General features: G+C 42.0%; 5 protein-coding genes and 1 long non-coding RNA gene across 34 annotated transcripts; 2 read left to right on the forward strand and 4 right to left on the reverse strand.

Moving 5' to 3' along the window:
- Positions 1-464: 464 nt before the first annotated feature.
- On the reverse strand, positions 465-74,671 carry BARX2 (BARX homeobox 2). Its single transcript, XM_072729346.1, has 4 exons — positions 74,262-74,671; positions 14,660-14,960; positions 9,591-9,675; positions 465-1,518 (listed from the first exon to the last, which is right to left on the reverse strand). The coding sequence occupies exons 1-4, from the start codon at positions 74,446-74,448 to the stop codon at positions 1,252-1,254; spliced, it is 840 nt and encodes a 279-aa protein (XP_072585447.1). The 5' UTR covers positions 74,449-74,671; the 3' UTR covers positions 465-1,251.
- Positions 74,672-74,886: 215 nt separating this feature from the next.
- On the forward strand, positions 74,887-81,672 carry LOC140594671 (uncharacterized). Of its 4 annotated transcripts, XR_011995757.1 has the most exons (5): positions 74,887-75,389; positions 75,499-75,674; positions 79,855-80,187; positions 80,689-80,888; positions 81,453-81,672. It is a non-coding gene; the product is annotated as an uncharacterized lncRNA (long non-coding RNA). The 4 variants fall into 4 exon arrangements; XR_011995756.1 differs by having other exon boundaries at positions 74,887-75,674; XR_011995755.1 differs by having other exon boundaries at positions 74,887-75,674; positions 80,736-80,888.
- A 45,582-nt stretch (positions 81,673-127,254) lies between these two features.
- On the forward strand, positions 127,255-449,898 carry ARHGAP32 (Rho GTPase activating protein 32). 24 transcript variants are annotated; one of them, XM_072729350.1, is made up of 24 exons: positions 160,883-160,966; positions 242,630-242,737; positions 273,806-273,914; positions 293,958-294,049; positions 294,661-294,702; positions 295,073-295,157; positions 337,566-337,652; positions 357,550-357,687; positions 359,699-359,791; positions 360,861-360,983; positions 362,622-362,699; positions 380,996-381,077; positions 409,117-409,266; positions 417,130-417,232; positions 419,073-419,217; positions 419,675-419,757; positions 427,448-427,555; positions 427,832-427,977; positions 428,779-428,974; positions 435,027-435,172; positions 437,842-437,913; positions 439,754-440,632; positions 441,312-442,294; positions 443,843-449,898. In XM_072729350.1, the coding sequence occupies exons 3-24, from the start codon at positions 273,810-273,812 to the stop codon at positions 446,093-446,095; spliced, it is 6,189 nt and encodes a 2,062-aa protein (XP_072585451.1). In that variant the 5' UTR covers positions 160,883-160,966; positions 242,630-242,737; positions 273,806-273,809; the 3' UTR covers positions 446,096-449,898. The 24 variants fall into 24 exon arrangements, with proteins under 24 accessions (XP_072585467.1, XP_072585455.1, XP_072585464.1 ...); XM_072729365.1 differs by lacking the exons at positions 160,883-160,966; positions 294,661-294,702 and adding exons at positions 161,256-161,514; positions 280,812-280,981; XM_072729351.1 differs by lacking the exon at positions 160,883-160,966 and adding an exon at positions 161,313-161,514.
- Positions 247,587-248,037, reverse strand: LOC112920260 (large ribosomal subunit protein eL27-like). Its single transcript, XM_072729368.1, has one exon. The coding sequence runs from the start codon at positions 248,025-248,027 to the stop codon at positions 247,617-247,619; it is 411 nt and encodes a 136-aa protein (XP_072585469.1). The 5' UTR covers positions 248,028-248,037; the 3' UTR covers positions 247,587-247,616.
- Positions 449,899-466,349: 16,451 nt separating the features above from the next.
- Positions 466,350-470,668, reverse strand: LOC140594672 (uncharacterized). Of its 3 annotated transcripts, none has more exons than XM_072729371.1 (4): positions 470,543-470,668; positions 469,422-469,729; positions 469,098-469,195; positions 466,350-468,747 (listed from the first exon to the last, which is right to left on the reverse strand). In XM_072729371.1, exons 1-4 carry the CDS (start codon positions 470,620-470,622, stop codon positions 468,715-468,717), a joined length of 519 nt encoding a protein of 172 aa, XP_072585472.1. In that variant the 5' UTR covers positions 470,623-470,668; the 3' UTR covers positions 466,350-468,714. The 3 variants fall into 3 exon arrangements, with proteins under 3 accessions (XP_072585472.1, XP_072585470.1, XP_072585471.1); XM_072729370.1 differs by having other exon boundaries at positions 468,527-468,747; positions 469,063-469,195; positions 470,543-470,646; XM_072729369.1 differs by lacking the exon at positions 469,098-469,195 and having other exon boundaries at positions 470,543-470,660.
- A 22,851-nt stretch (positions 470,669-493,519) lies between these two features.
- On the reverse strand, positions 493,520-516,067 carry KCNJ5 (potassium inwardly rectifying channel subfamily J member 5). Its single transcript, XM_025998779.2, has 4 exons — positions 515,857-516,067; positions 498,844-498,937; positions 497,201-498,139; positions 493,520-493,965 (listed from the first exon to the last, which is right to left on the reverse strand). Exons 3-4 carry the CDS (start codon positions 498,135-498,137, stop codon positions 493,643-493,645), a joined length of 1,260 nt encoding a protein of 419 aa, XP_025854564.2. The 5' UTR covers positions 498,138-498,139; positions 498,844-498,937; positions 515,857-516,067; the 3' UTR covers positions 493,520-493,642.
- Between the last annotated feature and the right edge of the window lie 19,970 nt (positions 516,068-536,037).

Genomic DNA, 536,037 nt, shown 5'->3' on the forward strand with positions numbered 1-536,037 from the left:
CCAAGCGGCTCTCAAATCTTTTGTTCAGAGTTGCAGAGCCCATCATCCAAATGCATACTTAACAAAGAAAAAAAAAAACAAGAAACCCATAAAAATTGGTAGTCCTGCGGGATGGGGGAGAGGAGGGGGAGGGAAGGCACGAGGCGGGGGGGTGGATGCAAGACTTCTTTTTGTTTTCGACTTTGGAAGCACATAACATCTATTATGTCTTCAAAAAAGTAAAGCAGTTTTTCAGGCTGGAAGCCCACGATGTAAAGTGGCTGAGAGCAGAGCTGCTTTGGCAGAAGGCGGTGGGAGGGGTGGTGGGCAGAGACTAAGCTCTTATTTTATAGCGGGGGGGGGGGGGGGGGGGGGGGGGGGGGGGTGTAAGCCCAGGGAGCCCGGCTACCTCTCCGGCCCTTTCTTTCCATAAGACGTATTCAGAAAGGGCTAAATATACTCCCCTGAAGAAATGAAACAGCCAATCCTTTTGAAAGATTTATTTTTAATTAAAAAATAAAAGTTATCTTAACATGTCTGCTTTGCAGCTTCAGAGATGGCAACTCAATAAAGCAAGAAAAACCAGGCTTCTCAGTTCTCGGGTCACCTGACTGTCTTATAGTGGGTACAAAGGCACACGTGTCTTCAAACAAACTTTATTCAGGAACAATTCTAGTAACTCAGAACGCCCTTCCCTCAACTCTTCTTTGCCCACCCTCACCGGCCCCAACCTCCCCACCCTCCCACCCCCAGCAAAAAAAAAAAAAAAAACAACCAAAAAACATTAAATTCTCTTTTAAAACTACTAAATAAGTGCTGAGTCAGCAAGGAAGCCAGGCCCGCTGCCCAAGCTCCTCCACCATCTCTCTGCTGCGATGCCTGGCTGCCCAGAGGCTGGCAGGGAGAGGGCCTGGCAGTCCTCCGCCACCCCAGAGCCAGGGTGGGGCTGGCCACACGGCCGGGTGCTGGTACCCAGCCCCGCAGCCCTCACCTGGGGGTAGAGGGGGAGCAGGCAGTTCCAAGGCACTGTCTCCCTTCATCAAGGGCATCTCGTGGCTAAAGCAGCCTTTTGGGAAGAGAAAGGCCTGTAAGGCAAGCAAAAGTCTTCGTCAAACGCTTGGGATGAAACCACTGAGCACCCAGGAAGATGCTCATCTCTTCTCCCCGAGTTTGCCAGGCTTTGGGAAGCGGATCTCTTTCTAGCCTCCCTGACTCCCCTCTTTCCATTTCCTCCCCGTCTCCCCCTTCCCTCCCCCACAAAGAGTTTTTATTTTAGCTTGATGGTGGGGGTTCCGAAGAGGCTACTGGCAACTCCTGGGGCTGGCCGGGGGGCTCTGCTCCGTCCACGGGGACATCGCATGCTTTTGGTTCCTGGGCGTCACAGAGCTCCTCCTGTCCCTGGGAGGGTGCGAGGTGCTCCTGGCTCTGGGCCTGGCTGTTCATCTTCTCCTCAGCCTCAATCTCTTCCGATGTGGGGATGGAGTTCTTCTTGGGGCGACCTTTGGGTTTTGTGGGTGCTTCCTGTCCACCTTTCAGAACCTGTGTGGGAGGAAAAAGCATCCTTAAATGCAAGAAATACCGTCCTCCCTCTACTTTCCCATGCAACAGCGTCTAGGCCATTCCTTCCCAGCAGTGAGGGTCTGCAAGAAGTACTTTCAACCCAGCACTTCTAGAGTATAAAGACATTGTCATTCTTTATTATGATTATGATTTTAGAGCGACATTTTTTTTAGGATTTTATTCACTATTTCTATGAGGGAAAGAAAGAGAGTGAGTGAGCATGAGTGGGGGGAGGGACAGAGGGAGAAACAGACCCCCCGCCGAGCAGGGAGCCTACCACTGGGCCTTGACCCCAGGATCATGACCTGAGCCAAAGGCAGACGCTTCACTGACGGAGCCACCCAGGCGCCCCAAGACATCTTCATTCTTTAAATATTCAATGCACTTTCAGTAAGCATCACATATTTTGGCTTTAAATAAGATGACCACAAACATATTTTTAAAAATCCAACTTCAACAGTAAGGAAGGAAGTAAAAAAATATGAATGTAGTATCTATCAAGTTGACAAGTTAAAGAGACCATATTTGCAGCAAGCAGGAAAATACATACTCTAGTGTGGACGTGTAATTGGTACAACCTTCTGAAAAGGCAATCTGAGAATTCAGCTCAGACAACCCTGTTGGCCGTGTCAGGATCATGAATGATTTTTACATTTTTTTCTTTCTTTTTTTAAAATATTTTATTTATTTATTCAGGAGAGACGCAGAGAGTGAGAGAGGCAGAGACACAGGCAGAGGAAGAAGCAGGCTCCTCTCAGGGAGCCCAACGTGGAACTCGATCCCGGGTCTCCAGGATCACGCCCCAGGCTGCAGGCGGCACTAAACAGCTGAGCCACCTGGGCTGCCCTTACATTTTTTTTCTTTATGCATTTTCACATTCTCTAATTTTTTGGTACAATGATCACATGTACGTTATTTCCAGAATCAGAAAAAAAAATGTTACAAGAAATATACAAGTGAATCGCTCAAAGCCGTAGTAGAGACATAGAACGTTCCAGCTAGTTTTGACAGGAGAATAACTCAATTAAATTCTCACTCTGCTACTTAATCAGCTTTGTCTCTGGGAGAGTTCTTTAAAGGCTGAGCCTCAGTTTCCTCATCTACAAAACAGAGATAATAATACCTCATCTCACAGCCCAGAACAGGCCTCCCACATTCCTCGCCTGGTTAACTCAGCTTAGCGAATGCTTCTTCTCCTGGGAGCCTTCCTTGACCTCCCAAGACTACAGTCAAAGGCCCTCCACCAGATAGGCTGTGAGCTCTTACACTTCCCCCACTGACACACTTTTCATAAACCACAGTCACCGCCTGTTTACTGGCCTGTCCTTCCCACTCAGCCCCTGCACACAGGAGGCATCCAATAACTGGTGTTGAACAATGAGCCTTTCCCTCCAGAAGGATATAAAGCAAGAGAAATAACAGTGCCCCAAATAGCCTTTGCGGATCTCAAAGGACTTGCACATTGATTACCCCAGTGTGTGACATCCACAGGAATACCATGACATACAAAGGGAGAACTTTAAAAATGTGCATTATGTATTGCTTTAGAATGTAACGGACAGGCCCTTCTTCCACTGGCTCTGAACTCTGGGCTGGTGTAGCTGCTGATTTTCCAGGCAGCTCGTAAGAAGAGCCTCAGGAGAACCTGGATTGGCACAGATCATTGGGACCGAAACATATTTTTTGCTAGTTACACAACTAGCTGAGTCTTCTCGTCCGTAGTCAAACACAGGTTCCTTGAGGATAAACCCTGCATCTATCCCTTGCTTCATGCTCCAGACAAATAACTTACGACCAACTCGACACAGGCACTCAATACTATTCTCTTTCCTTTGAGAGAAGCACAGGACCTCCAGGTGTTGAATTGTAAGAATGAATGTAGTGACTCAATAAGCTGTAAGTTCCTTTTATCAAACAGCTTTATTGAGATACAATTCACGCGCCATACACGGCATCCATTCAGAGTGACAATCTGGTGATTTTTAGAACAGTCAGAATTGTACGACCATCACCAGATTCCAACTTTAGAACATCACCCCTGAAAAGAAACCCCACACCCATTAACAGCTGCCCCGTATTTCTCCCCAGCCCCTGCTCCCCAACCCTAGGCAACCACGAACCTGCCTTCTGTCTCTACAAATTTGCCTACTCAGGACATTTCATATGACTTGAGTCACACAGTACGTCATTCTCTGAGACTGGCTTCTTTTCACTCAGCATAATGCTTTCAAGGGTCATCCATGCCATAGCCTTTATCAATATTTCAATTCCCTTTTATGGCCAACTAATATCCTTTATAGGAATATACCGCATGCCATTCACCCATTCATCAGTCGATAGATACTTGGGTTGCTTCTACCTCGTGTCTTTTGTGAATAGTGCTGCTATGAAGACGAATATAGAAGCATCTGTTCACTTCTTTGGGGTGGATCCCTACAAGTGGAGTTACTGGGCCGTATGGTAACTCTATGTTTTTCTTGAGGAACTTCCAGACTGTTTTCCAAGGTGATTTCACCACGTTCCAATGAGCAGTTTATGAGGGTTCCAGTTCTCTGGACCCTCCGCAATACCTGATGGCTTGCCTCGCTGACTACAGCCATGCTAGTGGGTAGACCGTGCTATTCCACGTCTGTGAGTTGCATTTCCCTGATGACTAAGGGAGATGGGCATCTTTTCCTGTGTTTATGGGCCAGCCATACATCTTCTTTAGACAGATGCCTATTCAAATCCTTCACCCATTTGAAAATTTGGTTGTCTTTTAATTACCGAGCTGTAAGTGCTTTTTATACACGTTCTGGATACAAGTCCACTGTCAGATGCAAGATTAGCCAAGGTGTTCTCCCATTCTGTGCATTGTCTGTGCACCTTCTTGGTGATGTCCTTCACAGCACAAAGCTTCTCAGGTGTGAGGAAGTCCACTTTATTTTCTCTTTCCTTGCCCCCGCTTTTGGTGTGCTTGAAGGATCTTGCCAAATCCAAGGCCGTGAATATTTACTCTTGAATTTTCTTCTAAGGCTTTTACAATTTTAGCTTTTACATTTAGGTCCATGGTTCACTTTAAGTTATTTTTTTGTATAAGGTGTGAGGAAACCCATAAGTTCTCAATAAACACCTCCTTTTAGCTGGGAATCTACTCAGCCACTGCACTTTCCATGCACACAGCTAACGCACAAATACGAAGGGGACCTCTAACGAGGTACGGATGCTGACAGGATCCACCTCTGGGGAGAAGGCGTCCCTGTATTCCTTTTCACATAAGTCAGCATCTGATTTTTATTCCACTCTGAGTGCAGGCTGTTGAAAGTGCCCAGATGTGCCAAGACGGAGTTTACGTGTTGAAAGCCGCTCCACTTGGTATGAAAGAGGTTATACAAAATTAAGTTGCCCCATATAGTAATCAAGTTAAAAAAGGGCAGGTCTAAGGAAGCCACCTAATTGGCAAAAGAAAGTCCAGCCCAGCAATTAGAGAACACCACCCACACAGCTTGGATAGACCCCACCTGGCTGTTTTCCTACCGCATGAAAAAAAAAAAGAAAAAAGAAAAACAATCAGACCATTTTCTAAATGGAATAAAACATTCCAGCGCGAGCAATAATTAGGAGATAACTACGCTCTTGGCTGTTTCCCGCACTCGACCTCTGGCCCTTTGCCTCCCAGCACACCTGAGACGTGCAATTATCTCACACCGTCCCATGCCAGGAGCTGCGCATTCTCATGCACCCCGTGCCCCCACCCCCCGGGATCCCTCCTTCCAAATTATTCCTAAAGCCAATTTAGGCCCCCTTGGTTGAGGGAGTCCAGACATCCCACCACACCCGAGGTCACCCACCTCTCGGAAAAACAGCTCGACACCACCTGCTTACACTAGCTGTGCTGGCTGCCAGCTGCAGCTCCCCTCCTCCCCCCAAAACGCTTACACTAGATATTCAAATGCTCTGCTGCTGAAGATGTCAGGACAGGCCTGCTTCCTTCCCAAGGTGCTCGGGTGGGCGACGGGCAGTTTGAGAGCAGAGCATGGAAAGGCAGTGCAGGGAGGGACCTCCTGCCTCCCCTCATTGCTCAGACTGGAAACCGAGCAGGCGCAGGTAGTCATGGCCAAAGAGGAGGCCAAGGTCAGGGCTGAGTTTGAACACAAAACCCTGCCCACCCGAGTCCAAAGCTCTTACCAATAGCTCATGGTGCATCATGAGCAAGGGGGACGTAAGATGTGCTGCTGTCGTTCCTGACTTTGACATGTATCTGCAGCGACCTGGTCTCCCTGCAGACCCTGTAACCCCATGACCCAGTGTCACGGCCTCCTGAACTGCGGGGCTTCCTGCCCCTTTGCCTCTGCCTTCACCGGCAGCTCTCTGCAGCAGGGAGACTCCGACACACTGATGACCGTTTCCATGAAGCTGAAAAGCAAGTGCGGATTCTCCAGCACAGACCCCTTCCCGTCCAGCCTGAAGATGCAACACGACCTCAGAGGGGGCCCCATGCTATGGCTTTGGGTGGGAGCAGGCCCAGCAGGTGCGGAACAAGAAAAAGCAAACAGCCAGGGTCCCTCGCATCCAGAAGAAAGGTTCAGGGCCCCAGCAGCCCGCAGAATTCATTTTCGGCCTATGTTTTCCGGCCTCCAAAAGTGTGGGTTCTCTGGGGACATGGGTTACATGGCTAGGTCAATAATAATAATAATAATAATAATAATAATAATAATAAAGAAGAAGGAGGAGGAGGAGGAAGAGAGGATGGCAGCTAACGTTTCTCAGCTGCACACTGTGCAGCGAGCACTGCTGTCAGGCTTTTACAGGGAATAAAGGAGCTCACGCAGGACCACGACCCTACAAGGAACAGAGGTCCTGGGCATCTTACTCATGAGGAAACAGGCCCACAGAGGTTAAGTAACCTGCTCCAGATCACACAGAAAGTAACCAGCAGCCGCTTCATGGAACTGTCGACTGTCCGGAGACTGGCAGCAGAAGAGGATGGTGGTGTGTGGTCTGCGGCCCACCCGAGTCTGTGACGGGAAGTGGGGACCCACGGGGATCCTCTCGCAGAGTCGTGTCTGAGAGCTGAAAGAGATCCCTGAATGCTGAGGCGCGTTCAGCCTGTTGCGAAACACCCTGGGTCCTCCTGGAACCCCGGGCCGAACAGAAATGGAACAGGGGGTGAGCGTCCCACCTCATGTGCAAGACGAAATTTACCCAACCCGCTATAGGTTACACACGCTGACCGGTAAAAACTAGTCAGAGATGCTATCTGGCCGCTGGCAGCGCTCTCCTTGGCCGCCGTGGGAGGAACTCTTGAGAATCAAGTGCTAATCTTTTTCCAGTTCCAATTAGGTTACTAGCCTTGAGACATCTTTATTACCCAATTAGCTTTTTCTTTTCCTCCCAGTACTTGAAGAGATAGCCTTGAAAGAGTTCTAGCAGGAAAACATATGAGGCAATCGGGATCCCAACAATGCCCCGCTGTTCTGGGGGAGTCAGAAGGGGGGCCCACAACGGAAGCACCCCTGAGCTCCGGCCCTTCGGAAGTAGTTCCAGTGCCCCGGATGCTCCCGCCCGGGACACGCTTGCACCCTTGCCACCTGTGCTCACCACACTCCTATTCGGTCCACCAAAACCAGTTCCGACGGCACCTCTTCCAGGAAGCCCTCCCTTTCTCTACCCTGGTTCTGAACCCAGGAAACCCCACCGTGGCCCAGATCACTCTGAACACTTACTAGTTCCACAGGTCGGCCTCCTCCCACTTGACGGGAGTACTTTTTTCTAATTTTATTTTGTAGTGGACCGACTCGTGACTTATCGTGGCGTCTCCGCGGCCTGGTGCTCCATTCATAAGCTCAAGATGCAACTGCTGGAGTGAACGCAGAGCTCGGCGCTCCTGCCTCCGAAGGGGGCTGAATGTGGCCGGCCTGTGGCATGCTCTCTGGGCGTAAATCTGCTAAGTTGCTCCCATTTTGCTTTACGTGACATGGATGACCCTCCACAACCAGCTCACGCCTGTGCCAGCCGCGCGGCGGCTGGTGAACAACAAGTGACGTCAGAGGCCAAGGCACACGCTCGTCCCACAGGCATCGGGTGGTGCTGGCAGGGATGGCAAACCTTCAGTTCGTTAATCATCTGACTCACGAAGAGATTGCTGATAACCGATTTCAACAATGCCTCTGCCACTCAGGAGACACTGATTTCGATGATGATGATTGACGAGGAAGGAGGTGGGTGGCGGACTTGCCCAAAATCAGCCAGGGAGGGACAGGCATGGGAACTCGGCCCAGAGCTTCTGACTCCCAGATCTGGTTCTTTCCGAGATCAGCTCCCCGGGAGGTTTCTGCCATCGTGTTTATGCGTCTCAGCAATCCTCGAGGTGTTGGAATGACTACGTATTTAATCGAATCCCATTTATCCCTCAATTTCTCCCTGCACCCTTCTCAAATACCCAATAATCATAATTCACCATCAAGTGCTCCCTAACTGCTTTCTGGACCTTGATCCTCCAATGAGATCACAAAAGCCGTGGACGCAGGTTTGTATCTTATTTCATCACTTCCTACTGTGCCTGGGATGAGGCACAGTTCGCAAGAGATGCTAACACACATCTGTGGATTCATCCAGCATATGTGTGTTTGTACTGACATCTCGGCCCCACTCTGCGCGCCCTCCAGGAGCCACGCCACTTGCACCTGAACATCCTTCCCGCGCAGGCCCAGGTCCCCAAAGAGGAAATGATGAGATTTTCCCAGGAATTCCCTTCCAGGAACATAATAAATGCTGCCCTGTTGGCTTTCTAAAAAAAAAAAAAAAAAAATGTTCCCCAGTAATATTAATTTACAATGTATTTATTTTTCTCATCGTTAGCAGACAACGGCAAAAACGAAAGTTTTCAGAAAAAAAATTATTGGACAAAAGCACAAAGTTGAGAAAATGGCTCAGTATCTACTAGTTATTACAAATATCTATTAACTTACCACTTTCCCTAAACAACTAGGGGCGGGAGATGAACCTCAGTTTTAGTCATTGTTTAAAAAAAACAAAACGAAACCAAAAAACCCCATCATATTCCAGCCCCTGAACACCAGGAAAAAATGGCTTGTGACCAGATGGGTCTGCCAATGAGACTGTCACCCAAACAGGCCTGGCCCGCCTGGTCTGCACCAGTGAGGCACAGGTTCACAGGATACCTGGTCTCTCAAGAGAACAGGCCGCTTTCCACCCTCTTTTCCCAGCTCACCCCTTTTCTCTGGACTTTGACCTTTTCCCCTGTGGTTTACAAAACTGTCAATGAAACACTCAGCTACTTTGGGAAATTTGGATTTAACAGATTTTTCAGATTTGCTCTTTTTAAAAAAAAAAAAAGAATGATGATGAAGCAGAGTCTGTCAAATTTGGAGACATATATTTGGGGTTTTTTGGTTGGAGAGATGTTTATGCTAATAGGTCCGTTTAGAAACCAAAGATGGAATGATTCATTAGCTGGGCAGGGAAGCAGTGTTAGGGAAGCCATAGCCATTATACCTGAGCATCAGAGGAACCTGGGAGCTTGTTAACACACGTCTTCCCAGCCCTGTCACCGTCCTCTGCACTCGGGATCTTGGGAAGGCCTAGAGTTCTGCATTTTTACCTGCAATCCAGGTTACTCTGACACCCACTAAAGCTTGAGAATGCCTGCATTACAGCACGCAGAGCCGCAGGGACAGATGTGCCCTATATGTCATTATACACAAAGAGCACCGACTTCTATTCTTAGCTACTGGTGGGAGGGGGGAAGGAAGTTCTTTGAAAAGGCTAGCAGGTGGGGTTAAAACTAGCAACTGAGAAGCTTGTGGGCTTTCTTTTATTTCTAAGGAAACTCTGAAAAAGAATATCCTTCTGGTCAGGAAATGCAGGTCAGCAGGAATGGCTTATCTGACCGTTCCAACTGCCTGCCTCCCAGCCAGCAGCATGAAAGGTCTTCCACTCTCTGGAACCCAAACCACCAAATGGTCCCTCCTGCCTTCTTCCCAGCCCTGTAGTGAGACTTTTCCCCGTCATGATGGGTGCACGGGGACCCTCCCTCTCTCCCTTCTTACCATTTTCTTCCACTTCATCCTACGGTTCTGATACCAAGTCTTCACTTGCAGTTGAGTGAGGCCCAGAGACTGGGCCAAGTCCAACCTAGAAGGCGTGAGATACAAAGGAAGGATGAGTAGAGATGCGGTCCTGTGGACTAGCTCCATGCACTGCTATCAAAGCGTGGACTTCCCCCATTAAACTGGTTCTTCCCCAAAGAGCTTTACTTTCCTTCCAAGAATCTCATGGATGAAACTCTGGGAACCTAAGAAACAGGTGCCTACAACCCAATGACACCCGACTCCTGGGGCCGTCATCCTGGAAACATTCACTGTCTACCCTGGACCCAAAAAGGATTTCTCAGCCATGATTGCAAAGTCCCCTTTCTGACCTGACAAGAGTCTTTACTGGGATCCTGTACAAAATGAGGACTCTGACCCCAAATCCAAACTGGAAAGGAAAAGTAAAGACCTATCATCCTTGTCAAAATCCTGCTCATCACCCCAGATCCAGCACAAGCCCCCCTATCTTGCAGGCAAGCCTCCCTACTCCCATGACACCTCCCCAGGTTATGCCCTCTGGACCTTCCCACTGGTCAGCCAGCACCTGCGTGGCTCCACGTTCTCAAATGTTCTCTAACTGCTTCCCATGAGCCATTTCTGCCTCCCTGACTCAACTGCAAGGGCTTCCTTTCTGTCCACAAAAGTGCCTATCATGCTCTAAATCCAGACCAAGGGCTCAAAAATACTTTCTGATGGATGGGCTCATTCATTGTAGCTGCCCTAACCTGTCATAATGTGGGGTTCCAAAAGAAACCTTAAATCGGTGCCCCCTCCTGTTCCCCATTCTCCTGCTGGTTTAACCATGGTTCTGCATTTCTCTGTAGCCTTCTGGAAAGTCCTGAATGTCAAAGCCATTCCTGGGAAGTGTGAGGCTGGAGCTACTCCAGTAACACAGCAACCAATTCCCCAGTACCACGGCATCCCAGGCCCGATGCTCAGCCCCTGACGCACACTGTCTTATTTGTTCTTTTCACAACACTGTGAGGTGGGTATAATTATTCCCATGTTATGCATGAGAGACCTGAAGCTTGGAGAGATTAGGATCCCTCGGTGACCATGGCCAAATCCTGTCTGCTGCCCATTTTTGTGAAGAATATTTTTATCGGAACACAGACACCCAGTGGTCTGTGTACTGTCTGGGGCTGCTTTCAGGCTACGGCCTCAGAGTAGAGTGGTTGTGACAGAGACTGTAACGGCTCACAAAGCTGAAATTATTTTCTCTCTGGTCCTACACAAGGAAAATTTTGCTGACCCCTGGTCGATGATCCTAGCATGAGAGGCGGAGCCTCTCACCTACTTCCATCCGACTTGCCTGCCTCCTCCTGGACGGGGCTCCCCTCCACCCACCATATTTTTTGTACAAGTTAGATCTGTCCAGGGGAAGCTCTTGCTCTGGTTTTTGTGGAGCTAATGCACGGATGTCACATCACAAGGTGTTAGCAAACAACCCGACCGGAGCACATTAAATGAGACAGAGAACTCAGTCCTCAAGACTACTACTGTGGGCCGATCTTGAGAAGAACCCCAGACCTACCTGAGCACCGGCCGGAAGGACCACCTCCTCGAGCCAACATTAGCTGTCACCCTGTGGCTCTAACCCTGCTCAATGCAGCAGTATGGACTTCCAGAGCGGCAGCTTGGGATGGGCTCCCTAGACACAGGGAGCGGTGCTCACCACCACTTCCCAACTCCTGGATTTCTGAGGATTACAGTTCTGAGGCTTCTGAGGATTATAATTTGTGGCTCTGAGGTCCCTTATGTCACACAAATCTCTGCAGCCACTAAGCCTGAGGCATGGGGACTCCCAGGTGCCAGTTCTTGGTGGCAACTTTCTCTCCCCAGGGAGCACTGAGCAGTGTCACACCATGAGGAGGACCAACGGGCATCAGCAGTGAAGGTTCCAGGTGCTACCTGCTGGCACTGCCAGGTGCAGGGTCCCCTGCTCCAACCAGAGCCCACGATTTAAATCCCCAGTAATACAGACTTTCTTCAGAACCCTTCGGAACCTGTGTCACACGTGCATTCACACGGATCCGGCTGTCCCAGGGCAAGGGCTACTGGGAGCCAGCAGTTTCAGTGAAGGGGATTAGCAGACAGAAGGCGAACTCCCAGCGCCAACAGCACTGAGCTCTCCCCACCGAAGAAGCCTGCTTCCCAGGCAGCCGTTCATTAGGAACCAAACACCCAGGGGCTGTCCCCCAGGCTTCTGGCCTCCCGGGCGCCCACTGCACCTCCCAGCCCGGTTCACCTGAGGCCATCAGGTGCATTAGTCAAGGGCAGGCTCCGTGCACAGCTCTGCCTTAGCAAATGGGGTTAGCTCACTTGGGAAAAATGCACCCCTGACTCACTCTGGCTTCACTGTCATCAGCTTTCTCTCATTACCTGCCACCGTTACAAATTCTCACTTCCCTGCATATTCGCTTAAATGGGGTCACCTAGGGAACTGGAGAAACAAACAGGGCGGGGGGGGGGGGGGGGGGGGGGGGCGGGGGAGGAAGCTGTGGGAGGAGGCCGTGCTCATGGCCCTGGTCACGTAGGGAGGTGAGAAACATGGGAGAGGGAGGGTGAAGGCGGCAGCTTCCATGCCAGCCAGATGGTGTCCTTCTCCCCAGGCAAGTGAATCAATCCTGCGTAGGTCACCTGAGAGGTGCCTGGGCAGGTAGCAGGAAGTCCCAGGAGCTTGAGGAGGAATTAGCATTTCTGTTAGAATGTTCTCTGGCTTTTAGAAAGTAAGCCTAGAATGTTCCCCAGGCTGTGGAAGCCCTTTTGGTGGGCCCCCAGGCAAGTCCTAAACAAGGCCCCCGCCTCACCTGGCCGCCCACCTCTCCGAGGCTCCCCACTAGCCGCTGAGGGGGTCAGAAGAGCTGCTGATACCCGGGGAGCCCTCTGTCAATCCCCAGCTTCCAGCCGCATCTCCACCATCTGGCCAAAGGCTCCCCAGCTGCTCAAGTCCAAACAGAACTCCCTCTTTCCTCCACCAAACCCACACGGCCTTGGCCTTGCAACTTCGGTCACGCTATCCCTGTCCACGCAGTGGCCCATCCAGGAGACGCAGCCTTCCCAGCTGTCTCCTCTCTTCCTCAAGCCTCTTCAAGCCAACGTCAACTCTGTCCATTCCATCTTCAAAACTGTTCTCCAACCTATCCCCCCTTCCCTGTTCCCACTCTCACCACCTTCAGTGACGATCCCCAGACTCCCTCCCAGTCCCCTGCTCCATCCTCTCCCCCTGAGATCAACCACTTATGGTGCCACCAAGGTGGCGAGTCTAAAGTGTAAACCTGGCCATGTCCCTTCCAGCTCTCAGTGGCTGCCAGTGAAGACCAAGTCCGGGTTCTTTGGCCAGGTATCCGAGCCTTCCCACCTCCAGCCTCGTCTCCTGCCACGCTCCCGTGTGCGCCCCGGTCTGTAGACATCCCGACCACTTGCAGTTCCCTCCACAGGCCCGGTGAGACGGCCTCCGTGCCTGTGTGTGCCATTCCCCATGGAACCGGAGCTCCTCTGCCTCCTCTGAGAGGCCTTCCCAACCCCGGCCTGACACAGTCAGCACTGTCTCTATACTCCTCCAGGCCTTGGTAACATCCTGGCCCCGGGACCCGTGCCCTGTGTCATAGCTACCTGTTGTCCTTCCCTACGATCTCCTCCAGAGTAGGCCTCTTGTCTCCTGCTTTCTGGACTCACAGCCTCTGCCACAGCGCCCTGCACACAGTAAAGTCCCCACCACACAGCTGATGAGCACTCGAGGAACTGAATCAGTAAGCGAGTGCCCTTTGGTCAGTGATTTGTATACTCCTCTCCCATTTAAATTTGGGTCAAACAGCTACTAACTAGCTTAGGAGATGCATCTGAGTTTTCTTCCCTTTCCCCTTAATGGGACTACGGTCAAACCTCATAGGGACAAGCAAGTGAGCAAAAGAACAGGAAAAGGGCCTAGAAAACCCTCCTGATAAATAGGATCACATATTAGCTCAGCCATCTCCAGATCCCCGGAGTTTGAAGGAACAAGGTAAGACATACATTCTTGCATATTTTGCAGCAAAGACACTAAATTAAAGAAATAAGGTGAGAGCGGACCGCTGGATGGCTCAGTGGTTTAGTGCCACCTTCGGCCAAGGGCATGATCCTGGGGTCCCAGGATCGAGTCCCACATCGGGCTCCCTGCATGGAGCCTGCTTCTCCCTCTGTCTGGGTCTCTGCCTCTCTCTCGGTGTCTCTCATGAATAAATAAATAAAATCTTTTTTTAAAAAAATAAGGTGAGATATTAAAGCCTCTGAGTAAAGCTGGGGTCACAGTCCCCTCACCTGGATCTCAAAGGGGTTTAAAGAAGGGACTTTCACCCAGGTCCTCCTCATCTCTCAGCCAAGGGGTTCTGACTTGCTGTCCATCGAATTTCTTCGAACAGCTCCTCAACCGAGGTCAAGAGCCTGGCCAGCTGGGGAGCTGGAGGGTGGGAGGAAGCCTCTGAGGCTCATGGGCCCCAGTCCCACATCGAACCCACTGCACCTGATCTTACGTGTAAGTGGCTTTAAAAACCAAACCTGGGACGCCTGGGTGGCTTCACGGTTAAGCATGTGTCTTTGGCCCAGGGCGTGATCCTGGAGTCCCAGGGTCGAGTCCCGCATTGGGCTCCCTGCGTGGAGCCTGCTTCTCCCTCTGCCTCTGTCTCTGCCCACCCTCCCCCGCCATTAATAAATAAAATCTTTAAAAAACCCACAAACAACCTGTTTTCCAGCTCACAGCCTGGGCAACCGTTCTCTAAACCCGACTGTGCCTCTCCCACTGGAGGAGCTCAACACGGGGATGGGGCAGGGGCAGGATGTCCAGCACCGGGCAGACTCCAGGGCTGCAGCGCCCAGTGCTGGCGGGCTGGGTTCTGCTGAGCAGGCCGGGCCCCGAGCCAGGACGACACCCCCACCGCACTGCGGGGCCTCCTAAAATAGTCCCGAGGCCACCCACCCCACAATGGGAGCCAAGGGCGTCTCCCCCTCCCCAGGGCCTCCCCTGCGGAAAGTCCTCTCCAGGTTCTCACCTGTCGGGGGTGGACAAGTACTTCTGCTTCTGGAATTTCTTCTCCAGGCCCATGAGCTGCAACTCGGTGAAGATGGTACGACTCCGGCGGGGCTTCTTCTGGCGCGGCGTGGGCTGCTCTGTCTCCGACTCGCTGCTGCCTAGGGCCTCACCCCCTGGGGCCTCAGCAGAGGCGGCCTCGGAGGCCGGGTGGCAGGACAGTGCCTGGGCGGCTCCCGGGGTGGCGGGGACCAGGTGGGAGATGACCGTAGGCTGTCGGGTGATCACTGAGAGGAGAGGGTATGCCCGAAGGGAAGCGGGGCCTAGAAAACACAGAGGGGGGCAGGTCATGAGAGGAGCCAGGGTGGAAGGAAGCCAGGGGCCCTCAGAGGACCACTCGCCCAGACCCATTTGATGAAGTGGGGGCGGGCCTCTGATCCTAAGGAGGGTCTCTCTCTAATGGGAGAAAGGGAAGAAGAAGAACTTCAAGACCTAGAAGTCCTGGGTGCACAGGTGAGAACACCCAAGCTCCCCATGGCCAAGAAGAGGCTCCTGCAACTCATCTGGTATTAAGAGGGCATTGCCCCCCTTTTAAACCTCTAAATTCTGATTTTATGGATATGGGTCAATAGTCTGAGCAGAAGTTGTAGAAAAAGCTAGAAACTTCAAAAAGCCAGAAAAAGCTAGAAACATGTACTGAAGAATACAGAATAGATTTGCGACATACAAACTGCCTGAGAGCCACCTCTGCTCTTTATAAAAATACATAGTTGCTAGGACGCCTGGGAGGCTCAGTGGGTTGAGCCTCTGCCTTCAGCTCAGGTCGTGACCCTGGGGTCCTGGGATCGAGTCCCACATCAGGCTTCCTGCATGGAGCCTGCTTCTCCCTCTGCCTGTGTCTCTGCCTCTCTTGGTGTCTCTCATGAATAAATAAATCTTAAAAAAAAAAAAAAAACATAGTTGCAACTATGAATTCCTACTGAGAGGTCTCCAAACTTGAATCCTAACATTTTTCAGAGCTGGAAGGATGCTTAAACATGATTTAACTCAACTCCTTCATTTCAGAGACAAGCCTGAGTGAACGGCTAAGGGACTTGCCTAAGATCACAGAGCCAGGGAGCAAGAAGATCCAGGAGTCAAACCATGTTCTTCTGGCTCGAAGTCTAGGGCTCTTATCACATCATGAATCACAGGGGCACATCATTCAGAAGAGGGGGGCAAACAGAAACAGATTTTAATTCACGGGAAAACTCAGCTCCAGTAGGACCCGCTCACGGCCTACAGCGCCGTGTGAGGCAGGACTGCCGGGCTGGGTCAGAGCTTGGCTGAGAAACCAGAGCTGAGGCTGCCTGCCCGAGTCTGCCGTGGGCATTTGCGGGGGTGTATGGTGGCATATATGCTAGTTATGTGCCACTCCTGCCTTAGGAATTTCAAGGCAGAAGTACTTTTCTGTCCAAGAATCTGTTATGTCTTTGAAGTTCAAGTAAAAGAGCTCTTCCTTTCCATCATTCAATAGTATCATGTTTAAAATGTCATGATCGGGACCCATGTAAGTCACTTTGTCTCTCTGGGTCGCAGCCTTGCCAACCATGTAGTGAGTAAAAATAGATAATTTCAAGGAATTCTTCAAACTCTAATATACCGATGCCATAAGAGTACCTCTCATCCCAAGCCCATCTTGATATCTGATGAAAATAGAGAAGACCCAGGGGCCGCCCTTCGGGACTCGGCCCAGCCCTGATGGCTCACTACAAGGGCAAAGGCAAGCATCCGAGCCAACCAATGCTCACACTGGCTCTGGGTTAAAACCAACCAATGTCACAGCAACACCCGGGTGCTACTTGTGTTGTATCTCCCTCCTCTGGGTTGGCATTTGTCTTCTTATTCATCCCCGTGCTTCTGTCTTGGATCTCAGGTACAGGTATTAAAACAGATAATTTCTCTTGTTCTTTGACTCCTTCTCATAAAGCTCAGTACAAACCACAAAGTTGTTAAATAATAAATCACCAATGGCTATGTCTTCCATTAACTCTCCAGCCAATGCTAACACTGGAGGTTTTGTGTTGTGGATTCTTTTTGAGGGAAAAAAAATCATCTGGGAATGAATTATAGCAAGAAGATGAGAATACCCAGGCCTGTGGTTTTGGGTCTCCCAGGATACATCATGAAATGTCCCTTTTTGAAAACAGTATCTGAAAGCTTCTTTATAGACGCAGACGCGAGGTGTTTCTCAACTCAAATCACTTTATTCCTTTAATTCTGACTTTTTTTTTGTTTTTTAATCTTTTTTTCAAGATTTTGAAGGAGGGAGAAACAGGCTCCATGCAGGGAACCTGATGTGGGACTCGATCCCAGGACCCCGGGGTCATGCCCTGAGCCAAAGGCAGATGCTCAACCACTGACCCACTCAGGCACCCCTAATTCTGACATTTTTTAAAAAGGAACCACCTTTATTAAACAGGCTAACTTATGATCTAGAAACCTAGGAGCTTACCAGTACAGGGAGTGGCTACTTATCTACCCATCCATAAGACTTTTTATCACCAGAGTTTCAGCTTTCTCTTTTGTAAGAAAGTTAAACTTTTTCCCCCTAACGTTAAAAAATACTTTGGAAGAGTGGTAGTATCTAGCTTTGACAAGGATATGGGGAAATGGGCTCTCATAGATTATTGGTGAGAGTGTAAATTGGTATAGTCTTTAAGGACAAGCTAAGCAGTACCTCTCACATTACTGACCAAGCAATTCTATAATTTGAGATCAATTTTGCACAGAGATTTATGTACAAGTATATTCACTGCAGTCTTTTTTTAAATTTTTTTTAATTTTTATTTATTTATGATAGTCACAGAGAGAGAGAGAGAGGCAGAGACATAGGCAGAGGGAGAAGCAGGCTCCATGCACCGGGAGCCTGATGTGGGATTCGATCCCGGGGCCTCCAGGATCGCGTCCTGGGCCAAAGGCAAGCGCCAAACCACTGCGCCACCCAGGGATCCCTATTCACTGCAGTCTTGATTATAATTGTTAAAAAGGAAAAAAACCAAAAAAATAAAAATAAAAATAAAAAATAAAAAAAAATTTAAAAAAAAAGGAAAAAAACCTACATGTCAAGAGGAAAATGATTAAATTGTGGTACATCTACAGTATGAGCTACAATGTAACCACTAAAAAGATCTGTATAAACTGATTGATTACATGGAAAAATAGATAAATTAAAATGGAAAAAACTCTAAAATAAATTATTGAGAGAAAATAAAGGTATGGGACAATTTGCAATCTATTAAAAAAAAATCTAGATGTGTGTCTGTACTTATAAGTGCATTTTTTTAAGCCCAGGAAATTAGTCACCAGACTATTACCAGTGGTTACCTCTAGAGAAGGTGTGGGAGTGAAACAGGGTGAAAAGTAGTCTACATGTATTACTCTAATCCTGTATTTAATCTTGCCATGAATGTTTATTGAGCATCTACTATGGGGCTATACTCTGTTCTAAAAGTTGGGGACAGAGCAGTAAATAACATAAAGTCCCACTTTCAGGAAGCTTACATTTTAGTCTGGAAGGTAGACAGCAAACAAATAAATATATATAATGCCAGGTGTGATAACTTCTATGAAGAAAACCACAGCAGATTGAGGAGATGGGGCAGGTGAGGAGGGGGCAGGCATTTCAGAGAGGCAAGGAAGAGAAGACAGTTGGGCAGACAGGTGACTCTGTGGAGAGGAGAACCTTGGCAAGAGCACCCAGGGGCACAGAACCAGGTCAAGCAAAGCCCTAAAGTGGGAATGAGCTTGTGTTCAAAGAGTAGCAAAAAAGCAGAGTGGGTGGGGGGGTGGGGGGGCGTGTCATAGGAAATAATAATTTGGAGAAATATGCCATAGTCAGATCACGTAAGTTCTCGAAGGCCAGGGCAAAGAGTTTGGATTTTCTTCAGGATGTGATAAAAGCATTGGCGAGAGTTGAGCTATAGAAGGACGTGATGTGATTCACATCCTGAAGGTCCCTGTGGCTGCCGTGCAGGGGACCGACTTGGGGGGGGTGGGCTTGGAGGCCGAGAAGTTAAGCCAGGAGGAGAGGCGGTGTTCTAGAGCAGGGACCACCATGCCACGGGCCAGAAAGGTAGCAGCTGCAGGAGTGAGCTGCATGTGCTTTACAGTTAGGGTGGAAGAGCCTGTGCGAGGGCTGAATGTCGTGTCTGAGCTACAGAGAGCTGCCAAGTCAGGTCTGGGTTTTTGGTCGTAGCACACAGAGGCACGATGGTGCCAGTTACCAAGAAGGGAAAGACTGGGCGAAGAGCAGACCAGGACCTGTGTTTTAGAAGAGCTGCCGTGGCACATGGTAGTCTTGTTGAAGAGGGAGCTACGTATACCAGTCTGGAGTTCAGAGAGGAGTTAGGCTGGAGACACAGCCCTGACTCATGGGAGTACATGTGGCACTTAGAACCACAGGATTAAATGACACCTAGAGAGTGAGTGGAATAAATATAAAGATCCAAGGATTGGGCAAGGGGGTAGGCGAACATCTGAGGTCATAAAAAGGAAACAAAGCCCGTCAAAGGGACCAAGGAAAGGCAACAGAAGTAGTAGGAAATCACTATCTCATGGTATCCCAACCCCTAGATGATACTTCTGCAATAGAGCTGACCTTTGAACACCACGGGGGTTAAGGGTACTGATCCCACAGTTGAAAATCCATGTATAAATTCTGATTCTCCAAAAATGTGATTGCTAGTAGCCTACCCTTGACCAGAAGTCTTACTGATAAACAGTTGATTAACACATATCTTGTATTATTATTTATTTATTATATACTGTGTTCTTACAATGAAGCTAGAGAAAGGAAATGTTATTAAGAAAATTGTAAGAAAAAGAAAATACACTGTACTGTGTTTATTGGGGAAAAAAATCTGCATCGAAGATTTTTTTCCATGCAGTTCAAACTCGTATTATCCAAGGGTCAACTGTATTTATGTTTTACTACCAGGACATATTATTTTTGTAATCTAAAAAAGAAAGAGACTAAATGAACTTTAGTTTTGTTCTCATTGCAAAGTTTTAATATAGGTCCAAGAAGAATTTTCACGCCCATAAGTGGTTAAAGCTTCTTTTGAAAATCTAGACCCCCCCCCAAAAAAAAGAAAAACCAAATCCCCAAAACAAAAAATCTCAACAACCTAGAAATCGCAGCAATGGAGTATAAAATATGTTTGGTTTTATGACACTGCTAGTAAAATGAGCTCTGAGCAAAGAGGACTCTCTCTGAGCCAATGGGTCTAAAGAATTTTCTCCTCTTGTGATGGAAGGTGTTTGAGTCCTCATGCTACACAGAGTCCTATTCTTTCTTTTAAAATATAAAAACTTTAATATGGAGAAGTGATAGTCTTTAACAAACGGTCCTGGAATGACTGAATACCCATATGCAAAAAAAAAAAAAAAAAGAAAGGAAACGGAACCTAGAACTCATAACTTATTTTAAAAAATCAACTGAAAACGGATCATAAATCCAAAACTAAACACAAACTTATAAAACTTTTGGAAGAAAACATAGGAGAAAAATCTTTGAGACTTTGGGTTAGGCAGGGAATTCTTAGCTATGACACCCAAAGAATAACACGTCAAATAAGAGGGGGAAAACTGGTCTTCATCAAAATTAATTTTTAGGGGTGCCTGAGTGGTCAGTTGGTTAAGTGTCTGCCTTTGGCTCAGGTCATGATCCCAGGGTCCTGGGATGGAGGCCCACATCGAGTTCCCTGCTCAATGGGAAGCCAGCTTCTTCCTCTCCCTCTGCAGCTTCCCCTACTTGTGCTCTCTCAATCTCTCTGTCAAATAAATGAATAAAATGTTTTTTAAAAATTAACAACTTTTACTTGGCAAAAGACACTACTAAGAAAGTGGAAACATAAGCTATGCACTGGGAGAAAATATTTGCAAATCACACACCTGACAAATGATTTGCATCCAGGATATATTTAAAAATTCTCAAAGTTCAACAATTAAAAAAAAATCACCCAATAAGAAATGAGCAGAAGTTTTGAGCAGAGACTTCACCAAAGTGGATTCATAGACAGTATATATGTACAGGAAAAGATACTTAGCATGATCAGCCATTGAGGGAATGCACATTAAAACTACAAGAGGAGCCTGGGTGGCTCAGACTGTTGAGCGTGGGACTCTTGATTTTGGCTCAGGTCATGATCTCATGGCCTGGGGTCAAGCCCCACATGGGGGTTCTGTGCCCAGCTTGGAGTCTGCTCAAGATTCTCTGTCCCTTCCTCTGCCCCTCCCCTCACTTGCATAGTGCTCTCTAAGTAAATAAATAAAATATATATAAAAAAATTAAAACTACAACAAGATACCACTACACAGCTGTTAGAATGGTCCAAAAATTTTTATAAACTGACAATATCAAGTGTTGACAAGGATGTGGAGCAACTTCTCTCTCTTATGCCGCTGATGGGAACGCATGCAAAACAGTATACCATCTTTGAAAAGCAGTTTGGCATTTTCGTATGAAATTAAACTTACAATAACCATATAACCCAGTAATCCTCCCCTCCTAGGTATTAAGCCAAGTGAAATGAAAACATAAAAACCTGGAACGCCTGGGTGGCTCAGTGGTTGAGCATCTGCCTTCAGCTCAGGGCATGACCCCAGGATCCTGGGATCAAGTCCCGCATCAGGCTTCCCACAGGGAGCCCGCTTCTCCCTCTACCTATGTCTCTGCCTCTCTTTGTGTGTCTCTCATGAATAAACAAAATCCTTTAAAAAAAAAAAAAGAAAACATAAAAATCTATATGCAAATGTTTATAGTGGCATTATTAGTAATTATCAAAAACTGGAAACCCAAATATCCCTCAACTAGGATGGAGAAATAAAGTGTGGCACATACACACAATGGGATAAGAGAATACTATTCAAGAATGATAAGGGACCAAAGTGTTGATACACGCAGCGTCATGAATGAATTTCAAACACATTGTGCTAAGTGAATGAAGCCAGACTCAAAGTTGTAGAATCCACTTATATGACATTCTGGAGAATGCAAAACTAGAGATGGCAAAGACATCTAGAAATCAGTGGTTTCCAGAGATTAAGGGTAGAAAAGGAAACTGACCATAAAGAGGGAACACAGGATAACTGCTGATGAAGGGGGGAAGTGACAAGGCCGGTTTATTATTATTATTATTCATGTGTAGCTGACACTGGTTTCAGGTGTACGACACAGAGATCAGACTACTCTATACCTTACACCGTGCTCACCACACGTGTAGCTACCATCTAGTGACAGGATGACAGGACTGTTTTGTATCTTGACTGTGGTTCTGGGTTACACAATTTTATGCATTTGTCAAAACTCATAACCATACACTAAAACAGTGAATTTTGGGGACGCCTGGATGGCTCAGTGGTTAAGCTCTGCTTTCCGCTCAGGGCATGATCCTGGAGTTCAGGGATCAAGTATCACATCGGGCTCCCTACAAGGAGCCTGCTTCTCCCTCTGCCTGTGTGTCTCTCATGGATAAATAAAATCTTTAAAAAAAAAAAAACAGTGAATTTTTATCAAATATAAATTAAAAATAAAATTTTAAACCCCCAAACAGTAAACGCTTTAACTCCTATTTTGTTTTGGGGAGGGGTTCAAAAGCATTTTTTTTTTTAGATTTGAGCATAGTTGACACCCAATGTTACACATTAGTGCCAGGTGTACAACATAGTGATTCAACAAGTTTATACATTATGCTGCGCTCACCACAAGCGTAGCTGCTATTTGTCACCATCCAATGCTATTACAATCATTCACCATATTCCCTAGGTGGTTGCCTTTTACTCCCATGACTTACTTATTCCATAGCTGGAAGCCTGCATCTCCCACTCCCCTTCGATCATTTACCCATCCCCCCACACCCCTCCCCTCTGACAACCAAAGGTTTGTGCTCTGTATTTATAGGTCTGATTCTGCATTTTGTTTGTTGGCTTACTCATTTGTTTGGTTTGGTTTTTTTGGTTCGACATATAAGTGCAACCGCATGGTATTTGTTTTCCTCACTCTGACTTCTTTCCCTTAGCAGAATATCCTCTAGGTCCATCCATGTTGTCTCACATGGTAAGGTCTCATTCTTTTTTTGAAGCTGAATGATATTCCATTGTGCGTGTGTGTCTGTCTGCCTGTGTGTATATATATACCACATCTTCTTTCAACAAGGAAATGCTAGAATCAAAAAGACAAGAAGTAACAAGTGGTAAGAAAGTGGAGAAAAAGGAGCTGCGTGCACTGTTGGTGGATGTGTACGTTGGTGCAGCCACTGTGGAAAACAGTATGGAGGCTCTTCAAAAAATTAAAAATAGAGCTACCCTATATGATCCAATAATTCCACTACTGGATATTTACCCAAAGAAAATGAAAATGTTCTTTCATTTTTATTATAAAAGTAATACAATCTGTTCCCCCCCAAAATATAAATATATATAAATATAAATATATATATATAAATATATATAAGGGTGGCTCATTTGGTTAAATGTCTGACTTTGGCTCAGGTCATGATCGCAGGTCCTGGGATCCAACCCTGTGTCGGGCTCCCCGATTGGTGGGGAGTCTGCTTCTCTCTCTCCCTCTGCCCCTACCCCTTACTCGTGCTCTCTCTCACTCAAATAAATAAAATCTTTGGGGGAAAAAAGAAATTTAAAAACAATTCAGAAATATATAAAGTACAAGTCCCCTCTCCTCACTGTCAACCCTAAGCCTTAGAGATAAACTTCCATAACTATCCCTACGTATTAGCACAAACGTACAGATGCTCCAAACCTAGTAACCTGTATGCTAACCTATTGAGACACAGAATTGTTAAAAAGTGTTCATTTTGTAAAATTATGCCACTTTATTTTTTCTAAATGGGTAGCCAATGTCAACAGCATTTATTGGCCAGTCCAGTGACTTAAAATGCTACCTTTAAAATTCACTAAATTCCCGGAGAAACGAAATGGGGAGTTTTTTGTTCATTCTGGGAATTCTGGGAGTCTGCTAGGGGTTTCCAGTCACCAGAATTCTGATATTCTCCTGCTGCCCAGAAAAGCAGCACCACCCTTCCCAAGGGCTGCCTTCCGCGGAGGCGATCACACACCGGTGCTGGTGCTGCTACGAGAAGGCGGTGGGTGTAGGGGAGGGGGCAGGTGGGAGAGGTAAGGCTTAGGAAGCCAAAGAGCATACGCATCTAGAAGCTGGGGTGAGTCTGCAACTTTGGAGGGAACAACGGGTACTTATTTAGAGAAAATTTCTGAAAAACATTTCAGGTGTATACTGTGTATAATCCGTGAATGTGCGCTTTCAGAAAAACTGAAGATCTTCACATTTCAAGGCTTCTGTGGCCAGATTTCTATTGTCCTTGAATATAATTCTGTACATATGCACTGGGCCATATGGGGCCCTAAAATTAGTTAGGTCCTATTATGTATACATGTGTCTATTTCTGGACTCTTCCAACTGACTGAACTAATATACAAGCTGACCACTTTAATTATTGTGGTTTTTTTAAGGGAGTTTTGTTATCTGGAAGACTAACTCCTCCCTCTTTATTCTTCTTACAAAATTTTCTTGGCCATTGCCATTCATTTATTTATCCAAATTTTAGCATCAACTTGTCAGTCTCTAAAAAGGCAAATCTCACTAAAAATTGGGTTCAAGTTACACTAACCTTATAGATTAATTTAAGGAAAAACTGTTCTTTTGATGATCCTATCCTCTCGTAGGTTGAAAGCAATTGCTGTTATTCAAAAATGGCTTTTGGAGGGACACTCATACACTGTTGATGGGAATGTAAATTGGCACAGCCACTCTGTGGAAAATGGTATGGAAGTCCCTTAAAAAATTAAAAATAGAAATTCCATATGATCTAGTAATTACACTTATTAGATATAAAACATCAATTCAAAAAGATATACACACGCATGTGTTTACTATAGCATTATTTTTTTTAAAAAGCCAAGATATGGAAGCATCCTAAGTGTCCATCAAGAGAGGAATGGTTAAGGAAGATGTAGGGTATCTAAATATATACATATATATATATATGGAATATTATGTAGGAATATTATATAGTATAAATATAATATTTATATTATGTATAAAAAGGATGAGATCATGCTATTTGAGACAACACAGATGAACCTAGAGGGTATTACGCTAAGTGAAATAAATCAAACTGAGAAAAACCATATGATCTCATTCATGAATGAAATCTAGAAAAAAATTAATAAATAAAAAGTAGAATCAGACTTATAAATACAAAGAACAAACGAATGGTGGCCAGAGTGGTGGAATGTTGGGAGAAGGACAAGATTGGTGAAGGGGAGGGGAGATACAGGTGTCTAGCTCTAGAATGAATAAGTCCTGAGAATAAGGGGCACAACATAGGGAATATAATCAATGAGACCATAATAGCTCCGTATGGGGACAGATGATAGTTATACTCGTGGTGAACATAGTATAATGCATAAACTTGTCAAATCATAATATTGTACACCTGAAACTATCAGAACATTGTTCATCATCTGTTCTCAAACAACAAATAAATGGCTTTTGGAGATTTATGCAGTTTGGTTCTCTGAGGCCTAAACCCAACAAAAAACTTCACTGAAAACAAAACAAACGGGGGCGCCTGGCTGGCTCAGTCTGTAGAGCAACTCTTGATCTCGGGGTCATGAGTTCAAGCCCTACGTTGTATGTAGAGCTTATTTGCAAAAGAAAAAAAAAATTCCCATGAACAACAGTGATCTAAGGCTCCGTCCTTCATCAAAGCCTGCAGTTGCAGCAATCTTGATCCGAAACTCCAGGGCACGTTCAGTGACAAAGCCGCAGTCTACTCGTGATGTTGGAGGCACACAGACAAGGCCACCGGGGATTTCGGGAGGACCGCCTTGTAAGTAATATAACTGCGGTGGGGCCATGTGTTGAGTTTTGGGTACTTGGAAGGAACAAGCTCGACGGCACCAGAAGTCCGTGGGTGATGTGTGCGCTACAAAGCGCTGAGTGTCCCGAAAGGCAAACCCAATGGGGAGCATTAAAGTGAGACAACATGTACTTCGGCCAGCTGTCTGCTGTCTTTTCTTGGTTTATTGTACGACCCGATTTCCAATGCAACACTGGCCCCAAGCTATAATCTCAGAGCGCTTGCAACCCCCATTTCAGATTCCCACAAAAGGATGGTGAGATTGTCCAGCCACATTTTGGTATTGTGGTTAAAAATCGTCTGGGGGGGGGGAACATACCATTAATGCATACATTAGGGGGCACTGCGGTCCCTGCGAAGGGGATGATGCGCTGTGCTATGTAGGAAGTACGGCCTCCTCTCGGCCTGAGAATGATCACTATGTCGAAATGTTGACTGGAGACAGCTGCCCTGCGCTGCTGGATCATTTACATACACTTGTGAAATTCAAGCACATTATCTGCTACCGAGTAATGACTGTAATAAACCAAGGACATTGTTTAAACAAACACATTTTTAGTTGACAAACGGAGTGTAAACATGACCACAATGAATGCATTTTCTAATCGCTGTTTTCCTCCAACCAACCCCCTAACCAAAGTTTTTGCTGCAGGATGGGGTATCATGTGGCTCGGCGGATTGTGTGTACCTAGGAGTCATTCCCTGCCAAACGTCTGACCGTGTTGAATCAGGTTTTGGATTAGAAAATCCGATTTCACTAGCGGTAGGTAAGCCATGGGACATCCCCGGGTGCTTGGGACGCCGCAGAACATTGGGTAGGCGAAAGAGAACATCTTCCACAGTGCTGATTCTGAAACACTGACCTGGCGCATGTGAGTTTGTGGGGGCCAGGTAGGGGCATCCGGGGGCTGCTGGTCCCAGGCACACGCCCTCGGTGTGAATCATCTTCCAGGGCAGAAGCCTGGCCCCCCAGCCACAGCTGCACTCGGCCCTCACAGCAGAAGCCCCAAAGAACAGTTTTCGTTCCTCCGCACCTCCCGTGGGCTCCTCGTCCAATCCTCCAACATACCAGGCCCCAAATTGCCTCTCCACACCCACATTTCCGGTTGACACAGGCGAGGGCCAAAGGTCTGAGTGGATAAGAATCTCTAAGCTGCCTGCTTGACTGATTTATGTTCCAGGAATGTGTGACCTATATATCCGCTGAAAGCTTCGGAGGGTCGAAAGCAGCACACGCAAAGACACGGTGCAGAAATTCCCGGATAACCGGACAGGCTCCATGGGGCATACCGGGTGGCTCTAGCTGAGTTTCCTGGGAAAAATCACACAATCACCCACAGCACATGACTCCCGTAGGCTCACATTCCTAACCAACTGGCTGGTAATCCGGGGTAGGGGAAAGAAGCGGATCTGTCTCCACCACCCACTTGTGGAGGGATCTTGAACAGGTTGCCCACACTTTCTTAGTTTCCTCTTCCATCAAGGAGGGCTAATGGGAGATCGCCCCGGAAGATCCCGGTGAGGACGAAATGCGTTGCCCTATGTGAAGTGCCCGGTGGGCGTTGCATTGCTGTTCCCTCCTCGTCCTTCCCTGGAATGGCCTGATGCTCTGCGAGTGAGCCAAAAGGAAAGCAGACACGTCTCCTTACCAAGAAGGCAGGCTTACTCGTGCCCCACGCACGTGGGGGGCCTTGTCAGGTGCACCCTCAGATGCAGTGCACGACCGCCACGCCAGAAACTGCCACGTTCTCTTTGCCACACACAGGTCTTCAAATGCTCTTAGAGCAGCAGGGATTTAACAGGAAAGGGCAGGAGGGCTAACCTGGCCGGACATCCCCTAGAACTATCAAGACTCCAGAAATCATGACTTCGGTTTTACAGACCTATAAAAAATTTTTTTTTTAATTAGGAGGCTCAAAGCACAGTCATTCCCAAGAAGGATGGAGGCAGGTGCACCTGGGTGGCTTAGTGGTTGAGCATCTGCCTTCAGCTCAGGGCATGATCCCAGGGTCCTGGGATCGAGTCCTGCTCTCTGCAGGGAGCCTGCTTCTCCCTCTGCCTGTGTCTCTGCCTCTGTCTCTGTCTCTCATGAATAAATAAATAGAATCTTTAAAAAAAAAAGAAGAAGAAGAAGAAGAATGAAGCTGAGGAGAGACTAGATGGGTCAAAGTCAAGTTCTAACACCGGCAGGCGAAGCAGGTTAGAATTCACGTGCCCTGCCTTATGCTGAAAGAGGGTGAAGGAAAGGCTGAGCAGAGGGTCAGTGTAATCAGACTGAAAATTCAGTCACCATGTGTCTAGATTGATAATCTGTAAGCGTGAAAAAGAAGGGGAGGAGGGATGAAAGTGAATATAAAGACGCTCCGAGGGGCCCTTCAGCGTTGTCGCACACCAAGTTTCTAGGGTGGTTTTGTACGACGAAAGAAAAGAGAAAATGTTTTTAAGAGGCCAACTCAAAGGCTGACAAAATGCCTTAGCCATTAACTACTTCATTGAAAAAAAAAAAAAAGGAGGGGGCATTTTGATGGGTCAAGTGTAAACGAATTAAAAACACACGGAATAAACGTATTCCAAAATCCCCATGAGACTGCCATTCTGTCCACCCTGGAATAGGCATCTAGCTACATAAAAACTTCAGAAGGTTCACAAAGGTTGAAAAAGCAAGGAAGGAGGGAGAACACATTTCAGGGTGTGTGGGGGGTGCATTTAGAAAAATGTAGGGAGTTTGGAAAATAGGCAGGGACCTCGGAGCGACCCTGGTAGGCCTATGGCATGGCGCCATCTGTTCGGATTCTGGATTTTAGCACAGAGACAAGCTCAGTCCTCTCACAGTGAGCCCGCAGTGTCATCAAAACGGCAGCCGCCCACAGGGACATGGGTCTACACCGAGAAAGCCCGTGGTAAAATCAACCGAGCTCGCTGGGGCCGATGGGTTTAGGGACCTTCCCCTCCTGCCCTGGACGTCGTACTACCCAGAGGTGGGGGCCACCCACCCTGAGCCCCCGCTACTCCCCAGCCCCTTCTGCCAACGAACATACTGGAGATGGCACGGTCTCTCTCCTCCCGGCCATCCTGTCTTCTACAGACGCCCACACCTGCTTTCTTCCACACCTCGTAACCACTCACTGTCGGAAAGCTTCCCAGAGCAGCTGTTGCTCAGTACAAAGACTGAATTAATCACTCCTACCTTCCAGCGCCCACAGCATTTTGTTTGTGTCCTTATTCACCCTTACTTAATTCAAACCTTGGAGTAAGAGTTAATGTGTTGACACCTCTCTCTCTCTCTCTCTCTCTCTCTCTCTCTCTCTCTCCATTGCAAACTTCTGTAGGACAACAGCAGGATGAGCCTCTTCCCAGTGTCTAACTCCATGTCTTGGGTAAATTCATTTTTTGCCTGGAACCAGAAGACGGGGGCTGGAGATAAGCTTCTGTCACCTTTGGGCTCTACGGCCTTGGTCAAACCAGATTCCCAAGCTTCTGTTTTTTCTTCTATAAAATGGCAGCAATACCTCTCCACGGGCCTGCGGAAGGTAGACGTCAGATAATGAGCATGAAGAGAAATATTTTCCAACAATGAAGAGCCAGACCAAGAGAGGCACTGATTTTTTTCGTAACACTCAGGAGGAAGCAATGTTCCGTAGTTTGGAGATGCCTCTATTCATTAGAAGTCACAACACCGCTCTCTTGTGCTTGACCGAATCCAGCCCTTTGCTTCAGACCTTGCGTTTTGCCATTTCTAATGAGGATCCTGGTGTCCCACGGATGCAGTCCACACAAAGCCGACCAGGAGGAGTCTTCTTGTTCACTGTCACTATCATCAGTGAACCTGATCCACAGCTCTGCAGCTCTGTGCTAACTGCTGGAGACAGGAAGACAATTCCCCATCTCTGCCCTCAAAAAGCTAATTATCTCATTGGGAAAATAAGACATTAAAATTAAAAAAAGAAAACACAGGAAAACCAAGAAGCATGTGGCAATGCTGGGTGGGATAAGAACCCTAGGAATTCAGGACAGGTGGCTGTGTTCTAGAGAATACAGGGCCTTATCGTGGAAAGAGGAGGAGTTGGGTTGGGGGGAGAAATGAAGGCATGGATGCCGGAGCCACTGTCAAGGAAAAACCAACAGGATCTGGAAAACCACCAGACTCAGGGGGAGACAGGTGCAGACACATGAATACCCAAAGACTCTAGCGGTCCAGGCCGGAACTGTGGCACCTCCGCCGTGAGAGAATGTCCTGGTGGAAAAGATCAGGCTTACAGAGGCTTATTGAGTTTACAGTAACAATCGGGCACCCAAGTGATGATGCCTAACAGGCAGGGACAGTCACAGGCCATAGTGCCTAGAAGTGCTCCAGAGTTGAAGGGTTGAAAGTCAAATCCATCTCCGAGAAATAAACACTTAGAAACAACAGAGGATCAAGGACTGGGCCCTGGGGTCTGACTTTATCAACGGGGCTGGAGAAGGAAAAAGAAGCAACAAACAAGACAGACTTGCCTAAGGAGGAAGCAGCACAAGTAGAAGAGCAGAGGCTCGATGAAAATGGCCAAAGAGAATTTCAAGAATGAAAAACGTTCAGTGAGTTTACTTACTAGGGAATCTTTTTGACTTCAGTTCTGACACTGTCCTCCCTTCTCTGATACGTCCAGACCCACCTTCATAGTATGGGAATCTCTACCAGGCAAGCTGGGGACATGTGCCTAACACCAGGGCACTGGGCAAAGCTTCTAGAAAAAGCCACAAGAGGTTACCTTTCTGCAAGTGGCCCCGCAGGTCCACAGGCGAGCTCCTGATTACCCAGAAGGAAAAGCATCTGCCAAACTTAGAACCTGTCTCGTGCCAAAATGTAATTTTCCAAATTCAAGTTCATTTCCTCCTTCTCCCTATGCATTCTAATCCTGGCTGAAATGTATTCTCTATAGCTTGCCTTTGGTTGCAAAGAATAGAAACAAAGTGGGATAAAAGAGAATAAAATTCAATTTAATTTAACAAATTATGGAATACCTCATGGAGACGCCGTGCCAAGAACTGAGGATAAAACAGTACACAAGACAGACCAGGTCCTTGCCCAGCTTATGGTCTGGCCAGATGGCGGACACTTAAGAAAGAAGTAATTCAAGGTGCTATAAAGAGCATTCAGCAAGAGGATTTAACCAAATATAGGCAGTCAGGATGCCCCCAAAAGGGTGTTATTTAAACGGAGATGTGAAGGATGAGATTAGCTGAGATTCTAACCAAAGACTAATAGAGAATAAAAAGACAACAGGTAAAAGTATTCAAATTTGCCAAATACTAACTGTAAAAAATATATGTATATATTTTTAAGAAAAACAAAAACAGCATGAAACGGCATTTGGGCCTCACCAGAGGTAAGAGAGCTTCTAAGGTGGAGACTGGTTCTGCTGAGTGGGGACCATGGGAAGAGTTCTCTGCCGGAACAAGAAGGCAAGTCCCTAAACTGGAGTGCTCTCCAACAAACCAGGGGCTGGTAGGCCCCCCAGATATAGTCGGGGATCAGATCATCCCCTTTTGCCATAACGACTGGCAGATACAGGCATTTTCATCCAGTTGTCTCAACATCACCCGGGCGGTTGTATCACTTCTATGGTCCAGTCTCCTCTTCCTGGTAATCCCTTTGTTTTCTGGTAAAAGTGCCTCCTTAAAGGTTATACAGTGAATGAAGTCAGGGAACACAGAACTACGTGGCAGAAAAAGGAGTCAACCTTTGGAGAGACTCCCCTGTCAAGGAGAGGAGGAAAGAGAAACTCTGTGTTTGGTGGAAGGATCTTGTTGGGTAGAATGGACAAATTCCTCTCCCTTTCTCTTCTACTCAGGCCATTAAGATCAAGGGCATACAAACAGTTGGAAAATTATATAGCAGAAATATCAATATGTACTCACGTTTGAGTCTTGCTCTTGCACATGGTAAAAGGTAAGACTAATAAGGGTAAGAGTAGGAATAACAGCAGTAAGATTCTGCAAACCAGTGAACATAAATCATGTGGACCACGGTTACCCCATTGGCCAACTAGGACCAAAGACAGTTGCTCCCTACAGCAAGAAGAGCTTCCCCTTCCCTACGCTGGGCCAAATCCTGCCTGTAAAGATCCAACCCTACCCTCAACAATGCCAACATTAAGCTTACGTAGCCTTCAGTCTGTAATGAGATCTTTGAATCTTCCTCTCCATAAATGGGGGTGTTAGATGGTTCTTAAGGTCCCTTTTTGGTACCAAGAAGCAATCACTTTATCAGCAATTATCACACTTGGAGACAGTGTGTGTCTCTTACATTTCTCAACCCGACTGTAAAGTCCTTACCTTACATTTCTGTCTTCCACACTGTGCCTCCCATATTTTGCCAGGATACCTACTGAACAAATATTAGCTGAATTAAACAAGTGTGCTGAGAATGAGAGGTTTAATGCCCGCAGGTAAGTTTCTCCAGCACTACTCAATCTTCTCACTTCACAAGGATGTGGAGTGATAAACTGTATACTCCTCTGCTAGCCCCATAGGTGATCCAGATTGCAACTATCTTGCATAAAGTCTAACTATGTACAATTAAGACTTTGGGACCATGTGATTTATAGTTAATGATACGATGACTAACAGAACACAGAGAATAATTTTTTCTAGCCCAGCCTTTGATGTATGAGGCAGATGGTATTCAACAGAGTCACCCAGAAAGCCGATGTCTGAACTAGGACCAGAGCTCACACCCCTAGAGGTAGGGACAAATGATCTGTTCATGTCACGTTATTGTCATTCTAGGCAGGAACTAACCAAAGAACTGAGTAATGGTTGTCCACAGACACGTATTTCCTTCTTTCATGTGGTCTACTTTTTTTTTTTCTTATCGTTAACTCATTCTGCAACCTAGAATTAAAAGCTCTGTGATTTTGATAATCTCAGAGGACATGGTAAATACAACTGTGGAAATTTCTGGGCCACTGCAATTCCCCTTTTTCCCCCCTCAGCTATACTGAAGCGTGATTGAGAAATAAAAATTACATACATATGAAGTATACGACGTGATGATTTGATATAGGTCCACATTGTGAAATGACTATCACAATCAAGCTAATTAACATAGCCATCACCTCACATAATTGCCTTTCTGTGTGTGTGGCAATAATACACTTGGCAAATATCAAGTACACGACAGACACGTTACTCTTTTTTTTAAGATTTTATTTATTTATTCATGAGAGACACAGAGAGAGAGAGCAAGAGCGAGAGGGAGAGAGAGAGAGAGGCAGAGACACACACAGGCAGAGGGAGAAGCAGGCTCCATGCAGGAAGCCGGGCATGGGACTTGATCCCGGGTCTCCAGGATCACGCCCTGGGCTGAAGGTGGCACTAAACTGCTGAGCCACCCGGGCTGCCCACGACACATTATTCTTAATGGTGGTCACCACCTGCTGTGCGTTAGGTCTCCAGAATGCATCAGTCTCATAAACGGATGTCTGTCCCCTTTGACAAACATCTTCCTATTTTTCCAAACCACCAGCTCTCTGTAACTCTTTTCTTCTCCATTTCTAGGAGTTGCTAGACTGCACACCTGAGCGGGATCCTGCAATATTTCTCTCTCTGTGTCTGGCTTATTTCACTCAGCATTATGTCTTCAGATCCACCCATGTTGTCACAAATGGCAGGACTTTTTTTAAGGCTGAATAATATTCTACTGCATGTGTACTCTATGTTTTCTTTATCCACTCACCTGTCAATGGACACTTGAGTTGTTTCCATGCCACGGCTGCTGTAAATAATGGTGCAACGAACATAATAATGCAGAAATATCTCTGCAGAAAGTGATTTTATTTCCTTTGGATGTGCACCCGAAGTGAGACTGCTGGATCATAAGTAGTCCTATTTTTCATTTCTTGAGGTACCCTCCATACTGTTTTCCACAGTAGCTGTAATCATGCGGCTCATTTTTAGCCGAAGCTAAAGTGATGAGCCGAAGCTTGAGTGTTTTCAAGGTTACCAACTAATAATGTGATATGTCACAAGCCAATTTGAAAGACTTCTGCTTAGAAATTTCTCCTAAATTGGGCAAATACATGTATAGGAAGAGAGGAGGAACATAAAGGTAGACCTCTGATTTATGTATTACAGCTTGATGGCCTGCAACATTTTCATTGACTTGCTCACTACAAATAATAATAATAATAATAATAATAATAATAATAACTCGCCCTATGTTAAGGGTTGTAGGAAAGGTCAGTCTAAAAGAGGAAAGACTCAACAAGTCACTAAATCAGTCTCATGCCTCTTAAACTCTACCCATATATGAAGGCAATGGACAGATAGAGGGGACAAAAGAAGGAAAGCTTATTGAGCAGTACCATGGGCTAAACCTCGTACATACCCATCTCTTAGTCTGAGCAAAAATTATCAATGACTCGGGCACATATTTGGAATCTACACAGATATCTGTCTAATTCATGGCCATGATCAGTTAATTATATCACAATACTTTCCAAATTTCTAAAATACAATTTACCGGGGACTTTCCTTTCTGATATCCTAGTACTAGTTCCAGGTAATCAATGTACACACCCACATGGTTAAAAAACCTTCTGCTTCTTCCAGGGAGTGCTAATGAGTTATGCCCTGGTGTTGGCTCACACTGCCTGAAAAGAGTCAACCCTTATCTCAAGGGCCCCATAATTTTTATGACATGGGGCCCAATCCTCAAAAGAAAAAGGCAGGCAAGGATATATTTTTGTTTCTTCTCAAATCACATTAATTTTTTCCCAGTAGGAAGCAACAGGTTTCCATGTATAAAATTTAAATCTACAGAAATATAGACACCAAAAAAAAAAAAAAGTATATTCCCACATACAGAAAAACCAGCAACATTCAAAGATTTCTGAAAGATAAAGGAGATCCTGTTTGGAGAGGCTCTGCATGGAAGAAAGATGGCACCAAGGTTTTAGCCCAGGCCAGAAAAGAGAACAAACAGTTGTGTTTCCTGGGGAACAGCGTGGATGGAAACAACACATGACCTTCTGAAATCCATCTAACACAGAAATAATGGCCCTATTACCAAGACCAAAGAAGTGAGCCAAGCCATACACACGGGCATAGAACTCGGATTTGTAACCAGATGCCCAGGTATTTTCTCATTTTCCAGGAGCCATTTCCCCATTGACCATGTGAGAAGTAGAGAGGCGCTTTTATAGAACTTGTAATCATTATTCCTGGAGATACGTATCAGTGTTGTTTGGGTTTCCCTTAATTACTCAAATACATTTCCCCTGCTGCTAACAAATTAGCAAATGCTGGAGAAAAGTAAGGAGAAAAACAAATGCTCCCTCGCCTCATTAGATTCTGAGCTCCAGGTTACAGGCTCAAGAAAGGCCATTCTAGCAACAGAAAAAAAAAAAAAAGTCAATAAACTGCAGTGTAGAATTGTACCAACATTACATCAAAGGCGCAGAGTTTTAAAGTAAGTATATATTTTTAAAGGTTGAGATCTCTTTGGCCTACTAAAATAAGATGGATGTCAGAACAAGGTTTTGAAATGTAATCAGAAACGTTAATGTCATAGTAGGCATATGTCACTTTCTATGCACTATCTATCAGCTGAAAGGGGCAAGACAAATGTGAGCTATACTTATCATCCTATAGGGACCTCTGGGCTAGCGCAGTCCTTCCCAGAATATCTCCCCTCTTGGTGTCAACACTACAGAACCCACTTCCCACCCCAAGTACAACCACCAACATAGAGACAACGTGATTCTGCAACCTGCCCCAGTCCCTCCAACACCTGCAATGTGGATTCAGCTCTGCTACTCGGATGCAGCCCAGAAAAGGGGATTTTTGACAAGTGCGACTTTTAGGCCCCCCAGAGAGAAAAGCTTAAACATGCAATTTGCCCTGTGGGTTTGCGCTCCTATAACTGGGCCATAGCTCTCCTCCACTGGCCCAACTGTCCAGGCTCTCCATTCAGCTGCCCATTCAGGTCCTTTCAGGCCAGACCCTGCCTTCCCTCTCCCATCACACAGCTGACAGCGTGAGATGAGGGCTACTCCGGGGCAAGTGTCCTCCCTGCCCTGGAGGATGGGGCTGAGAGTGAGTCAGAACATGGCAGTGTTGCTCTCTGGTCCAGCTGTGTCTACATTATTACCCCACAACTCAGCGAAGGACTGGCAGGATGCAGGAGGGATACATACAAATAAAGTCATGGACAGATAGACTCCTAGGACACTCCAAAAGCCTCCACAAATAACCTCAGGTAGCAGCTAAATTATCCCATATCAATATCTCAGTGGAAACCATCCATTCAGAGAGGAGAGGAAGAAGCATAGTTGATCTTTTCCATCTTTAGGCCTATAATGAAGGTATTAGAGTCAGGTTCAAGTTATCACTTTTCTAAGGCAGTAATTAACCATAAACGAGTGGTGACAACCTGTTAACCCACTCACCTACTGGTTAAGACTTCTGGCCGGTCATAGTTCAAGGGGAAAATTATTGGTCCCAACATACCAACTCCAAGAGCAGCTGAATGGACTCTGCAATTTCTTTTTGTTCTTAACTATCAAGGCTCTACACGATCCTTAGCTTCACAATTCTTTGCACATTATATTCAAAGCTCATCAATCAAAAACACTGAGCCAACTCATTTTCCCGGAGCCATTTCTGAGAAAGTTTCTGTAGGAAAAGGTTGTCCTGCCAAATGTCTCCATTCCCCAGCACTGCTCCTCCTCCTTCTCAACACACTAACATTTGCTAGTCTTTCTTAACCAACATTCCCACCTCCACCCCTAACCACACCCTACTCTCTCCACAACAACCACGGAGCATCACCCATCTGTCAAGGCTGGGTAAACAATATAGGACCAAGGCACTGGCCTGGTTCCCAAACACTGAAAAATGAAGCAGCAGAACTCACAGGGTCACAGTGTGAGAATTTTAAAACAAAAACCACATTCGGCCTCATCTTCTGTACCAGCCTCGGGCCCTGAAGGCACCTGCAGACCATGGGAAGACCCACAGAGAGAACAGCCAGCCTGTCTAATCCAATCCTTCCCATAAAAGAAAAAACATAAAGCAAAGGGCAGAAGATTCTTAAGAAGTCCGCATCTCTGAAACTGGATAGGTCCTTCTAGACGTGGACTCTAAAAAGCCTAAGAAGGGAGCTAAAAGCCCAGGCGATGCCAGACTTCATAATAAGCAGTCTCAAGAAACAAGACCACGGGAGATACAGGGAGACCGGCAGGATGTTAAGTCATCCATCCACTTCAAAAACATCAAGGGTCATGACTTTTGTTCAGGAGGAAGGGTACAAGGGGAAGTTAAGAGAAGTTTGTTAAACCAAGTCTTGATAAATGTCTAAACATATCTTGTGTGATGAAGGATACGCTCATTCCTCAGCTTCTGACTCTTTGAATAATTTAGTCTTAAGAAGGAATCAAAAGGTCCCAGGATCCAATGTTCCGTGATCTGAGAAATGGTTTGAGGAAAAGAGAGAGGTGCTAAAGGTGGTGGCTGATGCATTTAATATACCTATTGTAATAAATGGGCTCAGCAGAGCAACCAATATTGCTTATCCGAAATCTCTGGCCAGCTGTAGGAAGGAAAGCGTGCTGCCTGGAATAGTTACGTGAGAACATTTCCCATGACATTCTGCAGGCTTTGCTAAAAAATAATGATGGTGAAGATGATGATAACAACAACAAGGTAAGGTTTTTCCTGATGCTTCTGGGTCTGAAAGGGGGAAAGGGTCATGGAGAGAACAACTGGCCAGCGTGGCCCCACACCGAAGTCATGGAAAACATCAAAGAGTTTGCCTTAGTAGGCAACACCAGCACACTTAAAACTCATCACTATCATCATTAATACCATCAGAACCTTTATTAAGAGCCTAATTATGAGGCCTATCATAGGGAGTAAACTGAGAGCACCAAAACCACTCTCGCTCATAAGGCTTATAACTGGGTTGAGGCGAGGGGAATCATCTCACTTTTAAATGAAGACTGAATATTAAAATGGTGAACAAAAGTAAAATCCATGGGCATTAAACAGTTTTAAATAAAGGTATACGTGAACTGTACTCCCTACCATGACTTAAAATGAAATACGTAATGCCCTGGAGCCAAGGAGAACAATGAGTCCATTCATTAATTGCTATCTCATTATTTGGGAGCTTTATTGACAGCTCTATTGTTCACCCTAATTATTTTTGGCCTAAACTGTTCAGCCCTTCCGAAAATCATTAGTAATAACTCATCTGAATTTCTCACACCTGGCTCAGGTAGTATTTTCACATACCTGGGACACTTGCAATGGAGGCACTGGTCTTTCTCAAGCCACTGCATGACAACAGTCACAAGAGAGCTGCGAGCCGACTAACTCATTCCAGGCCTCCTGGTGCTGGCAGTTCGGCGTAGCACTAACACAGGACTTGCAGGTAACAGGTATCAAGAGCGCATCCTGGAAGCCTAGGAAAAGGATCTCGGGAAGATTCCCATCCCAAACTCGGAGGAGATCTCCCTCAGGGGAGAAAGGTCTCAGGTTGTTAGGGGAAGGTCCGTTCACACGAAAGAGAGGACAGCAAGGCAGTGAGCAAGGAGGTCTACTGGCAAGCTGGGAAATGTTGCTGGAGTCCTACGTTAGAATCAAAGGTTGTAATTCCTTTGTCACTGGCTCTTGAGGAGCCACAGAAGGCAGCTTAGTCACAGGGCCTAAATTAAATAACAGCCCGAACTGAACTGGATCAAAGGTCATATGCGCTCCTTGCAAGCCTAGCACCCATTTAGATGCAAAGAACTTAATTCCAGAAAAGTTGTCACGTTCTCTGAACGTTGGCTCTAAAATGTACCCTCTTGGGGCTCCTGTGTGGCTCGGGGGTTGAGTGTCTGCCTTCGGCTCAGGGCATGACCCCGGGGTCCTGGGATCGAGTCCTGCATCAGGCTCCCTACAGGGAACCTGCTTCTCCCTCTGCCTGTGTTTCTGCCTCTCTGTCTGTGTGTCTCTCATGAATAAATAATACAATCTTTAAAAAAAAAAAAAAAGTACCCTCTTAACTCCAAAATCTCTCAACCTTACCCATGCAAGGAAATTCAAAAACGACTATCAAACATAAATGTCTCCTGAGGTCTGATCCCCTGTGCCCTGCCACCTCTGGACATAAAGAAGGGCCGTCCCTCCCCCACGTGCCTGCACACACACGCACACACACCTGTCCCCACTCCGTCCCACTGACTTTGTTTAGACCCTTCCTGCTCTGACCACTGACACCTCCTTTTAACTGCTGTCCGTGTCTTGGGCTTGACCGGTTTCCTAAAAACTGCTTTCACCACTGCACTCCCCACCTCGAAAACCTTCCAGGACTCCTCCATGCCCAGGAGATAGAGGTAAATTCCGTGAAACGGCAGTCAAAGCCCCTGACAAGTGGAGCTGGTCCCTAAGCTACCTTTCCAATCATCACCCGCTCAACCCAACCTGCTACCTAGGCAACGTACCCAAAACACACTTTGCTCACTCGGGTCTCCCTCCCCTGCTCACGTCAGTCCTACAGGTGATGGTCACAAGTGCAGCTCGAGAGCTGACCCTGCTTAATAACTGGTGTGACCTTGGACACATCTCTTTAACCCCCCAAAGCCGAAAGAACAGGGCGTAACAACACACAGCTCCCAAGTACACCCCGCAAACGACAGGACACCCTCCGTGGAAACCGCTTCTCGTGGTGGTGCTGGGGAGAAGCACGTCCTTGTTGTCTGCTTTATAAATTATAAAATTCAATGAATTCTTTGCACCTCTTTGAGGCGACACTCCAAAGTCCACCTGCAATGAGAAACCTGTCCCAAATACCCCTAAGGATGCCTCCTGGAGTTCTTACTGCACTTAAATTTCCAGGTTGCAGCGGAACTCTGTTTTTCTTAGAGCTTGTTGTTTTTGTTTCCCTCCACCGAAAACAGAAGTTTCTTGTGTGTGACAGTCTCCTCTGGGTCTCCTTCAGAACTTCTTTCAGGGCCCGGCGCATGATTGGCTCTTAATCAAGAGTGCCCAGCCATCCCAAGCACAAAAATATCTCCCTATTCCAAGCTCACCTACATCCATTTTATAAACGACTTATTGGGCACACGTTACATTATCACTTTAAGTTTTTGGCATTAAATTTCAAGCTCCAATCAAGCATCTCAAGGACAGGAGCCCTATTTCATACCTGCTTGTCTTCCACAGAGACTCCATTCCTAGGAGTGTCTGTTCCAACTGCAAATGAAAATGACCTTGGGAGCTTTTTTTAAAAATACTAATTCTCAGGCCCCAGCCCCAGAGGTTCTGATGTAACTGGCCTATGGTGGGGCCTGGGGATCCTACTGTGCAGCCAGGGTGGAGAGCAACTCACAACCAAATACAAACTACAAGCCAACGAACCCTTTTTGATTGACCGAACCCTTGTTGATTGACCGACTGACCGGCCTGCTGGACTCTAATGAACCTCCCAAGGCTCTAAGTTAATAAACCCATTTTCTGTGTTTTTTGCCCTCCTTGAGCCTCATCGCAATTCCTGCTTTTCTCCCAATCCCATCAAGCCCATTAAGCCCAAAAATCAGTTACAGAAATAGAATCTCCATATTAGCCCAGCTCCCTAAAGATTTAAAGGGCTGCTTACTGAGCTTGACCTCATTGTGTCCATATCATTCTCATTGATATCCATTCTCTGCCTTTCTCTATAGACTCTCAGCTTAAGATGCAGGGTCACCAGAGCACAAGAGACCGGGAAGTCTGCTGTATCACAGATCAGTCCAAGAATGTATCAAGCCAGTCCAAGAATGTACTTAGGAGCAATCCTGCTATGATGGGAGCTGGTCTCTCATGAGGCCATTACTCTGGATCCTGGATAGTGTTTTAGAATTAGCTAAGGGCAGCAAAGGTCACTGCCCATCCCTTAGGGTTCGTGTCAACCACATTCAGGTAGTATTCCCATAGAAACTTCCTCTTTTAATAGCACCTAAATATTTCCTGAGCTCCCGTAGTAGACAAAATAGACAGTCTCTCTTCTTGTAGAGCCTGCGATCCAGAGAGAGAGCACGCATACGTGATACTACAGTAAACAAGGAAACAAATACGGCCTCATACCCATGCTAAGTACCATGAAAGAGAGAAACAGGCTGAGTGATGGAGCATAGTTGGCGAATGGTTCAAGGACCCGGGAGGCTGAGAGCTTTCAGAAGATGTCTCAAGGTTAAGAACCAGGTAGTGGAAGAGCACAGCCAGGGACCAGAAATAGGCACAGAAATGCAGATGAAGCACAACAGGAGGCCGCAGAGTGGGCGAGGGCCCCGTTGGGCAGGCTGAGCAGCTTTGGAAGGCCTCCCTGCGGCCCGCTGGTGGTCCTGCTAACAGCCCCCTCCCAGGGCATACTGAGAGGCTCAGTCCTTCTTTTATTACTCCCGTTTGCACTATTTTTATCCAAAATTTGTCTAGAAACAGAAAAGGTGTGCTTATCAAATCCCCTCCCAGCACAAAAAAGTAGTACCTCACACGATATGACCAGGATTTTTAAAGCTCGGAATGGAGCTACGATCAACAGGCCTTCAGTGGCTTTCAGGACAAAACCCAATCTCTTTGGGGAAGCCTGGGAAGCCCCGCCCGGCCCTGCCCACCTCTGCAGCTTCCGCCCTCCTCAGGGAGCCTATTGTTCAGCCTCTCCTCCAAATACCCTCAGGCCTTTTCAGCCCCTTAGTCTTGCAAAGTTGGCTCTGCCCGCCTGCTTCTCCCTCACCTGGTTAACTTTTAATTGTGTTTGAAGAGTTGACAGAGGTACCAGATCCTCCAGGAATCCTCCTCTGGCCCCTCTCCCCACACCCTTTTATCCCGGGAAGGTTCAATGGCCCTCTTTTGAGATCGCCTAGCATCCCACGTACATTTCTATCAGAGCACTGGTCCCCCCCATATCGGTAATTTCCGTTTATTTATGTGTCTCTTTCCTACCAGACTGAGCTGGATTCCAAAACTACGTCTGGCCAGAACTGCATCTGAGAAGCACTACCCAGTAAGAGCCCCAAATATTTAGTTCTCAAAGTTGACTGAATGACTGAATGAATAATACAACATTCAATCTATTTACAAAAATAAATACAACATGGAAACCATCTGACTTCACAGTTGTTTGCGGAGTGCAGATGGGCGCAAAGTGGGATCTGAGCTGATCACAGCTCAAACGGCCCAGCCAAGGCTTCACTAAGGGAAGTACAAAGACTGCGCAGAGAGTGTTGGGTCCAACTGCTGAAACCATCCTTTAAATGCAACTTGACTGTCTAGGAGAGGGTGATGGCAACAATAGCATGCCAGGAATTTCTAGAGGAACTAGACGATGAGCTCCTAGGGGGAGGGAAAGCTGTGTCTTATCACTTTGTAATGCTTAGCAAGTAGCATCATACACAAAGCAAGGGCTCCCCTCTGTGTGCCCCCAACCCCCAGCCTATGTTACATGAAAGTGGAGGGAGTTTAATCCAATGTGATTCAGCAGGACTACAAGAAGCTGCCTTCGAACATTTGAGGGGCCTTCCCCTGGACAATCAGATTTCTCATGTGTGGCTCCAGAGCACGAAATGAGGAGTCTGAGTCTGTGGCTTTAACTTTACGAACACAGAGGGATGGGCCGCCCAGCAGAGCAGCAGGTGCCTACCTCCCCACTGGACACCCAAGCAGAACCCATGACAACCTGTGCGTTCTGTGGAGGAAGGCCCCACAGCACGTGGGAGGTCAACCAAGGGGCCTCTCCAGTGCCATCCAATGGGCTCCAGGACTCGGACACTCTCCACTTGAACGTGAGAAAGGTGTGTCTGTTTAGAAAATCCTTTTGGCAGACCGCTGTCAGTTTTTCTCATTAGATACCCACTCAGTGCTCCCTTGGTTTTTCTCCACAGTGTGGATTCTTGAAAACAACAGAAAACACAGTTGCTTTTTTTTTTAACCGAGTTTTAAAATTTTTTACCAAACACATATTTTATTTTTTTTTAATTTAAGCATAGTTGACACACAGTTTTATATGAGTTTTAGGGGTACAACATAGTGCTTCAACATTTGTGTATGAAGTGATAAATCTAGCTACCATCTGTCACCCTACAAAGCTGTTATATATTATTAACTGTATTCCCTATGGTATACATCATACACCCATGTCTTCTTTATTTTAGGACTGCAAATCTGTACCTTTCAATCCCTTTCCTCTATTTTTGCCCATTTACCTGCTTTTTAAAATAAATTCCTGTAGTCTCTCCAGTGGTCTCTCTGTGCCTCTCCCTTCCTCTATTTTATGCATTTTACAGACTTACCTATTACCTCAGAAGCCATAAAAAGCCAAAAACTTGAGGGTAAATGTCACTGTTTACCAGGAAATGCATGCTGAGCTGAATGGAAACCCTATAAGGAACAGATCTACATTCAAGCCCTGTTGAGACCGGTTAGCCCAGCACAGAGAAAGCCCATGTGTCCATCCTCTTCACAGGCCCCTCTCAGACACAGTCCTCTGATTCTTGTGATGCCCTTACAAGTGTCTCCCCATGGAGCCTGACCACAGGCACCTCTCCTCCCGGAGCCACCTTGCTGCAGTGTGACAGTGACTGTGCTTTATTCACCTTGTCTCTACATCAGGCTCCTGAGGGACAACAAGGCTCCAAAATATAAACATGGGTTTGGGGAGTCAGACCTGAATTTGAGTTCAGATCCTGCCACTAACAAGTGGCATGGTTCCAAAGGAATCCATTAATCTCTTTGAGCCCCAGTTTTCTAAACCGTGATATGAGGACAGAAGAAATAATTATGCCATAGGACTGTTGCAGGAATGAAATGACATTTTTCTGTGAGTTTTATTAATGAAGAGCTCCTTAAACATTTGTTTAAAATAATAGGCACAAAGACAGAGAAAGACAAACACTGCTCAGTATCTGAAACGTGGGATATAAAAAAAAATTTTTTTTAAGTCTAACTCCTAGAAACAGAGTAAAAATGTGGTTGCCAGGGGCTGGAAGATGGGGCAAGTAAGAGAGGTTAGTAAAAGGGCAGCATTATCATCAGATGAATGAGTTCTGGAGATCTAACATATAACATGGTGACTATAATAGATAATGCCATGTTGTATAATTAAAATTTGCTACAGGAGTAGAATTTAAATGCTCTCTCAAAAAAAGAGAAGGAAGGAAGGAAGGAAGGAAGGAAGGAAGGAAGGAAGGAAGGAAGGGAGAGAAAGAAGAAAGAAAGAAAGAAAGAAAGAAAGAAAGAAAGAAAGAAAGAAAGAAAAAAAAAGAAAAAAGAAAAAAGAAAAGAAAAGAGAAAAAAGAAAAAAGAAAAAAAGAAAAGAAAAGAAAAGAAAAGAAAAGAAAAGAAAAGAAAAGAAAAGAAAAGAAAAGAAAAGAAAAGAAAAAAAAAAGAAAATAGGGACACCTGGGTGGCTCAGTGTTTGGGCACCTGCCTTTGGCTCAGGCTGTGATCCTGGAATCTGGGATCGAGTCTCGCATCAGGCTCCCTGCAAGGAGCCTGCTTCTCCCTCTGCCTCTCTCTCAGTCCGTGTCTCTCATGAATAAAAATAAACAAATCTTAAAAAAAAAAAAAGAAAGGAGAGAGGAAAGCATATGAGGCGATGGATGTATTAATTCACAGCAGGGTGTCCTTTCACGGTGGATACATATATCATCACATATACTTGAAAAAATCTTAAAACTGTATTTGTTGATTATACTCAATAAAGCTGGAAGCAAACAATGGCACCAGGGATATTCAGTGAGTGTGCGGTTATCATGGTTTAGTACGTTCCATTTATTTTTTTTTTAAGTATTTATTTAGGAGTTACCTTATGCAATGCACCACGCTTCTCTCAGTAGGAACAAATACATGTAAGGAAAAAAAAGAAGTGTCCCGTCCAGGAAGTCGTACTCTAGTACGGGGACAGGTCATACACAGAGGCACCTGTTAAGCAAGGTGTTCAACTAAATATGGAACAAAGAACCGAAGGCCTGTAGCAATCCGGTACAGGGAGTGGACCCTTCTGCCCAGGATGTTCAGGGAAGGGAAGGTGCAGCAGCGAGCTGCACTCCGAGCACCGGGACGCTGGTCGCCAGGAGGAACAGGTGGGAGCACTGCCCGAGGAAGGAACCCCACGACCGAGATAAGAGGACAAGGACGGTGCAAGGTGGGCTACGGGGTGGGGGGGGGGGGGGGGCGATGTCGTGGAAGAGAACTGGAGACTAGCATTCGGATGTGAAACGGAGTCTCTACACGGTTAACCTCTCTTGTCTTTTCAAAGTCACTGTGTCTTCCGAGTTCTCCTGGGAGCCAGCACCGTGCGTCTGCACTTTCCCTTCCACCACGTGCATTACCAAACCCGTTTTCATTTGTCATCTCTCAATGTAAAGGCGTGCTACCAGTTAGGAGGCTGTGACTTCAGTCTGGGTGATAACGGCCTGAGCTATGAGTTTCAGCGAAGAGACAGGCAAGAAAGAGAAACTTCATGGAGATGGACCAGGGGTGGGGGGTAACAGAGAAATGAGGGAGACTCAGACTGGAGCTTGCTGCCTGGGACCAGGCAAATGGGGACCCCATTAAATAAAGGATGGATGTCAAAAGCAAGACCTCCTTGGAAGGAAGGGGCACAGGAAGGAAGAGGACTTTGGCTTCGGACCTGCAGGCTCCATTGTACGAGTGTCAATTCATCACCTCCACATGAGACCGTCAACGCGAGTCACTACCCTGTGGAGGGGGAGCGGCCCACTCTTGGCACAGCAAACTCCCTCGCTGTTACTACACTATTGTCGGAATGTCTCAGAACTGCTTCAGGTCCACGGGAAAGAAATGCTTCTGCCCAAATGCTCGGAGGCCTTCAACCCCTCGGAGCATTAAGGGGCTGGATTTCACTGCATCCGATGGAAATCTCTCTCAGATCATGCGATGGTCACAAGGAAGCAAAACATGGATCAAGAGGATATACGTATGAATGTATATATAACCCACATATTTTTTGCATACTTCCAAATTGCATTGTTTATGCAGCTGTTCACAAACTCGGCTTCTCTGTTTATTTTTGTCCTTAGAGGAAACAGAGCAGTGGGGCTGCCTATTAGGCCAAGGGAGATCAAAGAGTCCCCTTCCCCGGCCGGAGAGGGTATTCCGCTAAAGCCTTCCATCTGAGCGGGGATCAAAACAAGCCTGCTGCCCTCCGAGTGGCTCCTCCACCGGCCGGCTTCCAATGGCACCTGTCGGAGCCCTCCCTTCACCGCTCACACCAAATGGACAGGCTTTGTGTTTTCCTGGGAATGAGAAACGTGCAATAACAGCCAGGCTCCCCAAAGAGAAAAGCACTTCCCACCAGGCTTATTAAGACGACAGTCCTCTTACCAAGCAGGTAGCATCACTGTTGTTTCATGAACCAAGGGGGGTGGGGGGGAGAAGACAAGAGCCTAGAAAGGTCAACTGGCAAAGGAAAGGTGTCCCGCCATGTGTACGTGGACTCGGGAAGCAGGCGGATGGCAGACACTTGCTTTCTCTCTTGGGCCAAGGGGGAAAAAAGAAAGATCAACACCCTCTGTGTTTTCTCTTCCCGTCTCTACGATGTGTCACCCTCTTAATTGGTTCTAATCACCCGAAGCAAGACTACAGAGTGACATCTATTCCCAGCACCATTTTGGTTGGCACAGGAGACAGGCCTGGCCTTGTAACCTGTGAATGGAGCATTGTTCGCCACGGCAGCCCGCGGCCTCCGGGAAGCCCTCTCCGATCCGATCGGACTGGGGCTAACCTCGGGATGCGGCAACGCCCTTTGAAACTGTGGCCCAGCCGGCTGCGTGGCCGCGTGCGTGACCGTGGGCTTCCTTCCGTACCTCTCCTGGGAGGTCTCAGGGCCCAACGGGCCCCAGTCCATGTGTCCTGGAAACCTGTATCAAGTCATTATTCAGGATGGGAGCTCAGGTCAGCACCGTAGCCCCTGTTCTGGGGCCGCCCTTACCCCTACTGACCTTTCTGTGCCTTCAGGAAAGCACAGGCTGCCCCGGGATCCCCAGTCCCCTCGCGGTGGAGGCCATAAGGAAGCAGCGTGGGGACCTGCGCCCGTGTCGAGGGCCTGCAGCTCGCCATCGAGGCCACTGTCCGACGACCCGGAGGTGGACAGTGGTGCGTGGCAGAGGGGCAGGCCCTGCACCATCCCGGTGATGCTGAGCCAGCCCCGCGGCCCAAGGCAGCAGGGCGCTGGGCCGGAGGAACCCACAGGTGCCTAGTGGGGGAACCAGAGGCCCATCTGGATTTCACCCCGCTTTTATTTATTTATTTTTTCACCCAGCTTTTCAATACGACTCCCCCTTGACCGGTTTCTCCTTGGAAGGACCTGACGCCCCTCCTGGTTTCCTCCCGCCACTGTCTGTTGTTCTAGAATGTTCCCTTGCACATTACAGATCCTGACTTAGCAGTTGTGGCCTGACCAGTTAACCGACTGATTTCTCCAAGGAGAGGGTCCACTGGGGGCCCAGCACAAAAGGAGTCAACCAACCAGTTCATCCTGCCGCCCCCGAAGTCGCAGTATTTACAAACGTAAGTGAAGTCCTTTGACTTCTGCAACATTAAGCTCCCATGGACGTGTTTCACGAACAGCTCGTTTTTCTCTTTATAAAACCCTGTCCATAATGAAGGCACTCTTATTCGCCCTTCTTCCCAGATAAGGAAATTGCAACACGCCCCTATTAAACAGCCTGCCTAGTCACGCACTGATTCCCACAGCAACGCACTTAACTCAATCACTCATTCAAACAGTTGTCGAGCGCTTATCAGATCTACGCCAGTAGGTGACACCTGAGAGCTGACGGACATACTTTCTCATTTAATCACCGTAACAATCCTCCATAGTGGGTATCAGTCTGCCTTTTTTAAGGATGAGGAAACATGCTCGGCGTGTCTAAATAATTTGCCCACATTTACACCCTTGATGGGGACGGACTGAGAACTCAGACCAAGTCTGTTCCCTAAAAAGCCAGAGGCTGTTATTCATACACGATGATGCTTCTCAACGAAACCTGGAAAACCAGAGCAGGGCCTGAGAGCCAAGCCTCACGACTCCGGGGCAGCAAGACCGCACCTGGTCCCACGCGACAATGACTTACATTTGTTCACACGCTTCTGTGTGAGGGTATTTATGTCTTCTGCATATTTGTTTTTACTTTATCCACCTTCCTTATCATAAACCTCAATCTTTCTACTTTCCTTTAAGCCACAAAACAGGCGCTCAGGTCTCTGCCTGGCTAAAAACCTGGTTTCTTGATGTATCCCCATCCCCAGCAAGTTTCTTGTAAGACTGTGGATTATCTTGGCCTTCTCATTACATACTCAGCCCCAAATTCACTGCCATGTTGGGTCTGTCCCAACCATTTGGATGAAAATGGTATGTCAAGGTCACCAACGGCCATTTCCACATGGGACTCTGTCTCTGAAGGTGTGGGTCATGAGTCTGCGTTCCTAACCAGCCCCCAGACACTGCTGGTGCTGCTGACCTGACCCATGGCCCACCCTTTGCATGGTGCCGCTCCGGACACTTCTCAGCCTTGAGCTAACTGGATCCCTCAGTGGCACCTAACATCTTGATCACTTATTCCTTTTGAAATTCTCTTCTTGACACTCTTTTCTGATTTTTTCTTTCATCTCTCTGACTGGGGTTTGGCTCAGGCCCCTAGTTCTCTCCTGCTCATTAAATGCCGGGATTCCGGGATCCCTGGGTGGCACAGCGGTTTAGCGCCTGGGCCTTTGGCCCAGGGCGCGATCCTGGAGACCCAGGATCGAATCCCACATCGGGCTCCCGGTGCATGGAGCCTGCTTCTCCCTCTGCCTGTGTCTCTGTCTCTCTCTGTGTGACTATCATACATAAATAAAAAAATAAAAATTAAAAAATAAATAAATAAATAAATGCCGGGATTCCCCCAAGGCATCCTCCTTGGCCCCTTCCTACCGCTGCCCCAGTTCATCATCTCTTGCCTGGATAACGACAGGAGCCTCCCACCTGGTTCTTCTCCTGTCTTCAGTCTTGTGCCTGTCAAAGCCATCCTCCAAAATGAACTCTCCCCGAAAGCAAACCCAAGTGTTCAGTCCCTGGCTTGGACCCATGAAGCCATTCCCCAGGTCCTACAGAATAAAGCCCCCCACTGGCATGGGACCCTTCCTTGCCAACCTCACCTCTTGGTACTATTTCACATTTTACTAATGCCGACCTGCCCGCAGTTCCCAGACACATACTACCCCATCTCAAGCCACAGTATCCTGGGTCATATTTTCCCTCTTCTCAGAATGCCCCCGGCTTCACCCCCAGGAGTCTCATCCCCCTGGTTAATTCCTATTCATCCTTTAAGATTCAGCTTGGGCTTTCTCATCCATAAAACCTTCCCCAGCCCTTTCCTGCTGCCTCCTACACAGACTGAGCTAAATCCTTTCCTTTGTGCTCCCACGGTGTCTCCATGCTTACCTTTTACAGTGCTCTTCAGAGAGGACTTAATTGACTTATAATATGTTTGTATCCCTTTACCACTCAGTAAGCTCTGAGGGGATAATTCATCTTTGTAGCTGCTCTCTCAACCTGGCAAAGAGTAGGCGTTCAGTGAATGTTTTCTGAGCTGACTTGCATTTCTATTGCTCCTGTGCCAAATGAAGGTGCCTAGCAGATGCGCAGCCATTTAAAGGTCCAGGGTTCTAATCAAAGGCCGCGTCTCTAGGTTCAAGCGAAGCAGCAGCTGACTTCCCATCGAATTTGTTCTCTTGGCTCTCCAGGACCACTTGTCCTCCCACTATGCCCCTTAGTCAATCTGAAAGTCTTCCCATGAGGACAGGGGTCCACATGAGGAGCAGGTGATTTAACTGCACTCCTGGAGAGACTACAAAGCTGACGGTGTGCTGCAGGTGTAATACCGACAGCCTAACCCCGGGGGCAGAGGGGAGCTGATCCGGGGAACCCCCACCCCACCAGGGAGGTGCATGGACCATCACGCAGGTGGTGTGTCGTTAAGTTCCCTGAGCAGCTGCTGACCAAAGTGGTTACGCGGTTGGTTTCTCCCCAAATGTGGCTTCAGTAGGTAAAGTGGTCTGGGAAGATTTTCTCCGAGCCAGCCTGTCACTAGGGAACAGCACCGTTATCCCAGCCCTTCTGAGGACAAGAAAACTCAGAACCACACAGGCCCACAGGCCCTATCATGGGCACTCAGCTCCCTCAAGGTTTTATAAGCCACCTCTTCAGACCTGAAATCAAACACAGATTTTGTCAATACTGCCTAATCCATACAAGGTGAACCAACACATTTCCTGAGCTCCCACACAGATTTTTTTTTTTAAAGATTTTATTTATCTATTCATGAGAGACACAGAGACAGAGAGGCAGAGAGTCAGAGACACAGGCAGAGGGAGAAGCAGGCTCCATGCAGGGAGCCCGACGTCCCACGCAGATTCTGACGAACGTAGCCAACCAAAACCATGAAAGAACCAGAATCAAAATACTCACAGGTGAAGCTCTGAAATCCCAATGGGAACAGCAGCGACACATTTTTTTTTTTAATTCACCTGTTGCAACTAGGATTATTCTAATGCTCCGCAATGAACTGTGAATAATGGTTAAACTCTCAATTAAATTTACTTCGGCAAACATTTATCGAGCATCTGCTTGGAACAGGCAAACGTGTACAGACATAATTATGTTTTTGCATTTTCCTAAGTTTCCCAGTTGAATTGAAGAGCATGATATCATCTGTGTTCAACACATGATATCTGTGTCCAAAAGAAAAGTCTGAAAGAAGTGAAACAACTCACTCGAGGAGTGTAAGTCACTCTAGGAGCTCATTACAAAATTAAAAGTAAACTTGGTAAATAAATGAGCCTCCATTCCTGGTAAAACAAAGCCCTAGGGTCATCAAGAGATATGGAGACCGTCCTGACTCCACAAGACAGTAATGATGAAAAGAGGGGGGGATTAAAAAAAAAGAAAAAAGAAAAGGGGGATTTCTGATGCCATGGTGACTCATGATTTGGAAACACACAACTTACCCTAATGGTTTGCATTGTCTTTCTGCTACGCAAGTGTTGAGTTTATGTAGGTTTATTTTTATTTTATTTATCTATTTTTTTAAAAGATTTTGTTTACCTGAGAGAGCAAGAAAGACTGCAGGAGGAAGAGCGGAGGGAGAGGGACAAGCAGACTCTACGCTGAGCCCAACACGGGCCTTGATCCCACGACCCTGGGCTTATGACCTGAGCCCAAATCAAGTCAGTTCCTTAACCAACTAAGCCACTCAGGCACCCCTGTAGGTCCCAAGATGCATATGAGACACTGTTATTGTTAATATTCGACGAATACCTTATACAACTCACTTCCAACACTACATAAAGACTGGTGATAAAAATAATTGCCCTGAAGGTCACGAGATCTTCAACCATCAAAAGAATGTTCAATCCTCTCCGCTATAGCATCCAGGAAAAGGAGCTCTTGTGAGAAACGTCTGCCCTCTGCCCATTCATCCCGGAGGCCTCAGCTTAGAGGCTGCCTACCTGGGCCTTCCCTCGCTGCGGCCCCAAGTCCTTGCCTGTGAGGTGCCCCTCAGCACACCTACCTACCCCCATCACAAGATTGGCTATTTGATATCGTACTCCTCTGCTGACCCACAGGAACGAGGGTTGAGAGATTTTTTTATTAACGAACTCTAGTTGAAACAACAAGGCTGTTTTCTTTTTTGTTTTTGTTTTTTTAAGATCTATTTGTTTATTGGAGAGACAGCGCACATGTGGGCAGAGGGAGAGGCAAAGGGAGAGGGAGAGAGAAACCTCAAGCAGACTCCCTGCTGAGCCCAGAGCATGACCCAGGGGGTGTGGGCTCGATCCCAGGACCCTGAGATCACGACCGGAGCCAAAATCAAGAGTCAGCCGCTCAACCGACTGAGACACCCAGGCGCCCCACCTTTTTTTTTGTTTTGTTTTGTTTTAATCAGAAAGCTCCAGGTGGATGACCCCATCATTTTAGAGTTAAATTTAATTCACTAGTTTTTTTTTAATTCCAGTATAATTACCATACAGTTTTATATTAGTTTCAGGGGTACAATATAGTGATTCAACAGTTTTATACATTACTCAGTTCTCATCCCAATACATGTGCTCCTAATTCCCTTCACCTATTTGACCTGTCCCCCCAAACACCTGTCCTTTGGCAGCTATCAGTTTGTTCTCTGTATTTAAGAGTCTAAAAAAAAAAAAAGTCTACTGCTTTGTCTCTTTTTTTATTTGTTCACTCGTTTTGTTTCTTAAATTCCACATATGAGTGAAATCATATGGTATTTGTCTTTCTCTGGCTGGCTTATTTCAACTGACATTATTTGTTTTCTAAAGATTTTATTTATTTATTCATGAGACACAGAGAAAGAGGCAGAGACACAGGCAGAGAGAGAAGCAGGCTCCCTGCAGGGAGCCCGATGCGGGACTCCATCCCAGGACCCCTGGATCACGCCCTGGGCTGAAGGCGGTGCTCAACCACTGAGCCACCCAGGTGCCTCCCAAATGGCATTATACCCTCTAGATCCATCCACGTTTTTGCAAATGACAAGATTTCATTCTTTTTTATGGCCAAGTAATACTCCATTTTACATGCATGTGCATGTTTACACTCTGCACATCTTCTTTAACCACTGCTCTATTGATGGACACTTGAGATGCTCGCATAGTTTGGCTATTGTAACTAAAGCTGCAATAAACATAGGGGTGTGTATCCCTCTGAATTAGTGGTTTTTTATACTCTTTAAGAAAATAGCCATTAGTGGAACTACTGGATCACATGGTAGTTCTATTTTTAATTTTTTGAGGAACCTCCCTACTGTCTTCCACAGGGATGGCACCAGTTTGCATTCCCACCCAAGGCACACGAGGGTTCCTCTTTCTCCACATCCTCACCGACACCTGGTATTTCCAGTGTCTTTGATTTTAGCCATTCTGACAGGTGTGAGGTATAAACTCACTATAGTTTTTAATGCAGACATTATATATTTTTTATAAACTCGCTTAAAATCTGATTTGTATAAAATCTGAAAAAAAATCACAGCCGTCTGTATAATTTCCTGTGCACAAAAAGAGGCAAGCAAGTTCATTAATAATCTTATTTCCAAACGGGTCACACTCTGAAATGATGCTGTGAACATTTTAGGGCATCTTCCAATAACTGCCAGTGTGGGACAGATCCTTTCATGCAAAGATGTTTAATACCAGTTTTAGGGAGACCCAGGTGGCTCAGTGGTTGAGCATCTGCCTTCAGCACAGGTCGTGATCCCAGGGTCCTCGGATTGAGTCCCACATGGGGCTCCCTACAGGGAGCCTGCTTCTCCCTCTGCCTCTCTCTGTGTGTCTCTCATGAATAAATAAATAAATTTTTTAAAATACCAGTTTTATATCTCAGGTGACTTAATTCTTTCAGTTTCTTCATGCTTTTCACCCCTCAAACTTCTAAAAGGCCTTGCAATTACTCTGATCATCAACTTTATGGGACATGAAGGTGGCAAGAACGGCAAGTCTCTATGATATGGGAGGTTAAGGAAGAAAGGAATGGATGTTGTGCAACAGCGGATTGTAAAGCTCCCTGAGCCACACTGGAGCCTTACTGGTGATTCCACCAGCCTTTCTTCTGGGGCGTCACAGGGCTAAAGGTTCAGGGGCTGTGGTCTTATGAGGCGTAGTCATTGTCTACAACTGCAAGTTCCAATCCCATGTCCTGTAGCACGCGGTGTCCTCATCAAATTCCAGCATATTCTATTACTCCCATTCCCTTTTCATGTTTAAGCCGTTGTGAGGAGTTGCTATGCACTGTTTAACAGCTGCCACAGAGCAACTCTGCCCCCGGCCCAGGAGGTTACACTTTCGTCTTGTAGATTAACTTGAAATGAACCATTATCCCTCGTGGGGGGGAAGTACAATCAATATGAACTTAGGGAATTAAAAAAAAACAAAAAACAAAAAAAAAAAACAAAAAACAGCACCAGACTCTTTAATATAAAGAAGAAGGGCTTAGTTTAAGGATTCGCACACTGGAGCAGCCAACTCCAGATACTAAAGTCCCTTAGCCAGGTGTGGCAAGCTGCATATTACAAATTCTTAGGACCACCACCCAAAAAGTGGATCTGGGGAGGAGGAGCTTCATCTGAAACTGCAGAGGTAGGATCAGGATGGTCTCTAGATGGCGGAAGAGCAACTGCGTGGAGAAGGCAGGGAGAAGGTGATCGAGAGAAAAATATATGGCCCATAAGATGAGTGCAGGAAGGAAACTCCAGACAGACAAATCTCAATGGGTTCAGTAAGCTTTAGTAAGGTTCAAAGCACACTGTTGTCAGGACCTACTCAGTGCCCACACTATGCTAGGTGCTAGGGACACAAAGATGGATGAGTCCCAATTCTTGCCCAATGGAAGCTCACAGCCCCACAGGAGAGACGGTCAAATAAACCAAAAATTTCAGTCCAGTATATTGGCTAAGCCAGGTGCTGCTGGAGGGTGGAGGAAGCAACCAGCTGGTGTGTGACACCGCTGAGGGCATGGGCATGCTGTGCATCCAGCAGGCTCCGTGACCTCGGACTTTCTGCAGATGCATTCCCTGGTTTCTGAGGCAGAAACATCAGGACACATGTAGGAGGCGTATACATATGTATATTTATTTCAATGATACATATACACATAAAATACGTGTGTGTGTGTGTTTGTGTGTATGTATTTTAAATTTATTTCAGAGGTGAATTCCTTCATCCATGTAAGATTCAGGAGATTAACTCAGTGTCTAGAGCAAAGGCAGGAGCACTGGAGCTATTACACACCCATTTCCCAGCCGAGGAGGGAGAGGATGAGGAAAGCACAGCAGCTTGACTGGCCACCAGCTCAGGCTGCACAGTGTGTCCCCAAGTCCCATTGCCTTCCTGCACCCTGCTTTTTTTTTTTTTTAAGGTTTTATTTATTTATTCAGGAGACACACAGAGAGAGAGAGAGAGAGAGAGGCAGACACAGGCAGAGGGAGAAGCAGGCTCCGTGCAGCAGGCCCGATGCGGGACTCGATCCGGGGACCTGGACCCAGTCGATCGATCACGCCCTGGGCCCAAGGCAGGCGCTCCCCCGCTGGGCCCCCCAGGTGCCCCTTTCCTGTGCCCTTCCTAAAGCCGACCTTAAGCTTTCGGGGAGATCCCACCCCGCCCCCGAGCCCCTGGCAAAGGCAGGGCTCAGCCGCCCAGGAAGATTAGAGGGCGCATTTCTTCCGCGCTGGCCCGTGGCTATTTCAGGAAGGGGCCGAGGGAGCTGCGCAGGGCACCGAGGGCCGCGACCGCAGGGCCGTGACCGCAGGAGATTCCAGGACCACGAGCCTCGGGCCCAGCCCCAACGCAGCAGCTCACGCCCTGAGCCGGGTCTAACCCAACCGCCGCCGGAGGCCTCGCAAGGCTGCCGCCTCCTAGGAGGGAAGGCGCAGGGCAGGATCGTGGCCCAGGATGGTGGCCGAGCTGAGGATGAGGTGGCCGTGCCAGGATTTGCTTCAAGCTCCTGTGCTCCTCCTCGGGCACCCGGATGGCGTGTGAGCCGCAGGATCGAGAAAGACTGTCGGGGACAGACGGCAGGCCCCGGGCTCAGGGACCCCCTCTCCCGGGCGCACAGTGGCCAGGGGACTGGAAACCCCAGCCTCACCATCACTGATGGCTTCACTGGCGATTTCACTTCTTAAACGATGCTGAATAAGTCAAGATGCACCAGAGCAAAAAAAGAAGACGGCGACAAGACGTCGCTGGTTTCTAATTTGCAAGCGGAACTACAGGTTCATGTAGTTGTTCTAGAGAAGCCGGAGTTCAGAGGCACAGCAGGCCCCGCTGTGATCTCAGTTAAGTAATTTAATTACTCTGGGCTTGGTCCTCTTTCCACTCAAAAACAGCGGAGTAGACTATAAATTCCTTTAAAAAAAAAAAAAAAGATTTTACTCCCTGCGGGAAGCCTGATGTGGGACTCGATCCCAGGACCCCAGGATCACGCCCTGAGCTGAAGGCAGAAGAAGCTCAACTGTTGAGCCACCCAGGAGTCTCTGGACTGTAGATTCTTAACCTGTTCTAAATCTCTGTGCCTTTGCCCAATTCTGCAGATAATTTCAAAAACTCTTAAGGACTACCTCTTTTAAGTTGAAAACTGTTCAAATCAAACATCTCTTTTCTAGTCTCCACATAAACAGGGCTGGGATGAAGGCCACCTCACCTCCCTAACTGCACTATTTGGTGTTCGTTGCTCTGGATGGCAAAAGCTTATTTAATGTTTCATTTAGAGAAAAAAACACTTCACTTTCTAGTTAAAATTATTGAGTATTTTCAACCACTAATTTTATTTGAATATATATAAGACCTCTACCATAAAATTGGACAGACTTAATTTCCAGTGATTTTTTTTTCTTTTACAATAAATGCTTCAATTCATTTAGAAAATCAACTATACAAGTCACTGTCAATTCTGGAATAAAGTCAACCAAAAAAGCAATTAAAAATAAATCCATTGAATATGCAGCCTCTGTCCCCAAATTAAACTGTGCAAAAACTACCTACCTGTGCAAAAACTAGATATGACCAGTGTCATTAAACTATAAGACTATCTTTTTCATAAGAAAACTATTCAAGTGAGTCCTCTTGACCACTGGTTTTTAGAAAAGGCATTTAACATGGATGTTCACAGGAACAGTACCTCTGGGGGGCCTGGCTGGCTCAGTTGGTGGAGCATGTGACTCTTGATCTCAGGGTTGTGAGTTCGAGCACCACACTGGGTGTAGAGATGACTTAAAACTAAATCCTCCAAAAAAAAAAAAAAAGGCAACAATATCTCTCATGAGAACTAGACACAATCCAAAAATCCATGGATAGAATGGATAAATATATTTATACACCAGATAGCATACAGGCATGAAAAGCTAAACAACCTGCAGCTACATGTAACACACACGAACCCCGGGGAAGGCAAGGCTACACGAGAACACAAGCCACCAAAAATACACACAGCACACTTGCATTTTATATCAAGTTCAAAAATGAACGAAGCTAAGCAATCTCTGATTTAGGGATACAAACATATGGTCAAACTACAGAGAAAAGCAGGGCGTGAACAGGGAATTGAGATGCTGGTTACCCCTGGTGGAGGAAAAGAAGGGGGCAGTGCAGGGAGGGGCTCCGGGTAGCTGCAGAAGAAAGGTCCTCTCCTTCAACTGAGGCACAGGTATACAGGCGTTCCCTGCACTGCTATTTTTTTTTTTTTAAAGATTTTATTTATTTGAGAGAGAGAGAGAGAGAGAGAGAACACAGAGGGAACAGCAGAGGGAGAGGGAGAAGCGGAGAGCCCCACGTGGGGCACGATCCCAGGACCCCAGGATCATGACCTGAGCTGAAGGCAGATGCTCAACCCCCTGAGCCCCCCAGTGTCCCTGCACTGTTAATCTTTATATCTGCACACACATGGTATAAACAGTTTCATCTACTTACATTTAATTTTTTCCAATAGTAACAATAAGATAAAATTTAGTTAAACTATATCCATCCTGGAACAGTACCTAAGGCAGTAAAGCATAAGGAGTCAAGTACTGAACTGCGTCCATCCTGAGCTCACCTTGCAAATACGGACACTAACAGATTCCCTAGGTCTTCAGCCATGGAAGAGTTACACCGTTCCTTGGGGGGAAATATGGCCTAATCATTCCACAGACAGTTGGACAGCCTGGAAATAAAGAACTAGGTAAGGAAAACCAAATAAGTCATAATAAAAGAAAATCAGAATTAAAAAAATACTGCTTACGATCTATTCTGTACCCAGCATTGCTTTTAAAAATAAGAAATTCGGGGCATCTGGCTGGCTCAGTTGGTGGAGTAGATAACTCTTTTTTTAAAAAAATATTTATTTATTTAAATAATCTTAAATAAGTAAATATTTAAATAATCTTAAATACATAAAAATAATTTTAAATAAAATATTTATTTATTTAAATAAATTAATTTAATTATTAATTTAAATTTAATAATTTAAATAATAATAAATAACTCTTTTTTAAAAATATTTATTTATTTAAATAATCTTAAATAAATATTTAAATAATCTTAAATAAATAAAAATAATTTTGAATAAAAATATTTATTTATTTAAATAATAATAAATACACCTAACATGAGGCTCAAACTCACAACCCTGACATCAAAAGTTGCTCACTCCTCTGACTTGAGCAGCCAGGCACTCTGAGCATGTGACTCTTGGTCTCAGGGCTATGAGTTCAGGCTGTAGAGATCACTCAAAAATAAAATCTTTTAAAAAAAATTTAAATGAAGGGCAGCCCAGGTGGCTCAGCGGTTTAGCGCCACCTTTGGTCCAGGGCGGGATCCTGGAGACCCGGGATCGAGTCCCACACCGGGCTCCCTGCATGGAGCCTGCTTCTCCCTCTGCCTGTGTCTCTGCCTCTCTCTCCCTCTGTATCTCTAATAAATAAATACAAATCTTAAAAAAGAACAAAACAAAATTTTTTAATGAAAAATAAATAAATAGGGGCACCTGGGTGGCTCAGAGGTTGAGCATCTGCCTTCAGTTCAGGGCATGATCCTGGGGTCCTGGGATCGAGTCCCACATCAGGCTCCCCACAGGGGGCCTGCTTCTCCCTCTGCCTGTGTCTCTGCCCGCCCCCGTCTCTCATGAATAAATAATTAAAATCTTTTTAAAAATAAATAAATAAGAAAAAATAAAAATAAATTTTTCAAGAGTCTAAGCTCCAAATTAAGCAAAAGAGTTCCTTATATGTGACAAAGTTGAGATTTTTTCTTCTGCTCCTCCACTCATATTTGATTGGTTTTTGTCACTCTCTATATTAGCATTGCAGAAATCAGAGATAACCCCCTAAAGTAGTTAATCTCTATACCACCTAAAATGCGATTTCCTCTCCTCTGCATACTGTGCCACCCAAGACGAGGTCTATCTCTCCCCTTCTGTTTCCTCATTTTTATGTGCAAAGAATAATAGTCTCTCATAGGATTGTGGTAGGAATTAAATAAATTCATGTAAGGCATTCAGGGCAGTACCTGGTATACAGTAAGTATGAAATAAGGGTTTGCTGTTAAATTTATTTTGGTTTTTATATTTATTTTGGTTTTTATTGCGATTTTTGCCCTTTTGTCAAATTCATCTCCATTTGGAGTGAGAAATCAAGGTAGCATATACCACACATGCTTCTCTTTGAGGTCGAATTTTACCTACCAACATCAATGATTTCTTCCTTTTGAGTTAACGTACTCTCCAGTGCACACACCCCTCACCAAGTCCATTCTAGTGACGGGACAACATCTGAAGGATTCTCAGCTCAGCGGCTGGATAAACACAACAGTGGGTAGGAAGTAATCACAAGTCAGACTCATTTCACATGTCCCACTTCCCAATGGGCTTCATCAGCTCCCAGGCTGCCTGGGACACCAGAAGCCTCACCCTAACCCAAGTGCCTAAAACAAAATAAGAGTGCACGGAGGCACCAGGAGAATCAAGCTTCGTCCTTCTTGAAAGGCCTGGTAGCCCCAGACCCTGAACAGTTGAAAATTCCAAAGGCATATACACATGTGCGTGCATTTCCACGGCAGAATGTGTGACCACAACAGAGTGCTCTATCCAGCCATGCAAACCCTCCCGGGTGGGGCTGTGCTGATATAATTGCATAACTTGTATTATTATTGCTATTATTTCCAGGGACAGACCAGAAGCTAAAGTCAAATAAGCATATCAAATGTCACCCAAACCTGAAACTGAAAAAGGTCATTAATTCTGACGCTCCCAACCTCTTCTAACTTGTCACCCTCAGATTTCCTCAGGGAAAACTAGTTGAGGGTTGGGACAGCAAAGAGAAAAGTCTCCCAAATTCAGATGAATACCAACCACTTTTTGGTCAATATTTTTAATCCCTCTCTCAGTGCAGAAAAATCTTGTGTTATGCCCAGAAAGGTTCAGAAATTCATCCTTAGTTCCAAGAGCCTTGTTTCGATTTAAGAGAGTCCCTGCAAAATTCCCCACTGAACTCCTACTTTCAAGGCCACACAGACATCACAGGATGACAACAGAACCCTGGTCTGTGATGAATCAAAGGAGGTATTCTGCAGCCTAGAATAACTAGGACGACGTCATCTGTTGTGGCTCAGAAATAACCTTATTACCCAACCGAGGAACCTGCCTGCAGTAGTCTAGTTCCAGGGCCTGCAGACTTGTCCTGTGAAGGGCCAGACCCTAAGTAGTTTAGGTTTCGTGGGCCACAATGTCTCTGCTGGAACCGCCCCCCTCTGCGGTTGCCCTACGAAAGCCACCAAACACGGTGTATAAGCAACTCCCAACCAACCTCACGGACACCAGTATCTGGACCTCGTGCAATTTTCATGGGTCACAAAATATTATTCTTCTTTTGTTTTCTTTTCTTCCATTTACAAATGTAAACACCATGCTTAGCTCACAGCAGTAGAAAAACAGGTGGTAGGCCAGATTTGGCCCGCCTCTGGTCTGGCTGTCTAGAAAAACTCAGTAGTGTACGTTCTTACCCTGAAACAGAGGCAGTAAAGAGCCCAAGAGAGGTTCTCTGACAGGATTTCTTTCCACTTTGAACTCGGCTCCCACGCGGCCTCCTTACATCAAGGACACGCGATTGCCTGCCTGGCGCTGCACGCATACGATTACTGTATTATCATATAATAATAGTGATCTTTTGTGACCCAGGATGATGAAATTCTTTAACACATCATTAATATATATGATAATTAGGCAACAAGTGCGGCTGGGTGGACCACTGCCCAACCAGAAATCATCAGCTGTCAGTGATGAGGAACGCCTCTGGTAATAAGCAGGTACTCACAGGGCAATTTCCAAAATGAAATATTCCATTCTCGTTTTTAAATCTGTTTTCCTTCTGGGGACAGCACATGCCGCACGAGTGTCGGAGGACCCAAGCTTCAGGCTTCAGGAGTATAACCTGTTTCCTGACCCCTGACTCTTCTTTCCCCACATGCCCACATTCCTTCCCACACCCCGCCTCCCACCCCTCCCCTATTTCTACTTAATCCTCTCCTACAGGGTTACAAACGCATTCACACTGCTCTGAATTCATAGTTTTAAGAGAATATTCTCAACAAGCTGCCAAAAATCCCTGTCTCAAACTTGAGTCCCATTCCAACAATGGTCCTGAGGAATTTAGGGAACCAGGTGAGCCCTCTCTATGCACATCTGTCCCACCCCCACGGTGGCCATGATGACACACCAACCTGTCCTATTCCCCCCTGCTTCCACTTGGCCCCCCCCCACCCGCCACCGAACCTCGATGATGTCACTAGACATTGCTTGTAGGAATCAGCATTGTACATTGTGGGACAGAGGTAGTGCACTGTGCACTGGGCCTTCCTTCACACCATGGAAGAGGAAAACTCCTCATCAAGAGAATTTTTCTCGCCCTATGGAGGGGATTCACCCATGAAAGTATTTCATTAGCAGATTTTGGACCTCCTAAGATACCAGTGCCTAGCTGAGAAACAATTCCAGGGGAAGTCCACGCAAAACCCTTGTCCACACAGCTCCTTCAGCACCACAGCCACCAGTACCACTTCGAATGCCACCTTAAACTCGCCCTGTGAGCAATTTAAAAGCTGTAAAACAGGGGCTTTATTTGGAACTCCCTGTGAATCACAGACCCGATAATGTACTAGGACAACTGTTTCCCAACCTGCTACCTTTTCCACATCACCAATTTAAAAAGATCACAGCTGAATTATTTTCCTCTCTCAGTACGCTGAAATAAGAGAAGAATATTCATATTCTCTTGTACAAGAAAAGACCATCCCTAACTGTACTCTTCAAAGAAGAAAAGAATTTAAACTTGTGGAGAAATTATGCCATTTTTCTGAAACAGTTCTTGGGATACACAGCTGCATGATGAAACATTTCCTACGGGTAACTAATCCCGAGCTAACTCTCGTAAAAAAATAAAGTAACAAAGCACATTTTGTGACGATGTCGTGTTGACCTGTTTGCACCGCTCATTTAGGAATTTACAAAATTCTGAATTCATATCATAAAACAGGAAAATGGGGGAATCAAACATACCTATTCATGAAGACTTGAACTTGGCTCACAGACCACCCAGGTTGCGAGAGGCCTTCAGAGGCAGTTAGTGCAATGACATAACTCACAAGAATGCCCTGGAGTGAAGTGGGTTTTTTTTTTTAAAGATATTTCATTTTTCTTGAGTTTAATTTATCAAGAATAGTGACCTTTCTCTAAAAGGCTGTGCTCCAGTCAACCAAGATGCGGTTATGATTATAAGATTATTATTTTTAATAGAAGCTATCAATTACTGAGTACTTACGTGCCAGGAACTATGCTAAGAGCTTTATATGCATTATCTCATTTAACCTGCATGACTAACCCTATTAGGCAGATAATATTATCTTCCTTTTATAGATGAAGAAGTTGAGTGTCAGAGAGGTTAAGTGACTTGCCTAAGGTCAGACAAACAATAAAATGCACACAAATCCAGTACCATCTGAGGCAAAATCCATCCACTAGGATCATTCCATGAAACAGGTTCCTATATTTGAGTCGTGCCATTCAAATTACATCAATCTCACCATTAACCTGGTATCTACACTATAGTGGGTCCCAAACTTGACTTTGCATTATAAACATTACAATCTCTTTCTAAAAACAGAGATTCCCAGAACCCACTCCAGCTCCACAACATATAATGTGGAAGCAAATCAGTCTCTTAACCTTTTAAATGATGCCAAACAAGTACACAGATTTTTTTCTCCCACTAAACTTAACAGTATTGCTTTTTTTTTTTTTTTAACTTAACAGTATTTCATGAAAAATATTCCAAGTCTTAACTCTCCAGGCAATTGGCTGCCATTTCGTCGTTAAGCATATTCCCTCTGGTTCACAATAATGGATGGATGGAGATGGATGGATGGATGGATGGATGGATGGATGGGAACTCCATCCTTGACCCTCAGAGAAAAGCTTTATTTAGAGAACCACAGCTCATGGAAGCAGTGTGACCAAAGCAGCCTGAGGCCTGTCACACCAATAAGGACACTGACACTCAGGAGCAAGGAGATGGGTTCAGAATCACATGGCCAGGAGGCAGTAGGTCCACGATCTCACTTCCTCCAAAGACAGTGTACCCTTCTTAGAATTCGTCTAGAATCATGCAGAGCCCCAAATAACCACAGGAAAGGACTGACTGGCACATGCTAAGTGACTGTAAATATGTGCAAAGGACTTATTAACAGGTGCAAATTAAGTTCCTTCATGTTCATCGGCCCCTGCTGGACACACAGTACGGACCCTCCACGGAAAGGGCCAGACTTGACTTCTAATTTGCATACTTTCATATGATTATACATTATACGGAGCTTTATACTGAAAGACACAGACCTGAGTTCCAACCTCAACTCTCCCACCTACTCACACGACCTTGTTGCCACTTCTTTGCCCGGGAGCAGTTTCCCTTTTCTCACCCAAAAAGCCGTGATCACAACCACTGTTTCCTTAACTTATATGCCTCACGTAGGCAAGCACCTGGAGTCGGCCACAGGCTTGCCATCTAAAATTATTATGTTTCTTTTGCGGTTACCTAAAAAGTGAAATGCACTCTGCTTGCGCAGCTAATTGTTCCAAGTGCCAAGGCTCAATGTCCCAGTTTAAAAACAAAACAAAACAAAACCAGCCTCCATTAGAACGTTCCTTTACGCTGTGCTTTCTAAACTGAGGATTGAAAACATGCTTCCAAGATACACAGCTGTCTAACGTGCTAAGAGCAATAATGAGTTGCCATGATATCCAGGGATAACAAAATTAACAACATCCTCCAAAACAATCTCCTCTGGGGTGATTTACCAATTATTTTAATAAAATGTTCAGTCATGAGAAGAAAAGGACTTGGACTGGAAACGAAGTGAAATATATTCTCCTCTCTCTGTCCTTTGGTAAAACTTGCTAAAAAAACAAAAACAAAAACAAAAACAAAAAAACAAAAAAACTGACCGTAAATTTTCTAAGTCCCCGCCTGTTTTCTCCCAAGTCGTTCCAAACAGTAGATCCAAGGTGGATCTATCAGATTTGTTGCCAGAGAACAGATTTCATGGGTTGCAAGAACAAGTCTTTCTGCATTTTATCTTACTTAGAGAGTTGCACGGCAGCTCTTTGGAACTTTTCTTCGTAATGTTTTCTCCACTCACAGCCTCCAGCCCAGCTAGCCCATTTTACGAGGAATAAGATTTCACTGAAAAGATCCAGAAGGTTGACTGAGCAGGACAGAGTGAGAATTTCAGTCCGTCCGATTTCCTCCAGCCACTGTGTGCATCTACATGGGTCAGATGAATATCAAACTTGCTCCTGCAACTCATGAGACTCTGTTCACTGGCAACAAATCTGACAGATCCACCGTCCCTTCAGTCATGTCCAATTTGGCCACAATCCTCTAGATGTGGTCATTAATTCCTGCTGACCGTGGCTGCCACTGCCGAGCACTGAACAAAGCTCTGTGACACCGGCTGCAGATGGTCTGGGTGGGACGCGGGCTTGGATTTATTTGCTTTCTGTATGTACAGTTGACTTCTGAACAATATGGGGCTTGGGGTGTACTCAAAAATCACTGTTCAACTTTTGACTCCCTCCACCCCAGAACTTAACTACCAATAGCTACGGCTGACCAGAAGCCTCTCCAGTGACATAAACGGTTAACACGTATTTTGCATTCTGCAAGCAAGCAGGCTAGGGGAAAGAAAATGTCACGAAGAAAATCATAAGGAAGAAAACAATAACGGAGTGCTGAACTGTATTTATCCAAAAAAATTAAAAATACCTGCATAAGTGGACCTGTGCAATTCAAATTTGTACTATTCCAGGCTCTGCTGTGCTCAGGCTGAGAGGGGTGGTCTAGGAGGGGAGCACGTTGGCCTGCTCTCCACTGCAGTTTCACCCACATGGACGAGCACCTGCCCTCTAAAGGGATGCAGAAGGATAAAGCTCCCAAAGGCTACCTTTGGGTCAAAATGCCTTAAAGCATTATTTCTAAATTGGAACTATCTTTTTCAGCAAGAAGAGAAGGGTCTTTGGCTGATAAGATCGACTGAGCAGAGCATCTCACACCACGATGTCATGGTAGAGGAACGCGGGCTAGGTTAACTTCTCCAAACCACAGGATGGCCCGTTATTGTCTATCTGTGGGATTTCCACGGCAACGGTGCTCATCCCTTCCTAACAAGCCCTGCTACCCCACATCGAAGTTTTCCCACAAAATCACGGGTCCAACACACAAGGGAGATCTCAGCCAGTTTCTATGTCAACACCAACATGACTCTTCTCGACTAATAAGGGGCATTTTAACATTTGTAGATTCTTTCCTATTCCCAGCTGTCCCTAGACAATTTTTTTTAAGTTAAATTATCAAAAGCCAGGGGTGGTTTTTCATCTCAGCAAATATACACAAAAGCCAAGACGCAGTAAGAGCCAACTTGTGTGTTTAAAACATCACGAAAAGGGTAAAAACCTAATGACTCTGTGTGCATGATTCCTGATGCAGATCTGGAGTAAACAAACACTTCACGGAGCAATCCCCTTCTCAGAGACCGTTTACTCATATGCCAAAGTATTACTTGAGGGAACAGCAGCTATGCTGGTGATAAATAGTGTCCCCATCGAGCCAGGGGGGTAAGTGAGATCCAAAAGCCAATTACAGCAGCTACCGTGGTTGTTTTAGAGAGGGTTGCACACATGCGTCTAATTATAAAGCGGTCCATTTCCCCACTGTGAGGCTGCGTACAACAAGCCCCGCGTCCAAAAGCTTCTGTTTCGGGACAGAAGAGCCATCAAGGAGGCCACCAAACGTTCCACAAGATCAAGAGCTTTGTGACTCTGTGGGATCTCCCATACTATCATTTTTCGTTACATCATGAAAAATTTCAAAGATACAGAAAATTACAAAGAATAATGTCATGAACACCGATACACTCATGACCAAGTGCTGTTAAGTCTTAATGCTTGGCCATGTTCACATCAAGCCTCCTCTTTTCCTCTTATTACACAGGAAAATAAAAACCTGTGGGTAGCCCTCCTCATCCCATACCCTTGCCTCCCGCAACAATATGCAATATTAGTTTGCATGTTTTCAAGCAGTATGTAAATAGTATTAGACTGTAAGTATCAGCCTAGAAATGTGTTTTTTTCTCAATCCTGTACTTCTGAAACTTATCCACAGACACACACACACGTAAAATATGGTTCTGGCTCATTCATTTACTGCTTCATTCATTTTCATTACATAGAATTGCACTGCATGAAAGAGCACATGCAGCTGTATCCCTCTTCCTTCTGAAGGGTGGCTTGACTGTTTTAGATTTGTCACTACCTACCGCAAACAGCACAGACGTGACCATTTTTGTTGGTAAGATTTTATTTATTCATGAGAGACACAGAGAGAGGCAGAGACATAGGGAGAGGGAGAAGCAGGCTCCATGTGGGGAGCCTGATGTGGGACTCGATCCCAGGACCCCGGGGTCACACCCTGAGCCAAAGGCCGATGCTAAACCGCTGAGCCACCCGGGCATCCCAGAAATGAACATTCTTAAACGTATGTCCCTTTGCACACATACGACATCCTCTCAAGACGTCAACCCAGAGCCGGAGCTGCTGAGCTGCGCAGTAGGTGTGAGTCTGCAGCTTTCCTGGGTGTTGCCACACTGCCCTCCAAAGCAAATGTACCCAAAAAATATTCCCACCATCAGTGGATGAGAATGTCTATCGCTCTACATCACTGTCATCAATCAATACTGTCAGATTCTTTCATTTTTGCCTATCTGATGGGTGTGAAATAGTATCTCATTTTAATTTGTGTTTTCCTGACTCCCAGGGAGGCAGGCCATGCCTTCATCTTTACTGTCTCGATACTCATTTCTATGAACTGCAAATTTCTCTACTTGCCTTCTTTCTTATTGCTTTGTAAGCAATCTTCATGTGTCCTGTGACTTTAGGAAAGTTACTTAATTTCTTGGCTTCCCAGGTGTGGCAATAATAATACCTACCTCCTAGGGATGATCTCTGGCTGATGGTAAAGCACTTAGTCCAGTGCCTATTACGTAATAGGCACTCAAAAAAAAAAAAAGCACTCCTGTTACTGTTACGAATGTGAAGAAGGGTTAAGGGTATTTCTAGCATTTCTCCCAAGTTTGTAGCTGCCTTTGGGATAAATACAGCAGGACTCAGGAAGAGGAGTCTCAGCAACTCTCTTGGCCCAGGTTCTCCCCCACCAACGAAGACATAATATCAGGACCCCGCTGTTTGTAAGCTACCTCAAGGGAACTGTACAAAGTCGATTCTCCTGGACATTGCGTAAACTAAACATCCACGTTATGCTTCCTTCAATCTGCAAGTGGCTGTGATCTCATCTGTGAAATGGCCATAATTCTGAATTTCAACCAAGGTTAAGTCACAGAGTGCAAACAACTCTGAGGAGACGGAAGTGGGTGGTGGAGGCCAGCAGGTGAATCAGTGTTAGGGACCAGCTGAGCCTTCCTGGGGTGGAAATACAGCTACAGCCTCCAAAGATCCCACCAAGCCCGAGACCACTCCATTTTCCCACACTTCATAAGCGATTCTTGAATTTAAAAAAAAAAGGCGAAAAGAAAATCATCACATGGCTTATAAGATTTTTTTTAAAATAATAATAATAATAATGACATTGACATCCCCGAGGTGACAGGCAATTCCATCTGACGCACACTGTGGGAATTCTATCTAACCCCGATATACAGAAGAACATGTTCCTAAGGACATGCCGGTAAGCTAGAGGGATGCCACGTAAGCTTGTCTGCTTGGACTCTTAACATATTTAGTTTCGTGTGGAGATCCTCCCAGATTGGCTTCTATTCAGTCGTATCTTGACCTTGCCTTGGAGAAAGGCCATGTTCATCTTTATGAACTCTGCCAGTGGAGTCAGAAAGCATAGATCGCTGTGCTCCAGGCCTATCAAGTAGTCCTGACATCAGCTTCAACTGTGACTGGCAGGGTCCCTTTTCAGATGTACTTGCACATCATCTAACGTTCAGAATTCTCTCCCTCCGGATTCAATTTCAACTGGCACTGAAGAAACCAGAGACTTTCCTTTGCCACTGAAGAAGGAGGCCCTCTACCCCCCTATCTTCTCCAGGGCAATCATGTGTAAGAGTCAACTCTAGCCCAAACATAATTAGACCATCTTCTGATACCTATCTAGGAGCACTGCTTTCTTCCTTAAATGTGTGCCAAGTTTCCACTTTCAAGAAGTTAAATTGCCATATAAAAATGCCCCGGTGATGATGAGTAATTAGACACTGTAATGGAAAATTAACTGTGTTTTTATTTAGAGCATTAATTTTAACAAGACTTTTTTTTTTTCTAACTGCTATTAAGCCGCAATAAAAATAAATTAAATCCTCAGGGGTTGCGGAGGTTTTCTGGTAAAAGACAAACAAACAAAAACCTCTTCTTTCTGGAACCACTTATTTTGGTAATATCGCCAAGTTTGTGCAAGGCTCTGACCTGAACCCCGTTATGAATACGTCCTGATGGCAATTTTCATCCCATCATCTGTGCTGTGGCGGAAGAAATAACCATTCCAATCTGAGAGGCCGCTGGAACAGAGGCAGGCACACAGGGCCTGTCGCAGGTGGGGAGCCTTCCTCCCGAATATCCCGCAGTGCCCTCCGATCTCCGTGTGCTGCACCCAGGGGAGCCCTCCACGAGGAGGCTGGGAGAGTGGGGTTCGGCTCTGGGGCCACAAGAAACACACCTGCTGCACGAGACGGCATGTACGGCGGCATTCCCCAAGGAAGAATGTGGAAGGGGGCTGGAATCTGCCCATCTCATCCCAATCCCTGCGGCCCTCTCTGTTCCAGCCCTCTGGTCCCGCATTCCAGTTAAGAGGTCACCGACGGGTTCAGCTGCAGGACCTGAGTGCCCTGCGCTCTGGAGCCGGCCCGAGGGGCCCAGGTGGCGGGGCTGGCGCCGCGACCCCCACCCAAGTTCACGGGCCTCCCACCAAGGAGGGACCCTCACACAGATCGGGTGACCTCCCTAGCTGTTCACCCCGGTTCCTCGCAGACCTCAAAATAAAGTGCAAGTGACACCTACCAATGCTTCTGGCTTGATGTCTACTCAGTCCTCCCCGGTGAACGCTGAATGCTGGGCCCCGGGATCCCTTGTTTTAAGGGGCTCCACGTGCATCTCAGTAAAATCGACCTTAGCCAGTTACTACCCGCAAAGTGACAAGAATTTGAGAAGCGCCTTTACTCTTGCCCGGGCAGCCCGGCCGAAGGACACCGGGCGACACGCGAGGCTCGGATCCAGCAGCCTGGGAGTTGCAGGGAAACCTGCTTTTTCCTTTTTCCCCTATTCCTTCCTTCTGGGGGATTTTTATGTATTTATTTTTCAGTTTAATGCCTCCTTACGATTTACACAACCTTTATAATCCTTACTTTTTTCCTATAGATCCGTGGGATTTTTTTCAACCTAACAATCTTTTCACTTGGATCCCCGGCGTGGGTACAGCGAGCAGCTCTATGCAGTCCACGCTCACCTCCCAAAGCACCTGCAATCCCGAGCCACAGCCCACAAGGACACGAGAGGCGGCCTTCGTAAGACAGGTACCAGGCCCCATTGGACGAGGTTGATGGGACAATGCGGCTGGTGATAACACCCCTTAGGTGGAGTTAAAACAGAAGATTCCATCTGGTGAGCAGAAGTATTAAATTGTCACAACGCCCCCCCCCCCCCCCCATCCCAACTCCGAACTGCCCAATATGTTCTAGAGAACAACAAAGAAGGGCTTGGCAGTGGTTGGACAGAGAAGTTTAGAGGAATTTTTAAAGTATCCCAACCATGAGTCAGGATTCAGAATAAACTTAAATGTCCTGAACTCGGTGCCATCACCAAGCAAGAATGAGTATCTGCTGAATGAAATTGTTGAATTAAATGATACTAAAGACTGTAGACACTTGGGGAGGCATTTTAACTTGCGGACTAAATTTCTTATCAGCTTCCCGTTGGTTAATAGGAACTCAGAACCGGAGAAGAAAGTGCTGATGAACTACAGTCACCACTTAAAAGGGACCCCTCAGCCTCTCTGTTTCACAAGGGAGTTATAAAATTTAAGGAGTAAATGAGACAACAGCTGACAAGGCCAAAAGAGCTCAGCTCCAAATATATTGTGACCCTGGAGGAGTCCTGTACGCTGTGCATCTCTCGACTTATTCACCCTCAGAATGGGAACAGGAGAAGCACTTATGAAGGATCGCTAATAAAAGCCCATCTGCCTCTGGCAGCAATACAAATGCCTGTTGATAATGATCATTCTCCCGGACCCCAGTTTACATTTTTCCATTAACATTCCAGTCCCCGACCCTCAGGTTCCCAAGATCCCATGGGCTTTGGTCTCAGACTGACAGACCCTGCTGAGATTTGGGGAACCCCTGCTGCCAACTCCGTGAAGCAATAGCTGGGTGCCTACCTCCCAAAGAAGTCATTACACACGTCCCCACCTCATTTCATTTTTCACTGGGATGACACCCAATCTTTGTGATAAAAATGAACCCAAGGACACCACCCCAAAGAACGTGTTTCTCTTGGACCCACCAAAGGATAAAATGTTCTCAGCGCCAGCTCTTAAAGATAAACACCCTTCCCCAAATGCCCCTTTTAATTGGCTGGTTGACTGTCCCTTGGGTGTGACTGCACGGATTTATCCCGGGTGTGTAACCAAGTTGGAAAAGCCTTGCTGATTTGCGAGTACCCTAATAAGAAGGACGGCAAGTGTATAGCGTGGACTGAAACTGCGTTTAAGCAACGATGTGACCCTAGCGCTTCACCAAAAAAAAAAAAAAAAAAGTACACTCTGCTTGGGGAGATGGGTCTGTGATCTCTGCGACCCCTTGCAGCTCTGTACCTCCACCGTTGGTTCTAGAAGACTGGCCACTGAAGATCACTGGGAGATCCCAGAGAACCATTCCACCAGACCAGGAGAAAGAAATTCGCCTCTAGGTTTCAGTGGATCAATTAAAAGCCATGTGTTGGTCACAGGCTATAAAATGTCCAAATATCTACGTTCACCTCCCTCCCCTCCTCCACGTTCCCCGGCCAAAACACGCATGTGCAAGTCTAGGGTAATTCTAGGTTATAAGTATAAATAACTGTAATAAAATTGTAAGTCCTGAGCACAGTAGGTTGGCTGGTCACCATCCTCAAGAAAACTCTTAGGATCAATTGTTCTATCCTCGTTTTTGTGAAGCAGGCTATTCATCTTTTCCAAACTCTGCTTGGTTTCTAAAGATCAAACTAAAAGGAGAGCCTTCAGAAATGACTCTGCCGGTGTCTCCGCACGGTACTCCATCCCGAGAAGCCAGACTTCTTCATGCGACTCTTCCACTGAGAAACGCTAATCACGACCAGAAAAATGAAATCATGCACTCGGGAGTTAAATCAGATTTAAGATAGTCTAAATTGCACCTCACTTTTGGCCTCTAATCACTGTCAGTGTTCTAATGTTGATGAGAGACTGTTAACTGATTTCTAAATGGCAATATATTTCCATTCTAAATGGGGAGGGCTATTACCAGATTTTAAAATAAAACTGTGTTACATGCTAAGTAAATTCTATACATATTTCACACCTCATCAGTGGTCCGAGTGACAAGTTTTTTTTTTTTTTTTTCAAATGGAGGCTCTCTTTGGGCTGGGTTTTTAAAATTTTATTTTCAATCTAATGACAAATGTTCCTTCAGTTTGGCTTCAAAGACTAGGATTCCCTTTCTCGCTGTCTACTGTTTCCCAAGCGCACCTCTTGGGAAACTTAAATAAATTTAGAGACAGCCTTCTAAGCCTAAAATGACTGCATTTGTAATAAGAAAGGGCCTGTTAAAACAAACAATTTTTTTTGAAGGTGAGTATTCCATCAAGGTTAGAGTGTCTAATAATAAATTACCGTCAGGTGATGATCTGCCAAATGAAAAATGTTTCCATTTCTCAGTTTACGTGAATACATGCTCTTCCCTCTGAGGAGATTCAGTACCATAAACTGACATTTGGGTCACTAAAGCTAAACACTGTGGACTGCTTAATTATATAGAGACTTTTTAAATGCTGTGGCTTTATATCCACCCCAATTTTATATACTTATTATGCAAGGTCGTAACTTTTTAAAAAAAATCTTATTTCATTATTTTACCTGGCAAAGTTCACTTCTGGTAGTTAAATTTTAAAAAGAGCAGACGGAAGGATGAGAGGAAGTTTAGTAATTTTAATTCCAATGTATGCCATTCACTTGATTTGAAATGTTTATACATCAGTTCTACCAAAAGTGCTAAATATTTATCCCTATCCAGAAAAATATATATATACAAAAAAATCCACACACAAAAAAGATATATATGTATACATAAAAACACACATACAGTGTATTGAATGTAGAATGCCAGCAACTTAATGCCATTTTTTAATTAATATAAAAGATTAAGTTTATCCAGTCTAAGATTTTTTGATCTTGAACATAACTGTTAAAAACAGCAAAAATGCTTTGAAAGTGTGGTATTTGCAAAACCCTTGAGAAGTCACTAATGGGATTCCCATGATCTAATACATGTAAGGCTTTAACTGTAATCGTAAACCCACTAAAGGCTTACGACCTGAAAGTATGGACTATTGTAGCCAGTTTTTATGGGTTTAATTCCGCTGGCAAATCCCAGTTTCTATATTTTAAATCTCAACTAGCACAAAATCACGACTTTTTCCAAAGAACACTCTAAAGAAAGTAAACACCGGAATGACAGGGCAAGAAAATCATTACCAACAACCACCCTTTCACCCAAACCATCAGTGAACTTCAAAAGCACAAGACCAAGCAAAACTTTTAGTTCGTGATACACGTGCAATTCACCCTTAACATTCTCAAAACTACATATGAATCATCTTATTTTCCTCTGACTTATTTCCCATACAAGATTCAGTGAAACAGAACTTACTCAGCCCCTATTGATGACTGGATCACTGTTTTCTGGGGTTATTTATTACTTTTTTTCTTTTTTTAGTATGTTTTTACTATGATCCAAATTGTATAACTGCTAAAAGCCAGGAAAATCTGCCTTCAGGTCAACGCATAGCACAAAGGCCCTACAAATTTTGCTGGCCCTGCGCTATACCTGGGTACTCAGAATCGTTCTATTTTGTCCGAGGGTCCTGCAGGAATGCAATGTACTTAGCAGGGTACATTGCAATTTGTGATTAAATCTCCCCCCCCCACCAAGAGGTTTGAGTTATCGTACCAAATGATGACTTATGCTCAATACAAGATTCAGCCTACCTCCCCTATCCCATATATGTGCAAACTATTCGTTCAAGGGTTTATACATGCAAGGCCAGCACACAAATGTAAAAATATAAATATTAAGGATATCTACCTTATTTCTAAAGTGTCTTATTTGTTCCTCGCCTTATATAGTTTTTGATTGTTAAAATTCAATATTGCAAATCTTGTGATGGGCTGAATCAGGCCTAATTCCACCTTACAGATAAAATTTAATTTACAAAGACATAACTGAATATTGTATTTAATTTGTAAGCAAATACATGTGGAAACAACTTGGTTTCAAAAGAACTTTGCTGTATTTACATATATTATTCACTGATTGTTCCACGGACAACCTCAAACCAAAAGAAAATAGAGGATTCTAAGCACTGTGCACCAGAAGCTTCTGGCTTGAAAGCTTCCAAAAAATATCTTTTAAAAAAAAAACACTGCTAGCTCTTCACTCTACTTTTTCAACCTAAGTCGTAACAAAATTATTTATTTCAGGGCACGCGTGCAACAAACATAACCTCAAAATTTCTTTTAGTTGGGAAATACTGAATTTTTACCTTTAGTTGAAAGCACAGCTGATAACTTATTTTTGATAAAAATTGCTTCAACTTTTTTTTTTTCTTTCCTATACCTGCTTTTCAATAGCCTAAATCTTTCCAAAGCCAGGGCACTTTGAAACTTGGAGCTTCTCTTAACGCACTCAAAGCTTAAAAAATAATAATAATAAAAAAAAACCTCTGGATTTACTTTCCACATAAACCTAGGACTTTCTCAGTGTGTTTATTAAATGTTGATCTTTCCCCAGCCGTCTTCGGCCCTCGCGGATAGAGAAAACCAGACGGGAAGAATGTTTTTATTGTTGTAACTGTTGTTTTTTCAGCCACTTAAAACAAAAGGGGGTGACCTCCCCTGCTTCGCACCGCAAGGCGACGGATTCCAGAGCTGCCGCCCCAGAGGACAGAGCCTTTCAAGTAAAAAGTTCAATGATTTCGGGATTCGGTCGAGAACCTGGGGGACACGACCGAGGGGCCTGCAGGCTCCCCAGAGGGGGCAAGGCCAGGTCGGACGCGCTGGCTCGAGGGGAGCTGCACCCCCGCTTTCTGCAACCGCGAGCTGGGCGCCGAACCGGGGCAAGTGTTGCAACTTTCTGCGCGGAAACCAGGGCTGCGCAGGGGAGCGGGAGCGCCCCCGGGGTCCCCGCCGCCGCCTCCAGTGCCCCGGCCCCGGGGAGGGAGCCCCGCGCCCCGCGCCCCGCTGACCCCCCCCCCCCCAGCCTCTCCCCTCCCCGCACCCCGACGGCGCGTCTCACCGGTGCAGGAATGCAGGGGCTTGGGGCGCACGACCAGCGACGGGCACACGGAGTAGAGGGAAAGTTTCTCAAAGTAGTCGCAGGTCTCCTTGGAGAGGATCTCGTCGATCATGAAGGTCTTGTAGCGCCGCCTGGCTGCTTTGAGCTGGCCGGGCGAGCTGAGCCGCAGCTCGGCGTGGCAGTGCATGGTGAGCGGGCGGCGCGGCGGCCGGGGCCTGACCCGCTCGTGGGCCGCGCGCGGGGGCAGGGCCGGGCTCCGAGGCGCGCGGAGGGGAGCGGGCACCGGGCGCGCCGGCCGCGCGTCTACACCCACCCGCGGGCCAGCATCCCCGCGGAGCCTTTCGGGGCCAGCGCAGCTGTCACTCGGCGCGCGCTTCCGCGGGGCCCGGGCCGAGCCGCGCCGAGGGGCGGCGGCGCCCACCCCGCCCGTGCCAGCGGCCGCCGACCTGCGCGCCTCGCGCCGCCTCGCCCGCCTCCCGCCTCGCCGCGTCTCGCGCTCCTCTGCCAGCCTCTCTATTTTAAGACGCTCGCTTCGGCTCTCCTCCCCGCCCCCCTCCCGGGACGCGCTCCAGGTGTGTGCGCCCAGGGTGCGCGCTCGGGGGTGCGCGCCGTGCGGGGAGCGCGCGCCGCCCCCGCCGCTCCCCCGGGACGCGACCCCGCGCACCTCCCGGCGGGGCCGCGCCCGCAGCCCGGGGGGCTGGAAGGGAGCCGCGTCCGTGCCCAGGCGCCCCGAGGCCCCGTGCGTCTCCGCCCCCCGCGCCCCGCGCCCCGCGCCCTCCCCGGCTTTGCCGACGACCCGCGCGGCCTCCCCCGGACTCCACTGCGCTCCCGGCCCGCGCGGAGCCGCACACTTGCCCGCGCCCCCCGCGGGACCCCGAGCCCTCGATGCCCCCTGCCCTGACCGTTATCCCAATAATAAATCGTAAAAATGAAAAAGCAAGCCCCCCAGAGCGTGCGTCCTCTGCTGTGTGTGCGTGTGTTTTTTGTTTTTTTGTTTTTTAGGTTTTAACGTGTGGAAGCCGTTTTCGCCGCGCAAGGACCGGCGAGCGCAGCCGGTCACCCCGCTGGAGGAGTCCCGCCGACTCCCGGCCTCCCGGGGCCGCGCCCGCGCTCGGAGACGCGTACTTGGTGGGGGCCTTGCCTTCTTCCTCCTGCGCTCCCCCAGCCTGCCAGCCTGTTGCAGTCAGTATCCCTACGGACTTGTGTGTTCCATTGGAATTTTTTTCTTTTTTTTTAGATTTTATTTATTTATTCATGAGAGAGGCAGAGACACAGGCAGAGGGAGAAGCAGGCTCCGTGCAGGGAGCCCGACGTGGGACTCGATCCCGGGTCTCCAGGATCGCGCCCTGGGCGCCCTGGGCTGAAGGCGGGAGCTAAGCCGCTGAGCACCCGGGCTGCCCTCCCTTGGAATTGGTGAGCGCGGGGCCCCCCACCCAGTCCCCTGCCTCCCCGCCCGGCGGCCCCGGTCTCCCACGACTTTGTCTCCCAACTGCTGTGCGCGGGGCAGGCAGGGAGGCAAACGCTGGCGAGGAGGGAGCCGGAGCGTCGGGACGACCGTGGGGCCGCTGGCGTCTGGCTGGGAACCTGGAGGCGGCCGGGGCGCGGCGGGCTCGCTGCGCGGAGGCAAGAGGCCGCGCGGCCCTGGGCGGGGGTGGCTGCAGCCGGACGGACGGAAGGGACGCACCTGGAGGACTGATAAGGGGGCACTTGGAGAAAGCAGAGCAATAAGCCGAGTTAGAGCCCAGTATCAGCCGTGGCTCGCGGTGCGACTTTGCGGATCTCCCTCCGCGACGCGTCCACGTGTGCCGGGGCGCCTGCTCCTCCCTTGCTCTCCATTTACAGTTGTTTTCGTTCATTCTCCGTCCCCCCCACCACCACCCCACGCGGGCGACCCCGGGGCCGGCGAAGACTGCGGCCAGGTGTCCGGCGCGCCCCAGGCCCGGGTGACCAGCCGTCCCCGCCGCCGGGTGCGGGCCCCCAGGGGTCTCCAGGGCGCGGGCGCGGCGGGGACCTGCTGCGCCACGAGCCGGACACCGGCCCCAGGGGCGCGCGGCGCTTTGCGCGGAGAGTCGGGGGCTGGAGGGGCGGAGAAGCGGGGTGCTCGGGCTCGGGACCCATCGAGGGCCCGCGGCGCGGGGCGATGCCCGCGAGGCGCTGGCCCCCCGCCCCCCCGCGTGGACTGGGTCGGGTCCCGCCGGGCGCTCCCGGGCCCGGCCTCCGCCCGCCCCTTGCCGCTGCACGCCTCTGCTTCCTTCCAGGCCTCCCTCCCGGGTGGCTGGGGCTCCCGGGGCGCCTGACCCCGCGCGTCCCTTCCCCTCGCCCTGCGTCCCCCGCTCCTGCCCGCGCTCCCGCCTCCCCTCCGCCTGCGACCTGCCCCTTCTCTCTTCTCCTCTTCGCTCCATCTTCCAACTCAGCTTCCCTCTTCCTCCCCGCCCTCCTCTTCCCTCCCTCGCCCCTTCTCCTCTTCCTCTCCTCCTTGCCTCCCTCCACACTCGGAGCCGAGGCGCGCCCGCGTGTCCCTGCGCCCCGGCGCCGCCACCGGGAGGGAGGCCGCGGGCCGCGCGGCGGGGCAGCGCCGAGAGCCGGGTCACCTGCCGGCCCGCTGCTCCCCGCTCGCTCGGGCGCTCGCCCGGGCCTGGGCTGGCCCACACGCTCCCTCCCGGGGAGACCGACTGTCCTTTGGTTTGAAATCGGCAGTGTTTTAAGGAGCTGAGCAATTTCGATTCAACTCCTGGGATTTTCCACCTTTTCCAGTTTTCTCAGAGGGGGCCTGAGGGCACACGCCCCAGGTGTCGCGGAGAGAGAGATCCCAGATCTGGAGTCTGGAGCTCTGAGCTCTCTGTCGCTTATAATCAAAGCTGAGCCTCATTTTTTTTTTTTCATTGATGAGTGCTCCTCCTAATACCTCACTGCTTCACGAGGTTGGCCTTTTCCGTAATCCATGCCTCTACACAAGCTGTTCCCCGCGTGGGAATGCCCTCCACAGCCCAATTCCTCCCTCCCTCCCAGCCTGAAAAGCTGGTTCCAGACCCATCTCAAATGTCACCTCTGCTCAGAAAGGTTGCCCCCTCCCCAAGGCTGCTGATTCCTACCTCTGCCCAGTGGTTCCTTTACTCCACTAACTTTTGCAAGTTTATTTCACCCGCGGGACAATGAGCTCCTGGTGTGTTCTGGAGCATAGCATCGGGCACATAGTAGGTTCACAATAAGTGTGTCATAAATAAATCAATGCATGAGGGGCACCTGCGCGGAGGCAGGCCCTGAAGTGTTGGACTCTTGGTTTCGCCTCAGATCATGATCTCAGGGGTGAGATCCAGCCTGGAGTGGGCTCAGGTCCCGGTCCTCTCGAGACTCTCTCTCCCTCTGCCCTTCCTCCCTCTAAAACAAACAAACAAACAAACAAACAAATGGAATCTTTTTAAAAAATGAATGCGTGGAAGCTGAGCTCATTCCACGTGTGTAAAAGATCCGAGCACATGATGGGACTTCAAATCTTAATTTGTTGCACTGAATCTGTCTTTCTCCTCAAATGAGTCTTTGCCACTCTCTTGATATTTTTGGTTTCTAGCAATGGCAACTCGCCCAATTCCCATTTTGCTCCCATTTCTCTCTTTTCACTCACTCCCTCCTTCCCTCAGACTGTAAAGGGCTTCTGTGGGAGGAAGCACACCCCGGCTGTCAATCACAAAGTGGGGCTTTGGTCAGGAATAGTCAGGGGTTTAGTTTCCAACATTAATGAAGTGGCTGGAACAGCAAACATCTGCCAAAGAGACTCAAACCTTTTCCAGCTGCTGGAGACCCACAGACACTTCCCAGCCTCTGGTGACGGCACCCAGGCAGTGTCTGCCCCCGGTGCCCAGCCAGGGGAACACACACGGAGCGGAACAGGCCTGTCTGCGCTGGGGCACACTTGGGCAGTCACAGAAGGGGAGAGCAATTCATACCCTCCAAGAGGCTCCAGGAAATCAGCCCCCCTCCCCCGTTCCATCTGACACCTGATTCCAGGGACAGAGCCCAGCCAGAAAGAAGGGGAGAAGGACATCTTTGCAATCTCAGGTGGCTCTGACAGTCAGAAACCAAGGAATTCCTCTTTTCTACTTCAGCTCATACCTAGTATCTCCACTCAACTAGAGCTCATAAAAATGGGGTCTTTAAAAAAATTATTTATTTATTTATTTATTTATTTATTTATTTATTTATTTATTTCAGTGGGGTGGGGGGAATGGGCATAAGAGTTGGAGATCCAGAATCTCAAGCAGACTCCACACTGAACTGAGCTTGGAGCCCCATATGGGGCATGGTGCCCAACCCCGGGGTGCAGAACTCGATGTGGAGCTCTGTTTCATTACCTGAGCTGAAACCAGGAGTCCCAAGCTTAACCAACTGAGCCACCCAGACGTCCATAAACCAAAATGGCTTTTAAAACTCCTAGAGCTTAAAAAAAAAAAAAAAAAAAAACAACTCCTAGAGCTTGAGGGCACCTGGGGGCTCAATGGTTGAACATCTGCCTTCAGTTCAGGGTGTGATCCCGGAGTCCTGGGATCAAGTCCCACATCAGGGAGCCTGTTTCTCCCTCTGCCTGTGTCTCTGCCTCTCTCTCTGAGTCTCTCATAAATAAATAAATAAAATCTTAAGAAATAAAAATTTTTTTTCATTTTAAAAACACTAAAGTCCTAGGGCAACATTTATTTTTTTAATAAATTAATTTTTATTGGTGTTCAATTTACCAACATACAGAATAACACCCAGTGCTCATCCAGTCAAGTGTCCCCCTCAGTGCCCGTCACCCATTCCCCCCCACCCCCCGCCCTCCTCCCCTTCCGCCACCCTAGGGCAACATTTAAATTGCATGTAGGCTCTAACCCTCGGTGACCTCAGCTTTAGTTTAGTTTATTCCTTCTACAATCTCCGGCTATGCGTGGACGCAGATATTCGGAAGCAGCCCTGCCAAGTACGTTCCCAACCGTCTTTGCTCCAAAGAGGAGAAAGGGACAAAAGAACTTTTTCTATCCTAGTAAAGTGTATTTAATGACTTGTATTTCAGTTGCTACGTTTTGAAATAGTTTCAGACATGTAAAAGCAATGTAGGGAAAGCACTGTAAGTTAATATTCCCCCGGGCCCCAGGACCATGCCCACACTGCTGTCTGTGGAGCCCAGCAGGGCAGCCTTGCAACAGCAAGAAGTCAAAGGGGGTGGACAAGGAGGCTAGCTTATTTGTAATGATGATATTAATTTACAAAAACTGTTCTCTTGCAGTGTAAAGCATCTTTTTAAGGGAGGGCACAAATGTAATCCACTTGACAAATGGGTTTGGGAAGGTCTAAGTCCTTCTGTCCTTTCTCAAAACATCCTTCTGGAGGGGAAGCTTAAACTGGGGGGGGGGGGGGGGGGGGAAGCAAATCAACAAAGACAATAGCTGGCCGTCCAGAGCACTGAACATTTATATGCAGAGGGGAAATGCAGTTAATCAACCAAATGTTTCCAAAAATTTGAGAAGTTTGGTACACAGATTAAAATCATTTGTTTTGCTCATCCAGTCCCTCTGTTACTGGTGTCATCCTTGACCTTGAACAGCCCTATTTCTGCCAACAGCCTGTGCACCTCGATTCTCTCAGCTGCCGGACATAGCCAGGAAAATAAAATGTCACCTCTCCCGTTGTCGTCATGATGCGGTGAAAAGAAACACGGAAGTTTAGAGCATCCCTGGCTTTGACATTTTTAACCCTTCACTAAGGGGGAAGCTACAGAGAGAAAAGGCGCTTCTCAATGCACAGGGGAGCAGTGCGCTGGCCATCGGGGGGTCAGCAGTCGGGGTGCCGTCCCCACCCAGTCACTTGGTAACTCCCCTGACCTCTGGTCTCCAACAGCCACGTGTGGGTGATGACAGCCAACTGCGAGGTCTGCTGGAGGCTTCCACGGATGAGCGTGAGTGCCAGGCTTTCGCTTCCGCAACCCCAGTCCCCCCACCACCTTGACCTTCAGTTCAGTAAAAGCAGCAACTGGCTCCCAAAACCCATCACAAAATAAAACTGCAGTTTCAGAAAGCGTCAGGGCCTTTGCTCACATGCGACTGGGGTTGGTTCGGGCTCCACGTTCAAAAGCTGAGATCAAGCGAGAAATACAGAGCGGAGGACGTGCTGGAACGGGTGACTACTGTGAACCACAAAGGAGATGGCCTGGCCACCAAGAGTCCCCAAGTGCTGCTTAACATCTGGCACCTCCCGCCACAGCCCCAGCACATCTGCAGGAGTCAATCATTCTCCCCCGCACATCACAAGACGCTGGCTCAGTTACACTTGTTACATGGGGTGGGGTGAGGGGGGGGTTCTGCTTAAATAAATAAGTAAATACCATGATCCCGCAACCACTGGGTGACATCTCATTCAAATCATCTTGTCAAATATTTTCCTCTCTGTTTTACCTTAGGAGGACCTCAGCAGGGCCTCTCATGACTTGTCATCTTCCTCTCGCAGAGGCCAGTCTGCAGGCCGGAGAGGCAGGATTCTGGGGAACCAGCACGGAGCAGGTGGGCACTCGTGTCACCTGTTAGCACAGACAGGAGGCCCCCGTGTCAGCGGGCACAGGGAGAGGCTTGGCCGGCCAGTCAGCCTTCTGGACACAGGAAGGTAAAACAACAGCCCTGAGAGCCTCGGATGGTTGTGGAACTCCGCCGGCGTGATTGCCATTAGCTGGGACAGAACAGCATTTACTAAGAACACGGGGTGCAGGGTGCCCAACAGGGAACGTGATGTTCTCTGCTCCCTGGATTCGTAAGAAGGAGATTGTAGAAAACCCGCACCCAGGCGCTAAGCACCTACCTAGATCTAAGCGAAAGGGTGGCCTCCGCACACCTGCCTGGGTGCACAGGCTGCAAACTTCTTTTTTTTTTTTTAAGAGGGATTGAAGAGATGGGTGGGCAAGAGGAATTTTTAAAAAGGATTTGTTAATAAATAAACAAGTAAATAAAATTTTAAAAAAATAAAAAGGATTTGTTGGCTAAACAAATTCAAAAGAAAGCCTTCATCTCAGGAGAAGAGGGGAAATGGAGCCAAGTGGCCCAGCCAGTTGCAGGATCCTTCTGTCCTGGGCTCAGCCTCAGTTGGCAGGCTTTCGTGCACAGAAAGGCATATAGACAGTTTCCTCTTCTTTTTTAATCTATCCCCACCTTTCTTCTTTTTTCTTTTCAACAGATTTATTTAAGAGAGAGCACGCACGCACAAGTGGGGCAAGAGGCAGAAGAGAGGGAGAGAAATCCTTAAGCAGACTCCGTGCTGAGCGCAGAGCCCTATGTGGGGCTCGATCCCAGGACCCCAGATCCTGACCTGAGTGGAAACCAAGAGTCTGACGCTCAACTAACTGAGCCACCCAGGAGAATTTCCTTTTCTAATAAATAAACTCTAATTTGAAATATTTCTTGTGATGATTGGCTTTCAAGAGAAAATTGACCCCTGTGAGCTCTTCACAGAGAATACTTTTATTATCAGTAGAGATTACAGCACAGCAAAATGTGCTCAAGCAAAATCATAATAAATAATAAAAATAAGACCCTTCAATAAATTATCACACAAAAAACAATGTGGAAAGTTCTGGGATTCAACACTCTCATCTAAAACGCCCAGAAACTAAGAAAAAAGCAAACATCACGGTTTGTTTGTTTGTTTGTTTGTTTAGATAATCTGAGTCAAATGAAATTTTGCTTCCAATTTTTTTTCATCCGGAGACTTTAATGCAGAGAAATATTTCATTTCCCTTTGAGGACACAGCTCAAGGACAATCTCGATAGATCTCTAATGCTTTTCCTTGCTTATTTTCAAAAGTTACAGGGATGCTCAGAGCTCCATAGGCTGTAAATTACCGAAGTATATGAATGAGGTGGTGCCAGTCTCTGTGCATTTCAATTACATAAGCAGCCTGCCTTTTAAAAGGGGATTTGAAGGCATCACAGCACAGAGAATCCCCGATACTATTGCCAATCCACATCCTGATACGTTTACTTAAGTCAATTATTGAGCCTCTTAGATTATGTCTACATAAGCTGCCAAAACATCTGGTCATTTCAATCAGTTCAATAAAAGGTTCTGCCAAGGAAGGGGAAAAAAATAGTCAAATTAGTCCTTTGTAGGCAGAACACTGGATTGTTTTCTCAGGGAAGACAGTAAGGGGATACAGCTCAAAAGGTTTTGGTTTCCTCTTCTGAAACCAGAATACGGTCCATAGTTCCTGAAGGAGGTTGTGATTTTTATCAAGTTAAGGTCTGGGAGGTGTCCTGATAGAATTTCAGGCCAGAATGTTATGGGTCTGAAGATGACTTAGCCACGTTTCTGAGACAATTCTGTGCTCATTTGAATTCAATGTTCTCAAGGTTGGGACCACGCCAGAATGAGGGCAGACTGGCGCAGGCGAAATGTTGAGAAATAAAAGTAGCAAAACTAGAAATCACAGAATAGCGTTTACTCCCCCCTGAAACCTACCAGTGTCCCTGTGAGCACGGGACCCCACTTTGAGGAAGTCTGACACATGATTTGAATGACCACGTGTAGGTGCGTATAGCTTTTCATCTAAACCACCGTTGCACAGAGTGTTTCTCTAGAAAGTAGGAATAATGCACTTCTTTTATTTCTTCAGATTCTTACATGATACCTTCAATGGATGTTTGGAATTTTGAATCATTATCTTTATGGAGCACATAGAGACAGGCCCAAGAAAAAACAAATACTCAGAGAAAGGGAGGGAGCGTTTTGGGATTCCAGTCCAACTTTCTGCTCATATTACCCCATTTTCCTTTCACATGAAGGTTCTCACTCGTGGACAAAAAAATCCTCTGATCCAAAACGTTCTATTGAACGATTGAGTTCAGAAATCTGTATTAGAATGTGAGCTCTTACTTGAATAAATGCACTTAGATGAGAATATTTCCATATGCATTTCGAGCAATATTAAGTACAGCTAATCTACCCATGTCCAATTTTATATGGCTTTATTCTCTGTACATTTATTTGAAGGTTTTTTTAAGCCATAGACAATTAGAAATACTTATTGTTATAACCGAATAATGTAAACTTTATATTGTCTGAGATGACTCACTCTCCCACTGAATATTCCAGAGTACACATTCTCTTAGGCTGATATTTGTGTATAACTTGTTAGATGTCTAGAGCTTAGCTGTTAAGGGTTGTCAATTAATTAGTAAGGGGGAAAAAAAGAGTCTGTCTCCTTTAGGAGAGAAAATAGATCTTTACTTCAAGACCAAAGAAATGAAAAAAAAACCCAGTTTCCCAGGTAAGAGGAAGATAATTTTTGAAAAAGAAAAAAAAAAAGAGTTGTATTTAGAACTTGAATCTGATGAGAATCTTGCTTAATAAAATATAGGGTTCAGGAAAGGAACAATGTTCATGTGGCCAAGGGGGAGGATTTTAGTTCTGACACGGGGAGGCTGGAGGCTGGTAGGGTTAAGATTTTTTGGAGAATTAGTTAGAAAAATTCTGGAACTAAGAACTGGATGAATGAGGAAGATCAAACAGGGGGCGGAGGGTAGATCGTAGTTGACTTCTTATGGAAAGAACCAGAATTTGTTTTCCATCTGTAAGGGCTAATTATGCAGAATTTATGCCTTCATTTATTCGGTATAGTTTTTGGAAAAGTAGGTGTCACTGCTCTGACGACAGATGAGGACCTGATGACCAGACAAAGAGCAGGGCATAAGGGAGGGCACTGAAGAGATGAGAGACACAGACTTGATACCGGGAAAAGAATATGCGGATATGGTCCTGAGAACCACAAAATGATTGATGAGCTTGAAGGAAAGTGCTCAACCTTGAGTTAAAACTTTAAGGGAGGCACGCGCACACACGCACACAGGCACGCACACACGCACAAAGTGGCCTACAAGTAGGTTACCTTCCTGATGACAAATAAGAAGTCATTTACAAGGTAATATCGTAGAACACAGAGACCCAAACAAAAGAAGCCAAACTTCTTGTAAACTGGTATGACATTTCTGGAAGGCAGTTCGGCATTAGGTCTCAAATTCAGAATCAATCCAGTAAGCCCAACCTAGGAATTTAAACCAAGGTTGTGGTTCTCAGACATGACTGTACACATAACAACCTGGGAGGAGAGCTTGTTTAAAAATTCCCAACTCCTGGGTCTCTTTCCCCAGAGATCCGTAGGTGTGAGAACTGATATTTTTAAAGAAGCAGCCTTCTTAATTTTGCTACTGTCTAACAAACAGGCGCCCAAGAGATAATAATAAAAGTGGGAAAAGCTGTAAGTGGAAACAAATATGTTAATTTTAAAATTACATGAAACTGCAGGAATGGGGAAATCTCTTTCACATCTCTGCTCCTCAGTTCCCTGTCTTTACAATAAAAATTCATACTCAGTGTCATTGCTGTGAGATTAAGGAAGGATTCCACATAGAAGCCTTAGATGTGCTGTTAAAGGTAGACAAATGCTAGCTATATTATGCAATGTTGGGAGGGAAGATATTTAAATAATAGAATGTATAATACAATTCCATTTTTGAGGGATGCCTGGGTGGCTCAGTGGTTGAGCGGCTGGCTTTGTCCCAGGATCGAGTCCCACACTGGGCTCCCTGCAGGGAGCCTGCTTCTCCCTCTGCCTGTGTCTCTGCCTCTCTGTGAATAAATAAATAAAATCTTTTTAAAAATTCCATTTTGAGGCACTGTATACACATGCATATGCGGGCATGTGGGGGTGTCTGAAGGTCGGCTCAGATGTTAACAGCAGTAATTTCTTGATAGTGGAATTTCAAGGAACTTACTTTTCTTTCTGAAGCTTTGAGTACTGTTTGGGTTGTTTTACAATGATCATTTATCGTTTTCTCCCAAAAACATTATACAAAGTTCAAAAAAATGAATTGTGATTCAATAATAGTTTATGTCTGTATAGCTCTTCCTTTTACAGAAAATTTCCAAGTATGTGACTTCAAGTGAGCTCTCACACACTCCTGCGAATGAAAATGGGTGACTTAATCCCATTTTACAGGTGAGGAAATGGAAGGTAAGTGGTTTACTTGACACCCACATGCTGCTAACGCTGCAAATCCTAGGGTTTCAGAAAACCCGGGTCCTTTTGAGCTCAACAGCATACCTTCCAGGGGACATTGTTTCTTCACTGATCCCAGTTCATGTCTTTTTTAAAAAGGTGGCAGCCCGATGACTCAGCGGTGGAGCGTCTGCCTTCCGCCCAGGGCATGACCCGGGGGTCCCGGGATCCCGGGATCCAGTCCCACGACTAGGGCTCCCTGCATGGAGCCTGCTTCTCCCTCTGCCTGTGTCTCTGCCTCTCTGTGTGTGTGTCTCAGTGTCTCATGAATTAATAAATTTTTAAAAAGGTGGTGGGGGGAGGTTGGATTCCAGTTTTACGATGGTGTATTTTTCTTATCCTCTGCATTAAAAAAAAAAAAAAAAAGCTAAGCATTTGAGAAAACTGAGATAAATTTGATACTAACAAGTCCAATATGGACACATCCTAAAGTCAGATCTCGCACTGAGGGGGGCACTTGACGGTATGAGCGCTGGGTGATATGCTATATGTTGGCAAACTGAACTCCAATAAAAAAATAAAATTAAAAAAAAAGAGAGATCTCAAAGAGGGTGTCTGCGGCGCACCGTCAGGCAAGCAGCAATCCGAGCAGGGACGGTCCCAGCCGGCGGCTCAAGGTTAACAGCAGTGCCAGCAGCGGGGCAGACGCGGCGGCAGGTAGCCTGGGGACGGTCCCGGGCTTCGGCTGAGCTCTCGACCCCCCCCCCCCAGCGCCCCCCCCGCGCTCCCCGACCCGCGGAGCATCCTCCCGGACCCGCGCCCCCCGACCCGCGGAGCATCCTCCCGGACCCGCGCCCCCCGACCCGCGGAGCATCCTCCGGGCCCCGCGACCCTCCCCGCACCCCCGGACCCGCGGAGCATCCTCCCGGACCCGCGCCCCCCGACCCGCGGAGCATCCTCCCGGACCCAAGACCCCCGACCCGTAGAGCATCCTCCGGGCCCCGTGACCCTCCCCGCACCCCCCGACCCGCGGAGCATCCTCCCGGACCCGCGGCCCCCGACCCGCGGAGCATCCTCCCGGACCCGCGCCCCCCGACCCGCGGATCATCCTCCCGGACCCAAGACCCCCGACCCGCGGAGCATCCTCCCGGACCCAAGACCCCCGACCCGCGGAGCATCCTCCGGGCCCCGGGACCCTCCCTGCGCCCTCCGACCCGCGGAGCATCCTCCCGGACCCGCGCCCCCCGACCCGCGGATCATCCTCCCGGGCCCAAGACCCCCGACCCGCGGAGCATCCTCCCGGACCCGCGACCCTCCCCGTGCCCCCCGACCCGCGGAGCATCCTCCCGGGCCCAAGACCCCCGACCCGCGGAGCATCCTCCCGGACCCAAGACCCCCGACCCGCGGAGCATCCTCCGGGCCCCGCGACCTTCCCTGCACCCCCCGACCCGCGGAGCATCCTCCCGGACCCAAGACCCCCGACCCGCGGAGCATCCTCCGGGCCCCGCGACCTTCCCTGCACCCCCCGACCCGCGGAGCATCCTCCCGGACCCAAGACCCCCGACCCGCGGAGCATCCTCCGGGCCCCGCGGGCTGCGCGGCGGCCGACACCGCCCCCTCGCGGACGAGGAGCTCGGCGGCGTCAGGCTGCGGGGACGCGTCTCCCTCTCCCGGCGGAGAACGTCACGACACCGGAGCGGCGCGGGGAAGCGGGGGCGAGCGGGGGCGAGCGGGGGCGAGCGGGGGCGGGCGGGGGCGAGCGGGGGCGGGCGGGGGCGGGCGGGGGCCGGGGTCCCCGTCTCCGCGTCCTCTCTGGCCGCCGGGCTCCCGGCCCTCGGGCAGCTTCCAGGGACCCACACGCCTGGCGCCCAGGGTCCCCTCTTGCCCGCTCCGGGCCGGAGGGGTCAGGACTCGCTGTGCTTTCCTGTCGTGGTGAAGCGGATCAAGGGGACACTCTTCATCTCTGCTGCTCCTAAACTCTCAGCCCTAATCCCTTCATTACCAAAGATCTGGATTGAAACTCCCCGTCTAAGAGTTCCGTAGGATTTCATCCTACTTCTGTTTAACAAGGGCACTTCGCAGGGGAGGAGACGAGAAGAGCGCCCCGTACTAGGAGAAGCTGTGTCATTACAAGGCCCCAGACGGGGCCCCACACCTGGGGTTGACAGAGGTGGCGGGTCTCGTCCCACGCAGGTTTGGGGGCCTCCACCGTGCAGAAAGGCTTGCTCTCCCTCCCAAGTGAGCTAGTCTCAGAGATCTAATGAGCACATGCTGGTAGACCTCCCGTGTGTTCAGCAGTTCGTACAAACTTTTACACTTTAGTCATGGATGGGGTGCGCTAACCGTACTCTGAATTCATAGATGAGGCCTGGGCTCCTTTCTCAGGCTATAAACCCTCTTGAAAAAAAGAGAGTTGAAGATCCAACAAAGGAGAATGCAAAAGGTAAGATATTAATAACAAGATGACTCTAAAAGAGGAGAAATAGAGAGACCTCAATTATTTCCTACCAGGAGAGAAAACCCTGACCCTACAAATTGGAAATTCAAAGCTGCCAGTGAGTGACTTTGCTATTTTTCTCATAAAACTAAAAACAATGGAGCCTGCTTCTCCCTCCTCCTGTGTCTCTGCCTCTCTCTATATATATCTATCATAAATAAATAAATTAATTAATTAATTTTAAAAAAGAGAGAGAGAGATCCCTGGGTGGCTCAGCAGTTTGGCGCCTGCCTTTGGCCCAGGGCGCGATCCTGGAGTCCCAGGATCGAGTCCCACTTCGGGCTCCCTGCATGGAGCCTGCTTCTCCTTCCTCCTGTGTCTCTGCCTCTCACTCTCTCTCTCTGTCTATCATAAATAAATAGATAAATCTTTTTTAAAAAAATAAATAAAAATAAAAATAAAAAATAAAAACAAACCCTATTTCCTTATCCTCCCTCTCCTTGCAATGGATCATCCTGAACAGATCAGTTTTGTCAGGTATGAAACACAAGTTTGTACGTAACTGCAACAACTCCCCCCACCTCCCTCCACAAAATTTTCAAAGCAAAACTTCAATTCACGGGACTTGCTAAAACCACCATGTCTCCACGGACAGTGACTAAGATGCTAGCCGACGTGCTGCCTTCCTCAGCCTGCTCAGCCAATCAGATAACTGAGTTTGGGGACAGGCTATTGCTATATTTCAATATATTTAACACCATGTTCTCTGTATTGCGTTGCATTGCCTTAGTTGTGGCAGGGCATTGTGGTTTTGTGATGTATCTACTATACGCAAATTGAACATAGAGATCTTCTATCCTATGAATATTTATCAAGTATCCACTTTGCCTCAGTCACCAAATTTGTTCAAAGCTGGTCCTGAGACTGATACGCCCATAACAGACAGACTGATCCCCAAGATTATGTTATGGGAACTGTGGGAGCACAAGAGAGAGGTAGCTGTCAAGAAGGACCAGAGAGGGATTTCCAGAGGAACTGTTATCCCAGCTAAGACCTGGAGGTAGAGCATGAGTGAGCAAGGGGTAAAGGACTGGGGGACAGCATTTGGGACAGACAGGAAACACATGTAAGACCTGGAGCCAAGTGCCAGTGTCCTGTGGTCCTGGGATCTGCAGCGCTCACTGTGGCTGAAGCAGAGGTTTAGAGGGGAGAGTGTGAAGAGGAAGTGAGAAGAGAAAAGTAGGGCCAGATCGTAAAGCATCTCTTAGGCCATGTTATCGATGCACATTTTATTCTGAAACAATGAAAGGCGCTGAAGGGTTTACAGCAGAAGAGTGACATTACCCCGTCTGTGCTTCCGAAAGCCCTGGCCACGACACTTGCAGAGTACAGACCGGAGCAGAGCAGGAGCCTCCAACTGGAGGCAGGAAACCCAGCCCAGAAGTTACAACATTACCCCAAGTGAGACGCAGTGGTCTCCCAAAGTAAAGAGGGTGAGAGAAAAGGAGAGGTTGAAGTGGTTTTCAGAAAATAGAACCTGAGACTCTCAAGAATGATTCTGATGTGGGAAAATAAGGAAGTCAAAGTGAAGAGTGAGATCCATTTACTACCAAGATTGAAAGAATTCTCACAACAACAAAACCACAAAGGACCCAGTTAAGAACTAGGCAAGGGGCATGAGTAGATGTTTCTCCGAAGAAGATACACAAGGGCTAATCCACATGTGCAAAAATGTTCAACATTATTAGTCACTAGGAAAATGCAAATCAAAACCACCATGAGTGATACCGCGTCACACCGACCAGGATGGCGATAATCAAAGAAAATGGAAAATAACAAGTGTTGGCAGAGAGGTGGAAAGATTGGAGCTTTGTATATCGCTGGTGGGAATGTACGACGGTCCGGCTGCTGTGGAAAACAGTTCTAGAGTTGCCTGGGTGGCTCAGCAGTTGAGCATCTGCCTTTAGCTCAGGGCATGATCCCCAGGGTCCTGGGATGGAGTCCCCCATCGAAGTCCCTCCATGAAGCCTGCTTGTCCCTCTGCCTGTGTCTCTGCCTCTCTCTCTCTGTGTCTCTCATGAATAAATAAATAAAATCTTTTTTTGAAAAATCCTGGAGGCGCCTGGGTGGCTCAGTTGATTAAGCAACTGCCTTCGGCTCAGGTCGTGATCCTGGGGTCCTGGGATAGAGCCTCGTGTCTGGCTTCCTGCTCAGTGGGGAGTTTCCCTCTCCTGCTGCCCCTCCCCCACGCCTCTCTCTCTCTCTCTCTCTCTCTCTCATAAATAAATAAATAAATAAATAAATAAATAAATAAATAAAATATTTTTTTAAAAACCCTGGAGGGGCACATGGGTGGCTCAGTCAGTTAGCATCCAAATCCTGGTTTTGACTCAAGTCATGACCTCAGGGTCCTGGGATCCAGCCCTGCATGGGGCTCTGTGCTCAGCAGGGAGTCTACTTGAGGGTCTCTCCCTCTTTCTCCCTCTGTTCCTCCCCTCACTCGTGTGCTCACTTGCTCTCTCTCTAAAAAATAAAACATCTTTTAAAAAAATTCCCAGAGCTATAAACGTAAGAGCTGTGTACCATATGTGTGTTTTATCTCAATTTTTAAAAATGTTCTTAAATGCCCTTAAAAGTTAACGACTGGCTTATTTAGATAAATGTAGGATAAGCAAAATATCTCAGAAAGGGAAGTCAGCTTCAATTTTGTCTCCTGTTGACCTCGCTGATGCTCTCTATAAACTACTGTCTCAGTCAGCACAGGCTGCCTAACAAAACACCCTAGACTGGGTGACTTAAACAATAGGAATTTATTTTTCACAGTTCTAGGGAGTGGCAGTTCAACGTTGTGGTACCAGCAGGGTCTGTGTCAGCAGGTGACAGCTCTGGCCTTTGGTTGCAGACACTGCCTGCATGCTACATCCCCTCACGTGGCCTTTCCTCAACATGTGTACCTGGAGAGAAAGAGGAAGCAGGCTCTCTGGTGTCTCTTCTTGTAAGGGCACTAATTCATCACGAGGACCCCATCCTAATGATCTCATCTAAAACTAATCACTTTCTGAAGGCCCCATCTCCAAATATCAATACATTGGGGGTTAGGGCTTCAGCATATGAATCTGGAGGGAATACAGTTTGGTCCTTGGCAGTGGTGCTGGGTTCCCAATTTAGAGAAATCTAAAAACAGCCTGGGGGGAAATGAAAGAACCCAATGATCCACTTCATGAAATTAAGTTCCAAATCCGCTGACCTTAAGATAAGGAGATAATGTGGGTGGGTCTGGCTTAATCACCTGAGCCTTTGGATTGGGGCAGAGAGGTCAGAGGCAGATCTACAGCACAAGAAGGATTCAATGCACCTCCACTGACTTGAAGATTGAAAGGACCACGTGGTGAGGAATGGGGGCGACCTCTGCAGGCCGAGAGCAGCCCTGTCTGTGAGCCAGCCAGAGTCTGGTACCCCGGACTAAAGCAGCCAGGAACTCAATCCTGGCAGTGACAAGATGGAGTTTGGAAGCAAAACTTTCTCCAGAACTTCCAGAGAAGATTTCAGTTGCCACCTTGATTTCAGCCTTCGGTAGGATGATCCGTCCTTGGCACCATGGCCTTCTGACCTACGGAACTGTGAACCGCTAACAGACGAATGCTGTTTGTGGTGATTTGTTTCACAGCAAAAGAAGACTAATTAGCAAAGCTGTCATATAGGTTTAGAAATTATATACATAAAACGTCACTACAGTGAAGGTACTCAACCGATGGTGGCTGTTACTACCCTGTGAACAAACAATTACATATAATGACTATAATGAAGATGTTTCTACCAGGTGTGCTGAGAGAAGGGTACCGTAAATTTTTCTGAGGGATGCATGAAAAGTCCCCCCTGAAGAAGTAGACTCTGAGCAGCGCCTGGGTGGCTCAGATGGGTGAGCATCTGCCTTTGGCTCAGGTCATGATCTACAGGTCCTGGGATGGGGCCACATCAGGCTCCCAGCTCAGCGGGGAGTCTGCTTCTCCCTTTCCCACCGCCTCTCCCCCTGCTTGTATTCTCTCTCTCTCAAATGAATAAACTTTTTAAAATCTTTAAAAAAAAAAAAAAAAGTAGATTCGGGACGCCTGGGTGGCTCAGCGGTAGAGCATCTGCCTTCAGCTCAGGGTGTGACCCCGGTGTCCCAGGATTGAGTCCCACATCGGGTGTCCTGCATGGAGCCTGTGTCTCTGCCTCTCTGTGTGTGTCTCTCATGAATAAATAAATAAAATCTTTTTTTTTTTTTAAGTAGATTCTGAGTTGAGATTGATGAATGAGTGAATTCAAGTTACCCCAGGCTGAGCTCTCAGTGAGAAACAGAACTGCAAGTCCCACATTCAAAGAGCATCAGGTGAAAAGTGTCATCTGCAAAGAGAAAGTGGAGGATAAATTGATCAGGTGCTCAGGGTCCAGTTCTTCCCTGCTTATAACCCTCCATACGGGGGCTCCTGGCTGGTGCAGTCAGCACAGCATGCAACTGTTGATCTTGGGATCATGAGTTCCAACCCCATATTGGGTGCAGAGACTACTTAAAAAAAATTTTTTTAAATAAACTGAGCCAGGGGCACCTGTGTCCATCCATCCATTTATCATGCAACTTTTCACACCTTTTCACTCAGCGATATGACTTGTTTGGCCAATAGAATGAAGCAGAGGTGATGTGTCTGTTCTGTGTCTGTCTGGACTCAAGATCTTTTCTCTTTGTACTGAAACTCTTTCACTTCTGAAGTCACCAGGCTGGGTCATTGCTCCCCAAAGGCAGATGAGAGACATGCGGAGGAGAACCAAATTAACCTCACCAGGTTCAACCCAAATCCGTCAACCCTCAGCCCACCATGTGCATAAACCATCGCTGGTTTGAGCTTCAGAGTTCTTTTCGAAGCTAATTGTGGAAATAGCTGATGATAAAAAAAACAAAACAAAACACAGGAATCTGAGACACCTGTTTGTATCATTTACTTACTGTCGTGGCCACAATTCTATGGCCTTGAGGTTTCTCTCCTCAAGAGGTAGAGACTATTTCCTTTCTCCCATGAATCTGACTTGGGATTCTGACTGACTTTGACAGGATGCAGCAGCAGCAACGTCGTCCGGGCCTGGTACTTAGGAGAACTGGCAGTTTGACTTTCCTCTTCCTCTCTCTTGGTAGTCAGCTGCCATGTAAGAAGTCTAGCTACCCTGAGGGACCACAGTGCTGTGAAGAAATTCAGACCAGCCATGTGGCAAGGCAGTCACCATGTAGAGGGGTGCCATGGAGCCAGGCATGTGAGACCCTTTTGGACTATTCAGCCCACCAAGCTGGTGACCTCACCACATGGAGATACAACAGGGGGTAGATGCACTGCCCAGCCAAGTCCTTCCTGAATTCCCAATCCACAGAGTTACTAGAAATTATAAGATTGTTTTGAACCACTAAGTTCTGGAGCGGTCCGTTGCACAGCAATACGTAACTAAAACACTTGTGCCTCCTGGACATATTGAAGCCTGGCCTCAGATACTATTTTCATCCTACGATGACATACTGCTCTGTAGTCAATGTTACAGTTTAGGCAAGTAGTTAAGATTCAGTTCAAGGAGAATGATTCAGGTTGCATAATTACTTGGTGTCTCATGGTCAGACATTCCATCTGCTAGGGCTCAGTAGCATGCAGGCAGATAGAAAATAGTTGTCCACAAAACAGGGCATGGCCCTGCCCTGGGGTCTCCTACTAGAGCTTGCCAGAAGTTTCATAGTGTCTCTATCTGCCGGAGACACTTGTAATAATTTTAGGTCTGCTGGGTTTTATAGAGAAATTGGTGGAGCAGTTTGAAATAAAGCCTGGGCCCCCGCCAAGACTTCTTGTACTGGGCCTCACCCAAAATACATAACCTTATGGGTTACCCGATGCATGAGTCAGACCAGTACAGCCAAATGTCATATATGATACTCCAAAATCCAAAGAGGCCCACCGACTGTGCCCTTCCTTTGTGGTGAGCGGTGCAAGGTGCAGCAACTTGTGTCTCGCTTAGAAGTGGATATCCCAACATGCCTCGGACCACAAGAGCCTAGTAATTTCATTGATGTAGCAAGCATGTTGAAGCTCTCACCCTCTAGCATATATGTGTCGTACCAAGGCACCCGGAGTGCTTTCTATGCCTTCTTCCAGATACGAACAGAAAAGCAACATCAACGTCGAGAGCCAGTATGATGTTCTGTGAGATAGCAGAGTGAGCAAGCTCCTCCAGACCATATGATGCCAGAGAGCAGGAGACATGACATGGCTCTGAGACAAGAAAGTAAAGGTAATACTCTCATTCCTGCCACATGAAGGCAAACTGCTTCTGATTATCTTCTCTGATAGGAATGGCAGGCAGGGAAATGCATTTGGCCAATAGTTGCATACCATGAGCCAAAGGCCATGTTGATATGATCCAGTTAAAGATGCTCTCTCCAGAAATGCAGCCCTGATTAGCATCACTACCTGATTAGGTTTACCCTACTCTGTAATCATTTGCAACTATTCATCTGGCTCTTGCACAAACTAAATAGGAAAATTTGAAAAGGATACAGAAACTTGAAAAAGATTATGGAATGATGGCACAATTTTTTACTCTTTCCAATAGAATAAAGTAACTAATAGAAAAACCAAAAGCCACGTATAATATTTAAGGGAAAACTAAATGACAAGGTATCCCTATGAACTGTAAAAATGCCAGCAGTGTGGGCAACCCACCAATAGCACAAGACCAGCAGGGCACTGGGATATGTGTGAGAGAATGCAGATGGAAGCAATGGGTTATCTGACAAGCCAACAACAGGTGAACCCCAAAATAGCAACTGGTATTCCCTGGAAAGTGTGATGCTCCCACTTAAGAACAGCAGCTGAAACTGAGCAGTTTTGCCTCACCGAGTGGTAAGTGAGTACAAGGAGTCCAAGGTAAAGACAGAAAGGTCTGGAGTGTCTAGTTTCTGTAACTCTTAAAACTGACCCTCCATACTCCCTTCCAGAATAGGACCCACACTGGAGAAAAAGGCCTAAGAGTGAAATCAAAATTTCATAGGACAAGAATAATAAAGACAAAGGAAGAAAAAGTCCAGATAATGTAAGGGGAAAGGAAATCTCAGAAAGCAAGCCACTATATTTTTTAACGCTACTGTGAAGTTAGAAGAACATTTCTGAATTATGCTTCCTTCTAAAAATTCAGGAAAACTAATTTCACATAAAAATTAGCAATAAGGAAACATCAAGGTCAAATCCCCTGGGAATTCTTACAAGAAAAGAAAGAATAAGGAACAAAATAACATCTTTACGGGGATCCCTGGGTGGCGCAGCGGTTTGGTGCCTGCCTTTGGCCCAGGGCGCGATCCTGGAGACCCGGGATCGAATCCCACGTCGGGCTCCCGGTGCATGGAGCCTGCTTCTCCCTCTGCCTGTGTCTCTGCCTCTCTCTCTCTCTGTGTGTGACTATCATAAATAAATAAATAAGAAAATTAAAAACAAAACAAAATAACATCTTTACTGAAGTATGAAACTTGTCAAAATCTTATTCACAGAAGAGAATTGAACTTCTATTTACAAATAAGTTAAAACACATCTTTAAAACAATACAAGCTTTCTGCCTTATGAAATAATCAGTCAGAGCCATTACGCAGGCCCAAGCAAAGAGGGTGACTCAGCAGAAAAGGCTCAGCAGAAGGTTGTAGACAGAGGGAGAGTGGTGGCCAACTGAGATCCAGTGAGGTCAAAAGGTTGGTTATATAGGGTGATTGAATAAATACATAAAAATATTAAAGACTATAGGAGCCAGGTTTTTCACTGTCAGAATCATAAATCTGAAAAGAGGGAAAGCTACAGGGAAGGAAACTGGAGATGTTGGTAGGAACTTATGGTCTTCCATATGAAAAGAATAATTAAATATAGATGTGTGTGTGTGTGTGTGTGTGTGTGTGTGTACCAGCCTGCTCAAGCTGCTATAACAAAATACCACAGACTAAGTGTCTTAATCAGCACATACTTATTTTTTTATAGTTTTGGAACTGAGAAGGCCAAGCTCAAAGCTGGCCGTTCATTTCCTGTCGGAAGCCTCTTCCTAACTGGCAAATAACTGCCTTCTTGGTGGAGAAAGAGATCCTCTCTCTCCTCCTCTTCTTATAAAACCACTAATCTCATAATGAAGGCCCCACTCGCATGACCTCATCTAACTCAAACTACCTTCCAAAGGCTCTATCTTCAAATACTGACTTATTGGAGAGTAGGGCTTCAGGATGTGAATTTGGGATGGACACAATTCAGTCTATAACAGTGTATCTGTGTAAATATGCACATAATTCCTAGCTAAGTCCACTAAATCTACTTTGGAGCAGCAATGCCCAGATAGCAATGAGCAATAAGCATACATTATACACTCAGACCTTGGTTTCTGAAGACCATTCTCCACTGAAAGGAGAAATGGCTAATTTTAGAGCTGGGGCAGGAAAAAAAAAAAAAAAAAATGAGCCTGGAACATCTTATTGTGACCAAAAGTAAGGGTTAAAAGAATGATGAGGGGGAGTGCCTCGGTGGTGCAATTGGGTAAAGACCCTCAACTCCTGGTGTCTGCTCAGGTTGTGATCTCATGGGTCATGAAATCAAGCCCTCCATCAGGCTCTGCACTCAGCATGGAGTCTGCTTGAGTTTCTCTCTCCTTCTCCCTCTGCTCCTCCCCCAAGCTGTTTCTCTCTGAAATAAATAAAAAATAAATCTTAAAAAAAAAGAAAGAAAGAAAGAAAGAAAGAAAGATAGGGACATGTCAAAAGGGCAAAGGAACCCACAGGAAGGGGCTTCTACTGGAAAAACCTGGAACAAATTAAGAACCAAATAATGATAGTAAACAATTCTATTCCACTGAATAAGAAAAGGATCCCATGAGTCAACAGTGAAGTAAATATAAATGAATAAACAAACCAAGAGAGAGAAAACTCTTCCTTGCAGTAAAATGTTAAGTAGTAAATATAGAAGAAACGATGAAACAAGAAAATCACTATTTAGGAACCATCATAATAATAATTCAGGCAAAAATACTAATATATCCTAAACTACTGGAATAAAGTTGGATAGGTAATGGGATATTTACATACTTTCAAAAGATCTCACCATAAAATAAGTATTAGTTATAAAGGAAAAAGTTATAATTTTACAGTGGAGAAATAGCACTTTAGTTAAGTGACCAAAGTAACCTCACCAGTGATAGAACAAGCCAACACCTAATGGAATGCAATGGGAAGGGCACAGCATAAATATGTGATATTTGTCTCATCAACTCTCAAGAACACACAGAATACTGGTGCCACCACTGGGGAAAATAGCATGGAGATTCCTCAAAAAATTAAAAATAGGGATGCCTGGGTGGCTCAGTGGCTAAGCATCTGCCTTCATCTCAGGTTGTGATCCCGGGGTCCTGAGATCAAGTCCTGCATCGGGCTCCCCATGGAGAGCCTGCTTCTCCCTCTGCCTATGTCTCTGCCTCTCCCTGTCTGTGTGTGCTTCTCATGAATAAGTAAATACAATCTTTAAAAAAAAATTAAAAATAAAAATAGCATGTGATCCAGTAATTCCACTAGTAGGTATTTACCCAAAGAAAACAAAAACACCTATTTGAAAAGATAGATGCCTCTGGGTGGCTCCGTCTGTTGAGCTTGGCTCTTGATTTCAGCTGGAGTCATGAACTCAGGGTCCTAGGATTGAGCCCCAAATTGGGCTCCACACTCAGCAAGGAGCCTGTCAGGATTCTCTCTCTCTCTCTCCTGCCCCTCTCTCTGCTCACTCTCTCTCTCTAAAGTAAATAAATAAATAAATAAATCTTAAAAAAAAAAAAAGATGCAGCCCTGTATTTACTGCAGCATTATTTACAATAGTTAAGATAGATGAATGAATATAGAAAATGTGGTTTATCTATTCAATGTAATATTACCCAGCCATAAAAAGAGAATGAGTTCTTGCCATTGGTGACATGGATGGACCTAGAAAGTATTATGATATGTGAAATAAGTAAAAGAAAGACAGATGCCATATCATTTTACTTATACATGGAATCAAATAAAACAAACAAAAAGGCAGAAACAGACTCATAATTACAGAGAACAAACTGGTGGTTGCGGGGGGGGTGGGACATCTAGAGGCTGACCATGATCCTCCCCAGGGAATGTCGAGGGCAGTAGGTGCCATCACCACATTCTCCCTCTGTCCTGCTCCAGGATGCAGGTGCCTCCCTAGGAAGAGCATGTGCACACATCTGGCACTGGCACCCTGGCTTCGTGGTTCCTGCCCAGGGTATGCCTTTCTTGACCCCCTGGCACTGATGGTCAGCAGGGTTTGTATTTGCAAATTCCATGGGACTTTATCATGCAATGAAACAGTTCTTAACTCCTTTCTCCCCCACTGCCCAGCGCAGATAGAGCAGCAGAAATGGCCCTCTCTTAGACTTTCCTTAGAAAAGGCCTATTTGCATACTTGTGGGAGCTGTTGCCTAAAGGTCTGGCTTCAACCAGCCTACATCTCAGTGCTGACTGAGAACCTCCCCTTTGGGATGCCGACAGGTCTTGACACACCCTCAACTGGAAACCGTGAAGAACAAAGAGGGCAGTTCAGACAATCACAAAGCTTTAAGAGAAAACGAAGAGCACCTCCCACCATGCCCCAGGCCAAGCTAAATAATAAAGTTTATCTCCTACTCTGGACCATTCCATCAGATTGAGAGATGTGGCTGCATTATCTGCTGTACAGAAACCAACACAGAGTCAATCAGCAGATTCTTCAGCAGAAATTTCAGAGACCTGAAGGGTCATGATATATGCTGAAAAAGTGCTGAAAGAGAAAAACTTCCAACCAGAACTCTACCTGGCGAGATTGTCCTTCAGAATTGAAAGAGAAATGAAGAGTTTTGCTTTGTTTTTTAAAGAATGTGTTTATTTATTTTAGAGAGAGAAAAAGAGAAGCATGCATGGCGGGAGGGGCAGTGGGAGAGGGGACAAAAGCCGACTCTCTCTGAGAGCAGAGCCTGGAGTGCAGAGCCTAACGCAGGGCTTGGGCTTAATCACATGACCCCAAGATCATGACCCGAACTGAAACCAAGGTTGGAGTCCCAATCAATTGAGCCACCCAGGCACCCTGAAGATTTTTCTAGACAAGCAAAAACCAAAGAAACTCAGTATTGGCATTATAAGAAATGTTAGACTCCTTCAAGCTCTCACAAGAGGATACTAATTAGTAGCAGGAAAATATCTCAAAATATGAATTTCACTAGTCAAGTTAAGCATAGTTAGATTCAGAATACTCTATTAGTGCAATGTATTAGGTATATCATTTATAAATCTAGTATGAAGGTTAAAAGACAGAAGTATAACTCCAGTGAATGGTAAAAAGATGTAAATCATGACATCAAAACCATATAATGTCAAAGAGAGTAAAAACGTAGAGCTTTAGTATGCATTCAAAGTTGTTATTAACTTAAACTGTTATAAGATGTTTTATGTAAGCCTCATAATAATCACAAACCAAAACCCTTGGTACATACACAAAAGAGAAAGAGAAAGGAATCTAAGCATACCTCTTTGGAAAATCATCAACTCACAAAGCAACAGAGGAACAGAAGAGGAAAGGAACAAAGGAATTCCAAACAGCCAACAAACAAGTAAGACAATGGCAATGGTAAGTCCATATCCATCAATAATTACTTTAAATATAAAGAGACTAAATTCTTCAATCAAAAGACAGAGAGAGTGAATGGATTAAAAAAAACAAGACCATCAAGGTAGCTGAGTGACTCAGTCTGTTAATCATCTGCCTTCAGCTCAGGTCTTGACTCCAAGGTCCCTGAATCTGCCCCTCATCGGGCTCCCTCCTAGGTAGGGGGTGTGCTTCTCCTCCTTGCTCTTCCTCTGCTTGCCGCCCCCCCTCCCCATTCCTGCTTCTCTTTCTCTCTGTCTCTTTCTTTTTCTCTCAAATAAATGAAATCTTTAAAACAACAAGAGAACAAGATCATCTATATACTGGCCTACCAGAGTCTTCTTTCAGCTTTAAGGACACACAGACTGAAAGTGAAGGGATGAAAAAAGATACTCCATGCAAATGGAAGCCAAAGGAAAACAGGGGTAGCTATGTTTATAAAATAGAATTTAAAACAAACACTGTAATAAGACACAATTGTCATTGCACAATAATAAAGGGGTCAAGCAAATGAGAGGATACAATATTTATAAACATTTTTGCACCCAACATAGGAGCACATACTTATATAAAGCAAATATTAACAGACATGAAAGGAGAAATTGACAGCAATACAATAAATGTAGGGGACTTTAATATCTTTTTTTTAAAGATTTTATTTATTTATTCACGAGAGACACACACACACACACACAGAGAGAGAGAGAGAGAGAGAGAGAGGCAGAGACACAGGCAGAGGGAGAAGGAGGCTCCATGCAGGGAGCCCGGCATGGGACTTGATCCCAGGTCTCCAGGATCAGGCCCTGGGCTGAAGGCAGAGCTAAACCGCTGAGCCACCTGGGCTGCCCAAGAGCTGGTTTTTAAAAAATAAACAAAATGGACAAACTTTTAACAAGACTTACCAAGAAAGAAACAGAGAGGATTCAAATAAATAATACTAGAAACAAAAGGGGAGACATAACTACTATACCACATAAATACAAAGGATTGTAAGAGACTATGACAACAAATTAGACAGTTTAGAAAAAAATGAATAAATTTCAAGAAACATGCAACCTAACAAGACTAAATTATGAAGAAATAGGAAATCTGAACAGACCAGTTACTAGTAAGGAAATTGAGTAAGTAATCACAAACCTCCCAACAAACCAAAGTTCAGAACCAAATGGCCTCACTGATGAACTCTAGCAAACACTTAAAGAATTAATACCAATCCTTCTCAACTCTTCCAATAAATAAAAGAGGCAAGAATATTATCAAACTTATTTTACAAGGCCAGATTTTCCCTGATACCAAAACCAGATCAGGACCCTACAAGAAAAAAAAAAAAATTACAGGCCAATATCCCTGATGAGCATAGATGTAAAAATCCTCAACAAAATATTAGCAAACCAATTTCAATAGCACATTAAAAGGATCATACAACATGATCAAGTGGAATTAACTACAGGGATGCAAGGATGGTTCAACATCTGCAAATCAATTGATGTGCTACACCACATTAACAAAATAAAAGATAAAAATGATCATATGATCGTCTCCATAGACACAGAAAAAACATTGACAAAATTCAATGTATATTCACAATAAAAACTCTCAACAAACTAGGTATGTGGCAAATACACCTCAACATAATAAAGGGCAAATATAACAAGCCCACAGGTAACATCGTATTCAGTGATGAAAAGCTGAAAGCTTTTCCTCGAAGGTCAGGAACAGGACAGAGATGCCCACTCTTGCCCCTTTATCTAACATACTACTAGAAAGTCCTACCCAGAGCAATTAACAAGAAAAAGAAATGAAAGGCATCCAAATCAGAAAGGAAAAACTAAAATTGTCCTTGTTTGCAGATGATGACATGACCTTACATATAGAAAACTACAGGAGCACGTGGCTGGCTCAGTTGATAGAGCATGTGACTCTTGACGAGGTTGTGAGTTCGAGCCCCACATTGGGTATTGAAATCACTTGAAAGCAGTCTTTAAAAAAGTAAATAAATTTAAAAGAACTATAAAAACTCCACCAAAAAATTGTTAGAACTATTAAATGAGTTCATTAGCACATTTGTTAGTTTTCAAACTGCCCCCGCCCCCACATGGAGAGCAGAGAGAGACCCAAGAAAGGCAAACTGCTGCAGATTGGTATGGGGCAGGTTTAATAACCAAGAGAACTGGAGTATGAGATGTGTCTTAGACAGCTGCAAGATGGGTAGGTATACACACCTACCCGCCAGAATCTTAAAAGTTTATATAAAGTTTATATATGGGTTAATTATATATATAGTTTATATAAACATATATATATATAAATTATTATATATAGTTTATATATGGGTTAATTCGCGTATACCATCCAGATGGTCTCAAGAACACATTCCTATCTCAAGGCCATATTTCTGTGGCAGCTTCTAGTGTGGGGAAGACCAGCAGAATACACGTTCTAAGGACAGGGAAGAGAGTGAGGATCCTCTGATTGCATGGGTCCAACTCATGAATCAATGGATGGTCACATCCCCTCAAAGACCTCCTCCCACGACACTAACAATGAACTATCAGAAAGAGAAATTAAAAAAACAATTCTATTTACAATTGCATCAAAAATAACAATACACCTAGGAATCAATCTAATCAAGGAATTTAAAGATTTGTACATTGAAAGCTGTAAGACATTGATGAAAGAAAATGAAGACACAAATAAATAGATAGCCTGTGCTTGTGGATCTGAAGAAGTAATATTGTTAAAATTACTAAATCACTAAAATTTATTCTAAAGGACATTTATGCTTTCATATATTTAAGTATCCACATTTTATCAACTAACAGCTTAATGTCCCACTTTCCCTTGAAAGTAGAAAATAGGGATCTCTGGGTGGCTCAGCAGTTTAGTGCCACCCTTTGGCCCAGGGTGTGATCCTGGAGTCCCGGAATCGAGTCCCGCATCGGGCTCCCTGCATGGATTCTGCTTCTCCCTCTACCTGTGTCTCTGCCTATCTCTCTCTCTTTCTCTCTCTCTCTCTCTGTGCCTCTCATGAATAAATAAATAAAATCTTTTTTAAAAAAAGAAAGTAGAAAATAAAATTGTGTATTTATGAAAAAAATGCCCATATGATCCAGAGCAATCTACAGATTCAATGTAATCCTTATCAAAATTCTAATGGCATTTATCACAGAAGTAGGACAAACAATCTTAAAATTGTCTGGAGCCACGAAAGACTCCAAATAGCTAAAGCAATCTTAGTAAAGGAGAATAAAGCTGGAGGCATCATGCTTCCTGATTTCAAAGTACATTTCAAAGCTATAGCAAGAAAAACAGCATGGTATTGGCGTAAAAAGAGACACATAGATCGATGGAACATAATAGAGTCCAGACATAAACCCATGCATATATGGTAGGTTAATTTGTGACAAGGGAGCCAAGAATATACAATGGGAAAAGGATAATCTCTTCAATAGATGATGTTGGGAGAACTGGACAACCCCATATACAAAAGAATGAGACTGAATCCTTATCTTACTACCATCCTCAAAAGTTAACTTGAGATGGATTGAAGACTTGAATGTAAGACCTAAAACCATAAAATTCCTAGAAGGAAACATAGGTCAAAAGCTTCTTGACATATGTCTTGGCAATGATTTTTGGATTTGACGCCAAAAGTAAAAATAAATAAATGGGACTATATCAAACAGAAAACTTTCTGCGCAGCAAAGGGAAACATCAACAAAATAACAAGGCAGCTCTCACAGAATAGTAGAAAATATTTGCAAATCATATCTCTGTTAAGGAGTTAATATCCAAAACACAAATCAATATAGCAAACAATCTGATTTTAAAATAGGCAGAGGGACTAAATTGAGATTTTTCCAAAGAAGATATACAGATGGCCAACAGATATATATCAGGTGGTCCACATCATTAATATTCAGAGGAATGCAAATCAAAACCATAATCACATATCTCCTCACACCCGTTAGCATAGATATCATTAGAAAGACGAGAGGTAAGTGCTGTTGAGCGTGTGGAGAAGAGTATCCTATTGGCAAAATGCAAATTGGTGCAGCGACTATAGAAATCAGTGGGGTTTCTTCAACAAATATGTAAAACCCCACCAGGATGCAGTAATCTCACTTCTGGCTGTATATACAAAGGAAATGAAAATAGGGTATCAAAGAGATATGAGCCCTCCCCCGTTCGCTGCAGCATTATTCACAACAGCCAAGGTACAGAAACAGCCCCAGTGTCCATCGGGGATGGTTAGAGATGTGGGGCTCGTGGCCAAAGGAGTACTCAGCCACGAGAAAGGAAGAACACTTGCCATTTGGGACAACAGGGTGGACCTTGAGGGCATTCTGGCGAGTGAAATAAGCCAGACAAATAAAGGCAAACACTGCATGGTATCGCTTACATGTGGACTCTAAAAAAGAAAAGAAGATCAAACTCACGGCAACAGAGTAAAGGAAAGTGGTTGCCGGGGGCTGGAGAGGGGGAAGTGGTAGAGAATAGAGAGAGCTTGGTCAGAGTACAAACTTCCAGCTACAAGAGGAAAAAGTTGCAAGGATCTCATGTAAAACATGGTAAGTATAATTGATACTGTATTATAGAATTAAACTTAAATATTTTCACACACACCAAAGGAGGATAAATAGTTGAGGTATGGATGCGTTAATTAAGACGAGGGGAATCTTTTCACAATGTGTGCATATATCAAATCACCACGATGTACACTTTAATTATCTTCCAATTTCGGGGTGCCTGGGTGGCTCAGTCAGTTAAGTGTCTGATCCTTTTTTTTTTTTTTTTTTAAGATTTTATTTATTTATTCACAAGAGACAGAGACTGAGAGAGAGAGAGAAAGAGAGAGAGAGGTAGAGACACAGGCAGAGGGAGAAGCAGGCTCCATGCAGGGAGCCCAACATGGGACTCGATTGCGGGTCTCCAGGATTAGGCCCTGGGCTGAAGGAGACGCTAAACCACTGAGCCACCCAGGCTGCCCTCTTTTTTTTTTTTTTTTTTTTTTTAATTTAATTTTATTCATGAGAGACACAGAGAGGCAGAGACACAGGCAGAGGGAGAAGCAGGCTCCCTGCAGGAAGTCCCATGTGAGACTCGATCCCAGGACCCAGGATCATGACCTGAGCCAAAGGCAGAGGCTCAACCACTGAGCCACCCAGGTACCCCAAATGTCTGACTCTTGCCTTTGCCTGGGGTCGTGACCTCCTGCCTTGAGCTCTGCACTCAGCATGGGGTCTGCTTGGGATTCTCTCCTTCTCTCTCTGGCCCTCTCCCCTGTTCATACACATGCATGCTCTCCCTCTCTCTCTTTCTCCCTCTCTCTCAAAGCAATGGATAAAATCTTAAAACAAACAAACAAACAAAAAACATTCCAACTTAATATGCCAGTTATACCTCAATAAAGCTGCAATAAAAATTAAAAATAAAAAACACAGGGAAAGGATCTGACTAGACATTCCTCCAAAGAAGATACACAAATGACAAATAAACACATGAAAAGGTGCTCAATGTCATTAGTCATCAGGGAAAAAGGCAATTAAGATCACAGAGAGATACCGCTTTGCACCCATCAGGAGGGCAGCCCTGCTCTACAAGGTCTCCCGTTGTGGGAAGAGCTTCTGCGAATTCTAACAGGGTCTCACAGGTGCTCACCCATCAGCTGGTCACTGTAATTCCCTCCACAGAAGTCGGAAATCCAAGTGACAGGCACCCTTTCATCCATTTCTCCCTTCAGGAGAGTGAGTGGGACTTTATTGTGGGGTCAAGCACATATGATCATTTTCTTCCATTTTAGGATAACTCCCCTTCTGGAAATCCATATAATTCCACTGCATGTGACCCCTGGAGTAATGAATCTCTGCTGGGCCTCACAACCTGCTCACCACGTATGAACCCCAGCATTGGCCATAGCTTGCTTACCCTCCCCGCCCCCCCACAAGGCATTTCCTAAACCCACGTACAAATTTCTTTCTGGCTTTCTTATTGCATTCAATCAAACATATTTTAATCCTATGTAGACACAGACCAAAATCCCCCTACTCACATTACTTTAGTTTGTGGAACTAATTTTATTCCTGTCTTTTCTAGGGCTGCATTATGATTGTAGTGGGTCCTAGGCAATTTTACCTTCTTGGCATTCTTCCCCCATAAAAATGCTAAAAATCGTATTCTAAAAATAGTAAAATTGTATTTAAAACTTGCACGGGCATAAAGAGGAATATATTGATATTACCTAGTAACACATTTTCTTCCACCTAAAAGTTTATTTTTATTTTTGGCATTGAATTAAAACATTCATGGGCCTCTAAAAATATTTTAGACTCCAAACCTAGGCCTCCTGTACCCTGTGGAATAAGCTGGCCCCAGTCTTTCCATCTTTGTAACCCTAGTTCCCTGGCAGGAGAAGAGCCAATATTCAATATGTTTTTGTTGAATGTGGTTAATATCCTAGACCAGCCTACTCCAAAAAGTTGTTTGGGGATCAAACAAGAGAGTAGTTTCAGAAGCGATTTCTAAAACTGTGACTTCTATGCAAATAAAAGGGATTTGGGAGAGGAAGAGAGATGTGAATTTGGTGAGTGGAATTCAAGATCCCATCCAAAAGAGGGGGAACCTCAGGCTGCTGGCATCATTCGAAGGCAAAGCAGGAGAAAAATCAAAGACATTTTTGCCTCCTGCAATATTTTGCAAAGACCTGGACCTTCGTAGTTCTCCTCCCTGAATTTGGACAGCTGTCAAGAAAACCAGCAGGAAATGGGAAAAAACATATGTCAAGACACAGGCAACATCAGACTATGAAAGCCAGACCACAGGCCCCACTCCACCAGATGGCAGTATGTCAACGGGGAGTCAGAGGGAGCGTCTCTAAAAGGCCCCAATTAAATGAATCTGGGTTGATGCCAAAGTAGGGGCACTGTTTGTTTGGATTATTGCTGATAATTTTTCTTCTCATCTCATGAGGATTTTTTTCATCAACAGCAAAGAATATAAAATGAGGACATTATTATTGTCATTGCCCACAGTACGACTACAGTGAAGGTAGTTAAGACATGCAAATAAACCAGCCCTGTTTGTTGAAAGTCACTATATACATATTAAATTGTCATCATCATCTTTATTATCAATTGCCAAATACCATTGGTATCGACTTTTCATTGAGTTCACATTGGTGAAAGACTTCTGAGTCTTGCGGGTAGAAATGAATTCTTTGGGTGGGATTGTGAATTGTGTAGGTGCAGCCTGGGACACTGTTCCTTCCAAGAGTAAGCAGGGGGCTGGAGGAGTGCTGTGGTGTCAGCGGCCTCTCCCGGCGCCAAGCACAAGCCCCAACCTCCCATCAGCAGCTGAGAACTTGCAGAAAACTGTTTGGCATCACAGCTCCTCTTACTAACCTGTGGAGGCAGCTCCAAGAGCATGAGTCTTGCGGTTAAGACATCTGTAGTAGTTTGCTAGGGCTGCCATAACAACCTACCACAGACTAGATGTCTTCAACAACAGGAATTTATTTTCTTGGGCACCTGGGTGGCTCAGTGGTTGACTGTCTGCCTTTGGCTCAGGGTGTGATCCCAGGGTCCGGGGATCAAGTCCCACATTGGGCTCCATGCAGGGAGCCTGCTTCTCCTCCCTCTGCCTGTGTCGCTGTCTCTCTCTGTGTGTCTCTCATGATAAATAAAGTCTGAAAAAAAAAGAAATTTATTTTCTCACAACTCTGGAGACTGAAAGTCCAAGACCAAGATGTCAGCAGGTTGATTTATTCTGAGACCTTTCTGCTTGGCACATAGATGGCCATCTCCCTGTTTGTTCACATGGTCTTCCCTCTGCAGGAATCTGTGTCCAATCTCCCTTTCTTATAAGGTCATCGGTCAGATTGGATTAGGGCCCACCCTAGTGACCGCATTTTAATTTAATTACCTCTTTAAGGACTCTGTCTCCAAATATAGTCACATTCTGATATCCTGGAAATTAGGACTTCAATAAGTAAATTTTGGGGACGCACAACTCAGCCTGTAAACCTAAATGCTTACCTTGGTTTTCCCACTAGCTGGGTGATATAGTAATGCTAAGCAAGTCACTCTCTGGGCCTCAGGCTTATTGGCTATAAAATGAAGTTGTTAGATTATGTCATCTCTGTGGTCTAAAAGTCTATGATCACTGTAACCAATACAAGTTTGGATTTTGCAAGACCAAGAACAGGATGATTTCCAAACCAGCCACAAAGGGCAATTGTGTCTATACATGGAGATCAACCTGTATATGCACACAGGTGTTTCTATATACTCTCGTATATATGAAAACAGATTTCATTAACTTATGGAGGCCACCTTCCACATCTGCACGTGTACTCAGTGCTTTCAGGACATCTCAGAACAAAACACAGTAAAAATATATTTTCCCTGGGCAGCCCAGGTGGCTCTGCAGTTTAGCGCTGCCTTCAGCCCAGGGCGTGATTCTGGAGACCCGGGATCAAATCCCACATAGGGTTCCCTGCATGGAGCCTGCTTCTCCCTCTGCCTATGTCTCTGTCTCTCTCTGTGTATCTCTCATGAATAAATAAATAAAAATCTTTAAAAATATATATATATATTTTCCCCAAGACAGTTGGTAAATTCCCCTTTATTGCATCTTTGAATGAAAAAAATAAACATATTTAAGGACCCCACAAATAACAGTCTACTATTGGTTTTCCATCCATTCCAGCCTTTTTCAGGTGTCCACACATGTAATATTCTCTGTGTGTGGATTATACTCCCCTCCACTGACTCTTACTCTATTTCTGCTGGGCACGCAACTATATCAAAGCTCAACTCAGGGGTGAATGAGCCTGGGTGGTTCACTCAGTTAGGTGACTGACTCTTGGTTTTAGCTCAGGTCACGGTTTCAGGGTCATGAGATCAAGACTCGTGTTGGGCTCCATATTCAGCAAGGTGTCTGCTTGAGATATTCTCTCTTCCTCTGTCCCCCTCACTCTCTTTCTCTTGCAAATAAATAAAATCTTAAAAAAAAGGGGGGGGGGGTTCCTGGGTGGCTCAGTGGGTTAGTGCCTGCCTTCGGCCCAGGGCGTGATCCTGGAGTCCCCGGATCGAGTCCCACATCAGGCTCCCTGCATGGAGCCTGCTTCACTGTCTGCCTGTGTCTCTGCCTCTCTCTGTCTCTGTATCTTTCATGAATAAATAAATAAAAATCTTTAAAAAAATAAAAATAAAAATAAAAAATAAAATAAATTTAAAAAATTAAAAAAAAAGCTCAACTCAAATGTCCCCTCCTTTTCCTGACCTTCCAAGACAGAGTCATCTGCTGTTTCCTCTGGCCAATCTAGCACATGATGTACTTTTCCGTAATAATAATAATAGTTGTCAACGTGTACATGGCACTTATTTTGCATCAGGCAGAGGTCTGCATGTTTCATGCATAACAGCTCAATCCTCACACCTAGGCTATGAGGAAAAACAATATTATCATTAGCCCCACTGAACAGATGAAGAAACTGAGGCACAAAGAATTCAGTTAGTATGTCTCGGTTTACTCAAAAAGCAATAGAACAAGGATGCAAAGCCACACAGTCCAACTGCAGAGGTTCGGCACCAGCCATCACTTAGTAGGTTCCACATTATCTTGTTTTGTAATTAGCATTTATTTACATTTCTGTATCTTACTAGACAACAAACTTCTTGGGGACAAGGATCATTTCTTTTTTTTTTTTTAATAATAAATTTATTTTTTATTGGTGTTCAATTTGCCAACATACAGAATAACACCCAGTGCTCATCCCAACAAGGATCATTTCTTACCCATCTTATTTCTCGCAGCCTAACACAGCACCAGGCCCACGATAAATATATTTGTCATTCAACCACTCTCTCACTTATCAAGCACGTAATCCCTCGTACCCTCTTCTAGCAAGGTCTCCCCCTTCCCATTTCTCTCTTCACCATTATATCCACCATTGCATCCCTTCTCTAGCCTGTCGTCCTCAAGCTCAAACAAGCTACTGTGTGCATTTATGGTTGGGGTTCTCTATGGGATTCCTCATGGGATAAGCGTTTGGTCCAGATGAATTCCTATAATTATAGTAACTAACATGTATATCTCATCTTCAAGTTTAGCCTCCTCCCGTGTTCTCTTTGGTCCTTGATCCACTTGGTTTCAGGAAAGAAAAGAGAGGAACAGACAGGTAAATGTGACACTTATTCTAGGAACCATTCCACCAATGAAACCCCACACAAATGGACAGTTTTGTCCTATATTCCTAAAAACACACACTTCAAATATGCAGTTTTCTTAAGAGTTAAATCCCCTAATCTTTGTACACAGAGCATATAGACATGGCTTTGATAATACGTGTTCTGGTTCTCTTACTATTAGTAAGCAGCTATGATTAACTAACATCCAACCACTGTATTAAGGCCCTCACGTGCAATATCTCCTCTAATTTTCACAAAAACTGATGAGGTAGTCTCCCTTTTTGCCTTCATTTTACCAATGAGATACCACAAGCTCAGAGAGTCTAAATAGCCTGGTTAGGATTCTATAGCCAATAAAGGTCAAAACCAGGATTCAAACCTTAGTCCAGAGCCAGAGTACTTGATACTCTTCTCTATGGCTTCCTGTATCACTCTCACTTTGCTCCTAATTTTTCTGCCTGCATCTCACCTAAAACAGAAAGAAGTAGAAAAAGAGGAATAGGAAGAACAGAATCAAAGAAAGAGTAGCAGATTGAGATGGAAGGGAAAGGATGGAAGATGGAGAGAAGACATGGTGGGGAAAGAGGAAACAGAAAGTAGGTACTGGAATTAGCTCTTGCTCTATGCCATGTTTATAGTAAAGTTCAATGTCAAGTATAAAGTCATTGGGAAAGTCTTTTCCCATTTGTTTTAAATAACAAAATTCTGTGCGTCCCTGGCTGGCTCAGTCGGAAGAGCCTGCCATTTTGATCTCAGGGTCATAGGTTCAAGCTCCACATTGGCTGTAGAGCTTACTTAAATAAATACAACTTTAAAAAAAGAAATAACAAAATTCTGTAAATGTATCCTGGAGACTATGTCCCAGATGAGCCAAAGGTGTCCATCCAGACATGTCCTGTGGGCAAGTGAAAGACCTTAGACTCTCAGAATAGATGGAGATCGATTTAGTTGTTCTTCCTAGACCTCTAGCATTCATTCACGTAGGGGGACCCCAACAGCCACTATACTAGGCATCAGGATGTGTAGGCCAACATAATATCTCCAGTCAGGACCTGGCCTCAATAACAATTGTAAATTATTACTCAGGGCTGCATGCTTCCATTCTGCCCCAGGAGCTAGCCTTGTTTTACTTCAGAACATGTCGAAGAATGTGCCTACTTTAAAGAAAGGGAAATACTCTCAAATGCCCTTTCTCCAAAGAACACTGGTGGGCAGATGGGACCAGTACTACATTCATTATCGGTTATGCAGGGGTCAGGTTAGAAACACAATGGTGTCATCCACCCTCTCTCAGCTCTCGCCTCCCCCTGCGTGTACATCACAGATGTACCCAGAGAATATTACCAGAGACATAAAGCACACCCAGTGGCAAACCAGGCTACTCTAGACTCATCTTGTATTTTTCTCTTGAGCATCCTCCACACCAATAACCCCCTCCTGATTTAGACCATGTGTTAGAAATAGGCTGATATGTCTGGGGTCTGTGGAGTGGTCTCATTTCTCATGAAAGAGGCAGAGTGAGTGGCTATTCATTCAAAGTGTGGACATGTGTTATAATTACAGAAGGCAACACTGAAACTCTGGAGGAGAGAAGGACTGAGTTCTGTCCAAAAAGAAAAATTATCCAAACTTCAACCCCAGAAGTCTGAAAAATGGCACTAGAACATTCTTGAAAGGACTACCAGTTGGCCAACAACTAGCTGTGTCGACCATAAGCAAATCCGCAACCTCTTTCGTTCTTTCACCTGCAACAAAATAAGGGTTGAGTTCCATGATCTCTAAGATACTCATCTAGTTTGGGAGCCTGATTCTGCTAATCCAGCCCAGGGAGGCTTTTCTGAAAAAAGAGAGATTTTCAAGGGGAAGGAGAGTTAGTTGGGGAATTACAAACTAACTGCTCTCTCTTGATGAAGAAAGATCAAATTCACAGCATATTATCTGACCAAATGACTAAGAAAAGAAATATAGATGTGAAATGATTATTTATATTTCAGCTTTTTACTAGTGAAAATCCTTGTCTATTTTAATTAAATAGAAGACTGAATTTGCTTAACCACTGAATCTCTTTAATAGGCTGGCATTAGAATAAAAGATCTATCATGTAGCTCTATAATTTCTCATTTTTTATTCTGAATTTAATCATACATTTTGTATAAGTGCAAATGTAAAACATTTTGATGCAAAATTCATAGAACAGAAGCATATTAAAATGAAATTTAATGGGATAATTTCTCTTTGACAGCTAAATTCAATAACTTCATTCAGTTTTAGATTTAGTCGAGAAGCTGCCATTTCAAAGAATTTGTAAGCACTGCATTGCGGGTCAATTGAAGAATTGTGAGCCAAGGGGAAGGTTACCTTTGCAGCTTTTCCCTTCCAGCCACATCCATGCCTTTCTGCTCAATCACCTGGTGACTGGGGTTGTCCCTCCAAATACCCCTGCTCTCCTGTTGTCCCTTGGCCCTCCGATCCCTTATCTTTCCTCATTTCTCCACCTGCTATAACTCCCAACTTGACTTTGCCTCTCTCCTAAGCCTCCAATTCCCCCAGATATTTCTGCATCCCACTTTCATCAAAACGAGGCTGCTCTGTCCTCCATTTCCCAGGGCCTCATTCCTGAGAATCTGCAGTCTGCTGTGATGGCCTCCTAAAAATCCAAGTGCTCTATGGTCTATCAAGAGAAAAAGAAAGCAGGTGGCAAAGGAGGAAATTGCCCTGGGCTACTGTGTCTCAGTGAGACTGCCCTGAAAGTTTGGAGGCCAATTCCTGGAGCTCACCTTAAAGGGGTTATTAATAAACACGAGTGGTTTCAGGGCAGAGTACTCTGACATACGCTCATTAATATGAACAAATATTTAAAGAGCATCACCAGGGCAATGAGCATTAAGAAAACTGTCATCTAAGAGAAAATTCGGGGAATTAGAAATGTTTAACGTGGAAAAGAAGAGACTTAAGAAGCCAAATATCACACAGGAAGAGGTATTTGATGCTTAGTTTTGACCCCACAGAGTGAAGTAGGAAAAATATTTGAGTTACAGACATGCGGATTTCATTTTCAAGTAAGAGAAATCTTCCTAAAAAGTTAGAAGCGTCTACTAGTGGAAAGGACTAGTCTGTGAGGTCAGAAGCTTGCTTTTTTGCTGAAGATAAGCAAGTAGAGACCAACTAGTCCCACTGAAGAATTATCCTTGAAGAGGGAAAGTTATTTAATGACCATCCCTTGAACATTTATTTTTAAAGTAGGCTTCTCACCCAGCGTGGAGGCCAACATGGAGCTTGACCTCATGACCCTGAGATCAAGACCTGAGCTGAAATCAAGAGTTGGACACCCAGGGATAGGGATGCCTGGTGGTACAGTCGGTTGAGCAACCAACTCTTGGTTGCGGCTGGGGTTGTGGTCTTGGGGTCGGGAGATCAAGCTCCAGAATGGGCTCCGTGCTCAACATGGAGTCTTGGGATTCTCTTTCCTCCCTCTGCCCATCCCCCCTCCCACTCACTCTCTCTAAAATAAATAAATAACTTTTATTTTAAGATTTTTATTTTTTTATTCATGACAGACACAAAAAGAGAAGCAAAGACATAAGCAGAGGGAGAAGCAGGCTCTCCATGGGGAGCCTGATGCTGGACTTGATCCCAAGACCCTGAGATCACGACCTGCACCGAAGGCAGACGCTCAACCACTGAGCCACCCAGATGCCTCGATAAATAATTCTTTAAAGACTCTCTCCAGTTATTTCTCAGACTCCAAGGATAAAGCTACTTATCTGACCAACAGGAAAAAGGAGAGGTTTAAAGATAGAAAACCATGGCAGCCATTACAGAAGGAGCTACAGGATTAAAATCGCAGTGGGGACGGGAAACCTAGTTTGGAATTTGGTTTAGGATTGGAGGCCAATCAGAAGACTTCGAGGCTGGGAAAACATTCAGATTTTAGAGGCTGAATAGATGCAGTTGGTAACCTTAAAATAAACAGCCAATTATTTTACTGAGAGAGTAGGTTTATTTGGGGATTGCAGAAGAATTGCAGTCTGGGAAATGCAAGCTATGGTGAAATCATAGGCAAGTCAGGGGAACAAAGACGCTGAACATTACTTTATAGAGAAAAAGGAGGAAACTGGGAGGCCCTGCTTTGAATGAAAGTCTTTCGGAGGAAAATGAGAGTCCGGCATCGTGATGATCCCCACCGGCCAAGTCGTGTCTGTTTCTCATCAGCTAGGCCAAGGGGACAAAACCTTCCTCCCGCCAAGTTAGTAAGCTAAGTGCTTTCTTGTTGGAAGAATGCAAGCTGAGCCTCTTCTGCCAGGGTCCACTATTGCCAGGTGGGTAGGGCCTGAGGGTCCCGCCTTCTGGCCTCCTGACTCCTGGTAACTGAGGTTTCCCTCCCTCAGTTTCACACAGGTTTCCCCTGGAACTGGGGACACTACCTACATCCCAACCCTAAAGAATATTGGAATCACAGGGAGACGTTTGGAAGTGGTAAGGGAACCTGGACGTGGTAAGCTATGGATAGCAGGCTGCTTCCAAGCCAAGGACGGACACTGGTGTGTCTGTTCAACCCTCAGAGTCCTCCTTTGTGTTCTTCTCACCAGACAACCGAGGAGGAACTGATGCCAGGCTGATAAGGACGGGGGCAGGAGGAGATGGAGGGAACAGACCATGTCTGAAGACCCAAGATGGTGAGGACCAAACTCTGACCACAGCGATCAGAGACCCAGGCAGTCTGCTGTTTGAGGTTGTCGCTGGCAGCCCAGTCACATGAGTTAACAGCTGAAATGTCAGGAGAATCTTCTGGAGGCCTTTCCTTATCCCTGAGAGAGACTTGAGGAGACTTAGAGAAGAGAGACCAGCCTGGGCTACCCATGCTAAGTCCCGGAAGCCCAGTGCTTCACGCAATCTCATCACCCTCCCCCCTCCACATGGCTCCTCTTGGCATCTCCCCATGTTCACAGCTCAGACGAGAGCCTAGAAGGTCAACCTCACCTCTGCTAGTCCAATTTCCTTTCCTGTCCCAGCACGTCTCTCTCCTGGGGCAGGACGCTGACCCAGGCCAGATGGGATTCCTTCAGCAGAAGTGACCCTGAGGCTCCTGAATGATCCTGAGGTAGAATTTTATTTTACTGTTTACAGTGCAAACAGGATGCCACGGACTTCAGGCACAGCAGAATTAATAAACCTCACGGAAATGCCAACAAGTCCTTGAGGGGGAAAAACAGCCTTGATTCCAGAGAAAAGGAAGGATTGTAATAATGATACTAGCCCCCAAAGAAACCACTTAAAGGAGTCAGATGATCTTCTAACGCAGAGGGACTGAAGTAAAACACCGGGCACTAGAGTGAACGCCAAGAGGAGGCCCCTTGAAATAGTCAGTATTGCAACATTAATATCCAGATGGTTCTCCGCAGCAGGCCAAGGCTATCTGAGAAGGAAGTGGGTAGGAGGGAGGGTGAGGGGGCGACATTCACACCAGGCGGGGAAGGGGAAATGTGCATCTAATTTCAAGCTGTCCTCCGGGGTCCCCAGTGCTCGAGCCCACCAGAGAACCGGGAAAGGAAAATAGGAACATTGTGCGCCGTGTGAGTGTGAGCGTGAGTGTTTATTCAGTTCCCACGTGTTACCCCAGGGCAGTGTTTTCCAAAGGGGGGTCCTACCCAACGCTAGATCCTGTTCTTCGAGGAGTCACTGTGTGTTACTGCTGAGGGACAAGGGGGAGGGATGTCCAGGGATCAAACTATTTTACAAATACTGGTTTTTTTTAAAAAAGATTTTATTTATTTATTCATGAGAGCCACAGAGAGAGAGAGAGAGGCATCTCACAAATACTGGATTGATCAACATTTTAAATGTTTGCTTGCTGCAGGGTTTCCACACTGCTTCAACCTGCTAATGGGCCCGAAACCTTTCCAAACAGGGAGATAGATGGCGTGGCTCAAACTTAGATGAACGGACACTTCCCACGGAGTGCCTTCGCGGCCTAGAAAATTCTGCTTGGCAGATATCTCTTAGCCCTGCAGCTCAGCTGCTGTCCGGTCCTGGGATCTGTCTTCCATTTGCCTTTTCCCTCGGCTCAAACCCCACCACCCCAATCTGAGCTGCAGCCTCCAGACGGGTTGTCCAGGTGAGGTTCCCCACCCCGAATTCTATCCCGCACGCTACCCACCGCCTCATCCCTGCCAAACCCAGCCCAGCTCCTCATTGGCCTCTGAGATCTCACTAAAGCTGTGCCAGATGCCTCACCTGCACTCTCATCCAAAGGAGCGGACAGTTCTCGAATGCTGACCACATGTATAGAACTATGCTTTTTTTAAGATTTTATTTATTCATGAGAGACATAGAGAGAGGCGGAGACACAGGCAGAGGGAGAAGTAGGCTCCTCGTAGGGATCCCGATGCGGGACTCGATCCTGGGTCTCTAGGATCACGCCCTGAGCTGAAGGCAGAGGCTCAGCCACCGAGCCCCCCGGGTGCCCTGTATACAACTATTCTAAGCACTTACATTACTAACTCATCCGATACTTCTCCATGACCCCATGAAGTCGGTGCATTTTTTTTGCCTTTTGTCACACGGGAAAACCAAGAGATAGAGAAGCTCCGTGACCAACCCACGGTCTCGTGGCAGACAAGCAGCTGGGCCGGAGGATGAAGTTCCGATGTCCGATTGCGGAAGCAAGGCCGGTGGCCACCCGTCCTCACAGCTCTGCAATCCACCTGCCCAACTGCTCCTTTCCCACGGGGGTCCCCGGCCGGGAATGGCCTCACTCACCTTCCTCATCCCGCTGCAAAATAGCACTGACACTGTCACAACCGAGGGCTCTAGGAAGCCTGGGTAAGGAATTTGGACTTTGTCCTGAAGGCCACCTTCGGGAGCTATTGGAGGCTTTGGGAAGGCGTGCACAGGATTAGATTTGTGCAGTGGATAGCTCTCTGGAAAGACAGACTGCAAAATGGATTGGGTTAAATCTAACAAAACCAGAGAAGGACAGAGATCAAGGCTAACACACAGAGCATGTAGACACATTATTTTAACTCTCACAACCTGTCAGTGAATTGCTTTCATCACCCCCACCTTATAAATGAGGAAAGTAAGATACAGAGAGATCTAGCTAGCTAGAAAGTGGTAGAACCAGTATTTGAGCTGAAACCACTTTTCTTCCCCTCAGATTTTATTTTTAAGTAATCTCTACACCGAACGTGGAGCTTAAACTCACAACCCTAACCCTCTTGCACTGTTGGGAGGTTGTGAGCTGGTGCAGCCACTCTGGCTGGAAAACAGCATGGAGGTTCCTCAAGAAGTTAAACATTGAGCTACCCTATGACCCAGCAATTGCACTGCTGGGGATTTACTCCAAAGACACAGATGCAGTGAAAGACCGAGACCCCTGCACCCCAGTGTTCACAGCAGCAATGTCCACAATAGCCACCCTGTGGAAGGAGCCTTGATGTCCATCAAAAGATGAATGGATAAAGAAGATGTGGTCTATGTATACGATGGAATATTCCTCAGCCATCAGAAGAGACAAATACCCACCATTTGCTTCAATGTGGATGGAACTGGAGGGTATGATGCCGAGTGAAGTAAGTCAGTCGGAGAAAGACAATCATCATATGGTCTCACTCATACGTGGAATGTAAGAAACAGTGAAAGGGATCACAAGGGAAAGGAGGGGGACTGAGTGGGAAACATTAGAGAGGGAGACAAACCATGAGAGACTCCTAACTGGGAAACAAACAAGGGGTAGTGGAAGGGGAGGTGGTTGCAGGGATGGGGTGACTGGGTGAAGGGCACTGAGGGGGGCACTCGACGGGATGAGCACTGGGTGTGATACTATATGTTGGCAAATCGAACTTCAAATTAAAAAAATAAACTCATAACCCTGAGATCATAAGTTACAGGCTCCACCAACTGAGCCAGCCAGGTGTCCCTGAAACTGTTTCTTTCTTTCTTTCTATTTTTTATTTTTTTTTAAGATTTTATGTATTTATTCATGAGAGACAGAGTGGGGGAGGGGGCGCAGAAACATAGGCAGAGGGAGACGCAGGCTCCATGCAGGGAGCCTGATATGGGACTCGATCCCAGGACTCCAGGATCATGCCCTGGGCCAAAGGTAGGCACCAAACCGCTGAGCCACCCAGGGAGCCCTCTTTCTATTTTTTAAAAAATTATTTATTAATTGAGAGAGAGAGAGCACGCACACATGAAAGAGAATGAGTGGGGGGAGGGGGCAGAGGGAGAGAGAGAATCTCAAGCAGACTTGACACACTGGGGCTTGATCCCCAGACCCCAAGATCACAACTGGAGAAAAAAATCAAGAGTTGGATGCCCAACCCGATGAGCCACCCAGGTGCCCCTGAAACTGTTCTATTTCTAAAGTGATAGTCTCTTAATACTTCAGAACTGAGCCTTTCAGCCTCTCCTGGGTGTATTTATACTATTTTTATACTATTTTCTAACCTTTTCTCTGTGCTCAAAATAACTCCATTCTTATTTTTAAATGGACTGGAAGGGGGCAGCTGGGACACAGAAAGCCGGTGAGGAGGCAGCGGCAGGTCGGCCACCTGGGGAGCCTTTGGGGCATCCCGCACCAAGGCCAAGGCAAGGCCGAGGCAGCCCAGCCGCAGCCCAGCTGGCCGAGGGGAGAACGCTGCAGGGGGGAGGCCCCCCGGGACCAATGCCAGGTGCCGTGTGAGAGATAAGGGAGAAAGAAGAACCAGGAGTCAATCTCAGCGTTCAGGTTGGAAAACGGGGTGCCATGCTCAGCTGGGCCTTGCGCAGGCTTTGTCCACCACCTCCGGGCTGGGCTGCCTGGCTCCCAGCTCTTGAACCTTAACTCTCATCAATGCACTGACAGCCTTCTCTTGACCCAATAAAGAGACAATTAGGGGATCCTTACAAAGCACCCTAGGATTATTTTTTCTTTTCAGTGGGAGCATGTGTCACTAGCAGGCACAGTGCATGGCAGTTGGCCCAGGGGAGGGAGACGGGGATAACGGTACATCGAATACGTCTCTCAAAAAGTAGGCCGTGCCCCTGACAGCCTGGAAGGTCAGTGGGACACATGGTTGCCCATCTGTGATTTGAAGGGGAGAGGAGTTCTCTCTGTCCCTAAATACCCCCCACACACAGATTTTTTGGGGGGGAGGGAGCAGCTCACTTTATTAACAGAAGGCCCTGGGTCACTTGGAGCTGGTGTACCTGGGGACGGCCTTGGTGCCCCCAGGTACACGTGCCTGGTCAGCTCTCCAGGCAGCAGCAGACGTGGCGCCGCCCTGACCTCCCGGGACGTCAGGGTGCTCCGGCCCCAGTGCTGGGCCCCGGGCAGCCTCGCTGGCCAGCCGTGTAAACACATCGTTCACAAATGAGTTCATGATGCTCGTGGCCTTGGAAGAGATGCCGATGCCAGGGCGCACCTGCTTTAGCACCTTGTATGTATACGTCGAGTAGGTTTCCCTGCACTGGCTACACTTTTTGGACTTCTTATTGCCAGAACCTGGGCCCCTGCGGCCGCGGACCGCAGCTGCTGCCCATGCTCAGCGCCATCCTCCTGCTCCCCCTAACAACCGCCTCCTGCTCCTTGAGGTACTGTTATGGAGTCAGCTGCCCACCAGGTGGGGCTGGGGGCCAGCACCGCCAACCACACCACAGCTCACCATCTGAGAGCCAGGGACCCCCAAACAGATCTTGGGGCTCGCATAATCAAGCGCCTTGATATCTCATAGGCAGAAAGTGAGCCCAGAGAGACTCTGATTTGTTCAGCATCACACAGCTTGTTACCCCACCCAGCTTCAGAGTCCCTGAATTCCCCCATGCCTCTCTCTCTCTTTCTATAGAATCTTCTTTGATAACAAAAATACCAGAGGAAAGGAGAGCACTACTTTAACATTCCCAGGTCCTTCAAGTGAATTCCTGAGAGGCTTCCCTCTGTTCCCCACAGAAGGATCCTACAGGATGCTTTGCTCCAGAGGCCACTGATCCCTCACCATAAGAATTCCTTTCTCGGCAGCAAGCAGCTGGGACGGTGTTCCCGGTACCTCTCCAGGTTGCAAAGGGACATTGTCCTCAGGGACACCATTGATGCCTCTGCTGGGCTATTTGAGGAACAAGTCTGCAGGCCTCTTTCAAACACCCAGGGGGCCAGCTATGCCTTTGTCCAAACAGACCAGGCCCATTCAATGTCCCAAGTCATTGAATCATAAATCTTTAACAAGATGAACCTTTATCTAGTCCAGCTCTCCACCTTAAGATAAGATTTATTATCCCAATTTTACAGATAAGGGCCTGAGTCCCCCCGAGGTTAACCAACTTGCCCAAGGTCACATCGCTAGTAATTAGAACAGTCACTTAGGGCTGTTACCTACTTAGAAGCCGAGCAGCATAGAACGTCAACGCTGGAAGTGATCTTATAAATACAGTGACCATATTTTCAGAACCCAAAACTGGGACATTTAAGCCTGAGAAACCCAAGTGCACTTGTAGGGACAGTGACCAGATTATTCGAATTGGTGCTGCCCCAGAAAATGGAAAAAAAAGGGGGGTGGGATTCCGGCTGCGGTTCTTAGAGATCAAGCCCAATCCCCCTCATCTCATCGTTAGTTGAGGCACCGGAAGGCCAGCGAGGCTGACCTGACTTGCCGGAGGTCCGTAGGCAGAAATGTTTTCTGTTTTCTCAACTCTGAAGGTTGAGTCAACAGGGTGTGGGTGGGGGAGGACAGAAAGGGGCCATTGTTCCGGGCTGCTTTCCTCAAGTGGACTGACCTAACCCCACAGGGCCTGCTCCGTCCACAGGGGGTGGGGCAGTCCCCTAAACAGCCGAGGGACAGCCCTGGAAGCCAGCTGGGGCTCAGGGTCCCGTGCTCTTTGCAGACCTGGGCTCCAAGGCAAAGGGGAGCCCGAGAACTACAACTACTTCTCTTTCAGGGGGGTCACGTTCGGTAGAAAGTAGACATTATTTTCCAGGGTTCCTTTTTATTCCCTTTCCCCTCCCAGAAACAGGACGTGAAAATGACAAGATAGAAACTAATAACCCCTCTGGCCTCCTAAATGCTGGTGTAAATCAAGGAAACAAGTCTAACTGTCAAGTGTTTAATAAGGATCTACAGAAGCCCTGTAATGAGCTGGGCCCTATAAATATTTATTATTAAATCTTCATTTTGCCCTTAACCCCTCCTCGGCGCACTGTTTGACCTCATTTTATATTTAGTAAGAGAAAAGGAGAGAGACTGAAAGAATTAGCTCAAGGGCTCAGGGTGAGTTCCTTTCCAGCCAGTGCCTTTGGCCTGGCGGTCCCGATCTCTAGATCAACCCTCTTTCCCATATTAAAAAGTGCATTTCATAGCGTCCTTTGAACACGGCAGCCATCGAAATTAGGCCTCCAAGCAGCAGATGGAATCCTTCCAACTGTCAGCCTAACCTCTCCTCTATGCAAATGCAGAACTGCTCTGCGGATGGAGAAATTGCTTCCCGGAAAACCAATTTCCTCTTCATTGTCCCGCAGGCTGCTGAGAGACACCCCGCTGGGTGGGGTGGGCTCCAGGCCCGCTCCTTCCACCCAGAGAGTGACATTGCAGAGAACGTGTTGCTGAGGCCGAGATTTTGAAGTTGTGTTTGAGCAGGAGTTGCATCCACAAGACCTCCCCCCCTCCTTTAGAAATTGTTTCCCTGCGCCCCATTTTCCCTCGGTCTAGTTGGTTTGCACCCTCCAAGGCCCTGGAGCTAGTGCTCTCAAAGCCTCACTGCCCACGATACACCCGCTATTGTCCGGGCTCAACAATTATTTCATTCATTACTTCGTTCATTCATTTCCTCTAAATTTGTTTCCAAAGAACCGTAAAACCTGCCATTCAAGCCCACCCTCCACTCCACTGGCAAGGAATCAAGATGGGAGGTGAATGGTCAGGCTCTATAATGCGCTCCCCAACACCCTGTCCAAATTAGGGCACTTTCCTACATCCATTCACCCCAACCTTCAATCCTGCCTTGGATGAAAGCAGGTGACAGCGAACTTGAGAAGAGCTAATAAAAACCTGATCTTTCAGATAGCATCTTCTTTAATTATTTAAAGAAAAGGACAGCCTGTTTAAAAACCCTTCCTGTTCCAGTTCTTTTGTTAAAACTCTCTTCAAGTCAGACACAGGTTGTGGAATGAGAGTAGGAAGGGGCTGGACAAAAAAAAAAAAAAAAAAGGAAGGGGCTGGCCCTGCAGAGGGGGTACAGCAGGAAAGATGCTTTTTGGATGTTAAAAAAAAGGGTAACATGAAAGACCTGTTGTTTAGGAGAAAGTTGTGCCCATGTTTTCCTTGCCAGTGAAAAGTGGCAAATATCAGCAAAGACACTTTATACATTTGTTTTCTTTTAACTGGGAACTCTCAGTCTAAGATAGAGTTTAATCTTATAGATTTTTATTTTTTTAGGTAGGCCCCATACCCAATGTAGGGCTTGAACTCACCACCCCAAGATCAAGAGTTGCATGTTCTCTCGGCTGAGCCAGCAAGGGTGCTTAACCTTCTAGATTCTTAAGAGCAGATTTGAGAAAGCCAAGAAAACAGCTGAGTTGAATTTCTACAGGAACTTGCTGGTGCCTGTGAACGCAGTAGAGCGAGCACGAGCTTCAGAGCTTACGGGCTGGCCCTGCCACTCGCGCTAGTGCTGTGACTGGGATAAGTTACTAGTTATCTTCTCCAATCTTTAATTTCCTCATCAGTAAGACAGACATCAGAATAACTACCCTGCAGAGGTGATTTGAGGATGAAATGGTAACAGGGGACGTAAGAGTGTTGGGAGGGGACCTGATACAGAGTAAATACACAATAAATGTTATCTTAGAAACTCGCTGGGCACTCAACGGATTAAGAAGTAAGTCAGTAGGGTGACTAACTGGACTTAGTAACATTGTATTTCTGGTGAATTTATTTCCTTGCTGCACCTCATACTCTGGGATATGCATTTGAATTCCTCACATAAGGTTAATAGAGGAGTACTTCATTAGGATTAGATACCGCATTCCTTGGAGCATCTGGGTCTTTGAATTAGAGGCCACGACAGAAAATTTGGATGGAAGGTGGACACTAGGAGGGAGAAATGGATGGTGTGGGTGGAACTATGGTGTCCACTCACCCTTTTTCTCAGCACACACAGGGAGTTTGGGAAACAGTCGCTGTCTCCTTGAGAGAGGGAGTAACTAGATGGAGGGAACAGAGAAGAGGCTGATGGAGAAGGAGGCTTAGACTGAGGAATCAATGATAGAAGAGTAAACAAGGAGAAGAAAACAGAAGCATGCTACCCAGGCTCATCAACCGCTGCCCTTGGGCATTTCCACTCTCATCCTTTTCCCGACCCTTGTGTGTGCATTAGACAAATGTCAGCAGTATTTACAGAAGCACCTGGCTGGGAAAGGCAACATCTAGGTATCATGGAAAATAACAGGATGATTAATTTTATTTAATAACACTTGGACAGAGCTTACCATGCGCTAGGCACCTCTCTAAGAACTTTATAAATATTAACTTGCCTGATCTTTCAAACAACTCAATGAGGTGGGTATTTTATTATCCCAGTTTTACAGAAACTGAAGCCTGGTCAATAATAACTACTTTTTATTAGTCTCTATGATGTGGCAGGGTCTTGATAGATCTTAAACATAGTCACCAGAACACTATAAAACAGAGTTATTGGGTTCCCTGGGTGGCTCAGCAGTTTAGTGCCTGCCTTTGGCCACGGGGCGATCCTGGAGTCCCGGGATCGAGTCCCACGTCGGGCTCCCGGCATGGAGCCTGCTTTTCCCTCCTCCTGTCTCTGCCCCTCTCTCTATGTCTATCATAAATAAATAAATCTTTAAAAAAAACAGAGTTATTATTATTTGTCCCACAGAAGAAGAAGAAGAAGAAACTGCAGTTCATGGAGTTTGAGCGACCTGTGTGCAGTGACACAGACATGAAATGGTTGGGTTCCACCGCACTGCACCACCTCCTGGGTCAAGACACACGCTTTACCCTCTGGACTGAGATGAGACGAGGGATAACCATGCCATATAAGACAGATACGAGTATCATAAAAGCATAGCAAGAATTTCATAGGTTCTTTCCTTTCCCATCACCACCACCTTATAGGATTGAAGCTCCCATGTTGCTGTCGGTGGACCGGAAATAATCAGACTTACTTGAAGTCAGACCCTCTCTCTCCACTCAAAAAGTACCCTGAGTTCTAGAGGTTGAACAACAGACTCTGACATTCCATTCCATGGCTGCCACCATTGACCCCTGCCCCATCACTCCCCACCCCCCAGACTCTCTTGGTCCTTACTCCTCTTTTATCTCTAAGTCCACAAGGTTAAAACATAATCATGTTTGGGAAGGGTAGGGATATCAGAGGGATCTCAGTGAGACGACAGAGACAAAAGGAGAGGGATGGCTGGAAAGGGTGAGAAGGGAAGGGAAGGGAAGGGAAAGGAAGGGAAGGGAAGGGAAGGGGAAGAAGGAAAGGGAAGGGAATGGGACTGGGACTGGGACTGGAGGGTGGGGTTCAGAGGCCTCGGTCCCTGGGAAGTCTGACCTAGGCAGAGTAAGGCCACTCCTGTTCTGCGAGCAAACTATACAGTGTGGCTTCCAGGGCTTGTACTTGGGATCTGAACCAACAGGTGCCTTTTCTAGGGTCAAGAAACGCTGAAGTTGTGGCGTAGGAAGAGCAAGAGGGTGGCAGGCACCTCTGAGTTGGCTTCTCTTCCCCTCAATACTGTAACCAGAAGCCCCGAGTTTGACCCGGGCCCTTTGTCCATTCTGAAGGGGCTCAGGCAAAGCTGGCTGAGCAGGTTAGTGCTGGGGCGGAGCCCCGAGACTGCCCTGCCCCAGGGCAGCTGTCACCTACAACAGCCAGACTGCAACTATAAACCCCCGCTGCCCCGCTGTTTGCGCCCCGGGCCCCCCAGCCGAGGGGCCTGGGTTATTCTGGGCGGGCCTAGGACAGGGAACCTCTTAGCTAGGGCTTGGGGAGGATGAATTCAGATGCTGGGAAAAAAGACAGCAGAGAGCAGCAGGTGGGGAGGAAGCAGGGAGTCACCAGTCTGGGACAATTGCCTAGAATAAACACTATTGTCTGCCACAGGCTTTTCTGTGCCAGCCTGGGCCTGCTGAGCTGACCGCGTTTAAAGGGCCAGTTGCTGTGCTAACAGACGGGGGCTCAGGTTGGTTCTGCAGGAGCAGGTCACAGCAATGAACCTGAGGTTCCTCACGAGATATGAAGGCAGAGGCCAGGAGTCTGTGGGAGCAGGAATGAGTCAAGCCGAGAAGTAGGTCAGAAGGTAAAAAATGGTCAAACATGAAGGTGGGAGTAAGGATGGGTGACAGTTCATTCTGACCAAAGGCTGGCTGCTTGGTGTCATCTCGGATTGCTGGGTTTAAAAGGACAGGACTGGGACGCCTGGGTGGCTCAGTGGTGGAGCGTCTGCCTTGGGCTCAGGGCGTGACCCCGGGGTCCTGGGATCGAGTCCCTAATCCGGCTCCCCATAGGGAGCCTGCTTCTCCCTCTGCCTGTGTCTGTGCCTCTCTCTGTGTGTCTCTCATGAATAAATACATAAAATATTTTAATTAATTAATTAATAACTGAACAGGACCTAGGGCCACCTGGGTGGTTCAGTGGTTGAGTGTCTGCCTTCGGCTCAGGGCATGATCCCAGGGTCCTGGGATGGAGTCCTGCATCAGGCTCCCTGCAGGGAGATCTCCCTCTGCTATGTCTCTGCCCCTCTCCCTGTCTCTCATGAATAAATACATAAAATTAAAAAAAAAAAAAGAAAAAGAAAAAGGAACAGAACAGGACCTAAACAGAAACCTAGCAGCCTCTCTCTGGATATTTGGGGACGAGTCCGCTATACGCGCGCTGCCTTCTCATGCCCTGATGTTTGCGGGGTGCCAGCACCCCCGCTCAGTCTGTCCCTGAGATCTCTTTCATCGTTTCCAACCTTCCACGCGCTACTCCTCTCTGTCACGGGAAAGTCGCATCCTTCTAATTTATCTTAACTCCTTTGAAATCCAAACTGTGGAGGCAGAAAGGTTTAACCATATGAAACTCCACACTTCACCTTCATTTTAACCATAGCGATGTAATCCAAGTCCTGCCTCCCGGGGCCGGGAGTGGGGGGGCGTTGTGGAGATGTGCGGCCTCCATCTCCCTTTGGACACTGAGTGTTGGGGAGACACTGCCCGGGTTAGAGGCCCACTGACAAGGGTGCTTACCTAGAAGCAGACCTGTAGGAAAAGTGCGGCTGGTCAGACTCCGGGCTGATTGGTCCCCTGGGAAACCGGCCTCACCCATCCTGGCCTCCAGGACATTTTAATTTAGGAATTGGCAATTGGGGTTTCCTCTAGCAGAATCCTTTCTTGGCCACAGAGTTAGATGGGATCCACGTGGAAGAAAGAGGGTTCTACACGTAAAGGAGAATGAAGGAGATGGATCTGTGTTGAAAGAAAAAGAAAAAGAAAAGAAAGAAAGAGAAAGAAAGGAAGGAAGAGAGAAGGAGCGAGGGAGGAAAGGAGGGCGGGAGGAAGGAAGCCACAAGATGGGGAAGGAGGAGTGACGAAGCAGCGACAAGGGCTGTGCCATGTGATAACATGTCTACCTGTTTCCAAGCTGCATTTTTCACTTGAGAGTCACCTGCAGGTGAACTAAATAGGACAGAAGAAAAGCATGCGCGAAGGGGGGCGGGTGGGATGAGTTCCAAGCAGCGGGGCTCTCCTCCCTTGTAGTCTTCCCGGCCAAAAGACCAAAGACCCGATCGGTAAACCCCTTCATGATCCCCTTTCCCGGGTTAGGAAACGCAGGGCCTGTCCCGCTGGCCCGGAGCCGCAGCCGCTCCTGAGCATCTCCTGAGAACCGTGGGGACCGCCTGGGAAACGCACCCGGAACGCCTGTCTGCGGTTTGCTTGAAGGCCAGGGCCCACCCGCCTGGCCTAATACATCGATTGCATGCAAGCAATTGATAGACTTTTTTTTTTTTTTTAAAGATTCTTTAAAATTAATCTATTCATGAGACACACAGAGAGAGGCAGAGACACAGGCAGAGGCAGAAGCAGGCCCCATGCAGGGAGCCCGATGCGTGACTGGATCCTGGGACCCCGGGGTCACGCCCTGAGCCCAAGGTAGATGCCCAACCACTGAGCCCCCGGGCGCCCCTTAATAGACTCCCCTAACTTCCTGGCTTTGCCTTGCTCCCCGGCTCCTTTACTCTGGCTCCACGGGGCCTTGGGATGACCTTCCTTGGCCGAAGACCCGCATCTGCATCGCCCTGTCTGATCTGGAAGCTCGGGGCGGGCGAGGTTAAGCCCTTCCTTGCAGTCCCACCCACTGAGGTAGGGCAGGGGCTGCGGCCCGACCCCCGGCCCAGCGACTCCGGAGTATTTGCCAGAACTTTGCACAGAAGCAGCTCGGTGAGGGACTCACGAGCCGGTGGTTGCATCCATGCACCACAAGGAAAGGGGGAAACTAAATCTGGCGTGGGACACGCAGAGAGGTTTTGGGGAAAGTTTCTGCAGCCAGAACCGGGGCTCGCCTGGAGGATGGACCGGGCCAATCCGGCTTGTGGCTGGTGATGTAATGCTCTGCGAGCAAGTGCTATTGGTGGGAAAGCTCTTAGGTGTTGTGAGGGTGTCGAGTTTCCACTGCAGCTCGGGAGGGGAAAGATGGTCTGTGGCTCCGTTTAAGGTTGTCCTGAATTCCATCGTGCTTATATTTCCAACCAGGCTGAGCTTATGTCTGGCACTCGTTAAAAATCGGGAAATCAAGAAACTCCCTTTTCTTCTGCGGTCAAAGGCTACTGATTCCCCACCGTCTGCTGTGTTGCTGTGTATCGGCGCTGCGGGGCCTTAGGCAGCTGACCCCCAGAGCATCGTGGGCGCACAACCGCGGGCAGGAGAGGATGCCACCGCAGGTCAGGTTGCAGAGAGGACCCTGGGGGTGGGCAGGGCGGCAGCAGCAGATGTTTCCATCTCATGAATTCGCAGGCACACACATGCCTTAAGTCCGCTCTGCACAGAGACGCAGCCCTAAAAATAGCTCCGAGCTTATTTCCCTCCTTTGCAATGTATGGTCCCCAGCTCTAGTGCTTCTCCTCCCCCAGACGAGCCCCTGCTGTCTGCCAGTCTGGGCTGGAATTAGCACACCGGTGGCTGCTGCGGAGACTCGGGATCCCTGCTGGTGGCGGCCCAAGAAGGGGGGGGCACAGCTGAGCTCTAGCTGTACTCGTGGGGCCCTTGGTAACCTGCATCCAGCAGGCTGTGGGCACCACCCCCCAAACACATATTAGAGGGATGTCACCGACTGACTCACTCTCTGTTGTTTCAGACGGCAGGCTGTTCCTGCCCCCGCCACCCCTCACCACACCCAGGCTTAGCCTCTGGATAATCAGCCCCACCCTCACCTCTTCAGGAAACTCCAGAGGAGCCTCGCCTCCCCTCGGTGCTTCCAGCCCTTCAGTAGATTGCCTCCCCCCAGCTTTTATCTCTGCCACCCCTCTTCCCATATAGGTGACACTTCACTAGGCCTCGCAGACTATGTCAGGGACTCGTGGACGTGAATCCGCGTGTGTATTTCAGCTCTTGGAGCTTCTACCTACTAAATGTGTTTATGGTCCCCTCCCCCCAACCTTGGAAACAGCACTGGGCTTGGACTTGAGGGCCCTGGGAATGAAAATCAGGATCAGGGGCGCCTGGGTGGCTCAGGCGGTGAAGATCCGACTCGATTTCGGCTTCGGTCATGATCTCAGGGTTGCAGGATCCGGCCGTGTTGGGCTCCGAGCTCGGGGAGGAGTCTGCTTGAGATGCCCTCTCTCCCTCTGCCCCTCCCCCTGTTGCATGCTCTCTCTCTCGCAAATAAATACGTAAGCAAATAAAATATTTTCGAAAATTCGGATCATAATGCTTATCTTGCAGGGGTTTTGTGAGATTGAATGAGATCACATCTACATGGCACAGAGTAGGAGCTTGGCAAATATTCATTGAATCTGAATCTTAGGATATGAACTCCAGCCATGCCCCTCCTCCTAAATTCATTTTTCTATTTTCCCCAGTGCCTCGTCCTCTCAGGACAGGGACATTTAATAGATGCCAACTGACATGCCTTGATTTTTTAGGATACCTCTTTAGATCGGGCATCGTTAGCAAATGGGTAATTTGGGGCATCAACCAGCTGCAGTGACGATGAGACAGCACCTCTGATAATGAAGCTGCTGCATCCCCCGATCCCCCCGGGCTGGGAGGGGGAGACTGAACTACTTTCAGCGGCAGATTCAGGGCCCAGGCAAGCAACACCGCAGCGAGCACATGGCGAAGCTCCTCCCCGTGCCTATAAAGGACCTTTCTCCAACTCTTTCCTCTTTCTCTTCTGACCTGCTCTTACTTTCAGCCGACGTTCGGCTGATTAATTCCTCCGGAGGTGTTAACGGATAAGGCTCCGTGATAAGGATAAGGTGTAGCTGATAAAGGCTTAAGGACCCAGCCCGACTTGTTTTGCCAGCCCTTTTACCACATCTGCAAAGCGGCTTCTAAAACATGGAAATTCTTTTTTTTTTTTTTAATGTATTTATTCACTCACAAGAGACACAGAGAGAGGCAGAGACACAGGCAGAGGGAGAAGCAGGCTCCATGCGGGGAGCCCGACCTGGGACTCGATCCCGGGTCTCAAGGATCACACGCTAGGCCGAAGGCAGATGCTCATCCACTGAGCCACGCAGGTGTCCCTAAATCATGGAAATTCTTTGCAGGCCCAAAGAAAACCTTTCAGTTGGGATGAACTGGGTGGGGGGAGAGGCCAGAAGAGGGGCCGGTCCTCCCTGCGGCCAGGGTGGCAGGGACAGTGCATGATGCAGAGGGACGCCTCTCAGGTGATCAGGGCCTCACCTCCTCACCCCAACCCTCAGGATCCTTCCTGACATGGCTTGATCCGCTGCCAGGAGGCCAAACCACACAAACTCGGTCTACTGGGCTTCTCCTGGCCTCTGAAATCACCTCCTTCTCAGCAGCTTCCTGGAAGGCCAACTTCCAGAAGTCTGACCGTTCCAGATAACCCTGCCCACGTATCCTCTTAATCCCCAAGTACCAGACAGGAACACCTCTTCCGGAAAGTTCCTGGCCCCGTTGTACAGAGTTCTCACTCTTCCTAACAGGGTTCCTGCACAACCCTGAGCGAGTGCCCCTTTCCATCATATGCCCTGGGCACTTCATCTGCATCACCCTAATTCCAGTTTTTTTTAAAATTTTTATTTACTTATGATGGTCACACACAGAGAGAGAGACAGGCAGAGGGAGAAGCAGGCTGCATGCACCGGGAGCCCGACGTGGGATTTGATTCCGGGTGTCCAGGATCACGCCCTGGGCCAAAGGCAGGCACCAAACCGTTGTGCCACCCAGGGATCCCCCTAATTCCAGTTTTGCAGAGTTTCTAGGTGGGGGTAGATATGCACACACTCCTCGCTTTTCAACTACTTTGGGGCATTTTAGAAAAAGATTTTATTTATTTATTCGTGAGAGACACAGAGACACAGGCAGAGGGAGCAGCAGGCTCCCTGTGGGGAGCCAGATGTGGGACCGGATCCTAGGACCCCAGGGTCACGACCTGGGCCCTATTTTGGGGCATTTAAAACACATCCCCGGTCACCGCTTTATTTGATCTGTATTAGAACCATATTAGAGTTTGGAATCTTTGATTCCTAGCTCAGAGCTTTCCCTCCATATGCTGCTGGCCTCAAACACTCAAACCCGGGTGTCCATGCAGAAGACATATTTAACTAAAGAGGTAAAAAATGCAAACTTTTCTTAAAAGTGTTCTCTGTGTCTGGAGGTGCCTGGGTGGCTTAGTTGATTGAGCCTCCAACTCTGCTTCTGCTCAGGTCATGATATCAGGGTGGTGAGATGGGGCCCCACATCAGCTCCAAGCCTGGTTCAGAATCTGCTTCAGATTCTCTCTCCCTCCCCCCACCCCTCCCAACTCTCTCTCTGTCTCTCTCTCTCTCAAATAAATAAATAAAATCTTCAAAAAAATCAATTGTTCTCTGTGTTTTAAAATACATTTCAAGGCACACCTGGGTGGCTCAGTGGTTGAGCCTCTGTCTTCGGCTCAGGTCGTGATCCTGGGGTCCTGGGATCGAGTCCTGCATCGGGCTCCCTGCAGGAAGCCTGCTTCTCTCTCTGGCTATGACTCTGCCTCTCTCTGTGTGTCCTTCATGAATAAATAAATAAAATATCTTTCAAGAAGATAAACCATGGGGGTTTGGGCTTTCCCCCATGGTACTCAACAAACCAGTACCAGTTTCTTGGTAAATCAGGATGACAGGGCCAGGCTCGGTGTTTCCTCCCACCTGACTTCTCCACGTCAGCACCTGACGATCTCTACCCGCCTGAACACTGCGATGCCCAGTATGAAAGGGTGGGTGGCAGATTCGTGTAGCTATTTAAGGCTATCTTGGAAAAGCCTCTGTGAACTGATGCACCAGTTCTGTTAGGAGATCTATGTGGTCCCATCTCACCCAACCTTTGCTTCGGGCACTGATGCCTTGTCTCTCTCCATCCAACTCTATCCAGTTCTCAAGCCAGTGCAGACCCAGGTGGTCAAGAGAGAAGCTGGCTCACCTGTAGCCCTTGCTCTCCTCGTCCTGGTATTCACTGCAGCAGAGGGGAGGCCCTTGGCGACCGTCCACCCCACAGCTGCAATCTCCCTTCCTTTTTTATCCTTGCCTATTGTGACTGGCTTAATGTCCTTGCTTTCCTGACACTGATTCCAGACCTCCTTCTGGGGTGACACTTGTGGTAAAGCCCTGTCCCTTAGTAGGACCCTGGCACTATATCGAACTACTTGCTGGGGTCGTGACCCAGCCATTCAGATCGCCTGGAGTGACCGTGGCCTCCCCGATATCGAGCACCCATCCCCACTGTGTCTGCACAGCCTATGGTAGGAATGATGCCTGGTGCAGCCTTAGCTTCTCCTTGCAGCGCTGGTTCCTAGCTGAGACTATGGGCTCTTCTTATGGGCCAAGGTACTGCTGAGAACATTTCCATTGTCTGTCTGAACCATGGCCACTTAAATGCAAGTGACTACGTGTCATAACCTGCCACGTCTTGAGAGCAAGACTCAAATGGTAGCACGCATTTGAAGCAAATTGCTCAAATTCCACTTCCATCCCCAATCCTTCTTGGCTTTCTCTTCTAACATTAATTTCTGCCTTTGGCACTGCCCTCATCTGGCAGCCTCCCTAACTTTTTCATCCTATTTGGACCTGGCTTTCCTCCCCAGTTTCTAGCCAGCTCCCCCGTCTGCCTGGTATTTCCACTGTCTCGGGGAGAGATCCGTGTTGTACCTCCTAGTCCCTCTGAAACCCACATTCTTCTCCTGACCAGTCATTTCAGGTCCCAGCCCCCTCGATTTTCTGTCCCTTCCAACTGTGGCTGAGACTTGCCTTTATGCATTAAAGAGCTAGAGAGAGAACAGGACTCTATTTTTTTTTTAAGATTGATTTATTTATTTGAGAGACGCACACACACACAGAGACAGAGACAGAGAGAGAGAGAGAGAGAGAGAGAGAGAGAGAGAGCTTGAGTGGGGGAGGGGCAGAGGGAGAGAGAGAACCTCAAGTAGACTCCTTGCTAAGCATGGAGCCCAACTCAGGACTCAGTCCCACAGCCCTGAGATCATGACCTGAGCCAAAACAAAGAGATGCCCAACCAACTGAGCCACCCAGGTGCCCCCGAACAGGACTCCTTTAGTCCTGGCCTCTTCTTTTCCCAGTTTCCTCCTCAACACCACCCTCTCCCTCTGCAACAGTCAAGTCTATTGTGGACTCTTTTAAAAACTATAGCAAGCACACAACCACATATCCTGGTGTGTGTGTGTGTTTATTTTTTTAAATTTTTATTTATTTGAGAGAGAGAGCACATGAGCAGAGGGAGAGTCAGAGGGAGAGGGAGAAGCAGAATCCCAGTCAAGCAGGGTGTCTGATGTGCGGCTCCATCTCAGGACCCTGAGATCATGACCTGAGCTAAAGGCAGATGCTTAACCGAGTGAGCCATCCAAGCACCTCTGTGTGTGTATGTTTAAAAATCAGTCCTCAAGTCAATTATTTACTTGTCATACTGTAGATTTTTACTTTTGGATGAGGAAACATACTCAACGTATGTGGATGTGGCTCACCAGATATCCTATAGACTCCTCCACATTTCCCAGCCTCTCTTGCAGCTAGAAGAGGGTGGTGCGCAAATTCTTACCAATATACTATGAATGAGAGTGTCTCCTCTATCTCTCTTTTCCCCTGCATTTATCTTGATAGCATGTTGAGATGGATCTCTGAGCTCTCTGACAATGAGATGGCTCCACTGACCCACACTGGATTTTACATGAATAAGAAATACACCCTTGGGGGCAGCCTGGGTGGCTCAGTGGTTTAGTGCTGCCTTCAGCCCAGGGAGTGATCCTGGAGGCCCAGGATCAAGTCCCACGTCAGCCTCCCTACATGGAGCCTGCTTCTCCCTCTGCCTGTGTCTCTGCCTCTCTCTATCCTCTCTCTCTCTCTCTCTCTCTCTGTCTCTCATAAATAAATAAATAAAATATTTTTAAAAAAATACACCTTTGGTATGTTAAGTCTTAGAGATTTTAGGATTGTGTTTGTCATCACAGCATTGCTGAACATCGCTCTGACTAATACAACATGGAAACTCTAGCCAAGTGTGGAGGTTTGTTCCTGTTTCTACCACCATCGAAGAATTGCCTTCAAAGTAACTTAAAATGTATGCAAACCATATGTATTTATAATGGAAAATCATAAAATACAAATAAACTAAAAAGAAAGTAAAAATCATCTATAATCCTGTTAGCTAGAAATACTCTTAAAATTTTTGTCTATACAAAAAAACTTTTTGTCTATACTTCAGATTTTTTCTAAGTATCTACTTTTTTAAAATTAAAGTTCATCTTTTAAAAAAGTGTTTGTTCTTTTTTAAAAGATTTAATTTATTCATTCATGAGAGACACACAGAGAGAGGCAGAGACACAGGCAGAGGGAGAAGCAGGCTCCATGTAGGGACCCTGGCGTGGGACTTGATCCCGGGACTCTAGGATCACATCCTGGGCCAAAGGCAGGCACCAAACTGCCAAACCACCCAGGGATCCCCTAAAAAAGTGTTATTTAGAGATGCCTGGGTGGCTCAGCGGTTGAGTCTCTGCCTTTGGCTCAGGGTTTGATCCTGGAGTCCCACATCAGGCTCCCTGCCTAGAGCCTGCTTCTCCCTCTGCCTGTGTCTCTGCCTCTCTCTCTCTGTGTCTCTCATGAATAAATAAATAAAACCTTAAAAAAAGTTTTAATTTTGTTCAAATTCAATTAATTAACATATAATGTAATATTGGTTTCAGAGGTAGAGGTCAGTGATTCATCAGTCTTATATAACACCCAGTGCTCATGACATCATGCGCCCTCCTTCATGGCCATCACCCAGTTACCCCATCCTCCATCCCCCTCCACTCCAGAGACCCTCAGTTTGTTTCCTATGATTAAGAGTCTCTTACAGTTTGTCTCCCTCTCTGATTTCATCCTGTTTTATTTTTTCCTTTCTCCCCCTATGATCTTCTGTTTTGTTAAATTCTATATATGAGTGAGATCATATAATAATTGTATTTCTCTGATTGGCTTATTTCACTCAGCATAATACCCTCTAGTTCCATCCATGTCATTGCTCATTGCAAATGGCAAGATTTCATTCTTTTTGTTTTTTTAAGATTTTTAAGATTTTATTTATTTATTCATGAGAGACACACACAGAGAGAGGCAGAGACACAGGCAGAGGGAGAGGCAGGCTCCCGCAGGGAGCCTGATGCAGGACTCGATCCCAGGACTCTGGGATCATGCCCTGAGCGGCAGGCAGACGCTCAACTCCTGAGCCACCCAGGCATCCCGATTTCTTTTTTTTTTTTTTTTTTTATGGCTGAGTAGTATTTTATTGTGTATATATATATATATATACACACACACACACACACACACACACATCTCACATCTTTTTTCTAAATTGTTTTAAAAATTCAATTTGCCAACATATAGTATAACACCCAGTGCTCATCCCATCCAGTGGCCTCCTCAGTGCCCATCACCCGGTTACCCTATACCCCCACCCGCCTCCCCTTTTGCAACCCTTTGTTTGTTTCCCAGAGTTAGGAGTCTCTTATGGTTTGTCTCCCTTTCTAATTTTTCTCACTCAGTTCCCCTCCTTTCCCTTATAATCCCTTTTACTATTTCTTATATTCCACGTATGAGTGAGACCATATGATGATTGTCCTCCGATTGACTGCTTTCACTCAGCATCATACCCTCCAGTTCCATCTATGTTGAAGCAAATAGTGGGCTTTCATCCTTTCTGATGGTTGAGTAATATTCCTTTGTATATATATCACATCTCCTTTATCCCGTCATCTGTCGATGGACATCTGAGCTCTTTCTATAGTTTGGTTATTGTGGACATTGCTACTATAAACATTGGGTGCAGGTGCCCCTACGGATCACTACATTTGTATCTTTGGGATAAATACTAGTAGCGCCATTGTTGGGTTGTGGGGTAGCTCTATTTTCAACTTCTTGAGGAACCTCCACACTGTTTTCCAGAGTGGCTGCACCAGCTTGCATTCCCATCAACAGCATAAGAGGGTTCCCCTTTCTCTACAACCTCAGCAACATCTGTCTTTTCCTGACTTGTTTATTTTAGCCAGTGGAATCTATTTTTATATTTGACAAAATATTCTGTACATTTTCCCAAAGCAATAAAAATTATTCTAGAACACAGTCTTTAATCATTGCATAGCTTTGCATTATGGCTCTATCATAATTTATCTCTTGTTGGAAAGTCTACTATCTTCCTCTGCCTAATTTGCTTCAGTAACATTTCTGCTCCTTTTCTACATATTTTATCCCTTACTTCCCCTCCCACTCACAGACTGGCTCTTAATCATCTACATTCATAAAATGCAAATGAGACAATCCAAAAATAATTAAAGTGGCCATGAAATTCACAAGGTGATATTTTTGGATGGGGAAGGAAAAAGCAAAGCTTTTGCAATGTATTCATCTTCTTAATTATTATTATTGGTATTCTTATACTTATTTGCTTGGGAAATCTTGGTTTTTATTTTCTGAGTAGTAGCAACTGCCTTAGAGGGAGCCAAGGAGATGTCAGGATGCAAAGTAAAAAGGAAGCTGTTTAAATTAAGATTAGGTTTGGCTGCAAGAAATGAAAAACACAACAAACTCTAATTAACAGTAGCTGAAACAAGCGAAAGTTTATTATTTCACTCGTGTACTAAAGTTGAGAGGTAGGACTCCCATATGGCACTCCACAGAGGATCCAAGATCCAGACCTCTACTTGTTCTCCTGAACCTCTCCCCCACCCCATTCTCAGGGTCACCTCACAAGGTCCAAATGGTTGCTTTAACTGTAGCCATCACATCTACATTCCAACCAGAGGAGAGAATATGAAGGAAAGAGAAGATGTCACTGTTTGAGAATGCACTTTTTTTGGAAATTGAACATACCATGTCTGCTTAGTCACTTGGCTACCTCTAGATGCATGAGAGGCTGGGAAATGTAGTGTTTATCCTCGGTGTCCATGTACCCAGATAAAAATTGAGGGTGCTGCTACTATAGAAGAAGGAAAAATGGATATTAGATACTGAGACACAACCAGATCTCTCTGCCATAAGAACTCTCAGGTGATCAGTATATATCAAACATTGTCTAAAGCAAATAATCCAATCACACATAGTTTAATCGAATATAACTATAAAAATATTTCAGTCCCTCATAGAGGAGGATCCAACTCAAGGAAAAATATCGATTACATCAACAATCAGCGTAATCAAACCCTCACCGTGAGCAGATGGGCTAAGTAAATACACATTCGGTGTTTTAATCCTGCTGGATTCCTGTAATCAGCCAACTCCTTCTGGATGAACATGTGCTAAAGGAAAGAGCAACCGATAGCCCCTTGAGCATCTTAATTAGCACCTGGTTTCATCAGAATGGTGCTATATAATACAGCAGGCGCCGAGAGCTGTGGATTTCATGGCACACTTAGGCCTAATTCCCAAATTCTTCAAATAAAGAAAGTGAGAAGTGTAGGCTATATATATATAGGATAAGAAAACCAGTCACCTTCACACTCCTGTGTCTTTGCTTCTGTGGCTTCAACTACCTAAAACCCCTTGTCCCTTCCCTATGCGAAGAAATTCTGCTCTTCTTTCTCATTTTTAAAGACACTATTCAAATATTTACTTCTCAGGATGCCTCTTCCTTGGTGTTTTAGTTTTGTGGTCAATTTATCTATCCATTCAGCACACACCAGGCGCTGTACTAGATAGGGTGGAGGGAGGGGGGAAGTTGCTGGTGAATGGGACAAGTCTGTGCCTTCAAACTACATATAACACTAATTAGATTGGCTAGTGTTGCACTTCCCCCATTGTGCAGGGCTGCCCATCTGAACAAAGGACAGAGAGCTTCCGAGGGCAGAAACTTGATATTTTAATTAACAAATCCTTATAGAGCTCTCACTGTGTGCCAGCACTGCTCCATCCTATGTACATTAAGTAGAGTGACTGTTTCAAGCCTCAGCATCATCCCATGAGTTATATTTTCACTCTTGTTTTACATATAATGGAACTGAAGCATAGTGAGGTTGGGTGACTTGCCCAAGGTCACACAGCTGGTGAGTAGGGAAGCTAAAATGAGATCCAGGGAGTCTGGCTGTAGTGTGCATGCCTAATTAATATGCCACACTTTATGATTATTCATCCCATCTGCATTCCTATTTAATAGGATGCTCAGAATGTAGTAGCTATTTAATAAATTTGTGTTGAATAGAACTGAGCAAGTTGCTAGGCATTGTGCGCGAGCCCTCCTCTGAAACATAGTTTCTTCAAAGATAGAGGGAAGAAATTGGACTGGACTCTAAAATCCCTTAAAACTTTAAATTTGTTTCCTCTTCACATATTGAATAATCTTTTAACTTAGGTCTGGAAGAGATCTTGAGGGACCATCTGATGGAACCCTGGACTTTAGCCAGGCTCCATCTGTAGTAGATAGGTGACAATTCTTTCAGTTTATCAAGTTCTTTATGATGCCCCACATTTTTTGAGTCTAAGGAGTGGATGATTCACAGATTTTATGAATAACGTACCACAGCAGGATAGATAGGACATCTCAAAAGTTCCTTCAAAGGGTACAAAGGTGAAGTACTTTCCTCTCACGTGGACAGTAGTTTTGTAGCGAAGAATATTTTGGTCCCATTTCACTTCATTTTCAGGAGGCCTTGGATTATGTTCTGAACTGCTTATTTTCTTGTGATAGAGAGACTCTTACAATGCTTCTCAGATCTCTAATCTTTGTAACTTGGCTATAAACAATACCTTACCCTCAATAGATTGCTCTAAATTACTCTTCCAGATTACACTATGCATGACATTGCTCCCCAAAGACCAAAGGGTACAATGCCAGACCTTTGACCAACAGCCAGCAAAATCCCCATCATCTGACCAAATGCCAGTTTAGGTCATTATACTTTGGCTGGTCTTTTCCTCCCTGCAGTGTGAGTTGGCGACATTAGCCTTCACCACCCAGCTCATGCTGCCTGTTAATCACTGAATTGGCAGGACTGCCTTCTCTGGTGTAATGGTCAGAGGCGAGTACTGAGTTGAGATACAACTGACTACAGCAGAGACTATTGGTGGTGATGAGTTTCCCCAAGACTAAATCAATGGCAGTATTATTTTCTCTGTTGGCCTGAAGTCAATGGGGAGCAGGACTGTCTACCATTGTGTTTAAGGATGAAACATGGTTTTGACTCTAACTCTGAAAGCCTGTGACATAATGATTTATTATTTTGCCAAGGCAGGAACTAAACACAAGCCCTGTGAGGTTCGTGTAAAGTTCCTGGTGAGTCTCCTCACTAGCTCTTGAACCTGGCTGACGGCTCCCTATCTGGGTCTGGCTCATTTGGGTGTCTAATAGATGATCTCCTTTAATTTTCTTGACAATCCAATGAGGAACCACCCAGGCAGCTTAAAAGTCTCCTCTTTTAATAAATGGATTACTTTCCTCCCTGCAGCCCCAATCTCTGCTTTCATTCCCTTCCTCCATGAATTCTTATAAATGACATACTGTTCTCTATGTATGAGTCTTTATGTAGGTGGCATTGTGCTTATATCGCATTCTCTTCCTTACTTTTTAATATGGTGTTTTAATATCCATCCATGTTCCTAAATGTGTATTGAGTCTAATGCTTCAAACTGCAGCATATTATTGCATACTATGCATTCTCAGCATTTAACTTGCCCATTCACCCTAAGATGCCTCCTTCCTTTTTTTTTCTTTGCCTCCTTCCTTTCAGAGTTTTCATGACACCTCAACAGAACATTCTCCTGTCCTCAGCTCTATATCTCCAAATTTTCCCCATTTGTGAGGTCCAATTTAAGATCTCTTATCCCCCTGAAACCCTGTCTAACCACACTCCAGCCTAGCATGTCCCTTTTCATTTTGATGAAATATCTCAAATTTGTTTATATTCAGTTTAACTCTTTGTTATCTTCTGTGTTGTTTCCCAAAAGGGAGATCAGGCAAATAAAACCGAACGTCCCATCAGCTCCATCCTTCCAGGAGGCCACTAGGTTTGGACCACAGCCTTCATTTGACTTAGACTCTCCCAGCACCTGTGGGAAAGTCAGGTCTTCCCAGGCAGTCGTACCTACCCCTGAAGTCAATCTTCTGTGATGGAAAGATTATAGACAGATTTCACTAATAGAAGAAATCTAGAACAAGCATTACTTCTGCAAAGTATGTATCCAGGCAGTCTTGCAAAATCCCTCTGTCACCAGTTACATATATCCTTACTGACTCAGAGTGCGTGGGGTTAAGGGTATGAGGTGCATGAGATCCCAGGTGCATCTGTTCCCAGTGGGTGCTGTCACCACTGATCTTTCAACAACCACCTGCTCATTCCCTGAACAACCAGCGTTCCTAGCAGAAAATGATCTCTTTCTCTTTCCCCAAATTAAACGAATTGAGAGAAATACCCTCTCATGCCACTGTTACAATACTATTTTCCATTCTTACTTTTTGTATTAAAACCCCCATATTGTAACAAAATGTACTAGTTTCTTAACCAAAATCGACTTTCTTTTTTCTTACCATCAGAACTTTGACATTTTCCAGGATGGCATAGATCTAACTATAAAACTACATCTCCCAGTCTCTATGGTAGCTAGAATTTCATGTGACAGTTATTGTCATTAAAATAAAAGCCAAGCTTGCTGTCTAAGACCTTCAGTGATATTCTTCAAAGAGAAATCCCTTAGCTGGTACTCACCATTGCCCCTAGTCCTTTCTTTTTCTTCCTGCCTAGAATGTGGTCATAATGCCTGGGCGTAGGGGTGGAGCAGGTGCCATTTTAGTGTCATGAAGATGAAAACAGCATACTGGAAGGATAACTGGATGGAAAGATAAAAGGAATCTGGGTCTCCAATAACATCATGGAGCTACTATACACACTCTGGACTATCTTCCTCTAGGTGCCTTGTAATGTAAAATAATAATAATAATACCTCTAACTTGTTCAAACACTATTTTGGGTTTCCTATTACATGAGGTCAAACTCAAATCCTGAGTGCTATTTGTTTGTCTTTGATGAACTTCTAAGAATCTTGCACAGTTTCAAAGGCAGCCTAGTAGGAAAAAAAAAAATAGCTGATTATCCTTAAGGAGAACCCAGCAGCTCTCCAAGCCAGTGCACACAAGAGAGCATGCTCTGCTTCTCTTGCATCTTCTGAACTGACTGTAGGTGATGCGGGATTTCACCCAGCACTTTATTTTTTTTATTTTTTATTTTTTTCACCCAGCACTTTAAAGGCTTGTGGCAAACTCTTACTTGCTAGTGGAGAATTCTGCCAATGATAGAGGTTGAAAATGCCACATACTTGGGTTTCCTAGTTTTTCTTGCAGAAGGGGTATGTGCATGTGGGCCTACTTTCATGCACAGCGATCTGGAAGGAAAACACCTGGAAGCTTCTCTAATAAAAAAGGGATGTGTGGAAACAAATGTCCCTTCTTCTTCAGTGGAAGTGTTGCCTAGAAATGCTGAGTCATCTTTCCATCCGTGACATAGTGAGGACGGCAAAGACGTGGAAGGGAAGCACTTGGGTCCTTGACATATCTCCAAGGCACACCATCAATCCCAGATACTAACTGCCTTTGAACATGTGGTTATTGTTAACTTCACTTTTGAGTATTTTTTGTTATTGGCACTTGTAGCACCTCTAAGTGACGCAGGGGTGTCAGTGTAAGGCTGGCTTCCTCTTTGGAGTTTCTAGTCTGGTTCTTATTTTTATTTTTTTAAGATTTTATTTATTTATTTGAGATAGAAAGAGAGAGAGAGAGAGAGCATGATGGGGGGGGGGAGGTATAAAGAGAGAGGGAGAAGCAGGCTCTCCACCTAGGAGGGAGCTCCATGTGAGGCTCCATCCCAGGACCCTGGGATCATGACCTGAGCCAAAGGCAAACACTTAACCGACCTAGCCACCCAGGGGCCCTTTTTTAGGTTTATTTATTATTTATTTGAGAGAGGGGGAGGTGGGAGTAGAGGGAGAGGGAGAGAGAGAATTTCAAGCAGACTCTTTGCTGAGCACAGAGCCTCATGAGGACCACAAGGACAATGATGAAAATGACAATGATGTGAGGCTTGATCTCTCAACCCTGAAATCATGACCTGAGCCAAAATCGAGAGTTGGACGCTGACCTGACTGAGCCACCCAGATGCTCCTGTAGTCTCTTTCTTTAAATCAAGCTCCTCCATTCCCTCATGATATAGGCTTCTGGACAGTCTGCATGGCTAGTCATCAAACGAGCTCAGACGTGTCTGAATCTGCAAGGAGTATATAGTTCAGGCTTTGTGTTGGAAACTCTGCTTTACACACTCAATGGAATCCCTATTCTAATTTTTAAGTTTTCAGTATTATAAATTTTAATACAATAACCACTGCACAGCATACTGTTATTTTTTTCTTCTTATGTAAGACAATTTGGATGCTTGATGCAAAGCATTTACAAAGGAATTAGGATTTTTTAAAAAGATTTTATTTATTTATTCATGAGAGACACACACACAGAGAGGCAAAGACACAGGCAGAGGGAGAAGCAGGCTCCATGCAGGGAGACCGATGCAGGACTCGATCCCGAGACTCTAGGATTATGCCCTGGGCTGAAGGCAGACGCTAAACCACTGAGCCATCCAGGGATCCTGGGAATTAGGATTGTTATAAAAAATCGGAATTATATAAAGAATTCATTAATATGAATTAAAATGTGTAGAGTCAAAAATAGTCCTAAACTTTTATCATCAAATTGAAATACTTGAAAATAATTTGTAAGTTTTAGGAACAATTAATAGCATTCAAACAAGACACCAAAAGAGAAATATGCTAAAAAAAAAAAAAAAAAGATAAATACTCTACTTGCTACAAATAAGTATCATCTTATTTTTATTGGCTCGTCCCAATATATTTCCAGATGAGATATTTGCTTCTAGTTAATCTGGTGGTATTAGTTTATGTTATGAATCAGGTAGGGACTGCAGGACAGTAAGCTGAATATTTAATATTTCATCTACACCTTCATGATACATATACATTTTATTTATTTATTTATTTATTTATTTATTTATTTTTAAAGATTTATTTTTATTTATTTATGATAGACATAGAGAGAGAGAGAGAGAGAGAGGCAGAGACACAGGCAGAGGGAGAAGCAGGCTCCATGCCGGGAGGGAGCCCGACACGGGACTCCATCCCGGGACTCCAAGATCGCACCCTGGGCCAAAGGCAGGCGCGAAACCGCTGAGCCACCCAGGGATCCCCGATACATACACATTTTAAATTGTTCTCTGGTCTTTTCTCACACAATGGTAGGAATTTTGCTTAGATGGTCAGGTCTAAGCTGAACAACTCCAGCTCTGTCTACCTGCACAAAATACTTTAAATGAAGAGTGAAAATTGCAATCATCTGACTAGTTTCAGACTTGTAGGCAAAGCACTGGAATGACTGAACTTTTTACTTCTCACAGAGATATGGGCATGGTAGAGATACGGTCTTTGTTTTTTTTCCTGAAGAAGATACCAAATGACGAAGAGGAAGGCTCTGATTTGCTATAATTAGGGGAAATACCTGTATCTCTATGTATTACAGCTACACATTGTTACCAAGAATGTTAAGCTTCCTGAATGTTGAAGCGATATGTATTCCAAGAGGAAAGACTGCTAACTAGAGATTTGGGAATTATCTTTCAGAAGAGATTAATTTAGTAGGAACATCGTGGGTTAGACCAGGATTCCGGGCCAGTCAGAAATGAACCCTGGCCTAAATATGAATTAGGTAAATTCTCGGGTAGCTGTTACTAGAGGACTTTGACCACCATTCAGACCATCTTTGACTTTTATTTTATTAGCAAGACCCCAAGGGAGAAGGTGAGTGATGGGCACCCCAAACCTAATCCCCGGGAATGACACTGCCAATATTAAACCAGGTCATGAGTTGTGGGAGAAAGAGGGTTTGAGGGAACTGTTTCTTAGCAATAATAGGCTGCAGGTGGGCATGTGACTGAGGAGCAGTAATCACAGAACCAGAGCAGAAAGGAGGCTGAGCAATCAAATCATCTTAATTTTCACAAATGAGAAAACATATCCAGGGTCTTAATCTAGATGAAATCTCAGATTTCTTGATTCATTCAGTTCCGTGTTCTTTCAGTACTCCAAAAGGTTATTAGGAGAGTAAAGATAGAAAAAAGAAGGGGATCCCTGGGTGGCTCAGCAGTTCAGCGCCTGCCTTTGGCCCAGGGCGTGATCCTGGAGTCCTGGGATCGAGTCCTGCGTCGGGCTCCCTGCATGGAGCCTGCTTCCCCCTCTGCCTGTGTCTCTGCCTCTCTCTCTCTCTCTGTCTATCATGAATAAATAAATAAAATCTTAAAAAAAAAAAAGAAAAAAGAAGGTGCTGCAACTTTGTGGATCAATGATGTATATGAATATATGCAAGAAAATAGAAAGGACCTTGCTACCGGTTTCCAAATCTAAGAAAAGCCTTCACCGAGAATGCAAATACTCCCCAAAATAACAGCCTCACCTGGGTGTGACAGGCTGCTACAAATGTCATGGTCACCATAAGAAATGTCATTCCCCCTCCCCACCTGGCCAATCGGGTGTAACGATAAAGAGCTGGGCTGTGAGTCAGAGCGGAAGCATTATTAGGATTTTAGTTATGGCTAGATTGGAATGGTGGGGTTGGGCGTAGGGAAGTGGGCACAGGAGAGAGTCTGCTTACTGGAGGGCAGCAGTTCTGAGAGAGAGAGAGAGAGAGAGAGAGAGAGAGCACTATGCACAAGCAAGCATGCATTGTCCAAATTTCAAAGGGACAGCTGGCGAAAATGGGTATCAGGGTCTCAATCATCTCACCAAGGTAGGACACTCCTATTTCTTAGAGGTCTTATTTTAACAGGTGAGGCAAATGGCCTTTCCCTTGTTTTTGTTTTGTTTTTCAAAAATTACACAGTTACCTTCAAGTTTATTCCTTCAGTGGCCTTTAGAATTTTCATGAAAATCATCCAAACCCTGGAAATAGGACAAGAGTGAGCCCCATCTCCTTTAAATTGTCATACCATCTCAGGTTTGTAGGAAAATAAATTTAGTTCATTGTTTTCCGTGGATAAATTTTCCAGACTTGGTGAGATTACCTGCTAAATTGTAGATTTTCATCTGGTAGAGATACAATTGATTTTTGTCTTGTCAAACCGGTCATCTATGGCCTGTTGGTAATTACTCAGGTTTTTGTTTGTTTGTTTTTTGTTTTTTTAAAAAAGATTATTTATTTATTTATCCATGAGAGACACACAGAGAGAGACAGAGACACAGGCAGAGAGAGAAGTAGGCTCCCTGCAGGGACCTCGATGCAGGACTGGATCCCAGGACCCCAGGACCATGCCCTGAGCTGAAGGCAGATGCTCAATCACTGACCACCCGGGGGTCCCTACACTGAACTTTTCAAATGCTCTCTGAATCAATTTTCACATCTTACTGGTTTTCTCATTAATGATCTTTGTTCATTTTATATTTGCTAGATAGTTAGGATTTTATCTTTTTGTAAATTAATTTTAACAGAATAATTCTTTCCCTAGTATCCTTCCAAAAAGTATCTTGTTGAGATTTTGATTGGAATTTCTTCTATCTATAGGTCCTTGTGGAGAGAATTGACATCCTTACGATACTGAGATTTACTAGTCAGGAACTAGTCTTTTAAAAACTCCGTAGTGTTTTATGGTTTCCTTTATGTAGATGATACACAGTTTTTACTCAGTTTATTCTTGGGTAACTTGTATTTTTGTTGTTGTTAGTGAGAATTGTTGCTATTTTTATTTTCTAACTGGTTATATTTTGGAATATCGGAAAGTGTGTGTGTGTATTTATTCAAAAACCTGCCACATTTACAGAATTCTTACATTATCTCTAAGAGTTTTTCAGTGTTTGTAGATACACAGTAATATTATAATTAAACAATGAATATTTTCCTGCTCGTTTGTCAATATTTTAATTCTTACCTTATTCTCCTAGAGCACAATTAGAACAGCATTGCATAGGGGTACTTGGGTGGCTCAGTGGTTGAGCATCTGCCTTTGCCTCAAGTCCTAATCCTAGGGTCCTGGGATCGAGTCTCACGTTGGGCTCCCTGCAGGGACACTGCTTCTGTTTCTGCTTCTCTCTTTGTGTCTCTCATGAATAAATAAATAAAATCTTTTTTTAAAAAAAGAACAGCATTGCATAATAAAACAGTGGGTATCTTTGTTTTGCGTGACATCATCATACTTAGTTTGAGGTGCAATTTTCAAAAGGCATTAGAGAGAAAGCCTATTTTTGTAAATTGACACAAAGGAAAGGCATTTTCACCTATCACAATCCCTATTTTCTTTAATATTTTATTTATTTATTCACAAGAGGCAGAGACATAGGCAGAGAGAGAGGCAGGCTCCCTGTGGGGAGCCCCATGTGGGACTCGATCCCAGGACCCCAGGATCATGCCCTGAGCTGAAGGCAGTTGCTCAGCCACTGAGCCACACAGGCATCCCTCAATCCCTATTTTCACCAAGATTCCTTCTCCTGTTAATATATCTCCAGCATTGCATCCTTTGACTATTAAAGACAGGGAGAGGGCAGCCTGGGTTGCCCAGCGGTTTGGTGCTGCCTTCAGCCCAGGCTGTGATCCTGGAGACCTGGGATTGAGTCTCGCATCAGGCTCCCTGCATGGGGCCTCCTTCTCCCTCTGCCTGTGTCTCTAACTTTCTCTCTCCCTGTGTCTCTCATGAATAAATAAATAAAATATTAAAATAAAATAAAAATAAAAATAAAGACAGGAAGAGTAGAGCACTTGGCTGGCTTAGTCAACAAAGCCTGTGACTCTTGATCTCAGGGTTATAGTTTCAAGCCCCACATTGGATGTAGAGATTACTTAAAAAAATAAAATCTTTTAAAAAAAAAGAAAAGAAAAGAAAATCTTAAAGGAAAATAAAGACAGATGGAGAGCCCTGTTTAATACTGCTGAATGCCAACCTACCAGCTTATTATTATTGTATTAATCTGCATATATAGCTATTGTAATGTTCTCTAATTTACCTGGCATCTCAAACATTAAATGCATGCTTGAGAGGTAAAAGAATTTTTTTTTTCAAAGTTGGAAGCGCACTTAGAGGAAGTGGTTGGAACAGGGTGCACCGTTCCTGCACCTCTACCAGAGTGCCCTGTTCAGGTGAAGGGAAGGGCCAAGCAAACAGCATTCCCATCTCTGCCAAATGGCCCCAGTCCCTGCTTTGGCTCTGCCAAGGGCCAGGCCCTCACTATAGAGTCTGCAGAGCTGAAAGCTGAATACAGAATACTTTTCTGTGCCTCTTGCCTGTGGAGCAGACTTGTCTGGCCCAGATCACACTTGAATGGATGAAAAGAATCCGTTTTTGCCTTGGCCCGAGGCCTGCAGTGGAGGCCACAAAGGCGCTTACAGACGCGCCGCAGTGGAAGGCCAGCAAAAAAAGACGGGAGAAGACTTAGGAGATTTTAAGAAGAAATAAACAAATCTTCAAGAACATTTCCAGCTGATGTAGATTATGAGATATTCACATGGCCCCTTTGCTCTCATTTGGAAAAATGAAAATTGCGAAGAAACTCATTAGAGTCTCCTGTGGGTTCACTAAAATCTTGTCTCCCAACCTCTTTGGGGAAATCTAGATAGAAAAGGAAGTTACAGGGGCACCTGGGTGGCTCAGTGGTTGAGCACCTGCCTTCAGCTCAGGGCGCGACCCCGGGGTCCTGGGATCGAATCCCACGTCGGGCTCCCTGCATGGAGACTGCTTCTCCCTTTGTCTCTGTCTCTCCCTCTTTTTCAGTGTCTCTCATGAATAAACAAATAAAATCTTTTTTTTTAAACAAATAAAATCTTAAAAAAAAAAAAAGAAAAGAAAGTTACAGCCTCTAAAGGTGGGACCCTGGGAGATGAGAAAACATATGGTGAACAAGATGGATTTCTCCCCGGAAGCCCAATCCAGGAATTCAGGAGTTTAACAAAGTAAGAGAAATGCCAGTTTGTGCATGATAATGATGTTGAGCAACCTAGCAGTGATTTTTATCAACGTGCTTTGTTTGGTGGGTAATTGTGAGAACTAGTCCCTTTGTTGCAAGTCCTTACCCTCCTTGTACTCTGGTTAGGACCGATGAAATGGGATTCTCACATCTGAGAAAGGACCGTGCCTAATGTCCCTGTAGAAGGCAGTGGCAGGGGTGTGGAGGGGAGATCTGTCTGTGGCCCTAACCTGTGCAGGACCTAGGCTAGTGAGGAAGCTGGATCCTCCCAGTTACCAGATTGGTTACCCTTGGCTATTTTCAAATGAGAGGAAACACGCTTTTGGGAGAATAAAGAAGTAGGGGGCACCTGGGTGGCTCAGTGGTTGAGCATCTGTCTTTGGAACGGGGTGTGACCCCCCGGGTCTGGGGATCGAGCCCCACGTCGGGCTCCCTGCATGAAGCCTGCTTCTCCCTCTGCCTGTGTCTCTGCCTCTCTCTGCGTGTCTCTCATGAATAAATAAAATATTTTTTAAAAAAGAAAAGAAAAAGAAGCCATCAAGATGCTCTTAGACTAACAGGTGATACCACTTCTATGATTTTCCCTCCAATTATTGCCACCCCTTGTTTCCTAAATGCTTGTTTCTGACCTTTAGTGGTGTGTGGGGTGGTGTTTGGGTGAATCTACTGGGGAGACTCAGCCACCCCCCACCACCCCATATCAACCACCCTTGGGATGCATGTTAAAATGCAGACTTCCAGGTCCCCCCTCCCTTCTAGAACTGCTGAATCAGAATATCTGGGAGGCGGGGGGAATGTGCATATTTAATTATCTCCAATTTGAGAAGAACTGGGGCTCTGAAGACCCAGAGACCCGACTCCAAACCACAGCTTTGCTCCTTATTATGGGATCTCAGGCAAACTCTTTAACCTCTGTCTCGGTTCTCCGGGAGGCGGAACAGGGACAATTAAACCTACTTGATGCGGTCGTTGCAAATATTAAGTACGACATTTTTAATTAGTGTTCACAGCTTAGCAGGGAGCAGAGTAAGCATTCCCCACACGTCGGCGATGCTTAGGCTATCATCTTGGTGAACTGCGAAGTTGGGAGCCTCCAGAGTGGCAGCGGGTCATGGGGTGACCCTGCAGGCCTGTCCCCCTTAGCCCTGCCCAGCCTGTCCTCCCTGCACTGCCTTACTGAGCAAGAGCCAGCTGGTGCCAGCCCTGGGCCCGGGACAGCCTTCCCTGCGGCTCTGGACTCCGCTGCCCCTTGCCCGGGTCTTCCCAGCTCTCTGCCACCTGCCTCTTCTCTCTCTGGCTTCTAGACGTGTCGCTTTGCTCACCTTGGTGGCCTCTTCAGGCTCAAGATCCTGGACTGTCTCCCATCTGCATGCTCTCTTTATTTTGGCCTTCCTCACAATTTTCTGCAAAAGACTCCCTCATCCATCCTCCTTCCTGCGGCTGTCCCTGAGGTGCCACTAGCTTGCCCGTCCCTTGTCAGAGGAAGGGAATCCAGACAAACCACACGGGAAGCCCAAACTCTGTGAATAGATACATTCAGGGCAATAGAAAACAATTGGAGTATTTGCTTTAAAATACTGGCCCTCCTGGAGGTAGAGCCTGGGTCCTTACTCCGTTTTATGAAAGCTTTTGTGTTTCCTTTTCAACTCCATTCCACTCTTTGGCCTTTCAAAGCTCAAAAGTGGGTTTGTGCTGAGCTGTTTCAGGAAGGAAGGTGTGCTCAGTAGGGGGCGTGAGAACAATAAAACAGCATTTTGAGTGTGACAGCTTCCAACTCAAGGAGCTGGTTATTAACTGCTCAGAGCTAGAAATGCCAAATATGTGTGAGTGGGTGGTTATGATTCCTCCCCGCTCTCTCTCTTCCCCCTCTCCCCCAACCCCCTCTCCCTCTCCCCCCTTATTCAGTTCTTAAACCTGTTAGCTTCAGCCTTCGGGTACTCCTGCAGAAGAGAAACATCTCTGGCATTCCTTGTCCTTCCCTAACAGTTGAGTGAAAGTAGAAGCAGTATAAAAGGTACGTGAAGTCATAATGTTCCCATCGAATCTCAAAACACCAAGTGGAAACTAATTCATTCTTCTGCCTCGGTAGTGGAAGGAGTTGGAAAATATTACTACCGTCCTTGGTGTTTCGGTGTGGGATTGGAGGAGTGGAAGCATTCAGTCACTTCCCCAAGGTTGCTCTGTGAGTCTCCGTGGAACAAAACTTTAGTGACAGCAGCAAATAGCAATTAGAGACCTTCTGCCTCTAGAGATGGGTCTCTCTCTTTGTCTCTCTGTCTCTTCCTCTCTCATGCACACACGTGCACACACACAGTTGTGTAGCAAACGTGAGTCTTCACCTCTCCTTTGGCTGTCTCTTACAGAGTAACCAGGATAGTTTGAGAACACACCTCAGAGACACACTTACTGGGATTAAGAAAATCCTGGATATGTGAATAAAAGAAACTGTATCATCCTGTTGGGATTTGAGGGTGTCACACCCGAATCCTGGAGCCCAGCCGTCATAGCTTGCTTGGAAGTGAAATAAAAATCGAGGTCGCAGTAAAATTAATTCAGTCACTCTGCAGTCATCGATAGACTATAAGGTAGATTTATATTTATAGAAAATCAAACAATTATGAAATACAAGAAACAGAATAAAATTAACGAGTATCTGGATCAGATATTGAGGGAGTAAGCTAAGGTGAGCATGTTTCCTGTAATAAACTAAATTTAGGCAGTGATTAGTGCTAGACGGCATTACCTGGGTTTCCAACTGCTCGAGGATTTTAGTCAATTATAAACAGTACGACCATTCTACCAGGATATGCATGAACTTTGGAACTTTCTTGGTTTGATCAGTCAAGACCTAAGCGTCTAACCAGTCTTTGAGAGCCTCTCAAGGACTTCCCAAGGGAAAATGGGAAATCTGTGTCGAATAGTGTTCCAGGAACATCTCTGCTGGAGGTTCTTGCTTTTTCTTTTTTTTTAAAGATATTTATTTATTTATTTATGAGAGACACAGAGAGAGAGGCAGAGACACAGGCAGAGGGAGAAGCAGGCTCCCTGCAGGGAGCCTGATGCAGGACTCGATCCCAGGACCCCAGGATCACGACCTGAGCCAAAGGCAGACGCTCAACCACTGAGCCACCCAGGTGTCCCGGGGTTCTTGCTTTTTTAATGAAACAAAAACCTTTAAGCCAAAGGGCATCAGTTGGTGGGTGTAGAAAGAATTCTGACTCTCCCATTTCCCTGATGGGCACACTTGTTCAGCAAGGGCAGCCCACCAGCTATCACTAATTAGAGCTAAAAACCCTCACAGTGCTAGAACTGTCCAACAATAGGAGAATACTAAAGGAAGTACGGCATGGACCTAAGATCATACAAAAATGACGTAGATACTTATGGACATGAAAAATGAAAAGCCTCTTGAACAAAGCAGATTACACACATTTTTTTCAATACGATCCTGTTTCTGTTGGAAATTTTATGCATCAACATACCTTTTAAGAAAGATGTATAGGAGATACATGCCGGGATATTAACAGTCATAATCTCTAAATTGTAGGATTATTGATTTTTCCGCTTCACTGCCGTATCTGATTGCTAAACAATGAGCCTGAATGAGTTTATATGTTTTGAAATTTTTATTTTTTTCGAACATAGAACACTACACATAATGTTTCTGCATTAAAAAGCAAAACAAAACAACTATTTTTATTTAAAATAAGCACAACTGGGCCAAGCTTTCTGCTTCCTAAAGCAAGGAGAGATTCCTGAGCAGCTTCAGAGTTCATCAATCATTCATAGCTCCCATGTTCCAGGTGTCGGGTATAGGAATCCAGGCTAAATAAAGCTGTGTGGCCTCCCAGAGTTCCTCCATAGAGAAGACAGGAAATTTCCATGGTGCCAGGGTGGCGTGTGCGGGGTTTCCAGTGGCATCAGGCCGCAGTAGTTGCTTTCATTTCACTGTGGACACAGAACAGCAGGTTGTTCTTCGAGGTAGAACAGCTCTCAGGTGGCCTCATTGGGTTCCTGCTACAGCTGGCCACTCTGCCCCTTTAAAATTACTCAAGGACACAGTTTCCTAAAAGCATAGTCTGGCTTATAAAAGTAATTTCTTCTTTTTTTTCCCCTTAAGATCTTATTTATTCATGAGAGATGCACAGAGAGAGAGGCAGAGACACAGGCAGAGGGAGAAGCAGGCTCCCTGTGGGGAGCCCCATGTGGGACTCGATCCCAGGACCCCTGGATCACGACCTGAGCCAAAGGCAGATGCTCAGCCCCTGACCCCCCACAGGTGTCCCTGGAAGTAATTTCTGAGAAGCAAAGTCACTCCAGCCTGAAGACCAAGTTTAGAGGTCATGCCTCAGCAGACAAGGGTTTCCATAACACTTTGTCTTTTGTCCCCCTGGGCATCTGGGACCTCTCCTCTCCTTCCTGCAGACACTGTCCCCAACAGAACAAAAAAATCTGTTTGGCCCGTGTGCCTCCTTCCCTCCTGAGCTGAGGCAGAGGGTAGTAACAGCAGCTGCGTGAGTCTGACTTAACGTAAATACTTTATTTACCTTTGTATTTACTGTATGCATCTGTCCAGTGTTTGCACAGCTGTTGGCCGTCTGTGTGCCCGAAGATTAGCCTTTGCCGCCCTGATCTGTCTCAAACGCGGAGCACTGCGCCAGGGATCGGGCTCCTGGCTCACTTTCCTTCACCCAGCCTCCAGCCTGGTACCCGACAGATGAGAACTCAATTAAACAGGATGCTTCTCGGGACGCCTGGGTGGCTCAGTGGTGGAGCATCTGCCTTCCGCCCAGGGTGTGATCCCGGGGTCCTGGGATCGAGTCCCGCATCAGGGTCTCCACAGGGAGCCTGCTTCTCCTTTTGCCTGGGTCTCTGCCTCTCTCTCTGTGTGTCTCTCATGAATAAATAAATAAAATCTTAAAAACAACAACAACAAAAAGGATGCCTCTTAGGGCGAGTTGGTCACTTCCTGAAAGGGATCTTTCTCCCTTGGTCAGAGCAACAGCCGGATGTCCTGGTCTGCTCGGGGGAGACAGGAGGGTTGATTTTGTTTTCATGGCAAAAGGATGCGTTGTTGAATCAAGGGGATGTTGGGGAGGTTTGTTTCTCCCCACCACACTGCACTGGAGGTTTGGGGCAAGTGTAGGCTCTGAAAACTAGGCTGGAAGCAGGGCTGCTGATATGGAATGGGTGGGGATAGAACCTTTGCTGTCTGATGAGGCTTTCTTGCCCATCGACAAAAACTGAGTAAGGACTGGGTACCTGAAATCTCAAGTTTGGCTGATCCATATACCAGAGCTTAGCTTCAGACAAGCGCCTGGATGTGCATTTGGTTTTGCTGCCGCCTTCTTTGTGGGTGTGGGGGAGTCGCGGGCACCTGCACCAGGTCCACTTAGCGGTGGGGGAGATGCAAGAGCACAGGCCGCTGGCTCCCCTCCTGCAGTAGAGGGATGGGAGAGGGTGCAATGTGGCTTTTCTGTTTGGTTGGGCTTTCTCCAGCAACGTACAGATATATATATTTTTAAGATTTTATTTATTTGAGAGAAAGAGAGTGTCTGTGTGTGTGTGTGTGTGAGAGAGAGAGCACCAGCGAGAAGAGGGGCAGGGGAGAGGGAGAAGCAGACTCCCCGCTGAGCAGGGACCTGATGTGGGGCTTGATCCCAGGATCCCGGGGTCATGACCCCAGCTAAAGGCAGATGCTTAACCGACTGAGCCACCCAGGAACCCCAGATAATTTATTCTTCTTTTTTAAAAAATATTTTATTTATTTATTCATGAGACACAGAGAGAAAGAGAGAGAGATGCAGAGACACAGGCAGAGGGAGAAGCAGGCTCCATGCAGGGAGCCAGACGTGGGACTTGATCCCGGGACTCTGGGGTCACACCTTGCGCCGAAGGCAGGTGCTAAACCGCTGAGCCACCCAGGGATCCCCCAGATAATTTATTCTTAAAGAACATTCTTGCCCAATTTCATATGACCTGGCCAATCAACATACGTTTATTTAAAAAGAGATGGCTTTCATGAAAACAAAAAAGATAATAAAGTACCCCCTGAATTTTAGTCAGAACTTGAATCTCTGAGCCTCAGTTTCTCTGAGAGTTAAAACTGCCTTATACCTACTGATAAAGCCTCAGATCTTCTACTGAAAGGTGTTCCACAGGCATAGAAAGCACTGAATTACCTAAACTATAATTTTCTCAGCTGCTTGACCTTTTTCTCTGCTACTGTAGTACTCTTTAATAAAGTATTCTGTAGTCATGAGCAAAATGGCTGCTGTTGCTTTTTGGTTAAAATCCATCAGGAACTAAAGAGAAATACTTTTTAAATTAGATCATGACCCAGAAAAGGAGTGAACTAGTAAGTTTGAGTCTGTTATCAGCTCTGCTTGAGACTGGCCTTTTATACCACTCTGAGGAGCACTGTTGTTTGTTTTCATCATGAAATACATAAGAGAAAAAAATTGAGTGGGGAGCAAGGGAGTAATATTTTGATAGGATAGTTTTATTATTTTGTCTGATATATTACGACCTTGAACCCCCCCACCCCTCACTATATTCAGGGATTGTCCATACTTAAAGTTAAATACAAAATAACTTCCAAGGCCAGTGCAAGTGATTTAAAAAAATAATAAAATGAAACATTGGATTATCTACTACGGTTCTTCTGAAGTTGCCCAGGAAACCTAGCATCTAAGTTTCAGAATCATAGGTAAATTCTCAGCCAACATGTATTTTGAATACAGCAGGAAAACACAGATGTTTTAGCCCTTCTGAGATGCATTAATTTCTGGAAACTGGAAGCCGTAAAAGACAAAGTCGTGGGAGGGGAATTGCAGGGAGCACCCTGGGAAAGAAGCAGCCCTCAAGTTGAATGACCTCTCTTTGATCTCTTGCTTTCCCAAGTCACTTTCCCATGCACTTCCTCAACACTGGTTTCAGTTCTTTAGATCTAATAAAAGGCTCTGGGGTTGGGAGCATCACCCAGCAGCTGAGCAGAGTGCTGATTCAGGCAAAGCTCTGAGGGAGGGGTAGAGCACTCAATGTGTTTACAGTGAAATGGTGTGTGTGTGTGTGTGTGTGTGTGTGTGTGTGTGTGTGTATGAGAGAGAGAGATTGAGAGAGAGAGAGAGAGTTCTCATGAAGATTAGTAACATCTTAACACCACCCTTACCACTCGCACAACCACCAATAGGAGATTTAGCTTCTTCCAAGCCACCTCAATTAAACATACATTTTAAATAAAGCAGTATGTTTGCTGGGGAAATGCAGCTTCAAAGTTCCCTAGACCCGATTTCCCTTCCAAACATTTTGCTGTCCCTCAAGGATCTTGCATATAGAACTGTTATAGCTGCCTCTTTGTTAATTATTTCATGAGCCTCTACATAATTTTGCTTGCTAAGAAGCAGAATTAATACTTTATTCAAAGATTACATTTCATTGTGATTCCTTTCATTTCCTGAACTAAGTTCACATCTGACGATAAAATGGAATCTCTGTGGCTCTAGGTGATGCCAAGTGTAGAGCTCAGATAGTGGGTTGCTTTGGTCCCTCAGAATGTTTTTTTTTCTGATGATTTTAGAAATGCTGAGTGATTTTTTATTTTTTAAAGATTATTTATTCATGAGAGGCACAGAGAGAGAGAGAGGCAGAGACACAGGCAGAGGTTGAAGCAGGATCCCTGTGGGGAGTTGGATGCGGGACTGGATCCCAGGACCCCAGGATTACCACCTGAGCCGAAGGCAGATGCTCAACCACTGAGCCACCCAGGCTTCCCCTGAGTCATTTTTATGTCTTAGTTGTATTGCAAAATTAGATTGATTTCTGCCTCATTTTCAAAATATTATGCAAAGAACTTTGGGAAGCATAATAGTCACTGTCAATTTCCAAGTTTCTTTTTTTCCCCACACTTTTTTTATAACAATTAAATTGATCTACTTTTATGATATCCAACTGAAGAACAAAGAAATTAAGCAGGCCCATTTCACAGATAGAAACACAGAGATGTTATTAACTTGCTCAAAGTTACAGAGTGGACAAAATAGAAAAATGAGAACAAGAACCAGCATCTGCTAACATGTACCACCTTTCTTTCCAAGATGGTGATTATTTTAGTTGGGAATGAGAAGACATTTCTTGTAACTTGGCTTTAATTTTCTGTGCCTTTAACATATGAAACCTAATTACAAGGTTAGAGTACGATTTTGCCTTATAGGCATTAAATTACTCATTTACTATGTATCCCTCACTGCTGAATCTTGATGTTTTCTTAGATTTCCGTTGTAATTTGTTTTGATTTGCTTTGCAGTAAATTGCAAATTATGTAATTTTATAATTTGCAGTTGCCCCCACTGGTAATAAATATAAAGATACATCCATAGCAATAAATAACAGCATAAAATCAGTAAGCATATGGATTCTGTACTCTGACAGTACAGAACTTACTCATTTGTTTGGCAATGTGGATACAGTGGTGAATAAACAGCCCTGACCTCAGGGAGCTTTCATTTTAGTAAGAGAGGCAAATAAACAATCAATTACAAAACATAACCATGTAGGTGATCTGTTCTGTTCTCACACACACACACACACACACACACACACACACACAAACAAAAGAGCAGAGTAAGAGGATAGAGAAGGCAAACCCATTTAGATGGTAATTGAAAAGGTTACTTTAAAAAAAGGGAAGTGGCACTTGCTGGTTTAAGAACAGCTGGAGGTTGGCCTCCTAGGGGCCAAGTGAATGTTAAGAAGGCAAGACTGGAAAAAAAAAAAAAAAAAAAAAAAAGAAGGCAAGACTGGTGGGGCACCTGGCTGGTTCAGTCAGTAGAGAATGTGACTCTTGGATCTGGGGCTCTGGGTATGAGCCCCACGTTGGGTGTAGAGGTTACTTAAAAAAAAGACAGGACTGGAGGGGTGCATAGGCGCTAAAGGGACTTGCAAGGTGAGGGAAGGGCTTTGGTAGTGTGATTAGAATAGAGCACCAGAGTTTCCAGCAAGGCATCTGATATTATCTTACCAATGATTCGAAAAGAAATACTCTGGTTGCTAAGTTGAGACCAGACCGTGTAGGGGAAAGAATGGAAGCAGGAGACCAGTTAGTCACCCAGGAAAGAGATGATGGGGGGCAGATGTGGGTGTCAGTTTAAGAGGGAGGAAAGAGATTGAAATCAGTATGTGCTTTGAAGGTAGAGCTTGGATTTGCTGCTAAAATGGAAGCAGTGTTGAGAGAAAGAGATGTTTTTGACATGAGATGGGAAAGAACTGAAGAAAGCATTTTGAGGTTTTTTTTTTTAAGTAGGCTCTGTGCCCAATGTGGGGCTCAGTAGGCTCTATGCCCAATGTGGGGCTCAAACTCATGACCCTGAGATCAGCCAGGCGCCCCGAGTTTTGTTTTTAATAAAAAAATTAAGGGTTCTGGGTGCCTGGGTGGCTCAGTCGGTTAAGCATCTGCTTTTGGATCAGGTCATGATCCCAGGGTCCTGGGATCAAGCTCCACACCTGGCTCCCTGCTCTGTGGGGAACTTGCTTCTCCCTTTCCTGCTCCTATTGCTTGTGCACGCTCTATGATATAAATAAATAAAATCTTTAAAAAAATGAAGAGTTCTGTTTTGGACATATACCGTTTGAGATATCCAAATGGAGATGCCTTGTAGGCAGCTGGATATATGAGCCTGGAGTGCTGGGTAGAGGTCAGGGTTAAAGATATACATCACTGTATGGAGGCTATTTAAAGGCAGAGGCTGAAGGAGACTGCCCTGGGAAGCAGTATAAAAAGAATACAAAAGGCCCAAGGTCAGAGCCCTGGGGCAGCCAACATTTAGAATCCTGGAAGAGGAGAAGGACCCAAAGGGAAGAGACAGCAAAGGAGCTACCGTTAGGCCGAATGATTCACAGCAGATACGTAGAGCTAGAGCTGGTGGGAAGGTTCAATGACTGAAAAGCAAAACCTTTGTGGGAGAACAACTCAAAGTCCTAAATTATTGTGATAGAGGCTAATGTGAACCAAATGTGACCAGAAGAGGATGGGAGATGGGAAGTTTAGCATCTCAATGCATGCCCCCAGGGATGTGTCACATCCCAGGGAATAGGACTGCCGACTGCTTTCTAAAACATTGCTCAATAGTAGCTTTCTGTTGCAAAGGGCTCCATGTTTAAGAGAGGCTACTCCATGGCCATCCTTACCAGCTAGGGGAAAGCAACACAGAGAATACATTTTTTTCAAAAAAATCTATTTTGTTGTCCTGTTTTATAGGGACACTTTATGGAGCTGGCTCCCGGGCCAGGACCAAAAAAAAAAAAAAAAAAAAAAAAAAAGCAAGGTAATGTCAAATGTCGTTTTGGGAAAATTCTCTGTTAAACGTGGCTCATTTTCAGCAACTCCTATTTCTCAAGGCAGCTGTTGAGCATTCAATTTGGAGATGAATAAGCCTCCCTCTCTCCCTTGCTCAACTCCCAGGATCTCTCTAAACTCAAGGTTAGGTGAGTGTTGCAGTTGCCTGTGTGGCTGCCCTTCTCGCTGGCTCTGTTTGTCTGCACCATGACGCTGCTTCAGTGCCTGGAGGGGACTGCAGGGCAACAGATCAGAGATGCCAGGAGTGAGCCCAGATGCTCCTGCCTGGAGGATGACAGTGCCAGGCTGAGGCCTCCAACAGCTTAAGAGGGAGGGTGGATTTGCCTTGCTTTTTCCTCTCTTGCCCCTCACCTTGGGAATATTCACTCAAACCATAACAAATGCAGCTACTTAACGTTACGTAATAATATTAGCACATTTTACAGCTAGACAGGCTTTTTCTCTTTGAGGGGATGTTGCAGTTTGGGGGGACACATATATTGAATCATGAAGGGTATTATTAGGACAGAGGTAATTGGTTACAAACACTTGAAACACCAAGTTCACATGGCTGCAGAGTTGCCCAGAAATCACAACCTTCGGTTATTCTGCTGGTTTAGTGATAGTAACTATTATTCATAGGATATTTGGATGCTTCTTTCCAAGGAGAGGGAGTGCTGACTCAGAACGAGAGTAAAGATCATCAGCACCCTTGAGCTTGCTCAAACATCTCTGACATTTGGAATACACATATGGAATCCATTTGTTCATTCTCTGAACGAGATATAATAGCAACAGGGGGAAAGTTCCCAAAATGTTTTGAGACTCTGAAGTACAATATCTGTGTCATCCAACGTATGCATAAATCCTAGCTCCTTTCTGTATTGTTCACCTTCTCCATCGGTTGAGCATATAAACCACTTAATAATACTCAGCCACTGCAGGTGAATTTTGGGGTGTGAGGGCAAAACTGTGGGATGTGAGGACATTCAAAAATAATGCAGAATGTCTTTCTTGTAGTGAGAGTAGGCAAGGGACCAGAGCCTTGGGTAAGTAAAACTTGTTTCCCATGCTGACTTGGTTTAATGTCCCGTGTTGGCTTCTTGACATCATAGGAAGTTTTGTGTTTAATGCTCACCAATCCTGGGAACAACACAAGTTTCTTTCTTTTTTTTTTTTTAATTTTATTTATTTATTCATAGAGACACACACAGAGAGGCAGAGAGACACACAGGCAGAGGAAGAAGCAGGCTCCATGCAGGGAGCCCGACGTGGGACTCGATCCAGGGTCTCCAGGATCACGCCCTGGGCTGCAGGCGGCGCTAAACCGCTGCGTCACTGGGGCTGCCCACAACACAAGTTTCTGAATCCCTCTCTGCATACATGTTGCTCTCTCCAGAGAGGGCTCCCTGTGGCCAAAAGGCAAACCCCTGGGACTGTTGCAGTTTGGAGCAAGCAATTTTTAAACTATGGGTTTGCTTTAGAATTAAGGCCTCCAGTTTTCATGATTTATCTTGCTGTTTCTCCAGTAGTTAGGAAGCATCCATCAAGACTGTGTGGACCCCAAGTGTACCTGTTTCCAGGAGATGGCTAGGGTACTAGAATATAATTTATTTGAGCTAGGCTTCTTTAAATGTTCTCATCCTGGTTTGTCCCTCTATGCAAATCTTCTCATTCTATCCCTTACCCCGTTCTCTGCTAGCAAATATGCAGAATCTTGGTCTTGAAGGAAACTTTGGTCACTTAAAAAAATATTTTATTTATTAGAGAGAGAGAGAGAGAGCATGCACAAGTAGGGGGAAGGGCAGAGGAAGGGAGGGGGGAGGACGAGCAGACTCCCCACTGAGCTGGGAGCCCAACTCTCTCGGGGGCTCCATCCCAGGACCCCCTGATCATGACCAAAGCCCAAGTCAGACACGTAATGGCCTGAGCCACCCAGGTGCCCCCAAAGAAACTTTGATTATACTGAAGCAGCCAAGAGTGGGATTATTCAGCGTGTTCACTCCCTGATTTCTCCCCAGGATGTGTTGAAATCGCGTTTCCTAGACATGCCCTTGAAATTCTGCGAAGTGTGGTCAAGGCCACGTTTTCTATTCACTGACACCCACTGACATGACTGAAGGCTGAGCCGACCCGAGTCACTGCAGTGACATTAGACGATGCAGTATTCGGCATCTGCAGGTTTGAAGACGAAGGAGTTAAACTGTGTAGCTTAACCCCCCCCCCCCTCCCCAACATGTAGACACTAAATGAATCAGGAGTGAAAGGCACATTATAAAAGAAAACCACCAAAATAGAACGGTGGAATGTCAAGCTCTACTCCGTTACACAGATGGTTGCTGCAGGTGGAAGTGCTGCTGGGTCTCCGGAGGCTGAACAAAAGGAACACGGGGGAGAACCGAGGGCAGGGTCCTCCTCGGGCGGGCGGGCTGGGGTGCGGGCCCTGTGAGCTCCCTCACTTTCTCCGAAAACCGCTTTTCAGTGCAGCCACGCACCTGGGGGGCTGCGGCTCCCGCACCCTTGCTCGTCCTCTCTGTCCCCGGCCATGTCCCTTGCAGGCTTCTGGTCCATAACCGGGAACGAAGGAGCCAACGACGGAAGGAACTTGTGGGCCTCCGGTTCCCGGGCGCAGCGGACGACCCCGCGCGGCCGAGCTGGGGCGCCCGGGCTGCTCCCCCCGCTCCCCGCTCCAGGCCCCGCGCGGGGACCTCGGGGGGGGGTCGGCGGGGCGCAGAGGAGCGGCCGCCCAGCCGCGGAGGAGGCGCCTCCCCGGCCCCCCCCCCCGCCGCGCCCCCGCGCCCCCGCGCCCCGCGGTGCACGTGCGCCCCCGGACAACAGCAGGCGAGGCCCGGGCGCGCCCCCGCCGCCGCGGCCGCGCGCACGCTCCGCCCTCCCCCCGCGCGTGCTCGTGCCCGCGGCCGCGGCGGGGACGCGCCTCTTCTCCCCGCTGCGGGCGTCGCGGGCGCAGGGGGAGGCGGAGCGGAGGAGGCGGAGGCCGGGCGCGCGGGCGGGGGGCGGGGGGCGGCGCGGGCTGGGCGGGGGCGGCCCGAGGCGAGGGCGTCGGGGTGGGGGGCTCGGGCACCCGGGGCCACTCCGCGGGGGCGGGCGGGCGCGGCCGGGGGGCGGCTCCGGAGCCCGGGTCCCCGCCCCCGGGGCTGAGCGCGCGGCGGGGCGGGATGCGGCGCTGGCGCGGGGGGCGCCCGGCCGAGCCCCCGCGGCTGCCCTCGGCGGCCAGGCGCTAGGCGCGGCGCGGCGCGGCGGCGAGGAGGAGGAGGAGGAGGAGGAGGGCGCGGGCCCGGCGCCCCGGAGGGCAGACACGGAGCGGCGAGCGGGGCGCAGCGAGGCCGCGGCGGCGCGGCGGGGCCGCGGGGCTCGGTAAGGCGCGGGCCGCGCAGGGCCGGGGGTCGGGCGGCGCGGGGGGGGCCGCGGGGCCCGGCCGGCCTTCCTGGAGGAGGTTCCTTCCGCAGCCGGGACCCGGCGGCGCGAGCCCCGGAGAGCAGCTCGGGGACCCCGGCGCGCCCAGCCCCGCGCGCCCCCGCTCCGTCTGCAGCCCCCGCGGCCGGGGCGGCCGGGCCTGCAGCGCGCCCGAGGCTCGGCGGGCGGGAGCGCGACCCGGGCACGGCGGGCGGCGGGGCGGGGGCGGGGCGGGGGCGGGGGCTGGGCCTGGGACCCGGGCGCTGCCCGCCGGCGACCTCGCCGAGCCCGGCTCTGCCCTCAGAGTTTTCCCTCTCCTCGTTGTAATTGGCTGAAGTCGCCGCCGCATATTGCACGATATTGGTGCCTTAGTGCCCCCCCCCCCCGCCTCCCCTTAACGCCCGGAGCTCCCCGCCACCCGGTGCTGTCGCCGCCGCCTTTCTCAATTTCGTTGACTCGGGTCGATATTGATGTAAAAGATTCTCGCGAAATAGTATCGTTAGGAAACGGTAGGGAGAGAGAGTCAAACCTGTTTTTTTTTTTTTTTTTTTTTCTTCTTTTTCTTTCTTTCTTAGCTTTAGCCTACTTCTGGACCCTTTGCAACTTCACCTTCAGTCGCTGACGCCTAAAGGAGGTTGGAGGGGAGAGGGCTCGACCGCAGGGTGCTTGGGATGCGGCTTAATAGTTGTCTTTCAGGAAATAGAATTTGGATAATTGCGATTTTGATCTGCATGCGGAATTGCAATCTGCTTTTAAAGTGCTTCGGGCGCTGCATGATGCTACATGGGTAGCTGGCAGCTGGGCCACATTGCATTGTTGTCAGCATCTCTTTTATTTTCCATTCTTTCGGAGTTTTGTTTGGCACCGATTTAGACCTTTTTAAGTCAGTGTGAGTGGGAATAACTTCTGATACACTGGTTGCTTCTGGTGAACATTGTCTATATTCTTATTTCTGTTGGAAGAAGGAAAAGCATATGGTACTAGAGCACAGAGGCTGTGGGAGCCCAGGAAATGTGTCAGTTTGATTCCGCAGTAGGATTTGTTGTAATATTTTTGAGTTGTGATGGTTATGATGCATTAATAGAGTTTTCCTGTTGGTTGTGATGCGGTAATAGAATTTTCCTCCTGGGTAAACTGCAGTCCAACTCAGAATCTTGATATTTGCTCCTTGCACTCGAGAGTTGAAGGAAATTGTAGCTTAATTGCTGCTCCAACATGACCTCAAAGTTTTTCAAGTACTCATTGGCATAAATTCTTTTTAATAGGGCTATTTGTGAAGATGAGGGACTACGGTGTTCCGATTTCCATTCTCAGGAAAATCTGGAGTCTACTTCCTTCCCCAAATTGCATGTGTGGTGATGCTTTATAGGACACGTCTCTAGAATGGTGCCACTTTGGAACTGTGCTCAAGCCAGTCATCTTCATACCGTGGTCTCTATAGCAGTCCATGGACTAAAGCAGCACTTTGGACAGAGACTTGTCCAGCCATAGCTGGCGTGGAGGCCCGGTGTACTGCCTGGTGGTGCACGTTGAGGTGGGCGATAAAGTGTAAGTGGGCCACAGAGGAAATGTTAGTTGGAAGAACCTTCCCTGGTTATGTAACTGTTTTGTTTTCTAGGGAGTGACTAGGAAGCAGTCGGGCAGGTTCAACTGTCATTAGTCTTTGATGTTGGTTTAAATTCCAGTAGTTCTGTTCCTTTTATTTTCTTTGCCCAGCCTCCACATCATTTTCCAGTCGTCAGCTGGGTGAGACACTTTAATGGCAATACATTCATCTCCACCTCCCATTCTCTTTCTCTTATTTTCTCTTTAGATGTCTTATTCAGCAGTGTTTTCCCTTTCCAGGCCGGGCCTGGGTATATTGTCTGCACAGGGTATATAGATTCACTGTTAACTATAAATGCGTTTAATAAATGTCAAGGAATAGCACCTGTTTTCTGCAGAAGCCTGTGGTAGCAGAAGAAAAATGGAACAAAATGAACTAAACATTGTTTTTATTTTTATTTTTTTAAGATTTTATTTATTCATGAGAGACACACAGAGAGAGAGAGGCAGAGACACAGAGGAGAAGCAGGCTCCATGCAGGGAGCCCGATGTGGGACTCCATCCCGGGTCTCCAGGATCACGCCCTGGGCTGAAGGCGGTGCTAAACCGCTGAGCCACCCGGGCTGCCCCAGAACTAAACATTGTTCAATGTATTTTAAAGATTGTGTTATCTTGTATTTATAGATAATGGCTAATATTCTTCAGCATTTTTAGGATTTAACCTGTTAATTAGTGAAATCTGATGTCCATGGAAGTAGTTAAGAGAGCAGGACTTGAAACCAGGTCACGGGTGCAGTTTTGCCATTTAGTAGCTTGTGTGGCATGGTCCCTTTTTTGGGCAGGTAATTTATGTTTCTGAGCTTGTTTTCCTTATGTACAAAACAGATGAGAAGGCTTGCATTGTCTTCCTTGACAAAGTTGTTGTGAAGGATGAGATGAGAGAAAGAATGTGAGAATGCCGTGTAAAAATTTTTATACGTGTAAGGTATCACTTTTTACATATAAATTTAGTATTTTTGTTTTAAATATTTTAACATCAAATTTTTTTTAAAGATTTTATTTATTTATTCATGAGAGACACAGAGAGAGAGAGAGAGGCAGAGACACAGGCAGAGGGAGAAGCAGGCTTCATGCAGGGAGCCCCACGTGGGACTTAGTCTCAGGTCTCCAGGATTAGGCCCTGGGCTGAAGGCCGTGCTGAGCCACCCGAGCTGCCCCTTAACATCAATTTTTAAAAATGCACATAAGAAATGAGAATGTGTTAGAGCTCTTCCACTTCCCCCCAGTTTTTTTTTTCCCCACTTCCAAAATTTTGTGATTCTTTCTCATTCTTAGGAAATCCTTATGTAGTGCCTAGAGTTTTGGATTCTTTGGAATTTTGATTATTCTGAGACAGATGTCAAGCTTATTGAGACTTTGAGCTTCTTTAAAGTACCACTTTAAAATATTAAAGGAGGGGCCCCTGGGTGGCTCAGTCAGTTAGGCGGCTGGCTCTTGATTTCAGCTCAGGTCATGGTCTCAGGGTCCTGGGATCCAGCCCTGTGTTGGGCTCCACAGGGAGTCTGTTTGAGGATTCTCTCTCTCTCTCTGTCTTCCCCAACCCTCCTTCCTGTCTCTCCCTGCTAGTGTGGCTCTCTAAAATAAATAAATCTTTCAAAACCCCAAATCAAAGGAGGTTATAAGCCAGGGTTTGTGAGAAGCACTGTTGAGTAAAAAAATACTTTATATTTGTCTGCATTATTTAGTATAGAAGTTGGCAGAATTTACTCTGTAGGCCAAATGTGGCCACAGCCTGTTTTTTTGTATGGCCTACGAACTAAGAATGATTTAGAAAATTTTAAATGATGGGGAAAAAAAAGAACATTTCATAGCATGCACAAGTTATATAAAATTCAAATATCAGTGCCCATAAATAAAGTTTTACTGGAACACAGTCATGCTCATTTGTTTCTGTATTGTCTATGGCTATGTTGGCAGTACAACAACAGAGTTCTTGCAGCAGAGACGTGGCCTGCAGAGCTTAAAATATTTATGATCTGGCCCTTTACAGAAAAGGTTTGCCAACCTTTGATTTAGGACTTAAATTTTTTTGCTTTACTGAGCACAGGCCTTATTTCCTGTCATAGCATTTTAGTGGCTAAGACCCCTGGAAAGGTGCTCATTTGTGCTTTGGAGCCACATAGACTTATGTTCGAATGCCAGCTGTGATATTTATAAACTTTGATCCTGGACAAATTAATTAACATCTTGATACGTCAGGTATCTCCTTGATTGAGAATAATGAGAGAATCTGCCTTAGACATTGTAGTGATGATTAAATGAAATTTGTAGTGATGATTAAATGAAATGATACTTGTCAATGCTTAACACGATATATAGTAAGCACTCAGTGAGTCATAGATGATGATTATAATGATGATGATTATGCCTAAAATATTGTAGGTCACCCTTGCCCCTGTATTACAGAGTTGTTTTCTTTAGTGGTATGTTACTTGTTACTGAATTTTCTCCTTTAGTGAAAACATTCGTTAATAGCTGATAATTGGAATAACTTGAGAGATTTCCCATAAATTGTACTTTATTTTTATTAATCACTTATTTATTTATGTATTTTTAAAGATTTTATTTATTTATTCATGAGAGACACAGAGAGAGAGAGGCAGAGACACAGGCAGAGACACAGGCATAGAGAGAAGCAGGCTCCACGCAGGGAGCCTGATGTGGGACTCCATTCCGGGTCTCCAGGGTTGCGCCCTGGGCTGAAGGCAGGTGCTAAACTGCTGAGCCACCCAGGCATCCCAATCACTTGCTTATTTAGATGATAAAGAATGGTTGGAAGGAAAATTCTGCTCTGTTTTGGAGATCCTGGCTCTTAACCACTCCCTGGTACTGTTCTAAGTTTGCAAACTGAATTTAAATATCACTTCTAATTTGGTGCTGGTATTTTTTTTTGAGAAAGATATGTGAGAAGAACCTATTTTAATGAGGCCAGGGTGTTAGATAATTTTCCTTACATGTGTATGAGACTCTGAGTTTCCCTTATGATTTGCATTAGCATCTCCAGAACATCCTCTTCAGAGTTGAAACAATAAAACTATTTTTTTCTAAAGGTAGACCTACTTTACTCTCTAGAGGCTTTGATACTAAGCTGCTTTTTGAAGTATTTGGTTTAAATTATCTTACAATTGAGAAATTGGATGTGCTTCTCAACTTCAAGTACTGGTTTATTTAACATGAATACCAAATTAAAAGTGTACAAATAAAGGTCATTGTTCTAACTGAGTTAAACAAAACAGAATTGGGGTCATTGTGGCTCTTGCATTCCTGCAAATCATGCAGTTTCTGCCTTGGATGATGCTTGAGTGCAGTGGGATGATCCAAGGGAGATAAGGGAGGACGTGAATGTTCCTGCCCTGTCCTTGGTAGAACAGGGGGAAAGAAGCAAAAGGGCCCTCCAGTAAAAACAGAACAGCAGTATCCGGAGAACTGAAGTGTAGGCTTCTAATTGTAGCACCTCAAAAAAAGGTAGAGGCCTAAAGAAGACTCAGTGTCCTGAGGAGACAGTATTTACTCTTGAGGTTAAAACAAACACACAAAAGCAACCAGAGATTATCTAGAGAAGTGTAGTTTGAGAGTGAACATTCCCCAAGGTAGTAAAATACAGAGATTTAGTAAAATAGATGTTTACAATTTCACAGTAAACCTGGACAAGAAGGTCTTCCATGGTATTGAAAGGAGATTGTTTTAGGGCAGTTAAAAGGAAATGAGATATGAGGTGTTTGGTTTAATTAATTAATTTTTAAAAGAAGATTTTATTTACTTACTCGTGGGAAACACAGAGTGGGGCAGAGACACAGGCAGAGGGAGAAGCAGGCTCCATGCAGGGAGCCTGATGTGGGACTCGATCCCGGGACACCAGGATCATGCCCTGAGTGGAAGGCAGATGCTCAACCACTGAACAACCCAGGTGCCTCTTTGTTTATTTTCTTATAACAAATACATGAACCAGGAATGCTCAGAGTGGAAGTAGAATTCTGGTTTTCAGAGAGATCTTATTGCTTGTCTTACAGTCATTTATCCATTTACTACCTTATTTTTTTTTTTTTTAGATTTTATTTATTTATTTATTCATGAGAGACACACAGAGAGGCAGAGACACAGGCAGAAGGAGAAGCAGGCCCCCTGCAGGGAGCCCGATGTGGGACTGGATCCCAGGACTCCAGGATCACACCCTGAGCCAAAGGCAGCCGCCAAACCGCTGAACCACCCAGGCGTCCCTACTACCTTATTTTGTACTGTGGACTATAATGTACATTAATACTGGAGTTTAGGGAGATGGAAAGCATTGAGAGGAAAAGCATGCGTGACGTATGCATTATGAAGTGTTCCAATATGTTTGCATCGTCTCTATCAGAAAAAAAAGCAGTGTATTCTGTGTAAGAATTCTAAAGTAGATATTCCATTTCTTTGCCTTTATTTATTTATTTATTTATTTATTTATTTATTTATTTATTTTCATTTCTTTGCCTTCAGATAGTAAAATCTTCATTATTTAGGGTTCAATCTTATAATCTTGGACAAGGCTTAATCATGACTTCATTGTTTTTATTTCCTTGTGTGTAGGAAGGAGAACCTGACAGTCCTTAGTAGTTGCTGTATGTCCAGTGGTCTTCCAGATTCAGTAGCAGTACTGGCTCCAGTAGGATGAGGGAAACCAAATCTTTTATCACTGAACTGAAAAGTATCCTTTGAGTACATACTATGTGTTTTGCACCATGTGAGATTCAGTGGAGAATAGATATTAAAAAAAGATGGCATTGAGTCCGTACTCTCAGGAAGTGTTGATTTCATTGGGAAGATAACTCTATTATGAAAAAGAATGTTATAAAAGAGTAGGCAAGAGGATAGTGGGATGATCCTTGGATGTGTCAGTTTGAGGACTTGGAATGTACTGCTGGAGAGGATACTTTGTGGCCTTTGAACATTTGTAAAATGTGCCTGGTAGTCTCCATCTAGCTCTGAAATTTGGTTGTATTTTCTCTAACAGAACAGCCGCTCTCTGAATCAGCCTGTCAGGGACAGCCCATATGAACTGTTCAATCCAGGCCAGATTTTTACACTCATTCTGTGTAATAGCTTGATTTACTAGAAACTGAGAAAGGGTTATTTAAATTTCCTGGAAATGCATTCAAGGGACAGCGTTTCTCCTGAAAAGTCAGGCATGTGAGAAGTGGCGAGACATGTGTCCTTGCTTCTGAAGCAGTAAGTTTGTGCCTCGGATATTATTCATTTTTGCTTTTTTTTAAGGCCTTCACTTTTGCAGTTATTTTCTTTTTTCTTTTTCTTTTTTTTCTTTTAAAGATTTTATTTATTTACGAGACACACACACACACACACACATATACACACACACACACACAGAGAGAGAGAGAGAGAGAGAGGGGCAGAGACACAGGCAGACAGAGAAGCAGGCTCCTGGGACTCGATCCTGGGTCTCCAGGGTCACACCCTGGGCCGAAGGCAGGTGCATAACCACTGAGCCACCCAGGTGTCCCTGCAGTTATTTTCTTCTGTAGATTATCATTCTCTTATTGGATTATCTCTTTTTGTATGCTGACATGCCTTATATTACTTGCAGCCGTGATGATTAATCATTCACTGAATGCTGTTCTTGCACCTTCCATTCAGTAATAGGACCTCACGTTTTATGTGGGGACATGGTGCCCAACTAGACTGCATTTCCTTGTCTTTCTCGTACAGCTAGGTGTGGCCATGTGATGAAATTTTGGCTAAATAGATGTGACCGGAAGTGATGTGTATGATTTCTGGGTCATGGCCTTAGCAAAGAAGCTAGTTCTTTTCTATTCCTTTTTCCCCTTTTTGCTGAGGACACTGTAGTGCTGGTGCACATTATTCAGCCTTATAGGTGAGAGCAACGTTTTAGTAGGAGAAGGGTTCATAAGATGGATCCTTGGGTGACCTTGTGGAGCAGAGCCGCCTACCTACTAGCCATGAACTGCTCATTTATCTTCAGATGGTTAAGTGAGAGAGGAATAAAATTCTCTCTTGCTTGAGTCACTAGTATCTTAACCAAATAAATACTTTTTCTTAAATCACCCTTTCCTGCAGCTTATGACTTCCTTCAGCTGTTGCCCATTTTTTAAAAAAGATTTTATTTATTTATTTATGAGAAATCCAGAGAGAGAGGCAGAGACACCAGTAGAGGAAGAAGCTGGCTCCCTGCAGGGAGCCCAATGCAGGACTCAGTCCCAGGACCCTGGGATCACGACCTGAGCCAAAGGCAGATGCTCAACCACTGAGCCACCCAGGTGCATCAGTTGCCCAATTTCTTTGATCCCTATGCAGCAACAGTTGTTTATATTTGCTATGTCTACTTCCTCACCACTCATTCTCTTTTATAGCCTGATTCATTTGAGCTCTTCTTGTTCTAGCACTCTACTGAAATTGGTTTTCCCCCCAGGTTTATTGAGAAATAATGGACATCACTGTATAAATTAAACGTATACCATGATGTTTTAATTTACATATGTTGTGAAATGATTGCCATAAGGGGATTAGCTAACATTCATCTTCTCTTAGAGTGAAAGAAAAAAGTTCTCCTTGTAATGAGAACTCTTCGGAATTACTATCTTAGCACCTTTCCTATGTATCCTATAGCAGTGTTAGCTTTCTTCATCATGTTGTACACAACATCCTAGGACTTACTTATCTTATAACTGGAAGTTCATACCTTTTGAGCATCTTCTTCCAATTTCCCCTTCTCCTCATTCCCACCTCCAGTAATCAAAAGTCTTCTCTCATTTCCTGTGAATTTCGGGGTTTTTAAATGTAATCTAATTTTTCTAAGATTCTTGCATGTAAGTAAAATCATAGAGTATTTGTCTTTCTCTGACTTAATTCACTTAGCATAATGCCCTCAAGTTCTATCTATGTTGTTGCCACTGGTAGACTTTCTTGTTTTTAAATGGCTGAATAATACTGCATTGTATATATGTACCACAGCTTTCTCATCCATTCATCTATTGATGGACACTTTAAGTTGTTTCCATGTCTTGGCTATTGTAAATAATGCTCCACTGAATGTGGGGGTGCAATATATTTTCCAGCCAGTGTTTTTGTTACCTCTGGATCTGTTCCCGGTAGTGGAATTGCTGGATCATATCGTGGTGCTATTTTTATTTTTTTGAGGATCCTCCATACTGGTTTTCATAATGGCTGTACCAGTTCGTGGTCCCACCAAGAGTGTACACAAGGGTTCCCTTTTCTCCACATCCCATGCCAGCATTTGTTATCTCATCTTTTTGGTGATGGCTCAAACAGGTGTGAGGTGAGTTCTTGTGTATGTGTGGTTTTAATTTGCATTTCTCTAATGACTACTGATGTTGAACATCTGTTCATATATGTTCTTTGGAGAAATGTCTATTCACGGACTTTGTCCATATTTTAACTGGGTTGGTAATTTATTTATTTACTTATTGAGGTAAGAGTTCTTTATATGTTTTGGATATTATCTCCTTATCAGGTACTTTTTAAGTATATTTTTCCATTCGGTACATTGTCTTCCCTTTGATGGTTTCTTTGCTGTCTAGGAGCTTTAGTTTGTTGTTGTTCACTTGTTTTTGATTTTGTTGCTTGTGCTTTGGTGACCATGATGGCTGTAGCTTTATTGTATAGCTTGAAAAGGAAGTGTGATGCCTCTCTTTTTGTTCTTCCATAGGATTTCTTTTGTCAATTTGGGATCTTTTGTGGTCTCATATAAATTTCAGGAGTATTTTATCTACTACTGTAAAACATGCCTTTGGATCCTTGATAGGGATTGCATCGGATCTAAAAATGGCTTTTGGTAATATTGGTATTTTTACAGTATAATTCTTCCAGTCCATGGACCTAGGCTAACTTTCCAATTATTTGTGTTTTCGATTTCTTTCTTTCTTAATTTTTAAAAAATTTCTTGTGTGTCTTCGATTTCTTTCAACAATGTCTTACAGTTTTCAGTGTAGAGATCTTCACCTTCTTAGTTAAATTTGTGTGCAAGTATTTTGTTTTTATGTTATTGTAGGTGGAATTGATCTCTTTATTTCTCTGTCAGAGATTTTGTTATTGTTACTGTATAGAAACGCTACTGATTTCTGTATAACGATTTTGTGTCCTGCACCTTTACTGAATTAATTGATTAAAAGATCTAACAGTTAAGTCTTTAGGATTTTCTAAATATAAAATCATGTCTCTCTCTCTATATATTTTAAATTTTATTTATTTATTCATGATAGTCACACACAGAGAGAGAGAGAGGCAGAGACACAGGCAGAGGGAGAAGCAGGCTCCATACAGGGAGCCTGACGTGGGATTCGATCCCGGGTCTCCACGATCGCGCCCTGGGCCAAAGGCAGGCGCTAAACCGCTGCGCCACCCAGGGTTCCCAAAATCATGTCATTTATAGATAGAGACAACTTTATTTCTTCTTTCCAATTCTGATACCTGACCTGATACCTTTCTTTTTCTTGCTTGATTACTGTAGCTCAGACTTCCAGTACTATGTCGAATAGGAGCAGTGAGAGTGGATACCCTGGTCTTGTTCCTAATCTTAGAGGAAATGCTTTCATACTTTCACCATTGAACGTGATGCTAGCCGTGGGCTTGTTATATATGGCCTATATTATGTTGAGGTATGCTCCTTCTGTGCCTAATTTCTTAAGACTTTTTATCATGAATGGATGTTGAATTTTCTCAATTGCTTTTTCTGTATCTGTTAAGATGGTCATGTTCTTTTTTTCCCCATTCTTTTAATGTGATGTAACTCATTGATTGATTTGTGTATAGTGAACCATCCTTGCATCCCAAGGATATATCCCACGTGATCATGGTGAATAATCTTTTCAATGTGCTGCTGAATTCAGTTTGCATTTTATTAAGAATTTTTGCATCCATATTCATCTAGGAATATTGGCCTGTAATTCTTTTTCTTTTCTAGTAGTGTCCTTTTCTGTTTTTTTTTTTTTTTTTTTTAAAGATTTTTATTTATTCATGAGAGACAGAGAGAGTGAGAGAGAATGAGAGAGAGAGAGGCAGAGACACAGGCAGAGGGAGAAGCAGGCTCCATGCAGGGAGCCTGACGTGGGACTCAGTCCCGGGTCTCCAGGATCACGCCCTGGGCCGAAGGTGGCGCTGAACCGCTCAGCCACCCGGGCTGCCCCTTTTCTGGTTTTGGTTATCAGGATCATGCTGACCTTGTAAAATGAGTTTGGGAGTATTCCCTTCTTTTCAATTATTTGGAAGAGTTTGAGATGGATTGATATTAATTCTTCTGTTGGGTTAAATTCACCAGCCCTTTGCTGCTGGGCCTGCCTTCATCAGATTTTTGATTTAGTCTCCTTATTAGTAATAGGTCTGTTCTGATTTTCTGTTTCTTTCTGATTCAGGCATGGTAAGTTGTATGTTTCTAAGAATTTTTCCATTTCTTGTAGGTTGTTCAGTTTGTTGGGTATATACTTGTTCATATGAAATTTTTTTTTAATCAAGGCTACAGTGACCTGTCTTGCCAAAGCCAGTGATCGGTTCAATGTCTACATATTATTGACCTCTCACCAGGATTTCACATTAGTTGACTAACTTCCTCTGACCTACTTGGTGTTCATTCTTTGTGTCTTTTTGCTGGTTTATCTCTATCTCCCTACTGCTGCCCTAAAATTTGGAGTGTCCCTGGGCTCTCCTCAGGTGATTTCATCTATTTTCATAACCATTTCTGATACCACTTATATGCTGATGAGGCTTATATTCCCATCTCTAGTACCAATTTTTCTTCTCTTGAGCTCAGAGTTTCTCTGACTCCATTCCTCTACTTGGATATCTAATAGACACCTTGAATGTAACATGAACAGAGCAGAGCTATGCATTATTCTTTCTTTCTTTTACTCCTCTCACCACCTCTCCCAAGTCTTTGCTATTTCAGGAAATGGCACCACCATCTGCCTACTTGTGCAGGCCCATGGAGTCATCCCCCATTTTTTCCTTCTCATCTCATTTTAAGTTCTGGCAGTCCCACCCTCAGAGTATAAACTGGACCTGACTACGTCTCAGTTTTATCACTGTTAAAAACCTAGGTAGTAGCCTTTCTCCTCTGGAAAACTACCCACAGACTTCTCTGCCTCTACTTTTGTTTCTGTCCTACTGACTACCCCATTCTCAGGAGCCAGAAGTAATGTTAAATGTGAATCTGATCATATCACCTGCTTACTGATTTTCTAATGCACTTAACACTAAAACTGAGACTTAGAATTTTATCATGGAAACAAAACCAATGAGGTTTTTCTTATTCCTCTTTTTTTTTTCTTGTTAGTAAACTTTATTTTTCAGAGCAGTTTCAGGTTCATAGCAAAATTGAGTGGAAGGTACAGAGATTTCTCATACACTGCTTGCCTCCACACAGGCCCAACCTCCTTATTATCAATCAATACTTCTGTCAGAAAGGTACGTTTAATTTATAACCCCCTTCTCCACAGGGTATTTGAGGGGCAGGGGCTCCTGTATAGATACATACTGTATCCCTAGCACTTTTACTTAATAAATACTTGTTGATAACAGAAATGCCTGAATCCGTCATGGGAATGGAAGACAGGGTTTTCAGTGATAATAATAAATCAGATGTCCAACTGGGAACAATGGGGAAGGTTATGATCTTCTGGCAGATGGGGGAAAATCCCTGAGGCAAGGCTGCCTTTGCCTTTATTTTGTAGTTAATTTTGTAGAATAGAGGAATTTACCTCAATTTTTGGGAAGAGGCACATGACAAGAGTAAACTGACAGCAGGGACTTTTTAAGAAAGAAGGGTTATCTCAGGTTAAACTTCCATTTTGCCTTGTATTTCATACTGGTTGTCCCTGTGTGTTCGTGAAGCTGAATGCTCATAAGATCATTGAATATTGCAATTTATATCAGCTTCTAGGGAGTATGTGATCTTAGCTTTCTTCAGAATCAGGATTCCTTCTACATTATCCTTGGAGGGCAATCGTCTGCCCTCTACTTCTGTATTTGCAATGTCTGGAAGCTCAGTTAGTGACTGCCCAACACTTTTTTTTTTTTAAGATTTTATTTATTCATGAGAGACGAGAGAGAGAGAGAGAAAGAGAGAGAGAGAGAGAGAGAGAGAGAAGCAGGCTTCCATGCAGAGAGCCTGACGTGGGACTCGATCCCGGATCTCCAGGATCAGGCCCTGGGCTAAAGGCAGCACTAAACCGCTGAGCCCCCTGGGCTGCTCCTGCCCAACTCTTTTTAAAAAGGGTTTTGGTTGTTTAAAAATTGCTCATTATATTAAAGTGGAATGTACCTCCCTGCATTTCCAATACAACATGGATCTGCTTTATTTTTCACATGATAGCTCTTTAGCTGTCATGTGAAAAATGGCTGGTTCTTTTATCTTCCCACCAGCCTTTTCGCTTTCTAGGCTAACTGTACTCCTTTTCTTCAATTTTTCCTCATATGACAGGGATTTAGATCCTTTTCCTGGCCCATCCCTAACATTTTTGGGACTCAGGGCAGGAATCCAAATTAAAGTCCATATGCCATATGTCTAAAAATGTGCAAGCTATAAATCAGGCTTACTGATAAAGATGTTCCATTGCCTACCTTTATAAATAAAACTTCATAATGACCTAAAATCAGAATCAGAGAGAGAATTCTCAGATTCCTCTGTGTTTCAGTACAGAACATAGGGAAGTGCAAAGAATGGGCTCCAAACTGACCTGTCCTTCTCACTCCAGGTTCCTTGCACGAGCGACTTGGTACTTGCACAGAGGGGACATGCATCCCCACATACTTTTCACACAGCCACTTTAAAAAGAAAGTATATTTTTTAGTAATCTCTACACCCAATGGGCTCAAACTCAGAACCCCAAGGTCAAGAGTTGCATGGTCTCCCCGTGGTGGCAGCCAGGTGCCACCACACGGCAACTTTTTGACCATCTCTTGGGCCTGGGGCTGTAAATACTGATGATAGAATCACCTGCTGTGGGAGGATCAGCTCAGGGAAGACACCTGAGCAGACCTATAAGTAGATTCCGTGGTCCTGGGAAGGTGAGGGCTGGGATGTGTAGGCCCTGAGAGCAGCTGGTGCCATGCCATGGTCAGGGGCATGGCCGGTGGGAGACCAGGGCCTTGCCCTCCAAGGATCCAGGCCTAGGATGGGGCTTCCAGTTGCCTGGGTCCAAGGTAGTACTGTTCTATCAGAGTCAGACTTTGGCCTTCATTTTGTTTGCCACAGCTGGTTATTGTGGAAAGTGTTACAGTCCCTCTTACAGTGCTCCATGTTAGACATGTTGTTCTAATTAGAGCTTCTTAACCAGTGTGCCAGACAATGCTTTGAATGTGTTACAGATGGGCCAGACATACTGATTTCCTGAGTCCTCAGAGAGGATGGTCGGTGACAGAGTGGTAAGAGCTTCAAGGCTGATCGTTACTGGCCACCAACAGCATGGCCTATTTTACCTCGCTGTATCTGTACCAGTACTGGCATTTTCTGTACGTGTCCTAAGTGAAAAAGATTGGCAAAGCCTGCTCCAGACTGATGTACGATCACTCTGCAGGTCTCATAGTACAAAATGATTTGCATACAGCTTTAACAGCATTTCTCATCACATTGTTTGGTTTGCCTGACAGTGTTGGAGGTGTCAAAGTAGGTTTGTGCTGTTCTTATTAATGAGGATATAGATGTAGGTTAAGTGGCTTTATGTAGCTACATATTCTCAGTCAAGTAGGGCAGTTGAAACTAGAACTCCATTCTTCTGACTCTTATTTTGTTACATTCTCTCTACTAACCCAAATTGGCTTTCTTGTATTTTTTTTGGACAACCTATCACTTCTGGTTCATTTAGGCCATGCAGGCAATTACATTTTTTGTAGAGTTTTTCTATCCCAACTTCTGTTATGTCATCTGCCTTTGTTGATACTTTTTAACCTCAAGACTCAGTTTTACTTTTAATCTCTATTAAAAGGTTTATTTTTTATTTTTATTTTTATTTTGCTATTTGATCCATTGTGTTGAAATTTGATTATCTGTATTATTTATTGTGGTAGCTCTCATCCCTAGATTTGTGTCATATTTATAGTTAATTCTTTTTTTTTTTTTAAAGATTTTATTTATTAACTCATGAGAGACAGAGAGGCAGAGGGAGAAGCAGGCTCCATGCAGCAGGGAGCACAACATGGGACTCGATCCCGGGTCTCCAAGATCACGCCCTGGGCTGAAGGCGGCACTAAACCACTGAGCCATCTGGGTTGCCCTTTATAGTTAATTCTTGAATGACATGAATTTGAACTGCACAGGTCCACTTACATGCAGATTTTTAAAAATAAATGCAGTACAGTACTGTAAATATATTTTTCTTATGATTTTAATAACTTTTTTTGGTTTTGTTTTAATAACTTACTTTCTCTAGCTTTATTGGAAGAACACAGTATATAATACATAGAACATAAAATATACATTAATTGACTGTTACCGGTAAGTCTACTGGTCAGTGATAGGCAATTAGCAGTTAAATTTTTGGGGAGTCTTAAGTTATATCTGCCTGTGTAGTGGTTGTGCCCTTAACTCTTGAATTGTTCAAGGGTCAGCTGTAGTTATTACAGTGACATTTGTTTAAAATGGTTGCCTTTGAATTGTTTATAGAAGGTTAGATTACATTAAGGTACAAAGATGTATATTTTAGAAATATTTTTTTCATAAACCAGTTATAAAAAAGTTCTAGCACTTAAAGCTGATTTTTTAAAAATATTTTTTATTTATTTGAGAGAGAGAGAGAGAGTGAGCACACAAGCATGGGGGAGGGGCAGAGGGGTCTGCTCAGAGGAGGGGCTCCCTCCTTTGAGGAGGGAGCCTGGTGCAGGATTCCATCTCAGGACCCCGGGATTGTGACCCGAGCCTAAGGCAGATGCCCAACCGACTGAGCTATCCAGGTGCCCTATAACTAAATTTCTCTTTTTATGTAGTGTTCATTCTGTATTGACCTTTATAATGGTATTTTTTTTTTAAAACCTGGTCATTTTGCTTCAGTTGCTCAATTAAATGGTGGATTGATTCAGAATTCAAATCTAGGTGTGTTTGACCTCAAAATTTTCCTCAATACTCTTTTAAGTATTGTGAAATGACTTGTAAACATTTATCTTGGTCTGGGAAAGGGATGTTTTTCAGATTAACAATTTTAAATTTTTTATTAATTATTTATTTTTAAAGATTTTATTTATTCATGAGAGACACAGAGAGAGAGGCAGAGACACAGGCAGAGGGAGAAGCAGGCTCCATGCAGGGATCCCGATGCGGGACTTGATCCCAGGACCCCAGGATCATGCCCTGGGCCGAAGGCAGACGCTAAACTGCTGAGCCACCCAGGCATCCCTAGATTAACATTTTTTTTAAAAAAGATTTTATGTTTTAGTAATATATCCATCCAACGTGGGGCTTGAACTTACATCCCTGAAATTAGGAGACACATGTATGACCAAGCCAGCCAGGCTCTCCCCAGATATATATTGTTACATTTGGAATAATGGATTCTCTAATATTACTCATGTACGTTCCCTACTCTCTCCAAGAATTATCTGGTCTAAAAGTCAGTAGTGTTGAGGTTAAGAAACTCTGTTCTAAGGGTTTTAAGTAGTCAGAGTTTTACTTTGTATGTGTATTTAGCTGACTGTCATGATGATAGGTATTAGAATGTATGAGTGATACAGAACTTCTTGTGCCTCCGTAGTCTGTATTCTTCATTTGTCTGCTTCCCTACTTGGGAGCAGGTGGTCAATGAGAGAAGAGCATGGTGTTTATCTATTTCTTTCTTTCTTTCTTTCTTTTTTTTTTAGGATTTTATTTATTTATTTGAGAGAGAGAACATGAGTGGAGGGGAGGGGCAGAGGGAGAGGGAGAAGCGGACTCCCTGCTGAGCAGGGAGCCTGATGCGGAATTTGATCCCAGGACCCTGAGATTATGACCTGACCGAAAGTAGACGCTTAACCAACTGAGCCACCCAGGAGCCCCAATGTTTATCCATTTCAATTCTATGTTTCTTGTAGAGAATCTGGGATTTAATCCCAAAGGCTTTCTGAGTGGTGAAGATTGGGCTTTTTATATTTTAATGCTTATTTTTGTTAGAACTTTTGGTGGAGAAAAAAAATCTTGTGAAGTGTAAGCAACCAGGCTGGCTTTCGTGTATCAACTTGCTAGCCAAAATGATTTCTATGAGGAGTTGTATTTGTTGGTTAAGCTCAGATTTGAAGGAATGGTTGCTTAACATTCTAATGCAAGTTCTATCTCTTTTCTCTTGTTCTTGAGTTTCAAGGTATGACCAGAACCTCAAGGTAGCACTTTTCCCAATTTCTTCACAATAACTTTCACATACTTAGATTTTGTGTTCCAATGATCTAGATTGCTGTACCCACCTCCTTAAACTTAAGTTTCTTGGGGTCACTCTAACTAAGATTACAGGATCCGTAGTCCTACTGTACTTATTAAATTCTCTGCTTGTTTTTCAAGGAAATCTTTATAATCCTCAATTCAGGATTTGTCTTCATTAAGTGGTAAATATGTCTTAATAATATTATCAACTGCCGACATTATTTAGTTATTATTGAAATGCCAGGAACGATTCTTAAGCCCCTTGCATATATTACTGACTGAATCATTACAGTTGCCCATGAAGTAGTTACTCATACTAATTTTTTTTAAAAGATTTTATATATTTATTCATGAGAGACACAGGCTGAAGGAGGAGCAGGCTCCATGCCTGGGAACCCGACGTGGGACCCAATCCTGGGACCCCAGGATCACACCCTGAGCCGAAGGCAGATGCTCAACCGCTGAGCCACCCAGGTGTCCCACGCATACTATTTTTTTTATCGTGGTAAAATTTACATAAGAAAATTTGCCATCTTAACCATTTTTAGGTTTATAGTTGAGTAGTATTAAGTATATTTGCATTGTTGTGAACAGATCTCCACAACTTTTATATCTTAAAAAACCAATACTCGGTGCCCATTATACAACAGCTCCTGGTCACCACCATTCTTTCTGTTGCTATGAATTTGATGCCTCATATAAGTGGAATCTAAGATTCCAAGCATTTTTCTTTTTGTGGCTGACTTCCCTTAGCATAATGTTCTTTAAGGTTCATCCATGTTGTACCATGTGATAATTTTCCTTTCTTTTTGAGGCTGAATAATATTACATTGTATGTATTGACCACATTTTGTTTATCTGTTCATTCATTGATAGAGACTTGGGTGGCTTCCATCTCTTGGTTATTGTGAATAGTGCTGCTATGAGCATGAATGTGCAAATATCTCTGAGATACTGCTTTCAGTTCTTTTAGATACGTACCCAGAAGTAGAATTGCTGATTCATATGGTAATTCTGTTTTTAATTTTTCTAGGAACTGCCGTATTACCATACTGTTTTCCACAGCAGGTTTGCCATTTTACATTCCCACCACCAGTGCACAGGGTTCTAATTTTTCTCACATCCTCATCAACCTTGTTATTTTCTATTATTTTATTTTTTATCTTTTTGTTAGTAGCCATCCTACTGGATGGGAAGCCATCCTACTGGATCCATCCTACTGGATCTCATTGAGGTTTTGTTTTGCATTTGCCTAATGATAGTGATATTGAGCATTTCTTAATATGCTTGTCTCCCATTTAAGTATCATCTTTGGAGAAATATCTGTTCAAATCCTTTGCCTATTTTTTTTTTTGTTGTTGTTGTTGAGTTGTTGGAGTTTTTGGTATATTCTGAATAGAAATCTCTTACCAGATACATGATTTCAGATATTTTTCTACCTTTCTGTAGGTTACCCCTTCATCCTGTTAATAGAGTCTTTTGATGTACAAAAGTTTTTAATTTTGATGAAGTCGAGCTTATCTACTTTGTTTTTTGTTGCCTGTTCTCTTGGTGCCCTGTCCAAGAAATCATTGACAAGTCAACGTCATGAAGTTTTTTCCTTATGTTTTCTTGTAAGAGTTTTATTATTTTAGCTCTTTTGTTTGGATATTTAACCCTGTTTGAGTTACTTTTTCTGGAGAGTATAAGGTGTGGATCCAATTTCACTTTTTTTGCTTATGGACATCCAGTTTTTCCAGTACCATTGTTGAAAAGAGTGTCCTTTCCTGACTGAATAGTCTTGGTACCCTTGTTGCAAATCATATATGTCCATACTCATAGTGATTTTGTAGATGAGGTGATTGACATTGAGGTGTGACTGCTGGAGTACTAACATATTTTTTCTTTTTAAGAATTAACCTCAAAGTAATCTATGCTTGGTACTATAGGATGAAAGAAGTTTTTAGGATTCTGATGTCTTTTTTGTGGTTATCTTTTCCCAGAAGGATAAGTGTCAGCAACTTTGCACCCCCCTTCTGATAGGTTGCCATCTCCAGGTACTAAGCTGGTGGTTTTCAAAGTCTTTTTAAAAATTTATTAAAAGGTTTTATTTATTCATGAGTCACACAGAGAGAGGCAGAGACACAAGCAGAGGGAGAAGTAGGGTCCTTGAGAGGAGCCCAACGTGGGACTTGATCCCAGGACCCTGGGATCACTACCTGAGCCGAAGGCAGATGCTCAACCACCCAGGTGTCCACACCTATTTTAACTATAAATAAATAATATACTATTTCATTTATAATATGATTTTAATAGAATTAAACTTGAACAGTGAAAAATTAATCATATCTTGTTTGAGTTACAGTTACTAACCAACCCAGATTTGCTTTGATACCTGGCAGCAGCCCATTTATACGGGCATGTAGTGGGAAGAAGTTCTCCTGTGTTAGTGGGTCAGGTACATATTTTTGCCTAAAGATCTAAATGTGGCAGCATTTATCAGCAGGTATTTATGGAGTGCATATTGATTATCAAATAGTATATAAGTACTAGGAGTATAGAGATGAGCAAAATAGATGTGATTCCTGCCATCACAGAACTTTCCAACTGGAGTTTTGTGCTTTAGGCTTATAGCTTGGTGTATTTGTGTACTGGTAACAATAATTATTTTCTCCAGCTTTATTAAATAGAATTGACATAATATTGTGTAAGTTTGAGGTATCTAAGGTGATGGTTTGATACACATATGTATTGTAAAATGTTTATGAGATAAGGTTGGTTAATACATCCTTCATCTGTCATAATTACAAATAACCCTGAGCCACTTAAGTGCCCCCAATTTTCAAACTCTTGGCAACAAGACTCCTGTTTTCCCCAAGCAGAATATTAGGTAGACCTCCAGTGTTTCTACTGGTGATTAGCATTTTGTTAGTATATATTCATCTGTAAAATAAGTGTATAATATTTACCTATTTTTGTTTATGAATGGTAACACAGTTCATACATTTCTGGCTTCCAGTGTGTTGAAAATATGTGTGTTATGGTTTTAAGAATTTGTGCCTCTTACGGTTTTTTTTTTTAAAGATTTATTCATTCATGAGCGACACACAGAGAGAGGCAGAGACACAGACAGAGGAAGAAGCAGGCCCCATGCAGGGACCCTGACATGGGACTCGATTCCTGGGATCACGCCCTGACCCAAAGGCAGATGCTCAACCTGTTGAGCCACCCAGGCATTTTCTGTTATAGTTTTAAAAACAGATATTCCTGTAAGTAACAGTGTTACTTACAGGAACACCTTCAAATCAGGTGTTTGGAGAACACCTGATGCTTTGCCACCGATGTCAGTGTGAAAACCAGGAACTTATTTAGATATCTTTGAGGTTCAGTTTGTGATTACAAAAAAACCATTTTTAAAAAATATTTTATTTATTCATTCATGAGACACACACACACACACACAGAGAGAGAGAGAGAGAGAGAGAGAGAGAGGCAGAGACACAGGCAGAGGGAGAAGCAGGCTCTGTGCGGGGAGCCCGACGTGGGACTTCATCCCAGGTCTCTAGGATCACGCTCTGAGCCAAAGGCTGATGCTCAACCCCTGAGCCACCCAGGCGTCCCTACAAAGAACCATTTTTTTTCCCATGCAGAGTTACAGTGTAAAATATGAGAGACTCTTGACTTCTTTAGTACTGATATGTTAGGCTAATTGAAAGTCTAACAACTGACCCAGAGTAAATTTTTTTTTTTTCAATTTCTCTACAAAGGATCTAAGGATAAGTGTCAAGAGACAGTCATTTTTCTTTGTGTCCTACAGTGATTTAAACTTAAGGTCAGTTCACATCTTGTATTTTAAGATAATGACATTGATAAAGATATTAGGATTTTTGTAGTTAGTTGTAAGGATTTTATTCTTTGAGATTTGATTTTAATTTAAATATGTCAGCAGCATTTGTTAACTGTGAAAGATGGTATTTTTGGGCTTCAGCATTCTTAAAGTAAGGTCTTTAAGAAATAAGTCATTCTGTTTTAAAAATTATTTTTCCTAATGGAGTATCTCCCACAAATTTACTCTATTTATAATAATAATATATATATATACACATATATATATTTTAAAACTGTAATCCTTGACTAATTGCCATCTACTGGTGTTAAGTATGGCCCATGATGCTTGAAAATTGGTGTAGCTGGCTGATATTTTAAGTTTAGCAACAGTAAGAGATACTGATTCCTATTCAGGATATGGTATACACATTTTTAAAAAGGAAGAAAGTTTAAAGGATTTGATTTCTTTTATGTTTTTTTTTTTTTTTTTAAGATTTATTTATCTATTAGAGAGAAAGCATACGAGCAAGCGAAGGGAGGGGCAGAGGCAGAGAGAATCTCAAGCAGATTCTGCACCGAGCCTGATGGGGTTCGATCCCATGACTGCGAGATCACGACCTGAGCCAAAACTAAGAGTCAGGTGTTCAACTGAGTATGCCTCCTTCCAGACGCTCTGGATTTCCTTTCTTTTTTATGGCTGAATGGTATTCCTCTGTACACATTCACACCAAATTTTCTTTATCCGTTCATCAGTGGGTGGACTCTTAGGGTCTCTCTATGTCTCAGCTATTGTGAATAATGCTGCAGTGAACATGAGGTGGCGGTTTCATTTCCTTCTGGTATATATCCAGAAGTGAGGATTCTAGATCATATGGTGGTTTTATTTTTAATTTTCTGAGAAATTTCATGCTGTTTTCCATAGTGGCTGTATCAAATGATGTTCCCACCAGCAGTGCCCAAGGATTCCCTTTTCTCTATATCCTCGCCAATACTTTTTGCCTGTCTTTCTGAGGATAGGTATTTTAATAGGTGTGAGCTGGTATCTCATTGTGTGTGTGTGTTTTTTTTTAAGATTTTTATTTATTCATGAGAGAGAGAGAGAGACAGAGACATAGGCAGAGGGAGAGCAGGCTCCATGCAGGGAACCTGATGGTGGGACTCGATCCCAGGTCTCCAGAATCATGCCCTGGGCTGAAGGCTGCACTAAACAGCTAAGCCACCGGGGCTGCCCCTCATTGTGTTTTTTTTTTTCCCCCTCATTGTGGTTTTGATTTGAATTTCCCTGATGATTAGTGATATTGAACATCTTTTTGTGTACCTGTTTTCTTTTTTCTTTCTTTTTTTTAAATGGAACCTTATTTTTTTATTTAATATTTTATTTATTTATTCATGAGAGACAGAGATAGGCAGAGACACAGGCAGAGGGAGAAGCAGGCTCCATGCAGAGAGCCCGATGTGGGACTTGTTCCTGGGACTCCAGGATCACACCCCGTGCCGAAAGCAGGCACCAAACCGCTGAGCCACCCAGGGATCCCTGTACCTGTTTTCTGTTTGTAGTGCTTCTCTGGAAAAATGTCTGTTCAAGTCTTCTGCCCATTTTTGAATCAGATTTTTAAAAAATGCTTTTTCTTTTTTTAGGGAAAAATATGTTTGGTGTATGTTGTATATATGTATTTTCTTTTTCGTTAGTTTCTTTTTAGTGTATAGTAACTGACTTTGTTGTTACCTCATTTGGGAAAACAGATAGGTCCCCACACATATGTTCAACTATTCTATCTCTTGGGATACATTCTGACCTGCTATTTTAAAAACTTACCAAAGTGTATAAAACCGTATTTTGAAATCATTTTATAACAGTAGCTTTAGCTAGCTTTAACAGCTCTTTATTTGTAAGTTGGTTAAACTAATAACATTAATTTGGTGGATATTTACTACCTATTAGAAATGTACTTGTAAGAGATAAAAAGCATGCTTTTTATGCTCTTTATATTGTCAGAAATTAAAAAAAAAAGAGAGACCTAGAATAATTAAAAATTTTTTTTAAAGATTCTATTTATTTATTCATGAGAGACACACAGAGAGAGGCAGGGACATAGAGAGAGAAGCAGGCTCCATGCAGGGAGCCTGATGCGGGACTCCATCCCGGGACCCCAGGATCATGCCCTGGGCCAAAAGCAGATGCTTAACTGCTGAGTCACTCAGGCACCCCTCAAAATTTTAAAAAGATTTTAAAGATTTTATTTATTTATTCATGAGAGATACAGAGAGAGAGGCAGAGACACAGACAGAGGGAGAAGCAGGCTCCCTGCAGGGAGCCTGATGTAGAACTCCAGGACCCCAGGATTGCGACTGGAGCCAAAGGCAGATGCTCAACCACTGAGCCACCCAGGTACCCCTAGAATAGTTTTAAATGCAGTACAAACTTTTTTACAAGTTGAAGAAAAACTCAAAGCTTAAGAGTTATATTTTAATTTCATTGTTTAGCATACCTGATTTAGTCTTTCATGCGTATCGCTTATTGTTTATGAACAATAAGTTTATAAGCAAATATTGTAATAAATAATAAATAATAAATAAATAAGTTATTAAGTATTGTTATTTTGTTTATGAACAAAATGTTCATCTTGTCCTATTTTCATATTTTCTCTTAACTTGTCTGTGAGGGGCAGACGTTATTCCTCCTTTTATATAAAGCTCCATTTATCATATTGTGATATGGTAATGCTAAATGTAAACATCCATAAGTTTAGTTTTAAAAATCATCAGAACTTGATTGTTTCTTCCAAGGTTAGTAGTAAAAGAAATTTGTGTATATCATTGCCAGTAGCATGTTAATATTCTACTAAATAAGATTCTAATATGTAGTGACCCTTGAACAGCATAGGTTTGAACTGTGTGGGTCCAGTTAGACATGTATTTATTTATTTGTTTTTAAAGATTTAAAAAACTTATTTATTCACGAGAGAACAGAGAGAGAGAGAGAGAGAGGTAGGGACATAGGCAGACGGAGTCCAGTGCAGGACTTGATAACAGGACCCTGGGATCACGACCTGAGCTAAAGGGAAACGTTCAACTGCTGAGCCACCCAGGTGCCCTGGAAATTTTTTTTTTTACGAGTTGATAGCAAAAGCCATGAGGCGTTTATTTACAGCTGCCCACCCCAGTCACCGCAGGATGGAATCGAAAGTGACTGGTCCAGAGGTTGTGCCTTTTGGCTTTTGAGTACACAGAGAGGCCTTCTGAGGCCTCAGCAGCCCTCCAGGACCCAGAACAGGCAAGGCTGTTGCTCTCCCCATGTGCTGATGGGGGTGGCTGGGTGGAGCACCCTGGGCTGGCAGGCAGTGGGCAAGGCTGAAGTGGAGGAAAGTGCCCAGAGGGCAGGGATGGTGCCATGTGGAGAGCCCCATGCCCCCACTGTCTCTTCCCTCAAGTGTGGCCAGAACTGCAGATGGCCTGAGGCCACGGATTACCTCCAGGTGGGGGGGCACCTGTGCTGCACCTCCACGATGCTGTTGCTGCCCCCACACTAGGTGTCTGCCACTGACTCAAGGCTGCCAGTCCACAGAACCTCCCATCCTAGGACCAGGCCTTGCTGTTGCTGCTGCCTGTCCCTGCCTGGCCCACCTCTGCAGACTTTGTCCACTAACAATACCTGCATTATTGTAAATTTATTTTCTCTTCCTTTTGATTTTTGATTTTCTTAATAATAATATTTTCTTTAGTTTACTTTATTGTAAGAATACAGTATGTGATACATATGATATGTGTTAATCAACTGTTCATGTTATGGTTAAGTAAGGCTTTTGGGTAACAGTAGACTTAGGTTTAAGGTTGTATGTGGATTTTCAACTGTGCGGGGTGGGAGATTGGCATCTTAATAACCCCTGTAGAGTTCAGGGGTCAACTGTATTTAGTTTGCCTTTTTTTCCCCCACTGTACAATTAATACTCTAGGAATCATTTAGGGAGATGTTTAGAATCTAAATTACTTTGATTCCTAGAACAAACTGCTTTATCAACAATTTGCTCCTGGTAGGAAGTGGTTTTCATACATTTATTTAAGTGTATATCATGAAAAGTATTTGTTGAATTCCTCATCCCTGCTTGCTTAGCATAGGATAATTTGGTTTTTACTGTCTTTTTCTTCTAGCATTACTGTCCAACGTAGGGGCCCGGTTTTAGCATGATATAACTAATAAATTCATGTAGCTGGAGCTGTTGTGTTACAGGTGAACCTCTTGAAAGTAGGACGGAACATTCTGAAGCAGGAAAAAAAGTTTTAGAAAATTTTCAGATTAGTCTTAGCTAGATTAGTGATCTGAAACATAATATTCTTAGTGTTTTAGGGTTATGGACTTTAGAAGTACAAAAAAAGAAACTCTTGGTTAAGTCAGCCTATAAGGCACTAGTGGTTTAGAAATGTTTCTGAATTAATTTTATGCAGCAAAATCTGGAATGACTTTTTTCTTTTTCCTTTAAAGTCTTTTTCTTCTGTTTAGTCCTGTTCAGAGCCACCTTATATCAATTTCAATACTATTTCTGTATTCCTATAGTCTTTGCTATATGATTTATTCTTTTTGCTTCTTTCAGCTGTCTTCCTTTGCACTTTGTGCCCATGAAAGTAAAAAATCTGAGATTGGACCTGTTTTCTCTGGGGAGAATCATGTTTAGTACAGTATTGGTGGCTCAGTAAATCTTAAGTAGTGTTGCCAACCTTTTGGAAGCATTTGCCTTAGTTAGAAACAATTATGGAAAGTTTTCTGTGTGGACAACACTCTCTTATCTTGGTATCAGCAAAGTCCTTTCAACATCTTGGTTTAGTTTTTGTCTGTGTAGTTAGTTCCGAGCTCTGCTGGTAGAAAAATTTCTTTCAAATGTGCTCATGCACTTCCTTTTGTGATTACCTATTGGTTAATTTTTTGGGGGATGTGTAATTATTTTTTGATTATTCAGCTAATGAACAGTATTTTACTGTATTAAGAATAGATTTTGGAGATTACTATTAGCACATGCAAGATGTAGGAATTTCTTTAAAAATTGGTGGTTTAAATGGATAATTTTAACAATTAAATGTATGAATTTTAGAGTTATTAAAATGTACAGATAAAGGTAAAATTACTTGTACTTTATTATGCGTTTGTATTTATGCTTTAGGCTCTTTTTTATTTTAAAGTAAACTTCATAACTTTGAGAGGTCTTATTAAAGCATATTTATTGTCAGATTTTAAGAAAGAACTTTTAGATTTATAACTTTGTATAAAATCCCATTATGCATTTCTTTACTTTTTATCGTGTACTATTTAAAATAGAGAAGGACAAGATGAGAAAAATCCTGAAAAACAAAGTCAATGAAAGCTTTACAAGTATGATAATTATGACAAGAAATCATAAGACCATTAGTACCAGTGATGTTCTTTGTGTTTGGCTAGAATCAACATTCATTTATGCCCAGGTAAATAAATTATTTTGTTCACAAAAGAGATTTAATAATTTATGGTTGAAGCGTAAATGAAATACTGTGGCCCTTCAGTTAAGTAATGCACATGCAGGCCTCGGATGTAAAAGTTCAGTCAGTGTGGTTGTTGCAGCTCATGTCATTGAAGGAACGGGCACAAAAGTTTGTTTGTAACTACCATGGAACTGAGTACAAAGACGCCAGTGACCTTTGAACTTCTGTGGCTGTGCATCTGAACAAGGAATTGTTTGAGGATGGGAAAAGCTGCCAGTAGACTTGGGATATGCTTTCCCCTTGCTTTCTACAGAATTGCTGAATGACCCTACTCCAGAAAAACAAAAAAGTAAAAACCAAAGGAAAAAAAAAAAAAAGCCAACAACGAACGCTTAATTGGAAGAAATTCTTATTAGTCTCAGAAGAATCTTATGTCCACACAGCTAAATCTACTCAGGTATTCATATCTCAAAGTGATAGTCTCTATGAAAATGTTATCTTCACTTACAAAAAGGCAACAGCATTAATTACTGCCATTTTATGCATCGACAAGGCTGGTGGAGGCTTGTGGATTCCTTCCTCTGCAGTTGTTATCTTTTTAAAACCTCTCCTCCAGCTCTACTGGTTGAAAAATCCTTCTGTATCTGGGTCACAGCAATTCCTTAGTTTTCTGTTACATTGTTTAAAGGTCGGGCATTATTCAGAGAGTGAAACCCATAAATATTTGTCAAGTAAATGAGTGAATTAATAAATACACAGGAAAAGAGTTGTTTTTTGTGTGTGAGAAAGTAGGAATAATGGCATTTGTAGTACTTTTTTTTTTTTGTTTTCTCCCAAGGTAGTTAATAAAAATCTAGTAACATCTCTCACTAAGGGAATACCATAAATACAGTATCTCTTCTGTAGACAAACAGTCACTCAGCCTTTGAGTTTACTTCTCTTGGTTGTACTAGCCAGTGTTCAAACTGGGCTCAGGTAACAAGGTTTTGTTTCAAAGCTGTTTTTCAGAAGTCCGAGGAATCAGTCCTGCTGTTACCATTTTGGAGAAAAGCTGGCTCTTGCTTATAAGGTTGCATATCTCTTTTAACTATGATTAATAAAGCAGGATGTTTGTATTTGAAATCAGTGTGGAGATACACTGTTACATAGTACATATGGTTTGAGGTAGTTCCTCTTTGCCATCAATTATGCCTGTGTACATTTCTTTTCATACACTTTTAGGTAGTTCTTTTTATGATCAGTGGTCAGACCATAAATTGATCTATAGGTTATGATAAACTGCAGAGATCAGAGATCATATTCCTTAACTGTAGCCATGGAGATTGAAATGTCTTGGCTTCATGAGCAACTTTGTGAGTGAGAAGGGGTAAAGTGTGAAAAATTAGTATGGTAGTTATAAGAAAAATGCCTTCTTCTATTATTTATTTGAGAGAGAGAGAAAGAAAGAATGAACAGGGGGAGGGGCAGGAGAGGCCAGGAAACCTAAGCAGACTCCCTGTGGAGCATGGAGCCCAACATAGAGTTCGATCTCACTGCCCTGAGATGGTGACCTGAGCCGAAACCAAGAGTCAGATGCTTAACTGAGCCTGGGTGGCTCAGAAAAATGACTTTCTAAATAATTTTTAGTAACTTTCCTAATGTGTATATGTATTAATATAGATTTATGAGAAGTTTAACGTAAGTTTTTAACTGATACCTGGAGAATTTTATTCATTATATTCCATATGAAAAATTACTTAGGAGGTGTAGCTTTATATTTTGATTTATCAGCTACTTTTATGAAATAGAACAATTTACAGGCAGAAAAATGCCTCGGATGACTAGGGCCTGCATGTGTTCATTGTCCAGGAGACCAGCTACTCTGTGGAGGTAGACATGTAGAATGGGAGGACTGTAGCTGCAAAGGGAAAGTTGGGCTGTCAGAGAAGATGGTTGAAAGAATGGGATCTGGGAGCTGGATCAGGATGAAAAGAGGGACATAAAAGGTACAAATAGCTACAGAGGAGCCTTCTTTTAGATCCCAATCTGAAGGAAACCAGAGAATGGAATCAGAACAGTCAACTGCAGGCATTGGATGATCTTTATCTGGTAGACCAGACAATCCTTAAATGTTTCAGCAATTAAAAAAAATTAAACTTCCTTAGGTTAACTGATGTATATCTTTTATTCAGTTTTAGCTTTGGTTTATTTTAATTAAAATCTTTCCTGCGATACATACTGAACTTTGTTGTGATGGTTTAATGGGATATTTTTTTGAGAACAAGTAAACCTTAGCATGATACAGAGACTGTATTTGACAAAATGCTATAGAATTGTCTGCAACATTTAGTGAATTGAACAATCCCTTTTTAGAATGTTGCGTGAAGTGTGTGAAGTTACTTTTGGACAAAAGTAAGAATTTTTGAATAGTCCACCCCATTTCATTAAATGGATACTTTATGCAGAAAAAAAGATAAAAAGGAGGGCTGAAGAATATGAGAAATACTGGTTAAATATGGCATTATTTCCACCTACTTTTTTGAGAAGAAAAGTTTGTGTTCTGGTAACCATGTCAGAAGAGTGCCATGTTACTTGAGTTTATGAAATGGCAAATGCTAAGTGAAGTTAATTTGATTGAGTGATGAATAATGCTTTTTAAGTCAGAAAAGGACAGACTGAGAATTCACTATTCTGAAAAAAATTTGTCAGAAAGTAAATAATCTCTTTAGGATTTAAGAAGTTCTGTTTTTTTTTTTTATTCATTATTAACTTACTAAATCCAAGAACTATTTTAGAGAAGTTTGTTCATCTTTTGGTAATTAAAAAAAAAGATTAAAATTGAAATATGAAAGGAAAACAATCTGGACATCTTGTGAATTGCTAGATTAAAAAATATATGTACACTGTATTCAATATTGGTAAGCACATTAAGTTCTCCTCATAGTTGGGGCAGATTTCAGATTGCCTCTCTAATATCCATTTCTCCCCTTTGCCTTCCTAATAGGATGCACGTTTTGTTACAAACAGAAGTATGCCTATCTTAAATATTTCTTAGTGTCTCATTCAGCTGGAGCAGCCATGTGACAAAGTCCTCGTCAGTGAGGGGGTAGGCAGAGATGTCTGAAGTTTTTGGGAAGCCCTTCTACCCATTTCTTTTCTTCTTGCCTGGAAATTATACATGATGCCTGAAGCTGACCCAGTATTCTAGAGACTTTCAGAGAAAAGCTGAGAGATTTACAGAGATCTTAGCCCATATTTTCTTCAGCTGCCAGACCGTCAGCAAGTGCCTTTTTCAGAACTTCCATTTCATGAGAAGAGTAAGCCCTACCTCGCTTAAGCCACTGTAATTTGGACTTCCTGTTACACACATCAGAATATTATTCCTAACTGATAAAATAATTTATATGCCCATTATGATGTATTTTCAGGAGATTTGGAATCTTCTGGTAATAATTTAACAAGGGATTTATCTGACTTCAAATCCAGAAGATCCTAGGATTTGGGGGATTATTTCTGTCTTTTAGATTTGATTGGACCAGCTGGATAACCAGCTGGATGGATAGTGGTTACTGCTGGAGGTTTGAAGGACATGCAAGGAAGTATTCAAACTAGTTTAGCATTTCCCGCTGTCATTTTATCCTCTTTCATTTCAAATCTCTGGCTTCATCTGGGCCCATAATCTATGTTCAAACTATTAGAGCTCCTTCTGAATGAAGGGGATTCTGGAAGATACAGCACAATTAGGGTTGTCTGGATTGGTTAACGAGAGAATCTGACTGATGACCGGATCTCCCTCTGTATCAAGATGAATTGTGAAGATTGTCCTTCCACACCCTCCTTTATAAAACTTACTCATGTGTGATATACATACCAGGGAGGGGCGCCTGGGGGGCTCAGTGCTTGAGCATCTGCCTTTGGCTCAGGTCGTGATCTCGGGGTCCTGGGATTGAGTCCTGCATTGGGTTCCCCACAGGGAGCCTGCTTCTCCCTCTGCCTGTGTGTCTGCCTCTCTCGGTGTCTCTCGTGAATAAATAAAATCTTTAAAAAGAAATATACATACAGGGGAGAGTACACAGATCATACACATATAGGTCTGTGACTTCACAAACAAATCTGTGTTACCAGCATCTGATCAAGTAAACAAAGAAGTTCCTCTGTTGCCCTTGAGGATTATGACTCTCCAGGCTTCTAACAGTATAGATTAGTTTTTGCCTGTATTTGTGTGTCATGTACATGGAATCATGCAGAATGTACTCTAGTGTCTGGCATCTCTTATCGGCATTCTCTGTGAGATTTATCCACATTGTTACTTATAATTATAGATCATTCATTCTCATTGCTTTTAGCAATTCCATTGTGTGCCTGACTGTATTCCAACTTATTTATCTCATTACTCTTGCTGAGCATTTGGGTTGTTTCCAGTTTTGACTATTAAGACTACTGCTGCTAAGAGCATTTCTAATACATATTGTTTGGTAAACGTATGTAAGTATTCTGTTGGGTATATACCTTGGGATGGAATTGCTGGATCATAGGGTATCAGCAGTGTACGAGCGTTTTAGCTTCTTTATGTTTTCACCCGTATTGGATATTGTCAGTGTTGTTAACTGAGTCATTCTGGTGGGTGTATATGCTGTGAAGCACCTGTTTAAGTCTTTTGCTCATTTTTATGCTGCGTTGTATGTCTTTTCTTATTGTTTGTGGGACTCCTTTTTTTGTTTCCTGGATACTAATCCTTTCATACTTGTGAATATCTTATCCTCTTCTCTGAGTTAGTCTTATACCCTTTAAGTCTCTTTTGAGGTGTAGGTCTTCATATGATTCAGTTTGTCATCTTTTCCTTTATGGTTAGTGCTTTTTTGGCTACTGTTAAAGAATATCTTCATCTACTGTTAGTATCACAAAGCTGATGATCTCTATTTTCTTTTATAAAAGCTTTATTGTTTTACCTTTTTTATGTAGATCTACCCTGATTTTTGTGTAGAATATGGGGAAAGCGGGGGGGTGGGGGAGGTGGGGGTGGTCACAGTACATTTTTTTCCATGCAGAGATTTAGTTGAATCAGCACCATTGATGAAAAAGATTATCTTTCCCCCCTGGACCACATGGTCAGCCTTGTCATAATCAGGTAATCAAATATGTGTGGATTTTTTCTGGACTCTTGTATTCTGTTCTATTAGTTTTTCTTCCTTTTTGTGAATATCATACTGTCTTAATTAGTATAATTTTGTAGCAGGGTTTGTTAACTTTAGTGTTAAGTTCTCCAGTTTTGTTCTTTTAAGATGGCCTTAGCTGACCCTTGGTTGTCAACTGATTAGGTGGAGTTAATGTTCATTTTGTATGCCTTCTAACTTCTACTGTATATACATCTTTCAACCAACTGACTGAAATACTGGCTTATCTACTTAGCTATCATGAGAACCCAGTCAGAACCTCTAACCTCTTAATGGATTTTCAGATTTGTTGAGTAAACAGAAAATAATTTCTTGGTGCACACATAATGCATCACATTTGAAATCAGTGCTCACTTTTACCATAAATCACTGCAGTGTGTGGTAATCAAATATTTAGTTCAAATGTATGTATTTAATTGCTCTGATGCTTAATTTTCTCATTTGTAAGTAATCAGCTGTTTTGTTTATCATGACCAGCTCTGTAGATGCCATGTTTAGGAATTAGTTTGCTTCAAAAAGATGAAACAGGAATAGTGAAATAAAAATAAGACGAATCCATCTGGAAGAATGAATCATCTGTGCATGACATTTAAAGGCAATGATCTTTGTTAGTAATATGATATTGTCAGTTGGAAGAAATTTCTCCTCAATATCCTGCCTTCTTTTCCCCTTCCATTTCATGTTGATTCAGTTGGGGGAAATCACAAGGTTTTAAAGTAAAATAGTAATTACTTTTCTTCTGAGTTGATCATTGATAATTTCACTTATTTTCTTTGGAAAGTAGAGAAGAGGAAGGAGGAAGAGAAGTTGGGAACATTCTGGATGTAGTAACTATGTGTTCCGAATTCCCATATGATATATGTCATCATGCAGAATATGTCATTTAAAGCTGAGACTATAGGGACGCCTGGGTGGCTCAGTGATTGAGCATCTGCCTTTGGCTCAGGGCCTGATCTTGGAGTCCCGGGGATTGAGTCCCACATCAGACTCCCTGCAGGAAGCCTGCTTCTCCTTCTTCCTGTGTCTCTGCCTCTCTGTGTGTCTCAAGAATGAATAAATAAAATCTTCAAAAAAATAAATAAAACCGAGACTATGTTGGGAGGTTGAAAATACATGATCATTACAATAACTTTGGGAACTTTTTTCTAGTTTTTAGAATAGGGACCAAATGATCAAAGATCTATATGCATTTGGGCTGTGTGAGTTTGTTTTCCTCTTTTAATTAATAAAGTAATGAGTTACAAGCATTTATATTTGATTCAGAAATTGGAACTGTGAGTAGGCATATAAGGCTCTGATCATATCCATTTTAATACTTATTATTTTTAAGGATTTTATTTATTTATTCATGAGAGACACAGAGAGGGAGAGAGGCAGAGAGGCAGAGACACAGGCACAGGGAGCAGGCTCCCTGCAGGGAGCCCAATATGGGACTCAATCCCAGGACCCCAGGATCACGTCCTGAGCTGAAGGTAGATGCTCAATCACTGAACCACCCAGGTGCTCACAGCTATTTTAACTATAAAAGAAATAATATATGGGATGCCTGGGTGGCTCAGTGGTTGAGTGTCTGCCTTCGGCTCAGGGCCTGACCCCGGGGTCCTGGGATTGAGTCCCACATCAGGATCCCTACAGGGAACCTGCTTCTTCCTCTGCCTGTGTCTCTGTTTCTCATGAATAAATAAAATCTCAAAAAAAAAAAAGCAAAAAAACAAAGCAAGGTAATGAGCATGGAGAGGAATGGATCTTTACCAGACAAAGTTTAGATGATTACTCCTTAGGCATCTAAGAGGACAAGCGTTAGGTAGGTTTGGTGCCCCATCCTTTCCCTGTTCTCATTATTTTCCTCTCCACTAACTTCCAAGATCTTCCCTCTGCCTTCTTAACTTGGTCTCCGACTCTTCAGTCTCTTCCTCAAAGGACACTTGAGCTTATTTTATTTGTATAGTTCTACTTTTACACCTTTTAAACCAATGCCAAATTTGTCTGCCTCTCTCCATCTCCACAACTAATAGTACAGTTCTGAGAGATACTCTTTCTCTTCCAATTATTGTAGCAGCTTCCTCATTCCTCTCTCTACCTCTTCCACTGCAGTTCATTCTTCTCCATTTTGAAGCTGGAATAATTTTACTGAGATGCCCATGGGGAAATTCAGGGAGCTTCCCTTGGTGATATTCCCTGGTTGGGTTCAGGGTTTGGCCCAGAGAAAGCATGCCGGGTAAAGAAAGTAGCATTTACAAAGGCTTTAATGTTTTAAACCATGGCAGCATTGTTTCATCAAGGAGACTGCCTCCAAGAAAGACTGCAGTTCTTTTAAACCTAATAGTCATTTACCTCCAGGCATGCTGGCAGAGTCAGTCATATTACTTTATAGTGGTGTATTCTTGCTTTAATTCAAATACAAGTATGCTCTTTTTTTTTTTTTTTTAAAGTAGGCTCCACACCCAGCATGGAGCCCAACATGGGACTTTAACTCATGACCCTGGGATCAAGATTTGAGCTGAGATCAAGAGTCAGATGTTAACCGACTGAGCCACTCAGGCACCCCAAATACAAACACGCTTAAATCTTGTTTCTCTTACACAGTTGAATTTGGAAGACTTGTTCTGCCGTTGATACCTAATGACTGGTTCCTATTAACACTTTCCTGGAATATTTCACTTACTCTGTTGCTTTTTTTTTTGGGAGGGGGGCGGTTACTAGAAATAACTAGTTTGTAATGGTGATCAGTATTTTGCCCAGTGCAGCAAATATTTTTGATGAGTTGGAATTTCTTGTTGAGGACCGAAGTTGCCAGCTAAACTCTTAATTGAAAGCACTGTATTAGTACAGGCAGCATCCTGAAAACAGTACAGTTAGTCAGGGACTGTTTAACTGACCACTGTTGCCTCTCAACCAGTTTTTTGACAGTACATCTCAGTGGGGTTTGTTGCTTTATTCCGTTGATAATCAGAGACTGGATATGGCTATGGCTAAGAGTAATGCTGTTAGGGTCGAAATAGACTGATTAGTGTTAAGGGATGGTAAAAATGTTAAAGATCGTAAAAATATACCATGCATATAAAGTTAATGTTAGTTTAGCATTGGTCTCTTTTCTGTAATGGTGACAATACAAGGGTGAGGCATGTAATCACACTGGAATGTTTGTGGGAAAGCTCCTTTGTTGTCTTTTTTTTTTTAAGTAGGCTCCATGACCAACAGGCTTGAACTCCACCCTGAGATCAAGATTCCCATGCTCTACGACTGAGCCATACAGGTGCTCCTATCCTTTGTTGTTTTAAACTTTCAATATTTTCTACTCTACTTCTTTTTTTTTTATTTTTATTTTTTATTTTTTTTAAATTTTTATTTATTTATTATAGTCACAGAGAGAGAGAGAGGCAGAGACATAGGCAGAGGGAGAGAAGCAGGCTCCATGCACCGGGAGCCCGATGTGGGATTCGATCCCGGGTCTCCAGGATCGCGCCCCGGGCCAAAGGCAGGCACCAAACCGCTGCGCCACCCAGGGATCCCTCTACTCTACTTCTTAGATAATATTTTAGTTACAAATATGTGGCATTCATGTATTATAGATATGTTTCAATAAGATTATTAGAAATATTTCTTTTTTTTAAAAAAAACTTTTTAAAAGATTTATTTTACAGAGACTGGGGGAGGGGCAGAGGGGAAAGGGAGAGAGAGTATCTCAAACAGACTCCATGCGGAGTGCAGAGCCCAATGTGGGGCTCGATCTTACAACTCAAAAGTTGTGATCTGAGCCAAATCCAAGAGTCAGTAGCTCAGCCAACTGAGACACTCAGGTGTCCCAAGATTATTAGATTTATTTCTGTCAGATATGTAACAAATACATAATCTTAAAATGTAGTTGGATTTAAACATTGAGCTTAAGCAAATTAGATGTCATTATCTGTGCTTTCCTGAATATATTTCATGTGTTCATATATTCCACTTATTTTTAAAAGTTTACTGTTTTATGCCATGTGGTTTTTACATTCAGAGGCACATTTTCTTCTTAGTGAAACTGTTCCAAGATTTTGTGTTGTAGGCTGATGGAAAAATGACTCATTTAACAGAATTGTATTTGACAGTCAGGACTATTGGAGCACATCATATTTCATTAAGGGAAAGATGCTTGAGAAAAGGAGTCTGTTAACCAGATACAAGTATTGGTGTCTTTGCTAACTTCATTATCTTATCACCATCAGCTTTGGAGTTACTTAGTGGGTGCCTCATCAAGATAGGGTCAACTTACTTTCCTGTCTACTGTGGTAGAATCTTCACCAATATCTAAGAAATCACAACTTGCTGGTTTAAAGGGTTTTTCTTTAAGGATTTTTTTTTTTTTGACAGAGGGAGAGAGAGAGAGAGAGAGAGCACAAGCAGGGGGAGCAGCAGAGGGGAGGGAGAAGCAGGCTCCCCACTGAGTAGAGAGCCCTGTAACAACTTGCTAGTTTAAATAATAATGTATTTTCTGGATCTAAGCCAAATTTGAGGTTAGATTTTTTAGCATTTAGTATGACTTCTTAACATCTGTTTCTTGAATAAATGACTTTTTAAAAGGCGAAAATAATGTAATGGAATTCATACAGTGAAATGGTGTGATTTTTTCTGAGGGGCATTTTAGGAATGTGTATCAGGAGTCTTGAAATGTTACTTTTGGCCTAGTAATTCCACTTTTAGGATCTTGAAAGTAATGTAACATGTACAAAAGGATTTAACCAAAGATACTCAGTGTAGTATTATGTCTAATGGTGAAAATTTAATAAATCATAATGTCCAACAAAAAAATAATTATGTATCCATATATAGGAATGTTACCTATTTATAAAGTTTATTTCTGAAGATTATTTAATAAGAAGAGAAAACCATGATATAAAAGTGAGAGGAAGAACTCTGCAACAAGTTGAGCTGTATTAGATAATAGCAAGTAAAACATAAATTAGACCTTATATATACAGACCTGGAAAGATCATCAAACCACATTAAATGCAAAAAAGCAAGTTGTATATAACGCACACACAGAAAAAAGTAAGATATTTCTAAAAATGCATTAAATGAATCATATTTAAGGCAGCCTGGGTGGCTCAGCGGTTTTGCACTGCCTTCAGCCCAGGGTGTGATCCTGGAGCCCCGGGATCGAGTCCCATGTTGGGTTTCCTGCATGGAGCCTGCTTCTCCCTCTGCCTGTGTCTCTGGCTCTCTCTGTGTCTCTCATGAACAAATAAAATCTTAAAAAAAATGAATCATATTTATATTCATATATAGGCATGTGAAGGCATAGAAAAAAGGTCTGGCTTGTCAAATTATTAATGGCATTGACTGCAATTGGAGACAGGAAAAGGCGTGCTTTGACTCCTACTTGAATTTTAACAATTAGAGAATATTTGTATATTAATTGTAACTTAAAGTAAAGAATTAAAAAGCCCTGAAACTTAAGATTCTATTTGTAAAGAAAAAGATTCTCTAAAATATAAGCAGAGATTATCTCTGGAAGATAGTTCACATAGTTCTTAACCTTTTTATTTGCATCTTTCTGTACTTGTAAGAATTTTGACAATGAACAGGGGTTATTTTTATAATCAGAAAAAAGTAGTTAAGATTTTTTGAAAAGCTGAAATCACAGGTAATAGCAGCATAATCTTGAGTAAAAATTGCCTTGATTCAGATCCTCCCTCTGCCATTGACCAACTGTGTGATCTTGGTGGGGATGGAGGTGGTGGGGGCTGCTTTATTTTTTTCACAGGATTATTTTTGAAGATTATTATTTTATTTATTTATTTAGTTTTGAAGATTAAATGAGATATGACCTATATAGCTTAGTTTTATAGTGTCTGCCGTACATTTGGTGCTTACACAGGTTAATTTCCTTCTTGTTTTTCTCTTTAAGACATAATAGATAAAACTGTAAAAACAACGAAAAGATACCATAAACTATTGGCAAAAACACAAATGTATCCAAGAATTGAATAGTTGAAGAGCTTATGATATGATGGTCTTAGGAATAACTCTACTATGGGATAGAAGGTGGGAATATTTGTTACAGCAAAACAAAGAGTTTTGATATTTCAGTTCTGACGATAAACAGAAGCAGGGTATGAGGCCTCAGGGTTCTGTATGAACCAGTTGTTACTCAGCAATAACGTTGTTTTCTCAGTACAGCTTATATAATTCCCCACAGGTTCAACCTGATTAGTGTTTTAAAGCTGTGTTGTAGATGAGTTTTTATTCATCTTGGCTATTGGTATTAAGAAACAAAGGTATTCAGGATTTTGGGATAAACGTCTTGTAATAGCAATTCAATATGTAAAATGAGATATCCATTAATTTTAGAGGTTATATTTCAGTGGCATAAGGTAATTAATGAAAATAGACACCAACATAAAATTCCAAAAGCAGGTAACAGTTATATTATTCTTACACAGATTTATTAGAAGTACCATAGAAATACAGACATTTGCTTTTTTTCCCATTTTTGCAGAAGAGGTTGTATCACAGGCTTGAAAGAGGAAGACTAACTGAAATTAAACAGCTAGTGAAGTGGCAAAGCAGAGATCTAATCCTAGATACACATGGGACTCCAGAAGTACCAGCATGGCTGCCTCTAGTATTGCTGCCTCTAGATGTTTTCAGAAAAAGAAGCATTTTTTAAAAAAGGGCTAAGAGGTTTGGAGGATATCAAGTGTTTCTATTATTCCATTTGTTTCCTTTTTTAGTCACATTGCTCAAATGAATACGTTTGATATCATTTATGGCTATATTTTTTCTTACAGTCTTTCTCTTGAATTGCAGCCCTTCAAAAATGCCACATATTGAAAAACAGTTTGGGATAGATTTTCATGTGGTAGAAAATGAGTATACTTTGGGAAACCACTTTGGTTGTATGACTCTGAGTCAGCAGCAGGGTCTCAGCTGGTTGTGACGAGGCCATGAGCACCACTTTTCTTGAGTCTCTACTAGTAATAAAAAAATCTCAATATTAATACCAGTCCATTGTCTTTCATAAATATGTGAAATTCTTCAGCATCCATCCCTCTGAGTTCATTTCCACTCTGGTATATATGTTTTCTTTTATGTGATCTTTTTTTCCTAAAAAGCAAGAAATGTCTTGCAAACATACTGTCTTTTCAGCGAAACCTTATCCTCTTTAGCTTGTAGGTTAATCAGTGGTCACTGTTTTTTTTTTTGTGTTTCTATAGGGTCCTTATATCTTTAACTTGCCACATAGTGTCTTGACTCATTACTGGTGATCTTGGAAATTTTGTGCTGTTTTAATGAATTCTAGAATGGTTTTGTTTTGACTGTGCCTCTTATTTTATGGGTACCTATTAATCTCCTTATTTAATTCAGTAAATTATTGTCATCTGTGCACTATATAATTTGATGTAAGAGCTAATCTGAGTGGTATTGTGTTGTCCTTTTCTTTGGTTTGGTAAATGATCATGTGAGGGAGGAAGTGGACTTCAAGCTCCAGGAGGAACTCAGCTTTACCCACTATACTGTGTGTTGCGCAGCACCTGGTACAAAGTAAGTGCACAGTAAAACTGAGTTTAGGAAGGTATGGCTAAGCAAAGCTCTAGTAGAAAAAGCCATGGGGTTATAGTTAACTACAGCCAAAGTCATCAGTGCTATTGTTTGGGCAGGGTTTTGGGGTAGAGGAGACAAAAGAAAAGGAAGAGAGGGAAAATTTAACCAGGCTTTTGGAAATCTGTGGAAAAACAAGTAATAGTGATAGTGATACATGGAAGACTCACATTCTAGGTACTGTGCTATGAGCTTTATATGTAGCATTTGATGTAATCTGTGCAGAGAACCAACAACTACACAGCGAAGAAATAAAAAAGCAGGAAAATGTTCTGGTTAGCCTAGGTATAAAAGGGTGTGAGGAGTGATAGAGGTATAAAGCACCATTTATAAAGATGTTTTATATGGGAGTTCTTGAGGTACTGATGGAACACGGTTGAATGATTTCTTCCTTTCCTTCTTTTTAATAATTTCCGTATCCAATGTGGGGCTTGAACTCACCACCAGGAGTCCAAGAGTCGTGTGTTCTACTGATACTGACTGGGCCAGCTAGGCGCCCCAGTGGATGGAACTGGAGGGTATTATGCTGAGTGAAATAAGTCAATCGGAGAAGGACAAGCAGTGTATGTTCTCATTCATTTGGGGAATATAAATAATAGTGAAAGGGAATATAAAGGAAGGGAGAAGAAATGTTGAGAAATATCAGGAAGGGAGACAGAACATAAAGACTCCTAACTCGGGGAAATGAACTAGGGGTGGTGGAAGGGGGGAGGAGGGCGGGTGTTGGAGGGGAATGGGTGACGGGCACTGAGGTGGACACTTGACGGGATGAGCACTGGGTGTTTTTCTGTATGTTGGTAAATTGAACACCAATAAAAATTAATTAAAAAAAAAAAAAAAAAGAATGATTTCGATTAGATTTATTAGATTTTGGTTAGAGGTAAATTAAAAAAATTTCAAATAATACTGCAATCAGAAAATGAGAGCCAAGACATAAATAAAAGTGCTTTTTGAACCTGATCCCAAGAAGTCATTCTTGGTGTAAAATACTATGAGGCCAATATTATGGAATGTTAGGCTAATATAGACTCCAGAAGAAAGTAGGTTTTCCCTAGATTTTATTATTTTTTAATATTTATTTATTTATTTATTTATTTATTTATTTATTTATTTTGTTTATTTATTTATTTTTTGGTTTTCCCTATACTTTAGATAGGCTGGCTAAAATAAGCTTTCAAAGCTCCTTTCAGTTGGATTCTATGACTTGATCAGATTGGTTGTAAATAATTTTGAAGGAAGATGTTTGGTTTCTTCATTTGTCTTTTATTAAACATATTTATGGTTAATTTAAAGTGAAGATAGAAAAATGATTAAAAGGAAAATTTCTGTTGACTCAGTTTAGTTTTAGGAGCTATTGAGAAACTAGTCCTCTGCATACCTTTCCCACAGATACTTCAAGTTTTCTAAGTTATTTGTAGGAAATACTTTAAAAAATGTAATTCTGTTCTGTTTTGCTCTTGCAAGGGTTTTTATTTTTCTGAAAGCATTTTCACTAGAATGCAAAAGCTGTGCTTATAAATTTTGCAGTGTTGTAATGTGTTAAAAAATGCCCTTTAAAATAGATAGATGGAAAATTGCTATATCATACCTTTTGTATGTTGTAAAAGAAAGTCTTTTTCTTCCCTTAACGTAGGAGTGGAAAATGAAATAAATTGATATTTATAGATCTTTTTGAAGGCAGATTAGTAAAATTGGATACATTTTTGTTCTGGTGGAAATATTGTGAGAATGGTGGTTTTTTCTCCTCTTTTGTTGCTTGTTTTTTATGAGGTCTTCTTAACAATTTTTAAAAAATCTCATAGGTTATTTTGAAGTCATCAAACAGGAAGTGTGAGTGCTTGTGAAGACAAACCTATGAATGAATTTGATTAATCAGTTAAAAATCTTATGGCTGCTGGCAACTTGCCTCATACCCAACTTTGAATGGATAGAACTAGGTCTGCACAATATTTAAATTAAAAACTTTTAAGTTCAGTCTATTTAAATAAAAAAAAAAAACAACAAATTATTCACCCCACTGCCTTCCCCTCTTGTAGACAATCTAGTCTAAGTATCTATGGGCTTGTTTTTGTTTTTGCTTTTTTTTAAGATATAAGAGAGATAATATAGTATTTACCTTTCTCTGTCTTATTTCACTTAGGATAATGCTCTCAGGGTTCATCCATGTGTCACAAATGGCAAGATTTCATTCTTTTTGATGGTTGAGTAATATTACATTGTGTGTATATCACAGTTTCTTTATCCATCCATCAAGGAACATTTATGTTCTTTCCATATCTTGGTTATTATAAATAGTGCTACAATGGATATGGAGGTGTATATATCTTTTTGAGTTAGTGTTTTTGTTTTCTTTGGATAACTACCCAAAAATAGAATTGCTGGATCATATGGTAGCTCTATTTTTAATTTTTTGAGGTACCTCCATACTGTTTTCCATAGTGGTTGCACCAATTTACATTCCAAGGAGCAGTGCACAAGGGTTCACTCTACTCCACGTCCTTGCCAACACTTGTTATTTCTTGTCTTTTGATAGCAGAAGTTCTAACAGGTATGAGGTGATACCTCGTTATGGTTTTGATTTGCATCTCCCTAATGATTAATAATACTGAACATCTTTTTATGTACCTGTTGGCCATCTGTATGTCTTTGGAAAAATACCTATTCAGATCTTCTGCCCATTTTTTAATTGGATTGTTTGTGGTGTGGTAGTTTTTTCTTTTTTTTTTTTTTTTCTGTTGAGCTTATTAGTTCCTTGTGTATTTTGGATTTTATTTTAACCTTTTATCAGATACATGATTTGCAATTATATTATTTACTAGGTTGCCTTTTGTTGATAGTTTCCTTTGCTGGGCGGCAGTGAATTTTCAGTTTGATTTAGTCCCAATTGCTTATTTTTCCTTTTGCTTTTGATGTTAGATTCAACAAATTATACCAAAACCTATGTCATGGAGCTTACTGCCTATGTTTGCTACTAGGAGTTTTATGGTTTCAGATCTTGCACTTCAAGTTTCTAATCCATTTTGCGTTAATTTTTGTGTGTGGTGTAAAAAAGGTGTTCAGTTTCACTCTTTTGCATGTGGCTGTTCAGTTTTTCCAACACCATTTATTGAGAAGGCTGTCCTTTCCCCACTGTTTGGACTTGTTACCTTTGTCGCAAATTAGTTGGCTGTATATACATAAGGCTGTTTCTGGGCTGTCTGTTCTGCTCCACTGATCTGTTTTAATTGCTATTGCTTTGTAATATAGTTAGAAATCAGGAAATGTGATACCTCCAGCTTTGTGCTTCTTTTTCAAGATTGTTTTGCCTATTTGGGGTCCTTTTTGGTTCCATACAACTTCAGGATTATTTCTTCTGTTTATGTAAAGAATGCCAGAATTGCATTGAATTTATGTTATTGCCTTGAGTAGTATGGACATTTTAGTATTATTAATTCTTCTGATCCTTGAGCATGGAATATCTTTCTGTGTATTTGTTGTGTCTTCTTCAATTACTTTCAGTACTGTCTTGTAGTTTTTAATATACAGGTCTTTCACCTCCTTGGTTAAATTTGCTCATAGGTGTTTAATATTTTTTTGATATGATTGTAAATGGGAGTGTTTTCCTAATTTCTCTTTCTTATAGTTCATTATTAGTGTAAAGAAATGCAACAGATTTTTGCATGTTTGTCTTTTATCCTTCAATTTTGCTGAATTAATTTATTAGTCCTAACAGTTTTTTAATGGTGTCTTTAGGATTTTCCGTATATAGTGTTATGCCATCTGCACATAGTGACAGTTTTACTTCTTTCTTTCCATTTTGCATGCCTTTTATGTCTTTCCCCCCCTCCAATTGTCACAGTCTTGTGCAATCCAGGAATGCAAGTCCATCAGTCCACCAGAGCCAAGCGATTAAGGGGTGTATCTTGGACATCAGCTATAAAAACTGGGCACCAGAGATATGTATGGTTCCCATCCCGGAGACAGTGTAGCTTGGGAGCGTGGTAGAGGGTGACTGTGAACGTAGTGCCCATTCTTCCTCCAGGGTCTCTGGAAAGGATTACAATAGACCTCTAGATGTGTGTTTAATTAGAAGCCTATCCCTTAGGCCACAGTTAGGATGGTTAGGTAATAGGCCTCCTCAGAAAGACAGAGCTCCTGGATTTGTTGCCTCTTGCAGTGCCCTTGAGGTTGTAGGTGTTTAAGAACTCTGTTGGTTATAGTCCTGTGGGACCCATGAGCATAACCTCCACTTTCTATGAGAGCCAGGCAGTGTAGAGGTGACTCTTGAAAGCAGTCATAAAGATTGGAGTGCTAGACAGGAGTATGAGCTCCTTTTTGGGTGATACCAAAACAGTCCCATGTGACCAGGAATGCAAGCTCCCCTGGTCTATAGAGCCAGATGATGGAGGGGCATTCCCTGGGCAGCAGCCACAGAAATCAGGTACTAGATGCATGAAAAGGTGACCTCTGGAGATACTGATGCTAAGGAGCATGGCAAAGGGTGAATGTAAAGATGGCGCTTGCTGTTCTCCATCCCCAGAGAGTGTTCCAGCAGGCTCCCAGATGTGTGCTAAATTTAATGCCTGCCCCTCAGGCTGAGCTTTTTAATGTAAGCAGGTGTTGCCTTCGGTCAGGACACAGACACAGTGAGGACACAGACACAATTGTCTGCCTCTGAGCTGAGCCCTGGGGCTAGGTGAGTCTATGCCTCTGAGCTCCTTAAGAACAGTTTCTCAGATCACTGCTGTCTTGTAGTCTCAGGATATGGGCCCTGTTGGTTTCAAAATTAGATATTTTGGTCGCTTGTCAAGTGCAGATCTAAAAAGTTGGGGTGTCTGCTATGGAGTTTGAACTTTTCATTCTTCTTGGCTACGGGTTGCAGCTCTGAAGGTGGAGTGAGATTATGTCCCAGCCTCTCTTACCTGCTTTGATGTGGTAACCTGTTTTTCTTTTCTTTTTTTTTCAAAGATTTTATTTATTTATTCATGAGAGACACAGAGAGAGAGGCAGAGACATAGGCAGAGGGAGAAGCAGACTCCCCATGGGGAGCTGGATGTGGGACTCCATCCCAGGACCTGAGCTGAAGGCAGATACTCAGTCACTGAGCCACTCAGGTGTTCCACTTTGATGTGGTTTTCTTCTCAATTACCTGATGTGTAGTCATCACTCAATCAGACTTCAGGGTTTTTTTTTGGGAGGAAATTGTTCCATATGTAGCTGTAGATTCACTGTGTTTGTGGGAGGTAAGTTCAGGATCTTCTTAGATCCTGGAACTGGAACCCTCTTTCCTCTGGTGTGCAGCAGAAGGCAGAGAGGGGTTCTCCAAGTCTTAGGCCCCAAGAAGGATGGTGTGGGTAATCTGCTGATCCTTTACATTAAAAAAATTATTTATTTGAGAGAGAGCACGTGTGCACAAGAGCATGCATGATGGGTGGTGGTGGTGGGGGCGAGGCAGAGGGAGAGGGAGAAGCCAACTGCTCACATCCAGCAGCTGGATCCCAGGACCCTGGGATCATGACCTGAGCTGAAGGCAGATGCTCACCTGACTGAGCCACCCAGGTGCCCCTGATCATTTACATTTTTTAGTGTATAAACATCTTGGTCTTTAGCCATGGATCATTTACATGCAAGTGTGATAATTGTCTATTCACTTCTGAGAATAGTGGAATAAGCATTTTATTGCTGTTTTTAAATCTATTTCATATAGCTTATTAATTATTTGCTAGATGCAAAGCATTGCTGGGCTTGTAGGGGAATGACGAATAAAAACCAACCCTAGAAATAAATAAAATCTTAAGAAAAAAAAAAAAAAGGATGCCTGGGTAGCTCAGCAGTTGAGCGTCTGCCTTTGGCTCAGGGCATGATCCTGGGGTCCTGGGATCGGGTCCCACATCAGGCTCCTGTGTGGAGCCTGCTTCTCCCTCTGCCTGTGTCTCTCCCTGTCTTTCTCTGTGTGTCTCTCATGAATAAATAAATAAAATCTTAAAAAAAAAAAAAAGAATCAACCCTAGCATGTCAGTGTATTTTTGATAGGAGATAGACCTGGGTGAGAAGACAGGGGCGCTGAGTGGGGGAATTGCTCCCTTTGAACTGAAAATGAAGTTAGCCTTTATCAAGTTCCAGATCTAAACTTTGATGTTATGATATATGTTTTCTTGTAAAAGGCCCATTTTAGTAGCATGGTGATGGTAGAGATGAGTTTGAGATGCTGATAGGTTGGACAAAGGATGGGCTCCTTTAAAAATCCATTCCAGTGTTATGATTGATCACCCTGAAAAATTAGTTTGAAATGCCCACAGAGCCAGAGGATTGAATTAGAAATGGCTAGAATGGACCAGACCAAAGGTTTAATCTCAGTATTTGATTGCCACTAGTGATTTACAGTTAAAAATAGTGCTACTGCTATGGGAGCGCCTGGCTTTCATCTCTGATAGTACCGTAAAGGTTAAGTATTGCCGTTTCTTAGAGCAGTTAAATGATTTATAGCTTTGTCTCAATTTTTCCCCCTAGAACCTTTGGGTTCATGTTATACCTCTATTATATTTTGAGATACTGGTTTTCAAAAGTTTATGTCTTTCTGTAGGAAGTACAAGTTTCACCTTTTTCCTATTTATTTTATGCATCATCAAAGGATCCTACGGATTTGATGGTTTTAGATTTGATGTACTTCAATCTGTGTACCATCCATGCTTTTATAGATTGTTTTGTCTCGGCCATTACTTTTTCTAACTGATGACTTTTATTTTTGGACTCCCTTTATTTGAACTTCTTTGACCCTTTTTAAGTTCTGCCACATTTGAGTGTTTCTGTATCTGAAATTTAAACACTTTCAGTTAGAATCAGTACTAAAACTGACTTCAGAGTGACCTCTTTTTAAGTTAGTTTCTGATCTATGGACCAACTCACCAAAGCTTAAGTTGACTCTGATGTTTAAAAAACTGTGATCCCTTTGAAGGCAGGGATTGTATTTTATTGATTTATGTCCAGGGACTAGTATAGTACCTGATGCTGGTGGGCTGTCAACAAAGGTTTGTTGAATAAATGAATGAGTGGAATATTATCAGAGGTTTCGGGAGTATTTGAGTGCTTGGTTTCCTTTTATTTATGTAAAACTATGAAATAACTCCCAATAAATTATTTAGGCAATGTGTCTTTTAAAACATAATTCATGACAGTAACAATAACCACTGCAAAATACTGGTCATAAACCTTAAGAGTGCAGTTGTTTAAGGGGCGCCTGACTGGCTTAGCCGGTAGCTCTTGGTCTTGGGGTCGTGAGTTTGAGCCCCATATTGGGTGTGGAGAATACTTAAATAAATAAACTTTGTTCTTTAATTTTTTAAAAAGATTTTATTTATTTATTCATGAGAGTCAGAGAGAGAGGCAGAGACATAGACAGAGGGAGAAGCAGGCTCGTCGCAGGGAGCCCAATGTGAACTCGGTCCCAGGCCTAGGATCACGCCCTGAGCTAAAGGCAGACACTCAACCACTGAGCCACCCAGGCGTCCCTTAAATAAATAAACTTATTTAAAAAAAGTACAATTATTCAAAATCAAGAGTTATGCATATTATTATTTGCCTACTTGAACCAGAAGAATGAGTAATAAAGGGTGATGTGCTTGGCTAACAAGAAACAGTAAAATTGTTGCCCTTATACATTGTTGATGGCTTTATAAAATGGTCAATCCTTTTATAAAAGCACTTTATAAGTAAGTATAAGAACCATCTAAACACTTATGCCGTCTCAGTGTTAAAACTTTGAGTCTGATGAAGTAGTCTGAGATAAGGAGCTAGCTATAGATAGAAAGATATTAACTGCAGAATTATGTATACAGTTTAAGAATATTAAGGTGTTAAATCTTGAGTAAGTTATCTCTCTGCCTCAGTTTATCAGTAAAATGGAGATACTAGTATCTTCCTCATGTCATTGAGAGGAATAAATGAAATCATGTATGTATATAGCTTAGAGTAGTAGCTAGCCCACGTAAAGCACTCAAATTTGGCTGCTACTACTGTATGTGTTTTATTTTTATGGATGCAAAGGTCTCTCATTTCCCAGAGACTTTTATTGTGCCAGGCATTTTGTTAGGTGTAATGGGAGATAAGTAAACAAAAATTGTAGCTCTTGTTTCAAGGAACTTAAAATTCTTTTGGTGGTGACTGTAATATATATTTATAAATATATTATACATAATTACAGATCAGTATGTGGTAAGTGATGCGAGAAAGTTACAAAATACTATGAGAGTTCTAACGTAGGGATGATCAAAGATTACTTTGGGTTTGTGGAGGTGGAAAAATGACATTTTCACTGAGCTTTGAAGGTTATGTAGAATTTTGAAAGGTAAACCTAGAAGAGGTGCTATTTCTTGGGGCACGTGAGCAGACACAGAGGTTGGAAAATAGAGCACATATATTGTAGAAAGAATTACAGGAAGATAAGGCTGAGGAGGGAGGGAGAGTCCCCATATTGGAATGATTTGAATGCCAAACTGAGGAGTTTTTATTTTATTTACATAACATTGGTAAATGATGGCTTTTATGATCTGATAAGAGTTATCTTTTGGGAAGATTGAGTAATTGCAAAATGATTTGGTGGATATAGGAGAGGTGGAAGTAGGGAAATGGGAAGACCTTTCTTTTTCCATTCATTCAAGAAACGTTTGTTGCTCACTTATTCTCTGCCATATTTTATGTTTGTTTTGAGCACAGTGAACTGTATCCTACTTACTTGAACTGTAATTGTTAACTGGTATTTCAGAGCAAAAGTAATGAAGACCGCACTAGTATGTGTCTGTAGGAATGAAGTGTAGATTAGATGTCAAATGCATTACAGAAGTGGGACAACAAGCTTGATAATTTTCTGTATGGGATAGGGGAGAGGTAGAGATTAAAGACGACTTTTAGGTTTTAAATTTTCTTTTTTTAAGATTTATTTATTAGAGAGTGCAAACGCATGTGGGGGAAGGAGCAGAGGGAGAGGGAGAGAGAGAGAGTCCTTAAGCAGACTCCACTTGGAGTGTGGAGCCCAATGTGGGGTCCACCCCAGGGCTCTGCGATCACGACCCCAGCTGAAATCAAGAGCCAGGAGCCCAACATGCTGAGCCACCTAGATACTCTGACTTTTAGGTTTTATACACGAATGACTTGGGGACTTACTGTACTTATTATAACTAATATATATTAGGAGATAAAGAGGGTGAGCTTGTGTATGTGGACAAATGATATTTTTTTACTGATTTATTTTGAGTTGTGAGTGAATCTTTGAGTTGGTGCTCTTTAGGAGGCACTTGGCAATGGGAAGTTGGAACCTGGGAGAGTAGGGATCTAGAGGTTGGCTAGAGATGTTAAAATATAGATTTGTAAATCATATCCATAGATGCGTCAGATGAAGCCTGAAGTAAATAAAGTTGTCATGGGAGAATGTGTGGGTGTATGTGCTGTTAGTAGGGGTAAATGGGGAACTGAACTTTTTTTATTTTAAAAGAAGTTACATATATGTCCATTATTAAAAAAATCTGGTGGTACAGAAGTTATATCTAAAATCTCACTACCCAGAAAAATCTTACTACCCAGGTAAAACTACCATTAATATTCAGGAAGATCTTCTTGATTTCTTTTCATACATATTTGTAGATAGCAGCTGTTTGTTTATGACATTCGAGTTCCTAAAATACTAGTCCTGGACAGGACTAGGAGGAGGAACTCACTCATAGAGTCTGGCAAGTGTAATTAAGTGCTCGATGTTGAGAATGATGCCTCCTAAAACTTTATACCCATGGTACCTCGCTTGCTCATCCAGCCCTGGTCCTGCCTGTAAAACAGTTAATAAAAAAAAATCTTTTACAGTTAGTTTGTATTTTTATTAATCAGATCGTGAACATCATTTAGAAAATTCATATTGCTATGGGACTTTTAAAGAAGAACAGCAGTTTCCTGACTCTGTCTCATCCCATCTAACTCAACTCTATCTGGCCTTCATTTCCTGGTCTATCGAGGCAACCATTGTCAACTCTTTTGGCTTTTTCTCCCTAATGTTCACTACTGTATTTCTAAGTATTATGCTTTTACTGGTAGTACTTCATTTACCATATTTAGACATTATCTAAATTCATTTAGACATCCTTGAAAACTTTCTTATTTTATCTTTTTCTAGAAAGGCAGTGCCTTGGATTTAGTTTGTTACAGGGTTTTTTTGTTGTTGAATAATTCAGCCAAAATTATTGTGCTATGACTTTGAAGGGTTTCTTTGTAAGAGCTTGTTACATGGACTCTATTTTTTGTTAAATCCAGTAGACTATCCAGTTTATTTGTTAAATTTATAGTATCAGAATTGACTGTCTTAATGTGTTCTGCAAATTTCATTTTTCTAATGAAGTTTTAATGTAGTGTAAGTTACTGTGCATCTATGTCTTTTGATTAAAATAAACTATTTTTTTCTAATGTTTATCAGATGTGTAATCTATGTACTAGGTACCCACCTCTGCTTTTTGTATATGTGATTTTTTTCCCCTCATAACTCAGAGGTGCCAGTATCTTCATTTTATGGGTGGGGAAATAAAGAGAGAAGTTAAAAAATTTGCCTAAAGCTGCAGTTATGGTAAATAGTGGAGCCAGAATTCAGACTAAGGAATGTCTCTTAAATCCATATTCGTAACCACGGACTTGAGCGATACATTGTGTTCTCTTTTGGCTTCCCAACCTTCTCCAGGCACATTCCTTTTTACTTCCTCTCCTGAAGTGTTGCTTTTAAGTATAGTTTTCAAAATTTACATAAAATTGGCTTTTTGTAGACTTAAGACTTTTTCTCAGTTTTTATTAAAGATAGGAAAGATGTATTGCAGTGGTTTCTTATGATCGTGATGACTAAAAAACATAAAAGAAAATATAAATCTCATGTTCAAGTGTTTGGGGCTTGAGAGAGGGGAAAAAAGAAATTCATATAACCAAGCAGATTATTTATATCTTATTTGATTCACAGATATATAATACTTATACAAGGTCTTGTGTTGTGTCTCAAGAAATTCAGAGATAAATCCTATAGACTGTGTCCTTATGGATACTCAACTAAGATTATATTTATAGGTAGTATAAGTATCTGGTAAGAAGGGTACTATGGGGGATTTGTTGAAGTATGAGGAAAACTTATAGAAAAGGAAAGGACTTGAGATAAGTCTGCTGAAGGATGGATAGCACAGTTCTGGAATGGTCATTTCAGTAGACATTCACAGAGGCAGGACATTTTAGGGGCATGTTGTGGAATAGAAGCTAGTTGGCTTGATTAGGATTTTTTTCCCCAAGTTCACATAGCTAGTAATGTTTGAACTGGAAATGGAATCCCAGGCAGTCTGACTCCATAGTGTGCAGTAGTAGCTATTGTGCTAAGTTACTGCATACTCACCTGGAAATTTGCCTAGTAACCGCTGAGGTCAGACAGAGTAGGTGTGTGTTCTGTGGAGAGGTTGAGAATGTAGGGAAATTACTCACAAAGAACAAGTTTCCTAGGGATCACTGGAAAGAGTCGAGGAGGTAGTCAGCAGAGGGATGGGGAACAGGTTAATACAGAGGAGCACTAAGAAGAGTGTGGGGTTCACTTTGGGGGCAGTGATCAAGAGAGGTTGGCAGCATTGTGACACGTGATGGAATTAGTTGGCCTTAAATGGAGCTGTGGTCTGGCAGGTTAAAGATGACTGCACATTTTTTTGCCACTCTTTAAAGGAGGCATTTAAATTATACTGAGAAAAACATTGTTATATCATTAAAAAAAGTTACACTTAGTTTAAGTGGTATTTCAAGGTTAATTTACGTTATTAATATTATAAAGTTATTTAGCATTATAAAAAATTGGATCACTATCAGTACAGTTGTCTTTAAATTGTATTCCCTAGCTGTATTTTTAAGAATGTTCATACATGGAAAAAATAGAGAATATAAAACTGGATCTGGAGAGAATATTTCATGTATCATGCTATTAAATGTTCCTTTCTTCGTAAGGAGGAGATTGATTCATTGACTAGCCATTGTTAACTATAAATGTGGGGAATGCCCTTATAGTGTAGGAATTAAATAACATGGAATAAGCATTTGATGGGTTTTGGTGATCTGGGTTTTGGTGATCTGAAAGTCAAATTTTAAGATAGGAATTATTCCTCAACAAGTGTAGTTGGCAGTTGGGACCCACATCTTTAAAATCTTACATTTTTATGCCCAGATTTAATTCTACAAACAGTGTATGTGCAAGTAATATGTAGGAACTGAAGATTACAAACAAAATCCCTCTCATGGAATTTAGTCTGAGAGGTGAGAGAAGAAATTTATATAAACAAGATAGAAACAACAGTTGCCCGAGAAATAACAAAATGCTATGAGATCTCCGAGGGGGGGATGTTTATTAAATTTTTTTACACTGTGTACATCCTGATTTTTGGAAAAAAATTTCATGAAGCATGGCATTTGAATTGGATTTTAGAGAGATGGCTTTGCTTCCACAGATTGAGGGTAGTTTGAGGAATTAATGTGAGAATGGACACGGGGGGAGATAGTTTCGAATGTATTGGGAAAAAATGCCCAAGCAGTGATGTGGGGAATGAGGTGGGTTAGATTGAAGGTGAGGTTAGGGCTAACATGCTGAGTTTGAAGTGTTTTGTAGTGGTTCAAAAGCACTTGGAGGTATTTTATGTGAGCAGGAGCTAATACTACCCTACTTGTGTTTTAGGAAGACTGTTGTAGGTAGACTAAGGTGGTTAGTATGGTAGTTAAGAGAATGAGCTCTGGAGTCTTTTTTTTTTTTTTAAGATTTTATTTATTTATGAGAGACAGAGAGACAAAGAGAGGGGGAGAGGCAGAGACACAGGCAGAGGGAGAAACAGGCTCCATACAGTGAGCCTGATGCGGGACTCGATCCCGGGTCTCCAGGATCAGGCCCTGGCTGGGCCAAAGGCGGCGCTAAACCGCTGAGCCACCCGGGCTGCCCGAGCTCTGGAGTCTTAAGTCCTGGGATGTCTGGCTCTGTCACTCTTGTTGGTAGCCTGATCAGTCATGAGTTTCATCTACAAAATGGGGATAGATAGAGAGCTGTTGCGATGAATAAATGAGATTATCCCGTGCAGTGCTTACTGCATGAATCAATGTTTACAAAAAAAGTTAGCCAAAGGAGAGTATTATCCACAATAAAAGGGCGAAGGCTAGACTGGAAAAGCAGAGTCAGTACTATTTAATAAGGTGTGTAATATGCTAAGGATTTTTTTTTTCTGGTAGAGATAACATTTTATTGCACTGTTGAAAAATCTTGTGTTTGTTAGGTGTGTGTGTGTGTGTGTGTTTGTGTATGTGTGTTTAAAGTAAGTTCTATGAAAAGACAATTGGTGTCATAGTACCAGAGTAATCTTAAACGTGCGTGAAAGCACCTGTTAGTGACATTTATGGTTCTGCGGTGGCGGTGTTGGAACAGCCAGTGATGAGTAAACTCAGCTGTTGGGGAATCACTGAAGAGTCACCATCCCTGGAGTTCTCCACTCAGTGCTTGCTTCCTCACTGTGTAACTTTTTTTTTCTTACTGGGTCCTGAGAAATAAGAAGAAGGTGGAAAAGAAGGGACATGAAAGAGTAAAGGCACCATTTACTTAGTTTGGTTGTTGGGAATTATACCTGAGAGGGTATAAAAGAAGTAGGAATTCCTTAACATAAAGGTGCTCTGTGTCCTCAGAGTTTGCAGGGACTCTAAGTAAATCCCATGGCTGTTTGGCCTCTGAGGTGGGAGATTCAGGGTGAATTGATTTTACCCAAGCTTACAGGAAGAATTAGACCTATTATTGAGAAAATTCAAAATTACCTTGAGTTATCAAAAACCTTGAGGTCAGCTCTGACTCTTTCTCTCTGGCTCATACCCACTACATCAACAAACTGTTGTCCCTACCTTCAAAATATATCATGAATCAGGCCATTCCTCACTTCTTTTGCTGCCACTCTCGCGTAAATAACCATTATTTCCTTGACTAACCCAAAGCGATGGCCCTAAACTGGTCTTGTTTGATTTGTGCTGTGCTCTGGACTAGTCTTTATGTAACAGCCAGAGTAATCCTCTTGACTAATAAGGAAGTCATGTTCATTTTTTTACGAAAACCTCTCAGTGGCTTCCTATTTCAGGAGTTCTTAGCACAGCTTGAAAATCCCTCCATGGTCTGGCCCTATTTCTGGAGCTTTCTCTCCTGTTGCTCCATTTACCCTATTGCACACCAGCCATCAAGCTGCCCCTGCCCCAGGGTCTTTGCAGGTGTGGTTCTCCCTGCTTAGATGGACTTTCCAAAAGTATTTACGAATTTTCTCAGTTCAGGACTCTGACCTCTGTTCACAGGTCTCCTCCTCACAGAGGTTTCTCTGATTGCTCTCTGTAAAGGGGCAGTCCTAGGTAGTCTCCATTCCCTTTCACAGGCTTAAAGCATTTGTCACCACCCCACAAGGACACGTCTTAAGAATGTTTGTCTTCCCCACTAGAATGTAAACTGCAACAGAGCAAGGTGCTGTTTTCTGAAGTATTCCCACTAGCTAGAACATAATACATGGCCAGTAAATACTTGTTTAATGGACGAATGATTGATAAAAGGAGATTTATGTTTCTTTCAATCTGAGATATGCTATTGTCATCAATATTTATTTATTTATTTTCATCTATGTACTGGAATAAGTAAAATGAAAATGTAAATGTTTAAGAATAGGAACAACTAGGGAACTACAGAATTACAATTTGGTATCAAGTAGCTTTTGCTTAAAATAGTTTCTTGCGCTAGCTGTAAGTTAATCTTTTCTATGACATTGTGTTAAACCTGAGGGCTGGCAAAATTGTCTGATTCTCACAAATTTATTTACTCTTTGATATTGTAAGTCTCATTTTTTAGGTTTTATGGAATCTATTTATAAGATTTCAATCTTAAACAAATTTCAGCTGTAGATTAAGTTCTGTTCAAGATCTCAGTTCCAAATATTAGAGAACTATATTGAACTTAAATGCCTGAGTGGAAAAAAACCCCAGCAAATACCAGAATGATTTTTAGTGTTATTGGGAACCCCAGCATGCCTTGTGCATAAAACAAGGACCATAGATTTGTTCTATTTTTATTTTTAAAAAGATTTTTATTTATTTATTTATTTGAGGGAGAGAGAGAGAAGGAGTCATGAGTGGGGAGGGGGGCAGAGGAGCAAGGGGGAAGCAGACTCCCCACTGAGCAGGGAGTCATATGCAGGGCTCGATTGACCCCAGGATCATGACTGAGCCACCCAAGCGCCCCTTAGACTTGTTTTGTTTTATTTTATTTTATTTTATTTTATTTTATTTTATTTTATTTTATTTTATTTTATTTTTCAGAGCTTAGACTTGTTTTAAATTTGAATTCTTTCTTACCAGTATTGTGATTTTGAACAAGTTATTTAACCTCTTGAGTTTGTTTTCTAATGAGTAAAATGGGTCTAGTATTACCTAGCTACCAGACAGGGTTGATGTATGAATTGAATAAGATATTGTATAATATAGCTGGTACATAATAAATGATAATATTACATCATAGTTTTATGTGCATGGACTGCTGAGTATATATATATTTGTATTTTGATGGTTTTGATATATTATTTCTCATTTTCCAAAGGTATTTGACAATATTAGCTGACGTTTTAAATCCATCCAGTTGTTATAAAATACAGTCCATTTGTTTTCTATTTTTTACTTTAAAAAGCAGATAGTATTTTGAATTAATGAATCATTTAAACTAGTATTGGAAGCTATTAATATGAGAAAGTGACATAGCTTCTACTTTTATTTATTTATTTATTAGATTTTATGTATTTATTTGAGATAGAGAGTGAGCAAGAGAGACTACAATATAGGGGGGGGGGCAGAGGAAGAGGGAGGAGTAGACTCTCCATTGAGCAGGGAGCCCAAAGTGAGTCTCCATCTCAGGACCCTGGCATCTTGACCTGAGCTGAAGGTAGACGCCTAACCAACTGAGCTGCACAGGTGCCCTATAACTTCTGCTTTGAAAGATTAAAGATTAAAAAAATGTTAAGATCTATGTGATGAGCACAGGGTGAATTAAAATAAAAACTTAAAAAAAATTTAAGACCTGTATTTTTGAAGCTTTCTCATTGCATTTTAAAATTATGCTATGGATGTGCTCAGTCATCTCATTGATGTTAGTGTAAGCCAAGTGCACAATATGGCTCAGTAAAATAAAATAACAAATTGAAGTTTTTAAGATTGCAGTTATCAACTTTATTAGATAGTCTCGTTATGCTTCTGCAAGCTATTTATGGTTAACGTTTTGCAGTGTAGCTTTACTCCTTATATGTTTATGGTCTTGCATCTCTCAGATGAGATAGCTAGCTTCATTCAATGAAGTATAGATTTTAATGAACCAAGAGGCAACCATAAGAAAAACATTATTTCTCCTGCGTCCTCTGAATATGAATTAAGAAGGCAATAAGATGTACATAATGGACTTATAAAAACAAAACTGCAATAATGACTGATAGAAAAAATATTCAGTTCTTTACCACTTATTTGATACAGCACTTAGTACTACTATTCTGGTTGTGACCTATAGAAAATACTTAAAAGTTTCCTTTTATTCTTTTTTGATATCCTACTCCCTTTTCCTCTCTAACTTTGTAGAGAAATAAAGAAATTCATGGTTAAGTAGAGTCAGTAGGTGAGAAAATGGGGTAGCCCTTTAGGAAATGACTTGAGGAGCAGTTAACTTGAAAGTTGCTGTGGGATAAGCTTGAATGTGCTGTGTAGGAAGTTTGCAAATTGTCATTAAGATTTGTGCAAATGTAAAGCAAATACTGGGTCTTTCTGGTAGTTTGCTCTTTGGAGCACTGTGCACAAGGGTAGTTTGCTCTTTGGAGCACTGTGCACTACTGGAGTTTGCTGCAACAAAGGTGCCATTTGAGACATCGTATTGTACCAAAATTTAGATTACTGGAAAGTAGTAGCAAGAGAAGCAGTCTAGCAGCTAATAGCCCGTGTTTGCTTAGAGGAAGTTATTTGTAAAACGTGACTAAAAGAAATAGCAGTCACAACTGCAGCCTAGTTGTGGAACATGTGTTTCATCTATGTGAAAATGATTTTTGATTCTTTTCTTTGATTTCTGTATGTGCCACCTATAAAGGTGGTTGGTCACCATTACTGTTTTTAAGGCATTAAAATAGGGACCTGTTCCTAGTCTACAAGGTGGGTTAAGCATTGTATCTAAATGTGCTACACTGAAGAAGCCCTCTGCAGTAGTAGAGTAGACAGCAGAATGAAAGGCATGGTCCTTAAGGAATTCGGAGGTAGGAAGCAAGGAAAACAATATAGCAGAACATCAAAAAGTATTTATTTCTTCAGTTTGGCATTAATAGTCTGCTGAATGTAACATATACTGTACTGTCAAGTAAGTAAATAGGTCTACACCATTTAGTGGTAGTCCAAACAGCAAGGATCTAATGATAACTGAAAACCGAAATTTTGAGATACAGTAGGCATTTTAGTTGATGTGTTAAATTAATGCAATTAAATCTGAATTTCTGGGAAATTTTTTTAGTTTTTAAATTTATTTTTAAAAAATGATTTTACTTATTTATTCATGGGAGACACAGAGACAGAGACACAGGCAGAGGGAGAAGCAGGCTCCTTGTGGGGAGCCTGATGTGGGACTTGACCTTAGGACCCCGGGATCACACCCTGAGAACAGGCACATTGTAATTAAAATCCTATTTTCTTATTTGTATACATTTTTACTAATCTAGAATAAAACAGGCTGGCGGTAGGCTAGTCACAAACTTTCTACTGAGGTACACATAATGTTAGATGTGCATCAAGTAGCTCACAGTGTCTTTGAAATTTCATATTTATCTAAAAATCCATATGACTCCTTTGCAATGCACATACCATAATATGTTGAAATTTATATAAATTTAAGTGTTTAAAATTGACCCCTTAGGAAGATGTGACATTTTAACTTTTTGTATTCCTTGGCACTTGCTATACTATCCCCATTTCCAGAAGTAACGTGAAGATGGTCAGTTTTTGGCTTAACTATTTGTTTAAAATTTAATAGTTTGAGGGGCACCTGGATGGCTCAGTGGGTTAAGTGCCCAACTCTTGATTTTGGCTCAAGTCTTAATATCACGGTTATGAGATCAAGCCCCTTATCAGGTTCTGTGCTGGGCATGGAGCCTACTTAAGATTCTCCTTCTCCCTCTAACCCACCCCACCACCCTCTCTCCTTTTCTTAAAACAAAACAAAACATTAATAGTTGGAAATGCCTCATACTAGGAAGCCCAGCCAACATTTCACTTTTGAAGTATGTGGTTGGGTATATAAAGGAAATAATTTTAGATATAGATGCTCCATTATCTAACACCTAAGGAGAAAAAAAAAACACAGTTCTTTTCAAAAATCAAATAAGACCAATTATTTTTCCAGCTAAAAATGTGAACTATCTTACTAGTGAATCAGAAAATGGATGTGAGAAAAAAAAAAAAAGAAAAAAAGAAGAAAATGGATGTGAATTGATACTGGTTGTTGGTATAGTTGTGGTAATAATAGATATAAATCTTATTCAAGCAAAAAGAGAGGTTAAGAAAAAATAAGCCAATCTAATTTATATATAGGTAAGAAATAATAGCATTTTAAATGTGAAAGAAGTTGTTCATTTTAACTCATTTGACAAAACCTAATGTAAAATTCTTAAAAAAATTCAAATACGATCTATCAGAACTACTGAATAGTGCATTCATTCTCTGTGGACAATATTTTCATCATCCAGATTGTGAGTATACAAAACTAAGATGATAAGAATAGCTACCTTGGAGTCGTTTCTCTTTGGAAAAATACCAGTGTTCTTCAGAATATATTTATTTTGTATTATAGTATTATTTAAAAAAAATACCGAATTGGGGCAGCCCCGGTGGCCCAGCGGTTTAGCGCCACCTTCAGCCCAGGGCTCGACCCTGGAGACCCAGGATCGAGTTCCACATTGGGCTCCCTGCATGGAGCCTGCTTCTCCCTCTGTCTGTGTCTCTGCCTCTCTCTATCTGTGCTTCTCATGAATAAATAAATAAAATCTTAAAAAAATTACAGAATTTAGTTTTTGAATGATACATTCAATTGTTCAGAAGAAATAGAATTTACAATATTCACTTCTTGTGTAGCCTAGTTAGTTTGAGTATAGTTATTATATGTATGTATTTTTTCTTTTTACTCCTTTAAACAGAAATTGTAGCAATTTAATATGTATTTTTCTGTACTTTGAAATTTTTTTTTTTTAACCACCTGATACATACTTCTGTATCATTATGTAAGTGTCTCCTTGATCTTTCTCTGTTAGGACTGCCTGATATTCCCTTGAATGGCTGTATCCCAGTTTTTTTAGCCGGTGCCTGTTGTTAGAATTCTAGGTTGTTATATTATTGTCTTGACTCCATGAAAACTTTGGTGTTGAAAGTCATTTGTCTCTTATTTCCAGGCAGAAATATGGTACAGATATGAAAAGAGGAAAGAAGAATGTTGGTAGTGTGGTTGGGAGTGTAGTCTTTAGTCGGTGTATTATTTCTAGAGGTAAAGAGTTCATTTAAGGACTCATTTTTTCTGTTTAAAATTATGTAGTTTCTTAATCTACTATCATTTATGTCTGCACTTAAGTGATACCATTCTCCAGAAAGGGCTTATTTTAAAAATAAAACTGCCCTGAGTAGCATTCTGGCATCTACTGGGAGAATGTTGTGTCATTGGACCAGAGATCTGAGTTTGTATTCCTATTGGACTGAGATGTGGGCAAGCCTAAAATTCTGAACTGACTGTATCTTTTTCACTTTACTGTCATTATATTCCTTTTATTATAATAAAAAAAAACTAGTTGTAAGCATTTTAAGCACTAGTTCCTATGCACGTTATTCTCCAACTTTCCTTTTAATGTAGTTTATTGCATCCATGTGTTCCTAAAAATAATTGGTTTTTTAAGAACTCATCGATTCCAATTTTATAAAAAGATTATATTATGATCCATCTAATCGTTGAGATTTCATTTTCACTTAATATTACATTGCTAAAATTTCTCCATATTTTTACTTTGTCACTGAAGTTTATTCATCTTGTATATATCTTTCATTGTATGACTGTTAGTAAGAATTTTTTATATGGTCTTCTGTTTATGGACATTTTGGTTGTTTCCTAGTGTTTTTATTTGTGAACAGTGTTTCTGAGAATATTCTTTTTTTTTTTTTTTAAAGATTTTATTTACTTATTCATGAGAGATACAGAGAGAGGCAGAGACATAGGCAGAGGGAGAAGCAGGCTCCCTGTGGTGATCCCGGTGCAACTCTTTTTAAAATTTTTTTTTTTAATTTATTTATGATAGTCACAGAGAGAGAGAGAGAGAGAGAGAGAGAGAGGCAGAGACACAGGCGGAGGGAGAAGCAGGCTCCAGGCACCGGGAGCCCGACGTGGGACTCGATCCTGGGTCTCCAGGATCGCGCCCTGGGCCAAAGGCAGGCGCCAAACCGCTGCACCACCCAGGGATCCCCCCGGTGCAACTCTTGATCCCAAGACCCTTGGGTCACGACCGGAGCCAAAGGCAGATGCTCAACCACTGAGCCACCCAGGTGCCCCAGTAGACTTTATTTTTTAGAGTAGTTTTAGATTCACAGCAAAACTGAGTGGAGAGTTCCCATACATCCCCTGGCCCTGTATGTGTACAGCCTCCTCCTCTATCAACACCTGCACCACAGTGGTACATTTGTTACAGTTAGTGAACCTACGCTCACATATCGTTGTCTCCCAAAGTCCACAGTTTACATCGGGATTGACTCAGGTTTGTAGTTCTATGAGTTCAGACAAATGTATAATGACTTGTTGCCATTGTTATAACATCGTATAGAATAGTTTGACTGCCCTGCGTATCTTCTGTGCTCTGCTTATTCATCTCCTCCCCTCCCCGCCCCCCACAGGTAATCACCAGTCTTTTTAGTTTCCATAGTTTTGCCTTTTCAGAATGTCATGTAGTTGGAATCATACAGCATGCAGCCTTTATGATGGTCTTCTTTTACTTAGTGATACACACTTAAGATTCCTTCACGTCTTTTTATGGCTCCATAGCTCATTTGAGAATATTCTTATACTTACGTCTATTGTACATGGGCAAGAGTTCTCTTAGGAAAATGAGCTGTTAGATCATGGTATATGTGAATGTCCCACTTCAGGAAACAATGCCTATCTCTTTACCAGAGTGCTTGTACCACAACAAACAAGTTCCTGCTTCTGTGTGCTGTGAGTACAGACAGGACTCTTTCCTGCTCTTATGGGAATTACATTCTAGTTAAAGAAATAAAACAAGATAATTTCAGAAATACTGCAGTGTTATACAAATAATAGCAGGAGTTTGGGGAGCTGGGTGATGGGTGGTCTTTAGCCAGTTTCTATTTATTAGAGGTAAGAGTGATGGCAGCTTATTGTGAGGGTTGTTTTAGTGTAGTCATGGAAAGCCTCAGGAGGGAAATCTGGATGAAGGAGGGGAGACCTGGAGAAGAGGCAGCTGGGTTACAGTCTGGGACTCTAGGGTGGTGGTGCAGTGACACTGGGGAAAGGGTGAGCAGGGTCTGTAGCAGGAATAAAAAAGCCATTGTGATTGAAAAGCAGTGGACCAGGAGGGATGTGAGAGGTGGGTGGGCCCAGGGCATGACAGTGCAGTGAAAAGCTATTAGAAATTAAGTAGGTGAGTGATGTGAGTGTGTTTACTTTTTGAAAACATCACTCTTGGTACAATTTTGGTGATAATTACCAGACGAGGATGGGCAGGAATGGAAACGGAGATGGATTAGAAGCAGCAGCTAGTCTAAGTGACGTAATGGCTTAACCTAAGGTTGTAGTGGAGAGAGAAATAGTGAGATTCAAGGTATGTTTTATAGATGAAGCAGCAGTTTTGCTTATAAATTATTTTGGGTTTTTAGGCAGATAGAAGCTTTTGATTTCACAAGCATGCTCCTTAATGATTAAAAAAGGGGTATATGTTATTAATTTAGAAGTTTTTGTCTCTTGATTTAAATAATTTACTCAGTGATTTTAGTAAACTGATTTTCACTATGTATTTTGGATATTAACTCCTTATTGATATATCATTTGCAGATATCTTCTCTTATTCAATAGGTTGCTATTTTTGGTTTTGTGAGTGGTTTCCTTTGCTGTGCAAAAGTTTTTTTTTTTTTTTATGTAGTCCCCAAAATTTACTTTTGCTTTTTTTTTCCCTTGCCGGAGTAGACATATTCATAAATATGTTACTAAAGTCAATGTCCAAGAGGTTACTGCCTATTTCCTTTTAGGAGTTTTTGGCTTCAGGTCTCACATTGAGGTGTTTAATTCATTTTGAGTTTATTTTTATGTATATAATAAGAAATTGGTCCAGTTTCATTCTTTTGCATGTAGCTGTCCAGTTTTCCCAGCACTATTTTTGAAGAGACTATCTTTTCCCCCTATGAAGGGATTTTTTTGGAGATGTAATTAAAGTCTCAAGTCAGTTGACCTTAAGAAGGGCCCTTATCTGGATGGACCCAATCCCATGACACAGGCCCTTTAAGAGAGGATTTTCTCAGGCTGGTAGCAGAAGAGGAAGTCAAGACATTCAAAGCATTAGAAGGCTTAGATGTGTCCTTGCAGGCTCAGAGATAATAGTGGGGGGCCATGTGTTGAGGAATGTGAGTGTCCTATAGAAGCTGAGAATGGCCCTTTGCTGACTGCCAGCAAGGAAACAGGAACCTCAGTCCTGCAACTTCAAGGAACTGAATTTGCCAACAACCTGTATGAGCTCAGAAGAGAAATCTCCCCAGAGCTAACAGAGGGGAGCAAGTCTCCTGATATCTTGATGTTGGCCTCATGAGACCATTTATTAATATAGTCATTAGTCTCATCAGAAAAGCTGTCAGGCTCACAATGTCAGATACAGGTTTTCCAAAAATTTAACTTTACTTGAAAGTTCAAATTTTATCATTTGCCACAAATGCTGACAGTTGTTTTCCTTGAGGTGACAGTCTTACTTCAGTTTTGAGAAAATACCTGCCGGATAACGTAGTTTGAGTAACTGTAGTTTGTCTCTGTTCTTTCAAATAAAAATGATGTTCAGTTAAAAATGGGGCTAGTTTATCTTGTATCTTAATCACTAAAGTGGTTTCCTCAAGACAATCATCTGTTGTATATTGAAGTCTAAGTGCTTTATGTATAGAGACATACACAGAGGGAGAAGCAGGCTCCCTGCAGGAAGCCCGATGCAGGACTTGATCCCGGTATGCTGGGATCATGCCCCGTTCTCAACCGCTGAGCCCCCCAGGCGTCCCTAAAATTGTTTTATTTTTAATTTTTCTATAAAGATTTTACTTATTTGAGAGAGAGCACACATGCACTTGTGGGAGTGAGGGAGAGCAAGGAATGGGCCGACGGAGAAGCAGAGTCCCCACTGAGCAGGGAGCCCAACGCAGGGCTCAGTCCCAGGACCTTGAGATCATGGCCTGGGCCAAAGGCATACGCCTAACTGCCTGAGCCACCCAGGCGGCCCTAAAATTGTTTTATTTTGGCAGACCCCTGAAAGGTTCCTTGGGGGATCCTTGGCTTTACTTTGAGAACTGCTATCCTACATCTTTACCAGAATTTGCATCATTAGTTTTTCAGTGTTAACCCTCTAGTGGGTGTATACCATTGTGGTTTTTCTTGTCATTTTCTAATGGCAAATTAGAATTTTTTTTTAAGCTTTTTTAAAAAATTTTTTATTTATTTATGATAGTCACAGAGAGAGAGAGAGAGAGAGAGAGAGAGGTAGAGACACAGGCAGAGGGAGAAGCAGGCTCCATGCACCGGGAGCCCGACGTGGGATTCGATCCTGGCTCTCCAGGATTGAGCCCTGGGCCAAAGGCAGGCACCAAACCGCTGCGCCACCCAGGGATCCACCCAGGGATCCAGAGAATTGAGCATCTTTTTTATATGCTTACAGGCCACTGGGATATATTCTTTGTAACAGGCCTGTGTAAGTGCCTCTTGATGGAAGTAGACAACATTAGAAAGCTCAGTTTTAGACTCAGTGCAGTTCACATATTTACTGGACATCTGTAAGTTAGGAAAAAAATGTCATTTACTCATAGCTAGTAATTCTGTTTATTTTTGAAACTTTTTATTAAAGTATAACATCAGTGAGGTGCTTTATGCATTTATTAATTTTTTGGCTTTTAAAAGTTACTGATCTATATATATATTTTTTACTGTTTCATTTATCTTTATTTCTACTTTGATTTTAATTTGCTTGTCCTTATTCTGGGTTATGGGTTGGCATTAGCTGATTGATTTCAAGTCTATGTCTTTCCTAATTTAAGCATTTAAAGCTCTAAATTTCTCTCTGAACATTGATTGTAACCTACAAATTTTGATGTAGGGTATTTAAAATCATTTGTTATGAAATATTTTCTAATTTCTTCTAAATTTTTTTGACTCATTTGCTACTTATATGTTGCTTAATTTCTAAATATCTGGGTCTTTTCTAGGTATTGTTAGTGATTATCAGTTAAAGCAAGTTGGTTTAATATTATTCAAATTTTCTATATCCTTAATGTTTCTTTGTCCAGGAATTTCAGAGAGGAAGAGAGTTGTTAAATTTTCTAATTATTATATGGTTGTCCATATTCCTCTTTATTTTCATTGGTATTTACTTCATGTATTTTGAAGTTATATTATTTGGAACATATACACCCATGATATATTTTCCTGATGAATTGACTTTTTTTTATTATTTGCAAATGTCCCAATTTTACCTTTGGTACTACTTTTTTTCTTAAAGTCTATTTTGTTACTATAATCACTACAGTGATTATAGTAATAATAGTCAAGCCAGTTTTTCTTTGGCTTGCTGTATTATCTTTCTCTATGCTTTTACTCTCAAGCTAACTTTGTGTTGGTTTGTATCCCTCTTGGGAGCTTCCTAGGGCAAATCTGAGACCTACTTGTCTCCTTAGGTAGAAGGTGGGCTGAGACCCAAGACAAGTAGGCCACTCCAGGTTGGTAGATGGCCCTTTTTTTTTTTAAAAAAAGATTTTAATGGGATGAACACTGGGTGTTATTATTCTGTATGTTGGCAAATTGAACACCAATAAAAAATAAATTTATTATTAAAAAAATAAAAAAGATTTTATTTATTCACGAGAGACACACAGAGAGAGGGGCAGAGACACAGGCAGAGGGAGAAGCAGGCTCCCTGAGAGGAGCCTGATGTGGGACTTGATCCTAGGACCCCGGGATCACGACCTGAGCCAAAGGTGGACACTCAGCTACTGAGCCATCCAGGTACCCCGGTAGGTGACAGTTTATAAAGAAAGACAGTTTATAAAGAAAGACAGTTTATAAAGAAACCTTAACTGGGTTTAGTCACATGTACCGTGTAGATGTGTTCTCATGCATCACTATTTCCAGGCTGTGTCCATGGAGCTCCTCAGGGAGAGGGAATGGCAAGCGGAACCCACATTGTAAGGACAGGGGAAGGGTGAGGAGCATCGAACAGTCCAGCTCCTGGGTCAGTCACTGGTCCTGTCGTTGATGAAGTTTTCCAACATTTTGTCATTACTGTTAAGATATATTGCTTGTCAAAAAAAAAAAAAAAAAGATATATTGCTCGTCAACAACACGTAGTTGGGTCTTGCTTTTTTTATCCAGTCAGGCAGCCTCTGCATTTTAATTAGTGTTTGTTCTATTTATATTTAAACTACCTACTAATTCCAATATCTGAGTCATTGCATGGCTTTTCCTATTGACAGCTTTTTCTCTTCACTATGACCTAGTCATTTTTTTGTTGTATGCTAATCATTATGGATGATGCATCCTAGAGATGCTTGTCCTCTGTTATCTTTTTCTGAGTATTAGTTTTATTTCTAGTAGGCATTTCAATTACTGGCAGATCACACTGAGCATTCAGAAACTTGCTTTTACACTACACTAGCATGGACTGGTTTTGCTAGTCCCAGGGGGACTTCTTTAATCCTGGGACATTGTCTTTACTCTTAAGGTATGCAATGTACAGCCAGTAGTTAACTTGGCTTGGCTCAAATAAAAAATTCTGTTTTTCCTGTGGTGCAGCAGCTGAGATATCTTACTCAGCCTCTTTCAGCCTTCTAGTTTTTCTTGCACATGAGAATTAAAGAGTCAGCCAAGAATTTGAATTAGGTTTATTTTTAGAGTATAGGTTTCTTCCATAGCCCTCTTTTTTTTTTTTTTTAAATTTCCACCCTCCAATATACACTCAGTTTGGTGACCCCCACTCTGTGATTTAATACCTCCAACAAATAAGACTGGCTTTCTGCTTGGACTCTAGACACTCCCGTATTACGAGAATTGGGATGTACGCTGAGGGGAAAAGCTCATGTATGTGGATATCACCTGTGAGGATGGTTGTTTTTTAAATGGTTGAATCCTTGCTAGTTTCAGTTATTGTAGGTTGGGTTCCTTTGGGAAGCAAACTATGGGACAGAGATGAATGTAAAGGAAGTTTATTAGGGCATTACTGGTATCAACATCTGTGAAAGGGAAGGAGGTAATGGGTGGAGGGAGAAGTTAGGCTGTGTTGCACTCTTCAGAAAGGCTGACCCCTTAGAAGGTTCTGAAGTGCAATAGTCCTTCAGTATTGTCTCTAGTTGGAGTGACGAGGCCAAAGCCATTCATCTCTTCATTAGATGTACTTCTGTAGTCCTTCTCCAGGTTCTTCAAGTTCTTGTCCTGTATTTGTCCACAGTTGATAGTTCTTAATCTGTTACACACACACAACTTGGAGAAATACAGGCTGCTCCATCGTTATCTCATTATCACAACCAGGACTTTTCTAACTTTTAAAAATAAATAAATAAAATATATGTATATATATTATATATTGTATATATATTTGGTTTGCTGGTAGTATATCACACTCATTTGACAATGTGAGGACATTTACTTTGAACTACTTGCTTGTTAGTGTATTTAACAAAAAAGTGCTTCTCTACTAAGGTTTCATCTGTAATCAGAAACTGTAATTGTTAGCTACATATTTTGTAGCTGTCAAAAATAGGGGAAGATTTCCTAACATAAGACAACATCAACACAAAAGAGTAAATATTTTCACAAGAGCCATAAAGCATATATATATATATATATATATATATATATATATATATACTTAATATAGCATTCAAAACTATGAAATAATTTTTTGTAGTTATATAAGTTCTAAGCTTTTATTTAATAGATTTTTACATTTTACAAATTAGCCAATCATTGAACTGGTTTGATATGCAGTTTTTTGATAGTTTCCATTGAAATCATTTAGTTCAAAGATATCCTAATCTTATTTTTCAAAAAGTTTTATTTTCAGGCACAGACTTGTGAAATAAATATGCACGAGAAATATTATTTTAAAGGTATATTCTGGTTTAATTTGATATCACAAATTTAGCTTGGGGAGGACAGAGATGCCGGAATTAAACAGTTGTTTGCTTTCCTGCTGTAGCCCAACAAAAATGCTTTTCCCTAAGATGTTTTGTAACCAAATTAAAAAAAAAAGTAAATAAAACAACCAGTAAATGCATTATGGAATACAGTTGCATTATTCATTGTATGTTTTACTTTGCATCCTAATTGTAAACTCAAATGAGAACGATTTAGAGAGAGTGAAGAGGAAAGCTCCCTGATGTTTATCCAGGTCCAAAAGCAATTATATTTTTCAGTAGTATTTGAAGCATTTCCTCAAAGAAATAGACTGGGGAAAAATTAAGTACTTTCTTTTTACACATATTTTATAAAGTAATCTAGATGGGCCAACCAACCAGTAATGTTAAACCTTAGTTTAGGTTCCTGTTCTCAGCCTTTGTGTTGCAGTAATTACTTCTTTTACAAGAGTGCCACCTGATGTTTCAGTTCTTTAGTAGCAGCTGGCTGCATATTTTATTTAGCAGCTTGAAAATATTTTTGTTCTGTTGCTTGTTATCTGGTCACATTAATGTTATATAAACACGTGTTTCTTAATATGTGGTCATATGTGGTCTGCATTCTAGTAAAGGTGATAAAAATTAAAATCCTTAAGTAACTTAATTTTTAAAAATTGACTTACTAATATTTTAAGGGATTCAAATATATGATTTTTTTTTCTTTTGGCCTCAAGCCTTGCTAGTAGTCTCTCCCTGACACTATCATTTGTGTCCTTGCTTTATCTCTGCAGACCATCAACTCTCAATTTGTGATTAATGCAGGAGTCATTGTGGTTGCTCTGTGGTGGTCCTGGTGGTGGAGACAGATTTTATCAGAACAGTGCAAAACCAATATTAATTAGCTCTTTGATAATTCAGAATGATAATTGAACCAGTAATATAGGGATTAATTAGGAACAAAGTGTTCTGAAAGGATTTATGAATCAAATTACTATAAATATGATTTAAGAAAATTATTTAGAGTGATATTCTTTTCCCAAATACCCATTTACATGCGACTGATGCTTTAATTAATTTGCATCTGGTACTTACACTGATTTCACTAAGGCCTTCTATCAGGATACATTTTTTCTAAGTATGAGAAGTTAGTAAGTTTAATAAAGACTGTTTCTTCAATAATGCCCAATTTAAGCCAAAAGAACATTATAATTAAAAGCTTATATTTGGGGTGCCTGAGTGGCTCAGTTACACGTCTGACTCTTGGTTTTGGCTCAGGTCAATCTCAGCATTGTGCAATTGAGCCCTATGTCGGGCTCCATGGTCAGCTTGGAGTCTGCTTGAAATTCTCTCCTCTCTCTGCCCCTCACCTCATTCATGCATGTGCTCTCTTTCTCTCTCTCAAGTAAATAAATCAAATCTTAAAAAATAAAAGCTTATATTTGACAAGGGTAAGAAATTAATACAATTGTATGTTTTAAAAAAATACTTTGGATTTCAGATTTTTAAGAATCTAAAAACTGGTTCAGGCAGTGCATTATTATTATGTCTTAAGTTTTGACTTGTTTTCTGGTTCTTTGTCTTAGGGTAAATTATGTAATAATTAAACAACCTTACTTTATTTTTGTGTGAATTTGGAATGGCCAGATGTAGCTTCATGGTTGGGGGGGAGGAGTTGTGACTTTTAGATAGAATTATGTGTATTGCTTAATGGTTTATGGTCAGTGGTAACTTAAGATTTACCAAAGTGTTGGTCATTTTAGAGAATGATTTTTGGTTTTGTCAGTTTTCTTTCTGTTGTTTTCCTGCTCTCTGTTTCATTTTTTTCAGCTTTGGTACCTAAGACTATTTCTGTCTGCTTGCTTTGGGTTTAGTTTTTTCTTTCACTAGTTTTTTTAAAGGTAGATGATTAGGTTATTGATTTGGGATTTTTCTACTTTTTAAAGCTGGCATTTATGGCTGTAAATTTCCTTTGATCACTGTTTTCATTGTATCTCATTGCTTTTTGGTTGTTGTATTTTTGTTCTCACTTATCCCCATATATTTTCTAATTTCCCTTGTGAAGTCTTCTTTGATCTACCTATCATTTAGGTTGTGTTAATTTTCACTTATATGTGAGTTTCTCACATTCCTTTCTGTTATTTATTTCTGGTTTCATTCCGTTGGGTTTAATTAATCACAGTTTGTTTAATGGCCTAACATGTAGTTTATCCTGGAGAATGTTGATGTGCACTTGAGAAGAATATATGTGTATGGATGTCTGTCAGGTCAGGTCAGTTTATTTTGTTGAAGCCTTCTCTTCTTTGTTGATCTTCTAAGTGTTTTATCGCTTATAGTGAGGCATTGAAGTCTCCACTGGTATTATGGCACTTCCCATTTCTTGTCTCATTTCTGTCAGATTTTCCTTCATGAATTTTGCATGCATGTATGTTTATAATTGTTTCATCTTGTTGACAGATGGACCCTTTTCTCATTATAAATGTTCTTTGTCTCTAGTAACAATTTTTTTCTTAAAATCTTAATCTGTTAGTTTTGCTGCTTTAGCTCTGTTTTTGTAGTTTTCATGAAATATTCTTTTCCATCCTTTAAACTTTATATTTAAAGTGTATCTCTTGTAGGAAGCATATAGTTGGATCATGTTTTTGAGAAACCATCTTGCCAATGGAATGTTTAGTCATTTAATCTATGTACATTTGACATGTTTACTAAGAATTTACATCTGCCATTTTGCTATTTATTTTCTGGGTCTTATGTCTTTTTTTCTCTTCCTCCGTTATGACATTCTTTTCCATTAGCTATTTTTGGTGTACCATTTAAATGTACTTGTTTTTTTATTTTATGGTATTTAAATTTTTTTTTAACCTTTTAAGTAATCTCTACACCCAATGTTTGGCTCAAACTCAAGACCCAGAGATTAAGAGTTGCATGATCTTCTTTCTGACTGAGCTAGCCGGGTGCCCCTATTTTACAGTATTTTTTCAGTTTTTTTTTTTCAGTTTTTTTATAGTGGTTGCCTTGGGGATTATAATTAACAATATTTTAATGTATAATAATCTAATTTGAATTAATACCAACTTAATTTAAATAAGCAAAAACTTTGCTTCTCCATAACTTCTTTTTCTCTTCCTTTGTGCTCTTATACAAATTATTCTGTATACATTGTGTGCCCATCAACAGAGACTTCTAATTACTACAAATAGGAGAAAAAAGTTATTATTAATTTTTAAATATTGGATACTAGTTGAACTGATAATGGTTTGGAAAATTAGATTAAATAAAATAAATAAGAAGATTAATTTTACCTATCTTGAATTATTTCTGTAGGACAAGACACCATTGTGGTAGACCTTTGCTAATCAGTGGGATACATTAGTATTCCCTTGGTTTTCATTAGAAATATTTATCTCTCTACTCCAGTCCTACTGAGTCAGAATCTGCATTTTATTTTATTTTATTTTATTTTATTTTATTTTATTTTATTTTATTTTTAGAATCTGCATTTTAATATTTTTTTTCTAGAATCTGTATTTTAACAGAATCCCCAGGTGATTTGTTTGCATAGTAAGTTTTGCAAAGAAGAAGCACTACACTGCTAGATTGTTAAAGGGTGAATAGATTTGCAGATGAGTGCAGGCGCCTAGCTTCTGGGGCTCAGCTTGGGGCTGGAGTTTGTTCTTCTCATTTCTGCTGCTTATGACTTTTATCTTAAGAACAAACACACAGACAGTAATGACAGTCACAAGATTTACAGATTTACTTATTTTGGTTTTAGTCGGGTTTTAGGAGGGAGCAAAGTTAAAATGTATGTCTTTCAATTTGTTCTTGTTCACTAATATATGGAAGTTTATGATGTGTTATTGACATTAAAAATCATGCTGTCTTCAATTAAAAATGTATATGATGATTTTCTCTGGAGAGTCTTCTAAAAACTGTTCTCAGCCAGAAGCTTTTGACTCCTTAAAATAATAGAGGGTGCACAGACCCTTTTTGGGTAAGCAATGTAATCTAAAAATTTTATTTACACGAGACTGAGAAAAGTATGTGTTTGAAACATCAGTGTCTTCAGTTATTTTGTGTATACTTTTTTTACCCCCCGTTAGAATATATAGCATAATTCTGAAATTGTGAACTGTGGTCAATAATTAATCTCTCCCACAGACTTTCATACCTTTTTTTTTAAATGCAAATAGCACAAATGTTATCAAATTTCTCCAATAGCTGCACATTTTTAAATAATCAACATACAGTTGACCCTTGAACAACAGGTTTGAACTGCATGGGTCCACTTACATGTGGATTTTTTTTCAATAAATGCAGTAAAATACTGTAAATGTATTTTTTCTTCCTTATGATTTTCTTAATAAGATTTTCCTTTCTCTAGCTTACTTGTAAGAACACAGTATACAAAACATAACGTACAATATATGTGTTTAGGGACTCCTGGGTGGCTCAGTCGGTTAAGTATCTGCCTTCGACTCAGGTCATGGTCTCAGGGTCCTGGGAACCAGCCCCACTGGGGCTCCCTGCTCAGTGGGGAACCTGCTTCTCCCTCTCCCTCTGCCACTCTCTTGTGCTCTCTCTCAAATAAATAAATAAAATATAAAAAAAAAAGTTTTTATTGACTATGTATGCTATTGGTAAGGCTTCTGGTCAACAGTAGGTTATTAGTAGTTAAGTTTTTGTGGCATCATGAGTTGTATGTGATTTTTCGACTGCACGAGTTTGACGCCCCAACCCCTCACGATGTTCAAGGGTCAATTGAGACCAAAAAACTGCCCAATGCTGAAAAGGTTAGAGGAGAGGAGAATATATATTTAAAGAATATATATTTTACCTTGCAAGAGTCAAGTTTTCTCAACATGAGAAGATATTAATTCCCCATTAAACATCTGTCCTCTGACCAGAATCCAGTTTTTCTTAATGCAGTGGGTCATGAACCACTTGCATCACAACCATCTGCAAGGCCTGGTTTCTAGGATCAATCCTACAACTATTAAATGGAGTAAGACTCAAAAATCTGCCTTGTTAACAACTTGTAGGTGATCCCTTTACAGGTTAAAGTCTGATCATTGTTTCTGTGTAGAATCTGTACAGTAATATATTGGGCCCAAGTTACATTTATTCATGCCTATAACGATTTAACACATAACTGAACCAAATGGTACAATAGTTCTCAAACCTAACTATACATTCAAATTATCTAGGAGCTCGTAATGCCCGACACCCACAAACTAAATCAGATTCTCTAACGGTAGGGTGAGAGCACCAATATTTATTAAGAGCCTCTCACGTGATTGTAAGGTCACGTTTAAAAACCATTGACTCAAATTATGCTGTATATTCTAACTAGGGGAAAAAAGGTATACATAAAAATAACTGAAGACACTGATGTTTCAAACACATACTTTTCTCAGTCTCACATAAATAAAATTCTTAAATTTCAGGAGGCTTGTTTGGACAAGGGACTTGACTGAGGCTTTTCTCTCATATCTACTCCCGTCTTTCTGTGCTGTTGTTGAAGGGGACCCTCCAGAATTCTACCCTAAGACCAGTGTAACCACTTATTGGGCAAAAGATACATTGTTCTTAAGCAAAAAGTACTAAGAGTAACATTTGGGCTTTCCTATTCAGCAGACTCTGTATATTTTTGGAAAAGCCCCCTGATAGAAGTGACATTTTTCTGTTTTTCTCTAGAAATGTAACCTTTTGTTTTGTCATATTGTTGCACCAATGCTAAAATAGCTTTTTTCCTTTCTCTGGCTTCCAGAGCTTATTCATATATCTTTATTGATAGTCCCACCCACGGTTCTCTTTTACTCCTAACCCATACCATTCACAGAGCCTTTCTCTTACCCTAAAATTCACCTTCAGCGTGTTTATACTTTTTCTTTGTTTTGTTCATCCTGTGCTCTCCTGGAAGACTCCAGATGGTGAGTAAATATGTTAAAGGGTTTTAAGCCACATTATCCAGTTAATGATACTCTGGTTTTTAAAAAGGTAATTTATTCTAGAGAATGTTCCAGTTAAAGGAAAAGTATATTTACCATGAAATCCTCTGCTCTGCCTCTTAAGCAATTTATGCAAGCGCTGTAGCTTCAAAAACCTCATTTGCCCAGAGTTTAATTCCTTTTCACTGTTTGTCCATGAGCTTTAAGATGAAGAGATATGTTTGGAAATGGGATATCCAGGATTTGTTTTTTCATGACAAGGTGGTTATGCCTCCCTGTATTTGCTGCAGACTAAATTATGTGGGATTCAGAATGAGCGTTGTGTATGCGTGGATGGTTGGTTAAGGTGAATATTAATGAACGCTGGATTTTAAGTATTTTTATTTGTAAGTAGGAGCACTATCTCTATCTTCCTTTTACCCCTTGGAAGAGAGAATATTAGTAATTATGTGGCAGAAAAATAGAGTTGTAGTCTGACCTGAGAAAGTTTGAGGCAAGTCCTATTACTTTACAAATAATATGTTAATATTATTGAAATTATCTCTCAAAATATTGGAAGGTTTGAAAATTTCTGGAGAAACTACATTTCTGGACCAGAATAATAGAGATTTTGTCTGGTTAGTTTGAGAAATTGCCTAAGAACATGATCTCTGCTGATGTGTGAGACTTTAATTCTCTACTCTCTTGTGCTTCCTAAGTAGAGCTTAGATTACATAACAGACCTCAGAAACATGTAGCTGGAAAATAGGTTTAAACTTTCTTATTTATTCTTTGGAGGACAGGAATGCTAGGAAAGTTTCTGGAAGGGTGCCCCCACCTGAACTCAATAAAATGAAAAGACTAAAAGGAAAAGATAGGCTTTGTAAATCTTGAATCATTTTTATATTTGATAATAACAACTACTTAAACACTGTGGGTAAAGTATGATAAAACAATTTTTTATATGTAGTCTTTTATACATATAACTGAGATTTACATTTATTTCTGGTAGGAAAAATTATAGCTTCCAAAATAAATCATTTCTGTTTGAAATAATGCCCCAGCTAAACGGTGAAAAGAATTTAAAAAATTCTTATAATAAAATTCTGATAATTCTCTAGTTATCAGATTCTCAGCATAATCTGAGTTGGAAATTTAGTAGGTGTTTGTTTTTGGATTCAGTACCACTTACCAATGGGACCAAAAGACTCCTTGATACAGGGTATAAAGAGCTGTCCTGTTTGCCCTCCTGTGTTCTGAAGAGCCCCGTTAGTGCTCCCAGAGGTTGGCTGCAGCTTTCATTGGGTCCACGATGAAAGTCATCATCTCCTTTTTATTTTATTTTTTATTTTAAAAAAATATTTTATTTATTTATTTGAGAGAGTGCATGCACATGCAGGGGGAGGGGGATGGACAGGGAGAGGGAGAGAGAATTTGAAGCAGACTCTGTGCTGAGGAGCCCCACATGGGGGTTGGTCTTGGGATCTTGAGATCAGGACTGGATCCAAACCCAAGAATAGTTGGTTGCTTAACCGACTGAGCCACCAACCAGGTGTCCCAACCTCCTCCTTTTTAATTAGGCCTCCTTCTCCTTGCTACAGATGTTGATCCCACTAGCACTTTCTAGTAAACATTCTAGAGGCCAGATATATCAGAATCTGCTTCCTGGTGCAGTATCCACCTTGTGTTATTATTAGGTCTTACCTTTAAATTGGCTGGGAATTGTAACCCTAAATACTTTTTTATTATTTGTGGAGGAGGAGGAGGTGAGGAGCTCCTCCTATGCTTCAGAAACACGCCTTCAGAAATTTTCCTCACCCTTTCTTTCCTTTGGTATGTATTTTCCCTTCCAATTTCTATCTTTTTTGCCTCCTTATCTAGTACTTTTACCATCGTTTATGCTTATATAAATTTATATCTGAGGAGCTCAGGCAAGGCTTCTTTTTAAATTTATACTTGTAAAGATTTATGTGTTAGAGAGAGAGAGACAGGCAGAGGGGCAGAGGGGCAGAGGGAGAGGGAGAGGGAGAGAGAAACCAAGTGGGGGGCCCGAGTGGGGGACCCAGCATGGGGCTTGATCTCATCACCCTGAGATCATAACCTGAGTCGAAATCAAGAGTTGGATGCTTAACTGACTGAGCCACTCAGGCGCCCCAGGGAAGGCTTGTTAAAGTAGGTGATGCTTGAGTTAATTTAGAACAAATAGAATTTTGCCAGGTGTGTAGAGGTGTGTGGTGTGTATATAGTTGAGATGGATGACAGAGTACATGGGAACCACTTCTGTAAAGAACTTGAAACAGTATAAGTAAGGGTGGAGAACCATAAATAGTTGCAATGGCTAATTGCCAGATATGGTGGTGGACGCACATATAAAGGCCAGGATATATTCTATATAAAGAAATTTGCACTCCATTCGTTAGCAGTGAGATACCATGGATAAATTTGTCTATATTTTCAGTACCAGATTTATAATAAGTAGATATTATTTAACATTTAGTTCTTCACAGTGTGTTCAATGTAATGTTATGAATTTGAAATGACATAAAGCTAATACTTCATAAATATCAGCAGACTTTAAAAGTAGATGTAAGTCAGAGTTAGTCTTGATATTTTACCTGAGAGTTTACACAACAACAACTTACAAGCAGTGTAGTAGGCCTATTGCCAGGTCCATTATGTATATGTCATATTAAATTTTCCCAGTGGGACACCTGGGTGGTGGCACAATGGTTGAGTGTATCTGCCTTTGGCTCAGGTTGTGATCCCGGGGTCCCAGGATCAAGTTCCACATCAGGATACTCCTGGGGAGTCTCCTTCTCCCTCTGCCTGTGTCTCTACCTCTCTCTCTGTGTGTCTCTCATGAATAAATAAATAAAATCTTAAAAAAAAATTCTTCCCATGTCTTTCTCAAGTAGGTAGTATTAATCCAATTTCGCATATAAGGAAATTTTGGTTTAAGTTAAATAGCTTGCCCAAGGTCCCATGGTAATCAACAAGGCTGGGATTTGAACTCAGAGTTGACTCCACCATAGTAGGATTTGAACTCAGATTTGACTCCACGCTAGTAATTTTAGCCACTTTGCAAAGATTACCTCAGTGATAAGTATATCACTGTTTCTCTGACTGGAGTGTTTATTTGAAAGGTCAGAATAGGGCAGCCTGGTGGCTCAGTGGTTTAGCGCCGCCCTAAGCCCAGGGCCTGATCCTGGAGACCTGGGATCAAGTCCTACATTGGGCTCCTGCTTCTCCCCCTGCCTGTGTCTCTGCTTCTTTCTCTCTGTGTCTCTCATGAATGAATAAATAAAATAAAACTAAAAAAAAAAAAAAAAGTTAAAAAAAGGAAAGGTCAGAATAATCCTTAAGGACTATATAGTATATGTTTTTGAGTCTTTTTAAAAATTTCATTAAAATTATTTAGAAATCAGAAATGAAGGATAGATAGCACTGCAATTTTTTCCTTTTTCTTTTTAGTATTATATTTGTGTGATGATAGACATCTCAGAAACAACTTATGTGATTCATAATATATAAATTGCAGAGTATATGTGTACATGGTTATTGGTTATAAAAGAAGATAGCTTTAGAAATGCTCATAGCAAGGAGCTGTCTTTTATATGAACTTTAAAAACATTAATGGATTTAACATGTAACATTTTCTTATTGCTCATGCAACATTAGATATTGGCATGGTGTAACCCTTGGTATGACATGGCTTTAGAGTGATCTGTCTTGTGTCACTATTTCATATCAGTGTTAACCTTATGTATGTTAATTGTTACTTTCTCATGGCTGCTTGGTTTTCAGAGCAGAGAAGAAAGTTTTCTGGATTACTTGAAACAATAGCTAACAAGAAGGAAAAGGTTTTGGTTTTGGTATAAGACAGGGTTGCTGGCGAAGGAGGAGAGTGTGACTGGGTGATGGGCATTAAGGAGGGTACGTGATGGAATGAGCACTGAGTGTTATGTGCAACTGATGAATCTCTAAATTGTACATCTGAAACTAATAAAAAAAAGATGGTTGGATTAAGGGCAGAAAGGATTAAAAGAGACAAGGTTTATAATGATAAAGTGTACACATTGATTATGCTTTAACAGCATTAACAAACATAAAGCTGAAACCATATGGATTATGGAAAAACAAACATTGGAGATAGCAGTGGATAATAGGGATTTAGAAGAACCCAATTAATATAAGGTAAATCTAATTGAAATATATTGAACTTTATACTCTAACAACAGAACACACCTTCTTTTCAATTTCTCTTAGAACATTATAAAAACTGATCATATGTTGGTTCATTAAAAACCCTCAAGAAATCCCCCAAAATAGGAATAATTGACCAGTATTCTCTGATCACATTACAATACAAGTAGACGTTAATAATTAAAAACATGTAAAACACAAAAACAGTATCATTTGTAAGTTACAACTCTAAATGAATTTTGGATCAAAGAGGAAGTAAGAAATGTAGAAAAGGACAATGAAAACAAAATATAGCCAGTGGGATCTAGCTAAAACTGCATATGTAGGAGGATTATTTATCTTAAAAATCCATATTAATAAACAGGAAAGAATTAGAGTAAATGAATTACCCATTGAACTCCTGGAGAGTGAAAATACCAAAATATATCCAAAGAGAGCAAAGGAAGGAATTAATAAAGGCTGAATAATGGCCTTTCAAATATGTCCTGTGAACGTGTTACTTTACTGTGGCTGCTGCAGCAAATGACCACAAACTTGGTGGTGTATCAGATTTATTCTCTCATGGTTTTAGAAGCTGGACGTCAGAATTCAAGGTGTTGGGAGAGCCCTACTTCCTCCAGAGGCTCTCGGGGAGGATTGGTTCCTCACCTTTTCTGGCTTCTGGTGGCTGCCAGTATCCTGTGCTTATGGCTGGTCGGTCACTCAGTCTCTGCCTCTCTCTTCAGATCCCTTTTTTTTCCTTCTGTATCTCTTATTTCTTTGTCTCTTAAAAGGATACTTGTGGTGGTATTTAGGGACCATGTAGATAACGGAGGGTTTTCTTTCCTTTTCCTTTTCCTTTCTTATTTATGAGAGAGACAGAGGCAGAAACATAGGCAGAGGGAGAAGCCAGGCTCCCTGCAGGGATCCCAATGAGGGACTCGATTCCAGGACCCCGGGATCACGCCCTGAGCCAAAGGCAGATGTTCAACCACTGAGCCACTCTGGTGCCCTGCAGGATTATTTTCTTATTTCAAGATCCTTAATCATAACCTGAAAAGATCCTTTTTTCAAATAAAATAGCATTCACAAATTCTAGTGACATGGATATCTCTTTGGGACCTGTATCAGATTACTGCATGTGGCGAAAGGGACTTTGCAGATGTGATTAAGTTAAGGATCTTAACGTAAGGAGATTGTCCTGGAAACCTGAGTGGGCCCCAGGTAGCCTCAGGGGTTTATAAGAGAGAAGCAGGAGAATCAGAGTGACTAGTAGATGTGGTGATGGAAGCAGGAGGTTAGAATGTGGAAAAGGCCATGAGTTGAAGAATACAGATGGCCTCTGGAAGCTTATGTAAGAGGCAAGAAACAGATTGTCCCCTTTTCTCAAGGGACAAGCCTTCTGAACATCTTTAAGTCAGACTGGTTTTGGACTTCTGATCTCCAGAACTATCAGATAAATAAACTTGTGTTGTTTTAAGCCACTAAGTTTGGAGTGATTTTGTTATAGCAGCAATTAGAATCTAATTCAGAGATCAAAGTAGAAATTGATAGAGTGCACTGAGTGCTGGGATGTGTTCTAAGCCCTTTACTTACGTGACCTCATTTAGTTCTCATAATAACCTTAGGAAATAGGATCTGTTACTGCTAAATGAAGGCACTGAGAAGTAACATTTTCAGTAGGTAATTAGAGATATTTAGGAGCTGTTTTATTTTAGAAAACAATGAAATAACTAATCTGTTAAATTTCATTTGGAAAGGACCATGGGCACATAAAGAATTAATTTTTTTTTTTTTTAAGAAGGGTGAGGGGCAGACAGAAGGAGAGAGAATCTCAAGCAGGCTCCACACCCAGCACAGATCCCGATGCAGGGCCCAGTTCTACAAGCCTGAGATTACGACCTGAGCTGAAATCAATACTGAGCCACCCAGGCACCATGGGCACATAAATAATTTAAAGAACCATAACATTTGTTCAGCTCTGATGAAGAAGTAGAAGAAACTGAATAAATTGGATAATATTTCTAGGAAGGCTGTATTTACCTAGAAGACTGACTTTAGAAAAGAGAGAAAATGGAAGCAGAGCAATTATAAAAGAAATAGAAAATTTGTTAAAGAGCAACCCTCCTTGCTACCCTAATCTGCAAGACTTGGATGATTTGGGAGAGGAAATCTGTGCCTTTATGAAAGGGGTAATACCAGTGCCATTTACATAGAATGGTATAGAGAATAGAAAAAGAAGGAACAGTTTCAACAGTTTTAAAAGATGATGGCAAAACTTGGTGAAGATTGCACAAAAGATTGATTAGTCTCACAGATAGATATCAGTGCAAAAATCTTTTATTTTTATATTTTCTTTACCATCCCCTAAAAATCCTTTAGATATTAGTAGAACCCAAAGTTTATTAAAGAATAATATACCACGATCAAGATGTGATTATTTTCTCCCCTTCCTTGAAAGCAAATTCCTTTTATAAATCATCATATAAATAAATCAAATGGAAAGTCTTATTTTGAAAAGCCATTCGTTAAAATACAATGTTCAATCTTGATAGAAAAAATAGGTGGCTGTTTGCTGTAACCTGATAAAAATCTCTGTGTGTGTATCTGTCTGTCTGTCTGTGTATCTGTTTCCAAAAGCCAGCACCATAATTACTGAGCAAACCCTGGAAACATTATCATTAACCAAAATAAAACAATGATAATCACTGGGAAGAAGGACTTCAGACAAGACAGTGTTGCCTAAGTTGAGTCTTGAAAGAGGAGTCCTTGTTTACCAAGCTAAGAGGTGAAAGGCCGTTCAGAAGAGAGGGGCTAAATATTACAAACAAAGTCATAGCAATGTGAAAAAAAAATCGGCAAGTTCAGGGAAGTAATTTACAGATAGAGCTTGAGTGGAGTTCATAAAGGCAGGCAATTTTTAAAAAGCATTTCACATTGATTTTTAAAATCAGTATATAGTCTTGAGAGGAACTATTATCTAATTGTTTGGACTTAAGCAAAGTTACATTTGGGCTTATAAGCTTTGAGAATATATTCTTTGGAAATCTTGGATTGCTCACTTCAGTATCCATGAGGTGCATTAACCCATGGGTTAGTGTTGAAGTTGGTGCACAGAGTGAAAGGAATGCTTTCCCTGGAAGTATCCTTGAAAACCTTTTACATTTATTATAAAGAACAGAATAAAAGCATACTCTCTTCATAAAATTAATCATAGCTTTTATTCAGCAATGAAATAGATTTGCTGTTTTTTCACTTGAGTACCGGGTGCCATACATTGAATTAGATTTTTTTTGAAGCTCTTTTTTTTATTAAAAATGCATGTCTTTAAACCATTTGAAATCCTACCTACTGCTGAATAGGGACTGTTGAGTTTGCATGAATGAATCTCATAGTAAGCTATGCTACTTAGTCTGTAGCTATTGAACAGAGAGATTGTAGTAGATACTTAACTTTTCTTTCTCAGTTTATTTTTATTTTTTATTTTTTATTTTTTTTTTCTCAGTTTATTTTTTAAAAAATATTTATTTATTTATTTATGATAGACATAGAAAGAAAGAGAGAGGCAGAGACACAGGAAGAGGGAGAAGCAGGCTCCATGCCAGGAGCCTGATGCGGGACTCGATCCTGGGACTCCAGGACTGCGCACTGGGCCAAAGGCAAGCGCTAAACCGCTGAGCCACCCAGGGATCCCCTCTCAGTTTTTTTAAAAAAAATTTTATTATCATTATTTTTTATGATAGGATCCTGATTTTTTTGAGGATACTTACCCCAGTCTTAGTTACTTAGGGATCAAGTAGGTTTCTACCTTCCTGTTGCAAGGATAAAGTCCATAACTCAAGCCATGACCAAGAGAGCACAGTACGGTCTTTTGGACACAGTGATTGGTTCAGAAGTAGATAAATAAATGGCCCAATTAAACTGAATCTGTGGTGGCTACCAGGAAAGAAAAAGGTGCAGGACCGTGGCCACCATGTGATTAGAAGGACTGCAACTTGTGTGTTGTGAAGTGGTGGAAGGAGGCTGGGCAACAATTGTTTGAAAAGTTGTATACTGCATGTGGATAGGTGTGGTTCATTATCCTGGTGAGGTGTGTTTTCTATATTCCTAAAGGGCTTGGTACTGCTCCATGCAATCTTCTGCATTCACCTGACGCTAACCCTGACCCTGGTTGACAAGCTGAGTAAGGCTCTGCTTGTTTTGGTAAATAAGGTTTTATGGAAGACATCCATGTCCTTTCCTTTTACTGTTATCTGTGGCTGCTTTCCTTCTTCAAAAGCAGAATTGTGATCGAGAACATATGGTTCACAAAGCTTAAAGTATTATTTGGTCCTTTACAGAAAAAGTTTGCTAACTCCTGACCTGGTTCTTTCAGCAGATGAAGTCATGCACGGACAAATGTACAGTTCATGCTATGTTCGGATTGTTCCTTAATATATCAGTCACTTTGGAACAAATTTGTATTTTCAAGACAAATGTTATAGCAAAACTGTATCTGAAACCTAAGATTATATATATGTATATATATATAAATTTCTTTTAAAGATTTAATTTTTTTAGAGAGAGAAGGTGGGTAGGTGGAGGGGCAGAGGGAAGGGGAGATGGGAGAGGAGCCGACTCCCTGCTGAGTGGGGAGCCCCACATGGGGTTTGATCTCAGGACCCTGGGATCACTACCTAAGCCGAAACCAGGAGTCAGATGCTTAACCGACTGAGCCACCCAAGCGCCCCTGAAACCTAAGATTATAGCCAACATATGAAGAGCAGGACAAAGTCAACCAGTGAAGACACTTTACTGAAAACATTTGAACCTTCTGAATCTTTCTGTGCTTGAAGTGAGACCAGTCATTAAGTATTTTCAGTTCTATGAGCCAATATATTTCTTTTGTTTAATCCAGTTTGAGCTATGTTTTCTATCACTTACAATAGAATTCTTAAAAAAACTTTTTAAAAATAGTTTTAGATTTACCAAAAAGTTACACATAGTACAGAATTCCCATTTATGCCACATCCAGCTTTCCCTTTTGTGAACATCTTACATTTAATGCTACATTTGTTACACATAATGAGTAAATATTGATACATAATTGTTATCTGTGGTTCATATTTATTTGAATCTTTAGTTTCTACCTAATGTTTCTTTTCTGTTCCAGGATACCAGGCTTCCCTTAGTCATCATTTCTCCTTGGGCTCTTCTTGGTTGTGACAGTTTTTCAGACTTCCCATGGTTTTGGTGACCTTGACTGTTTTGATTAGTACTGGTAGGTTATTTTGTAGAATTTTTAAAAAAATATTTATTTACTTATTTATGATAGAAAGAGAGGCAGAGACACAGGAGGAGGGAGAAGCAGGCTCTATGCCGGGAGCCCCACGCAGGACTCGATCCCGGGACTCCAGGATCACGCCCCGGGCCAAAGACAGGCGCTAAACCGCTGAGCCACCCAGGGATCCCCTGTAGAATGTTTCTTAATTTGAGTTTTCCTGACTTTTTTTTGATGGTTAGACTGGGGATGGGTTTTAGGGAAGAGTATTCCTGCAGTTTTCTTTTAAAAATTGCTTCTTGAGCAACAGGCATGGACAAGATGAGACAAATAAGAGGTAGATTGTTTTCATCTTCAAGATTTTTATAATTTTTATTTAAAAAAGTCATGTAACGCACACCTCCTCCCATCCCCAAACTAGAGTATATAGTTTTGTTGCCTGTCTCCCTGTCCTCATTTACCACCTCAGTTTATCATCCCTGTACTGTCCTTATGCAAGCTTTGGTATTTTGGCTGTTACACAGCACTGTATCTAATTGAAAAAAATCTGTTTTTAAATGGCTTATTTGGCATTATTAAAATGTTACACTAGTAAAAAAATGTTACTTAGAACACAAAAAAATTCAAGTAAGGAAACCTGTTACATTTTTAGGAGATTTTAGTCTAATATGTATGTTTTAATAATGCAGCATTTGTTTAATGCAGCTGAGATAAGGCGCACTATTTTTGACATGTCCTGCAATATGTTATTAAGTCAGGGTTATAAGTGTGCTGTGATGATATCTTGGAGTCTCACATCAGTTATAGTTCTCCGTTTTTGTTACAGCATCTGCCAATTGCAAGAAATTTCAGTGTATTATTAGATACTCTCATTTGCCTTTGGCAAGTAGTTCTGACAAATGAAAGATTAAAATTGAGCTGCTTATAGGTGGTAAACCACATCCTTTGTGTCATATGAAATACCTCCTGGGGTATTTTTCTGGTTTAACTGAAGCAGTGATTTTGTCCATTTTCAGTGAGATGTGAATTTCATTGAGCAAAGCAGTATGTTAGTGCCTGAGGGGCATCCCTTGATTACCCTGTATCTCAATTTATGTCATTTAAATTTCAAATAGCAGAACTGTCAAGTGAGTCAAAACATTTGAGGCTTAGATAAATGAAAATTCATGGATGCTATAAGTGCACTATAATTTATTTGAAATGTACCATTATGAAAGGTAAACCTCTGATAGGGTTTGGAGAGTAAAGTAAGACATTAAATATATATTTTGGGGGACAACTAGGTAAGGGCCAAATAAAGTATAATTTGAGATCCAAATGAATTATATTTGGTAGTCCAAATAAGGTTTCTTTATATGTAAAATGAGCAGATTTTTAGCCCTCAAATTAAGCATTTGTTGCCTTCTTGTAAATATTTTGGATCACAGATATATAAGAACATAAATTTGAGTATATAACATGATGGGAACTTTCCTAGAGCATTTTGTACAAGCATACCTTGCTCTAATTGTCATCTCAAGTGTTTATAGTGGTACTATGTTATGTACTATAGTAGTTATCACATACCAATTGTGGTTGATTTGTGCAAGTACTTAAATAAGAAATGTTAGTGGAGAAATAAGTATAAATTAAGATAAATTAAGTGGTATGGTTAGTAATAGTGTAACTATTATTGGTACAGCTTTATTGTGAATAATTTGCCCCAGTAGAACCAAGAATTTCCGAATAAATAAGTCAGAAGGTGGTGACTTTCTTGCAGATTGCTGGAACTCCGAGCCAAGAAAATAAAACTTGTTACATGTGTGTTTGTAATAAACCCCATGATTTTGCTTCCATTTCCCACAATGAGGGCCTTATTTGCTAATGAGGCAACTAGTGAGAGGGTGTAGTTGATGGTTATGTTGCTGGTACCACTCATTCACCTCTTAGTAATCACAACTAATGAACAGTTCTTCATATTTGAATTTATCAATATGAATTCTAAGTTATAGGGTCATATTTATACAATTTTAGTACTCTTAGAAATGCTATTTATTTTGCTTGAATTATTGATCATTTCAGAAAGTAAACCCATATCATTTGGGGCTGCATAATTTTTGTGCTTGTTTCTTTCTTATGAAACACCTGATCATTAAGCAACTGGGCTGTCAGATAAATAGAATCAACTGAAGAATTTCAAATGCAGATTCTAAGATCTGGTCTCTGGAAATCCAGTGGGTCTGTGTGGGGTTGGGAGAACCTGTATTTTTCTTTTTTTTAAAGCTACTCCTGTGATCATGATGTCCTGTCAAGTTTAGGAGCCAGCTACAGTTTGTGTAATTCTCTTACATTCTGAGGAACTCCTGGCTTTTGGTTTATATTGAAGGCATTGAGATGAGTAGGGGAGAGCTACATGTCCTGTTGTGTTAGATGTTCAATATTTTTGATGGCAACAATTTTATTCTGTGGTAAGATTTGAAAGATCTGACTGGCCCTAGAGGAGTATATATGAATAATGATACTGGTTTTAAAACATTTTTTTATACCATTCTTGCTGTAATGTGATATATGTGTTTCTGAAAAATCTTGTGGTTTTGCAAATCATACGCCAAAAAGGTCTGATAAAAACAGTCGTACAAATCACTCAAAATATATTCAGCTTTGTATCCAGAGCACTAATAAAAGCAACACCAGTCCTAATAATAAAAGTGCAGTTAAAAAGATGATATCAAATGGCGAGTAAGTAAGAAACATTACAGTAAATGTAGGATTTTATCTTTAAAAAAAGGTTATGGTTGCTTGACAGAAAGGGTGTCATGAAGGGTGTCATGAAGCATTGAGGCTGCTGAATTAAAGAGACAAGGGCAAAATATGCAAAAATGAGGAAGTAGCATGCAAAAGCCCTGCGGATGTAGTGTGGGACTCCATTGAAACCAGCATCAAAATGGTATGAGTGGGTATTATGTACAGAACAATGATACCCTGCGTTTTATTGCATCCACCATATGGTCATGAACTTCCTGTTAAACTGGATGTACCTGACTGAAAACAGGGAAAAAATTGTCATATATAATCTGGTTGTGATCTAATTCATATTACAGAAATGTGTTATATAGCAGAAGAGATCATATTTAGTGATCATTTTGGGGAACAGTGTAGTGATGATCTCTGGACTCTGACTCCCAGCTCCACCCTTGTGTCCTTGGGCAAATCATTTACCCTTTTTATGCCTATTTCTCTTGTATTATTAAAAGTATTTTCAGTGTTTTTGAAAATATTGTAGGGCAGCAGAAAGGAGAATGCTTTGGACTGGGGAGTGATTTGAAAATTTTTTTAGTGGAGGAGACATTTTACCTGTTCCTTCACAAATAACCTAAGAGGTAAATACCACTTATAAATTGTGTGACCTTGGGCAAGCCTCAGTTCCCACTTAAGTAATACAGGGATAGTGTTGTTTTCTTGATCACTCCACTAGGTTGTTGTGGGTATTGGAACTAAAATGAGATATTTTGTGAAAATTTACCATACAGTTAGTGGTAAGGTAGGAAAAGGAAACATGAATTTTTAGAGTTTAGTTTACTAGCTGACTACGTATGAGGTGGTCCTTAAGATTTCTTCCAACTTTGAAGATAGTTAAATTTCTGACATTTTTATAAGTGCTAATCATAGTTTCAAGTTGTGTGTATTCTCTGACACAAGTATTTATCTGGTCCTTCATTCTTTTCAGCATTATGTAGTCACTGGGCAAATTTTTCTTTACCATTCTAGACATTTACACCACATACTCAGTTAGACAGATGTTCCTGATTTCAGAGATGATAGCCTAACGCGAATGTCAGTCAATTTAAGAATTATCCCCACATTGATTCACAGCTGGGGTCTATGCAGTTGAGCATTCTGACATCTTGGTGTTATTTCCCGAATGTTTTGAATACTTTACTGATATCCTTGGATAATCTGGTTAATGATTTATGTCATCTGTGACTTTTTTTTTTTTTAAAGGTTTTATTTATTTATTTGAGAGAGAGTGAGCGAGCATGAACATGAGCCAGGGACAGGGGCAGAGGGAGAGGGAGAAGCAGACTCCCCACTGAGTAAGGAGTGGGGCTTGATCTCAGGACCCTGGGGTCACGACCTGAATCTAAGGTAGATGCTTAATCAACTGAGCCACCCTCATCTGTGAATTTTTTTTTTAAAGATTTATTTATTTATTTATTCATGATAGAGAGAAAGGCAGAGACACAGGCAGAGGGAGAAGCAGGCTCCATGCCGGAAGCCCAATGGGCGACTCCATCCCAGGACTCCAGGACCACGCCCCGGGCCAAAGGCAGGCGCCAAACCGCCGAGCCACCCAGGATCCCCTCAGCTGTGAATTTTTAAGGAGTTACGTGTTTACTTTTTGTCCTCCTCCTTTTACCCTCATATTTTCCCTTAGCTGACCAGGGACTCCTGTCTTTCATCTAGGTCTTCCTTCCTCCCCATCCTTGTTTAAAACTAACTTCTTTTGTGTTGCCAATTTAGTAAAATTAAGTTCTAATTAAAATAATTTTCAACTTACGGTTTGAATGCTCAACAAGCTTGACACTCTCAAAGATAATTTGCTTTTAAATTGTTGTTAATCAAAATAAATCTCTAAATAGGTAATGAGTCAGTTTTATTAATGAATGTGTGCATATTTTTGAACTGTTTGGGGATAGAAAAAAGGATTGAAAATTTGTTTCAAGCCACACTTGAAGGAAGATTCTTAGTTTTTCCCTTAGAAAACAATACTGTGACCATATTTTCTTGTTGTCTACTCATTTCATGGAATGTGTTAACCTGTTTTTGTTGTTCTTTAATATTTGACTGTGTAGTTTAGGAAATTTTTTTTTTAAATTTATTTTTAATGACTGAAAGAAATCTAAAACCGCAGCTTCTGGAAGAACCACTTATTCTTGCCAGTCTTGTACCTCTCCTCAAACTTGACCTTGGCCTCTTGTCGGGCCTTGCGTTTAAGAGCAGGGTCTCTGAAGACATCCTTGTTGACGACAGTTTTGTCCAAAGGGATATCCACAGAGTACCTTGTGGGCATGAGGTGATTGTAGTTATAAACTTTCACAAAAGACTTGATCTTTGACCTCTTGGCGATTTTCTTCTTGCCCATGGCAGCTGTCACTTTTCGGGGACAGCAGTCAATTCCGGCCACCAGAGCATGGCTGTAGGGACGGTCTGAGGTGCCATCATCAGTGTTCTTCACGATGACCGCTTTGCGTCCGGAGTAGCGTCCGGCCAGGACCAGCACCACCTTCCCGGGTTTCATGAACTTGCCCATCTCGACACCAGCCCAGTTTAGGAAAATTATAGTGAATTCAATTCTCAGTGCTTTTTCTTTTAAACATTCAGTTCCCCCAAATTCCCACTCTTCCCTTGGCTTACTTTCTCTTTGTCATTTGCTTTGAAATATGTCAGAATGCTTTAAAATTAGTAAACTGCTTGTACTAACTAGTCTTAGGTGATGTTTTTATTGTGCTGTTATCTGTTTTGTATTTTATATTTGAAAAATGACAGAGTGGATGCTAATCATTGGCTGGTTGTTTGATGCTGGCAGACAAACCATGATGAATTGTCTTTTCCATTTGTTCACCTAAGAACTTCTTGTTAGTTTGTGAATATAGTTGATAATTATAGAATCTTTTTTTAACTATTCTTTGGCTTGTAGATTCTGATACACTGGTCAAATAATAACTGTTTTCTCGGGGTAGATGGAGAGGAGATGGTCTAGTTCTTGGTAAACTGTTGGATTTCCAAGCTCATGAAGATGTTTGTTGTTTATCTCTCTTACACATTGTATGGGAATTGGTATGGGGAATTTCTAAGATATGCAACCTGTTATATAGATTAATCTTTGACCTCTTGATTCCTACTAATGATTTAATTTCAGATGTTTAAGAGTTAGTGAATTAAATTTACTGTACTAGGTATTGGGGTAGTTCCATATTTCAACTTTATTCATCTAGGTGGTAGTTTATTCCAGGATATCAGTTGTTTCTAATTCCTGTCCAAATAGGAGCCATGATAATGTTTCTGTCCCCTCTTTTAAGGATATTCCATAGTTCATACAGCTTTTATGTTGCCATTCTAAAATAATAGGGACTGACTAGTGGCAAACATACTGGGTAGAGTTTTAGTATTAGTCATAGATTGTTCAGATATGTGCAGTTATTGCCAATGAACTTAGATCATGTAGGAGGACATATAGATGTCATAGGTGGCAGTAGAGGATGCAAGAACCTATTTAGGTTAGAAGTCAAAACAACACTTGAAACCTCTTAACATGTGTTGCCTTGAATAGCTGCCCCACTAATACCCGTTTAAGTCATTGGAAGAATATATTATCTATAGCCTTTTGGTTACTTTTGCTTAATCTTTACTGATATTTTACCACTTTGTTTATTTGTTCATTTGATTAATATTTATTTTAGAAGGCTGGTAGATGAGTCAGAAAATATCAAAGCATTCCATATAGCTTTTAAGAATTAATACAGGTAGGGGCATCTGGGTGGCTCAGTTACTTAGGGCTCCGCCTTTGGCTCACGTCTTGATCTTAGGGGCCTGGGATCGAGCCCCCCCACTGGGCTTCCTGCTCAGGGAGGAATGTTTCTCCCTCACCCTTCCTTCCTCCCCTGTTTGTGTGCATGCTTGCACACGCTCTCTCTCTCTCTCTCTCTCAAGTAAAGAAATATTTTTTTTAAAAGAATTAAAGCCTGTTAAATGGAAATATGATAGCTCGAGGAGTCTGTAGGACCAGACTCTTGGCATATTAGTCAGCAAAATCCTGAGTGTTAGAGAATATGCAGATTTGATTTCTTTAACAAATATGTGACAAAAATGAAGGAGGATTATTAACTGTAACTATTAACTGTAATACCACCATGTGTGGACTTTGTGATTGAAACAAACTATTTGTTTAAAAAAAAAAGGTTCCTGACAATTAGAAAACCTGATGCATTGACTATGTATTTATGATATTTAGGGATTATTGGCTGATTACTTTAGGTGAGATAATGGTATTTTAGTAATTTACAAAAGAGTCCTTATCTCATGAGAATTTTTAACATTCTCATGAGATAGTTTAACATTTTTTAGTAGATCCAAAACATAGATTCATGAAACGTCTTTCTTTTACTATGTCTTCTGTGTTTTTTTTTTTTTTTTTTTTTTTTAGCACTTACTATTTACAAATGTTGTGGTACATATATAGTCTATATCTCTTGTTTCATCTGATCACTTCAATTGCAGTATAATTGGGCAAGGTTATTCTGATCAGATGAAGAAATTGAATTTAAGAGATCTCAATTGCCTGAGTTCACATAGGTAATAATTGGCACAGAGGAATTTGAGTGATCTTAACTTTATTAAATTAAAAAAAATTCAACATTATTTCCTAAATGAAAACCATGGATACTTAGCACTGCTGTTTTTAAATTGCTTTGTATATTTAACTTGAATACTACTTATAAATAGTAAAATAGTAGTTTAATAAATTACAAATCAGTAAATAATAAGTTCAGTTTCTAAACATACTTACTTTTTTTAAAAAAAAAGGTTTTATTGATTTATTTAGAGAGAGTGAGTGATAGAGAATGCACAAGCAGGGGCAGAGGGAGAAGCAGACTCCCTGCTGAGTGGGGAGCCTGACGTGAGGCTCAATCCCAGGACTCCAGGATCATGACCTGAGCCGAAGGCAGATGCCCAACTGACTGAGCCACCCAAGCACTCCAGAACATGCTTATCTTACCACAAGGGCATAGAATCTGAAGATTCTGAATTGACACTTCAGAAACAGTATTATTATTTTGAAGTACTTTTTGATATATTATAAAATATACTTTGCATTTACTACATCTTTTGAAAACATCGCATGAAAACATCACATGAAAAGTGCCACAGATAGTAATATTAATGTCTGGTTCTAGCCAAATCAGAAGAAATAGGCAGATAATCCCTAATTAATGTGTCAGTCAAACTTAAATATAAATCTGCGTACCTTTTATTATTTTATTTTATTTTAAAAATGATTTTATTTATTCATGAGAGACACAGAGAGAGAAGCAGAGATATAGACAGAGGGAGAAGCAGGTTCCCTGCTGGGAGCCCTATGTGGGACTCGATCCCTGGACCATGGGATCATGACCTGAGCCAAAGGCAGATGCTCAACCACTGAGCCATCCAGGTACCCCAAATCTACGTATATTAACTTCTTTTTACTTCTGTATTATAGTTTACTCACCAAAAGATTACATTATTACTATTATTATTATTATTTTTGTAATTGATTAAATTTACCAGAAGAAATTTCTGTAACAATGGATAATGGGGAAAAAAAAATCATTGAATCATTTTGCTTTCTCCTGATTGTTACTCCTTAAGTTTACATTTAGCATTTTTCTTTGAAATATCATTAACAGGAGATGATCCAGTTACAGGAATTATCAGAAGTACTGTACATAAATTTCAGTTTTTTGCCAAGATCATAGTTTTCTAAGGCCCTAAACTTGTAATGGAAACCTTTTGGTTCTGTATCTCACTGATGATGACATATTCAATCACAATTCTAGCTCAGGAAATAATTTCTTTAATTCAGTGTTATATTAAAGAATACCGAGTTTTATTTTATTTTTATTTTTTATTTTTAAAGATTTTATTTATTTATTCATGAGAGACATAGAGAGAGAGAGAGAGAGGCAGAGACACAGGCAGAGGGAGAAGCAGGCTCCATGCAGGGAGCCTGACATGGGACTCGATCCTGGGTCTCCAGGATCAGGCCCTGGGCTGAAGGTGGCGCTAAACCGCTGAGCTACCCGGGCTGCCCAGAATACTGAGTTTTAATTGTCTTTATAAGGCCTTTACCAAATCAGTTGCAGCATAATTCTTAATTTTCAAACACTATGCTTTTATTACTTTTTAGCAGTGTTTTCATTTAAACATTACATGTAGATGTTGTATTTTAGTGGCCTTAAATTCATTGCTAGAAGAATTATAACTTGTTTCAGAGTTTACCTTTATTTGTTAACACTATAGTTTTGGTTATTTTATCTGTAGATTGAAACACTGTTGTGAGTAGTGTCTCAGACCAGTGAGGATTTGTTGAGATCTCTAGATTATGGTGAAGTCGGTGTTTTTGTTTTGTTTTTACTGAGTCTCCTAATGGAATGCTCACGTTAAGACAACTTGCCCGTAATGTGTGCCCATGGCTTGGTAGATGTATGAATCGTTCTCTGCAGTCTCTAATTCCATTTGAAAGAATATATTAATGCTGATATCATGTTCTTTTTCCCTAGTGCAAGAGCACCTTGAGCTCTTGAGTATGTATGTATGTATGTATTCATTCATTCATTCATTCATTCATGAAAGAGACACAGAGATAGGTGGAAACACAGGCAGAGGGGGAAGCAGGCTCCAATGCTTAAAAACATTGTAGATAACTTAAAGAAAAAAGTAAAAATTACCCAGAGTATTTTTGTTATATGATCTCCAAGTCTTTATATGTATATATATATATATTTTTTTTCTTATAATAATGGTATCTGCTCTATATAGTTTCTAATTTTTTTTGTTTACAGTTAATGATACCAAACAGACTATATCATTATGGTTAAAATTTGTGTCGAGGAAGTCTGGTTAGGTAGACTGTCATAGTATTTTTCTTCAGTCAGTAGTTACATGAGATGAAGATTCTAGAATGTGTAACAACTGATGGTAGTTACTGATACAGTGAAAACATAGCCTGAGATTATGTATTTGTTGAAGGCAGTATTCTACATTATAATGAATACTGCAGATTTTTAAACTTGAATACCAGCAAGTATGCTTTTAATCTTTGGTTGGCTAAGGATACAGAATTTAAAAACAATAGATGGTTTTAGTTAAATATTGAGAGCTTATGCATATACTTGCTAAATTTCCACTTAAATTCACTTATTAGATTGGAAATGTCATGCTGAATTGTCTTATGATCTAGTTTTATATGTACTTTGTAATCCTTATATTAATGTAATGAGAGGAGTATTTGAACTTTCAGTTCTAATTTTTGATTTTCCATTCTTTACATTAATGAAAGGGACTCAAATAAGTAGAAAATTATTTCTTATTTGAGATTTACTTCCCTTCATTTATTAGATTACTACTCTCCTTCAAGTATGGTAAAAATTGCTAAGTGATAAAACTAAAGAAAGCCAAGTATTTAAGATGAAATATCTTACTTCTCAGTTTTTGTACAATTACAACAATAAAAGCATTCCGTGGTGTCAGTGATGATGAGCATGATGTCTGTCCTTTATAGAGGATCTTATCTTTACTGTGCAATATGATGGTTTCGTTACATGCATTATTTCTTATCCACACATTAACTTTACAAGGTTATTATTATTCCTCTTTTAGAGATTACCAAACTGAGACTCACTTTAAGTTACTTACCTCAAGCCGCACTATCTATAAATGACATAGTTGAAATTTGAACCAATGTCTGATTTCAAAATATTCCCATTTCTATTGAAATTTTTTTCCAGTTTCATAAGACAGCTTTTTGGAATACAATATATTTTTTAAAATACATACATTATTGTGATAGAAGTGATGTTTTGTTAAGATATCCATTTTTTTGAAGTTTAGCATTTTTGAAGAGTTGTTCAGAGTTAGATCCCTCTTGAAATATATATTTCTAAAGAGGCAAAATCTATTCTAACATGATAGGTTCCATTTTCTAGTCAAGTAGATTTTTCTGTTATTTTTAAAGCGACCTATAGAGGAGCATGTTAAATCGATTTACTGTACTGTAGATATTTTAATGAAATTTATTTATAAATAAACAAATACATTTATTTTACTTAAATAAATTTTAACAAAATAAAGTGTACATAATTGTTTGCCCTTTTGATACATTTGTAAACTCAACTAGATGTCTGTGTATGATGATTCAGAACACAAGAGTATTGTATAGTAAGAAAATAGTTATTCTTTTGAAGTTAGTTATTACAGTGTAACATACCTACAAACCACCTACAACTGGTTAGAAAAACAATTGAAAAATTTTAAAGATATTATTTATTACTTATTTAGAGAGAGAGTGCACAAGTAGGGGGAGGGGCAGAGGCTGAGGGCGAGAGAGGATCTCAAGTAGACCCTGCTCTGATCATGGAGTCCCGCTTGGGGCTTGATCCCATGACTCTGAGATCCTGAGATCATGAACTGAGCTGATATCGAGTTGGCTGTTCAACTGACTGAGCCAACCAGGCCACCTGGTTAGAAAAACAAGTTAAAGATACAAGTAATCTGGAATTTAGAATGAATATATAGTATAAAGATGATTAATGACATTTGTACATTATATTTTGTGATTTTTACATTGGAAGAAAGTCTCCAGTTGCAAGTATTTTAGGAGGATTCATGCTTAACTTTTCTTTCTAAAAGTTATACACACACACACACACACACATACATTAATTACACTAGACATGTTACTCACATTGAGAATACACAATTTTTGGTATATCTGTGTTTAGAATCATAATTGTGAAGCATTCTGTGGATAAAGCTTGGTGCCTAGTTCAGGAGATCTTGATTGACCTTTTGGCTATGAGCCACGGGGTGTTTTGAACAGAATTGATAAAACAATTCTAAGTTAAAGTGTTGGTAAAGGAGCATGAAATGGGAGTATCAGGACCCTGCTGCTGTTTTGTTTTGTGATCACTTACGTGTACCTTTTTTTTTGTAGTCAACCCAAATGTGTGGAGGATGCTGTATAGAAATGAATGCAGGTCGCCAGTATACAACAGAATTAAGAGATCAGAGCAGGCCAAGCTAATGAGCTAATGTAGTTGAAATTGAAAGCCACGTATTTTCTCCATAGAAGTACTTCATATGGTGGTTAGATTTTTAGGTAGATTTTTAAAAAGTATTTTAAATGCAGACTTATAAACTGAGTAACCCTGGACAGATTATTATGCTAAACTTCAATTTCTTCACCTGTAATGTGAGGATTAAAATAGCTCCTACCTGTGAGTATTACCTAATTAATTAGAATTATTTTGTAAGGCCCGTGGCACAATGCTTGGCACAGAAAGTAAGTGTATATTTGCTGTTGTTATTACTACTTTACTGCTGCTAGAAAAATAAGCTACCTTAAAAACATTTTTCTTGAAAAAAAGAAAACATTCTAATTTCAGATTCTTAAACTCTTGCTAAAATTCCTTTTCCTCTTGCTGCGGTGGGTTTAGAAATTCCCCTTTCCCTTTGTCTTCCTTATCGCTTGATCAGTAGAAGATAAAGACCAACTGGTTGTAAACTGTCCATGATGAGGCCTGTGGTTTAGGTCAGAGACTTGTGCCCCCACAAAAGTTTGTTGGGGATGTGAAGCCTGATCAGGTTTTAAAGCAGTCAGGGAAAGGAGTGAAAGCAATTGTGGTCTTCAGGGATATGGAGTCCTCTCAGCTTTTGGCAACCCTAGTGATCGACTCCGCTTTGTTCCTTACATGCTCTCTGCCATTCACTACCTTATGTTTCTGCTGGATTTTCACTAGCTATTGAAGAAGGGAACAGAAAATAGGTTGATTTTGAAGCTGAAACCTTTTTTTTGAACTCCTGATAGCAGAGTCAAAACTGTGAGAGCTGTGGAAGGTCTTCCTTGCTTGGTGCATAGGTCAGGTTGGTGGGATGGAAGCTGTCACCGCAGTGGGGTGGGCGGGGAGGTACGGTTCTGCAGTGGTCCTGGGACTAGAAACGAAGATGTCCCGGGTGAGCTTGTGTTGATTAGACCGCCCTAGCGTTCTCTGGAAAACTACTGCTTACAGTTCACATTTTCAGGTTTGAAAGGGCTTGGGAAAGTGAGGCAAATCAATGACAGTAATGAAGGAGCAAAAAATTAAAAGGAAAGGTGAATTGGACTCATGAAACACATTAAAGGAGTTAGATTTGTTTAGAAGAAAAAAGCAGACCTAAATACTGTTATTTTAACATTTAAAAATCTGATTCTTTGCTGAGGGATATAAAAGACTGTTAAAGTTAGTTATTATTTTTGCGAGGGTGATATGCGCACGATACAGTGAAAACCTGTCTCCCTCTCGTTCCGTGTTTTCCCCCTGGAGACAGCAGCTTTCACTGGTGCTGTCCTGTGCATCTTCTGTGCATGTAGTCCTGTGTGTTTCTCCTTCCTCTTCTTTGAAAATGTGTTTGGGAACATGTCATCTATACTGTTGTCCACATTTGCCTCTTTTCTCTTTGCCTTGATACTGTGCCTTAGTCGTGACCAGTAGGGCCGCCTTGAGTTTCTCTACCCAAATGTATTGCATTCCGTTCTGTGGAGATTCCGTAATTTGATTATCCAGTTTTCCATTAATGAGCAAGTTAGGTGGTTTTTGCTATTCTGTTGTTATAAAGTTTACTGCTGTGAGTATTTCTGTTTCTTTGTTATTTCCACCTGTGAAAATAAAGTAATTTCCCAGGGCAGCCCAGGTGGCTCAGCCGCCTTCGGCCCAGGGCATGATCCTGGAGACCCGGGATCGAGTCCCACGTCGGGCTCCGTGCATGGAGTCTGCTCCTCCCACTGCCAGTGTCTCTGCCTCTCTGTCTCTCCGTGTCTCTGATGAATAAAAATAAATAAATAAATAAAAAAACAGTAATTTCCTAGAAAGGGAATTGCTGGGCCAAAAGATGAGTATCTGACGTATCAGTGGTTGGTACCAACGTGGTTATTTTCTGAGTAACAGTTGTGTTATTGTCAGTGTTACAGATGCTGTAGTCTTCACTCCTTTCCCAGCAAGTCATTTTATTGCTGCCATGGGCGTCTGCAGTTTAAATGGTGTGTTAAAAATGTTGCATGCTTTTATTTGGTGTAATTGTCAAGTCTTTTAACTTCTGGTATTTATTTATTTATTTATTTTTAAAAGGCCATGGACAAGCCTGGCTGTTATGTCCCATTTTGGATACCTGAGCAAGGTGTATCTGGCAGTTATTACTGCGGGGAAGGAAAGATGGGTGTAATATGAGAAGGCATGAAGTTGGGCAGGTCCCTGCTGCATGCTTGTCATGTCTCTGAGTTGCGATCCTCCTTAACTGTGAGGTCTGTAACTGTGCCTCTCATTGTGGTTGGCCCAGGAGACTTCTACATCATAGTGTTATCTTTCTGGTTTTCGGTTTACCTTTCATAATTCATTTTGAAATAGCAAAATAAGAAAATCTTGTACTTTGAAACTGTTTTTAACTTGTTACCTGGAAACCCGTGTGGAGAAAAATAGTTATTAGATCAATAATTAGTGAAAACTCACCTTCATTTGGGTTCTGCGTTGGATTATGTAGGTCACAGAGCCTGAGGCGGTGGGAGGGGCCTCGGTGTCACAGGTGTGGAGCCATCGGATGCAGTGAGCCTGCTCTATGTGATTTCCTGTCTTTACCCCAACTGTAATTAGACTAGTACGTAATAGACTGTGGCCCGGCGTGATCACATATCACTGTGCATCAGCCACACACCTGGGTATACATAAACAGAGCCGAACAACTTGAACATTGGTGGTGTTCTTTATTTCATGCCTTGAGGATTAAATTTTTTGAATACAAGATGGAGACTGAAAGTGAGAGTAGCACGTCAGGAGATGATAGTGTCTTTGGGTTGGATTCTGAAGTTATAACCGAGATGACTGGCAGTGAAGAGGGAGAGAGGGAAGATGACTTCAGGTAATTATGGAATTCACCCTTCTCTCTCTCTCACTTTTGTTCCTCTGTCCACTCTCTCCACCCCTGCACTCGTTTCCAATCCTTCCAGTTTTAATCTCTTCTCTGGTGAGACTATCTTTTTTTTTCTCTGGGGAACGTTTTGGAGCTGGAAAGAACAGGTTTCTAGTTGCACGTAGCGCTCTTCATTCCACAACATGCCCTGAGCTTATAAAATGCATTTTAAATGACTTGTTAGAACACCAGGAAGAGAAGGTGTTAGACAGGTTTTGTAGTAGCATTTCAGGAATTTCAAGTAGAGACTCATAATGAATGAAGTACCACTCCTTCCTGTATCTGATTTGTACCCAATAGATTTGATCTGAATTTGAATATAATAGGTTTTTCTTCCTCTTTTTTGGAATGTTTGTATGTATCTGTGCCCAGGTGCATGGATACTTCTGTTGCTTTGTTCATGTGTATGAAACATTTTGACCATAAGTACAAATTAATTATTTTCATGGCTTTGATCCCTACTCTTGTCCCTGACCTTGTGTCTTACTCCCCTTCCTCTCTTGGTTTGCATTTCTAGTTGTAACTTCATAACTTCTTTTAGGGAATGCCTCCTAATTAAGTAGATCTTGAAGTTTGGTGGCACAGGTGAAGAAAAAGGTTTTACGTGCAGCTTGTGAGTGCCATTGGTTTATTCTGTTTTAAATTTTAGAAGGCTTTTTTTTTTTTCAAACAGGTTAGCAAATTCATTCTTTTGGAGTTATTAAATCATGAAGAAGTTTGTTCTCTATATTATCACTGCCACCCACGTGAGCAATTAAACATCTTTTATAATTTTACCTGTGAGTGCTTGGGTAGGTGAACATACCATTATTTATATCAGATCTTGTCTTTATGTTTAATGTTCAAAAAGAGTCTCTCTCAAGTTAAAGAATTTCTTTATTCACAGATTTGATTTTTAATATCTAGGATATGGGAGCCTGGGTGGCTCAGTCTGCTGACTGTCCACTTCTTGGTTTTGGATCAGCTCATGATCTCGGGGTTCTGAGACTGAGCCCCACGTTGGGTTGTGTGCACAGGGCAGAGTCAGCTTGAGATTCTCTCAGCCTCCCTCTGCCCCTCCTCCTGCTGCCTCACACACTCTCTCATAAATAAAATCTTAAAAAAACTAAAGGATAAATGGCAGAAAGGATTAAATATAAGGAAGTCTTGGTAGCTCACATTAAATTTCCCACTCAGTGTTTAAAATGAATAAGTATGTTTTAAATTTTGTAGAAAAGTTTAATGTTCAAAGTATGAAAATGAACTATTAGCATATGAAGTTCTTTTTTTGTATCAACTTTCTCATTCTTCCCATGATTTTATGTGGCCTTTCCTATGTGAGTAAGCTACTTCTCTACCAAAATATGCTTTTTTTATGTTCCATAAATTCTTTATAATATGGTCAGTGTCTCATGGACAGTTAGAAAAAAATAAAGCATGTATTTTGTTGGTATTAAAACTGTTTAACTTGGTATTAAAATTATAAAAGTTATTTTGGGGTATTAGTCAAAGGAAGAAATAATCCAGACTTTGTTGTTGTAATAGATTTGGTACTGTCATCCTTGATTTACTTGTTAGGCAACAGGAGCCTGTCTGGGTTTTTCTTCTGACTATTAAATTTGAAAGCAAATCTTTCTTTTTTCTTCAAGACTATGTGATAGCATTTTCATCCTGAGAAACTGAACTCTAGTGTTTGCATTGTTTTAGGAAACCATGACACACCACAGGGCATTGATCCTTTTTATAATATTTCATATCTGAATATCCTCATTGCTCTCCCAGACCAAATATGCCTTTGAGATTTGATCTTTCTTTGTCCGTGCAACAAAGAGATCTGGGTAAGGCCATATTTCATGTAGTGTTTCTCACCTATTCAGCAGTAAGACATGAGGAAATGTGGCAGCAGAGTGCTTTTATGACATTCGCAGCGGCGTTCCAGCTAAAATGCCTAACAGAAAAATGTGTGTGTGGGTGTCGAAGGTGAAGGGTTGTGGTAGGAGAGTTGCAGCTGTAACCTTGGGAGAACTAAATAGTAGACTCAGTGTTACACATGAGAAGTGTTTTAATAAAAGCAATTTAGTAATTAAGAAAATATACGGAAAACTCTTCACGAGTTTCTTTAAAATCTCTGCTAAAACACATTAAATTAAACTGTGTTACTGTTTACATTCTAGTTAATTTTCATTTACACACAATAGCATTGTGTCATTTGAGACACCGTGACTGAGAAAATCATACCCTACCTACAATGTAGGTTTGTGGTGCTTCTAGCTATCATCTGCCTCAGGAAGAAGTACTCACAGAGGGGCATTCATATTTATCCATTAGCTTTTGGAATAACATTTATTTTTATTGGCTGGAGGAAAGGATACTTTTTCTTACATTCTAGCACTGTGGGAAGTTACTCAATCTCCTTCATTGCAGTAGTTCAAACTTGTCTACCACTGACTCACAAATCTCTCATTTTCTGAGTTCTCATTTGTAGAGTAAAGCTATTACCTACCCATTATCACTGTTAAAATAGTTCTTAGACTAGAACATTTAGAGATTGCCATAGTCCTTAGAGTAGAAGAGTCCTTAAGAATCATTAGAAGTGCCCTTCCATCAGGAGGAATATGGTACAGAAGAGGAAAAGGAGAGGTGCTTTAAATATTTTAAGAAAGAAAAATTTAATTTTGGAGTTGTTATATGCAGCGTATTAAGCCAAATATGTTATGTGCAGTTTGTCACTTATCTGTCAATCCTATAAAGTTGGTAGTATTTTTCCCATTTTCCAGATGAGGAAATTGTCACTCAGAAAGGCACACATAGACCACGATGTAAGTATATGGTAAAGCAAAATTTTGAACCGAGATGTAAATGAATTTGAAAGTGAAAGACTAAATATGTAACTGTTAAATCTTAGTTCTGAAATTCCTTTCTTAGGAAGGGATTTTGAGTAATGGTGATATATATACAACAAACATAAAAGTGAACTAGCGCATACAATAATGTGATCTTTTAGACACCTAACAGTTATTACTAACTTGCAATCATGAAAGGTATTGGTTCTTTGGCATTTAAGGTTAGAAATGTTTATTATATAATCCAGTTAATCTTTTCTAATATTATATTATTAACAGATACATAGCCTGGCAAATATGACATATTGTTTGAAACACAGATGATACAGTGCATAGTTGAACCACATCTTTAGAACTGTGCACGTTTAATTAATTAATTAACTAATTAATTATTTTAGAGCATGAGCAGAGAATGGGGCAGAAGGAGAGAGAGAGAGAATCTCAAGCAGAGTCTGCAATGAGTGCAGAGCCCGAAGTCGTATTCCTTCCCATGACCCCAGAAATCATGACCTGAGTCAAAACTAAGAGCCTGTTGCTCAACTGGCTGAGCCACCCAGGTGCCCCATAGAACCATGTGCTTTTAAAATCAATCTATAGATGCCTTTACTTATATCTCCATCATAATAACATGATCTTAAGTGAGAAGAAAACTTCTAACTTTAATTAAACTAGATAACTTAGTGAGCATATATTAATTTTTTACGTCTTTATTGTTTTATAGCAACATATGCTTAATAATAGTTCATGTACTTGATTGGTTGGTTGGTTGTTTTATTAATTTTCTGCCTTATTTGAAATGATACTGTGAGGAGATACTGCAGCAGCCTAAATAAGTAACCAATGGCTTGGAATATGGGATTATATTTCTTCTAGGTTCTTGCTTTTCTTGTAGATCTTATAATGCTTTATTTTGATTGGCTGAACTTCTGTGGAAGCCTGTAAGGCTGTTTCATGACTCCCTGCTTTTAATAACATGACTGTTCTTTTGTTGTCTTCGGAAATTATTGATTTTGGGATTCCTCAGTGAGGTTTTTTTTTTTTTTTTCTTTTAATTGTTAAAGTAGGCTTCATGCCCTTTGTGGAGCCCAAGAGAGAGCTTGAACTCACAACCCTGAGATCAAGAGTTGAATGCTTAACTGAGCCACCCAAGCACCCCTCCACCATCTCAGTCAGTTTTTATGAGCCTGGAAAGGTAGACAGGTAGCATTAACAATTAACCAATGACATATATACCAGTATCACAACCCAAGTCTGTTTTATAGTCTGTGACTTTTTATAGGCACCTCAGCCTTAATAATCTGTTATGTATAATACCAAAAAAGATGTGTATGGTGCAAACAAAGATGATATTCTGTAACATTGGATTTATTATCTAGAATACAGGTTAGGTCTTAAAATATTCTTTCAACATAAAATATAATTTTCACTGAACACACTTTTATCGGTGTCACAAAGATAATAAATTTAATTGGGATCAGCAAAGTCTGATGTGAACATCACTTAATCTCAGAAAATTTTATGCAGTATTGAAGTCTAGCCTTTAGGCTGTCTTTATAATCTGTGAAATAAATCTGTCTTACCCATGAGGCATGCTGGTACAAGGCTTTCTTGGTATTTCAGTAATTAAACTCTTTGGGATGGAATCCAAGGTGAATGTTTCTTATATCTATCTGTGAGTTTTTTGATGTTCATGAAGGGCCTTAGAGAACAGTATAATACTATATGAAAGTTCCTGACTATTAGGTTGTTTATTTAAACATTTGAAAACCAATTTTTCCATAACCTTTGTATTTAACTTAAATTTAAATTAAACTCCCTTAAACAGTCATTTCCATGTTCACACGTAGTAAATGAAAATTCCTGAAACCTATAAAGCTCTGTTTATAAATGTAAGATAGTCCCTTTAAAAAGAAAATCAAGTGACAGCCTAGCAAGATTAAAATCAGAACAAGCAAAACCATTCTAGATATTTAATTTTAGAACATCTGATATACTTTTATATACTGTTAATGATTAGCTTCCCTTTCCATGCTTATGTTGAGATATGTATTTTATTATTTGAAAATCAAAGAATTTCTTCCACTCAGATGTGAAGTTCTCTTTTCTTTCTCCTTCCTCTTCTCTTAAGATGAGATCTTCAGAATACTTTTCCTTCTCCTTTTTCCTCAGTCCTCTTTGGATACTCGTAAATTTGCCATGCTCCTACCCCACCAGAAAGCCTCAGTTTTTGCTAAGATGTTTTAATTTTTTCTATCATTCATTCGGATTTAATGATGTATCATTGCTTAGTCCTTACTCTTGTTTCCTTTTTATCATCTTCCATCTTAACGTGTCTCTTCTGGTTCATTTGTTTCCTGGTAGATATTTTCTTGAGTACTTTGTTGACATAAGTTCTGTGAGCAATATAATCTGATTTCTCACATATGCTCATGCCATCTTTTCCCTTTTTCTTTCATAGGCAACTTGTACTTTCTGTCTGAATGCTTATAGCATTTTCTTTTTATCCTTAGTTTACATGTATTTTATCATCAGTTCTTCAGCTTGGAGCTCAGTGACTTTCAATCCCTAGATTCAGGTCTTCATGTTAGGACAGATTTTTTTTTTATCGTTACCTATTATTTATTTAATTGTTGCCTCTCTTCTGTCTGCAGTAATTGTCTCCTTGTGGAACCTATTTATTGCATATCAGGTCTCCTTAATCTGTCCTTTTCTCATGATATATTTCTCTTTACATTTTTATTTTCTGATTTGATGTATTTCTTATACTTGTTCTTTAGGCCACTAGTAAACTATTCTTTAGTCTTCCAAATTCAATCTAAGTAGGGAAATAATTTTTAAGTGTTCTTTTTCATATTTAGATATGGCATATACACTGGTACATGTAAATAATACATTTCTGTTACTGTGTTCTTCAGCTTTGTGACTTCATTCAGTGTACATGTGCTATTTGTTCTGACTGAACAGAATTTGTGCTTTGAACTATTAAGCTAGAGATCTGTCCTTCTTTGCCTCCTTCCCTTAACTGTTCTCATTAGTAGTCCCATGATGCATATAGCTTCTTGTAGGTGCAAACACCCACATTAGGAGCCCTAGTCCTTCTAATTGATGGTTAAATTTCTTTACAGAGTAATTTTCCAGTTTTTATTAATTCCTTGGGGGCAAATACCTCTTTTGTTGTGGAGAGAAGTGGGATCATAGCTTCCTTCAGCCTCTGTTTTTCTCCTCTGGCTTACCAGTCAGTATGATCCCACTTGCTTATTGTCCTCCAGGAGTTTTTTTTTTTTTTAATTTTTATTTATTTATGATAGTCACACAGAGAGAGGGAGAGGCAGAGACACAGGCAGAGGGAGAAGCAGGCTCCATGCACCGGGAGCCCAACGTGGGATTCGATCCTGGGTCTCCAGGATCGCGCCCTGGGCCAAAGGCAGACGCCAAACCGCTGCGCCACCCAGGGATCCCTGTCTTCCAGGAGTTTATCGAGATCTCTGGCCTGTTGATTCCACCCATATCATTTTTTGAAGGATTTATTTCCTTTTACTTAGTTTTCAGAGATTTTTCAGAGACTTAGAGATCTCTTTCTTAACGTATATGCAGTCTTGGATTGGAAGTCTACTAGTACTTTGTCCCAGGGCTTTTGAGAGGAAACTTCTGAAGAGAGCACTCAGTGAGACAGAATCTTGGTGTCTGTAACCCAGTCTCATGTGTCTTTGGAGATGTAAATGGCTTGTTTCAGTGTCTTCTTCAGGATGTCAAGTGGAAACTTCTGGGAGCAAACAGTCACTCCAAATCTGGAGTGACTGGGATGTGTTAATGGTGCTTCAATTTTCCTATCTGCAAAATAGCACTAATAATAGTGTATCAGATAGTAACTACTTAGAAGATGTAATAGACAAAAAGGTGCCAATTTTAAGAACAACAAAAATAAAATACCCAGAAATAAGCTTAATAAGGAACTAAGACATATTTGAAGAAAATAGCAAGCATTAGTGAAGGACATAAAAGAAATTTGGAAGAAATGAAAAGATATACCTTGTTCATATCTGGGAATATTTAACATCATCCAGATGTCAGTTTATTATAAATTCATGTGATAATAAGAATGCTTTTTAAAAACCTAGACAATTAAATAACTTTGCTAAGGAACTTTGGGAAGATGAAAAGAAGCAAGGACTAATGAACCAGATATTATACTATGAAGTCTAAGTAATTAAAACCTTGTAGTGCTAATGCCTGAATAGAAGGCATAATGGGATAGAATGGAAAGTCTAAAATATACTCAAAAACACGGAAGATCCAGGTATGATGAAGATGGCTTCTCAAATACCAATAGGGATAATGTGTGCTATTCAGTAAGTATTTTGGGGAAAACTCAATATGTATCAGTGGAAAATAGAAAAAATTGAAGGCCTACCTCATAGCAAGGATAAATTCCAAAATGATCAAAGATATAAGTGTATTAAATGAAATCATAAAAATTTTAAAAGAACACATGGGAAAATTAAAAAAAAAATTGGGGGTTGAGAAGACTTTTAGAACTGTAATTTAAAACACAAAACCCATAGGGGAAAGAATTATGAAATTCAGCTACATAAAATATAAAACATCTGCATTATAAAAATAAGCAAGGACAAATGACAACATGGGAAAATACTTGGAACCCATATTACAGATGAGGGACTAATTTCTTTAATACATAAAGAACTAAAAATAGATAAGAAAAGACTAACGCGGGACACCAGGGTGGCTCAGCAGTTGAGTGTCTGCCTTGTGCTCAGGGTGTGATCCCAGGATCTGGGATCGAGTTCCATATCGGGCTCCCTGCAGGGGTCCTACTTCTCCCTCTGCCTGTGTCTCTGCCTCTCTCTGTCTCTCATGAATAAATAAGCAAAATCTTAAAAAAAAAAAAAAAAGAAAAGAAAAGATATGCCTGAATGTAAGCAGTCCCTTAGGTAACACTTCTCAGGCAGTGTGTCACTTGAATTTCTCTGTGAAGTTTAACACAAGTATAATTTTTCATTAGCCACAAAGAAGATTCATACAAAGATAAAGTATGTGTCAGAGAGTTAAATACTTTTTAAATGAAGGAGATGGTAAGGCTGGTTCCCACAATATGTGGAAAGTGATTTTTTTCCTCCTTTTGCTTGAAAATATGCAGGTACAAATATGACATTTTACAGAAAGCTCTTGTAAATAAAGCATTAGATTCTTTAGGTTTTATTGGTTAGTAAAACACTGTTCTGTTATATATGAAACTATAATTAATCACGTTAAGGGTAAAATTTGTCCATAATTTAAAAAGCATGGAACAAAAGGATCAATTAAATAAATAGATATTAAGTTTTTATGGAGTTGATTCAGTGTTATATGACACAAAATGTATATAATTTCTAAATATTTTACAATGTGTACTATTTAACCAATAAACTTTTTATTTATATAACTTGGATATAATAAAATCCACAAATCATGAATGTATAGCTTGAAGAGTTTATATAAATGTTTATATCCATGTAAACACAACCCAATCAAGATATAAATTACTTTAGCATGCCACAAAACACTTGCCCCTCCTAGTCAATACATGTCCCAAAGGTAACCCTTATTCTGGCTTCTGTCACAGTAGATTTGTTTTGCCTGCCCTTGGATTATATGTAAGTAAAATTAAAAATATGTACTCTTCCCCTCCAGCTTTATAGAGCTATAATTGTCATGTAATATTGTTTAAGATATTCAACATGAAGATTTGATACACTTATTTATTGAGATTAGCATATACTTTGGTCTGGCTTCTGTTTTCTCAACATTTATGATAATTTCTTGCAAATTGCAGCAATAATTCTTTTTCACTTCTGTGTAGCTTTATATGGAAAATAGTACAAATTACATACCTATTGTATTTCTCTTTTTCTCCCTTTATTAAATATATGATATCAGTATATATAAATTATTTGATATTTGCATTTGACCTTACTTTGCTGAATTATTTTATTCTAATTGCTGAACACATTGTGTCATCTTCAAATGATGAGAATCCTTTTTCCCTTTTAAATTTTATATTAATTAGTTAATTATTTTTAAGTAGCTCTGCCATGGAGCCCAAAGCAAGGCTTAAACTCCCAACCCTAAGATCAAGAATCGAGCTGACACTAAGTCAGATGCTTAACGACTTGAGCCACTGAAGAGCCCTTCCCTTCTAATTTTTATACCTTTTGTTTCTTTTTCTTGTTAAAAAAAAAAACAAAAACTTAAGACATCAAGTAAAATGTTGTATAGAAGATATTCTTACCTTGTTCACGACCTTTTTGACCTTGCTTGTCATTAGGAAAGCATCAGTATTACACCATTAACTTTGAAGTTGTCTCCGTGTGTTTTTATAACCTTCATGTAACTATCTGTATTTAGAAAAATTGTGAATATGTATTGTACCTATTAAAATGAGATAATTTTTTTATTCCTTTAATTATATGGTCAGTTATAGCAAATGACTTTAGAATGTGAAAACAGTTTGGATTTTGAGCTAAAACTTACGTAGACACTGTGTGTATATCCTTTTTGTAAATCAATGGGTTTGATTTGTTACTTCTTTGTTTAGAAGTTGTGTAACTATGTTAATGATTTTGATATACAATTTTCTTTTCTGTTAATGTCTTTAATGGCTTTGTTATGAAGACTGTCCTGGCCTCATGGAACAGGTTGAAGAGGGGTCTTCCTTTTATTTCTATACTCTGGAGGGTTATAATGTTGCTATTATTTATTCCTTGAATGTTTGAAAGAATTGCCCAGTGAATCCATAGGGACTTGAAGTTTTCATACAGCCTCAGCTTCTTTAATAGCAAAGGACTATTGAAAAGTATTTGGTTTCTTTTTTCAGTTTTGGTAAGTTGTATTTTTCAGTGAATTTGTCCATTTTAATGAAATTCACAAATGTATTGGAATAAAGTTGTTTGTAATGTCCTCAGAATCTTTTTGTCTGTAGACTTTCTAGTTATAACTCTCTTTTCATTGTTTATATTTTGTGTTCTGTTTTTTTCTTGATGAACCTTGCTAGGTATTGTCCATTTTATTAATCTTTCAGAGTTGGTGTTTTATTTCACTTGTATTTTATTTAACAATTTTTTTCTTCTTTCTACTTTCCTAGAATAATTTGCCATTCTTTTTCTAGATTTTTGTAATGGAGGCTTAGAACATTTGTTTTTGACTTATCTTATTTCCAATAACTGGCATTTAGAGGTCTGAAGTTTGCTCTGTTTTAGTTGTATCCCACAGATTTTAATATGTTATATTTTTCTTATCATTCAGATAAAAATATTTTCTCATTTTCATTGTGATTTCATGTATTTGATTCATGAATTCAGAATTGTGTTTTGTAATTTCCATACATTTGGGAGATAATTGACTTTTAGTATAATTCGGTACTGGTCACAAAACACTTCATTTATGGTTTAAATTCTTTATGTTTGCTGAGACCTGCTTCATTGTCTAGATTAAAGTCTCTTGGTAAATATTTAATACGCTGTTGAAAAGAATATATATTCTGCAGTTGTTAGGTTTAATGTTGTAGGTCAGGTTGAAAGGTGGGTTCAGATCTCCTATATACTTATTTTTTATCTGCTTATTCTATGAGTCACTGAGAAATATTTGTTAAAATCTGAAACTGTAACTGTGGATTTATTTATTTTCTTTTTAGTTCTTTTAAGTTTTGCTTTATGTATTGAGAAGCTAAGTTATTTATTGCATATAGATTTTGTTTATTATATCATGCTTACTTAACACTTTATCATGAAATATTCCTCTTTAACTCTTTTAATTAGAATTTTTAGTCCAGATGCATTGTCAATGAGCAGTAATGTTTTGAAAGGAATCTCAATAGTAGGTCTCAATAATGGGTTTAAAATATTTGGTAAACCATGTTGTAAAGAGGTGTGCTGTCCTCCAGGTTTTGTTGTTCCATTTATAGAGCACAGGCAGATTAGATTTAGTATAATTCTTAAGGGTTTTAGCATTTTCAGAATGGTAAATAAACATTGGCTTCAACTTAAAGTCACCAGCTGCATTAGCTCCTAATAAGAGCCAGCCTGTCCTTTGAAGCTTTGAAGCCAGGGATTGACATCTCTTCTCTAGCTGCAAAAGTCCTAGATGGCATCTTCTTCCAATTTAAGGCTGTGTTGTCTACATTGAAAATCTGTTTTTAGGGTAGCCACTTTCATTAATTATCCTAGGTACATCTGCTGGATAACTTCCTATAGCTTCTGCATCAGCACTTACTGCTTCACCTTGCACTGTTATGGAGATGGCTTCTTTTATTAAACTTAATGAATTAGCTTCTGCTAGTTTTAAAGTCTTCTGTAGCTTCTTCATTTCTATCAGACTTCACAGAGTTGAAGAGAGTTAGGACTTTGCTCTACATTAGGCTTTGGCTTTAAGGGAATGTTGTGGCTGTCTTGATCTTCTGTCCAGACCACTAAAATTTTCTCCATATGAGTGATAAGGCTCTTTTGCTTTTTTATCTTCCATGTGTTCACTTTAGTAGGAAATGCAAGAATTTTTCCTTTGCATTCACAACTTGGGTGTTTGGCATAAGAGGCCTAGCTTTTGACTTATCTTGGCTTTTGACACATCTTCCTCACTAACTTTTTTTTTTTTTTAAAGATTTTATTTATTTATTCATGAGAGACAGACAGAGAGAGAGAGAGAGAGAGAGAGAGAGAGAGAGAGAGAGGGAAGAGACACAGGCAGAGGGAGAAGCAGGCTTCATGCAGGGAGCCTGATGTGGGACTCGATCTCAGGACTCCAGGATCACACCCTGGGCCAAAGGCAGGCACTAAACCACTGAGCCACCCAGGGATCCCCACTTCCTCACTAACTTAATAAATTCTATCTTTTGATACAAAATGGTAGACATTTGGGGGGAAAAAGAGGTGTTTGGGTGGCTCAGTTGGTTAAGTGACTCTTAATTTTGGCTCAGGACATGATCCTCAGGGTTGTGAGATCGAGTCCCACATTGGGATTTGCATTGAGTGTGGAGCCTGCTTAAGAATCTCTCTCTCTGGGATGTCTGGGTGGTTCAGCAGTTGAGCCTCTGTCTTTGGCTCAGGGCCTGATCCCATTCTTGGGATCAAGTCCCATATCGGACTCCCTACAGGGAGCCTGCTTCTCCCTCTGCGTGTCTCTTCCTCTGTGTCTCTCATGAATAAATAAATAAAATCTTAAAAAAAAAAAAAAGAGAAGAATCTCTCCTTTTCTTTCTGCCCCATCTCCTTCTCTTAAAAAAAAATTAAAAAATAAAGTAAGAGGCATTTAACTCTTCACTTGAACACTTAAGAGACTGCTTTAGAGTTATTAATTGGCCCAATTTCAGTATTGTTTTGTCTCAGAATAGGGAGGTTTGAGGAAAGGGAGTGAGACGGGAATGACTGGAGGAGGAGTCAGAACACGATGGCCAGTTGTTGGAAGGATCAGAAAAATGCATTTATTAAATTTGGCATCTTATGTAGGCACTGTTTGTGGCACCTCAAAACAATTATGATGATAAAATCAGAGATAACATCACAGATCACCATAACAAATATAATAGCAATGAAAAAGTTTGAAATACTGGGAATTACTAAAATGTAACAGAGACATGAAGTGAGCAAATGGTGTTGGAAAAATGGTGCTGATAGACTTCCTCGACACAGGGTTGCCATTTGCTAAAATATGCAGTATCTCTGAAGTGTAGTAAAATGAAGAGCAATGCAATGAAGTATGCCTGTAGTAATTTTCCATGTCTTCCACTCCCCAGCCCCTGGTGACCACCAAATACACTTTTGGTCCCCTGTGACTTTGACTCTTTTGGACATTTTGTATATATGCAGTAATATAATATATGGTCTTTTGCGTCTAAGTTGTTTGTACATTTTGTTTGTCCATTCTTCAAGTGATAAGCATTTTGGTTGTTTTTACTTTTTGGCTATTATAAATACTGGTATGAATATTCATGTATGAATTTATGTTGAACATGTTTTTATTTCTCTTGGTTAAATATCTAGGAATGGAGTTGCTGTATTATATGGTATTTGTATGTTTAGTATTTTGATTATAAGATACTATAATATTTTGTCAATCTGTTTTCTTCAGTGACTGCACCATTTAAATTCCTACCATGCTTGCCAACCAGTCTAGTCACTTTAATAATTATTAATAATATACTTGAATTTTACTACCTTCATACTTATTTTTTAATTTGCCTTTATTCTTTGTACCTTTATTCTTCATTTCTCTGATTTCTCTTGGGTTAATCAAGTATGTTTTCTTTTAAAAGATCTCTTCAAAAAAAATAAAAGATCTCTTCATCTTTTTACTTACACATTTATTTACTGTTGTTCTGGTAGTTACTGTAAAGGTTGCAACATACATCTGGCTTACTGTATTCTTTTCTAAAATAGTGTGTATTTCATTTCCCAGCAAATAGAAAACTTCTATAATAATTGACTGCCTATGTCTCTTATCCTTTGTGCTTTTTATGTCTATTATAAATCTTACAGAATATTATTTTTGCTTTTACATAAGTTTTTAACGGTATTTATTTATTTCAGAGAGAGAAAGTGGGTGTGCCTGAGCAAGGGTAGAGATGTTGGGTCAGAGGAAGAAGCAGACTCCCCTGCTAAGCAAGGAGACTGATGCAGGGCTTGATCCCAGGACCCCAGGATTATGACCTGAGCCAAAGGCGGATGCTTAACTGACTGAGCCACCCAGGCACCCCTTTTTGTCAGTTTTTAAAACATTATTTACTTATGTTTTGTCACCTTTTCCTTCACTGTGCTCTTCATGAATTTCTGTAGTTTGGGGATCAGCTTCCTTCATTCAGAAGAATTCTGTTTCTTTCGTGAAGGTCTCTTGGTGGTAAATTTTTTAGCTTTTGTCTGAAAATAACTTATTTTCCCTACTTTAAAAACATTTAATTACATAGGCTCCATGCCCAGTTTGTGGAACCCAGTGTGGGGCCTGAATTCATGACCCTGATCAGGATCAAGACCTGACTTGATATCGAGAGTTAGGCAGTTAACCAACTGAGCTACCCAGGTGCCCCATTTTCCTTACTTTTTAAATGGGTGACTTTTATTTTATTTTATTTAAAGATTTTATTTATTTATTCATGAGAGACACACAGAGAGAGAGAAAGAGAGAGGGAGAGGTGCAGAGAGAAGCAGGCTCCATTGCAGGGAGCTCGACGTGAGACTTGATCCCAGGTCTCTAGGATTACGCCCTGGGCTGAAGGTGGCACTAAACCATTGAGCCACCCGGGCTGCCCAATGGATGACTTTTAATGGATGATTTTAGATGATTCTAGGTTGGCATTATATTTTCCTGAAGGTTTGCTCCATTATCTTTTCCATTTCCATCGAAATGTCCTCCCACATTGTTACTGTTGCATCTTTGAAGTCAACTCTTCTTTTATTCTCTGGCTTCTTTTAAGAATTTCAATTACTGCTTTTTTTTTCTTTAAAGTAAATTTTATTTTAGTAAATTTTGAGTAAAATATGTCTAATTTTTTTCCCTGCTTGATGTATGTGTGACTTCTTGAATCTTTATTTTGATGACTTCTATAAGTTTTGAAAACTTTTCAGCCACTATTTTTCAAATATTGCTGTTGTCTTGTTTTCTCTTTCATCATCTCCCTCATCTCTGATTTGCCAATTTAGACATATTTGAGTTAACCAAGTCTTGTTTATGTATTTCTCTTTTTTCTTTGTGTGCTTCAATGCATTTTGTACTGAACTGTCTTCTAGTTCACTAATTCTCTCTTTAGCCGTGTCAGTTCTTTTTTAAAACTCATCCAGTGAGTTCTTAATTTCAGATGCTGCATTTTTCAGTTTTAGGATGAGTATTTGATTGTTTTTTAGTTTCCAGTTGTCTCTTAAAATTCTTCATTTGTCATCTAGTTCTAAAAAATTTTATTGAACATATTAATCATACATGTTTTTAGAATTTGATTAAAAGCTTGATAAAACTTGGTGAGAATTTAACTGATTTCTTCTTACTAGCTTGTCTCTCTTCTTTCCTGCTTTACCCTGAGCAGTAATTGCTTGTGATCCAGCTCATCTTGGCGATTCCTGTCTGTCTTTACGGTTTAGACTTGTTGGTTGCCTCAGTCTTCTGGTGGATTTAAGAAAAGTTATTATTTCTAAGACTATCTTTCTTTTTATCTTATTTGTATGGGAGCAGTGCTTTTTACGACTTTCACTACATCATAAACAGAAGTCAGAACTTCATCATAACCGTTTTAAAGTCCCTTTCTGATAATTTTAATGTCTGAATCAAATGTGAGTCTCTGTTTTATGTTTTCCCCCAATTTTTACTCATTTCCTGCTCTTTAAAATTTATTTTTAATTTTTTAAAAGCATCCCTTATAATGATTACTGGATACTAGTTTGGATAAAATATTTGCAGGGGGTCTGTAGAATGTTATTTTCCCTAAAGAGAGTTTATTTTTTTCCTGGCAGTTCTAATGCTATAAAGTCTTCATTTTAGATTTCTTAGAGTTCATCTATTGCTCATTTGTCCATAGGTCTAAGGGATGGCTTTTCTGGAGTCTCAAGGGCCTAGGGTTTCCTTTCTTTTTCAGTGGTCCTCCATCTTGGCAGTGCTTACTTGTTAACCTCCATCTCTACAGTGTGATTGGGCTGTGAGATAATCCTGTTTGCTCTTTAGTTGCCTATCAACTGTTTTTGGATAGGTTTCTCAGCATCTTGTCCTACTTACTTGTAGGCTTAGGAATAAGTTAATGGTTTCAGGGGGAATTTCCGTGTAGATTTATGGGTTCTTCTTGTGCATGTCTTTTTAGGGGTTATTTTCCCTCTTAAGCCCCATCTGCTTTGGCAACTTCATCTTCCAACCTCTACCAGCTTAGTCCAGTAAGACCACAATATTATGCTTGGGCTTTGTTTCTCATTTTTGATTTAGGAAATCTCTTATATGAAAGTAATAATTAAATGTGGAATTTGTTTCATGGGCTCTCAAAGAATGTAGCCCCAAACTTTGATTGCTTTCCTGTGCCTTTAGACAAGTTGTTTCATATGTTTTGTTTAGCATTCATAGTTGTTCTTAAGTGTGCTAGTTCAAGACCCTATGCTACAAAAATTGGACCTGGAAGTACCATATCCTGGAATTTTACTAATTCTGGAATTTCACTAATGCTTAGCACAGTTCCATTAATATTGGTGGTTGTTGCAAATCTTTTCCAGGTTCCTACTGTGTTAGATAAAACCATTCCTTATATAATAATTACCACATACCGTGAAGGTTAGGTAGTTATTAACTTTACATTTATCTTTTGGAATAAAAGTAGATGTTGAATATATCAGGAAAGATCTCTGAAAGTCAGAGTACAAATGGGGAATCAATATTAACCACTGAAGCTCTTAATTGAATTTCAAATCGGACATAATTTTCTATTTTTTGAATTACAGTCATTGGAAGGTTTTCATAGAATTGGGAGTTCTTACATAGTCTCTTATGTTTTTACCTCTAGGAAGATGAAGTCCTCGGTACATTCTGAAGAGGATGATTTTGTTCCAGAACTACATAGAAATGTTCACCCTCGAGAGCGGCCTGATTGGGAAGAAACACTTAGCACAATGGTAAATCAGTTTTATGCATATGTATATGTGTGTATTTTACTTACATAAGGAAAAGGAACTGAAGGAACTGATGAATCCTTAGAAAACATTTTTTTGGTGTGTTGCTTTGTTAATTTATTCAGGAAGTATCTATTGAGCAAATAATCTTTTCCAAGCAATGTTTTAAACTCTGTGGGCAGAGCCCTGAACAAAACACACCAATTTCCTTCCTTTGTGGAGCTTATATTTTGAAGGGGTAGGAGGAGAAGTAAATAAATAAATATGTCAAGTGATGGTAAATGCTGCAATAGAAAATTAACACAGAGTAGTGGGATTACAGAGTGGTAGGGTGGGGTGGGAAAGGATGGTTGCCAGCTCTATAGTAGAATGGCCATAGAAGACCTCTGGGAGAAGGTAAAATTTGAGCAGAAGGATGTAAGGGAGTGATAGTATGCTTATTTGGAAACATCATCTTAGGCATTGGAATAACAAGTTAAAGGCTGTGACGTAGGATTAAAAAGTAAGTTGGAAGAAATACAAATAGGACATGTGGCTGAAATTGAACCAGCCAGGGGAAAAGTAGGAGGAGATGAGGTCAGAGAAGTGGTTAGGGTGGATGGAGTACAAATCATGTAGTTTCTTGTGGTCCATTATAAATACTGGTTTCTTATGCTGAGTGAGATGGGAAACCATTGGAGGATTTTTGTCTGAGAAGTGACCAAGATCTGTCTTAAAATTTTAAAGGAAGTCCCTGGTTTCTGTGAATAAACTAAAGGGAGAGGTAAAAGAAGAAATAAGGAGACCAATTAGAAGGTTATTATAATAGATGAAAAGTAATGGTAGATTGAACTGGAATGGTAGATATGGTGAAAAGTGGTTAGAGTCTAGAGAGAGTTTTACAGATAAAGTCTACTGTTTTTGCTGATGAGTGGGGTATAGAGTGAGCCAATAAATGTCAAAGATGACTTCAAGTTTTTTGGCTTGATCAACCTGAAGAATGGAGTTTACATTTACTGATATGCTGGAAAAGCAGTTTTTGTTGGGGGTTGGGTAGAAAAATCCTATGCAGTGTAGTTTCCACATGATAAATCTGAGATAACACATTTAATCTATTACAACTTTTGCAGTTCAGGTCTGTTAAAGAACAGTGAAATTCTTTTTGTGGAGAATGACATTTTACTTACTTGTAGTTAAATTAGTGTTTCTTATCATCAGAATTGAATGCAAATCTTCATCTGTCAAGAATGATCTATAATGAGACTTTATGTATTTCGTTTTTGAAATGCCTTTTCACTCAGGTAATGCCAAAGGTGGACATCAGTTCATGAGCATGTTGTTTTCATTTGAGCATATTTGTCTCTTGGAAGGCATTTGAATTCTATTAGATTCTTCTTTTGATATTTACCTTTTAGCATAACATTATGTTACAAATGTCCAATTAAAGGTGAAGTTGAAGCTCCTTGATTGCAAAAGTATATAGAATTTGCAGTATGGAAATTTACTTTGCACTTGTGGTCTGGAAAATACTGCTGGAACTATAGTTTGAGTTCAGAAAATATATTCATTGAGAATTTATGTGGTAATGGTGATCTCTCTTCTTGTTTTAATGTTTGATAGCTTGGAAAATATGTAGGGCAGCTCATGATTGTGATTCTAACAGATTATCACAGTGTAAGTTTCTCATAAGCCATGTTTTGCTTTGCAATTTTAGGTTAAATTAATTAAGAAATAGCATCAAATCTGCAGCAAAAATTCAATTAAAAAAAGATTTTATTTATTCATGAGAGACACAGAGGGAGAGAGAGAGAGGCAGAGACACAGGCAGAGGGAGAAGCAGGCTCCATGTAGGGAGCCCAATGTGGGACTCAATCCAGGGACTCTAGGATCACACCCTGGGTTGAAGGCGGTGCTAAACTGCTGAGCCACCCAGGGATCCCTGCAAAAATTCATTTTGAAACCATTTAGCATTCAGTAACAGAGGCTGAAAATATGTCCAACTGAACCTTTTCTGATTCACCCATTTTTTGACCAAAATTGATTATAATGTATCTTAGTAGATTCCACTTCAGGTTGTACTGAATTAATGTTTGTTGAATTTATTTCAGAATATTGTCATCCGTAATTGTCAAAGGTAGATGATACGTAGGGGCTAATTCTTCAGCCACTTTAAACTCAGCATTAATTCCTCAGAACTTGAGTATTGGTTACATTGGTTGACTTATCAACAGTTAAGGAAAACTACTTGAAATCATTTACCTTGTTTTTAAGTTGACTCTTGATTTTGCTCTCAATGACCTTAACTTTTCAAGCCTACGTATGTTCTGAAAGGTTGTTAGGTTTAAATCAGTTTGGTTTTTTTTCTGGATTTCTTTGCTATAGTCAAACATGATTTAATTGATTCACCATTGGTCAGTGGCTTTCCTTGCTCTGCTAACAAATGATATACTTGGGAATTTACTTTGGATGCAGTTTTATTTTTTTGAGGAAATTCTGTGTGATGCTTTACTCATTTACTCTGTTTTAGAGTTTTCTAACTTCAGATTGTTGTTTTCATGGGAGTTGAGAATATTGTGATGAGTGCATAGTTTGGTAATGTTTGATGTATATTTTTTCCTTCAGCACAGCTGTAGTGTCAGTGCATAATAAACAGCATTTTGCCATCTTGTTTGATAATGAAACCCACAGTCTCCTGTGCCTTCAAAGCATGATACTCATAGTTGTTACCTCTTCTTTGCTTATTTTTTACATGTTGTGTACAAATTGGTAATTTTAGATGTGTAGTATGGTAATCCATGTGGAACTTGAAATGCTGTTGAGTTATAACAACTCCATAGTGCAATTTATGGTATTCTGAGTGGCAGTATTAACTGATGAGAGGGCATATTAGGTCTCTTTCATAGCTACTCAGCATTGTCATTGTAATGTGAAAGCAACCATAGATATTACGTAAATGAGCATGGCTGTATTCCAATAAACCTTTATTTATGGACACAGCTTTGAATTTCATGTAGGTTTCACATATCATTGGATAATCATCCTTCTTTTGATTTTCTTCCCCCCAAACACTTAAAAATATTACCTTATGGACTGTACAAAAAAAAAAAACAGACGTTGGGCTGGGTTGGCTTTAGTTTTGGCCCCTGCCTTATATAATTGTAACTTAAGATGTAAGGTTTTCTGAAACCTTTCAATTGGAAAATGCTTCTATTTTACTTCTAGTATGTTTTTCATATCTATGTCTTAACACTTAATCTCATTCTAGTTAGTAATGGATGTATCTATCTCCTTTTACTATATTATAAATTTTTAAGAAAGGATAAAGATAATCTTATATTCATTTTATTGAAGGATAAAGTTTAAAGAGGATATAATCATGGCTCTCATACAAATATAAAATGAACACATGCCAAGGATATTTAACTCATTAATTAATGAAGGAACCAGTCAGGTGTTACAACTTGATTCAAAGGAGGTTTGGTTCAAAGGAGAATTCAGAATTCAGAGTGCCTTACTCTTAGAGATTAATCATGCTAACATAGATACAAATGGATGCAAAAACTGGCTAAATTCTTCAGTTCCACTAGACACAATTTGCGTTTCTATGGACAGGAATTATTTGTACTATTAGTTTTTTGCAAGTTAACTTCTCTGCAGAGATGGAAAATAGCCTCAGCAAAGACAAGTCCCACACCTCTAGCAAATCAAGGAATCCCTGGAGGTGCTTGCATCCCATTGAAAAGATATTCAGTAATTTGGTTCACTATTAGTGTGTGGAAATGCAACTGTTCTAATGATTTTGTATTCTGAAGCTTTGCTGAATTTATTAGTTCTGACAATGTTTTGTTGGAGTCTTTAGGGTTTTATATATATATGTCATCTAGAAATAGAGTCTTACTTCTTCCTTTCTGATTTGGAGGCCTTTTATTTTTCTTGCTTTATTGCTCCTGCTATGATTTCCAGTACTATTTTGAATAGACATGATGAGAGTGGGCATCCTTGTCTTATTGTTAATTTTAGAGGAAAAGCTTTTAGCCTTTCATCATGGAGTATGATATTAGCTGTGGGTTTGTCATATGGCTCTTATGTTGAGGCACGTTCCCTGTATTCATTTAGATTGAGAGTTTTTATCATAAATGGATTTTGTATTCTGTCAGATGCTTTTTCTGCATCTATTGAGATGCTTCTATAATTTTTATCCTTCATTTTGTTAATATGGTGTGTCATGTTGATTGATTTGTGGATGTCAAACCATCCTTTGATCCCTGGAATAAATCACACTTGACCATGGTGTATGGTCCTTTGTGGTACTGTTGGATTCACTTTGCTTGATATTTTAAGGATTTTGCATCTGTGCTCATCAGGGATGTTGTCTTGTAGTTTAATTTTTTAAGATTCTATGTATTTATTTGGAGTGTGAGTGGTGGGAGGGGCAATGGAAGAGGGAGAAAGGATCTCAAGCAGATTCTACATTGTATGTGGAGCCCAAGGCAGGGCTCGATCTCATGACCCTGAGATCATGGCCTGAGCCAAATGGATGCTTAACTGAGCCATTTAGGTACCTCTGTAATTTACTTTTCCTGTAACATCCTTGTCTGCTTTTGATTTCAAGGTAGTGCTGGTCTTGTATAATCAGTTTGAATCTTCCCTTTTATTTTTGGAAGAGTTTGAGAAGGGTTGGTATTAATTCTTCTTTAAAAATTTTTTTAAGATTTTATTTATTTATTTATGAGACACACACACACACACACACACACACACACACACAGAGAGGCAGAGATATAGGCAGAGGGAGAAGCAGGCTCCATGCAGGGGGCCTGACGTGGGACTTGATCGTGGAACTCTGAGATCATGCCCTGGGCCAAAAGCAGATGCTCAACTGCTGAGCCACTCAGGTGTCCCTAAATGTTTGATGGACTACACTAATGAAGGTGTCTGATCCTAGACTTTTATTTGTTGGAAGATATTTGATTACTGATTTACTCTCCTTTCTAATAATTGATCTGTCCTAAATCATCTTAAAATTAAAACACAACAGGGCAGCCCCCGTGGCACAGTGGTTTAGCGCCGCCTGCAGCCCAGGGCGTGATCCTGGAGACCCTGGATTGAGTCCCACGTCGGGCTCTCTGCATGGAGCCTGCTTCTCCCTCTGCCTGTGTCTCTGCCTCTCATTCTCTCTCTGTGTCTCTCTGAATAAATAAATAAAATCTTAAAAAAAAATTAAAACAACAACAAACCCTAAAGTAGCACCCTATCCTTTTGTGATTTATAGTTTATGGTTTATAATTTATTACTCTTCCTAAATTTATAACTAAATAGCTATAAGTATTTTTAAAAATCTAATAAAAAGCTATAGTTTTTCTAAATTACTAAGTGAAATGCTTATTTGCAGTTATTTAGCAATGAAATCATTTAATGGAAAAAGTTGGACTTTTAAAAAGATAAAAAACCTGAAGAGAAAATCTTTAACTAGTTTTGAATATACTAACTAATGTGTTTTATTGTTTATTTTTAGTATGATTGTATGAGTTTTCTCAGAATGGATCATGTTAATTAAGTTTTTTTAGAGGGAGGGTTCTCACTTGAGAGTTTTTTTTTTTTTACCCTTAAAATCAGCATGTCCAAGGCTAATGGCTAAAGCAGGTCATGTTGTATGTAGTAAAGAAATTGTTATTGACAGAAAAAAAATCAATGGTCCTTGGTAAAAATGCTCAGATATGCTAACAACCAGAGCCATGAAAATTAAAACAAGTTGTAAATGCTGTACTTCCAAGATATCAAAAATTTCACAAAGCAAAATATTAAGTTAATGTACAGTGTTTTAACATGTGTGTGTCCCTGCACATACTCTCCCCTTTTCCTTGCTCGTAAACAAACATGTGCTTGGCTAGTGTGTGCACCTGCATGCTCTTTCCCACATACACATATGCTCTCTCCCTTTTTCTCTCTCTTACACACTTCCAGTCACAGCCATCATCACTCCTGAAGGGTTGCGTGGCTCTTTCCTCTGCTTCTCTTCTTCCCACCTGCTAAATGTAGGAATACACAAGGGGTCTGTATTTTGTTTCTTTGTGCTTGTTTCTCCCACGTTTTTACTGTTCCTGCAGATTGGATTGTCATCTCTACACAGATGGCTTCCATGTCCGTATCTCTAGCTTTGTAAGAATTCATTCCCCACTGGAAGGTCCTGTAGAAACTGTGAGCTCTATTTCACTACATCTCAGCTTTCCTCCTCCCAGAAGTGAATTTCTTCCTTTTAACTTGACAGTTTATGTGAATGCTACTAACTTCATTCCATTCACTCAGGTTTAAAAATCCTTTTATTTATGACAGATCATTTTCCTCCAGTCACAGGGCCTCCTCATTCTTTCTCAAATATGCCAAGTACTGTCCCACTTCAGGGCCTTTGTATTTTTGTTCTTCTCCTGGAAAAGCCTTTCTCTACATGATCTGCAAAGCTTGCTCTGCTCCTTCTTTCTGGTCTCTTCAAATGTTAAAAGTTAAGTGTGGCCTTACTCACCCTCTTAGGGGAAATAATAGTCCTGCCTTCCTCTCTCTGACTTCTTTTCTTGGCTTTGATTTTTCTCCACAGTACTTGCAAATATAATTTGTATCATTATTATCTTTCTTCTCCACTAGGTCATAAGCTCCTTGAGTACCGGGACTTTGTCACTTCTGTTTACTGTTTCATCCCCTGTGCCTGGCATAGTAAATCTTAGTAAATATTTTTTGAATGAGTGAAATTGTCATTCTCTGGATAAATAGAACCACCTATTTTTCCTTAAAAATGCCCTGAATTTTCCTGCTTTATTATCTCATTTGTTAGATGTTAATATGAATTTTCTTCTTTCTTTTCTTTTTTTTCTTTTTTTTTCATTTATTTTCTATTCTCTTTTTTTTCTTTTCTCTCCTTTTTTTAAGATAAAAGTGAGACCATTGGTACATTTTTCTTAGACTTTTCAAAAGTACCCTTTGTATTTGGACCATTTCCCCCGTCTGTTGCCTACTTTCTAAAGAGGAACGAGGATTGATTAAAACAGCTGGATTATTCCTTCCTGAATAATCTTGAGGAAGAGGTAATTTTGGAGGAGGTGTGTATTTTGTTTATTGCTCCTTTATTAATAGTTGTCCACTCTGTTCGGTACTTAGACTGGCTCCTTTTACTTATTGAGCTATAAAAATACTGCAGTTTGAATAAAAGAATTAAGAAGTCTTTGCAAATGTTCTTTAAATGAATGTCTTTAGCTCTTTTATTACTGCATGATGTTTAACGGTGCATTTTTGATTGTTGGATGAATTTTAGTTATTAATCAGAGAAACTGAAGATGTTTTTCATTTCACAGTCTTTAAAAACTGAGTGTTTTGTTTAGTTTTGCTTTCTGAATAATCACAAATGCAACCATTGATTAATATGCAAAGCCCAGGTTTTGCATTCTTGCCAAATATATTCAGAATTCTTCAATAAATAACTCCCAAGCCCATCCTATTCCATGGTGCATATTTTTCTGGCTGAAGACTGTGGGAATTCTCTGGAATGAACCAAGTGGCATTAATTATTAAAGATAATGTACTGCTGAGAGTTCTGAGATATGTATTAGGTGAGCCATATAAAATTGTTAGTTTTATAGTTTAAATGAGCTCAAAATTGGCAGTTTTATAAGGTTAAGCCTAAAATCTTTTGAACTCTTGAACTGAGCTCAAACCCAGTATTTTATTGTTAATTATTAAACTGAAAACTACAGTTGACCCTTGGACAAAACAGGTTTGAACTGCACAGATCCACTTATACATGCATTTTCTTGGATAAATAATGTATGGTACTGTAAATATGTTTTCTCTTCCTTATGATTTTCTTAACATTTTTCTCCTAGCTTACTTTATTGTAAGAATACAGTATATAAAACATGTAGCATTCAAAATATGTATTAATCATCAATTCATGTTATTATTAAGGCTTCCGGTCAATAGTAAGCTATTAGTTAAATTTTGGGGGAGTCAAAGTTATACTGAATTTTTAATTGTGTAAGGGATTAGGGTTCTTAACCTCCATGTTGCTTAAGGGTCAGTTGTATGTTCCAAATATTGTGCTATTTAAGGCTTTAAGTGATCTGGGTGTTACTTTTACTGAGATAATTTGTTATATAGCTTTTCAAAAATATGTTTAAACTTAGGGAATACTCAGGGAGAAAGTACATAAAACATGCAGTTAAAGGAGTAATGACTCTTATAAATTTCAAATGGAGTGTCATGGTTAGTCTAAAATATTGCTATTTCTTTCTTTAATAGAAATTTTCCAATGAAGTACCTCCCTCATTTGTGGTTATTTCTTCCCTTCTACTATTCTTTAGTTCATACCCTGCCTTATTTCAAAAAGAACATGTATTTTATATTTTATAATGTATATTTAAATATTACATGCGCATTTTTATTATTAGATCTGATGTACAAAATTCAGATGTAGAAACAGATCAGTATCATTTTCTAGCAGCACTGAAGACTAGCAATAATTTACCTGAATAAAATCCCTCTAAAGGTAATAGTATACTGTTTTTAGATTTTCCTAAAAACCTTAATAGAAAATATCTGATAAATTTATTTACAACACTGGAACACTGTATTTTCAGCAAATTAAATACTTGCTGAATAGGGAGGATTATCTTTAATGATTGGGACAGATGGGAGTGAGATGAAGGAAAGAATGAATCTCCATTTAGAGAAGTGTACATTTCAAAATATTTGACAATTTTGCTAATATGTCATTGTGTTAATTTTTATGTTGATTTACCAGATGTTGCCTCATAGGGAATTTGTGATTATTATAGTAATGGACCTTGCTGATAACTTTTCCTAAATTATTTTAAATGTTGCCCTCAAATAATTTTTTCTTGTTAATTGGTTTTCTCTGAAGAGACATTATTTTGTAGTAGAATTGAACTTTAAGGCAACTTCTTCACTGTGAAGGAACTAGCTTTATAATCACTTTTTAAAATCATAGATTTTCTTTTTCTTTGCTTTAGTAATCTCACCCAAATGTTTGTAGTCAAAATAGAAAATTAAATAGGAATAATTATATAGTTTACTCCTGAGTCTTATTTGATGTATGTATACTTATGTATACTTTGGAAGTTATCCTTGTATTTAAATCTACCTGCCTCCTTTGATTCCAAAGTGTTTTTAGCGCTTGCACATTAGGAGTTTAGTTCTACATATACCCTGCTGGACGAAATAAGTGAAGAAAATTATGTAATCTGTTTTTTAACATTATGGGTATTTTGTTGTATCAAATATTTTTGAAAATATTCATACAGATAACTTAGTTAATTTAATTTCTTGGTAATATACTTTTAAAGAATTGGGGTGCCTGGGATTGGCTTGGTTGGTTAAACATTTAACTCTTGATTTTGGCTCAGGTTGTGATCTTAGGATTGTGAAGTCGAGCCCCCACTTCGGGCTCTGTGCTTCAGATGTTTGCTCTGAGTGGAACCTGATTAAGATTTTCTCTCTCCCTCTCCTTCTGTCCCTCCCTCACATCCCCCCTCTGAAAAAAAATCATTTTGTGATGCTGTTGTTCAACATAATATACTGTAGATTTAATAGATGTAGCTTTTTGGTAGTATTGGGGTAATTATTTATTATATTTCTCCTTATTGTCTTTTGTTCCTTTGTATGAAAGGGGACAATACTTAGACCAATTAAAATTTAATAGTTTCTATAAACATGTTTCATTTCAGAGATTTGTTCCATATATGTCCTATGGTGAAACTATATTTGAGTATGGAAACTGGCAGTCCCATTTGCCTTTCTTCACAGAACAGATTTCATATTCAAATCTTGTTTTTTTTTCAGTTATATATATGGTAATGCATATCATATGTATATGCATCGTTCTCCCTTGACTTAAGATAGGGTCACATCCTCATAAACTAATTGTACATTGAAAATATTATAAGTCAAAGATGAATTGGATACATCTAACCTACTGAACATTATAGCCTAGTCTTGTCTATCTTAAATGTGCTCAGAACACTTATATTAGCCTACAGTTGGACAAAATTATTTAACACGAAGTCTGTTTTATAATGAAGTGTTGAAGATCTTAGTGGATTTATTACATATTTTACTGAAAGTGAAAAGCGGAATGGTTGTATGAGTACAGAACATTGCTTACCCTCATGCTCCTGTTGTTGACTATGAGCTGTGGCTCACCCCTGCTGCTCAGCATCACTAGGAAGTATGGTACTGTATATGCTAGCCTAGGAAAAAGTCAAAATTCAAAACTTAAAGTATACTATTGAATGTGCATTGCTTTCTTACTATTGTAAAGTCAAAAAGTTGTAAGTGGAACTGTCTTAAATCTGGGACTGTCTGTGTATGTATACAGCTCTACCAACCTAAAGACAGCTCCTACATTTTTTTCTCCTATTTAAGAGGCCAGATATTTTTCCCTTCTCTACTACGTTTTAAGTCCAAATGTTATTTTTGATTATCGTTATGAAGAAACATTATTTATAAAATTAGTCTAAAGCTGTGGTGCTGTCCCTTAAATTCTGAATACAAATAATAAAAAGAATATAGTAAATAAGATTTGAGTTTGTCAAAGGAAGAAAGTGAAGAGTGGCAGAAAGTTACCATTTTTTCCCCTGAATTATTTTTACATGCTTTTTGCTAGCCTTGTACCTATGTCGTATTGGGATTTTTGTTCTTTGAAGAAAAGGACACTCGAGGGCATTTTGTTAACAGTATATTCTTACATTGAATGCATTTTGATGTCCTTTGTGAATGCTTATTTTCTGTGACAATTTTGCATCCACCTTTGTTGTTCTTTAGTATCGGCTACTCATTTTGAATAGTTTGCCTTTATGCCCAGTATAGATTTAGCATTACAGTCTTGATTATTCAACTGATTATGAATGTGCACGTATGTATATGTACCCATGTGTAAATAAGGATGTTATTTGCTGTACCTTTTAAAAATGAGATTTTATATAAAATCATTTATATTTCAAATTACTGGAATTATAGATAAATACAATTATATCTTCATCATTTAGTAATGAATGTCTTGGAGCTGGGTTTGGGATTTCCTGCCCTTCTGCTTTGTTCTCTGTAGCAGGAGGTGAATCTCCACAAATTAATTTCCTAGGCTCTCTTGCCACCAGACTTCTGGGTAGGTTTGGCCAGTGGGAGGCACTGGTAGGAGATTGGAGGGCAGGAAAATGGGAGAAGACCGGTTATTTATTTCTCTTTTTTCTGCTTTGAGATGCAACCGCTGTGGTTCTAGCTCCTACTACATTAACTCAGGACTTGGCTCAGTGATCAAAAATCCATTTAATTACTAGAACAAGAGTATATCTCATCATAAATATGTTTTTTTCTCTTGTTCTTCCCTAAATTGCCTGTAAATATGAATATCTAGTTTTGTCTATTGGAATTATATTGAGTATCTAATCTCCAATCTCATTTATTTATAATGGGTTGTTAAGTATTTGCATATGGTTGCTGTAAGGTAGGTAGGTGGAAACAGGTAGCTAACTTGCTTGCTTTCTCTCTTTCCTTCTCTCTTTTTCCCAATAAAGTTTTCTTCCTTTGTAAAAACAAGACATGCTTATATGGAAAATGCAGGGAAGTGAGAAAAAAAGAGACTCACCCATAATGCCATTTCCCACGCCATTGAGATTATTTTGGTATATTTCCTTCTTGACTTCTTACCATGTAGAGAATTTCTAATTTAACACCCATATAAACATGATTTTCTTCTCCAAATTGTTACTTTCAAAGCATATTGCTTTGTTAATATATTCCCATCATGTCTGGGAATATAATTTTATACTCGTAAACAATCTACAGTTTTATATCTTTTTCTTCCCATTGAACATATACATTCTGCCTCATTATTAAGGTGCTGCAGTGTAGGGAAAACTGAATATTCCCCGGAGTACGTTATGGAAAATGTCATAGGTAAAGGAGTTGGCTGGGTCAAAACTCTGGAAAAGACTGGCTGGTGGACATAGTGAAAGGACATCTGTGAAAGGGGAATAAAAAATGTTACCATAGAGAGGGAAAGGAATGAAGTTTATTTCTCCTTGTAGGGGAAATCAATGAGTCTTTTTTCTTTAAGATTTTATTTATTTATTTGAGAAAGAAAATAAGCATGAGTGGTGGGGGGAGGGGCAGAGGGAGAGGGAGAAGCAGACTCCCTACTGAGCAGAGAACCCAATGCCAGACTTCATCCCAGAATCTTGAAATCATGACCTGAGCAGAAAGCAGATGCTTCACCAGCTGAGCCACCCAGGTCGCGATTGAGGGTCTTGAGAGCTGCAGAATGGGCATGGAACTGTTTGTGGCATGCACATTGAAGTATAGGTTGCCAAGGAGAAAGGAGAGTGTTTAGTACATAAACTGAGTCAGATCTGTGTACCTCCCGCTGGCTACTCGCCTCACCTGCAGAAATTGTACTTTCTTCCAGGGCTTGCCTTCACATGAGCTTCAGCAGGAGTCTTGGGAAAGTACTGAAGTCAGTGCATTCATTGGCGTCTGGGAGTGCTGGAAATCAAGAGCTTTGGGGGCTTTGATTCACAGTCCTGGGAAGAGAGAGTTTTACTTATTTATTTATTTTTAAAAGATTTTATGTATCTGAGACAGAGAATGCAAGTGTGTGAGACCTCGAGCTGTGGTGGGGAGGCAGAGGAGGAGGGAGAAGCAGGCTCCCCACTGAGCGAGGAGCCCTTGTGGGGTTGGATCCCAGGACCCTGAGATCATGACCTGAGCCCAAGGCAGACACTTCACTGCCTGAGCCACCCAGGAGAGAGTCTCAACTGCATGGGAGGTAAAGGAGCACTTAAAGCCTGAGATCATTCAGGAATTTCTAGGGTCTTAAATATCCACATTATTAATATTCATTGTCTGTTGCTGTGTGAGAAATTATCACAAATGTAGGGACTTAATGCTCGTTTGCTGTCTTGCGGTCCTGTAGGTCATAAGTTTGGGCGAGCTGAACTGGGTTTTCTGCTCAGGGTCTTGGTGAGGCAGAAATCAAGGTGTCGGCTGGGTTGGGCTCTCCTCTGAAGACCGAAGAATTTGCTTCCCACATCATGTGGGTTGTGGACAGAATTCTTGTTCCTAGGTCTGAAGTCCTAGTTTCCCTGTTGGCTGCCAGCGGGGGGCTGTGTTCTACTATCAGAGGCTGCCTGAAGTCCTCCTCACTTGGACACTACAGGCTTCAAAGCCAGCAGCACCTCAAATCCTTATCATGCTTTCAATCTTCTTTGGTTTTCTCTTTTGCTGCCAGCTGGAGAGAACTGCTTTTGAAGTGCTTTTGTGATTAGATTAGGCCCACCTTGACAATTATTTTAAGATCAACTGACCTGAGACTTGAATGACATCCAAAAAATCTCTTCCCATCATTAACTAGGTTAGTGTTTGAGTAACCAGGAGGTAGGAGTCTTGGCAGGGGTTTGGGGGTAAGGGAGGGTGCCGCCTTTTTAGAATGTTGCTTACCACAGTGTTACATAGTTTTTCACTGTCATATATGCTTCATAATACAGTTAACTCATGTGATAACCCCAATATTACAAATATTCCAGGAGATTTAAAGCCACTAATGATGGCCTGGGATAAATTTATGTATATAGCGTGTATTGTAATTGATGTTAAACGACAACTCTTAATAAAGAAATTTAAGGACTACATAATACCCTATAATATAGAAGGTATTACGGATGTTTCCTTCATGATTAGGACCTTGAATTTTGCTTTATATTTTTCACTTAGATGAATATCGTTATGATGAACGTTGCCGCCTCTTTTTACTCTTGTATTATGGGGAAGTAACTTATCTGAAGAGATTGAAGATACCACATTACTTAAAGGAGTTATGTTATTTCCTATTCTAAGCAGTAATGTTTAGTGTCTTTTGTGCTATGTCTTTTCAGTCTTAAAAATTTTTAGTCTTTCATATTTTGATAGAAGAGCTATTTCTCATAATTTTTCACTTAAAAAACCAGTTGTCTTCGAACCTCTCTTCTTCTATATGCCTATATTAAATGTAGCAGGTTTGTAATAAAAGTTCAAGTTAAATACTGTGACTAATGCACTGTGGCATGTTGTTTCTTTTTTATTGGTCTCCATTTCCTCTTTGCAGTGGAATGGCTGACTTGAGATTTTTCAGTGCTCTGTATGTTAAATACCTTTCATACCCTCTTTTTCTCTTTAAACATCTGTAATACCTGTTAGCATTCTGCTAGTACTTTTAAGATGAACTTTATAGACTTTGGAAGAAGATAGTCACACACATAGGTAATACAAAAGGTATGGGCATTGTGCTGGGCTGCCTTTCGAAGTATCCAGCGTTATGGTTCTGTATCAGGACACCGTGTGTTACACTACTGTTAAATCACTTCAGGTTACCGGGTCATGGGAGACCTTTACTGGAATTTGGGATCAGGAGAAGAGGCATTTGAAAGATTCCTTGAAGATCTGTACCAGTGGTAGGAATGGTGGAATCTTTTTCTGGGTTAGGGAGCTGTGAAGCCCAGATAGGGTAAAACATTGCCAGTTCCTGTTTTTGTATGTTTTCAGTATCAAATAATGTTTTCCTGAAATGGATGAACTGTTCCCTTATGTGGTTTGACTGGTTCAGATTATGGAGAAACAAATACTGTCCTTGTTATGGATGCCACGTTTTTTAAAAACTGCGTTAGCTTTTTACCAGTGAGGATATACTTTTTGGCTTATAGTTAGCTTGTGGTTAAGTACAGACCTTAGATCTTGTTACGTGACTTCTTGTCAAACAAAGTGTGCCCCCTTTCCCATCGTGCTTATGCAATTGAGTTGCAAAAATAATTTCAAAGCTTTAATTTTTATTCTTCACGAACTTCATAGTAATCTTAGTTTGTCTTTGCAGCCTGTTAAAATCTCTTCAACTTCTGTCACTCAGTATGTTAGTATCCCTTTTAGTTTTCTTCTATCTATAAATTTGATAAATATGTCATATGTTTTCATTTGTCTTTTATGAAAAGCTTGAGAAATTTCAGAATAAAAGAGCCCTATCATCTGCTCCCTTCTTCCTGTTGTGTAGTGATTTGCCATATAATTAACACTTAACATTTTTGAGTTTTTAATCAGCTCCAAATTTGTCTAACTGTATTATAATATTGAATTACCATTTTAAAACTCTATCCATGGGCATATCACAGAAGACTCCGCTATATGCAGGCTGTAGTTAAGTTTCAGTGTGCCTTCTGCATTTGCCTGGTCTATCATTCTAGCAGCTTTAGTTAAAACCCCCCACCACCAAAAAAGAGGGAAATGATTAGTGTTTCTACTTAATTTCTTTAATTTACATTTGTTTCTCTTATGCTGAAAACCTTAGTTTTTAATGACATTAGTAATTAGTTATTTGCTTTCATCTTATACTTTTAATAATTTCAAAATAATAATGCAGATCTTACCAAAAATACATTGTTTATCTCTAGGAGGGTATATCCTAGTTGAGATATATTACGTTGTATTACTGCCATTTGAAGTAATTACAATAGTAGATTTTCAGTTATTAAGCCATTCTTATATTCCTGAGATAAATTCAAACTCAGAACATTGACTTTATTTCCAGATGTTAAATCAGTCTTACTTTCCTGGGATTTACCTCATCATGGTGTTTTCTTTTTTTGAATCTATCATGTGTATTACATACTCTGTATGTAATATGTCTCTGGCGGCTCTCAGGATACTTCTTTTATATTGGTTGTGAACAGCTTCATTATGATGTGTTGTTTTGGGGTTTTTTTTGATTCTCTTATTTTATTTTCGCTGATCTTGAATCTGTAAACATGTATCTTTGAACATATTTGTTATGTTTTTGTGAATTAGAATTATTACTTTAGATGTTTTTTTTTCCCCGTGACAGTGTTTATTCTCCATGGGTATCTGTGAGTCTGTTCGTATTTTTCAATCTTTTAAAACATGTAAAATATCTGATCTTCAGATTGCATAATTTCTTTTTGTTAGATTCACTTACTCTTTTCCTTTTATCATTTCCATTTTGCTGTTGAGCCAAGTCAGTACTTTTTATTTCAGATACTGCATTTTTCAGTTTTGAAATTTTTATTTGATCTTTTTTCATTTACATTTTTCATCAAGGAATTTTTGCCTTTAGATTGGTTTCAATGTCTAATGCAGTGTGCTTATTGTATATATGTTTTAAAATCTTTGATAAGTCCAACGTCTGCTTCATTTCACATTTGGCATTTCTTGATTATCTTTTCCTTTGGGAATTGCTCACATTGTACTGGTTTTGTTGTATCTAGTAATTTTGGATTGCATCACTGACATTTTGAATATTGTGTTGTGGACTGACTCCACTAATGTCCTTTAGAGAATGTAGAGAATGTTGACTTTGTCTTATCAGGCAGCAGCCTGGTGGGGTTCAGATTGAACTTTCTCTCTGTACTTCCTTAGGTGGTGGTTTTAGCATCAATTCACTTTGACAGCCTTTGCTGTGTTCTTAGTTTCATTAGCTACTAAAGGATGCTTTTCCTAATTTCTCTTACTGGAAGGATAGAATCTCCAAGAGTTTTAGCCTCTGGCATCGCATGTATTTTTTCCTGACTGGGCTACTGTTAGGTCTAAGTAATGAGAGACAAAGGAAAACAATAAGAAATATTATCTCTACAATCTTTATATAATAGGCTCCTTTTTTAAAAAAATTGTTTCTCTACTCAGAAGAATGGGTTTTCATGCAGAATCTTATATGCCCATGCTCTAGCTGGAGTGATGTGAGTTCTGTCCTTGGGCCAGGTTGGAAGAGATAAAAGAGGGGGGAAAAATCTCTTGACTCTTTCCTCCACATTCAGGGGGCAGTTTTCAAGTCCTTTGGGCAGAAAGTTGGACTTCCCTAAGAGTTTTTCTGACCCACCTGTTACATTCTGATTCAGCCTATCCTTGGGTCAATCCTGGAGGTAACAGAGTGGGGAAAAAAACAGAAGCACACTGCCACTGTATTTGTCACTCTTCAGGTTTTGAATGTTTCCAAATTTGCCTGCTCTTAAATTTTTTAGAGCTCTCGAGTGGTTGCATGTTTATATTATATTTCATTTTGTTATCTTTAGAGTTTTTATTGTAAATAGTGGAAGAGGCTAGAAACCTCATATTCTTTTTTTTTTGAATAAATTTTGCTTGATATAGGATTCTGTGTTGACACTTATTTGCAAATGCAATTGAACGTGCTTAGTCCAAATGTTCTGCTTTTATTCTATTTATTCCTATGAATGTGATGTATATTCTTATTTTTTCCTTTGGCAGCTATTAAGATTTTCTCTTTATCAGTGCCTTTCAGCCATCTTATTGTGATAGGCCCTATGTTATTCTTAAGTATTTAGCAGACTTCAGATTTATGGAGTTTTTTGGATCAGTGTGTTTATAATCACCATAAAATTTGTAAATTTTTTATCAATTATTTTTTCAAAATTTTTTTCTATTCGTCTTCTCCTTCTTAACCCCCTACTACTGTCCCCAGGGAGAGCATTTTCCTTTTCTTTTTTCCCCTTCAGTTACATGTATCGTTCTGTTTTGTTTTCTAGTTACATGTATGTTGAGTGGCTTTATATTATTTCATATCTCACTGAGACTTTTGATGATCTTTTTCTCTCACACACAAAAACTAAACCAAACAAAAATTTTTGTGCATTGTTTTCTTGCCACTTCTTTAAGTTCACTAATCTTTTCTTCTTCTGTGTCTAATACAGACATATCGTGGTGACATTGCTGGTTTGGTTCCAGACAGCTGCAATAAAGTGAATATTGCAAAAAAGCGAGTCAGATGAAGTTTTTTCATTTCCAAGTGCATGTTAAAGCAGTGTTTACATTACACTGCCTTCTATTAAGTGTGCAATAGCATTAGGTCCCCAAAACCGAGATTCATATCTTAATTAAAAAATGCTTTATTGCTAAAATAATACTCCTTAGATGTGTATTAGGGACAATGGCCTTTCTAGCACAGGGAGCTTTTTTTCAAGACAGTTATTATTTTAATTCCCAGTCTACCAAATAAAGTTACCACCATTAACCAACTATGTCCAGTTACCTTTTTATATACTCTTTTATTTTTAAGTCAGTTTATGAATAATTTACAGAATAACTAGCGAAATTCCACTTTATTAGACATTTTAATAAGAATTTAAGCACAGGACAGCCCGGGTGGCTCAGCGGTTTAGCGCCAGCCTTTGGCCCAGGGTGCGATCCTGGAGTCCCAGGATCAAGTCTCACGTCAGGCTCCCTGCATGGAGCCTGCTTCTCCCGCTGCCTGTGTCTCTGCCTCTCTCTCTCTCTCTGTATTTCTCATGAATAAATAAATAAAATCTTTATTTTATTTATTTATTTATTTATTTATTTATTTATTTATTTATTTATTTATTTAAAGATTTATTTATTTATGATAGAGATAGAGACACAGAGAGGCAGAGACACAGGAGGAGGGAGGGAGAAGCAGGCTCCATGCTAGGAGCCCGACGTGGGACTTGATCCCGGGACTCCAGGATTGCACCCTGGGCCAAAGGCTGGCGCTAAACCTCTGAGCCACCCAGGGATTCCCAAATAAAATCTTAAAAAAAAAAGAATTTAAGCACAGCAAACCTCTTTATGTCAGGTAAATTTTGGTGCACAAACTTCATAAACAATGAGAGATTATTGTTACACAGTATTTTAGCAAAATGAGGTGATCTAGGTTGTTGCAGAATATTCTGTCTTTTCAGTTGAATATTGTGTCTTTTCAGTTGAATGAGTGACTAGAGGAAACTATTTTTTTGTCCTTCAAAATATGTTGTTCACTCATAATTTTTAAACTATACAATATTCATCTAGGATATTATCAGCTAGAGATGTCATTTAAATGATCAGTTTCATCACAATTTTATTTTATTTTAAATATTTTATTTATTTATTCATGAGAGACACACACAGAGAGAGAGAGAGAAGCAGGCTTCATGAAGGGAGTCCGATGTGGGACTCGATCCCGGGTCTCCAGGATCATGCCCTGTGCCGAAGGCGGTGCTAAACTGCTGAGCCAGCCAGGCTGCCCTCATCACAATTTTAGAGTCTAGAGTTAGAGTTACCCCTTCTTCATGTATCCCAAACAACTAGTCTGTTCTCTGTGTGTTTGGTTTTTGCTGTTTTTTTTTCATTTAAGAATTTACATATAAATGAGATCATATGGTATTTGTCTTTCTCTGTCCAACTTATTTCACTTAACATAATACCCTCTAGGTCCATCCTTGTTGCCAATGGCAAAATTTCATTCTTTTTAATGGCTAAATAGTATTCTGGGGTGGTGTGTGTGTGTGTGTGTGTGTGTGTGTGTGTGTTAGCCCATCTTTGTGAATCTTCTCTTTCCCATATTATTTTTCCCTGTTGCATCCTGTGGCATTGGGTATAATAACTCAGTTTTTCTGTTACAAGTCATAGATTATATACTGTAAATTAGTTTTTTTATGATTGATATTTGGATTTACTGTTTATTTTGCCCAGAATATGAGGAACCTTTTGACCTCCAGTTTCTGTTTTTTAAAATGATGCAGCTGAAATGTGTCACTAGAATTAAAAAATCATGTCTGAAAACTGGCAGCCACAAGAGTAAGCTGGAAGTACAACATAGATGTCACTTCGAATTTTGATGTGAGAAATGCATGTTGTGATCTTCCATTTATGTCCATACTGCCATTTTAACTTTTATTTATCACCATAACCAAGGTTATTTTTTTTCCAATTCCCTGGGGGAGATTTTAGTTTGTTTTGAGGCAGATAATAGCTGATTTTGAAACTTGATTGTAAGAGTAAGACAATTCTTCACAGAAAATTTTTCCTTATGCAGTAAAGCTAAGTATTTTAATTAGGTGAATATTTTTTCCTTATTTTTAGTAAATAAGACTTGTAAGTGACAATTTTAAGAAGAGATTATTAGTATGTATTGCTGTTGGTACAGTCAGCAGAACGATTAAAATTATAATCTGCTTTTTAAAACTTATTTATACTAAAGGAATAGTCCTAAATCTTTTGTTTTTATTTATTTATTTTAAGGCAAGAGGAGCAGATGTTCCAGAGATTCCTGGAGATCTTAGTCTTAAGACATGTGGCAGTACAGCCAGTATGAAGGTTAAACATGTGAAAAAGTAAGTATAATTTTACAGTGGATTTTAAATGAATTTATCTAAATGGGAGTCAGTGTTTTGGTTCTCTTAAAAACTTTTAGATTTCTTACTAAATATGTTCTTACTGTCCATACATTAAATTATACTGTAAGCCTAAATTTTGACTTAACAATTAGTGGAGTAGGTCTGAAGATTATCTACTTGTCTAAAAATATATTTTATTTTGTTCTTGTAACAACTTTATGTCACTGGCTATCAGATTGCATTTGTTCAATAGGAATAAGTTAAGTGTTGTCTGTCTTGGTGCCCTTGATACATGTTCTCATTCATTTAGAAAAATCAGCTTTGTTGTGTGAGTTATGGGATCGCTGTATCTCAGCTCTGTCTGAATTGGATGCTAGTAATTGACCCTTACATAAAATACCTGAAGGTATCCCATTTCAGTTTTCAACAGAAAAACCATTCTATACTTTCCCACTGAAGCCTTAGTACACTGCCCCCAACCCATAAGGCTGGTATTATATAAAACAAAAACAGAAAAACCATCTTTTCATCTGGTAGGGGGTTAGGGAGCTATGTTTTCATTGCAAATAGAGAAAAGACAAAGATAAAAATATTCATTCTGCATCCAGACCCACCAATCCAGGACTGATGGTCTGCGACAACATTCACAGGTAAAATCTGGTTTTCTATTTTGTCGGGAATGCTGCTTCTGATTAGAAGTTGGCTCTCACAGTTTTCATAACATTCACTGAAGGTGTAGATTTTTCTATGGGCATTGCCTTGGGTCAAGATTAGGAGAGTGTAGTGATGCTTTTTAATTTTTGTTTTGTGTTGTTTTTGACCTGTGCATTAAATGTAATTTTCATTTGGTTCACTGTATTTCTGGAAAGGTTGTGTGGATATATGTGTGCTCATGCGCATGTGCTTATTAAAATAGTTTTGCTTGCATGAGCTCTTCAACCCATTTTGTTTTTTCCTTAGGTTTAATAATTTGGCTATTCTAGTATCTTGCATCTCACTTAGTTGTTTCATGTACTTCAGGTTACCCTTCACTAAAGGTCACTTTCCGAAGATGGCTGAATGTGCACATTTCCATTATGAGAACGTTGAGTTTGGCAGCATACAGGTATATTTGAAATATTTCCTGCATACTGAATTAAGATATACCTATATCTCTATTCTCTTCTATATTTCTTTTTTTAATCTATGTGTCTGAGAGAGAATACTTAGAAGTAGTTTTTTTCTATTAGTGTGTCGTTGCTTGATGTGAAAACTTTTATTTTCTTCTGTTGACCAATACTTGATGCCTGATGACAACTATTTCAATTGAAAATTGTATGATAGGATCAGAATTTCTATTAGATTCCTAGACAAAGTTTGCCATTGTTTTAGCATGAAGTATTCTAGTTGTTAACTGACTCTTATGTGGGATCACAGTAATAATGGTTAAATCCAAGTAGGAGTGAAGTTGGGGGGGGGAATGTAATAATGGAAGTTTTATTTTGATATTTTTTTCTTATTGTGAGGTATAGTGTGTAAGTATATATATGCTTATAAAGCATATGCATGTGTACATATATGTCATATACATATGTACGTTTTAAAGTCCAGGCTAAGAAATAGAAATTTCCTGGGTATCCTTTCTGTGTTATATTTGCCTTCTCTGCCCTAAAGATTACTAATACCATGACTTTTATAATATTCATTATAATCTTTTATAATCTTACTCTCTATATCCCAAATCAATATGATGTTTAGTTTGCTTCTTTTTGAATTTTATATAATTGGAATCACTCTAGTCCATTTAGCAAATACTGAGCAAGTACTATATACCAGGCACTGTTGTAGGTGCTTTGGCTATATTAGTGAGCAGCAACCACAACCCAAACCAAAGACCTGCTCTTAAAGAGCACAGAGGATGGCTGAGAAGATAAGAGCTATGGTAAAAAGGTAGAACATGATAAGAAGGACCAGGGGCACTGGGGGTAGGTTGAAATACCAAATCTGGGCAGGTTTCACTATTGAGTGTATTCTTTCTTCTTTCATTTAACTTTGTGAAATTGATCCCTGTAGATGTCTGTAGTAGATACAGTTTGTTCACTATTGTATATTAATCTGCAGCATTGAATATGTCACAAGTAATTTATCCATTCTTTTTGTTTGAAATTTGAATGGTCAGTTTTGGCCTTTGTGAGCATTATTGTACACAAATCCTGGTCATATATGCAGGAATATCTCATGGATACCTAGGAATAGAATTTCAGGGTTATAGCAGACCCACAGATCCAGCTTTACTAAGTAAAGCCAAACTACTTTTTATTTTTTTATTTTTTTTTTATTTTTAAAGATTTTATTTATTTATTCATGAGAGATACAGAGAGAGAGAGAGACAGAGACACTGGCAGAGGGAGAAGCAGGCTCCACGTAGGGAGCCCGATGTGGGACTGAATCCTGGGACCCCAGGATCATGCCCTCGGCTGAAGGCAATGCTAAACCGCTGAGCCACCGAGGCTGCCCCCAAACTACTTTTTAAAGTGATTTATTAATTTATACCCCCATAAACAATAAATCAGAGTTGCTGTTCTATATCTTTGCCAACTATTGATTGTTTGATACTTATCAATTTTCCGCATCTAATGGGGATTTAAATGTCTCATTGTATTTTAATTTACAGTCTCCTGATTTCTAATGCAGGTATTTTCAGATATTTATTGGGCATTTGAGATTTCTATTTCTTGAAACTCTAAATTGGGTCTATTGCTCATTTTGTTTTATAAATTTGCTTGTATTTTCTTATTCATTCATGAGAATGCTTTACATATTTTGTATGTTCTTTCATGTTGCATCTAGCCCTTTTTTATTTTTGTATATGAAAACACCTTCTCCCACGTGATAGCTTGTTATTTCATTTTCTTTATGCTGCTCTCATTGTACAGGCTTCATTTATTTTATTCTTTATTTCATGTATTTTATGTAGTTATATGAAGCACAAACCTGGCTTATAGTTTTTCTGTCAAATTTAAAATGTGCTCCCTTGGTCTGAAGTTATGAAATTATTTTCCTATTTTTTTCTGTAAATTTCATAATTTTGTTTTTGTTTTGTTTTAAAAGATTTTATTTATTTATTCATGAGAGACAGAGAGAGAGAGAGGCAGAGACACAGGCAGAGGGAGAAGCAGGCTTCATGCAGGGAGCCTGATGTGGGACTCGATCCCGGGACTCCAGGATCAGGCCCTGGGCTGAAGGCGGCGCTAAACCACTGAGCCACCCGGGCTGCCCAAATTGAACGTTGAGGTTACTTGGAATTCTTATTTATAAATAAAGTGATATTAAAAATCCCTGGTGTAAAAAAAAAATCCCTAGTGTGACAACAGTCAGAATGGATGTTAACCATAGCACTGGAGCTGAGTGCTAATGGCCTTCTTTGTGATGCAGTGTCCCTCTAGTTGTATGGATCATTGGTGGTCCACTATTTCAATATTTTCTGTGGTACCCACCAGTCTTTTTTGAAAGGAGTCTATTTTATTATTATTTAAAAATATGACTACATTAGAGTTCTCTGGTGATACAGAACCAATTTATATGTGTGTGTGTGTATCTGTGTGTATATATATATAGAGAGAGAGAGAAAGAGGGAAAGCGAGAAAGAGAGAGATATTTATTTTAAGGAATTGTTTTGTGTGATTGTGGAGACATGATTAAGTTTAAAATCTCCAGAATAGACTGAAAAGTGAGGGAAGGGTTGATATTGTAATTTGAGTCCAAGGGAAGTCTGCTGGTAGAGTGCGCTCTTCAGGGGAAGTTATTTATTTTTTTCTGTTAAAGACTTTCAGCTGATTGTACGAGGCCTATCCGCGTCATGGAGAACAATCTGCTTTACTCAGTCTGTTGATTTAAATGTTAATCTCATCTAAAAAATAATGTCCCAGAATTATTTGAATGATGTTTGACCAGAAGTTAGTGTATAAAATTAATAATCTTAGTCCACTCTGCCAACTTGGCATTCCTTAAACTATACTAAATCTCTAACAAATTAGAGGGTCATGCTTCTGCCTAACATCATGATCACCTATTTTTTACAACTAGAAATATTCTAAGCATCTTCTCAGAAGAGGATGCAAAATCCTTGGGTAATTGACTCTTCTTGATATCCTATAACAAATACTATGATGTAATGTTAAAAATACCAAAGTACCAGGATGTAAATCTTACATTACATAAGGTAAAGAGAGAAGAAAACAAAGATACTTACTATGACACACACATACATATTCATATTCAGAATAAGTAGATAATAGTCCTGGCAATTATGGTCTTGGCTTGTGTAACTGGTCATGTGGCTGTGGCTGGTGTTATAGCCACCTTCTTCTGCTTCTCCTTCAGTATTCCCTTTGTCCTGAGAAGAATCTCAGCTGGTTGTGATTCTTTACCTGGTGGGGTGACCCATACCTCTATTCCGGGTCTGGCCATCAATAACCCTGACTGAATTGGGTTCTGGTAATTTCCCATTGTGTTCAGTGGAAGGGCAGTGATACCAAGGAATGCCCTAAGGGAGCTCTAGTATTTCAGATGTATCCTTCTTTACATCTGATGTAGAGTAGCAGAATCAGTCATTCCAGCTCACACTAAAACTCATTATCTTTGCCTGTTGATTTAGAAGCATAAGGAGCCCAATGTGGCCAGGTGTTAGGTTTACTTCCAGGTCAGTGGAATTGTTATTTTGTCTTCTGGTGGAAGCATTCCTACATTTAGAACTAAGATGTCTAGGTTAGTAGAACACACAGTTTTAGGGCCGGGAAGCACACATTTTGCTAGTGAGTCACTATGAGTCTCATTGAGTGGTCCCACTCCCATTTCTACCCCTTGATTCCTGGTTTTCCAATCTGATCAGCTTTAAAGACACTAGTGAGTCTGTTTCCAATAGTAAGAGAGGATGGATAATCTGTGGCATGATGGGGGATAGAGATAACAAAATATCACGAAGGGATACTTACAATCAAATACTTAGAAGAGATGAAGTTCTGGGTGACCATGTATTTGAGATCTTTGAACATTTTTCCATACTGATAGTAAATTGGAATTTCATTTCCCTCATGGTTAGTGATGTTGAACATTTTCTCATGTCTCCGTTGTCCAATTGTAGATCTTCTTTGGGGAAATGTCTGTCTATTCAAATCCTTTACCCATTTTGAATTTGTTTGTTTGTTTTAAAGATTTTATTTATTCATGAGAGACACACAGAGCGAGAGAGGCAGAGACACAGGTAGAGGGAGAAGCAGGCTCCATGGAGGGAGCCTGACGTGAGACTCGATCCCAGGTCTCCAGGATCACACCCCAGGCCGAAGGTGGCGCCAAACCACTGAGGGATCCCAGGGATCCCAGGGATCCCCTGTTTGGTTTTTTTTTTTTTTATTGAGTTTTAGGACTTTTCTATATGACCTATCTGTATCTTTTGATCTAAAGATAGTCTTCTGGATGGCATATAGGTGGACTATGTTTTTTCAATTCATTCTGTCATCTCTATCATTTTTTAAAAATATTTTATTTATTTATTCATGAAAGACACAGAGTCAGAGAGAGAGAGAGACAGAGACACAGGCAGAGGGAGAAGCAGGCTCCATACAGGGAGCCTGATGTGGGACTCAATTCCAGGACCCTGGGATCATGACATGAATTGGAGGCAGATGCATAACCAACTGAGCCACTCAGGTGGTCCTGTTTTATTTATATTAGAGAGAGAGAGAGTACCCAAGAGTGAGGAGCAGAAGGAGAAGGAGGGGGAATCTCAAGCAGACTGCCTGCTGATTGTGGAGCCTGATGCAAGGGTGGGGGGAGGCTTGATTTCATGACCCTGAAATCATGATGTGAGCCAAAATCAAGAGTCAAGTGCTCAACCAATTGTGCCACCCAGGTGCCCCTATTTCTTGGGTTTTTGACTCTATCCATTCAGATAGGTATAAGATGATGTCATTGTGGTTTTGATTTGCATTTCCCTGCTGCTTAGTGATGTTGAGCATCTTTTTATTTGTCTGTGTGCTGTCTGCATGTCTTTTTTGGAAATATGTCCATTCAGGTACTTTGCCCATTTTGTAATTGATTACTTTTTTATGTGTGTGTTGAGTTGTATAAATTCTTTATATATTTTGAGTATTAATCCTTTATTACATATATCATTTGCAACTACTTTCTCCACTCAATAGGTTGCCTTTTGTTTTATTGATTATTTCTTTCACTGTGCAAAAGCTTTTTATTTTGGTATAGTCTCAATAGTTTGTTTTTGCTTTTGTTTCCCTTGCCTGAGGATATATCTAGAGAAATGTTAAGGCCTGTGTCAAAGAAATTGCTGCCCATATTTTTTTTCTAGTTTTATTATTTTAGTTCTCACATGTCAGTCTTTAATCCATTTTGAGGGTTTCTTTTTGGGTATGTATGCTATAAAAAAGTGGTCCAGATTCATTCTTTTGTATGTGGCTATTCGGTTTTCCTGGCACCATTTATCACCTCCTTTGTCAGAGGGTAGTTTTATTTCTGGGTTGTCTATTTGTGGCTGTTTTTGTGCTAGTACCATACTGTTTTGCTTACTACAGCTTTGTAGTATATTTAAAAATCTGTGATTGTGATGCCTCCAGCTGTGTTATTCTTTTTCAAGGTTGCTTTCGCTGCCATCTCTTTCTTTTTCTTATTCTTTTTTTTTTTAAGTTTTATGTATTTATTTGAGAGAGAAAGAATGCATGCTCTTGTGAGTTGGGGTAGAGGGAGAGGGAGACAGAATCTTCAGCAGACTCCCCGCTGAGCATGGAAACAGCAATTAGAGTTCAGAGCACAGATTCTTTGATGAATGTAGGACAAGGTCTTTTTTTTTTTTTTTTGCCTATTCCAAGCTGATTGCACGCTGCTCCTTTAGTGTGTGCATGGTTTCCTTGAATGCTGAGGGATTGGGGATAGGTAGCTGGTATGGTGCTAGCAGGTGAAATGGACTGAAATTAGCTGCAATTTACTCTCCAGAACTTTCTCTGGAAGTTGCAGGCCTTCAGTAGATGTTCAGGGTCATAAAATAATTGCATCAGACAGATTCTGCTGACTGTGCCATCTAGGCAACTGTTGCCTACGTGGGAGAGTCCTGGTGCTTTCCTACTCCACCATTTTCCTGGAACCCTAACTTGTTTTTTTAAGTTTGTTTGTTTGTTTGTTTGTTTGTTTATTTATTTATTTATTTATTTATTTATTTATTTGAGAGAGAGAGCGAGAGCATGAGTGGGGAGAGGAGCATAGGGAAAGGGGCAGGTAGACTCTGTGCTGAGCATGGAGCCTGCCCCGGGGCTTGATCTCAGGACCCTGAGTCAGACGTTCAGCCAACGTAGCCACTCAGGTGCCCTGAATCCTTATGTATATTTAATATAAGATTGACAGTATGTTCTGAGGGGGAAATAAGTATGAAACTTGGTTAAATGTGTCTGGAGCAAGTCATCAACTTTATGCTTGGCAACCATTATATCCTCATAGATTGTTCATGCTGCCTGTTGACTCACTTGTTGCTTTTAATATGTCCAAAATGTTGACATTCTGTAGTTACCATACTTTCTGTTTTCCACTCTGACCTTAAGAATTTCTCTTGCACTTATGGATTTCTTGTGTTTGTATTTCTAACTCTTTCTACTCCCCACATACTGAAAATCCGTAGCTGCAGTAGCCATTATATCCTAGAAGATGTCACTGGACATGAAATTTTTAAAATCCAGGTGAAATTATGTTTGACTTTAAGACTTTCATTTCATAAAATGAAAATAAGTTTTCTTAATATAATGTTAAAAATTCTGATCTTCAATTTTATTTAGACCATAAAACACAGTTGCTTATAGAATAATTTAGATATAAGGGTCCATTTGGGCCAATAATTTTATTGGTTTATTTATCATATAACCTACAGAGGAAATTTTCATAATCTCTTCTTTGAATTCTAGTGTTGTATATCTAGCTGACTGCTCAGTATCTTCTCTTGGATGACTAATCAGCATCTCAAATTTAGCATGCCTAGAACAGTCTCTCCTCAGACCTGCTCCTCTTGCTGTCTTGTCCATGTTGTTAAATAGTAAACCTGTCTTTCCAGTTCCTAAGACCAGACAAAATCTTAGAACCATCTCTCTGTTACTCTTCATATTCAGTCCATCAGCAAAATTCTTGGCTCTATCTTTAAAATAAATTAAAAAAAAATTCTGTTGGAAAATTGAATTTAAACAACAACAAAAATTCTATCTTTAAAAGAAATAAAATAAAATTTAAAATAAATTTAATTTATGTATATATTTATAAATTTAATTGCAAATGAATTTCAAATAAATAAATTTAAAAGAAATCTGACTACATTACCTGTTTCTCTTTTATCTACTGTGGTCATTTGTTGTATTTATTTATTTATTTAGAAAAAGATTTTATTTATTTATTCATGAGAGACACACAGAGAGAGGCAGAGAAATGGGCAGAGGGAGAAGCAGGCTCCTTGCAGGGAGCCCGAGATGGGATTCGATCCCAGACCCCAGGATCACAACTGGAGCCGAAGGCAGACACTCAGCTGCTGAGCCACCCAGGCATCCCTACTGTGGTCATTTTTGAGGGGTTATTTCAAAAGCCTTATTTGGCACACTGTAAGAATGAGTCTTTTAAATATAAATCAGATCATGTTACGGTTTCAAAACCCTCCAGTTACTTCTCATCTTCTTCATGGCAAAAGTCAAATTTCTTAACATTTCCTAAAAGGATTTATAAGATCTGCCCTTAACCTGTCTGACCTCATCTCTTAATTCTTTTACTTCTTCCCTGAGACATAGTGCTTTTTGGCCATAGTTGCTCTTCATCCAGTGTCCAGGCTCCCTTCTTAGGACCTCTGGACTTTTCTGTTTCCTCTACTTGGAAAGGCTCTTCTCCCTGGATAGTCACAGGACCTACTATCTTCCCTTCTTTGAATTTCTTTACTGAAATGTTATCTTCTCAGAAAGAGTGTACATTCTCTAAATGAAATTGCAACTCCTGGTTACCTGCATTCCTTATCTCCACCCATAGTTAATTTTTTCTCCATAAAACCAACATCTGGCATGCTAATTATTATTATTTATTCTATTTTTTCCACCTCAGCATAAAATAGTGCCTGACACATAAAAATCATTTGATGACTATTTGTTGAGTGAATACATAAATGAATTTATGTAGAAAAATAAAATTGTTCTTATCTGATAAGAATATATTCTTTATGAGTATATATATATATTTAAAATGAAACATCAAATAGAATGGATGATGACATGTACAAATACAACTTTAAATTCCCTTTATGCTCTCTCTTGTTCACTATTATGTGTTTGTCTAGGATTCTTTGTAAAATTTATAGCAATATCTCTAGATACAGTTCTAGCTATAACCATCTATCCTGCTATCTATATCTTTTAAAAAAGTATAGATAGATTGCTAGTATACACACTGCCTTGAAAGTTGCTTTTTTATTTGAAAATGTATCTTGGATATATATTTTTTACTTCAGTAATTTGTATTTATCTTATTATTTTCAATTATATAGTATTTTATTTTATTGTTACACTGTGATTTATTTAATCAGTTCCTTATTGATGGATATCCTAGGTTTTATTGATTTTAGTATATGCATTAAATAAAATCATATTATATGAGTGGTTGGGCCAAGGGTATATACATTTAAAATGTTGACAGGTGTTGCTAAGTTTATTTTTGAAATTTGCAAATTTATGCAAGTTGTGTATCATTTTCGATTTCCACTTGATCTATTTTTATTTATTCCTAATTATTAGCTCTTTGGGGGGATATCACACTTTTTATTTCTGCAGAACTCAGCACAGTCTTTTAGTGTAGGGCTTCAGTAGTGCTCTTGAATGGAACACATCTTCATGATGTGTCTGTCTTGTTAGATATGCTGGGAAGTCAGTCATTTAACAAATACTTATTGTGTATTTGTGGTTTTATGGATAAGATGACATTTCTTCTTTTGAGATGTTTAAACTTTTTTTTTTTAGATGTTTATACTTAAATGGGAAGACTAAAATATGAAAGGATAATTATATATATTAGAATCAAGATATATTACCTTGAGGTTAATTTCATGTCTTCATTTATTTGTACATATACAGTAAATATGGAGAAATTAACTGTTTTGAAATCTCAGAAAATGCTAAGCAGAGGAGATGATATTTGATTGATACTTTAAAGGATAGTAGAAATTCTCTTAGTAGGGACTAGGGGGAATCACACCAGCATGGGGTTTGATTGATCAACTTGAGCCTCCCTCCCTCCCTCCTCCTGTCTCTCCTTTCTTTCTTCCTTCACTTCTTCCTTTCTTTCTCCATTCGTCCTTTCTTCCTTTTTTCTTTCCCACTCTTCCTTCTTCTCTTACTATTAATTCCTGATCATACTTTTTGTTATGTTACATTTTGGCGGTTTGTTACTTTGTCATTTTTATTGAATTCAAAGTTTAGTTCTTTTTTTTTCTTGGAAAAGAGTTGCAAATAACCTGTATGTATGCACTTGCTTGATGTTGGAAAAACTAGTATTATCATAAATCAACTTTGTTAAATATTAATTTACTTTATATATACTTTTCTTGAGAGAAATAAATTCTGTAGGTATTACTGATATTTTATTCATTTTCAGCCACTGTTTTTTACTAAGTGCATTGAAGTTTGGACATTTTTCCACTAAATAGTGCTTTGAACAACTGCAGGTTTTGAGGTAGAAGTGTTGTATTATGTTTTGTTTAGAGTAATTGAAACCTCAAAAAAAAAAAAGATAAATATAAGCAATTTTTAGAAAGGGCTTCTTGTTTTAAGTAAAACTACACGTAGTTTTAAGTTCTGTTTTTTAGTTATAAAGACTTTATTTTTTTTTTACTTGTGTAAATTTTAGTTAACATATATGCAGTACAGTATTGGTTTTAGGACTAGAAGTCAATGATTTATCACCTACATACAACACCCAGTGCTCATCATAAAAAGTGCCCTCCTTAATACTCATCACCTGTATCTAACACATCTGTCCCCTCCCTCCATCAATCCTCAGTTTATTCTCTATCATTAAGAGTCTCTTATTTCCCTCTCTCTGTTTTTTCTTTTCCATCTTCCATACGTTCATCTGTTTTCTTTGCTAAATTCCACATATGAGTGAGATCATATGGTATTTGTCTTTCTCTGATTTATTTCACTTAGCATAATGCACTCTAGCTCCATCCATGTTGTTGCAAATGGAAATATTTCATTTTGTGATCGTTGAATAATATTCCATTGTATGTGTATATACCGTATACATCTTCATCCATTCATCAGTCGATGGACATTTGGCCTTTCTCCATAGTTTGACTACTGTTGATAATGCTGCTATAAATATCTGGGTGCATGTACCCCTTTGAATTTGTATTTTTGTATCCTTTGGGTAAGTACCCAAAGCAGTGCAATTGTGCAGTTGCTGGATTGTAGGGTAGTTCCATTTTTAACTTTTTGAGGAACCTCCAAACTGTTTTCCAGAGAGGCTGCACCAGTTTGCATTCTCATCAACAGTGCAAGAGGGTTCTCCTTTCTCCATATCCTTGCTTCTACCTGTTGTTTCTTAACTTTAGCCATTCTGACCAGTGTGAGGTGGTATCATCATGGTTTTGATTTGTATTTCCCTGATGATGAGAGATGCTGAACATCCTTTCATGTGTCTGTTAGACATCCTGATGTCATGTTTGGAAAAGTGTCTTTCGTGTCTTCTGCCCATTTCTTCACTGGATTATTACTATTTTTTTCTTGGGTGTTGAGTTTGATAAGTTCTTTATAGATTTTGGACACTAAACCTTTATCAGATATGTCATTTGCAAATATCTTTTCCCATTCTGAAGGCTGCCTTTTAGTTTGGTTGATTGTTTCCTTTGCTGTGCAGAAGCTTTTTATTTTGATAAAGTCCCAATAGTTTATTTTGCTTTTGTTTCCCTTGCCTCTGGCGACATGTCTAGTAAGAAGTTGCTATGCCAGAGATCAAAGAGGTTTCTGCCTGTGTTCTTTTCTAGGATTTTGATGGTTTCCTGTCTCACACTGAAGTCTTTCATCCATGTTGAATTTATTTTTGTGTATGGTGTAAGGAAGTGGTCCAGTTTCATTCTCCCAGTGTGGCTATCCAGTTTTCCCAACATCATTTGTTGAAGAGACTTTTTTCCATTGCATATTCTTTCCTGTTTTGTTGAAGAGTGGTTGACATATAGTTGTGGGTCCATTTCTGGGTTCTCTATTCAATTCCATTAATCTATGTGTCTGTTTTTCTGCTAGTACCATTTTGTCTTGATGACCACAGCTTTGTAATGTAGCTTGAAATCTGGAATCATGATGCCTTTAGCTTTTTCTTTTTCAAGATTGCTTTAGATATTTAGGGCCTTTTGTGGTTCTATACAAATTTTAGGATTTTTTGTTCTAGCACTGTGAAAAGTGCTGGTGGTATTTTGATAGGGATTTCATTAAAAGTATTGCTTGTTTAGTATAGACATTTTAACAATGTTTGTTCTTCCAGTCCATGGGCATGGAATATTTCTCCATTTCTTTGGGTCCTCTTCAATTTCTTTCCTAAGTGTCCTATAGTTTTCAGAGTATAGGTCTTTTACCTTTTTAGTTAGGTTAATTCCTAGGTATCTTACTGCTTTTGGTGTAATTGCAGATGGGATTGATTCCTCCATTTCTTTTCCTGTTGTTTCATTTTTGTTGTATAGAAATGCAACAGCTTTCTGCCCATTGATTTTATATCCTGCAACTTTGTTGAATTTGTGTATTAGTTCTAGCAATTTTTTGGTGGAGTCTATGGTTTTCTATAAAGAGTTATGTTGTCAGCAAATAGTGAAAGTTTGACTTCTTCCTTAGCAATTAGGATGCTTTTTATTTTTTTGTTGTTGTCTGATTGCTGAGGCCAATACTTCCAGTACTATGTTAAATAGTATGGTTAGAGTAGACATCCTTTATGTTGTTCATGACTGTAGGGGACAGGCTCTCAGTTTTTCTCCATTGAGGATAATATTAGCTGTGGGTCTTTCATGTATGACCTTTATGATATTGAGGTATGTTCCATTTATCCCTACTCTGTTGAGAGTTTTTATCAAGAAAGGATGCTGTACTTTGTTAAATGCTTTCTCTGCATGTATTGGCAGGATTGTATGGTTCTTATACTTTCTTTTATTAATGTGGTATGTTGATTGATTTGAAAATATTGAACCACCCCTGCAATCCAGGAATAAATTCCACTTGATCATGCTGAATAAACCTTTTAATGTGCTATTTGATAATATTTTATTCAGAATTTTTGCATCCCTGTTCATCAGGGATATTGGCCTGTAATTCTCCTTTTTAATAGGGTCTTTGTCTGGTTTTAGAATCAAGGTAATGCTGGCTTTGTAGAATGAGTTTGGAGTTTTTCTTCCATTTTTATTTTTTGGAACATAAATTTGAGAAGAATAACTCTTCTTTAAGCATCTGGGAGAATTCCACTGGGAAGCTATCTGGCCTGGGACTTTTGTTTGTCAGGAGATTTTTGATTACTGATTCAATTTCTTTGCTGGTTATGGGTGTGTTCAAATTTTCTATTCCTTCCTGTTTCAGTTTTGATAGTTGATATGTTTCTAGGAATTCATCCATTTCTTCCGGGTTGCCCAGTTTGTTGGCATATAATTTTTCATAGTATTCTCATATAATTGTTTGAATTTACGTGATGTTGGCCATGATCTCTCCTCTTACATTCATGACTTTATCTTTTTGGGTCCTTTCTCTTTTCTTTTTGATAATTTTTGCTGGAGGTTTATCAGTTTTATTAATTCTTTCGAATAACTAACTAATGTTTTTTTTTTTTTTCATTTCTATATTATTTATTTCTGCTCTGATCTTTCTTTATTGTTTCCCTTCTGCTAGATTTAGGCTTTTTGCTGTTCCTTTTTTGGCTCTTTTAGGTGTAAGTTTAGGTTGTATATTTGAGACTTTTCTTGCATCTTGAGGTCAGCCTGTATTGCAGTATACTTACATCTTAGGACCACCTTTGCTGCATTCCAAGGGTTTTTGGACCATTGTGTTTTCATTTTCATTTGCTTCCATATATTTTTTAAATTTCTTCTTTGATTTCCTGGTTAACTCATTCACTTTTTTAGTAGGATGATCTTTATCTTCCATGTATTTGTGGTCTTTCCAAATTTTTTCTTGTGGTTGACTTCGTTTCCTAGTGTTGTTGTCTAAAAATATACATGATATGATCTCCATCTATTTGTACTTGTTGAGGGCTGATTTGTGACCCAGCATGTGATCTCTTCTAGAGAATGTTTATGTGCACTCACAAAGAATGTGTATTCTGCTGCTTTAGTTTGAAAGGTTCTGAATGTATCTGTGATGTTCCTCTAGTCCAGTGTGTCATTCAAAGTCATTGTTTCCTTTTTTATTTTCTGCTTAGATGATCTGTCCTTTGCAGTAAGTGGGACATTAAAGTCCCCTGCTATTGCTGTACTATTATCAATGGGTTTCTTTATATTTATTCCTAATTGATTTATATATTTGGGTATTCCCCAGTTGGAGACATATTTAGAGTTTTTAGATCTTCTTAGTGGATAGAACCCTTTATTATGATATAATGATTTTCTTCATATCTTGTTACAGTCTTTGTTTTAAAATCTATTTTGTCTGATACAAGTATAGCTACTCTGGCTTTTTTTTCTTCTCTTTTTTTTTTTTTTTTTCTTCTCTTTTGATGTCCATTAGCATGATAAATGGTTCTCCATCCCCTTACTTTCAATCCTCAGTGTCTCTAGGTTTGGAATACCTGGGTGGCTCAGCGGTAGAGCTTCTGCCTTGGGCTCAGTCATGATCCCAGGTCCAGGGATCGAGTCCCAAATTGGACTCCCTATGAGGAGCCTGCTTCTCCCTCTGCCTGTGTCTCTGCCTCTCTCTGTGTGTCTCTCATGAATAAATAAATCTTTAAAAAATGCATCTCTTGCAGACAGCATATAGGTGGATCTTGTTTTTTAAGTCCATTCTGATACCCTGTGTTCTTTGATTGGAGCAGTTAGTCAGTTTACACTCAAGAGTGGTTATTGAAAGATATGAATTTAGTGCCATTGTGTTACCTGTAGAGTTGGTGTTTCTGGTGATGTTCTCTGGTCTTTGTTGCTTTTGGTCTTTTTTCTTCCACTCAGAGTTCTCCTTAAAATTTCTAGCAGGGCTCATTTAGTGGTCATGAACTCCTTTAGTTTTTGTTTGTCTGGGAAACTCTTTATCTCTTCTATTCTGAATGACAGCCTTGCTCGATAAAGAATTCTTGGCTACAGGACACCTGAGTGGCTCAGTGGTTGAACATCTATCTGCTTTCAGCTTAGGGCGTGATCCTGGAGTCCTGGGATCGAGTCCCACATTGGGTTCCTTGCATGGAGCCTGCTTCTCTCTGCCTATATTGTTGCCTCTCTCTCTCTCGCTCTGTGTGTCTCTCATGAATAAATAAATAAATAAATTCTTGGCTGCATATTTCTCCCACTCAGCACTTTGAATATTTCCTGCCATTCTTTTCTGACTTGCCAAGTTTCTGTGGACAGATTTGCTACAAATCTGATAGTGTTCCCTTGTAGGTTAAGGATTTCTAAAAATTTCTCTCAGGATTTTTTCTTTGTCCATGTATTTTGTGAATTTGTCTATGATATGCCCTGGTGATGTTCAACCTTTGTTCAGTTTAATGGGAGTTCTCTGTGTTTATTGGATTTTGATATCTGTGTCCTTCCCCCACACCAGGGAAGTTTTCAGCTATAATTTGTTCAAAAAAAACTTCTATCCCTTTTTCATCTTCTGAGACTCCTATGATATGAATGTTAACTATGTTTTAATAAGCTGTTAAGTTCCCTAAATACACTTTCATGGTCTGCTGCCTTTCTTTCCCTTCTTTTCAGCTTCATAATTTTCAATAATTTTGTCTTCTGTATCACTGATTCACTCTTTTCTCTGATTCATCCATCCTTAATGGCCTCCATTTGGGATTGCATCTTGGTTATAACATTTTTAACTTCAGCCTGACTAGGTTTCAGTTCTTTTATCTGTGTAGTAAGGGATTCTCAGGTGTCTTCTATGCATATTTTGAACCCAGCTAATATTTTTATAATCGTTTTAAATTCTAGTTCAGATATCACGCATATCTGCTTAAATCCCTGGCCATGAGTTCTGCTTTGTGTTCAGATTTCTACTGAGGTGAATTTCTCCATCTGTTCATTTTGTTCAGAAAAGAGAAGATGGAAGGGAGGAAGAAAGGAAGGAAGGAAAAAAAAATCCCTAAAAGAAAACAAACCCCTAGATCCTGAGTGTGTTTTGGTTTGCTTGTTAAAAGAATCTAAATCTGAAAACAACAAAATAAAATGAAATAAGGTGAGCAAAAATATATAAAAAGCATATATAAAAATAAAATTGATAATAAAAAAGGACTAAAAAGAAAATAAATGAAAACATAATAAACTAAGTAATAAAAGTAAAAGGGAAGCTAGATGCTGTTTCTCCTAGAAGTGAAGCTTTGTAACACACTAGATTTGGTGCCAGCGAGTTGTTTGTATTGGTTTCTGGAGGAGAGGCCTGTTCTGATTTTCCCTCAGAGTTGCCCTTGTAGAAATGCACCCCCAGGAGCAGGGGGTGGCCTGGCTCATGTAAGCAGCCCTGGCCTCCATGAGGTGATGCCGTTTTCCCTCCCAAAGGCTCTCAGCCTTTGGCAGGTTGACTACCAGAGCGCCCTGCCCTTCAACCCCAGGCTGAAAGATTGTGCCCCCACTCTTCAGGGAGCCCTCACAGGAGGGCAGTCAGTCATGTTCGTGTCCCCGTTTTCTCTCGGAACTCTGTTTTCACCCTGCCTGTGTCCAAGCTTTTTTATCTCAGGGATTTAAAAACTCCAAATATTCAGGGCTCCTGTGGGTGGTCCCATGCTGTTCCTCCCGGGGAGCCTGTACCAGGGAGCCTGTCCTCTGGGACCCCATCCTGGGGAGCCTGTACCAGGGAGCCCATCCCAGGGAGCCCATCTCAGGGAGCCCATCCTCTGGGAGCCCGTCCTGGGGAGCCTGCCTCCTGGATCCCATCCTGGGGAGCCTGTACCAGGGAGCCCATCCTCTGGGAGCCTGTCCCGGGGAGCCCATCCTCTGGGAGCCCATCTCGGGGAGCCTGTACCGGGGAGCCCGTCCTCTGGGAGCCCGTCCTGGGGAGCCTGTCCCCTGGAGCCCATCCCGGGGAGCCTGTCCCAGGCCGTGGTGGCAGGGACTGCGCAGGGTTCGCAGCTTAGGGCAGAGCAGCGACAGCCCACACCACGACTTGGTGTTCTCAGCCTTCTTGCCCTCGGGCCTGGGACCAGTGCCGCAAGTTGGCGCCGCTCACTCTGGGGGCCCGGGGGTCCCCAGGCCGCACATGCACACTGGGCTTCTGCTCTGCTTCGCTGCCTGAGCACGTCCAAGCCCGGCACGGCCCCCATGGCAGACTCCTGAAAGTTGGGGTTTTGAGCTGCGCTGCTTGGGGTACTTTGCAGTGGGTTCCTTGCTGTCGCGTCTCCCCCAGTTCAGCTCTGCACCTCCTGCCTTCCAGAACGTGAGCGCTTGTCTACGTGTAGACTTGTTGCAGTTCTTTGTCCCCCCAGACCTCTGACTGGTCTCTTGGGTGTTCAGAGTGATTTGGTAACTTGCTGTGTTCAGGAGGAAAGAAGCACAGGGTCCCCCTATTCCTCTGTCGTCTTAACTCCTCCATGCACTTAAATTCCTACATTTACTGTCATAATTGCACTTCGTTCTGTTTTCTCATCTCCACAAACATTTGTTCACATTTCATGAAATGTTTCTCAGTAAGAAAGAAAAAAAATCTCTTGCAATGTGCAAAGATATAATCAGCTTATTCTGGTTTACCTGTTTGAGGCACTCCTCTTCCTGCTTTATGTAGTACTGCCATCTAGTGTGTGGGACACTAAACTAACATGGATATGTGTGCTTTATATTTTCTTTTGTCATTTGTTTATCAGAAGCTATGAATTAATGTTTTATTTTTATCTGATTTCATATAAAGCATTAAGTTAAATGAACCTGAATGCAGGAGCAGCTCAGGTTTTATCTGAAATAAGGCATTGGAAAAATATGAATTAAATACCTATTTTTCTTGAGTATTCTCTACTAAAGCATCTCTGAGCAGGGGACTTAGAAGTGCTCGTACAGCCTTGTATAGTCAGATGCGTTCTCATCTTGATGTTGACAAATGTGGAAAGAGGCAGTACGCTTTGACCTGAATGTAAAAATGTTGATAAGTAGTAATTTAAAATAAGCTCCCCTTCTCAAGTTTCATTTTAAATGAATTAATCAGAATTATAATAAAAGGTACAGGTCAAAAAAAAAAGGATGCAGGTCAGTATTTATTCAATGCATTTTGTGAGCTGGACATTATACTAAATACTATTTATATATATATCGCCTCATTTACTCTTCACAATAGTTTCAAATGAGGGAAATGAAGTAAAAAAAGTTTAAGAACTTACCCAAGATCACAACTTTGGTAAGTGGGGCTGCCTGTGTTTGAATAAAGGTCATAGAACCATTCTGCATATTCTTGATTATAAAAGTGCTAGGAAAGGACAAAATGACAAAATGCTTGTTTTAGCAAAAAGGAGCAAACCATAGATCTGGAATATCTTACACCTTTCATGTAATTGAAGGGAAAAAGGTATGATGCACAGTCATGCATTGTAACCTGTGTGGTCACGTGTAAACTCCTTACTTTCCCTGGTCCTCAGTTTCCTCATTTGTAAAACAGGAATAAATGTAACTATTTCAATATATATTACTGAGAACTCTGGGAATTAAATGAGGTGACCATTAAAAACCAAAACAGATCGCTCAATACATTTTTTTTCACTCAATACATTTTAAAGAACTTTAGAGAAAGACGGATATTGTAAGAAACTTTGGTGAAGACAGACCATAATATGTAAAACATGAAAACACTTTTTCTGATGACCTGAGTGTGTAGTGTTGTTAGAATTGAGGCAGCAGGTGAAGAAATTCTTTGCAAATAAGAAGCTGTATAACTATAAGGAATATTGTGACAAACTTTCCCTTATAAGAGAGACTATTGCTAATATTTTTGGTGATCTGCTAATCAGTTTATTTAGATGTAATATTCCTTTTAACATAGAAAATAACCTTATATAAAATTGTGAAATGAAGAAAGTAAGTTAAAATAATATGATTTTTGTAATTGTAACTAAAAATTTAGCTTCACTTTCAGATAGAATTAAACCTATGGGTTAGGATAGTGAAATTGTTGTAAATGTATTTAGAATGTTTAAGGATTAAAAATAATGGTAAAAGAAACCAGAGAAAACACATCATTGCATTCCCCCCTTTAAATAGAAACATTGAAGATCTTGTTCACAAGTTGTTAATGGGTAAGACAGCATGTAGATTCTGCGCTTCCAGTTTTAGTATTTTAAATACCTAGTATATTTTAAATATGTGGTATTTACCAATTCAGCTGATTATTGACTGCTTTTTTCTGGAAGCAGACTGGGTTTTCTTCCTAGTTGAGAGTTTATCTAGATGTGAATATTAAGGTTTATAGAAATACGTACCAGCAACAAGTTTTGATACCTGTCAGTGGAAATTTTAAGTCATTAAGAAAAATGAATTAAACCAATGAAAAGTTTAGTTCCTCATCTTGTAAATACTATGTATAGTGTCCCGGCTAGTAGACAGTTAAAAAATAGTTTTACATAAAAGTATAATTATGTGCATAACCTTCTGAAACAAAAGCCGTGATAATTTTAGTGTTGCCACCCCTACTGAAGAATTTTTTTTTTCCTCAAACCAAAACAAATAAACTTTCATCCCTACTTTTTCACACATCCTGTACTAATACTTCTTCTTATGCTGGGAAATCATTGTCATTTAAGGGGATGATTTGAAATGAAAAGTTCACATAGTGAGTTATCAGTACTCCTGTCAGGTTGTGGGCATCTTGTTGAGTTGAAGGTGATTCTGGTATTTATTTATTAATTATTTTAAGATTTCATTTATTCATGAGAAACATAGAGAGAGAGGCAGAGACATAGGCAGAGGGAGAAGCAGGCTCCCTGCAGGGAACCTGATGTGGGACCTGATCCCTGGACCTGGGATCATGACCTAAGCCAAAGGCAGACGCTCAACCACTGAGCCACCCAGGTGTCCCTGATTCTGGTATTTAAAGAATGATGAATGGACAAGAAATATGTGTGTGTGTGTGTGTGTGTGTGTGTGTGTATACAGAATATATAAACTATTCTGTTATATATAACAGAATATTACTTAACCATAAAAAAGAATGAAATCCTGCCATTTGCAGCAATATGGCAGGAGCTAGAGTATTATGCTAAGTGAAGTAAGTCAGTCAGAGAAAGACAAATACCATATGATTTCACTCAAATGTGCAATTCAAGAAACAAAACAAATGAGCAGAGGGAAAAAAAGGGAAAGAGAGGCAAACCACAAAACAGACTCTTACTACAGAGAACAAACTAATGATCACCAGAGGGGAGGTAGGAGGTGGTATAGGAGGATGGGTGAAGTAGGTGATGGGGAGTGAGGATGGCACTTGTGATGAGCACTGGGTGATGTATGGAAGTGTTGCATCACATATTGTACATATGAAACTAATATTACACTGTATGTTAACTAACTAGAATTTGAAAAAATCTTAAAAAAAATAAAGTTGAGCAAACCACTTACTATATCTGGTAATCAGCTGAGGAAATAGTGCTGTATTCCAATCTGGAAGGAGAAACAGGTTTATTAAGATGCATTTAGTTATCTAGCTTTTTTCTAAGAAATTTGAAGAGCAATTTTGTTTGTTACTGACTTTTTTTCCCTTATGTGCTAAAATTAGAATTTATTTCACTTATTACCCACCTCAGATATAACTCTAATGGAGGATTATTCTTCCACTCAGCTTCCTCAACTCAGTAGTTCTAAAGTAGTATTTTCAGTGTTGATTATTAGGATGTTGACAGTAGGTGTGAGTAGAGCATGATATTGTATAACAAATTATTTTTTATTTTCTACATATACTACAGGTTATAGAGGTGAAGGAAAATGTTTATAAACTCCATAGGTATGTCACAGTGAAATTGCGAGCATAATAGGTCTATAAAAGATGAAGAAAAGAAGTCTTTATGTGCCCCATTTGCAAGCTGTTGATGAGACTTTGATGAATAATTTTTTATGTGGGTGGGGTGATTTTTACCCTGCCTTAACGCTACAGATTTCTTCCCTCCCATGTAAAGAAAGGACTTCTTTGAACATTTGAATGCTTGCTGAATAGAGTTGTATTTTTAAATATTCTAACAACACTAATTGCAGATTGGTTTCCATGGTGATAGAAAAGTGAATTCAGTATAGGAAAAATAACTCCAAAAATAGATTTGTAAAGAATTTTGAAGTAAGGGACTTAGAATTCTGTTTTCTGTTCCTTATAAACAAAGGATTGAGGCATCATTAAGTTGAAGGAAATAAACATAATTTAAGTCATCACATTTATGTCATAAGTTTCTCAGCGCAAACATACCCTAATCTTTCTGAGTGTATACTCTTAGTACGTGTGATTCAGGTTCTGTATAAATACAGTGCTGTTCAGATTTGTTCATCAGATGTCTTAAAATCCACAATTCTAGATGGTTTTACTGAATACCTGTATGTGCTTGATACTTACATGAATATTACTGATGAAGTAGATAAGAGATTCTTCCCACAGGGGAAACTTGCAATATACCAATAAACATAGTAAGATAAGAAAAATGGAATGCATGTTGTAGGAATTCTTAGAGGTGAGAAAGTTATTTCCTGTGGCAATCAAGAAAGACTTTATTGAAGATTGGATAGATTTTAGATATGCAGAGATAGAAGTGAAGAGTGTTTAGCAAGGAAAAATAACATATACAAAGGTACCTGGAAGGGAGGGGATGGATCAGGAAAAACATGCTTTAGAAGATACTTGGAGAAATTACCTTTCTTCAAGGCTCATCTATAGTGTATGGACTTTGTATTTAAATTACATTTTTTTTTTTAAAGAGAGAGAGTGTGTATGTATATGAGGAAGCGAGGGGCAGAGGGAGAGGAGAGAATCCCAGGCAGGCTTCATGCCCAGTGTGGAGCTCAGTGCGGGGCTTGATCTCATGTCCCTGAGATCATGACCTGAGCTGACATCAGGAGTTGGTTGCTTAATTGCCTGAGCCACCCAGGCACCCCTAAATTCCTTTCTTAGTAGGAACTGAGAAGGTGGTGTGGGATTTTGAGAAGAGAGTACCATGATCCATGTGTAATGGAAAATGGATAGAGACCCATTAGAAGACTACTGTAGTTATCCATTCTGTAGTCTTGTAGACCAGATCTGAGAGGCTCAGAACCAGCTAAGGAGCAGTGGAGAATGGGAGAAAAGGGACAGGTGGGAGAGACAAGTTTTGGGAGATAAGAAAGATAATAATTAAAGGTTGAGGTTACATCTTGACCATCAGAATATAAAAAGAGAATGTGTGGGGACAGAGACTAGTAGAGGAATCTAAGATGATTAGGTTGGTCAATGGTATGTTATTTGTTTACTTTAGGAAATCAGGAGAAAGAAGAGAATCTATAAGGAAAGGTTTGTACTGTTTTCCAGTGAGGCAATGTTTGTTTATTCAGTAATTAATTAAATATATAATGATCCTCACTTAAATTCCAGGTGCTTTTCAAGATGTTGAGATAGGTTTATATGTATCTCATTTTTTTCATTATATATTATAGTTAAAAATCTGTCAAATGTTTTTATCCCAGTTTGTGACTCATCTTTTTACTTGGTTTATGGTGTCCCTTCTATGAATCCTTAAACATTTTTGATGTAGCCAGTTTTACCAGTCTTTTGTTTTTGTTCTTTTCATGTTTTAGCTAAGAAATTCTTCCGGCCCTGTGGGCATAAAAGCATTTTCTTTTATCTCCCTTATTATTTTTTTACTTTTTAAAAAATTTTACCTCTTAAGGTTTTGTTTTTACTTAGCTGTTTAATTTACCCGGAATTATTCACTGGATATGGCGTAAGGTGGGGGTCTGTTTTTCCTTTCTAGTTATCTTAAAACTTTAAGTGAATAGTAATTCTTTTTCTCAGTGATTTTTAAGGCCCGATGGGTCATATGTCAATGTCCAAATATATGTGTTAGTTATCTGGGTATCTTGCGTCATCCATTGGTCTATAGTCTATCCCTGCGCTAGTGTCACCCTGTCTTAATTAATAGGTTACTATTACTTCTTAGTGTTTAGCAAACACCTCAGAACTGAGTGACTTGGGGTGCCTGAATGGCTCAGACAGTTAAGCGGCTTTGCCTTTGGCTTAGGTCATGATCTCAGGGTCCTGGGATAGAGCCCTGGGTTGGGCTCCCTGCTCAGTGGGGAGTCTGCTTCTCCCTCTGCCTCTGCCCCCACCACCCCGCACTCCCTCCCCGCTTCATGCCATGCTCTCTCGCTCAAATAAATAAAATCTTTAAAAATTTTTTAAAAGAAGAATTTAGTGGCTTAATATGACAACTTTTTTATTGTGTTTCATGATTCCTGATTCCTTGGATTGACTCAGGCAGAAGGTTCTTTGTTGGTCTTACTTAATGAATGTTTGGTGCGGCTTCAGTGATCTCTCTCCCCACATGGTATTTCATCCATCACGGCCTCTTCCATGAATTCTTTGTTCAGTAGTGTACTGTGGTCCTTTGACCTGCAGGCTTATTAGGACTCTTAAGAAAGCAGAAACTGTTAGACTTTTTAATGACTAGTCTTGGAAGTCCCAGAATATTGCTTTTTCCACATTTTATTGGTTCAGACAGTTACAAGTGTAGCATAAATTCAGAAGTGGAGAGGGAAGTTCTGCCTCTTGATCTGAAGCACTGAATGGTAGCTTTATAGTGAGTCTTGATTCCTGTGTAGGTAAGTCTCCTGATTTCATCAAAATTATCTTGGTTCTTCTGGGCTCATTTTTTTCCATATACATTTTGCATTTCCCTTGAAAAACCTTGGGAAGAAAAATAAACTATTTAAATTTTGATAAGAATTGCACTTAACATATAGGTTAATTGAGGATAACTGCTGTATTTATCATGGTGAGTTATTAAATCTATTTGGATTTATTTGTATTTTCTTTCACATCTTTCAATAAGGCTTTGTAATTTCATTTGATATTCTATTCTGCACATCTTTTATTTTGTTTATTTTTAGGCAGCTTACAGTATTGTTAACATGAATATTTTTCAGTTACACTTTAAAATTAAATACTATTAATTACTGAAATTCTTTTGATTTTTTTCATCTTTAAAAAGTCCATTTTCAAAACTCATTCACTGAGAGATTTGTACACCATGTAATTCACATGCTTAAAGTATACAATTCACTGTTGTTTCATAGATTCACAATGTGTGCCACCATTGCCAAAGTCTAATTTTAGAACATTTTTATCAGTTCCAAAAGAAATCCAGCTCTCATTATCAGCCCTTCTCATTCCCTTCTAATCCTGCACACCATCTCCTGACTTCTCTGCCCACCCTGCCCTGTTAACCACTAATCTACTCTCTGTCCCCGTAGATTTGCTTGTTCTGGATCTTTTGTACACATGGAATCATACAATCTGATCTTTCTGTAACTGGCTTTTTTCACTTAGCATGTTTTCAAATTTCACCTAAGCCATAGCACGTATTAGTATTTTATTGTTTTTAATCATTAAATAATATTCCATCATATCCCTGCATACCACGTGTTATACATTTTAAATTTAATACTTCTGGGAGACTTCTGCCTTTAGGAAGATGGAACAGACAGTTGTGAGTTTCCTGTGTTTTTGTTTTTTGTTTTTTAGCCATTTCAACCATTTTATACAATTCATTGGCATTAAGTGCACTCACATTGTTATGTAAAATCACTGCTATCTATCTCCGGATGTTTTCATAACACAAACAGAAATACAGCATATGAAAATCAGTCAATGTGAAATAGCACATTAACTGAATGAATGAAAAAAACACCCATGTGATCATCTCAGTTGATGCATCAAAAGCATTTGATAAATTTAGCATCCTTTCACGATAAAGACACTCAACAAACCAGGAACAGAAGGAAACTCTCTGACAGAATAAAAACCAAATATGAAAAACCTACTAGCTAACATCATATGCATGGTGAAAAACTGAGAGCATTTCCCCTAACATCAGCAACAGGGTGCACATGCCTGCTCTCAACACTTCTATTCAGTGTGATTCAGAGTGATTAGGCAAGGAAAATAAAAGACATCCAAGTTGGAAAGAAAGAAGCAAAATTATCCCTCCTCACAAATGATGTGATCTTATACGTAGAAAATCATAAAGATTCCACAGGAAAACTCATTTAAATAAATGAATTCAACAGAGTTTCTAAGTTTAAAATTATTCCTATATCCGTTGCATTTCTATACACTAAAAGTGAATAATCTGAAAAAGGAAATAAAGAAAATAATTCCATTTACAGTAGCACCAAAATCAATAAAACAATACACTTAACAAAAAAAAATACACTTAAGATGATAATACCCAAAGGGATCTACCTCTCCATTGTAAGCTTATCAAAATTTCAGTGGCATTTTTTTGTAGATGTGGAAAAACCCATCTTAAAAATTCATATGAATCCTCAAAGGATTCTGAGTACCCAGGACAATCTTGAGGAAGAATGGAGTTGAATGACTCACACTTCCTAATTTTAAAGCTTAACATAAGTCTAAAAGAATCAAAACAATGTGGTACTGGCATGAAGATAGACTTATAGACCAATGAAATAGAATAGAGCCCCTAAATAAACCATCATATTTATGGTCTATTGATTTTCAATAAGATTTCCATGTCTGTTTGGTGGAGGAAAGAACAGTGTTTTCAGTAAATGGTGCTGGGAAAACTGTATATCCACATGCAAAAGAATGAAGTTGGACCTTAACTCAAAAGTGGAACTACGACTTAAATGTGAGAAGAAAAACTTTAAAACTTAGAAGAGAGTATCTAGGAAAATCTTTATGACATTGGATTTGGCAATTATTTTTTAAATATGACACCAAAAGTTAAAGGCAAAAAGCGGTAAATTGAATTCCCTTGAAAGTAGAAACTTCTGTTCATTAAAGGATATGATCAAGAGAATGAAAAGGTAACCCACAGAATGGGAGAAAATATTTGCAAATCATGTATCGGATATGGGTTTGATTTCTAAAGTAAAGAACTCCTACACCTCAAAACAATAAAATGAGCTAATTCACAAATGGGCAAAGAACTTGAATGGATATTTCTCCAAAGAAGTTATACAGATGGCCAATAAGCATATGAAAAGAAGCTTATTTATCTGTTATTGAAAGTAGTGTATTGAAGTCTAATTATTATTATAGAGCTGTTTCTCTCTTTGATTCTGTCAATGTTTATTTAATTTGGAGCTACTTTGCTTGTGCATCCATATTTTTACCAGCTTTATTGAGGTATGATTGACAAATATAAATAGCATACATTTAAGGTGTATAATGTGATGTTTTGATATACATTTATATTTTGAAATATTTACCACAATCAAGCTGATTAACATATCCATCATTTCACATAGTGACTATTTTTTGATATTGAGAACCCTTGAAATCTATTGCTAGCAAATTTCAAGTGTACAGTACATTATTATTAACTGTAGCCTCCATGCTGTGGATGAGTTCTCTAGAACTTACTCACTTTACTGAAAATTTGTATCTTTTCATCTATATCTTCCCTTTCCCCTACCTCTCAGGCTCTTGTAACCATGGCACAACTCTTTGCTTCTCTGAATTCAACTTTTGTTTTTAAAAAGATCCTGCACATAAGTGACATCATGAGATATTTGTCTTTCTGTGTCAGGCTTATTTTATATGTGGCCTAATGTTTGCCAGTTTCATCCAGGTTGTCACAAATTATAGGATTTCCTTATTTTTTGTGGCTGCATAATATTTCACTGTGTTTGTGGAGTGTGTGTGCACACACATGAGTATACATATGTATACATCACATTTCCTTTATCCAAATATAGATATATGCTTATGCATGGGTCAATTTTGGAATACTTGATTCACTTCTGTTGGTGCATTGGTGATGCAGTGCCAGCCATCTGTTTTTATGCCAATACTATATTCTTTTGATTACCATAGCTTTGTAATATAGTTTGGAATCAGGAGGTGTGATGCCTACAACTTTGCTCTTGTTGCTCAAGATGGCTTTAGCTGTATGAGGTCTTTTGTGATTGCATGTAAATGTTAGGAATTTTATTTTACTTCTGTGAAAAATGCCACTGGAATATTGATAGGGATCAGATATAACCTGTAAATTGCTTTGGGTAAAATGGGCATTTTAACAATATTAACTCCTACCATTTGATTTTTATCTTCACTTTCTTTCAGCAGTGTGTTAGTTTCCACTGTACAGATCTTTCACCTCTTTTGTTGAATTTATTCCTAAAGTATTTTACTCTTTTTTGATGCTATTGTAAATGAGATTTTTAAGATTTCTTTTTCAGATATTTCACTTTTAGTATATTGAATTGCAATCATTTTTTGCATATTGGATTTAGTATCCTGCAACTTTACTGAATTCATTTATTAGTTTTAATATTTTTCAGTAGAGCTTAGAGGGTTTTTTTTTTTTTTTTTTACCATAAGGTCGTAAGGTCGTATCATCTTCAAAGAGAGACAGTTTTATTTTTACCTTTCTGATTTCAGTACCTTTTATATCTTTTCCTGGCCTAATTGCTCTGGCTAGGACTTCAGTACTATGATAAATAGAAGTGGCAAGAGGGGTGCTCTTGTCTAGTTTCTGATCTTAGAGGAAAAACTTTCAGTTTAAGTCTAATGTTTCCTTCTTGATTTTCTGCCTGGTAATCTGCCCATGTTTAGAGTGGAGTATTAAGATCCGTCACTACTATTCTGTTGTGACACTTTTTGACTTACGGTTTATTTTATCTAACATAAATATAGTTATCCCTCTTGTCTTTGCTTTTTTTTTAGCTTTATTATTTATTTATTCATTCATGAGAGATACACAGAGAGAGGCAAAGACATAGGCAGAGGGAGAAGCAGACTCCTTTCAGGGAGCCTGATGCAGGATTCGATCCCGGGATGCTAGGATCATGAACTGAGCCAAAGGCAGATGCTCAACCAGTGAGCCATCCAGGTGCTCCCCTCTTGTCTTTTGGTTTCCATTTGCAAGGAATATTTTTCTCCTATTCCTTCAGTTTTAGTTGACATATCTCTTTGCTTTTAGTCTTTGAAGCTAAAATGAATCTCTTTTAGGCACCTTGTAGTTGAATCTAGCTTTTGATCCATTTAGCCATTTTTTGTTACTTTCCTGGGAAATTTAATCAGTTTACATTTAAAATAATTATGAATGGAATCTGGGAAGATAGCAGAATAGGAGTACTCTAAGCTTACCTAGTCCCCCAGGTACAACTAGATAACACATCACTGTGAACAATCAGAAAACAACCCGAAGACTGGGAGAACAAATGCCACAACTAAAGGTAGAAAAGAGGCTATATTGAAGAAGACAGGAAGGTGGGGATGAGGTGGGGAGCTAAATAGATGTTTGAGCCGTCTGTGGAAGAAGGGGATCTGTATGTACAGAGAGGGAAGAAAAAAACCAGGGAGTTTGCACCGGGAAACCAAATCCCCATTATATTTGGCTCTGAAAATTAGAGTAGCTGAATTTCATAAGTTCTTACAACTAGCAGGACTTTAAGTCTGCAATTTTAAAAAATTAGTCTGTTCAGCTCTGAGAGAGCTGGAGAGCAATAGGACTCAAGTCCCTGCCCTTGAAGAGATAGCACAACAAAAAGCCTACAGAGATAGAGCATAGAACCTGCCGTTTGAAAAACATCTGGGGCATAGGGGAGGGAGAGTTACTTACTAATCTCAGAGTGTGTCACAGAGGGCCAGAGGTTGCTGGGAGACTCTTCCTGGAACAAAGCAGCTGGCAGGTGCCACTTCACTCCTCCACCCCCTGGATAAACACACTGGCCACCTGTGAGAACCAGCAAACACTTGCCACCTAGCTCCCAGCTCCCAGCTCCCAGCTCTTTGGCAAATCTGCCCTTTCCTTTCGTGCATGCCTGAGTCCCACCACGCAGGTTCTCTCCCCCAGAAGACTAGCACATACCATGCCAGCACCGTGTCTTTGAGCCTTATGCTTTGCAAGGCCTTGGTTTAGGTGGTGGCAGAAGTGGTAGTGGGCCCCCTCCTGCAGAAGAATGGGTACATGTTGTTAAAATTGTGAGCCCCCTGTGAATTTTGCGATCCCTCCCAGTTGGCCTTGGTTTGTCACTAACAGCAGGTCTCAATGACGCAGATTGGCAGGCATCTTGTTAAAACTGCACACCTTGCCTGGCCACCAGGTCCAGGTGGGAGGAAGGGGAGCATGTCTCCTCTCGCTGGTGCACAGACTTTGCAGGCACTGTGTGATTAGTCCTTTCCCATATGGTGTTGGCTAGAATCTGTTCAAACCAGGACCACAAGCCTGGCAGTCTGCAAGCAGCCTTGAAAGGGGCCAGCACCATACCAAAGTGACTCCTGTCCTTGGTGGAGGGGAAGATAACCACAAGTCCAGTCAGACTGCAGTCCCAGCAATGGGCTGGGGGCAGACAGTTGGTCTGATTGCAGGGCCCACTGACCAACGAAAGCATCTCGGGACAACACACAGGTGCCCTGCAGTTTGGTGCTATTGTGTGTGTGGCAAAATACCTGATCTGACTAAACTCAAGCCCGAGACTGGTCCACTAACTCCATAGAGAACAAGCACTGCCCACAACAAGCAAAGAGAGCCACAGCATATGACTGGACTGAAGGAAATAGCAGCCCAGGCACAATAGCAGGGTGTATGCAATACACTTAGCAGACACCCTGGAAGCACCAGGTACCAGTAACATGGAATACTGCACTGTAGGGCACTACAGGATCTCTTCTTCATGAGGCTATTACTTTCAGGGGTAGGGGATGTAGCTGAGTTTTCTAACACACAGAAACAGACACAGAGAGTTAGACACAATGAGACAGAGGAATATGTCCCAAATGAAACAATAGATCAAAACCTCAGGAAGAGACCTAAGTGAAATGGAGATAAGTAATGTGCCTGATAGAGAACTTAAAATAAAAATCATAATGATACTCATGGACTTGAGAAAAGAGTGGAGGACCTCAGTGAGACCCTTAACAAAAACCTATAGAAGAACCAATCGGAGATGAAGAACACAGTAAATGAAATTAAAAATACATCAAATGAAATAAATAGCAGACTAAAAGAAGCAGAAAATGAATCCAGCAAACTGGAGGACAGAGTAGTGGAAAGTAGTCAAGCTGAACAGGTGGAAAGAAAAAAATTATGCAAAATGAGAGTAGACTTAGGGAACTCAGTGACTCCATCAAGCAAAATAACATTTGTATTATAGGAATCCCAGAAGAAGGGAGAGAAAAGTGGGAAGAAAGTTTATTTGAAGACATAATAGCTGAAAACTTCTCAAATCTGGGGAAGGAAGCAGAATTCCAGTTTCAAGAGGTACAGAGAACTCCAAAATCACCCCGAGGAGGTTCACACCAAGACACATAGTAATTAAAATGGCAAAAAGTAGTGATAAAAAGAGAATTTTAAAAGCAGCAAGAGAAAAGAAGACTGACATATATAAGGGAAACCCCCTAAGGCTGCTAGTGGATTTTTCAACAGCAATTTTGCATGCCAGAAGTGAGTGATGTGATATATTCAAAGTGCTAAAAGGAAAAACCTGCAGCCAAGAGTACATTATCCTGCAAGGCTGTCATTCAGAATAGAAGGAGAAGAAGAGTTTGCTGGACAAACAGAAGTTATAGGAGTTCATGACCATTAAACTAGCCCTACAGGAAATGTTAAAGAGGGACTCGTTCAGTGGAAGGGAAAGACCATAAGTAAGAAAAGTAGGAAGCACAGAAGCAGTGAAAATGAGTATATGTGTAAAAATCAGTCAAGGGATTCACAAAATAAAAAGATGTAAACTATGATAACCATATACCTAAAACATGGGGTGGAGGAGAGGAGTAAGGAATGAGTTCAAACTTAAGTGTCCCATCTACTTAATGGAGACTGCTGTATGCAGATTTTATATACAAACCTATTGGTAACCACAAACCAGAAATCAGTAATAGACATGGAAAAAATAAAGAGAAGAGAGTTCAAGTGTTTCACAAAGAGAGCCAGTAAACCATGAGAGAAGAACTACAAAAATAACCACAAAACAAGTAACAAAATGGCAATAAATACTTACCTATCAGTAATTACTTTAAATGTAAATGGACTAAATGCTTAAATCAAAAGACATAGGGTAACTCAATGGATAAAAAAAGTAGGGCCTATTTATATGCTACCTATATGAGACCCATTTCAGACCTGAAGACACATACAGTTTGAAAGTGAGTGGATAGAGAAACATTTATTATGTAAGTGGGTAGGAAAAGAAAGCCAAGATAGAGTACCTTTATTGGACAAAATAGACTTTAAAACAAAGACTGTAATGAAACAAGGAAGGACATTATGTAATAATGGGAGGGACCATCTAAAAAGAAGATATAACAATGGTAAATATTTATGCACCAATATAGGAGCACCCAAATACATAAAACAGTTCATAACAAACATAAAGGAACTAATTGATAGCAATATGATAATAATGGGTGTCTTTAATACCCCATTTACATCAATGGACAGATTGTCCAAACATAAAACCAACAAGAAACAGTGGTTTTTAATGAGACACTACACCAGATGGGTTTAACAGATATATTCAGAACATTCCATTGTAAAACAGCGGAATACATTCTTTTCAAGTGCACACAGAATATTCTCCAGAATAGCTCACATACTAGACCACAAAATAAATCTCAATAAATTAAAAAAGATCAGTCATATGACGCATGTCTTTTGACTACAATGCTATGATTCTAGAAATCAACCACAGGAAAAAATCTGGAAAGAGCACAAATATATGAAGGTTAAATAACAGCCTACTAGACAATGAGTGGGTCAACCAAGAAATCAAAAAAAGAAATAAAAAATTACATGGAGAGAAATGAAAATGAAAACACAATGGCTCAAAATCTTTGGGATGCAGTAAAAGCTAAGAGAGAAGTTTATAGCAGTACAGACCTACCTCAAGAAGCAAGAAAAATCTCAAATAAACAACCTAACCTTACTCTTTACAAACAAAAAAACAAACAAGAGGGGATCCCTGGGTGGCGCAGTGGTTTAGCGCCTGCCTTTGGCCCAGGGCACGATCCTGGAGACCCGGGATCAAATCCCACGTCGGGCTCCCGGTGCATGGAGCCTGCTTCTCCCTCTGCCTGTGTCTCTGCCTCTCTCTCTCTCTCTCTGTGACTATCGTAAATAAAATAAAAATTAAAAAAAAATTAAAAAAAAAAAAAAACAAGATCCCAAATGAGCAGAAGGGAAGGCAATAGTAAAGTTTGGAGCAGAAATAAATGATATAGAAACCAAAAAAACCCAGTAGAAAAGCTCAATGAAACCAGGAGTTGGTTCTTTGAAAAGATCAACAAAATTGATAAACCTCTTAGTAGACTCATCAAAAAGAGAGGACTTCAAATAAAGGAAATCAGAAATGAAAGAGGAGAAATAACAACTGACACTACAGAAATGCAAACAATTGTAAGAGAATATTATGAATAATTATATGCCTCAAACTGGACAGACTAGAAATGGTTGAATTTCTAGGAATATATAAGCTACCAAAACTGAAGCAGGAAGAAATAGAAAATTTGAAGAGACCAATTACTGGGGCAGTAAAATTGAATCAGTAATCAAAACTCTCCCAACAAACAAAAATTAAGGCCCATACAGCTTCACGGGTGAATTGTCTCAAACATTCAAAGAAGAAAAAATACCTATTCTTCTCGAACTTTTCCAAAAAATGGAAAAGGAAGGAAATCTCCCCAATTCCTTTTTTTTTCTCCCCAATTCCTATGAAGCCAGTATTACCTTGATACCAAAGGCAGATAAAAACACCACCAAAAAGGGAACTACGGGTCAGTATCTCCGATGAATATAGATATAAAAATTCTCACCAACATATTAGAAAACTGAACACAGCAATACAATAAAAAGTTACTCACTGCAATTAAGTGGAATTTATTCCTGGGGTGCAAGAGGGGTTCAGTATTTGCAAATCAATGTGATACACCAATAAGAGAAACAATAAAAACCATATGATTATTTCAGTAGATGCAGAGACAGCATTTGACATAGTACAACATCCATCCCTGCTAAAACCCCTCAACAAAGTAAATTTAAAAAAACAAAAACAAAAAAACAAAGTAAATTTTGAGGGAGCATACTTCTAGTAATTAAGGCCATATATGAAAAACCACAGTGAACATCCTCACTGGGGGAAACAGACAGGGATGGAACAAGACAGGGATGTCCACTATCACTGCTTTTATTCAACATAGTACTGGAAGTTCTAGCCACAAAAACTGAACAATCAGATAACAAAAAGAAATTAAAGGCATCCAAGTTGGTAAGGAAAAATTAAACTTTCATTCACTCTTTGTAAAAGACATGATACTATATATAGAAAATCCTAAAGATTCCCGAATACTCATAGAATTGATAAAGGAATTCAGTAAAGTCACAGGATACACAATCAATTTACAGAAATCCAACAGATTTCAACAGTAATAATGAAACAGCAGAAAGAGAAATTAAGAAAACAATCCCATTTACAATTGCATCAAAAATAACAAAATACCTAGGAATAAAAGTAAGGAAGGAAGTGAAAGACCTATACTCTGAAAATTATAAAACACTGATGAAAGAAATTGATGGCAAGACAAAGAATGGAAAGATGTTCCATGCTCATGGATTGGAAGAAAAAATATTGTTTAAGTGTGTATATTGTCGGGCACCACCTGAGTGGCTCAGATTAAGTATCTGCCTTGGGCTCAGATCATAATCCCAGGGTTTTAGGATAGAGCCCACATCAGGCTCTGCACAGTGGGGAGTCTGCTTTTCCTCTGCCCCTCCCCCGCTCATGTTGTGCTATCTCTTTCTGCTCTCTTAAATAGATAAATAAATAAATAAAATATTTTAAGAAAATGTATATACTACTAGGAAGAGTCTAAACATTTAATGCAATCCTTATCAAAATGCCAACAGCATTTTTCACAGAACTGGAACAGTTTTAAAATTTGTGTGGAATTGCAAAAGACCCTGAATAGCCAAAGGAGTCTTGTAAACAAAAAACTAAACTGGAGGTATCAAAATTCCAGACTTCAAGTTGCAGTAATTAAAACCTTATGGTACTAGTACAAAAAGAGACACAGATCAATGGAACAGAAATGAACCTACAGTTACATGGTCAACTAATCTTCAACGAAGATGGCAAGAATACGCAGTGGGGAAAAAAAGGCCCTTCAAACGGGGTTGGGAAAAATGGATGGCTACATGGAAAGGAATGAAATTGGGCCTCTTTTCTTTCACCATCCAGAAAAATAAATTCAAAATGAAGTAAGGACCTAAATGTGAGACTTGAAACCATAAGTATCCTCAAAGAGAGCACAGGTAGTAATTTCTTTGATATGAGCTATAACAATAACATCTTTCTTGTTTCCAGAGGCAAGGGAAACAAAAACTAAACCATATGGAGTATATAAAAATAAAACACTTTTTGTCACAGCAAAGGAAACAATCAATAAAACTGAAAGATAATCTACTCAATGGGAGAAAATATTTGCAAATGATCTATCCAATAAAGTGTTAGTATCCAAAATATATAAAGAACTTATAGAACTCGACACCAAAAAAACCCAAGCAATCTAGTTACAAATAGGCAGAAGACAGGAACAGAGATTTCTTCAAAGGAGATATCCAGATGGCCAGCAGACACATGGAAATATGCTCCACATCACTCATCAGCAGGGAAATGCAAATCAAAACCACAGTGAGATATCACATCACACCTGCCAGAATGGCTAAAATAAAAAACTGAAGAAACAAATGTTGACAAGGATGTGGAGGAAAAGAAACCCTTGTGTACAATTGGTGGGAATGCAAACTGGTACATCTATTGTGGAAGACAGTGTGGAGGTTCCTCAAAAAATTAAGATTAGAACTAACCTATGATCTAGTAGTCACAGTACTGGGTATTTATCCAAAGAATACGAAAACACTGATTTTAAGGCATATATGCATCCCTATATTTATTGCAGCTAATTTACAATAGCCAAACTATGGAAGCTACTCATGCCCATCGATAGATAAATGATTAAAGAAGGGGTGACACACACACACACACACAAATGTAATTCAGCCATCAAAAGGGTGAAATCTTTATGTAACAACATGGGTTTATCTAGAGAATATAATTCTAAGTGAAATAAGCCAGTTAGTTATAGAAAGATAAATACCATATGATTTCACTCAGATATGGAACTTAAGAAACAAACAAGAGAATGAGGAAGAAAAAAAAGAGACAAAGTGAAAAACAAACTCTTAACTAAGAGAACAAATCAATGGTCACCAGAGGTGAGGTGGGGGTGGGTGGGTGGAATAGGAGAAGAGGATTAAGAGTACACTTATCTTGATGAGCACTGAATAACATATAGAATTGTTGAGTCACCGTATCGTACACCTGAAGCTAATATAACACTGTATGTTAACTACAATGAAATTTTAAGAAATTATGTGGGTGAAACAAATCAACAGTTAGACTTGGGGATTTGAGCCTAGTGAGCTAGGCAAAGGATATAGGGATGAGGAACGAAGTGGTTGGAAGGGAGGGGTGAGACTGTTTTGAATATCTGTAAGAGTCAAAGAGAGAATTATTTGCCCTGGCTGGTTTAACTGGATACTGGTCCAAAAATAGAAGAGCAGAAGTCCCAACTACTTTAATTTAGTCTTAATTTTTAAAAAGCCTAAAATTAAAAAAAATTGACATGCTTTTGTTTTTGTAATGAAGTATAGCAGAGTGTAACTGTCAAGCCACAACATATAGATAGAACAGCAATTAGGAAGGATAAAGATTTGCCTTAAATTTAAATCTCTACTAGTTATTTTATCATGAAATCGATTTCTGACTAGATTGTAAGAAGTTCTGCTGTGATATTCTGATTTAAAAAAGTTTACGGTGACATCATCTGTAAAATAACTGCAATTTCTGTTAAGCTTGTTTTAGGAGACTGTGTTTGTCTAGAATGTTTGATACAGAAAACTGTTCGCTTAAAAGATTATAAACTATTTCTCATGGGTCTAGAATTTGCTCATCGAGCTTATAACATTGATCTCATTGACTTTGACCTCACAGATTTCGTTTTAAATAAATCAACTAATACAAAATATAATTATTGATACTTCAGGACATTTTGTTAATTGTTCTGTTTGACCATAGTTCCTTTTTTTTTTTTTTTATACCTTCTTTCTTTTGCCATCTTCCTTGGTGATCTGATGAGTATTTGTGGCATTATATTTTGTTTCCTTTCTTCTCTTTCCTGTATCTACTGTAGACTTTCTTTGTGATTACTATGAAGTTTACATAAAATAACATATGATACCCTATTTTAAGCTGATAAGAACCTAAGTTGGATTACATAGAAAAACTGTCCTTTTCTTTGTCTCACATTTTAGGTTACTATTATTACAACTTATATCTTTTTATATTTGGTATCTATTTAAAAGCTATTGTGGCTATAGTCATTTTTAATTTGTCTTTCAACTTTTATAAGTTAAATTGATTTGCATACCATTTTCTCAATAGTAGAGAATTTTGAATTTGAATATGTATTTACCTTTATTTTGAGTTTACTTTTATTTTGAGTTTTAGTGCCTTTTCATTTTAGCTTGAAGAACTTCTTTAGAGTTTCTTGTAATGCAGGTATAGCAGTGAACTCCCTCAGTGGTTATTTGTTTGGGAAGTATATCTCCTTCATTTCTGATGGGCAGCTTGCCGCGTATAATATTCTTGTGTGTCAGTTTTCTTCTTTTAGAACTTTGAGCATATTATTCCACTCTCTTGTGGTCTGCAAAATTTCTGATGAAAAATCTGATAACTCCGGGAATTCCCTTGTACATGAAATTCTCTTTTTTCTTGCTGCTTTGAAAATTCTTTTTGTTTGATTTTTGGCTGATTATAATAGATCCTCTTTGGGTTCAATACATTTGGTGATATTTGAGCTTCACATACGTGGATATCTATATCTCTTCTTCAATTTGGGAAGTGTTCAGCTATTATTTCTTTAGATATACTTTCTGCCCCCCTTTCTCCTTTTCTTGGGACTCCAGTCATGCATGTATTGTTGCACTTAATGTATCCTATAAGTTCTGTAGTCTTTCTTCATTCTTTTTCATTTCTTTTTATTTTTGCTCTTCTGATTAGATAATTTCAAAATACTTGTCTTTAAGTTCATTGATTATTTCTTCTACTTGAGATTGAATCTGTTGTTGACATTCTCTATTGAATTTTTCAACGCAGTCATTATATTCTTTAGCTCTGTGCTTTCTAGGATTTTTTAAAAAATCATTTCTGCGTTTTATACTTCTCATTTTGTTCATGTAATGTTTTCCTAGGTTTCTTTAGTTTTGTATCTCTCTCTCTCTCTCTCTCTCTCTCTATTTACCTTTATGAGGAAGAAAAAAAAGAGACAAAGTGATGGTATTTCACAATACCAAAGATTTGGTATTTCACTAATTTTTTAAAAAGATTTTATTTATTTATTCATGAGAGACACAGAGAGAGAGGCAGAGACATAGGCAGAGGGAGAAGCAGGCTCACTACAGGGAGCCTGATGCGGGATTTGATCCCAGGACCCCAGGATTACAACCAGAGCCTAAGGCTCAACCACTGAGCCACCCAGGTGCCCCTCACTAAATTTCTTTAAGATGATTATTCTAAAAAAAAAAAAAAAAAAAGATTCTGAACTCTTTGTCTGTTACCTCCTAGATGTTTCTTTTTTAGGACCACTTATTAGATATTTATTCCTTAGGTGATGTCATGTTGCCCTGATTTGTCATGATCCTTATCTTCTTGCACTGGTGTTTGTTCATTTGAGGAAGTAGTTTCCTCTTCCAGGTTTTATAGGTTCTTTTGATAGGGAAAGACTTTGAAGAGTCACCCTAGCTTCTGAGTTTGAATGACTCAGCTGGTAGCATCTGTAGATAGGCGGTACTTGCTGCTGGGATCTCTGATGGGTGAGGTCCCTGCACAATTTTTGAGGTCAAGTGGCTCTGTTATCAGGTAGGATCCAGCATGGCTCTGTTATCAGGTAGGACCACTTGCTGGGCTGGATTGCAGAGATGCAGGCTGGGCTCAGTAATCATCCCTGGTCAGTTGTGGTCACAGTTTGCACTGAATAGCCAAGTCGTATCAGACTGGTGTTTGTATTCAGGTGGGTCTGCAGGCTGGGATTCAGTGATTGAGGAAGGCTGAAGGCTCTCTGTGCTTTTGGGAAGGGACACAGGCTGATCTGTGTAATGATAGATGGTATACACATCTTTTGCTCTATTTGGGCAGGATAACTGGTTGGATTTTCTACTGGTTAGAGTTTCTGGCTGTGCCTGATCAAGTTGTTCACTTGCTGGCCTCCCAGGCTGGGCAGGCCCACAGGCTGTGCCTTGCATCAGAGTGCAGCCTGGAGGCCAGACTTTGGAGTCTGGTAGTGTCACTGACTATTCTTTCTGATTGGATGGTCTGTTGATTGGGGGCTCCAATCAGCTGAAACTGATGATTGTATCTCCTGAGCTTACCTGGCCACCATTTTGTCTCTAGATCGGCAGAGCTTCAGGCGGGACTTTCTTATCAGGTGAGGTTGCTGGCAGGGACATGTGCTACCACCAATATCCATTGCCTGGTTGCTTTGTATCCCCATCCCCTTTCTTTGTTACTAGGTGGCCCCATGTGGTCTACTCCTGCCAGTTCCTTCAGTGTTCTCTGTGAGGCAAGACAGAGGTGAGCCTCCTGAAGTTCATTCCTCAGCATTAGGGAAGCTGGATATCTCTCTAGGGCTCTTTTTCACCCCCCCCCCCCCCCCCCACGCCAAAGAAAAGCCATAGCCGTAGGGAATCCCTTTTAGTGTGGTGCTGTGCTGGCCTGCGAAAGGGATGATAGTCAGAAAGGGATGATAGTCATCGTGAAACTATGCTTTCCCTTCTCATGTGAGTTTTCCCAGGTTTTGTCATCCAAGTGTTTGTGTTGGCCTCACCTCCCAAGTTCTAGAATTTCACAAAGATATTCTTGTGTGTTGATAGTTGCTTATCTCTGTTTCTGTGCAGGGGGTCTAGAGTCTGGGTTTTCTGATTCTTCCATCTTCTTGATGTCACTACTCATATAATCTCCTTATGTCTTTCTCTTTTTCCTTCAGGGATTTTCATAATGCATGTTTTGGTCTCTTGAAAATATCCTACTGGTTCCTGTGTAACATTTCACTTTTTAAAATTTCTTTTTCTTTTTGTTCTTTGGGTTATACAGGTTTCTCTTGTTTTCTGAAACTTTCCTTTATACTCCTTGGCTTTGATGAAGACCTATGTTAGTACAGTAGTGGCTAATTTCATAAGTGTGAAAATCATTTTTTGATCTCTTTCAATTGGCAAAAACAGGTATTAACTAATAGAGGTCTTTCATAAAAGTAAGGTGGCATAATGCAGACTTTTGGAAAGCAGAGGATACTCTTCACTTTATACCATTTTGCCTTTTAAAGGTTTCAGAGGAATGCTCTACTTTTGGAGAGTGGGGGAAACCCGTATTTTGACTTATCTTTGAGTCGGCTGATTCTTCTTCTTTCTCAAGTCCGCTGTTGATCCCTTTAGTGAATTTTTAGTTATAGTACTTAGATCCCTTTAGTAAGAGTTTTTAGTCATTCCTCAAATTTGTTTTTTGTTCCCTTTTTTACTTCCTTTCTCATCATTGATATTTTCATTTATTTATACATTGTTTTTCAGGTTTCGTTTTTAGTTCTTTTTGCTCTTTGAGCGTGTTTTATAAAGTACATTTAAGATCTGTTAAGGCCTATATTGGTGTCTCAGGGATAGCTTCTACTGGTTTATAGCTTTTTTTTCCCTTGTGAATGGCCTATAACATGCATTCCTGTTTCTTTGTATAGTTTGTGAGTTTTGTTGTTGTTGCATAGTGGACATTTGGATGTTACAAAGTGGTAACTGTGGAAATCAGATTCTGTCCCTGACCACAGGTTTGCTGGTTTTGATCCTGAGGGTTGCAGCCTCTGTTTTTAGTGACTTTTCCAGAAAGTTTTTGAAAAGATTGTGTTCCATGTCCTATGTGCTCACTGACGTCTCTTCTTTTACTTGTGTTCAGATAGTGTTTTGTCAGGGAATTCCTTGAATGCCAAGAACTAAAAATAAAAAATAAAGAAAATAAATAATAAGTGAGTCTTTGCACATTTCCTTTGTGCTGAAGCACGCATTCAGCAATTAACCAGGCTCTTTACAGCTCTGTCTTAGGTTGGAGAGTGGAGGTGAAATAAGGAAATCCTTATGTCTGGTGTGCATGTATGCTACCCTGAATGTAATCATGGCTTTCTCAATACCCCAGCTTACACAGACATGTTTGAATACTCTCATTTCCCAAGGAACTTCTCTCCTCACCTCTTTCTCCTGGCTGTTAAACTGTCTATGTCTTAAGTATAGTCTTGCTTTAGGTGACTGAAGCCTTTTAGTTCACTTTACAGTATTTTAGCAATGCTGTTTTTTTAAAATCCCTGAATGAGTTCCAAGTTAGGTGAAAAAGAGACATGTCCCTTGTGTCAACTCTTCATGTAGTTGCCAGACAGATCAGAACAGACAGCTACAAGAATTTGCTAATGATGCTAAGAGTTTGCTACTCTTTCTGGACCCAGGGAAGAAGGTCCACCTTGGGAACTAGAGCTGCTACCTGCAGGAGTGCTGCTGAGATGGGAAGGCATGGGGCCATGGCAGGGAAAGATACCACAAAGCTTTTCTGCAAGTTATAAGTTGGTTTTTTCCTTGATTCAGTGTTCTCATGGTGATTGTAAACCTTCTGCCGTATTCTAGATTACTGAGAAAATTGATTCTGAGAGTTTTTGCTTGTTTTCTCATGTGTCTGTGAAGGGAATGGAGTTTGGAGTTGCCTACTCCACCATTTTATTGATACCACCTGACCATCCTTCTTTGCTGTGAGGCCCTCCAGTCTTTTTGCCCATTTTGAAGGAGTTTCTTCTCTCTGTCCTCATTCTCCTCTCTGCCCTAGTTCTGATTAAGAAGGTTGATTTTATTTCTAGTCTTTATTTCTTCTGTGGTTACTGACATTTTAAAATAATATACTCTTCCTTACGGTTTGGATATCCAGTAGTTGTTTTGTACCCCCTCCATTGAGGGGAATTAAAACTTGGTGAGGTATCTAAAGATCTCTTTGTGCTTTACTGCTCAGCCACTAGTTTTCTGAATTGAGGAAAAGCATGCTCTTTCTCTCTCTCTTCTTTACTGCCTGGCTGCTAGTTGTCTTTTTTCTCCAGTCCTATCCTCAAGCTTCTGTGCCAAACGAGAGCTCTCTTCTGTCTCCCCTACTGCGGATGCGGACCATGGCATAGAGCTCTCTCTGAAGCCCTGGTTTGCCTCCATGGTGTTTCTCAGGGCTTTTCTGTGCCTCCTCCAGCCTTCAGTTTTTGAATATCTTGAATGCCTCAAAGACCCTCTCTGAGCTTTCTTGCTGTGCTCCCCGTCCACAGCAGTTAGCTGCATGTGCTGAGGAGGCTCCACACCCTTCACAAGTTCACCTCACTCCGTGCTCCTGCTCTTCCCCCAGCCTTTGGTGCACTGATCTGGGGTTGGGTAGGCGTTGACTCTTTGCTACAAGGTTTTCCTTGGAATTTTCGTTCATCACTCCAGTCCACATGCAGTCTTCAAGGTTTGGCTAGTTTCTCCTTACCCGGTCTAGTATAGATTCTTTATCTTCCTGCACCTTAACCAGGCTTCTGAGCATGTCCATGAGTCTCTTCTGCCTCATCAATGTCTTGTCACCTTCCTTTTTTAGTTCATTTAGGTTTTTTCTTACCCCTAATTCTTTTGTTGAAAGTATGGTTTTATAGTTAAATCTGGCTTACTTGGGCTGGTTTGAAAATGAATGATCATTACCTTGTGAACTTCTACTTAATACCAGAGTGTTGGACAGCCCCGGTGGCCCAGTGGTTTGGCGCCGCCTTCGGCCTGGGGTGTGTTCCTAGAGACCTGGGATCGAGTCCCATGTTGGGCTCCCTGCATGGAGCCTGCTTCTCCCTCTGCCTGTGTCTCTGCCTCTCCCTCTCTCTCTCTGTGTCTGTCATGAGTAAATAAGTAAAATCTTAAAAAAAAAAAAAACTCAACTTCCTAGTTAGTGGAAAACCCCAACTCTAGTATACTAGACTGAATCAACTTCAATTAAAAAAAAAAAACCAGAGTGTTTTTAAAAGTACTTTAGTGATACTGCTCTCAAAAATAGAGGATGTGTCTATCTTTTCTTTTTTTATAATATTAACTATAATGATAAGTAACATTAAGTACTTATGAGTAGTAGGCATCTTGGTGAACGCTTTAAATGCATTATCTCATTTGCTACTCACAAACTGCAGAATAGGTGTTGTTAATCATTTTCATTTTCCCGATGAGAGATTAAGTAGGTAGGTCAATATTCTACAGCTAGTTAGTGACACTTTTGAACTCAGGGCTGTCTGTCTCTAGAGCAGAGTTTGCAAATTTACAACCTTAGATGGGACAAATATGTAATATAAATGCAGGAAGAGAATAGTGTATGTTAAAATAACAAAGCAAACAGCATGAAGAATGATAGTTACCATTCAGCTGAGATCCTGGTGCCAAAGTCTTGGAGAGTGCATGCCTCATTTAAAGGGTTTGGTCACTTTTCAGTTCCAGCCATTCTTATGTGAGAATACAGGTCCAATAATTTAGATTTTCTGATTTTTCAATAGAAGCTAGAAATCTGCGTTTTCAATATGAAGCAACTCAGTTTCTAAATTGTAGCTTCTTGTTCAAGTAAAAATAAAATAAAACCTGATGTGTAGATATACATAATAAGTCTGAAGTGACACATGTGTGCAGTGCCCACCTGTTCTCTGGGAAGCCAGTTTCCAATATCTTCCAATAGAGCATGAGCTCTCCTTTAACTAGTTGGTCGTGCTGTCTCTCAGAGCCTGCCCACAAATGTGCTAAATAAATTAGGGGAGTGAAGACCTGCTCTTGAATGAAGGTATTTCATTTACTACTCTTATGCAGTTTGTGCTACTTTAAACTACAAAGAAAATTCTTAGAAACATATTTTTTTAAAACATCCTGAATTCTTTATCTTCCATAAGCAATAGAGTTCCCTTGAAAGGCATAACTTACAGTGAGTTGATGTGAGGGTTCAAGTATTACTGAATGCCTAGTTTATTCTTACTCATTAATCATGACTTTCTCTTCTCTCTCTTTTTTTTTTTTGACGTAGCTGTCCCTTTCAGAAGAACAGAATGAAGTAACGAAAAATGGCTGTGAATCTAAAGAGCTGGTCTACCTCGTGCACATTGCTTGTCAGGTAATTTTGTGGATGCATAGATTCCTTTTAATGCATTTTGTATGGCATCTAATAGAATTCACAGAAAGATACTTGTATGATATTGAAATGAAATTGGACTGTGCATAACTATTGTTAAGAAAGTAAATGGAGTCCTTTAAAAAAGAGTTATGTGTTCATACAAAATTGATGGAATGCACAGTTTAGCATTGTTACTTGCCTCTCTTATCTCTGCAAGTTTAGAAAGTTTTTAAGGCTTTAGACATTTGTGGATGAATAACAGTGACTATGGTAACACAGATGTTTCGTTTCATTCTTTCTCCCTGTCATATTGGCAATTCTGCATGTACTCAGAATTGAAGCAATTAATAGAATAAGTCCTGCAGATATTTAATTTACAAACTTAAAACTCTTCTTGTAAGAGTAAAGGAAATACACCGTTTATTTGATGACAAAGATTAAATTAATCAGTTACTCATCATCTATTAGAGTGAAAGGGCAAACGTAGTTTCAGTTTTCTCTGCCTGAGATGCTCACTTTTCTACCAGGAAGGAAGCCTCACTATACAGTATGTAGCCTGTGTATGTGTGTATATATTGTAGAAGGAGTCTGTTTCTTGACTCTTAGTTTTAGAATTTTTGTGAGGATAATTACCGGGACTTCTCTTAATGAGATTTGAAGTAGGTCATTTGTAGCTTATTTCCTCCACCAAGTAAGTAGTTTAGCTCCTTGGCTTACTTCACTTTCATTAGGCCTTATGTCTAGTTTAGAATTAGTGATTGTAAAGTAATTGTTTTTGCAAAAAGTTTTCTTTTGTACAAAGCTTTTAGTTTTCCTTGGGAAAGGGGCATTTGTGTTTTTTGTTTTTTTTTTCCCCTCAAAAACTATTATTCCTGTACCTGAAGTTAAAAATTACATAATCTTGAGAGGTCTAATGCTTACCTCATATAGGAAATACCTGAGTTCTTAGTCTTAGTGATTTTTTTTTAAAAAAAAACAACCTTTCAGACTTAAATGCTTTTATTTCTAGGTATCAGAATATGAGATTGGAAATTGAATTTAGCTTGTATAAAAATAAGATGGCCAAAATTTCATATTGTTAATAGAAAGTAGGCAGCTCTGAATCACTGTTTCATGTCATGTTTTGTAAAATACTTCTATTTTGTGACTTAATTTTTAAGAGAAAATATCACGTGTGTTTTGGTGAACCATTGTTTATGCATAGATATAAATCATATCTTCTTTATCCAGAGTACTTGATTGGCATGTCAGTAATGAATTTATTAATCCCTCTGTAACCTACCATCTTTTAGCATCTGTCCTTCTCACCATTAATATCCTCATGATCTGACAATGTGAACAGTTTTATTCTCATAAGCAAAACATAATGTTACAAACACTTGTGCTATTTTCTTAAGTGACCTTCAAAAGATAAGCATGGTATTTTGGAACTATATGTCAGAATGTATAATTGTCACTTGGTTATGCTTCCATGAATTAGTGACCTAACTAGTTAGGCTATTTTCTGGTTGCAAGTATCTTGTCAATCTGCGTAAAGAATTTTAGACAACTTAATATACTATTCATTATACCAAAGTGTAAGTTACTGCAATATAATAATGTCATTACACTTCTTTGAAGGACTGTAAGTGATCAGTGATGCATCCCTATGGCTTACTTTCTGTATTCTTGCCAAATGTGTCAGCCATAAATCATATTAAGTGGCAATCACATATTATTTAATAACTAATATTATAGAGACTCATAATCACACCCTCTCATATGCCAATGAGGAAATTGAGGCCCAAATTACTGATGTGGCTTTTCTAAGTTATATGAAATCTTAGCAAGATTTACAACTAGAGACTTCAGTTTTCTGATTGCCAGTTTTTCCTGCATCTCAGTGGAATTCACAATCTCGAATAGATTTAAGAGATTACTTAGTCTTCAGATAATGTATGATCACCATTACATACTGATGTAATTTGTTCCAGAAACTGTTTTTTTCATAATTGCATATTTTCACTAATTTCTAATTTTTAAAGTACACCTGAAATTCTTTTTATTTAACCCATTTAAATAAGAACTCTTGTTCTTTAATCTTAGAAAATGGCCAGTTAAACAACTGTGATTTTTTTTTTTCCACCTTTTTGGAAGTTAACTAATACTGATTGTTTTAGGTCTTATCTTTGAATCTTTTAATTGTGCTTTTGCCTCTACCCTTTCAAGTTTTTATTTTTTGTTAAATTGTGAATTCAGAAATGTAAACCATATCTTTCATACTGAAATGATTCATATTTAGTAGGCATTTTGATTATCTGTTTCTAGTACACAGATACTGTGACATGCAGTATAGCATTTAATTCTTTCAACAACTGTGTGAGGTAAATAGTCTGTTTTTCATTTTATAGCTGATGAACCTAAGACTCAAGAATGTTAATAACTTGCCCAAAGTCGTAAAATTAAAGAGAAAGACTAGGATTTGAACATCAGTCTAGTGGGTTTTTTTCCCCACTCTTCTTCTGTCATTTTCTAATAGGATTTATAGTTGATTAGCTGCTCTGAAATCTGCTAAGCATATCATAAATATTAATAATTCTAGAAATGTGTTGAGAATGACAGTCAAGTTTCTTTTTTTAATTTTTTAATTTTTATTTTTTTGATACGTTTCTTTGCATGACTTTAATGGAGAGTCTAGATATCATTCAGATGTACTTATTTTAAGGCATCAATGTGTATTTTTTTCTGATTTAAAAGTGTGGATTTATGGGTTTTTAGGCCAACAATACTTATATAAATTTTGGAAACTATGGGAAATGGAGAAAAAAGAAAATTGCCATAATACTACTACCCTGGGATTGCCTATTTACAGTTTTGTATACTTTTCCTTTGTTTTACATAGTTATATTTTATAATTGAATACAGAGGTACATATATAATTTTACATAACTTCTTAAAAAAAGATTTTTTATTTATTCATGAGAGACACACAGACAAAGGCAGAGACATAGGCAAAGGGAGAAGCAGGCTCCATGCAGGGATCCCGACTTGGGACTTGATACTGGGACTCCAGGATCATGCCCTGAACCTAAGGCAGATGCTCAACTGCTGAGCCACCCAGGCACCCCAACTTTTTATTTATAAAGCATTCCTCCATGTTATTATAATCTCTCTGTAGACATTAATTAATTAATTTACTGTAGTTGACATACAATACTGTATTTCGTTTTCATTGTAGGTGTACCAGCATAGTGATTTGACATTCACATGCAGTACAAAATGATCACCATAATAAGTGTAGTTACCAATTGTCAACAAACATAATTGTGACAAAATTATTGACTGTATTCTTCATGTTGCATTTTATGTCCCTGTGACTTACTTATTTTATAACTGGAAGTTTGTACATCTGAATCTCCTTCACTTATTACATGCATCCCCCATCTGTCTCCCCTCTGGCAGTTACCTGTTTGTTCTTTGTATTTTTTAGTCTGTTCCTGCTTTGTTGTTAGTTCATTTGTTTTATTTTTTAGAGTCCACATTTAAATGTAACGATAAGGTGTTTGTCTTTCTATGTCTGACTTATTTCACTTAGCATAACAGGCTCTAGGTTTGTCTATCTGTGTTGTCATAAATGGCAAGATCCCATTCGTTTTTAATGGCTGAGTGATAATCCATGTACCTGTGTTCCATAACTTCTTTACTTGCATCTGTCAATGAACACTTAGGTTGCTTCCATATCACACCTATTGTAAATGATGCTGCAGTGAACATAGTGATGCATACAACATCTCTTTGAATTAGTGCTTTGTTTTATTTGGATAAATAGCCAGATGAGGAATTGCTGCATCATATGGTATTTCTGTTATTAAACTTTAGAGGAATCCCCATGTTATTTTTTTTACAGTGTTTCCACCAATTTACATGCCCACCAGCACTACATGGGGATTTCCTTTTCTTTGTATCCTTGGCAACAATTATTATTTCTTGTCTTTTTGATACTATCCATTCTGACAGGTGGGATTAACATCTCAGTGTGGATTTGATTTGTATATCCCTGTGGTCAGCAATATTGAATATTTTTTCATGTGTCTCATGGCCATCTGTATGTGTTTGGAAAAATGTTTATTCAGGTCCTGTTCCATGCTCATGTTTTAAATGAGATTGTTTTTCTGTGTGTATGTGTGTTGGATTTTTGAGTTCTTTATATATTTTGGATATTAACCCCTTGTTTGATATATCACTTATAGATTTAGGAGGTTGCCTTTTCATTTTGTTGATGGTTTCCTTCTTTGGACAAAAACTTTTTAGTGTGCCATATTCTCAATTTTTTATATTTGTTTTTGTTGCCCTTGTCTGAGGAGACAGATTCAAAAAAATATTGCTAAGACTGATGTCAAAGAGTTTATTGCCTGTGTTTTCTCTTAGAACTTTTATGGTTTCAGGTCTTACATTTAGGTCTTGAGTCTATTTTGAGTTTATTTTCGTATACGGTATAAAGAAGTGGTCCAGTTTCATTCTTTTGCATGTAGCTGTCCAGTTTTCCAAACACCGTTTATTGAAATGACTGTCTTTTCCCTGTTTTATATTTTTGGCTCCTTTGTCATAGGTTAATTGACCATATAAGCATAGGTTTGTTTCTGGGCTTTATACTCTGTTCTGTCTCTTTTTGTACCAATACTGTACTGTCTTGATTATGATAGCTTGAAATTGTAGTTTGAAATCTAGAAGCATGATACCTCCAGCTTTCTGGAGGTTCTTCCTCAAGGATGTTTTAGCTGGGATTTTTGTGGTTGCATACAAATCTTAGAATTTTTTAAGTTCTATGAAAAATACTATTGATATTTTGATAGGGATTGCATTGAATTTATAGATTGCTTTGGGTAGTATGGACATTTAAACAGTATTAAATCTTCCAGTCATAAGCATGGTATATCTTTATATTTATTTGCATCAACTGTACTTTCTTTCATTGATGTCTTATAGTTTTCAGAGTACAGGTGTTTCACCTCCTTGGTTAAATTTATTTCTAGATGTTTTATTATTTTTGATGTAATTGTACATGTGATTATTTTTTTTAAAGATTTTATTTATTTATTTTTGAGAGACAGAGAGAGAGAGGCAGATACACAGGCAGAGGGAGAAGCAGGCTCTGTGCAGGAAGCCTGATGTGGGACTTGATCCCGGGTCTCCAGGATCAGGCCCTGGGCTGAAGGCAGTGCTAAACTGTTAAGTCACCAGGGCTGCCCTGTACATGTGATTATTAATTTCTCTTTCTGCCAGCTTGTTATTACTATATAGAAATGAAACCAATTTCTTTTTTTTTTAAAGATTGTATTTATTTATTCGTGAGAGACAGAGAGAGAGAGAGAGGCAGAGACACAGGCAGATGGAGAAGCAGGCTCCGTGCAGGGAGCCTGACATGGGACTCAATCCCAGGTCTCCAGGATCAGGCCCTGGGCTGAAGGCGGCGCTAAACCGCTGAGCTACCTGGGCTTCCCGAAACCAATTTCTTTATATTAATTTTGTATCTGCAACTTTAGCGAATTCATTAATTATTTCTAATAGTTTTTTCTGTGAAATCTTTGAGTACCATGTTATCTGCAAATACTGAGTTTGACTTCTTCCTTCCATTTACATTCCCTTTATCTCTTTTTCTTGTCTGATTGCTGTGGCAAGGACTTCCAGTACTTTGTTGAATAAAAGTGGTGAAATTATATTCTTGATTTGTTCCTAATATTAAAGGAAAAGCTTTCAGTTTTTTTTTTTTACCATTGAGTATATTATTATTTGTAGGAGTGTAATATATGCCCTTTATTATTTTGAGATATGCTTCCTCTATTCCCACTTTGTTCAGAGTTTTTTTTAAATCATGAATGGATATTGAATTTTATCAAATACTTTTTCTGCATCTATTGAAATGATCATGATTTTTTAAGTCTTCATTTTTTTTAAGTCTTCATTTTGTTAATGTGGTGCATGATGTTAATTGATTTGTGAATATTGAACCATCTTTGCATTCCTGTCAAATCCCATTTGATCGTGGTGTATGATCCTTATAGTGTACTGTTGAATTTGGTTTTCTAATATTTTATTGAGGATTTTTGCATTTAGATTCATTAGGGATATTGGTTTTTAATTTTCTTTCATGGCGGTGTGTTTGTCTGGTTTTGGTATCACGGTAATGCTAGTCATAGAATGAATTTGGAAGCATTCCTTCTTCTTCCAATTTTTGGAGACAAATTGACAAGTCTAGATATTCAGTCTTCTTTACATTTTTTTTCAAATTCACCTGTGAAGCCATTTGGCCCTGGACTTTTGTTTGTTGGGAGTTTTTAAAATACTGATTGAATTTCATTACATAATTGGTCTGTTCAGATACTCTGTTTCTTCTTGATTAAGAAACAACATCAGGCAGCCTGGGTGACTCAGTGGTTTAGCACCACCTTCAGCCCAGGACATGATCCTGGGGACTTAGGATCGAGTCCCACTTCAGGCTCCCTGCATGGAGCCTGCTTCTCTGTCTGCTTGTGGTCACTACCTCTTTCTGTCTCTCTCTGTGTCTCTCATGAATAAATACATAAAATCTTTTAAAAAAATAAAAAGAAGAAACAACATCTGGAAGATTTATTTTATAGAATATTTTATGTTTCTAGGAATCTATCCATTTTTTGGTAGGTTGTCTAATTTGTTAATGTGTAATTATAGTAGTCTAATAATTTTTTGTATTTTTGGGGTGTAAGTTGTAACTTCTTTTCTTTCATTTCTGATTTTATTTTCTTGACTCTTCTCTTTTTTTTCTTGATTAGTCTGCTTAAAGAGTTTTTGTTTGTTTTTCTTTATGTTATTTTTTAAAGTAATCTCTGTACCCAGTGTGGGGATCAAATTTATAACCCTAAGATCAGGAGTTACAGGCTCCACCAGCTGAGTCAGCCAGTTGAAACCCTTTCAACATTTCTTGTAATGTTAGTTTAGTGTTGAACTTTTAAAATTTTTGCTTGTATGGGAAACTCTCCTTCAATTCTGAATGAAAACTTTGCTGGTAGAATGTTCTTGTAGGTTTTTTCCTTTGCATCCTGAATATATGATGCCACTTCTTTCTGATCTGAAAACTTGCTGCTGAAAAATCAGCTGATGGTCATATGGGTGGTCCTTATACTCACTATTGGATTTTCTCTTGTTTCTTTTAGGGTTCTCTCTTTATATCTTTAATTTTCAACATTTAAATGTTGTCTCTTAGCATGGTTCTTTTGGGTTCATCTTGTTTTCAAATGTTCCCCCATTATTTTTCTTTCTGTTCTTTAAGTAAACAAACTGGAAAAAAGTAATATTGTAGAATAAAGAGATTGGTCTTAATGAAGAAACACTATTGTGTCATGATCTTGATCTGAATGATAATACTTTATCTTTTCTGAAAGTCATACTAATTTTTCCTCTGCTTCTGCCTTACTTTTTAGAAAACATAATGTATTTATTTTGAGTTTAATGAAAAATAATAAACATTCTAGGAGATTTGGTCATATGTCAAAGAATATACTAAAATAACTTTTACTGTCTTAAGTGTGGAACATTCAGTAATTTTAAGAAGTCCAAAACGAGATAAACTCTCACAGTAATTGAGCCTCACTACATAGAATAAATCATTTGTAAGTGCAGTGTCAGTGGTAGTGAGTCTTGATGCCATCCAGTGTTCCACTGTTTGTTTCTTTAGCAAGTAAGCAAACATCAGCTTTCAAGTGTTATTTTTAAGATGGCGCATTTAAACCCAGCTGTTAGAAGAATTTATTCTAACATATGCCCCAATAAAAATCCTTTATGATCTTTCCTTGCTGTAAATACAGGTTTGTTGGTATAAGAAATTGCTGCCTAATAAAGTACTTAATAAAGCATGTACTATTTTACTGTTTCATTGTAAACTTTAGACCAGTTAAAATGAATGGTGTTATTGTATTTGGATTGTATTAATAACTACCTTTGTATTTTAACAAGAATTCATCATTATATAATAGTTTATTTTTTTGAGGATCAAGTTTTTCATAAATATTTACAGTACTCTGAAAGCTCCTTTATGTCCTGGTAGGTGGAGTAAACAGTTGGTTTTAGGGGAATGCTTTCCTGCCTCAAAATATCTCCTGCTTTAAATTCCACCATCAGAAATGCATTCCTTGGTATTAAATATCTGCTCCACTTATTCCACTTAGAAAATGCGGTTACTAAGGGGTGGAGTTGACTATTCACATTTGTAGAGCATCTGTGTATGAACAAAATATGTAGATAGATTGTAAACATCTAAATCTTGTAACTCTTTTGTGAAATGTGTTACTATTTTCATTTTATTTGTGAGTAAACTGTTGCTGATAGATGTTAAGTAACGTACATAAAGTCCTCTATCTAGGATAAGGCCCAGCTGCAATTAAATCAGTTCATTCTATTTTCAGATCATTCTCTTTTTGCTGAACTTCATCATACCATTAAAGAGAGAATTTGTTAATTTTTTTTCAGTTAACTTTCCCATGATAAAGGGACTTCCAAGGACATGGGTGAGGACTGTTCTTCTCAGAAAGAAGAGCACATACATCTAGAATTTGTCTCTTTTCATTCCTGTTATTACTAAGCTAGCCCAAGATGCTGGATTTTGTTGGAATATTATGATTAGCATATGTCTTTGCATCCTGTAATCAGTTACAACCATTTACACTGCTAGAGTGATGTAAAATGTAAGTTGAAAATGTTAACACTCTTCAAAAGATTTTTGCTGTCTTTAGAGCTAAACCCAAACTGCTAACCAGGACCTGTGAGGGTCCCACCTCATCTGGACCTTGCCTACCTCTTCTGCATCATGTCATGACAGCCTGCTCATTCCTATGTTCTGGTCACACCAGCTTTCATTCAGTTTTTAAAAGGCTAAATTCTTTCCTAATACAAAGTATTGAACATTGCTTAGCTTATAACTCTGTTCACACTGTGCACTTGCTGTGTCCGGTGCCTTCTCTGTTTTCAGGATAGAGTTCAGGTATCCCCTCCTTAGAAGGGCTTTTCCTGACTACTTTCCCTGGAGTAGGTTCTTGTTGATCTCCTCACAGAACAAAGTTATCATTATTTTACTTACACATATCTATTTACTTTAAAAAGTATTTGTTTTTTTACACTAATTCAAAAAAATATACACACCTCTATGTTTATTGCAGCCTATTTATCTTGGCCAAGATGTGGAATCAACCTAAGCAGCCATTGATACATGAATAAAGATATGGCATATCACACTGTGTATCACACAATGGAATATTATTCACCCACAAAAAGGAGCTCTTGCTACTTGTGACAACATGGATGGGACCTAGAGGGTATTATGCTAAAAGAAATAAGACAGAGAAAGACAAATACCATTGGTTTCACTTATATTTGGGAAAACAACAGAATGGAAATAGACTCATAAATGCAAAGAACAAACTGATGTTTGACAGAGCAGAGGTGGTTGGCAAGATGGGCAAAATAGGTGAAGGGAATTAGGTAGTACACACTTACAGTTATAAAATAAAGTATGGAATGGGGTAACATTGCATGATGATGGGCGGTAACTACACTTATCATGGTAAGCATTTTGTAATATATAGAATTATTGAAGCACTATGTTGTGCCCTGAAAATAGCATCACATTCCATTTCAACAATACTTCAGTAACACTTGTTTTTCTCACTAGAAATAAATTCTGAGAAGTTGGAGATTTGTTGGTTCTCTCTTGTATCTCTAATGCTTATTCCAGTGCTTGTACTATGTAGGTGCTCAGTGATGAGAGAAAGAAAAACACATTTTTGTCTTAGAAATTTGATCCTATGTACATTAGAGATTTCTTTTTCTCTCATCCTTCATTTTGCAGCCTTATCAAGAATTAGGAATATTTTGTTACTGATTGGATAGCAAGTTACTTGGTGGTAATAATTATTAAGGTTAGAAATTAGCAATAAATTAAGATTTAAGCAGATATACCTAATGAGTTTTTTATATTGTTTTTGTTTCATTATTTATAAAATAAGTGGATTTATACAGTATTCTATTAATATTCTATACAATATTCTATTAATATTAATATTATTAATATTCTAATAATTTGTAGTTGATCTTTGAACATTGTTTAAGTAGCATGGTTCCACTCATATGTAGATTTTTTTTGATACAGTACATTACTGTAAATGTATTTTCTCTTCCTTAAGATTTTCTTAATAACACTTTTTCCCTTCTACCTTGCTTTAAAAATATGGTGAAAAAAACCACAGTACATAATATAACATACAAAATCTGTTTATTGACTATTTATGTTTTTGGCATGGCTTCCAGTCAAGAGTAAGCCATTAGAAGTTATTCTTTGGAGGAGCAAAACTTATATGTGGATTTTTGATTGTGCAGTGAGAATTTAACAGTTTTGGATGATTTGCAAATTATATTAAGGTTTTCTTCTTCTTTTTTTTTTTTTTCATTTATTTATGATAGTCACACACACACAGAGAGAGAGAGAGGCAGAGACACAGGCAGAGGGAGAAGCGGGCTCCATGCACCGGGAGCCCGACGTGGGATTTGATCCTGGGTCTCCAGGATCGCGCCCTGGGCCAAAGGCAGGCGCTAAACCACTGCACCACCCAGGGATCCCTTTCATTTCGTGAATGATAATCCATATAAAAGAACAGACTTACTGGTACAAGAACATTTTTAAAAAGTATTGCTGATCATGAGGAAATGAATTTTGAAATCCAGTCTACCATTTACTTTTCAAAGCTTTTTTGCATTTTTGTGGTTGGTTGTTATTTATTACCTTGAATAAGACTGCTTAGATGGAAGAAAACATGATTTATTTTTAAGAATTAGTGTATTTTTTAGAGTAGTCATAGGTTCATAGCAAACTATAGTGGAAAGTGCAGGGCTCCTATATGCCTCTTATCCCCACATGCTCAACCTTGTCCACTGTGGACATCTTTCCCCAACATGGTACATTTGTTATGATTGATGAACCTACACTGACGTACCTTTGCAGCAAGGGTTTACTAATGGGGTTGTACTTTCAATGGGTTTGGACAAATTTAAAATTATATGTACCTACCATTATGGTATCATACATAATAGTTCACTGCCCTGAAAATTCTCTCTATTCTTTTTATCTTTCGCTTCTCCCTACCCAGTGGCAACCACAGATATTTTTACTGTCTTTATAGTTTTACCTTTTCAAAATATCATATAGTTCAAATTATATGGTATGGAGCCTTTTCAGTAATATGCATTTAAGTTTCCTCCATGTCTTCTGAAGGCTTCTTTCTTTTTAGTGCCAAATAATTTCCATTGTCTGATTGTACAATGGTTTATATATCCATTCACCAGCTGAAGGACATCTTAGTTGCTTCCAAATTTCAGCAATTATGGATAAAGTTACTACAAACATTCATGTGCAGGTTTTGTGTGAACATAACTTTTAGCTCATTTGGATAAACACCAAGGAGTCCAATTGCTGGAACCTGTGGTAAGGTGTGTTTATAGTTTTATAAGAAACTGACAAACTGGGGCGCCTGGGTGGCTCCATCAGTTAAGCATCTGCCTTCAGTTCAGATCATGATCTCAGAATCCTGGGATCCAGCCCCGCATCAGGCTCTCTGCTCAGCAGGGTGTCTGCTTCTCCCTCTCCCTCTGTCTCTCTCCCCAGCTTGTGCTCTCTCTCTCTCTTTCTCAAATAAATACAATCTCAAAAAAAAAAAAAAAAAAAAAAAAAAGCCTGACAAGCTATTTTCCAAAGAGGGTTTACCATTTTGTATTCCTACTAGCAATGAAAAAAATTTCTTGTTACTTCACATCTTTGTCAGCATTTGGTTTTAACAGTTCTGGATTTTTGCTGTTCTAATAGGTGTGTATTAGCATCTCCTTTTAATTTGCATTTCCCTGATGACACATAAGTGGAGCATCTTTTCATATACTTATTTATCATTTGTGTATCATTTTGGTAAGCTGTGTGTTAGGATCTTTGTACCATTTTTAAATCAGTTGTTTGTTTTCTTATTGTTCATTTTTAAGAGTTCTTTGTATATTTTGGATAATATCCCTTTATCAGATATATCTTTTGCCAGTATTTTCATTCAAGTGTATTACTTGTCTCTTCATTTTCTTATAGTGTCTTGACACAGCAAAAAATTTTAACTTTAGTGAAGTCCAGCTCATTAATTCTTGTTTTTATTTTTTATTTTTATTTTTATTTTTATTTTTTTAAAGTTTTATTTATTTATGAGTCACAGAGAGAGAGAGAGAGGCAGAAACATAGGCAGAGGGAGAAGCAGGCTTCATGCACCAGGAGCCTGATGTGGGATTCGATCCCGGGTCTCCAGGATCGCGCCCGGGGCCAAAGGCAGGCGCCAAACCGCTGCGCCACCCAGGGATCCCAGTTCTTGTTTTTATTGATTGTGCCTCTAGTATTGTATCTAAAAAGTCCATCACTAAACCTAAGATCATCTGTATTTTTCCTATGTTATTTTCTATGAGTTTTATAATTTTGCATTTTATGTTAAGGTCTGTGATCCATTTTGAGTGATTTTGTGAAAGCTGTTAAGGCCTATGTCTAGATATATTTTTGCCCTGTAGATTTTGCCAGTTTTTCCAGCACTATTTGTTGAAAAGACTGTCTTTTTTTTATTATTATTAAAAAGACTGTTTTTTTTATCCATTGTATTATCTTCTCTCTTTTGTCAAAGATTGGTTGACAGTATTTAGGTAGGTCTATTTCTGGGCTCCCTATTTTGTTCCATTGGTGTTTTATTTATTTATTTATTTGCCAATACCACATGTTTTGATTGTTGTAGTTTTATGATAAATCTTGAAGTCACTTATTGTCATTCTTCCAACTTTGTTCTTCTCTGTTGATATTGTATTAGCTATTCTGGGTCTTTTGTCTCTCTCTATAAACCTGAGAAACAGTTTGTTGATACTGACAAAAATAACTTGCTTTGGTTTTGATTGGCATAGCACTGTGGATCTAGATCAGATTGGGGAAAGTTGACATCTTGACAATATTGTGTTTTCCTATCCATGAACATGGTATATCTCTCAAATTTTTTAGTTGTTTCTTCCTACCAGAGTCTTGTCGTTTTCCTCATACATACATAGTTTTTTAGACTTGTCCTTAGATACTTATTTTTTAGAGGAGGGTGTTGATCTAAATGCTGTTGTGTTTTTAATTTCAAATTGAACTTACTCATTGTTGGTGCCTAGGAAGCAATTGACTTTTATATATTAATTTTGTATTCTGCTATTTTGGTATAATCACTTAGTAGTTCCAGGAGGTTTTTAGAAAGTTCTTTTGTATTGTATACCTAGATAATTATGTCATCTCTGTACAAAGACTGTTTAATTTCTTCCTTCCCCCTTTGTATATCTTTTATTTCCTTTTCTTGCCCTAATGGATTGGGTAAAGAATTCCAGTACAGTGTTGAAAAGCAGTACAGAGAAGGGGACATCCTTGCCTTGTTCCTTATTGAATCTTATTTGGAAAGCCTCAAGTTTCTCACTATTACATATAATACTAGCTGTAGAGTTTTTATAGACTATTTTTTATCAAATTGTGGAAATATCCCATTAATCTTAGTTTACTGAGAATTTTTATCATGAATGAGTGTTGGATATTGGCAAGTGCTTTTCATACATCTTCCAGTATGATCATATGATTTTACTTCCATAGCTTATTGATGTGATTAATTTCATTAACTGTTTTTGAATGCTGGACCAGCTTTGCATGCATGCCTGGGATAGATTCCACTTGATTGTGGTGCATAATTATATTCCATGTTGCTGAATTTAATTTGCTAATAATAGTGTTGACTTTTTTTCATCAGTATTCTTAAGAGATATTGTTCTGTAGTTTTCCTTTTTTGTAATGTCTGTGTTCTTTTGGTAGTAGGTTAATTCTAGCCTCATAGAATGAATTGGAAAGTATTCCCTGCTTCAGTCTTCTGAAAGAGATTATAGAGAATTGGTACAATTTCTTTATTAAATATTTGGTATAATTCTAACATTGTGAACCAGTCTTGGCCTGGTGCTTTCTCTTTTGGAAGTTTATTAATTATGGTTCAATATTTTACATAGATATAGGCCTTATTCATATTGTCCATTTCTTTTTGTGTGAGTTTTAGAAGATTGTGTCTTTTGAGGACTTGTGTCAGTTTCATCTAGATTATCAAATGTGTGAGCATAGACTTTTTTAACTGATTCTTTTTTTAAAAAATATTTTATTTATGTATTCATGAGACACAGAGAGAGAGAGAGAGAGGGAGAGAGAGAGAGGGAGAGATAGAGGTAGAGACATAGGCAGAGGGAGAAGCAGGCTCCATGCAGGAAGCCTGATGCGGGACTTGATCCCGGGACTCCAGGATCACACCCTGAGCCAAAGGCAGATGCTCAATCACTGAGCTATGCAGGTGTCCCAATGTAGGGTTATTTATAGTATTCATTATCCTTTTAATGTTCATATGATCTGTTGTGATGTTCTCTCTTTCATTTCTGATACTAGTAATTTGTGTTTTCTCTTCTTTTTGTTTTACTTAGCCTGCCTAGAGATTAATTGATTTTATTGATCTTACTAAAGAATTGGCTTTTGGCTTTGTAAATTTTCTTTATTGATTTCCTGTTTTCAAGTTCACTGATTTCTACTATAATTTTTTTTTCTTCTGTTTACTTGGTTTTAATTTTTTTTAAAGATAGAATTGTAGATAAGAGTTTAACTCTTTCTTCTTTTCTAGACTTCTAGGTGTCTCCCAGTTCTGGGGAGAGTGGTTTGCCCTGTGACCTCATTTCTCTCATGGATCTCTGAAGATTTACTGAGTTTTCATTTTGCTCAGCTTTTTTACTTGTTAGGACAGAATAGTGACCTCTAAGCTCCGTATATACTGGAAAAGAGATTGAAAATCCAGTTATTAACTTTTAACTTGACTGACCAGATCACTTTTGAAATGTGACTGAATCACAATGTGTTTTCATTCGGCTTCTTATTTTTATGTGGTACTTGATTAGACAAAGTTAGAGGAACTAAAAAAGTTGAACTTGTAGAACAAATGTAAAGGACAAAATGTATCTTAATGCCTCTTTTAAAAATATGTCTTAGATACTTATATAGGAAGAAATCCTAAGTAAGAAAGACCTACCAATTTCTTTTTTATTTCTTTTAAGCAAAAAATCTTAGTGCAATAAGCCATTTAATGTATCACTTCAGAATGCACTCAAGGAAATTTCTTGACAAACTATTTGAATAAACGTGTTAAAGGTCTCAAAGGGCTAATAGTTACACCAAATAGTTTGGCCAGACATTCAGTATAATAGGTTTTGTTAAGTTTGGTAAGTGCTATGATAATAGTATACAATATATTTTAGTAGAAAAATTGAGAAAGATTTGAATAGATAATTCTTAATAGAATTAAAGGTATCATTTTCATCTATTGGACAATTTAAATGATTTTTTCAGTATTAGTGAAGATGCAGCAAAATAGGCACAAATAGTAAAAATTGGTACAACCTTTCCATTTTTAGAAATTGTGTGTGTGTATTTTAACTTTTTATTTAAAACTAAATTTAGTCTTACAGTAAATTTGCAACAATAGCATAGAGAAATCCGATATATCCTGCACTTAGATTTGGCTGATATCACATTTTTAGGAATTTATTGTAAAGAAGTATAAGACATTGGAACATAGGCTTAAATACAGATGTGTTATTACAATCTTGTTTTCAATTATTGTGCTTTAATCTGGGAACTTCCCAAGTCTGTCAGATTGCACATTTCAATAGCTTTTCCAAAATCAATCTAGGTTAGTGACAGTATCATTATACTGTCCATGCATGTTAATAGTTTCAACCAAGCTAATATTTGCCTGTTATATGACAAGTATGTGACTAATATAGCATTTGAAAGATATTTTTGTGACAGCTCTACCAGTGAGAAAAATATCAGTACTGATAACTAGTGTAATGAATGATTGGCAGGCCGTGTGCTCTGTGATTTACACGTATTATTTCATTTAATCTTCCAACAATCCCAGGTACTTTTAACTTTCTGAATTTACAGACGAATAAACTGAGATTTAAGAGGTCACATGCTAGCAAGTAGCCCACAGTCTACTTTTATATCCTACATTACTGATTACCACTTTCCTCATTGTTTTCTTCTCTCTTCCCTCTATGTTACACAATCATGTAGGTCTAGAAATCTGTTTTGTATGCTCAGGGGAAAGTGATATTCCAGGTACCAAAGGTTACCTTTTGCCTTAGTTTGGGGTGCTTTAACAAAGTACCATAGACTGGGTACCTTATAAACAATAGAAATTTATTTCTCACAGTTCCGGAAGCTGGAAGTCTGAGATCAGGAGGTCAGAATGGCAAAGATCTGGTATGAGCCATTTTTCAGATTGCAAACAGCTGACTTCTAGTAACCTCGTGGCATAGAGGAGAAGCAGGTTCTTTTCTGACTCCTTTAAGGGTACTAATCCCATTCACGAGGCCCCCACTGTCAAGACCTCATCTTATCCTAATTATTTCCCAAAGACTCCATTTCCTAATGCCATCATATCAGAGGATTGGATTTCTACCTACAGATTTTGAGGAGACATCTTCAGTCCCTCATATTTTAAATTATTTCAGAATATTCTTCATTTAATAAGGAATGCTTAATGAAAAAGCATTAAAAGCAGTGCCAATTTCTGTTCTAAAAGTATCAGGTAGGAACAAATACAGTACTACATTTTCTTTTATATTGACCATTTTGCTCATTAGTCCATTGGCTCAAGAGGAGTAATTTTAAAAATGATATTAAAGTAAAATAAAATAAGGATATTAAATTTAAGATTTACTTTCTAAAACTAAATCTGATAACTCAGCCAATATGGAAAATAATCTGTGACATCTAAAGATATATTACCTCCCCTGGCTGAAACCCACATGTACTTAAAAGTAATCAGTAATAGTGTTCTTGTTTTTCATTTGAGTTTCTGAGTTTTTGGTGACCAGTCATTTGTTCTGCTAAATACCATGGAGGTTTGTTTTGAAACTCTGTTCTCTAATTTTAGTATGTTTGGCCCAGAACAAGCTCTTTAAATCAATAAAGAATAGAAATAACCAGCATGCACTCAGCCATTTCTATTACCTGGTGCTCTTTTAATCACTTTACACTAATTGGCTTCATTAAATTCTTAAATAGCCAGGATTCACAATTAGGACATTCTGATTCTAGAGTCAAGTTCTTAGCTGTTTCTTTATTTTAAGAGGTAAATCTGTATATTTTCAGGATCTATGCAAGTTATGTAAATGAAGTAAGTGACTTGGTGTGGTAATTACTTGGACAAATTAGACTTTACTGTGCTGTACCTAAAGTATTCATATACATTTTTTAAAAACACTTTAGGCCAGGGGCACCTGGGTGGCTCAGTGGTTGAGCATCTGTCTTTGGCTTAGGTCATGATCCCAGGGTCCTGACATCGAGGACCCTGCAGGGAGCCTGCTTCTCCCTCTGCCTATGTCTCTACCTCTCTCTGTGTGTCTCTCATGAATAAATAAATAAATAAATCTTAAAAAAAAAAACCACTTTAGGCCAAACCCAAATCAGAAGATAGAGACGATAAATTTTAAAATACTATGATGATGGCCATAAAACCTTCTTGTCCAGATGACAATTAAATAATTTTATTTGACATGTATTTTAATTTCTGTTCTCTTACATACTTACCTGAGATTTTAAGTAAATTACTTAATTTGTGATTAGATCCATAGAGAATGAAATAACATCTTGTTACTTGTTTTGGACAATGCACTATGTACATCCATATATAGTAAAAGTATAAAATGCATTTATGCATGATAGCAATGCACATCAACTCCTGTCCTCACCTTTAGAAGAGGAACACAAAAGAATGGGGCTTTGTATCTATAGTAATTGGGTCTTTATAAAAACATCTAGAGCTTTGAAACAAAAAAGTCAACATCTGTTTAATCTCTGTGATAGAGACATCAGTGTGTGATAAATTATTTTGTGTACTTTTCTGATATTTGAAGTGTTCCATAATTTGAAAAATTTGTGTATGAAAGAGAAAATAATTGCAACTATATGCTAAGTTTTTGTTCTTTTTTTTACCTGCCTTTGTAGTTCATTTTTATTTTTGCCATCCAAAGGAACAAGTATTTAATCCACTGTGGTTTAGGAAATCTGTAGATTTGAAGGCAGTGGTAGAACTGAGAAAACAAGAGCCTACTTCAGCAAAGAGTAAAGGAATGACTTTCCATAGCAGAAGAAACAGCACGTAAAGATCAGGGTGGCAAGAAAGGGAACAAACTCTCATAAACTGAATAAATGCAAGTGATTGAGCATAACTGGAAACAAAACACATGGAAGAGTAATGACTGAGATCAGTGTATAAATTTGGGCAGAGCCCAGATGATGAAAGCCATGATATGTGCAAATATGTTTGGACTTCATCTTGTGGATCAGTGGCTCCCAGTTGAGGCTGATCATCAGCATTAACTGGATTCCATTTCAGACATTTCAGCCTCATGGAACTAGTATTTCTTAGAATAGTGACCAGGAGGACACTGTTCTTTAAAAGTCTCTTCCACATGTATTGTCCTATTTCATTCTAAATACCTTCTCAGACAGGGGGTTGGTGTTGTTCTCCAGCTATATAATATAATTACTGTCCAGAGTAGGACTATACAAGTTTATCATGTTAGTTTTAGCATACCTGTATTTAGAACTCAGCATGTCTTTCTCCTAGGAAGCGATACCTTCTATTTTCTGCCCCATTTGGCTACACTAAAAATGTTTCTTCAGTTCTGAGATGGTTGCTTTTGCCTGCAGTCCTTGCAGATTTTTTTATGACATGAAAGCCTCTGTATATAATTAGGTTAAATTGCAAAGCTAAATGGTGTGCAGTTGGGGACCTGCTCATCAGTGCTGACCATGGGAGCTTTTGAAGGATTTTTGATAGTGTGACCTGAGAAGCTTTGTATTTTGTACTGGTGGGGACAGGATCAGGGGAGATCAGAGGTGAGGAGCAGTAGTAGTTTTCCAGGTAAGAAAGGATGTTCATCCTTACTAAAGCTTGAGTTATATATAGGAAGTGATAGAGTCAAAAGAAACCTAGAGGTAGAATGTAATAAATATGCTCTGTGAGTGGGATTTTCATTTTTGATGAGCTTGTGAGATTAGGCAAGGAAAGGGAGAAAGCCTGAGATTGCTGAGAGGGATAATGAGTTCTAGATAATATATGCATATTGAATGTGTATTGATGAGGACTTTGGTGGTTTTGCTTTTATTGTTTTAATCATAGAAAATGTGATAGCTATCAATAGCTTGGTTTTATTTTTTCTTTAATTTTTGATAATATCCAAAATTATTTTATTCTTTCTGTGGGTTTAAGGTCACATGCTTTCTTACTATCTAGCAATTATTGTTCCCAAAGAGAACAATGGACTTTAACCAGCAGTATAAGGAGGGTCAGTGGAGAGTTTTATTTTGTTTTCCGTTATTGACCTTTTAATGTACTATAATTCACTAGGATGTTTTGGAGTTTCAACTATTTACCTGGGCGCCTGGGTGGCTCAGTCAGTTGAGCACCTGAGTCTTTTGGCTCAAGTCATGATCTCAGGAGTTGTGGGGTAGAGCCTGGCATCAGGCTCCCTGCTCAGCAGGGAGTCCACTTGAAGGTCTCTCCCTCTGTCCCTGCCCCCCAGCTCATATGCGCTTTCTCTCTCTCTTTCAAATAAATAAATAAATCTTTAACTATTTACCTCTTTACTATCAAGTTGATAGAACTTTTCATTAGAAAATATCATGAATATAATATTGTAGAATAAGGCCTAATTCATAAGCATTTTATAATACAAATTATAAGTGTCTTTTTTCCCTTACCCCTAGGGCAAAAGTTGGATTGTTAAAAGAAGTTATGAAGACTTTCGAGTACTTGATAAACATCTTCATTTATGTATTTATGACCGACGATTTTCCCAACTCTCAGAGCTTCCCCGTTCTGATGTCCTGAAGGACAGTCCAGAGGTAAGCATTTAGTACTTGGCAGTGGTAATCACTGTATATAAATTAGCAGATAGCTTTGTCTGTATACTAAATAAAAGCTTATATTGAACACTCAGGATGATTCCTGGAATTATTTATTTCATAACTGAAAAATTAGTAATGCTATGTAGAATGTTTAGAATTAAAATAGGTTTAGTGTGTAATTTTATTAAAAATTAATAGTTTATACACGCTATGTATATGAACAGACCATTCTTCAAAGAGAATATAAAATAATGGAAAAATGTCGACCTCACAAATAATTAGAGAAAGGCATAGTTTATGATGGCATTCCATGTCTGTGCCCTTACCTCCACTCCTGCCAAATTTCTAGTAAAAATAGAACAGATTTCCAAAAAACTTAAATGGGAAGAGATTCTTTATAACATCAGAAAATAAAAACCATCAAAATTGTGAAGAATCTTTGAAAGAAAGATGGAGTAAGATTTATGGGGGTGCACAAATACAGCATAAAAAACATGTACGAGAGAATTGAAGAAGACAGGTAAACTAGAAATCTTGATTGTAAAAGTTAAATAAATAAGATAACTGAAAAGAGCAAACAGGGCTTTCAGAAGCATGGTTACTATCCTCAGGGAGGAAGTGAGGCATTCAGTCATGGAATGAGAGCAGAGTTTTATAAAAATAAAAAAAAAATCAGAGATTTTAGAAATGAACAGGTACTTATTTAAATTAATTTTAGTCATAGCAAACCTGAATAGTTGGACTGTGTGCAAAATGGACATGGATGAAAATAACAATAGTGAACTGGGAGAGCAACCTTTATAAGACCATAGCCCCAGAATGGAGAAAAGGATGAAAAGTTGTGGGAGAACAGTTGAGAATCATGGAGAATAGATCCTGAAGTTCCTACTTCTCTCTCTCTTAGGAGTTCTAGCAGGATACAGTAGATGGAAGTAACTAAATGTTAATAGAAGAAAGTCTCTAAAACTAAGAAAAGGCATGTTTCAGATCAGATGGGCCCAGTAAGTGCTAAGTATGATGACTGAAAACACACACATCTGGAAACAGTATAGTGAAATTTCAAAATGCCAACACAGAGAGAAAACCCAAAAAGCTTTCAGAGAGCAAAAAACATACTTTCTTAAAAGAACAAGAATCGTACTGATTCTCCTCAGCAGCCACAATGGATGTTTGAAAAGACTGCAGATACATTTCAGGTCCTGAGTGGAAGCCATTTGAAATCTCTAATTAATTCCAGGGCAATTAAGTAGTAGGACAAAGTATAGACCTCCTCAGTAATGCAAGAACTGACACGGCAGCAGGGTCTCAGGAATGTCTTAAAACCACAGATTCTTTTGTATCATAGGAAACCTCTAAGTTCATCTCTGTTTCCCATCTCCACCTACTTGTCACATTTTCCCTTCTTAGGTTGTCTCAGGACATGGCTACTGCAGAATGATCCCAAGTTTTTAATCTCTTTTTTTAAGACAGCTGGCAGAATGAGTTGAAATTTTGTATCATAATTCCTAATTCCTGCAGTAACTCTTGTTAGGCCAGCTAATGTTCAGTCACATTTCTGGACCAATCCATGGACCCATGGTGTGCAGTTGCATATGAACATGGCTGTGCTGTCACAGCTGCATGCATGGAAGATTATAGCAGGTCTTGAAGAGTTTCAAGGTAGCCAGGGGGAAGCTGGGCAGAAAAGCCACATTTCTCTCTGCTATAATTATCTTTTTGTATTTTCAGCATAAGAATACAGATGGCAGTAGGGTTAGAAGCTATACAGTGGTATGACCCCTTATGATTAGAAGCTAGCAGTTAAGGTTCTTCACAAGACAGGAGATTTCTATATAAGTGCTTGTGGTTTCACTTTATAGAACTCTCAACCTTCTGTGAAGAATCTCGTAGAACTATTAAAATGCCTAAAAATCTGCAGATTTTTTCCCCAGAAACAACCAGTTTATACCAGTTACTTAGAGTGCTGTATCGACTTTGAGTTACCACTGAATCTTCTTTTTCTCTTTAGTCTGTTACTCAGATGCTTATGGCTTACCTATCCCGCCTTTCAGCTATTGCTGGCAACAAGATCAATTGTGGACCTGCCCTTACTTGGATGGAGGTATTATCTAATTGACCTTTTATCAGAATTTATTTTTAAACTGTCTACTTAAAAAATTTAACTTTAATTAAAGTTGGATAGCTATCGAGTTTCAGGAATCAAAGAAATGGAGTTTATTCTCATTTTTTGGAAGGATAGATAATGTGATACATTAAGGTTTTTAAATATTTATTTATTCATGAGAGAGAGAGAGAGAGAGAGAGAGAGGGAGAGATAGGGGCAGAGACACAGGCAGAGGGAGAAGCAGGCTCCATGCAGGGAGCCTGATGTGGGACTCAATCCTGGGTCTCCAGGATCATGCCCTGGGCTGAAGGTGGCGCTAAACCGCTGAGCCACCCAGGCTGCCCCATTAAGGTTTTTTTTAACCCAAATCTATCCTTCTTTGAGAATCCAGGAAACTAATTTAAATATATCTTGTGAATTACAACGGCACTTCTTATATTGGTGTTTAATGTATTAATGTGTACATTTAGCAAGGTATATAAATATATGTATAAATATATATGTAATTTACTTGGTAATTGAAAATATTTTTTCATTTTTTATGAACAAGAAAAAATTCACCTTTTAAAAAGTCCAATTTAAGATTAGTATTGAATATTATCATATCCAGAAAACATGTTAGATATTTCTTCTTAATTTGCATATTTAAAGTTATATTATTCTCTTCTTCCAGTGGAAATTGAGAAGATAAGATGGAAAATACAAAGAATATGGAACTTAGAGCCAGGCCTATTTACATTGAGATATTGGCTCTTCCAATATTGGTTGTGTGATCTTGGACAAATTATTTAATTTCTCATAGATTACATCATCTCTTTTAGCGTTAGCATCTTCATCTTTGAATGATGATAATGATGATAAGTACCTTTTAGAGTTATGAGGATTAAATTAAATCATATTCTTTGCACAGCAAAATGACTGACATACCTTAAATAATAAATAGTAGTTGTGTTTTTAAGATTCTTTGGGTTATGGTTTCTCTAAATAAAATTGAATCTCTTTCATAGAGAAATTTTTGCAAGTCCCATATCTTTAACCATCTCATAGTTGATTTTCTTTGTTATAGATTGATAATAAGGGAAATCATCTTCTAGTTCATGAGGAATCATCCATTAACACTCCTGCTGTTGGTGCTGCCCACGTTATCAAGAGGTACACTGCTCGGGCCCCTGACGAACTGACTTTAGAGGTAAATAACTAAAGACTGTGTGTCAACTCAGGCCCTTTTGCCATACAGCCTGGAATGCCATCTGTTTGTATTTAAGAACCATACTCATCCTTGAAAATTTGGCTTATGTCTCCCCCATTTCTTCTAGGAAGTCATCCTTGATCTTCTCCCTACTTCATGCAAATGCATATCCCCAAATAGCCTGGATTGGCATTTCTTTTTTCTTTCTTAGTTACTTTCTTTCTCTCTCTCTCTTTCTTTCCTTTTTTTCTTTCTTTCTTTCTTTCTTTCTTTCTTTCTTTCTTTCTTTCTTTCTTTTTTCTTTCTTTCTTCTTTCTTCTTTCCTTTCTTTCCTTTCTTTCTTATTTTATATTTAAGTAATCTCTACGCCTGCTTTGGGGTTCAAACCCACAATCCTGAGATTGAGTCACATGCTCTACTGACTGAGCCAGATAGGCACCCCTCTATCTGACATTTCCCTTATTACACTCAATCATAATTGTTCTCCCATTTATCTCCATGATCTTCTTGAGAGCCAGGTCTCAGTCTTTTGTCTTTGTGTTTTTAGTACCTAAAAATGATACCCAAGGATACTTTCTTCTCACTGTTTATTTATAGATTGAGTTAAAGAACAGATGAAAAGTGAAATGAAAATTTCTTGCTATCAGATGCAAAGGAGGGGAATTAAAAATGCTAACAGTTATTCAGCTTAACAAAAAACAATATAAATTTTTAGGTTCTTTTTTTTTAAATTTTAGGTTCTATACACAAAGGAATATATGTCTTAAAAGATGCTGTGTCTGTTAGCAAATGTGGCTTTGTGAAGATGACTCTTTCATGGCCTGAAAAATTAGTTGTTAATATACAAAGAAAAATTCTAAAAGCAACATGTATACCATGAAGTACTTGACTACGTTTTATCTCAGAACTCATCACTTATTTTGGTTGAAGAGTGAAACTTCTGTTAAGTATATTGTTAAGAACTATTATTATGATTTCTATATTTGTGATTTTGTAAAGGTTTGTATAAACTCACTAGTTTGTTTTTTTAGAGTGAAGAAAGTAAGATCTTTGGTGGAAATGTTATATTGTACCATCTATTGAAAAAGGTGTAGTTGCCATCAAATTTTAAACTTACTAAGAATAACCAAGTAATTATTGACATTGCATGCCTTTGTTAAATGATTAAAGAAAATATATCAAGTGCTCAGCATAGTACGTGGCACTTGATAAGCACGCACTAAACGTGTATTAATAAACATTGTGGTTGTTCCAAATACGAGTATTTTAACCTGCTCCTCATAAGTGGGTCTGATCACTTTTAGTAACAGTAACAATATTTTAACAGAAGTAGTGATGATGGTATGATGCTTGGCATTCAAAAATCGTATGCTATATATTTGGCTTTCTGAAGTTACTGCACATATGTTAGTTGGATCCCAGTCTTTATGCTGCTTAACTCTTTTTAGACCTCTTCTTTACAAATGGTTAAGATTATTAAATTTTTTACTGAAAAAAGTGTCAAATTTTTCCAGAAAATTAGCCAGAGAATAAGGATTCTACTTTAACTTTTTTGTTTTAGCTCAGATTTAAATTCTAGGCATAACAGTTGGTTTAAAATTTGACTAAAAATATTTCACTTAAAATTTTTTCTTGTAGGTGGGAGACATCGTTTCTGTTATTGACATGCCCCCAAAAGTGTTAAGTACGTGGTGGAGAGGCAAGCATGGATTTCAGGTAGGCAACAAAGAACTAGGTGTGAAGAAGTTAAAAAAAATTTGTTTATTCTTCAGTAATATTTCTCTTTACAGCATGTACTGGCAGTGGACTTTGTCAGGAGAAGTAGAAAAATATATATGATATTAAACTTGGATTTCCTTTTCTCTAGTTACTCTTGTTGTTTTATCTCCTTCATCTTTTTAAAATGGTGATATAACCAAAGTATGAACAGAATCATAGGCCTGATGACCACTTTTAGATTATCAGGTCTGTGACTCTGCCTTGCTTTTGATATTGGTTTTAAATCATGATTCATATGTATTTTCTAGTTTCTAGAATTAAGTCCATTTGATCAATATTTTTCCTTACAAATGTAACTGTTAATTTAAGCAATATGTTAATTCAGACCAACAGCAGCATCTGAAGCAGTCTCATTTCTTTTTTTATATATGCCTAAATCATTTGAGAACTGATTCTGACAGCTTTAGATTGAGTAATATCCATTTCCATGGGATTTACATGTTTTCTTTAATATGTCAGAACTATCCTTAGAGGGGCATCTGAAAATACCTTATAATTGCATCTTTAGTATATAACCTATGGATTTATTGGGTCTTTTTATAAGTGTCCTAAAATGCTACATAAATAAAATGTGCATGCAATATAGCTAGACATGTATACATTTCTTGAGCTTTAACTACATATAAAATAGAAACCACTATTAGGTTTTTATAAAATGTGTCTTATTAAACAATAATCATACTGTTTAAAACAGTATAGCATGGTGGTTAAGAGCACAGGCTTTGGTGCCAGATTTCTTGGGTGTTGTGCTGTGTTACCTTGAACATGTTAATTTTACTTCTCTATGCCTCAGTTTTCCTTATTTGTAAAATGGGGATTGTAGGACTCTTCATTGTTCCATAAGATTATGGTAAAGATTAAATGTGTGAGGATAAAATATATAAAGTACATAGAATAGGCCTGATGCATATTTTCCACTCAAAAAATGTTGATTTTTAAGTTTAAGTGATTGTGTGTTTTTTTTTTTTTAATGAATTTAACTTTATCTACCCTTTTGTCTATTTTAAAAGCATTTGTAGCAGTTTAAGTTGGTGATTAAGACTAGAAAAATCATCCATATTATACCACAAATTTTCTTATTTGGGTGATTGGGGTCTTTCATATGTGCTCTTATTTCTTAATTGCTATGCATAATTGGTACTTTTGATTAAATATAAAGCTAAATAGAAGAGTAGGATTATTTTTTCTCCTATTAAGGGGTCACTTCTCCATGTTCATAAACTTTAGAGCCTGGAAGATAATAAAAAAATAAATTTGGCTTTAAGATGGCAGTTACGTTTTTTGATATTTCTGCCTTATAATCCTAGACAAGTCATCTGCTTTCTTTGTACTTTAGTTTCTTCTTAATTGGAGAGTTCCACTTAACAGTCTCTCAACAGGCCTTCTCAACATTTTCCTTCTATTGTAAAAATGGTAGCAGCTGTTCCCTTCTTTCATACGACAAATATTTATTGAGAGCTAACTCTCTGCTAGGTATAGATTTATCCTCCTCTTTTTTTTAGAGTCACACAAATTAGTTTCTTGCCTAAACAGACTATTTTTTAAAAAAATTAATATATAAATTAACAATTGTTAAAAATTAGCTTATTGCCAAAACAAATTATTTAAAATAAAAACAGATTTTTAAGTTTAAAGGATTTATTTGTAATTGATAAAGGTTTTCTACATAGCATTGCTATGTTTTTCATTCTAATTGGTTTTATTTTTTTTATTTTTATTTTTTTAAAAGATTTTATTATTTATTCATGAGAGACAGAGAGAGAGAGTGAGAGAGGCAGAGACACAGGCAGAGGGAGAAGCAGGCTCCATGCAGGGAGCCCGACGCGGGACTTGATCCCAGGTCTCTAGGATCAGGCCCTGGGCTGCAGGCGGCACTAAACCGCTGAGCCACTGGGGCTGCCCTCTAATTGGTTTTAGAAGGACAATCATTTCTGTTGAAAGCATGTTGGAAAATATGGTTTTGAGGAGTTGATTGTGTTGGGGGGGGTGTCACCCATAAAACTAGGAGCTGTCTTTAAATGTCACTGTCAAAACTTCATTTATAAAAGGAATCTAGTACTTTAAGGAAATAATCCACACAATTCATTCTTCGTTGATGTTCCTAAACACTTGTCCATTTGTAAGATTGCCTCATGGTTGATTGCAGGGGGAGGTGTGAGTGAGAAAGTTTGTATGAGGGACGCCTGGGTGGCTCAGCAGTTGGGTGCCTGCCATTGGCTCAGGGTGTGATCCCAGGATCTGGGATTGAGTCCCACATCAGGCTCCCTGTGAGGAGCATGCTTCTCCCTCTGCCTATGTCTCTGCCTCTCTCTTTCTCAGTCTGTGTCTCTCATGAATAAATAAATCTTTAAAAAAATCTTAATAAAAAAAGTTTGTATGGAGCATCTGTTATGTGCAAAGTATTGCTGGGCACTTCATATACAATGTTTTCTTTAATCTTCACAAAACTATTAACACCTTTTTTTTGGAGGGAAGATAGTTTGAAAGGGTTAATAAACAACCAAGATGCCACATCAGTAAGTGATGTAGTAAGGAACTCAAATTTATGTCTGCTCAGTCACTCAGTCATTGCCCAAGGAGCACCAAGCATGATTTCTGCATTTACTCTCATATTATGAACTTTATCCTCAGTTTTCTACCCTATAGAAAGGAACATCTTCCCTTTTCAGCCAGCAGGGAATGCTGTGAAAGTTAACCAACAAAGCATGGTTAACCAATAAACCATACAGGTTTACTGGTGGAAACATTGCTGTTACCATGTGTTATGTTTTTATGTAGTGATTAATATATTGTAGCTGGGGGAAAACTCCTCTTCATGCTATTTGTGATGTTCTCTACCTGTGTTCGGTATTTTTAATTGGTAAACATATGCCCTTCCTTAATCAACTACTTTGTTGAGAGAGGAAGATAATTAAAATTTATTCCATATATATGATAATTATAGATGAGATCCCTGATTTTTAATATGAAATAACTAGAATAATGGCTTAGTCCACTGGTTTTCATATATATATATATTTTTTTTAATTTAGATTCAGTTAACCAGCATATACTACATTATTAGTTCCCACATACTTTTTAAACTCTGTCTGAATTGTTAATCAGACAGAAACTTACACAGAACCTCAGTGTGAGAAAAGGCAACAGTGGAATTGCCCTGGTTAGTTGAGTCAGGCACCCTGAGTGTTAAACCCTGTGGAGTATGTCTGATTGACCTTCCTTGGGCGTCCTGCAACATCTCAGAGAAGCCTCAGTAGAGATGTGTACAAACATCACCACTGGAAAACCACTTGTTTAGTATACCTTACTTTATGTAGTGGATGTATTACATCTCAGACTATTTTATAATTTTAATTTTTAAAAGCCAGTTCACATTCTAAAAATGTTAGAGAAACTTGTTTTTTATAAGAACATTTTTAAAAAGATTTTATTTGTTTTAGAGAGAGAGTGTGAGCAGAGGGAGGAGCAGAGGGAGGAGCAGAGGGAGAGGGACAAGCCAGTTCCATGCCAAGTGCAGAGCCTGACATAGGGGCTGGATCTCACTACCTTGAGATCATGATCTGAGACAAAAATCAAGAGTCAGACACTGGACTGACTCAGCCACCTAGGCGCCCCTATAAGAACATTTTTTATGTGACTTTTTTTAGAAGGATAATATTCAGATTTTAAAATTTCTCTATGTAAATTATGTCTGAATTCTTAGAATTTCATATATTATGGTATAGATGAGTGATACTAGTTCAGAATGCAAATAATCACAAATATTACTTAGGTGAGTTTTTTTTTCCTACTATTGAGTATTGCTATTCCTTAGGTTCATCTCTTCCTTCCTTTTTATATTAGGTGCTGTATTAGTTGACTGGGTCTGCTATAGCAAAATACTGTAGACTGGGTGACTCGAATAATAGGGATTTATTTTGTCAGGCATTCTGGAGGCTGAAGTCCAAGATCAAGGTGTTGTTAGAGTTGGTTTATTCTGAGGTCTCTCTGCCCAGCTTACCGATGGCTACCTTCTCACTGTGACTTCACATGTTCTTTCCTCTTGTGTGCACATATCCCCAGTGTCTCTGCCCGTGTCCTAATCATCCCTTCTTATAAGGACATCTGTCAGATTAGCATAGGCACACTCATATGACTTCATTGAATCTGAATTACCTCTTTAAAGACCCTGTCTCCAAATACAGTCACATTCTGAGATACTGGGGGTTAGGGCTTCAACATATGAATTTGGGGGGGGATATAGAATTCAGCCCATCATAGGTGCCAACCAGCCCTAAAGGGCTGGTTGGAAGGCCCTTCAGGGACCCTCTCACATAGACTTGATAAGGAGCAGGGACCTAACTGAGCCAGCTGTCCTCTAGGCTCCTACCTAGCAGGCACAGCTTAGAGGCATTGGCCATAACTGCTGAGAGTTTGAGGGCTTTGGGAGGAAGGAGCCCTGGAAATGGCTGTTCCATGGGTGCTCTGCCCCTCAGCTCCCATCCTCAAGTAGCAAGGAGGCTGGGCAGCATCTGATGGAGCCCCTCTCATTCTCACAGGTTGGTATCGGGTAGCTTACTGCATTCATGGAAGAAGGCCCTCTTGACTCTGAGCACCATGCCCATGGCAGAACAAGGAAAGCAAGTAGTCCTTAGTGTTCTCCTCCAGACCTCTTAGATGCATGGTAGATTCAGAGCCCAGCCAGATTCCCTGAGTTCTAGGAAGGTTTCCTGGAGGAGGTGACTTTGGAATGCAGTCGTACACATTTCTTCTAAGGACAGGATGTCCAGATGACCAGGACACACAAGTTAGACATGAAACAGCCTGTAGCTAACTCAACTGATCTGAACATACAGATGGACTTTGTGAACTGTACTTTGTCATTGGACCATGAGGGAGGACATACCAGGGCAGGAAACCTGTGCTAATAATGTAGGGGTGGGCTTGACTTTGAGGTAGCTTCCAGTAGTTTTTCCTGGGGATCAAGACCATTTAGAGCTGACGGTTTTCAGGAGACAGAGTGAAGAGGAGCAAGGATGTGGGTCACTGCTTCCCAGTATGGAAGCCAGCTCTGGTGTATATCATACTCTAAGCACTGCTGGAGAGCTTTTTGGAAACGTGATCTTCAGTATGCAGACCATGTGCATCTCCACTTGCAGGTCTCCTTAACTTGATGTGTTTATGATGTGTTACACTGACTCCACTTTTTCTTTTCTTAGAGTGGTATGTGTTTGTGGTCTCCTTTCTGGCTCACTCTCAAGGCAGGACAAGGTGCCCGTGTCAGTGTGTCTTTCCTTTGTATTGCTGTGAATTCATGCTATGCAGTTGCTGGGTTATGACTTTATTTTATTATTATTTAAGAAAATAATTAATAGACCTTAATTTTTAGTACAAATTTACAGAATAATTGAGCAGATAGTATACAGAGTTTCATATAATCCCCCATCCCCCAACAGATATATATATAGTTTCTCCAGTTATTACATCTTGCTTTATAAATTCATTGTGTAAAATTGCCAATATGGTGATTTTTATTGGCCACCAGCTGATTTGCAGAGATTATAGACAGAACAGAGTAAGTACTGTTTCTAGAAGAGTTGCCTGATCTAATGCTCCTCAGATCCTTGGCCAAAATCACATGGATACAGAATATATGGGGATATATATATATATATTACAGAATGTCAGTTTACATCCTGCCCCACCCACAACGATTAAAATAGTTTTGGGGATTGCTTTTTTGTTATAAATAAACCAAATTTCAAACATCATCATTAACTATAGCTCATTGTTTACATTAAGGTTCAGTCTTTGTGATATATAGTTCTGTGGGTTTTTTAAGAAAAATTATTTATTTATTCATGAGAGACACACACAGAGAGAGAGAGAGAGAGGCAGAGACACAGGCAGAGGGAGAGAGAGAGGCAGAGACACAGGCAGAGGGAGAAGCAGGCTCCTCACAGGGAGCCCAATGTGGCATTCGATCCTGGGTCTCCAGGATCACGCCCTGGGCTGAAGGCAGACACTCCACTGCTGAGCCACCCAGACGTCCCCTGTGGGTTTTAATCAAGGCATAATGATATGTATCAACCATTACAGCTTCATACAGAGTAGTTTTGCTGCCCTAACCCCTGTGCTCTACCTTTTCATCCTTCTCTCCCCATAACCCCTGTTAACTACTAATCATTTACAGTCTCCATAGTTTTGCCTTTTCCAAAACATCATGTAGTTGGAGTCATATAGTATGTAGCCTTTCCAGTTTGGCTTCTTTCACTTAGCAGTTTGCATTTAAGGTTCTTCCATATCTTTTCATGGTTCAATAATTCCCTTTTTGTCACTAATATTAATTGTTATGAATGTGCCAGAGTTTATTTTTCCATTCATTATTAAAGGACATCTTGGTTGTTTCAAGTCTTTGGCAGTTATTAATAAAGCTGCTATAAACATCCATGTGCAGGTTTTTGTGTGGATATAAGTCTTCAGCTCCTTTGGGTAAATACCAAGGAGCGCAGTTGCTGGATCATATGGTAAGCCTATGTTTAGCTTTGTTAAGAAACCACCAAGCTGTCTTTCAAAGTGGTTGTCCCATTTTGCATTCCTACCAGCAATGATATTGTTCAGCATTCTCACCAACATTTGATAGTTCTCAGGTTTTTTTTTTTTTGGTGGGGGGTGGGGATTTTAGCCATTTTAGTAAGTGTGTAGTGGTATTACATTGTTATCTTAATTTGCAAATAAAATCCAGGTTACAGCATTTAATAATATACTTAAGGGTATTTTACTGCTGTCTTTCTTTCTTCTATTATAAGTAATTATTCCTTTACCTCTGATTTTCAAACTTTAGTATACTCAAAAGTCACCTGGGGAATCTTGTTAAAGTGTAAAGTGCGGGAACTAAGCCCAAAAATTCTCTCAGTGGTTGTGCGATAGGGTGTAAAACCACATTTTTATCTGTCATTCTGGCCCAATTATTCTCAGACAACTCTTCTAGAAGCATTGCTTGTTCTGTGCTCTAGGTAAGCTCTGCACATCATCTGGTGGTTGATAAAGATTTTGCCAAGTTCTAGTTTGTGTATTGTTTTAGACCATAATTTAGCTATGGGAACAGAAGGATTAGTTCATCCATGTGTTTTAATTATACCGTGACTCTGTTTCTTTTCTTAAACTTCTGGGAGTAGGAAGTGTGAAATTATATTAACTATAGTAATTTGAAATTCTGAAATCTGTTTTTACTTTGTTTCCTAAAGTATATACTGAATCTTTTACCTTTGTTTTATGAAGTGTTTCATCATAGAATGTACGTAAGCAAAAAAACACAAAACACAAAAACCACAGCTATTTTATTTTCTCATTTTTAAAACTAAATGGACTCAGATTTTGTGTCTGGCTATAGACCCTTCTTGGAAAAATGAGGTAGGATGTCTGGAGAGCCCTTTTTCTTAGGTAAAAGTCATAACACAAATATAAAATGTTAGTGTCTTTGAGGATTATTTGTTTGTGTAGGCAGTATCTCAGAGTTTCATCTGGGAGCTGTTAGCATCAGAATGATTGGAAAAACATGTTAAAGCTAGGGATTACCAATTAGAATCTTAGGGGATGGGGACAGGATTAAGAGTTTTATCAAGTTCTTTAGATAATTATGAAGCCAAAATATGATAACCATGGAGCAGCCTCCCATTGTTTATCCTGTACATAGATAAAAGAAGAAATTAAACACAGTTTAGCAAATGTTCTCTGTTCCACCTTGGAAATTTTTCTTTTCTTTTCTTTTTTTTTTAATTTAAATTTGATTTGCCAATATAAAGCATAACACCCAGTGCTCATCCCATCCAGTGCCCGAGGAAATCTTTCTTAAAACACGTTTGGGATGCACTTAATTTAATGGATAGAATACCACTTAGAGATTGACAGGATTTTATACAGTACACGTTCTCTTAGTTCTCCCCAAGATGGTAAAGGATCAGCTTTTTAATTTTTCATAGTTGCCCTAGAGTGTCATGCGAGAATCCTTGTGCACAAATATGAGAGAAGCAATTCTTGAATAAAACAGTGTCCTTACCTCAGGAGTTTAATGTTGTTCTAAATAACTTATTTTCAGAAAAGTATTACTTATTCAAAGGGACGATATTTGGAAGCCTGTCCCTTGTAGTAGTTCAATGGAGGAAGGAGGCTTACCTGTGCATTTATAAAAAGACCATTTATTTATTTGTTTATTTAAAGACCGTATATTTACATATGGGATCCAAAGCTGTGCCTTTTCATTACTTAGTATTAGATGGGGCACAGTACTTCCTCTCTTGCTTGATTTTGGGAGATCATATAAATTTTCATTTATAATGTTAAATAACTTCAAGGAAAGCGAGAATGTGAATAAAAGCAATTGTAAGACTTCAGTGCTTTTTAAGTGCACTGTTCTAAGTGCTTTGCATTGACCTTTAATTCTTACAGCTCTGTGAAGAAGGTACTGTTACCTCCTACTGATGACAAAACTAAAGCATGGAGTAAAACAACTAACCCATTGTTATTCTGCTGTTTAATACCAGAGCTTAGATCAAATCCTAGATATTCTAGGCAAAGAAGAGATCATGGTAGTAATTTAATGAACCAGTGGTGGCTTGTACTTGTTGACTTGTAGGAATCATAGGTTTCTTTAGCAGCAAGAATGATAGTGGATCATCTCATCCTAACCTGTCATTTAAAAATTACAGAAATCTAGAGACAAAAGATTTAGAAAAATTGTTTTGATTCACAAAGACAGTACATACTGGTATAGCCAGGACCAGTTTGTAAGCTTGGTGAGTTCCAGTTCTGTATTTTTTTCCTCCTTGGATCATAAAAAGATACAAATTTTCCCAAATTATTTTTCATATTTCTTGTTGCTGTTTTTATTTTTCTCATTAGTGCAATTGCCATTAACAACTGCCATTGATACCTTATATTTGTTTCTTGATAATCTTTTGCTAATTTATAACATCAAAGCATGTCCTACCAAATGATATTTAAACATTCAGTTTCATGGAAATTATTGACAAAATGGCCTAGATCAGTAGTTCTTAACCTTAAGCGCGTCATACCTTCATTATAATAAATATTTTCTAAAATCCTTCCATATTTATGAAATGAAATTTATAGATGATGTAACTACATACGAACTAACAGATTTTCAAAGAAAGCAATATAATTTTTGACATATAATACAGAAAAAAATACAAGTATGTTGTGTATATAAAATATACAATATATATTTGAAATATAAATATTTGGGAAAACTCCATGAAAATCTTTTAATTCTAAATGTAGTCCATAGTCTAGCAGCATTAACATCAGTCAACAAATACAATAAAATCTATTTATAATAGAGATGAAACACTTGGTGATATATCTGAAGACAATATGAAAGAGCTCAACTAAGAACAGTAAAGTATTTTTGAGAAAAATCAAAGAATATCCAAAGAAGGGAGCAATATAATTTATGTGTGGGTTGGAAGTCTTTACATTGTTAAGATGTCATTATTCTCCACATAGATCCCAGTCAAAATCTCAGCAAAGTTTTTTGTAGAAATTGATAAGCAAATTAATTCATATGGAAATACAAAGGAGCTAGAATAGAATAGCTAAGATAAATTTGAAAAACAACTAAGTTGGAGAACTAACATTGATTTGAAGACTAACTGTAAAGGTACAGTATCAAGAGAGTATGTTATTAGTGGAAGGATAGACAAATAGAATAATGGAACAGAATAGAGTCCAGAAATAGACCCATACATACATGAACATATGATTTTCAACAAAAGTTCAAATCAATTCAGTGAAAAATACATGGTCTATTTTACATACAGTATTGGAACAGTTGTTCATATGAACAAATGTTCATATGCCTGCATTACAAAACAAAACAAAACACTTTGATTTGTTTCTTAAACTGTCTGCAAAAATGAGCTCAAAATGAATTATATACCCAAATATAAAGCTTAAAGTACAAAGCTGCTCAAAGGAAACATAGGGAAAACTTCTGTGACTTTGGGTTAGGCAGAGATTTCTTAGATGCAACATGAAATAAACAATTCATAAAATAATAGTTTGAATTTCATCAAGATTGGAAACTTCTCTTTGAAAGAGATTACTGGTGAGACAATAAAAGGAAAGCTACAGACTGAGAAAAAATATTGGCAGTTATTATTGGCAGTAAAATTTTGAGTATGTTCTGACAAAGGACTCATATTCAGTACATACTCATTAGGAAATAGAACTCAATTTTAAAAGTAGGCAAAGATCGAAACACTTCACTGGAAAGATATGTCAAATAAACACATAAAGACATGCTCATTGTCATTAGTTATTAGAAAAATGCAAATTAAAATGACAGTAAGATATTGCTACATACTTATTAGAATGATGAGGCTGTGGAAGGATTGAAACAGGGTTGGTGAGAATGTAAGATACTACTATTTGGAAAACAGTCAGTCTATCAGCTTCTTAAATTAAGTAGACACCTACTACACGATCCAGCCATTCCACTCCTAGATTATTATCCAAGAGAAAAAGAAAGCCTATATCCATATGAAAACTCATTTATGAATGTTCATAGAAGCTATTCATATAATAGCCCCAAACTGGAAACATATTTTATCAACAAATGATTAATGGGTAAACAAATGATGCTGTCTTTACAATGAAATATTACTCAGGAATAAAAAGGAATGAATTGCTGATCCATACAACATCAGTGGTCCTCAGAATAAGTATGCTGAGTGAAAGAAAACAGATAACAAAACAGTACATTCTTTTGACTCTATTCAAATACAATTGTAGGAAATACAAAGTAACATATAGAGATAAAAAGTAGATCAGTGGTTGCCTGGTGAGTAGGGACAGGGGTTGGGTAGGGAGAGGGAGAGATTACAAAGAGATAAAAGGAAACTTTTTTGAGGTTGATGAATACATTCAGAATCTTGACTGTAGTTATAGTTTTATAGGTGTCAGAACTTATCAAAATGTATACATTAAATATGTACAATTTATGTCAATTATACCTCAATCAAATTGGGAAGAAAAAAAACTAGAGAAGCATCTTTGACTTAGCTTTTTATGTACTCACCCCAATTGATGATATATACTTTCCTTAATTCTTCATGCCATTTTTATGCTATACATTTTTATTATCACTTTGCTAGTTTGTTTGCAAAATCCTAAAATGTGCTTCTGCTTCATGTCATCCCCCCCTTCCTCCTACCCTAAAAGTCATACACTACTACTAGAGCTTTCTTACTAAAACACACCTGTTCTGTCCCTCTTCTCAGAATTTGTCACTTTCATTTCATAGAGAGAAGAAACTTCAGCCCTCTTGCCATAATGTACAAGGCCCTCCGTGATCTCTGACCCCATTTTACTTCTCTAGTCTTAGCTTACCAGTACTCTTATTTTATAAACTCAATTTCCAGACAGATTTAACTAACATCCCCCCCCCCCCCCATTACACAGGTTGCTCTTTTCATCTACTTGTTCTTCCATCTACAATGCCTTCTCTATCCTCATCTTATTCCAACCAAGGGGGAAAGATTTAAACCGACTGTAATTTTATTTGATATGTCATTGAGCTAATGTGGAAAAATGGATCTCATTTGTTAGGTACTTGTTATACAATAAGCAGTTGTGCTCAATATTATCATTCCATTGGCCCCCTCCAATTTCTGCCATTACCCACATCTTCACTTGCCTTTTTATCCAGATTAGATTCTAGGGCCATCATTATTACATTTACTCAATACAGGTTTTTGCTTAAATTCTTCAGTCCTGTTTTCTCCTCTTGCTTCGCTAGTGGTCTCTGTTTGGCTTAATCCAAGAATGGATATTTCATTACTCTTCTTACTTAGGGTCTCATCAGTATTTGAGAGTACTTATTTTTTCCCTGACACTTTATTCTCTCAGTAGAAATGACACGACAGTCTTAGAGTTCCTTCTATGTTCTCAGGCTTCCTTTACAAAAGGCACTCCCTCTTCTAGCAGATCCCTGAAAGTTTGAGGTCCAAGTAGCTTCTCATTCTGTGCTCTTTATCCTAGATGATTTTATTTACTCTTTCAACTTTAAATTCAATATATATATGCCCATTTCTCATGTTTATACTCTGATTCCTAATCTTGCTTCCTTTTTTGTGAGATCTTTATTTATTTATTTGAGAGAGAGAGAGAGAGAGACAGAGAGAGGGAGACAGCAGATGAGTAGCAGGACAGGCAGAGGGAGAAGCAGACTGCCCACTGAACCGAGAGCCTAATGTGGGGCTCTATCCCAGGACCCTGGGATCATGAGCTGAGCTGAACGCAGATGTTCAACTGACTGGGACACCCAGGGACTTCTGATCTTGTTTCTGAGTCCCAAACCTTAACGTTCTACTGTAATGTTTTTAAAAGTAGAAGTTAGGGAGCTGGGATTTGATGTTTAGGAGACAGTGTAAATAAAACAGAGAAACCAGAAGCAAAGTGGTGTTTCCTGGGATATAAAGGGGGGGAACACAAATAGGAATATCTCAAAGAACCAATATAAAAAATCACTAGTTGAAAACAGGGCCTGGGAAGTCAGGAACTGAGGGAATTTGCTTCCAGTTTATTCCTTTCTGTGTAGTAACAGCAACTGCTTCTTTGTCTCATTCTCCCTTTTTTTGAAAACTACTTTCTAGTTCTAACCAACTCAGTTGAGATAATTAAAGTTTCAGACATAGTTCCAAAATCTTAAGAGACGGACTAATTGACTAATTTATGGTCTGATGAACTGTACTGGGATGGTATTGGCAGGGACGCACGGTCTGGACTGGACAGAGAGATCCTAATGAAGAGTGGGTTCTCTAAGAATATTTGGGGAGTGGGAGGAAAATAATTGGCATTTCAAGATGGGAAAGCATCAGTTTGTCTTGGTTTGAGTCTCCTGAGTGATGTGATTTTTCTTCAGTACAGAGGCATGCAAGTAGGGTGGTATATTGATTTATTTAGGGGCGGGGGTTCCTGGATTGGTTTGGCAGAAGGTTAATATTTCAGGGAAATTAAGGGTACTGATATTTTTTAAAGTTCAAATGATCAATGACATGTTCATACTGGGTAGGAAGAAAAGAGATTGGAAGGGGACTAAGGACCCTAGTGGAGAAATATAGAGGGGAAATGGGGATCCAGTGTCTGAATTAGAGCTTCAATTGTCATGGAACATATGAACACTAGAGGGCTGGGTGGAGAGGAAGTTGGAGTCTAAAGATAAAAATTGGAAATTCTCTGAGGCCACATAGTTCCAGTTGATGAAAAATCTGTGGTATATCTCTGGAAGTAGGAGCATTATTTTACTTAATAAAAAATGTTTTGGGGATCCCTGGGTGGCTCAGCAGTTTAGCACCTGCCTTCGGTCCGGGGCGTGATCCTGGAGTTCCAGGATCGAGTCCCACATCAGGCCCCCTGCATGGGGCCTGCTTCTCCCTCTGCCTGTGTTCTGCCTCTCTCTTTGTTTCTCATGAATAAATAAATAAAATCTTTAAAAATAAATAAATAAATAAATAAATAAATAAATAAATAAAATCTTAAAAAATATATTTTGTTATGCTAACAGCCGTAAAAGTTTCACTAGCCCTTAATTTCATAAATCAACCATTAGAATAGGAGTTTAAAAAAAAAAATCTGTGATCAGCACATTGTTGTGTTGAAATTCCTTTTAGATTTTGATTAGTTGATTAGTCTCTCTCAGAGAGACCATAGTTAGGATTAGGCTCCATTGGTAAGCAATGACTTCTTTCCATTCCCACTGTAACCAAAGCTCCAGCTTTACATTATTGCAGTAGTTTCTTATCTAACATTCTCTCTAAGTTGTACCAAAATATTTTTTTCAGTACATTTACTTTTGTAACCAAACCTATTTCTTTTATAGTTTAAGCCTATCCTCAAGGTAGAAGAAGGTCAGAAAAATCAGATTGCAGTCTGTTACATTTAGGTCTGTCTTCATTTACTTGCAGAGAGGGAGCCGTATACCTGTCAAGCTGCTTGAAACCTATTCCCAGGAGCTATTAGAGTTAGGACAGGCCCCAGACTGAATATATAGGTATAAATTGGTGGTGAGCCAGAATAAGTTGTGAAATTTTTAGGAATTTTGTAGTACAATTGTGAAACACAGCCGCTATTAAAAATTAAAGCATATAAATGTACAATTAAGTGCTTTATATTAAAAACAAAGGTAATAAATACTTAAAATTTCATTAGTAGTTATTTTACTATATTTTATTGTTATCTGTGCTCCTAAGGTATTTTCCATTTAATGTTATGTATCCTATAAATACTAGCATAACAGGCTATTTTGTGTCTCTTTTCAGCTCTGCATTCAGTTGTATCATGTTAGTTGCTTGAAATCAGCCATGGTAGGAGTATTTATAACAGGGATTCTGGCAAATGTTGTAAGTCAAGGCCTTTCCTCCTGAAGGGCCAGTTGTACAACTTTGACCAGCACCCTGTGGGATATATAGTAGTCCTCCCTTATCCACAGGGATACTTTCCAAGACCCCCAGGGAATGCCCAAAACTATGGATAGTAGTGAACCTTATATATACTGTGTTTTTCCTATGCATTAATACATACCTAATGATAAAGTTTAATTTATAAATTAGGCACATGAAGAGACTTACAATAATAATAATAATAAAACAGAAGAATTATAAAAATGTAGTAAAAGTTACGTGAATATGGTCCCTCTCTCAAGATATATTTACTGTACTTAATCCTTCTTGCAATGTTGTAAGATGATAAAATGCCTATGTAATGAGATGAAGTGAAGCGAATGTGATAGAACATTAGGCTGCTGTTGACCTTGACAACGCAAGAGGAGGCGGATCATCTGCTTCCAGACCATGGTTGACTGTGGGTAACTGAAACTGAAACAAAACCTGTGAATAAGGGTGGAAGGGGGACTACTGTCATAATATCGCTTGCTTTTTCTAACTTTTTTTCAAGACTTGGAGGAAAATTACTATATTGAAAGGTTTTTTTTTCCTTCCAGTAAGCTCATCCCTAACCTGTTGCAGCCTTATCTTTACATTGTTCTTTTCCTCCTTTTACAAGATTTTTATTACCTACTCCTCCACCCTGTGAGCCCTAGATATTGGTCTTTTCTCTCTCCTTATTGCTGGAGTTGAATCTCATTTTGATCCCTGCCAATATACCCAATTTTCCTCACCTTTCTCAGCCATATAAATTAGAGCTTTAGGTATTGTCACTGCTGGCGGAAGGAATAATATATGAAACAGGATGACATAGTTTTTCATTACCAGAGTTCCAGTCACTGTTAACATTGGACATTTTGAGTTTATCAGAATTGTTTATATTTGGTGAAATACTAGCTTAAGTATGAATCAGAAAAGTGAATGTTCATTAATTGTATTTTTAGGGTTAGTTACTTTCTTTTTTTCCCCCCTGGAGTTTAGTGGCATTCTTGTGTATATTTTCAAGAGAACACAGCTTCATGTTTTGCGATGGAAATTTTATAATAGGAAAATAGAATCTATTTGCCTTTCACAAATTTCTAGAATCATCTCTCCCAATAAAAGATTTATTAACAGGAGTGCTTTTGGTTTCAAGAAACAGAAAAGTGAACAGAAAAAGTGATTGATTGCCTCTGTTGAGTTAGCAACTTAATGATGCTAGGCAGGAGTTTTTAAGATTCTCTTGGCCTGTCTTTTAAGTTCTAATGATGGTTGCTACAGATCCAGTCTTGATACCTGCATCACAACAGGAGGAAGGAGATAGAATAGTAGCAGTAGAGCTGTATTTGAATGTGCTGTGGCTACAATCGGTTGCAAGGAGTCTGGGCACTGAATATGTTGTTTAGCTAATAGTAAGATTATACTTCATCCTTAATTATACTTATGATAAAGAGAGACAAGTGAGCAGGAATTGGAGAGAGGCATTAAATGAGACTACCATGGACCTCTACATAGTACACAAGAGCTTGTTCACTCATACATCTAAACCTAATGGACTGAGACAAATTAAAAATATGCAGATGTAGCTAATATATATGATATAGTTCTCCAAAGAAGTTCATTAAGCTTTGTTCAGTCTAGGAAGTGATGGAAAACTAGTTTTTATTTGCTGAAAGATAATTAGCGTTTAGAAACTAGATTAGATACTTTCACACAAATTATTGTGGTAGCCAATGTTATCCCCATCTTTACAAATTAGGAAACTGAGACAGATGTTAACTAATTTGCTCCAGATCACTGAGCCTAGTAAATGGACAGGCCAAGTTTAGAACCTGGTCTTTTCAATCCAGAAAATTGCAAACAAACGTTTATAAATCGAAATGAATTCTAATTTTATAGAAAGAGTATTTGATGGGAAAAAAACTTAGTCCGCACATGCAGAAGGAGCTAAGTGTTATGTGTCATCTACTTAATGGAGGAGCCTGAGCCCTCTAGGCTTGTAGTAGCTAGTGTATTGGATGCTAACACTTAGTGGGTGCTTACTATATGCATTTGCTTATACTGATCCGTTTAGGTTTTTGTTTTTGTTTTTTTAAAAGATTTTATTTATTTACTCGTGAGAGAAACAGAGAGAGGCAGAGACATAGGCAGAGGGAGAAGCAAGCTTCCTGTGGGGAGCCTGATGCAGGATCCCAGGACCCTGGGATCGCGACCTGAGCCCAAGGCAGACACTCAACCACCGAGTCCCAATCCATTAAATTCTTATAACATATAACAATCCTTATGTACTAGGTACTATTACTGTGTTTAGATGAAGAAACTGAAAACAGGGAGACTAAGTCACAAACCTGATCTTGCAAGTAAAAGACCTAGAATTGAACCCAGGCATTCTTACTTTTGAGGCTGTGCATTAACCATGACACCATCTACCCTCCTATAACTGATTTGTGTAAGAGAGAATGAGAAGGATTTCTCAAGGTGATTCTTATCTGGTTCTAATCGATCTTGGAAGAATTTCTACTGGTTTAGCTACGTAGGACGTTGAATTATATATGGCATGAAATTTCACGAGTAAAATGAACACTTAAAGCTTCATTTTGGAAGGCAAGTCATAAGGACTTTAAGAATTCCAAATTCAGAGATCTTTTAAGCAAAACTGATACCTTGTTAATAACCCCTTTTCAGCTCATGATAACTGGTTACATCTTCATAATTTTAAGAACTACCATGGAATATCGATCCAGAAGTTGGAATAAGAAAGCAGCAAATGCATATGTGAAAATAATCCCATACAGATAGAAATTATACAGCTCAGAACTTGATGATGAATCATAACTTTTGGAAGACCATTCTATTCTTCCCAAGTCTGTCAACAGAGGGATGTAAAAAGTGATGTAGTTTTCATGTTCAGTTTCAACATCTGTTGCATGGTAGCCTGATTATATTCCTATCTAAGGAAACATCTATAAATATTGGCAAAGACCTCCTTTTTACTTTTGTTTCCAGGCTGTTTATCTCTGTATTTATTCTCTTGGCTATATAGTGTATCTCTGTATGATCTGAGTGGTCTGTGGGTGAGCTCGGTATTTTTCTGATACAACTACTTTGGATTCCTTACCTAACAGCATAGGCAGTTCTGCTACTAGGTAAACGTGGCGTGTTTCTCAAAGCCAGGGTCTGTCATTACTGCTGAGATTGGTTGGTTTCTTCTCTTTTGCTTTCCCACTTATTCATATGCTACTAGCTCTTTCACAACAGTAGATACTGGGATTTGAAATGAGTGCTTGTTTCACCAATTTATTTTTGTCTTGTCATTTTTTTCATGAAACCTGTGAAAGAATGAAGGAAAAACTCACAAAAAATGTGAATGTGGTTTAGTGTTGATTTTTTTTAAAAATTAGGGAGAAGACAATAAATGTAAATGTTGGTCTTAGAGATACCAACACAACTAAGTTGAAATTTCAGCAACATAAGTTAGTAAGGTAAAAATTGTATGTAGTCCATGTATAGCTTGGTATTAGATTAAATATTTTAATTGGTGTAAAGAAAAACTTTGGGAAATTGAAAGCTAAAACTGAAAAAAAAACAGACTTAGATATTTGAACTAATAGAACACAACTCTGTATACACATAGCAACAGATTGTTTTATTATTTGTTTGTGTAATTGGTATCATCTGTGATTTAGAGTCTTGGAATAATAGAATCCTTTGGGAGGGTACTGTGGAGTACATTACTGGAATTGAATTGGCAGTGTTCACACACTGGTCTATGCTCCGGTTTAGAATCCTCTCTTTGCTGCTTTTCTTCTTTAGGTGGGACTCTTCCCTGGACACTGTGTTGAGTTAATTAATCAGAAAGTTCCCCAGTCAGTGACCAACTCAGTGCCAAAACCAGGTGAGTATACTCTTCCATTAGTGTGGTTATTTTATCAACTGCTTAAAGAAAGAGATTTTCTCTTTTCATTAAACACATAGTTTGGTTTGCTGTTCTTTCCACTTACTGACATAATATGCATCCTTAATTTTATGTGGTTTTGATTTTTAATTTATTTTTATTTCTCTATTGATCATGTCACAAAGGTGCATTCAACATTTTAGATAATTTCAAAGAACTCCTTGGTCCATTAAGCCTTGTCATTATTTGTTTTTATAATTATTATAGCTTATTGAAGAACACAGTGATAAAGGAAAAATAACAGGTTTAAAGAACTCACACAGATGGTATGATTAGCTGAAAATTAATAACTTAAAGGGAATGTATATTTTATCAATGACTATGAACATCAAACTATTTTATTTTTAACAACTATTTTCAACAGCATTTTTCATTACTTAGTATATTTACAGTGCTTTGTAAATATGTGGACTGTTTTGTGAATAAATAAAGCAGTGTTACAGGGGGGTGGAAATCAAGAAAATGGAGGTTTTTGTTCTTACTGGGGTGATTTAATCTAGGCAAATTCTATAGAATACTTAGCCTAGAAGTTTTTAGTGTGATACAAATTGTTTAAAGGAAAACAAAGAATTTGGAGACAAGAGGAAGTAATTGAATTTATTTCTACTTGTATTATATTCCCTTTGCCTTTCTCTGCCATCCTCCCTACTCTGCGCCAGTAGAAGAAAAATAAAAAGAAATCTGGGGCTCAGAATTTATTTGGATTGCTTTCCTTAAAGTATTTTCTAGGGTTAGGACCTATTTGTAAGAATTAGGGGGTAAAAAAGCTTATTTAGTATTTTCCTGCCTCTGTCCCCAAAGCACACGTCAGACTTATAGTATTTTTTTTTTTTTTTTTTTTGCTTATAGTATTTAGGTAAAGGTAAAGGGCAATAACCCCTTTTGAAGCTTATTTCTTCACAGGAGGTTAGGAATTTTAAAATTTTAGGCAGGCTCTCTTTATTGTTTCGTAGAGAAAAATCCTTCAGAGTTATGTTCTCTGACGTTTTTCTTGAGCCAGGATTCTTAGTCTCTTTTCAAGACATCTTTATCCTCTGTTTAATCTCCCTTCTTTGGGTAAACACTATTAAAAAAACTTTCTGGGCAGCCCGGGTGGCTCAGTTGTTTAGCGCCACCTTCAGCCCAGGGTGTGATCCTGGAGACCCAGGATTGAGTCCCACATTGAGCTCCCTGCATGGAGCCTGCTTCTCCCTCTGCCTGTGTCTCTGCCTCTCTGTCTCTCTGTGTCTCTCATGAGTAAATAAATAAAATTTAAAAATAAATGAATATCTTTCTTTAAAAAAGAAAATAAATAAGAAAACTTTCTCAGTGGGTACTTGCTCAGTAAATATTCATTAGCAGTTGTGATGACCATAGGTTTCTTTCTCTTTTAAATATGGCATCATTAACTTCAAATCCAATATCCATTAGCAGGAAGTATCCCAGTCCCTCCTTCCCCCTGGCCCTAGCAGCTACTAGTCTACTGTCTGTTTCTATAGGCTTCCATATTTCATACAAACAGAATCATATAATATGTTACCCTTTGTTATTAGCTTCTTTGACTTAGCATGTTTTCAAGATTCATTTGTGTATCAGAATTTCATTCTTTTTTATGGCTAAATAACATTCCATTTTATGGATATACTCTAGTTTGTGTATCCACTCATTTTGAGTCATTTCCATTTTTGGCTATGAGTAATGGTGTTATGAACACTGGTGTACAAGTTTTTTGTTTAGATAGATATTTTCATCTCTCATGCATGTGTCTAGGAATAAAACTGCTGGGTGATATGTTAGCTCTGTGTTTAACCTTTTGAAGAACTGCCAGATTGCTTTACAAAGTAGCTTACCATTTTACAATACCCCTGGCAGTGTATGAGAGTTTCAGTTGCTCCATATCCCTGTTGCTGTGTTTTTGATTATTGCCATCTTAGTGGTTATGAAGTGGTGTATCTTGTGAGTTTGATTTGCATTTTCCTGATGACTAAATGTTGAGTATCTTTCTATGTGCTTAAGTAGCCATTTGCATGTTTTTGGAGAAATACCTGTTCAGATTATTTGCCCATTTTTTAATTGGGTTGTCATTTATTATTGAGTTGTAATTGTGCTTCATATATTCTAGATACAAGTCCTTTATTCGGTAATATGATTTACAAGTGTTTTCTCACATTATGTGGGTTGTCTTTGCCTGTTTTTATTCTGTCCATTGAAGCATCAAAGTTTTTAATTTTGATGAAGCTCGATATATTTTTGTTGTTGTTGCGTATGCTTTTAGTGTCTTATCTAGGAAGACTTTGCCTCACCTAGAGTTGAGATTTACTCCTCTATTTTCTTCTAAGAAGTTTATAGTTTTATGTCTTAGATTTTAGTTTAGGATTCATTTTGAGTAAGTTTTTGTGTCTGATATAAGGTCCACCTCCATTGGACATCTAGATATCTAGACAGCACTATTTGTTGAAAAAAAGGTTGTTCTTTCCCCCATTGAATTATCTTGACTCTCTTTTAGAAAATTAATTGACCTTAGATGTGTAAGTTTACTTTTGGACTTTTGATTCTATTCCAATGATCTAAATGTCTATCTTAATACCAGTACCACCATGTCTTGATTACCTTTGTTTGTGGCAAATTTTGCTCTTATTTTATTCTTTCTCTGGAATGATTTAGCTTTTTTGGGTCCTTTTAAATTCCATATGGATTTTAGAATCAGCTTGTCAGTTTCTACAAAGAAGTCAGCTGGATTTTGATAGGGATTGTATTGAATCCGTGTATCAATTTGGGAAGTATTACTATCTTATCAATATTTATTAAGTCTTCCAATCCATGAACATGGGATATTTTTCATTTATTTAGACCTTCTTTAATTTTGCTCAGTGTTTTGTAGTTTTTAGAGTATAAGTTTCCATTTTTTTGTTAAATTTGTGTTTTTCTTTTTGATGCTATTGCAAATAGATTTATTTTCTTGATATCATTTTCATATTCATTGCAAGTACATAGAAACAATTATATATACTAGTCATGTATCCTGAAACCTTGTTGAAATGTTTATTCTAATACATTTTTTTAGTTGGATTCCTTGGGATATTCTATATACAAGTTCAAGTCATCTGTGAAAAGCAATATTTTTACCTCTTCCTTTGCAATCTGGATGCTTTTTATTTCTTTTTCTTGCCAATTTCCTTGGCAAGACCTTTAAGAATGGCCATCTTTGTCTCATTTCTGATCTTAGGAGAAAGCATCCTTCATTCACCATTAAGTACGATGTTAGCTACGGGGTTTACATAGATGCCCTCTATAAGATTGGAGAAGTACCCTTCATTTCTTAGTTTGTTGAATGATATTATCATGAAAGGTGTTGGCTTTTGTTAAATACTCTTTATCTGTTGAAGTGATCATGGGTTTTTGACTATTTTGAAGTTATTAAATTCAACATCAAAAATTTATTATGGTTTCTCATGCATTTTTTATATGTTTCTGTTGTGAAAACTTAACTTGTTAGGTATTAGGTGTCATTCTTGATAATTCTGCCTCAGAGATATAGTGTAAACTCAGTTTTTAGTTAAAAAATACCTTAATATTGGTATTAAATTGTATCAATTAAATACTTTTTCATGTTTTGAATGACAAAGTGATATTTCTAATAATGATAACCTCCAAAAGCCTTTAAAACTTGAGAACATTACTCAGTTATTGATAGTTTTGGAAAATAAGTTTCTATTAATAGACCTGTATGACATTGTTAATTTTAAATTAGTGATGACATACAATGACAGCATACCTTCACAAACAATATTTTATCTTTTGTGAGCAACATTGCAGGGTTGGCATAAGGAAATGTGCATTCTTAATATATTTTGAAAAGGATGATGTGAATTCTATCAGCCTCAGGCTTGTTTCACACTTTAAAACTGTCTTTGCCTACAGTATAAACAACTTGAATGTTCTATTTATTTTTAACATTGCCATCTGTTACTGTTAGATGCCAAATCTGAAAGATGCAGCTATAGTTTGAGACTGAAATTTAAAGCTCCCTATATTATTACACAACAAGGGCAATAGGAAAAATTTTCCCTTTGGAGCTCCTCTTAATGTTCTCAATATGTTCAATTATTTGTGTATATAAAAATAAAAATCAATGAGTCACCATGTCCTGACCAAGAAAGCAAGCATCCATGCTGCCTTAAGAAAAAGGTGTTGTAAAATGAGATTGAAGGAGGAGGAAGGGAGATAAGAAGAGGAAAGAAAAGAAGAAGAAAGAAGTTTGTCTATAAGAAATTGACAGTTTAGTCACCATCGGTTATGGTTTGATAGAAGATGAGGTTGAGGTCGGAGAAGGGAAAGTAAATGTGGTTTTCTTTGTGTTTATCCTATTTGGAGTTTATGGAGCAGTTGGTTTTATTTATTGATCACTTTCTTCAGGTTTTTAGTTTTCTCAGCTATTATCTCTTCAATATTTCTCTTTCTCTTTTCCTGTTTTTCCTTTCTCTTTCGGTTTTTCCTTTTCTCTTTCTTTATCGGTTTTACTCTTTGATATTGTCTCACACATCCTCTTCTCAGTTTAGATACTTTATATTGACCTGTCTTAAAATTCACTGGTTTTTCTCTCCCTGTAGGCTTCTCTTAAGCCTGTCTAATGAACTCTTCAATTCTTACATATTTTATTTCTTGGATCAACATTTGTCTGTTCTATAATTTCTATGGTGGAACTCCTCATTTTCTCACATTATCTACCTTTTTGTGTAGACAAAAAGAAAAAAGAGCGGTGGAGGAAAGAGAGGGTAAGAGAAAAGCAAAGCAAAGCTTATTTTCGAAACATGAACTTCTTAAAATGTACAACTAGGGAATTTAAACAAAATGTTTCTTCTGAAAACAAAATTTGGACAGAAATTTTAAAATACCTCTTTGAAGCAATGGAAAGTTAATAAGGCAGTAAACACTTACTGAGCTAAGGTTAAGCAGAGAAAGGAAATCCTGAAGAGTAATCCATGTATTTGGAAGCATTATTCCCCTAGTGTATCTCCTGATGGAGTAGAGAAAGTCACAGTGCCAGGGGAATAGAAATTGGAGTTCAGAGCCCAATGGGGCAGAGTTGCTGATAAATGCCCCAAGTTTTGAGTTAGGATTTTTGTGAAATTGACAACCAATCCTAAACTGATTCTAAAATTTATATGGAAATGCAGAGCCCTAAACACACAAGACTTACTATTTTAAACATCAATATTTGTTGGGTTTTTAAAAAGACTTATTTATTAGAGAGAGTGAGAGTGGTAGGAGCAGGCAGGGAAAGAGGGAGAGAGAATCCCAAGCCAACTCCTCTGTGATAAGCGCGGAGTGGGGCACAGAGCTGAATCCCACTATCCCAAGATCACAACCTGAGCCCAAACCAGGAGTTGGACACTCAGTTGACTGCACCACCCAGGTACCCCAGACTTATTTTTAAAACTTTGCTTATTAAGATGATGGTATTGGGATGCCTGGGTGGCTCTGGTTGAGCGTCTGCCTTCAGCTCAGGGTGTCGTTCTGGAGTCCCGGGATGGAGTCCTGCATCAGGCTCCCTGCATGGAGCCTGTTTCTCCCTCTGCCCATGTCTCTGCCTCTCTCTCTCTCTCTCTCTCTCTCTCTCTGTCTGTCTCTCACAAATAAATAAATAGTAAATAAGATGATGGTATTGATTCAAAGGTAGATAAATAGATGAGTGGAAGAGAAGAGAGTCCAGAGACAAACCTGTGAATGTATAGATACTTGATTTATGACAAAGGTGGCATTGTAGAGCATTGTCAAAAGGATAGTCATTTCAATAAATGGTGCTAGGTTACCTTGAGTTTTATATATTTATGATTCTTATTTAATTTGGTATACCAAATAATTTCCAAGAGAATTACAGATCTATATGTGAGAGGTAAAACAATAAAACTTTTAGAAGATAATATATAGTAGAGTATCTTCATGACCCGTTTTCATGATCTTGAGGTAGACCTAAGCAGTAATCATAACTGAAAAGCTTAATAATTAAACTTAATTAAAGTTCAGAACTTCATCCTAATGCCCTTATTAAGATCTGAACAGGGCAAGTCACAAAATGAGAAAGATATTTGACAAAGGTCACATAACACAAGTATGCAAAGAGTCAATAAGAAATAGACTAATAAACTGATTTAATTGAGTAAAAACTTGAACAGGTACTTTAGTAGGCATATGACAAGAAGGTCAACATCATTAGTCTTTAGGGAAATGCAAATTAAAATCTTGCACTCTTTAATGCATACCCACCAGGATGGTTAAAATATAAGAATAACAATACCAAAGGTTGGCAAGGATATATACATCAGTAGGAATTCTCACACGCTGCTGGTAGGAGTGTAATGTGGGACAATCATTGTTTGGCATTATATACTGAATTTGACACACTCCATGTGATGCAGCAGTTTCACTCTTAGGTATATATAGAATGTTTATAGCAACTTTAGTCCTAATTCTCAAAAAACTTGAAAAACTCAAAGGTCTATCTATAATGGAATGGATAAATGAAGACATATTCATTGAATGGATTCTTCTATACCAATGAAAATGAAATGAGTTATGGTTATATGCAATAATACGGATGAATTTCACAAAAATAAATGTTGAGTTGAATAAATGTTGAAGCTTGCAGTACATACATACATATGCTGTATAATTCTACATGAAGAGAGAGTTCAGAATCATAGAGTCAAGGCCATTCTGTAGTGTTAGAGGTCAGAATGGAGGAAGGGGATAGATGATTGGGATAGGTAGGAGAGATGATTCTAGAGTACTGCTAATGTTTTGTTGATCCTGGTGGTGATTATACAAGAAGGTAATAATGTTGAGCATCTTTTCATGTGCTTATTGGCCATTGGTAGAGAAATGCCTTTTGAAGTCCTTTGTCATTTTTGAATTGGTCACTTTGCATCTTTTAAGTATACCTCCCATCCAGATGAATGTTCTTTGCAGTATTGCTTTATTATTCAAATGTTGGAAATCACATTTTCAAAATGGATTTGGCATTTCCATACTGTGAAATACTCTGCAGCCATCAAAAACAGAGGTAGAGGTGTATGGAATTTTTTTCTGTGGTGTATTATTAAATGAAAAAGCAAATCACAGCATAGTATAGCCCCACTGTAATTTCATAGAAGAGGATCTAGAAGGATACAAGCTTGATTTGAAAGGGCAATGAGATTATGGAGATAGCAAGAGACATTTCATTTTTTCTCTGTTTACTTCTCTATTATTTAACTCCTTTATAGTAAACATGTGTTACTTTATGAAATATGAAAATATTATTGTATTCCCCCTTAACGCCATCCTCCTCAATGCAACCACTCCATAAAATAGATATTTTTTGACAATAGCTTTAACTTTGACATTTTATTCAATTTATGTTTATGTGTGAAAAGCAGCACATTTGAAGAAACAAGAGCATAGGCTCCAACCTTAAGTTTTAATCCTCGTGCCACACTTTACTCTGGGTGCACATCATTTGGTTTCTCTGACATTTAATTACCTTACCTAAAAAGTGAGGCAAGATTCCTTTGAAGATTAGGGATAAGGCTTTAAAGCCCCTGGATATTTAATAAATGTCAGCTGTATTATTTATTGATATATGTTTATCTGCTGATATATTATTTAAGTTCCAGTGTCACCACTGGATTTAGATTTAGTTTCTGTAGATATGAAATTAATATATTATTTGTTGGTAAGATCTGTCAGCATGTCACAGTATAACTGAGAGAGAAATGAATTACAGTAAATGAGTTACAGAATCTCATGGGATCTGGTGGGGGAGGGAGCCTCTTTGGATGGGGTCACTTGAATAGAGTTTGTGTTATAAATTTTTGTCTTTTTTTGGTGACAGCTGAATTTATTGGTGAACAGACATAGAAGTAGCTGAGGCTTTCATTTGGGGAAAAGATTTAGTAATTAGATGTAATACTGATGAAATGCTTATATTGAAAAGTAGTTTATAAGGTAACAAATTAGCACGAATTTGTAGTATAATTTTGAAATAGAATTTTTTTGTGTGTTGTTTTCTTTTAGGGACCTGGTTCTCTAGTGTGTTGCTTCCTTTGTTGTTTTACTAATTTTTTATTTTTTATTTATTTATTTTTTTTACCAATTTTGCCTAATTCTAGATTTTTTCCCCTTTATTTTCATTTATTTGCTCCTGGATTGTTTCTGTTTTCTTTCTTTGAGTTTCTAGCACTTTGCTCTTCTGTAACCGTGTTTCGTTAACATGTCACTTTATTATGAAGTGACCAGACATTTTATATCAAGTAAAGTAAGTGTAGGTTTTTACTTATGTGCAGTGTTGTATTGAGCATATATATATGCTCATATTCTGGAGGCTAATCCTTCAAGAATCAGATATTAGAATCGGTACCCTAGGAGGCATTGATGTAAGAGAGTACAAAATGTTAGAAGGCCCTGGGAAGTTTTTTTTCTGAATACATGGCAAGCAACAAAATAAAATAATATTTTCATACTCTGTATCAGGGAAAAACAGGTAGAAAAGTCATACTAGCACATATCTTAAAATGCCTTAGAGGGTATGGATATTTGTATTTCCATTATGTAAATTGGAATTTGAATCTTGACACAATCCTGTGAGGTATTGGGGAGAAGAGATACATTTCTATCCCCATCCACACCTTATGTTAACAAATGGAGCTGCTGAGCCTGAGGGGGGTCGGACAGCTTGCCTGTGGTTTCACAACTGGGATTTACTGACATCCTCTGACATCTTATGCTAACTGTGGCCAACACTTATGTGCCTCTTACTGTGTGCCAGGTACTGTACCAAGACATAGATTAACTCATTTAATCTCGATTAAATTAACGGCAATTAATTAACTCAAAATCCAGAATTTGCCCTGCTCTCAAACATTGAATATAGAGTTTATTGTTTTCTTTCTCAAAACAAATATGTATTTAATATGTTTAGCTTTTATTATAATAGGAGTAAATGAGAACATATGTGGATTTGCACAAGGCTTCTCCCAGTTTTAACATCTTACATAACATATAGCACATTATCCAAACCAGGAAATTGATGTTGTCACATTGCAGTGAACAAGATTATGGACCTTACTCCACACTCAGCAGTTTTTGCATACTCTCATTTTCCTACGTGTATTTTTATGCAGCGTAGAAACTCCTTTTGGGTTTCAGGAGAGAGTTACTGTTATTAATTATGGAATTCTCCTGCACTCTGTCAAACTCTTGTCGAATTTATTTATTCCTATCCATGCTTAGAAGTTAGGTAACACAAGGGGCAGAGGAGTTGTACTGAGTGTCCCCAGATGGCTTTTCTACAGCACGTGTCTCCCCTCCCCCTTTTTTTCTTTCCTTCCTTTGCTTTCCTGTTCTCTTTCCCTTGCCATCCGCCGCTTGTTGTCTTTAGTAGTAACCAAGGAAAGGGTGGGAAGAAGGCTGTTTTTTAGTCTCAAATTTTTTTTTTTAAAGGGAGGCTTTGCCTTCTCCACTCTGAATAAACTTTAAAAACTTCATTTCCTATTCAACAAAAGCCATAAATCCACAGCTGTTCCACTGGTAAAAATTAACATGTTCTGTTCCTGCCACATATTGGAATTCTCCATCGTTTTTCACTATTTTAAAATTATATTAATTCATTGTTTCTCTTACTGTGGCCTTCCACTTATCAACAATTTTATATTCAGAGCTATGGTCAGAAAGGAAGAAGATAATAAATTAGATCAATAGCAGAAGATTTTGGCGTGGTGCCTGGTGGATACTCTGGGTATCTTGAACCTGACAGTTCCTACTTGTGTGACCTTAAGCCCTCTACCTTGATATCCTCATCTCCAAGATGGGAACAGTATTAGAATGAGCTTCATAAGGTTCTAGTGAAGACTAACTGTAAAATACTTAGAATTGTGTCTAGCATTATTTTGTTTATTAAGGGCAAATATCTGACCGTGGATTTACATTGATATTAGTAAAGTCATTTGTAACAAAAAATATGTTAGTCTCTTACAGTTAACTTATTTCTTCAAATAATTTTAAGTAGGTAAACACAGTATAATACTGTTACTTAGTTTGAATATCAAATCTCTTGAATACTTACATAAGGACCATTACAACTGGAACCCTTGGGTCACATATAAAGGAGGAGGTCACACTCAGGAAAATTTAATTCTAGATTTTTCAATTCTGAAAAGCCCTTCTTTATTTCTCCTAATAGATGCTTACCAGATTGTTGTTTCAGAATTGTTCACACACAGGCAATGTAAACTGATACTTTTTTGCTTTTCTACCTGTTAGAGGAATAACAATCACAGGTTGCTGCTAGTTGAGTGATTCAGCCTTTTCCTGGCAATACTTCCTGCTTGATCAATTACTTTTCTTATTTCATTTGGGCCTAAAGGGCTTCATTTTTATTGGATACACTGTCTCCCCTCTAGATAGCAAATACAAACAACCAAAGAATTCGTAACTTTCTGAAAGATCACAAACACAGTCAATGCCAGTTTCCTACTGGTGTTTGTTGAGCAGGACTACTCACCTGTGTGAGGTGGATGGGTGGAGCTATACTGGCGAAGCCTGTTCTGCGGGTGTGAGTTTGGGCTGGGCCGTTGCTGTGGTGCTGCAGAAGCAGTAGGTGCTCAGAGAGGAAGGAGTAAGCTCCTGAAGGCGAGCCTCGTGCCCACACACAGCCGGGTTGCCTTGGTAGGGACCAAACCCGGCAAAGAAAACTGCAGAAAGGTGGTGCCTGGACACGGAGCCAGAGCCCAAAGTTGCCGTGGAGACCTGACTCGGAGTTACCCTGTGGTGGATAAGGTCTGAGCTGCGTGACTGTGATTCATTCTGCATGCTGTTGCACGGAACGCAGAGCTGTTGTGTCCTGTCCGACCCACTGCTAAGTACAGGCAGTGGGAATAATTTTAAGTATTGATCCTAAACCCTGTGCCACAGCCAGAAGGAGGTAAGGATCTATTAGTTATTCAAATGTTTGTCTCCAGCAACATTCAGAATATCTCGCTGAGTCTATTTTTACATTTTATTTGGGCACATGTTTCCTTGGTTGCTTTTAGGTGGATGGTTTGTTATTTAATTATTCAGAAATTGAATAATTGAGCTTTAGTATTTGTCATCTTGGTAGAGAGGTGATCATTTTTTGAAGTAGATTGTACCACATAGGTATTGGGCAATTTATCTTACTTTCCCAGCCAGTTTCAGGAAATACTCATTTTTCTATTTCAAATCAGCTTATTTCTTAATGTTTTTCTAGACCTTAGTTTAATGTATAAAAGACTTCATGATTAAAACACCATACCTTTGTATCATAAACAAGCAGTATATTAAAAAACTTTTTCCTGGTGGGTTAATAATATTTCAATTATTGATTAGTGGAAAATAGGCAGCAAATATCTGAACTGATTTGCTAAAAAGAATTTAGCAGACTGTATGAAAAAGCTGTTCAAATTAGCATAAGGAAGTAACTCTCCTGCCTTTTGACTTCAAATACCGTGTATCGTTTTTCCTCATTGGTATTAATAAGGAGAACCATCTCTGTCCATAAAATATGTGTATTAACTTTTTTCTGTTGCATATATTTTTTTTAGCACCATATTTATGGTGTTTCCTTAGACTTCAGTGATAAATGCTTTTCATTAAGATAGCATGGAAACTGGAATTTTCTCTGTATCACACAGATCAGCCCTTTTGAGCCGCTGAACATTTTTCAGGAATGTTCCACTACCAATTTAATGACATCAGTATTTTAATTTTTTAAAACCATAAATGGTGGAAATTCAGAATTTATAGCTCTGAATTTCTCATTGTCAGTTTTTTAAAAAGCACCTGTTGCTCATAGGATAATGGTTTGATACTATAACTTGTTTTTTTAAAGTATCAGGTAGTACTATATGATATTCAGTAGAAGAGAAGCAGAAATCTAGTTTCTTAGGTTAGTTTACATTTAAGATGATTATAGGAAGAAGGTCTAGAGAGCTATCCCATGTTTGTGTGCATCCTTCCTTAGTGGTCTCAGCTCTGAATCTGGGAGGTACAACCAGATTTGATTGAGCCTGGTTTGGAAAGCTGACTCAGGTTCTGGTAGCCCGGTGCTGTGGAGGACTCTAAAGATTTTTAGACCAAAGGTAAAGAGAACTTATAGTAGTTAAAATAACTCCTGCTTATTGACACTTACTGAGGTAAGTTCTTGGTATATATAATTTCACATAAGCATTATAGTAACCCTGACTGATTGGTGTTATTATTGTCATTCTCATTGTGTATTTGTGGGAATTTAGACTTAAATAGGTAATATGCTCAAGAGCTTGCAAATTGGGAAGTGGTCAGAGAGTTGGTTCAAGTCCTCAGGTTTGTCTGACTCCCAAATCCGTAACTTATTCTCCACGCTAATGGTCCTTTTTTATGTAGGGCAGGCTTCTGACTTTTGCCTTTAAATAAGGAGTCCTCATTATCAGTTCCGTGCTCTCCAAATATAGAAACTTTCGCCTGCAGCTCCTGCCAAAAAAATCCCCAAAAAACAAAAAACCCCAACCCACAGAAACAAACAAAAAATGACCTATGGTCGTATCAGTGTTCCACATCAAACTTTGTAGCTTAATAAAGTGCAGAGGATTATATGACATCAAAGTGAATATGATTATACTTTAATCTACATTTAATCTGTTTTGAATCTAATAAAAAAATTAATTTCAAGAAAAGAGGTTTCACATTAAGATTTCTCAATTTTCAGATTTCTAGAACTTCATGTAGGATTTTTGAAAGTCTTCTTACTTTGATGTTACTGAATTACTAAGAATATGTAGTTTAGTTTAATTTTTATAAGAGAGAATATATGGATAAATGTCTTCCTGAAATAGTTTTAAAGCTTCATATCAAATGGTACTAGTTCATCCTGGAAGAAAAAAATCTTGGTTTTTGAAATCCTTATTAGAGATACTTCTATAATCGGTATATTATATCCCATTCCTGTGTTAGAATCCTTTAGTGTCAGGAATTTATATCTACCTCATGTTTCCTCCTACTCTTCTCTGCTAAAATGCAAATCTTTTTGTTCTGTATTTAGAAATGCAATTAGTCAGAGTCTTTTATATAATAACTGAGGTGGTAAAGTCACCAAGTTAAAAAATTTTTTTGCTTTTTTATACAGACTTGGGGAACAGAACAAGTCACATTTATTTTAATTTGTAATTTAGATTTTAAAATAAGATTCTATCAATTTTAGCAAGAAGAACGTATAGCTTATTTATATCACCCTAAAATCAGATAAGCTAAATTTGAGCCTTCTCTGATATTACTGAAATTTATAGCTCCTGGAAAAGTAAATGTTCAACATAAATAATGAGAGTTTCTTATCTTAACCTGATGACCATTTTCCCAAGGGAACTGTGGTTTATAAGGATTTAACATACCATGCCCTTTCTAATTTATAGCTGTATGTGTACTCCTCTAGGCAAAGCAATAACAAGATGTTGCTTTGGTTTCATTCTTAACTCTGAAAAAGAGATACATTTTTATTCAGATACTCAAATATTTTTCTTAACCACAGGCATGCCATTGGCCTGAGAGTTGTGCTGGATATTCTGAAGAAGCAATTTGTTGCTTGTTTCTACTTCTCTTTTTCCAAATGAACTGTTCTTATCTTTTCTGTGTCTGAAAGATTCTTCTCTAAACTTTACTATAGATTTATCTTCTGGATGCCTTAGTGTCATCCATCTGCATTCCAGAGAGTAATGCCTTTTGAAATGCCTCTTCTCTCTCATAAGTAAATGGAAGCATACTTGACTTATGTTAACTGTTAGTAGCTTTCCAGTTTTTCAATCAAGAGCCATTACTGTCAATGCTATTTTTAATGTAGCATTGTACATGACATTTCTCAAATACCTGGTTTCCTCCCTTTGAGATTGGAATGTACAGATAGATATCAAAACTGTTAGGGAGAGTTGTCCACATTCCAGAACCTCATCCCTGAGCTGGGCTCAGATACTTGCTCTGTGGTGTAGTTCCTTGCAGCTGTTACACACATCAGTTAGAGAACCGTGTTTTTTCTCTTAACCTCCAAAGTGAACGTTTATGATGCATTGATCAAAAGTGATTCTGTACTTTCTTGTTTCACAACAATTTCAACAGATTATTAAGATTTAATACTCAAATTTAGCTAAAGATTTTCCTGGATATCTACTTTTGGTGGTGGACGGAGAGAGAGGTATGAAATTCAAGGCTGAAACTGCTGTATTCCTACTTTAAAAATGAGAAGTATTTCCTAGGGAGACGGTAAGGGTTTTGAGTTTTGAGGATAAATATGATAGAAATAAGTTTTCAGAACCTACAGATAATATTTACCTTTTTTCTATCATTGCAGTAAATTCTGGACACCTAATTCAAAAATTAATCTTTATAAAATATATGACATTTTCTAGTAAAAACATACTATAAGTGGCCACTGTTCTGTTTACCAAGGGTTTGCTAGCAAATCAAAGAAATACTAGTATGTCATATGATATAATCAACAATTGTGAATGCCTTTAACAATTTACGATAGTAGAATGATGCATAAAGTTCTGGAAATAGTTATATAAGCATGTTGTATAAATTAGTTATGTAAGAACTCATTACTACTATTTTAAATTTTCGTGGAGAAAAATAAAATAACTTAGTTAAAATTATTTTTACTTAACAAGTGTTAAGCCTAATATACTGTGCATAAAACAGTAACATTATTAATAGTGATCTTTCTATCTTAAATTTTTAGACCAGCTTTTTCTAGGATGTTTTAGAAGGCCCAAATTATATTTTTACATAGCTCTTCAATGTAGTTTTAAATCATGTCCTTTTTTTTTTCCTTCTGATGAATTTTCCTACAGTAAAGACATTTTCCACACACTTTAGAGCTTTCTGTGGCATTCTAATGTTTAATTTTGTCAGAGTATTTCATGATTTCTCAGGTATTTTCAGGAAATTTCAAATTCATAAATTGCCTGGGTAAACTTTTCATTTATCATATTATTAAACTGACATCTAGACTGGTTAATTATCTTATCTAAAATCCTACAGCAAGTTATTGGCAGAATCAGGACTAACAACCGAGCTCCACATTCTTAGTTTGGTATGTTTTCACCTGCTCATGCTTGGATAATAATAGGTATGATTGGACAGACAACCTTCACTGGACTATTTGTTCTATTATTGGAAAGGCATAAAAGCTTTTAGTTACTAGGCCATTGGTTCAAGTATGTATTTGTAAATCTTCAAATAGAGTTGCTAACATTTTATGTTTAACTGAATATTTTTACCACATACAAAAACCATATGTTTAAATAGTATAGGATACCACCTAATAAACTAAAGAAAGGGAATTGAAATATTGATCTTAGGTCATCTTGTTAATTAGAACTGGATACATAGAAGAGAGGAAAGCAGAAAAGAGTCATTATTCTGATAATCTTTATCACATTTAAAAGTCATCACGGCGAATGTAATGGGAGATTAGATTTTATTTAATATGCTTTTTTCTTGTGACTTTTTTTTTTTTTTGAGAGAGTGAGAGAAAGAGCAGAGTGAAAGAGAGAACATGAGTGGGGCAGGGAGTAGGAACAGAGGGAGAGGGAGAAGCATGCTCCCCGCTGAGCAGGGAACCCCATGTGGGGCTCCATCCCAGGACCCAGGATCAGGACCTGAGCCAAAGGCAGACACTTAACCAACTGAACCACTGAGGCACCCCATGTTCTTACAGTGATCAGATACTGGTTTATATTTTGAGTATGAATCATTTAGAGTGTGATGCTAACAGAAACTGAGTTTAGTTTGGTTAACACATGTAAAGCACTGGCATAAACACTCAATGTATATTAGCTATACTATAATTATTGCTATGATATTACTGTATCATAGATATTACTATGTTTAGATTGTCTTGCATTTTATTTAAATAGCTGGTTTAGGATTCAGTGTATCTTTTTCATCACTGGGGTTGAAACAGGCCATGGATAGAGCCAGGTTGAGGGAGATTTAACATATAGACCAGAAGATTTTCAGAGATAGAAATAGAAATTGGACAGAATTTCTTGGACATGTTCTGTTCCATCAAGTAAAAACTTACTCTTAAGTTCGACATACAGAAACTCCTTTACTCTGATTTGGAGGATGTTTTTTTGCAAGATCAAAAAAAAAATCATCAGAATTATTTATGTATATTTTCATTACTGACTTAAAGAACTTCCTTTATGTTATTATTCATCCTAAAATGTTAAACTTCTTTATATTATGCAGAAGGAAAATTACAAAGGTTCTATAGTACTGGAAAAAAGTGTTTTTAGTTCTGTTTATTTTGTGACTTACATTTGAGTCATGTTAGAATCTTGCTCAACTATCTAGAAATATTTCTTTAAAAGGTTTGTAGAATTATTCTAGGGAATTACAGCTTAATTTCTGAGTTTGATTTCAAGTAAAGACTTTGTTGGTCAGTTTGGACTAATTTAATTGATCCTCAAAGCAATAAACTAAGTAAGAATTACATCACATTTTCCCTGGCATGAGTTTTTACTAAACTGGTTCCAAAACTGTTTCTTGGTTGCCCAAAGATCCTTTCAGGACATATGACAGTGTATACTAAAAATAAGTTAACTTTTGTATCTCTTGTCAATATTCCTACTAATAAATGTGAAAATACTAAAGTAACATAGTTCACTTCAGCCCTTAAGACTGCAAATCTAAATCTATGCCATAATGTTTGTTGCTATTTAAGGTATCAGCAACCTATAGCAGTTTTTCCATTTTTAGAATTATTTGTCCAAACTTCTACCCTATAGAATTATTTTGTTTGGGTTCCTTTACTGAGAGTCACTTCTAATATGTTTACAGTACTCTGTTGTTTATTAAAGTTTCTGAGACGGAATTTTGGCTTAAGACTTTATTTTCTTTTATTTGCCATTTTCTTCTCAAGTCTCTTGCACTCATTTACATCCTTACAAAGCATACAGAAGTAGGAATAAAGGGAACTTACTATAGAAGTAAAACAGCAAGACTTTTAAAAGTGGATATAAATTTTGTTTGCCATCCTCAAAACTTACACAGGATAAACTAAATGATCTTAGTAGATGCAAAGAAATCATCCAACAAAGGTCAACAGTTCATTTTATTTATCTTAGCAATTAAGAATAGGGAATTTCTTTAATATAGTTAAGATTTCCATCCAAAAATGCCAGGAAAATTTTGTTCATAATGATGAGACTTAAGAAACAACCTATTTAAAAATCAAGAGTAAAATAATTGTACATTGGAGATTTAGTGATATTAAAGAAGCAGTGAAAGGATTGGAAAGGAAGAAGCAAATCAGCAAATCTTTGCTGATAATTATCTACAAACCTAGAAGAACCTACATACAGTCAAATTGTTAGAAGAACAGAATTAAGTATGGTTACTAAACAAAAACTCTTTGGTGACCGAGAACCAGCATTTATTTTTTTCAAGATCTTATTTATTTATTCATGAGAGACACAGAAAGAGGCAGAGACATAAGCAGAGGGAGAAGCAGGCTTCCTGAAGGGAGCTCGACATGGGACTTGATCCCAGGACCCCGGGATCACAACCTGAGCTGAAGGCAGATGCTCAACCACTGAGCCCCTTAGGCATCTGGAAGACCCGACGTAATTGAGTTTTTCCTGTCTAGCACTAAGTGCCTTATACTCTGACTTAATACTCACAACCTCACAATTCTGTTAGGTAGTTAGATTTTTAACTTTTTCCTAGATGAGGAAAATGAAGGGCTGAGAATTATATACTTTGTCCACAGACATACAGCTAGAAGTTGCAAGGGCATGATTGGAAGGGAGCAGCAGTCCTAGAGCCCACTAATTGCATTTTTGTATGCCAGTGACAATTAGAAAATATAATTTAGAAAACAATACCATTTACATTAGCAAAAATCATAAAGTTCCTGAGAATAACTGTAACAAAAGTACATAAGACCTTTATGGGAAAAGATTAGAAAAATTCACTGAAGGACGTGAAAAATCAATCTTAATTAAGTGGAGAGATTTACTGTGTTTGTGGACAGAAAGGCTCAATATCATAAGCCACTTCTCATACAAAATAGTCTATAATTCAGTGAGGCCTTAATCAGATTCTCTTCAATTTTTCCCCCTTTAATTTGGCAGGCTGATTCTAAAATTCATACGAAAGAGTAAAAAAGCTGAATTGTAAAGGCGATTTTAAAGAATAAGCAGAGGGGAGTCCTCATTTATAGATATTAAGACTTATAAAGTGCTGGAGCTTAAGAAAGTGAGGGATAAATGGAGAGAGAGAGAGAGAGAGACTGACAAAATTGAGAGAACTCAGACTCCTCATAAACCATACATATCTTTCATTTAAGAATCAATCTTAAAAGTTAGTGGACAAATGAGTATACAGTAGAAGATGATGAAATCACTAGTTATGCAGAAGGGAAAAAATAATATTATATATCTCACCCTCACTCTAACCATACAAAGAAGTCCAAAAAAACCAAAACAAGTGAAAAAGATTTAGAGGAGCTAGGAAAATATGTTTTTGACCTTAAAGGTTTCCTTTCTATAAAGGTATCTGAAAGTATGGAAACCATACTTAAAGACATTTTAAAATTTGTACAGTAAAAGAAATAAGCAACAGACTGGGAGAAGATGTTTGTAACAATAATTAACAAAGGATTAATTTCCAGATTCTATAAAGGATTCTTGCTCATCAGTAAGAAGACGACAACGAAACGGTAAAATGGGCAAAGTTGTATGAACAGTTATTTCACTGAAGAGGAAAACTGAATGGCCAATTAACATACGAAATATTGCCTAACCTGATATCAATTACAGAAATGCATAAAGTGGAAGAAAATTTCATACTAATCAGTTTGGCAAAAGTGAAAAAGCCTGAAAGAACTAAATAGGACAGAGAAATGAAGACTGGGAACCTAAAAATACATCCTATGAGAATATATATATGATAAATCATTTTAGGGAATATTTTAGCAAAGTTGAAATATGGTTGGAAAATAATACACTCTACAACCTAACAATTCCATGTTTGAACTTGAGAGTCAGAGAAGTTCCCTCCTATGTGCCCAGGGACACACTTAGGAGTTTGCTCAATACAATATTGGTGCTAATAACAAAAACTTGGAACTCCCTGAATGACAGTAAGAGAGGAGAAGTCTAAGTGGTGGTAAGTGGTGGTATACATTTATCAGGGAATACTGCAATGTAGTTAAAATGAATATACTGAGTCACAATTATATACTCTGAAAAAATATAATTTTATTTTTTTAAGATTTTATTTATTTATTCACGAGAGACACAGAGAAGGAAACAGAGACACAGGCAGAGGGAGAAGCAGGCTCCATGCAGGGACCCCGATGTGGGACTTGATCCTGAGACTCCAGGATCACGCCCTGAGCTGAAGGCAGATGCTCAACCACTGAGCCACCCAGGAATCCCTGAAAATATATAATTTTAGAGAAAGTTTAATATAATATGATTCCATTTCTGCAGATTTTAAAAACATTAAAATGATAGTATATATTCTTTATGGTTACATACATGTGTAAAGTATAAAAACATATATGGTAATAGTACGGAATTCATGATAAAGGTTCTGTGTGTATAGGATTGGAGGAGATAACCGGGTTCAAATATATTTGTAGTGCTTGGTTTTTTTTAACTTAAGAAAAGGGGAAAATAAACCTGAGGAAATAATGTGGCTAAATGTTAAGATCTGAAAAAGCTAGATGATGTGTACGTCGACATTGTCATATTATTCTCTTAAGCTTTTCTGTATAATCAAAATATTTTTTAAAGTAAAGATATCCACTAATACTTCTAACAGTTCCTTAGCTCTTGGTTACTCAGGACTAATCCTGACCCCAGGCCTAGTCTTCTGGTCATGTTTTCCAATTAGTTTGGCTTGAAAATAGTCTAAGCAAATTTTAGACCATTAGACTTTTGAATAATAATGAGGGTAAAACTAAGCATACTATGATAGGCTTTTTTCTTTTCCCTTTCAACAGTTTTTTCTTTCTTAAAATTCATTTTAAAGATACTGTTGAAGAACAGAAGTTTTGAAACTGAGTAGTCCATGTATATCATCACAGAAAGTCAATTTGACATTGCTTAGAGGAAAACCCTTTCTCCATGTTTATTGATATGAATAGATACATTTTTCAGCCTTAAATAAAAGCAAGTTTATGGAATTTTGTTTTTAAACTCAAGTATTTTCATATTTATATAACAATATATTTCAAAGTTTGCAACAGACTTAGAATTAAATAAATTATGAGATCCTTAAATATCATGTAGTCCAGTTGCCTATATTTCTATGCCCCTGTTAAATTTTTGCCAAATGGCATCTCATATGTATTTGAAAACTTCAAGCAAAGAAGGATATTGTGCACAATCATAAAAATCCATTGGATATGCTAAATATTATACTCATACTTTATTATACCTGAGGTTTAATAATGATAGTCTCCTCAGGTATTATGCATCCCACCTCTACCTTTTCATTTGTCTGCTTGACTTTATGAATTTATTACAGATCTTAGAACTCAGTGCTTATGATCAAATAAACCTAATACTGAGGTCATTATCTAGCACAAATCATCTTATAATTTAATTTCTGAGAAATTAATCCAGGCTTAGCTTTCAAATCAGCCTGGAATATTTCTGAGACCCAGTTTAGAGAACTCTCGTTTCAGTGAAGTGTTGAGAAAGTAAGAATTCTTTGGTTTTGCTGGAGCAATATTATACTGTGTAATTAGCAACACCTGGTGCCCCATGTCTCCATGTCAAGGTTCACTTTGGCTCACTGAACTGTATGCTTTTAGTGTACCCTGTAAACTGGTTATTGGTATCATAAAGATTTACCTTGGAGATATTATGTTGTGTGTCATGCTGCTAAAGCTTTTAACTACTGGAAAGACTGGTCTGGTCGGGTTTGTCTCTGGTTTAAAAAAAAAAAAAAGCACAGATGTAAAATCTATCACGTGTAAGTAACATGGAAGAAGTTAGCATTGTGGGCCCGTGTTGCATTTTAACTCCAGAACAGGGAATTTGGATATAAACTGGTATGATTTGCTTTTGTCTAAGTATTGTTTTCGTTTTACTTTTGATCTATTTTATCTGTTGAAATGTCGTTGTTATCATCTTTGTTTCTCTAATCCAGCATATTTGGTGGACCTTAACCCTGACACCCTTACCACGCCATGCAATGTTCCTTTGTTAAAATGAGTTTATAAGCACGTAACCGTCTAAACCCAAACCTCCACTCTACCTTCCTCAATAGAAGTCTTCTGATATAACTTGACAGTATTCCATACTTCTATTCCTCAAAAGATAGATTTACTAACTTAGTTTTCTGGTTTGTTACAAAGCAATGGGTGGGAGACAGTGTCAGTGTCCATAAAAATAAGCTTTTCCTGGCCATTTTATTGTCTAAGAAATGGGAAAAATATAAAGAACAGATTAATATGAAGATACATTTATATTTGGAAATATTGTTAGATCTTCAAACTTGAGTATAAATAAATTGAATATTTTTATTAGTTTAAATTTCCAATACAATGAAATTTGTATATCTAGATGGATAACTGGTGAATTATGGATGCCTGAGCCTTTTACCACAACTCTCTCTACTGCAGTGGTTTAGAATGCCAATTAGATGAACAACAATAACAGCAATGCTAAAACTGTATAGAACATAGTTTAATCTTACTTTGAAGACTTAGAAGTCATTTACAGCTGTATGTCTAGTCGTCGTTTATGAACATTAGTTATTTTGGTGTCTCAGATTGGGATATGGGTTAGTAGCTGGAGACCACACCCACCCCTCCCAGTCTCATTACAAGTTTGGATTTAAAGTTCCCAACTTATCTTATTGTTGTTGTTGTTGTTTTTTAAAGATTTCGTCTATTTATTCATGAGAGAGAGAGAGAGAGAGAGAGCAGGCAGCCCGGGTGGCTCAGTAGTTTAGCGCCGCCTTCAGCCCGGGGCGTGATCCTGGAGACCAGGGATCGAGTCTCATGTCAGGATCCCTGCATGGAACCTGCTTTTCCTTCAGCCTGTGTCTCTGCCTCTCTCTCAATCTGTGTCTCTCATGAATAAATAAATAAAATCTTAAAAAAAAGGGGGCGGGGAGAGAGAGACAGAGACACAGGCCAAGGGAGAAGAAGCAAGCTCCCTGCGGGAAGCCGGATGGGGGACTTGATCCCAGGACCCTGGGATCATGCCCTGAACCAAGACAGATGCTCAACCTCTGAGCCACCCAGGTGTCCTATCTTACTGTTTTTTGGAAGGGTAACAGAAGCAGGGTACCCAGCCACACAGAGTAGAAGCCAGGTTGTACGTATGCTGGCACAATTTTCCAGAAGCCTCATGTGCCAAGTGAGAGCACAGAGTTGGTAATGACAGTCTCCACTGGTCTTAATTTTGTCTCCGATTACAGCCCTTACTTAATTGAGTCTTATGTCACTATTTAGGAAAAATTAACATGAATAGTCTTTACCCCAACAGAAAAAGATGGGCAAGTTTCCTGGTTTGTAAGCCAAACTTAGCACACCAAAAGTGGAGTCAGAGCTACCTAGTGTCCTAGAAAGTCCAGTTCTACACAGACTACTCTCTGACTAATATAATTTTATTGTGTATGAGAGTTTGGTTGGAAGATCATGATTATAATTTATTTCCACACAGTTATCACTGAATTGTGAACATGTATATTTCTTGGTTAATCTAGAATTAACTCCAGTCATTCCAGATATAATATTGCTAATTGATGTGAAGAAAATAAATATAGTTTTTTCCCTACTAGTGGGGAGTCCAGTTCAGTATGACAAACAACTCATGCATTTTTTTAAATGTTGCAGCTCCATTTGTGCTGAAAATTGTCACTCCCTTCCTTCCTTTCTTCTGGGAAGTGTTACTATGGACCCATGAATTTTTATTTACTCCATATTTTACAATAAGTTACAGCCATTCCTTGTGATGTTTGAATCATCATTATGTCCCAGAGCTGCCCAGTGGGAATCTGTGCACCTGTTGTCTTGGCGAAGCTCCTTCTGGGTGTGGGTGTTTCCCCATCTCACCTTGTGCTTTTCCTGCTGTCAGCCTGCAGTCATTTCTCCGAGGAGTCCTGGTTTGCTTTATTATTTTTTTTTAAGATTTTATTCATTTATTCATAGAGGCACAGAGAGAGAGAGGCAGAGACACAGGCAGAGGGCGAAGTAGGCCCCATGCAGGGAGCCCGACGTGGGACTTGATCCCAGGTCTCCAGGATGACACCCTGGACTGAACATGGCGCTAAACTGCTGAGCCACCGGTTTGCTTTATTATTAAGGAGTGATAATTAGAAACCCCCACCTGAGACCTAAGAGGTTCTTTGCAACTGGAATATCATTGTTTCTAAGCCTATTCACTGGCTAGAGCTTAGAGGAAATATATATATATATATATTTTTTTTTAAGTTTATATTTTTTTAAGTTTATATTTAAGTTTATATTTTTTAAGTTTATATTTACATTTCCAACTCAAGTTAACATGATTGGGGTTTTCCTTGATTTCTTTGATTTTATTATTGTATTTCCTTTCTCTCATACTGAAACCCTTGGTTCCTAACAACATTAATATATTTGTTTTATCCCACAGTATGTATAAAATTGTTTCAGAATTATACTACCAATACTATTACCAATAGTAAAACAGTTGAATGAAATTAAATATTACTTTGTAATTTTTTGTTCTTAGAATATATCCCACCAAGCATGGTCAGCTTACTGTTCACAAATCATTTAAAATATTCTCTCTTTGAAAAAAAAATAAAATAAAATATTCTCTCTCTGTTGACAGTGTTACCAAGTTGATGTTTCAGATACATTGTTTCAAGCCCTTTTCAAAATTAGGATTTGCTTTTTTATTTAATGCTTTAAATTTTATTTTTGAGTATGTAGAAAGAATGTTAACATAATTTAAAAATCAAACTATATAAAAAAGGCATATTCAGAGCAGTTTTGCTTTCTACACCCATTTTCTTTACCCATTTTATTAATTTGTTTTATCCTTCTAATGTCTCTGCAAAAACAAACTCTTAGGTATATACATGCATCTGTTTGTGTGAATTTATGTGTGTGAAATATGCATTTCCCACCCTTTCTTAAACTAAATATACTGTTCTCTACCTTCTTTTTTGACTTAATATATCTTGGAGATTATTTCATATCAGTAGGTAGAGCTCCTCCTTTAAAAAGCAAGCCAAGCTCAGGGTGCCTGGGTGGTTCAGTCGGTTGGCATCTGTCTTTGGCTCAGGTTATGATCTCAGGGTCCTGGGATCGAGCCCTGGGCCCCAAGCCGGAGTTAAGCTCCCTGCCCAGCAGGAAGTCTGCTTCTACCTCTTCCTCTGCAGCCCCCGCCCCCCCCCCCCCCCCCATGTATACTTGCACATGCACTCTGTCTCTTTCTCTCAAATAAATTCTCTGTGCAGACATATCATAGTTAACCAATTCCCTTTAATGCATATTTGGGTTTCTTTTTTTTTTGTTTTTAAAGATTTTATTTATTTATTCATGAGAGACACACAAAGAGAGACAGAGAGAGAGAGAATGGCAGAGACACAGACAGAGGGAGAAGCAGGCTCCATGCAGGAAGCCTGATGTGGGACTTGATCCCGGGACTCCAGGATCGTGCCTTGGGCCAAAGGCAGGCGCCAAACTGCTGAGCCACCCAGGGATCCCCCCCCACCACCATATTTGGATTTCTAACACACAGATTCTTTTTAAAGTAACCTAAAATGTTTAAACTTCAGTGTGTTTTCATTGCATACAATCCAAACTTTTAACAATGGCCTCTAGTACCTGGGCTTTGCATCCCTCTTCAACCTCATTTCATACCACCGTCTTCCTCGCCCACTACACTCAGTGCCTTACAAATCAGATGTGACTTCACACTTTCCCTGACCACCCATCTAGTGTAGTCTCTTTTCTCTTGCCATTATTACTTCATCTGTTTCCTAATGAGCAGTTAAAAGCAATCTGAAATTACTTGGTTGTCTCAATTTAGGCAGTATCACATAGTAGCTTAGAGCTTGGGTTTTTGAGTCAGGCCACCTGATTTTGAATCCTAGTTGTATGACCTTAGACATGTTATTCAGCACTCCGTACCTTAGTTTCTTCATCTGAAAAAGGAAATAATAATAGTATTTTCCTTATAGAGAGAGCTCCGGGAGAAATGAACGGTTCATAAACACTTGTGCAGTGGCTAGCACTTACTAAGTATAAAATAAATGCTGGATATATTGGTACTTTTATTTAGCTGTTCATTGTCTTTCTCCCTTCAATAAGCTCTCTGAAAGCATGGAGTTGCCTGAGTTGTTCCCCACTATAATCTCAGAACTTAGAATAGTTCTTAAGAAGCAGTAGGCATTTTCATATTTGTTGCTGAATGAATAGTACTTAAAGTTCAATTCCCATTCCTGTGAAACATTCTTGGAGATGTGAGACTAAAAGAATGCTTTCTCATATACATCATATGCAGTTGTCAAATTCAACAGATACTTCTATCAAATTTGTCATCAACATACAAATGCCTCCTATTAACATGTATCTTGGAAGTTTTGGCCAATTATTAAAATCTAAAACAGAAATAACAACTTATTCCTGTCAGACAAAGGACAGAATTATCATATTTGCTTTGATGCAGTTAACTATCCATGAAATCCAAAAGGACCAGCTAAAATCCTCTTAAAATTGTTGAGAATTTGGTAAGTGATCAGACTTGAACTATACATAAAGAAATTGTTTTCTAGCATACCAGTAAATTAAAAAAAAAAAAGTAAATTAAAGCCATAATTGAAGAAAAGGATTATTCTACAAGACCAGCAAAAAAATGTAAATGATGTAATAATATTCCTAACCAGAGATATATGTGGAACATAGCTTTTCATAAAGAAAATTAGAAAACTTTACTGAGAGAGATAAGTTTAGAAAAATGATGACACATTCTGTTTCCAGATGGTAATATTGAATATAGTAACTAAAATTCTTTCATATTATATCACTGTAATATTGATAATATATAAAATCACATATAAATATGTTAAATTATTACAAACCAAACTCACTTGTATTTTTAATAAATCTTGTCATAATTATTTTAAAGTTTATGTAGAAAATGTGAGGATGAACAGAAATGGTTTGATGGCCATTCTTTAACAAAGATATATAACACAGTATCTGTAGCAACTAGGGGAGAATAATACTCCTACAAATCCAGTGACTTTTAATATAGAAATATGTGTGACATACTTCTGAAGTTACCCAAGTGTGCTATAAATACCTAGCTAGCAAATAGGAGAGTGCCTCATTTGCATTCACAGCAAGGAATCTAAGATACAAGAGCAGTTGTGATTTACCCAACGTTTCAGGGCCAGAAGAGATAGCATCATACTCTGACAATTCTAAGTAAATTTTAAATACAGATGTAGAAAAAATAAATTTCCCATTTAATTTGTGTATGGTCTAGGATGACTACCTTGTTCCAGTATGCCTAACATTTCATGGTTTTAACACTGAGTGTCTCATGTTCCAGGAAACATGGGCAAACCAGTATCACCCTCACACAGTTCATAGAAAAGATGCTTATGTCTGTAAATAGTATTTCTCACAAAATGGAAAGACATGGAAGACAAGTGACTGATCTGATCCATAGAAATCCATGTATGGCCATCTTGGGGTCCCCAGGCCACACGTTCTCTCAGTACACAGACATCCTACAGGAAGCTTCATCAGTTCAGGGGATTAAAGATTTGGGTTCACTCAAGAATCTATACATAGTAGGATTCACTAAGACACCCAGTAATCATTTGCAAACCAAGTAGGAAGATTGAGGCCATGTGGCTTCTATCCCACAACTGATCTGTGAGTTTATGGTAGTTATTATGCATTGACTTTTAGAGTAATTTTTCCTTTAGTTTGCACTTTTCAGAAGTCATTTTTTTTTCTGGAGATTTGTTTGCTTTCAATTATTTTGCTGTTGTCTTTCTAAATATATCCATCAGTAGAAATACTTTACTGCATATTCTACTTATTTCTCACCTTTATCTACAAGTAAATTAAAGTGAAATATTTAGTATGCTATACAAGTGTGTTAAATAGAAGATCTAATGTTTTTTAATATGTGTATATGTTTTATAGAGCCATTGGTTTGTCAGGTGTGCTCTATATCTTATTTTTTTTTAAATATTTTATTTATTCATGACACACACACACACAGAGAGAGGGGGGGGCGGGCAGAGACAGGCAGAGGGAGAAGCAGGCTCCATGCAGGGATCCTAATGTGGGACTCGATCCCGGGACTCCAGGACCATGCCCTGGGCCGAAGGCAGATGCTAAACCGCTGAGCCAGCCAGGGATCCCCTGTGCTCTATATCTTAATGAGATTGTCCTCTTTATAAAATGGAAAGAAGGAGTTGTTTCTTTTTTCCATTTTTCTTTCCAGATTGTAAATACTTTAAAATTTCTAACCACCAAGTAAAATATTTTAGAAATTGACAAGAAAAGCAAACCACATTTATACCATTTTAGGTTTTTCTTACTATAAAAATTTCCAAAGCAATGTGGTACAGTAAAACTTGGGTCCCAGTCATAATCCCGTAGAATTCTTGGGTATACAATGGGGTATGCAGTGGGAAGGTGGCTGGCTTACCAAGCTTGATTTATAGATCACAGATTAAAATACATTAAGTTGCTGACAGTAGCATCAAGTAAGATCACAGGTTGGTGTGAAGAAGGTGTAAAATTATGATACTATTTATAAAATAACTGTTGCCTAAACTTCTGCCGAAAATTTTCCACAGAACATAAAATGTACTTGTAATTTGTTATTTTGCAGTAAGCCTGTTGAGATCTCTGTTGTTTTTTCACCCTAAGTAAAAATGTAATTACTTGCCACAACTAAGGTATTTCCTCTTTATTATTATTTTTTAGTGTCTAAAAAGCACGGCAAGCTCATTACTTTCTTACGCACATTCATGAAGTCTCGTCCAACAAAACAGAAGCTGAAGCAGCGGGGGATTTTGAAAGAGAGGGTGTTTGGTTGTGACTTGGGGGAGCACCTTCTGAATTCTGGTTTTGAAGGTAAAAATAAAATTTATAATCTCATAATTTCAGTTTCTGACCTCTCCATATAATTTTTTTAGGATCCATTTTGAAGCAGGATTACCCAACCAATGCAATGTCTATTCCGTTTAAGCTAGCAGCATGTATCAAGCTTTCTTTTTTTTTTTTAGAGTATTTCAAACATTTTATTTTTTATATCAAACTTTTTCATGTACTCATTTGAGTTCTGAGATAACAGAATAAAAAGGCTTTAGAATGCACTGTAGCATCAGAGATGCTTGTGTTCTGTCTAAAACAACTAAGACATTTACACAAAGGCACAACAACTGCACTATTAATCTTCATTATTTTTATATCTGTCCAGATAGCCTTCTCAGCCAATTTCCTCTCATATTTTATTGTAAATTATTTAATTTCTATTTTGAAAAAAAATCAATGTTTTGAGACTATAAAATACCAAGACCAGGCTCCCAACTTTTGTTGCTAAAAACTTAAATTTCTTTATAAATTAAATTCTAATTCAAGAATTTGGTGGTTGGATGAATGGATAGAGGGGATGAATGGATAGGAAAAAAGGAAAAAGTTAAAAAAATTTTTTAAATACCACTTTCCTCTACTAATCTACTTTATAGATGATAGAATATTAAAGAAGTATTGACAAGTACCAGAAATAGATGATTTGTGAAATTGTGAGTCCTGATGGGAAATACCCATTGCACCTTTTAAGAAGGACACTAGTGAAAGCTACTGTTAAGTACCAATAAATATCAAGTTTAAATTAAGGCCTTATTCCTTGCTTAAAGAACGGCAGTGTATTTATAACATGAATTTAATGCAAACTATACTATGTTTCTTGAGGGAGAAGGCAAAATGTTATTTTGAACAGTTGTTATTCCTAAACAAATGTCAACTTAATGCAGTTAATAAACAAAGAAATAGGCAAACAAAAGCCCTGATTATTGTTTTAACTAGTCAAAATGCACATGGAAAAATAAGTGGGAATATTAAGGAGCATTGTGGGGGAAAAATCATTGACAGGATAGGAGACCTCTGGCTTTACTAAATATTAAAATAATATTAAAAATATTAAAATAATATTCAAAACTATAATGTTAATAGTTTAGAGAATGAGATCTGAATGAAACAGCTTGGAATGTTCAGAAGTAGTCCTTACTATAGATAAGAATCCACTGTGAAAAAGTATGATTTTAAAACCAGGTCATGGGGAGGGGTTACTTATTATATACATTATATATATATATATATATATATATATATATATATATATATATATATATATATAGGGTGTTGTAGAGAGAGAAGGGGAGAAAATACGAAAATACAAAATAGCAATTTTGACAAAATTCTCATTTCATGACACTGAAAATTCCAAATGTATAAAAGAGCTCACTATTTTAAACTCATATAAATGCTAATATGAAATGACTTCTTTTTGAGATCAAAGAGGAATAAAGCTTACTCAGATTAAAAAGACAAACCGTAAAAGAAGAGCTGGTCTCAAATACCTAATTTCCATCTGATGAAAATAGCAAATGGAAAGGTACTTTGGACTGAGAAAATAATCTTTTCAGGGTATGATAGAATGTTCCTAATATATTGTATGAAAATATCAGTCAGATTTGTGAGAAAATTAAACCCCTGGGTAGGAGAATTGAGAAAAGATATAAACATGATTTTCAAAAGGAGATAGATGGTATCTAAAATACAAAAAATTACTTATTCATGATCATGGAAATGGATCTTTACACAGTTTTGATATGCCATTTTATATTGGTAAACATTATTAATGTAACAGAACCATTTTTCTAAATTATGATATTCAGTGCTATATAAAAATAGCAGTCATTTTTTTTTTTTTTTACCAATAAGTAAAAATTGTTAGTTTCAGGTAGCTCTGTGAATTATTACTTTTTTGGAAAATTTTAGACACTCTATAGCAGAAGACTATAGTATTTCTTTTATGTAGCAATTCTCCTTAGGGATTTATTCTAAAGTTACATTTTGATAGGAACAAAAGCATTCATTTATGGCATTAGATATAATAGCAAAAAAATTTGAATACTCAATTTTTAGGGAAATTGTCCTCTACATTATGAGGCTATGGAAATTGTAATTTGAACATAGCATACAAATTTGAGAATGTCATATAGATGCTTTTTTGGAAGCAAGGATATTTAGGTGATATGTAAAATGAATATAATTATGGTAGAATGTTAGATGTAGATGTGAATATTTTTGTGACTTTTTTCTTAGTTCTGCATTTTCAATTAAAAGGAAGAAAAAGGCACTAGAAGAGTATTAGAAATGAAATTAATAATCTTAAAAAAACTCTGCTAAAAGCCTGTCCAGGGGAAAAGTGTTATATTCAAATGATTAGAGAAGCAAAAATTAACTTGTGACATTATAGTGTCATTGTAATTTGGTAACATTGAAAAGGCAGAAACCTTGAAGATTGAAGTTAGATACATTCTAGTTAACATATTAAAATTATTTCTGTTTGACCAGGAATAGAAGAAAAAGAAGAATAAGTATTCATTTGAATAATTAAATGAAGACTAACAGGAAAGGGAAACCTTTGAAATTTACTAACTAAAATTTTAATTAGGAAAGAAAATGATTTTTATTATGGGGCAATTAAAACAAGATTTTGAGACTTCATTTATACTGTGTATAATTTATAACTACAGTTATGTGTGTGCATGTAGAGAGAAGGAGGACTATTTTAAAAATGTCTAAAACAAACAGGATTGAATATATAATACATAATATTTTAAAGTCTAAATGCAAACAGAATAATCACAAAGAAGAATGATATATTTATATAGTATATACATAGTTGTAAGGAGAGAGTAGATAAATATGGATAGCCAGATAGATAATATTATATAGTATATATAAATCGTTCTTTCTTACATTTATTCAGTTTTAGTTTGGGCTTTAACATAGTGTCCTTATTATATATAAACTAGATTTTGTACCAGATTTTTCTAAGAAGAAAGCTCATTCCAGAGTATTGTTTTGCTAGGTGACTCATTTTTTGAATTTTATTCCTAATGAATAATCAGCTTTATAGAGAGATTATCCTGTTAACACTTTCTAAACTATTGAGCACCTCCCTGTTGGAGCAAGTGACAAACCTGACCTGTTTCTTCTATACAAAGTGTTGTAAGAAATCATGTAGGAACCTGACAAGGCATTTAAAAAAAAATTCTTTCAGTGATTCCCTGGTTCCAGGATTCTCTCAGAATGATCTTACAGCATTTCAGCTACCACAGACCATAATGCTTATAATTGAGTTGCTTAAAGATTTTATACAGTTATCTAAAGAACTGATTTAAAAAACAAAATCTTGTCACATAGTACGTTTTAGTGGATAATTTGTCATTTGCCTAGTCATCCTTAATTATATAGTCAAATGTTTTTTGTTATCTTAGTTTCTTTTTTACTTTTATAACTTTTTCATTTTTATTTCTTTCGTATCTCATTTTGTTCAGCCTTGGGTAGATGTGCTACTAACAGGAGGGAGTGTTTCCTGGTTTTTTTCCACTATGCTCTTTAGCTTTCACATGTCAATTCAGCAAGTTTTAATTGTACTTAGAAGTTTCGGGTGTGTTTCCATTCTTAATATGGTAGGAGAGGTCAGACGGCCAGTATGTCCTTTCTTTCTGAAAAATAACACATTTAGTAACTACAGTTGTTTGTGCATCCCTTAACTATGATAAATTTATTCCAATGAAACAAAACGTTTTCAGTGATCATTTATTTTTTTTTAGGACTTGTTTTATTTGTTGCACATATTGGAAACCAAATTTCCTTAAAATGAGGTTTGAAATGAAATTGCAAAAAAGAACTTTACAGAAAACTTGGTTCTCTACAAAAAACAAATTAGTTGGTAAAAAATATAAAAATTGAAAAACTCAAGGTGAGGAAACTCTGTTGCCTGAACATATTTCTGTGTTTGAGAGTAATCCTTTAGATAATCATATTTTCCTAACTAAAAATCGGGATGCACATTCTACTAAGTAATGCTGTGCCGGCGCACTTACAGCCTAGAAGCCACCACCCTGAGAATGGAAGTGCACTCTTTTTCTGTATCACAGAATGCATGTATCTATATAAAGAGGATGTAATAAATGATTGATGAATGAGTAAGTGAATGAATGAATGAATGAATGAATGAAGAAAAAAGAACAGAAATGAAGCCGCAGCTATCAAGGAAAACCAAAGACCAATTCGTGTCCTATTACCTTATCACATCCTTCTCTTAGCTATGATTCTGAACTTAAGGGTCATCAGTTTAGACCTGTACTTTTAATTTTTTAATTTTTAATTTTTTTAAAGATTTTATTTATTCATGAGAGATACAGAGAGGGAGGGAGAGACACAGGCACAGGGAGAAGCAAGCTCCATGCGGGGAGCTCGATGTGGGGCTTGATCCCTGGCCCCCAGGATCACACCCTGAGCTGGAGGCAGATGCTCAACTGCTGAGCCACCCGGACATCCAAGATATGTACTTTTTGATATGTTGCCGTCATGATTTACATACTGAATAAAAGTGGATAAGAAGTGTTTTATAGGAGAATGTGCAAATAATTCCTCAAGTTCTACCATCTTTTGGAAAAACTGGTTGGGAGGTTTCTAATGCTGTGTTTTGACAGGGCCATTGTTAACTGTGCACTTGGCTGGTTTGTTAGATGGTTTGGAGGCAAAAGTTGGCTAACATGATGCCTTTCTAACTAGGATTTCTCTAATAGTGTATTGGGTTCCCATATTGCTTTTTTATGTGTTAGTGAAAGAGAAACTAAATCTTTTCTCTTTTTATCTTCTGTTACTGTGCTTCAGTTTCTACTCTTTTCTTTATTTTTTTTTATTTTTATTTTTATTTTTATTTTTTTCTGGATCAAACCATTTTATTGTGGGGCTTCAGGATAAAGGTGGGAGGGGAGGAGGGCAGGAAGCTCCGACGTCCTCGAACCTGGCCAGTCCAGTGTCACAGTCCCCCTACTCTTTTCTTTAAAATGAATTTTATGCTTTTCTCTTTATACTACCTATTGTAAATAACGATTTCATTTGTCTCTCTAAAAATTCTAGTAAAAATACTATTCAGTTATGGTGATTTTACTTATGAAGGCCCAATACGTGATTATGTGGACATTCAGTCTTTTTACCTAGGGAATGTAAAATGTAAAGAAAGAATTCAGGTCTTTTCCATGAAGTATTATGCTTACAGAGCCTTAGCCATACTACCAGAAAAAGACTTCTAATTCCCTGTATTTTCAAAGTTTTCCTCCTTGTTTGGGAGAATATAAGTAAGTATGAATTTAATATCACATGTTTGTGAGAGCCCCAAGAAACTTACTTATACTTTTTAATGGATGGTAGCTTGGTTTTTTTGAAAATTCTGTAAAAATGCATACTATGAGAGCCTGATAATACAGAAATAAAACCCTGTATTCTGAAGGGCTTTGTGTACTGGGGTGAGTTAGCATGCTAATTTGGAGCATACATAATAAGAAGTATCTTTTTTAAAAAAGAAGAAAAAAAGATTTGTTTTCCTTTCTTTCTTTAAGTCATTTTGTTAGTTATCCCAATAATTTTTATACATATTTTCTTCGAAGTAGGTGATAGAAATTTCTCAGGTTCCAATTTATTTTTTTTTTTACATCTAGTTTGTAAGGATAGAAACCTAGGCACCGAGGTTATCTTCAATGGAACAGTATTAGGAGTAGGATTCAAGTTCAGCAAGATATTTTATTTTTCGGGAAGATACTTTATATTTGGCATATCAATTTGACATAGAGATTGCTTATAACATCAAAGTGAGTCCACAAAAAAATACCTGGCAACTCTACCCACCTTTCATCTCTACCACCTAAATGCAATCCCTTTCTTGCTACTAAAATTCTTGAATATCTTTAGAGGCAGAAAGCATACAGTTGAAAATGAATACAGCTTCTTAATGAAAACTAAGATTTCCCTACTCCACTGACTTGGTCATATAACTTTTTGGGCTCACAAGAGCACTTATTAATTAATCCATTTATCCATTTTGTACATTGTTTTAAGACATGCTCCTGGATTTTGGATGTACAAAGATGGATGAACCATGCTTTTGCTCCTTAAAGTATGGCTATTAAAGGATAAGAGTTGTATAAACAAACAAATAATATTTCAAAATGACATAGTTCTTTGGGCACCTACCACATTATGCAGCTACCACTCCTCATGAGTATTTAAAGAAGGCTTGCTTAAGAGTGATAGTTCATTTGGGTTTTCAACAACAGCCAGAGTTTTTCTGTAGGAAGGCATTAGTAGGAAGAGAGTCCGGGGAGAGGAAATTGTTTTTTCTCTACGAGGAAATTGAGGGACTTATAAAATGACTGGTTTGTATGGCCAAAGATGAATCTTCAGTTGGCCTAGAGTTGTGAAATATGGAAATGTGTTAACAATAAAAAAAGTGCAATTATAAAGGACCTTACATTATTAGGCAGTATTTTGCTAAGTAAAAATTGGCTTTCTAGTTGGACTGCTTTAGGTAGAGTCTTGTTTCTGCCATTGTTTCCTGCTTGCCCTTCGGTAAAACTTCATCTCTGCAAGGTTCAGTTTCCTCTCTATATGATGGGGATAATGATAGAGCTTTTCCTATGAATTTAAATGAGAGCATCTCTTGTAAAACACTTAGCTTGGCACATTTTACATGCTCAAAAATATAGCTGCTTCAAGAAATTATTCAAAGCTAGGGAGTGTAAATTTTAAATGTAAATTATAGGACCTAACAGAATTTAAAAGATAGAATGCAGGAAGAACAAGGAGGCAGAAGAAGGAAGAAGTCTTATATTAATAAACTAATATTATATTACAATAAGTAAAATACATTAGCTAAAATTAACTTATTAAAATATCTTAGTAGTTTCATTTCCCAATATGGATGTTTCATCCCTTGTGTAGTAATTTTTTGCAGACCAAATAATGTTCTCCCAATCTCCTTTTCAGAGATTTTTAACTAACACTATCAAATGAACATAGTTACTAAAGCCTGTGAATTAATCAGTCTGCATTATAAGACAAAGTTCAAATTTCAGCTACTGTCTAGTTTTGAGTGATTATGAAAAAAATGTAAAATTATATACTTTGAACAGTCTTTTCTAGACTATAGGCCCAGAATGGCACTCAGTGTCAGGTGTTCAGTGAGGTAAACAGAGAGAGTACCCTTCTTTTCTTTCTACTTATCGATGAGCTAATAGTATTAAGCCAGAACATTGGCAATTTTAATGTAAAGACAGGCAGGAAATGACAAGATTCCTTCTACTTGAAATTGCTTTGACCTTTGCTTTATGTCCATGTTTTGTTTACTGGATAAAATTTAGAATCAGCATTAACTACGAAAAGATGGAAGACACTTTTAAAAGTGAGAAATTGGAGCATTTATAGGCAGTTATTATGTTGGGATACACATTAACTTTGTCCATTTTCTATGTATGAAATGCAGCTGAAAAGCTGTATCTTTTTTCAAGTCTAATATGGTGTTAGGACAAAACATTTCATCTCAGTGTTGTGACATGACCTATACAAGACTGCCGTAGATCTTAGACTGTCCTAATAATGAACAAATTCTTTCACTTGCCTAAATATAATGGGAGAGAATCCATCTTGATATTCAGGAACCAGTTGTCTAGTTTCAATGTGAAAATAAGTAAACATGTCCTCATCACTTTGTGTAGTAGATTAATCTCTGCCACTTATAATTTTAATTTATAGATTTTATTTCGCTTGTGAAAACTAAGACATTCTCATTTTTTGGTGACTTTGTTTTGATAGAATATTCCCAGTTTAATCCATGTCTTTGAAAATTCTCTTCAGTGCCCCAGGTTCTTCAGAGCTGTACAGCATTCATTGAGAGATATGGCATCGTGGATGGAATATATCGTCTCTCTGGCGTTGCCTCTAATATCCAGAGACTACGGTAAAACTTTATCTGGCAGTATCTTTTTTATTCCCGTTGTAATTTACTAAAATAAAATTATTTCAAAATTAAAGTCACATTGATTACCATAATTTTTAGTATTATAGTTGAGATAAAGTAGGAAGTAATATCCATAGTATTCTCTGTAGATGTTTTCCTGAATGCCATTTCTTCATCTGTTGTATCAGAAGACCATGGCTTCTTAACCTCCTCAATTCTCATATTTTGCCTCACTGCAGTATTTGAAGCCCTTAGCAAATTTCAAAGTTTGAATCCAAGAAAACAATGAGAGGTGAAAATTTACATTTTAATAGAATTATTTCTTAGTTCTTAATTAAAATTGACAAGTGAAACTTACTATGTTAAACCACCCTTGCAGCCCAGGAATAAATCCCACCTGATTCGGGATGAATCGTTTCTTTTTTAATGTCCTGTTGGATTCATTTTACTAGTGTTTCATTGAGAATTTTTGCTTCTATATTCATCAGTGGTATTGGCCTATAGTTCTTTTTTGTGGATTCTTTTATTTGGTTTTGGCCTCATAGAATGAGTTTGGAAGTTTTCCTTCCTTTTTCTATTTTTTGGAATAGTTTGAGAAAAAGAAGTATTAACTCTTCTTTAAATGTTAGTAGAATTCACCCTTGAAGCCATCTGGTCTTGAACTTTGTTGGGAGATTTTTTATTACTGATTCAGTGTCTTTGTTAGTTTTCAGTCTTTTCAAGTTTTCTCTTTCTTCCTGTTTCAGTTTTTGTAGTTTATATGTTCCCAGGAATTTATCCATTTCTTCCAGGTTGTCTAAATTGTTGGCATATAGTTTTTCATAAAATTCTCTTATGATTGTTCGCATTTCTGTGGTGAAACTTCTTCCAATCTCTTTTAACGCTAATGCTGTAATGTATGCTCAATTGTGTGTATGTTCGGTGTTTTACATCCTTGGCCCTCCTGAGAGACAAAAATAATGGTCTCCTTTATATGAGCAATAGAAATTTTATTTTTGCTCCATCTCTCAGATTCTAGTTTATTCTTAATATGTTATTATCCTTTGTTTTGAATGGTGGTGCATGGTAAATACCATTATTCCATGCAGATTTTAATATTCTAATTGACCACAGAGCTCATCACTGTTTTCAGGAATACATGTTTGGAAAATATTTAAATTGATTCTTGTGCTAAAGACAGTGTCAGTCTTTAGCTTCAGATGCAACAGATCTCATATGCACATTGTCCACATACATACACTAACCCTCTAGGTTGATAAGTAGTCCCATGCCTGTAGATTAATATTAATTAACCTCCTGCAGAGTGAGCCTAACCTGCCTTAGTATATTAAGCACAACTTCCATTTCACTCACTTTAAACTATAGATTTTGCTGGCTATAAAACTTGGTTAGCTAGAAATTGCTTTATAATATTTCTGGCTTCCTTATTACCCTTCTTCAATGGAAGTATTCTTGAACTATACTTCTTGTACCTGAGGAATTTCTGTATAGAATTGCTCATGGACCAGCTGCCAGTCATCTCTAGCTTGCAGAAATGCCAAAATATTGGATATTCAAACCATTGGAAATTCGTAGTTCTGTTTTCAGATCTATGTGTTAAGAGTTGTTCATCAATATGCATTTCAGAGATTATTGTCCATTTTAATATTAGACCTATGCCCATAATTTCCACTTAGAAAAATACTTGTCTTATGATCAGACATCTAGTTAATGCTGAAGTCCAAATGTAACTTAATACAATCACTTGAATAAAAACATTAACTTTGCTTTGCTTATATATAAGTCCTATATTTGCTTTTCTTCAATAAAATAATTTTGTTTTGTCTCTCATCTTTGTTAGCCACGAGTTTGACTCTGAACATGTCCCCGACCTGACAAAAGAACCATATGTTCAAGACATCCATTCTGTGGGTTCCCTCTGTAAGCTATATTTTCGAGAGCTCCCAAACCCTCTGCTCACGTACCAGCTGTATGAGAAATTTTCTGTGAGTATTGTTTTTTCTGTGAGTAATTAAAGTCACTTTTAATCAAATTCTCTTTGGAGTTTTGCTGTCATTTTATTCCAAACGTGTAAAGATTGGTTTAGTCATGTAAGAAATAGTTCTGTGACTAAAATATCTCCTTTAAAGAAAACAAAACACAGTTATTGTTAGCTAGTCCATAGTCTTCATTGTTTTCACATTTTCTTTCTTTTAGTTTCTGACTTTGATCCACTAATCTTATCACACTTAATATTGGTTACCATAAAGTTTTAAAAAGTTATCTTTTAATAGATTTCAATGTCCACATAGTATGGAAGCAAAGTTTACTTTGTTGATACTCTGTATTTCCTTTCCATTCAGCATCAAAAGGTAGAGTAAAAACTGAATTGCTTTTTTTTTTTTTTTTTTTTTTTTTTACCAACAAAGCCTACTGGTTTATTTCACATTGTGATTGTTGCAGGATGCTGTCTCAGCAGCAACAGATGAAGAAAGGCTGATAAAAATTCATGACGTCATCCAGCAACTTCCCCCTCCGCACTACAGGTGAGTCACGTGTTGTAAGATAGCACCCAAAAGTACAAATCAGTTGATGTGAAGAATAGTTTTTTCCTTGGGTTTCTAACTATTTAAATTTCCATGGAGTTCTATTTAAACTTCCATGTGTTCAGACGTTATGTTTATTTGTCATTGTATCCCAAGGCCTGGCACAGTACTGGCATCCAATAACCACTTAATAAATGTTGAATTAATGAATAAATAAGTGGACAGATGGATAGTTGATTAAGCCTGTTTTGTTGTTTGATTTGTCTTTTGAGCCACTGAGAAATGTTGGGGTGTATGATCACAAGTAAGAGTACTTTACTTGTGATTGCGTGGATCCAAAATATGGACACAGTACTGGGGGCCTGTTTACTTGTTTCCTTTTTTCCAACCCTCTTTCCTTCTTTAAAAGGTGTCTGTGTAGACCCACAAAATCTAACAGGTATCACAGAATTCTTCCTCAAGAGACTCTCATATCTATAAAGAGCTCAAATCTTGGGTGTTTTCTTCTTATTTATTGGTTTTGTTGTTGTTGCTACTTTTTAAGGTGCAATTTATTTGTATGTTAATTTGGACTCTGAGAAATATATATATATATATTAATTTTAAAAGATTTTGTTTATTTATTTATTTATGAGAGAGAAAGTGAGAGAGGCAGAGACACAGGCAGAGGGAGAAGTAGGCTCCATGTGGGGAGCCTGACGTGGGACTCCATCCCGGGTCTCCAGGATCATGCCCTGGGCTGAAGGTGGCGCTAAACCACTGAGCCACTGGGCTGCCCTCTCAGAAATATTTTTGCCCATATCTGAAAAGACCCGAATAAAATTGAAGATGACTGCTATTTAGTGAGAGAAAGAAAATGGTAAACCATAGATGATAAAAGACAAAAAAGCAAAAGGTAAAATTCTTAAATTTCAATTATTGACAAAGAAATAAATGCAGCAGATGTTTTGGTAATGTACAAATTAAATAATTTAGTGCTTACTTTTTCAAAATGACATTGTTTATAAAGATGTTTTAAAACTCAGCACTAAATTTGGCACTAAATTCTTTTTTAATTTAGGTAAGTAATCTCTATACCCGATGTGGGACTTGAACCCACAAACCCGAGATCAAGAGTCATGTGCTCTTCTGACTGAGTCAGCCAGACACCCCTAAAATTTTTGATCAACCTTAAAAATCAGTGCATTATTTTTAGTCCATGCTATAGCTATAAATCATAATAATCAAGAGCCAGAAGGTAACTTAGCGTTGACTCATCGTCCTGTTAATGTGCCCTGTCTTAAGAGGAGTTTAGGAAATTAAAGAGGTTATTAAGGACCCACTGAAGAGTGAAAAAAATACAACACAAAGAGCTTCTGTGGAGGAAGCTCAAGAAATTCAGGTATTCAACCCGGAAAAAGAAGGCTGAGGAGACAGATCTGATAATACAGTTATTGAAGAATATTTAAGGAGAAAGAAGACTTTTTTAGTTTACCAGAAAAGGAAACCTGGTACAGTATAATGAATACTAGCTTTGATACATCTGAATTTGAGTTTGCAACTTCATCACTTCCTTCGTGACCTCTCTAAGCATTAATCTCCATATCTGTGAAAAGAATACTAATAATACTCTCTTAAGAGGATTTTCTTTTGATGTTAAAATGAGATCCAATGTGTGAATGAGTCTGGTCCTTAGTATTTTATTCTTTTAATAGAAAGCATAGCAAGACAGATGATTAGAATTAAGCCAAGATTCCTTGGCTTGATAGTTTTACGGGAGGTACCATGTAGATCTATCTTTCTTCTCTAAATTAAGGGGAAAAAAAAGACCAATGTAACATTCATATACACATAATTTTAAAAAGTCAAACATTGTACATAGTTGACAGTAAAAAACAGCAGTCTCCTACTGCACAACTCCCCTTACTGATTTCTCCTTAGCTTCTGTTTCTTTTTTTTTTAGCTTCTGTTTCTGAATAACATGCTTATGTTATTTCCTGATTTTTCATTTTTAGATGTTTTTACCTTTCTTTTTTTAAATTTTTTAAAAATTTATTTATGATAGTCACAGAGAGAGAGAGAGAGAGAGAGAGAGAGGCAGAGACATAGGCAGATGCAGAAGCAGGCTCCATGCACCGGGAGCCTGATGTGGGATTCGATCCCGGGTCTCCGGGATCGCGCCCTGGGCCAAAGGCAGGCGCCAAACCGCTGCGCCACCCAGGGATCCCGTTTTTACCTTTCTTTTATGGTAAATGAAATTTTACTGTCTTTACCCGCCCCCCACCCCCCTGCCATACCACACAAACACATGTTTCCCCTTTTCTGGTCTTCATCCTCTGGTTAGGTTAGCATTTGGAGTTAAAAACCAGTATTCACTGTATTGTAATAACTTTCTATTATTCACAACTGCACATAATATATACCAGACCTCTGTTTCCTTTCTGAGGTAACTTTGTGTGTGTTTTGGAGCAGTTGCCCATTTTTGGCTTGCTCCGTTTCTGTTCATCACTAGTTTATCCCTGAAACACCCTCGAGGGACTTCAGACTTATCAGGCAAGCTTTTTTTTTTTTTTTTTTTTTTTTTAAAGTTTTGTTGTTGTTCCATGAAAACATCCCTCCTAGAGCCTTCTGTCCCACTACTCAGTCCCTCTGTCCGGGCCGATTTCTCTCTAGACCTACAACACTGCCAACTCTTTCCCCACTCATTTTGGAAATTCTCTTCATTGCCTCCTGCACGAGTTGAATCCTTCTTTTTGGGATCTCTTGCTGTCACTTCTCTTGTATGCACTCCCTGCTTTGTTGTAGACATCTTTGGTAGCTTCCTGAGGAAAGCTATAATGGAAGTAAATGTTTTGAGACATCGAGATGAAAATGCTTTTATTCTACTCTTGCATTTGATTGATAACTTCTAGAGTTTTAGTCTGTAAATCATTTTTTCCCATAATTTTGGTGGCATTGCACTGTTGTCATCTAAGCAAAAGTGCCACAGTGATATCTGATTCTAGTCTGCCAGTACTTAATATGACATATTTTATTTTGTCTATATCCTTTCTGGATGCTTTTATACTGAGAATATACCTAACATTCTATTTTCATATTGACTCATCTTGGGGTGGATTCTTTTACTTTATTTGCTGTGGGGTTCTCGGTGGGCCTTTTCCATCGGGGAACATCTGAGAAATTTTCTTACTGTTATTGCTGTGATGGTTCTCATTGCAACTCAAACCCCATATCTTTTCTCTATTCTCTTTCTGGTTTTATTGTAGCTCTTTTTTTTTTTTTTTAAGATTTTATTTATTTATTTCTGAGAGAGAGAGAGAAAGAGAGAGAGAGAGAGAGAGAGAGAGAGAGAGAGAGAGCCAGAGGCACAGGCAGAGGGAGAAGCAGGCTCCATCCAAGGAGCCTGATGTGGGACTCAGTCCCCGGACTCCAGGATCAGGCCCTGGGCCGAAGGCAGGCGCTAAACCACTGAGCCACCCAGGGATCCCCTTATTGTAGCTCTTGAACCAATCTTTCATTTTCTTAACTTTTCTTTGTCAGCTCTCATGTAAAGATTTCCTCCAGTCCACTTCTTGATTTAAAAAACAGTTATTTCCAAGAACTTCCTTCTTGTTCCTGTGAATGCTCCTACTTGATAGCATCCTTCTCCTTATCTCATGGATATTATCTTTTCTCCCTATGAGAATATTACTGGTAATTATAGGTTTTGTTTTAAATTGTTCTCTGCTTGTCACAGTATTTGTTCCTTCCTCATTTGGCAGCTCACCTTTATGAAGACTGCAAAAAATTCAATAGATTGTATAGAAGCAGGAAACAAAAATTCTGTTTTTAAAAGTCATGTTTTATAAGTGTGATAGTATTTAACTTCATTGTGAATTAAAATCTTGCATAAACAGAGAAACCCTTTAAAATTGGCTTTAGGTAAGCTTAAAATTTAAATATTTAGTCAAAGTGGTTTAGAGACAGAAACCTGTTAGGCAAAAAAACAAAAAAAACAAACTTATATTGCCTTAGACACCAGTCAGTACATTGTACATAGGGAATAGAGTATTGGTTAATATTGTGGGTAAATTAAGAGAACGTCAGTAAGAAGAGACAAATATGGAGAATGTATATGTGTGTATGTATATAAAGTACATGTTTCTCCTATATATTTTATATTTTATATAAATAAATCTTCCAACATGTTTTTATTTATATCTCTTATATATTTATACCCTGTTGTTTAGTATATTTGTGTTATCTACTATATAATGTCTATGTATTATTGGCATTATAATGTAGGGACTTTGGAACCAAATTGCCTCTATCAGCTGTATGACCTTGTGACCTTGGGCTAGTTCCTTTGCCTCTTGGGCTCAGTTCATTGTTTGTAAAATAGAGAATACTGTTACTTTTCTATTAGGATTATTATGAATATTAAAGGAATAGCACTTAGAACAAGGCCTGTTATATAAGTACTGTTTGAGTTAATTACCTCTATTATTATTGTGATGAATAACAAGCATTTACTTTTTTGTTTTATCTATAATGTATATATATAAATGTGTGTGTTTATAGTGTTGCCTATTTTATATATAATCTCCCTAAAACAGGCTCCTTGAGGTCATGAGTTTTGTCTTATCACTGTATTCTCAGAATAGAACCTAGCACATCGTAAATATTCAATAATATATATTGCATACACATTTTATATATTTTATGCACCATATGTTTTATAGTTTGTTATACATATATATACACACACATATAGTATACATATCCCAATATTATTTTCTGTATTCCTAATCTACATTACCTACAATGTATGCTGACATGTTTTATATATATTGTTTACTATATATATACACACACATATATATCTCATTGTATATTATATATAATTCCTTGTGATATATCTCCTGCTATATAATGTGTTTTTATATTTTAGTGTCTTCTACATAATTTGAGTGAGTGTTAATCTCTGTTAATATATTTCTTCCCATCCAGACTTTTTAAGATTTTAGCATTCACATTTCCTAATTTTTTAAATGTTCTTGAAAAAACATGATTTTTAATAGTATTCCCTTATGTGAATGGGCTATATGTTATTTTAACCCTTTCCCTAATTTGCTTGTTTGTTTTGTTTCTTAAATTCCTATATGAGTGAATCAAATAGTATTTGTCCTTCTCTGACTTATTTTTCTTAGACTTATACTCTCTGGCTCCATCCATATTGTTGCAAATGGCAAGATTTCATTCTTTTTATGGCTGAATAATATTCCAATGTATGTATACACCACATCTCCTTTATCCATTCATCCACTGATAGACACTTGAGATGCTTTCATAATTTGGCTATGGTAAATAATGCTGTAATAAACAGTGGTGCACGTATCCCTTTGAAGTAGTGTTTTTGTGTTTTGGGGTAAATACTCAGTAGTTTGATTATTGGATTGTAAGGTAGTTCTACTTTTAACTGTTTGAAGAACCTCCATACTATTTTCCACAGTGGCTGCACTAGTTTGCATTCCATGGTAGGTTTTTTTCTCCCTTACTTTTGACCATCACTGTGAGGACCATCCACTTACGTGAATTTTGGGGAGAATTCAGGGTTTTTTTTTTTTTTGGACAAAGACCTGAAAGTGGAATTCTTAGAAATCAAAAGGTACTAAAATTTCTTTCCCAATATACAGCAATTTCCCAGTTGTATTCCATGAAGATTTAAGCAGTTTGTACTCTGCTGAATATGAAAATGCTCATTTCATGCACTCTGACTAAAATTCTCCATGAGCTTTTAAAAACATTTTTACAATGAGATACATGAATAAATTGCTATCTTCTTTGTTTTGAGTTGCATTTCTCCTAAATATATTTCTGAAATATTTCAATAGGGGATCCCTGGGTGGCGCAGCGGTTTGGTGCCTGCCTTTGGCCCAGGGCGCGATCCTGGAGACCCGGGATCAAATCCCACGTCGGGCTCCCGGTACATGGAGCCTGCTTCTCCCTCTGCCTGTGTCTCTGCCTCTCTCTCTCTGTGACTATCATAAATAAATAAAAATTTTAAAAAAATAAAATATTTCAATAGTTCCCTTCCTTCATCTACTCTCCATTGAAAATAATAAAATTTTACATGTTTTCTAAACACATTTCTTAAGCTTCCCACCTCTCTACACTGTCTCCAGACCAGCCTCACTTCTGTCTGTCTTTCCTATTCAAGTATGTAGAGGAGGGACCAAGAAGTACCTTTGTACTATAGAGCAGTGGCAGTGGATGCTGTTAAATGAGAGACTTGGGAGCTGCGCTGATGACCTTGATTTGAGACAAGCGCTGCTTGTCTGTGTCACCTGAGCAAACCTTGGTTTTCTCCTCCATGAAGTGGGGAGTGGTAGCCCTGTGCTGGTCAGGCTGTCATGGGAACTTGAGGAGATCCCTGTAGAAAGCATCTTGAGCAGTGCTTCTAGCTGCTGTCTGATTTTGCTTCTCAGATTCCTGTTGGGCTCATCTTGGTCTTTGAGACTCATATGCTGCTCACAATTTAACTTTCATTACCATTTCAAATAACAGTCTTAAACTTATGTCTCCTATTTATTGTCCTTAATAGTTTTCAATCCCTATACATATAGGACAGGAACTTGAAGAGATGTAGTAGCTACTCAGTAATACCTCTGTGTTTTTCTCTGATTTGACTTGCATTAAAAAACTAATTATGCTTTCTTTCCAAAAATATTATCCCCTGTTATTTAACAGGGGATATCCCCCCCCTCTTTACATAAAGATGTGTGTATACATACCACATGTTTAAATAATTCCATATATATAAGTACATATATATATGGAATTGTTTAAGTAAAGCAAATAAGATAGACCAGGATATTAGATTTTGGAATAGGCCTTCTGTTTAAAGCACATTTTTTGCTCAACTATTCTCTTCCTTTGGTGCCCACTGCAATTTTTCTTTTAACATTTTAGGCCTGTGAAATACCATTTTCTTTTATTTTTTTATTTTTTATTTTATTTTTTAAAGATTTATTTATTTATTTATGATAGACAGAGAGAGAGAGAGAGAGAGAGAGAGAGGCAGAGACACAGGAGGAGGGAAAAGCAGGCTCCATGCCGGGAGCCTGACGTGGGACTCCATCCCGGGACTCCAGGATCACACCCTGGGCCAAAAGCAGGCGCCAAACGATTGAGCCACCCAGGGATCCCCGCAAACTGCTGAGCCACCCAGGGATCCCCCCGTTTTCTTTTATAAAAGAAAAGTTTAAATCCTCTCCTGTTAGCATGTCTGCTGCAAGTAGAACAGCATAACTTGATGATATCATTTGTCTAGAAACCAGCTTTGATGGACGATGTATTTCACTGGTGAAATACATTCAAACTAGATGTCTGACAACCAGGAGCAAATATTCCTAAAGATTTTTTAAAACTAAAGCTGTTTTCTTGGAACCAGTCCTATCAGAAATGTTAATTTCTTACCGTATCTACCTTAGACTTTTTTCTTAGAATTCTGTAGATGTGATTACTGTATATAGAATATAGAATTCATAATATTCTCCTGACACTTCTGTGGTAATCATAGTATTCAGACCTAAGAAGCAACATAAGACTTTGCTGCAGTTTGTGTGGTTCCCTTTTCTATTTCCATTGAAATCTTAAAAATTAATTAGTAGTGCTTCTATACTGCTACATACTGTTTCTTTTTGTTAATATGTTACATTGCATTTTCCAGAACGCTGGAGTTCCTGATGAGACACTTGTCCCTTCTAGCTGACTATTGTTCCATCACAAATATGCATGCAAAAAACCTAGCAATTGTTTGGGCTCCGAACCTGCTAAGGTAAGTTGCATTTGATTTAATGACCTTAAGTAGAACTAGTTATCTTAAATCAAAATATAATTCATCAGCATTCCTTGAGAACAATTTTTAAAAGTAAAACTCATCTGCTGTTTTTATAAGCATCTTCTAAAAAGAGGCAAGTGGGGCTTAGCCAAGGCGCTAAAAGTACGCTTTCTTCCTCTGGTGTGTCTGTTTACTCAATAAAAATAAAATAATAATGCCCTTTAAGGCTGCTGTCTTTGGGATTCTCTGATGGTAATGTTGGTTCCTCCACAGATCAAAACAGATAGAATCTGCTTGCTTCAGCGGAACAGCAGCTTTCATGGAAGTGAGAATTCAGTCTGTGGTGGTTGAATTCATCCTGAATCATGTAGATGTACTCTTCAGTGGGAAAATCAGTGCTGTCATTCAGGACGGGGCAGGTATGGCTCACACGGATTTTGTTTACAAGGAACATGTATAGACTTCAAAAGGCAGGGAAAAACTGCATTTCTCATCTCAGTTGAATAAATCTGTCTTTGGTAGAAAGCAGGTAATTTATGTCCACTTCTTAAAATGCATAGTTTAACAGTTATTTTGTATATACTTAGTGAATACTACCTGTTAGACCTCTTATGATCTAAGTTTATGACACATTAAAAAATATGTCACCTGTTATTGATGCATATAAAGTTATAATATGGAGCAGTGAATGAAAAAATTTTATTCAGACTTAACATATCTGAGTGATACCTTGCTTGATATCTTTTAAGGAAGGAAAATAGTTAAATTACTTACGGAATTAAAAAATATATATATATATATTATTGTTAAGAACCTGGTATGGCACTTTCCTTACCTCATTCAATATAAAGTCCTGTTGTTTCTGCCATTTAAAAGACTTAAGAGGGACGCCTGGATGCCTGGGTGGCTCAGCAGTTGAGCATCTGCCTTTGGCTCAGGGCGTGATCCTGGAGTTCTGGGATCGAGTCCCACATCGGGCTCCCCAGAGGGAGCCTGCTTCTCCCTTTGCCTGTGTCTCTGCCTCTGTCTCTGTGTCTCTCATGAATAAATAAAATCTTTAAAAAGTAAATAAAAATAAAAGACTTAAGAAAATGTAAAACAACACAGGTAGATAGGTAGATAGAGGTTGATGTACACACACTCACACAGATTTATATATATATTTTTTTACCTGTGCCAAAAATCTTAACTTTTTTCATTGCTTTTCTTTCTTTCTAAAGCTTCTCTATCAAGACCCAAGTCCCTGCTGGTTTCCTCTCCATCCACCAAGCTGCTGACCTTGGAGGAAGCCCAGGCACGGACGCAAGCTCAGGTCAGCTCTCCAATTGTCACTGAAAATAAATACATCGAAGTAGGAGAAGGACCGGCTGCACTTCAGGGAAAGTTTCATACCATAATTGAGTTCCCACTTGAAAGGTAAGATTCCTTAAATCCTCTTTAATGATGTGATTTTCACGGTCAAGTGTTCTTTTTTTTTTTCCTTTTGCTTTTTAATATTACCATAGTGATTTTGAGCCCGCCCCCAAAAAACCCATTCATCTGACTATAGATGGTCTTTCATAGGGAATGATACAAATGATTCTCGAAAAGCATTATGACATCATGTTATTTTAAAGAAGCTGAAAGTTAATTATAGAGGGCAAATAGTTAGGGAAAATAATACAGTTCCACTTATATAGGGTGTAATTTTCTCTCTGAGATATGTTGTCTAGAAATTTATTTAGAAATATACTGGGGTTGGAACAGCTTACACAAGAAATCATGAATGGATAACGACTTGTTTGATTCCATTTTAAGTTTAAAATAGACCAGCACCTCTCACAGTGCTGTCTCCCAGCCAGCATGAAGAGATGGATGCATAATACTCCATGGTGTGTGTGTGTGTGTGTGTGTCTATGTACACACACCACATCTTTATGCATTCATCTCTTGATGGATGCTTAGGCTGCTTCCATATCTTGACTATCATAAATAATGCTGCAGTAAACGTAATGGTGCATATATCTGTCAAATTAGTGTTTTTGCTTTGGGTAAATACCCAGAAGTGGAATTACTAGATCATACGGTGGTTCTATTTTGAATTATTTGAGGAATCTCCGTACTGTTTTCCATAGTGACTGCACCAATCCATATTCCCACCAGCTGTGCACAAGAGTTCCCTTTTCTTCCCTGCCTTGCCAACCCTTGTTATTTCTTCTCTTTTTCATTTTAGCCATTCTGACTGGTGTGAGGGGACATCTCATTGTGGTTTTGATTTGTACTTCCCTCATGATGAGTGATGTTGAGCATCTTTTCATGTGTCTTTTGGCCATCTATATGTCTTTTTTTTTTTTTTTTTAAGAAAAGTGTCATTCAGGTCCTCTGCCTATTTTAATTGGATTATCTTTTGGTGTTAGTTGTGTGAATTTTTATATATTTTGGATATTAATCCCTTGTTGAATATATCATTTGCAAATATCTTCTCCCAGTCAGTAGGTTATCTTTCATCTTGTGGATGGTTTCCTTCACTGTGCAAGTTTAGTTTGATATAGTCTCAATTGCTTATTTCCTGCCTGAGGAAATAGATTCAGAAAGATATTGCTAAGGCCTATGTCTAAGAGATTACTGCCTATGTTTTCTTTCAGGAGTTTTATGGTTTCAGGCCTTACATTTAGGTCTTTATTCTAAGTTTATTTTGTGTAAGATATAAGGAAGTGGTCTAGTTTCAGTCTTTTACATGTAGCTGTCCAGTTTTCCCAACACCATTTATTGAAGCAACTGTCTTTTCCCCATTGTATATTCTTGCCACCTTTGTCATAGATGAATTTGACCATATAAGCATAAGTTTATTTCTGGGTGTCTCTTGGTGCTAGTACTGTACAATTTCGACTACAGTGTAGTTTGACATCTGGAAGTGTGATACCTCCCACTTTGATACTTCTCAAAATTGCTTTGACTGTTCAGGGTCTTTTATGGTTACTTACAATGTTAAGGATTGTTTTTGTTCTAGTTCCACTAAAAATATTATTTGTATTATGATAGAAATTCCATTGAATTTGTAGATTGCTTTAGGTAGTTAAGACTTTTAACAGAATTAATTCTATCAATCATAAGCATGATGTATCTCTCCCTTTATTTGTGTCATCTTTAATTTCTTTCACTAGTGTCTTCTAATTTCTAGACTATAAGTGTGAACTCCTTGGTAGATTTATTCCTAAGTATTTTTTTGATGTAATTGTAAATGGAGTTATTTTCTTAATTTCCTTTTCTTCCAGTTTTGTTACTAGTGTAAAAAAATGCAAAATATTTCTGTGTATTAATTTTGGGGTTTTTTTGTGTGTGTTTATTAATTTTGTATCTGCAACTTGAATTCATTCATTAGTTCTACTAGTTTTTTGGTAGTACCTAGGGTTTTCTATATATAGTATCATATCATCTATAAATAGTGATAGTTTTACCTCTTTCATACCAATTTGGATGCCTTTTATTTCTTCTTTTTTGTCTGATAGCTATAGCTGGCACTTCTAGTACTGTGTTGAATAAAAATGGCAAGAGTACATCCATCTCTTGTTCCTGATCTTAGAGTACAAGTTTTCAGCTTTTCACCATTCAGTATGATGTTATCCGTGGGTTTGCTTTATTTGACCTTCATTATGGTGAGGTATGTTCCCTCTCAACCCACTTCCTTGAGAGTTTTTATTGTGAAGAGATGTTGAATTTTGTGAAATGCTGTTTCTGCATCTATTGAGATGTTCTATGATTTTTATTCTTCATTTTGTCAATGTGGTGTAGCATGTTGATTGATTTGCAGATATTGAACAATCCTCCCATCGCTGAAATAAATCTCACTTGACCTTGGTGAATGATCCTTTTAATGTGTTAATAAACTCAATTTGCTAATACTTTATTGAGGATTTTTATGTCCATGATCATCAGGGATATTGATCTATAATTTTCTTTTTTTGTAGTGTCTTTATCTGGTTTTAGGATCATGGTAATGCTGGCCTTGTAGAATAGATTTGGAAACATTCCTTCCTCATTTATTTTTGCAATAGTTTGAGAAGGATAGGTATTTTTTGTTTTTGTGATCAAAGATCTATTCATTAATGTAAGTGGAGTGTTAAAAGTCCCTTACTATTGTATTACTGTCAATTTCTCCCTTTATATTTGTTCATATTTGCTTATAGGTATTCCTGTATTGGTTGCATAAATATTCAACAATTGTTATAGCATCTAGTTGGGTTGGTTCCTTTATTATTACATAACGTCCTCTTTGTCTCTTATTATATAGTCTTTGGGTATTTTAAAATTTTTTTTTTGAAGTTCAATTTGCCAACATATAGTATAACACCCAGTGTTCATCCCATCTTTGCTTTAAAGTTTGTTTTGTCTGATGTAGGGGTTGCTACCCAAACTTTTTTTTTTTGCTTCAGTTTGCATAGGATCTCTTTTTCCATTTTTTCACTTTTAGTCTGTATGTGTCTTACATGTGAAATGACTGTCTTGTAGGTCCTGTTTTTTTACCCATTCAATCACCCTGTGTCTTTTGAATGGAGGATTTAGTGTGTTTACATTTAAAGCAGATATTGGTAGGCATGTACTTACTGCCATTTTGTTCATTGTTTCCTGATTATTTTTGTAGTGCTCTGTTTCTTTGTTGTTCTCTTGCTCTTTTCCTTTGGTTTGATGACTTTCTTTAATGTTATGCTTGGATTCTTTTCTCTTTTTTTTGTGTGTGCTATTATAAGGATTTTGGTTTGTAGTCGTTATTAGGTTCTGTAAAATACCCTATGTATATAGCAGTTTATATGGAGTTGATGGTTACTTAGATTCAAACATATTCTAAAAGCACTGCCTTTTTACTCTCTCCTCTATATTTTATGTATATGACATCATATTTTACATCTTTTTGTAAGTCCTTTAATTTTTTTAGGTTAGTTGATTTTACTTTTTTCCTTTAACCTTCATACTAGCCTTATAAATGATTGATCTTTATGTTTGTTTTTACTTGAGAAATTTTTTTCCTTTAATAATTTCTGTTTTAGTTATGGTCTTTTTTCTCTACTCAAAAAAGTCCCTTTATCATTTCTTATGTGGTAGGTTTTGTGATGAACTCTTTTAACTTTTGTTTGTCTAGGAAACTCTTTATCTCTCCTTCAATTCTGAATTATAGCCTTGCTAGGTAGAATATTCTTGATTGTAGATTTTTTTTTCCCCTTCAGCACATTGAATATGTCATTTCACTTCTTTCTGGCCTGAAAAGCATCTGCTAAAAAATCAGCCGATAGCCTTATGGAGTTTCCCTGCTATGTAACTATTTATTTTTCTCCTGCTGCTTTTAAGATTCTCTCCTTATTTTTAGTTTTTCACATTGTAGTTAGTCTTGGTGTGGACTACCTTGGGCTCATCTTTTGGGGTCTTTTTGTGCTTCCTGGACCGCGTGTATGTCTGTTTTATTGCCTGGGTTAGGGAAGTGTTCAGCTATTATTTCTTCAGATAAGTTTTTTGCCTCCACCCCTTTCTCCTTTTGGGACGCCCATAACACAAATGTTCGTACGCTTGATGTTTTCAAGAGGTCCAGTTACCGACCATCACTTTTTTAAATTCTTTTTTTCTTTTTTCTTTTCAGCTTGGGTGCTTTCTACTTCCCTGTCTTCCAGATTGCTGATGCATCCTTCTGCCTCCTCTGATCTGCTATTGATTCCTTCTAGTGTATTTCTCATTTCAGTTACTCTGTTTTTTTTTTTTAATCTCTTTGTTGAAGTTCTCACTGAGTCAATCCATTCTCCTTCAAAGTTCAGTGAGCATCTTTGACCATCTTTGAACTGCTTATTAGGCAGATTGGTTATCTCTGTTCTTCTTCTGAGGCTTTGTCCTGTTATCGGATTTGGAATATATTCCTCCGTCTCCTCATTTTTCTTTCTGTGTATTAGGTAGTCAGCTATGTCTCCCAGTCTCAAAGTGATGGCTTTATTAGAAGAAGGTGTCTTGTGGGGCCCAGTAGCACAGTCCCTCCTGATCACCAGAACCAGGCGCTCCTGGGGTGTTCCCTACGTGGGCTGTGAGTGATCTCCTGTTGTAACTGGGCTGGGACTGCTGTGGGTGTGCTGGGTGGGTGGGTATGGCTCTCCGTCCAGCTTGCCTGCAGTGACCAGCCTTGACCACTGGTGGGCACGCTGGTGGGCACAGCTGGATTTCCATGCAGTGGTCTGAGAGGCCTGGCTGTAGCTGCTGCAGGATTGCTAGTGCCTCACTGCAACTGCTGCTGGTATGCTGGTGGGCAGGGCGGGCTCCCTCCTAACCGAGGCTGTGCCTGTGAGGTGTGGCACAGAGGAGCACTTAGAAGGAGGAGCACTTAGAAGTATAGGTGGGTTGGATGGGGCTGGTTTGAAGAGAACACCAACAAATGGTGCTAACAGGGCAGGTGGATAGTATCAGAACTGGCCCCTGTCAATGTTGGGCCACCTAAGTTGAAGGAGGGTAAGAAAAATGATGCCTACCAGCATTTCCATGATTTCTTCAAAAATTTCTTTATAGAGTAGCAGTCAAGAGAGTAGATATTGGGATATGGACATACCTAGGTTCCAACGGTAACTCCATCATTTACTAGTTTTATAATGTTAAGAAAGTTACTTAAACTTGATGTGATCATTTTCTCAGCTATAAAATGAGAATAATAATACCTACCTCATATGGTTATTTTTATTTTAAATGAGCTACTACATATAAGGCAGCATAGTGCCTGGTGTTCAATTTATGTTCATTATTATTTGTAATACTTTTTTCCCTTTTTGGTTTAATTCTGTTTACTCACACATGAAATCATTTTCTTTAACTCTTTTATTTTTGTAGTTTTAATAATTCCTACTTCCACATATTTCTTATTACTTATTTCACTATGAGGTTAGATCTAAATATAAAAATCTGTATAAAAATGACCTTTGTGACTAGTTATTAAAATCTATACATTTTATTTCCATGTCATGCTTTAGCTATACAGTTTAGCTATGCAGTGTAGAGTGTGCTGTATATATACACACATGTGTATATGTGCATGCTACATATATGCACATATACAGTGGATCTGTGCCACACACGTGGCATGTACAGGGATGTGTGCTACACACATGACATATACAGTCGATGTATGTGCTACACATATGCCATACAGTGATGCATTACATGCGCAAACTTACATGCTACATATGTGCGCATATACAGATATGTGTGCTGCGTATATGCACATGTACAGTGGATATATGGGCTACATATGTGCACATAGACACTGGATATGTGTGCTGCATATATATACATGTGCAGTGGATATACGTGCCGCATATGTGCACATATACAGTGGATGTGTGTATACACAGGTACTATTTCAGCTTTGCCTCTCTAGGCTGTTTGGTTCTTTACATCATTTGTTCATTTCCAATAAGTAAAGACAGCCCCTTGGATATCTTAATACAGATTACTCTCTTTCTCATAGGAGGAGGCCTCAAAATAAAATGAAAAAATCTCCTGTGGGCAGTTGGCGTTCCTTTTTCAACTTGGGGAAATCGTCATCTGTCTCTAAGCGGAAGTTGCAGCGGAACGAGAGTGAGCCTTCCGAGATGAAAGCCATGGCTCTTAAAGGTTGGTGCTTTCTTGCTTCTCCTGTGCTCTGCTACCAGGAGAAACAGATGGCATGGCCATTCCACACTCCTCATCCTGTTGTGCTGGCTCTTGTTATGCCCCGTCTGTGTGCCCAGTATATTGTGATGGTGTGCTTCAACACAGTGTGTTCACAGCTATGGTGCTATATGTGAATTGTCTCCTTTTACCAGTTTTTTATATCCAAACCCATACATAAATATGTAGAGTTATCCAGTTTCTTGTGGAAACTATATAGATTAACAATAGTGTGAATGTGGTTAGTATTTATAACATATTCATAATGTAGTTTGTATATTGTTAATAAAAAATAACTGCTGTGGTGTTTAAATTTATTTAATCTGTATTTTTACAGATTTAAAATGTGACAAAACCATGTTTCAATGTGCCTTTTAAGTTTATAACTCTTACAACCAAGGAATCTGTCTTTTACTGGGTGACTCATTGATGAGAATATCTTATTGGATCAAATAAATCTATTACTGTTGTTGCAAATACTACTCTTAAAAAATAGTTTGAAAGTCACAGTCTATGTATATTAACAGCATCTGAATATAGGAGGCATAATAGTGCTTGAATGTTAGAAATATAATGTTCAGTTTATTTAATTCATCATTCATTCAGTTTGTAGTCATATACTAAGCATGTGCTAGATATCTTAATAACAACCTGTCATTTAGAAAAAAAACTTAAGATACCGCCCCTGCCTTCAGAGACTTACTCAGAAAATCATATGTATAAGAAGGTAAACTACATGCAGAATCATAGCAATTGAAAGAGATATTTGTGTGAGACATTTATGGTAGGATTTGTCAGTTCCTATGGGGAAAAGGGCTAGTGGTCAGAAATCTACTCTTTGACTTGGGTTTTAAAAGATAAGTAGGGATTCACGTAATCAGTAAGGGACTGAGAAGGGTGTTTCAGGAAATGGGAGCAAAAAGTGTGCTCATGTGTGAAGCAGGGAACTTGGCTAGGTATATCATGATTCAAGAAGAGGTTTAGGTCATCGGGCCTTGTGTGCTTGCCAGAGTTTTGGTTTTGCCCTGCATTCCTTTATCTCCTGGCTTTAATATGTAACATGGTCATGTTTAGGGTGTAGAGAGATGACTTCAGCAGCAGTACAGGGAATATATGGGTAGTGACTAAGCCTGAAGACTGATCAGTAACTAGGAGACAGTTACAGGTGTACAGCCAAGAAACAGTGAATGTCTGAGATGAGCAGAAGTGGGAAATAGATTTGAGAGATAGGGATCCCTGGGTGGCACAGCAGTTTGGCGCCTGCCTTTGGCCCAGGGCTCGATCCTGGAGACCCGGGATCGAGTCCCACGTCGGGCTCCCGGTGCGTGGAGCCTGCTTCTCCCTCTGCCTGTGTCTCTGCCTCTCTCTCTCTCTCTCTCTGTGTGACTATCATAAATAAATAAAAATTTTAAAAAAATTTTAAAAAAAAGATTTGAGAGATATTTGGGAAACAGAGTCTACAAGGCTGGGTGACCAGATGATTGTGAAGGATGAGAAAAAAAAAGAGCAAAGATAATTTTCAGGTTCTAATTAAATGATTAGGGAGATGGCAGTGCCATTATTCATGTAGGGAGTAGCAGTTTCAGGAAGAAGAGTGATGTGTTCATTTTAGACATAGTTGTACATGCCCAAGAGGTGATTAGTGGCATGGGTCTGGAACTCAGTAAAGGGGTTTAATGTCACTAGAAATACAGATTTGGAAGTCATCAGCAAACACTCAAGGGTGAAAACTCTAGAGACAGAGTTAATGGGAGAGCCTGCTGAGTGAGAGAAGCAGGTTGGGAACTGAATCCAGAGAGAAGCAGAGTTTAAAAGACTGGAAAGGAGTTGTCATGAAGAGAGAGTAAGAAGAAATGATTAAAACGGTAGGCAAAGAACAAAAGGATGAGCACTGTTACCAGAAATAACAGTCGTGGGGTTTAAATGGAAAGCACCACTAGTGTTAAGCACTACCGAGAGGCAAATGAGGATGATATTTAACAAATAAGACTCAACAACACACATAATCAAGGCACCATGTTAGTTTCCTAGGACTCCCATAACAGACTGCACAATTGGGTGACTTGAAACAACAGAAATATATTTCCTCATTGTTCTGTAAGGTAAAAGTCTGAAACCTGGATGTCAGGAAGGCCACCTTCCCTCCAAAGGATTCAGGGAAGAATCCTTCCTTGCCTCTTCTAGCTCCTGGCATTCCTTGGCTTGTGGTGGCGTCACCCCAGTCTCTGCTTCTGTCTTTACCTGGCTTTCTCCTCCATCTCTCTGTGTCCTCTCTGCTGAAAAGGACACCAGTGAGTGGCCTTAGGGCTCACTCTAAATCTAGTATCATATCATTTCTAAGCCATCGTGCTGGAATAAAAAAGCCATCACGCTAGAATAAATAAGGAAGACATTTTAAAATTCACCTCGATTCTCAAGTTCATAATCCTTTAGAAAAGAGATTTTTCACGTAGGAAACCATGTGAAAACAATACAGCACCTTATATAACAGGATGCTTAAATTGTATATGATTGTCAAAATGTACAGCTAATCACTCTTGGAAGTTTAAATATGTGTAGAAAAAACACTGTTCCTTTTCTGTACATATGTAGCAGTGAACAAAACTTCACACTGTTTGGCTTTGATTCCTCAGGTGGCAGGGCCGAAGGAACCCTCCGTTCAGCTAAAAGTGAAGAATCTCTTACTTCTCTCCATGCAGTCGACGGTAAGACTAAAAGCATCAACCATTTTATTCTATATTTCATAAAAGAGCACAATTGAATATATTTAATAAATATATGTTTACTAAATAGGTGATAAGACTGCCATTTCCAAAGAATACTCATATCTATTTAGTATCGTCCACTGATGTCTTCAGATGGTACCAGTCCCTGATTTCTTCACTGTTGACATGATTGCATTTCAGTTGTATTCACATAAAAATCAGTGAAATGTTTTGAAGTTACCCATTTATTAATGCCCAGTGGAAAATGATGTTATTAGTACTTCTGTCTTTAGATTTCATGAAAGCACAATTTCAAAGGTATAAAATTAAGCAATTTTGATATTCAGACTGGCAGTCTTTTGTCTTGTAAATGGCTTAACCTGACATTAAATTTCATAGATCAAATTGATTATTGGTGGTCCTCATTATCTGAAAGTATGATCCTCCATACAAGGAGAAAACTTAGAAGTGAATCCATTTAAAATAGAATCCAAAATTTTAGTAAAGAATACACAAAGGTTTCATTGCAACTTGACAAAAATTAGGAAAATAAATTTTTTTAGTCCCTACTTAGCAAAAGTCAGGTTACAGTTGCAATCATGTACTAATTTTTAGAATGAACAGAGGATTACTTCAGTTGGAAGGAGATCAAACTTTTTTTGACAGAACCATGTAATAGCAAATAGGACATCCTTTACTTCATGTTTGGCTTATGCAGCAGGATTGTAAAGAAGGCCCTTTCTTCAAAAATAATCAGGAGCTACATCGATTCTTATGGGCTATTCTTGATCTGTTGGTATTGGGATCGTTTTTGAGGTATCCTGGGGTGCCATCTTCCTGGTCAAACTTCTTATCTCCATTTATTAATAACTCTTGTAACTTCCAGATCCTCACTGACTAATGGCTCTGCTTATTTCAAGAAATCCTCACACATCCCTTTAGTTGAGTGTCTGACATCTTAGGGGTTTTCCAAGATTTTCCACTTCACTGTGGTTAAGAGAGTGGTTCACAGATATAATGAAGCAAGCTAGGTAGATGACACTATTAAGCAGAAAATAATATTTTAGTGAAGATTAATTGTATAGGTGGTCAACACATTGGTGAATATACATATTTATGTTAAGGCAGTTTCTGCCCTTTTTATAGCACATTTTCACCATGATGATTCTAATTGTTGGAATAGAGATATGAGCTTGAGGATTTCTGTTACCAGTTGGATGTGTAGCAATATCATAAAATAGTGTAACAGTCTACTCTTGAAGGACTCTGCCTGAGAGAGTTAAAGCCTATTCATATTAAGGAAAAAAAGAAATTATCTTTGTTTAAGTATCGGAAAAGAATCCTGTTCTAAGTACGAGTATATATACTTTATGGGATTGTGGAGATTTTTTTAGTTGACATGTTTGCTTTTTAGAAATTGAGTGTTAATGAGGATTTTTCCCCACCAAAACCAAAAACAAAACAAAACCCTTTTGCTGTGGTATATCCAAAGTTCTATTTAAGGTGGTTAATTCTATCTTAGAAACCATATGTGAGATCAGTGATAAAACAAAAAGAAATGAAATCTTGCCCAAAGTCACAATAAGAGTCAATGTTGGACTAGTAAAATCTAAGAGTTCTGAGTCCTTCATTCTTCACCTAATGACATCAGATGTTTTTGTTATTCAACATTTGGTTCGGGAGTTCCCTCTGTAGGCCCAGAGACAGTTTCTGGGAAGAAAATGAGAAGTAACATTTTCACCCTGTTATAGTGCATCACTACTGTACTAAGGCTTTCACAGTGTTGTGTATTGTGTATCCTGTACATTCATACTTTGATGTTGTTATCCGTTTTTACCAGGTGACTCCAAGCTGTTTCGACCCAGAAGACCCAGATCTAGCAGTGATGCACTGAGCGCCTCTTTTAATGGAGAAATGCTGGGGAACCGCTGTAATTCCTATGATAATCTGCCCCATGACAATGAGAGTGAGGAGGAAGTAGGGCTGCTCCATATTCCAGCTCTTATGTCTCCCCACACAGCTGAGGATGTTGACTTGAGCCCGCCAGACATTGGCGTCGCCAGCCTGGATTTCGATCCCATGTCCTTTCAGTGCAGCCCCCCTAAGCCTGAATCAGAGTGTCTGGAGAGTGGGGCTTCCTTTTTTGACTCCTTAGGATACTCCCAGGAGAAACCGAGCACCAGCAAAAAGGATACAGAAGCAGGTGGTAGCCAGTCTCAGACTCCAGGAAGCACTGCAAGTTCTGAAGCTGTCTCTCCTCTTCAGGAGAAACTGAGTCCATTCTTTACCTTAGACTTGAGTCCAACCGAAGAAAAATCATCCAAGCCATCCTCATTCACTGAAAAGGTCGTCTATGCTTTCTCTCCAAAGATTGGACGGAAGTTAAGCAAATCACCTTCTATGAATATATCTGAGCCAATTTCAGTGACTCTTCCCACTCGGGTATCGGAAGTCATGGGGACAGTGTCAAATACAGCAACTCCAAATGCATCTTCTCCAACCTGGAACAAAAGTGCTGAAGACAGTGATGTCGTAAATAGATCCCCCACCCAGGTAGTAAAGATGAAAACAAGTGAGAGAGAGGCCCAAGAAGGATGTGAGTCTGAAGCCCAGCCCCTAGACCAGGGGGCTGCTGCAGAAGTAGAATCGCCAGGGAAAGAGGAGCAGGTCGTCTCGAGCAGTCAGAGTAAGGCTGTACCTTCTGGACAGACTCAGACAGGTACCATTTGTTTTCCTCCATTCTTTCCTTAAGCTAAGAGGGATCTTCAATTCTATGTGCCATCTGTGCCTTTTAAGAGAGAAATTTACTCCACAGCTAGCCTTTTATCAAAGAGAATGTTTTTCTGGGTGGTGCTGTGATGGCTCAAAGCCCTAAGTTAAAATCAAAGAAAAATCCCCCAAAGGGCCAGTGGTCCTGCTTCAGACCTTCATAAAGTCCCCTTTTGTCTTTCGACAGTCAGAATTCATGGATAATTTTTGCACAACTTCGTAGCTCTTGATTCTGTTTTCTAATAAAAGTACCTGTATTATAGCCTTACAAGTAAACCAGCCAGCCTACTCCATCAAATGTAAAAACTATCCTTAATAACAATCTGCAGGCACTTGAAGCTTGTTATCTAAGCAGTCTTTTCTGAGCCAGATGAGGGACCTGCTTCCCCCCCATCTCTGTAGCAATTCAAGAGGAGATTGCAATCTTTAAACACTTTGTTTTAGTTTTCCTTCTGAACCAGATGTGTTTTCTCCAGCATTTGCATGTGGGATAGAAGATCATGGATTGCCATTTTGAGATATGGAAGGCACCTGTTTTTTTAGTGATCACATGGGGCGCGTTTGGCTTTCCGTATAGGATAACACAAGCTACCTTTTCACTCTCATTTTTTTTCCCAATTTCCCACCAGGAGCAGTTTCCCATGACCCCCCTCAGGAGTCCGTTCCTGTCAGTTCAGTCTCTCTTATCCCACCACCACCGCCTCCGAAAAATGTTGCCCGCCTGTTGGCGCTGGCATTAGCTGAGTCTGCACAGCAAGCCTCAACTCAGTCACTGAAGAGACCAGGGACTTCTCAGGCTGCTTATACAAACTATGGAGACCTAGCAGTAGCTGCACCGGAAGATCACCTGCCTAGCTCCTACTCTAGCGTTACTCTAGATAAAGCCTATTTCCAAACTGATAGGCCAGCAGAGGAGTTCCACCTCCAGAGCAGTGTATCGGGGAACTGTGACCAGCCCACACCAGATACAGCCACCATTGGGAACCACACTCATGCCAGTGCGACTGAATCTGGGGAACAGCTGCACCAGGTTGACTTCCCAGGGAATCATCCACATCGGACCTATTTATCTGGGGACCCAGAAAAGGCCAGAATCACTTCAGTTCCCTTAACAGACTCCAAGTCTGATGATCACCTAAGTTTCCCTGAAGCCCAATCTGGGAAGACCAGTATGCCAACTGTCTCCTTTCTGGATCAGGACCAGTCTCAGCTTCATTTCTACAGCGGAGATCAGCCTCCTTCTTACCTTGGTGCATGCGTGGATAAGCCCCATCACCCGTCAGAACTTGCAGACAAATCTCCCACACCTTCTGGTTTGCCTCGGGACAAAATCTACCCTCCTTCTGGGTCCCCTGAAGAGAATGCCAGCACAGCCACCGTGGCTTACATGACAACTGCTCCAGCAACAGCTGAAATCGGCACCAGGGAGGCCAACTGGGATGCGGTGGTTGAACAAGGCCCCACCGTCGAGTTCGCTGCTGCCACCCTCCAGCGCGCTCCGAGAACTAACCGTCCCCTTCCCCCGCCTCCTTCCCAGAGGCCGGCGGAGCAGCTGTCGGGCCTGGGGCAGGTGCAAGCAGCAGCCAGCGTAGGACTGAGTAATTCCCACAAGGTAAGGAGGGGAGGGAGTCAGGGAGATGAAATAGACTATTTTCTGAAGGTATGTCACTTTTCAGCAGGGTGTGCTGTCACTTTTGAGTCACACAGGCCATTTCTGTTGAGTCCTGAGGCAGGTTTCCATGAAACATTTCCTGTCTGAGGTTGGACCCTGCCTTTACCTTGACGCCAGTTTTTCTCTAAGAGAGTCCCAGTTACTCAGGGACTCTAGGTTAACTATACCTGCTGCTTCCTAACCTATACCTGCATCTAGGTAGTTTATTCACAGCAAAGAGATCATGATCAAGTCAATCAGATTAGGCTTCAGGTGTCAGGGCTGCAGGTTGCCCCACCCCCCTCCGTCACTGACTCATCGTGGCTTTGGGCAGGTCATTTAACCCACCCTGCGCCAGTGATTCACATCTACTCAATGAATGTGCTTTGTTCTTGAGAATAAAGACTTTTGCCTTGTAGACTTTTTTTTTTTTTAAAGATTTTATTTATTTATTCATGAGAGACAGAGAGAGAGAGAGAGAGAGAGAGAGAAGCAGAGACACAGGCAGAGTGAGAAGCAGGCTCCAAGCAGGGAGCCCAATGTGGGGCTCGATCCCGGCACTCCAGGATCACGCCCTGGGCCGAAGGCAGACGCAAAACCACTGAGCCACCCAGGGATCTCCTTGTAGACTTTTTAGAAATGTAAGAGATGACAGTGTTTTAGGTCTTTTTTGTCATTTTCTTAACATAAACCAGCAGGTCGTTCTGTAGTCAAGCATCTGCTTAGAGGAGAGAATATTGTATGTAGAATGCTGAGAATGTCTTTCTGACTTTCTCATGCTTTAGAAAAGTGCCCCACATGCTTTGTGGTCACCTCGAACTGAAGGGACTTCAGTATGTCGGCTTTAGTGGAGGATGATGCTATTTCTAGCAACTGTTTCTCAAGGATAGCATATTTGCAGCATTGCAGTGAGGATTATGTTTGACTTCAGTTGCTACAGACCAGGGTGGAGTAGAAGGTGGGGAGAGACCGAAGCCGATTAATTTGAATGGCACATCAGACAAGTCACCTCATTACCCTTCCCTAGATTGGTGGGAGGTGCTTACACTGCTCACGACGTATAGCCGTGAGCCACTTCACAAAACTGTCTAGCTAGAATCAACTCTCCTTGTTTAACAAAATGTTCTTGGTGTTGAGACCGAGCTAGACAGGTAGACCCGGTATATGGTTTTAAGCATGACTATACCTTAAACCTCTGTTTTGGTCTGCACGTTGAGATAATGTCAGGGCAACCTCGTCTCATGTTTAAAGCTTATCATGAATTAAAACTCTTTTCCAAAGATGGTAATGGCTGTTATACCCGGTGGTAGCACAGACCTTTTCCTGGCGGTGAGGACAGACTGGCCTCCTGTCTTGTCCAGGGCCACCACGTGGCTTGGGAAGTTTCAAGCTGCTACCCAAATAGCCTCCACTTGTGGGTTACAGATTGAAGATCCCACACTTGTGGGCTACAGATCCCACAGAGGGGAGCATAAACAGCAAGCTAATAATATGATCATCTTTCCACAGGTTCAGGTAGTTCCAGCTCCGGAGAGACCACTTGAACCCAGAGCCAGGGATGACCCCGCACCTGCCCTTGTCAGTGATGGCAGCACAGCTGCTCAGTGTCCCGCCTCTGCTCCTGCCGTGCAGCCAAGCCTTCCCGAAAAGTTGCGGGAAGGTGCCCGGGCCCCACCGCTGCACCTGCGCGCTGAGTCTGTCCCCGTGTACCCTTCCTGTGGCTTTCCTGCACCAGCTCCCCCCACCAGGACAATGGAGAGTAAAATTGCCACCGCCGTACACTCCAGCAGCGCAGATGCTCCCAGCACTTCCAGTTACCACCCCTTTGTCACCGCGTCCTCAGCTTCCGTGGACGATGTTCTCCCTCTACCACTCCCTGTCCCACAGCCCAAGCATGCTTCTCAGAAAACGACCTACTCCACCTTTGCGAGGCCTGACGTCACCACCGAACCCTTCGTTCCAGAAAACTGTTTGCATTTCAGTATGACTCCAAACTGCCAGTACCGTCCCCAGAGCGTACCTCCACATCATAATAAGTTGGAGCAGCACCAGGTGTATGGTTCCCGATCAGAGCCGCCAGCCTCCATGGGCCCTCGTTATAACACATACGTGGCCCCAGGACGGAACGCGTCCGGACATCACCCCAAGCCGTGCAGCCGAGTGGAGTACGTGTCTTCCCTGGGCTCCACGCTTCGGAGTAGTTGTTACCCTGAAGACATTCCCTCATACCCTACCATCCGGAGGGTGCAGTCTCTCCATGCCCCTCCATCTTCCATGATTCGCTCCGTTCCCATTTCACGGACAGAAGTTCCCCCGGATGATGAACCGGCCTACTGCCCACGACCCCTGTACCAGTATAAGCCATATCAGTCCTCCCAGGCCCGCTCAGATTACCACGTCACTCAGCTTCAGCCTTACTTTGAGAACGGTCGGGTCCACTACAGGTACAGCCCATACTCGAGTTCTTCTAGTTCCTATTACAGCCCAGAAGGAGCCCTGTGTGACGTGGATGCGTATGGCACAGTGCAGCTGAGGCCCCTCCACCGCCTACCCAATCGCGACTTTGCCTTCTACAACCCTAGGCTGCAAGGAAAGAACCTGTACGGTTACGCCGGTTTGCTCCCGCGCCCCCGGGCCAACATGACTGGCTATTTCTCTGGTAATGACCACAACGTAGTCAACATGCCTCCGACGGCTGATGTAAAGCACGCTTACACCTCGTGGGATCTTGAGGACATGGAGAAATACCGCATGCAATCCATCCGGAGAGAGAGCCGCGCTCGGCAGAAGGTGAAGGGGCCCGTTATGTCCCAGTATGATAACATGAGCCCGGCCATGCAGGATGACCTGGGTGGGATCTATGTCATCCACCTCCGTAGTAAATCCGATCCTGGGAAAACTGGACTTCTCTCGGTGGCAGAGGGAAAGGATGGGCGGCACGCAACCAAAGCCGTCAGCCCCGAAGGAGAGGACCGCTTCTATAGGAAGCATCCAGAGCCAGAGTTCGATAGAGCCCACCACCACGGAGGATATGGCAACGGACAGTCAGAGAAACCCACCCTCCCTCAGAAGCAGAGCAGCCTCAGGAACAGGAAGCCTCACGACATGGGTTGTAGCCTCCCTGAGCACAGGGCACACCAGGACGCAAGCCATAGGCAGTTATGTGAGTCAAAAAATGGGCCACCGTACCCCCAAGGAGCTGGCCAGTTAGATTATGGGCCCAAAGGGATTCCAGACGCTTCCGAGCCAGTCAGCTACCATAACTCTGGAGGGAAATACATTCCGTCGGGGCAGGAGTCTCTCAGACTGAACCACAAAGAGGTGAGGCTCTCCAAAGAGCTAGAGAGGCCTCGGGCCAGGCAACCTCCCGCTCCAGAGAAACACTCCAGAGACTGCTACAAGGAGGACGAACATCTCACCCAGTCCGTCGTCCCACCCCCGAAACCAGAGAGGAGTCATAGCCTGAAACTCCATCACACCCAGAACGTGGAGAGGGACCCCGGTGCACTGTACCAGTACCAGACACATGGCAAGCGCCAGAGCAGTATGACTGTTGTGTCCCAGTATGATAACCTGGAGGGCTACCACTCCCCACCCCAGCACCAGCGAGGAGGCTTTGGAGGAGGAGCAATGGGGACGTACATGCCCTCTGGCTTTCCCCACCCGCAGAACAGGACATATGCTACAGCTTTGGGTCAGGGGGCCTTCCTGCCCACAGAGTTGTCCTTGCAGCACCCTGAAACACAGATCCATGCAGAATGAGCCCTGGAGCAATAGAGTTGAAGCAGCCTCTGCTGGACAGTGGACTGTTCTATTTTTTTCAGTAACCAAAAAGATTAAAAGAAAAAAAAAAAAAGCTACAATCCACCCTCCCCTGACCACATTAAAAAAAAAAAAAAAGAAAAAAAGAAAAATCACCATCTTTTCCCCCCTTCCCTGCTTCATTATCATCTTCCATCTCTAGACTGTGATTTTTGTCATTAAAAAAGATCTGAATGATTGTAAAGCACTGTGTTGAAAACCTAGTGAAGAAATTTGTCACAGACCATACTTGCCATATGGGGCTAATTTGTCAGAGCCTGAGGACTGCCTTTAACTGAATTTGAATTTACCTTTGTCCTTCTTAGTATTTGCTATATAGCGCAGAGCGGTTTATGTCTAGTTCCGGGTAGGCTTTTGCATTTTCCGTTGCATTCCTACTGACACACTAGCCATGCAGCTTGCCCAGGTCGACACTCGGTTTTTATCACTTCATTCTCCCTGACTTTGAAGGGTCTCGTGTGTTAAATTAGAACGGAGGAACCCTGATCCTTCAGATGAGTCTGTCAGACAATTAGCACAGCATAATTTTTTTAAAAATAAATAAATAAAGGACTGAAGACTTTAAGCATCTAATAAAGAGTCATCATAAAATATCAGGCCATTTAGACCCAGACTGAACCATGTTCTTTACGTTCTTAACTTCTCAGAGTCCTCCCTTGCAGTACAGTGGGCAGGCTGATGTCAACTGCAGAAGGGAAGGGATTCTAAAGTCAGGAGTAAGGAAACTTCTTAGGCAGAAGTCGGTGAACTTCATTAGCACCATGAAACCCTGTCAGTGCTTCTAACGTGTTGCCTGCCTTCAGTTTTTTTTTTTTTCCAATGATATTTGATAAATTGCAATCCTAGTAAAACATTTCATGCCATTTGTTCTCCTAAAGCAACTTTTTCTTTTCTTTTCTTTTCTTTTTTCCATTGGGGGGAGAAACAAACCCCAGCATGACTTGACTGGATAAATACACATAATTTATCATGATTACAAATTTACATGTTAATTTGTGTTTCTGAACACCTGTACCTGAGTACGGGTACCAGTTTCTTGGGAACTCTTAAAGTAGCTATGAAATTACTGGCTAGCAAACTGAAAGCCCCTGCAATAATTACACGTAGCACACCGCCCCCATTTCACCAGTTGACATCCTAAGGAATTCGTGTGCCGTTTGCTCCCTCTGCACTGGAGCGGTCACAATTTTACTGTAATTGCCATTTTTACACCAGCATTTCAGGTATAGTTCTTAAAACTCCGTGAGCATGTTAAACATGTGGAATACCCTGGACTTCCTTTTGAAAGTCACATTCCCGGTTCGACAGCGGTCTGGCCTGACTCCACTCCATCTCTGCACCAGCCCCCCACTCCCACCCCCAACATCCACGCCAGATCCACAAGGCAGTCCTATATTTACAAACACGTTTAAATTGTCATTGCATTCCATAACTCTCAATAATACTTGAGTTTTATACATTCACATGTTTTAAAAGCGCAGTTTGTAGAAGACACTAGGAGAATTTCATTCCATTTGCTGGATGATTGCTGCTCTGGCTTTTTAAGACTTGGACTTAACTTTTATTTAGAGCAAAGGAAGAAATCTTTTAAGAGGCTAAATTCATGCTGCTATTATTGCTGTGAAATTGTATAAAGATTAGGATTCATGCCAGTTCTTTTTTTTTTATTATTATTTAAAAGAAAATCATGTGATTGCATTTTAAGGGTTTATATTTAGAAAAAAAAATAAAGTTTTAAGAACACAGTTATTTATATGTGGAAATACTCTATAAGGTTTTCTTTCATTTACCCAGAGAAATTCATTCAATAAGGATCATGGTAGCAGCCCTGACATACTGACCTGTGGAAGGTCTGGAAATGTCTCTACATTACATATGCAGACCCAGTGGGAATAGAATCACAGTGTTAGGGAACCTGATAGGATCCTTCACACAAACACATCAAGTGCTATATACAGGAGTTTGATCTTTGGTGAATATGCAGCACTAACTTTTTTTTTTTTAACCTTAACCATCTTTGTGTCATGTAGGTAACCCATCGCCCCTCTGAGATCACACAAGCCCTGTAAGTTCTCACCAGCAGCATGGAGCGTAGGAAGGAGCCAGTATGACGAGGAGGTACAGATGGAGTTAGGAACTGGGATCCGAGAAGGAAGCGGCTGAAGGAGTCCTGTCTAATTTTAATATTTGTGGATTTGTTGTCACACACATTGTTTACTCCTAAACCTAAGTCTCTTTTATGAAGACGGAGGTTAATTCCTCAGAACCAGTACTTTATTAATGTCCTGTGGGCTTAGAAATATCAGGTGGATATTTTGAATACAGAATAACGACTCAAATTTACTGGTATAATCGTGAAACACCGGCTTTAGGTAAAATCTAGAGTTGATCCATTTAATGTGCGTAGTGACAGCCTTAACTTTGGATTCAGTTGTTTTGAGGGACTTTGTATCTTTCCCTTTCTAATACTGTAGGGTAGAAACCTCGTGGCAGGTTACTGTGAGCCAGGCTAACTCAGCACAGTTCACACAGTGTGTGACTTTGCAAACAGTTAACAGTTCAAATTCTGACATGGAGCATTATGATCAAGGAAATGGAGCTGCCTTATGCATTAGACCCATAATTAATTCTATTGGTATTTTCATAGCTGTGTCTCCAGATTGTATCTTTTTGGCAAAATTCTGATGTCACAGTTTGGTTTGAAACAAATACTCCCTGGATGTCTGGCCAGAGACTTTGCTAACAGCCCCAGAGGTGCCACTTTCTTACTAATTTCATCTGAGCCTTATTGCTTTAATGTATTCAGTTTGCTTTTAAAGACGCAAGTCCCCAGGATGATCCCACCAATAGGGCCTGCACATTTTTAGAATGGCAAAGCATTTTTTAAAAGTTAGGGTCAGGTTGAAAACTTCTAAGACGACTCTGTAAAGAGGGACCGTCAGATTGGGAATGGAGATAGAAGGGTAGGTAACCACATTCGAAGCAGCAATAGATGCATACAATGTAAATTGGAAATTTGCCCCTTGAGTGATAAAAGGAGCCTGCAGGGTCCATATATCTGTTCCCCGCTTTGTCAATCATCCTTCATTATGTTGGCAAAGTATCATCTGAGCAATGTGTGTAAGGAAATTATAATGAAAGCAAAAGTATGTCAGAAAAGTTACTTCCAAATGGTTAGAGGCATGTGATTTTCAGTACTGTGTGTTACGGAAACGTCAGGAATGGTATATTTTAATGTCAGTGTGCACAGAGGGTCTTTTTTCCTTTTCTGATTAGTAACTGTTAGTGTTCAAAGAATAAAAATGGTTGTTTTACAGTTTAGATTCTAAGGTAGCAAAACCTGATTTTTCAGCCATGACCTGCATGAGAGAAGCATCCTAGGAAGTCTTAGATCATACCTTTGAGTTCTTAACTTTAATTTATATAGTGTTTTTTTTATGTTTTAATATTTTTGTGAACTGGTGTAAATTGTTAATGCATATAAGCTTGTGTATTTTTGTAAATAGTTTTGTGATTTATTTCTTGACCCATATGTAAATATTTAGAGTCTCATTTCTTCAAAACTTATTTGAAGCTGAGTTGTGGGCTTGGGGTTTTGTTTGTTTCTTTGTTTTGGTTGGGGGAGGGGGGAGAGAAGAGATTTTGTACTCCAATAATCCAGATGGAGATATCTTGTGGTTTAAAGCAAATGTCCCACTGAAAGCAATTCAAATATCAACAAAATTATTTCAGGTTAAAACAGATTTCTTTGTGTATGTGTTTCCTTCTTGCCCTAATATGACTCTAACAAAATGGTAAAACTGGGGATATTCAAAAAGGTACGTGTGTAACACATTATGATACCAAATGGCATACAGCATTTGAACGAAGGGGTTTAATGTCTCCTGTTTATATCTGTATGCCACAGTGTGCTGCCTGGCTGGGTTTTCTCCAGGTCACACGGGCTCTTTAGAACCGCAGAGACCTGTCACCCTGTGCTGGAAAGCCTCGAGAGAGTTGCTCCATCTAGAGCTGCCCGAACGAACCCACAGCCAGCTGCTGTGGCCTGACTCCCAATCTGCCAGTTTCTAGGAAACCAGAATTGGCTTCTGAGCTCAGGATGCTCCATAAGGGGATTCTAAATAACAACCATATTTCTAAAGATTCTCTCAAAGCATCTTGGACATCCTGTTGACCTTTCAGAGAGAAATGACCAGAAAAGAGTCCTCTCCTACACCCTGTGGCAAGCTGGTTCATGGCAAACCCATTAGAGTATTTCAGTGACACAAGTACTGCAAGTAAGCTAGCTGCATGACAAGGGATCCAGAGTGTAGTGCTGTGCCGAAGTCCTGCTCAAAAAGAGTTTAGTATCAGGATTTTTTTGAAGGAAGGAAAAAACCATGATACTGAGCTAATCAAGTCTTAGTTTCCTTATTGGGAGTCATAAGTTATAAATCATTCTTCATTCTGAATTATTAGGGCCTTTACCCTCTTCTGCCTATAGTAGGAAAACTTGCCTGTTTTGTACAGATGACCCTGGAGAGCCATTTTCTTTAAAAAAAAAAAAAAATTATTCATGAGAACACAGAGAGGCAGAGGAAGAAGCAGGCTCCCTGCAGGGAGCCGATGTGGGACTCGCTCCCAGGTCTCCAGGACCACACCCTGGGCTAAAGGCAGACGCTCAACCGCTGAGCCATCCAGGTGCTCCCACCCATTTTCTATATACCTGCACACCACAGTACAGGCTATAAGCAAAGGTACAACCGGAACTCTCATTAAATGTTCCAGACCTGAACACATTTCCCTTGGAACTGTCCTGATGGGATTAAAGAAAAGATCTGTGTGACATTTCCACTGGGTCTCCTTAATTTTCTGGGACTCAAAGTTCTTTACCAATAATTTCATCACCAAGTTTCCTTCATATTGATGAAAATACGGTACTTGTTAAAATGTGTAGTCATCATTGAAGAGTCAGTGGCAGACACACTGGTGGCATTTGAGACTTTGTTTGTGGTTCTGTGGGAAAAGGCACATTTTAAAGTACTATTGACTCCCCATTACAATGAATCCTTGGTCATCTACAACCACCTAAAACTAAGACATTTTAGTTGGTCATGTTTCTCACACAGTTGAGAGGGTATGTCTTAGAAAATGGTGATGTTTAATTTTTATTTTAAATGTTTAAATTACTGCCAGAATATGTTTCAAACCACAAACTTTGTTGCCATTATACCTAAAGACTCATCACTTATATGTATGGATTACCAGATTACCAGGCTATAGGGATACACTCGGGGGCACACTGAGATAAAAGGTGTGTGGGAGTGTCTGTTCTGTTCCAGGCGCCCTACCACCACTCTCCTAGTATAGTCTTGCTTTTAAAATTTCCTATATCCTCTTTTTCTCTCTGCAATCACTTCTCACTGTTGTATACAAACTACCTCTAAACCTTCCTCTTCCTCCAAAATAAATAACCTTGTCAAAACAGTGAGCAAAAGAAGTTCTGAACTGGGACCCAGAAAGACTTGGACTTCGTGTCCTCTATTTTTCATTATTTGGAGCCTCTTACTCTTTTCTCCTAACAAAGTGCTGGAATAGCCAAGTTCCAGGAAGTGAGATATTATTGCAAAAGATAAGATGTATGAGATATTACTGTATTAGAGGGGAGAATGAAACCAAGACCATGAGAGCTCTCCCTGCATGTGGCATTCTGTGAGAGAGCTGTATGGTTAGACACCAGCATTTTTCCTGTTAATACTGTGAAGCATTTCTCTGTGTGAGTCCCTAGAGGATGTCTAGCATGTACCATGAACCCCAGGGTGAGGGAGGAGGAGACTGTCATGTACACAGACCAATTCAGCTGTCCTTGAGTCTTTCAAGTAGTAGGGTTTTTTTTTTTTTAACTTCCTAAAAACATTTTGAAAAACATCCTGAGATTTCTCAGCCACTTGTTCATATTTTAAACTGAGCAAGTAGCTCTTAAATTTATATGTATATAAAGCATCTGAAAAACCAGTTAAACATTAGGGTTTTTTGAGCAATCACCAGATAGGCTGATTCAGTAGGTCTGGCCTGGACTCTGGAATCCACAGTTGTAGCAACCACTACATGTGATTCTGGTACAGATGGTTGATAAGTACTGATCTAGACAGCGTTTTTTTTTTTTTTTTTTTTTTTTTTTTTTTTTTTTTTAGTTTAAATTCAATTTGCCTACATATAGTGTAACACCCAGTGTAGACAGCATCTTTAATAGCTTTCTCCTAAAGAGAACCTATTTTTTTATTTAAGATTTTTTTGGAATTTATTCATGAGAGACACAGAGAGAGGCAGAGACACAGGCAGAGGGACAAGCAGACTCCCTGTGGGGAGACCAATTCAGGACTCAATCCCAGGGCCCCGGGATCACAGCCTGAGCTAAAGGCAAATGCTCAACCGCTGAGCCACCCAGGTGCCCCGAGAACCCATTGTCTACTTTATTTAGCTTTACCACTTTTTCTCATTTGTACCTTAGTCCCCTATCATTTTAGTGATACTGGAACACAAATATATTCATTTTCCTGTCCCTAGTGGTTAAATAGTATGCCTAGATTCAACTATTTGTGACAATGACACATAGAAATTAGAACTAATTGAGCTGACAACATAGAAAACAATTCAACGTTCTCTGAAACTGGTAAAAACAATACTAAGGACCAGAGCATTGATTCCAGTTATCCACCTATATAGTTCTTTCACATGAGAGGCATGTAGGCCCATTAGGAAGTGTAGTTAATGCATGTTTACTATTCAGTCAGTCAACTGTTTGAAACACTGTATTCATGGGAAACAACTCTTAGAGCCAAGTGATGTGCTCTCCTTTCTCACCAAAACGTTGACAAAAATTACTAGCATGTAATTTGTTTATCTGGCTTTTTGGTTTTAGGTACCTTATCAATTGAGGGCAACAATGTAGCAACGTTTTTAGCAGGTAAGGACAACTAACCCTACGCTTCCTCTACTATAGTTCCAGTCAAGCATTTTACATCTATCAACTCATTTGTCCTCCTAGCCCGTCACTTTACAGATGAAGCCAAGACACAAGGTTGAACCCTTTGCCCACTGTCAACCAGCGAGTGAGCGGTGGAGCTGAAACTCAGGCCCAGGCACTCTCGATGTGAGTCTATGCTCTAATCAAAGCAGACTTTGAAGTTAGGTAGCTGAATCCTGACTGCTCCTGACTAATTCTAAAACCCTCCTGGAGCTACTAAGCCCTCCTAAAACTACATCTGCAACGCTCAACTGAGCCATGGCTCGCTCAGCTCTGAACTGACCAGTTAGGTACCGGGGTCTCTGGAGGGCTGGGGAGGAAAGCAGAACCCAGCAGCCCTCAGCCAGGGTACTCAGCTCACCGCAGTCACAGGAAAGAGGGCTCTACGATGCTTAGGTAACTGTCCTCAAGAATTTAAGGAGGCAAAAAAAAAAAAAAAAAAAAAGAATTTAAGGAGGCAAAAAAAAAAAAATTTAAGGAGGCAATTGTAATTTGGCTCAACGGAGTCAAGAACTGGAAGGTCTCACATAGTTGACAGACCTCTTTCAGGAGGAGTCTTGAGTCCTAAGTGGACACGCAAGACATAACTTGGGGGCTAAAATGAACCCTCACAGTGAAGCTCGGAGCACGACCTGGGAGTGAAAAAAGCCCTAGTTTTTTAAAAGCATTTTGCAGTTATTCAGTAAAGACCTTTAGGTAGACAGCGCTGGTGATTACGGGAATCACGTGCACCTTCTGCACGGGAGCTACGGCCTCTCCATGTCACACCGGTGACTCCGCAGCTCAGGGAGCCAGTCTTATGGACAGTTGCCAGCTGCGCCGTCTGGGCCAGCGGAGTCCCTCCCTGCGGGCTCCACTTGTCGCACTGCCCTGAGTGTTGGCGAGCGTGCCCCGGGTTGATGTGAAGAATCCCTGCTGAAGAGACGTGGCCTTGATGATCTCCGGTGTTAAATGGTAATACTTGGTAAAGAGCAAGGGACCTTGCCCTTATTCTTAAACACACATACATTTTTCTTGATTCAAAACGTGTTAAAGCAAAGTGACCATCCAGAGAAGAGAGTAGATGGATAGTAGTAACTAACAGTTCTAACCATTTATTGATCGATTATCAGGTGCCAGGCTATCCTATGTGTTTCTACGTGTATTAATATAACTCCGTCTTCATGACAATTATGTGACGAAGCACTACTACTTTGCCACTTTACAGATAATGAAACTGAGGCCCAAACTCTCTGACTCCAGAGCCTGTAGCTTATGTTTTTGTTTGTTTGTTTAGGGAGAGAGAGAGCCCAGGGGAGGGTGGGGTACCGGCAGAGGGGGAGAGAGAGAGAGAGAACCTTTGTTTTAAGGAGGCTTCACACCCAGTGGGAGCCCGACGTGGGGCCTGACCTCAGGACCTTGAGATCAAGACCTGAGCTGAGATCAAGAGAGAGAGGCTTAACCAATGAAGCCCACCAGGTGTCCCGAGCCTGTCATTTTCATCCCTGTGCTATGCCACCTGCCCACAGTGGATCTTCAAAGGCTACGAACACCCTAACCCAGACGTGCACACACCATGCTATTGAATCACAGGGGAATCCACTCCCCTCTCTTGGGCGAGGCTGGGCCTAGGCTGTAGTAGCACCATCACAATCTCAGTACCTTGACACACAAACTCGTGTATTTCCTACTCGAGCAAAATCTGCTGCAGGTCCAGGTGACTGAGGGTGACGGTCCTCTGTGTGGCCACTCAGCCATCGGGGTGAGGGCGGCTTCCCCATCCCTTAGCTACATCGTCTGAAGCACATTCCTGGAAAGCTGGGGTGGTGGGGGGGAGCCCAGGGGGCCTCACACACGAGGTTCAAGCAGCGCACACCGTTCCTGCTCAGAGCTCACGAGCCAGAAGTAGTTTCAGTGTCGTGTCTGAAGCTGGGGAAGGGCGCAGGCTCAGGGCAGCTTGCCACGTGCCGGAGGGAGGGCCCAGCAGGGCAGCGGCGGGCGGCACGCGTGGGCCACGGCGCCTGGCCTGCCCTCGGATTGTCCCTCTCTGTCCGTCCGCTGCAGACCACCATGTCACAGTGCCCGAAACTACTGCTGTGGTCGCGGGCCCCTGGGACAAGGTCAAGGGCCGATAGTTCTCTGGACAAAAAGAGGCTGGAGGGGCAACCACTGGTTGGCAGGCCTCCTGGTGAGGTGTCCCTTGGGGGGGCCCAGAATGGTGGCAAGAAGTTGGCCCTGCACCCACAGACAGGCGTCTGATGGTAGGTTGGAGAAGAGCTTCTGGAAGCAAAGAGACGGCGTGTCGCTTCCAGGGAAGTGGAGGAGGGCTGGCAGAGGGGCAGGGCGCCCTGGGAACGCATTGGAGACCCAAATCCCACCACCCTCCCTCTGCTCTGTCGCTGGCCTCACGGACCCCCTCCTTCACAGTCGGGCCACGTCCACTTCCACCTCAGGCCGCCATTCCTCCCGCAGCAACGCTCAGCCCCACGTGTGCATGTGACTTGCTCCTTCACTTCCAGTCTTTGCCCAGGTGTGCCCTCTTGGAAGACTTCCTTGACCACGCTCTCTAAAACAGCACCCCCGGGACCCTCAATCCACTTGCTCTGCTCTCCCGTGCTCCCTCCGCGTGATTAGCTCTCCCTCCTCCAGAGTGTGAACCCCAAGAGAACAGAACTCTGTCGGATCCTAGGCCTGAAACAGTGCGACAGCCATGTGTGCGTCCGCGCTTGTTGAGCCGAGGTACCGATGGGTCTGTTTCCCACAGTAATGCAGGGAAGGCAGGTCCTCAGAAACCCGTGTCTGGGCCCTGGAATAGGACCGCTCATCTTCCTTCAGCGGCAAGAATGAACCCAACGTCCCTTCTCTGCTTGACCTTTGCACTAGCCGTGTTGCTTGATGGCCCAAAGGAGCACACGCGGGCTTCGATGGTCTCCTGCTGCCAGGGTGGCTAGAAACTAGGGTGAGAACTAATCAGGAAATCTTTTTAGAGGAGGTCAGTTTTGAAAATTGTTTGGAAAGTAGTGACGGGAAGTTACCTGGAGAAGAATGGCGATGTTCTCAGTGTCCAGGGGGACTTCGTTCCCACACTCTCATCCGCCCTATAGAGCACCTGACGTAGGGTGTGGGCCCGAGAAGATGTAAGGAACCCAGGTCGTGGCAACTTTGGAAGAGAAGGGGAAACTGAGGCTTGAATAGTGTTCACCAAACACCCGAAATGAGTACGTAAATGAGTTAGTCCCTGAGAGATCTCCTCTAACCTCTGTGAGGTTAAAGGAAACAGCGAAAATATTCACCATGTTCCCTAGACCCTACAGGATGAAGTTACAGGAGGTCAGAGGCCTCGGAAGCCTCAAGAACGCTCTGGCAATAATTGCCACGGACTCTGGACTTCACTGTCGGCCGGCCCCTGCTGGGGGAGAAGCGGCCTCCTCGCCTGCTCCTCTCCTGCTGCTCGGGCTCCTCACGTTGGTTGTGGCGAGAGATGGTTCCCTCCCGGCCAGGTCTCCTTACTAGCGGCCGGGGACTGTCTCGGCTTCTTGATTTTTTTTATGCCCCTTCCTTTAAAACAACAACAACAACAACAAAACACCCAAAGCAAACCCTAAAACATGTCGAGGAGCCCCCCAACCCCTGGCACTGGGCAGGCGCGCCCGCCGTGGGACCCCGCGTGTACCTCGCCACCCCCAAAGCAGGCGACTTGGCCAGGATCGCTGGCAGCCGTCACCCTCCCACTCTCAGGGAACCCTGGCTCCCGCGCAGGTTCCCATCTTACACAGATGGCCTGTGCGTACACCTCTCAGATACGGGGACGTCCGTCCAAAGGCTGGCTCGTGGTCCAGGGAGGTACCTGCCGCCCTGCCCGGGCTCCCCCGGGGGCCTCAGCAGCTTGTGCAGCCAGCCCGCAGCCCCGGGTCACCCGGCAAGAGGGGTGACGTGGTGCGGGGGCCGCCGGCCTACGAGGGGGCCTCCGGGTATACACGATGTCGGAGGAGCTGGGCAGATGGGCGTCGGGGGAGCTGGGGACCCAGGTGTTGGAGAAGCAGGGGCCCGGGTGTGGGGGGTGGCCAGCCGGGTCACCCAGCCAGACTGCAGGAGGTCCAGGTCCGAGTAGGCCTCAGGCTTCCAGCCCTGAGGGTTGGTGGCCGATGCCCCCCGGAGGCCGTTCAGGCACTGTGTGGTCTGCTGCCCGTGGGCACAGGCTCTTCCCCCCCCCCCCCGGGCCCCCCAAGACTTCCAGGAGTGCTTTGGTCCAAGCTACTCCCTGCGGCCCCTCTGCACCCCTCTCATGACAGTTGCACCCTGGCCTCTTTGGAGATCCCCGTAGAAGCCTGTTCCTGCCTCAGTTTCCTTGGATGGGCTCTTCTCGGCCTAGAATGCTCTTTTGATGGAGGCTCCCTGTGCTCAGGGACCCGGCACCAGGGAGGCTGTCCTCAGCGTCCCCGTGGGGTAGCTGCTGTCCTCCTAACACTCTAAGTGGCGCTCGTCACTCAGGAACCATTGGCAACGACGTGCGGCTGCGCTCAGCCCGCTCCTCCCTAATCTGCAGGCCCCACGGGCGCCCGGCCCCGCACACGGGCGGGTGACGCGTGAGAAGGACGGGTCGTGGGGCCAGGAACCTGCCAGAACTCTTACTCTGCCCATGTGTCCCCGGGGGAGGCTGGGCTAGGGTAGCGAGGTGTCTGGGCTGTCTCGCGCCGGCCCGCGCCCCGACACCACGGGGCCACCAGATGGTGCTGTCCACACACTTTTCATTCGCAAACCTCCGTTTCTGGGCTGTGTCCCCAGACCTCTGGCGATTCAGCAGGCTGCTGTCTGTCCCCTGGCCCTCCTCGGCCCCCACTTCTGCAAGAGCAGCTGGCGGGCAGCAGCTGCAGCAAGTGCAGGGAGCTGGGGGGCAGCCTTGCCAGCGGCACGAGGGGAGGGCAGGAGGCGGCCGGGGACCCAGACAGCACCTGTCCCCAGCTTGCCAGGGGGACTCGCCTCACGGCGGGAGCCCACGGTTTCAGAGGACGATCTGAGGCTGTTAAAGCTGCTGCTGACGCATGTTTGGGTGTTTTCTTCGGCAAATGGCGCGAACCACCGGAGCCTGGCTCCCTGTCGCCGAGCCGAGGCCCGGCAGGGCCGCCCCGCAGCTCTCCAGGCGCCTCTGAATTCGGCTGACTTAGGCGTCGGGGCGCCGGCCAGAGGACCTCCTGGCAGGCTCGGTGTCACTCGAGACCAGGAGCCGTCCGTGCAGTTCCCCGTCGAGCCTCTGCAGGCCCCACCTGTCCCTCTTGTGCCTGTTGGGGCTCCCCGGGCCCAGGCCGGGTCCCCCAGGTGCTGTGCCAGCACCTTCACCAGTAAGGGGCTCTCCCGGCCCCACAGGCCTGCGAGGAGGGTGCCCCACCCGCTCCTTGTGCGGGAGCACGCTGAGCTCGGTGACAGTACTCTCACTGGTCACAGAAGCATTTTATTCACGAAACGTTGCTTCAGAGCACAGTTCCGCAACGCCTAGCTGGACACGACCTGGGCTGCGTGTCGGGAATTTGGGGTTTGGTCGCAGCTTCTTTACTTTTATTTTAATTTTTGATTTTTATTTACTCACTTTATTAAAGAGAGAGCAGGTGAGTGGGGTGGGGGGTGCGGTGGGGGGAGACCGGCCTGTCCCACAGGCTCCACCCCAGACCCTGAGTCATGGCCTGAGCTGAGTCGGGGAGGCGGCTGCGCAGCCAGGGACCCCGGGCGCCCCGGCTCCTTCCCCGTCACAGGTGCCCGGTGTGTTGAGCCCAGCCGATGCCACGGCGAATTGGGAGACCTGGCGCGGGCCGCGGCCCAGCTGCTCCATCCCTCGCATCCGCGGTTGCCTCATCTGTAAAATGGGGCCGGGACCTGCAGTCAGGACACTGAGACGCGCCGAGGGCTGCCGGGGTGGTGGCCGGCCACAAGTCACCCCGGAAGGGGCAGGTGCCGTGGGAGTGAGGCGGGGGCGCCGGGGCTGTGAGGCAGGGTCCAGAGCCTCCCTGGAGCGAAGGTACGTTGGTAAACGTTGGTGAGAGTGGCTGCCACCTGCAGCGCCTCTGCCACGGGACTAATTCAAGTGACAGGTTTTCGAAGTCCCGTGGAATCCCAGGTCCTTGTACTGAAACATCAGCTCCCATCCACTTCCGAGTCCTATGGCCGAGGACCAACCTTTTTCAACTCGTTTAGGTGTCTCCTCTGGGATTTGCCACCGAGTTTCCAAGTCAAGGGCTACTTCTTGATTTTTCCATGTTAGGCCTCACGTGCGCACTTCCCACTGACGAGGAGGAGGGTGACCTCTGGCTGGGCCATGCCTGCTTGGTGCCCCATCCCCGCCCCCCGACACCCCGCACGTGCACCCCACCGATGGTTTTCATTCTACTCACGGTGCAGAGCCCCTTGGCCGATGTCCAGTAGTGATCATGCGTGTGAATTCAGCTGTCAGCGTCGGCTGCCGGGCCCTGCGTTCTCCTCCACGTGCTTCAGCGCCTCACACGCCGTTTCTGTGCGGTTCTCTGTTGGGAGAGCGGGAGTGAAGAGGGGGCCCCTGGAGCCCTCCTCTTCCCGCTCCCACCAGGTGGTTCCTGGCCTGCTGCACAGCCGTGACTGCTGTGCGAATCCCCTCCACCTCTCTCTGCGGGCAATCTCTTATCTCTTGAATCTCACCTTCCTGTCTTATTTTATTCCCTCTTTGTGATGGAAAAAGATGCAAGGAATATAAGTTTTGTAACTTTGCATCTCCCCGCTGTCAAACCCTTTTTGTCAAACCCTTTTTAATGGTTTGGATCCATATAGGATTCTAGACTGAAAATCAATTTCCCTTATACTTTGAATATCAGTTTTTTTTTTCTTTAATCCTCTGTGGCAACTCTAGCTGTCGAGAAGCCTGATGTCATTTTCTTTCTTGATCCTTATACGTGAACTACTTTCCTCTTCGGAAACTTGGAAACTTTTATGATCTCCTTCGTCCTGGTTTCCTGAATTTTAATGATGATGTATCTTCATGGGGCTCTTTTTAAACTAATGGTCCTGGGCACTCAGTGGTCCTTTCAAAGAGGAAACATATGGTCTTCAGTTCTGGAGATTCTAAAACATTTTCTTCAAACTTTCTTAGTTATTTTCCAAGGACCTGTTATTTGGATGTTAGAACTTCTGGGTTGATCTTCGATTTGATTTCTCTTATCATTTTTCTTCTATTGTTCATCTGTGACATTTTGCTTTACTTGGTGGGATATTGACTCATTTAAAAATGAATCCTTAGGATGAATTTTTGTACTTCTATATTTTTTGATTTCCAAGAATTCTTCCTTGTTCTTTGAGTGTTCTCATTTATCTCTTTTTGTTCTGATTAGTGGATCCAGGCAGGACCTTGCTCTCTAAAATATCAAGTGAGTTTTTATTATTTTTCTTCTGTCCCCTCCATTTCTTTTCCCCCTTAATTTTCTTTCATCTGTTTGCTTTTCTTTCTGTCCCCTACGTTAGACACTTCGCCCCCCTGACAATCAGTGGTTACCGATTCAAATCTGAATGAATCGTGTGCACACACCTGTGCACACACACGCAGACTGGAGGGTGTGTTGGGGAGACAAGGCTCACTGGCTCCTGAAGCAATGCACTTGTAGGATCACGGCCCCCCCAGAGGTGGCTGGTTCTAGCCCCCGGCCCCTGTGACTGTGTTAGGTTACATGATAAAGGGGAATTAAAGATTGCAAGTCGGCTGATCCTGAGATAGCTTCCCTGGGGCCCCAGTGAAGCCTTAGAAGGAAGGTAAGGGTCGCAGAAGAGAGCCAGGGAAAGGCTGTGGCGGAGGAAGCCGGGCGGGAGTGATGCCCTCTGAGAAGGACTCAACTCGCCACAGCTGCTTAGATGATGAAGCCACGAGGGGCCATGAGCCAAGGGATGCCAGAGGCCTCTAGAAGCTGGAAAAGGCAGGAAAATGGACTCTCCCCTAGAGGCTCTATCTGGCTTGATCCGAATACGTGAGGCCCAGTGAGACTCACACAGGACTTCTTCACTTTGGAGCCGCAGGACAACGCACAGGTATGTTTGAAGCCACTGAGGTTCTGGTAATTTGTTAGACCAACCGGAGAATCCGATGGAAAGACCCATCTGCTTCCTTGGGAGGCCCATAAATGTCACAGCTGAGGGTCAAATAGCCGGGGGAATGTTTCTGAGACCTGCCACGGTGGGAGGAGCCTGCGGTCTCTGGAATTCAGCTCAATTTGTGAGACCTACTATGTCCATCTGGAGAAATCTGCTGCCATCTCAGTAGCCCCAAGGGGAGCCACTTGGGCAGGGCTTTGGGGCTTTCCAGTGAATCCTGAACACACCTGACTTCTTTTCCCAATTTTTTTTTCCCCAAATCATGATTTGCCTCAGGTCCCCCCTGCCACTGAGGGAAAAAGCCAGGACATTTTAGAACCAACGTATGTGCAGTCTCCCTAGCTGGCTCTGCGAGTCTGGGTGGAGATACAGCCACCGGACGGAGGCCCAGAACAGTGGCCAAGCCCCGCCAGGTCAGGGCCAAGAGCCGGGCCGTGCGGCTCCTCTTTTCACTCTCTTAAGGATACCTTTTGATGAGCACAGTCTTAATTTGAATGTAGTCAGAATTTTTCTACTCATGGTTGGTGAATTCTATGTATTAGTTATAAGTCATTTCCTACTATGAGGTCATGAATATAGAAGCTTTACTGTCTTACCTTTTTTTATTTTTAAAGTGTTTATGTAAATTCCAGGTAGTTAACATAATATTAGGTTGAGGTATAATATTAGTTTCAAGTGTACAATTTAGTGATTCAACACGTCCATACAACACTCAGCGCTCATCACAAGTGCCATCCTCACTCCCCATCACCTATTTCCCCATCCCCCCCTCCAGTAACCATCAGTGTGTTCTCCATAGTTAAGTGTCTATTTCTTGGTTTGCCTCTCTCTTTTTTTTCCCCTCCACTCATTTGTTTTGTTTCTTAAATTCCACATTTGAGTGAAATCTTTTGGTATTTGTCTTTCTCTATTTCTTTTTTTTTTTTTGTCTTTCTCTATTTCACTTAGCAAAAATACACTCTAGCTTCCTCCCATGTTATTGCAAATGGTAAGATTTCATTCTTTTTGATGGTTGAGTAATATTCCATTATATATATTTAATATGGAATATATAATATTCCATTATATATATTTGCTGCTATAAACATTGGGGCTCATGTATCGCTTTGAATTAGTATTTTTGTATCTTTCAGGTAAATACCTAATAGTGCAATTGCTGGATTGTAGGGTAGTTCTATTTTTAATTTCTTTTAAAGATTTTATTTATTTATTCATGAGACACACACACACACACACACACACACACACACACACACAGAGGCAGAGACACAGGCTGAGAGAGGCAGACTCCATGCAGGGATCCCGATGTGGGACTCGATCCCGGGTCTCCAGGATCTTGCCCTGGGCTGAAGGCGGCGCTAAACCACTGAGCCACCCAGGCTGACCTATTTTTAATTTTCTGAGGCATCTCCATACTGTTCCCCACAGTGGCTGCACCAGTGTGGTTTACAATCTACTTGGCATTGATTTTTCCATGTAGTTGAAGATGAAGTCAACTTTATAGTATTTATTTTTCCATATGGATATCTAATTGTCTAACATCACTTATTGAAGAAAATTTCCTTTTCCTGAAGTCAATCAATGCCATATTCTTTATAAATCAAATGTTCAGGTATTGGAATTGCTCATATATTTATCGTTTCCATTGCTTTCATTTCTTTCTGTATCTTTGAGCTTCCATGTGGGATCATGTGTTTCTGCCTGAATATCTTTGAGTATTTCCTTTAGCATGGGCCTGCCATTAACTAGTTAATTAATTAACTGATTAATTCATCAATTCTCTTAGTTTTTGTTTATTTGAAAATGTTTTCATTCCACCTCATTCTTTTTTGTTTAGTATTCATTTATTTTAGAGAGAGAGAATATGCACACACAGGCAGCAGGGAGGGGCAGGGGGAGGGGAAGAGAGAGAATCCTCAAGTAGACTGCACGCTGAGCACGGAGCCTGACACGGGGCTCAATCCCACGACCCTGAGATCATGACCTGAGCTGAAATCAAGAGTTGGACGCTTAACTGACTGAGCCACCCAGGCAGCCCGTACCTTCATTCTTAAGGGACATTTTCCTTGGATATAGGTGGCTCTTACTTTCTTTTCATTAACTACTTAACCACTGTTGTTTCTATGAAGAAATCCACTTTAAGCTCAATTGTTACTCCCGTGAAGGTAATCTGTGTTTTTGGTTTTGTTTTTTTTTTGTTTTGACCTCTTCTGGATGCATTTAAGATCTGCATTTTATGTCTTTTTTTTTTTTTTTTAGTATTTTTACTATAGTGTGCTTACATGTGGAGATGATGTGTGTGTAGATATACACACGCGTACACATAAATATAAAATACATATTGCATATGTGTTTTTAAAATGCGGTTGGCTTAGGAGTGTAGAACCTTTTGAATCTATGGCTTAATATTTCTCAGCATTTTTGTAAAGTTCTCAGCTGTTACATCTCTAAATATTGTCTCTGCCTTGTTTTCACTCAGCTTTCCTGACATGCTGAGTGAAAGTGTGTTGTGTGACGAGTGTATGTGTGTTGGACTCTCACCCCATCCTCTCTGTTTCTTACTCTCCTATTTTCCATCGTTTTGTCTTTCCATACTTCATTTGGAATATTTTCTTTTTACCAGTTCATAAATTCAATAATTACCTTTTCAGATTAATTTAAGCTATTATTAAATAAATTCAGTGAGTTTTAAAAATAGACTTTTGTATTTTTCAGTTCTGGAATACTCTTTTTCAAAAAATAGTTCTCCTCCTCTGCCAAAATTCTCCATAGTGGCTTTTCTCATCTTAAACACATGTGCATAGACATTTTAAAGTTCATGTCCAGTAATTCCTATTTCTATAGTCCCTGTCTGTTTCTATTGCCTATTTTTTCTTAGTTTCTCTACTTTTCTTCTTGTGTTCTTGTTCTTTCTTATTGTGTGCTGGCCATTAATTTTGAAAACTTGTTTGCTGAAAGAATTTGAGGACTAGAATAGTATCACCTTGCTCCAGAAAGGACATATGCTCGCTTCTGCTGTGCAAGTGGGAAAGCCAACACTTGGAGTTACCTAATCCAGTTCCAGACATTGAGAGACCTTCATACTGAGTTGCAGTCTCCTTGAAAGCAATCTACTGCTGTTCATTTGCTCCCAGGGTGCAGCCTTTCAGTGACCCAAACCCAAAAAGAAATGGCTTCATCTGACCACCTCTGTACACTGGCTCATCCCTATGTTGGTGACTTCTGCACTCCCTTCCTGGGACGCCAAGCCCTACAGATGTGCTGCTCAGCGTTTCAGACAGCTTCTCTAGAGTCAACACATTCCCAGAGGAGGAGTGGCCCAGCTACTGGGCTTACCTTTCTGGACCTCTAGTCTGTCTTCTAGAATGTTCCTTAATAATTCTTTGTGACCTTGTTAGTTCACTAACAAGACCTAATGATGCCTTCAAGAGCAGTTTTTCTAAGATTTTATCTACTTTTAGTATTTGTTCTCAGCAGGAGGATTGTCCTAAATTAATGGTTCCCATCACCAGAAGCAAGAAGTTATCTTCAGCAGACGGGCCCTGACCACTAGCATTTATTCTTTAACATTTAATATCAGATATTGTCCAGTAGCAAGAGTTGTATTTGCGAATACCTTTGATGGAGAGAGAGAGAGAGAGGGAGGGAGAGAGAGAAGGAGGCATTCAATATGCAGGCACAAGAGTTCCAGCTAACTTTGGACCACAACCAGCCTCCAGTTGCAGCCCTTTGGCTCAGAGATTGGCTTGGGCAAGAAATTTTGTTCTTTTCTGTAATAAAAAAAAAGGCTCTTAATGCTATAAATCCCATAGGGTCCTTTCAAAATGAATCATGTCTATGTAGATGATTTCTTTTGAGATTATAAAAATATATTTAAAATATCTAAAAAAGTAAAATAAAATATCTCCTAAAAGAGAAATACATACCAAACCCAAAAACATATTTTAGATTTAGATTTTCCAGCTCAGGCAATTTGGAAAATAACTGGAAAACATTTTTGTGCATGCCTAAAACAAGCTCCTCTGAGCTCCCCTTCATTACCTGACTCATTCATTAAAAATGCATCATTGGATTTGCACTGTTTTCCTATGCTAGGGCTCCAGCATTGGGAGTATGCACTCCTTAGCCTCAGAGAATTTATAATCTAGCTAAAACCAGACAGGTGAAAACCATCTAAAGTGATAAATATGCATAAGATCTTATAATGAAATGTACATAAATTATAGAGTCTAATACCAGGAATGAACATTTATGGGTTATTCTGCTTCACTGATTATTTATCATAAACATGCGTAGTTCAGAGTTGTTGACCACATTTGGCTTCCTCTGAGAAATTCAAAATACCTGGGTAATCTAAAAGGCATCATTTGTTAATAGCCACTAAGACTTAGGAACTAAAAAGTAATATAAAAAAATACGCAAGGGAGAAGGTGCAGGAGCACCTGGGTGTGAATTCTTAGTAGGTGGGTGACCTTGATGAGGTCATTTGACCTCTGTACCCTTGTGTTTCCTCTTCTATAAAATAAGGATGAGAGCACTTACCATGTAACATGCCCGTGCAGAGCAAAGGGGCTGAGATCAATCCTGCATTTAGCATGAGTTCTGGTAAAGTATCAATGTAAATTCTTTTTTTTTTTTTCCTTAAGGCACAGTCATGGTTAAACATTTACGTGGGGGAATTGAAGTAGAAATGAGAAAATACTTTGTGAATTATTAGGAACAACATCCACATTAAGAGGGAAAAGGGAAGATCTGTTTTGTTCCCAGCAAAAGACATTAATTTAAACAAATATCTTTCCTGTCTCCAGTCAAATGTGTGGTGTAGAAAGCAGTTGTAACTTTGTCCTTCCAGACGTCTTTTTGATTTTTCTTATCCTGACACCTGAGAGAATGGGCTAGTGACATTTCTTACTGGTGGCAATTTTACTGAAAGAATATATATTTTCTCACCGTGCAGGGACCAGAGCCTCGGCCTAGAAGGTTGGCTTCTGTCCTCATCACCTGTACTCTCGCTGATAATATAGCTGTTCTCCTACCCAACTCAATCCTCTCTCCTCTTGCTTCCAACTTGAACTTTTGACTTAGGCGACTTCATGAATATCATCTTGATTATTGAGTAAATTTATTAAGTAGCCTGGGATAAAACATGAACAGCACTGTATTTGCCAATTACTACCCACTGGAACATTGTGTGTTAAAATCTAAATTGACCTAGAACAGTGAAGAAAGTAAATACTTTAGAGAAAGTAAACACTTTCTCTAAAAAGCCCCATTCCTTGGGCAACTTGTCCCGTAGAACCTTTAGAGTTGATATTCTCAAAGATTTTGTCCTAGGGCCTTTTCTTTGCTCTCCCATTCTTCCTTGAAATCATATCCATGCCAAGGATTTCCTTCCCTATTGCTTTGTATGTTTTGCACAGAATTTGTCCTGAGTTCCAAACATCAATCCCACTTCCTCCTGGACAGCTCCCACCTAGATATATCCCACAGACCCCTCTCAACCTCAACATGCCTAAAGCAACTAACAATTTTCCTACCCAACGTACTGACTTCAGATTATTTATCCTTTATTGGCTCAATAACTCAAGCCAGAAACTCCAGGGTTGACCTCCTACTGCTCCAGCCTCACCACTACTGGCTTAGCTCAGCTCCTCAGCATTTCCCATCTGAAGTATTACAATAGTCACTTGTCTGGTCTCCAGTTTTTAAAATGCATGCCATAAAGTGCAACGAAAGTGACCAATCTGACTGTGTCACATCTCTGCTTAGGTTCTTGAATTAACCTCTCAGTCAATGGTGCCAATGTTTTCCAACTGAAGGAAAGATGTGCATAAGCATTACCCAGGCATTTTGTAAGTCTGGGGTCCTGGGCCACAAAAGTTCTGATTCAGATTCAGATTTGGGAATAGGGCTCAAGAATCAACATCCTTAACAAACATGTCAAAGCTCTGATGAGTAGCTGGATCCCATTATGAGAAGCAGTGCACCGCAGGACAGTTCAGTCCCCTGGGTCTGGCAAGCATGCTCATTATTTTCTGGAATGTACTCACCTCTCCAGCCTCATCTATGTCTATTTCCCCCTTCCTGTCCTAAAATCCAGCATTCAGGCCAAGGACCAGGAGCCTGGGAATGCCTAGATCTTGACCTGCCCCTCACTCAGTTTTCCTTTGAAGATCTCATTGAAGGATGTCTACCCCCAGACTATAAGAAAAGTAAGAAAAATGCCATATTATTAATAGCTCAGACTATGCCTGACACTCTTGAGTTCATGGTTCTCTTATAAAAGCTGAAATGCTAAACGTGGCTGAGCAGAGGATAAAGGGAAGGAAGCACGGAACTTCTACAAAGGTGGACCTGAGTCCATTTGCCCAACTGATGAAGAACAGCTGGTCGACCTGCAGGCAGGAGACCTGGGAGCAGAGAGTGGGGGTCAGTGGAGTCTTGTGCATGGAGCACAAGGTTTAAGAGATGTACCATGCATGGCTAGCGACCTTTAAGCCACAGTAACTGCTCATTAGTAGAATGCAGCTAATTTCTTTTCCCTTATTTTAGGGGAGGGGTCTTGGAAGGGAGGGCACTGGGCAGAGACTGGAAGCCTGGGCCCAGAGCAGACACTTGCTGCTCCCAGGTGCTGGAGGAAGGATGGAGTCTGAGCCATTCAAGGACAGAGCTCCATACTCCTTGCCATCACAGACTCTTTGGAATACTAGAAAGAAAATGTATTTGGGCAAAAATTATTCTTTGCAAAAAGGTAACTTTTGATGCAGGAACGAGATAAGGAAATATGAATTGCATCTCAGAGAATGCAAATGAGTTTCTCATAAGCCAATGGGAGGGTTTCCAGGGTGAGACACCTTATCTGGTTTAATTAAGAGCCCCAGGATTTCTATTCAGTGAGTGTTCATCACATCAGGCTTCCTTTCTCTAAAATTAAAATGCAGCCAGGGAAAAATTACCCAGTCCTGGGAATAAGGCGCTCTAAATTCTTTCAAAGAATTTGCAGGTTTGAAGAAGGGTCGTATATTTGAAAGTTGGAAATGTGCAATAGAGATAAAAATTCATATTTTGCTTGTGATAAAATCGTTAGTGGATAATGCTCCCTTCAAAATCAGACCTGTCCGCCTCCTGGGGAGGAGCTGGACTCTCCTGGTAACGTGACGTCTGTCCAAGGTGACTCAAACTTAGGGCTGACACCCTAAGGCAGCCGGTTCTCAGAGAAAGCAGTTTTCACCTTCACTCGTGCCCTCTTTCCAGGTCTCCTTTTAGCTGGAGTGGGAGTGGCGGCCCTTGGCTGGGCCCAGTGGCTGGGAGGAGACGGGGTCGGTGGCGAGGGCCAGGTGAGTGGCAGCTTCTGAGGAAGGCCAGAGTGTGAGGCAGAGTGTGGAAAGTCTGGAAATCCAGTTAGCGAAGGACACACGTTCAAGGCAAATTCCAGAGGCCTCTTGGAAGCCGGCCTTGCCAGTCTTCATGAGCCTTAGGCTTTTGTAATGGCACCTTGGCCCTCGAGCTAAGGAAGGAGAAGGGATGAAGGTTAAAATCAGGTTTCTGGAGAAACTGCAGATTTCCATCATACCCGTGAAGACAATGTGCTCATCAGGAAAACCTGGCTGAGCTACAGGCTGGCCTCAGATCTCTTGCCAGCCAGCACCCTATGTCCCTGCTCGCCCACCCGTCGTCCCACCCAGCTGCGCTGACTGTGACCAGGGGCCTGGCACACCTGAGGCGGCTCCCATCACCGCCATCTCGCCAAGAACAGGCCTCAACTCAGCCATTCCGGCTAAGGGCCCACAGGCAGCTCCAGGGAAAGCTCCAGAGCCTGTACCTCATTCCTGGAGAGGCTGAGCCCTGGTCACCCACCTCTGGCCTTGGCACATTTAGAAAGGCTCCCGTCAGACCTACACCCGTTGCCTGTGGGGGACAGTGTGCAGGAGGCCGGTTCCGCGGGTCCCCAAACTCTAGGACGGAGAGGACAGAAGAGAAAAGCCCCGATGCTTTATATTACATTTCTGCTCTCATAGGTCTATCACCACCATCACCGCACTCGTACTCTGGGCCGTCTTACCCAATCCTCACAACTCTGCAGAAGATATAATCGTTACCGTTTGCAGATGAGGCCTGGAGATGTTAAGCGACATTACCCCCCATCGGTGGTTCTCAAACCTTTGCACATACGAGACTCACCCCACAGATTGGCGAGTTTCTGATGTAATTCATCTGGGATGGGGCCAAGAACGTGCATTTCCAACCAGTTCTCAGGGGCCGCCGCCGCCACTGGTCCAGGGCCCACACTTGGAGACACAGAGGTGGCCACGGTCTCGTGGGGATGCAAGATGGCTTCTGTGACAGCAGGTGGCAGAGAGGCAGCGTGCAGGTCCCCCCAGTGCCGAAGAGTTCTGTTCTGCAAACTTCTGGGGTGAGGGGGGCTTGTGATGTTACCAGCTCCTCCTCCTTCTCTCAGCTCTGCCGGAGCTGAGCAACCCGAGGCAAGTCTGTTGGTCAGATGCAGAGACCATGCTTAATTACACAGGGAAAGCTTAAAATAAAATAGGATTAATGATTTATAGGACAGCAACCACTCCGAGAAAAGACGACTCTCCAGGACATCCCGAGGCTGAGGCAGGTTATTCCAAGGGGGCTCCTGGGTGGGGAGGCAGCCGAGTGGGCAGCCCTGGGCCAGAGCGGGTCCACAGGGGGCAGATGGGCTGGAGAGCAGGGAAACCCAGGTGGGGCCCAGCTGCTGTCGGCTTAAGGCCAAGGTCAGTGGGCAGGGAAGCCGGGGCCAGGACTGGTGGCCCTCCTGGGGTGCCAGCAGGTCACCTGACAGGTGGGAACTCTCCCAGCCAGGGCCAGCTGACAGTGGGTGAGCACTGCCAGAGGTTCAGCAGCCGCACTATTGCAGCCCCAGGAGTGAGGCCTTCCTCCTGCAGCGACTTTCACGCCCTCCTCACAAGCTTCCCGACCTGCCAGAGGGCCACGGAGAGACATTCACGAAGTCCAGTTTTGTTACCACGAAGTAAGGCGGGGAAAGGTGCACTGAGAGGCAATAAACTGATAACTTACCCAGCAGGGATCCACTTACTTAGACTACAGTGTGAATGACCTTTCGGAATCGAGAAGCCTGGTGGCCCTGAGAGAGGCGCTCACCCGGCCTGGGAAATGGTTAGCCAAGTTGTCCTTGAAGCACTTCCTATTCTGTCATGGAAATTGGCCGGAGGGAGGAGAGGAAGGCAGTGCGGCCGGAAGAGTAGTTTTTTCTAGGAAGGATCAGAAGGGAGAGAAGCCATTCAGGAGGGAGAACTCACCTTCCCAAGAGCAAATGCCATTTCAGCAGAGAATTTCCCTTCCTTGAGCCAAAATGGAGGAGGAACCCGCAGGCCTCCATCTCCCCTCCCCGCAACCCTCCTGCTTCCCACTGTCTGTCCCTCTGTCCACCACCGCACCTGCTGCAGGCTTTCCTCCTAGCTTCCCCTCTACAAACTCCGCCCCCTCCGAGCCCCACTCCCTAGCCCCGCCCCCGAGCCCCGCCCCTCCAAGCTCCACCTCTATGGCCCCGCCCCTCCTGGCCCCGCCCATCCGAGCCCCACCTCTCTAGCCCCGCCCCAAGCTCCACCTCTCTAGCCCCGCCCTCCTAGCCCCACCCCCTCTTAGCCCCGCCCCTCCGAGCTCCGCCTCTCTAACTCCCTCCATCCTAGCCCCGCCCTCTCCTAGCTCCACCCATGTAGCTTCACCCCTCCTTTTTTCAATGTTGATTATTTATTTATTTATTTATTTTTTATTGGTGTTCAATTTACCAACATACAGAATAACACCCAGTGCTCATCCCATCAAGTGCCCCCCTCAGTGCCCGTCACCCATTCACCCCTACCCCCGCCCTCCTCCCCTTCCACCACCCCTAGTTCGTTTCCCAGAGTCAGGAGTCTCTCATGTTCTGTCTCCCTCTCTAATATTTCATTTTTTCTCCTTTCCCCTTTATTCCCTTTCACTATTATTTATATTCCCCAAATGAATGAGACCATATGATGTTTGTCCTTCTCCGATTGACTTACTTCACTCAGCATAATACCCTCCAGTTCCATCCACGTTGAAGCAAATGGTGGGTATTTGTCGTTTCTAATGGCTGAGTAATATTCCATTGTATACATAAACCACATCTTCTTTATCCATCATCTTTCGATGGACACCGAGGCTCCTTCCACAGTTTGACTATTGTGGACATTGCTGCTAGAAACATCGGGGTGCAGGTGTCCCGGCGTTTCACTGCATCTGAATCTTTGGGGTAAATCCCCAACAGTGCAATTGCTGGTCGTAGGGCAGGTCTATTTTTAACTCTGAGGAACCTCCACAGTTTTCCTAACTCCACCCATGTAACTTCGCTCCTCCTAACCCGCCCTCTCCCAGCTTCTCCCCTCCTAGGCTGGCCCCCATCCCGGCCCCTCCTGACCCCGCCCTCTCCTAACTCCGCCCCTTCCCAGCCCCACCCCTCAAGATTCGCCCCTCCTGGCCCTGCCCTCTCCAATCTTTGCCCTTCTAGCTTTACCCTCCTGGCCCTGCCCCCGCCCCTCCTAGCTCCGCCCCCTGACTCCACCCCCAGCCACGCCCCATATGGCCCCGCCCCTCCTAGCTCTGCCCTCTCCTGACTCCACCCCTCCTAACCACGCCCCATATAGCCCCGCCCCCTCCTAGCTCTGCCCTCTCCCGACTCCACCCCTCCTAGCCACGCCCCATATGGCCCCGCCCCTCCTAGCTCTGCCCTCTCCTGACTCCACCCCTCCTAACCACGCCCCATATAGCCCTGCCCTCTCCTAGCTCCGCCCCTCCTGACTCCACCCCTCCTAGCCCTGCCCTCTCCTAGCTCCGCCCTCTCCTGACTCCACCCCTCCTAGCCGCGCCCCATATGGCCCTGCCCTCTCCTAGCTCCGCCCCTCCTGACTCCACCCCTCCTAGCCCTGCCCTCTCCTAGCCCCGCCCTCTCCTGACTCCACCCCTCCTAGCCGCGCCCCATATGGCCCTGCCCTCTCCTAGCTCCGCCCTCTCCTAGCTCTGCCCTCTCCTAGCCCCACCCCTCCCAGCTCCGCTCCCTTCTCTGCGAAGCGCACCTACTCCGGGGTTCCCCTCAGCGGTTTGGGGAGTCTCCAGGGTGGGATCGAAGTGACCCTTGCCCCTGCTTCCCTCCTGTCTTGCTGCGCCTGGTTGTGGATGAGCCTCCTGATGCTGCCGGTGCCGCAGCCTCCAGAGGCACGTGGCTGTCGGGGCCCTGGGAGCAGGGGTCCGCAGAGCCACAGTTCAGGGTCCCCGAGCCGAGCCGGCTGCTCCCCGCGCGGCCTGTGCCCCTCGCGCAGCTCTCCCCGCAGGCCAGGTCCGCGCTGCTGCTGCGCCCGTGCCACAGCTCCTCCCTGCCCGCCCCCTTCACGTCCAGGAGGCGAGGGGCGCCAGGCCTCCGTGGGGGAGGCGGCCCTTCGTCTCTGGGCAGATGTGCAGGGAGCCGGCTCGGGCAGGCAGCTTCCAGCTCGACGCCTGGGCCCGGGTGACCGAGGGGATGTGCTCATTAACGTGATTCCTTTCCAGCCAGAAGCATCCTTGCAAGATCCTGCATCCCGCAGGTCACCGCTGGAAACAGGGTCCCAGGGCTGCTTACTTCGTGCCCCTCTCGCCTCCCCTGTCCCCTCCCGCCAGCCCAGGACACGAGGCTTCCTTGTTCCTAAGGGCATCTCTAAGGTGAGCGACTGTAGCCCAGCCCTATAGCTACTGTGCTCCAGGCGGATACGCCGCTGCTTTGGGGACGCTAGGCAAACTAAAAGAGGAATAAATGCACCGAGCATAAAAATAATCATTATTAGCCCAATTCTGACAGTACCACTTTGGTTTTATATCTCACACTTTTTTTTTTAATTCTCTCAAGCACTGGCCCGAAGAATAAGTGAGGAGCAGCCAATTCCCCCCATTTTCTGCAGACACAGTCTCCCCCGTGGTGAGCAAATATGCTCATATTTCGCACGGTGGGGTCCGGAAGGCAGGGACGGGCTGGGGGGACACCCAGAGCACTGCGGTCGGTGACACCTCAGAAGGAACAGGGCCCCAGGGGCCCCTGCTGGCTGGACAAAAGCCCGGCACAGTGTGCATCCTAATTAAACCGGAGGAGACTGCGTGGACTTGTTTTTGTGAGCTCCGGCCGGAGGCTCTGTTTTAGTGCAGGTCGGTCTGTTGCTGAATTCTGTACCCGGACTCCCAGCCTCACTGTCCTCAAGGTTCGGGTGACCTGCCCCCAGCTCGGGGATGCGCAGGCCTGATGAACAGCTCCAAGGGAGCGGCCAGCCCTCCTCCCGGTCCTGGGTGGCCGCCGGGCAGAAAGGGCTTTTCTTCAGACTCAGCCTGGGTCCTTGGGAGGAAGCAGCTCACGGCTGCTGTGAAGCCTGGATGAGCTGCGGGGAGAGGCAGTCCCCAGGCAGGTGTGCAGGGGGAGCAAGCGCCAGGAGAGCGTGGGGAGGACGGCTCCTCATCTGTCCCTGAGCCCAGTCTCTGTCACAACTGGCGTTGATCGGATGCTCCACAGAACGGCTGTCCTTGACCCTGTGAGATCTTTCCCAGAGCAGATGGTGGAGATGAGATGGGGCAGACAGTGCACATGACGGGGAGATGGTGGAGATGATGGGGAGACAGTGGAGATGATGGGGAGACACTGGAGATGACGGGGGATGGTGGACATGATGGGGAGATGGTGGGGAGACAGTGGAGATGATGGGGAGACAGTGGAGATGATGGGGAGATGGTGGAGATGTCGCACCGGAAGCCAGTGCTCCGAGGAGGCGCAGGCAGTAGGGTTAGGTTTCAGTCCCCAGCGTGCAGCTCGTGTCCCGGGCTCAGGGCGCAGGGCTGGAGCTGGGTGGGTGGGGGAGCAGGTGTGCCCACTGTTCCCTAGCGTGGGCAGGGCACGGGCTCCCAGCCCTGGAAGCCACCAGGTGGCCGGGCTGTCAGGGAGGCACGGCGTGTGGCCCTGAGGAGGAGGGCCCCCACCCCCGTTGGCCGCTCCTGTTCCACCCTCCTTTGCTCCAAGGACCTTGAAGAGCCTTTTGTTCCTCCTGTCCCAGTTCGGTTACCATGGGAACCGGAGTGGCCGTGTTGCCTCCCGCGCAGGTGCCGAGTCCCCGGGGTGCCAGGAACACCCGGGGGAAGAGCTCGCAGAGGACGCAGACGGTCTGGGAAACCACTCAGGGCACCCCCCATTCTGCCTCCGCCTCCCCGGGGGCCAGGCAGCTGGTGTCTCATCCCCGTGCGCACGGAGGCTGCAGGGACCAGGCACCCCCTTCTTCCGCCTGGGGCTTGGGGCACAGAGGTCAGGCCAGGCGTCTCAGCGAGTCCAGCAGCGCCGCGGGCTCCGGGGTCCCGCCTCTCCCCAGACGTGCACCTGACAAGGGACCTCAGGACCTCATGAGTCAGGAACTGCTCTCGATGCGTTATATTCCAGCTTCCAAAACTGGTACATTTACAAGTGGTCACTGACAGCCAAGCTCATCGATAGGCATGGAACTTTCTGGAACGGGCTGTGGGCTGCTCAGCGGGACCCTGGTCAAGGGGGCACACTTGGAGCAAGCGGTCTCCTCCAGTGGCCCTTACAGGGCTCTTGGGGGCACCGCCCCCGGAGCCAGCACGCCTAGCTGGAGTCCCAGCTCCACCCTGGGCAGCGTGTGACCCTGAGCGGGACACGTGGCCTGAGCCCCGGGGGTCCCCTCCACAAATTGGGGTGACAACAGACTTTATCTCCCAGACCTGCTGCTGGTGAGTGAGCGCACGAGAAGGGCTCAGAGTGCTACCTCCCCATGGCAACTCCTGGGGGTCCTATTCACCCATCATTATCCCGTGTCACCCCTTCTGAGGCCACCTCTGAAATCGGGAGGTGTTTCTCCTGTGTCCCGGCGCGGAAGGTGCGGCGTGTGCCTTCCGGGAGACTGGGTCTTAGAATCGGTTCAGTCCATTATTGCGCTTGTCGCGCTGCCTCCGGCCTCTGGCCCGGTGCCTGGGAAATAACAGGGACCCCCGCACCGCTGGGAGAACACCCTCCGGACCCTCGGCCCCCTCTTGTCCCTGGGCCTTCCCTCCCAAGGACAGGTGGCCCGTGTGATGGGGGCAGGGCTGGGGGGTCGGCGGACCCCCCAAAGGGTCCAAAAGCTGCATCAGGCAGACAGGTCCACAGCTCCTAGACATGCGGCCATCTCATTCCCTTCTCCTGAGCCGTCAGGCCGGGGGCTTGGTGTTAGGGGGGGTGACTCATTTCGCATTGCTCTGACGCGCAGAGGGGGGCTGGTGTCTGGCCTGTGAGTGTTCTCGGGAGAAACAGAAGCGCGAGGACGCGGGCGGGTGAAAGGAGCTGGCTCGCGGTGGGCCAGCCCCACTAAGGCGGGCAATCCGCTTTACCCAGGGTCTACTGGCATCCAAAGTACCCTCACAGAAGCATCCAGAATCATGTTTGGCCCAATATCTGGGCACCCCCGCCCCAACTAAATTGTCCAAATTCACTATTAAGGATGCCTTACAGTGAAGATGCCTGGAGTGGAGGTGCTGCATCTTGGCCTCGGGGAGACCCCCCTTCTCCCTGCACCCCCCCCCGGCCGTGGAGTCCTGCTGCTCTGGGCCAAACCCTCCTGTCCTGTCTTCTACGATCCCCACAACACCCCTGCGCGGTAGGCAGCAACATCTTCATGTTTCCAATAAGGAAACAAAAATCAGAGTTTAAACGACTTACGAGTGGATGACCCTGGGCAACCAGGTGGTGCGGGCCTCGGAGCCGGCCTCACCTGTCCTTGGCTCTGCACATCGGAGCTAACAACCGCGGTCGCCGTCGTTTGTCCTAGTTAGCACGGAGGCGTCCTGGACGTGAGGCACTGTTCTAAGCACTTTCCCTCCGTGGACCCTCAAAATGAGCTCAGCATCCTCCGCGCCCCCAAGAGCTCTGCAGACAGATGTGATAAACGAGTCGTTGGAAGGTGTGAAGCGCCCCACTGCCCGGGCTGGCCCCCGCCCCCCGTGGCCTGGCCGCCGCCGCCAGCCTCCGGCCCCGCTGTTTGCCCGGCGCAAGCGGCAGGTGCCAGCTCCGGGGGGGCATGCCCTCTCGTGGCGTTCGCCTCCCGCCAGTTCTTCGCACCTCTAATTGCTTCTGAGATCACCTCCTCTCCTAGTTTGACACGTCTGAGAGGAGGGGCAGCCGGGGAGCAGGGATGCTGGCCGCCCCCGCCTCTCCCTGCCCGCCAGCAGCTCAGCCGGGCCCCTCGCGGGACGCAGGGCGCGGGGCTCGTTAGCAGGCTGGCTGCGTCTGGGCCATCACTCGAGGGGAGGAGGCCTGTGGGCGCAGGGCTGCTCTTTCGTCTTGTCGCCCTGCCTCCCGACGACCATCTCGTCGTAGCAAAAGCCCGTTCCTGTTCTGTGTCAGCCCCGAGCTGGCGTGGAGGGAGGCACGAGAAGAGAGAGGAGGCGTCACCCTGAGGGGCAGGCCCGTGGGCACCTCTAGAGGACACGGTTGTTATGTGGTGTGAGCGACAAGTGCGATGCAGACAGTGGGCGCTCAGGGGGGCGGGGAGGGTGCAGGCTTGGTTTGATCAAGAAGAGAAAGGGGTGCTGACTTCACCTGCACAGGGTGGGGGATAAGCAGGACTTTAAAAGGGCCAAGGGAGGGGAGGAGGAAGGCAATGGGGGGAGGGAGGAACGGGATGCCCCACAGGGGGCTGCTCCAATGAGGTCGTGCCCAGGGCTCTACATCCCAGTGCTCCCATTTCTGGGGGACCATCAGCTGCTGCCCCCGGTGCTGGGTGGTGCTGGGTGTCTCTGCTGCCCCTCCAGGAGCCGTTTCCTACGGGCATTTCAATATCCTCCCCTCCTGGCTCTCTCCAGGCACCTGCTGCCCGGCTCCCTCGCCCGCTCCGAGCCAGGCTAACAGCAGGTGCACCCCGGTGGCCTCCGACGTCGGCCTCCCATGCCCCTCGGTCCCTCGAAGCCGCCCCCCCCACCTGCACGCACAGCCCCCCGTGACGGCCCTTGCTAAGGGACATTGTTCGGTCCTCGCCACTGTCTGGCTTTTTCTCCAAACCTCACTATTCTGCACTAGTTTCATCCCGGGAAACACGATCCCCGTGTATCCAGCTGCTCAAGCCCCAACCAAGGGAGTCAGTGTTTCTAGTCCTCGCCCTGCTGTGTCCACTCCTCCCATTCCTTCCCGTTACCAGGCCCTGTCCGCTTTACCTCGTGAGCACCACCAGTTAGTTTGGTGTGTCAACGTGGGTGGCCACAGGGTGCTCAGGAGAAATGACGCTCTGGGTGGAAAATCGGCAGTTGGGCCAGTGGACGTAATACAGTGGGTCAGCTTCCCCAAGGGGGCGGGGGGGGGCGCTCATCCAGTCCCTTGCTGGCCTGAACCAACAAGAGACAGAGGAAGGAGGAATTTGCTCTTTTTTTCCCCTGCCCCACCATTGGGCTGGGCGTTTCATCTCATTTTCTCCTTCAGGCCTGGATTTTATTCCGCAGGCTCCGCTCGTTTGCCAGCATTTGGGCTCAGACTAAATTGTACCACTGGCCTTTCTGGGTCTCTAGCCTGCAGATGGCAGATTGTGGGACTCCATCCCTGTCACCGGGTGAGCTGGTTCCTGTAATACATCGCTTTCTCTTTTTCTTTATATATGTATGTATATATATTATATGTAGCATATAATCATATCTATATAGTCCGCAAGTCTACGTAGTGTGCCTGCTGTAGACAATAAACATACACACACGTAGAGCTATACATCTTACAGGTTCTGTTTCTCTGGAGATCCTGTGTGTGTGTGTGTGTGTGTGTGTGTGTGCAAATCTGCTGATTTACTTCTACTCCCTTAGTCCAAGCTACCAACATCTCTTCCTTGGCCTAATAATTCACTTCTAACCAGTTTCCTCACATCCGTTCCTGCCCTTCCTCCACTTATTCTCCTCACTGCAGTCAAATTGATCTTTTAAAAAATCGCAAATATCATTTCGCAGCTGCTCTATTTAAAACCTGCCAGTGACCTCTTTTTGCTGCAGACCAGAACCCTTCCCATGGCCCCAAGGCCCCCCGGGCTGGCTCCTGCAAACCCCACTGGGCACCTGCCACATGCCTTCTCCCTCCCCCCACGCTCAGGCCCGGGCACTTCCTCCCACGGCCCAGGCTCCTGCCTGCTTCCTGGCCTTTTCACACGCTGTTCCCTATGTCTCCAGACATTTTCCTTCTACATTTTTACCTAGTTCCTGTCTTCTTGTTCAGAGCAGATCTCAAGATGCTAACTCAACATTAACAGTAGAGTTATTTTCTATATACCTTCCCTGCTCCCTGTGCCCCAGAAAGAGAGCTTCTGTTCATCTGCTCCCTCTGGGGTACCCTGACCTGGGTGCTGCGCACAGTGGCCCCTCCGAAATCCCCCCAACACCCCGACCTCTCTACTCCTGGGTTCACCTTCGAATCTGCAAATCTGTTTGCTGCACTTTCTTACTTAAAACTTTTTGGTGGTGGGATCCCTGGGTGGCTCAGTGGTTTGGTGCCTGTCTTCAGCCCAGGGTGTGATCCTGGAGACCGGGGATCAAGTCCCATGTTGGGCTCCTTGCACAGAGCCTGCTTCTCCCTCTGCTTATGTCTCTGCCTGTCTCTGTCTCTCTGTCTCTCTCTCTCTCTCTGTGTGTGTCTCTCATGAATAAATGAATAAAATCTTTTAAAAAAGAACTCTTTGGTGGCTTCAGATTGGCCTGCAGCCTCTGCTTGTCAATATTTTAGACATGGATGGAGGGGGTCCAGGAAGTTACACGGAGTAGCCAACGCCAAGCATGATGTTTTTTGAAGCTTCACTGTGTGTTTTAAAACTTCATGTGAAGTCTGCATTCCAATCTATAATATCCATTTGATTAAAAAAAAAAACAGAAATTATGCTTCCCCACAAAATCCACACACACAAAAGGGATACTCCTGTAATGACCATGGGACCCCCATATACTGTCATGACCACCACGTGCTCCCAGGAATAGAAGCTCCTACATTTGAGAAGGTCAAATCTGATGCTCTTTGTGGATGATGAGACTGAGGCTCAGCCCCCTCCCCCCCGCCCCCGGCTTTGGCCCACCTCTGGGTTTCTCACAGGTGCAGAGAGCGGTCACAGTTCTCACTTCACTCACTCGAGAACTTTCTCCTGGTGCAGGGAGAGCTTGCTCAGCCAGTGTTCAAGCCAGCCCAATCCTGAATTGTGGGGGATTTAAAAATCCCAGACAAACCCTTAGCTGATGAAGGAAAAGAGTTGGTATAGAAAGCCTCCAGCCTCCATTGGTGGGTCAATTATAAGCCAGTTGGGTCTTCCAAGAATATTCCCAAGAATATGCTAAGACATACATGCAAGAGACTTATGGGGTGTGGAGGGGGGATGAAGGGTTCTGGAGGCTGAGGCAAAGCCTGAAGACACGAGCAGCTGGAGGCTCAGTCAGTTGCTTCCCCATGGCTGGTTCTGTCACAAACGGAGATCGCTATCTCCCTTTGCGGAGGATGCCGAGCAACCAGCACTTGGTCAGGGAGCAAGCGAAAGGTCCAGGACTTGACTGGAGGGCGTGATGAGCAAGCAGCAGGCGATCGGGTTCTGGTTAATGGCAGAAGGTAGGGTATGCTTGAGCTCTTGGGCGCACCTGGGACAACGCCAATGGCCTGAAGAGACCATCCTGACTTGTAAGGTTGGTGGGAACTGCAGGAGACATCAGTGCCTAGTTGGTGTCTAGTGCACCTGCGATGGGCAACCCGAGGCCCCCTGCACTGGGGGCCATGTCAGAGCCCCGTGAGCCCAGTGTGGTCTTTCCCAATTCCTAGGGTCACATCGGTGGCCGTAGTCAATTCAAGAGTCCAGGCCCCAGTGCTGTAGTGGCCCCTGTGTACCTTCCCCCCATCTCCCCTGTCCCAAAGCTAGGACGGTGTTCCCAGGACCAGGCTGCCACGTTGCTCCTCACAACCCCCCTGGGCCGGACCTGAGTCCCTGGTGCTGCGGCTGCACGCTGTGCCCAGCTGAGCCGTCCTCTCCCGCTGAGCGGTAGGGTGCCCTCAACCCTGGTCAACAGGTGGTGGCCGCTGAACGGACAAGGAGATCAGAAACCCTGGCATTTCGGTGACTTCCAACACAGGACACCTGCCTCTCTGCCTCTGGTCTGTCCTCCAGCTTACAGGAGTCCCCTTGTTGGCCCCGAAGGGCCTGCTGCTCAGCTATCCCACACATAGAGCGTGTGGCACGTGGCTGGATTTTGTCTCAACTACATACCATGAAGCCCCGGGAAGGACCTTGTGCAGAGCTGGGCACAGGATCGACGAGGTTTACAGAGGGTGCTCGGTGCATCACTGAGGAATAAGAGAAGGGACGAAAGGCTGAGGTAAGTTGTAGGGAAGGCAGAGGAAGCACCCTGGCAGACCCTGGGGGACACTCTCGCTCAGGGGGTGTCCTGCTGGGAGGAATGGCTACAAGAGCGAGGCTGGCAGGTGCAGGAGCAGATGTCTGTTTAGCTGGGCCCATCAGGTTCTTGGAAGGCCAGTGATTCAGTGGAAAACACTAGAATGGTGACGTGAAGGAGGAGGGGCCAAGAGGGATGTGAGAGAAAGGTAGAGCAGGCCAGGACGTTTTCCTTAGTGGTTGGCTAATGGGGAGGAGATCTGAGGGGAGAGGAAGGTTCCTTTCTCTGCCCATTTATGGAGGAATAGGTTGTATTTACAGAGGTGCCACTCGGCACGGGGCCTTCCCGTGGAATCTCACTTAACTCCATGGGGTTCCGTGAGGTACTTATCGCTCTTCTACAACAGAGAAAGGGACTCAGAGGTTGCACCTGGGTCTGACCGAGAGGGTTTTCTCTTTCCAAGATGGTGTGGCTGCTCCAAGTTCAGATGGCAATCCTTCTTGCTCTGGCACCCGCTCTTCACCTGGAGGACGTTTGAGGATCGTGGTGAAACATGATATTCGTGCTTGCACATGGTTTTCTCTCTGTAAGTCTCAATGTAAATCAGTGCATAAGGCAATGGTTGTCATGACCAGCTCGCAGGTCAGGAAAGGAACAGCCACTGTGGAAAACGGTATGGAGGTTCCTCAAAAAATTATAACTGAAATTGCCACAAGATCCAGTCATTCCACCACTGGGTGTTTATTTACCCAAAGAAAAGAAAAGAGTAACTCAAAAGGATTCATGCAGCAGTAGTGACAATAGCCACGCTACGGAAGCAGCCTGAGTGTCCATCATAGATGCTTGTGGGGGGTGTGGCATGGGAATAGGATGGAATATTACTCAGTCGTAAAAAAAAAAGAATTAAATCTCGCCATTTGCAACAACACGGAATGGACCTGGAGGGCGTGATGCGAAGTGAAATCAGTCAGACAGAGAAAGACAGATACCGTATGGTTTACCTCATATGTAGAATTTAAGACACAAAACAAATGAACAGGCCAAGAGAAAAAAGAGAGAGACAGTCAAAAACCCAAAGTCTTAAATACAGAGAACAAAGTGGTGGTGACCGAGGGCAGGTGGGTCGGGGTGGTGGTGAAATGGGTGACGGGGATCAAGGGTACACTTATGATGAGCACTGGGTAATGCGGGCAGGTGTCGAGTCACTACATTGCACACCTGAAAGTAAAATAATGCTAGATGGTAGCTATACTTCAATAAAAAAAGAAGAAGAGAAACGAATATCATGACATCAAGTGACGTGCTTGTCTCACTAGGTGTGCCAGAAAAAGACAGAGAGAAAGGCCTGGAAAACATATTTGGAGGGAAAAAACAAAACCCAGAGCTATGAGTTAATGCTCCCTGCACATCCTGGATGGGTGTGTGTGTTGCACATTTGTGTTATCAATGTATGAGTGAAAACGTTCCTTGATATTGGACTTTTTTATGAATCTTGGCTCAAGGATTTTGCTACAGAAACTGGAAGCACAGCTTCCTAAGAACGGAAGAGTCATGCTGGCTGAAGACCTGGAAGTGAGAGGCACTAACTCATGAGACACGAAAACCATCCCTAAGGGAATAAAACGAGTACAGTGGAACTACTGGACGCTTCGTTGGAACGGCCACTGAAGCTGCTTCTGGATCATCTTCCAGAACAGCTTAGCCCAGGCACGGGGGCTGCCAATTCAGCAGGGGTGGCTGGGGGGCGGGGGGCAGGAGTGCGGGAATCAGCTCTGTTACCTGTTGGTGGCCTTTCGGCCCATGGCTAATTGCTCATGTTTCCCTCCCTGGGATCTCACACTGGAAAGGAGCTGTTAAACTTCCTTCCCTTCACCTTTCTGCCCAGCAGCGATGGCAGAGGGGTCGGTGGCAGAGGGGTTGGCGGCCTTTCCTCCACCTGATGTGAAAATGCAAATCTGCAAAGACAATATGGAAATTTGCTCCTTCCAGCTAGCTGCACGGCAGACATCCCAACAGAAACCACCAAGATGACATCGAGTTGAAAGGGATGCTTCAAAAGTGGAAAGGAGGCGTTTAGGTGGGCAGCCAAGTCCAAAGGAATCGCAAAGCTACAAAGTCCAGAGAACGAGGGGAGCGTTTCCGAGCAAGAAGGAAAGAAAAACAGGCCTTATTCAGAAGGAAGAGAAGAGCGCCTTGATGGGAAATCATTGCTTTTATTTTACTTTTATTTTTTGAAAGATTTATTTGTTTGTTTTAGAGAGAGAGAGTGTGCGCACATGAGTGGGGGTGGGGGGCAGAGGGAGAGAGAACCCCAAGCAGACTCTGCACTGAGCACCGAGCTTGATGTGGGGCTTGATCTCACAGCCCTGAGACTGAACCCCTGAGAGTCCTCTGAGTCAGGACAGGTCCTCTTGCTTGGCCATCCCAGGGCTGGGGAGCCTGGGGCAAGTGGGCCAGAGAGAGCAGGACTCTGAAGGATGCGCTCTGCTGGGGGTAGGGGGTGGTGGGGGTCAGTGAGCGCGGCCTCTCGCTATTGCCACCTCGTGATTCATGGGCTCTTCGCTCAGCGTCTCCTCAGAAGCCCAAAGGCCCTAGGAGCAGAACTTGTGCTTGTCTGTGGGAGGGTCTCTCTGACCCCACATCCCCCAGGGTGCCGGAAGCCAGGGGGGCCTCGTGAGTTCCTTCCCTGGCTCCTTTGCACACCCCTCCTTTCCCGCCTCCTCGGGGGTCAGCCTCCTCTTTCCACCTCTCTCCTCAGGGACCATCTGGTCTGCAGACAGCTCTAGGTCCCCTCTCTCTGCTGATGACTCCCAAACCCCAAGCTCTTCCCATTCTCGGCCTTGGAGCCCTGAACTTCTGTATTCAAGTGGCTACTCTCGAGTGTCCTCGGATGTACCCCAAATGCGAACAAGCGAATGCAGAGATGTGATCTGAACTCACACCCATCCCAGGCTCACCCTCCCCTCCACCACCACCCAAACTCACCTCTACTCTGTGCAGCGAGGCTCAGGCATCACCCGACCGTCCACCTGCTGCTGCAAGGCCCGGGCGGCCTCAGTGACACCCCCAGGATCCCGTCACTCTGTTAATGATTCCTCTTGCATTTTCTCGGAGCCGGTTACATCTCTTCACCTCCACAGCTGGCCCCTTAGACCAGGTTGCTGGTATTTCTCACCCAGCTGGCCTCCCCAAGCATCCCCTGGCTCTTTCCAAGCCATTCTCTACTCATAACCAGAGAGGGAATCTAAAAAATGCAAATCTTTCGGCAGGGTCCCATTGCTCTTCGCAATAATCAAAATCTACCACCGGGTGGCCTTGGTTTCCTGCTGTCCCCCAGCCCCGGCCCCCAGCATGTTCCCCTCTGCCGGGCTGTTCCGGCATCCTCCGGCACATCTTTCTCTTTCTCCCGCAATCTGACTCTTTCTCAAAGCCATGCCCACATGAGGTGGGATCCTCCCCTGCCCCCAAATCTCTTTCTGATTAAGCCCTTCTCATGCTTCAGACCTCAGCTTCCGAGGTCACTTCTCCAGACCAGGTGAGATCGGCTGTTAGATGCTTTTTAAATATTCATTGCACCATCTCTCTCTCACTCAGAACTGGCCAAAGCTGAGGTTATCACCATGTGTGAATCAATTCCATTAACGCTTGCCTCCCCACTGCCATCTAAGCTCCTCCAAGACAAGAGGTGTGTCTCTTTTGCCTGTGGTCAGGACTCCCACCCGAGCACAGTGCCAGGGGCACACTGTCGTCACCTCCCACCCCCCGCAAGGGCAGCCCTCTGCTGCTTGCTGAGCCATGGGTGCGTGGGAGGCCTGGACCCCCTCTTCTGCAGGATTTCCCTCTGTGGACAGGGTTTCCAGTTGGGGAAAGCTGCCTCCTGCTGGTCGTCTGCAGGGATATGGGTGAGAAAGAGTGTGCGGGGGTCGGGGAGGGGGTGGGGGGGGCGGTGCTGCTGGGCCCTGTGGATGGATCAGGACGGGTAGACTTTCCCCAGATTCATGACGAGCAGCTGTGATTCCTTTTATGGGTTTTGTTTTGTTTTTCTTAGTTGGAGCATGAAAAACTCCTGGGAAGTGTGTTCATAATTGTCACAAGGGGTGCGATCCACACCTGTGTTTTAGCCAGGAGGAGCTCAGTAAAAATCCTCACAACACTCAGACTTGTTCTCTGCATGCTGTGCCCTCCACACATCACAGAGAGTAAATGGCTGATAGTCTACGGGGCGGGGTGGGGGGGAGGGTTTGCTGGTCAACCAGTTGTCTATAGATTAAACTGAGGAGCATGAACATGAATTAACAGAGGAAGATCCAAAGAATTTGCCTGGAATTGTCATTGTCTTTTATTTTTAAAAATATTTTATTTATTTATTCATGAGAGACACAGAGAGAGAGAGAGGCAGAGACACAGGCAGAGGGAGAAGCAGGAGCCATGCAGGGAGCCCGATAGGGGACTAGATCCCGAACCCAGGGATCACATCCTGAGTCAAAGGCAGATGCTCAACCTCTGAGCCACCCAGGCACCTCTGTCGTTGTCTTTTATTGGCATATTTTAAGTGTATAAATCAATAATACTGATTTACGGATTACTGATTGATGGAAAATCATTGATTTTATGTTGCTTTCATTTTTTTGAAGATTTATTTGTTTTTTTAGAGGGAGAGCATGTGCACAAGAGTGGGAGTAGGGGGACAGAGGGAGAGAGAATCCCAAGCAGACTCTGCGCTGAGCACCCAGCTCGATGTGGGGCTCGACCTCACAGCTCTGAGATCACGACCTGAGCCAAAATCAAGAGTCGGATACTTAACTGACTGAGCCACCTGGGCACCCTGACAAATCTATGATTTTACAGACACACGCCAGGGCCACGCCAGGCGTGCACACGCCAGGGCCGCGCGGCCCTTCGCAAGTTAAAATGCGTACATTTTGAATCTTTTCTTTCAATAATTTTTCATGAAAATATCCATGTATTTTTACCTGGTTTTCTAGTAACCAACAACGTGAGCATTTTCTGTGCCTATGAAACAGATTAAGACAATCGGTCAGTGAGACAAATCAGAGCTATCAATTTGAAATCCTCCTCCGACCTGGCTCCCGCTCCCAGTGGGCAGGGACCACATCTTCTTCAATTGTTTCCCCAGCTCCTGGCAGGATGCTCAGAGCACAGAAGGTGCTCACTGAAACGTGCTGGATAAGCGAGTGAATGATTGCATGTTAAGTCCGGCCTGAAAGCACGGCCTAGAAGGACTTCTGGGGACTCCCTAATTCCTCCGTAAAATCCTTTCTCCTGAACCCTTCCACCCGAAAGGGTTTTTGTTTGTTTTCTTTTTAAAACCTCATTTTCATATGGGGAGGAGGAAGGACATTGTAAGTTTAACCTGGCTGGGGGGCTAACATCCTTGGAGGAGCCTGTGGAGGGGAAATTTAGGGAGCAGTGAGACATACAGTGGTGGGAGGTAGGAGGGGAGCTAGGGAGTCCGAGGGTCCATGATCCAGGCTGGGGAGAGAGGGGTCATGAGGGGGGAAAGGTGAGGTGGTAAGCAGTGTTGAGAGCTGGATTTCTCTGGGTGTCACACAAAGCAATCCCAATTTTCAAGATGTACACACGCCACACGCATGAGTCGTGCCTTGCAGAGTGAAATTTCCTTTTTTTTAAAGTAAAAACTTTAAAAAAGTTTGTGGAGACCAGTTTACTCTTTCAGATGCTCCCTGGAAATGTTGCAATGGAAAGAGCCTGCTACCTACTTAAAATAAATGTGGAGTGAGCTGTCAAGGTCAGTGCTGTACGGCAGGAAAGCTTCTCAATACCCTTCGCGGCCCGAATGCAGCTCGACAACCAGCGTGGGTGGCTGGCGGAGGCCGCTGGGCAGGTGCGCGGGGTGGGGGTGAGGGTGGGGGTGGGGGTGGGAGGCAGCAGGTGGACATGGGTGTGGTTTGCAAGGATCCTCACACAATCCGATCAGTGTCTGGCACCCAAGGGAGGTGCAATAATACCTGGACTGCATTTGTTCAGGATGGCTCTGAAATAGTACCGAGTTCACAGCTTGGGAACATTTCTAGAGTATTTAGAGTCAGCTGAGGCAGCCAGACTGAGCAGCTCAGAACGCGTGCCCCTGTGGCTGACGCACGGCGACCCCCCCCCACCCCCGCCACTGGGGAATGACAGGACCATGCATCTGAGCCCACACCAGCTCCAAATAGAATCCTGTCCCGCGGGGTTGCCCCTCTGCCAAGACCTTTCTGTTGCTTTTCATGGGACGTGGAATAAAGCCCACACTTGCACGCTTGCAGCCGCCTCTCCCGCTGGGCGAGGTTTGAGCCCTGCTTCCCCTTCCCCCGGAGCTGCAGCCGCGCCGGCCATTGTCCCTAGCTCCTCCCGCCTCGGGACTCACCTGCTCGGCCCTCTGCCCGGGACCAGCCTTTGTCACCCCTTAGCCTGATGTGATCACGCCCCCCCCAAGTCTTGGCTTGGGGCACCTCCTGGGAGGCGGGTGTGCCCCTGCTGGCCTTGAGCTCAGTAGCTCTTTCCTTCACAGCCCTTTCTGCAGACTAAGTCTCTCATTTGTTCCAGTCCTTTCCCCTGTCCCCCTGCACCTCCCACCAGACAGCACATCCCACAGGGGAAAGGATCTGGCCGGCCTGAGCCGCTGAGCCGGCTTGTGTGCCATTCCTGCTCCTGGCACATAGTAGGTGCTCAATAAATGTTTGTCCAATGAAGGAAGGTGCATGAAAATTGAGGCGATGGAAAGGGAGAGAGGCTCTGGACGCCATGCGGAGTGGGCTGTGTTTCCTGCCACGAGATGGCTGTTGAGATGCCCCCCGCCCCCCGAGCCGGGAGGGGAGGCTGGTGAGGGCTAAGGCCAAGGCTCTCCCGCCGCTGCTGCCCACTGGGATTCTAGGACCGCATGAGGAGGCACGGATCCCCCTCCCCAGGGTTTTCTCCCTCCACTTGGACAGACTGAGGGCTCTGGGGCCATGGGGTGTGTGCAGGTGCGGGGAGCAGAATCCGGCCTGGAGCTTGATCTGAAGAGGATGGAGGGTGGGGATGCTTTGGACCCAAGGCCTCTATCCATCAGTGAGCAGTCTGGCCCTTCCCCTCCTGCCCCTCCTTCCCGTCCTTCTCCAGGAGCCACCCAGCAGCCCCCTGAGAGGGGAACGGGGGTGGGGGGTGCCTTCCTGAATGGCCATGGCTGAGCGCCTCCCCAGGTTAGGAGAGAAAGCCGTCAGCAGCAGGTGTTCAAATCCCGCGGCGGTGGGGACAGCGCCGCTGCCCTGAGCTCGCTGGGTTCAGAGGCGATCTGGACCCTGGCGGTGACATTCAGGGCCCGCACGAAGGGATCCTCAGTGCACATACGTGTCACCTACTTTCTTACTACCGGCAGCCTCACCCCGCTCAGCCCTAGATTTTTCCACCTACGCTATTGCCACTTGGTAAGGAAGGAAGCTCAAAGCATATGCTAATGCGCCCAAAGTCTCATTAATTCCTCCCCTATGATTTGAGATTTTTGCCTCAACTGAGAAAGTGGAGGTTATTTTAGTAGCAGCTTCCGAGTGAAAGTAAATAGTCTCTCAGAGAAAAAGCAACATGTCTGTTTCTGAAACTCCTCTGTAGACACTGATTTGCCATAAAGGAGTCAACATGCTGTATGGCTGTCATCTAGCAGGACCCGGAGGGCTGGCCAGGGTGGGTGCCCCGGGTGTGTCCCCGGCCTAGCGTGAGCAAAGACTGGGCTTCCTGGGCCAAAGTGTGTTTTCTGAGGGTCACATTCGGAGTTTTGCTTTTTTTTTTTTTTTTGCTCGCTACGTGTGCCTAGTTCTCCTTCCCCAAGTTGATGTCTAGGCTTGATGGGCAAACTGCCCATTGAAGGATCCGTTTCCTGCCCCTGGATGTCGTGTCTCCTTTCTGATACTGGAAGTGTGTGTGCTGCAGCCCCCAGCCAAGAGGTGTGCCTGCGCCAAACAGCCAGCCCTTCCCGGGCTTTGCTTGTGGTTTTGATGTTTCCCTCACCACCAGGAAGGCAGTTTCACCTTTCATATTACCAGGTACTTCGGCCCAGGGCCAAATTAGAGGCCCTGCACCCCCTTTGGCCTACATCACATGCACTCATCTGCTCATGCCTCGCCATGGACCCAACGCTGTGTCCCCCCCAATTCACATGCTGAAGTCCTAGCCAGGCCCTGATGTGATGGTGCTGGGAGGTGGGCCGTGAGGGGGTTTAGGCATCTGTGAACCCAGAAGTGGGCCCCCGCCAGACACCAAATCTGCCAAAGCCTTGATCTCGGACTTGCCAGGCTCCAGAAGTGTGAGAAATGTGCCTCTGTCATTGAAGCCAGCCAGTCGATGGTATTTTTGTTACAGTGGCCCGAGTGGCCCCCCACTCACCCGGTTACCACGGGGCGGCCCCCGGGCCAGGGGCGGGGAGCGTCCCCGCACACGCCAGGGCCGCGCGGCCCTTCGCAAGTTAAAATGCGTGCATCTTGTTCTACATGAAAGCCCCGGCGAGCCGTTTCATCCCTTCAGGAGGGTGTGCGGGAGGGAGCTTCGGTCCAGCTCTTTTGAAAATCTGAACTATGCTATTCCCATTGGGCTGGCTGGAGCGGAAGAGAAGCCAATCAATCGTCAGCCCTTGACTGCTAATGACATTTTCAACAGAAACGTTTGGCCTTAGCTTGAAAAATACTGAGGCCCTTTGCCAATATTAAATATCACAGCTTCCCCCGCCCCTGCCCTGCTGTTCAGCAAGAGCAAACATTGTGCCAGTTAACGCCGTGAATGCAGAAGGCCGGTCCTGGGGCTCCCTGCGCTGGGTATTTCTAAAAGTTGCTCCTTATTTGGGGAGGGTAGATTCTGAAGATTTAACACTAAAGCATGTGGGAAAATTATCTGGGGAGAGGGGATGAATGGTCTGATATGAGAACCCACGCTGCCTATGTTCCTGGCTCCGCACATCGCCTGCGGGCTGAGCCCTGACTCCTGGTCCTCAATCCAGGGTCCAGCCCACCTGCGCCCACACTCTCACCTCCATGCTAGTCATGCTACTTAGGCTGCCTTTCTAGGCTCACGAGAACAAAAAGGTTTGCTTAAACTGGCGGTGACTTTGAATGGGATGGGGATTCCTAGGTGGCTCAGCAGTTTAGCGCTGCCTTCGGCCCAGGGCGTGATCCTGGAGTCCCGGGATCGAGTCCCACATCGGGCTCCCTGCGTGGAGCCTGCTTCTCCCTCTGCCTATGTCTCTGCCCCTCTCTCTGTGTGTTTCTCATGAATAAATAAATAAAATCTTAAAAAAAAAACTGGCAATGACTTTGAATGGGAAACCGGTGGCCGTCTATTTAAAATGGGGGAGGGCGTTCCGTAAGATCAAATGCGCTTTATTGGATGATTTTTTTTTTTTTAACAGTGCAGTGGTGTTTTCTTTAATAAGGAGATTGACAAATCTTACAGAGGGAGAGAGAGATTTGACACAGCAGCTTAAGGAGATGTCGTTAGCAAAACACAAGCTGAGCAGAATAAGTGGCTTCTTCCAGAAAGCAATGATTCCCCCATCTGATCTCTTTTCACAGCTCATTAATTCTTCGGGCATGAGAGAAAGGTGTTTCCCAATTATCCTGCCACAGGAGACCATTGCTGGTGGAGAGAAGCCCACGTTCCGCAGCACGGCACAGAAACTGGTGATCCGAAGAGGTGGGGCTCTCCTCCTCCTGCTGCCAGCTCGGGAGACGCCCGGCAGGTGTCGGTTATTATGCACGATGACGGCCTCTCTGTATTTGCTCTGGAGGCCCCTGACTCACAGGCCCTCCCTGTTATTACCTTGGCCTTGAGCAAACTCATCAACCTCTCTGCACCTCGCTTATCTCATTGGTAGCAAGGGGTTACCAAGAGCTTCTCTGTAGTGTTTGAGAATCAAGAGCGATCGACCAGGTGAAGCGCCTAACCCACCGCCGGGCACATAGTAGGTGCTCAGGAAATGGCGACTGTGCAGAGGTGTGTTCAGGGCATCTTAGAGGACAACAGGCAACTTGTGTGTGTGTGTGTGTGTGTGTGTGTTTGGCAATTCCAGCACAAATATTTCAAGTTTCTATAGCTCTCACATGAGACACACGGTTGAGGCAGGCTGGAAAGCATGGCACACGATAACTAACGAGGACGTAGGTGTCCAGATGTTCTAGACGGTGAGCCAAGGCGGTTCCTCCCCCACACAGACACGGGCTTTTTCTCCTCCAGCAAGGTCAACTGCTCAGGCCGGGATCTTAAAGCAGTAGAAGACAATGACAGGATGTGGGCAGCATCTGAAGGGGAGAGTCATGGCCAACACCCATTGTATCTGGTCTAGAAACGGGGTCCTGGACCCTGCCGTCAATACCTATTAGGTGTCAGATTCAAGGGGAGAGGAGAATTAGTGGGAACTTATCTTCTTCCGAGTTCTCAGGGGCTCTTCCCTTACAGGGGATGATTTCCAAGAGCAGGGGAGGGGGTGGGGGGTGGGAAGGGAGGCTTGGAAACTAAGACAGGAAGTTAGCTCCCAACGCCTTCAGGGTCTGACCCAAGTGAGATCCGGCCTTGGGATTTGGGAGATATGGAGGCCTACGGGAGTTACCAGTGGGCTCACCTTACAGACTGGCTTAGCTCAGCTCGGAAGTGACGAGTGGGCACAGAGCTATGTAGCTCAGGGCTACGACCCGCACGGGGCTGCTGTGCAGGTGCAATGCTCATCACGTGCTCCGTCGAAGCTCTGGCCCTCACCAGACTTCGCATTTAGGTAAGTGCACGTATCTGCAAGAACTTCCAGCAAACTATTTGAAGGAGGTTTCTAACTTTAGTTGTATCAACTGGACAGGAAGAAGGATTTCCTTGGGGTGTGAAGGGCAGTCTTCTTGTGTTTGAATTTTCATGAGAGAAAGCAGCTGATACGACTAATCCCAGTAATTCGGGCTCTGGCCTCTCCGGGAGCTATGGATGTGCTGATCTCGGCTTCTCTAGCCTCTGCGGCTTCTGTAGTTGGCGGAGATGTGATAGGGCCCCGGCTCACGGAGGCCACCGCGGAGCTAGAGGACTGGAGGTGGCTCGCTTGGCCGGTTGGATGTTTTAGAGGCAGGTGTGAAGCAGGCCTGGGCTCCAGGGCCGCTGCAGGCTAGCTTCACCTGTGGCGTCCCCGTCCTCACTGAGCTGCCTCACTGAGGCCCTAACCCGCAGGCACTGATGGGTTTTGACTAAGGCTGTAGCTGCTCCCACCCTGAGGCATCCCATCTTGGTACCTGACTGCCCGCCTCGGACGCCTCATAGCGTGCGGTTCCCCACCTGGGTGCTCAAGCTGCCCGCTTCCCTTTCCATGGGCGCAGGATCCCAGTGCAGGTCCTCCATCCCCTGCGGACCTGCTCTGCCTCAGAAAAATGCCTGGAGTTGGGGTTCACCAGGCTCCAGCAGTAGAGCCCTGCTTGCTCCCCGTGTCCCTCGGCCTCCGGTCCAGGCCCAGGCCACATGCCCAAGCACCGGGGTCCCCTTCCCCTGAGTCCGGCAACCCCATGAGAGGCAGTTTCCGCCTCGGGCCACTGTCCCTTCTCACCAGCCCCGGCCCTGACCACCCGGCCTGAGGGGCCGTGGGCCTGAGATCCCAGAGCCATCCCCTTGGCTCGGCCTCAACCTTGTGGCTTCCCTCCAGGAAGGCGCTGCTCGGCAAGTGGGCAAATGCTCCCGTTACCCAGGGCCGGCCGAGAGCTGTGGAAGTCACCATCCCGCGGCTCACGATTCTGTGGAAACATCTGCGTCTCTCTCCAGGCCCGGGTCAGCTAATCAGGAGCCTGTGTGCGTCAACACATGCCACACGCGCCTCGCTGCAGGGCCGTCTACACTGCCTGCCCTCCTCTTCTGCGCATCTAGACTGGAACAGGAAAGCCCTCCGGAGGCACCCTCTTCACGGCTCTGCTCTGCTCTTGTCTTAAGGCGCCCGGGCTCCCCCAGTCTTGCACTGATCACCCTCACCCTGCGCCCCAGGGCCTCACATGGGCTATTTGGGCCCAGCCTGCTGGGAGGAGTCCCGGGGGCTTCGCCGCTAGGCTTGGGGGCCCGGCCGGCCAGGGGGTCCTCCCTGCTGGGCCTCACATGCACCTCCTGCAGACGGGGGCGCTGAGCCTGACCTCAGATCCCCTCGGCAATGATCGTGCTCATGCTTATTTTGAAAATTGAGCCGTTTGCCCCTCTGTGTTTCTCCCCGCCCCCGGGACAGGCTCATCCTGCTCCCCCACCCCACCCCAGCTTTCTCCCTGGATCTCACCCCAGGCCGAGGCCTCCAGAGAGCCCTGGGGAAGGAGACTGGTCTTTTCAGAGTCTGGGGCCACCAGGACTGGACGGGAAGTGGTGCTGGGTCCCCCCTTGGCCGAGAGTGGGTGAGGGCCCCTGTGCTTGGGTGCGCTGTAGCCGGCCGCCTTCTGCGGGGCACCCCAGGGAGGCCTGGTGGGCTGCCCGTGACACGCAGGACACAGCAGAGGAGACAAGATGCTCCACAGATGACAACCGACCATTGACTAAGGGCCTTGTCCCGAGCCAAGGGGAACCGCCCGCAGAATCTGCACCACAGCCCGCCACGGGCCTCAGGGTGGCGGGAATGAGGGGCGGGGGGACAGTCCTCGATGTGTCAGCCCCCGGGGGGGGGGGCGGCTGGCTGTTGGAGGTGACCCGGCCGCTGGCAGAGGGAAGGGTGTGTGAAGACAGAGGCCGTCCTGTCACCGCCCCTGTGGGGACACCCATCCTGGCGGGGCCCTCGGCCGGCGCTGACACAAGCAGGGAGGGGCAGAGGCGGCAGGGCCACGGGACGGGGACCCAGGCAAAGGCCCCCCGCTTGGGGAGGCTGCAGGACCGATGCACTGTTCCTCCCTGCAGAGCCTGGCTGCCCCTGCGCCCCCACCCGGCTCGTCCCGCACCCCCCTCCCAGCTCCGGCTCTGCCGCAGGCCCTGTGCCCACACAGGCCATCGGGGAGGCCGCGGCGGGGGGGGGGGGCGCAGTCTCACACGGAGCCCCTGTTCCCCCGGGAGCCGCTCAGGCCCTCAGGCTCGTCCTCGCCCCCCTGCTCGGCCTGCGGGGCCGGCTCTGTGCCTGCACAGCCCCCCGGCAGGGGCGGGCTGGGGAGACTCGGGAGGAGCCGGCCTTCGCGCCTCATCTGGGCCAGCTCCCTGGCGCAGCAGCTGGGCGTGTTGGTCTCGTAGGTGTCGTGGAAGGTGTTGTAGTCCACCTCGTAGAAGCCCTTCTCCAGCGTGAGGACGGGCGTGAACCGGTGGCCCCAGAGCACCTCCGTATCCATGTAGGAGCTCCGCGCCTGGCAAGTCATGCCTGGGGAACAGAGGGCACGGGCGTTAGGGCGGCCCAGCCGGCCGAGTGGCACCTGCCCCGCGTGGCTCCGTGGGCTTCCTGGAGCTCTGCGGTCGTGGAGGCCCCGGGGGGGGGGGGCTGGCCCCTGGGAGCCCGGGTGTGGTGCAGGCAGGAAAGTGGGAGCCAGTGCAAGACTCTAGGGTAGGTGCCTCAGGGCTGGGGTGGATGATTCTGGAAGAGCTGGAGCCAGGGACCTGCTACCTGAGAAGGGCATTCAGGGCTGGGAGACTGAAAGGCGACAGAGGCGGGAAAGGTGTTGGAACGAAGATAAATTCAGGGTGAGTGAACGTAGAGATGCTGACAGTCTTGTGGGCCACACGCGGATTGTTTTGGGTAGACACGTGGGCAGAAGCCTCTCCCTCTCCCTCCCTCCCTGTCCTGTCCTCTCTCTCCCTCCCTCACCCCTCCCTTCCCTCTCTCCCTCTCTCTCTCCAACCCCCCCCCCCCCCCCAGGACTGCTGCGGCTTGCTCCGGTGCCTCCATCCCCCGGCTGCTCAGCCCTTGCTCGCCTGTGTTATTTTTAGGTGTTGCTTCCTCTCCGGGGAGGAGAGCACTTTGTTTCTGGACGAGGAAGCCTCTGCGCCTGGGGTCACAGGGGAGCAGCTCGCTGATATTTAATCTTCGGGCCAAGGAAGGTCCTGCCTTGTGCCCCTGGAACGGCGGAGAAGCCTGCGGCCTCTGTGGGCTCCGCCGGCTGGGGCCTCACGCACACCAGACCCGGGTGCAAGGCTGCTTTCCGCCCAGTGCTCCAGGGCTGGGCATCCCAGTGCCCCCTCCCCAGGGGCTTGCAGCCTCCTCTGTGCTCCTGGGTGCGGCCCCTTGGGTCGGCACGTGTCGCCGGCCAGCAGAGGCCAGAGCAGGGCACCGACCACCTAGATGTCTGAGGCCCGGGGGGCTTAGGAAGGACAGCGGGACAGGTTCTTCATGGGATCCCCGGGGCTGCCCCCCAATCTGATTCACCCCTCGGGATGTAGCAGTGGGCCCCCTGTGTCCCCAGCACTCCCCTTCCCGTGGGTTGGGAAAGGAAAGAAGCCCCGGGAGGTGCCGGGCTCTGTGCTTTACGAGGGATGCCCCACTGCATCGTCTAATCCCCCCAGTGACACGGCGGGACGTGTGATGCAGGCTCCCTCGGGCAGCAGGTGCAGCGCCCGGCGCCCCACGGGTTATGGCCGAGCCGTGCACGTCTCTGCTCCGTGAGTGTGGCCACCAGGCCCTGACAGTCGTGGAGAGCAGACACGTGTCGGGGTGCTCTCCTTCCTTCCCTCACCTCCCAGGGGATCCCCGCGGTCGTGGGGGCGCCAAGGAGGTCACCCAGACAGGCAAGTCAACTGCAGGCCACTTAGGGGAGGGACCAGCTCTGCTGGGTCAGCACCTGATCCCGCACTGGGAGGCACAACTCGCCTGCCTGTCCCCACACATCTGCCGCGACCCCTCCTCCGTGGCCTCAGAGTGATGCTCTTGCCCCACACCACGGGCAGCAAGCGCCCACCACAGGCTTCCTGCCTCCTGGCCGGGCTCGGTCCCCGGGGCTCCGTGGGCCTCACCATATGCTGCTGGCCAGGCTCCAGCTCCTGGCAGATGGCAGAGCAGCCCCCTCCGTGCCAGTACGCCCCCCCCCAGGGCCTGTTTCACCCCCAGCCGGCTTCCACAGGCTCCTTCTGAATGAGAAAGCTTGTGACGCCCCGTCGGAGGTTCCCACTCGGGAACCAGCTTCCCGAAAGGCGAGGGAAGGCTTGTTTGGCCATCCCTGTGCCAGGCCCCGGACTCTCGGGGGGCAAAGCGATGTGCTACATGGAACTCTGGGCTTGGAAGGGCAAGACCAGAACAGGAACGCTTTCTGCTGGCGCGAAGCTGCGTGAGGCAGCAGCCACTGCTAAATGGGATTGGAGGCTCCTACGCTGTGGTCCAAGGAATAGAAAAATATTTATCGTGGGGCGCCCGGGTGGCGCAGTGGTTGAGCGCCTGCCTCTGGCTCAGGTCATGATTCTGGGGTTCCGGGATCGAGTCCCATGTCGGGCTCCCCGCATGGAGCCTGCTTCTCCCTCTGCCTGTGTCTCTGCCTCTCTCTCTGTGTTTCTTATGAATAAATTAAAAAAAACTTTTCTTAAAAAAAATATATATATATTGTTCTGAGCCCGAGTGAGTTTTATTTATTTATTTATTTTCCGAGTGAGTTTTCTACAAGTGCTCAGTCTGCTGGGTGAAAAGAAAAGAGGGCGAGGGGAGAAGAAGGAATAAGAAGCAGGTGCGGGGTTCTGCTGGAGGGCTCCTCGGCCCAGGGGGTCTGGCAGGGGTGCTAGGAATGGGGCCTCGGGCTCCCGCGGCTGTGGGCTCCCTGGGGCCCCGCACCAAAGCCTTGGCCTCTGAGGGCTGCCAGCTGCCTGTGGGAGCTGGGAGCTGGGAGCTGGGAGCTGAGCAGGGAGGTGCCGGGCGGGCACATGTGGATACGGCTGTGCTGTTGGCCCGCCCCATGTTCACTCAGCCAGCCTTCCACAGGGAAGCCTAGGGACAGACTCCTCCAGGGGGGAGGCAGCCTGGAGTCAGCTGCTCCCCCAGGCCCGGGGCATAGACATCTCTCCCAAAAGAGGATTCTGGGACTTTGGGAATCTTCGCGTTTGGGGATTACCTCACCCTGGCCTCTTCTCACTGAGCCATTCCCGGCCCATAAAGACGTCACCAGGCCCTACTGTAAAGAAGCCCGAGCCCCCTCTTCAACCACATTTCTCAGAGTTAGCTGATCACAGAGCTCTTTTTGGGTAGACACATGCTCCAGGATGGGGTGGAAGCAGTGTAGCCTGTTGAAAGCAAGGGCCAGCTTTGGGGTCCCCCCACCTTCACAGGCATCCTAGCCCCATGACAGGCTCTTGGACAAAAGTGGACGAACAATTGCCTGCATGGGTCTCTGTCTCTTTATCTGTAACGTAAGGAACATCATCTCACGGGGGGTAGGAAGGCATTAAATGAGATCTGATATGTTTGAAGTTTAGAACGATGCCCAGAAGCTGGGGGGGCTCAGTAGACATCAGCCGCTGGTACTACCCTGTTTGAACAATAGCCCTTGGGTCTCAGTTAGGGGTTGGGCTGACTGAGAATCCCAGGACGCTCAGGCACCAACTTCCACCTGTTAGTCCTGGTGGCCTAAGCCTCCCAGGCATGTCGGAGGGTTCTGTGGCCCAAGGAGGATAAAATGTCTTACCTGTTGCCTCCACCATCCCTTCTAGAATGACCACGACTTCAAACTCCTCTTGATCCAGCTGGGCCCGAGACATCTCCCAGAAAGGGCTCTTCTCGTTGATCTCGTGGGAGATGATGAGTGGAGACACCAGGAAGAGACGGTCATCCCCAGTGTCGAAGCCCACGTTAATGTCCGTCTGGTTCAGGGGGATGAACTCCCCTTCTTTGGTCTGCCGGGACTTGATGAGCTTGGCGCGGATGGAGGCCTCCACGATGTGGGAGTTGCGGAGGTCGCCCACCCGGAACATGAGGCAGAGCTTCTCATCCCGCATGGAGATGACCGCGTTGTTGGAAAACATGAGGGTCTCTGCTCTCTTCTTTGGCTGACTGATCTTGACAAACATGCACCCCACCATGAAGGCATTGACGATGGAGCCGAGGATGGCCTGGACCAACAGGAGTATGATGCCCTCTGGACACTTCTCTGTGATCACCCGAAAGCCATACCCGATGGTGGTTTCAGTCTCAATGGAGAACAGGAAGGCAGACACAAAGCCACTGAGGTTTTCAACACAAGGAATCCACTCTTGGTCGCCAACATGGTCCAGATCACCCCGGATGTAAGCAATCAGCCACCAGATGAAACCAAAGAACAGCCATGTGATGGTATAGACCATAGTGAAGACAAGCAGGTTGAAGCGCCATTTGAGGTCCACCAGGGTGGTGAAGAGGTCGCTCAGGTACCGGTAGGTCTCTTGCACATTGCCATGGTGGACGTTGCACTTGCCACTCTTTTCCATGTAGCGCTGGCGGGGCTTCTTGCCTTCAGCCAGCAGGCGAGTGCGGTCTGTGGCAATGGGGATGTAATCGCGGGCCTGTTTGGGAATCTTCTTTGGGTCCCTGGGAGTGACTCCAATCTCCATATCCTGGTTCATAGCATTCCTAGAATCGCCAGCCATAGCTGGGATGCATTGAGGTAAGAAAGACACCATCAGTGAAGGAGACTGTGCTGATTCATAGAAGCACAAGACTTCCGGGTCATACCTGCCTCTACTTCCAAAGGTCCCTCCTCTGGTGCACAGTGGACCCAAATGCAGAGTTCTCAAGGGCAGGGACCATGTTTTCTTATATTATTTGCTTATGTCCCGGGCACCTACTATAGGTTCTAGCACATAAAAGCAGCTCATTAGTTGCTTGTTGAATGAATGAATGAATGAATGAATGAATGAATAGTTGTTTGTTGAATGAATAAATACATAGGCTCAAAATACACATTGGGTTTTTAAGGATTTAAGAAATCTGCGAGCTATTTAAAGGATAATAATCACAACCATTTATGAAGTACCTGCATTATACAGACGGTCCCTTGTGATCACAGCTACCAGTCGGAGGTGGAGCTTGTAGTCTCCAGTAAGTTAACATTGTTTGCTTATGCATCACATTTATTTCTAGTAGACTCTCCCCCTCCATCAGACTATAAGCACCACAAGGGCACGGTTGTGTCTGTTTTGTTCCCTTCCACATTCCAAATACCCAGAGGGGGGCCCGGAACATACTGTGTACTCAGAAAATACTTGTTGAACTAATGAATGAACAAATAAGAGAAAAGGTAAGAGTCCCAAAGAGGTAAATGGTTAAGTGATACCTGGGCCACCAAAGACTTACCTGGAAGAGCTGCTGTCTGGATTCTTGCTCACGGGAAGCAGAGTCTGTGCTTTTTTCTTTTGATCTCCCTGTCTCCTTCCTTTATGTCTCAGATCTTAGCAGCAGACAGAAAGGAAAAGGCAGTGAGTGTCTGATTCACCATGTGGTCACTCCGACCGTCCGAGGGGGGGAGTCTGCGGCTGCCTGAGTGCTTACTCATATGACAGATCGCTGTGTGGACCCACCATGAAAAATCTTGATGCGGTAATTCCCTGCCCTCTGAAGCCCTGAGGTGGGCAAGATACTAACGCCCCTAAGGTTTTCGAAGGGCTGTAAACTTAGATGTGGAATCAAAAACAAACGAACGGAAAGCCAACCTCACAGATGCAGAGAACAGATCGGGGGTTGCCAGGGAGAGAGGGTGCACGGGGCTAGCGAAATGGGTCGGGGGGGGGTGCCAAAAAAGGTACAAACTTCTGGGAGTAAAGTAAGTCCTGGGGATGACATGCGCAGCGCAGTGGGTATGGTTAACACTACCGTGTTTTACGTCTGAAGGCTGCCAGGAGAGTAGGTCCTCAACGTCTTCATCATAAGAAAGAAATTGTAATTATATCTGGTGACGGGTGTGAACTAAACTAATCGTGGTGATCATTTCACAACATATACGTATATCGAATCATCATACGCCTTAAACTAATAGGTTATACGTCAGTTATCCCAATCAAGTATCTCGGTAAAAAAAAAATAATAATAATGATTTTTAAAAAAGGCTGCCCAACTTTTTTTTTTTTTTAAGACTTTATTTATTTATTCATGAGAGACACAGAGAGAGAGAGGCAGAGACACAGGCAGAGGGAGAAGCAGGCTCCATGCAGGGAGCCCGATGTGGGACTCGATCCTGGGTCTCCAGAATCATGCCCTGGGCTGAAGGTGGGCGCCAAACTGCTGAGCCACCCGGGCTGCCCCCAACGTTTTGAAGCATATGTCACACTTTAAAGAAACACCCAGATACCGGTAATAATAGTCTGCTGTTTTTCTGACATTCTACTCACTCTCATTTCAAATACTTTAAGACTGTGGTGAAGCCGGGAAAGACCATGAGAATCTCCACAGCTGATAATTACAGCTTACATTTCTGAGCATTCACGGGCCCGGCGCTGTGCGAAGAAATTTATACCCATTAGCTCACTTATAATCCTCACAACAGAGCTATTAGATAAGAGCCGCTATTATTCCTCCAATTTTCAGGCAAAGACAATGAAGCTGAAGCAGTTAAGTGGCTGTGCTGGGGTGTGAGTTGAGGTTTATCTGGCTCCAGGCTGAGGTGTCACAGTGCCCACCGTACAATGGCTTGCAGACTGCTCTGTGGTTCCTGCTTAGACTGATGAGCTGCTCGCTCCGGAAAGTTCTCTGAGCTTCTGATCCTGGGAGACTTCATCTCAGGGGACGCTATCACTCGGCCCTTCGTCTTGACAAGCAAGCTGGTCTTGGTTTTACAACTACTCCGGTTCCCTGGAACAGTGCCCCTGACAGCGCCTCCCAGGCGAACGTTCTATAAACCACGGGGGACGATTTCACCCACCGTGGACAGTCGGATGATCCTGGAAGAACTTTTTCTTTGCTGCCTCGGTGGTTGTGGCAGTTTCAAGGTGACCTTTAAAATATCATACTGAAGGGTCATGAGAAGGGCTGTTTGTCTCAGCCGTCCGTTGGCCCTTTCCCCCTGTGCACCTGCCCCCTGCCCCCTGCACCCTGCGCCCTCACTTGGCAATTACAAAGATAAATGGAACGAGGGATGACTGGAGACTGGAAATGGTTACTGAGAACCCACTTGGAGATGCCCATAAAGGTTGGGGGATGCTGTAGTCCCAGTGCCCTGGGAGCCTCTGGGGACTCCCACTGGGGAGACCCAGGTAGGGGTCTGGTCCCACCACTGACGTCGGACGGGGCAGGCACAGCGCTGGCGAGGGCAAGTCACTGGCTGGGGCGCCCGGGAAGACACGTTTTCCTGCCCTCAGCTCTTGCAGAGAAATAGTTTTTCTGCTGCTTTTCCGCACTGTTTCCTTCTTTATTTTTAAATGTACTTTCATAAGTTCTTGTAGGAGAAAGCCTCGCATTGTACTAGAAACAGAGAAAGGTTTTCCAGGACACCTCAGTCAGCATCTGAGGACCTTCTGCGTCCAGCAGACAGGGAAAGGAAAGGGTGCGCTTCTGATTTGGTACTGGCACCGTCCTGCAAATGTGCTAGAATCATCGGCAGATGTTATCCCTTGCTCAGCCCGGGGTGAGATCTAGGTCCTAGCTCAAGCCTCCAAGAAACTTGTTCTGTGACCCAAGGGAAAACAGTCTTACCTTTCTTTCCCTCAATTTACTCTGCTCTAAACCTCAGATAGTACTTTCCACCAGTCCAGCTCTGGGGCCCATTATGAGGAGCTAGAGAACGACTATATAGATACAAGCACAAACAGAAGTATAAGCAGAGGGGTGCCCAGGGGGCTCAGTGGTGGAGCATCTGCTTCGGCTCAGGACGTGATCCCTGGGTCCTGGGATGAGTCCCGCATTGGGCTCCCAGCATGGAGTCTGCTTCTCCCTCTGCCTGTGTCTCTTCCTCTCTCTCTGTGTGTCTCTCATGAATGAATGAATGAATGAATAAATAAATAAAATCTTTTTTTAAAAAAAGCATAAATGTAAAGGTATATTCATAAACTCTCCTTGAAGTGAAATTTAATGTAATACCCCATTAAGCCCCCATTTTAAGGATGAAGAAAGAAACATAGAGCATTAAGTCAAGTATCTGAGGCCCCAGGGGGCTGCTTGTAGGGCAGGCATCAAGCTGACAGGTATGGGCCATCTCCTACCCACATTCTTCCTGAGAGTGGGTGAAATGCCCACTCTAGAAATCCTGGCCTCCAATGCAGTGACCCCATAAAATCAAAAGAATTTTTAGGGACAATGGAGATGAGCCTTTTTGAATCAGATTTTCAGATCTCTTCTGTCCATTTATGCACCCATTTGGCAAGCATTAGTTTAGGAAGTGCTATTGCCCAGAGCTGGAGATTAAGCAGAGAATGAGCTGGATGCAGACCCAGCCTCCCTGTAGTTTACAGTCTAGCACTGTCCCCTTGAACCCCAGGGTCTGAGCGGAACCGCCGGTGGAACTGTACGTTGGCCAATTGAATTTAAATTTTAAAAATGTCAAAAAAATATATTAATTAAAAAAAAGAAAAAGAACTGCCTGTGGAGAGAGAGGCTCAGGGAAAGCTTTGGGCTGGAGGAGGCAAGCGGGTACGAGAGCTGCTCTCTGCAGGACTCGGGAAAGGCACTGACTTGAACAAATCCCATTAAAGCTCATCCAGCCTGGTGCTGCCACTCATCGGGAACCTTCTCCTGTGTCTGTGAATAGGAAGCTGTGCCCGGACATGATTAAAACTCTTGGGAAGACAGAGCCTGAAGTCCAGCAAAGTGGTTTGAACTCTGATACAAAAACACAAATGGAGAAAGAATCAAAAGAGGCAAAACCCAAGGAAGTTGTATTTCAGGTGATGCCTGAGTGGCTCTGACATCGTTTTAGTGGACCTCTGTGTTAAGAACTCCCAACCTTCCCCCCAGCCCCCGGCCACCTACACACAGTAAGGAAAGCTCTGTCATGGGGATGCTTTTGTAGGAAGTCGGGAGCTGCGGATGCAGCATCTTGATAGAAACTGCATTTGGAAGTCAGTGGGGTTTCCCAAAGGGAGCACTGGGCTGGGAGTCTTTTTTTTTTTTTTTTTTTTTTTGAGAGAGAGAGAGATCCTGCGAGGGAGTGGGGAGGTGGCGTGGAAGGAGAGGGAAAGAGAGGATATTAAGCAGGTTCCACACTTCATGTCCAGCAGAGCTGGATGTGGGGCTCGATCTCACAACCCTGAGATCATGACCTGAGCCGAAATCAAAGAGTCTGATGCTCAACTGACTGAGCCACCCCGATGCCCCTGGGAGTCTTATTTCGGACTCAATTTCTCTACTGTGGAAACGAGGATAGCAGACATCCTTAATGATGTCTTCCTTTCTTTCTTACGCTGGGTCAGGAGATTTGGGATATGGGATGAGGTGGGAGGAAGCACCATGGAGGAAGCTATACTCCTATCTCAGACTAGCTCTTTCTGGACTGTTCTAGATGAATCTATATGGCCGTATTGTTGGAATATGAAAACACTCCCTGGTGGTTGCCCCAGTGCCCTCAAGGACCTTCAAAGTAGCAGGAAGTAGTAAAGGTGTTATCAACGGAGGATGTGCCAGGTAGAGGGAAGGCACGAGCAGAAAGGCACCCCCCACATAAATTCCCAGTATATCCCCCTTGGACTTGGGGGTGGGATGCTCACTCCCAAGATGAGGCTGTGTCATGGCACAGCTGGCCTGGAAAGGGAGCCTATCGGGGCAGGGGTGGGGGGGCGAGCCAGACCTACTCAGATCAGCCCCAGGAGGGACTGGGCTTTCCCTGGAGCAGGAGGTGGGGTGCACCAGAGGAGTGAGATGCGGGGGAGAGGCTCTTTGCTAGCTGCGGACACGGAGGGGACCGCGTGGCCCAGAATGTGGTGACCCTGGGCGCTGACAGCAGCCCCTCGTGACCGCCAGCAAGGACACAGGGACCTTAGTCCTATAATCACTGAGAACTAAGTTCTGCCGCAGATCCGGTTCCTGGATTTTAACCCTGTCGGACCCTGAGCAAAGGGCACAGTCGTGTCATGCCTGGGCTGCTAACTTGAGAACCCTGAGCCCAAAGCTGGGTGAGGTTTTAAGCTGTTAGTTTGGGGTCATTTGCCTTGGCAGAAGCAAAGTCAGAATAGAAGGGGACCGGGTAATCGACAGTTGGAGAGCCGACTCTGGGCTCGGGCGCCAGCCTCCCATCGCACCTGGCGCTGAGGGACTTTGGGGGAAGCCACTGCTCTCAGCCTCAGTCACATTTTCTGCAAAATGGGGATGATGACCGTGGCCGCCAAGGAGGGCGGCCTGGAAGGCTGAATGACCAGGGCGCACGTGCTGTTCTCCCCCGACTCAGTTGCTGCTTGGTGGCAGGAGAGGCTCCCCAATTCAGGAGTCACTGCGGCTCAGCATCCTGCTTCCAGGGCTGCAGTGACCCCCCTGGTGGGGGGGAGCTGCCTTATTTTACGAAGACGGAAGCTGGGGGAGAGCTTAAATAAGTTGCCCACAGTCTCAGCGCTGCTACAGGCACACTTTCTAGAACCTACAGTGGTTGCAAGGGCCGAGAAGCGCTGTTTGGAGAGGTGTACCCCGCTGGCTCCAGCCTCTGCGGGATCCCCAAGAGGCTGTGCCTGGAGAACTTTCTAAGAACTCTTTCCTGTAGCCCTTCACGGGGGCAAAGGCTGGCGGTTCTCCTGCAGGGTGACCTGCAGGGCCTAGGTCCTCTGCTCTCTCCTCCTGGGTCCCGAGGAGCCACCTCCCTGGACCCCTGGTGGGAGAAGGACGAAGAAGAGGAGAGGAGGTGACCCAGACTGGGGAGCCAGGTGCAGAGGGGATCTGTGAGTCTGTGGGTGGGGGTGCATGTGCCTGGAGTGTGGGGTCAGGGTCCCTCCATGGTGTCCGGCACCAACCCAGCCACCCTCCCATTGCCGATCTCAGAATGAGACACAGGGGGCTTTCCATGACCCCTTTTACTCAGCAGCCTCTGAGGACAAAAGGTTGGAAGCTGCAGTTCTGGCCTCTGCCTTATAGTTTCCTGCGGCCACCGCAGCTGCCCTTCCCGACCTCAGAACTAGCTGCTGACACAGGCCCGGCACCCAGCCCAGAAGCACCTGTCTGAGCCCCACTTCACCCAGGAGGGGTGGGCTGCTGGCCCCAGCCCCCCCGGAACCTGTGCCCAAACCATGCTGATGGGCTGGCTCCTGCCAGGGGGTGAGTCCTGGTTTCCTCGCTTTCAAAATTACCATCCTTTAGAAAACAACACACCTTCTAGTGCATTCTGAGGTCTAATGGCAGAGGAGCTCAGGAGTAAGAAATCTTTAAGAACCCATTAGGAATTTTATTTTAAAGCCCAATCATTTTGCAGGTATTTCTTCCTATCAACTTAGCTGGGAACCTAGTCCTTAATTCCTGGATGTTTTGTGGTTTTATTTTTTGAACCCAAGTTCAAAAACTATCTGGGTGATAGCATGTGCGATATTAGGTGTGAAAGCCCTTTGAAAACTGAAACACGCAGATTCTATCCCTTCCTTCCTTCCTTCCTTCTTCCTTCCTTCCTTCCTTCCTTCCTTCCTTCCTTCCTTCCTTCCTTCCTTCCTTCCTTTCTTCCTTCCTTCCCTCCTCCCTTCCTCCAATTGGTTAAACCCTCCCTGAACAGTCACTGCGAGTTTGTGCTCCGCTGGGCCCTGGGGGCAGAAGGACCTAAATCAGCACTTCACCAGCTCTCTTGTGCTTTCCAATCACAGAGAACTTGTTAAAATGCAGATTCTGATTCGGCTGGTCTGGAGCCTCCCAGGAGCTCCCAGCCATGTTAATGCCACTGCCCTCTTGGGGTCTCTAGGCTTCTCCACTCTGGGTGTACATTGTAATCAGCCAGGAGCTGGACTCCATGCTGATGCCTATGGGTTCCACGCCCAGAAAACCTGACCCCAGGGGGTTCTAACAGCACCTGCTATAGGGGACGCTGCTGTATTTTCTGCCCTCGAGGAGTCACTGTCTGGTGGGCAACACCGGCAAACAATGAATGCCGTGCAGAGAGACCAAGACAGAGTTCTTAATTTGGCTTTGCCAGGGTGAGTGAGGAAGGGTCAGGAAAGACTGGGTAGGAAAGGTCCATGGTGGGTGAGCCCGCTTGCCATGGGATGCTCAAGTACTGAGCACCCGTTAGGTGCCACCTCTGTGCCAGGTGACTTTAATGCAGTCGCATTTAGTACTCAAATAGGCCTGCCTCTGAGGTGATTCATCCTCAGCCCCCAGAGACCATCAGTGGTTCTGAGCCTCAGTGGGGATCAGGCCCTGAAATACCCGGCCCAGGAGACCGCCAGAAGGACGCACGCCTGGTCTGTGCCATGAAACCAGTTCATGATTTGCTGCCATCCTGCCCGATGTGTCCAGGCTGCCCGGAGCCCCTTCCCTTCTCCTCTTGGGGGCTGAGGCTTCTATCCTCCCTCCTGCTTGCCTTCAGAGCACCTCCTGCTCTGGCTTCCAGCTGCCCCTTGACTTCTCCTGACAACGGCAACATCTGCCCCCCACGGGTCCCTAAATTGTCCCCAGGAGGCAGGATGTCCACTTGTCCCAGTTGACATGTTCAGGTGTAGTCCCCAAGTGCCTCCTCTACTCCCAGAGATGTCTGTGTTTGGACCACACGGCCCCTTGCAAGGAAGAGACCATGAGCCAGCAGTCAGGGATTCCAGTGAGCGGGATTCTCCTTCATCTAAAGTGTGTCTGCCTCTGCCAGGAGGGGGGGCAGCATCTGAACGGTGTGGCTGAGTGGGGCGGGCGTGCCGTGGTAACCAGAACCTGGACCCCAGGAGGCTGGGACCAACCTGTGCTGCCTACCAAGCTCAGTGAGCAGAGACAATGGACTGGCTTCTCCCAACCCAGACACTCTGTGACATGCTCCTTATGTTGGTCGTGTACAGATAATATACTTTCACCTTTTCGTTTTTTTGTTTGTTTGTTTGACACATAAGCTCTTCTTAGACCTTCATTTCCAGATTTTCAATAGAGGACAAGATTTTAAAAGATATCATCCTCCTTATTCAGGGTAAAGCAATTGTTGAGCACGGAAGTATAATCAAAAGTTTGCTCTGGGTTTTGGGGGCACCACAGGGAGTGATGGGGACAGAGGTGGGGTGAGCCGAGCCCTGTGTGCTCCTGGCTGCAGGCCCCTACTGATGAGCAGCAGCTAGTTGCCGCCACCCAAGAATGTGGAGCTGCTGCTGTAAGACCTCCCTCCTTCTTTTCCCAGAAAAGCCAGAAGTGAAGACTTTTCAACCCAAAATTCTTTTTTTTCCAATATTGACAACAAATTGGACAGTTTTTGAAACAGTGAGTTAATCAAAGAAAATATATCTGTGAGTCTATCAGTTGCCAATTTATACCCCTGGGCCGCTGGGGCGGAGAGAGGCTCTTCCCTCCCCGGGACGCGTTGGGGTGTCCTTTGAGTTATGCTGAGCACAGTGCTAAGAGCTGCGGTAGCGCCAAAAAGTCTCCCTAACAGGTCTTCCCTGAACACAGCCTGTCAGCCCTCAACACTAAGGAGGCCAGAGGTCCCAATCTGGGGCTCACAGCACAGCAAGGAGAGGGGTAAGTGGGCTGGTTCCCCTGGTCCCAAGGAACCCCGTCTCGTGGCCCTCAGCCCCTTCTCCCCAGGCCCCTCCGCTGTGCAGGTGGCTGTCACGACCCCTCTGCGTGCCTGCATCTTGGCCTAGCTGCCATTCCCTCTCCAGCTGCAGCCTCAGCAGACAGGCTGTTGCGGGTGGAAGCCTGGACGAGTGTCACAGCCCCCCGCAGCCCCTGGTTCTCAGTGGGGAGAGATTTCTGACTATAAATGCCTCAAAGCAGGTGGAAGGAGCCGCCTCTCCAGAAGAGGGCTATCAGGACAGGAGCAGCCCCAGCTCATTTCTGGCTCCGATGGGAAGGATGCCGATCACCAGCGACTGGGGAGTCCCGGAGTGGCAGGGCTATGAGGCTGTGCCCTGAGGAGGGATAGACCTCGTGAGCTGGATTTATGCTCAGGGTGCTCCTCACTCTCATGAGCCCACAAGGCTCGGGGGATGGGTACTCTCTGCTCTGCTCCCAGCCGGATGCCCAGTGAAGGGGACCCTGCAGGGATCTGCTGTAGCCAAGTGGGTGCTGGTGGCCCCCTCTCGGGAATGCAGGTCCCCCGTGGCTGTGTGAAGGTGAAGCCAGGGACAGAGTGGTTGGAGGAGCGGGCTGTGTCAGATAGGACACTTCATCACTGTGGATGTCCCCGCACACCCTGCTCCTGGAGGCCTAGCTGCTCAGGCCTCTGCAAGAGGGCCACTTGTGGAAGGTGGGTGAGGACACTTCAGGTGCTCAGGGGCCCCAGCCCCGGCTCAGACTGCTCCTGCCTGGGGGGCGCCCGCAGACTCACACAGCTCCCCAGCCCTGGCACATGGGCCTCCAGCCTGGGGGTGGGGGGCTCTGTATCTCCAAGGGGAGCCCTTGGATCCGGCCCCGCGGCACCAGTGGGATTTGGATTTAGAGCAAAGTCAAGGTGGGGATGTGGATGGAGAGCTGAGGCTGCTCCCAGGGTAACTCAGCTGTGCCTGCTTTTGACTCAGAGACACCCTGACACGAGGCGGCCCTCTCGGGAGCACCCAGCCCATCTGTGCCACCTTCCCTATGCTCTTTATACTCGTTCCGCTAGTGTTCTAAACATGGGTTCGATTTGCGTCCTGTAGCTGGTTATGCTGACTTCTTGGTTTTCTTTACAGGTGAAATGTGTGTGCGTAGGCTTCCTCGAACAGGTGCCCCAGGTATGTTGACTCAATCATCTCAACAATGTTGGAGAGTCAGTACGATGTGTCTCTTACACAGGTAAGGAGACTGAGAGGCAAAGAAGCAGAGAGGTTGCCAAAGATCATGTAGCTCCTAAACAGCAGAGCCTGGCTTTAGACCGACGGTGGCCAACCTGCAGAGCTCATGCTCTTCTCCTTTCTCCCTTGACGTCCATCCAAGTCCAGAGCATGAAACAGACTGTGATCTTGGTTCTGAATTATAATCCTGACTTTTCCTGGCCTCATATCTCGCCCTGAGTTACACATTACTGTGTAGGTCCCTACCCTGGGTCTCTTTCCTACGTCAGAAATGGACATATCCAAGGGAATTGTAATGTTAATGCAATAGCTCCCATAGTTTCCGGAAAATTCTATCCTCCCGAAGAGCAGTAGTATGATGCATTTGGTTCTCTAGCCTGAATTGTTCCAGGCTAAGACCAGCTATGATGCATGAAATAAACCAGTATTATTATTATTATATGGAACTGTGATGGAATGATAATAGTAATTGGTGTCTCTGTCGAGGCTCTTTCAGAACTCTTGGGTTGGCTCATGAGGACCCTATAATACTAATCCCCCTTCTAGCTGGAGAATTGTGGCTGACCCAGAGCACAGAAATGCTGGTTAGCTCACTCCTAAGATGATGACACCGTAGACATAGCAACAACGAATGTGAAGTTTTATAATATAAACACTGAAAAATGTAACAATAGGTCTAACAGGTGGCCTTGACTTTTCTGGGTATGCCATGAAAGGGGCCAGTCATTGCCACCAGGGGCACCAGAGGTGAGCCTGGGGCCTTCAGAGCCTTGGGCAGCCCAGACACGAGAAGATAATTAGCTGCTCATTCAAATTGCATCCTTAGAGGCTTTGGCACCATAATTCTAAGGATGTAATAAAACCTCATGCATTATTCTTTGGTATCTGCAGAGAAACATGTACTCTATTAGAAGGCTGCAGACTAATCCCATGCTCACTTTGTCATTAAAGAAACAAAAATACTGACACTTCACAATAGGGATAAAAAGCAAAGAGAGAAGGATTAAATGGTGTTTCACTCAAGGGTTTTTTTTTTCTTTCTTTCTTTTTTTTTTTAGGAAGACAGGGTTCTCATCTGAAACGGCAGCCAGGAGATCTGCCATTTGCTGGTGGAGTTCAGTTCTTTGGAGAAAATACAGAGACAAAAAAGATCATTTTGATGGTATTTAAAAGGTCTATTTGAATATACTTAAGTGAGCCCAAATATATCCAGCAATTTTTAAAAGGGCGAAATTAGGCCTAATTCAGAGTATGGAATATAGATTTGAAAGTCTTAATCGTGCCATGAGTACCTTTCCAGCAATTTAACATTTCACAGGTACCTAATTATTGAGCAGTACCTCTATGGAGCAAGCCTGGGAGCCTGTGACTGAGGTTCCCAACTTGAGCGGCTCTCATTTGCTTAAGACGGAATATTTCATGGTCTTCCCGGGCAGGCTGCTGTGGGCCTCTCAAGGGGTCCTGACATCTGTTCTTCCTAATACTTGGCCGTGGCTTACCGGCCACAGTCCCAATTCCCCCACCCAGCACCCACCCCCCCGCCGCCCCGCTGCAGATGATGTATGAAAAATCATGAATAAAAGGGCACGAAAATCAAATTAGTCCACTTTCCATTTTCCCCACATTTGTATCTGTCCAGCCAGTACTTTTCCTTCTGAAGCCCGCTATCTCTTTGAAAGTGAGCAGCACAGTTATAATACATTCTCTTCATTGTAACCCTGCACCGTGAGTATGTATTCTGCATTAAATAATAAAGGAGATTAATAATTAAATCAAAATGAAAAACCACTTGTTTCCTGTCCACAGCCCAGGGGACAGATTTCCTGGGCTGGTGCCAATTTATCAATGATGATTAGAGAATAGGAGGTAGGAGAGGTACAGAGAAGACAGCAACGAGAAAGCAGGGCCGTGGGAATACGAATGTACTTATGTACAAGTGAAGAAGATGGGATGGTGATAGGAAGTGAGTGAATGGTGAGCAAAGACCAGAGAAACAGGCCACGGCAGGTAAAATCCCCATAATTAGCGTTGAAACCTATAGGGGGCTCCCCCGTACACCAGGTTGCGTTCCTAATGCTCTACGCGTATTAACTCATTTTTGGTCATTTCAGAAAAAGTCTCTGATGAAAGTGCAAAAGGGATTCAATGAAGGAAAGGACCCTCTTTACAACAAATGACACCAGAACAATGTGCTATCCAAAGACAAAAAAAAAAAAAAAATGCACTTGACTAAGTCTTAAACCTTATACAAAAATTAACTCAAAATGATTCATGCGCTTAAATCTATACAACTTTTAGGGGGAAAAAAAGCCTGGTGGAAACTTCAAGATCTATGGCAGGCAGAGAATTCTTAGACTTGACACCAAAAACGTCACGTATAAGAGGAAACACTTATAAATTGGACCTCATCGAAATTAAAAGCGTTTGCTGAAAAACAGACCCTGTTACAGGAAAAGCAAACCACGTGTAGGACAAGGCTTCGTACCTCGCATCCATATGGAACTCTCGAGATGCAACAGTACAACAACCCAACTAGAAAATGGGTGTCAGACGTGAAAAGACATTTAGCTGAATAAAATATAGGGAGAGCAAAGGCGCTCATGGAGAGATGGTCAATACCAACAGCATTTTCCCTAATGCAAAACTACGACCAGATACCCTGTACACCTACCAGAATGGCTACCATAAAAAACAGGGGCAACGCCACACATTGGCAAGGCTGTACAGGAAAAGGATCCCTCCTGCATTGTTGATGGGAATTTAAGACAATGCGTCAGCTTCTTAAAGAACTAAACATTTAATTACCATGTGAACCATCAATTGCACTTCTGGGCACTTGTCCCAAAGAAATGGAAACTTATGTTCATGCAAAAACCTGTATACACGTCTTTAGAGTAGCTTTAATCATAAGAGCCTCAACCTGGAAACCACCCAGACATCCTTTAAGGGGTAAATGGTCAAACAAATTCAGCAGCCACACTGAAATATCACACACACACACACACACACACACACACACACACACACACACAGATGCAGAGGGGCATGCACGCCCTTGGATGGATCTCCAGGGAATCATACTGATTGAAAAACTAAAAGGTTATATACCGTGTGATGCTATTTATATAACACTCTTGAGCTGACAAACACTATAGAGATGAGAGCAGATTCATGGCTGCCCAGGCGTGAGGGAGACTTGAGACAGGGGGGTGCTCTGGGATAGCCCAGGTTAGCTGGTTGGCATAACCTTTGTCAGGGACCTGGGCACCTGTGGGATCTGTTATCCCTGCTAGATAACCAACTTCTTGGAGCACAGGGGCAATACCTCATCCCTGTTGCCCTTAGGACTCTCTTCCTGGCCCGACTGAGCATCGAGCGCTCAAAAGCACCGTCTTGGGAGGGACAGACTCTGAGGACAAAATGCACAGAACACATGCCCCCGATGGCATGTCCCTGCTGTATTTTCCTCACCCTCCTCTTCCTTTATGAGCAGAAAGAAATAATGCAGGACAATGGCATCGGCGCCCACCTGGTATTAAGGTAAGGAGCCCACCATGTGGAAGAGGAGGTGGGGATGAGCAGCACCCCCAGCCTCAAAGCACCAAGTCACAGGGGATGAGAAGGAGAGTCTGAAAGCTTGCCATCATCTCTCCTTCCCTCCCTCTCTATTTATTTCCCTTTGACTCCCCAACCCGAGGCCTCCAGCCTCCCCAGCCACCATATGGGTTGACCCCTAGTGACCACGAAGTGCTGTTGCCACCTGACACACTGGTGAGATGATCCCCGACCTTTGCCCCTCAGCCTGCTCCGGTCTGGAATGATAATGGATGGAACTTAGCATTGACGCACCAGCCAGGATCTCCAGGGTCATGTGTTAAAGGTTTGGCTCTGACATTTAACTTAACACGGTCGTTGGCAAGGGTTGCTGCCATCCGGGGCTCTGTGGCCTAGAATAGCTCACTTATCAGAATGTCAAGGTAGGAGGAACTAGATAAGCTTGGGGCACTGGCAGGGGCCATGTGCATCTCTCAGCAGCCGGGGTCTCGGAAGGGCCGGCGTCCCATCTGTTTTAAAATAATCCCAGAGGAAGCCACCCACAAGGCTCTTAGACAAATACATTCAGGTATTTTTTTTTTTTCCAAATGCCTCACTGCAATCCTTTGTGTTTGAACTCCTGTGCTGCTCATCTTGTCTTGAAGAGAAACAGAAAAATTCCTCCATGGCTGACAACTGTCTCGATAGACATGTGACGATGGACCCTCGCCTAGACACGCTGGCAGCTCTCAGTGGCCTGTCTGTAGCTCAGACACGGTGAAAATTTGAATCTAAAAATGGCTCCTTCCAACCACTTAATGGATTCCTCCGTTCTCTCCCTGGTCCTCCCACCCCCAGCTGAAATGTTCAATCAGTTTTGCCCAGAAAATGTTAGCTTTGGCACTCAGGCTCCGAGGTGGAAAGCATAACCTTGCCTGAATGACCACGTTTCAGGGTTTTCAAAATTTTTTTTTGGGGGGGGGGTTCAAAAATTAATCATTCCTGGCACACGCTACGTGATCAAAGAAATGGCTGTTGCACAGATTTGAAAACAAGAAACAGAGGTCGAGGGATGCCTGGGTGGCTCAGTGGTTGAGCCTCTGCCTTCATGGTCCGGGATTGAGTCCCACATCGGGCTCCCCGCAGGGAGCCTGCATCTCCCTCTGCCTGTGTCTCTGCCTCTCTCTGTGTGTCTCTCATGGATAAATAAACAAAATCTTAAAAAAAAAAAAAAAGGAAAAGAAAAAGAAAAAGAGGTCGATGCCATTTACAAGTACGGGAGGGCTCACTCCACCCATTTGTGGCTTTGACCACAGAAGGCATGAGAACTAGGTCATTCTCAGAGCAGATGGGAAGCAGCGAAGGGGCGCTCTAGTTGTGCCGTCTCCGCTGGGGGGTTAACTCCATCACGGGTGATGAGAGCGGTGCTAGAGACCGGGGGTCCCGAACCCCCGGCTGAGACACCCAGGCAGGCACTTGCAGAAAGGCTGCCAAGGGGATCGGGCCACACAGCCTGCCGGGGACCGAGGGGCAGAGAGAGCATCTGTGACTGGGCCACACTCAGGTTTCTGCTGGGCCCACTGGGGAAGAGCTTGGCTCTGTCGAGGATGTATGTGGACTTGGGGTGGGGTGGGGGTACCCACGAGAGACTTCTCCCAGGGGAAGCCCAGGGACATTTGACCTCATCCTCAGAAGAAGGCCAGCTTCCAGACCTACTCTTTGCTCCCAGGTTGGCCTGTCCCCTGCTTGGCTGGGTGCAGCTCATTCATTCTCTGTTTCATGCAGGTGAGCTACTTCCAGAAGAGACACAGCCTTCCAGGCCTACCAGAGGTGATCATGGCTTTTGGAGAGGCCTGGAGAAGGCAGTCCGAGTGGTCCCCTCTCTGCCGGAGAGCTAGATAGGGTATCTAGAACATGCCAAGGGAACGTAGGGGGCACGTACTTCCCCATAACGTGCAGACAAGCGCCCTACGAGATGTTTCTCCCTTTTGGTGGGGGCCCTGGTGCTGTTCTGATCATCTAGGCTGTTGTCATAATTTATTAGCAACCTCATAATTAATAAACGGAGCTGGGCAAAGTCATGAACACTCCATAAATGCCCCCAACATATTCCTTCCAAGGTAAAAGAATGTTGTCTTCTTCTAGCCTTAGGCTAAAAGTCTCTGCTCAGTGAACTTAATTTCAGATTGTTTTGGGTCCACGGATGGGATAGGGGGGCGTGATGAGGTGAGGTTGGTGGAGGGGCGGGAGGAAGAGTGGGAAAAGCAGTGGATGGAAGAAGAAGAAGCAATCCGGCCACATACACAACATGCCCGACATCACAGTCGGCCCCCACTGAATGACAGGTCCTTAATATTATTGCCAAGAGGCACGCACCCTGCCACCCCCACTAAGCAGAGCGAGGCCATCTCGGGGCAGATCAATAGTGTAAAATCCCAGGCCACCTGACAAAGCTATGGTGTCAGAGCCGAACCCGAGGGCCTCCTCCCTCTGACTCCCATGCCGTCGTCCACCCTGCTTGGTGCTTCCATCAGATTCTAGGGCGCCCTGGGGGCTCATTCAGCCAGCTGATGGGATTTCCACCCGGCTTTGAGGAAAAGGCACAGATTTGGGGAAGGTCTGGGGAAGGTCGGCACCCATTTCAGGGTTGGTGTTTAACGGCGGGGAGAGTCTGGCTTTGAAGTCAGAGGTCAAGGATTTGGAGGGTAACAGCTCTGCCCTTAGTCCTGCTCCGAGCTCTAAAGCTGTGGTCTCCTGGAAAAGCGGGTGGATGACCTCCACCCCGCAGGACTGGCGTCCAGGTGAACTCCTATGAGTGCGTCTGGCTCAGTCCTTGGTTCCTTAAATACGAGCTGTTTCTCACTGCCTCCCTCCCACAGGGAAAGGTGCTCTGTGGACTCGAGAGCCCGAGGATGCCAGGATGCGCAGCTGAGTGGTGAAAAAAAGGTACGTCTAGGAATCAGACCCAGGTGAGAATCTCGCTCGTAAGCTGTGTACCGCCTGGAAGTTCCACAGCCTCACCGAGCTGCTGCTGCTCAGCTGTAGGACGAAGATGCAAACATCTGTTCCGTTAAAAGGACCAAAAAGAGAGCAAAGCACTTGGACACTCTGACCCAGAGCAAACATCCAGGCGCCTGTTGATCTCCTGGTGGTTGAAGGGGCTCTCAGGACGGGGCCTGGGCCAGCCTTACTGGCCCGTGCTCAGGCTAGCCCTGGGACTTTGGGGGCCACACCTGGCCCCACGAGCCGGTGCTGACCTGGGGCCGCTCCACAGTCCTGGGAGGGGCTGCCCCGTTTGACGGGAAGCACAGAGGCTTCCCCAGGGAGACACACGGATTTGGATTCGGATTCAGGGAGAAGGGAGTGATGATGGCCTTGCCTCTTCTCTGTCCCTGCCCTTGCGGCCAGCACTCCTGGCCTTTCTGAGCAGTTGGAAAGATGTTTAAAGAGACGGAGGGAGGCGTGCAGGAAGTGACCGGGGGCAAGGAGGGCAGAAATAGCAAGGCCGCCGTTCCAATTTGGCCGGACTTAAAAGAAAAGCAAGAGTTAAGCCGAGGGTCAGAGGCTCTGAGGGAGCTGGCACCCCAGCCCAGCCAACTACACCCCCATTTGTAGGCGGAGCTGCCACCCCAGGGGGGTGATGCCCGGTCCCCCACTGCCTGGGCCTCCCATGTGCCAGGTGGGGTGGCCTGGGTCCCCCGGGCCCTGCTCCAGCACCACCCAGCGCTGTTTACAGCCCAGAGAAGGCTGGACTCCAGCGCCCAGGACACCTGCGGGCTCTGGGGAGCTCACATTTCCTGGCTGAACTTTAAACCCGCACCGAGCCCTCCGCTGTCCCCGTGGCTCCCAAAGTGGCAGGTGCCTGGCCAGAGCGAGCTGCCCGGGATCCTGGGCACCTGGAGAGGGCACGTGCTGCCCTGCAGGCCGGGGAGCTGGGGAGAAAGGGAAGAAGGAGAAGAAGGAGAAGAAGGCAACTTACTTGCTGAGATCGGAGCCTCCAAGTCCCCCTGATGCTAACTTCGGGGCCTCCCTCAGAGGCGACGCCCTCGAGGGGACTCTGCGGCCCCGGCCATGACCGCAGCCCCCGACTCTGCCCGGAGCTCCTCCCGGCGCGGCCGGCCAGAGGCTTCTGAGCCATCCTGCCCCCTCCCTCCCGAGCGCCAGGCTCGCTCGCTCTCCCTCTCCCTCCCGCCTCCTCCCGCCTCCTCCCGCCTCCTCCCCTCCGCCCTCTCCTCTCTCCCCGTCCCCCTCCCCGTCGGCCCCAGTACAAGCGAGTCTGTGTAATAACGTGTAAGAACCCACTTAAAGGGCCGGGCGCAGGCGGGAGGGGCGGGGCGGGGCGGGCTGCCCGGGCGCCCGGGATGCGCGGGCTCGGAATGAACGGGGTCCCCGGGGGCCCGGAGGGGGGCGGGGCAGAGGGACCTGAGGGGACCCGGGGGCGGGCTCCCAGGGCGTCCCGAACGAATGGGGTCCCCTGGGGGAGGGGGAGAGGGGACCCGAGGGAGGCGCGGCGCCTCTCCCCTCCCTCGAGCCTCCTCCTTGCGACAACCGGGCTGCTGGTGCTGGGGGCGCACCTGGCCGGGCAGAAGCGAAGGACGGAGACCTGTGCAAGCGTACGTGTGCGCGTGTGAGAGCGCCCGCGTGTGTGCGCGTGCACCTGTGTCTGTGAGCACCCGCGTGTGCATGTGTGAATGCCCACGTGTGTGTGGGCGTGCACCTGTGTCTGCGTGACTGCCTGTGTGTGCATGTGTGAGCTCCCGCGTGTGCATGTGTGAACACCCACGTGTGCCTGTGTGCGCATGCACCTGTGTCTGTGAGCACCCGCGTGTGCATGTGTGAACGCCCACGTGTGTGTGGGCGTGCACCTGTGTCTGCGTGACTGCCTGTGTGTGCATGTGTGAGCTCCCGCGTGTGCATGTGTGAACACCAACGTGTGCCTGTGTGCGCATGTACCTGTGTCTGTGAGCACCCGCGTGTGCATGTGTGAACGCCCACGTGTGTGTGGGCGTGCACCTGTGTCTGTGTGGGCGCCCACCTGTGCATGTGTGAGCTCCCGCGTGTGCGTGTGTGGGCATGCACCTGTGTCTGCGTGGGCACCTGCGTGTGCATGTGTGAGCTCCCGCCTATGCATGTGTGAGCTCCTGCGTGTGCGTGTGTGGGCATGCACCTGTGTCTGCGTGGGTGCCCGCGTATGCATGTGTGAGCTCCCATGTGTGTGCGTGTGCACCTGTGCCTGTGTGGGTGGCTGCGTGTGCATGTGTGAGCTCCCGCGAGTGTGTGTGGGCGTGCACCTGTGTTTGCGTGAGTGCCTGTGTGTGCATGTGTGAGCTCCCGCATGTGCATGTGTGAACACCCGCGTGTGTGTGTGTGTGGGCGTACACCGGTGTCTGCGTGAGCACCCGCGTGTGCATGTGTGCCAGCACACGTGTTTAGTGGGTGCGGTGGAGCAGAAGGAAAGAAGGAAGAACCTAGAAGGCAGAGATCTGGGGGGAGAGCAGCGGACGGGCTGCTGGTGACTCTGCTGCTGCCCATGTGGGTCCAGAGGCAGGAGACTCATGTTCCGCTCCCTGACCACCGCCCCCTACCCACCGTCCCATCCATCCCCGTCCCAGCTGCCCCCTGCCCACCCCATCAGCCCTCCTCCCTGCCCCATCCACCCCCTGGTTGTCCTCTCCAGCCCGGTGACCTTGGGTGGGGAAGGAAAAATGAGAAATGCTCCCTGGGCTCAAAGAAGGCCCTGGGGCCTGGGGCCTCTGGGCCCAGAGCCGCAGGAAAGTGAGCGCAGGCCCAGGCCAGGAGAGCAGCTGCCTTCGTCCCCTTAGGCTTCCTCCTTCCCTGCCTGAGAACACAGGATTGCCTGCCTCTCCGCCTCTGCCTCTGCCTCTGCCTCTCCTGGTCGGGAGCTGGGGCCAGGCTGCGCACCTGGGGCCCCTGCAGAGAGAGGCCTGCAGCCGGGGGAGGGGTGAGAGTGGGGTGGGGGACTGCTCCGAGGGCCAGTTCAACACCCCTGCTGGGGCTGGGGCTCCGAGAAAGTGTCTCCTGTCTCCCCACAGGCCACCTGATCCAGTGTGTGGGACCCGAGTCCATGAGGCTGTAGGCTCCCCAGGGCAGTGACTGTGTCTGTCCCCTCTGCTGTGGTCTCAGCACCTAGTGTGCATGCTCTGTGAATATTTATCGAGTGGACACTGTCAACAACAGGAAACTTGGTTCATTAAATTACAAGAAGACACAGGTTGTCACTGGCACTGGGGTGCATGGGGCCTGGCCTCTCCTGTGAGCGCAGCAACATGGCGGCCTCATGGAAGCTTGGTCTCCTGAGGGCAACCCCGGGGCTCCTGTTGCCTCCCAGGGCATTGCACACACAGCCCCTTACCCAGGTTAGAGCACATAGGGTTCCTGCCGGGGTTTGCGCCTGGACCCCCCTCCTCTCTCTCGAGAGCATCGAGGGGTCAGCTGTTCATGTGGCTGCAATCAGCCCTAAGTAGGAAATCTCTAAGGCCCCTTAGGAGATTTAGCCTGTCTTCCTGCTCATCCATTACATGTTGATCTAATGGTTTAACACTCTGAGAAGAAAGTTCTTAATTCCTTAATTTCCTAGCTCCTGGGAGAAGCCTGGACTGTGTGGCTCTGGTGTGGACGACATGCATCATATGCATTTACCAAGCCTGTGACATGCTCCGTCCTGCGGTCACCATTGCTCTTGGATTCAGTATAAAAACTATAGGATTTCTTCTGCCAAATCGGGGAGCTTGGGTGACTTTGAAGCAAAATGTAGGGTGGGAGATGTTTTGTAAGTCTTCTCACAACCATGGGACCTGGGGCCAGGAGACAGAAAAGCTGGGTGCAGTTCTCGGCCTAGATCTGAAAAATGAGAAACATGGATGTTGTCGTCCTGACTGGTTTTTGGAAAGGGAGGCGAGCCTTAACCTTTCCATATGCCCGAGTCTCCCTGACAACGCGCCCAACATTTGAGGACAGGGGATACAACTGAAGACACAACTGAAGCTCAGGGGCCTTGGCAGGTGCTGGGGGCATCTTTCAAGGCCTGAAAATCGATGGGGGGGGGAGGTGCTCGAAAGCACTGCGAATTTGTGGGTGTTACCACCATTCGTTAGAGGACGGAACCACTGCTTCTGTCCACCTGCACCGGCTTCTCTTACCTGTCTTCATGGAGCGAAAAGATGAATCACAATAAAAGTTTTCTTTTTAGAAGATGACACACAGGAAATTAGTTTTTTCTCCTATTTATAGAAATTCCATTTGCATTTATGAGGCTGGTAATGTCTCATAAATATTTCCTGCCAGATAAAATATTAATTAAAAGAGTTTGTTGAGTTATACTCTGAAGTCCTAACCAAAACTCTTCTAAGACAAATATTTGAAGTCTTTTTCTCTCATGTCAGGAGAGTTCCTCGTACATTAGTTGGGTATGTTAATAAGTCAACCTATCAACAACAGATGTGTGCCAAGTAATGAATATGAAATTGCAGTATTTAAGAATTGCAAAAGGTATGAGAATAGTGTAACAGATAATCTCGAAGCTGCCACTCAGTTTAAGAAAACAAGACACAACGTTGTGGACATTGTGAAATCACCCTGAATTTGGTGTTTTTCTTTCTCTCAATTTCTTATACTAAGACCACATGTGCGTGTGTGCATACACACACACCCCCATTCAATCAGTGAATATTGATCATGTATCAGGATGTTTGTACTCATAAACCATTTTGATTGATGAAGGCCTACTGTGTTTGAGATTTTGATGTTTACTTGGAGAAAAACTAGTACATACGATGGCGGCTTTGATCTACAGGGCCTTACAATTTAATTGGGAGGGTCAGCCTGTGTGCAGGAAAAGTTAACAGACAAATTAACAACTTGGGTTTTGCTTCATAGGCGCTAATTGGATGGGATGATGGTGTAGGGTAGATGGCAATGCTCGCACAGCTTGGGGAGGAGGAGCTGAGGGATGGCTACACACACAGAAGGAGTATCTGGTGTGAGCCCTGAAGTAAGACTAGGATTTGAATAAATATGGGTGGTAGGGCTTATATATAGATCATTGAAAAAAGGTGTGGGGAGGCAAGACTCCCAGGTGTCAGGGACCTGACGGGAGGGATTGGTCCTGGCGGGAAGGGCAGGTGAAGCATAAGGACGGGATGGTGACAGTGAGTGCCTACTACTTGCTGAGCTCAGCTAAGTGCTCCACATCCCTAAACGTTTTAATCTTAACCCTTCATGAGGAAGGTTGTAATATCTGCCATTTCTCAGATGAGGAAACTGAGGCACAGACAAACTGTCCTCCCACTGGCACAGTCATTGATGGTGATTTTCATGACTCAGTTTTGCTAGATTCCAGAACCATGCTCCTGACTGTTATGGGTGAATTGTGTCCCGACTACTCTCTCTAACTCCCCAGATTTGTTTGTTGGAGCCTTAACCTCTAGAACCTCAGGAAGTGATTCTATTTAGAGACAGTGTTTTAAAGAGATGATTAAGTTAAAATGAAGCTGTTGGGGCAGGCCCTGATCCAATCCGGCTGGTGTCTTTATAAGAGGAGGAGATTGGGACACAAGGAGAGGCACGGGTGGGGGTGAGGGGACAGGGCACACGGAGCAGAGGTCATGTGAGGACCAAGAGAGGAGCCAGCTGTCTGCAAGCTGAGGACTTCAGCCTCGGGAGAAACCAGCCCTGCTGACTCCTTGATCTTGGACTTCCAGCCTCAGGAAGGATGAGGAGTAAATCAGTGTAAGCCACTTGGGGTGGGTGTGTGTTATTTTGTTCTGGTGGTCCGAGAACACAAACCACGCTGGGTGCAGCTCTGCCTCTCAGAAGGGCCTTGCAGCCCAAGCCAGGGCTGGGGGGACAAACTGTTGAAGATTTCTGAGTTGGGGAGACATGTGAAAGTCATTTTTGTGAAGATCTTCCTGGAGCCGTTTTGTGTATTATTCACCCATTTATTCACCCGTGAGGCCAGCAGTCTGAGCACTGCTCCTGGGGAGCCTGTAAGAAATCCTGAATTCCAGGCTCCACCCCAATCCTGCTTCATTTTAACAAAACCCCCAAGTGACACCTCGGCGCGCTGAGGTTTGCGTGAGAACACAGGGTAGAAAACACAGCTGAGGAAGACTCAGCAGATCCAGTGCTTGGCAGCATGGGGGGAAGAAGGAGAAGAGGAGGGAAACTGGGGGGCTGGCCCCAGGCTCCCCAGGGATACTGAGTCACACCCTGGCCCTGCCCCTTCCGTCCCCTAAAGCCCTGATCACACGGGGTGGGTGCTGAGAGTTCCATTCCCTGTCTCTCTCCTTTACCTACAATCGACAAGTTTCTCGAGGGGGGTGGACCTTGTTTCTTTTTTTCTTTTTTTTAAATCCTTCCATTCCCGGTGTCTGACATCATGCCTTTTATTCCGCAAATGCTTGCTGAATGCATGCATGCCTCATGATGGGAATCAGGAAATCGGAGGGAGCAGGTGGCTGGGGAAGGAGATGTAGGCTTGGAGTGTAGACAGTGCATGCTAACTAAAGGCTGGACGAGTGTCCTGAAGGGGGTCGTCTGAGATGAGGAACGAGCAGATGCCTGAGTTGAGGAGGGAGTCAGGACAGAGGTGTGGATTTTGGACTGCCGTCTGCAGAAGGCTGGAACCCCTCAGCTAGTTTATGTGTCTGGAGGAGGATGGAGAGGGAGAGAAGAGGCCAGAACTGGGGGCCATGCTCACATCTGGGGTGAGGGAGGAGGGGGGCATCTGTCCTGGTCTGGAACAGGACAGAATGGCTGGAGGGTAGCTCTGCAGGGGGGTGGGGATGGGGGTGGAGCACCACGCAGAAAGGATCAGGGCCAGGAAAACACTGTGGTCGGGTCGGCGAACCAGGTTCAGCCGTTAATAAAAGCTTTCCCTAGTAGAACTTCTCTCAGAAAGCCATCTGCCCAGAAGAGCGGAGGGTAAGAAGTGCGCGCCCGCGGTTCCTGCTGACCACAGACCCCGAAGGCTCCAGGAAAACAGACCTGAGGGGAAAAACACCATCGATCAGGCTATCAAGATGTCACTAGTAATTGCAGGACGTATTAAATAAGGCTTTCTTCATGCCTGATTTCCATGCCCACGGCTCTGCTTCCTGAGTCGATGAGCATCCCACCTGTCACTGGAGGATCCCAAATCCATTTCTCATCAGACCCCTTTGGTTTCTGACGTTAGCGCCCAAGGGAGCGTTCCTAAAACGAGCTGCCCGTTCCTGAATTTCCTCTCATTCCTGAGTCCAGGCCCGGGTGCCCAAGAGAGACATTTGCCACAATTGGCTGCACAGCTGATTTTATTGAATCAACATCTGTGCTCCGAGAAGGTGGGGCAGGCAATGGCGAGAAGACTCTGGATTTTGTCCAGAGCGCTGAGCTTTCGAATTATTGCACCACTGAGGGCAAATGATTTTTTTTTCCTTCCTTGTCCGTGAAGAGGGAAGATATTAGAAGATGACAGAAAATAAACAGCCATAATTCCTTCCTAGCTTTATTGATAAAATCTCATTCTGCTTTACGGAAAACTGCTTGGAGACGCTTGACCAGCAGGCCCTGCCCAGGCGGTGTCCACAAGGGGCCAACACCCCCATCTAGTGGTGGACGGAGATTCCTCACTCGGTAGAACAATTCGTCGTTTGTTCATTTTTCTCTTTTGTCTTTGTTTTATTAAAGAAAAAAAAATGCCTGCGTTCGAGGCCTCACAGTGCTCTGTTTAATAGGGAAACAGCCAGGCCTCCTCCCCGACCCCCAACCTCCAGACGCTCCGCCTTTTATCTCTGCTATTTTATCCCTGTTGGTTTTAACCACGCATCTCTAAGCAATACACCTGTAGTGATACTTCTAGATGCTTCTGTTTTAGAGACTCTCTAACTTCCCACCACTGAAGACGAACCGCCCAGCAACGTAGGTGGACCTTAGCTCCCCCTCGTCCTCCACCCCCACTACTTCTGTCCTCCTTTCTCATTTCCCGTTCCCCCAGTGGAGTTTTGTCAGAATTTCTATCAGAGCGTCTTGTGTTAATACCAGAATGTCTATAAAATTCTGAATGGAGCATAGCTCGTCTGTGCAGTTAACCAGGCTACCTTTTCTGTCATGCACAACTTTTGGGTTTCCCTGGAATCAGTAACGCTCTTGGTTTTCTTTGCTTTGTTGCCTCTACTCTTATCACCAGACTCAACAACACCTTTCCACCTACAGTTTCAAGGTCTTCTTAAGATGGCCAAGAAAAAAAAATAAATTAATTAAAATAATTTTATTTATTTATTTATTTATTTATTTATTTATTTATTTATTTATTATTTTTTACTTTAAAAAAATTAAAAAAAAAAGATGTCCAGATACATAAGTGTTCTATTGATTCCATCTCTTGGGGAAGTCTGCTCTGGAGCTTTCTACTCCCTTCGGTCTTCATGGATTGCCCTCTCAACCGTGGACACGGGTGGCCTCCAGGCGTCTCTCATCCCTTCCCCCTCTCTCTTACTGCCTCCCATTTCCTATGTCTCCTGTATGCTTCTTTCTTGGTTCACTCCCTCACTCTGAAGAACACATTCTATAGTTCCTGTCTGGGAAAGATAGCCTGCCAGCTTAAATTTTTTTTGAGACTTTGCATGTCTGAAATATCTCTGTTCTACTGGATTGGCACCTTGGCCAGGTATGGCATTGTAGATCACAGATCATTTTCCTTCAGAATGTTACAGGAAGGTCTTAACATTTCTACTCACCTTTTTGATGATGTTGAAATATCCAAACCTAGTTTCATTCTTGAAATTTTTATTATCCTCCTTTTCCTTTCTGAAAATGAGCAGGATCTCCCCTTTGCCTGTAGTGAAGTGTCCCAACGATGTGACCCAGTGTGGGACTATCCACCCATCGTGCTGCTCGGTAGGTAGACCAGCCCATCATTGCCTTCCATTCTGAGAAACTTTCTTGCAATGCTTCTTTGATGATTTCTTTCTTCCTGTTTTCTCCATTCTCTCATTCTGGAACGCCTATCACTTACATGTTGGACCTCAAAACCTCTCATTGTCTTATCGTTTCTCTCCCAATTTCATCTCTTTGTGTTTTTGCTCTTTGTTCTGGAAGATTCCCTCAACTTTTTCTTTCAAACTTTCCATTGAGATTTTGGGTTTTGCTATCATATTTTAATTTCCAACAGCTCCATTTTTTTTCTTAAGGTTCATTTTGGGGGAGGGTAGCATTCTTTCTATTTAAAGCTTTTTTCTCCCTGCCCAGTCCCTGTTTTCATCAAGAGGCTTTTGCATGTCTGTTTGTTTTAAGTCCTCAGCTATTAGGTAATCTTCTAAGAGGAAGCTCTGGGCCAGAGGATGGTGTCGACAAACTCTGGCTGGCCATTTCATTGCAGGAACCCCTGACAGCAGTTTTGTCTTGGGTGGGGGGAGTAGTCAGATTTTTCAGGAGCAGCTCTTTCAGTCTCTTGTTTGGAGGGTCAGATCCTGGCTGTCAGCCTCTGAAATCAAGCGGGGAAAGAGAATTGGGGATTTTCTACCATGGATATGTTTACTTAGTTCTTCTTTATTCAGGGCATGATAAACCCATCCTTAACGGTGCTGTGGGTCCCTCTGTCCAGGGGCCCTTTGCTTTATCATCTCCAGGAATACATCTCCAGCCCAGTGGCAAGGGAGGACCAGGAGAAGTTTTTTTGTTTTTTGGGTTCTTTTTGTTTTGTTTTGTTTTGCCTGGGCTGAGCCAGGGAGGGCATTTGGAACTCCAACTACTATGCTCCCTAAAGAGACTCAACAAATCATCTTTCTTTGAGCTGCTTCGCTCACCCCCTCTCCAACTTCCAGAGGTAGACTGTTATAGATAGCTAAATCTTTTAGGATTCTGAGTATACATTTGCTGGCTCCTGTGTTGTTGTTGTTTTCTTCCTACACAAGCATAGGACACATGTGTTTTCTGGTTTCAACAATGTTGTCACTGTGTCTTGTCCAGCAGTTAATGCTTTTCCTAAAACTGTTACTTTATTAGGATTTCAAATGAGAGCAAAAGTAGAAGCATTTCTTTAATTCACGCTCTCCATACTCAAGTCATCCATTCATTTTTAATCATCCATTCTACAGACATTTGCTGACCTCTTGCTGTGCAGTAGGTTCTGCGCCAGGTTCTGGAGGTGCAGTGATGAATAAGGTTATATTTCCTGCCTGCAGAGATGCCTACCGTCATGGTAGCAAATAAATAATAAATAGTTATACAAGCATACAGAGTGAGAGAACACGGCTAATGGTGATCGCTGGGTGTCTCCTGTGAGGCCAAGTCCTCCTCGAGGAGGACAGGTCTCTCTCTCCCAAGAGACCCTGAAAGGCAGCAGAGCTCAGTACATTTGCCAAGGTCCTTGCAAATTCATTCACCTCATTTCAAGCCTAGCCATCTCCCAAGAGCACCCATTAAAATCTAGCTTCCTAATGTCTAGACGGAAATGCTAACTTATTTATTCATAGTGAGCACCATACCTGTGCTGGGAACTAGAACTCACACAATGGCCCGGTTGATGAATTTACAGGGAGAGACCTAAACAGGAAGTCATATCATGATTGGAACATTGCTGAGTGAAACTGGAATCCAGCAAAGGGCATTAGTTGTAGGTAGACTGATTATGAGTTTTGGCTATTGAACAAGAAGGAAGGTCATAGTCAATGGGCTGGAATATTGAAGTCTGCTGAATGAGGCTTGCCCTTCCCTAGAAAGTACCTGATTCACAGCGTGATTTTCTTCACATACTTTGGTTTTCTCTTTGCATGAAGACGCAAAGGGGTTGAGCTTTGTCTAGAGCGGGTTCAGACTTTCTTCTCCCTGCATTCCACCCTCTCCCTGCCCAGAGCTGTTCACTCCTCCCTGACACTCCAACAACGTTGAGATTTTTATTGGGTCATGGGACATGGTCACTTGCTAGATGGTGGGCTCTGTATGAGCTGTCCTACATCTCTCTGATAGTGGGCACACCTGGTGGGGATTGAAAAAAACATATGAAGTGTCTGTCAAGCTCTACAGGGCCACAGAAAAGGACCACCCTGCCTCCTTTTGTAGTAACATTGGAAAATACTTACTGGGCAGTTGTTCCCAGAGAATAAGCTCCCCCTTATCTCAAGAGAACCTGATGATCATTTGCCCCAGTGTTTTCATAAAGGAAGAAACCAAGCCCCAAAGCAATTGGTGAGAGGGGCTGGGAGGGCTCTTTCTCCTATGCTGAGGATCTGTAGGTCAAGACAGGAGTGGGTCCAGGGATGGGCGCATACTGCCTCTGCCTAATGAGCCAGGGAGGATGGGTGAGGTCAGGAGGAAAGGGGTGGGGTTGCACAAATAAAGGTGGAGAACAAGAATTGCCTGTGCTCATATCATTTCTGTTCCAGGATACCAGGGCAGCTCGGGTCATGAGGACAAGAATGTTGATCTGACCCAAGATCATGAGGCCAGGGTCATCACTTGCCCTTCTCTGCAGTTACTTTCCCTTGTTTAAATGACCACATAGCATAATGGTCACAAGAGTATTTTGCAAAGGATAAGCCAGATAAAGGGAAGCTACCGTGATGATAGTTTTATAAATTGATGCCAAGAGCCTTTCAGGGAGGAGAGTTCATTGCTGGGATTTTTTGCCTGAGGGTAAGACCAGCCCTACGTCATGCTACCCGAGCCTAGGCCAGGCCCTATTTGTGTTCTCAATCCCCAAAGAGCATGTCAGCCACTTGCCACCTCCATTCCCACAGCCCCTGCATTCCCCGGGGCCCCCGGAGTCAGCTGTCTCCACCTTCATGTCCCAAAGGGAGACAGTATGGCATGTCCTTCGCTGGGCATTGGTAGAGGACTTAGAACTAAAACCAGGATTTCCTAATATTCCAGTCATATATGATCTTAGTATTACACATAATAATAATAATAATAATAATAATAATAATAGCAACATTTATCTCGCACTTAGCAATAATAAGGAATGTCCACACAGTGTTGTGTAAGGTGATTAGAATTTGTCCCATTTTCAAATGAAAAAGCTGAGACTCAAGGGTTACATAATGTACTGCTCTGAAGTGGCAAAGGCAGACCTCAAACCCAGACTCCCTGACTCCAAGCTCATGTTTTTCGTATGACCCAAACTCCCTGAGGGTGTCATCCTGAAATCTAGGGTCCGTATCCTAATGCACATGTCCTCCCCTTGAATGAGATCCTCATTACTTTCACCCAAAGTCGGAGTGGGGCCAAGCAATAGCAAGGACCTGGCTGGAAGGACACTGAGACCTACTCTTTGGAGTCCAAGTTGTTAGATATTCTGGGAGGGCCTGGGGTTCATGGTCCTGGGGGCACTGAAGACTGATCCGGGCCATTAGTGGGCAGACCTTGAGCAACGTGGTGACGGCTGGGCCGGTCACCGTGGTAGGGAAGGACTGTTCACATCAGCTACTGCGGTGGAAAAGGCAGCAACTTCAAGGTCACTAGACTGGCGCGGGATACTTGTGCTTTGTCACTGCAGAAAAGTTGGCAATTTCCAGAGCCCAGGTTTGTGTGCCTGAGTTCAGAAGCTGACCCTCATTGCCACGGGAGCCTGGGAAAAGCGCCTGCCGGGTTCCTGTGCAAGGGGAATTTGCTACCTGCCCACTGCTCCCCTGTTCCCCTGAGCGGTCAGTGAGCACCGAGGTGACCTGCTGAGAATGCATGAACGTATTTATATCGACTCCTGATTTTATGGGGACATGTGTGAGCAACCAAGAATCTAGAATGAAGTATCTGAGACCCTTCCAGCAAAGGCTGGTGTTGCTGCAACACAGAAGCCCTTCCCTCCAGCTTTCCCAACGTTTCTGGCATGATTCTGGTCCTCCGCCCTGCCCTGTCCCTGCCCCAGACCTGCCCCCCCAACAGACACGTATAAGAGGCAAGGCCATCCTCCAACCCTTCCTTCCGTGGTCAGCTGCCCTGGCTTGAACTGCACACTCTATAGGGTTCTGGAAGGTCTGTGCGTGTCTGCAGGAGTGGTGAGGGTCATCCTCCAAGAGTCTACTGGCTGCCACGGAGATTGTAGCCCTAAGGGAAGCACGTTGGCCCTTGGCGGGACCACGTCACCAAGTAGCCACCCTTGGTCTTTGGAGGGGAGGCATGACCCTGAGCGCCGCTGAGGGTAGGGCACTCCACATTGTCCTCAGCTCAGGCCCCGTGGGTGTGTGTCTTGGTCCTGGCGTGGCTGCCTTGGTAACTTTCCATTAAACTGAACCCCTCTGCAGGATGGAATGTGCCTCTTCTGCTCACTTTGCCATAGCATGCGTGGCACTGTATGGGGAGGCCCGTGTGTCAGGGTGGCCCCAGTGGAAGGGAGGCATGGGGTGCTCTGTTGAGATGACATCACTGCTGGGGGCGCTGGCAGGGCAGCAGAAGAAGAAAACTGTAGGATGCCACATGCAGCTTGTGCCCGACCTTGAACACACTCACTGGCAAGTTCTGGAAAGTTCCTTTTGGAGGCTGGTAGTGCTTCGCAGGGGAGCAGGTGCCCTACTTTTGCAAGCTGTACAAGGCAAAGGAAAGAGAAGACTCAGTTTCAATCATTGTTTGGACAAGGTATGAGGCTCTGGAGCTCTGGAGCTTGAGGAACTCTGCAGGACCCAACGATGACCCAGACAAAGAACCTGTTTCCCAGGGAACCTGGGGTCAGCGAGGGAGAGAGCTGTGCTCATGGAAAAAAAGGGGCAAAGACAAAAAAAAAAAAAGTGTTAACCAGAGACAGCAAAAGGTAGGGGAGAAAGACATATCTGCTGCCTTAAGGTCTGAGATTCTTCTGGAGAAGCCCAGGGAGGCCGTCTTCGGGAGGCCCCTCCGGCTTCCCCTCTGCTGGGGAGGAGGTGAGGCTACACCACAGCTGAGTCTTCAGAATGCAAAGCAGGATCTCTGCGGTGCAGCTGCCCCGGGGGCTCCCGGGCTGGCTCCCGGCCCTATTTGTATTCCTCTCCTCAGTCCACCAGACATCCTCTTGGTCCCAGGGCTAAGGTGACCTATATTATTTCGTCCTTTCCCGAGGAGGCTTTTTTTTTAATGTATTTATTTTTATGTGTGTTTATATATAGTAAGCGACCCACAGTTTTGTCTTTGCTTGTTTTGCAGTAGTTCTCAGATTATAATAAAAAGAAAAAAAAAACGTTTCAAAAAGAAAAGAAATGTAAAAGGTATTTTAAAAACAAAGGAAGAGGAGACTCGAGAACCTGGGTGTGTAATTTCGCTATCAAGCTCAGGGCGCTCCCCCAGGCACCGGGGAGAGAGTTTCTGGGCTCCTCCTAGAGGTTTACCAAATGCCCTGCTTGGCCTCTGGAGGCTCAAAGACCACGAAGCATATTGAGGGAGTATTTTGTCGTTGCGATTTGCTTAATATTTATGCCTCCATAGCACAGTGGAGTTAGGATCTTGGATTTGAGTCCCGCTTCCTTTACTTACCATTTGTGTGGTCAACTAAAAACAAGCCATTCGAGGGCTGGCAGGGGGCTGTATGGGTTATTTAGCATTTGTAAACAACACAAAACAAAACGAAAGTCACCTCCAGCTCAGCAGCCAATCATCCTATGAGATCTAAGGGGGTATTAATAAGAGCATGACGTCTAGCATGAAGGAGGTGATGGTCCATTCCACTTGGGCTGGCTGGAGCGCCCCCCCAGGAGCACTGGGCTCCCAGGACCATGGTTTTAGGAAGACGATAGGCAGGCTGGAGTGTTTGCGTGGATGTCACTGAGGGGAGAAAGCATGGGAAACGCAGGCAGGCCAGGGTCCCTTCCACTGCTGTGTGTGTGTGTGTGGGGGGGGGGTGTTTGGGAATCTGTGAACACCTCCTCCCACTTCAAGAAGGAAGCTGCCTGGCAAGATGGGGGTGCAACCGACGCTTTTCAGATTGCTGGTCTGGGATCTAGAGATGGGAAATACTGGAAGGGCCAAGTTCACAGAGCACGCGTCTCAAGCCCGGGTGCAACCGCCAAGCCCGGGAGCTTTGGGGGCAGGCCCTGCAGGGACGGCGCTTGCTAGGCCTCTGTCCTCACTCCTAAAATGGGGCTAGAAAGGAACATCTCTGCATCCTTTACGGAGACGCAGAAGAGAGAGGAGAGCAAAGCGCCTCCCCTGGGGGCAGGAAGGAGGTCTCTCTCCCCCTCAGGGCCTCAGCAGGCGTCCGGCGGTGCCTCTGGTGAGCAGAGGCTGGAAGAGAGCAGGCCCAGGGCGGAGCCGGACGGTAGACCAGGAGGCCTACAGGCCGCAGGCGCCTGAGAACCCGTCAAGGGCCTTGGGGAGGCTTCCGTTCTCCGCGAGCGACCTGGAATCCGGTCACGCTCATTGCCCGGAGTCTACCTGGAGCAAACAGCCGACAGCCATGTTCCATTTACCTCAAAGGGCCCGGGGATGGGAAATAACTGGTGCTGTTGAGGACGGAGGCAGCCCTTGCCTGGGGGGACTGAGCGGAGCCTCTGTCTCTGGAGCTTCTCTGTGCCGCAGGAAGGCCTCGGGGCACTGCTGCAGGCTGGCGTCTTTTGCTAGAAAGCCTGGCAGAAAGAGGAACGGGGCCAAGTGTGCACCTTCTCCTCCTTGGTTAATGGCACCTTCTGACAGGCGCGACCGGCAGGGCCTTGTGCGAGGGGCCGGGGCCTGCCGGATGTGCCCCCGCAACGTCCTAGGGGAGGAAACATCGCACACTTGTCGGGAGCGTGCCAGAGTTGTCAGGATTGGTGGTGATACCCACAAACACGAGATTCTGAGAGAAACATGGCGAAATTCCTCAAGAGACAGAAGATATAAAACAAAGAAAAGCCGCAAGCGTCATGGTCCACAGTGGCCCATCATGCTGGCCTTGCGGGTGTCTGTCCCCTCCCTCAAGGCCGCGTCGGTCACGCGGTAGGAAGTGGACACCAGCACGTTGTCCTTCCGCCATCTTGTCCCTGGTTCTTCTACCAGCGCATCTTCTCTTGGACAACCTTCCTCCCCTGAATATTCCACGGGTCCCAGCCCACCTGTGCTCTCCAGCCTCCAAACTATTTCTCCTTCATCCACTCACACCTTCCACGACCCTCCCCCGGTGAAATTCTACTTCTCCAGTAGCACCCAGTCCAGACACCGCCATCTCAATGGAGGGTCCCCAAGTAACCTTCTCTGTATTCATAGCACTTTCCATGTGCTGCGCCTCCTGTGTTTGTGACTGTCCTCTCCACCCCAGATGTCAAACTCTTGAGGGCGAGGGCCATGTTTTATCCATCTCTGTAACTCCCCAAGTGCCTGGCGCTGTGCCTTTCACGCAGTAAGGCCCTCGACTCAGCTTTTAGTGGATTAAATGGAATCACCACCAAAATCCTCGCTGCACTCAATCCTATTTCTTTTCTTAAAAAGCCCCTTGACCTGGAATTTCTTACAGAGCGATATGCTTTCATCTTCAAGGGCCGTGCGTGTTTCAGAGGAAAAGCATTTCATCTCCCGCAGATGGCCTTCTCGAAACCTCTCGGTCGTGAGACCCGCCCAGAAATGCTCTTTCCTTTTTGTCAGCTCCGTGGGATTATCTCCTCCTCCGTAGCAGGCGTGTTCCGATTTGACCGCCCCTCTTCCACCAGACGCGGATTCTCAAGAGAATCAAAGCCTGAAGATGAAAGAACATATCCCATCAAAGAGCCCCTGGGTCCGTCCGGTCCCCATCAGGTCCTGGAAGCCCTACCTCACCACCTGGATAGGGCGGTGGTGGCCGGGGACACGGGAAATCCCCTCCCTTACGTACAGACAACAGACGGCCTGTGGTCTAGGTGAGTGAAGATCCCACCTTGGTCTCACTGTGTTCGACTGCAACACGTCAACATGCTTGTTTGGCAAAGAGCACAAGATTTTGGTGACAGAGCCATGTATCAGGAAGTCTCGAGCCACATGCTGCTGGGCTCTTTTGCCTGGCTCTGGGACACGTGGGGTGGCCCCGGGGTGTGGTCCATATGACCAAACAAGCCCCCCTCTCCCAGAATCAGAGTCAAGGTGGGGAAAATATGCCCCCCCCAAAAAAAAATCACACCACATGGCCCAAAGCCCGAGCGCCAGCCTTGGACGTGTCTTTCTGAGAAGGGCCCTGTCCTGGGGCACACGCTAGGAGATGGGGGGAGAGGACGTAAGGACAGGCTCACAATGACAGTGACCTTAGCCTTCACCTGCCTTTCCTTCCACCCGGAAGGACACGCTGAGTGGAAATACCCCAAGTCACTCAGTGTTTGCTGTTCCAAGTCACTGGCAGCTCTTGCAGCGCTAGGAAAAGGCATTCATTGAATATTTACCTCCTTCTTTCTTTCTTTTTTTTTTTTTTAAAGATTTTATTCATTTATTCATGAGAAAGAGAGAGAGAGAGAGGCAGAGGCACAGGCAGGAGAGAGAAGCAGGCTCCATGCAGGGAACCTGATGCAGGACTCGATATTGGGACCCCAAGATCACGCCCTGAGACAAAGGCAGATGTTCAACCACTGAGCCACTCAGGGATCCCTACCTCCTTATTTCCCTACCTCCTTATTTATTTATTTCTAAATAAAGAATTTGTACTGTATCAATTTTCCTTATTTGACATCACCTACTGACTCCCTAATCTGGGAGGTGAGGACTTAGGCCTCTGTCGGGGAAGCCCTCCCATTTCCGCTCCTTCCTTGCCTCCACTCCCTCCCATGTTTATGACAAAAATTTTATTAGCTCAATGCCCAGTGTTTACATCACTATGATTCCCTGAATGCTGTTCACAGGTGAGCCAAGTGGTGTATTCTAAATACACTTTCTCTTTTTCATAAATGTTTGTATTTAGTGGCGCTAACAATTTTCGCATTTGCCTCGTTCTTTGAGTGTCTATTACTCGTTCATCCTGCAAATCCCCCTCAGAACCACGAAACCCTCTTAACATACCTCAGGTGACTCTCTTTTCCCGGAGAGGCTGACCTGGCTGTCCCTGAGGCTGCTGGACAGATGTCCTCCAGGGTGGTCCCTCACCTCGTCTGGGCTCGCCTCCTCTGATCACCCAGGCTGGGTCCCTACGTCTGGGATTTCTCATCTCTGTCTGTCTCTCTTTCTCTCCCTCGGGGTGTCTGCCCACTGTTTTGGCTCACGCAATCCTCCACTAATTTCCTGGAGCACAGTCCCCGAGAAGTAACGTTTTTCCAGTTTTTTCTTCTTCCTGGAACTTTTGTGGGCTAGTTTGGGTCCTCCAAGAAGCAAGTTGCTGGGACAGTGGTGATTGTGCAAGGAAGACGCCCCCTTGAGGGGATGTGGGGAGGGCAGCAGGGGAGGTGCAGAGTGGATGGGCCCCTGGTGCAGGAGACAGGAAGGGAAGGTTGGAGGGGTCACGTCGCAGACCACTGCCCTGGAGCGACAGCCGCTGTCGGAGGAGTCCCTCCCGTGCCTGGACCAACCTGCCTTGGTGGCTGGAAGCGCCCGAGCAACGACAATAATGGGTCCCAGCAGGTGCAGGGCGGTCCTCAGCGACTGCGACTGCGGGGCCAGAGTCGGAGGTCAGCTGGGCAGGTTCTCTGGCTGCCACGTCGTCCCATGAGGATGCCAAGTTGCCTACACTGACCCTGTACTTTTCTAGTCTTTCCCCTCCTATCCTCAACCCTTAAAAAAGAATCCTGGCAAGTGTTCTCAGCTGTGTTTTCCAATTATTTTACCTCATCTAATATTTTTAATTCCTAAATGTTCTGTCTTTTATGCGGGGGGGGGGGGATCCTTTTTCTAGCTTCCTGTTCATTTTTTAAAAATACTTTTTAAATCATTTTTTACATAAGTTTATTAACGTAAGACACCATGATGACTCACAAGGAAAAAAAAAACCCATGTTTCCTATTAAACCGTGACACGATACTTTCTTAGAATGTTTACCATATGCTTTATTGAAATCGTTGTTAAAGATTTTTTTTTGTTACAGGTGTTTTACCATTCATCATAGTGGTGCATATTTTAAAACTGGTGAGATGAATTGCTCAACCTATTTCTTTTTTTTTTTTTAAGGTTTTATTTATTTATTCTCGAGAGACACACAAAAAAGGCAGACACAGGCAGAGGGAGAAGCAGGCTTCCTGCAGGGAGGCCTGATGCAGGACTCGATCCCAGGGCCCCAGGATCACGCTCTGAGCCTAAGGCAGATGCTCAGCCACTGAGCCACCCAGGTGCTCCTGCTTAACATATTTCTAAAGAAATTTCCCATTTGGAGTGCAGCTTTTCTGCATCCCTTTGACATCCAGAGTTGTTGATTCCTCCTTATGTGTTTTGTCACGAGATAGGTCCTCTGCACCATCAGGAGCACTGGCGGTGCAACATTTCTTTAAAAAGTGCTCCGCTGTAGTCTCTGGGATTTTTTCATCGGCTCCTGACACCTGTCCTGCATCATTTGCTGCGGGCGCATCCTCATGTGACACACAATAGTCCGAAGATCTAGCTTCCTGTCCTTGCTCATGTCTGCACTGTAGTCCTTTCTCTCTGCACCTAAGTGTGGGTTTTAGCCATTTATTTTGCTCTCTGCTCCCTCTCTCCCCAGGTACCCTTTCTGTTTCGTCTTGATCTTTCTCTTTCATGTTAGAGCCATGCCTCAAATGTCTGATGACCTGTGGCTGCCTATTGACATTTAAGAGAGGTGTCAACAAGCTCAAAGCTGCAAGGGAGAGGGGCTGGGTTAGCTCCTGCAGCTTGGGTGACCCCCGGGGGTCAGTCCTGGAGGTCCTACTGCTCAGCCCATTGTGTTTTCCAACAGAGAGAGAGAGACAAGTGTGCGCTTCTCCTGCGTGGGGACTGTGGGGACCGACGGGGGCCTGGGTGCTCAGAGGGAGAAGCGGGGCAGGGGTCTCCCAGGCAGGAAGGCCCATTTCCACGTCACCCCCTTGCTGCTTTCAGTTCAGCGTTTCGCCCCTGCCCTCAGCTACATTCAAAGAACCCAAATCCTCACACTCTGCTTTTCTCCACGGTCACCTTCAAAGCCCAGGCTGGGGACGCTGCTTTCTGCAGGCACAGCCACCCCTTTGCCTGCTTCTAGCCTCCCACAGCAGCGCTGCCTTGGGGCCGCCGAGGCCCCGACCCCCGGGGCTGAGAGCTTGCAGCTGGCTCCCCCAGCCGCCACTTGGGTTGCCCTCTTCATTTGCTCTCCAGCTTCCTGAGTTTTGTCAAAATCCCTTGACTGTCGCCTTTCCCATTCTCTTTGTCTTAGTGGATTTTTTTTTACCTCTTCAAACTCCTTGCCTCTCGTTTTCGTGGCGTTCCGGTGGGAGCAAAAATGAACATGGACCTACCATATTTTCATTGCAAAATTCTTTTTAATTTCTTTTCCAGATTCCCCAAATGAGGAGGTCAGGGCTTTGTGAAGAATGCATACCGTGCTGGGAAGGGTACAGTTAGAACTGCTTTTTTCTTTTCTTTTAGTTGAAGTACAGTTGACATATGATATTATATTAATTTCAGGGGGTCTAATAAGACCTTTCTTTTTTAAAGATTTTATGTATTTATTCATGAGAGACACACACACACACACAGAGGCAGAGACACAGGCAGAGGGAGAAGCAGGCTCCCTGTGGGGACCCCGATGTGGGACTCGATCCTGGGACCCCAGGATCACACCCTGAGCCAAAGGAAGATGCTCAACCACTGAGCCACCCAGCTACCCAAGACCTGCTGTCTCACTAACTAGAGTGGAGGCAGGACAATGACCAAACCGGTTTCCTCACATGCGGACATTGGGTCCACCCAGTAGATGATCACCTCAGTGAGGTGATGGCTGGGAGGAGCTGATGCATCTGAGGGGGGCCTGAATTTGCACCCCAGCTTGGTCACATGCCAAATGAGCACCTGGAGATGGGTGTGTCTGCTGGTCCGTGAGTACACTGTTTACAGTAATGCCTAATCCGAAGGCTGTTAGGAGAACTGAGCTGCTGTGGACGAAGCCCTCACGCAGACGGGGAGCTCAGCCCACGGTGGGTCCTCCCCTTCCTCTGTTCAGACCAGGAAGGCCTCGCCTTAGCAGTGCTGCTGTGACGTGATCCTCCCACCTCGATTGTCCAGGCGAGCCCCAGGGTCCCAAGACCTAGTCTTCCCCGACACCTGCTCCACGGCCCAGGCTGCTACTTGCCTCTTGGACGTTGTCAGGTGCTATACCCTTTGCGGTGGGAATGGGATGCCCCGCCTTCCCCTGGGTCAG

This window comes from Vulpes vulpes, chromosome 12 (genome assembly GCF_048418805.1).
Source record: "Vulpes vulpes isolate BD-2025 chromosome 12, VulVul3, whole genome shotgun sequence".
In the NCBI taxonomy this organism is placed as follows: Eukaryota; Metazoa; Chordata; class Mammalia; order Carnivora; family Canidae; genus Vulpes; species Vulpes vulpes.

Excerpts from the sequence above, each read along its gene's own strand:
- BARX2 (XM_072729346.1), bottom strand. The coding sequence starts at position 74,448 with ATGCACTGCCACGCCGAGCTGCGGCTCAGCTCGCCCGGCCAGCTCAAA. Across the intron at positions 14,961-74,261 it reads GCCCCTGCATTCCTGCACCG|GCCCCGCTTCCCTTCGGGCA; the intron begins GTGAGACGCGCC and ends TGTGTTTTCTAG. Across the intron at positions 1,519-9,590 it reads GGATGAAGTGGAAGAAAATG|GTTCTGAAAGGTGGACAGGA; the intron begins GTAAGAAGGGAG and ends CCTCCCACACAG.
- ARHGAP32 (XM_072729347.1), top strand. The coding sequence starts at position 257,307 with ATGGAGACTGAAAGTGAGAGTAGCACGTCAGGAGATGATAGTGTCTTT. Across the intron at positions 357,688-359,698 it reads TCCTGAAGGACAGTCCAGAG|TCTGTTACTCAGATGCTTAT; the intron begins GTAAGCATTTAG and ends TTTTCTCTTTAG. Across the intron at positions 428,975-435,026 it reads ATTGAGTTCCCACTTGAAAG|GAGGAGGCCTCAAAATAAAA; the intron begins GTAAGATTCCTT and ends TCTTTCTCATAG.
- KCNJ5 (XM_025998779.2), bottom strand. The coding sequence starts at position 498,137 with ATGGCTGGCGATTCTAGGAATGCTATGAACCAGGATATGGAGATTGGA. Across the intron at positions 493,966-497,200 it reads AGGGATGGTGGAGGCAACAG|GCATGACTTGCCAGGCGCGG; the intron begins GTAAGACATTTT and ends TCTGTTCCCCAG.
- LOC140594672 (XM_072729369.1), bottom strand. The coding sequence starts at position 470,622 with ATGGAGGCCTGCGGGTTCCTCCTCCATTTTGGCTCAAGGAAGGGAAAT. Across the intron at positions 469,730-470,542 it reads TGGCATTTGCTCTTGGGAAG|ACTTGCCTCGGGTTGCTCAG; the intron begins GTGAGTTCTCCC and ends TCTGACCAACAG. Across the intron at positions 468,748-469,421 it reads GAAACTCGCCAATCTGTGGG|CTCGAGGGCCAAGGTGCCAT; the intron begins GTGAGTCTCGTA and ends CTCCTTCCTTAG.
- LOC112920260 (XM_072729368.1), bottom strand. The coding sequence starts at position 248,027 with ATGGGCAAGTTCATGAAACCCGGGAAGGTGGTGCTGGTCCTGGCCGGA.